Below are 576,716 nucleotides of genomic sequence, written 5' to 3' on the forward strand. Positions count from 1 at the left end.
TTCTTTTTTTATTATTAGTGAATTATTATTTAGCTTACATTTTTTTTTACAATTAGAAGTTAATAATTATTAATAAATAAATATATTTAAATTTAAAAAAAAAAGAAATGGAGATGAAGTCTGATTCGAACCGATGTGCCTTCCCTTGTAAGATCCAAACATTTCATTAATTAAAGTTTTATTTGGCTATTATTCTGAACCAATGAAAATAAGTGTCACTTATGACATATCGTTGAAAATTTCTCAGTGAGGCTTATTACTGCAGTTAAGAAAAAGTCCAAAATCCAAATCTTTTTGGATTTTGGGCTTTTTTTGGATACTTTTGGTCCATTTGACTGCAATAAAAAGGGGAGGTGCACAACTAGATGTTACAACAGTTCTAAATCTAAAATTTCAACATCCTACGGCTAATCGTTTTTGAATTAAGCGAGTTACATACGCAAATACGTACGTATTTTGACTAGTTTCGGCGAGAAACCTCAAGCCGAAACTAGTCAACTAGTCAAACTAGTCCGACTATATGAGGGTGTTTCCACCCTCATAGAGTCGTGTTTTACATTTCCCAGTCCAATTTCGAAAGGTTTTATGCACGTCCGAGATATTTACGTATGTGTAATCTTGTTCATAATTTTCCCCAAACAGTTATAAATCTTAACTTCCCAATCAATATCCACTTGTCCGTTCTTCTCTTCTCGACGAAAAATAGAATTTTTATATTTTTGATAAGTTGTGCCATAGGATGCACTAATATGTACGATGAAATTTGAAGTAAATAACATGTTATGCAATTTTTTGGATATTTTCAATACTGTTCAAAGGAAACCATTAACTGGTGAAATTTGCAAAATTGTTAGGATAGAAAAATCTGAATAGAATTTATCCGTTTATTTAGGATACCGGTGTTCTTTGGTAGTTGGGTTTCGATTAACCATACATCTCAGAAATGTTTGATCCGAGACTGTACAAGACTACACTTTCATTAATACATTTACATTCATGCATATCATCCTTATTCATCCTCTGAAGTAATACCTTAGGTTGTTCTGAAGGCTAAACAGGAAAAAGATAAAAAGGATAGAAAAATCTAGAGAAGATATTAACGGAAAAATCAAATTTAAAAATACTTTTTTTATAAAATATTTTCTTTAGATATTCTAAACGAATTTTTCCAACTCTTTTTCTCCAGTTTTGTTTTTGTGATTTTTTATATAGTTAACATTTTAGTGTAATGTTATATCGAACAAAATAAAATAATTTTTTTTTTTAAATTTTATTTGAATTAATTTTTAAATAAAAATTTGTTGGATCAACGGTTCCTTACTAGGTAATAGATGAAATCTGGTACAAGGAGGAAGGAACTCAGGCTAAATCAACTAGTAATGTAAAAAACCGGAAAAAATTACTTGCCATTTCAATTGTTTAATTCAAAGAATGTATTTTAGGTATGTTTTTTACCCTTAATACACTCACTGTATTATGTCATTTATTACAAGAAAATTAATAATCAAATATATTGTCAATTTATAATTCATTATACGATTATTTATTTTTAGGAAATTATTATTTTATTTTTGCATCTAGAATTTCCTTTGTTTATATAAGAATAATATAATTTTTCATGCATAACTGTAATAAACGAATGTATTTTCTTTTTACTGCATATTTTCTCTTAAAAATCAAAATAGTTATTACTTCTAATTTATTTAATATTAAAATGTAAGTAACAAATTTATATATTTTCTAATTTTTAAAACAATATATAAAGGGAAAGTAGTAAATAAAATTTTAGCGATTGCAATGTTTTTGGCATATCATAGACTTAGAGTTGTATTCTTTAGTAATTCAGTAATAATAACAATAATAATAACAACGCCCCAGTGAATGTAGCTGGAGGCTGGACACTACCGGTTGATTCTTCGTTCTTCCTTAGTAAATTTTCCTTGCTTCAGTGCGCGTTACATTAAAGAGAAAGTAAGATTGATGTTATGAATTTTCCTTCCGTTCTTATTAGTTTTTTTTTTTTTTTTTTTTAATTGAGGAATTCTTTAGATTTTTCACCTAAAATATTTCTGTTTTAATTAAACATCGTATTGAATATATTAATAAAAACTATCTATTAAAGTAAATAATTATGATATTAATTGCAGTTTTATCATGTTTTTATCTTTCTTTGTGGCTTAACATTTAACCTTCAGTTATTATAGTTTACTATATAAACAATTTATTGTAAATAATTATGCGCCTAGTAGGTTTATTTTCCTGGATCATATCTCTATGCTGCAAGAAGGAAAATATGGTAATCAGTTTAATAATGGGGTATGGTTTTTATTATTATTTTTTTAAATTTATAATTCTAAACGTTTCATCACCCAGGGACCCCAAAAAACAAAAAAAAGTCGGAGGTAATGTTCTTACCTACGTGTGTTAATGTGTTAGAATCTTAATAATCTTTGACTGGATAAACCAATTTTGTGTATATAGGGTAATTTGTAGGTAAAAGTTTGGGATCAATATCACCTGGAGGGGAGGGGTGGGGTATAGTTTTTTGGGGTCAATTTTCTCAAATTTTTGCAAACATAACCCCCCTCAGTACAGTGTATGCATGCTTCTTATTATTTAAAAAAATCTTTGCCCCCAAAATTTTCCTCCTTCCTAAAAAATCGAAGTTATCTTGTTTTTATTGCATATTTTTTAAGCGATTTTTTTTTTGTCTTCCTACGCATAGTATTAGTACAAGTGATCCAAAAAATACTTTGGGAGCAATATCACGTGTAGGAGAGTTGATCAAAGTTTAAAAATATCAATTTTTCGAATTTTTTAAAGCCTCTTCGTTTATTTAAACTTTAAATGTTACCAAAAGTTTAAATAATAAATTTTTAACAATAATATTACAATAAAGTTTCATCATAATTCACCCCCACCCTTAAAAAAGGAATCTTAAGTTAATTTTTAATGTATCATTATTTTTCCACTATATAAAAATAAATTACCAACGCCAGGAAAGTATTACAACTTTATAAGATTTTTTTTTTCAAATACAATTAATTTTATTTTTACTTGCTCGTTATATTAAAGGGAAGAAATGGCCTTCCAGAATATTTTTTATTTCTCGATGTATTCAGGTATGCCGAGCCAAAATACAAAAAAATCTTGTTCATGTGCGTGTGTGTGAATATATATATATATATATATATATACGTGTGTGTGTGTATATATATATATATATATGTGTGTGTGTGTGTGCGCGTGTGTGTGTACATACAGTAGGGAGTAGGTATATTACAGTAGATCTCAGTTACGTTGATAATGCTTGTAAAGAAACGTACGAGTGCTTGTTAGCTATAGGTCGAAGCAATTACTTATACTCTTAGCGCGATCATCCTAAAATAAAGGTATCCATCCTCATCAAGGTTATGAACTGACACTCGGAAATACTCATTTTAAAACATTCTTTAAACGTATATGGAATAAATTTGTATATCGCTGGAGTTATATTTCAAAATATTAAATGATTAAGTTAACATCTTATCATATTTTGACTAGAAAATGGGAATTTATTAGTAAAAAATTATTGATATAATTGCTCATATAAGTAGATATACTACGTATGCGTAGTAGAATTGAATATTGTAGTTAACAAATATAAGTAGCAAACTTGTTGCGTCTCAATTTGTGACTACTATAAAGGTTGTAACAATATAATAATGCACATCTGGATGTTATTTACAGCTAATAAGAATTTATTTGACAATCAAAATTAGATAAAGCTTTTAAAATTTAAAGGAAACAAAAATAAAATGAAGAGTAGTTATATTAGCTCATTTATATAAAACTCAGGAGAATAGAAGTAGACTAGAATGAATAAGTAGAATAGTATAGATAAAGTTTAATAGAAGATTAGAAAATGTAAATTCTGGTTCGAAATGGAACTGTTCCAGTTATTCTAATATCCGTTTCAAGATAATAATGAAAAATACAAAGTAGTAATTAAGAAAGTATCTTAATTATACTTCCATAATTCCAGGGCACAGCAACTTTCTGAACGCATCAGTTTAATTTTAAAACTGGTGGAATAACGAATTTATTAATATAGCGTTACAAATTTAATGAAAATCTTCTAAGAAACTGCTCTTCGGTTGTCTTCCAGTAGTAAATATTTTTCTTGGTACAGAAAATTAATAGTAAAGTAATTCTTTACAATAACGCACAAATTCTCGGAATAAAAACAAAATGTAATTAAAAAAGAAATAGCAACTTTAATAAATAAATTAGATGTTATTGAATAGAAAATTAATTAACTCTTACAGCGACTTGCCCCACACTTTTTTTTTTTTAACCGCGTAATCATTTTAGCAACAGCGTGCTTTATTATGTACATTGTCTACAGATTTCAGAGTTAAAGCTTTTTATCGGTTCTCCGCAAGAGCGACATTTACTCGATCATTCACCGTCCAACGGATAATATCATTCTAATTTTAATACAAGCATACTGTTACTACCGAATAAAAAAAAACATATTTTTTAAATTTATTTTAAGATGCTGTTTCTTATCTATTTCATTCATATTATTCTTATCTATGTAGTTTTAATTAGTTACTGTCCATTTAACGATTCAACTGTTGTAACAAAATTGGAATAATGTTTTCGAGTTTTTAATCTTTTTTTTATTAAATATTTAACCTAGTTAAAAATAATGTTGTTAATAAAATAAACAATAAATCAGCATTTTTTTCTCTGTTACAAATTTTGCAAGACATGGGGTTCCATTTATTGAATAAAAATTAAATTAATGATAACACTTTGTTCGAATATATATCTCTAAAAGGTTTACTGATTTTAAGTGCGCTTGTCACAGAAAATAAATCGAATGAAGCTTTTCTCGTTTTCTCATGATTATAATAAATTATAACGTAAGAAATATCTTTCTTTTAAGAAATACTACCTTTGACTAGGTAACCATAAATATACATAGTTTCTGCGTTTCCCGACAATCTATATAATGTTTGATTATTAGGTTAAAATCTTATTTACAGCTGTATTTCAATTACAGTTTTTGGTAATTTTAAATAAAACTTAGAAACTGCACAAGAATAGACATTGAAATTTTTGCCACTTACCGGTCGAGAAACTGAAATGTGATTGCCACGTATCATATGAGGGTTTGTTTGTTTCTGATTTTATCAATACACGCAATGGCGGAAAAGAAGGAGATAAAATATATCTGGTTTGAATCCAGGAAAAGCTGTCATCAGCATCTACAGCAACAGCTGTAATCTTTAAACAAATATGTCGCTTTTATATTTCGATTTTTTATGGATACTAATGAATAAATTTTATTACAGGATTACCTAGAGGGATTCCATGTTTTACGACCTTTTTCTGTTTTTGAACGTGTTAAAGAGCGAACGTGCAAGAATAATATATGAGTTTTGGAAAATTGTTTTGAAAGGAAGTCCAGGGACGAGCTGAATCATAATGACAGAATATACCAAAATTCATCTTCAGACTTGTAAATAAAGATTTTATCTATTTTTTTTTCTTTTTTCAAAATAAACGTATTTTATTTTCGATTTTGGAAGATGTCTTGACATAATTTAAAAATCTACTATATTGGGATTTTTTCTTCGCCGGTATTTAACATTCAGTTTGTTTATTATTTATTTATCTTTGTATTGACGTGAAATAATTTCCGGTTAAGGGAGGTTGGTCAGTTAGGCTGGGTTGGTCTACGTAATTTTAGATCATTATATATAATAAAATTCAGTAAGGTAGGCGTGTTAAAAGTTTTTTATAGTATAGTAAAAAATGTTATGTCATGTTTTATTAATGTATCTCTGTTAACATACTTTTTTTAATAAATTTAAAAAATTCTACAAGTTCTGTTATATTCTCTTATCTCAATTATTCATTAAATCCCTTTTGGAATATTTAATTACCTTTATTTTATTCTTACTACAGAATTTCAGTAATCCGATTCCCTTAAAACATAGACGTACTAATTCAAATATCTCACCAAAAAAAAAAATAAAAAAAAAAAATTAAAATAATGAAATAAATTGTAAAAGATAATTCAGTACAAAACCCGACTACAAAAGAACATACACAAAACGTTAGAAAATAATAATTTTTCAATCAACTTTGAAATTTTGAGGCCGGGGGTCAAATAAAAAACAATCAAAGCTGTATTAACTTAAATTCACTCTTCTTTCAAAAAGTCTAAATTTAAAATTAAAAAAAAATTTTTTTACTTCCTTGTACGAAGAAAAGGAAGTATTGTGATTACGAAAAATCTCGGTTTTCATATTTCAATGGAAATATCTATTTTGAACATCCCTGAATCCATTTTGACTAGTTTCGGCGTGACGTCTGTACCTACGTATGTATCTCGCATAACTCAAAAACGATTAGTCGTAGAATGATGAAATTTTGGATTTAGTACTGCTGTAACATCTAGTGCACCTCTCCTTTTGATTGCAATCGACTATACGACTATAAGTGTCCAAAAAAAGGCCGAAATCCAAAAATTTCGATTTTGGATTTTTTCTTAACTGTAGTAATAAGCCCTTACTGAGAGATTTTCAACAATGTATCATAAAGTGGTACTTATTTTCATTGGTTTCATAGTTATAGCCAAATAAAATTTCAATTAATGAAATATTTTGAATCTTACAAGGGAAAGGAAGACACATCGGTTCGAATCTGACTTCATATTTTTTTTTTTTTAATTTTAAATATATTGGTTTATAATAATTATTAACCTCTGATTGAAAAAAAAAAACATTTACAATAAATAATAATTCAATAATAAAAACCAAAAAAAAAAATCAAAAGTTATTAATGGAATAAAATTTTATGTACTTTTTATTAAAAAAAAAAAAGTGTATATATAATTTATATGCGTACAAGGAAGTCATGTGGTGTTCACATCAGATTTTTTATTTTTTTAAAAACACAATTATTTATTATAATATATTTTCGAAATTTTAATTATGTTTCTTTGTCAAATTTTTCTGTGGCCATCAGCATTAGCCCCCCTTTTCAAGAAAGTCGAACGTGACGGAAAAACATAAAATATTATATGTATTTTAGTATGTAAACAGGTATTACAGTACTGAACAAATTTAATTTCTTTTTAATTGAAATCTGGTTATTAGCCCTTGATCAAACGAAACAGTCACTTAATTAGCCAAAGCTAATTTTTATGAATTATTTTTGTTGTATAAAATTTTCAGTTGCTTGTGTTTATAACTTCTTGTTGATTCAAAATCTGGATCAATAAATGGTGAGCCAAGTGTTATTTTACTTATAATTGTTTAACAGCTTCAGGATCGTAGGTATTATCATTTCTCTTTATTCATCAACAATATATAACAAATCTGTACCTGAATTATAGAAAAAATAACTGTTCTTTAATTGGCATTAATAAAGTTCGAAGGTTTCAGAAAATTCGAATTTTTCAGGAAACGTTTGCATGTTTTTAGTTTACCGGTTATTATATTCTATTTCTGCTGAGAATGTAAATAAAATTTATTCATATATACAACCAAATTACAGGACTTTAATATAAATTTTTAAATTTTATATTATTTAAATAGTTTAAAGAATTAAATGTAAACATATTTTATTTAAGATAAGGTTATTAAGATAAAATTTCGTTTACGAAAAGAAAAATATATTTTGATTGTTCAATTAATTGTATGAAGTAAACATTTATATTAAGTCTAACAGAATTATATCTTCGTGTAAAATTCTCTAATTAAAGAAAAAAAAAACATTTTTCGTTAAAATGTATGGAAGGAAAATAAAATAACTTTTTATAAAATAAATTATATAATTTTTTAATCAATTAATTAGTATTGCATAATGCTTAGCAATGTACTTTTTTCATTTTACATAAGTATGTGGCTATCAGTAGGTTAAATTAAATGTTTTAATATAAATTATTATTATTTTTTTAATTAGTTTAATTTGATTAAAACGGGTAAATTTAATTACATCATTTATATAACTATTAATAAAAAAAAAGTTAAATCATATTTAAATTTTAGTTAATTTAATAATTTATATATACACCGTTTGTTTCATAATATTGTGGATATATTAAAAAAAAATGTGGACGCACATGCTACGCAAATAAAGTGGCAGCGAACTAGATGAAAAAAGTGAAATAAATATATATATTGAAAATTAATAGCCATATTAAAAGAGGGGAAGCAACTTCGCTAATCTTTCTGATGAAATTTATTGGTATGTAGTAAAAATTTAGCTATTTCTTAACAGAGTTGTTCTGTGGTAATGTAACTACAATAATCTTTTCACTAGTTAAGTATTACTGCAGCCCAATCACAATGACCAATTCATTGGGATTAGCTCAGTTCATATAAATTGGAAGAAAATTGAATTAATTAAATATATTTTTCATATGAATAATAAAATTTAAATGAAATAATTGGGGATGAAAATTAAACCTATTCCCTAAAACAGTATCCCACTTTTCCTGTCATACCATGCCATCCTACGCAAAAGTCTTTGTAACTGCTGCATCATATCTACAAGCTGCTGTTTCAACACCCTTATGGGAGAGAGCTTTCAGGTCAATTGGAACACATCCTAATAAAATGCATAGCGCATCGCCAAATTCTAAATGATAGCACACACAAACCGAAATTAAAATTACCTGGCAGATGAAGTAAATTCATAGTATAATGAGCCGAATCGTAACATTTTACGGTTATCACGTTATTTGCGATGATTTTTCACTGTTCTCGTGTTGTTTCGTCACTGTTTAAATCATCTAAAGGCATTTATTCGAGTTTTTGCGATTAAATAACGATGGCGTCACGGAACAAAGATCAAGCTTAGGTCAAAACTCTCATTTTATGCATACTGCTACGAACGAGTATTATATGGATTTATCAAGCTCGTCTAAAATATATTACAGATTTACATGAATCTCTCTTACGTGAGCTCTTAAATGCAGTGTATTTCTGAGTTTTATAAAGATACTTAAAACCTTATAAATTATTTTTAAAAAAACCATCACTAATCTCATCCTGTAAATTATAGGCATTTCCGTCATATCCTAATTGTCGACGAAGTTCTGAAACGTTTATGAAGGAAAGGGTCTATAACTACGTTTTGAGAATAAGTATTTAATCCCTTCAGAAATTGATTTCATGCTTGGAAGGTCGAGAATTTTGATTGCTAAGAGTTATTGCTTCGCGGACGATTTCAGGCTCGCTATGGAGGTATATTTTAGCAAGATGTTCGGTTCCTATCTCATTTCACTAGAAAACCGAAAGGGAATGGAGCGTAGTGGCTGGATTCCTTACATTCTTACCCCTGTAGAGGTAGGCTGAGGGGGTCTGATGCTATTATAGATGTATGGATAGAATAACAACCCGGGTGGCTAGGGGTTCATCTGGGTACTTCGCTAAGATAGGTGTGTTGGCATCGAGCCCTGGTTGGCTGAAATGATTCTTAAGTAAATCAAGAGATCTTTGAGTAAATTGAATTGTAGGAAAAAATTGTTGTTGCGATCAACACTTGTTTTCTTAGTATGATAATAGTCGTATTTTTGGTATTTAAAGACTCAATCAAGTAATGGTAAGTAATGTTAATAGTAAGGTTAAACAAAAGTGGTAATATTTAAAACAAACCTTTGCATTGTTCGGTCGATAATATTAGCCTTTATTACATTTTGATTTACATAATCGGTAAAGAGAATGAACCGACTACTATTTTATTTATTTCCAGTTTTTACTTCCTTATACAAAGTAAAGGAAGTAGTGTGATCGCGAAAAAATTTCGGTTTTCAGATTTCAACGGAAATATCCATTTTGATCATCCCTGAATTTTTTTTGACTAGTTTCGGCGTGACGTCGTACGTACGTATGTATCTCGCATAACTAAAAAACGATTAGCCGTAGAATGTTTAAATCTTGGATTTAGGACTGTTTTAACATCTAGTTGAGCACCTCCCCTTTAGATTGCAATCGACTGGACTAAAAGTGTCGAAAAAAGTCCAAAATCCAAATTGTTTGGATTTTGGACTTTTTCTTAACTGCAGTCATAAGCCCTCATTGAGAGATTTTCAATGATATATCATAAGTGGTACTTATTTTTATTGGTTCCAGAGTTATAGCCAAATGAAATTTTAATTTATGTAATATTTGGATCTTAAAAGGGGAAGGCACTCGTCGGCATCCGCGGTGCGAGCGCTAGCGTCTCGGACTTTCATCCGGTAGTCCCGGGTTGAAATTCTGGGTCAGGCATGGCATTTTCACACACTCTACAAATTATTCATCTCATCTTCTGAAGCAATACCTAACGGTGGTCCCGGAGGTTAAACAAAAGAAAAAAAAGGGAAGGCACACACGGTTCGAATCCCGGCTTTACATTTCCTTTTTTTTTAATTTAAATATATTGATTTATTAATAATTATTGACCTCCGAGTGTAAAAACATTTTTATAGTAAATAATATTTTTCAATAATAACAAAAAAAGGGAAAAAAAACAAATAATATAAGAAATATATGTAATTTAACAGCTTACAAGGAAGTCATATGGTGTTCACGTCAGTTTTTTTTATTTTTATGAATCTTCTTTGTATAAATATTATATTAAAACTTTATTTTTATAAGTAAAAGTAAATCCGTGGATTCGTAGATCGTGTATACCGGTGTTTTTTGGTGGTTGGATCTCAATTAAACATATGTCTCAGGAATGGTCGACCATGAGTTTGCTCAAGACTACATATTTACCGGTACACTTACACTGATAAGTCACTAATTTAATTGTTCATAAATAAAAAATATTTAACAGAGAAAATTAAGTTATTAAAAAAAAATATATTATAAGAAAAAAATTTATTTAGTTAAAAGATTTTAGAGATCATAAATTTGATTTTTTTTTTATTTTTAACAAAAATTATAAACATATTACATTTCGCTTTGTTTTCTTTTGTTTATTTAAATTTAACTAAATTAATATTACTTGTCAGTTAAAAGAATTGAAACGTGAAACTTATCTTTTCAGTAATATTATTTTTAGGTCACGCATATTTGAAACTTGTTTATTCATCAAAAATCTCAAGACAGAGTTTTTAAATAGTAACTTTCTCCGTGCGTACCATTATTTCTTATAAGTAACGCTGTATTAATATGTATCTTAACGAGAAGACTTCAACATTGGAAAGCAGGAACAGATGATTTTATCGAATGATTGATTATAAGTAACTCTTACTAATGTTATTTATTATTATCATTTTATTTTACAATTAGTTTTTGAACCTTAGTAAAGACAACTTAATAAATAAATCAAAATGTCGGTAAGTGTGCATTTGATTGTTATGTGTCGATGTTCGCTTAAAATTCAGGACTCGTTGGATAGACTTATATAATCCTTTCCCACTCTATTTATCACTCTGAAAATGTTTTTGGACTTAAATTTATTCACCGAACGGACTGGTGCAATGATAAACTCGTCGTCGCAAACCAATTATTTAACAGCTGATTTTCAAAGTCGAAGGTTCTCAGGTTCAAATCCTAGTAAAAGCTGGATGCATTTATACGGATTTAACAATGGATGTCGGTTTACTTTTGTGGTTGGGTTTCAACCACACTTCTCAGTAATGGTCGGCCTGAATCCGTACAAGACTACATTTCGTTTACATGTCATACTTATCCTTATCTCATTGGGTCATGGGGGACCCAATAAGGAAGAGAACTTCCTTAGGCAGAAAATGTTTTTAAATGGCAGAAATCAATGTGTTGAATTTCAATTTAAACTCAACCACGTAGTAAAGTAGTTCCGCTCCGCAGTTTCTATTAAAGGTGCTCCCTAAATCTGTGATAAGAATTTATGATATTTTTAGATATATGCTATTTTAATTTATATATTAGACATTCCAAAAACTATTAATAATAAAATATCTGCCATCTGTTGCGGGAACATTAACCGTTATGTAAAAACTCTTCCAAAATACTTGAAAAGTAACAAGCGCATTTTTATATAATAATTCCCAATTAAATGCAGATAAAACAAATTTTATTGGGTATGATTACGGATAGAAGCCAGCTGAATACAAAATAGATCTTAACTATCTTACAAACAGTCCTAAAAATATTAAACTCTTGAATATAATTAATTGGATTTATTCTTAACTTAGTCAAAGCATATTGAAAATATTTGTAAGATGTTTCGGATTTGCATTTTCCCTAAAGGGAATTATGCTTAAGTATCTTTCCGCAGATGTTCTTTTACAACTCTATGATGGTATTTTCTACCCGCATTTGTCATGTACGGTTGGGTTTTGTGTAGTAGTAACTGAAATTCATATAAAAAACATTTTTTTAACACATAGTTAGGTAAACTATATAATAAGGAATTATAAACTAAAGTTAAAAGAATTGCGGTAGCCAGTTTTTTAATTAAAATAATCCGCCGATCACTGTAGTGGAGTGGTAGGACTCGGCCTTTCATCCGTGGCCCTGGATTCGAATCCCATGGCATTTTTCATTCTCTATAAATGTTTGTTTTCATATTCCCACGTTCAAGCTTCGTTGTAGACTTCTGTGGTGAATTAATTCATAAAAGAGAGGTGACCACAGGTTGGGCAGATGCGGATCTATAGAGACGTGGAGTTCGATGACGGGTGATCAAGGGAGGCCAGCTTCTTGCGGTGTGAGGCGGGGGCTCCTTGGAGTCGTCGCTCGTCGATCGCCCCTTGGGGACGCCTTCCGGTTTTACGCTTTCGGATAGTAGAGTGCCTGGGTGATCGGGCAGGGGCTATACATACCATATGGCTTAGATCCGGCATTTGCAAGATAGGAGGGGAGGTTTTTTAGAGGGTGTGAGCGCCGCACTGCCGTCAGTGCGGGCCTAACGGCGGCTAGCAGAGCTTTTTCCTCCGTCTACGGAAAAAAATTCATAAAATTAATAAATAAATAATTATATTAAAAGTTTATTGTTTGAATTTATTTAGATTTGGGACTGTTTAAAACATACATACATGTTGTTTAGATTTTTTAAAAGTCTCTTCTCATATAAAAATTTATTATGGTAGGCCTAAATTTATTAAAAAGTTATTAATGACTAGAGTTTTAATTGATTCCTTTTTTTTTAATTTTATTAATTGTGGTAATAGTTATGCAGATAAATTTTTATGACTGAAATTTCATTATAGACTTATAATGACTTTGCGCTTTTATTGTTATTATCGTTAAATACATATTTTTTTTGGCTTCAGTCATTTGACTGGTTCGATGCAGCTCTCCAAGATTTCCTATCTAGTGCCAGTCGTTTCATTTCAGTATATCCCTTACATCCTACAACCTTAACAATTTGTTTTACATATTCCAAACGTTACCTGACTGTACAATTTTATCCTTCTACCTGTCCCTCCAATATCAACGCGACTATTCCAGGATGCCTTAGTATGTGGCGTATAAGTCTGTCTCTTTTTTAACTATATTTTTCCAAATGCGTCTTTCTTCATCGATTTACCGCAACACCTCTTCATTTGTCACTTTATCCATCCGTCGGATTTTTAACATTCTCCTGTAGCACCACGTTTCAAAAACTTCTAATCTTTTCTTATCAGGTATTCTTATCGTTCGAGTTTCACTTCCGTATAAAGCTACGCTCCAAACATATACTTTCAAAAATCTTTTCTTGACGTTTAAATCAATTTTTGATGTAAGCAAATTATATTTCTGAATGAAGGCTCGTTTTACGATAAATAAATATATACATTATTATTTATATAAAATAGTGTAAATGATACTTATGTTTTCATATTTGAAGTCACAGTGTTCTATGCTAACGTGTATAGATCATTGTTTTATGAAATAATTATTTAAGTATGAAATAATCAAATAAATAAATAAATTTTATTTATCGGATTTTCTTTCATTGGAAAAAGGTTTAGCTTTAATTTTTCAATAAAATTCTAAAATATTTCATAATTTTTACTGGCATATATATATATAATATATGTAATACATATATTATATATATATATATATATATATATATATATATAAAGTTATGTTTGTAAATTTCTGTTTATTTTCTATTATCGTATTGTCTTTGCATTTCATACAAAACTGCAACAATCTGTTAAATTTGTTGGGAATCTGGTTTCAGCGACAACAACTAATCTATTATTAAGTAACTAATATGGTAAATTTTAGAGTATTTTACGAGTTTCAAGCGGACAAGTTAAGTTGATAAATTAGTAAAAAGAAAACTTTTCTGTAGTTTTTGCTCAATTTTTTTAAAGGAAAATCAGTAATGAAATGATATTTCGTTGATTAACGAAAAAATAATCGGGAAATATAATAAGACTCATCTCTACTTATTATGAACGAGTTATTAAGTATCAAACTAATCAAAAAAGATTGGATCTAATACAAATCTCTTAACAAGAACCTGATTAAAATACTTGTTTGTATTATTTTCTTATACTTGTTTTTTCTTCTTTCATCAGATTATCATTGAGAATCCCTTCCCGTTCGATCCTGCTCCGTGAATTACAAGCGGTTGGCTGCGGCTATCTTATGAATTAAGATCAAATGGACTGTTGTATTTATTATACGTATACTGTAGCACAGATACTAGAGTGGCTAGTCGTAGTAGCGTCTATATCGGTGTAGCAATAGTAGTGGTTGTAGCTTTCTCGGTGCCCCTGGGCAGTACAGGTGCGTACTCACTACGTACCTGCTTTGTAATAGAAAGTAATACGTAGTCAGACTGTAGTTTCTAAATCGCATTCCAAACTCTACTCCACTCCATCCGAGATCAATGTGGCACCATTTCCAACAAAAATTCAATGAATTTTATTAAAGTTATGTAATAAAGTTGTATAAACATAATTAATGTAGGATCTTTCACAAGAATTGTTTAATGAACTTATACTGGATATTTTTATTCTTACCTTTATAGTATGAATGAAAAAAGTCTGTTTGTTAACCTGACTGTTATTAATATATTTAATAATTTTAATTATTAATTATTTAAAGGTCATTTAGTAATCGATTTGTAACAAAGAATTGATAATTTTAGCCCTGTTAAAAAAACATAATTTCATTTAATCTGGGATATCTTTACATAAAATGATTTTATAATAAAATATTTGTTATTGCATATGTGTAGGTTTTTATTTAGTTTTAGCAGTGGTGAATTTGCTACTGATGTATCGGTTTTATTTTAAATTAATTAAGTTTATTTCATTATAACCATTTCAATTTTATTGAAATATGAAACATTTTTTCTCTATTATTACACTGCTGATTAAATTAAGAGATTAAACAACTTAAATTAAATTGGGCGACTCGAAAACGACTTCACAAATTTAAAGGCATATACAAATTTATAGATTAGTTTGAGGTCTCATTTCATAGCAAAAAAACATCAAGTTTAGACTCAGTTAGTTCATTAGTACGGAATTAGACAGGGCTGTCACCAGTGTTATTAAAAAAGGATACATTTACTGGTACGGAACATTTTCGCTGTTTGTGTTTGTTTCACGATTTTCAGTCAGCAATTGCAGTTCAACTTAATTTTTTCGTAGAGTACTGTAAGAAGCCTCCTAGTAGGCAAACAATTTACTCTTGGCACTAAACCTTCGTTGAGAAATCCCAACCCCATAGGGAGAACACACCCATCTTGTGACGTTACCGGACGCCACACCACCCCGTCCGTTCCGAGCTCTAAGGGGCTTTACTGGAGATCATCTTTAGACCCTGTAACTGATTACATCTCACAGTCATCCGCCAGGTCTCGGTCGGGATGTCACCGATGTAAATGCCTCGGCAGACATTTGCATCTGTAAAATACAAATCAAATTTTGCCTTTACGTAGGTCTCAAACGGACATCTTTACATCCAACCTAACATGATTCCCTCAAACTAACTAACCGAAACCGCGGAAGCGCGAACCCCACGCCTAGTACAGATTTGACAACACCGTTCGTGACTGTGAATGCCTCAGAAAACGAACGAGTTTAAAGTTAAATCAGTGCTGCACTCATACCAATCAAAATTATATTTTACGCAACGTAGAAATTCAGACCTACACCCAATCCAGATCAACACCCTTCGTTGAGATTGTTTGTTCTGTTAAACATGCAAAATCACTAAGACGTCCACGAGTCTCTGAAGCTGCTGTGGGACAGAGAAAACTTTGTACGCATCAACTCGATGCGACACGTGAGACCTGCATTCCACAAACGACTGTTTGACGAATATTACGTAACAAACTAACCGTAGTTCAACACATTACAAATCACGTCAAAGTTGCTCGCGGCTGCAGTTTTGTGCGAGAATAATGGATAGAATTGCAGACAACGTTACATTTTTAGACAATGTAATTTTTAGCGATGAGTCAACATTTTACATCAGCGGCAAGGAGAACACCCATAACTACCGAATATGAGATAGCGAAAACCCTCATGAAACTTTTCAGCACATTCGTGATAGCCCTAAGGTCAATGTTTTTGTTCTCTAAGCAAACAAAGACTGTACGGTCCGTTTTTCTTCCGGGAGGCATTCGTAAATGGTATCGTTTATCTGGACGTGCTTCAAAATTTTCTGTTCCTCAGTTAGATGATGACCAAGATGGAAGCCATAACTATCAGCAAAACGAGGTACCACCTCATTACCGCCTAGAAGTCTGAGATTTTTTTAATACTCGATACCAAGGTCGGTGGATCGATCGTGAAGGACCTATCGCATGGCCACCTCGCTCCTCAGATTTGACCCCGTTAAATATTTTTCTTGTGGGGTTTCATTAAATATCGGGTTTATGTACACCTTTGCCTTTATATTTTGAAATATAACCAGTAAATTTAACTTTTATGGAAATTTTACTTTTTAAGCTTATGAAAAAATAATACCATTAAAAGAGATTGAAAAAGTAACATTTAAAATAGATTCATATGTAAACATTGAACTAGACTATTTCAATTTTTGAAGGAAACTATTTTTTATTTACGGCTGCCCAAAAAGGAATGTAATGTATTTAGGGTGTATGTTTGTTCTACTGTTACACCTAAACGGCTGAACCGATTTAGATGTATTGTATATTTTAGATTATTTATATTGTACGTATATTTTAGATGTTGGGAGATGGTCTGGAAGAACCCATGGCTCGCTGGATTTTAATCTTACTCAGCTGCTGGTGGGCCATGGGGGATTTAGGGCGTATCTCTGTAGGTTTGAGTTGGGCCACTCAGATAGCTTATAGGGTTGAAGAAAGGCCTTTTCATGTATTTTTTCGCTGTTCTAGATTTGTGGTAGAGCATGAGGAGATCGTGGATGTTATTGGCAGAGAGGCAATGTTCGAACCTGAGGACTTCCAGGAAATTATGTTAATCAGTAAGAACCACTTGGCGGCAGTTGCCCGATATGCTAAAGCAGTTATGGAGAAATTACGTTCTGCCGAAGAAAGCCGCAGGTTAAATAGAGGCCCTGGGGTCCCGGTGTAGGAGACAGGGCCGCGGGCGAGTGTCTAGAGGGCCCCCCGATTTTGAGGGGGTCGGCTGGATGCAATGAAACCGCGGTCACTCCACCGGCTGGGATCCCGGGAGCTTCTTCCACTTCCGAGCTAAAGCTAATTGAATGTAAGTATGCGTATGGTAAGTATGAGTGTTGCGAGAGTTGTTGGTGTGCGTGTCTGTGCGCGGGTGTTGTATACGTGTTGGTGTTGTTTTGTGCTGGTTTTTTTAGTTATGTGTGGATCTGTTTTTGTGTGTGTATGTGCCTTGCTGTTTGCTTTGTTGTCTAAACGTGTGTGTGAGCGCTTACCCCTCCCTTCTGAAGTAATGCTTTACCAGCTATTCTCAGGATGGGTTGGTCGCCAGGGGTAGAGGTGAAGTCGGTAGTGCGCAGGAATAAATACGCCTTTTTTAGTATCTTGCGGAACCCGTTAACGAGTCCGACACTGATTCGGCGCCCGTAAATGGGGTTCCTCCACCTCTTTAAAAAAAAAGTAAACATATACCTGTTTAACGTGATTTAAAACGATATACTTTCGTTTGGTATGTTATTACTCAAGAGATTAAATTATGTCTGGTTGAAGGTGTTAATTATTTCTGATAATAGTGATAAATAAAATTATTAATTTTTCATTCAACATTGTTACATCACACTATAATTAATGTTAATTAAGGGATGTTAATGAGGCTTTTTTCATTGCGTTAATTAATATATTATCGCATTATAATTAATATAATAAAATAAAATAATTTTATTTTATACCGAGATAACATACAGACTGCTGTCATTCTGATATTTTAAAGTATTTCAACTTCAAAAATATTTGGTCAGGCGATTTATATTAGTGTTTCTTAAATGTAAAAAATCGATTTAATAAAACAGTTTATTTCATTTGATAGTTAATATGGATATAATTGTATAACTTTGATAAAAACATTAATTAATATTCCCACATTCCAGAGTAGTCATGCTGATAGTATTCTCTCTATGTCGTATCAATGATTTTTTTCTCTTATGTTATCTAGTCGCTGGTTTAGCGTTTTGTTTTTTCATGCAAACTGCATATTTCATAGGTCTAACTTAATATTATATTAAAAAAAAGTATATATAGATTTTTTTACTGGGTCTATATATATATATATTAATAAAGCAAACGTTATTTCACAAATATTTAAACCAATTTATATAAAATGCTTTGAAAGAAAATCGAATGTGGAAACCATAAGACTTCCTTGTACGCCTATTAAATTACATATACACATTTGTTTAAAATTAAAGTACATAAAATTTTATTTCATTAATAACTTCTGATATATATATATTTTTTTTTTATTACTGAATTAATTTTTATCGTAAAACTTTTTTACAATCAGAGGTTAATAATTATTAATTAATTAATTTAGTTAAATAAGAAAAATGTAAAAAAGAAAAGGAGATGAAGCCTGATTCGAACCGATGTGCCTTCTCCTTGTAACATCCAAATATTTCATTAATTAAAATTTCATTTGGCTATAACTCTGGAACCAACGAAAATAAGTATCACTTATGATATATCGTTGAAAAGCTCTCGATGAGTGATTATTTCTGTAGTTAAGAAAAAGTCCAAAATCTAAATGTTTTGGATTTTGTGATTTTTTGGACATTTTTGATTTAGTCAATTGCAATCAAAAGGAGAGGTGCACAACTAGATGTTACGGCAGTACTAAATCCAAAATTTCAATATCCTACGGCTAACCATTTTTGAGTTATGCGACATACATACGTACAGACGTCACGCCGAAACTAGCTAAAATGGATCTAGGGATGGTCAAAATGGATATTTCCGTTGAAATCTGAAAACATAAATTTTTCGCGATTACAATACTTGTGCTTCGTACAAGGAAATAAAAAAAAATTTTTCATTTTAAATTTAGACTTTTTGAAAGAAGAGTGAAATTAAATTAGTACAGCTTTGATTGTTTTTTATTTAACCCCGGACCTCAAAAAGTCAAAGTTGATTGAAAAATTATTATTTTCTAACGTTTTGTGTATGTTCTTTTGTAGTCGGTTTTTGTACTGAATTATCTTTTACAATTTATTTCATTATTTTAATATTTTTTTTTTTTTTGGTGAGATACTTGAATTAGTACGTCAGTGTTTAGGGAATCGGATTACTGAAATTCTGTAGTATGAATAAAATAAAGGTAATTAAATATTCCAAAAGGAGTGTAATGAATAATTGAGATAAGAGAATATAACAGAACTTGTAGAATTTTTTATTTAAGTGATAAAATTACAAAGAATGAACTATGTAAAGCAGACTTAGTAAATTTCAACAAGTAAAGAAAATCTTTATTCCTAAATTAAGTGTGTTAGCATTAAACGTACTCGTAGTTCTATTAATTAAAAGTAAAAAAAATCTTAAAAATTATAGAAGTGATAGAAAAAATATAATATTTTTGATCTGCTATTTTAGGAAATGACTTTCCTAATTAAACCGATTTAAAATAGATTGATTTAAACATTTAACATTATCTCTAAATGATCCTAATTTCAAGTTATAATTAACAAAAATTACTGATGAGATCGATTAAGTAAGAAAAACATCGCAGTTAAATTATTTTTAGCTTTGTAACAATTTGCATTAATATAGTATTATTAGATTATTTTCGAGGTGTATATTGCAACATCAATTTAATTACTACATCAATATCCCTCCTCCACCTTATTAAAACAATAAGTTGTAAACATTACGATCCGTTTTATTTATTCCTATTGTATGAGGTAATTTCACTCTTCTGACTTTTGAAATTTGTATTTTTAATAATTATAACATATTTTTCAACATACTTCAATTTGAAAAAGATTAAGGTTGAGGACGTTCAGGCTTACATTTACCAAAATTTTATGTTCTTTTCATTTAAAAAAAATGTGTATATGTAATTTAGTAGGCGTACAAGGAAGTCATGTGGTGCCTAATCAGATTTTTTTAAATAATAAAAAATCTTTTTGTATGCAGATAAAATACAAAAACACATCATTTCTTATACATTGTCGCCGAATGGCTTCGACGGCACGTGACACTTACTAACCTTGTGGTGGCCCTGAAAAGAGTTGTGTTTTTCGTTAGCTGTTGGGTCCAGAAGCTGGTCTCCGGCGAAGTCGGGAAGTTGCTGCTCGTCCATTGAAGTCCGCTCGGGCTTTCCCTAAGTGGCAGTTGGGTCTCCACTACAGCGTGGCAGTGGTGGCCCCCAGAGCCCCGCAGCGTCGGTTGTCCTTCACCGGCGCGGCCGAGGCGGTTCTCTCCGAGCGATCCAACGCTGGGGCGGCTACTGCTGCCGAGTCCGCCGGCCAGGGCGATTGAAGCCCGAGGAGCTGGAGCTCGCCGGGAAGGTAGCGTCCGCGTCCAGCGACTCCCTCGGCGGGCCGGCCAGGCCTGCTGCTCCTGCGGGGATGTTGGCATCCGCCGGGAGGTCCCACGTTGAGCCGGCCAGGGAACTTCTTCTTAGCCTTTTCCAGGGGTGGTCGATGATGAATTGCATTCACTCTCGTGGTGCACGTTGTTTAATTGGAACCTGAGAGTGATGGGGCTGCAGCGCCGCTATGGTGGGAGAACTGCGCGGTAGGAGTGATGCTTGCATCAGCGCGTCCGTGTACTGTGCGCCCACTCACATCGTTGCTACCGTTATCGCCCGCCGATATTAAATTAGGCTTTGTGGTAACAACATCTTTAAATAAAAAATAAAATATATATATATATATATATATATATATATATATATATATATATATATATATAAACACAACGGTGATATCAATGGTGATAACAAACACAGTTGTGTAGAGCTTATCAAATTATGTTGAAATGAGGGAAGAATTAAAAAAAAAGCGACCTGATTCTCTGATCACTATAGTAACTACATACATTAGGCTTATATAGACGCCTGAGAAACTCAAAACATTTTAATTTAAACTGCTAAAAACTGTCATAAAAAAATCTAAATCATTGATTATTAAATAATATATTATAAAATATCTTAAATTGTAATATTTACATTTATTAAATAAATCTTGTTCTTAGAAGAATAAATTTAATAGTCGAGGGATCTTAGTAATGGGGGAAAAATAATGAACTATTAGAGTTAGACCGAAGAGTGAAACATTTAAAACAGAATATCACGTTATTGAAAAGAGAAGACGATACTATTAGATGTGACAGAAGATACATGAAATCAACTTTATTGTTAAAGATACCGTGAAGAAATGTAAAAGACTTAACATTCTTTCTGACCTTTACGGAATCAAAATCAGACAACCTCGGTAATTTCTAGCGGGCAAGATTGTTTAAAACATTTAACATACATATACTACTGAAGGAATTTATTTGGAACTAATTGAGTGGAATGGGTAGCATTTTCTTAACAAGAATTTCAAATTTCGATTCTATATTAAAGAAGCTGTGATCAAGTGATTTGAATAAATATATATTTTCTATTGAAATCAAAATGTTCGATCTAATTAGTATTAAATTAACGCAACCTTCTAATAATATAGCTTAGCTGTTGATTGTATTTATTTGTAATTTTATTTATGTTCTAAGAAATTTAATTTTATATTGAATTACATTTTGTACAAATCAATCAAATTTATGTTCATTAATCTTTTATCGTATTATATGACAAAACTGTATCTACAAGCGAAGAAAAATTTTTAAAAGACTGGAAAATTCTATTATAGTAGTACAAAAATATTATTTACTGGATGGATTACTATATAAATATTTAACTTTAAACAGCATTGTGGTTTCATAGGGCGCAAAATATTTCTAACTCTAGAAAGTATTCCCATTAGTAATATATCGATACCATTTCTGTTGCAAATAATGTTAAATATCTGGGTATTTTGTTAAATGAAGAATTATCGAGGGACGTTGAAGTTAATTTAGTTGGCAAGAAAATTAATCCATCTGTTTTGTTTTCAAGCTTCTAATAAAAGTTTTATATTTTTCATTATTATTATTTATTATTTTTTTTGAGGTTTTTAGGGGCATCGACTACTTTGGTCATTAGCCCCATCACAATTCAAAAAAAAAAAAAATAATAATAAAAAAAGGTTCAATGATCCACATTCTTATGAATAAAAAAATGTTCCAAAAATTTACGTTCTTCTAACTTCGAATCCAGAATATTACTTTCTAGGCTTTCCTTTCGGCCATCCTTTCTTGCACCGTTTCTCCATTCTTCTGACGGCCTCAACCTCTGATGACAGCGTATCTGAGGCCTCAGACATGGCATCGTCTTCCTCTCTTTCGGATGCCAGTGACGTTCTGCGGCTGACGTCAGTTGATGAAAGTTTCGTCGGTGCTGTTAGCATCTTTGCTAGGGAATCTAAACTAACAAGCGATGCACTCTCCGTGGCGGATGAGCTGGACTCTATCTCTACTGCAGTACTGGGTCCAGCTGAAATAGATGCTCTCACCGAAGCTGATCTTTGCGCTTTTGGAGGCTCTAATGATACAGGTTTTATATTCTCTACGTGGTGGTTTCTTAATAATAACTTGCACCTCCATTTCCGTAGAGTCAGATTTTCTTGTCACAATTTCTTTAAGCTTGTGACTAGACGACGGAGTGATCCGTTTCTCTTTGCTAGATAAGTCAAGATTTTTTATTCTTACTTCAGAATTACTGGCTTAGTAATCGCAGGTTTAGCTGGTGATTTAAACTGTGCTGGTGCATCTCTCATGTCAACGGCGTCAGACGGAGAGTGAGCCTTCTCATGTTTAGTTTGTTCCATCCGATGAGTCGACTCAATCTTTGAATCAATGATTCTTTCAATCATCGTCGCAAGACTTGGAGCCATCGTGTTAAGCAACTGCTCCACGTTAATTTTAGATGTGGAAGGGGCAGCCGCTGCTTCTGCATAAGAAGTCGATGGTCGTGGTGTACGCTGATTAACAATCTTCTTCGCTTCAGGATAATTGACCTTCTGAAGCGTTTTAACTTCCTGAATCGCTGTTTCTAATTTATATGTAGGGCAGTTTCTTGAACGACAATTGTGATGCCCTTTACAGTTAACGCAGGTTGGAGGGTCTTTACGTGGGTCCCCCTCATGTGTTTTCTCTCCACATATGCATATTTCCTGCGCTTCACGTCTAGCTGCTGTGTGTCCGAATCGTTGACACTTTCGGCTTTCGGAACACTTTCGGAATCGTTGACACATCGGCTGCGGAATAAATGCTCGTACATCAAGCCGATGGATGCCAGCTCGTACCTTTTCAGTAAGATTCGGCCTATTAAATGTTAAAACATGCGAGGCCGAAGGAACAACTTCACCATTTCTTCGCATGGTTAGTCTGCGACACTGAGTCACTCCCTGACTCGACATTTCTTGTACAATTTCTTCTTCTGTACAATTAAGAAGATCGCGACAAACAACAACTCCTCTGGATGAGTTCAGTGTGCTATGCGGTTGGACAGAAACCGCAAATTCACCGATCTTCTTCAACGCCTGGACTTTCTGGCTTTGCACGTCGTTGATAGTTTCGTCGTGCAATCCATTAAAAGTCTTTCGGATTTCTTTAACGGGACCACCAGCACATTTTGTAATTTCTCTTGCGATTAAGAATGGACTAACTTTTTGGAAGTTTCCATTCTCCTTTGTAATAATTAAAAATCTTGGCGTAGGTACACTATAGCCAAATAAGCTTTTACGTAAATCTTTACTGATTCTATCAGCATCTTTCTTGATTTTGTCACACTCTTTGCTCTTTTTCCTCTTCGCTTGTGGCGAATCGGAGGATTCTAAACGAGGGTGTTTACGTACACCCTCTGCCACGTTTGATTGTTCAATATTCATGAACGGTTGATCCCTTCTGTAAAAGGCTAGCCGCCGGGGTACACCCCCACTCCAGGGCTACTAACCTTGGAGGTCCGATCCGGTACTCCGGTGGAACCGGCATATGTCCCGGCAGAGAGCGGATGCGCAGTCTCTGCACTGACTCCAGGCTCCTACTCACCGAAGCTTTCAGAGCTCCCATGCACCGACATACATGGGCACCATTGCTACATGCTTGCCATCGCAGGGGGGCATGTGGACAACGGAAGGGTCTCCGTTAAACCTGCAATAACATTGACCCTGGCCGCCACATCGCCAGCTCTAAGAGTGGTATGAGTCCATTTCCAAAATCGTTTATTATTCCATTTCCTGCAGGTAGCCGAAAAATCCAGTCCGTTTAGTGACCTGAGGTTGGAAACAGGTCAAACGTAAAAAAGCATAACCGAGGAATTTATTCGGAACCCCGTTAGCCAGCTATAATGTACAAAGTACAGCTGTTGCCGCCCTGGACGTGGAACATAGATGTTGTGTTCCGGACGTGGGGATTATCTACCTCAGGGCATTATTATTATTTTTTTTTTTAACTGAATTTTTACGGGCATCGACTGCTAACGTCATTAGCCCTCGTCACATTTAAAAGTAATTTGGATCACCATCTGGATCGTCATATGTAATGGTGTAAAGGGCCCTTACATTTTATTTAAAAGCACAAACTACACAAAAACATTAGGACACAAAAGACAAATACAACACACAACACTTACGGGGTGTAAAGGGCCCCGATATTAAAATTTGAGATAAGGTTCTCAAAAGACCATGAAATTAAAAAAAAAAAAAATTATTATTATATTATATTAAAAAAAAAATAATAATAATTATTATTATTATTAAATAATAATAATATTACGCCTACATATATTCCAGCCTGAAGTATAACTTTTTAGTGCGCATTCAAAAAGTCAGAAAAAGTTTCAAAGATTTAAAAATGGGCTATCATATCAAATTTCATTTTCTGATTTGACACCCATAAATCAGAAAATGAGAATTGATATTTTTGATTGATATTTTGATATCACAAGTTAAGTTTTATATTTTACACGTTTATATTTTTACGAATGTAAATTCTTATTTATAAAAATCTGATGTGGACACCACATGACTTCCTTGCACGCCTATTAAATTACATTTACACTTTATTTTTTTTAAATGAAAATTACATAGAATTTTATTTCATTAATAACGTCTGATATTTTATAATTTTTTTTTTATTGTTATTATTGAATTATTATTTATTGTAAATTTTTTTTTACAATCAGAGGTTATAGTTGTAATTAAATCAATATATTTAAATAAAAAAAAAAAAAAGGAGCTGAAGCCTGATTCGAACCGATGTGCCTTCCCCTTATAAGATCCAAATATTTTATTAATTAAAATTTCATTTGGTTATAACTCTGGAACAAATGAAAGTAAGTTCCACTTACGATACATCGTTGAAAATCTCTCAATGAGGGCTTATTACTTCAGTTAAGAAAAAGTAAAAAATCCTAATCTTTTTGGATTTTTGGATTTTTTATACACTTTTAGTTCAGTCGATTGCAATCGAAAGGGAAGGCGCACAGCTAGATGTTACAACAGTCCTAAATTCAAAATTTCAACATCCTACGATAAATCGTTTTTACGTTATGCGAGATATATACGTACGTACAGATATCACACCGAAACTAGTCAAAGTGGATTCAGGGATGGTCAAAATGGATATTTCCGTTGAAATCTGTAAACCGAAATTTTTCCCGATCACAATACTTCTTTTACTTCGTACATGGAAGTAAAAATGCATCTGTATGTAACCAGATGGTAGAACTATTTTCGTGTAACTCAGGAAAATATTTTTGCATAAAGTATTGTGCTGCTTATTTAGCTATGATTTCATTGCTATTTTTAATCAATTATCAAGCCATTAAAGTATTTTTCCCAAATTTATTTTAAATAAAATTAAGCAGTTTTTTAACAGAAATAATATTACCTTGTTCATCAGTTTTTAAGTAATAATAATAATAATAATAATAATAATTAAAACAAGTTTATTTTTTACCACTCCAGAGTTAAAGTAAATAAATAACTTGTTTTCAATTAATTTTCAACTTATTTTTTAGTTATTTTATTTACTTAGTATATTTACATATTTAATTTAATATTATTTCATGTATTGTTATTTATTTAAATATTTATTAAATGTTAATTACAAAAAGAATATTTAACATATGCAATAATAGTTACGACTAATTACAGTATCGTATAATATAACATAAAAAAATCATAGAACAAAACTCTAATACTTTCCTAGCATTGGATTTTTAATCTTATATAGTGGAAAAATAATGATACATAAAAAAAAATTTAAATCGATATTTTTAACTTCGATCGGCTCCCCTACACTCAATGTTACCTCCAATATATATTTTTTTGGTTACTTGAACTACTACTTCGCATAGGAAGACAAAATAAAATCGGTTAAAAATATGTAATAAATAAAAAAATAGCTTTTTTCAACTTTTGGAGAAGGGAGAATTTTGGGGAAATTAAAAAAAAAAATGGTAAGATGCGCATGCGCGCATGTAAAAAATGCTGTACGGTTAAAAAATATGCAATAAATAAAAATATAGCTTTTTTTCGACTTCTGGAAAAGGAGGAATTTTGGGAAATTTTTTTTTAAATGGCAAGATAAACATTCACGCATATACTGAGTTTAATATAAAGTTGGGTTAAGTGTGAGAAAATTGACCCCAAACGTTTACCAAAAAATTGCCCCGTATCCACGAATCTCAATGAAAAATCGTTTTATCCAGTCAAAAGTTTTTCAGACACGCCAACACACGAATACGTACGAACGTTACCCCCCCTACTTGTTTTATTTTTGGGATGCCTAGGTGATGAAACGCCAAGATATGCAAAAAACATATGCCCCATTTTTTGACTGTACTTTCCTTTTTATAGCATAGCTCTAGATTATTGGTTCTCAAAATTTTTCGCCCGCTGTCTACATTTTGAATCAAAACTTTTCTAGCGCCTCCAACATTTTTAAACTTACCATCTGTTAAAAATAATAATTGCAATTGCTGTTTATAAGATGCGTTCTTAAAAACAGCAATGAAATTATTGTTTTTTAACGTGGCATATCCTATTTTTGGCATATCTGAGTTGAAATTTATATTTCAGTTTGAAATATCAGGAAAACATAATTTTTTCATTGTTTTTTAATCAGCTATCGTCTTTCTACACCTCCTGAATACCCCCAATTTTCTATAGGCCTTCTACCGCCTCCCTGAAGGCCCCCATAGCTCACAAGGGGGCGCTATCGCCCACTTTGAGAACGAATGGTCTAGAGCTATCATGCCAAGAAAGTATATTATTTTTAATTATTATTAACGTTTACTTCTTATATTTTATTTTTGTATTTTGCTTTCATCAGGTTTCACTTTTCCACCGTTTCCCTTAATTCTTATAGGAAAATACTAGATATTTCCTTCTATATCCGTAGAATAATTTACTAACACATTTTTGACATGATCTCTATAATGCATTTCCGGTAGAAAACGATTATTATAATATGGTTAAGTACTATATTATTTAAATTATAATTAAATTCAATTGTGTCGATCGAAGTGTTAAGGTGGTCACCGTGCATTTTCCAGCATTATACGCTTTATACAATAAATAAATACTAATTTATAACGAAGTATAACTTAAAATATCATAAAATTGTAGTGACATTAAAAGTAGAAAACAAAAAACAAACATAACCTAAAACTATTCTGTTATACACAAATGCACACGTTTATAAATATGCAGTGTGTAAAACGGAGAATTATAACAAAAATACTACAAAATTAAACGTTTCATTATTTTACAATGTAAATATATGCGATAAAAAAAACAAGAAAATAATTTTCCACGAACTAGCATCACCGAAAATAAAAAATAACACTATAACCAAATGTCGAACTCCACACTAATCACGACACCTGTTGCAATCTCACAGACAAGACTGAATATTAATCCAGTGCACTCTAGCGTCGAAGTATGTAAATTGTACGTAAATGTACACATTTTCAGATATGCAAAGGAACCCACCTGGTTGGTCTAGTGGTGAACGCTTCTTCCCAAATAAGCTGTTTTAAAAGCTGAGAGTTCCAGCGTTCAAGTCTGAGCGAAGTTAATTATTTTTATACGGCTCTGAATACTAGATCGTGGATACCGGTGTTCTTTGGTGGTTCGGTTTCAATTAACCACACATCTCAGGAATGGTCGAACTGAGACTGTATAAGACTACACTTCATTTACAATCATACATATCATCGTCTGAAGTATTATCTGAAAGGTAATTACCGGAAGCTAAACAGGAAAAAGAAGATATGCAAAGGAGAAACCCACCAAGCATTTTAATTCATTGTTAACAAATCTAATGAAGGAAAAGACTTCCTTTACAAATGTGCAAAGGTACGTATTTAAGAGTAAACAACGTTTTCAGAACAAGTTGGCGAGATCCATTGTAGAAGCACCTTGGTTCGCTCGGAATGAAGAAATTCACGACTATCTTGGATTGCCTTATGTTCGTGACGGATCATATGATTCGGTTTAAAAGTTACACACAGCGATTTAAGTTATAGACGGTCATGTGAACTTTCTACCAGTTAATCTCCTAGTCAAAATTAATCCTGGTATTTTAATGTTCCAGGATTAATGTTCATTTTAATGCCAGCGTTTTTAATCCAAGACGTCATTTTCACACACGTTACAAATCATTCATCTTATCTTCTGAAGCAATACGTAACGGTGGACCCGGAGGTAAGAAAAAATCTCCAAGTTAACATTGAAGCTGTTCGGTGACTGAAGTGCTAACATACGCTGGACTTGGGGTATCTGAGTGACACTAGAAGTGGTTCGATTAGTGAGAACCCTAGCGCCCTTTTATTTATTTCTATTATTTTATTACTATTGTTTGCTACTATTTTGTTTATCCCTATCTATTTTTTAATAATTTTTGATTTCTTCTTTGGTTCATTTTTTTCACTAGACTATTGTGGTCTCTTGAATCTTTACATTCCCAATTAATGAAAGCGAATTTATTTACATAGAATTTTTATGTATATGTCATTTATTTGTATATGCGTGCTTAGTGAGGGTTGATTGCTTGAAACCCCTCTTTACTTGCTTTTTGTAATGCAATTTACTTGCGGTTCCTTCATTGGAACCGATTATAAATACACGATTTGTGAAACAAAAAAAGAAAATAGACTTCAAAAGGAAGTTAATTTTGAAGACTTCAGCGCAACTAAAACAAGATTTCAATATCATTTAAAAAAAGCCAGGATGTACATAACAAGTGCATGTAGTTTTTTTGTAATAAGACTGCTTTTATTTCTATTTATGTACAAAAACATTGTGGAGGAGGTAATTCAAATTTTATTAGTTTTTTTTTTTTTAACCTCCGGATCCACCGTTAGGCATTCTTCAGAGGATGAAGATGAATGATTTGTAGCGTGTGTGAAAATACCATGCCTGACCGGGATTCGAACCCGGGACCGGATGGAAGACCGAGACGCTACCACTCGCGCCACGAAAAATATATGTATTTGAAGTCAGATTAATTTTTTATTACAGTTTGAAACATTAAACCGTCACCTCATACATAATTTTAAAAATGGTGCTTAAATTTATTGTTACGTTCGATTTTTTTCTAAAATTTAAGTATTTTAAAACTCTTTACATTTACGTTGTCCGAAATATATTGATAATAAGCAGTAAACCGGTTTATATAAATAAATTTGTAGATATTCTGGTAATTAACATTTTTACCTTGAATGTGCCGTACAAGACGAAAATATTAAAGATTCAGTACATCATCAAGGATAATTATAGGAAGAAAAATAAGATATAATTGTTAACGATTAATTTTTGATTTGCAGTTTTGATGCAAAAGGACCTTTTTTGGCTGATTGTATAACTTAACGAAATCTATAATCAGATAGTTTTTAATTTTGGAATCTAACGTTCTCAGATTCCTTTCGAGCAGTAAATTTTTAAACCTCCAACGTATCTACTTATTGTGTTATCCGAAAGGAATATGTAAAGTTACGATTCTTTCCCCGCCATTTTTACCACGGAATAATAATTTTGTTTAATTTATTCATTGTGAACTCATTTTAATCATTAATTTATAAATGCAATGAATCCAAAAAAGTATCTCACATATCTCTACGAGTTGCAGTTGAAATATTAACTCTTCGTAAAATAAATAAATAAAAAAAAACATAAAAATTGGAAAAGGATCAGGGTTATTAATTTGAGTTTAGGCAATATATTTTAAAATAGTATGTTGAATATAATGATGCTATAAATTCGATAACGAATTTTACGCGATATTATCAGAAAAAGTCATTTTGAATCGAAGCTCTAAAAAGGATCCTTTTTACAGATTACCTACTCCAACGAAGTACCTGTAAAAGCTCTAAAAATAATTAAAAAAAAGTGTAAAATATAATAGGCTATTAAAATTTGTTAATATTTATTACTTTTAATCTATAATTTTTTTTCAGCTTTTGAAAAAATAATAAAAATATAATTTTTATTTTAATTAAAATTACTTTTTTTACTTTTACTAATCTTTTATGTTCTTATTTTACTCATTTTTATTACCATATATATTTCTGTTTATTAAACTATAGTTAAGTAATAATGTGAGGTCATCAGATTCCTCGAAGAATAATAATCTTTAACATGAACAGGTGAACTTAAGAATATCATAGAAGATTAATGAAGGTTAAATACTTTTTTACTCGGTTAAATTATATTTTATGTTAAGATTACGTTAAAAAAAAAACAAAACAAATCAACTACATTTTTTATTATTTTAATATTAATAAGAATTATTCTGTAATATTACAATTTATCTTGGAATATATATTTATATGTAGATAATAGTATAAAATATTATTATCTGATATCTGTCAAGTGATTATACTAACATATAATTTGTGTTCACTCGACCGGCATAACAACTATAATAGTATTTTATACTAAATTACTTTTCAGTTACAAATCTATAGCAATTTTCTATCTAGTATGTAGATAATATTACAGTACCACAGTACGTTAACCTACGCTCGATTATATTCAATAACACGTATTACATTTTTTAATTATTTATTTTACTGATGTTAAAATAGTTAAATCCGTAAGTAATTTTCATTATGGCGAGTTTAAAAAAAAAAAAAAAAATTAAACCACCGGGTTGGTCTAGTGGAGAACGCGTCTTCCCAAATCAGCAGATTTGGATGTCGGAAGTTCCAGCGTTCAAGTCCTAGTAAAGTCAATTATTTTTACACGGATTTGAATACTAGATCGTGGAATCCGGTGTTCTTTGGTGGTTTTGTGGTTGGGTTTTCAATTAACCACACATCTTAGGTAGGAATGGTCGAACTGAGACTGTACAACTACACTTGATTTGCACTCATACATATCATCCTTATTCGTCCTCTAAAGTATTATCTATACGGTAATTACCAGAGGCTAAATAGGAAAAAGAAAAGAAAAAAGGGTTTAAAAATTAAATAAAAGCTTAAAAATGTCAACTTTCGATTGGTTATTTTTCATTGTAAAAAAATTTCAGGTAATTTCATAAGTTTTAAAGACGGTTTGACAAAATTATTTTTGTAAAAATCAAAAGTTTATGATTTAGTAACAATAGTTTATCTAAGTAACAAGTTCGCCAATAGGGAGCTTAAAATTCTATTTGAGAATATATGACTCTTTCACAATAAGACACCAAAATATTTAGGCGTGACACCTGATAGAACGCTTTAATTTAAGGAGCAACTAATGAAAACTGCAGGGAAATTGAAAACGAGAACAACATTATACATAAGCTCTATGGAACAACGTGGGGAGCATCGTGTTCCACTTTGCGCACATCGGCTCTGAACCTCGTCTTCTCGGCTGCAGAATATTGTGCGCCAGTGTGGCTTAACAGCCCTTTTGTTCATAGAATTGATGCTAAAGTTAATAACACTATGAGAATGATTGCCGGGGTTATTAAGTTTACTACTGTGGAATGGCTCCCAGTATTGAGTCACATACCACTTCCAAACCTGCGCCGTATGAACATTCTTATAAGAAAGTACAAGAAGATTATGTAGACAATCGAAACCTACCAATACATGAGGACATTGAGTATGTTAATTGTGGTCGCCTTCGATCTAGAAAGTCACCTATAAAAACGGCAATTGCTGCCAAAGAGTAAGGATTTAACCTAACTAAGATTACAGAAGTAGTGTCGTCACCTGTCTATCATACTAGCCAGAGGGGGCGCTAGCGATGCCCCTCGATACCGTAGTAGTATATCATGAAGTTGTGCATTGAACATTTGATGAAGATTGGTTGAGTCATTCTTCAGTTACGTTCAATTTAAGGTCGACAATAGGCCTCAAATTGCGTTTATATTAACTTTGTATTGGTGTATTTTTCGTATGCTTATGCAGCCAGTCACAACAGTGAGTGAGTTTAAACTCGATGCTTGTTTGTAAGGTCTACTCGTTATTTTTAATTATTTTATCAAATTACGGTTATAATAATTTTATTTTCTTATTAACAGAAAATATATTTTAATATTAAATTTAAAAAAAATTCTACCTGTTTTAGTTTTCTCATTTAATTTATGTTTTGTATATTTCTTGCGCAAATTATTATACAAAATAAAATAAAGAAAAGTCGGTCTTCTTGCGCAGAAGTGCGCAAGAATTGTTTTTGTTTCTTAAAATGCATACTCAGAGAACAGCAGTCAACTGTTGTAACTTTATTACATGAACTTTGTTAAAACAAATTATACTGTTCATATGGAAAAAAAACACAAATTCAATTAATAATTATAAAATCAATCCGTGTTGTAAATAGAATGAAAATGTCACTGGTAGATTTGAATTCAAACTGAGTTTCGATAGGCTCGGTGTACTGATATACCGTAGTATATTCGGTTTATTGAATTAAGAAAAAATAAATTGAATTAAAAAACTTTAGTGGAGCCAAAATTCTTTTGTAAATAATATGTGAAAAAATTTTCACATTATGAGCTTTCAACAATAACTTTTTATTAACCTTTTATGAATTACAAAAACAAGATGAAATTAAGTTTATTTTATCATTTATATACGAGAGTTGTTTGATTTTATGACCATAATTCTCAAAAAAAAGAAAAACAGAATTTCAATAAACAAAATTATGTTTTGCATTATAGAAAATATTTTATTCATTTAGGTAGATTAGCATTTTAAAAATATATCACAATGTTTATTTGTGTACACAAAACAGAAAAGAATAGTTTAATTTCACCTTAGAAGTACTTACAAAGACATAAAAAAAATTCATAACAACGCACATATGTACTTTATAGGTACATTTTAAGTATATCTTGGTTTGGTCCATAAAATTAATTATAGCCGGCAAAAGTGAATATACATTTTTTTTTTTAATATTTTCATTTTCGGTAGATTTCATGAGAAAGCTACCTAAAATATATATATGTAATGGATATCATGATTCGATTTGGAAAATTTCGACATATCTTCGCGTTTCACATCCCCCAGGGATGAAACAAAAACCACAGTCAGTTCAAAAGTTAATGTATATATATATATATATACAGGGTGTACCATATAAAACGCAACCCAACCTTATATTGGTAGGTATTGAAATAATAAAAAGGCATGTGTAAATGTAAATGTAATTTTTATTATTACCATCCATTACCTTACATTTAGATAAATGTTGGAAGTGGCCGCCATCTTCTTGAATACAAGCTTCAATTCTTTTTACAGCGTTTTTTGCAACTTTTTTCAAACTTTGTGGCTGGATATTTACAACTTGTTCAATATTGACTTTCAATCGTTCAAGTGTTCGTGGTTTGTTGCCGTAGGCTTTTTCTTTGAGGTAACCCCATAGAAAAAAATCCGCCGCAGTCAAATCTGAAGATCTTGGTGGCCACAAGCCTCGACCGATAACACGATTACCAAAGAATTTTTCAACGAAATCAGAACTTGAACCTGCGTAGTGCGATGTCGCACCGTCATGTTGTAGCCGGCAGTGTCTGTCTTCCTCTTCCAAGAGTGCGATGAACTGAAATAAAATATCCTGATATCGTTCTGCATTAATGGTGTACTCGAAAAAAATAGGACCGATTATTTTTTCCGCGATATCGCGCACCACACGCCCGACTTCTGCGGGTGTAATTGTTTTTCGTGTAAACGTGGGTATTTTCAGCGCTCCAAATTCTATTGTTTTGGCTGTTACGTAGCCGTCCAAATGAAACCGTGCTTCACCTGTGAAAAATAACGAATCCATAACATTAATTCCCTCACGCTGAAATCGACGGAACCGTTGACAATATTGTAGCCGTTTTTCTTTGTCGGGCTCAAGAAGTCGATGAACCGTTTGAATGCGATAAGGTCGTAATTGTAATCGTTTGGTCGCCCGATGAACAGTTGATTTAGACAAATTAATTTCAGCAGACAAACGTCTGATCGATTTATTTGGCGAGGCGAGTAATCGGTCTTTGATTTCAGTGGCTGTATCTGTATTCAACACTGACGCAGATCTTTTGTGTTTCTTGTTATTAACTTAACTAGTCTCTCTAAATTTTGCGACTAACCTTAATACTGATGTTTTGTTAGGAGCTGGTTTATCCGGGTACTTATGGCGAAACAAATCTTGCACTGCAACCACTGATTTCGTACTGAAGTACGACTCGACAATGGAAACACGTTCATCTAGCGAAAACACAATCTTGTCTTTAGCAAAACACTGAACGTTATGATTGCATTGTTGTTACTATCGGCAGTGTTCTACTGCGTCACCGCGATGTTCAGATGTTGGACGAGTCCATTTCAGTAACGAGTAGGGGAGTATGCTTGACTTTTGAAATTTCATGGATGAGTGATTGATGGGTTGCGTTTTATATAGGACACTCTGTATTTCACTTTCTTATAGACACCATAACTGCCGTAATTTTACGTCAATCACTTTCAAATTGATATATAAAATATAACGACCCAAAATCAGGGTTGAATTTGTTAACGGGCAAAATCGGACCATGGGGCTGGAAATGAAGGGGTTTTTTTCGAAAAAAACAATATATTGCTATAACCTTTTTATTAAGTAATACATCGAACTTGTTTAAAGTTCCTATTATTCTTTGTATACGGGCATAAAACTTATTTAAGTAAAGTTTTTTTATATCAGCAATCATTGGCTCAGGGAGTAGAAAAAATGGGATTTCAATGACAAAAAAATCATACCTCCCTTAATAGGCACAGTATCAAATCGGTTTAAAGTAGTCATTAATCCTCTAAACATTACCTAAAACTTTTGTCTGAAACAATTGTTGATATGACCAACCCTTACGGAAAGGGTTGACTAAAATGTTGCTGGAATTGTAAGAGGATGGGGTTTGTCGTATGCTGTATATGTGAAATTTTTTTCACATGCAAGCGTTGTCGTATTGAGTAAATTTGAAGTTTTTCTTAATTTTAAGGTGGAAATATTTTTTATCCCCTACTTAGCACCGGTGAAATCTTATCTCCGCCTTCCGGCGTGACGAAACGGATTTTACGATTACAAAGTGCCATGAAAATTTTATTAAAAACCGTTTATTATTAGAAAGGATTTGTACTCCTTGTGTAGAATTTTACTATATTTTTTCGAAATGTAATTCATAATCTTAAGAAAATTAATATTTTCTCACATCTACATCTTTCCTGAAATCAGTCTTTTATTTCATCTTGGAATTAGAATCTTTTCTATAATATATATTTTAAGTAGAGAAGGTTATATTAATTTGTTGCTTTAGACTACCTGTTCCAGTCTTTAATTATAGGTGTGATACATATTGCAGTTTTGCAGGAACGCACGGACAGGGTGGGTTAGGGAAGCCTGCATATGTAGATAGTTTGGGGTCCTCGGGTTGCTGTTGCTGATGCGTGTGGGATTCCTGAAACTGTCCTGTGTAACCCGTAGGAACACAGCATGTCCCGAGTAATGCTATCACGGCGGGTATCGGGGCATGTTGTCATAGGGGGAGATTGTTTAGCTAGTCCTCGCCTTCTGCGCGAAACCTCACACATCCAATGGTGCTGGCTGCTGGGCGTCTGTGTGCAGAACTGGGGTTCGTGTGACACTACTCGAAGTCAGAGATCCTTTATCTGAGAACACTAATGTTAATTGTAGAACCGGTCCTTGTTGTAAACAGAATGAAGATGTTACTTCTAGACTTGAGTATAACCTGGATTTCGGTGGGTTTGGCATATCGATATATCTTAGTATTTCAGCTCATTGAATTAAGCGATGAGAAACAACCTGTTTCTTCACTTTACTAATTAAGCATGACTAACGGAGCGCGTGATATTTTAGAATTATTATATCGATTTTTAGGTGTGACAAGTTTTTTGTATCGCGTGGCCTACAGTCGTTACGGTTGTGGCACCTTATATACGTATATCTTCTGTAGAATTGTACAGCGAGGAGGAAATTTCATAAAATCATGATTTACCGAAAAGCGTAACGAATCAACCGGTTAATAGCGTGCAATATTTTTGTACATGTATAAATTTGTTATGAATGAGATATTGCAAAATTATTATCTGAAAAAGGGATGGAATCCCTGGTACACAAAATTTTAATATATTATAAATATAAATCTGTTTCGTTAAGACCATTTTTTTTATTATGTAAGTGTTTACGATAAGGGCAGCATATAAAAAATTTGAAGCGTATATTATTATGGGCACATACTCTTGTTTATAATGATATGCAAGGTTTAACCTTTATTAGTACTTACTAGTACGCTAGAGGTTTTATTACAGTCAATATACAAATAAAGAATCCAGAAAAACAAAGTAAAAAATCGTGCATTATAAAATTGTTTTACTATGAGATTAAGTAAATACATTATTGATACAACGGATTTAATTTTCGTTTTTTTTAGTGATATAGTAATTGATCTGAGAAAAATAAATTCTATAACGGTTTAAGAGATTAGCGTAGACTGTTTTAGCACCCAGGTACTAAGCACATTAACCACGGCAGAAACGAAGAGCGAGATTATTGAAATTAAATAGAAAGGAAAATCACTTTAGCTTATATTTAGGTAAATAATTTTTATTTTTACTTCCTTGTATGAAGTAAAGGAAGTATTGTAATTGCGAAAAATTTCGGTTTTCAGATTTCAACGGAAATATCCATTTTGACCATCCCTGAGTCAATTTTGAATAGTTTCGGTGTGACGTCTGTACGTATGTATCTCGCATAACTCAAAAACGATTAGCCGTAGAATGTTGAAATTTTGGATTTAGAACTGTGGTAAAATTTAGTTGTGCATCTCTCTTTTTGACTTTGACCAAAAATTCCCCAAAAAGCACAAAATCCCGAAAATTTGGATTTTTCACTCACTTTTTCTTAACTGCAGTAATAAGCCCACACTGAAAGCTTTTCAACGATATATCATATGTGATACTTATTTTTATTGGTTCCAGAGTTATAGTCAAATAACATTTTAATTAATGGATCTTAGAAGGGTCGAATCAAACTTCATCTCCTTTTTTTAAATTTATTTTATTTAAATATATTGATTTATTAATAATTTTTAACCTCTGATTGTAAAACAAATTACAATAAATAATAATTCAATAATAAAAAAAAGATATGAAAAAATCAGAAGTTATTTGTGAAATAAACGTTTACGTACTTTTCATTAAAAAAAAAAAAAAAAATGTTTACATGTAATCTAATAGGCGTACAAGGAAGTCATGTGATGTCTATATCAGATTTTTTCTTATTGTTTAAGGTTTTCTGTGTAGAATATAAGGAATTATTTAAATTTTATTTTGCCTTTTAAAAATATATTTTATCATAATGTTTATTTGTGTACACAAAACAGAAAAGAATAGTTTAATTTCACTCTAGAGATATTTACAAAATCATTAAAAAAAATCATAACGTACATATGTATCTTATATACGTACATTTTAAGTATATCTTGGTTTGGATTTGTAAAATTAATTAAGCACAGACAAAAGTGAATATACATTTTCTTAAAAATATTTTCTTTTTTGTTTCATAAAGTTACCATACGGATATTTATTGTTTCATTTCGGAATCGAGCATAAATTGAAAATTTAAACAAAAATAAATAACCTGTTTATTGCTTTGCTTATCATTATGAGTGAATGTACCCACCCACTAACAAACTTATATTTCATTCTATTAGCTATAAAATGAACTGGAGAGCTAAATAATTTATGACAATTTATGCTTTATAATATTTTATCAAACATAGTTTGATAATTTTTTTTTCTGCGGAGGGAGGTGGAAATTCATTTACGCACGGAGTGTCGGGCTCCCGCTGATGGTATTACCGTATCACTATCAGCAGACTACTGACTAAAACCACCCCCCCCCCTTCTACCAGGACTCGACCTGAAACCGTTTAACACATTACTTCCGGTCGAGTCCTCCTACACTAGCCTGATTAGGTGCTACCTAATTTTCAGGACTATCCAGGTTAACCTTTTTGGCCCTAAGAATGTTTCCGACGAATCGGGCTACACTTTCCCAGCTGCTCAGGTCACGGAGCATCATCGCAACCACGTTGTGGGGGCTCAATGCTCCGAGATCAGTTTCTAGTATCCCTCAATCTGCCGCCCACCGAGAACATTTTAAAAAGGTGTGCTCAGCGTCATCCCGTACACTGGAGCAATACAGGCAGTCGGGGGACGGCTTTCCCTATGACATGGAGGTAAGCGCGTGACCCTTTAAAAATCGGGTCATGTAGTATTCTACCTCTCCATTACGTCGTTCCGTCCACGGTCTGACCAGAGGAATAAGCCTTACGGTCCATCGTCCTCTGGTCTCGTGGTCCCAGGTCTCTTGCCATGCGAGGAATGTGTGAGTGCGTTCCTCGTTGGCAATGGTCTCCCGGTCTTCGCCTGCTCGTCGCCTCCTGTAGATTACCTGCGTTTCCTTGCCGAAATAGCAATGGGTATGACGTCGGCGACCACAAGTACTGCAGGCTCGGAGACCGTCCGATACGTGGAAGCGACTCGTAAGGCTGCGGTGCATTGCACTTGCGCGAGCCGCTTCCGGTTTCTTGCATCTCTTAATGCCTGGGCCCACACTTCCGACTCGTATAACAGGATGGAATGCACCGTGGACATTAGCAATCGCCGTCTGCTGGCCTTCGGTACGCCGATATTCGCCGTGAGCCGGCTGAGAGCAGCTACGACTTTTCGCAGCTTTGTCGGCGGCTCTCCGAAGCTGCTCAGCAAAGCTGAGTTTCCGGAATAATAGTAATAATTTATTTATTTATTTTGTACAACAGAACAGCTACTTGAGCCTTTGTATATTGTACATTGAACACAAAAACTAATAAAGTACATATACGTTAACATTTACAAATCAATAGCAACTTTACATGTATATAAGTAATAATAAATGTAAGTTATGAATCTATGCATAACATAAAATAATAGAAGTAGTAAAATAGTCCAAAACATAACAAAAATAATTTTCATACTATTAAATGCGTACGACAACCAGAATTATGACGATTAATAAGTAACAATATTTTCAGATAATAATTTACAATTTTACAATTAAAAACACTTAATTCAAAATATACAAGATCTACAACACAATTTTAATAATAATACATTTAAAAAAATAATAATAGTTACGAATTAATAAAAATTAATACAACAATCAGAATTGTAATTATGAGGATTAATAAGTAACAATAATTACTAACAATTTACAATTTTGCAATTACAAACACAGAATTCAACATATTCAAAATCTAGATCATAATTTTAATAATAAATACATTTTAAAAATACTAGAAGTTACAAATTCATAAAAACGAATACAACAACCACTTATAATTATAATTAAATTATTATGTAATTATTAAGTAACAATAATTACATGGGTAACAATTTAGAATTTTACAATTCAAAAACACAATTCAAAATATACGAAATCTAGAACACAGTTTAAATAATATATATTTTAAAAATACTAATAATAACAAATTCACAGAAATGAATACAATAATAATAATAATAAAAATGATAATGATAATAATAATCACTAATCTGTTATTAGAGAAAAAACAATACTCACAGGAATACATCAGTTTAGCTAAGAAACAAAAATAAAATAAAATACAAAATAATCCATCAGCAGAGCATCTAAAACGTGTTATATACCTAGACATTAGTCGCGATTAAATATTCTAATTAAAATAGTTTTGCAGTAATTGTCATAATAAATAACTACAGTTATTTATAGGATGATCTTGACAATTCAAATAATTACAAAGTTTGTTTTCATTGAGGATACCTTTATTAAAACCTTAAAACCTGTACAAATTGCTTTGAAATGAAATACACTTCCTTTCTGCATAAGAATTCACGAAGTACATAACTGACATAGTTATGGTTTTAAGTAATTAGTATAATTAATATAAAAATATTTAATAATAATTAAGAAGTAAGCGCTTAATTCTTGGCAAAAGTTGATGTTTACATATTACTGTTATGTTTGATAAAACCTAACCTATTCGATAAACCCGTCCATTTATATCTTCTAAAACCAAAAATTGTTACAGCATAGCCAATATTAAACTGAATAATCAAAGTTTTGAAATATTTAAACAAAAACTAATACAAATATTTAATATGATTCCATACAACTAGATAATTTATAGTAATACTTCGTGTTTGATTGATTTTATTTAGTGATAATATCTTGAATAACCGAAAATGTTCCAGAGTTTTTATTTTTATTTCCTTGTTCGAAGTAAAGGAAGTATTATGATAGCGAAAAATTACGGTTTTCAGATTTCAACGGATATATTTATTTTGACCATCCCTGAACCCATTTTGACTATTTTCGGCGTGACGTCTGTACGTACGTATGTATCTCGCATACCTTAAAAACGATTAGCCGTAGGATGTTGAAATTTTGGATTTAGGACTGTTCTAACATCTAGTTGTGCACCTCTCCTACTGACTGCAATCGACTGATTGCAAAAGTGTCCAAAAAAGCCCAAACTCCAAGGAAATTTGGATTTTGACTTTTTTTAACTGTATTAAAGCCCTCATTTAGAACTTTTCAACGATATATCATAAGTGGTACTTATTTTCATTAGTTCTAGAGTTATAGCCAAATAGAATTTTAATTAATGAAATATTTGGATCTTACAAGGGGAAGAGACACATTGGTTCAGATCAGACTTATCTCCTTTTTTTTAACTTTTTTTCAATTTAAATATATTGATTTACTAATAATTATTAACCTCTGATTGTAAAAAAAATTACGTTAAATAATATTTCAATAATAACAATAAAAAAAGAAAATATGAAAAAATATCAGAAGTTATTAATGGAATAAAATTTTATGTACTTTTCATTTAAAAAAATGTGTATATGTAATTTAATAGGCATACAAGGAAGTCACGTGTTGTCCAAATCAGATTTTTTTTAGTTATGCTTTTTTTAGTTATTATCAATTTAATTGGTAAGATGCGGTTTTTAATTATTACAATTTTTTTACGTTGTATTCCTAATATACGTATAGCTTCCCTTACCTAAATGACTTGTCTATGCCCTTCTACAATCCTACTGGTTCTACCTACTTTTGTTCTAACCCTTTTGTTCCCCGAAAATAATAACTACAGTTTAGTTATTATTGTATTGTCGTTGTGTATGCATCATACATAGTTAAATAGTATAATTATTTAAAAAAATGGTAATAATAGGCCCAAAAATAATACGCATATGTATTTTGGTTTATTTGTACAAAAATTATAAGGGTTTTTTGTAAAATGTAAATATATTTCATACAACATAGTTTACAGGACAACAGCAAAGAGTAAAAAAAATATATTTTCTAAAAAAAAAATGTTACACTTTTGTGCGTGTATGTTTGTTGAATGTGTGCTAAGGAATTAGATAAAATTAAGAAAAAATCTAAATTAATGTAAAAAATTTACTTATCAAATACTCCCTAAAATTAATAAACTAAACATAATAGTCGAAAGTGACATCTAATCTAATTAATATTTGCCAAACTGTATCCACAAGTTGTTTAATTACATCTTTATTTCTTTAATTATCTTCTGCAGTAATGGAAGCGACAGAATCCTGTTCTTCAATCTTGTTCCTCAAATCAGATAGATCGGTAGATGGCGGAGGCACGTACACAAAATACTTTATAAAACCCCAAAGAAAAAACGTGGGTTGACATCGGGTGATCTTGGAGGCCGTCGCAGAGAAGGTTTGTCATCAGGTCCTTACCGACCGATCCAGCGATCGTGAAAACGTCATTATAACAGATCTCGTACAGATTTATGCGGGTGAGAGTAGGCGCATCATCTTGTTGCCAGATAAAATTCTCTGGTCTCTAGTCGAAGAAAAGGCCGTAAGCCTTTCGATTATGCTACTCCCGATACGTTTGCTTTAGCGAAGAAGAATGGCCGTAAACTTGTCGTCGGGATAGTTTACAGAAAAAAATTAATTCTGGGGATTTTTTGAGCCTCAGATATGTGTTAACTTTTTTACTAAGATGAAATGTTGATTCATTACTAAACACAGGACGATTAAGTAAGTCGTCATCTTCACGCCGCAACATTTCGATCGCAAAATCAACACACATGGTGTAGTCGGCTGGCTTCAAAGCCTGTAACAATTATAAACGTTACGGACGCATTTGTTAACTTTTCCTTAAAATATTCCACATTGTTAGTTCGTGACCGGCCTTCCTAACTGATTTTTTAGGACTACGAAGGAAAGACTCCTTCACACGTTCAAACAATTCTTCAGACATCCTCGGTCATCCCGTACTCTCTTTTTTACACAAACATCGTGTTATTTCAAACCGATTACGTCATCGACGAATGTTTTATCACTTAGAGAATCGCAGATTAAACCTTCTTCGGAACGCTCGTTGAAATGTAACTACGGATTCACATTTAGCAAACTGCAAATCACAGAAAGCTTTCTGTTTAGGGGTGGCCATCTTTTACTAGTGGCGCTCTCTAGCGGAAAGATTGGAAATTAATCTACAGTCATGTGTTCACCTAAAACTTTCCTGTTTATTCTTTTCCTGAAATCAACAATGTACACCTCATCTAAGAATAACAAATTAAAGCTTCTTAATTTAAGGTTTTATAAATCTGATGTAATGAAGATTTTATTTTTTTAACAGTATTATTACTAGGTATCCCAAAGGTAAATAGAACGCGTGGTTGAAAGTGTGTGTATTAGGGTAAGACGGTAGAATTTTCAGAAAAAGCATATATATATATATATATATATATATATATGAGAAACCATTCTGACCCTTAGATTAATTTAAAAAGGCAGATTTAAGAATGATAAAACTATTACATGACGTTTGTAGATCTTAATAAAACATTTGATAATATAGAACGGAAAAAATCTTTAACAAGAAAGAATTCGTTTTAAACGTATAGAAATAAGAAAGAAATGTTTATAATCGCTGAGGGTATGAGGAATAATTATTAAAATGAAAGATTTAAGAAGGCATGCAGTGATTTTGAGAAGAATGACACAAAGAATTAGATTGTCCATATTGTTTTTCAACTTATATATGGAAGATGCAGTACATGAATTAAAGAAACAGTTTTTTAAATTGAGAAACTATTCACTAAGAAAACTATAAATGTTAAGATTCACAAATGATATTATTCTTTTGGCAGAAATTGAAAATTATTTAGATAATATAATGAACGATATGGAATTTTCTTTAGAGTAATTCAGTTTGAACATTAAGAGTGATAGAAATGTGAAGAAAGGAGGATTATCTGAACTTAAACGTTGATGTTGAGGTTGAGAAAATCAGTAGTTGTTCCCAATTTTATTATTTAAAGAGTAAATTAGAAAGGATAAACGAAGCAAGCTAAATATTACAAGTAGACTTGCTTAGTTAAGGAGAACTTTCATACAAAAGGGAATTTGATATCGTCGAATTTAAATTTCAGAATTATAAAATAATTCTTAATTTTTTTTTGTGAATATAATGATTAAACAGAAATAAACTGTAGAGGAAAACCAAGAATGGATAATATTATGTTGTCTAAAAGGTATTAGCCTTTGGAGGTCAAAATTGCGAACTAATTAATGGTTATTGGAAAATAACATTATGAGACCACATATGGACCATTTTTTTCGATGACTTTCGACCATTTTTCCGGCAAAACCATAATCCCGTCGCTGTAGAACCTGCGTGGTTTCCGGTCAAGAAATTGCAAAATGTGGTTTTCACAGGCCTCTTTTGAAATAATCATAACACCATTCAGGGAGTTCTGTTGAGACGGAAACAAATGATAGTTTGACGGTGCCAGATCCGGACTATTCGTTGGATGCATGAAAACCTCCGGTCAAGTTCTCTCAATCTCTGAGGGTTGTTAAAGATGTATGCAGTCTGGCGCTGTCAGCGCGGTTTATGACACCTTTTCTGATAACTAGTTCAGTCGTTTCTTTAAAATTGCTACGTGCAATCTCGGTAATTGTCGACAGTATAGGTCTGAATTTATCGTTGTGCCTGACGGCAGCAGTTAGTAATGTACGATGTCCTTCCAATCACAACTTCCAGGGCGTCAGTATGGGCTTTGCCACATCCTGACTCCAAAGGGGAAGACATTCTCCGTGTGACAGTTTCGGTCGCTACGTCACTCCTTCCATACCTAGCCCTTATGGGCTTTACCGGAGGTCATCTTCAGTACCTCGACAATGACATCTTTCAGTCAAGCCTCAGCCAGGATGCCATCGGTGCGAATGCCAGAAGCGACATTCCCATCGGTGTACTACTAACATAAACTCCAAACAAAACACATCTAGCCAAGTTTCAAATAAGACTGAATGACTTTCTAAGAACGAAGGAACTGAACTCTACCTATCCGAAAGATAAAAATGAGTTCGACACACAACGAATCTTAAAACGCAACACAAAAATACTAACAAAACATAGTAGTAACAATAAATAATGTAACATTAAATCATAACCAACAAAAAACAGAATCTATAACCAAAAAGAAACAAAAATAGCAACAAAAAAACAATAAAACCAAACATAAACACAAAGAAGGAAAGTCTAAGCGAACATCACATCCCTTCATCGATTCTTTTTTTCGCCAAATATGCAATAAAACGGGCTTTGCCACAGACCGTGGAGCTTCTCCTTGCTTCTATTATAATCTTTTTCGCACACTGTTGTCGTAGGTTATCCACTTTTCATCACTCCCGATCAACCGCTTCAGAAACGGCTCGATTTCGTTACGTTTCAGTAGAGATTCGCAGAAAGAAATTCGATCGAGCAAATCTTTCTGTCAGATCATGCAGCACCCGAATGTCGAGCTTCTTTCGCATCCAGATTTCTGAAAACGGTTTAACGCTGTTGTGGCGATGGATGTTTAGGTCATTGGTAGTGTCATGACTGGTTACATGCCGGTCTTCCTCGATTTTTCCAGAATACCCAAATGCTATCTCGTGAGTAAAAGGCTCAGTACTTTTTAGACTACCTATTATAAAATAATTTAATTGAGGATATAGGAAATAATAAATTTGCTGAAGTTATAATGATTAGCTCAAAACAGAAAGGAACTGAGAATCACAATAAACGAATCAACTGACTGATGACTCCAAAATTTAAAATAAAAAACTGGATCTGGGTCAGTAAATTAAAAAAAAACAAACTATTTTTGTTCTCAAAGAGAAATCATTTCTCTACATTGATTCTTGTAAATATTTTTATATTAAAATATTAGACGTTTTTGTGATGTTGAGAATATTTTTTTCTGAGGTTATAAGTGATTTATCGTTTGAATTTCTGTAAACTTGATTAAAACGTTAGGAAAACAGATAAATTAGTAAATTGAGATCATTTCTTATATTCCATTTTGTATGAAATGTGAAAATATCATAAAAAACAAAGAATTCTGATGAACGTTGTTGTAAGATTTCCATTGTCATGAAACGGTTACTAAATTTTTGTTTCTTTTTTTATAGAAGTTTATGATGTGGTTTTTATTTCATAATGGTATTTTCCATTTTAACTTATTGGATTTGCTGTATTCCTCTTAAACCAAAAATATAACCGTTTATATTTTAACCACAAACAGTTTCGTGTTCCTAACCTAAACGTGTAACAACCTATAATGATAACCTTTGTAGACGATATCGTTTTGCAGTTGTTTTATTATTGTAATTTATGTCGTTTTCTTTTTTCTTTCTTCTTCCCATATGTTAAGAGATTTTTTTTTTATTCCACCGCTTAGTCATTCCGGAGTTGTTTTCCTGTAACTATAATGTTATATTAAGATGGTGCAATATCCGTACGGTTGAATATTATGCAGTAATGAGCCGGTGGATGGAAGCCGCAATCGGTAAAGCTATAAAAATGTAACGTATTGTATTTCCAGACGGCAGATTCCAGAGGAAATGGAATGTTTTTGACGACTGTCGAGTCGAGGGACCCGAGAAGTAACTGGCAGGCAGGGTGTACCCTTGAGAAGGAATGCAGGTGTGGGTTGTTGTGCGCATGCGTTAATACTACCTCGCCTCTCACCTGGTACAAACGGAGAGACGAGTCCTTAGGTCGGCTTACCTTGCCTTGCTAGTCGGTGAACGTACTTTCTAGTGTACGCTTACTTGCTTGTCTATCTTTAGTGTTTCTTTGCTTTTAATTCACGGTGTGTGTTGTGTTGGTTCCGTAATAGAAACAGCGGCCTGCTTCAAGGATTATTATAAGGTAAGAAAGATTTTCTCTTTTGTTTAAATACAGCGCAGTCGGCTATTTTTTAATATACCGGTATAAGAAACAGAAATGTAGGCTATATCTTATACGAATCATGATATTTAAAAAATATGCTCCGTCGTATCTAAAAATTTGTACGTATTGTTTTTACATGAGATTTTATGTACATAACTTTTCGAACAGAGTTTGGTAATAATATCAGTTTTAAAATATAAATTTAAATACGGCTATAGTTCAAATTTATACTGTTACGAAGCGATAAAATATTTTCCATATGTTATTCCGATACATTATATTTAGCTATGACTAATTTCTATCGTAACCTATCTCCGCTTAAGAAATTATTGTTACACGCTTTATGGGATACATGTGTTTCAATTACAGTTTGACTCATACTTCGTAGATCAAGGAAGGTCATTATAAATAAATTGAAGTTAGTAGGATATTATGAAGTTAGGAAATGATACGTTCCTTGAATCGATAAAAAATAAAATATCAATTTTAAATGTATTATTAAAGAAAAAATAAAACAAATAAAATTAGTAGATTAAATAAGTACACGTTAAATATGTTAATGCAGAAAATTCAATTTTATCTGTGTAGTATTATTTAAGATTATTATTTGCAATGCATTTTATAAGTTTAAAAATGTCTTAAAAAAACTACTACGTGATTTATTCTTACTGACCAACTGTAGTGAAAGATTGGCAGAAAAAATATTATCGTCTGTCCTGATCAACAAAACAGTTTATAATTAAAAAGGTAATTTAAAAAAAATATTCGTTTAAAACATGTATTTAGTTATCTGAAGATTTTTCATCTCGATTAAGTTTAATTTTTTGTCCAAGTAAACACCTTATTTATCGGTTATGATTCTTATGTCTTTGAGTGTCAGTTGAAGATACAGTGTATTATCATTGTTAAAATATAGGTTATGTGAAAAAACAAAACAATCGGTATTAGTTATGCTATGATATCTTAGTTTTCTTTTACCTATCTTTATTTCTTTGTTATCGTTAAATTAACTGTATTGTTGCATAGCTTAGACTATATATATAAGAATATTCATTGCTTTATACCGAATGGGATGTTACAAATGCAAATTGTGTGAGGTTGTAAGTGTTCATGCATTTGAGACTGAAGTATTTCTGCGTAACTGTCATTACATATGTAATACATTTTTCTGTTATGACTAGATTTAAATAAACGGGGTAGGATAATTGTATTGTTAAACAGCAGACCACACACAGTTCGTTCAACATGTGATGTGCGTGCGACCTCGGTAATGGTTGTTTTAAATTAGGGGTTTTCAGTTTTTCTCTACGTATTGGAGATGGACTAGTCAGTCCTAGATAGTTTTAACTGATGAAGACAACAGTACGTTTATTATTATTATTTTCATTCTCATTTCTTACATTACAATATACTGGAGAAAATTATAACTACCGGTCAGAAATGAAACCTCTCCCATCAAAAATATTTATATTACTCTTGAGTTTATTAAATTCTAAAATTGCAGGTAAAAAATTCTGTATGTATGCAAATATATGCATTTTTCTCCTAACTCCTTACTAATAAAATATTCTAGATAATATTTTATGCTCTTGGAATTTTTAAACGTCATCATAACAAAATAATTACGATCTTCGAAGTATATATTACTCGCCCCTTTAAAAGAAGGGTACTAGACCCGCTTAGGAGGAGTGGGTATATTAAATAGGATTTATACCCGTATTTTAGTTGCTCTGATAAGATAAAATTATTGGGAAATTATGAGCCTGAACGTCCTCAACATTAATCTTTTTCAAATTGAAGTATGTTGAAAAATATGTGTTATATAATTAATAAAAATACAACTTTCAAAAGTCGGAAGAATGAATTACCTCATTATTCTTCCTCAGAATCTGTAATGGCACTAGCGTTGTTATCAGCTGTTTTGGGCAATTCCATCATATATTCAGGAAACAGTAAAGCTGTCTACTGGCCACCTAAATAGGTAAAATATGTATATTTATCGTTAATTAGACGAAGTTAGCGAGCGAAGAGAGCGTAGTTATGTTTGACTAGGTAATATTGATATAGTGAGCGATATATTACACGGAATCAACATAATCTAATCAAACATAAGCTACGCTCGCTTCGCTCGCTAACCTCGTCTGATTAACGTTAAAAATAAAAATTATATACAGTAAGTTATACATATAGGTGATTTTATTTTTATATACACAAACAACTGGATTTCAGTAGGGGTCCCGTATAACCGATAAGTACAGATATTCTTTTTTTGTATACCCTGTAAATCCAAATTACTGTTTCAGATCTTGTAGAGTTAGCTACACCGACTATCACACACGCCAATTTACTGCCTATCACACAAAAGTATATTCTTCCCGGTACAGTAATTGTTAGCGATTGTTACATATAATTGTTTGCAACACGAGGGCTACCAACATTTAGCGATGAACCACAAATATAATTTCATGCATCCGGACACGGGAGTTCATACACAGATAATTGAACGTGCGTGGCGAGAAGTGCGTTCAAACGTTCCTCGGTAGGAAATTGTAAGCACCACTTGCACGAGCATCTCGCAGAGTTCTTTTTCAAAAGAAAATACAGGGCAGGGACTAAAAGACATCATTTATGGTCCAATCTTGCTTCAATGTCTCCTGACTATATAGTAAAGTTGATAACAACGCTACTGCCATTACATATTCTGAGGAAGAATAATGAGGTAATTTCATTCTTCAGACTTTTGAAACTTGTATTTTTATTAGTTATATAATATATTTTTCAACATACTTCAATTTGAAAAAATTAAGGTTGAGAACGTTCAGGCTTACAATTACCAAATATTGATATAAAATAATCATCGGTTAGATAATTCTAACTGAAAATGTGATTAAGGAACTTGAAATTTCTTTATTATGTAATTAAAACTTAAAAACTTTGTTTAATGAAAAACACCGTCCGAACGCTTCTACTGATTATTAGGGTTACTGTTTTTATTGTAATAATAAGTAAATAATTTTTTTAAATGTAAATTAAAAATTAATTTAATCAACTTAGATAAATTAACTATCAGTTTAATTTTCCTTCTTTCATTATTTAATAAAAATTATAATTAAAGATAACTCTCATTAACAAGTAAAATAATTAAAAATAGCACGACTCGAGCGCTTTCGACTATTCTATTATTTCTTTCGACTATTTCTATTATTCTATTATTAAGAATTTAAGATAAATAAGAATTATAAAATCACAGCAAACCTTTATCTTCGTTTTTATATAGTAATTTTAACAGTCTTTAAAAAAATTAATTGTACGCTTTTCTTTATAATGTTTTGAAATTATTTTTGTCAGATTTTATTAACACGGTTTATGATGTCATTCCAATCTCTTATCGGTTATTATTATGACTACAGGCACATTAAATGTGCAATTAAACTACAAACGAATTAACTGTTCTTTTGTGGACATATTGATCTTGTTCATATAAACATTAGTAATAAATATGAGACGTTATCACGTTGTTGATTCCGATAAGCTCTACATAATGTACCTAGAATTTTTTTTTAATCGCGATTGAACAGAAGTCAAGGGCATAAATAACGGTAATAGTAGTAGCAGTAATAATAATAGACTACCGGTATACTTATAATATATTTAACTCTTAACAGGATTAGTATAACTGATTTATGATTACCGACTACTTCTTTCAGGTAGTTTTAGATTTAGGTTTAATTCTTGATTTACCCTATATTCAATTTCTAATTATTATCAAGGATCGTATTATAAATTAGTATAAATTGATAGTTCTCAAACACAGAACTTCTATATGTATATCGGTGGGGGGGGGGGGTTCCTAATTAGGTAGGTCTCTTTTTTTACATTGAACTGGAGCAAGTTAAGGAAAACCGAATGTTACTTACTTAGGTAAGGGTTAAGCTTAGGGTTATACTTGAGTAAGAATAGAACTATGTAGTGTAGCTGACTTTTCTTTTTAAAGATTGGTAAAGATTTCGTTTTATTTGAATTTATATTAAATGCCTTGTGTAATTTAGTTTGAATTTATATTATCAAATGAACCTGACAACGATTGTGTTTTATATATATATATATATATATATATATATATATATATATATATATATATATATTAGAGTGGTCCAAATAGGGCAAAATTTTGGTCGAAAAACGTGCACCCCCTGATTTAAAAGTACTCTCAAAAACAAAATTTTTGACGCGTTGATGAACCCTTTCCGTTCGAAAAAAGTCATCCCCCACTCCACTTGAATTTTAAAGAGGATTTAACATGGGTTTTAGGTTATTTTCAAGTCGTGACGATATAGCGCTAGCATGTTTCATCACAAAACTTCAAAAATAACGTATATAAGGGTTTTTGGGGTCGGAGAACACGAATTTGAAGTCAAAACTTATTTTGACACATTGTAACTGTCAAAATCGCTGTCAATCAATTGACAACTAGCGTTCTTATGAAGGAAAATCAATGTTTGACATTACAGAAAACGTTAATAAGTGTTTTTGGTGTCCTTTTTTTTCATAAAAACATGTTTTTTTTTCATAAAAACGCTAGTTGTCAATTGATTGACAGCAATTTTGACAGTTGTGATGTGTCAAAATAAGTTTTTGACTTCAAATTCGTGTTCTCCGATACCAATATCGTATATATATATAAGTGTGTATCTATATTAATTGTGTATATGTATATGTACAAGTGCATGCCTGCATGTATTTCTAAAAATGTTTATACTAACGCTCCAGTGTCCTGCTTCAGAATGTTGGGCAAAGTTTTGAAATAAATTTTTGTTCATTGTAGGTCTTGAAGTAAACACAAAAATAAATAATAAACAATCTCCGCTAATAAAATAAAAATTAAATATATGTATTTCCAAGCAAGTAATTACATTTATCCTAGATTTAACACTAAATGAAGTTTAACAATCGCATTACTACCATAAAGAGGAATAAAATACAATGAACAAATGTATAAAGATGCTAATTGAGAGGAAATTTCATTTATAATGCTGAACAATAAATCTTGTGAACAATAAGCAAGAAAGAGTAGGTCCATAGTATATTTGTAATTTATAAATGCCACAAGATCATTAGCCCGTTTAAGTAGAGGCCATAGAGACGCACATAAAGAGATCTTTGGATAGATTGCAGGTACGGACGAACGATCTCTGATGGTTGAAAAAAGTATCTGTCATTATCTGATACACGAATAATGTAAAAATGAAGAGAGTTTTGTGTTAAGGTCACCGATCAACTAATTAAAAAAATTAGCAGTTCTTAAAAAGATAAAAAAACAAAATAGATGTCGCTATTACCTATCAATATTAAATTGTCCTTCAACCTTGCGTACACAAACACGCACGCGCTTATATATATTACGTAATAGTAATTTTTATACAGTATACGAATAGTTTTAATCGGTTAAAAACTAACCCGACATCATGTTCTGGGCTTGAGCATAAGATTCTCTCTAATTCCTGTAATAACAGCTTTACAAGGTCTTTGTATTATAATTACGATCAACTAACACGTAATAGATACTAAAGGTATTACATAATTTTTATGCGCGCTGGTAAGTGTGTTTGTGTGTTCATATATATATATATATATATAAAAAGAAAAACATACATGCAACAAAAATGATTATACAGGTGCTTTGGGAAGATCATGAAGATGTTCCTCAAGTGCTGAAACAAAGTATACTTCCAACACAATGGCGCGTCTCTTCACGTCTCTTATGCTGCTTCCATTCACTTAAATCATAATTTTCCTGAGAAATGGATCGGTTGTGGATTGGCCACATTCTTGGCCACCAAGATTGCCTGTTCTAATACCTTCAGATCTTTGCATAAAAACTATTGTGAAAAATATTGTATACAATATTTTTCACAATGGGATAAATATTGATTTCCTCATGTGAAACAATGCATTCTCGTGAGGAATTAATTGTCCGCATTATGGATACGGCTGAGCAACTTAAGGGTATCCCTGAACAACTAAAAAGAACAACAAAAGCAGTACAGAAGCAAGCCAGGAAAGGTGTTGAAAATAGTGATTGCATTTTTAGACATCTATCATAAATTGGTACGTATAATTAGTCGAGTGTACTGTTTCTAAATAAAATTCGAATTTTTCTAACTTTTCTTTTTTTAATCATCTTATCTTACACTACACTACTGAACCCTTATTTTGTTCAGAATTAAATTTTATACAAATTTTGTTTAAAAGTTTTATGTGTTTAAAACCCATTTAACAAAGTTATTGTACGTCGAACATAAAACACACGGTTTTTTACCCCAACTTATTGGTTTTCACCCAGATTTCTCAAATACTACTGCAGATAAGGTTCTGGGACCTCTTTTATTCGATTTTTCTGATCAAAAACCATAAGAAATCACTAATTCTGCCCCTTAAAACGTCCTAAAAATTTCAGTACGACCTCATTTCACCTGGGTAGCTGAAATCCGAGCGAAATCTTTCACGAGCCGTAATTCGCAAACGAAGAATTTTAGAACGTATGTTTATATGAACTTTTATTTTCGCGAGTAAAATAAGTTACGAAAGTCTAAAGAGAACTTTGTGATTCACCCCTTGTATATATTATTATTATGCATCTGTTTCTTCAATCTTTTACAAGATGTAGCCTCTTCAAGTCTAGTTTGATAGGTAGGCCTTCAACAGTTTTCGCCATGCTTGTCTGTCCTGTGCCGTCCTCTGCCAGTTGGTTCCAGCTACCCTTCTAATGTCTCTGTCCCATCGGTCTGGTGGCCTGCCTCTTGGCCTTTGTCGCTCTCTTGGACTCCAGTCAAGGACCGCCTTTTTCCACCTTCCATCACATCTTCTTGCGATGTGCCCTGCCCATTGCCATTTCAGAGGTTTCACTGTTTCCATTATGTCATGCACTCTCGTTATGGCTCTTATGTCTTCGGTAATATATATATATATATATATATATATATATATATATATATATTACCTGGTGTTACTCCGGGTAAAAGATCTACTGACCGGAAGTAAATAATCAGAATTCTTCGCACGAGAATTATTTCAAATTCTACTTATTTCAAGTGCTGTATTTCTAAAAATCTTTAAAAAAAACTCGCTTACAACGTGGACTTCCAGTAAACTATCCCCATAAAATAAGAGAAAGAATTTCTTCTTTTTATTCATTACAGGGATTAGTTTGTCTAGACCTGTTCCGGTTCCCATCATTTCCTCGATCTCCCCTTATCTCTTCTTCCCACAAGTTGATAAACTAAGGAAGCTGCTGATAAAAGAATAAAATTAAATGAAAGAATCATACAAATCGGCTGAGCGGCTTTTGATTTTTAATTGAACATTGGTACAACAAATGTACAAAAACACGAACATTCTAATACTTATATTTTATCTAACAAAATTGAGTTTTTATATTTTTTGAAAACCAAAATACAGTTTAGGATAGAGTGATATCAAATTCTTACTATACGAAAGTACTTTTCCATGCCTTAATTATATAATTATAACAATATATATATATAAAATTAAAAGACTTCCTTTTAAATTAATGAAACTTTTTCAGCCAAATCTCTTGTGAGGTAACTATCTGTTCGTTCCTCCTCAGGAGACTAGCTAGAAGCGCTTTTCTTAATGTCGGCCGTCTTAATATCCAAGAAACCTCGTAAGAAAGTAATAGAATTATATATTCTACCAATGTTACCATGTGATTTTGGTTCATAAAATCTATTTGTATAATTCGCTCGCTGTTAACATCTTTGACATATTGCTTTTATGAGGTAATTTGTGAAATTTTATCACAAATATGCGTTCAGTCTGTCTATTATAGTAATAATTAGTTCAATTTAATTTATATAAACCTGGTTTACTGTTTAAGTGTGTATTTTGTTAGTTTTATGTATGATTTTGTATTACATTATTTGTTGTTTTGAAATATTCAAAATTATATATTGATAGGCTTCCCGTTGCCTTCTTTATTGACTCAAATATACTGTTTTAAATTAGAATTACAAGTCAAATGAAACGAAGATTATATTTCTCTCTGATAGTGTCAATCATGGGTTTTGACTACGCAGTGAAAAATTTTCTTTTAGAACTTGTCATACATCAGAAACTTTTATTTACGTTACATTTTGAAGAAAATTACGGACCAATTGAATGAGACAACAAATCAATGTACTTTTTATTAAGTAACAGTGTAGGAAATACGTCGTCTTTATTCGATAGAAAAAAAATTGAAGAATATATAATAGTAATAATGAGAACTGATATTTACTTGTAATTATTTTTATAGATTGTTGAACTAATTGGCTGGCTACCGAATGTAGCAATAATAAGCAAATAAATTCAGATAAAATCAATTTATTAATAACAATATTTCAGATATAAAATTTCAATTTATAAAAAATTAAATTTTAATTTTTTTTAAAGTGTAATTTATCTCCAGATCTTATTTAGGGGGAAATTAAACGCAGAAGTGATGGAAATTCTGTAATACGGCCTTGTAAACCTGTCTGTTCAAGTTTTTTTTTATTGTATTATTCCAAGTTGTTGGGTATCAGGTAAACAACATTAGTTTTATTTATTATATACTTTTTACCTGTTACAATATATATATATATATATATATATATAAATTGTTTTACAACCTGTATTTAAAGTGAATGTCAACTAAATGAATGTCATTTGATAAAATGGATTATAGTATTTATAAATATTTTAAAATGAATAAAGGAAATATTTCTGTTAGTGCTATTATAGACAGAAATTCTATTTAATTATATTAATAATAAATGTTATTTAATATTATTAACCTAGTTATATATTAGTCTAAATTATTACCTTTAATTGAAGGGATATTAAGGTTTTATTGATTTTAATTAATTTAGTACCAATTTGCATGCAACATAATATTATTTTTATAGTTAGGAATTTTAGGCATGAAAAAAGCGAAATACACCAACTTACAAAGAAAAAATCTAATGGTAATCAATTGAAATGGATTATAAATAAAATTTTTTTCTGTTAACATTCGATAACAATATATTGTTCTTTATATAACATTTAGTTGTGATAGGACGCTGGAAGGGTAATCTGTGTGTCTGTGATTAAATTATTCTACGAAGTCGGAGATGATTTTATGACTGCACGACGTTTGTTTCGATATCTTTTCAATATCTATCACAATGATATGATGTTATTAAAATCTGGGAGTTGAGTAATGAAGAAAGTGATTATTTAACTGTGTTGAATAAAATTGCTCCGGATAAACAGCTGCTAATAATGCAGCTGAAAGGGTAGTCGCTGTAAGAGATGGAATTTTCCGAAATCCCAAACGGTCACCCCGTTGCCGTTAAGTTTAACGAAGACGTTAATATTTTCTCAAATAGTAAAGAAATCTGAAATCAATACAAACACGTGATTTCAACAGGATGGGTGACCAATTACATAGTTAGATAATGCGATTAAATGATTGCTTCAGACGTTTCAAGAAACACAATATTTATTTATTTTCAAGATCACGATATTCCTTGGTTCACAAGATCGCTTGATTTATCGGCTTTAAGTTTTTCTTGTAGGAATAATTGAAGTGTAAAAGAGGGTCTATTCAGTGATCCATCCTCATGGTTCATTGAAGAACTCAAAGAAGAAATTCCTCACGATGTTACCGTAGTTCCTGTGGATGTGTTAGTCATGTAATGGAAAAAAACGACTTGAAGAATGAATGAATCGAATTGGCGATTCATTCCATTCAGCCACCTTCAAGTTATTGTGTTCAGAACTTAGAATTTTTTAAATTTCAGTTAAATTTTATTAAATAAACTGTTAGTTTGCCATAAAAGTTATTTTTTAAATTTTGAATAAAACAATTAAATCATTTGTGTTTTTCTGGTTAATCTATTATAAAATTATTTCTGATACTTATTGTTTAAAAATTAACAATATTTTCAAAACAAACCTCAATTACGGTTTTATATAAAAGTGTAACAGTTTAAAGATAATCTTAAGTAATTAATTTCTATCTTAAACCCCATTAAAATGGTTCATAATTTCAAATAGCAATGTTTTTTTTAATCGTTACGACCGACCAATCTTCTTTTTTCCTGTTTAGCCTCCGATAATTACATTTCAGATAATTCTTCAGAGGATGATATATATGAGTGTAAATATATATGAGTGTTGTCTTGTACAGTCTCTTTTCGACCATTCCTGAGATGTGTGGTTAATTGAAACCCAACTACCAAAGAACACCGTTATCCACGATCTAGTATTCAAATCCGTGTAAAAATAACTAATTTTACTATGACTTGAACGCTGGGAACTCTCGACTTCCAAATCAGCTGATTTGGGAAGACGCGTTCACCCTTAGACCAACCCGGTGAGTCGACCGACCAACCTGGATTGACGAATAAACTTTTCTCTTTAGAAGAGAAACAATGAAAAATGACCATATATCATTTATTCAACGTTATCGTGTATGAAGATATTTTTTAATATGTATTTGAATGATCGTAAACCGAAAGCTTTTCAGAAAAACATTTTACCCATGCTCCTGCCAAATGAAAACAAAAACTTAATAAACTAATTTAATTTTTTTTAAATGTATCATATAACTCACTTGGTCTAGTGGTTAACTTGTCTTCGCAAATCAGCTGATTTCGAAGTCGAGAGTTTCAACGTTCAAATCCTAGTAAAAGGATTTGAGTTTTTTTTTATACGGATTTAAATGCTAGATCATGGATACCGGTGTCCTTTAGTAGTTGGGTTTCAATCAACCACACATCTCAGAAATGGTCGACCAGAGACTGTGCAAGACTACACTTCACTTATAATCATACATTTCATCCTCTGAAGTAATACCTGACGGTGATTCCCGGAGGCTAACAGGAAAACAAAATGTATTCGTATACTATAAATTTCTTAATAGTAAACAAACATACAAGACTACACTTCATTTACATACATACATATCATCCTCTGAAGTAATACCTTACGGTGGTTCGAAGCCTAAACAGAATAAGAAATAGAAAAAAAAAGTAGTAAACAAACAGGGTGATGTAATAAAAAGTTCGTTCTATATTTTTATTTCTTGAGTGAACGAATGAAAAACGTTTTATTATTATTAATTTGTTAACTGTGAAGTTTTTAATAAAATAGGAAGAGAATAATAAGAAAACATTTATCATCATTTTAGTGGCGCAGCCTCGCGGGCCCAATATTAAAAAAGTGTATCAATCCGCAAAAGCGGTACCCGTTTCGCCGACAAAGTTTTTATACGTTATTTTAACGTAAGGTGTGCATACAACCAGTTTAGATATTCATAATTTCAGCAGTATCACATACTTTTACTCGATAAATCTTCCAAAACAGTATCTTGAATTCTTTTTTTTAATGATTTCTGATGTTATTTCATTTGGAACCACAGAAGGCGAACCAGTGGTTCGCCTCAATGTTTTCATTTACCAAACCAAAAATAAATGATTGATTTCGTTGATTAAGCGAATCACGATACTGTTAAACCTTTCAAAATCAAATACTTAGTTACTTTAAAATCAAAATCACTGTACAATTTTTCCAGTAAAAAAAATTAATCAAAGGTTAATTTACTTCGAATGTGTGTGGAAAGTTATGGAATTTCATGGAATTTTGACAAAAATCATGTAAAATTTAGCGCTTGACATCTGAAATATCAGCTATTTGTTGCAATTCGGCTAATCATCAAACTTCCTTACACTATCTCTCTGTAGGGGGGAACAAGTATATATATATATATATATGTGTGTGTGTGTGTGTGTGTACAGTGTGATTCAGAGAAGCGAGAAATTTTGAAATTTGTGTTGGTAGCCCTGGATGAGTGACAGCACTGAAAATTAGTGCCTTTAAAATCACGTCAACTTTTAAAATGAATTAATTTTTTATTTATAAAATGTCAGCCCAGACTATCTTGGCATTCAGTTATACTGGGTATTTGGGAGCAGTGCGCTAAGTGCTTTTGTCATCAAATCTTTTTATAAAAATAATGACAGTTTGGAGGCTGCTTGCAGAAAATTGCGCCGCCAGTTTAATTTAGGATGCTATGATCGTGTACCGTCAGAACATTCAATTAATACACGGTACATAATTTTGAGGAAACAGATTTAACAATGAAAAAGAAACCTGCAGATGGTGTGCGAATCGTTCATACACTACCTTTAGACTGTATTGAGACTATTCAAGTTGTTGTCATAAGTAGTCCACACCGTTCAATTCGTCGTCATGCAGTGTCGTTACAGTCGGATAATTCAAGTGTTTGCCGGCCTCCATGGCGCGAGTGGTAGCGTCTCGGCCTTTCATCCGGAGGTCCCGGGTTCGAATCTCGGTCAGGCTTGGCATTTTCACACACGCTAAAAATCATTCATCTTCATTCTCTGAAGAATGCCGGTGGATCCGGAGGTAAAAAAAAAACAAAATTCAAGTGTTGCAGGATTTACTATACCATCCGTACAATTTTCAGAATGTCCAGGAACTGATACCAAACGATCACATATTACGTCATAAATTATATGAACGAACGGTCGTAAAGACAGACGAGGACGATAACTTTGTTAATAAACTTAAAGGATTTGTTAATAAAAAAAAATTCGTTTTTAGGTACAAGAGAATCCCACACAGTTAACACCGGTACGCGCTTCACAGCAACAAGTATACCATGCGGTGGGCTGTCATCGTGCGGCATTATAGACCCTTACTTTTTTTAATCTTGAGGATACCTCACGAATAGTAGGATTAAAACTGATACGTCACCGTGCTAAAAACTTTGTTGCGCAAAAATTACAGACATTTCCACCCTGACCCTCGAAGGGGAAGATAACTAGTGACGATTCCGGTCGCCACGCCATCCCCTCCGTTCCAAGCCCATCAGGGGCTTTACCGAGGATCGTCTGTTAGACCCTCTAAACTTGATAACACATCACTCATCAATTTGACCTCTGTCACGATGCCACCGATGCAAATGTCTCGGCAAATATTTCCATCACTGTACTTACACAACTCACTATCACTTTCGTATAACTTCCAACCACAATCACCTACCATAACTTGCAAGCCTTCCTATTACACCGAAGGTTTCACACAAAAACTCTTCTCCTATTTAACTTCAAATTACACGATGATTCACATCATTTCTTAAAATTATTGACAGTGATTGCTTTTAAGAACTGATCATCGCACACAGCATGAATATTGATGGTTGCTGTACGTCAATCATTTGGTAACCGTTCAACTTCAAGAAATCGTGAGAATTCATGGCCTCCTAGGTCTCTTGATTTGTCGGTGTGCGAGTTCTTCTGGCGGAGCCACCTTAAAAGTATGAATTATAAAAATCGATAGAACTGAAAGCCAAGATAAGATCGCTGAAATTTCCGTTGAAATGTCACGTCGAACCCTACAGAGTTTCACAACTAGACTGCACAATTTAAGTAGAGAAGGAGCAAGGTGGGATTTTCAAAAAAATAAAAATTGTGTATTTATTCATAAATTGCATGTTTTTTTTTGTTTTTTTGCTATTTCAATATAATAAATAAATTTATTTCATACTATATTTTCATAAGAATATTTAATTTTTAAAATATCCCTTTCCCTGAATTTCTCTGTATATATGTATATACGTATGATGTAAACCGGTATTTTTAAAATAATTAGATTCTTAGGATGAATTGAATTGTTTTATTTATTAGATATCAATTTATATAGATTTTATTAGATATATGTATTTATTTAAGAATGTTACACAATAATTAACCATTCTTCAAAGTCGTGTCTTATTTCAATAAAAAAAATAAATAAATAAATGGAGTAGTGGTATGATTCTGTACGTTCTCTTTGGTTTTTATTTACAATTGCATTACTGTATTAATCAGCCGAATGCAACATATCAAATTATTTTAATTTAAGATTTAAAATTGTGGTTTATTTTTTTATTTTATAGTACAATTTGTAATTACTTTTCCCTATTACCTATATTCTTTAGTATAAAGAGAATTGCTTTGTATAGAATTAGCGTTTTGAAACTTTAGTCATTGGTTTAATAAACAACAGACTAGCTCTGCCTGTACACATCGTAAAACACCTATTATATAGTAGTAATTTTATTTAAAATTCATTAATTTTCCATCGTTACATTATTGTTAATTCGTTTTAAAATTATTGTGTAAACATAAAAACTCCTTAACATAACATTTCTAATTATTAAATGTCGGTTTAGTTTAAGTTTTATTTGGATTGCAATTACTGTAACTTTCACTTAGGTTATAAATGCCTTTATTTAGTTATTTATTTGTATGTTAGAATATATTTTACGTAAAACCGTTTTTTTTAAATTCATTTACGGTTTTTAATATTACTATGTAAGTTTAGCTTATGTAAAACTGTATTTTCTATTTATAAATGATATCTCCTGAAATAAAATTTTCAATTGTAAAACGTTTGATATATTACGCGATATTACATTTATAAAGTATAATTTCAAAATACACTAATTTAATACTCGTTAAATTTAGTTGAACGCAATTGAAAAAATATGCCATTTTTTATTTTAAAATACTCTCACCAGTTATGATTACTCCAATCTGTCTACATAATTTTATGTTTTAAAACTTACATATTATAGAAAGTGACCTATTTTATATTAAAATTATACATACATTTTTTTGTGATGTTACTTGAATATTATTTTTTTCAAAATACTTCTCTTTGACAAAAAATATTAAAGTTGCTTTTATATAGCCGATGTTTTACTAATAACTTGCTTAACAATGATGCTAAAACATCGAGCATGACCTTATTTCATTCCCTAATCACTCAGCTGTTAATCTACGACATTTCATTTCATTACAAAAACTTATAATTAAAATTTAAAAAAATGGAAAAAAGTAATAGTTTCACTTCCAATAATTTTTGTTTAATCTAACTCGATTTCATACCCTTGTGAAATACGCAAAAAAAAATCTAAAAATATTCCCTTTCAACTGCTTAATAACTAATTTTTTCTTTGCTTAACTGGAAATTTTACATTGATGCTTTACCAGTTATCGAGCATTTTTTTAAAGTAATCGGTAGTTCAATAAGAAATGTTTATTTTTTAAAAATAAAAAAGGTATGCATATGTATATATATTGAATAAAAGATTATGTGTACATTTAATTAAAAGTGATTATTAAGTCGGGTATAAAATTATATTTATAAAACAAAAATGCTCTTAAAACTATTGCTGCTCGGAAGATGATGTAAAGTGATAACATACAACATGTATGAACTACATACATAAATATTTCTATAAACTTTCAGCAGTTATAAAAAAAGCACCTCGTTATGAAAAAAGCTTTATTCTAAATTAATCAAGAAAGTAAAAAAAATATATATATATAAAAGTTTATTCTCTTTTTTTCTCAAAAACAAAAAAAAAATGTTTGTTTTAGCGGACACTGATAGAAAAACATAGCAAGAATTTATTTTAAAAAGATAAATTATACGTGGAATATTTTAAAACGTTAATTTAGCAAAACACATTTCAGTCTATTTATTTTATTAAATTTCGCTATAATTAAGAACATTATAATTTTATTAATGCTCATAACCTTAATTCAGGTTTATGAATATATATATATATATATATATATATATATATATATATAGAAATTTTAATTTTTTTATATAGCTATATAAATTTAGTATAATAATTTTGAATCAGTTATTTTTAAATGAAATTTATTAATTAAATTTCGGAAGAGGATGTAAAAAGAGAATGTAGTCTGTAGTGTTGGTCTCACTCCAGTTATGATGCGTTTCGTCGTACTGCGTTTCGTTTCCTCCTGTTTTATTTTAATTTAATAAATCTTATTTCCTGAATTATTATAATTTTTTTTGTTATTATTTGAAAAGACTAAATATAAAAGGCCTAAGAATTGATTAAAATTTTAATAGATAAGTATGAATGAGATTTAAAACTATTTTTATTGTCAGTACTTAAGCGTGGACTACTTTTTATTTATTTGAACCATATGTAATGAAACAATAATTACTACTGTGTGAATTAGTGTGTATGTAGACGATGAATCCGCTTGTGTCTTGGCTTACTGTTTAGTTCAAATACACTAAGCCAAGTATGTTATTATTTATTCAATTTAATATTTCACTTTTATTTTCTTAAAAAAAAACAAAAAAAAAAACATTTATGTATAAATAATAGTAGGATATGTATAATTCCAAACACGTTTTTGAGATTTGTGGGTTTATGTTGGTAGACAACCATACGTATTTCTATGCAATCATTCTACTTCCAATTTTGACGTTGCAACTGTTGCAATCAGTGTGTAGGTTTTACTTGCCTTCACTATTTTACACATAATGTCTGTCATCTACCTTCGATATAAATAATAACAGTAGGCGTTCAAATAAAACTAGTAATAATAATTATTATTTGTATCTATTAAGAAATCTTTTTTTCCTTTTTTTTGTAACTTACATTTTTAAATTCATTACTTATTTTTTATCTTGTACCTTATGTAAATATTATGGTTTTTTAACTCCAGTAAATTTACTATTAAATTAAATCTGTTCTTTACAGAAACAGTTAGCTGAAATTTAAGTTCCTTATAAATATAAAATTTAATAAAGCAAATTCTAAATCCTTTGATATTTTTTTTTCTGTTAAGCTTTCGGGATTTACCGTTCAGGTATTACTTCAGAGGATGAATGAGGATGATATGTATGAGTGTAAATGAAGTGTAGTCTTGTACAGTCTCAGTTCGATCGTTCCTGAGATGTGTGGAAATGCTCTGATATTTAATCAGAGGAATAATCACGTTGAAGTATTTTAAGTGATCGACCTCTTTCATCTAAATCAATCGATCTATTATTGCATATATATTGATATGCAACAGTTTATTAGTATCTATAATGAAAATATTGAGAAAATACTTCATACTAAGCTTGGAATTTGTTATTCTAGAGTAAGACTGATATTTTCAAAAGGTTGACGTATATTTCTTGTACGATTGTCTATAAACATTGCAGTTATGGTACCTGACAGATTACTGAACTGCAAACGGGCGATGTTTATTATTTAATATAAAAATCTAAGTTACGGATGAAAATTTAAACATTGTGAGAAAATAAATTTTTAAAAGAAAACTCGCCCTATAAAGAAAAAAAATATTACTTACTCAATTTTTCTCTAAATTTCCATTTTTAGAAAAAGTGGAAATTTGAAAACATCTACTAAAAACTCACTAACTCCTACTTTGGATCCGTTTTAAAAAAAAGTCGAAAGAAAAATTTCAAAAATTATTATTTTTACGTTTGGATTTTTTTTGGTCGATTTTATTTTATTTATTTTTTTAGGTTTATTATTATTATTATTATTTAATAAATGAATAAGACTAAAAACCCTTTACCTATTTAAAAACTATTAGCAGTTTGCAAAAAACTTAAAGGTTAGAAACTTGAATATTGATAAAAATAAGAAAATTAATACAGAGAAACTGCGTAAAATGTTGAAATAAGTATTAGTATTTTTTTGACCTTGTTTTCTGCACTTAATATTTTTAATTTTAGAATCAAATCAGGTTCTAACAATCCAATAAATAATGGTAATAAAAAAATAAAGAAAATTTTCAAAACGTTTATGTAAACACTCTAATTTATAATTTAAATAATTTTCTATTTTATTTATCTAGAAGAACATACTTTGGAAACAAAAGAACCTTCTCTACAAAATACAAAAATTATAATCGATATTATTTAATTTTTGTAGGTTAACTCTTGAACATTAATAAAAAGATATTGGTCGAATCGAGAACCTGCTGCTTTTTGAAATCAGTTAAAAAATATAAAATATGTATTTATTGATCTATTTCAGTAAATAGTGAATATGTTTTTTTGTTTTACGGTTGTTTTGCCTAATATTTTTACTAATGATTGTCGTAAAACGTATGGAATAAATGTTGATGTTAGTACAGTCTTTTTTGCAGCCTTACGAAAACGTATTTTTTTATTATTTTTTTACAGTTTAAAGAATAAAATATAAAATAAATTTTAAGCGATGATTTAAATTAGGAAACGTTTTAAAAATAAGCAAAAATTTCAATGGGCATGTTAATACATTTAAAAATCTTAAATGACAGTATTTCAGCCTATTTGAATAAAGATTAATTAAAAAAAACCTTAAAACTTTGCTCTGCCTGTATGATAATAACATTAATGCATTATTACATTATTATGCATTAATGCATAATTAATTCAGCGTAAAATAATAAATAATTTATTGACGGTTTAACAGTCATTTATTTATTCAAATCGACTGATTTTGTGTATATAAATAATAATATTATATACCAATTCTATTTGCAGTTAAAAAAAAATCACTCTGAATTGGCTAGTTGATAATTATGTAAATTGTTGTTCTCAAACGATACCAAAATTATTTCAGTTCTTCAACCTAAACATCGAGTTACCTAATAATTATTTTGAAATGTAATAATTATAAATGAGAGTTAGGAAAAAAAGAGAGAGTTAACGCAGAAAAGAGAGAGTATTATCATAGAGAGTAAATAGTAAAAATTAATAAAAAAAGAAAAACAACAGTGGAACTCCCGAAGCTGTCTCTGTTAACAAATAAGAGACAATTACGTTAGTAGCTTGCTTTCGATTCACTTTATGAAATTTTTTTACATTTTCCTTATTAAAGCTTTATACTAGTTTACTTTTTGATCATTACTACAGATTATGTTGACTTATTTAATGTATATTACAAATATATATATTTGTATATATTTATATATATGTTCACATACATATATATATATATATATATATATATATGTTGAAGACGATTTATTTTATATTAAATGAGGAATTAAAAATAACAAAATTTGCTAATATTTTTTTTTTTTTAATTTACAAAACAATTTTTTTTAAATTTAATAGAATTAATTTACTTTTTATCTTCACAGTTTTTACTTTCTCCCTATTAAAGTGGAATGAATTATAATCGTGAAAATACTGATTGCTGTTGTTTCTAGAGGTATCGTGATTTATCGGAACTCTTTTGGCGTTCCTTATAAAATAAAAACGAGACATTAACTGCGTACTAGATTTAATTTTAATTTAAAACAGACACTAAATGGTACATGATATTTATTTTGACTAATATTCGACGACAATTCTATTAAACATCGGTCTGTGATATGAGAAGTGAGACATAAGGCACAATGAGCAGCGGTAGAGTGCTCGCGCCGTTGGCGTCGTTCACTGAGCGCGCAGTGCCAGGTTTGCGACGCTCCCGAAACAATCTCGCTCGCTCGGCACCGGACATCGGGGTACCTGTACGTGGCCCATAACCTCCCCTTTTCAACGATATGCATAATTTACATTTCCGGCTTGCTTTTGCAAGGGCTGAGACAGACATATTGAATTATTATACTTTTTTACACGTAAATATTATCCAAAATACACTTATTATTACTTAAGTCGATCTATTTCGACAAACTCTAAACACAAACACACGAATCATCGCGCTGTCACGTCTAAATTGTGAATTATACTGAATGGAAATGAGCGAGAGCGCCAGTTTTGGCCTATCTACGCTGTGTCCCCTCCCCGCCAACCCGGTCAATAGTAACGCAAACTCAATGTCGTATCGGCGAGCTGATCATGTAAGTTATAAAATGACACCTCATTTACGTCTCTGAGACTAATAATTAGGGAGTTATTGAGGCAGGACGATATAGACCTTTTCGTTACAAATTTCTGTCCTGGTACAGAAATTATGTTTCGGTGTAATTTTAAAGACGTTTCACGTGAAAAGAATTTTTAAATGCGTTTCGGATTTTTAAATGTTTAAATAGGTTCACATAATTTTTAAATGTTTTAAATTTTAAATGGGGTTTAAATGTTCAAAAATTATTTTTTCTTAGTGGAAATGTTAATTATACATTTTTGATTTAAAAATTAAATTTTTCAGGCATCACCATAAGGAAAGTATTAAATTAAATATCCCTTTAATCAATTTGATTTTTCAGATTACAAAGAAAGGGTAATAAATTTTTTACGTTGGCTGTTTATCATCTTATAAACTTAAAATTAATTTATTTGAATTTGTTCCATAACGGTGACTTTTTTTCCATATCTACGCCGATAAAATAGTGAACGATGCATACGTTTTATTTAGCACGCAGTGTAAGCCGTATAATTACAGTTTAGGGCGATGTTACTCGTATTATTATTTACAATATATAACTACAAGACGTAGCATTATAAAAAAACCATTACTCAAAAACTTACGCTTGTGCATTATATTTAATTGCGTATATTTAATTGTAGAAGTTATATTATTATTAAAGTAAAAATACACAGTTAAGATCCATTAAAAAAATTTATTTTTTGATGTCATTTCCGTGTAGCCCGAGCATTCTAACATCCAGATATGTGATGATTAGCTTCACAGCTGTAAGAATACGTAACTCGTCAGTATTCCGTTAACAATAAAAAATAAGGATTTCCTATTCTACGTTTCATAAAAATGTTGATAGTATTTAGTGCTGGAAGATAACTGTTTATTTCGTGTAGATTGTTTTTGGCAGATCGATGGCGGAGTTCAAAGATTACGTAATCCGTCCGTGTAAGTGTGTTTATTAGTGTATTCTAAAGGTATATTATGTACTTGTTCTGGGATCGAGGTTCACGCAACTTTGTGAGAAGATGCGGGACGAGAAATCAGCTTAGGATGATTATGTAATATGCATGGCAATATCCGTCATGAAACAACTACAATATGATACTAGTGGAGGTATCCTAGCGCGTACTCGAGTCCATATAAAATAAACTTTATTTTATGTCGTTATTATTACGAATTTTTATGAAAAAATTTAATGTGTTCTTAAAATATCCTTAAATATTTTACCAAGTAATTTTTTACGATTTAAGATAACATTTAAAACACGTATACTACTTCATTTCTGTTTTTATAATGAGTTTTTCTTTTCATTAATTAAAATTTTAATTGACAAAAAAAATTGACCTTGTTTTTTGTTGATGAATTTACAGTTATTTTGCAAATTAACATTAGATAGTATTTTTAATCTCTCAATTCTTCTGATATGAAACACTATCTTCAGTTACGTTTTACATTTGGGTCTCTTCCGTGTAATATAGTACTTATAATGGTTTTATTTATTTTTTTTTTTTATTTTCCTTGATTCTGAATCTTTTTGAGTAATTGCTTGACGATATTGACGAATTTATTCTCCAACATTGGAGGCGATTAATCAACTTCACAGAATTTTAAAAATATTTAATCAAATTTTCAGCATTTTATAAATTGAAAGGGCCAGTCAGGATATACAGAATATGTTAACTGCTTGGAAGAACAATAGCGATACAAAAAAAATGGTTTTCCCATTGTTAAGTTTTTTTAGTAAAAATATCTTTATTTAGTTTCCACCATCAATACATGCTGAATGCGGTGAACTTGATTAATCGCTCCAATGTTGGAAGATAACATATATAATTTGTATATTTAACGCCAATTAGACGTGGTTAGCGGAAGAAGCGAGTGTAGGTTACGTTTGGCTTAAATTTAAACTTTCTTTTTATTACGAAGGTTTCTCGTAATTTGCGAGGGATAAGTAAAGACCGCTGGAAAATTTTTCTCCTTAAGGTCGGCGGACTTTTGCCGTTCATGGCCTCGCTAATAATGTACACGCTGCATTGTTGTCTGTAAGTTGTCGAGTTGTAGTATCTCTGATTTTGTGTGAGTTAATACAGTATAAAATGAACAATAAAATCGATGTTGCCGCCGACTGAGAAGTACATGGAGTCATACGTTTTTTTAAATCATCAAAACGGTAAGCCGGCTGAAATTCATAGGCAGTCAGTTGCTGTGTACGGTGATAATGTAATGAATGAAAGAAAAGTCCGAAAATGGTGTGAAAGGTTTAGAAATAACAGAATTAATGTGCACGTTGAAGAACATTCGAGGAGGCTCTTGATAATCACCGAGGACTTGTTGAAACGCGTCGATGATGAAATCCGAAAAGATCGTCGTTCAACGATTTCCGACCTGGCCCTTCTTTTACCTGTTGCTTCTGAGCTGTTATTAGTCGCATTGTTCATGACCATTTAGGCTTCAGAAAGGTCTGTGCACGTTGGATGCCGCACGTCTTAACGGAAGTCACAAAAAAATTCAAACTGGATGTGCTCTGGAATTTTTGATGCGCTGCGAAGAAAAAAGTGATGAGTTCCTTAATTCAATTGTTACCGAAGATGGAACATGGATTTCGTATTACACGCCAGAGAGAAAACGGCAGTCAAGTAAATGGCGTCATCCTCATTTACCATCCAGACCGAAATAGTACAAGCCACAGCCATTTGGACGCAAACTGATAGACATAGTCTTTTGAGATCGGTTTGGCATACTGCTGATTGATCTCATGCCACCTGGAACGATTATAAATGCAGAAGCCTACTGCAAAACTCTACTAAGTTACGGCGCGCCATTCAAAATCGGGGTCGCGAACGGCTGACCAACGGCGTCGTCCTGTTGCACTATAATGCACGTCCTCAGGGGTCCGACATGTGATTTACTGAAAACATTTGGATGGGAAATTTACGATCACCCACCGTATAGTTCAGACTTAGCTCCTTCTGATTACCATTTGTTTGCGAAATTGAAAGAATTTCTGAATGGTAAGCAATTCGCGGTTGACGATGAACTTAAGAATGCTGTTAATCAGTGGCTAAATGGATTGGCGGCAAAAGAATAGGACGAGGGTATATTGAAGCTGGTGTATGGCTACAATAAATGTTTTAATTCATGTGGCGATTATATAGAGAAGTAGTAAGTGCTATGTAGTTTAAGAGATATAAAAAAAATATTTATATAGTTTTCAAAATAAAGTTATTTACAATGAAACGGTCTTTACTTTAGAGGTAACCTCTCATATTTACCTTAAAGATTTTATCGGGTGATTGTTTTTTAATTTCTATTTATCGTTTCGACCCCACCAGAGCTTATATGTATTTGTCGACATATACCGGCGAAGGTCCGAATGTATAATAATATAAGCAAATATTTAATTCTTTCACCCACGTATTTGGTGTGTATCGACTTAACACCAGAGAATATTGACATTCTGTAATTTCGGTCTTTCATGGTAGCATATATATATATATATTTTTTTTTTTTTTGGGGGTCTATTGTAGGCTGACCTTTCCAAACCCTCTTTAAGAAACCCTCTTAACGCTATTACCCTCCATCTTTTTTTTTTTGTTGTGGTATCAGTTTTGTAGCATTTTAAATATACCCAGCCTGTCTGGAATAAGTTCCAGATAAAAGGCAAATATGCTAGCACTTCGACATGGAGATCGGCTTAATATACCACAATTTACACTTTCTTATAATCTCCACTGTACTTTTTTTTTGTCTTTAGTCATTTGACTGGTTTGATGCAGCTCTCCAAGATAACAATTTGTTTTACATATTCCAAACGTTGCCTGCCTTCACAATTTTTTCCTTCTACCTGTCCCTCCAATATTAAAGCGACTATTCCAGGATGCTTTAATATGTGGCCTATAATCTGTCTCTTCTTTTTAACTATATTTTGTCAGATGCTTCTTTCTTCATCTATTTGCCGCAACACCTCTTCATTTGTCAGTTTATCCACCCATTTGATTTTTAACATTCTTCTATAGCACCGCATTTCAAAAGCTTCTAATCTTTTCTTCTCAGATACTCCGATCGTCCAAGTTTCACTTCCATATAAAGCGACGCTCCAAACATATTCTTTGAGAAATCTTTTCCTGACGTTTAAATTAATTTTTGATGTAAACAAATCATATTTCTGACTAAAGGCTCGTTTCGCCTGTACTATTCGGCATTTTATATCGCTCCTACTTCGTCCATCTTTAGTAATTCTACTTCCCAAATAACAAAATATTTCTACCTCCATAATCTTTTCTCCTCCTATTTTCATACTCAGTGGTCCATCTTTGTTATTTCTACTATATTTCATTACTTTCGTTTTGTTCTTGTTTATTTTCATGCGGTAGTTCTTTCGTAGGACTTCATCCGTGCCATTCATTGTTTCTTCTGAATCCTTTTTAGTCTCAGCAAGAATTACTATATCATCAGCAAATCGTAGCATCTTTATCTTTTCACCTTGTACTGTTACTCCGAATCTAAATTAATCCACTGTTCTAAAATTTTCATAAACTATTTCTTATAGCCTGTATTTAATACAAGGTTTTCCTTTTCTTTATCCTTTTGCTACCTTTAACTTTACTTATCAGTCTTTCTCTTTCTCTCAAGAATAAATTCGTGTCGATATGATAAACGCAAACATAGAATAACTTAAACATATTATTGTTGAAGACTAGTTAATTTTTTCTTCTAATTATTCTTTGTAGGAAGACCTACGTCTGATGAGTTGAACTCATAATACAAATATCTTAATACCGTTGCAAAACATATTTTTTCATTTTATTGCAATATCCCTGACTCCATTTCATACATTTTATTCCGATGTATGTAAGTAAATATTGTATACTATAGGCTACAGTAAGTTATTATTATTTTGCATGACTGAAATAAACTGTACACTGTACAGTCATAGGCTTGCAGTGGTATATCAGAGGTCAGCTATGTTATAATATTACATTTATTTTTTAATCTGCAATAATATTGTATTGTTTATTGTTACACGATACAATACACGGATAATCGAAGTCGAAAAACTTGATTTTATTTGTTTAGTAGTCGTGTATTATTGTAATTTATTAATAGTGTACTTGTAATAAGAAAATTAATTAAAATTAACTTTAGTTGTAAAAGTAAAAGACTTTTCTGAACAAATTTCTTGGTAATATTATGAGTAAAATTTATTTTATCTGAGAATCATTTTGTCGCCTTGTCAAAACGAACATAAATCTTTTAATTATTAATTGAAATACCTGTTGAAAAAAAAAGGTTGCTAAGTAGAAAACCTTTGATTTAAAAATACCCAAATTGAGGAGGGAGAATTATTTTTCATAATATTCCCTTCCTTATAAAAAATATAAAATTGTTTATCATGCAGGTTTTTTTGGGCGTTTACTTTTTTGTTAAGTGAAATTACGTTAAAAAATTTGTCTAAAAGGAATAACTTTTATTAGTTTTTCAGAAATTTATTTTTTTCTCCCGAAAACTACAGGCTTATATCTAATTACAACTACCTGATCAATTCATTTTTTTTATGATGGGAACTTAATTTAATGTACTAAAAATGATAAGAAGACAACAGTAACCGGAATTCGAATCCAGAACCTTAAGAATGAAAGGCAATGATCCTACCAATCTGCCAAAGTGAACGGCTTTTTAAGAAAAAATTTAATAATGATATCGCATCAGTTAAAAATAAAAGTGAATGGTGAATGAAATATCACAACTTTCCATTATTTTACCGTTATTTAGAAGTCTAAGTTATTAAGTCTCAAAATTATCGGCTGATTTACAGCGCTCCAAGTTTGGTTATGGTATTCATTATAACGTATTATTAACACCATATGGACATTCTATTTATTTTTTTTAATCGTTGAACTATTACTGTTTCTGATCGTATTACTGATGTATAATTTACTATTATTGTTAAATTATAATGATTCAAGGTTATCTTATCCGGGTCAATGATTAAAATACGCATACACACATAAATTAATGGTCATTGAGTCTGCTTCTCCGTCGAATATCTTAGAATCGTTTATTATTCTAAACAAATAATATCTTATTTAAACTGCAAACATAAAAGAAATTCAGGTTTGACTTAATCTACGACGGTTGTTTTTACCAACCGAGCAAATTCTATGAAAGCGATGTTAATTAAATTACCTGTCTGTCTGTCGGAATGAATGTCGGTAGATTAAAACAAAAAAAAAATAAATTGAATTCGCTAGACTTAGAACAGATTGTATTTAAGTTTAGGCAATACAGGTCCTATTCTGTAATATTATATTATTCTAGATAATAAAAGGACATATTAAAAAGTTTTTGTGTTAAAGTAACATTGAGAAATTAGTTTCGGGGCTTTAAATTTCTTTAATATTACAAAAATGTAACGTGCTATGTTTTTCTAATTATAATTCATGTATTATAAATATTTTACGAATTAATTTTTTCTGAAGTATAAGGTAACGTCTACATTCTACTATTTTTAAAATTGCCCTCTAGCGAATTCTTTATACTTTTTGAAGCTTACGTTTCACGGTTCTATTGTTCCTGAAATAACATTTCGGTTCCAGTAAAACGTAATAGTAAAATTAATTTATACATATTTTTTAATAATTTTGTTTTAATCCTTTAATTTAATAAAGAATTATTTTAATTATGCTGGCGAATTACTTATCTCATTATGAATGATGTTTTTTAAAATGCTAGTAAAGGATTACTGGTGTAATCTGATGGTTGGGTTTTGAATTAACCACACATCTCAGGAATGGTCGACCTGAGACTATACGATACTACACTTCATTTACATTCATACATATTATCCTCATTCATCCTCTGAAGTAATACCTTACGGTGGTTCCAGAAGCTAAATAGAAAGGGGAAAAAATGATTTTTTTGTTCGTTTCTAATTATACTCGTATGTAAGTTTTAACATTAAAATTATAAGAAATAACAAAATTTAATTTCCTAAGCTTTTGAACCGTTGGTATTAATACAATTTATATAAATTAAAGTTTCCACTTACCAACAATTTAAAAAATTTTTGTAAGTGGAATCTTTATACAAATATCAAGATTGGGCTGGCTGGCTTCCGTGACGCGAGTGGTAGTGTCTCGGCCTTTCATCCGGAGGTCCCAGGTTCTAATCCCGGTCAGTTATGGCATTTTCACACACGCTACAAATCATTCATCTCATCCTCTGAAGCAATATCTAACGGTGATCCCGGAGGTTAAACAAAAAAAAATATATCAAGATTGTTTGAAAAATATTTTAAATATTCGTTAGAGGATATTCGTACTGACGTAGCGTCTAATTTCTATTGTAATAATAATTATTACGTTATTTTTCTGTTATTAATGTATAAATAAACCGATCTTTATGATTTGCTACACAGATCAATATTTACAGAGAAAATGAACTCCGCCTCAATTGAGGTTCTAATCGTCTAATATATTTAGTAAAAAAGTAATAATCCCTTATCCCAGGATCCAATCACCCACTGGGTTGATCTAGTGGTCAAATCGTCTTCCCAAATCAGCTGATTTGGAAATCGAGAGTTCCAGCGTTCAGGTCCTAGTAAAGTCGGTTATTTTTATACGGATTTGAATTCTAGATCGTGGATACCGGTGTTCTTTGGTGGTTTCAATTAACCACACCTCTCTGGAATGGTCGAACTGAGACTGTACAAGACTACACTTCATTTACAATCATACATATCATCCTCTGAAATAATATCTGAATGGTAATTACCAGAGGCTAAACAGGAAAAAAATAAGAAAAAAGGATCCATCATATCGTTTATTTACATGTAACAAAAATACTACATTAAAAAAAGACCAATTAATCTTCGGTTACCTAAAAGAAATATAAAAAATCTGTTTGATCTACTAATCAAGGTTATAATTATTTGGATAATTTTGAAGTTGACTGCCTTGTATATATGCGGGTTTGCATTTTTATGGTGTTTGTTGCTTAATGTGCTATCTTATAATAATCTGAACAAAAATCTTATTAAATAATCAACAATACATAACAATATAATTTCTTAATTAAAAAATAAATTTTTTAATAATTAAAAAGATGTTGTTTTTAAATTATAATTATTTGTTTGTACGATTATAGGAAGTATTTTACCATTTTTCCAAAAGGTACTATTTTTATTTATTTACAGATTATAAGCTGCTTTTTATAGTTTTGTTTTAAATTCAGTTTTGATCAACATTGGTAATTATAATAGATTTTAGTATTTGAAGTTATTTTAAACAATAAATAAAAATTGATAACCATTTTGTTTCAATATTTTTTTTTTAATAAATTTTATTGTTCTACAAAATTTAATTTTCGTGAATTTGCTGTTAAAATAATTCTAATTCTACTTTTTTAAATCAATTTTTGTTTTAAAAATCAGATGGGAGGGTTCTGTGAGGGCGCATGGCCATTAGTTTAACATGAAACGTTACAGACACTGGATGAAGTTCCTTCGAACTACAGACCGACCAACTTATCTGTAGAGTTAAATAGGAGAGCCACCATCATATCTTTTTTGAACAAAACTCAAAGTTTCCAATGGAAAATTTTAGTTCCATCATTTGGCCAACTCCACAGATAAACTGGTCGGTCTGTATGTCAGCAAGTCACTTTTAGTGCATTGGACTGAAATAAAAACGAGACATTGACTGCGTACTAAATTTAATTTTAACATAAAACACACACTAAATGGTACACGATATTTATTTCGACTAATATTCGACAATAATTTTGTTTAACATCGGTCTGTGATATGAGAAATAAGAGACATAAGGCATAATAAGCAGCGATAGAAGGGCTCACGCCGTCGGTGTCGTTCACTGAGCGCGCCGTGCCAGGTTTACGACGCTCTCGAAACAGTTTTGCTCGCTCGGCACCGTACATCGGAGTACCTATACGTGGCCAATAATCTCCCCTTTCCAACGATATACGTAATTTATATTTCCGGCTGGCTTTTGCACGGGCTGAGACTGACACGGTGAATTTTATACATTTTTACAGGTTTACTTTAATTTTTTATACGTAAATATTGTCGAAAATATATTTATTATTACTTAAATCGATCTATCTCGAAAAACTCCAAACACAAACACACCAATCACTGCGCTTTCACGTCTTGAGCTACATTGAATGGAAGTGAGCGAGAGGGCCAGTTTTGGTCGATCTGTCCTGTGCTCCCTCCCAGACCACCCGCTCGCCAGCGACGCAAACTCACAGTCGTATCGGCGAGCTGATCACGTAAGTTATAAAATGACACCGAATTTACGTCTCTGAGACTAATAGTTAAGGAGTTATTAAGGCAGGACGATACAGACTTTTACATTACGCTACAAATTTCTGTTCTGGTACCCGTATGTTTTGGTGTGATTTCACACCAAAAAATACGAGTACCGTATAAATTTTGACGTTTCAGGTCAAAATTTAATATTAATTTTAGTTTTCGAGTTGAACGACTTGAATTATTACCGTTAAACTGTTATGTATCTTTGATTCTTTTTTATTGTGTGTCATATTTATACTTTGATATTACATTCTCAAATTATTTTAAATGTATAACTTAGAAGTCATTGCAATAGAAATTCACGTAATGTAAACACGATTTTACAACCTGGATCTACGCTGCAGTCCCGTAACCGATGAATTAAAACAGACTTTCGTCTGTTTCACGTTATCTAACTGTATGTGGTTTACGTTTCGTGAAATTAATTATAGCGTAACATGAACTGTATATTTTTTTTCCAGAAGACGTTAAATAACAATATAAACAAAATGAAATAATTGTCTATTTTTATACTTTTAAGTTAAAATTTATTTTCCTTATTAGGATAATAATTATAGTAATAAAACACTTAGTGTTAAAAATATTTAGTTGCTTTGAGATTTAATTTATAAACTTCACAAACTGATGACAATTTAGAAATGTTGAATTGCTTTTGACTAGATGTTGGTTCACACTTATTCATTTTAGTTTCGTTTTGTCTTCGTCTTATTGTCTTTTGGGAATTGTACAAAATTTTACACCTCTTTCAATTTGAATTGTTACAGGATACTAAGTCGCTCGAGATCAGTCACTTCCACACTAGATTTTATTGGTACATACCAATTTAAATTTCTTTCTGCATTGTATATAGTTTTCCCAAATTTTTATGAATCAGTAACTTACTATTACACAATCTTTGTGGGGGTTAAAAAATTAATAAAGTTAAATGACTAATTACTAATTATTGATATAAAACTGGTAGAAAATAAACACTAATAATACATATACAGTATATTATATATAAAGACGAAGGTTGGTGTGTTTATTTTCACACCACGCGAAAACTAACCGACTGATTGCTTTCAAATTTACAGGATACATATGTGTTATCCCAGGAAAGGTTTTAAGTTATAGATCGAGGAGACACTAGCAGTATTTGGGGTGAAGTTCTGAATTAAAGATATTCATTAGGGAAAAAAAAGATTAAACCTTTTAGTTAATTATTATATTTCTTTCACTATGGCAACAGAAATAAGTTATGAAGTTTACGTCGTCAAACGTATGTGTACTTTAGTTGCCGTAGTTACTAGTATTCTCTAGTGGTGAACGCATCTTTCCAAGTCAGCTGATTTGGAAGTCGAGAGTTCCAACGTTTAAATCCTAGTAAAGTCAGTTATTTTTACCCGGATTGAATACTAGATCGTGGATACCGGTGTTCTTTGGTGGTTCGGTTTCAATTAACCACATATCTTAGGAATGTTCGAACTGAGACTGTACAAGACTACATTTCATTTACACTTATACATATTATCCTCATTCATCCTCTGAAATATTATCTGAACGGTAATTCGCAGAGGTTAAACAGGAAAAAGAAAGAAAAAAAGGAAGTTACTACTATTCTGCCTTCAGTAATTCAGTTTCTTTTTCAGATTTCTAGTATAATACCTGAACTTTTTAATTGTTATCACAACTAAATTGTTATTTTTCTCACAACCTGCAATGTTCGTTACCCATGAAAGTAACGAACCGTCATACAATACATTAATTTCATTAATCAGTACAGTCCTCACTCTCTCTTTCTGTTTAGCCTCCGGAACCACCGTAAGGTATTATTTCAGAGGATGATATGTATGAATGTAAATGAAGTGTAGTCTTGTACAGTCTCAGGTCGACCATTCTTGAGATGTGTGGTTAATTGAAACCCAAGTACTAAAGAACACCTGTATCCACGATCTAGTATTCAAATCCGTGTAAAAATAACTGACTTTACTAGGACTTGAACAATGGAACTCTCGACTTCGAAATCATCTGATTTGCGAAGACGCGTTCACCACTAGATCAACCCGGTGGGTTAACCGTCCGTAGATTAAGTCAAACCTGCATTACTTTTCTGTTTGAAATTTAAATAAGATATTATTTTTTTTAGAATAATAATCGTTTTTATATAAGTATGCACAGAGGTTATGAAACTGGATATTATATATATATATATATATATATATATATATAGCGTCTGTTTTATGTTAAAATTAAATTTAGTACACAGTCAGTGTCTCGTTTTTATTTCAATGCAATACACTAAAAGTGACTCGCTGACATACAGACTGACTAATTTATTTGTAGAGTTGGCCAAATGAAGGAACTAAAATCTTTCATTGAAGACTTTCAGTTCAAAAAATACGATAGTAGCTCTACCATTTAACTTTAGATAATTAGGTCAGTCTGTAGCTTGGAGGAACTTCATCCAAGGTCTGTAACATTTTACGTTAAACCAACGGCCGTGCGCCCCAACACAGCCCCACCCGTTTTATTCTCCTACATTTTCTATAACTCTAAAATTTATCTCTCAGACCTTTCTCATGCCGCTACACAGAATCATGCCTTTTATATTATTAGACTATACTCATTACTTAATATTTTGTTGGTTTTCGATGAACTTATTTTTTTATCATTTTCCTCTTGGATTAAAATAAATTTAAAAAAATAAAATAAAACTTGGATGTATAATGACAGTACTTCCTCATCAGTTATCGGTCAGTGATGTCCGGTGTCCCTAAAAACGTTGTTTACAATATTGTAGTATAATAAAACTATTTTTGACCCTGTCGATACCTTAGACCATCGATTGTAATTAGCGATTTATTAGTACTTTACTTTGATTTTACTACATTAATTCAGTTTCATTGTAGAGCCTAGTATTTTAATTCAGTAAAAAAATTGGTGAGCCTACTCCTCGCAGAATGAATTTGTAAAGAACTTTTAATAAAAGTTCAGTTTTACTGAGGTACGAAGCACTCGAATTTTAACCTACTCTTCAAGTAGGTTTTGGTACGTACTTAAAAAATCTAGTACGTGAAATTCCAGTAGAAAACGCCCACCTTCAGAAAAGATATTCTCTCATATTTTTTGGTCTGTTTCAGCTATCCAGTGCAGGGGAATTTTTTTGTAATGGTAAATAAATTCATTAATTTACCGTAGAACCTTTTGAATTGTTTGTAAAAAAAAATGGTTTTGTAGCATATAAAAAATATCATGTCTAATCGGGGGATTCGAATCTGTTACCCCCGGATGAAAGGTCGAGACTCTACCGTTCTGCTACGGAGATCGGAGAATTCTTCTGCCACAGAGAAAAGTTTCAGAAGATAAAAAAATGCTCTTTTCCAAAACACCTGGCCAAATAATGTAATTACGAAAGATTTTTCCCAATTTAATGATATAATAAGAAACTTAACAACATTTTAGTCGGTTTTTAAGAAGTGCCTTCACAGTGTAAAATTAATTTCACATTTTCCTAGGGAATTGTTTTTGAAAAGGACCTAAAAAAGATATTTTGTTCCTCTTTTGTATAAGTAATTATTGTCAAGAAATTTATAATAATATTTACATAAATTTGTGTGTGTTCGCGCGCGCGCGCACTTGTGTGTGTTAAAAATCGAATAAATAAAATTTTATAAATTTGAACGATAACGAAAAAAAATATAAGTTATTTAAATAATTTCCTTGGGTAAGGTTCAGTGGCCTTCAAGAAAACATCCGAAAATAACGTACGCATTATACAGCAGACACACATAAAAAATAGTCACGCACAGAGGTGTATGTATTTACACTTATAAAATGGTAAGGTATGATTTGGGTTGCGACACCAATAAAACACAGCCAAATGTTTTCACTCGTTGTATTCAGTGAGAAAAAAGAGATCCGGTATAAATTAATAGTAGTAGTAATACGCAACCAACACTAAACAAAACGCTATTATTATGTCTGTTTAAAATGAAATCATACTCCTTTATCTTTCCCCTCGTACTACGCACGTAGAGAAAGGGGCAAAGAAAAAAGGAATATAAATAGAACTTACGTAAAGTTTTACGAATTGAGAATCACGTTTTTATGTAAATAAGTATGCATATAACTTATGAAATTGGACATATATATATAAAATAAATAACCTGAATTACCTGGAGTATTTTCAGGTACCAGACGTGACACATTATTTATTTGGGAAACCTCAACCAAGATTTTGAAATTTGTTCCTACGGATCTATTCTTTCAATGTACTACAATAAAGTATTTTGATAAATTATAAAAATCTGATGTGGAAACCACATGACTTCCTTGTACGCATATTAAATTACATATAAACATTTTTAAAAGTATATAAAATTTTATTTCACTAATAACTTCTGAGTTTTTATGTTTTTTTTTTATTTATTGTAATTATTGAATTATTATTTATCGTAAAACTTTTTTTACATTTAAAAGTTAATAATAATTAATAATTAAAAAAACAAAAAAAACAAATGAAGTCAAATTTGAATCGATGTGCCTTCCCCTTGTAAGATCCAGGTATTTAATTAATTAAAAGTTTATTTGGATATAACTCTGGAACCGATGAAAATAAATACCACTAATGTTATATCGATGAAACGCTCTTAATGAGATCTTATTACTGCAGTTAAGAAAAAGTCCATTTTTGGTTAAGTCGATTGCAATTAAAAGGGGAGGTGCACAACTAGATGTTGCAACAATCCTAAATTAAAAATCTCAACATCTTACGGCTAATCGTTTTTGAGTAATGCAAAATACGTACGTACACATGTCACACCGAAACTAGTCAAAATGGATTCAGGGATGGTCAAAATAGATATTTCCGTTGAAATTCGAAAACCGAAAATTTTCGCAATCACAATACTTCGTACAACGAATTAAAAATATTTATCCATAGCGTTGTTTCGAGACAAGGAGGAGATGAAAATTTTTTAAATATTAAGTTGTGGAGGAACAACTGTTAAAAATTTCAAAAAATGTATTCTAAAAAAAGATTGTTCAAATCACCTACAGTAAATATATATATATACATTGTAGTGAAATATTTATTTATACATCAAGAGGGAGTTGGATTTGTCTGAAGTTAAGACACCACTAAGACTATAATTGTGAACATCCTTAAACGGATGAAGAGAGAAATATAAATAGTAATAATGGGGCTAATTTAGTACAGTTTAGTTCGGAAAGACTCAAGGACATCATGATAAAGAATCATAATGAGCAATCAACAGACAATACTTCAATTTTTTATTTTTTTATATTTTTTTTATTTATCAGATAATAAACCGTCTATACATATTATTACTCGAGTTATCAAATGGAACATACCCGTTTTTTAATGTTTAAAAAATTATTCATGACTGATGTAGCATTTACTTGGAAAATGGCCGACAACTGGAAAATCGTTAATCCAATAACGTTCAAATTGACGGCAATAAAATAATATTAGTAACTACGTAGTAACTGGGAATATTTAAAGAACTTTATTCCCGTGTTTCAAACGATTATAAATTCAAAAAAGTTAAAAAATTGATTAAAACATATCCGTACTTTTCTAATTTCTTTTAAGACAAATTTAAGCGATGGAATTAAAACGGATAAATAGATAAAAAAGTAACTGGAGAATAACATAAATTCAAACTTGTTTTTTTATCGTTGTTATTAAGCGAATTAGTAATCTTCAAAATCATCGGCAAAGATAGATATATCGTATCTAATAAAATTAATAAAATTCTTTTTTATTTTTGACTACTTTAAAACGCATACCGAGGTTATAGCGATTACTCTGAGCTTGAATCGTTAATTTTCCAAACTTTATCCGTGGTTAAAACTTTCGATTAGCAAAGAAGCTCGCTACCGCCTTTGTTACGGAGGTGGCCAATGGTTAATGTAACTAGATTTGAAACATTACTATACACGTAAATAAGAATTAGGTAATTTCTTCTTAGTTTTACAATTAGTAAAATAGAAAAAAATAATTTTACTAATAGCCGCTTAGAGACATGACTGGATATGGTGATGATGTCAGGAGTAGGATCGCCTCAAGCATGGCGAGAAGTTCCGTCTTAATACAGCGTAGCATGTTTTGTAAATTTTAGTTTCAGTTATATTTAATTATTGGAATATAATAAGGATATTATTTATTCATATTACTATAGCGTTCAAAATTTCACCAGAAGATAATCTACACGACCTTTTTAAATTATCAAGTACGAAATATAATTTGAAACAAATTCAATCGGTGTTAATAAGCATATGAGATTGTATATTTCAGAGTTACTTGAATTTAATTCTAACTAAGACAATTTAAACTTACTCTGTGAATGAACTTCCTAAAAAAAAAAACCACCAAAAATATATTCTTAATTTTTCTGTTCATTCATTTACGGAAGATCTTTCGACACACAACTACACACAGAGTGTGTATGTAGTGAATGTGATATGTAGTAAATTTATGAGCTCTATATACGTGTATGTGTATTTTATCTATTTTTAGCTTTATTGTGTTTTAATAAACATTTTAAAATGCGTTACTTGAAGGTCTGTTAAACCTTTTAACCGTATTTCTAAGATGGCGGTCAGTAATGGAAGCGGTTTAAACTGAACGAAATTTCTGTTTTATATATATACATATATTCTTTTTTGCAAGATTTAGTTGATATTTAAATATATGTCTACTGGCATTCCTGTTGCGGTTTCGCCCGCTCAATATGGTTACTCGTGTTTTCCGTCGCGATCAATTCTTTTTTTTATTTTATGTTTTTTAGTCAAGTAATCGGAGACAGTTGCAGCTAGTCGCGTTGCACATGGTAAATCGGTTGAGCCCTGTCTCTCTTTTTCTGTTTAGCCTCCGGAAACACCGTAAGATATTACTTCTAAGGATGAGTCAGGATGATACGTATGAATGTAAATGAAGTGTAGTCTTGTACAGTCTCAGGTCGACCATTTCTAAAATGTGTGGTTAATTGAAATCCAACCACTAAAAGATAACCGGTATCTACGATCTAGTACACAAATCCGTATAAAAGTAACTGCCTTTAATAGGATTTGAACCTTAAAACTCTCGACTTCGAAATCAGCTGATTTGCGATGACGAGTTTAACCGCTAGACCAAGCCGGTGGGTAAATCGGTTGAGCTGCCGCATCATTCATCGTCGCACCCCTTAAAAAATCGTTCAAACAAATCCGAAAAAGCTTTTAATATTTATCTAAAGAGTATTTGCTAGCTCAAATCGAGTGAATGTGTCGTTTAGTATAGTTGGAAATTGGGATTCGAAATTTTTTTACTTTTCTTCACCCTTTTCAAGGTTGAATTTCAAAAATTCAAAAACTGCTTTTTAGATGTAAACATGACGATTACATACACAAAAATTCAAGTTGATATCTTCATCTGTTACCGAGAAATTAAAAAAAAATTAAATCATTAGTATTCAGTTTTAACCCTTTAAATTCAGAATTTCAAAAAATCCTTTCTTAGTATACATTTACACCGTAAGAAGAACGTGTATAAAAATTTTCATTAATTTATTCTTCAATAGTCTTTTTTGTGCGTCGTTGATTATAAGTCAGTCAGAACATCTTGTTTTATACGTACAGATAAGATATGTATATTGTACTACACAAAAAAAGAGATGTATATATAACATGTATTTTATCATATATATATGTCATAAAAATTTAATAAATGTGTATAAATAAATTAGAGATTATAAATTTTGAATACATTAGATATTTATCGGTGAAGATTGCCAGGAGACAAAGCAAAGATGCTAATTTACTTCTTTATATAAATGACTGATAAAACCGCCAATAGATTTTAAAGCAGTTACTTGTCTAATAAATTTTGGAATCATCTTTGGCCTGATTAACTAAAATGATACCGACATATTTTTTAAATTCTGCCAGCTTATGCAAAACATCAGAACCTGTCGGATTCCAAAAGGAAATGGCTAAACTAGCAAACAACGTTTTTGTATTGAGTAGTATACTGTTCACAAAAAAAAAACTTTAACAAATTTATTTTGTATATAACAATTTTTATTACTTATTTAATTACTATATAGTAATTAAAATATTTATTACAAATCAAACATACTGTATTATAACAGAATGAACTGTGCATTATACGTAAACCTAGATGTATATATATATATATACACACACACACACACATATATATATATATATATATATATATATATATATATATATATACACACAAATATATATATATATATATATAATGCAGAGTTTTCTGTTATAAATACAGTATGTTTGATTTGTAATAAATAATTTAATTACTATATAGTAATTAAATAAGTAATAAAAATTATTATATAAACTAAATAAGCTAGAAAATTATCCAAATTAATAGAAAACTTTCTAATGCAATTCATTAGGTCAACAACCAAACAAATAAAATAACAAAAACCAAAGCACAAAACTTCAACGTTTCGTCCAAGATGTAGGACTTTATCAAGACAAACCACAAAAAATCACAACCACAAAAATATGATTTTTTGTGATTTATCTTGATAAATTCCCACATCTTGGACGAAACGTTTAGGTTTCCTGCTTTTGTTTTTGTTATTTTGTATGTCTAATTGCATTAGAAAATGTTCTATTAATTTGGATAATTTTTTAACTTATTTAGTTTTTTTTATATTTGTCTAACCAAAGAATATAGTTTAGTTATTATTTTAATTTTATATATATATATATATTACAATAAACAATTAAAAAAAACTTTTGGTACAGACAACTTTCAAAATGCTACTTTATAATCTGTAAAATAAGTGGTTATTAGTAAAGATATTTAAAAAAAAAAACAAACAATCAAGTTTAGGGTTAGGACAACTAATTCACCGGGTTGGTCTAGTGGTGAATGCGTCTTCCCAAATCAAGTGGTGAATCAACTTCCCAAATGGAAGTTGAGAATTCCAGCGTTCAAACCTAGTAAAGTCCTAGTAAAGCGTGATCTAGTAAAGTCAGTGATTTGAATACTAGATCGTGGATACCGGTGTTCTTTGGCGGTTGGGGTTTCAATTAACCAGACATCTTAAGAATGGTCGAACTGAGATTGTACAAGATTTACACTTCACTTTTACACTCATACATATCATCCTTATTCATCCTCTGAAATAATATCTGAACGGTAATTCCCGGAGGGTAAACAAGAAAAGAAATGAAAAAAGTGTTAGGACAACTAGAGTCCCAAACTTATTTTGATTCTAGGGCCCTTACTGAATCCCGATTTTCTCAAGGTGCCCTATGTCAAATTCCAGTAAGCATAGTTTGCGAAATAACCAATATTTTTTTTTTCAAAAATTAGGTAATAATAAATAAAACACATTTTAAATCACAAAACATGTAATTGAATAAGTTCAACTTATGATTTAAAAAGGAAATAAAATTATGAAAATCTTATAATAGTTCACTGGGCCCCTGTGAGAAAGTCGCGGCTCCCCGGGGCGCTGAGGAGAACTACTAGATTAGGATGTAGAAATTACATAAAATATGATAATTTTCTTAAACCGTTTCAGTCATTCAATTATGCTTTATTAAAAAAAACTCGTTAAAAATCAAACTTTTTAAATTAACAGACGTAAAAAATGTATATTGTTTGTAAATAAAATTAAAACTAATATAATTTACTCTATGAATTTTTTTCTCTTTTGCAACTTATTGGTATTTATATTGATAAAATTAAATTTAAAGCTTGATACAAAAGTGTTACGCTCCACATTTTGAAAAGAAAACGTGGAATAATGTTAAACAAACATCGGATTTGTTGGTGAAAGGTAAAATGGAGAGTTGGACGTACTCGTACGTAACTCGAGCCGTGTAACAAATAAAAACAAAATTGTATTTGTTCCATTTAGAAGTTATTCATAAAATTTCCCAAATTTAACTTAAAGTCATGTTGGAAACTTATCTTTTCTGTTATTGTTTTTAATTTTTTTTCAAACTTTTTCACTTTTATTGAAACCTTACCCTTAACATTTATAAAATGTTTGGATTACCCGAATTTTCTTTCACAAAATAATAGCTGGAACCGTAAAATTCTGATAAACGGGTTCTTACAGTTTACATAACTATCCTGTGTACTTTTAATAGCTCAAACAAAAGTAAATTTCTGAACATGCGATCATCTACATAAATAGATAGATTGTATTTATCGCTTTAAAAATATTGAAGTTATATTTTCACGTATAACCACTAATCAGATCAAGCATTAAAAAATTGAATCAATAACTATCGCGTGTGTAATCTTAAATAGTAAAGAAACGATAAAGGTATGTTGTCAGTGTTTGAAACCCATTAAAAACCTTTTGTTTATCGTTTCTGATTTAATAAAGTTAACTGAGAGAAAAAGGCAACAGGCCTATCTGACAACTAAGGTGAAATGCTGGCGAATCGTAGACCTCGCACTGTTAATCATAAGCAAAAACTAGGATGTGTTGGGGTATGGGTATAACGTATAATAATGTTATTGTTTTATTACATTTAGATGACTTATTGTTTATAAGTTTATATATTTTAGCGGAAGAATTTTACATACGTAGTCTGTATGAATAAAAATAAATAATTAATAATACCGGAGTTCCAGAAGAACGCGTTCTCAGCTTCCATAACGACCGATGTAATAATGAATAACAACAATGATAGATTATTGTCGGTAGATAAGAAATATCTGTCTGCAGTATAAACTAAAAGTCTTAGTTACGTTCATTCTGTTTATTGCATAACAATTCACAACTATTTCATTAATTCTAACCATGTCGATATACAGCATGGGCTCCGCCCTTTCTTTAAAGAAAACTATAATTCAATGCCCAACCCAATGAATCATTTTTGTTTTTACCAATTTAATTGGTTTACACTTGTATCCTTTTTTCTTTATCTTACGAGTAAATAAAATTACTTAAGGTATTTTATTAATTTTTTATTTTTAATAAAATCAAATTTTTTCATTTTATTTTACTGTTATCTGTTTCTTTATAACTGATGCAATTTAAGGATACTTTTTTTATTTACCAATAAATTTGAAAGTAAGATACAGAAATAGATTTTATAGTTAGTAAATTCTTATGCGCAACGTACTACATATTTGTTTCATTGAATGTTATCTCAAACGGAATAATATTTTACAATTATGTATGTAATAGAAAGGTATTTTTTATGTTACATACGCTACGATATATTCTAATGAGGTCTCAATGAAAGATTTATAGTTTAGTTAAATGATTCCACATACCACGTACCTTGAATCTATTCTTAATAGAATTATTGTATATTCCAGGAAAAACAATTTTGGTACCATCTATTTTTAAGCTGTTTGACAGAAAATCATTTATTAGAAATATGAAGTTCCCATTTTGGGTAAATTTCCTCGATAATCGGTAGGAATAATTTGCGGGATAATGACCATTGCATGATGAAGTCTTTAAAGAACTCTTTCATCAGTTAGATTAACACGTAACTTATTATACGTGATTTTAAATAATTCAATTATTATGAACATTCCATTGAATAAACATTAATTTATTTGAGTAGGTGTGAAGGTATTTATGGAGGTATGTGTTCACCAAGTCAAAAATTTTAAGGTTGAAATCCTGGTAAAGGCAGTTACTTTATACGGATTTGAATACTAGATCGTGGATACCGGTGGCTCTTTGGTGGTTAAATTTCAATTAATCGTACATCTCAGGATCTGAAACTGTACAAGACTACACTTCATTTACATTCAAATATATCATCTTCCGAAGTAATATCTTACGGTGGTTCCGGAGGCTAAACAGAAAAAAGAGAGAGTAGGTGTAAAGGGCAACACCCTGTAAAGGGTCATCTAAATATTATGTCATCTAGTATTATGCTTAAGAGTAGATTTAATTTAAAGGTATTTTCGCTAAGATTGAAAAAATACAATCAATCTTACCTTTATACTCGATCAATTTCTCTTACATGATTTTCGATTGGGTTTAACTAGCTATATTATTGAAACCATAATAGTTACATCCTTTAGAGGATCAAAAACTCTGCATTCATTTCGGGATCCCGACGATTGCATTATAAAGCCGTACAAAGAAACCCTCTTCTAATATGTAAACACGAACTTTTATAATCTTATTTCACCTAGTGTACTCGCTTTCGTAAATATCGGTTAACCGATCTCATTTATTCGCTTTCGTTGTCAATCTTTTTATCGGTTAAGACGGAGAACTTGGTAGCTTTGTAATATTTACAATTGTTTTATACCGTTGAATTCTATTCTTCAGCAGTCTCTAAGTCATATCTTATCATATAAATTCAACATTTTCCGTAAGTTGTCTCATATATTCCATATTTGGTTATTGGCCGCAATTTTTTATTTATTTATCCTTCTATTATTATAGTAATTGTTTTTCGTAAGCCGTGGTATTCTACTTTCTATCGGATCTCAACATTCGTCATCTAATCTCTTCAGTGGATTCTTATCATTCTTTGTTAGCGTAATACCTTAAACGATTCCTCTCTGCTTTGTGGTCTCTTTTATTTATATTTTTCATCTGCAATTCGCATAATCATTTTTGTACTTTTCCTTGGATTAATTTTTTTTTTATTTGGACACTAACCACCAGATTCATCCATTTAACCACTTTTCGTTTACGTTTACCATTATTTCTTTAATTTTCTTTTCGGGCTCAATTTTACACTGCTTTTCTTGGTAAAATGAATTCACGTCCTGTGATAACATTTTTTTTTTTTACGGTATAGTTGGATCCGAAGTAACTATTTCTTTTTTTTAATTGGCATTTTCTCGCTTAGCAAAATGCTTTGAGATTTTAGTTCATTTGAAATTTTTAAAGGAATTATAAATTTGTACGATGAAACCGTTTGAGATTAACTGTGTTTTTTAAAGAAAAATATTTGAAGGAGTTTCAATGATATTTAATAAAGTCATGGATAATTATATTCTATAGCTTACTTATAATTTACTAAATAAATTACATTTTATACCTTATCATTTTAGATACTTCAGTTATTACTTGCATTCCACAGAGTATAAATTAATTTAAACGAGTAAGTATACCGAAACGATACCGTGACGATCTAGATGACCCTTTTCTAAATAACCCTAGGATGTAATTTAAAAATAATATAATTTGTATTAATTATAATAATTTGCAATTTTAATAATCACAATATTTATTAATAGTTTGTATGATTACAATAAACGTTTTTCTTCGGTGTAAAATAATGTTTTATTTGCAACCGTAACGTGAACTTTATTATGAAAAGTTTACTGTTATGTTAAAACAGTAAAACAGGTCAGTCGGGATAGTAAATATTGTAATTCGTTACATTACTTTAAAATTCTTAAATTTGGAACGGCTCTTTTACAATGTTATTTAAGATTTGAAATAAAAAGGGCACTCATTACGTTTACAGTAATAATGGTAGTTTATAATTTTACCATTTTGTTGGTGAAAGTATTCTTTTTCTTATACGGTCGTAGACAAGAACAGGACACTTCCTTATATGCGCTCTAATAAAAACTCTTTAAACATCACGCTCGCACTGTTATTATTGTTAACAAACTTAACTGGTAATTAGCCTTTATTATTACAACACGCATTTACAATTTTAATTAAATGTACAATACATCTTCCTCGCTTAAAGCGATTAAACGTAATTCTATAAGATTTATTACGTAGATTTTATTATTATTTAATGAAATCTTGTTTGCTTATAATGTTTTTATATTCTTTTTGGAACAATTTATCTCCGATTATGTTAAAAAATAATAAATAACTTTATAGATTTTTTTTCTCTTTTTATACCTGTTTTTAAGTTTAACCTTAATAACTATAGCTAACGCAAGTCTCACAAGCGATTTCACTATCACTTCTGTAAACGTCACGTCGCTTCTGTAAATTGCTTAGCAATATGATTGTAAATTACATAGCTTGCAGTATAACGATTATCTCTCACCGGGTTTAATAAAAAAAAACAAAAAAGTTTCTATTTTCCTTCAAATAAATCGAATAAATTGCAGCCCGTATCATAATGCCGTATTCACCGAAAGGAGATGATATTCAGCCCTTTTCTTTTTCCTGTTTAGCCTTCGGGAATTACCGTTCAGATATTACTTCAGAGGATGATATGTATGAGTGTAGTCTTGTACAGTCTCAGTTCGACCATTCCTGAGATGTGTGGTTAATTGAAATCTAACCACCAAAGAACACCGGTATCCACGATCTAGTATTCAAATCTGTATAAAAATAACTGGACTTGAACGCTGGAATCCTCGACTTCCAAATCAGCTGAGTTGGGAAGACGCGTTCACCACTAGACCAACCCGGTGGTTTAAATGATGCTCAACCCAAAATGTATTACTTTCACTGTTTGAAGGCTCAAATTATTTATTTTTATTATTTATATATGCATTTTTGAAAAATGTTTGAACAATATATAAACCGAAGGGAGATAGAGCAAAAGTACAACTCAAAAAAAAAAATACTTCAGTTTTAAGATAATTTTTAATTTTAAGTTTGCATTTTTTGATTAATCTAATTTTATTATTTATGTATCCATTGTAGGCAACAAATTTGCTTTAATAGTTTTCTTTAAAGTGTTTCTGAAGAAAATCGAAATTAGTTTTTCGCGGTATCCTAGTATCTCCTTAACGAATTTCGAAAATTTAATATGATCAAGTTCCATACGTAGAGCCAAATTTGAAAAAAATGGGTTGGTCAATCCTGAGATATAAGGCTAAAAGCAGTGCGACACACATACTTAGATACGTACGCACATGCATGCATATATATACTTTTTGGTCAAGATGAACTTAGCTGGACACTAAAACTTATATATTTATAAATAAACCTGATACCCCTTTTTTCACCCGATCACCATATTTTCCTCTTTAATGCCTGTTATATTTCCAGTTATATTCATCGGGAAATTAAAAATTATATCAACACAGGGATATATAGTAGTTTCTCGTCAACCATCAGTCAGTGATACCAAATTTCTGTGGAAGAATTACTTACGATTAATTCATTTAATTTATTATTCGAGCTAGGTAAAACCAACAATTCCGATTTCTGCTTCATCTTAACTTTTCTTCACTCTATTAATTCAATTTCATTGGAAATTTAATTCAGTATAAAATCAACTGAGATCTGTTCAAACAACTAATAGTGTTATTTTATTATCAATCTCTATTGTTGGTTTATGTATGTTTGGGTAAATAAATGTATTCGTAATGCATATTATATATATATATATTATTTTTCGCAGAGTATATTGCGGAAATATTTTCATTTACCACATATAAATGTAATCTAATAATTAAACTTTCTAATCTATTTGTATTCTATATTTTTTACGTAATGTTTGTATATTTCCATCGCATCTTTAAATATTCATTTCGGTAGCTTAAAATGATATAAAAATATTAATTAAATTTTGAACCTTTAGGAAATGATTTTTTTTTAAATGTGTAATTCTGTTTTTATTCAGCTTCCTTTTCAAAATTATTCAACGGACTTCCTAAGTAGTAATAATAATGTTCAAACAGTATATATCATAAAATTATTTTGTTAGAAAAAAGAAAAGAAAACAAAAATGTGTAATTTATGTTTTATTCCGTAAAAACTATATTCTTAAAAAAAAGTTTACGTTTAGTGGTACATTTTTTTTATTGTAAACATGTATAGATGAGATTAAATTTCTAGCCAGCAGGAATTTCTCTCTTTTTTTTTGTAGAACAACCAATTTACTTTCTATATTTCTAATTATTATATAGTATAATTATATATAATCATCTTACTTTTTATTTAATAACATGACCATTTATTTAAATATATTAAAACCTTTTTTATGTAAGTTTTACTAATAGACGATCAAAAATGTTTATAAAATGTTACCTTTTTATTTTGGAGTAATATAGTAGTGAAAGTTTAATTTATTTTTTACATAGTTAAATTAACCGCGAAAACATGACAACTGAATAAAATTATTTGACAAACAATAAAGAGAGGGGAAATTGTAAAGAATAGCGTAATAGTGGGGATAAGCGTAAAATCGGTCAGCTAATATATTGCAATATACTATCGATAATCCATGACATTTGCATGTTTGTACGTAAACACGCTTTAACTAATATTAACATGCAAATTATATCCTAAATTATCGACTTTTTTTGTTAGATAAAATTTGTTTAGATGTGGGGGACATATCTAAAAGTATTATCAGGAAGGAGCAATGTGATTCTTAAATTTTACGCAGTATATTACAAAGATTTTTTTACTGTATTAAAATATTTTATACAACGCTAAAATACATAGGTGAGAGGTATTTTATACGACGCTAAAACATCCGCGTCGGGCGGAAAGTTAGTGTTTTTTAAAAAAAAATAGAATATCACTTTCATTTAACTAATAAAAAAGTGAAAAAAAAGTTGTTTACTTTTCTATACTATTTTGTAAATAGTTTTGAGTATCGTAAAGAATTTTTAAAGATTTAAGGAATTTTCTTTCAATTGATTTCTATTAAATTATTTTTAAAAAAGTATATAAGAATATTTAGAAAGAAAATATAATTAATGGAGAGTATTTAGTACATAAAAAAGAATAATTAGATAATATCTGCTACTAAATTTACTGAAATCAAGTTATAAAATTAATTTTATTTTGTCAAGTTAAATTTTACCCAATTATTAACTTCTTTATAAATATGGGTATCGCTTTACCGTACACTTAAAGAGCATTCTTTTTGAAAAATATTCAGGGGAATATAATGGGAAAGCAAACGTTTCTGGACTCATTTTTATTTGATTTTTTTTTTAATTTGCGTTGTTGAATATATTCCTGAACTTTGTCGTTGTTTAATTTTGCGACACCTTAGATTTATTGAAAATCTAATTAAAAAAAAAATAATTTTTTAATGCTTTTATTTACAGTCGCATCAAAAATTGCAGTCATTAGCGACTAAAGTAACACTATCATGTAGTGTTACATAAAACAACAAAAATAAACAATAAAGAAACAGGACAATAAAGAATAAACGTAGACATCAACAATTAAAAACTAAAATACATAAATCAGTCAAAAACCACTAAATTGTAATCTTCATTCTACTTTAGGTGAGAAACCGTAACAGATGTTTTATACCTTCTTTCCGGTTTGGTAGAAATTTCATATCTGAGCCCAGGTCTAAGTTTTGTCGGATGGTTCCAAAGATTGGGCAATCAAAGAGCAGATGGTGAACGGACCATTTGACCTTGCAAGTTTCACAGATCTTCTGAGGAGAGCCAAATAGATTAATAGATGAGCCAAATAGATTAGACTGGTGTGTTCAATCCTTTGCCTAGTTAAGATGACTTAGTCTCTTCTGTTGGACGGGGCAAGAGGTTTATCGAGCACATTTTCCCGGTTGTTGTGTCATGCCAAGGGAGGGCTCAGCAGCCAGAACCTACTCCACTGAGCCCGCAATTTTACACGGACTAATCTGATGAAGTCTCTCTCACATATCGATTTTAATGGGATGCTATTTATGGCAGCCTCATCGGCCCGTTCGTTTCCGGGGATGCCAAAATGGCCGGAGACCCAAACCAGTACCTTATTTATCCTCTAAAGGATATCGTGAATAATCTGGACGATGGATTCACAACGTTTTAATTTTTACAACCAGAATGCATTAAAATTTATATAAAATATAAAATAGATACAAAATAAATTTTGTATTATGAACTGGAGGGAGGTTATCTAGTCAGAATTAAAAAACTATTATTCTAAAAAACTAAGTCCTTAAATTATAACTGTTGTTGAAAGGTACCCCTAAAAACCAAAAGAACACTTTTTAACATTATGTTTCTTACACATCTCACATTAAAAAAAAATCAGTGCTTGAATATTTGTTAATTATTACTGGAAAGGAGGCGGGCTTATAGTACGCCGCGAAAATCTGTTGGGAGGACGTTGTCTTCTTCGTTTATTCCGCGCAGAGCAGACCACGTGGTGCGCCGGGCGGCTGCGCACTGCCAATTCTCCCGCTCCCTGTGCTCTCTTTCCCTCTCAGTCCATTGCAATAATTTTTTAAATAAATAATCACTTTTTACTGCTAAATATTAACTAATAATCCTTTTCTTGGACTGAAATTTGGTGAAGTGCGTATCTTCTATGACAATATTCAGTTTTTTTTTGTTATCGGAATCAGAATGGTCCTAGTTTTTTAAAAACAAATAAATGGTCCCAATGATCGAATAATAGTTTTTTTTTTTTTTTTTTTAAGGAAGTTATTTTGCCCGAAATTTTTCAATCCCATTAAGGAATTTTATTTTTTCATTTGAATAGAATAAGTTTTTAAAAATAATCTATCAAATACTACAAATAATTGAAGTTTTCTCCTTTTATATTTTTTTTTGAAGAAGTTTATGAGATTTCATATCGTTTCCAAATCTGGTAATGGTTGACACTTGGATTAGAAACATTAGATATAAAATTCTAGTAGAGGTGTGATAAAACATTTTTTCACAAACGTTTATTATTTTTGAATGATTATAAAAAGAGACGGGCATATATGGTATGACGTAATTGCTGTTACAGTGTATGTCATTCGGGAAGAAGTTAACTTTTAAACTGTGTAGAAATTTTTCCGATTGATTTTAATAATTTATGTGATTACCCCGGACAAATAAACTCTGTCATAATATAGTAGTGAAGATGAGGAAAACTTGTTATTTTAAACAATTTCAGATGTATAATTTTTTAGTATTTCTTATATTACAAAAAAATTGTTAATCTCTTCATATATTAACAATAATTTATGTCTGATTTTTTTTTTATAGAAAATTAATTATAATTAGCTCTTAATCATGACAAAAGTAATAAAATTAATTATTTATTTATAATCATCTTGAAGTTGTAAACTATTATAAAAAAATATTTAAAAAAAGTTACTTTCTTTATGTTGTTTAATTATATTGTCGTGAAATAAATAATATGTAGTTTATTAGTTCTTTTATGATTAAATAATGACACTAAAATTTGTACACTTAATAACAACAGGTATATTAACTATAATTACTCGATAATGAAGAATAAATATATTTTTGTTACCTTTTATTACAAAAAAGAGATTAGAAAAGGGTAACTATAAATATTTTTGTCATTAATTAGGTATTATTAAATCATTAACAGTAATCGGAAAGTGGAATGTTTGGTATGACCTTTAGAAAGAAAACAAAATAAATCACATCGCATGATAGTACCAAATATTTTGATGTATTAATTACAACATCCGGGAATTCAAGTGAATGATATTTTTTTACGTATTCCCTAATCCTAATCCTGTTTGTAATACAGTAATTTTTTTTTAGATTCATTATTAACAGGCATTAAATCCTTAAAAATAAATAAAAACTGAACATAATGCACTACAATTATGTTTTTTTTTTTTAATTCGATGTTAAAAGAAGATCATAACCACAAGCATAGTGACACAAACGAGGGCAGCTCTTGCAAAAAGAAGTCTATAAAAAAGTATATAAGCATAGATCTAAGAATTGGAAAGAAATTTTTATGATATAATATTTTATAGAATTGTGTTGTTAAAGATCTTAGGAGGCCTAGTTTTATCAAATGAGCCTTCAGACTTATCATACAGGCACCTGACAGGAAAGAATCCATACAAAGGCATACCTCCACCAAATCTCACCGAAAATGAATTTTCTGTACACGTTCTGGTACCTTTAACAGTATTTGTCGGGGTTTTATAGGCGAAAATATTAAAATATTTGCATAAATTTTTGTATCAGCAGCAGAAAATTTATCTAAAATTATTTCAGTTTAAACCACTTTTTATATGGAAATATTAACATTTTTGTTTTTTTTCAAACGCATTTCTCCCATTTTACACAACCTCCATATTAACATGGCTCTTGTCAGTTACCATAGTAAAGTTGCCGGACATACAAATGTATGATTGGCTGTCATTTCTTCTTCGTTGCATAGGGCGCACTATGAAGTCTCAGCCACTCCTATTCTGTTTAGATGGTGTTGCAAATAATCGTGACCAGTGGCTAGCCTAAAACATACCTTTTATAGCCTTTACCGCTCTAGTTAAAGTCAGTAGAGGTCGTTTTTTAGGGTCGAGCATTGACGCCCAGCGTTTTTCATCATAATCTCTAAAATTTTCTGCTCTTGCTTTCTCCATGGTAACACTTCAGATCATTTGTTTCGCACTACGCAATGAAATAGGCAGAATGAGTTGTGGTTGGCATGCACCCACCCATCCCCGCGCAAGGCGATCTGCTTGTTCGTTTCCATAGATACCGCAATGGGCGGAATCAACTTGCATCACTAGCCCATCTACGGTTTTACTGAGGGTGACCTTGTATTTCCGGCACGCGAGGATACCAAGTAGACGGGGGTTGACTAGAGGCAGTTGCAAGCAGTGCTGCCTTCGAATCCGATAGCAACACTGTCTTTTTTCGGCAGCATCCGTCATTTTGTCCAAGGCCAGTGTAATAGCAGCAACCTCTCCGTCAAAATTTATGGCATTTTTCCCAACAGATGCTGAAATTTGAGAAATTTTATGGAAATATTGCTGAAATATGGAAATATTATTTAGGAAGGCTATATATGTATATAAATATTAACTTCAATGTAATTTATTGAAGTTTATTTTCCTCTTGATTGGAGAGAATTAAATATAATAAAAAGACATATTTTTTTATTTAAAAATATTACCTTTATTACTTTCTTGGGTTAACCAATCAACCAAGCAAACTTATAAATTAAATACACAATGTTAATAGCATATTTCGCACATTGTCAGAAAAGATTAAAAAATTGCTACAAAAGGATTTCGCAATAGCCCATCAAAATTAAAATTACAATAATCTGAATAGTATGATTCCTAAGTTAGAATCGCCGATAGAAAAGATCAAAAAGCCAACGTAGTATACAGCATTCCGTGTAAATATTGCCAATGCGTTGTACATTGGACAAACATCACGCAATACCTTAAAGAAAAAATAAAAGCCCATAAATATAGAAAAAAGGAAGTAACAGCGTTCACAAAACATACACTAGAACATGAACATTCGTTCGATTTCAACAGTACCAAAATATTAGACGAAAAATGAAATACATATAAAAGGACCACTCTAGAAATAATATACATCAAGAAAAATACAAACGCTGTCAAAAACAAAACGGTCATAGCCGGATTAAGCAACATATTTATTAATTTAATTTAAAAATCATGTTTATTTTGTAAATTTAGTTTTAAATAAAATAATGTTTAATGTTTGTAATTTTTGAGAAAAATATGTGCATTGTAAAGGTTTTCAATATACAGTTAAGAGCAATTAGGTTATGTAAAGAGATAATTATCTAAAGATAAGATGAGTCAGGGATAATTAGGGGGATCTATTACAACAAGGGTGGGGATAAAATATTGTTATCTAGGATGGATAGACCAGTTAATTTCTTAGTATATAAAACAATTTTGTGTGATGTGACAATTTTGATGTGTGAGACAATAATGTATATTGTCACCTGAGAAAGCTTAGAGAATTCTAAGTGAAACGTTGAGTAATTATTTTATAAATTTGTATAGTTGATTGGTTAACCCAAGAAAGTAATAAGGTAATATTTTTAAGTAAAAAATATTCTTTTTATTTTATATATATATATATGAATTAGGAAGAGAAAAGATTATGGAGGGAGAAGAATTTTGTTATTTGGGAAGTAGAATTACTAAAGATGGACGAAGAAGGAGCGATATAAAATGCCGAATAGCACAGGCGAAACGAGCCTTCAGTCAGAAATATAATTTGTTTACATAAAGAATCAATTTAAATGTCAGGAAACATTTTTTGAAAGTATATTTTTGGAGCTTAACTTTATATGGAAGTGAAACTTGGACGATCGGAGTACTTGAGAAGAAAGGATTAGAAGCTTTTGAAATGTGGTAGTATAGAAGAATTTTAAAAATTAGATTGGTGGATAAAGTGACAAATGAAGAAGTGTTGCGGCAAATTGGTGAAGAAGAAGCATTTGGAAAAGTACAGTTAAAAGAAGAGACTGACTTATAGGCCACGTATTAAGGCATCCTGGAATAGTCGCTGTAAGATTGGAGGGACAGCCGTAGAAGGAAAAAAATGTGTAGGCAGGCAACGTTTGGAATATGTCAAACAAATTGTTAGGGATGTTGAAGTATATACCGTAATGAAACGACTAGCACTAGATAGGGAATCTTGGAGAGCTCGATCAAACCAGTCAAATGACTGAAAACAAGAAGAAAAAACATATGAACTCGGCAACTATTAGCTGATGGTCGATTACATTTACCATCTTCATATATAGCCTACATATGAATATATGTTTGTTAAACATTATTTAACATCCATTACCTTGTTTTTAACTTATAAAAAAAAATATTTTTTATATATGAATCATCAAGACAGTAACATTATGATATTCATCAAATTGATTGCGCTTTCATTATTCGGCAGTATTTAGGCAAACATTTAAAAATATATTTAAAATGAATTTTAAAAATATTATTGTAAACAAATAATAATCATATTTTTATCGGTGTATTATCAAACAAGGCATATAAAATAATTAATTATATAAAGTATTTTGAGGTTGAAATTTGATAACATAAGTAAGGCTTATTTTTTAAATGGGAGTACATTAAGGTTTGCGGTTACCTAATAATATGTAGGTTAAATTCTCTTACATAATATTTTACGATATTAATGTTTTCATATACTCTTATTATATCACAGACAGTCTGATATATTTAATTTCACGGTATAATATTTTAGCTACATATGGTATAGGCTGTAGGTCTATGCGTCGCATTAGGACATACTCGGCTATCAAATCGGTGTGACTGGGTTTATTTATTATTTTTTTTGTAGTGCATTTCCCACAGTACGACACAGTTTCCATTGTTGTATACCCTATACTGATTTCAGTAATTTTCATTGTCTGTCTTATCCTTATTCCTTTTCATTTCTCTTACGAAATTCTATCTTTGTTTCCTTCTCTTTCTTTTTTTTTCTTTTAGCACCCACATTGTCTACCGTCAACTGTATAATAGTGTAAGAATAACGTAACGTATAGGTGCTGAATTGTTTTACTTTCGTTGAGTAATTTTCACACGGTCTGGCCAAAGGTCACATTTAATATCTAATTGCTTTTTTTTTTAGGATAACTGATTTTTTTTTATTTTGTTACTGACGTAGTGAAAATTATAGTTATGTGTGATACATTACACTTATTTTGTTGCATTAATTACGATTTGATAGCTCAAATTAACACTTACGGCTATTTATTACACATTTTTATTTTAAAAACTTAACGTGTTTATTTATTATTTTTTAAATGTATTTGTTTCCTTAGTTTTTTTATATTTTATTTTCATATCATTCAATTTTATGATCTAAAGAATATTCCACTCAACTCTTTACGGTACTTTTTAAACATTTTTGAGATTTTTATTAAATAATTTATAAATTATCAGAAATGTTTATCGACTGTAATAAAGGGTTTTATTGATAGTTATTAGCTTTATTTATACAAATCTGTACTTAAATTCTATTTTTCATCGGGATTACCTTTGATAAGAAAGTAATGATTTATAAGAGTACGTGATTCGATTATGCGCTAATTAACTATTACACATTGTCAAATAATTATAACCACCGAGGTACTGACTATAAGTTTCACTGTTAACACAGGTTTTTCAAATTAAAATAATGTCTTATAAATGTTAAGTGTCATAATCAAACATTTAAAGGAAATTTTCCATGATGCACCAGATTTATGTGGAGTGGAGTACTTCCAACTAGCTTCTTCATTGAGGAATATAACGTTGTAACATATCTCAAGTCCTTCTATATGCAGATGATGATTATTAGCTCTACATAATCATTTTCCTACAATCACCATATCGAGTCATTAAATAATGAAAAATACTGCTATAAAGACATCAGTTTTATTGGTTTCGGCAGAATAAATGTTTTATATTTGTTGTTTCAAAGTCGAAAGGCATTTCACTAAACGGAAACAGATTTCTTAAGAAAGAGGTGCCCGTAGAATTTTGTTTCATTTAAATGTACAAAATACCTACATGAAATTTAACAGATTACTACAAACACTTACACACACCGTTAAAGATACAATAATAATAAAATACGTATATTTCACAAAATTTGTGGTTAACCATTGAAGATATTTTCAAGTAAGTTTAAAATATATCCGACAGGCGCATCCGCATTAACCCACCGGGTTGGTCTAGTGGTTAACGCGTCTTCCCAAGTCAACTGATTTGGAAGTCGAGAGTTACAGCGTTCAAGTCCTAGTAAAGCCAGATATTTTTACATGTATTTGAATACTAGATGTGGATACCGGTGTTCTTTGGTGGTTGGGTTTCAATCAACCACATATCTCAGTAACGGTCTAACTGAGAATGTACAAGACTACACTTCATTTACACTCATACATATCATCCTCATTCATCCTCTGAAGAATTATCTAAACGGTAGTTACCGGAGGCTAAACAGGAAAAAGAAAAAGAAAAAGGCGCATCCGCATTGGCTGGGTGGCCTGCCGGGTCACTCGACGTGACTCAGATGACCTTTGTTATCAGTGTTGGGTGTGGGGGGACATAGGACCAAGTTTTGTGTTCGTCCAGACCGAAGTGGTCATTGTTTTGCCTGCGGTATGGCCAGCCACGTGAGGAGGGACTGCACACAGGAACCTCGCTGTGTGTCATGTAGATTGCACGGACATGCATCCGGAGGTCGAGGATGTAACCTCACCTGCGCCAGAACCATGAATATGTACACAACTGCACTGTGGTATCTGCAAGGGACAGCCTCATCCGGGAGGGGTGGGAGGCTTCGGCGTCTCAGCTTCGATGATCGGGTGGGGACTATTTTGCAGTGCCGTTGGGGGGAAAGTAAGATTGTAGTCCTAGCGGGGGATCCCTTTGGGTTCTTCGGTAGAGGTGAGGCGTTAATACCGGAGACCCGGTGAGGGGAACCCTTTGGGATCCCTTCATTTAAGACATGGAAAACAAGGAAGACCGAGTCCCGGCTGCCTGGGCGGGGCCTTGTGGCCTTCCGAGGTAGTTTGAGGCGATGGCACCCCTTGGACCTGAGCTTATACTTGGTCGCGAATCCGGCTCCAAGGGGCGGGGAAATCGACGGAGAAAAAAGAGTTTAAAATATAGTAAGGTGTATTTATGCGCATCTATTAAATAAAACAAAGAAGATTCAATGTATAATAAAAAATTTATTGGAATCTGTGAATACTTTAATTATTATGTACAAAATACTTATAAAATACATTTTTTAAAAATAATAAAATAGCTTACGGCTCTTCGTAAATAAAATAAAATAAAGTTTAAAAAAGATTGAAATTTTCCTAACAAAAAATAAAGGTTTATTATCTTCTTACAATTGAGTGTGTGTGGAGTGTGAAAATCCACATACATACATGGTTAAGCGCTAGCCTTCCTATTCGGGGCATTCACAGATCGAGGCTTGGAAGAACCAGTTGTATTTTAAGCTAACGGCTTCTGACACTGTTTCCAGTTATTGTTTTGTTGTTGGATTCTAATTAATATAACAACTTGGACTGAAAATATATAGATGTTTAAAAAGCTTATATGAAAATCCCTTACACGAACAAGGAACGTAGCTAGAGCTGGTTATACACCTGGAATAAAGAAAGTAAAAAGTACGTCATCTAGTACAGCTACAGTAGCGACCATGTACTCTTTAAATTCGATCGATTCATAAATTTTTATGGTTCGAACGGTTTGTTATTTATCTTGACATAATTATGTCATGTTTATGTTAAATCGACTCGCATGACAAGAGGTGACTACCCAGGAATTCATTTAGATGAAGGTTACAAACTGTAAGCTGAAAGTGTACGGTATTTAGGCATTCACCTAGATCGTCTAATATGGAAGGTTCACATTAAAGAAAAAAAGGTAACGGCTAGATATCAAATTTAAGGTGCTATAATGGTTATTAGGCAGGAAATCGCAACTATCCGTATCTAACAAGCTATTTCTCTACAAAGTAATTCTTAAACCGGTTTGGACATACGAAATCCAACTTTGGCATACGACAAATACCAGCGATATACAATTATTCAGAGTCTCCAAATTAAATTTGCAAGATTTACAAGCGCCACGGTTCGTACGGAAAAAGAAATTAAAAAGTACTTAGGGTTACCGTGTGTTCGGGAGGAAGTCGATCGATTTGCAACTATTTAGTTGCAATTGTAATTTGTATTTACAAATTAAGACTTAACGACACGTCAACTATCTAGCTGTTAACCTCTTAGACAAGGGGGAAGATGTAAGGTGATTAAAGCGGGTACATCTACTGGAATTTTTTTTATTTTTTCGGTAGGTGAAGAAAAAATCTGCAACCAGTTGCCCAGCAGCCCGCGCTACTGGGTGTGTGGGGTTCCCGCATAGTGCAGGGACCCACTAAAAACACCTCCTCCTTTTGTACAGTAGTCCGAATACCTACTTTACAGGATAACTCATGGGCTGCTGTATTGCGTGCAGTTCTTCTCGAGTTGGGTTGGAGAGTTCGGCATGTCAGCAGCTGTGGAGAGTCGGGAGCCTCCTTACCCAGACTGTCCCCTTACCATCCACACTGCTGACGATTATCCTTACTGATGTTCTTCGGCCATCTTTACTCTCAGGATGGTTTTTGCTTAGGTGGCGACTGTCCCACAAGAAGTCTCGTTGGCCACCATGGACTCTAGTAGATTGACCCACCGGGTTGGTCTAGTGGTGAACGCGTCTTCGCAAATCAGCTGAATTCGAAGTCAAGAGTTCCAACGTTTAAATCTTAGTAAAAGTAACTACTTTTATACGGATTTGAATACTAGATCGTGGATACTGGTGTTATTTGGTGGTTGGGTTTCAATTAACCACACGTCTCAGAAATGGTCGACCTGAGACTATACAAGACTACACTTCACTTACTCTCGTACATGTCATCCTCATTCATCCTTTGAAGTAATACCTTATGGTGATTCCCGGAGGATAAACAGGGAAAAACTAGTAGATTGTCTACATCCAGATGACCAACTTGCTCATAGTATCGGGGTTTCTTTTTTGCCCGCCTTCCACACTCGAAGAAGGTGTGTCCTACTGTATCCTTATACTCACAGTAGGAACACGTCGGTGTGTTTCTCTTCTTCCCGAGAAACAGATAACTGTTGAACGCACCGTTGCCCGTCAGATGTTGGGTCAACCAAACATTAGTTTCCCCATGCTCCCGACAGAGCCACCTTCTTACATCTATTGGACCTAGGAAGCTAATAGTGATACTCAGAACAAGCCTTCTTAAGTTGTGCATCACCAAAGAATTTATGTTTATATTAAGGTTATTAATTTTTCTAATATTCCTACGTTAATATTTTTTTTCTTTTTACGTTGCGGTTTCATTCGTAGTACTGGACAATATTATGATTTTTAGTTCATTACGCGCTGGAGTTTATCATAGCTTATCCAACTTTTGATTTAATGTTGATGAATGTATTTAATTAAGGTACTTCAAGGGAAACTCCTTTATAACCTGATTATTGTGATGAAATTTATCTACGGTTTCTAATCTACGAAACCAATTATAAGTATAATTTGAGATACAAAAAAAAGTGTATGTTTTAATGTTATGTGAACCTTCAGCCATAAATTGAAAAAAAAATCAAGTTAATAAGTTTAAAAAAAAATTTCAACCAAATTTATTAAAAATGTTTATAACATTTAATAAGATAAAATTATTAAAAATATAATTTAATGGAGTTTCAATAAAAAGGAATAAGCCATTCAGGAGTAATTCCCGAGCAGGTTGGGAAATTTTTATTTCATATTATAAAAAATAACAATAAAAGAAGGAAAGAAAGAGATGAGTTGTCCTAACTTTTGTAGTCTGTATTAATCGTTTTATGTTTAAATTTTTTGCATTATTTTTAATTTTATGTTCATTTGAAACTCTTGTTAAATGAACCGTTAAATAAAAGAAGGATGATAAATCTTTTTACTTTTTTGACGTCTAATTGCATTTTAGTAAGTAGAACGAAAGTTATATTACAAAACTAAGAGATAACCAATTTTATATCTACTTAATTTTTTATTTCGGTTTTACTACAATAATTACGCTGTGGTAATATTGTGGCAAAGTTTGGTGTTGTTATAACTGAATATACATGATGGTAATAATATTATTTTTTTATTGTAATTTTTTCCCTTTTTACATTTTTCTTTTGTGAACTTTGAACTTATAAAATTCTTTTATGTTTTATTGATAATTTTTATATTCTCTTCTGGGAAAAAAAATAGCTAAAACATGCTGTAATTGATTTCTTTTTAATATTTTTTAAACCAATAATAATTAATATTAAGTTTTTAAACAAATTCCTGATATATTAATTTTTTTCAATATTTGTTAATTAAAGCAATATCTCTACACCGGTCCAACTCAAAAGTGAAAAGTAAAGTACGTTCTAAAACTTTAAATCGCAACTCGGGGACTGATCCACCACGTCTCTTCCAATAAATACGTGTGTAGAGTTGGAAAATATAAAATTATATCTCAATAGCGTGAACGTACAAATTTCCTAGATATATATTTTTCTATGATATACCATAGATAGTTTTTTATCAAAATTTATTTTGAATATTTCTTATTTATGAAAAAATGAAGTATTCTTGTCGGATTATCTTAAAGGAAAGTAGGAGATATTTTCTTTTTTATTTCAATTTTGTACTATTTTTCTTGTTTTCTGTTTTTCTTTGACATCATCTTATTTTATTTAGAAGCTTATTTTTATTTGTTTGTTTTAATTCAAATAAACTTGACTAAATTTTTTTTATCTTAGGATATATTTTTGTGAAGGTTCATACTATGTATCTTTTTCGAGACATTTTTTTATCTTACGCTATCCTTTGTTAAAGAAGGTTGGAGGAGAGCTATAACTTTCAGATAAATCTTTAACAAGATTATGTTTTTTTATTGGTAGAATTTTTTTACGAGTATAATCAGTAATTTACAATTTTTTTTTTAATAATATATACACATTTACTTATCCCTTTGTATCTCCTCATAACGATTGACATGTTCTATCATAATTGTTTAATAAACGACATATGCATCCAGTTTTAGAACTTTATTTTTTGAAAACGCTGTTAAAGAGTTTGTTTGATTTTTGTGATTTTAACAAGAATAATATCTAAAAAAAATCTGATGTGGACACCACATGACTTCGTTGTTCGCCTAATTAATTACATATACACATTTTCTTAAAATGAAAAGTACATAAAATTTTATTTCATTAATAAATTTTGATAATTTTTCATATATATAATTTTATTGAATTATTATTTATTGTAATTTTTTTTTTACTATCAGGAGTTAATAATTAATTATTAATAAATCAATATATTTAAATTAAAAAAAAAGAAAAGGAGATGAAGTCGGATTTGAACCGATATGCCTTCCCCTTGTAAGATCCAACACGTTTTAATTAAAATGTTATTTGGCTTTAACTGTGCAACCAATGAAAATAAGTACACCTTATGATATATCGTTAAAAAGCTCACAATGAGGGCTTATTACTGCAGTTAAGAAAAAGTTAAAAATTCAAATATTTTGGATTTTGGGCTTTTTTGGACACTTTTAGACCAGTCGATTGCAATCAAAAGGGGAGGGCACAACTAGATATTACAACAGACCTAAAATGAAAGGTATTTTTTAAAAATGTAAAGTAAAATTTTATTTCATTAAAACTTTTGATATTTTTTCACTTTTTTTTTGTTATAGAATTATTATTCATCGTAAAAATTTTTTACAATGACAGGTTAATTATTAATAAAACAATATATTTAAATTAACAAAAAAAAAAGTTAAAAAAAGAAAAGCAGAAGAAGTCTGATTAGAACCGATGTGCATTACCCTAAGATCCAAATATTTCATTGATTAAAATTTTATTTGGCTATAACTCTGGAACCAATGAAAATAAGTACGACTTATTATATATCGTTGAAAAGCTCTCAATGAGGGCTTATTACCGCAGTTAAGAGAAAGTCAAACATCCAATTTTTTTCAATTTATTGCTTTTTTGGACACTTTTTTGATTCAGTTGATTGCAATCAAAAGGGAAGGTGCACAACTAGATGTTACATCAGTCCTTAATCCAAAATTTCAACATCCTACGTGTAATCATTTTTTAATTATGCGAGATACGTATGTTCTTACGTACGTACAGATGTCACGGTGAAACTAGTCGAAATGGATTCAGGAATGCTCAAAATGGATATTTCCGTTGATACTGAAAACCGAAATTTTTTAAGATCACTGTACTTCCTTTACTTCGTGCAAGGAAGTAATAAGCATGAAAGTTGTGATTGTTGAATTATTACACGATACAAAATAGGGACTTGGGGTATTATTTTTATTTCAATCTGTGGACAAAATGAGACTATGGTTTAAGGATTTTTGAGTAGAATAAGACTATCCTAAATTGTGTGACTGTAATGTTACAGCGTACAGTTAAATATAATTGTAAACAGTATTATCTTATACTATGTTAACATGACGCTGAGTAAAATACTGGATTAAATATTCCGAAGGTTGCATCACCATTCCAGAAAATTCTGAAAAAAATTGTATTATTTAATTCAGAAATTTTCAATTACAAATGAAAAGTACATTTAGTTATAAAACGAAAGATTGAAGTAGATTTTTGAGGAAAAAACTTGATTGTTAAAATAAAATATGAAACGACGTATTGTTAATTAAAAATAAGTTGTATTTCCTCAAAAATATTTACTGATATTCCAATCAGTAAATATTTTTACAGTATATAAATACCGGTACAAGTTAAAAACTTAAACCTGCAAATTCAGTAGGACATGGCAGTTCAGGATAAAAATAAACCTTCCATATTAACCGTACAGTTACGTTACATACACAAATGTTCTCGTAATTTAAGTAAAATTAATATAAAACTTTTAGATAGGTTTTGCTCATCTTCGAAGTTAAGGGAGCTATTAAAGAACTAATGCTTTGTTCGAAACTTCACGTAAAAGATATTTCAGAAAATTAAAATTCCTTCTAGGAATTATTTATTTATGTGTTATTCACCAATGTAAAGTGATGACTAATTTTATGATGAGGATGAGAAATGAAATTAGTAATGTTGTCCCAAAAATAATGCACAGTTCAACAGGATTCAAAAAAAATTTATTTGATTACCAAATAAAGTTTACAGCCCTTTAATTTAATCCCCCTCATGTGTAATGTACATTGGCGTTGCTCGCCAATGGTCTGAATTCCTGTCAGGAGACAATCTTTGTTGAGGTATCAAATTCCTGGGTCACGGCAACCGATAACTTATTCAAACTGCTAAAACGAATTCCTCGCAGTCGTTCTTTTACCTTCTGAAAGAAATCGAAGTCCAGCTGACTGATCAGCCGGAAATCAGTGCTATATGGTGGACGGTGAAGCGTTTCCAAACATATTTGACGAAAATATCAACGATAGAACTTGGAATATCTGGGTGCTCATTTTCATGTAAAATTGAAAGACCACTGCCAATTTTTTTTTTGGTCGTAGTATTCGAACTATTGGACCAAAATTTTCCAGTTTCTGTAGTTAGTACCAGTCGCACTAACTTCATTTGGCGCTTTGATCGTAGCGATAACACTCTATTTATCGTAAGGGAAAATCATCATTTACTTCACTTTTGAGTGCATGTTGATTATTCAAACACTGTTTCGTGATTTCATTTCAGGCTCAAAATCACGTGTCATTTCCTTGTTTCATAAATAATAATTATTCGATTCAAAAACTGCTCGCCTTCCCTTTCATAATGTGTAAGCAGTTCTTGTACAGTTTCGAGACGCATCGCTTTTTTGCTCGTTCAGTTGTTTGGTACCCATCGCGCTTAAACTTTTTTTTTGTAAAAATGTTTCCTTAAAATGCTATATACTGCGGATTTTGGTATTCCGGTTTTATTTTCGATTTCTCTCAATGTTTTCGTCGATCTTCGTCGGTAATAATAGCGATGCTTGTTTGTCTATAGCAGTAGACGACAGGCCAGAACGTGGCTCATCTGCTGTACTCCTGCTCTTAATTAAATTTCTGTCAACGTTATACGGTGCTGTGGTGTACAGTATCACCACACTCTTATCGTAACGACTGATAAATTATTGGCACAGTCTTGCCTCTTAAAATTTCGATTTTTTTTATGTACGCGTCGCTCGAATTTTGGTAGGTAACCCTTACTTCATTTTCCTTCGCCTTCGGACTGCACTGAAATCGTTATGCACTTAATAAACCCTGAACAACATATACGGTCTACTTCATAACACTTCAGGCTTCGAACTGCCGGTTACCGCAACTCGATCCGTGTCTTCGGTTTTGCCCTCATGCGCGCAGTGCATTACTTTTGGGGCAAACTTCGTATGTACGGCAGGAAGAGGGCGACTGCCTTTCCCGATTACGATGGAGGGAACGATGGTCCAATCATCGAGAGCCCGCCAAGTATGTTAGAATGTGCTTGGACCATAGGCGGTCATTCATTCGTCACGTCCAGGCGGAATGAATGTTACATTACTACCCTATCGAATGTTGGAGGGCCTCGTACGTCGAAGAGAAGGCTGTACGCGCAAGTGGCAAACTCAATTCTTCTTTATGGCGCGCCAGTGTGGAAGAGAGCCTTGGCGGTAGGGGTGCCATGGTGGTAGGGGATACAGCGCCGTATGACTCTTAAGGTGGCGTCGGCATACGCCTCTGAGACGGTGCTGGTGGTGACTGGGATGCCGCCAGTTCAGCAGCTGGTGGCTGCTCGTGCGCAAATTTATCAGGGTGTGTCTAAGAACGATGCCAACACAACCGTCTACCGGGATTGGCAAGCCAGGTGGAATGCATCCACGAAAGGGAGGTGGACGAATCATTTGATCGCGCACGTTGAGCCGAGGACCGACAGGAAGTTTGGCGAACTGGGATTCTGGCTGACACAATTCCTGACCCGTCACGGGGTCTTTCCTTCATACCTGTGTGAACGAAGAACAGCTGAAGACCCCTTCTATCCCTACTGTCGGGTGTTAGACACGCCGGAACACGTGATATTCCAGTAACCGCGGTGGGACGAGGAACGCCGCGACTGTACTCTGTCGTAACTGGGAATCTCGAGGTGGGGTCCATCGTTGGAACGATGTTACGCAGTTCGGTGGACTTCGACACTCTGACAAGGTTTATGTCGGGAATACTGCAACTGAAATATCGGGAAGCGAGGGGGTGAGGGACAGCTCCGTACGGAGCTACCGTTCACCCATGCTTGCACGGTTGTGTGGCGGTGATGAATGGAGGAGACTCTCGAGCTCTTGAGCTAAAAGGCTGAGTCCCGGCGGGACCATTCCTTCGGGAGTGTCCCCGTTAGAGGGGAATCACAAAGGACCGAGTCCCGGTTGCTGGGTGATGAAGGCCGGGAACGGCATAGCCGGGCCTGGCATTTCCCTCGTGTGGCGACTAGAGGCGAAGGCACCTCCTGGAACCGTGTTCATGCTTAATTGGGGATCTGGTTCCGGGAGGCAAGGGAAAATGAAAAAAAACTTCGTATGTAAAAAAAATCATAAATGTTTATATTATTGTAAACATTTATTATACCTATTCTACAGTATATGTATATTTTGTTTACACAAAAAGCTTTCTGTATTTTTCTCTTTTTCTTTTTTATTTCAAGAATAGGTTAATGTCCATCCTTGATCCTTGTAACTGTATTTCATATTTGTTTAAAATTTAAGACGTACCGTTATCAACCAACTAATATTGAGCAAAAACCAACTGATCAGCAGATAATAGTAATAAATTTATGGACGCTTCGATTTGATTATTGTACAGCTAGAACCTGATTAAATATTTTTTAATCTATATTACGCTAATGCATATATTATACCTATAAAGAACTAGAACATGATATCGTATATCTCGACTTAAAATTCGGGATAAACATCTGTCATGTTGTTTTAATAGCATTGTAACTTGTACTATTTTCTTATCATGTTACTTAGTCACGGTACTCCATTCTCTTCCGACATGTGAAAGATAAATTGCCGTATATCGATATAACTGTAGATATTAATGTATTACAATACATTTTGTACGCTTAGATTACGTATTATTTTTTCTATAAACACGTATATTTCCTTAACGTTTAGATAATATAACTATACAAATTATAAAGCATATATTTCGTTATCAAATTTTCTTAAGTCTTAAATCGGCATACAGTTAAAATGTAACATTATAAATACAAGTCTATCAAGTCATTTTAACAATATTTTAGCTGTCAGTTATACCTTCTAATACATGTATATAGAGTACGTGATGCCACGTAAAGGGCGTATTGTTGTATGTATTAATTTCTTATTTTTATAAAAAAAATAAATATCTTCTTCGATCCAAAACCACTGTAATACATACCGTTATGTAAAGAAACGATTTCAAGCTTTTTATTTACATAAAGTAAAATCATAGTGGAATCTTGTTACCCACGTTTTATACATTTAAAATCTTTTTAAAATATTTATTGACTTCACGAAGAATTTTTAAAATTATCATAAAAAAAAGTTAGTTGATTATGTTAATTAGATTAATATTTTTTTTTTTTTAAATTCTGTTATAACTCGTTCATTTTAAGAGTATTGACCTTCTATATTTTAATGAATAAATAAATAAAATAAAATTAAAAAGTAACTTAATTATTCTTGAATATTTATCTCTAATATTAATATCATTGATATATGAAATATAATCGAATTTAATAATAATAATCAAAGTTTATTACACCGTTATTAAATTTTTTTAAAAATATTTATTTTATTTAATAATAATAATAATAATTATTATTATTACAAAAATTATTCGCAAAATATAAAATTATTCTTACGAAAATTATTATTTGTTGATCTGGAATTTCAAGAACAGTAATATTCTGCAGTCATTAAATTTGTGATAAATAATAATTTTATTGTTCATTATCTCGTCCAGTCAAATTTAATGATTCGTATGTATTATGTGAGAATGATTTTATATTTCATAATGTAATAAACATAAAAGTATAATAAAATTATTTACTTATTTGTAATAAATGTTCATCATTATCATTACTGATTACTTTCAGACTTCCGAAAGATCTATTTTCATTACTCGGAGAGGAATATAATTCATTTAAAAAGTTCATAGAATAAAATAAGACATAAACGACAATAATTATAGATATTATTAGTTCACACAATATATACGAGAAGTTTCAGAATGCTATTATTTATGGAGTAAGATTATAACGTGTGCACAATGTACGAAAGATAGAAACAGGATGTTCCAGGGGTGGACAGTTTTCATCAGAAGGAAGTCTGATAATATCGAATGCAAAGATAGTAATTTAAGGCAGACAAATATTAATAACAGGAAAATCAGGAAGGAAAAGCTATGGAAAAGTTTTTGTAGGAAAATGTTGAAAATCAGGTTGAATAATAGAATTCCTAATGAAGTCTTAAAACGTTTCAGAGGAGATGGTTGCTAGTTATAAAACCTTTTAAAAAGTACGATTAGTCTTAAAAGATTTGTAGATTATATATCTATATATATAAAAATGTTAAGTTCGTTTGTATACGGCTTCAAAAACTCAAAATTTTGAATTTACAGAAGGCATTTACAACGAAGCATTGGTAAATATTGAAGACAAGTGCTTAGCTATTGCAAATAAAGTTCTTAGTCGATTGGGAATGCCAGCACCCACCCGAGCTGCGATTGCTTCATTTGATGTGGATTTACGCCGTGAACAGTGTTACAACATCGGTGATCTTCAGTCATATGTCCGATCAAACATTCCCAAATTAACGCGTGAACAGAAAGGCATTTATGATCGCATAATGCAAATGATAAATGACGGAGTTGGGGGACCTTCTTCTTGGATGCGCCAGGAGGAACTGGGAAAACATTCCTCATTAGATTGATTCTAGCAACGGTTCGATCAAAAAATGACAATTATCCTGTTGCGGAATATTAATCGGCCAAAACTCTGCAACGGCACGCGACTTGCAGTTAAGAAATTGATGAATAACGTAGTGGAAGCAACGTTTTTAACGGGGCCTTTCAAAGGTGAAGATGTCCTCATTCCTCGAATACCCATGATCCCGACCGATATACCATTTTAATTTAAAAGATTGCAATTCCCAATTCGATTGGTATTTGCAATCACAATCGATAAAGCTCAAGGTCAATCTTTAGAATTGTGTGGTTTAGATTTAGATGCGGATTGCTTCTCACATGGGCAACTGTATGTTGCGTGTTCCCGAGTCGGCAAACCAGATAGTCTTTATATCTACGCAGACAGTAGAAAAACAAAAAAATATTGTATATCCACAAGTATTGCCACATTAAACTTCTATGAAACGTATGCTTTTTTTTGTTTCTCATTTCTCATCCACGCAACCACAATGTGCCACAGTTAAGCGTAGTGGGTAGAGCTAGTATATATATATATATATATAGATATCCCAGATTATTTAATTAATAAAAGCGTGTGTTAAGAAGGATAATATAGACGAAAGACAAAAATAAAGGATTTATGCAAAATATTTAATATAGTAAGGTGAAAAACACTTTAAACGTTGTTAAAATCTAGTCGTATATGTAGGAAAATGCTGAATTTGATTGAAATAAGAAAAGGAACTGGCTAGGACAATGTATGATAAGAAGGTTCTTATCTGTGGATGCGATAAAAGGCTTGGTAAATGGAAGGAAAAGAAGGAAGAGATTTTAAGTGACGGATGGGATATGGAAAAGGAAAATATGCTGAAACAAAGAAGTTAGCAAAGAATATAACAAGGTGAGGAGCAGCAGCAGCCATGATAGGACGTGCTCTAATGGTAGAACACTATGCATGAATTACTTTTGAATTTGTTAATTATTTTGGGGAAAATTTTACAAGACAAAAACCTTAGTTTTTTGAAAACAGTTCAAATCTGGTAGGAGTAAATATTTTTGTTAAGTCTTACCCGAGTCGGAGTGTGGTCACCCATCTCCCTCTGCTTGTTTTTCTCTTCTTCTTTTCTTCGGGACTCCCGCTTTTGAATTTGTTAATTATTTTGGGGAAAATTTTACAAGACAAAAACCTTAGTTTTTTGAAAACAGTTCAAATCTGGTAGGAGTAAATATTTTTGTTAAGTCTTACCCGAGTCGGAGTGTGGTCACCCATCTCCCTCTGCTTGTTTTTCTCTTCTTCTTTTCTTCGGGACTCCCGATCACAAATTTCAATAACATCAATACTCCACACATAGAAGTCACTTTACTAGAAAATTTTTCCCCAGCTAATTCCGAGAAATTAGTCCAAATATAATTGCCAATACACCCGCATGAACAAAATTTACCCCGTTTATTTTTATTTTTTTTACTTTTTCGGCGAATATATTATTAAAGAGGAAAGTTCGGTGACCATGTCAAAAATGAGATATCGGGTTTTTTCAAATATTTATTTTTTAGGGTTCAACTAGTTCATTTAGAATAAGAAAAAACAACATGTATGCATATATGTGCGTACGTGTATGTACGTACATAATCCCATCTCATAAATTGAAATATATGTTTTTTGCTCTACCTCCCTTCGGTTTAAATATTTTTCAAAAATTTTTTTATAGTTTACACTTCATGTGTAGAAGTATCAAGAAATATGTATTACTTTTCTCTTTTCAATTATAGATCCCAAAATACAGAAAACATTTTTTGAAAATTCTCTTTTTCTTAGTTACTTTTCATAAGCAAATTTATTAAGCTTAACCTATATAGGAATATGTTTTTAGCTCTATTCTTTTAATTCTTATTGTTAATAAGGGGTTTTTTTCTGTTTAGCCTTCGGGAATTACCCGTTCAGGTATTATTTCAGAGAATGATATGTATAAGTGTAAATGAAGTGTAGTCTTGTACAGTCTCAGTTCGACCATTCCCTGAGATGTGTGGTTAATTGAAACCCAACCACCAAAGAACACCGGTACCCACGATCTAGTATTCAAATTCGTATAAAAATAATAACTGCCTTTACTAGGAATTAAACGCTGGAACTCTCGACTTCCAAATCAACTGATTTGGGAAGACGCGTTCACCACTAGACCAACCCGTTGGGTTTATTATTAATAACTGGAAATTTCTCGCAATACTAGACAATTTTTTTTTTTTATTTCTCGACGTTTTTGATTCCCCTTGAGTCAAAATAACCAAAAAATGGAAAGTTGATTTTTTTAGACAAGGCTTTTATATTTTCCCCTTATTGTAGAAAATGCTGTACTATAACCGCTGTGGTAGTAGAATTATAGAATTTTAATAAAAAAAATAAACTTTAGAAAGGAATCGTAAAATATAATAAATAAAAATAAAAATTATCAATCATTAGCTGTTATTTTTTTTGTCGCGAGCACACTTATTTATTTTCATACATTAATTAATATAAAAATTACACATACAGACTGCGCGCGCACGCACACACACACGAACACACACACACACATTTATTAGGTTTATTTACTTTTAACTATTGCGTATTATGCTAATATGGTTTATTATTGTAATAATACGTTTTACGTATATTTTTAACAGTGATGAAAAAATTAGTCTTATAATAAAATTGTGAGATAGTAACCTAGTTATAAGAGTAGAGAGTTTCCATAATTCCTATTGTGATTTGTGTATTTTTTTAATGTATAAATTTTTCTCATATATACACACACATATGATAATACTATTTATCATTTACTGCTAATATGGTTGATTTATGTCTGCTCCATATTACGTGTTGACTATATTTGTTTACCGTGTGAATTCAGGTCAAATTATGTAATTTTCTTATATGATTTTAATAAAAGTTTCATAGTGATATTAATTATTAAAATACATTATTATTATTTCTATCCAATAACAATATATTAAAATAAATTTAATTGTCGTAATTAATTTTCACTTGATATTTATATTTACTACATCGCTTAATTATTTTCACTTCCTAAGGAAAAAGAAGTACGGTATAGGGACAATCCCGCTTTTCCGAATTTAGCTTAATTGTAATCAGGGTTATTCGATTAATCGATCAAATATTAAAAACGTATTTACAAGAAACAACTGTTACTTTAAACAATTCGAATGATAAATTAGGTGTTGCACTTTATTTTAGTGTAGGATGCTCACTTTTAATTTATGAACAAAAAAAAAACAAATTAATTATGTTTTTACAAAAATAAAATCCATAGACGTAACAGAACGGTTAGTCAAACCGTTCGACGAATCGTAAGATTGAAAGTCTATATGATATCCTGCAAGGTCTATATGATTATAATCCTTCATTGTGGTGCGGCAAGATTCTGTTTGCCACCTATTGAGAGTCTGTATTTCAAAAAATCTTAACGGAAAATTGCAGATCTACGTTCCGCAAACATGCTGTTTAAAAAAAAAAAATAGTTAAATGAAACAGATTTTTTCATTTTCATGCATGAAATTATGCAGTTTAAAAATATATTTTTAGGCTGTTCTATTTTGAAAGTAACGGGAGGAGGGTGGTGTGGCGACCGGAACGTCACTAAGCGGGTGTCTTCCCTTACGGGGTTGGGATGTTCCATTTTGATTTAAAGGTATTACAAGGTTTTTTCACCTTTAAAATTTGCTTTATCTCTCATAGACCCAAAATAAGAGGGTTAAACTCTATGAAAGCTCTTTTTTTTTGGAGCCATCAGTGATTTGACTGGTTTTTTGCTATTCTTCATTCCTTAGTATTCTCGGGTAATCATTTAATTTCATAAAAATTACTACAAACGATGTCCTCAGCTACTTTTTTTTTTTTTTAAATATCAATCTTTGTTTTCATCTACAGCTTTTACCATCTAAACATCCTTCTACTACCAAAATAAGTTGATTTGAACGTCTTAATGCGCGAAACTCCATACAATTTGACTTTTTATAACATATTGTTGTAAATTCTCTTTTCTTTTATTCGTTTTAAGATATCTTTATTTCATATTTTTATTGAACCACCTTAATTTCCAGTATCCTGTTTTAACACCAAATTTTTAAGGTCGGTATTCCTTTCTTTTTAATTTTCCTTTTATCAGTATTTCGCCACGATACCGTCTCGCGATTCAGACTCCTTTAACGTCCCGCGAAGTTTAATTTTTAATTAACTCAAACCAGAATTGTAAATCTAAAGCTTCTCATTTTGTTCCCTATTTTATTCATTCATTCTTCATATCGACCTTTCTGTAAAATTTAATTTGTTTTGTCTAACTCACATATTTTCAAACTCAATTTTTTTGTTATAAATCGCTTTTTGAGGTCTTTTAACTCATTTTTTATGTCTGGTAAAAAGAACATTATCATCATCGGTAATCATAACGTATTTACTTTTTCTCACTGGAAAGTTACTTCTTTTTCAATTTCTGTATTGAGTGTTCTATATCGAAGCTTTGAAAAGCAATCGAAGAAGGATACATGCTTGTCTCACTTCTCTATGAATCAGAATTTGTCCTTTCCTCAACTATTTGTTAACTGATTTTTATATATATATCAATTTTCTTTGGTAAATTCAGTCTACCTTTATTAAAATTTTAAATATTTTGTCTCATTCTGCATATTAATATATATGGTATAGAATATGTATTTTCATTGTAATTGCACACATTTAAAAAAGGTTTTGTTTTGCCCATGGTACCCATTTACGGTATTCAAAATAATTAAAGCCATGCCATGTAATTTTACTTCGGAAGAGCCTGATTTTATTAAGAAAAAAAAAACACTTAGAAATTAGTGTAAAAGTTATTGCTTAAAATTCTAATCATTTGGTTTAATTTTTTATTTATATTGTTTTAAAATTATTATCGGTTTCTGTCATGTATTTCTGAGTTTACTTTTATGTTATTTAAATTTTTTCTTATTTTTGAACTTTTTTCTTAATTTTTAAAAATTTCGTAATTTTATTTATTTTTGGGCATATGATGTATTCATTTTAGTTATTATTAAGAGTGTAATTTGTGGTTGCTTCACTGGGTATCTCATTTTGTATTTATGTAGATTTGTACTTGTAACCAGTACATAAAAAAATCATTGACTTATCTGGCTCGATGTGATGACATTCGGAAAAACTTTTAATATCTTTTTCTACACAGGAAACTTGATGTTTATTGGATAACGTCGAATTTAAAAATTTATTTAATTTTTGTCTAAAACGACAGTAAACATGATTAAATGCATTTGAAAATTCAAATTTTACAACCACTTTCGAAAAAAAAACATGGAATTAGCAACACATTCAAATTAATCTAATTATAAAATTACAAGATAGGTATCAGTTTAAAGCTATTTAGACTGCATAACTTATTTTTACATATTTCAAGATGTACATTTTTTGTTTTGCAAACCTTAATAAATGTTAAAATTCATCATTTTCTACGAAAAAATGTGTCTGCAAACATTAAAAATAAAAAATATGTAAAATATTTATAATTTTGCTTTATATCAATATATAATTCAGTATTCTTATTCCATATGTTGATGCAGGATGAGCGAGAAAGGTTGTTTACTTGTTTTTCCACTTGTTACCTAAGTTATGTTTATTGACATTACTTAGGCGTGTTAAAATTGTTAACATACGAAACAATTTATAAACGTTCATATTAATAAATAAAACCGCTGAATTACAATAAGCAAATATTTTATACTTACACGTATATACGTATTTATAAATATACATATATATTTATATAAGGTGTGTGTAAAAAAGTATGTCACCTGAAAGTTGCAAAGGATGTGTGAAGGAAGACTGTAATGATGCTTTAGGCGAAGAAATCGGGAGAAAGCTTTTGGGAAGGTCTCGCCCGGGGCGTGTCTCGAGTTGTATTATACAATGCATATGTAGCGTGCGACTAGACTACTTGACGTAGTAGTAATTCCTTAACTAAAAGATATTTGTATGAAAGGTTATACTTCCTCATTTTGTAGAGTGCGGTTTAAAGTAATTAAATTACTGATATTATTTACTTGAAATATGCCATGAAATGTGAAATAATAATTCTATCTTTCTTTTTTTTTTTTGCAAATTTATCTTATTAAAATTAATAAATAGAAGCAGTTAAGCAGTTATTGAAAAAATGTATTATACTTTGAGAAAAGGAACAGTTAAAATGATTAGTAGATCGATCCAAAATTGGCTATTAAAATATCATTAGCTGATATAAGGAATTAAATAAAAATAAATATGAATACAAAGAAAGTAAAAAAATAAAATATGTGTTAGAAATAAATAAATATAATAAACAATTTAATAAAAAGACAAACACACACACACACACACACACACATATATATATATATATATATATATATGTGTATATATATATATATATATATATATATATATATATGTATATAAAATATATATACCGTACAAACAAAATAAATATTGGACTTCTTTCTTTTTGTATAAATTAAATTTCCATTTACCAACAATTTAAAAAGTGTAATTCCTAGTACTTTCGGAACTGTTACTCCATCTTAAAGAGATTTTCTAATAGATGTTAATTCAAATTCAAATCAATCATTGTCTTTAAATTAAACTGTTATTTAAACAGTAAGGTCTTGTTTGTAAGATGTTTGCGACTATTATCTTTTTATTTTTGCTTCCCAAACGTTTTCGTGTATTATTTTCCTGTTTTATTTAATTTTATATATGTATTTTTTTGTATTTATATTCATGTTTAATTAATTATATATATATACACATATACACATATACACACACATACAAAGGAATTAATTATACTGATATAATTGCCGTACTGCCTAAAACATACATTTTTTATATATATTGGTAATTTTATCAGTCGAAGCTCCTCAAGAGCCGAAATACGCACCAACATACAGATTAAAATATTTTTATACGTTTTCGAATTAGCAAAGTGTACGTTAAACTTGTGACTCCCTTGTACCTTGAGTTCTGAGTCAGGAAACTTTATTAAAAAATTTAAAAAAAAGGTAAAATGTGTAACCTTCACCTAAACTAAAAAGTCTTTCTGATTTAAAAGTTTTTCTGATTTAAACGCTGGGTAACAACTAAGGATGGTAATATCGGAAATGTAATTGGCGAACTGCATATATTTTTCATTCTCTCACACAGTGAGAACAGAAAGCACAGAGAATTTCTAGCTAGTAACGAATGTGCGTGCATGACGATTTCGCAGTATTGAGTCCGGTATGGTGTTTGTAGTTATGACTATGCTTAATGCCTATAAAAAGATTATGTTACTTTTTAGAAGAATGTAACATTCAATTCAAAAAAATCTGATATGGACACACATGACTTCCTTGTATCCTATTATATTACATATACACATTTTTAAAAGTACGTAAAATGTTATTTCACTAATAACTTCTGATTTTTTTTTCATATTTTATTATTATTATTATTATTTAGTGTAAAATTATTTTTACATCAATATATTTAAATTAACAAAAAAAGTTAAAATAAAGGAAAATCAAAAAAAGGAAGAAACTTTTGCAAACCAAAAAAAAATAAATAAATAAACTGGAAGAAAATGTTGCAAACAATAAACGAGTAACACTAATAAGAGATGATAAATATAAAGAGGAAGAAAACGTTGACCAAGGGAAGGATAAAAAGATTAAGAGAGGATGATGAATATAAAGAGAGAGAAAATTTGAAAACTAGAGAACATGCACAAAAAAATTAAGACCAAGTGATTGGCAACAAAAACAAATAAACGAAATGATGATCAACTCTGACTTAGGGAGAATATTGTCCGACAATAACAGATGAGTAATGACCTAAAGATAAGAATTTTTAATAATTTATCAAAGATCGGGCTGTATGCTTCAGTGTATGTGTTATTCTAGTGGGGGTCTATTTTCCAGTCACTCTGTGATTAACTTTAATGTAAATGAAATTAAACAGAAATTCCAGCATAATTAAATTAAATAAAACAGAAATTAAACTAGGAATTCCAAAAATAATACGATTTTAAATTATAATTTTAAATAAATATTAAATAATCAGATGTTTCATTAACGTATGTGTTACATAGATATATGTTTGATGTGTTACATATACACATATGTAATACTATTAACATATTATTATATATATGAACATAGTACATATGTACAAATGTAGTATTAAATTACTATTACACATTTTTAAAAGTACATAACATCTTACTGATAACTACTAATCACTAATAACTACTGATTTTTCTTTTTTTTGTATTGTTATTATTGAATAATTATTTATTGTAAAATTTGTTTATAATCACAGATTAATAAATCAATATATTTACTTAAAAAAAAAAGAGATGAAGTCTGATTCGAACCGATGTTTCTTCCGAAGCCTTCTTCCCTTGTAAGATCCAAATATTTCATTAATTAAAATTTTATTTGGCTATAACTCTGGAACCGATGAAAATAAGTACCATTTATAAATGCTGTTGATGTCATTGAAATGTCGTTGAAATCCCTCATGAGGGATTATTACTGCAGTCAAGAAAAGTCCAAAATCCAGGGTTTTTTTTGATTTTGGGCTTTTTTGGACACTTTTGGTCCAGTCGATTGCAATCAAATGGGGGTACAACTGAGGTTCACAACTATATGTTACAACAGTCCTAAATCCAAAATTTCAACATATACTGTTAACCGTTTTTGAGTTATGCGAGATACGTACTTACATGCATACGTAGATACGTACGTACAGACGTCACGCTGAAACTAGTCAAAATGGATTCAGGAATGGTCAGAATGGATATTTCCGTTGAAATCTGAAAACCGAAATTTTTCGCGATCACAGTATTTCTTTTACTTCGTACGAGGAAGTAAAAAAATACACAGGAAATAGTAACCGCAAGATTTGTCAGGATAAAACAAGGTCCTGATGTCGTTAGTACAGATTCTATAGACGTCTAATCAAAACCGTTGAAATATTATTACTGGAAATAAGGGAAACAAGTGAATAGAGTATTAAAGGATTTACTCACAGCGAGAACGCCAAATGAGACAACCCTGCCCAAATACGTTAAGATCCCACTTTAGCATCCATCTCGCTGGAAGTCCCTCGGAAAAACGAAATGTTTTTACACAGGATAACAGCATATTATTGACAACGATTTTGCCCTGAGATGCTAAAACGTATTTTATTATTCCTTCATTTATTAAAAAGCCTGCGAAATATTCTCAGACTTCTTTGCCAGTGCAGGTTAGCTGTGTATTAATTCAAAGCTCGGATGATGATACTTCTAAACGGTAAGATTTTTTTTTTTAATTTTCTTTAAAAAGTTAAAATTTTTTCATCGTAATTCAGTGAAGACGTTAAATATGTAATGTCAATCTTGCTGATGAAAAAATATAATTTTTCAATTAATTTAAAATTAAAACACGAGAAAATAAAATTTTAAGAGAAATCTAAATTTTTTGCAGAATTTTGCGTAATCTAAATATTTCGAAAATAATAGTAGTAATATATAAAAAAAAAATTAATATTTATATAAATTAAAAAAAAACAGTAGATTACTATTACTAAAAATTGTCAACATTTGTTAAAAAAAAGAAGTTATATTAAAGAATAACATTTCTTAGCATAATTTTGTCAATATTAAGAAAGAATTAATGTAGCTGTTCGACATAGTGCTGTATAGGATTTTGAGGGAAACCGTTTACAGAATTTTGTGGAGTTCGTATCGAACTGAATTATAAGTCATCTAGGCAGAACTCTGTTGGGGTTCAATGGTTGTTACACCTGTAAAGTGATTTCAACAATTTACATAATTTATATCTGTATGTTTGTCAGTCTCCCGGTGTTTGCTTTTATTATGAATTCATAAAACAATTCAGAAGTGACTGAACCGATTCTGATGAAACCTTTATAAGATTTTTACTTAAATTAAGTGTGTCAAGGTATTAAAAAATATTAAACGCTTTTTTTTTCGTTCGAAAGATTAACAAATTGAGATCTAGTGGTGATATAGTAAAGGTTTAATAATATAGTTTCCTCGCTTTTGTCTAAATCGTTAAGGGATGTAACAAATTTACCTGTGCGATTATAAAATTAAATTGGGTATCTCTAGACAAACAGATTTTAATAGGATTTCAATTTTTTTCAGCTGGGAATAAGCAATGAGAGAACAATATTTTCTCGGAATTCTATTTTTTTAAATCTAGCGATTTTCTTTCACATGAAATGCATTTTATTTTTAGGATAAACATAAAAATGAAAGTATACAATTGTAAAAAGATAATTTTAATTTGTTCCAAACGAATGAAATATTTATTTTTATAAAATAAATTTATGCTTTGCTTATCTTTCATTGATTTGGTCAGTAATTCCAATATCTAGTGAGAAAAAATATGTATTCTGAATAACAGTAAACTGTAGGTGAAACAGAGATCATGTTCCATGCAAACTTGAATATAAATGCTGGTTTTCCTTTACAAGCAATGCAACACATATTATAGAATGCGAACGAAAATATTGTATTGCAATTGAAAAATTCATGGACGTAAATTTATGCTTAAACACATATTTTGGGAGGTTAAGATTATAACAAAATCGGAATACTTGTTTTTGTAATACAATTTTAGATATTTCACTGCATTTATAAAGTACTTAGATAAAATTATAACTAAAATAAGTTGTTAAATTATAACAGATTATTTTATTCGATAGTATTACGTATTATGATAAGTACAACATTTGAATTTATTTCCCATGAATGTTCTTTGTCGTAATTCACAGAATATTGGTATTCCTTATAAGAGCTGGTTTCCATTTACGAAAATTCTGATTAGGTAAACTAACAAGAGAATATTATTTCCATTTAATATGGGTTATTACTACAATGGCAACAGTATTTATTTTACTACCTTTTTATTTTTACTACTAAATATTCCTTTCATAATTGTTATCGTCTGTTTTTTTTATTGGAAGAAATTATTGGCTACTTCAAACTGTATGGATTGTGTGTTTAAGCTATTAATTCATGAAACATATAATCTGATGTGGACACCACATGACTTCCTTGTACGCCTATTGAATTAAATATACACATTTTTTTTGAAATGAAAAAGTGCATAAATTTTTGTCATTAATAATTACTGTTATTTTTTCATATTTGTTTTTTTATTAATTGCTGTTATTGAATTATTATTTATTGTAAAAACCTTTTTACATTAGAGGTTAATAATTACTAATAAATCAATATATTTAAATTTAAAAAAAAGTTAAAAAAGAGATGAAATCTGATTCGAACTATGTACCTTCCTCTTGTAAGATCCAAATATTTCATTAATTAAACTTTCATTTGGCTATAACTCTGGAACCGATGGAAATAAGTACTGCTTGTGATAAATCCTTGAAAAGCTCTCAATGAGGGCTCATTACAGCAGTTACGAAAAATTCCAAAATTAAAATTTTTTTTTTGGATTTTGGGCTTTTTTGGACACTTGTGGTTCATTCGATTGCAATCAAAAGGGGGCACAACTAGATGTTACAACAGTCGTAAATCCAACATTTCAACATCCTACGGGTAATCGTTTTTGAGTTATGCGAGGTACATACGTACGTACAGACGTCACGCCGAAACAAGTCAAAATTGCTCAGGGATGGTCAAAATGGATATTTCCGTTGAAATCTGAAAACCGAAATTTGTACTTCGTACAAGGAAGTAAAATGGGAAAGTTATGCGACTTTTCTTAAAAAATAGTTTTTCTTTTAATGGAAGTATTTTTATTTATCTACTTTTTGAGTTGGCGATCATTTGACTGGTTTCTTGCTGTTCTTTTTATTTTATACTGGTCTTTTAATTACATCATATTTACTATATCCTTTACCTCCTCATGATCTGATTTATAAATTCCAATGTCTGTCTTCCTCCACAGATTTTACCTTCTACACGCCCCTTCATTATGAAATTTAATAAACTCGGGTGTTTTAATAAATGGCTCACCAACCGAGTTCATCGCTTTATAAAAACTGCCGCAAATATCCCTCATATTTATCTAAGATCTTTTTGTATTGATAATTATTCTCCTAGATAATTTTCAATTCGTCGTGTAACTCCACATTTTAAAGGTCTTTATTCTTTTTCTTTCTGTTTTCCTTATTCTCTATAAAGCGCCACACTCCAGTGAAAAATTATCAAAAATGTCTTTCTAACGTTTCATAATATCAGTCATTTTTTAGCATGAAAATTCTTCTACCTTTTACTATTCTGTTAATTATTTATACGTTATTTCTGCCAACTTTTGTAATCTAATTATCTAAATAACAAAATTTCCCTACTTCTGGCATAATTTTAATACATAATTCTCCATTATTTTCAGTACTAAATTCGCCAAAAAATCTTAAGATTATGTTTAAAATAAAATAAAAAATTCCTTATTATTCGCTGGAAATTTAAATTAACTCAATCCTTTTGTTTATAAATAAAATAATTTATTAAAAAAATGTTTATTAGTTTATAAAAAAATTACAAAAAAAAAATAATTTAAAAAGACCACCATGTTATAAAAAGACTTAAGTAGTTAATATTATTAGTTTTCATCAATAATATAGTAAAAAACTAAAGAAAATATAAAATTTTTGAGCATGAAAACAGGTGATTGTTTAAAGATTATAATTTTTTTCGTGTAGACCAGTTATTGAAATAAATTTATCAGAATGAGAACCGCGATATTAAATTATTTAATATATTGAAGTTAATAATTTGTCATTAAATTTTTAATTAATTTTTATGATAAAGATATTAACATAAAAACAAACTACTTCTGAACAGTGTATAAATAACTAATATTAGGTGTAAGCTAAGGAACAAAGCCAGAATTGACAGCCGGATAAAAATTTGTAAGGCAGTGGCTGTTTCCGTGCTTTTATATGGTTTTGAGTTTATAAGATACGTACCATTTGCAGATAACAGAGATGTTTTTCTTGCGATTGGTTAAGGGTATAACGCGTATTGAATTAGAAATGAAGTAGTTCGAAGGAATTTGAACGTAATCTCTACTCACGATAGAATTGCCCTATTTAATGAAAAACGGGTAGAATATTTGAGAAGAACGTCTGACGAAAGGATACGTAAGAATTATTATCCACCAATGGGAAGAAGAGAAAGAGGATGTCCGAGGAAGCGCTGGCGGGATGGAACAGGTCTATGACCTAAGTCGTAAAAGGAAATGGTAATTAATAGAAACAAAATTTTTTACGCTTCGTTTTTTATTTTGAGTATTCTTAGAAATAGTTTTTATTAATTTATTTGTTACATATTATTATAATTATTAAAAAGAGATTGGCTAACTCTTCTTTTGTTTATCATTAATTTTACACTATTTACTTTATGTGTTTGTATTTGCTTTATTAACACAAAACAGTAGTTGACAATATATTTGATTCGTTCAGCGTCTTAGATAACTTCCAATTCATAAAAATGACTTCAGTAACGTAAAGAAAAAATTTATTGAAAAAAAATTTTTTTATTGGAAATTATAAGTTAAAGAACTTTTTCATCAATGGAGCTAAAGTTTCTCAGAATTTAAAAAAAAATTAAATCATTGTCTTCGTTGGCACGATTAAAGTTTTTTTTTTTTTATCCTTATGACCGTACTTAATCTCTTCTTTTTTTGCAAAAAACGTAATTAAAATACTATTTTAGATTGATTTGTTAAAAGAATAAAAAATTAGATCAAAATTTAATCCTATAGTAAGATATTTTGTCTAATTAAAAATCGTGAAAGGACTTTATTTTGGGCAATTTAAACGAAAAATTACTTTAACAGAAAATTTGAAAATTTATTCTTATTATTTTTTAATTAAGGTGAAAGCTATACCCCTGAAATAAACCCTAATTTGGATAAAAGTATTGTTATGCATTTTTGTTTTCCTTACGTTTGCCAACACTCAAACTTTCAAATGTTAATTGTTTTTTTAAAAACACGTCGCTCTGATTTTGTTTCAGAAATCGCTTTATTTTTTTCACTACTATTAAGATAATCATGATTTTTATAATTCGTTACTGTGATTATTTAGTAAAAAAGTTTAGTTTTTATCCATAACACCTTTAGTTTCCATGGACACCCATTTTTGTAGAATAAGATAAAACAGCTTTACAGTAAAGTAAGTTCTCCAACATTCGTATAAGATTATTTTCTTCTATCAAAATTTCTGGCAATTTTTGTTTGTTGTTTTTTTTTTTTTAATACTTATTTTGATTTATGAATTCATTTTATAATTTTGTCGTTTTTTTTCTGTATGCTTCTTTATTTTTATTTTGGTAACATTTATCAATTTTTTTTCTCTTTTTACAAAAGACAATCTCTTTGCATCGGTTTACGTTTGTAATTTTTTTATCGCGTGTAATATTTTCTTATTTTACAATAATAATAATAATCCTTATTCCACAAAATAAACAGATTACAAATGAAAATAAAATTATTTACAGTTATAAATTGTTAATACATAAGCCTAGTAGACATACAACCAAACAAAATAAAATAATAAAAATAAACAATTATTACATAATCTAGTGGAACTAGGTACCCCCTATAATAATAACTGTATTGGAGGTTACCATCCATTACTTTTCAATGAGCAAAGTAATAAACTCACCACTTAAATATTTGGTCAAGTGTGGATTTCCAAGTGGATTTAAAAAATAATTACACGGTACAAGTCTTGCAGTATTAAAATTTCAGCTAGTGACAAGATTATAAATACATACATACAGATTAAATAAATCAGAACCATAAATACAATACAAGAATACAGTGATAAAATTGAAATATGAAATTAATCCTAGATAAAATTGAAAGAAAAATAATGATAACAACAAAAATAATAAAAATATGAAACTTTTAGTCATCGATTCCACCCAGAATCACAGGCCAATCAATTAAAAAAACTCTCTACATCTTCAATTGACAACAGAATTGATATATTCTGATACATCGAAATTTACTGTTACTTTTTTTTGGCGATATACTATTGATATATTCTGATACAAATACAACCTGAAAAGTAAAACAATTCAAAAAATATACTCTAAAAAAATTATAAGAAATATCTTATCAGTAGGCCTATTGACAGCTTAAACAGAAAAAACTTAATCCGCTGAAAATACGTTTTGCCTTCACTATAGTTATGCTTGTTTAAGAATAAGAAATACGATCACATATTTTTCTGTTACATTGTATGTTTGTTAATTATAAAAAAAAACACAAAATAGAAGGTAGTGTTTTGAAAGATAGCCAGCCACTCATGTCTCAAATGAATATATGGAGAAGGAAATACCATACCACAAGTCGTACCAGCTACTGTCTTGACTGCGTTCCACAGGTGTATACATGTAAGACCTTGAATACTGGTCAAACACTCGTAAAAAATGTTCAAGGACCTTAAATATATGATTAAAACGAAAAAATTAAATCAGTATCTCTATACAAATAAAACAAGTGTAGTGAAATAAGGTATGCGTACAGTTCTAAATTATTATATACTTTTATAGACAACTTATTAAGTTTATATCTGGTAAGCATAAAAATTTTTATTAAAGTTAATAAATACAAAACTAGAACTACTTATCTCTTCATAATTTATTTTAAAATATGGTGTGTGTATGTGTATGTATGTATATATATATATATATATATATATATATAAACGCGCACGCACAGACTGACACACGAGTCAGAAATTGAAAAGCCAAATTGATATTATCTTCAATGTTTTTAGCAATTATATCACACCCACCGTGTTGTTCTGGTGGGTGGTGAACGCGTCTTCCCTAATCAGTTGATTTAGAAGTCTAGAGTTCCAGCGTTCAAGTCCTAGTAAAGTCAGTTATTTTTATACGGATCTGAATACTAGATCGTGAATACCGGTGTTCTTTGGTGGTTGGGTTTTAATTAACCACGCATTTCAGGAATGGTCAAACTGAGACTGTACAAGACTTAACACTTCATTTACGTGCATTCATACATATCATACTCGTTCACCCTCTGAAGTAATACCTGAACGGTAATTCCCGAAGGATAAACAGGAAAAAGAAAAGGATTTAGATCACGTAAGTCGGTTTTGAGATCATCGAATCCTCATTTAATGATTCTATTTGCTTTTATAGATTTTTTTATTATAGTAATTAAAAATAACGATTTTTAATTTTTTTTTAGTATGGTAGTTGTAAAAAATTAATTTTTTGTTTTGGAAAGTTCTCCATCCTGCCTTAATTTTTATATATTATTTCTTGTTATTTTTATTAATTTGTGTTATTTAATTATTTAATTTTTTTAAACATATTTTTATAGATATAAAAAAGATATAATAATATTATGAATATTGTGTACAACAGGTAAAAATATCAGTCTTTTAATATGTTTATAGGACTGTCTTTGACGTTTATGCATCGTTCATTTATGCATCCAAATTGGGATTTATATTAAGTTTTAATTTGCAAAATCATCATTTCTGAACTCAGATTTATAATATAAAAAAACTAATAAAATTAGAATCGTAACTAAAATTGCAGCGCATAGAAATTTAAAAGTTCTAAAAATTAAACACCTAAGCACCACAAATAAAATAAAAATACAAAATCTTGAAGATCCAAAAGTTGTAATCCTCAATGATAATATGGTAACACATAGAAGACTGAAACAGTTATTACTTAAACAGTAGGACAAATTTATAATCTAAATATGTTATAAAAAAAAAAAAAACATTCATCAAGTTTATTTATTTTTCTGAAAAAACAGATTGTGGATTTATCACAGTGTTACCAAAAATAAAGAACCTAATATTATTTTATTAGCCTATATTTTATAAAATGACATGTCAGGCAGTGTTAGGTTTACTTTAGAAGTTTACATTTTTTATATCAAAAAACCTTGATTTTTTTTTTCTTTAACAGTTAAAGTCTTAACTACAATAAATATGATTTAAATATATATATATATATATAATATACATATATATAATATATATATACATATATATTATATTGAGAAAAAAAATGTAACATTCATTGAATTAATAAAGTAGAACGCACTTTTAAAACTTAATAATATAAATATAACAACATTAGGAAGTTTGACAAGAGAATTAATAAAGAAAAAAAAACTAAAAAAAACGAACGATTAATAATTTTTTTTCATTGGAGTGAACAGGTTGATCCTGATTATTATTACTCTTTTTTATTTTTTTTAATTTACTTGATGGAAACAAGTTCATTTTTAACTTGTTCTGATCTCTCCAAAATGTTGTTTCACTCAACATGGTATGGAACCGTTTAATTTTCTTTAACGGATTTATAAACTAGATTTAACGGTCCTTCATAGCTGTGAAATACTGCTCTTCCCTCTTTATCTATATAATATTTTTATCAAAGGATATAATTTAATTTTGAATAACTTCTTTTAAAAATATTAATTAATTAGTTAATTAAAATAAAAAACCCTTATTTAATTATATAGAGATATAGTTCTTTTAATTTTAGGGAATATACATGTTAAATGTTAATTTTTTATTCCGGTTTTATGTATAATAATCAATGATAGAGGGATTTCTTTTTAATTTCAACACTGTAGGTGAATAAAACGGTACGTTAAATAAGGGTTATTAGTTCAAATTTTTCTGGTTGATTTTTTAATCGATTTACCTGTATCTTAATGGTTGGAATTTCTGTCAGAATTTAACGGAACAAAATTTTCTGATTAAGAATATTATTAAATATATGCGTTTATGTGGAATATTAAATTACTGCTCTTTTTATCTTTCTTTGTGAATCTCTTACTTCCTCAATAATATAATTCCTTAGGTACGCGCATATGAATATATTAGACAAAGTGTTTGAACTATAATCGACTTTAGCGAAATTTTAATTAATGACTAAATATTTATTTATTTCGTTTTAAGTAGTTTAAAAATATATAAGTATATATATATATATATATATATATATATATATATATATATATATAAGTATATATACATATTACATAAAAATAAATATACATTTAATACGTCGTTCGTTACTTTTGTTCTATTCTCTGGAACATTTTCTGTTGGACTGTCCAGAAAGGAATATCTTCTATGATGAAATTAAACAAATTAGTCGTTGTCGATTAAAAAAAATTCACGAAAGTATAGTTTAGTTATTAAAACATATATTACTTTCCCGGGAGAATGCAGTTAGAATTGCTATATTCTATTTATAATAGCCGATCTCTGTGGCGGAATGGTAGCGTCTCGGCCTTATATCTGGAGGTCCCGGATTCAAATCCCGGTCAAGCATGGCGTTTTTCATACGCTAAAAAATTCCATTTTATATATTCCCACGCCCAAGTTTCGAGCTTATATGGTAAATTAAATCAAGAAAAATAAAAAAAAGCTATATTAAAATGGAAAGTATTGGTGATCAGATCAAAAATGGGGTATCAAGGTTTTTTGCAAATCTTTACGATTTAGGGTCGAACTAGTATTAGACCAAAAAACCTCGGGTTCAACTAGTTCAGCTAGGTCAAAAAACCATATGTATATTTATGTATACATAGCATACGTATGTGTGTCATATTGCTGTTGGGCTTATATCTCAGGACTGATCGAATCAATTTTTATCAATTTTGGCTCAAATATTTCTGTATATGGGGACTTGATCATATTATTTATTTCAAAATTAGTTATGGGATGGTGAAAATCGCGATAAAAACCAATCTCGATTTTTTCAGAGGTATTTTAGAAAAAAAGTAGATTTGTTAACTAAAATGCATATGTAAATAATAAAAATTTTTTTTCAAAAAATCAACCCCACCTCTTAAAATTAAAGAATTGTTTTTTGTACTTTGCTCTAAATATTCGTCAAAATTTTTTTGAAAGTTTATACTTCATTTATAGAGCTATCAAGAAATGTCTATAATTTTTTAAAATTTTAGACTCCGGACTAAAAATCCAGATAATATTTTAGAAAATGTTGTGTTTGTTGTATTTTAGCCTTTATTGAAGGTGGTGTTATATTTAGAGAAAACTTTAATTAAACAAATTTCTTAAGTTTTACCCATATATAAATATTTTTAGAAAAAAAGTTTTTTAATTTATTCCTTACTTAAAAAATGCATAATCTGTTTGTTGGTTTTTTTATTTCTAACTTTTAATTTTTATAATTAGTAGACGGGAAGTCATGCAATACTTTGCCAGCTTTTTTATTATTATATTATTTTAATAATCTAATCATCATCAATAGTATTTTTTATTAGCAGTTTTTTTATCCTGAATATTTGTAAGGCAAGACTGTATTTCCGTATTAAGTGAACTTATTAAATATTATCACAATGCAAGCAGTTAGGTTAAAACTTATTTTTCATAAGTAATAATTCTAACTGTTACGAAGGTCGTGTTTATTTTATTATTTCTAAAAATAAATTAGGTTAAAAAAAATTTTGTAGTTGAACTACAGTTTTAACACTAGCAAATGCTAATTTTTTAAACTTAGATATCGCTTCTTTTAAAATTTCCTTAAAGCTTATTTACTTAATTTTCCTAAATACTCATTCCTTTAGGAATAATAATTTTACCAAATTTCAGTTTTCGAGCTAGTTGAAAAATACGTGAATGATGCCTAAATCATTATAGCCTTTCCAATTTAAATAATATATAAATTTACAATTTCAGCATTATATCACTCGATATACTCGTAGATGTTATTAATTAGTTGACGAATATAAACTAAAATAAGTAAGAAACTATTTTATCTAGTTTCACCCTTTTATGGAAGATTTATTAGAGAACTTCTGTAATTTGTTTTCATATAATTTTAAAATTACTATCTGTCAAATTTTGTGTTTCTCTTCAGCATGCTAAGAATATCCATAGGAATTACCATTTTATCCCGTGAGCATCAATATTTAGAAAACGGATTTTTAGAATTGTTTTCAACCTGAATTCTATTTTTTATCATAATTGAGTTGAAAATATCCAAAAACTATGAAATTAATACTTATACCTCAAAGTGAAGGCTTTTATGCTTTCTTACTTTCTTTTCCTTTAAAGGCTGTTGTTATTAGTTTTATATTGATTTTTTAATTATATTTTAAATTAATTAACTTATTTATTTCAGCCTATTTTACATTAAATTATTTTTTATAAACATCTGGCGTTGCACATTTTAAAGAATATCATATCAATGAATCTAGGATCATGTTTTCAAGATTTTAAATACTGACAGAAAAAAAATTAAAAAATCGATATTTTCCCCCTTTTTTCTGCTCCCCCACCAATATTCCACCGAAAGTATTTTCTTAGGGCTATTTGTACTACTAATATGATTAGCAAGCAAAAAAAAATTCAGTTAAGAAATATACAATAAAAAAAGATAGCTTTTTCGAATTTTGGGGAAGTGGCAGAATTTGGAATCGATTTTTTTTAAAATAAGATAAACATGTAACTGAGCTTAATATAAAGTGGGGTTATGATTGCAAAATATTGTGAAAATTTTCCTTAAAGAAACTATATATCTCACCCCCTGGAGATATTGACCCCAGAGTTTTACCAAAAAATTGATCTATATACACGAGTATCTGTTCAAATTTCATCAAAATCGTTTATCCAGCCAAAAATTATTAAGCTTCAAACACCCAAAACACACTTACATATTTACGAATATTATTTCCCACTTTTTGTGTTTTTTGGTGTCCCTGGGTCACGAAACGTCGAAAATGCAAAAAACCCATATCCCTCATTTCCATACTTTCCTTCTTGTTGCATTGCTATAGAGATGTAATGTCAGGCAAGTAAAAATGTTAATAAGATTACTATTTTTTGACCTCCACGTCAAACCTCTTGACCACCGCATAGTTTAATCATTCATTTATCAGCAATTAATATTGTATTATTTCTTTATGTACTTAATTCACACATAATAAAAATAACTAACTATTGATTTTAAATTGAGGGGGTCTAAATTAGAGCTGGACTAAAAAAATATATTTTTTAATAACGAATTAATTATCTAAAAGTTAGTTTTCGTTTTTATTCGGATGTATCACATTCACTTTTTCAAATATATTTTTCAATTATAACCTGTAAATTGATTTCTAATCCTCTACAGGGCTTTACTGGAGAAGGGAAAGGCGTTTAAACGACGGTGAGCGGAACATCACCTTTTCAGATCATTGCTTTCCCTACAATAAATAATAAATTTTGTTACCTTCTTGCGAATTATTTTAAATTATTTGCCGAATTAAGTAATTTAATGCGATATTAATTTTGTACTTGAAATTTTTTTGCGTGGACAGCTACCGAAAAAGTTAATTCATAATAAATATATTATTAATGTATACTATATTAATAAAAAATAATAAATTTTTTTCTCATCCCCAAAAAAAGTATATGTATTAGTGATATTACTGTACTTAACCTAATTCAATTAAATTTTTTAACCAAAAATATATTCGTAACTTCAGTTCACTTTTTTTTTTTCAAATATTTAGGAGAATTTCTCTGAGTAAGATGCTATATTGAATAGAGACATCTCATTTATACATTATTTCTCGACAGGATGTTATACATTAATTTGCTGCTTTACGCTATTTGTTACAATCTTTCTTATAGCTGTGATGAATGTTTGATATCCATGATGTAAGCAGTTTTTCATTAAAACTTGATTTCTCTTCCGTACAGTCGGTTTATGTGACGAATACATTGAAGATATACTTTTAGAAATAAATGTCACTTATGTTTTAGGCTTGGCATATTGATATGTAACGTTATATTCAACTCCGTAAAACGAAGAGAAACCACTTCACTTCTAACCTTCTCTAGTAAGGTTAACGTGAATAGTTTGTTATAATAAGGTTGTAGCAACTAACATGCGTTATTACATGCGTACTGAGATTTTTAATTCTGTTACTTTTATTTTCGTGTATTTTCAAAAGAGTAGTAACTTCTGTACATTTAAGTTTGGAAATACTTATTATTAACTTAAGCCATTAACATTTTCAAGCAATGATGTTTAATATTTATGCGATTTAAAAACATTTTAATAAGAAAAGAACCATTTGTAACTTGCTGTACGAATTATTTATTTATTTATTTTTTTCAATTAGCAATATAATTAACTGTACAAATTAATGTACAATACTGTTACTAACTTCATGTAAAGCATAATTTTCAGCAGACAAATTAGCCTGCATTTAAAGATTACTTATAGTCAATAATTTTGAAATTATTAAAACTGTGAAATGTATTAGGAACGTTCCGTTACATAAATATTTCATAACGGATTCAATAATGTCGTTTCTCTTTTTAGTCTAAATAAAATGGTATCACGATATAAAGCTTTCTTATTATACTAATTGCTTCGTATTTACATTACTTGTCATTTTTTTACAATGTATTTCGGATGAAATACAAAAAAATAAAATATTCTGTTCTCATTTTGTTACGATGGATTTTTATTGAGTAACGGATTTATCCATCGATTATTTATAAACATTTGGATTCCTGAATCGTTTTAAAGCTATTTTTTTTTTTTTTTTTTAAATTTAATAAAACTTTTCAGTATTATCGTTATTATTATCTATTATTGGTTCCAATAATATCGGGACCGATATTTTGTCATTTTATTGTTAATAAAGTTTCTACCCTGTTGTTCATGGAGAACAGAAATTTTTATAATTGATATTTCATTTCCCTAAGCGTATAACGTAACGGTTCAAACCTAAATACATGACGTTAGGAGATAAAAAATATCTCGAGATTTTAGTGAATTCGACCTTTTATTTGTGTCTTTTTAAAGAAGTTGATTGGGTTGAACAGTTTAAAAATTACTGAATAAGTTAGGAGAAATAACCAATCAAACGTGAATTAATTTAGAAAAAGGATTAATTATAGCAGAAAAAAAGATTGAAAATTGCTTTTTCATTGAAAATTATTTATAATACAAGCATTTTTACAGTTTACTCAATTATTCAAATCAAAGTAAATAACTAAAAATACATAAAGGGATTCGAGACAACTTAACAGTAAAGAAACTATAATTTTCTTGGATGGAAACTCAGGCATTAATATTTAACCGAAGGAGATGAATTTTTGGAATCGATAGTAATTTGTGATGAGACCTGAATCGATCATTATGAGTTAAAATCGAATGGAAATGGAGCGGATGCATCCCAGCTATGTAGCAAAAAAAATTCAATACCATTAACGTGAACAGTATTTTAGGATTTATAATTTATAGATTTTCTGGAACTTTCCCATTAATATCCGATGTTTACCGAGAAACGTATACTTAAAACTGAACTGGAATCAATCGTATTTTGATACTGAAATAAAGAAAACGAGTGCTTCTTTAAAATAATCCTGGTTAACACAGTTAAAAAATTAAAGGAAAAATTAAGCTTGAATTTCTGTTACATCTATTCTACACGACTTAAAAACAGAAGTACAAAACTGGATACTTCTGAACAAAGAATTATTTTTTGTTGACATAAAAATAGCAGCGAATGATGAAATGAATCTGAGACTCCGTGTACAAGGAAAGAACTTCTTTAACGTAATGCTTGTTTTCACGTTACACCGACATTTAAACCTTTAAAAAACTAGGTTGCAGGTTTTGTTGCTGCTGATGTTGCTGTATTTAAGTTTTGAAATAGTAACTTTTTAAATTTATTGAATAAACCTTATTAAAACCATTCGTATATCTATTTATTTATTAATAACCCTCGAGTATATCCGTTTTCCATGTTTGTCACTATTGTTTTCACGATAAATCGACAGCTAAGGACAGTTGTCTACGATATATGTACATGTACATATATTTCAACACTTGCAGTGATAAACGTATTTATATGAGCGCGCGCGCGCACACACACACACTACAGCAGCCAACTCAATATATACAGTGCATCTATCGTGCACTTGATAATATATTACAGGCATTAGAAATTGATGTTCACGAACTAAAAACATGATGTTAAAGATATAAAGGCTGTTGAAATTTATTTAACCTTTTTTTCAATGCCATAATTATAATATTCTGTTTTGTTTTTTTTCTATTAATACCTTCCGCATAACTTCCTACTCTTCTTATATTCTCATGTGTATTCAAATTATGACACCCATTAGATAGACATCATTAATTTAATTATATATTATTTTTACGTGTTTCTATTCTTTTAAAATTTTATGTTAATTAATAAATTATTTTTATAAAATTTCGTCGGAACCTTTATGGAGATTATCGTTTGAGAGAGAGAGAGAGAGAGAGAAAGTGAGTGTATGTGTAGATACTTAAAAAAACGTTAACTGAATCTTCAAACCAGAAATATAAAATTTGATTCCGAAAAATAAATACGTGAGTTACGATATATTTTGTTTTCCAAAAAAATAGGTATCCATCCATTATGAATATTTAAAAACTGTAAGATTAAAAACTGATATTATATTATATTATTATATTAACTGATATTATTATATTTAAAAACTGTAAGATTATTTTTGACACAAGCAATACTTTCCACCAACCAATATGATCAAGAATATAATTTTATACTTTATTTTCAGTTTTTGTTATAAGGTTAAATTTTTTATATACTCGTATTCCGTACAGAATGAGTAGTGGAAACGATATTTACGATTATGAACGAATTTTGTTGTTCACAATAACAATTAGTATATTTCTGTTATAATTAGAGACCAGATTATATGCAACATAAAAAGCTTGAAATATGCATGCAAATATGCATGAAAAATGTTTAAAATATGGATGAAAAGTATCAAAATATGCAACTTTAAAGTATTAAAAAAATAGTAATTTTTAGTTTTTTTATTTCAAAATCAGCATACAATTAGTAAGTAGTTGAATAACTTATCGATAAATTCGATAATTAACAATTATTTAACATTTTGTTACTTTTGAAAACATAAACATTAGAGGTACTATTCTGCGGTTGCTAAGTGAGCTCTAAGGCCGTGCAGCTAATAGTTTTGGCCGGCTACAACTCAAGATTTCATTTATTAACAAGGTACCCTACCGAAAAATATTGTAAATATAACGAAAATATGCATCATCACTAGAATTTAAGGAAAATGTGCAATAACCGGTGAGAATGGGCTTAATATGCAGATTCGTATAATCCGGTCTCTAATTATTATAATCTATATTCAGTAAGTTTGAAAAATTTATAAAATAGTTTTAATCAAATTATTAGAATTTAATTGCCTTTGATTGCCCAATCTTTGGAATCGTCCGACAAAACTTAGACCTTTATTGTTCCTGTTTCTTTATTGTTTTTTTTTTTTCATGATAGTGTTACTTTAGTCGCTAATGACTGTAATTGTTGATGCGACTGTAAATAAAAGCATTAAAAAAAAAAAGTTAAAATGCCATCGAATTCACTTCTTATAGGGCTAATTTATACTCTAAAGGTTCTAAATATATTTCATTTTCTGGCCATAATCCTTTTAAACATACAAGGTTTCATGTTTTCTGGTGAATTAATCTTATAAAAATAGATTCTTTGACTGTAATGTAATAACGAATAGAGGAATTACGAGTATGATAATTAAAAATGTACATTAGTTAATTATAGGTGAGTATTACAGTTAGTACACATATATCTATATCGGTGTAATAATTATTTGAAGTGTAGTAGTACAACATAGTAATAATAAATTTATTAATACAACTAGGTATTACTACAACTATAGTATTACAGTAGGAGAAATTTAGTTGAACCAATTAAGTATAAGCTACATTATAATGACATTAATTAATTGTACGCAATTAGTTTTTGAAAAAAATAATTTCATTACGGCGCACTATAATTATTATTTATTTATATTTGTTTGGCAGTAAAGGTTAACAGAACAATAAAGTTTTAATAACTATATTAGACCTTATTTTAATTTATAATGTAATTTAATAATTTTGTTTTATAAATATTAGGTTGTGTGTTTGTAATATGATTTTTTTTCACTTCATTCTCGTAAGTTATTTAATTTAAAAAAATATTACTTAATGTTATTGGTATTTATGTTTTGTAATAAATTATTTTCCAAGACTTCATAAGAAATGCAGTAAAATAAATTTGTATTAAAATATTTAAAACTCGTTAATTAGGAATCGATTGGGTCGATTACAACCGATCGCTCATTTTTAACGGGCGATTTTTTGATATACATATATACATACTTATACGTAATGCCATAAACCTATTGGTTGTAAGTGACTTACATCCTTACATAAATCACGACTCCCGTCTGGAAAATACACACGTCATTTTCAAGAATTCAATAGCTATCCCGTATCAGGATAATTAGGGGAAATGAGGAGTGAAGTAGTTTGCCGTATCTTTCTCCACCGAGCTAAATTTATGATCGCATATCAGAACGCTAAGGATACCGAAGTGCAAGCGATATGAATCCTACAAACGAACCTATTGTACACTTAATTTTACTGTATTTCTTTTAGAGAAATCAACTAATTGGTGTTAATTGTACCTATGGTTCATTGCATATGTCACACTTATAAGAAAGACTGGAGTAGACACTAAAAAAACAATAAATTAATGTAGTCGTTCTTGTTACTGCGTAATAGTCTGTAGCATTTTAATCATTTTTTTCTTTATGCGAATAACTTCAAAAGTATATATAATATGTATAAACAAAAGTAAATATCCTTCTCTAACCGTTCATTCCTCAATTTTGATCGCCTCATTAGTTTAGCATCTTCTGGTTTGCCCTACCATATCTCCTTCATTCCCGAAAAAAATGTTAAACGAAGAAAAAATGTAATACTTAGTGAAATTATTAAATTATTCTTTTATGATTATGTTACTCAAAAATAATGAAGTAAGATTACCTAATTTTATTTTTATCAGTTTTTTAAATACTAACAAGTTGCTCACAACGGAAAAAATTTAAAACTTTGATACAAACTGTAACTTTTTTTGTAATGTTTTAATATTTGTAATCAAAACAGTATAAATTTTATTGACCGAGTGCGTTTGAATCCAACGTTTCAGAACTTCGTCTGTTTATTTATATATTAGTAATGCAGTTACATCCGAATGCGATTTCCGATCTTATGAAATGTTTTAGTTCTTGCTTTTATTGATTAAGAAGATTTTTTTATCTACGTTATCGAATAGAAAGACGTTCTGTAATAATTTTTCATAAAACTTTTCACTTCTAAATGGCGGCTGCTATCTTTCTTACTTAACGGATGGAGGAGCGATACGGTGAAAGCGAAATTTCTGTTGCCAAGCTACCGCTGTCGCATACTGAATTCACGGTCTTTCTACTATTCTTGATAGTCCGATTCCTGACATCATTCGCTATTTCCAATCTGACTCTCAGCGGTTACTGTTTCACATTTGACTTCATATTTAAATCTTTATCTTGCCTCCAAATTGAGAAATTAAAAAAAAAATGTAGATAGCTGTGTTTGCAGTCATCCTAGACTCAATATTTATTGATGTCGGGGTCCCTGGATATAATGCTTGTGGTATTATAATAGTAGTGAAATTATTTTTACACTGGGTAAACCTAATAGAATTTTTTATGATAGATAATTCAGTCAATTCATTTCATTAGAGACTTAATTTGTTAAGTTCAGAACAAAATGAGCTACAATTTACGAAACAGTTTTTATGTGTACTTTACTTTATAATAATAGATCGCACTATTTATTTAAAAAAAAATATTTGTAAATATGTACACTATTCTAAGTATAATTCAGCGAAATATCATTATTATGATTATCTGCTGACAATAATTTTTATCAGATGAATAATTTTTACGCCCACACGATATTCTCTTAATATATATATATGAAAACATATAAACAGCCATTTTTCAAGATTATAGTTTTGCTTTTTGTTTTCTTTTCCCCATTTTTTGGAACAGACTTTAAAATACTTATATTTTAAACGCAATGGTTTATTCTGTAATCTACAAGCAATCTTTCTTAATTAATAAAATGTAGCAAGCAGATAACAAAGTAACACGGTTAAAAATTAATTCAAATACAAAAAAAAATATAAAAATGATTTTGTAGAAAATTTTAGGTTATTATATCAGTACTTTTTTTAAATTAAAAGAGAAACGAGCTTGCCACATTGTACACGGTAACCCTATGAGGGTATTAATTTATAAAAATTAATTATTGTTGTAGTACGTAAGTTAGTCGATTTAATTATTGCAGAATAAATTATTTTGAGAAACAGAAGTACGTAACCACGTGTGCGCGTGTAACCGTAATTTTAGTACTTCTGTACTCAAAACAAATTAAAAGGTTGAGAAATGCTACGTTTAATTCGGATAGCGGGCTACTTTTTGACCGATAGAAATACTTTCCCTTTGTTATGTAGGTCTAGTATAACAAACGGGAAAGTAGAAAGATATTTAAACATTCAACATTAATCTTTTTATTTGATTGTATTCTCTCCTATATAAAACTTCTTGGAATTTTTATTTATTTATGTAAATATACTTACCGCTTTGTTTACACGATATACTACGTTGTATTTTTCTTCATAAAGAAACTTTGAAGAAGGGACGTATACATTTTTTCTTATAGTTACGTGTGACAGCTTTGTAATAAAAAAAACATCCGTAACGCAGATGCTTGAACCATCTAAGGATCTAACCTGATGCGGTTTACCTCGGCCTCAAAATAATAAATTCTTTACATATAATGAACGCTAGAATGCATAGATCTATCTTATTTGTATGCTACAAATAAAATAGAGCGGTGAACGCAGTTCTAAGTTAAAGTTTTATCTTTAATCAGATTTTATGTGTTAACTGTTTACCGATGATAATAGTAATTCAACATTCCTTCACATATATACGTGTTTTGAAATTGCAATTTCGCTACGTTAAAATATAACGGTTCCTTTTCACTATAGGTGTACATTTAAAACAACTAACTTGGGCAACAACACGGCAAAATTGTTATGTGTATTTTAATAAATATATTTAATATTGTGGAAAACAAGTAAAGTTTGAGTTAACAAATTTATTATTAGAATTATTAGTTAACAAATTATTAGAATTTATTATTTTAAACCGGATTCACAAAAGGAGGTTCTCAGTTCAACTTCATTTAATTTATTTATTTATAATTATTATATGTATTATATTCAATTCTTATGCTTCAATAAATAGATTGTTTTCAGTAATAACTTTGTTTTTAAACTGAAAAATGATTTAATAAAAGATTTGAAATTACGTTTCCATGAAAAAATATATTCATCATTGTTGTATTGGAGTATATTTTAACGATATATACATATTAATATACCGATGTCATTTAGTAATTAACAATATTTTCGCGTGAAAATTGACGAAAGCTTGCTGAAAAAATTAGTATAAAAAAATATGATTCTTGAAATTATAGGGAGCGTTAGCGTAGATTCGATAATCATTTTACTTGGTTTTACTGCATTTTTTTTCCATTTTTATCTATCGATAGGTTATTCACTTTTTACTTTCTTGTACGAAGTAAAGGAAGTATTGTGAGCCCAAAACATTTCGGTTTTCAGATTTCAACGGAAATATTTATTCTGACCATCCCTGAATCCATTTTGACTATTTTTGGCGTGACGTCTGTATCTCGCATAACTCAAAAACGATTAGTTGTTGTAATATCTAGTACGAAGACTGTTGTAATATCTAGTTGTGCATATCCCGTTTTGATTACAATTGACTGAACCAAAAGTGTCCAAAAAAGCCCGAAATCCAAACAAATTTGGATTTTGGACTTTTTCTTAACTGCAATAATAAGCCCTCATTGACAGCTTTTCAACGATATGTCATACGTAATACTTATTTTCATTGGTTCCAGAGTTAGAGCCAAACAAAATTTTAACTAATGAATTATTTGGATTTTACAAGGGGAAGGCACATCGTTTCGAATCAGACTTCATCTCCTTTTTGTTTTAACTATTTTATTTTAATTTAAATATATTGATTTATTAATAATTATTAACCTGTGATTGTAAAACAACTTCTACGATAAATAATAATTCAATAATAACAATAAAAAAAAAAAAAATTGAAAAATATCATAAGTTATTAATGGAATAAAATTTTATGAATTTTTCATTTTAAAAAAACGTGTATATGTAATTTAACAGGCGTACAAGGAAATCAAGTGGTGTCCACATCGGTTTTTTTTTTCTTTTGCAAACGACTTTTTGAAACAGGCAACTGTTTTTTTAGGGGGAGGGGGGTTTCTAATCCACCGGGTTGGTCTAGTGGTGAACGCGTCTTCCCAAATCAGTTGATTTGAAAGTCGAGAGTTCCAGCGTTCAAGTCCTAGTAAAGTCAGTTGTTTTTATATGGATTTGAATACTAGATCGTGGATACCGGTGTTCTTTGGTGGTTGGAGGTGATATCTAGAAATCTGGAACGAGAAGAAGAGGACATAGAGCGTAAATGGCAGCAGTTTAAACTACCTGAAATTTGCAAATGATGTAGTTCTCTTCTCACAAGAACAAAAAACCATAGACACGTACAGGAAATGCAGGTGGCCGTTGAACCCTACGGTCTAAGAATGAACCTTAAAAAGAGTTAGGTCTTTTCCAACAAGTTTGCCGAGAAAAGAAATATTTTTGTGTCCAAATAAGAACTCACAGATAGATCATTAGATATATCTTGACTAACGGATGTTGACTGAGGGCGATACAGTCAAAGAGTTTGAACGGATAAGATAAGGTTGGATGACATGCTTTCGGAAAACTTAACAGAGTTTACAGGAAATAACTCCCCTTTTTCCTACGAAAAAGGGTTTTGTTTAATGCATCCTGTCGGTTCTTACCTACAGGTGAAACTTGAATATTAACCCGTTCAATCATTATAGAAGCTGCGGATAGCACGAAGAAATGTAGAACCACATGCGGTTGGAGTTACCAGACGGCATAGGAAGAACTGTAAACGGGTCAGAGAACAGACGAAAGTACGTGACATCACCACGATAGTTAAAGAATTAAAATGGCGGTAGACAGATCACGTAGCAGGAAGAACGGATGGAAGATGGCCCAAATTAGCACTTGAATTTATACTGTTAGATGTTAAATGCCCACGAAAAAGACCAAAGGCTCGATGGATTGATGATATTATCATGTATATTGGACCGAACTGGCAGAAGATCGCACAAGAAAATATTATTTGGAAACATGCTGAAGACGTGCTTCATCCTACAGTGGATCGATAACGGTTGAAAATGATAATGTTTATGTAGTAGATTTTTATGTGCGTGTTTATTTTAATTTATTATTTCTAAAAGAGAATGATTTATTTAAGTGTAGTCATACACAATCACACTATTATTTTTCTTTATGATTTATAATAAACTAGCTGGTCAAAGTTCACTTCTCTCACCCTTTCCGTCTAGTCAGGAGTCTCCGTCCCCCTGGACTCCTGCTGTGTTCGTTATCCTCATAATTGTGTGTATAATACCGATTAATAAGAATTAAAGTCTGAAAATCTCTCTTTCCTCCAACGTTTTTCTCGTTCTTGACATAGAAGCTCCTGTTGTAGATGAACATATACCTTTTGATTCCCATTTCCATTATCCTAGAATACCCTATACATCGCTAAAGGGTCAAGGTAGAAAGCTGAAAATCGGATATGTTACAAAACGCTTAGTCTATTATTTTTATATCGAAAAACGAAATTAAAAACGATATTAGTTCGTCGTCCAAGACAGAAAATTCACAACTTAACCCCCAAGTGGGCAAGGAGACTCGATCTGTGGCTTAAAACCTTTCCTGGGTAACACAAATGTATCCTGAAAATTTGAAAGCAACCGGTCGGTTGATTCTCGCGCGATGTTGTTACGAACAGGCAGAACAGCCATAAACTTTCGCATTTATGTAAGTCTAACAACATATAAACACTCCCGGGACAAATAACAATAAACTGTGAAATTTTCAGCGAAATCGGTTAAATGGTTTTTACTTATTAGGACACACACAAAAATTGTCTTTTATTTAGATGATAAATATTTGTTCCATGTTGTTACGTAGTAAATTTTATACTGCGATTTGTAGGGAGAAATTAACTCCCGCCAACTTTGCATTCCATTCCATTCCAAATTTTATAAATATATAAATCACTTAAAAATATAGGTGTGTTACTTTGTAATATACACAAATTATTTTTCATAAATCAATACTATCGTTCTAAAAATATTACAAGAGGGATAAAATCATCGAGGATCAGTGAAAATTTCAACTTTTCAATCTATTCACTTATATAACCAATATTTTTGGAATGCTAAGTAAGTTGAACGATTTGCATTTTGCCTATTTATTTTTTAATAGATATCTGCATGTTTTTTTAATTTTTTATTCTTAAATCATTTTATTAACTTTCCTCAAAAAAATGTATTACGTGTACCTTTGTGTTCGTTTGAGAATTATAATTTGATTTAAAGTGATATAAGCTTGGGATTATAGAATAATTATTGTTTAAATTTAAGTTCTGATTTGATACAAAATAAAACCCATTTTTATTAAAAAATAAACCGTCCTGTCGATATCTGGAAACATTACTAAACTAAAATACAGTTATTTATTAATTAATTTATTGGTTTTACAAAATATGTAATTAATAATAATTTATCATATATATATATATATATATATATATATTATATATATATATAATATATATATATATATATATTCGGTATTGGTATATCGGTATTGATTTAGAAACATTAACATAATTATATATATATATATATATATAATATATTCGGTATTATATATATATTATTCGGTATATATATATATATTATATAATATATATATATATATATATATTCGGTATAATATATATAATATATTCGGTATAATATATATATATATTCGGTATTGGTATATCGGTATTGATTTAGAAACATTAACATAATTATATATATATATATATATATATATATATATATATATATATATATAATTTATTAACAAAACTTAAGTATATTACTTTAGAAAAACGTAACGGTAAAAAATGTAAAATAGATTTAACATTTATCGTTTCATAAAAATGCGAAAGATATTCATAGTTTTAAACTTAGATGTTTTCACATACGAGTATTAGTGGTTTTTTAATTTTAATTTTTACTTTAAATTTTTGCAGATGAAAATTATTTCGCTTTAATATATATTATTTATGGAATTCATAAAATAGCGAAAAAAATAAAGCAAAATTCTTTCCGAATTCTTCATATGGTTATATTATGCGTAACAAATTCTAGTCTAGCTGTATCATAATCTAAATTACTAGCTTCTGTTATAAAGATCTTATCTCGACACCACGAAGTGACTTGGCATTTGTTCGCCTCTAGTTTATTATTATGTTTGCGTTAATATTATTCTCGATTATTATAAAAATAATATAATACTAATAATAATAATTATTATCATTTATTATTGCTAAAAATCCTTTACATAATTCGTATGGTGCTGTTTACAGTTAAGTAGGAGTCATAATTTTGTAATTTACATGTTAACAACAAAAATATGAACTCTGATTAAATTAACAGTAAATTTAATTTAGAAAAAAATATTTTCAAAATTATAATTGAAAAATAATACTGTTTAAGTTATTTAAATTTTGGCTAAAAATTGGCTTCTAAAATTTTGGCTTCTTTACATGGAACTAGCAGTTAATGATGTTAAAGAACAATTTAGATTCGGAGTAACAGTACAAGGTGAAAAGATAAAGATGCTACGATTTGCTGATGATATAGTAATTCTAGCCGAGAGTAAAAAATATTTAAAAGAAACAATGATCGGCATAGATGAAGTCCTACGCAAGAACTATCGCATGAAAATAAACAAGAACAAAAGAAAAGTAATGAAATGTAGAAGAAATAACAAAGATGGACCACTGAATGTGAAAATAGGAGGAGAAAAGATTATGGAGGTAGAAGAATTTTGTTATTTGGGAAGTAAAATTACTAAAGATGGACGAAGCAGGAGCGATATAAAATGCCGAATAGCACAAGCTAAACGAGCCTTCAGTAAGAAATATAATTTGTTTACATCAAAAATTAATTTAAATCTCAGGAAAAGATTTTTGAAAGTGTATGTTTGGAGTGTCGCTTTATATGGAAGTGAAACTTGGACAATCGGAGTATCTGAGAAGAAAAGATTAGAAGCTTTTGAAATGTGGTGCTATAGGAGAATGTTAAAAATCAGACGGGTGGATAAAGTGACAAATGAAGAGGTATTGCGGCAAATAGATGAAGAAAGAAGCGTTTGGAAAAATATAGTTAAAAGAAGAGACAGACTTATAGGCCACATACTAAGGCATCCTGGAATAGTCGCTTTAATATTGGAAGGACAGGTAGAAGGAAAAAATTGTGTAGGCAGGCCACGTTTGGAGTATGTAAAACAAATTGTTGGGGATGTAGGATGTAGAGGGTATACTGAAATGAAACGACTAGCACCAGATAGGGAATCTTGGAGAGCTGCATCAAACCAGTCTGAACCAGACTGAAGACAAAAAAAAAAATTTGGCTAAAAAAACGATAGTAAACTGAAAACAAACTACCAATAATTTAATTACTTTTAATTTGATGTCATCTTTAAAATATCAACATTTAAAAAAAAAATTAATAACGTATTCTTATGTTGGTTTTACTGTAATTTAGATTTTTTTATTTACCAAATGGGTATCATAAAAGAAACGCCGCCTGTTTGAAAAAAAAAAAAACAATTATTCGAAAGAAACGCTAAGGCGAGAAAGCTCTAAAAATAATAAAAGGAATGCAGATAACAATTTAAAGAGACTATTTCTGAAATAACTTAAGACTATGGAACGCCGGAGCATTTGTTATTACTTTACGTTAAATTTTCCAACTATTTTTGTAGAATTTTTCTTACATAAAATATTTAGAATATTAAAATGACATCAGACTATGTATATTATTATAATATAACAATCTAACGCTAAGCAACGATTACAAAATATATCGTCATGTCATTTATACAGACACATACAATTATTTTTTTAAAAGTTTTCAATTCAAGTTATCTAGTTACTACAGGGCTACCGCAGGAACCTCCTTTAAAAAATAATAAAGAGGAATATAAATTGCTTTATTTTTGAAAAAAAACGGATGTGGACAGTACATGACTTCCTTGTACGTCTATTAAATTACATGTATTTTTTATTACATTTTTTCATGCTTTTTTTTTTGTTGTTATTGAATTATTATTCATTGTAAATTTTTTTTTTACAATCACAGGTTAATAATTATTAATAAATATCGTTAATGTTGTTATCAATAATTAATTATTAATAATATTATTAATTTATATCATTGATTTTGTTTTACAGTATATTTAAATTTAAAAAAAAGTTAAAAAAAAATGAAGTCAGATTCTCGCGTCTTCTCCTTATAAGATCCAAATATTTCATTAATTAAAATTTTATTGGGCTATAACTCTGAAACCAATGAAAATAAGTACCGCTTATGATATACGTTGAAAAGCTCTCTATGGGGGACTTATTACAACACTTAAGAAAAAGTTCAAAATTCAATTTTTTTTGGATTTTGACCTTTTTTGGATACTTTTGTTGCAGTAAATTGCAGTCAAAAGGGGAGGTGCAGAACTAGATGTTTCAACAGTCCTAAATCCAAAATTTCAATATTCTACGGCTAATTGTTTTTGAATTATGCGAGATATATACGTACGTACAGACGTTACTCTGAAACTAGTCAAAATGGATTCAGGGATGGACAAAATGGATATTTCCATTGAAATCTTAAAAAACCGAAATTTTTCGCGATAACAATACTTTCTTGTACTTCGTACAAAGGAAGTAAAAAGTAAGGTCCAAACATTAATTTAAACATTTATTACGTACAAGTCGAACCACCTCCTTTTTGTTGTCTGTTACAAAATATGTATATGTATGTTTTATATATATAACAGATGTTATGTATATAAAATATATACATATATTATGTTATATTTTAACCACCAGGATCACCGTTACAGGATGAGATGAATGACAGTTTTTTTAGTTGTGAAAATGCCATGTCTGACCGGGATTCGAATCCGTGGCCTCCGAATGAAAGGCCCAGACGCTACCACTCGTCACGGAGGTCTGCCTGTTAAAAAATATCGTTATTTCTCTTGTCATTAATATTTTCACTTACGAACGCTATCGTACTCAACTTTTTTGAGGAAGAAATTTTATGATGACTGGTTGAAGGATTTTGATTTTGTTTTATATCATTTAATTCTGATTTTCCTGTACCTTTTATCACTCTTGTTAATGACGTAAAGTATTATTTTTATTAATTTCCCATTTATGATATTTACACACATCGTTTTTTACTCATTATTCACTGATTATTCTGTTACTCAGAATATTAGAATATCAATCTCAGCTGATGATCGACCATTTTTTTATATTTTAAACTTGCAGTACCATTTATCTCTCATGTAAAAACAGCTGTATACAGGTGGATTATGTAAAATTCGACAAAATCTGCAATATTACAGTCATCCTGCACAGAAATATGGCTATTTTACAACTCTTCACTGTTGGCTTCCTTGGGCGTAATCTTGATTGACACCGTACCTGGAAACATCATATTAAAACGAGACATCTCATTTTATACTTTCGAATGAAGATTCTTTCAAATTTACTCATTACAATTCACAGATTTATCTAAAATAACAATTGTTACAATACATGTAATTTCTTAAACTCATGCAGATGTGTGGAATTAAGATTTTTGGATACGCTAAAAAATAATTTTAAATTCACACTAATTTTCCGGTGAAAATTTTACATTTGATCATCAATGCTTCATAATTTTTTTAGTAATTTCATAATTATATAGTAAAAAAACTTCCTTTAAAACATATTGATCGTAATTCCTTACGTTCATTATCCTAGTAACAGAAAATTTACTAAAAATATTAATTTCTTTGGTTTTCAGTCGCTAATAGAAAATTCGTTTACGTTATCTAGTGGCTAATAAAAAAAAAATAAATAAATTTATTTTCACAGGTAAATTGTCGAAATTTGACTAAATAAATGTTGTATGCTTATATTTTTTCACAATAAAAAATTGTTCTTCATGAGTGCTTGTAGTACTAGTTAATGCGTACGGTGGGAGATCATCTTTCGCCTTGACATTATCGCGTCGGCGTTGGATCTCCTTGTAAACTGGAGGAGCAGACCGAATGGGCAATAGTGGAGAGTTTTATAGTGTACATATTGAAGTTTTATGATTGAGTTTTAGTAATTATAATCTAATCACAGATTACCATCTATTCTAAAATTTCCTCTAATATAAGGTGTTATAAAAAATTATATACAAGATTATTCTCCAGATTATTTATTCCCAATAATCAGATATCAGACGTTAGGTAAATCCACAAAATTGTAAAAAATTGAAAGCATGAGGTACAGAAAACTTCCTCATATACAATTTTATCCATAAAACAATGATACTGAGTGTTTGACTTATTACCTTGTCATTTTATGTTTCTATTTAACCCTTTTAGCAACGTCGTCTTGTTGATGTGTTCTTTAATGCAGTTTTTGATTTAAAATAAAAATTAAAAGAAGATATTTCTTATAAAACAAATTACCGTACATATTGTACAGATTATTATAAATGGAAATTAACCTTAATGCGTCTAACTATTTTAATGTATTCATTTTTTCGTTATATAACTTATACATTTACTTAATAGTGTTTTCTTTTTTGTTATAGGTGTAGAATCAGCGTGATGTGATGCAGTTGCAGTGGTATTGGACGCTAGCCCTAGCGTTGGGTTTAGCCAATGAGGCTGTATCTCACGTCGCTCTTACTTTTCCACCAGCTAGAAAATACGATTTAGATTTCCTTGATAATAGTCGAACAAAGGGACCATGTGGCATGCCAAAAGGTAAGTTATTTTAAATTATATTTTCTACATTTTAACAAACTACCACATAATCATAAATATGATTTAAGATAATTATATGATACTATTGATTATGATAATCATAAATATGATTTATGTTATTTCAAGATATGACGTTTAAAACTTATAAAATAAAATAGTATTATAATAAATGAGTTTCGATTTATTTATTTTTTTTACATGAAATATAAAGTAAACAAATGTAACTAACATATTATGTGTAAATAAGCAAATCTTTTGGCAAGCATGAGTTGCATAATATAAATACATAAAAAACAAAATTAATACTGCGTAGAAAAATATTACTGTACAGGCACACGCCACGCGCGCGCGCGCGCGTGACCACACACACATTTATTTTTATATATATATATATACAATTACAGATTATATACAATATATAATATTATAATATATAATATTATATAATATATGTATTATATTACAATTACAATATATATATATATATATATATATATATATATATATATATATATATATATATTACAGATTTCGTTGTGGAATTACTTTAGTACAAGACGATTGTAAATTTATTACTACCAAATCATAAGTCTGATTTCATGTAAATTTTATTACATAAAAAAAAAAATAAATATATATATATATATCTAGAGATGATTCATATCAGGTTGTCTAAAACGTATTGAGCCTTTGGAAGCCAAAATTACTGTTTTTGAAACATAACATTAGAGACCACACAAGCACCAATTTTTTCAATAAACTGCCATTTTTCCGGCAACACCATAATTCCGTCTTTATAGACCTCCTGTGGTTTCCGGTCAAAAAATTTTGACACGTGTTTTTCACAGGTCTTTTTGAAATTAACTTAATTCCATTCAGGGAGTTTTGCAGATAACTGCCTTAAAGTCCTAGTAAAGGCAGTTATTTTTATGCGGATTTGAATACTAGATCGTGGATACCGGTGTTCTTTGGTGGTTGGGTTTCAATTTACCATACATCTCAGGAATGGTCGAACTGAGACTTTACAAGACTTCATTTACACTCATACATATCATCCTCATTCATCCTCTGAAGCAATTCCTGAACGGTAATTCCCGGAGGCTTAACAGGAAAAAGAAGGGAGTTTTACAGAGACCGATACAAATGATAGTCTGACGGTGCCAGGTCCAAGAAAAACGGTGGATACATTGAAACCTCCCAGTCAAGTTCTCTGAATTTCTGACGGGTCGTTAAACATGTATGCGGTCTGGCATTGTCAGCGCAATATACTACATCCTTTGACCAGTTCAGGCCGTTTCTTCTCGCACTAACTGTCGACAGAACAGGTCTCAGTCTATCGTTCTGACTGGCGGTAGTAACTCGTGACGCACGATGGCCTTCCGATCCTATCAAACCCACAGCATAATATTCTTGTGGCTTTGCCACAGACCGTGGAGCTTCTTCTCCCTTTGAACAATATTTTTTTTGGACATTGTTGTTGTAGGTTATCCTTTTTTCAACGTGGTGATCAACCGCTTTAGAAACGGCTCGATTTAGTTACGTTTCACTAGAGATTCGCAGATAACCCACCGGGTTGGTCTAGTAGTGAACGTGTCTTCCTAAATCAGCTGATTTGGAAGTAGAGAGTTCAAGCGTTCAAGTCCTAGTAAAGTTAGTTATTTTTACATGGATTTGAATACTAGACCGTAGATACCGGTGTTCTTTATTGGTTGAGTTTTAATTAACCACATACCTCAGGAATGGTCGAACTGAAACTGTACAAGACCACACTTCATTTACACTCATACATATCATCCTCATTTACCCTCTGCAATATTATCTGAACGGTAATTACAGGAGGCTAAACAGAAAAAAAAGGAAAAGAGATTCGCAGAAAAAACTTTGATCGGGTGAATTTTTCTGTGTCATATCATGCGGCACACAAACGTCGAGCTTCTTTTTGTACCCAGCTTTCTTCCAACGGTTTAATATTGTTTGGTGATGCATGTTTAGGTCATTTGCGATGTCACGATATTTACATGCCGGTCATCCTCACTTTTGTCAGTATATGATAACGATACCTCGTGCGTACAAGCTATCTCGTGCTCGATACTTATTATCTATTATAATAATACTTATATAATAATATAAGTATTATATAATAATACTTTGTTGCAATGCTTTATATTTTATTTTTTTTTAAAAATGTGATAAAAAAATCCAAGTACAAGGCTACGGCATAACAAGATAGAATGTAAAACAGCTGTTAATTAATTTCCATAGATAGTGAAAAAAACAATTTTTTTGTATGTGGTTTTTGAATAAACTGGAAGAGATAATCTTTTTAATAGAACTCCTTTTTATTTGTCTGGGTGAATTATGCGGCCTTGGCCTTCTTTTTATTAAATAAAATCCCTTTTTTACCTAATTTGCATATTAAATGTAACTTTTAGTTTTATAAATGTAAAAGAATTTTCAAGTAAATTTTATTTTCAGATGTTGTTCGAATAGGTTGTTTTTTAATTGCGAGGAATTTTTTTTGTGAACAAAATTTTATACTAGCAGAATATTTAGTATTGACTATGTCTTTTTCACGATATTATTTGATAGTTGATAGTAAAAATGTTCTTTTAGATCGTGTATTAGTAGTTTTCACTCTTCTACCGTCATTAACCTGTAAACTAAACTCTATAATGTTAATGTAATTGTTTTAAAAATTAGTTGAATTAAACGAAGTTATTCAATGTTATTAATATGTAAGTTCCTATTATTGGAATGAATATTATTTGTTATTTTAGAAGAGAAATAATATAGATCGATATTCCGAAAAAAATATTCTACTTTCTTTATTTCTTTTCCTCAGAATCTTATATTAGAATGAATTTCCAAAGTATATATAAAAAAAATTAGTTTCTTGTAAAGGGGAAAAGAAGCTTCTGTTAAAAAATTTCCCTTGGGAGTCATTGAAAACTTAATTTTTAATGTTTGCAATTTTACGGAATTTTATTTGTTTACGCAATTATATTTTGTTTTATACTGTTAGTTTTTTATTATACAGGGAGGGGCAGAAATAACTCCCGAATTTGCCACCGTCGTAGCTCAGCGCTAGTGGTAGTAGGCGGGTCCGGACTGGTTCCATAGTGTTGCTATTGGTCTGTTGTTGCAATTTTCAGTCGCTAACATGGCGTGGAGCGGTGAATATCGTCCTTTCGTCATCCAAACTTATTTTAAAAATAGTGATTCTGTAATCTGTACGCAGCGATTATTTCGTACACATTTCGGGATAAGTCGACACGGTGCAATCCCAGATAGGAAAACCATTCTAACACGGGTTAGAAATTTTAGAGTTACGAGTTCGGCTATGAAAAAACCACCGCCAGGTAGACCTCGCGGCGTTCCAACTCCACAGAACGTTCAACTACTCCAGCAAGCAGTTACACGATCTCCAAGGCGTCCAGCCCGTAGGCGCGCTGGACGCACCTATTGGGAATATCTGATCGAAAGCGAGAAGAATTTTACACCAAGACCTGCATTTCCACCCGTATAAAATAATGGTTGTGCAGGAACTTAGTAAACGTGATCGGGCCAGTCGTATTGCATCTTGTCACGCTATCCTTGAAAATGTTCCAAACAATGCAGCCGTACTCTTATCTGACGAAGCGCATTTTCATTTATCGGGTTATGTCAATAAGCAAAATTTTCGTTATCGGGAAGAAAAAATCCTAGACAACTGCACGAGCGATCTCCCTATAGGCAAGATGTTACAGTTTGGTGTGCTGTAGCAGACTTTGGAATCATAGGCCCGTATTTTTTTGAGGAGGAAAGGCGAACAGTTACAGTTACGTCTCAACGTTATATACACGTGCTAAACAACTTCCTGAAGCCGAAACCGAATGAAATTGGAAATCGTGTTGTACGGTATCAACAGGATGGTGCAACCGCTCACACAGCAAGACAATCTATGGAAGTCCTAAGACAAATGTTTCCAGGGCGTTTAATCTCACTGCGAGGTAACATGCCGTGGCCAGCTCGTTCACCCGATCTTGCTGCTTGTGACTTCTTTCTATGGGGCTACTTAATGAGTAAAGTCTACAAAAACAAACCGAAGCTGCTATCCGACACGAAATCGCGGAAATTGCACAAGAGATGACGACGAGAGTAATGCACAATTTCCGAGTGAGGCTTCAGTCGTGTATAGAGAATGACGGTCGCCATTTAAATGATATTATTTTTAAGTAACTGAAACTTTAATCATTTAGATAAATAAATGGCAATGATAATTGTTATTATGGTATAATAAAAGTTTAACTAAACTCTATTACGTATTTTATTATTAGCCCTTCAAACTGGTGAGTTATTTCTGCCGCTCTCTGTATATACATATATACTAGCAACCCTTCGTGGCTTCGCTCGCGCTATTACTTAAGTTTCCCCGTCGTGGTCAATTTTTTTTATTTTATGTTTTTTATCAAATAACCGGAAGCACGTGCAGTCAGTCGCATCGCACATACAGTAACAGTGACAGTGGCTGTGTTGATTGAGCCGCCGCGCCGTACACAGCCCCACCACTTAAAAAAAATTGAAATTCAAAACACCCGAAAATTGTTTTTAGACATTTATCTGAAGAGTATTTGCTGGATCAAATACTCTTCAGATTTTTTATTTTTTGATTGTTTTATTTGTTGATCTACTGAATATTTCTTTTATATAGTCAAAAAGGGGGAAAATTTACAATCATTTTTCGAAATTTGATTATCTCTATTTACCCCTTTCGAGGTCGAATTTCAAAAAATCTAGAAATCTTTTTTAGATATTTACATGAAGATTACACACACCAAAAATCAATTTTTTATATCTTCATTCGATACAGAGAAATTTAAAAAAAATAGTAAAACTTATTGTAAACCAATATTAACCCTTTAAACATGGAATTTCAAAAAATCAATTCTTAGTATGTTTTTAAATCATAAAAAGAACTTATGTACAAATTTTCATCAATTTTTTTTTTTTAGTAGTTTTTGCTGGATGTTAATTATGAATCACTCACGAATGTATTTTTTGTAAATGTAGATATAGTAAAATATATTTTTAATTATTTGCCGACCCTGAACGAGAACATATATGTTTATTTTATATATATATATCGTAATTAAAAAAAAAGAATAAAAACAATATTTTTTTCTTTGAGGGTGGATAAATAATTTAAGATGAAACTTCTATTAGGATAATTAAATCAGGACAACTTAATCCTGCTTGCACGTTAGGTTGAAATTAGTTAGGCTCATGACACAGACCCACCGGGTTGGTCTAGTGGTGAACGCGTCATCCCAAATCAGCTGATTTGGAAGTCGAGAGCTCCAGCGTTCAAGTCCTAGTAAAGCCAGTTATTTTTACACGGATTTGAATACTAAATCGTGGATACCGGTGTTCTTTCGTGGTTGGGTTTCAATTAACCACACACATTAGGAATGGTCGAACTGAGAATGTACAAGACTACACTTCATTTACACTCATACATATCATCCTCATTCATCCTCTGAAGTATTATCTAAACGGTAGTTACCGGAGGCTAAACAGGAAAAGAAAGGCTCATGACACAAATGTTAACAGGTCATGGGACTTTTGAGTATTATTTGCATAAATTCAGCAGACGTAGTTCCCCTTGCTGCATGTTTTGTAGTAGGGTGGATACTGCGGAACATTCAATCGTCAAGTGTGAGGAATGGCGCATTTTATGTTGGCAGGTTTGCCTGGATAGGCTCCAGCCAGAGACTTACCTTTTGTTTAATTCGTTTACACTAAAGTGCTACGCAACAAAGTCGTGGAGGGGCGCCGGCGTGGATTTCAGAGTTAGGGAAGGGCGGGTAGCCCCGGTCGTGAGAGCAGGCATGCCGAGGTGTGTTGGTTACGATGATCGACCGGGGACTCCGGGGTCCTTAGGCTGGGGTGAGGCAAAATAAAAGACCCAGACCCGGTTGCTGGGTTGAGGACCGGGGACGACTTGGTCAAGCCCGGTTCTCCCTGCTCAGTGGTTAGAGGCGTGAGGCATTAAAGAATATAGACCGAGATCCGGTCTCCGGGAAGGGACCGGTACAACTCTTCTCGGAGATTAGAGGCAGGCGATAAAAAAATATCCTCCGGGGGGCTGAACTGCCATGTCGGACGTCCTGCCGGTAGGTGGGGAGGTCCTTTTAGAGTTGAAGGATGCTCTCCCTAGATTGAACTTTACTTGATTGTATGTCCGGCCCAGGGGAATAAGGGATTTATTTTTTTTGTCTTCAGTCATTTGACTGGTTTGATGCAGCTCTCCAAGATTCCCTATCTAGTGCTAGTCGTTTCATTTCAGTATACCCTCTACATCCTACATCCCTAAAAATTTGTTTAACATACACAAACGTGGCCTGCCTACACAATTTTTCCCTTCTACCTGTCCTTCCAATATTAAAGCGACTAATCCAGGATGCCTTAGTATGTGGCCTATTAGTCTGTCTCTTTTTTTAACTATATTTTTCCAAATGCTTCTTTCTTCATCTATTTGCCGCAGTACCTCTTCATTTGTCACTTTATCCACCCATCTGATTTTTAACATTCTCCTATAGCACCACATTTCAAAAGCTTCTAATCTTATTTCAATAAGGGATAATGAAAAAAAAACACAGATATAAAAAATATAAATCTAAGTAATGGACTTCTCCCTCATTGTTTGAGAAATACAAAGATTGCCTAAAAAACAAATGCAGTCTGATTCAGAATGGCATAAAAAACTACATAACTTCAATTTGTATGTTAATAGAACTTTCTATATAAATTGTTTTTGTTGCCTTATATAAAAAAAAATAAAACAATAAAATTCCATAACGGGTAATTTTTATTAGTCATAAGCCAAAATAGAATTTAGAGGATATTCACATGTAGAGTAAGTTTTAGTCAGCGGCCCAAAATATTAATACACTAAAAATTGTGCTCTAAAAGAGTATGCCTCTGCTTACTTTATTATCGGGTTATCTAAGTTAATTTTCGGCTTTTAGAAATATTATTTAAATTTCAATAAACATAATTATATATTTTCACGTCGGGGTATGAAATTTTGGCGTACACCGGTACTAATGTACAAAGAAAAATTCTGCTTTGTTGATATACATTGATTAAAACTACTTGGCCGACCATTTAACTCATTAAAATAAAAAGAAAAGTTTCCTATAAATATCTGATAACGATTTGTTTTTCCTTTCTCTATTTTTTTCCTTTAAAACTTTATGATTTATGAATTATGAACGATCATTCTTTACGAAATTAATATTAACGAATTTAATGATTTCAACTCTGAAAATGGTAGCCATCTCAATTTATTTTATTAGAATAATTTTAATTAATTATACTTTATTAAATAAGGTAAGCTAAAGCATAAAGCATTTTACTTTTAGCAAAATTAAGCTAAATTTGTTTGAAGTATTTATCTTTATTTCTCTAATTTCTCTTCAAATTAGGATGATTATTTGAAAAAATAATAATTTTGTGCTTGTTTTTATTATTTTATACGAAATTTGGTTCGTTATTTTTCAATAAGTAATAATTTTTTAAATTATTGGCTACTTAGTTTTGAAACGTGATATACTAACACATTCTCCAGTTAATAGAAAAGCTTCTAGAATGAAAAAACATTTGATCGAAAGAATATTTAAAAGAAATTGTTTTGTTATGAACGAAATCCGATTATAATTTTTTAATGCAATTTTAGAAAGATTAGCTTTCAAGTACAATTATGTTATTTATAAACTATTTTCGTACTTTTCTTTTACGTCCAAAGAAGAATTATTCAAATCTATAATTTCATGAAATGAATGAATAATTTTTTTTTTAAATGTGCCTATTATTTAAATTATCACTGTTTTTAGAAACTTTCCAATATCAGACGCACGCAATTTTAGTTTAATAAAATGAAGAATATAAAAAAATTATTATTATTTATACTTCATAAACATTATTAATAGTATTTCTGTATTTTAATTTAAAATCCATTTAACTTATCGAGAAATTAACTTCTCATACATCTTTTAAAAATTAAAAATCAGAGATTATATAATTTTTTTACACGATTTAATGGCATATATTTATTATCTCAAATAAATTATTTTAAATCTCAAATCACCTTACCGATTTAAAAATAATATAATTTTTTTTTTCAAATTTGTTTAACGTTGGATCGATTCACTATTGGATTCAACCAATATTCAATTTATTTCTGTGTTAATTTGAACCATGTAAACCGATCAATTAATATAATGATGAAAATGCCGGGATTTACTTTCCAAAAAGATCCTGCAATTTTTTTTTTTGCCAATAATTTCATTTATCTTTTTATTTCTCTCTTTTAAATGCACGTGTAAGTGTAAACTAGACTAAAAAAAAAACTAAAGTAAAACTAGTAAACTAGTAAAACTAGACTCTAAAAATAAAAAAAATAGTATGGAAGATTTTTTCCATGTTTGCAAACTCCTTATTTCTGGCTTTTATGAAGCTTATCGTATTAATTTTTATAAAATAAATCATTTTTTAATTATTGAATCATTTGGAAGATTATTATCTATATTTAGCAGCTTTCCCTTTCCACTAATCGCTAATAGAGAAAAGTTTTTACAGTCGGTAAAATAACTTAAATAAATATATGTTCGGTAACGAATCGCTTCTCGTTACTATGTTGAAATATCTAACAGAAAGTGTTTTCTTTTGAAGTAGCAATTTCATTTAATTACCATTAGTTATTTTCTTATTGCATCTGTTACGCTTGACGTATCGTTAATACGGATTGCAGAGCACAGAATTTATCAGTAAACAAAAATATTAATTACTTAAAAAAAAAAAAATAGAATAATGATATCAATAAAGTAATGAAATATGCTTATACAAACGAGTATAAAACCCGGTTAAGTAATTTTCATGCATTATATAATGACGTACAGGTAATGAAGTTATTTAAATTATTACATATGTTATTATATTTTAAAAGTAGAACATTTTATTAAGTATTATTGATATTATAAAAGATAAAAATAATTATGTATGTACAAACAGACCTACATTTGCTTTACTAGATTTAATTACTAACATCGTATTTTATAATTCTACTGATTACTTGTTTAGTAAAAATAGACGCTGAATAAAGAAATTACTGGTCAATGGCATTTTTGACTGACATGTCCAGTTTTACTCGCTTATTAAAATTGTGGAATGTGTTTCCTAAAATATTCATCTACAGATGTTCGGATAAGAGAAACGGAGAACAAATTGAGGTTTTTTAAAATATGTTAAAAATGATTTTTTTTTACACGAAATATGCAATCATATTTTCTTTAAACCTTTAAAAGTGAGATTATATAGAATTATATTTCCATATAATCTAGTTTGTTGTTTTATTCTGTTCGTTAAAAAAAAACCCCGAGTTATGATTATTACAGTAATCTTATAATGCGTAATTATTTTTTTTGCTTGCAAGATCATCACTCTAGAACCAACCTACAAATTCCTTTCAAATTTTCAAAATACACTCGTGTTATCCCAGGCAAGGTTTTAAGTCCCAGATCGAGGTCCTAGCCCCTTTGGGCGTTAATATATTAAAAATATTCATTAAACAAAAATTAATCCTTTACTTCATTATATTTCTGTCACCATGACAAAATAAATAAACTAAAATGACTAATTCTTTTTTATTTAATGATTATCAGTAAAATACTTAATATTTCAGAACCATGAAGATATCGAGCCCTTACTGGGTAGTATTTTTATATAACCATATGAACTCACACTGGCAGTTTTGTAATTACCTAAATTACATAAGTTGAACGTAATTTTATAAAAAAATAAACAGAATCACATATTATTGTTCTTGTAATTTTTAATTTATAAACTTATAAATATTAAACATATTAACGTATATTAAAAATCTGATGTGGAAACCGCATGACGTCCTTGTACGTCTATTAAATTACATATACACATTTTTCCTGCACTTCATTTATTTCATTTGAAAGTGAGATATCCTCCAATTATCTAATAAAAGTGGATAGTTACACAACTGGTAAAATATTAGTTTTTATTAACATCAAATATTTATACAATTATTAATTCAACAATCTTACCTGAAATATTAGGTTATAGTAAAAGTCCCTTGATTACTCTTTAAATAAATTGATTTCCAAATAATCCAATAATAAAAACTGATTATTCTACAACGTAAAATCAAAATTAATATTTTTAAATAGTATATACGAGTTCACTAAACGGAATAGTTTATTATTAACTTTTACTTATACGACACACCAGAAATCTGAAATTCACACCAGAAATCTTCTGCATATTATGCACAAGTGAAAAAATGTTCAACAATTACTTTAAATTGAATACAATTTAAAAATGTATTTTATTTTTCTGTCAAATAAATAAAATTTTTATTTAACAATAAATATACAATTTTTATAAGAATTTTTTAAGGAAATCCACAAATAATACGATTCTAAATTATAATTTTCAATTAATATTAAATAATCAAATATTTCACCAAATCTATTATTTTTGTTTTATTTCACTACTAATTTTATTTAACTAATATTTTTTTTATTATTGAATTATTATTTATTGTAAAGAATTTTTTATAATCACAGTTTAATAATTATTAAATCAATATATTTAAATTAAAAAAAATAAATAAAAGAGAAAAGTTAAAAAAAAAACAAAAGGAGAAAAAGTCTGATTCGAACCGATGGGCCTTCCCTTTAAGATCCAAATATTTCATTAATTAGAATTTTAATTCTAATTTCTATTGCAATCAAAAAGGAAGGCACACAACTAGATAAAATTACAACAGTGCAACAGTGTTACAACAGTGCTAAATTCAAAATTTCAACATCTTCAGTTAATAGTTCCTTTGAGTTATACGAGGTATGTACGCACATACATACATACGAACGTACAGACGTCACGTCGAAACTAGTCAAAATGGATATTTCCGTTGAAACATGAAAAACTGAAATTTTTCACGATCACATTTCCTCTACTTCGTACAAGGAAGCAAAAAACAAAAACTAAGATTTTTTCCGTAAATAGTTATTTTTTAATTTCTTGTACGAAGTAAAGGAAGTATTGTGATTGCGAATAATTACGGTTTTATAAATTTCAATAGAAATAATAATTTTGACCATCCCTGAATCCACTTTGATTAGTTTCGGCGTGATGTCGGTACGTATGTACGTACTTATGTGCATATGTATCTCGCGTAACTCAAAAACGATTAGCCGTAGGATGTTGAAATTTTGGATTTAGAACTGTTGTAACATCTAGTTGCGCGCTTCCCCTTTTGAATTCAATCGACTGGACCAAATGTGTCAAAAAAGGCCCAAACTCCAAACAGATATGGGTTTTGGACTTTTTCTTAACTGCAGTAATAAGCCCTCATTGACAGTTTTTCAACGATTTATCATAAGTGGTACTTATTTTCATTGGTTACAGAGTTATATCCAAATAAACTTTTAATTAATGAAATATTTGGATGTTCAAAGAGTCGAATCAGACTTCTCCTTTTTCTTAAACTTTTTTCTTTTAACTTTAAATATATTAATTTATTAATAATTATTAATTCCGATTAAAAAAAAAATTACGATAAATAATAATTCAATAGTAACAATAAAAATAAGAAAAAATATCAGAAGTTATTAATAAAATAAAATTTTATGTACTTTTCAATTAAAAAAAAAAAAAACAAAATGTGTATATGTATTGAAATAGGCGTACAAGGAAATTATGTGGTCTACACATCAGATTTTTTTTGTTTAAATTTTATTATGAAATGTAAAATTAAAAACAAATCTACCTTAACTTAAATTTATTTTTTAGATTTTTTTTACTAAACGTAACGTAATCGAATTTTTCCTGAAAAAAATAATTTTATGAATTGGTTATGTTTTGCCTACAACGTTGGGCGTATTTGCTCATATCTTGTTCAATTTTTAGGATATAATAAAAAAAAAAACAAAATGAAAACTGTCAAAAATTATTTCTCTGAAAATTTTTTTCTGTAAATCCTTATTTATGAAGGCTATCGCAAAAGACTTCATTCTAGATTAAATACTATACGTAAATCTCTTTTCATGGCGGTGAGGTCGAAAGATGAAAAAAACTTAATACGAATAAAATAAAAAATTGTAGGAAATTATAATCTTTAAATAAGTATGATTATGTTTGTATTTTTTTTTTTTTAATTAATAGTATTTGATTTATTTCAAAAGCTTAATTTTATTCCCTTAACTCCTCTCCCAACGATTTGTTTACCATTCGATTTTCTGGAGTTATTCAAGAATTTAATAAGTTAACAATACAAAGAAGTGAAAGGTTCGTAATTATTTCCTTACTACATCTCGTCTTTTGTGTATTTGTATGATACTAAGGTTTAAATGTTATTTTTTAAGATCATATCTATTAATTCCAAGGCAGGTAATAAACCTGTAGCGTTAAGGTCTACGCCTCTAAAGATTAATTTCCTGTAAAAAATTATTTTCCTTTCTTTCTGAAAATAAATCTACAAAAAATTTCTTCTTAAAAAAATTATTTAAGTGATAATACTTATTTAACAAAATTTGTTTAATTACTATAATTCTCTTCCAAGCAGGATATTATCTAAAAATATTTCATATTCTCCAATGTACAAAATATCACTTAATTTAATGTTCAAATACTCCCAAAGACATAAGATTAAATTACTTGAATAAAATCTTAAAAGTAGAAAGTTTAGTTGCTAATTTTCTTTTTAGAAATTATTTAACTCCATTAAAGTGACCATCAAAATTCAATTTTTTATTCTTAATACTAAAAGAATAGAATTAGTGTTGCATCAAATAGCTGTTTAATAGACCATAGAAAGGTGATAATTTATTTTTTTTCTTTTTGAAAATAGAACCTGAAATGACAAAGAATTAAAGAAAAAGTGATTTATTGTGAACTTTTTTTCATTAACAGTAATGACTGAAAAAATAATTGCAGTATCAGATGATTATTTTCTAGAAATGCTTTGTGTTTTTTTTTCTGTGATACTTATTTTAAAGTATCACTACTTCTTTGGAAAAGTATTATGATGGACAACAATGAAAAAGATAGTTCTATTCTGTAGTATAATAAAAATTTGTTTTATAAGATATTCAATAAGTAAATTCATTTAGTTATTCAAACACGACACCGTTTGGTTTAACTATTATATATAATTTTAAAACAGCTTACAAAATTCCAATTTGATTTCCTCCAGCGCTTTCAGATAACAATTGAGAGACTATTACAATACGGACGTAGTCATTTTAGACTTAAAGATTTAACTTTTGACCAATTTAAAAAAATGAAATTGTTTTATATATATAAAATTTAATTATGTAAGATTATAGTTTTATACATGTTAGTCATAATAATATAATTCCTCTTGAAGATGGCAGAATAGCCGAAAGCGCTCGAGGAAATCAAATTGAAATTTGGTAAGCTGTTTTAAAATTATATATAATAAATAAATACATTATTAAAATTATATAATAATCGTAATTTTAGATTTCATTTATAATTTCCTGATATCTATCGTGTAAGAATAATGATGATTTTCTCTGTAATGAAGAATTATCATGGCATTCGTGTAGAAGGATTTATAAATCCCCGGAAAGCATTTCAGCAGAGATATGTCATATGACTTCATGATGGTTTTATTTATTGCGAAATCGATAATTAAAAAAATCTGATGTGGACAACAGATGATTTCTTTGTGTGTCTATTAAATTACATATACATACTTTTTTTTTAAATGAAAAATACATAACATTTTATTTATATCATTAATAATATCTGATATTTTTTCACATTTTTTAAAAAATTGTTATTGAATTATTATTTATTGTAGTTTTTTTTACGATCAGAGATTAATAAATAAATATGTTTAAATTAAAAAAAAAGTTAACAAAAAAATTTCCCTTGTAAGATCCAAATATTTCATTAATTAAAATTTGATTTGGCTATAACTCTGGAACCAATAAAAATAAGTACCATTTATGATATATCGTTGAAAAACTCTCAATGATGGCTTAGAGAAGTTAAGAAAAAGTCCAAAATCCAAAATTTCAACATCCTACGGCTAATCGTTTTTGAGTTATGCGATATACGTACAGACGTCACGCCGAAACTAGTCAAAATGGTTTCAGGGATGGTTAAAACGGATATTTCCGTTGAAATCTGAAAACCAAGATTTTTCGCAATCGCAATACTTCCTTTACTTCGTACGAGGAAGTAAAAACCTGGCAACGATGTTGATGAATTTACATAGAGGTTGAAATCAAATTCTACTTTTTAATATATATATATATATATATATATTTATTTATTTATTTATTTATTTTCAAGTAAATATTATACAAAAAATATACTTCTCTCCCGGAAACCCAAGAGGTGTATGTGACATACTTCCTTGCTTCTTCACCACTCTTTACATGTATAAATTTCTACTTAAGTGTAAAAAAAAATATAAATCCTGAATACATATTTTTTTTTTTGGAAGTTTGAGAAGGGTTTAAGGAAATTTAAAAAAAATGCACTACTACTAACAGTCATTAAAAAAAATCTCTCTGTAAATTTTCGAACAAATTTTACTTTAGTCAACAATTACTGTTGTCAGATCCCGAACTCCCCTATTTTTTATGATGTCTGAATTGCTTTTTGTTTGTTTTTGGGTGCAGGAAAATTTAAAAAAAGAATTAAGTACTGTTAAATTCATCAGAGCTTTACCGGTAACGTTTTTCAACATACAATATCCTTAATAATAATCACGGATTAACAGGGAATTACGTCACTTCGTTGTCAAATTTAACATAAATCAATACAGTACAATGCTCTAATTATTCGAGTCATTATATCAGATTTCATGATTGTAGGTTACTCGTTCCAGAAATTTTAATAAAATATTTGTCAGCACATATTACGCTATAAAAGGAAATAGTGCGTTTTGGACGACACACACACACACAACAATAAAAAAAATCGTTTTTACTCAATTAACACACTCAATAGGTCGAGAAATTAAAAAAAATCGGGTACCCAAGATTTTGATCTTTATTATAATTAATTTTGTTATAGTATAATTCAATATAATAGGCGGGGAAATAAAAAAGTAAAATTAGTTACCTTTTAAGGTGGAATACATAAATAATATGAATTATAAATGTTCGAATTATATGAAGATAATTTTTTATCCAAAAAAACTCGTTCAGTATTTTGAAGGTGCCCCAACATATGTACTTTAGATCTGAATTTAGACACCTCTTCAGTCCTTGGGAGGGAAGTATTACATTTTTTAATTTATATAAACCATTTATTTGTTTTGAAAATCATGTAATGATTTATAAATATAAAACTAAATTTTACAATTATTCTAATTTCTAGTTTAGTTTATGATTTTTGTAAATCACAATTCTTCGTTAATAAAAGAACCGCTCACTTAGGAAAAAAGAAACTAGTATTATCATAATTTAATATTAATAAAAAATAATAAATAGATGATAGAAATGAATATGAGTGATGTACCCGAGAAGACGGAGAATTTTTGATAGCACGATGGAATTAATCAGAAATTATTCCGTATTAAACTACTATAGATGCAATCATTGAATAACGTACATTTTAATGAATTAGATTTTTTTTTATATCTTGGAAATTATTATTAGATATCGTACTGCTTCCCAAAGATTCGTAACTCATTAAATTTTGGCATTTGATGTGTTTTTAAGGTTTTCCACACCCGAATTAGAATTTTAATTGAATTCTAACGGTCAGAAAAAACCATTCAAATACAATTTGAAGATTACACATTTTACCTGGATTTAAAAAAGAGTTCCTGTATCATCATAGAAACAATTATATTACAGCTATATGATGTTGGAAAAATACTAAAGCACTGATGTACAATTTTTATTATTCTCCTTCATTCCACGTCTGTTTAATCAATAAAATATGGTACATTTAGGTGTGTTCTATTATTCTTTGGGACGCTATCCGCACGCTTAAGATTCCAATCCTGAGTATGCTCTTTATCCTGCCTAAGAATGGAAATCCTTTTTGTTAGTTTTTTTTTTTTGGGTGGGGCAGCTCTGGTATGAGCTACTAAGGTCGTTAGCATCATCAATATTAATTATTTCAAGTCGCATACTTGATCCACTTCACTTCAATTAAAATCTTTACACTTTCTCCGTACGTTATTTTTTATTTTTTCTGATGAGTCTGAGGAACCCCATTTACGGTCGGAGTGTCGGATTCGTTAACAGGTTCCGCTAGATATTATTAAGAGAGCGTATGTGTGCCTGCGCCCTACCGACCAAACCTCATATCTCACCGATCCTCCCTTCCTGGGGTCGGGTTCACAATTAAGCACTGTACGTCCCCGGGAGGTACCTTTGAGCCTGAGGGATCCAGATTCTCCTTGCTTCATCACCGTCGCCCATCCACGCAAACGCGGACTAACGACGGCTCCGCAGCTGTCTTTCACCCTCCGATCCTCCGGACATGTTCTTCCGCCTCAGTCTGAGAACTTTGTATTGTGGTACTCTCTAGAAGATCCACCTGGAAGTATCCATCAATTCCTCTCTTCCCGGAATTTGGTTTGCAGGACCCTTGCCGCGAATCCTGTAACTGTTTGAAAGTGGTACTGGCTTTTCAACGTGGTATTTATTATGTCATTTACTATAATCTGCCCCGTGACTGCAAGCAGCGGCGACGTTCCTCCTCCCACTTCGAGCACTGAAAAATGACATGTTCAGGAGGGTCAAGTTTTGACAGTATGGGCGTAGAGGATCTGCCGCTCTTCTCCTTCCATGCAGATAGGAATGGAAGGCCCCGTGTCCGGTAAGGAATTGGGTGAGCCAGAAACCTAGCTCACCAAAATCCCTCCCGGCCCACGGCTCTATACTGGAATTAACGATGCATCTACCTCCCCGTAGTTGACACGTCTCATCTGGCCTGCTAGTCTTTGACGACAACCACTTTTACCTCCTCCTTAGGCTTCCCCTGATAACTCATTGTTCGAGCCTTTATTAACTGTTGCATTGGCGGCATGCCTGTAATCACCAACACCGTCTCGGTAGACACCGAGGCGTATGCTGATGTTACCCTCAGGGCATCCGACGATGTACACCCTCCTAGCGCCTTTTATTACGTTTACCAACACTGCTCTTGCCCAAACCGATGCACCATAAAGCAAAAACATTGTTCTTATTTACATTTTATTTTTGTACCTTCTCTTCTCTCTTCTTCCCGCTTCCATTTTTCTTCTTCTTTCATCTTATTACTAGTGTTCTATCTTGAGGCGTTGAGAGCTGTATTTTAGATTTCTGGTATCCTTACGTCCCCTAAGCATTTATTTATGATTTCCGCATGATCCTTTGGTACTGTTAATAATATTTCAACCACGATAAGGGATGATTTCAGATTTCATGGATATATCAATTTTCAAATCTTGATATTTCAGTCGCGTTTTTTCTGAGGTTTTCTTATCACGTTTATATTATTGGACACAGCAGGATGTATTGTTTGGATTTACCGCTACTTATGGTATCTTCATATAATGTTTTGTCTTTTAAGTTAAATTTGGGTTTTTTGTTTCTTTGTCCCGCACTGACCTTTTTTCCATTCTGGTCGGCTGCTTTTAATCCGTAGGAAAAATCAAATGTGTGGAATAGGAGAAATATTTCAAAAAATTCAAAAAAAAATTAAAATTATTAACAATTAATAAACGTATTATAATTAGGAACTAATGAAAATTTAAAATATCAGAATGAAATATTTTTCGAATCACAAAAATATTAATTTAGTATACTGCTTTTGCTAAAAAAAATTGTCGTTAAAATTTTTACAGAAATAATTTTTTTGAATAAGAACTCATTCATAATTAAATCTTTTTATAAATTAATTATTATAAGTAGCGGTAATTATTATTAGTGTAATTCATAACGATATCAATTTGTCTTTTAGTCGTGCTCAAACGCGCGCAAAGATACACATACCCACATACCCGCATACGGGCGCGCGCGGTACAATGTTATGTACATATAAGTGCAAACGCACGCAAAGTTAAATTATTATATGACTAGGTACTCGTACATAGCGGTTGCTGTGTACACCTTGATATGCACCCAAGAATTAACAACGACCGCCGGTTAGTGTAGTAGCCATCGCATCGTGTGGACCGGGAAAGGTGCATTGACCGTTAGAAAGAAATGACCACTAGACGAACGTGCCTTCCAGGCCACTGAACGCGGCGTCCGTCCACTGCATTCACGTTATAACCGTATTTTAAAAATTAAAATACAAGAACAAATATAGTATCCAATAATAATAAACCAAACAATTTTATAATAGTTCTTTCCCTGAACTAACGTTATTAAGTTCAAATTACATTTATTGTTTTTTTCTTTCCAGTATGTTTCAGTTAGCGAATTGAATAACCAGTAGTATTATATTTCTTTCTAAATTTTATAACAGAGTTTTTATATACATATATAATTTTATATAAACATAGAGCTGAGCTAAATGGTTATTGAAGTATATTGGAAAACAAGAAAACGTTCTAAAACGTTAAAAAAATTACTTTAATTTAAAACTATAAACCTTTTTGTAGATGGTTATAAACCTTATTATAAACGATCGTAAGTATATTCTGAAAGAAAAGTAAATAAATAAAAAATTAAATTAAATAACCTCCGCGGCTGAGTAGGTAGATTCTTGGCATTTCTAGCAGAGGTCCCGGGTTCGAATCCCGATCAGGCATACCATCTTTTCGTACGCTACCAATTTCCACCGGACTAATGATCATAGCTGTTGAAGCCTGCTCTTTCATAAAAAAACAATTATAAATATTACTTTACAAATAACAAATAAACATGAATTAGTATAAACGAGTAATTTTAACAGTTTTATAGGGAAAACAATTAAAAATACTTTGCTGCTGTTAAAAGCAATCCTCATCGAAAGTGTAAAGTTACCTTTAAAATATCTAAACTAGTGAAACCTTCAACTCAGATTGCCCGACTAGGATTTATTAAATCATTATTATTTTTAATTTAACTTCTTTATTATCTACTGGTGATGAATTTTTAACATGATAGCGTTTTTAATTTAAATAGGTTTTTTAACGTTTTCTTTTTTACTTCCTTGTACGAAGTATTCTGATCCCAAACAATTTCGGTTTTCAGATTTCAACAGAAATATACATTTTGGCCATCTCTGAATCCATTTTGACTAGTTTCGGTGTGACGTCTATATGTTTGTATGTACCTATTTATCTCATTTAACTCAAAAACGTTTAGCCGTAGGATGTTGAAATTTTGGATTTAGAACTGTTGTAACATCTAGTTGTGTACTTCCCCTTTTTATTGCAGTCAAATGGACCAAAATTGTCCAAAGAAGTCTAAAATCCAAAAAAATTGGATTTTGGACGTTTTCTTAACTGTAATAATAAACCCTTTTTTAGGGTTTATCAACAATACTTTATTTTGACAACAATACATCATAAGTGGTACTTTTTTTATTGGTTCTACAGTTAAATAAAATAAAAATAATGAAAAGCCAAATAAAATTTTAATTAATGAAATATTTGGATCTTATAAATGGAAGGCACATCGATTCGAATCCGACTTCATCTCCTTTTTTCAACTTTTTTTATTTAAATATATTGATTTATTAATAATTATTAACCTGTGATTATAAAAAAAAAAAAAAATGTTACAATAAATAATAATTCAATAATAACAATAAAAAAATATGAAGAAATATCAGAAGTTATTAACGAAATAAAATTTTATTTAGTTACTTTTCATTTCAAAAAATATGTAATTTAATAGATTATGAGGAAGTCATGTGTCCATATCAGATTTTTTCTAATTTATATATTATTTTTGTTTCATATGTTGCTTTTTTGTTAGTTCCGTTCGCTATATTTTGCAGAGAAATCTGCTTATTTAGAATTGATTTTATAGAGAAAATAAACCGTAGAGATTAATTTATATTTTATAAAAAATAAAGCTATGTATTTATTTAACTGGGATATTTAAGTAAAATGCTCTACTCTCCTGTTTCTACAATCTGTTGGTTGAGAATCTTTCTTTTTTTTTACAGTCACTTATAAACGGCGTTTGTTTTAAATGTTAATTATATTAAATATTATCGTCTTAATACTTTTGTGTAAAAAACAGTTTTTCTATCGTTTACTCACTTATTTTTATATTCTTTAAAAAAATTCTAATGAAACAATACAAGTATATTTTGTCTATTTTTTTATCTAATACATATTTTGAAAATTTTTAATCGGGAACCATATCTTCGTATTCCTTTTTTTAATAATTAGTGTTCTATGAAAATGTATATATGAAGTTAATTCCCATGCAATTTTCAACAATGTAAATTTTTAATTTGAAACAATCCTTTTAGAAACAATGAGTTTTCGCTTGTTGCTTGCGATTACTGGTAAAAACAGCGTTTCATAATCGACTTTTCATTTACACGTCTTTTGAATGTCATCATTATTGTAGACACATGTTTTGTTTTCGAATAAAAATTGAACTTACCACGATACTCAGCGAAGTTATATCATCTATGAAAGGATTTACACTCTTGCGAATTGGCAAGTATAACAAATATATCTTACATTGTGTTACAGTATACTTTGTGTTATATTGTTATAGTACATCGTTTTTTATTCGAACTATAATAATGAAAGCCATACAAAAAAGGGTTATAAAACATAATTATAATTTTGGTGAACGGTCTACGTTTTGACCGCATATTTCAACTTTAGTACTAGGTTTAATAAAATTATTTTTTTTTATTACGTTGATGATTACGCTGAAGCCAATTGGTAAAAGGTTTTCTTCTTAATAATACGCTAAAATTGAAAATAAAAGTTACAAAATGTAAGGCTACGATTAGATACCAATTTTATTTTATATACTCTTATATAATTTCAAGGTTATAAAGTGTGGTTTACCTCATTTTTAATAAAAAATCAATGAAATATAAAATATAAAAAAAGAAGACACTTTCCATCCTTGAAATCACTTCAATTTTTTTTTTTATTCTGTAGGATATAGAATTGCTAATATGAAAATCAGAGTCAATTAAAAGATATAGTGGGTTCTGATTTGTTGTTCGTTAACATGATATGAGAAAGCCTAGTATACTAAATAATTATAGTTTATATATATATATATATATATATATATATATATATATATACAGGGTGTCCCATATAAAACGCAACCCAAACTTATATTGGTAGGTATTGGAAATAATAAAAAGGCATGTGTAAATGTAAATGTAATTTTTATTATTACCATCAATTACCTCACATTTAGAGTAAATGTTGGAAGTGACCGCCATCTTCTTGAATACAAGCTTCAATTCTTTTTACAGCGTTTCTTTCAATTTTTTTAAAGTTTGTGGCTTGATATTTAATACATTTTGTTCAATATTGACTTTCAAGTGTTCGTGGTTTGTTGCCGTAGGCTTTTTCTTTGAGGTAACCCCATAGAAAAAAAATCCGCCGCAGTCAAATCTGAAAATCTTGGTGGCCACAAGCCTCGACCGATAACACGATTACCAAAGAATTTTTCAACGAAATCAGAAGTTGAACCTGCGTAGTGCGATGTCGCACCGTCATGTTGTAGCCGGCAGTGTCTGTCTTCCTCTTCCAAGAGTGCGATGAACTGAAATAAAATATCCTTATATCGTTCTGCATTAATGGTGTACTCGAAAAAAATAGGACCGATTATTTTTTTCCGCGATATCGCGCACCACACGCCCGACTTCTGCGGGTGTAATTGTTTTTCGTGTAAACGTGGGTATTTTCAGCGCTCCAAATTCTACTGTTTTGGCTGTTTACGTAGCCGTCCGAATAAAACCGTGCTTCATCTGTGAAAAATAACGAATCCATAACATTAATTCCCTCACGCAGAAATCGACGGAACCGTTGACAATATTGTAGCCGTTTTTCTTTGTCGGGCTCAAGAAGTCGATGAACCGTTTGAATGCGATAAGGTCGTAATTGTAATTGTTTTCTCGCCCGATGAACAGTCGATTTAGACAAATTAATTTCGGCAGACAAACGTCTGATCGATTTATTTGGCGAGGCGAGTAATCGGTCTTTGATTTCAGTGACTGTATCTGTATTCAACACCGACGCAGATCTTTTGTGTTCCTTGTTATTAACAGAACCGGTCTCTCTAAATTTTGCGACTAACCTTAATACTGATGTTTTATTAGGAGCTGGTTTATCTGGGTACTTACGGCGAAACAAATCTTGCACTGCAACCGCTGATTTCGTACTGAAGTACGACTCGACAATGAAAACACGTTCATCTAGCGAAAACACCATCTTGTCTCTAGCAATACACTGAACGTTATGATTGCATTGTTGCTACTATCGGTAGTGTTCTACTGCGTCGCCGCGATGTTCAGATGTTGGACCAGTCCATTTCAGTAACGAGTAGGGAAGTAAGCTTGACTTTTGAAATTTCATGGATGAGTGATTGATGGGTTGCGTTTTATATGGGACATCCTGTATATATATATATATATATAATTTATAGGATAGGTTTAATTAAATTATCTTCATTGTAAATTTAATATAATTTTTTATCTATTTTATTTTTAATTAATTTAAATGTAAATAAAAAAAGTATTTTTTAATAAAAATTTCATTAGATAGATTTCTGCGTTATTTTAAAACAGATGTATTTTCACGAGTTCCTTTTGTATTAAGACAAAGAATTAAATTCAAGTTAAGGTATGAACATTCGAGTAAACATACGTACCATGTCCATTATAGTCTGCTGTACGTAATAAACGCATCAACGTAATTTGTGTAATGTATGTTTGTATCGATAGATTTCTTATCATTTTACGATAAAGTAAAGTTAATTAAAAGTTAAGAAATAAGCTAAGTTATAAGTATTTACAGTGAATTTAAATTGGAAAACCACTCACTAATCAGGAAAAAAATTCAATTAAATAAATAAAAAAGTTAAATTTCATTAATCGTGGTTCATCTTAAAAAGAACAAAAAAATTGACTTAAAACTGATTATAAAACTGTTAATTTAGAATAAATCTTGTTTTTTTTACATTAGTATTTAATCCAGAAATACTAAACAAAGCAGCTATAAACATATCAGTCACAACTCAGAAAACAATTTTTCTTTCAAGAGTTACATTTTACGAACCACTTGATGGAAAGAAATTTGATTTATAGCTTATTTTCTTGTTATTTTCTACTCTATTTTACGGATTTTTAAATTATCTGTTTACGTATAAAAATATTTCGTTTAATAATGCAGTTTCAACGTTGCATGCATTCAATAAGAAACAAAATTGATTATCCGATTGTTTTTATCCGTTGTTAATTTTTTCTCGATTGAGTTTTAATATTGCTGTCATTTCTTTTATTAAAAAAGAAGAATTTCAATAAAAAATGCTGAAAATCGTAGTCTATTAGAAAGCAATAAAGTCTCATAACAGTACTACAATGCGGAACACTTGTACAACCGAGTAAAAGGGATCTGTACTGTATTATATTCTTACGAGAAGCAACCGTATTATTTTTTGATTCGTAATATATAACTCTACTTTAAGACAAATTTTAATTTTTGTCTCGTTTACTATAGTGGACAAACTAAATAGAATTAGTTAAAAATATCTTCAGTAATCTTCAGACTTTTACTATACAAAAGAGCCATCCCAATCAATTTCGTAAGTAATGGTAATTAAAAATAAGAATAAGCAAAGGAAAATCAGAAGAGGAAAGAAAAAACGCGTATAAACAAAAATAGATTTATTATATAAAATAAAAACCTGATGTGGACACCACATGACTTCCTTGTACGCCTATTAAATTACATTACACATTTTTTTATAAATTAAAAGTACATAAAATTTTATTTCATTAATAACTTTTGATATTTTTTTCTCTTTTTTGTTATTATTGAATTATTATCCATTGTAAATTTTTTTTTATAATCAGAGGTTAATAATTCTTAATAAATCAATATATTTAAATTAAAGAAAAAAGTTAAAAAAAGGAGATGTCTGATTCGAACCGATGTGCCTTCCCTTACAAGGGGAAGGCACATCGATTCGAATCGATGTGCCTTCCCCTTGTAAGATCAAAATATTTTGTTAATTAAAATTTTATTTGGCTATAACTCTAGAACCAATGAAAATAAGTATTTTCATATATCGTTGAACTAAATTTATGATATATCGTTAAAAAAAACTCTCAATGAGGGCTTATTATTGCAGTTAAGAAAAAGTACAGAATCCAGATTTTTCTTAATTTTGGGCTTTTTTGGACACTTTTGGTTCAATCGATTGCAGTCAAAAGGGGAAGTGGACAACTAGATGTTATAGTCATAAATCCAAAATTTCAATATCCTATGGCTAATCATTTTTGAACGCGAGATATGTACGTACGTATATACAGACGTCACGCCGAAAGAAGTCAAAATTGATTCAAGGATGGTCAAAATGGATATTTCCATTGAAATCTGAAAACCTATATTTTTCGCTATTACAATACTTTCTTGTCGTATAAGGAAGTAAAAATTAATTTACTACTCAGGAAAATTAATATAAATTTCAATCCAAATTTAACGTTAATTTGAATTTTTAGATGGTAGTTTAAATATTGTTTGCTTTTTTTTATATACCTATCTCTAATGCGATTACTTCGTAACTTATTCGAATGTCTTATTAAAAGATGATTACAATCCTGTACATTTGAAAGTACTGAGAATTTTTAATGACGTAAGGTTTATGTAAGATAATTGCCAGTCGTTGTGCGAGGTTAGGTTTTAAACCAAACTTGAGCGTCAATTATAAGTGTAGGACTTGAAAGGATTTTTTATTAAAAATAAACAATTAAGTATTGTAGTTTGATCGACGAAAGAAGGCACCTGAGTTTGACTGATTATAATTTTGTAACTATTGTTATACTAAAAATAATATTACAAAAAAATTAAAATTATTCTATTCAATATTGTGATCATTCCATCATCATACTGTATGACTAAGGGGTTTATAAAAGCAGTTTTCCTAATAGTTTTATCTCTAGATATTGACTGTACCTTCTGCAGGAGTAGATTACAATGCAATCGGTGATTATTTGAAAATTTAATTAATAAAATCAAATTAATTTTGTTTTTATAATTTTTTTTTAACCTCCGGGTCCACCGTTAGGCATGCTTCAGAGGATGAGATGAATGATTTTTAGCGTGTGTGAAAATGCCGTGCCTGACCGGGATTCGAACTCGGGGCCTCCGGATGAAAGGCGGAGACGCTACCACTCGCGCCACGAAGGCCGGCTTCTTTTTATTAATTAAACTCTTTTTTTCTACCACCCTTCAAGATTTATAAATATTATTTTTAAATTTTTTCAGCGTTTATTACTATTACAAAGTCGATCCTGAAATGATATAAAATCTGATAACGGTATAGGTAATTATTATTATTATTTGTTGAGGATGAAGTATTTTTATCGACTAGATACTTTACAGGAATTGTAGAACTCAAAAATTGAATTCACAAAATATTGCACAAAAATATTTAGTGCCTGATTTTTTGGATATATTTATGAAAAGTAGACGTCGCGTTGTTAATTATTTAATCGAATTGTTAATAGAATAATGTATAATAAAACTAAATTTAATATTTTATATGTATGCATATTATATATAGATACTTAATATAGATACTTAAAACTAATAACAGCTGAAATTCTTTTCGTTGGTCGCACTATAATTACAGAACTTTCTTTATTTTTTTTGGTGTGACAACCTCGCTAGCTCCATTCATGCATGACATTTGAAACGTTAGACGTGAAATTTTAAAATTATTTAATTTATATATATATATATATATATATATATATATATATATATTTTATATTAATTTTTTAATTTAAATCAATATCTTTCATGAATAGTTTTCTAACAGAACGTTAATAATTATGATAATAGATTAGTTTCGATGTTAGGAATTAAACTTATTAAAATGAAATAAAACAACATAAAACTGATTAAAAAAATAAATAAAAACGGTTTACCGGTATTTAAAATATGAAATATTATTAAATATTATTTTAAATGTTTTTACTTAAAAAAAAAAAAACAACAAATTAATAAAATAAATATACTAAATTAAATAACAAATCGTGCGCTATTTGGAAGAAATTTATTACATATAATAAAAATAGATGGAATAAAAAATTAACTATAAATAAAGGAGACAAGATTATCCGGGCGATTTCAACGACAATAAAGAAACAGTGAAGGGTTGTTGAACATCTGAAAAATTAATGGACCGTTCCAATCATGATAACTGCAGTATTATTGCGTAAACTTTTACGGATAACAATTTTTATCTTTATAGATGCGGTTGAAGCTATAAAGTAGTACTTTTATCTGCTAGAGCAATAAAAATGAAACGTATTTTGTTGTAAATTCACTTTCTACGATACCTTGTTTATTTTAATTTTATTGATTTATTTTATTATTAAAGATAAATATAGATTACTGTTATTGTTATCATCGGAATAAGATTTTATTTCACCTTAAAAACTAAACAGAATAAAAATATTATTTAATACGAAACTCAATCATATTTGTAACATTTTATATTACACTATTAAATAAGGTATTTCAAACATTCATATTTGTGAAATAGCCACTGGCAGATTTTGAATGCTAGGTATTAAAATTTAATATGTAATTTTAATAAAATTACCGTATTATTTAATAATACAGCACTTTTAATAAAATTTGAATTTTGTTTTATTCAACTTATCTTACAACATTTTAATCAGAATTATATTCTTTACAAGTTTTGTTTAAAAGTGTTATGTGTTTATTACCCATTTAACAAAGTTATTGTACTTCAAACATAAAAAAACCGGGGTTTTTTACTCTAATGTATTGGTTTTTACCCCTTTATTTCTTTTCCTGTTTAGCCTCCGATAATTACCTTTCAGATAATACTTCAGCGGATGATATGTATGAGTGTAAATGAAGTGTATTCATGTACAGTCTCAGTTTGACCATTCCTTAGATGTATGATTAATTGAAACCCAACCACCAAATAACACCGGTATCCACGATCTAGTATTCAAATCCGTGTAAAAAATAACTGACTTTACTAGGATTTGAACACTGGAACTCTCGACTTCCAAACAGCTGATTTGGGAAGACGCGTTCACCACTAGACCAAGCCGGTGGGTTTGGTTTTTACCCCAGATTTTGCAAAACCTACTGCAGATATGGTTCTGGGACCTATTTTATTCGATTTTTCAGGTCAGAGACCATAAGAATTCACTAAATTCTGCCCCATAATTAACAACCTAAAAATTCCAGTACGACCTCATTTCACCGAGGTAGCTGAAATCCGAGCGAAATATTTTACCAACTGTAATTCGTAAACGAAGCATTTTATGAAATTTATATGAACTTTTCCTATTATTTTGGCAAGTAGAATAGGTTATGAAAGTTTCGAGAAAACTTCGTTAAACATTCTATATAAAATCTGAAGTTTGTGTGTATGTTTTTTTTGCACATACCGATAGTCACATAAATGCAGGAACCGGTAGGCCGATCTAAATAATTCTTTTACTTAATAATTTCTTACTAAATAATTTCTTTTTATTGATTTTACTGAATTTTTAGATTATTATTTTTACCAGGACACAACTTCATTATTTGGTTATCAGTAAAACGTTTAAATAGAGTGAAATGAAAAAGTTTACTGATTGAATAAGTCGTGATTTAGGAACACAACTTACTTATTAAGCGTAGTTTTTTTTTACCAGTTAGTGATAATATAGTTTTATTTATATATATTTTTTTCAAAAACAAATATTTCTAAATGTGTTAGTAATTTTACATTATTATTTTTTAATCAATTCTAGCAAAAAGTAATGTTTGAATTATGTAATGATGATTTTAAGTGTTTCATAAAATTACATCAATTACTCTAGTACGAGGCAACACGTATCGAAATAATGGTGCTGGTACATCATTCCGAAGCGAATTACGTACTAGCAGCGAGTTTAACAAGTTGTACCTTAGCAACAAAATAAAACTATTCTTTTTAAAACTAATTTTCATCGCTTTTTGATTTTATTTATTGTCTTCGTTTGATACTTTTGTTGAGATTAATTTTAATTTAATCTACAATTTAAAAATTATTAATTAATATAATTATTAATTTTTCTGAATAAAAGTTGTTAGTTTTCAAAACGATACAATTATTTGTTATCACAGTTAAAATATTTATATTAGAACTATATTTATTATTTCGTTTTATTAAACTTAGTAGCCGTTTACGTTTATTTGTTGCTTTTTTATTTCTAAGCAGAATGTTAATAATTAGGTATGTAAATAATTATATAAAACGGAAAGAGAAGGGAGTAGAAAGCGATGACTGGTAATCAGAAATTAGTCGACCTACCTGACAAGTTAGTATCTAGGATCCCTGACCACTTAAGTGTTTAAGTTATCCGGCTTGATATCAGGTGTTTACTTCAACTATACCCAGGATACACGGTGGTAAATATAAAATCGGGGTTTACAGCCGATCTTAAGATTTAACCGCTGTAATTGATTGCGTATCGATTACAGGCATTTTCTCTTTTGTTAGCTATTATAATACTACTAATAAAATAATCGTATGGAATAATCTTTTGTTGTTCTATCCTTTCAATAAGGAAGTAACTAAAAGCTATGTTTTTGTATTTTTTTTTTTTTTTGTAATAAATTATTTCTGATTCGTGTATAAAAATAGCTTGCAACTTCTATCAAACTACATTAGAGCAGTTTATCAGAGTAATTTTTTCTTTATGAATAGAATATTTCCTTTATAAACTAAAATTCTATCGTTATTATAAACTACAACCAAATTGGTTTTAATTCTGTGTAAATATACAATTTATTATTTAAATTAAATTAAAAATTGAAATTACATCATATTTAATTGACTGTAACATTTTTATTTAATATGTAACAAAAAGATTGCTTATCTGTTCTCTTAAAACTATATCACGTACGAAGTAATTCTCATGGAGTTGTAGATAATGAATTTAAATTAAACATAACATTTTTTTTTTTACAATTTTTAATTATATAAATTTAGACTACAATTCGTCTTAATTCCAAAAGACAAACCAAATTTTGAAAAATGATTCCGTCAATTTCATCCGTTATAATTGTGTTCCTCTCTTTAATCTTTATGAAAAAAGTGATCCGGATTAAATTTATTACAATTTAAACAATAAAAACGTAACATATTTAGTTTTAGTTAAATTATTTCTAAATCCTATAATTATTTAATATCATCGTATATCTTGTTACCAAGTAATAACTTATAATTATACGCAAAAAAAGACTACTGAAAAATAAAAAAATTAAAAAAATTATCTATATATATATATATATATATATATAAATGAATATTTGTCTGTCTGTATGTCTCATATGCCTTCCTAAACCGTTCATCCGATAGCATGAAACTTTGGGGAATGGTTGGACGCATGCCAGGGAAGATTTCTGAATTAGTTTGGACCCGCTAGGTGGCGCTGGCGTCGAGATATTTCGAAAAATTGTAGATGTGGTCCGATTTGCCTCATATTCAATTATCTCTGTAAAAACTAAACCCGCTAGATGGCGCTGGGGTTGAAATATTTAGAAAAATTATATTTATGGACCAATTTGGTTCATATTCAGAATATGAATATTAGTTACGTGAAAAGAAATATTTTTGCAAAAACTCTATCAGCTAGGTGGGGCCGGTGTCGAGATATTTACGAAACAAACAAACAAATATACAAACAAACTTTTTTATTCTATATATATATATATATATATATACACATATATATATATATATAAGGCATGTTCGTATGTGTGTCCGCTAAAGACCAAAAAACTAATGGACTGATTTACACGCGGGGAAAAGGGGAAAAGGTGGAAAGAGAAAAGGGGAAAACGGGAAAGGGTAAAAAGTAAACTGGGAGAAGGATGAAAGGGAGAAGTTGGAAAGGGAAAAGGGGAAGGAGAATAAGTGAAAGGTAAAATTTGTGAAGTTCAGTTTTTAATTTTTTAATCAAATTTTCAATTGTGTTCATTTAACCTCTCTCTCTCTCTCTCTCTCTCTCTCTCTCTCTATATATATATATATATATATATATATATATATATATAGCGAAGCATTGCCGGGTCTGCTAGTATATTATAAAAATAAAAATTATAAATTTAAGAATAGGACGAAATATGTTGAAAAGTTTTTGCGATGACTGTACCACTGAATATATGTATGTATATTGAATATATGTGCATGCGTTATTCCCACATGGGCAATAAGAAAATCAGAAGGAAAAACAATTACTTGAAGCATGCAAGAGGAAGTTGTTGATTATTTCGTGGGCTGATAAAATTCGAAATAAATTGGTCTCTGAAGAATGAAAATGATGGACATATTTTACGATCTTACGATTATCGGGATAAAAATTGCTGGCAACCAGTGGAAAAAATAACAGGAGCGTAATTCTGTATGTATGAGTTGTTTGTGCGCGGGCGTTTGTGTGTTTGGGGTCCCATTTTTTATTTTTTCTGGAACGGAATGATGTACGACACATGATCATGAAATTTGCCACGTGTCTCGTGTACATAAAGCATTGATGCTATTAAATTCTTATAAAAGTCGGCCAGGGTTATTCATCCTTTATATTAATCCATAAATATTGTCTCTAGATAGGGTATTATGGTGACAACATCTCTATAGTCCTACGCAAGAACTATCGCATGAAAATAAACAAGAACAAAACAAAAGTAATGAAATGTACTAGAAATAAAGTAGATGGATCACTGAACGTAAAAATAGGAAGAGAAAAGATTATGGCGGTAGAAGAATTTTTTTATTTGGGAAGTAGAATTACTGAAGATGGACGAATCAGGAGCGATATAAAATGCCGAATAGCACAGTCAAAACGAGCCTTCAGCCAGAAATATAATTTGTTTACATCAAAAATTAATTTAAAAGTCAGGAAAAGATTTTTGAAAATATATGTTTGGCGCGTTGCTTTATATAGAAGTGAAAATTGGACGATAGGAGTACCTGAGAAGAAAAGATTAGAAGCTTTTGAAATGTGGTGCTACAGGAGAATGTTAAAAATCAGATGGTTGGATAAAGTGAAAAATGAAGAGGTGTTACGGCATATCGATTTGGAAAAATATAGTTAAAAGAAGAGACAGACTTATAGGCCACATATTAAGGCTTCCTGAAATAGTCGCTTTAATACTGGTGGGACGGTAGAAGAAAAAACTGTGCAGGCAGGCAACGTTTGAAATATGTAAAACAAATGTTAGGAATGTAGGATGTAGGGGATATACCGAAATGAAACGACTAGCACTAGATAGGGAATCTTGGAGAGCTGCATCAAACCAGTCAAATGAATTAAAACAAAAAAAAAACTTCTCTATTGATATTTTGTAGATTATTAGTTAACAGTATAAATATTCCCTGCTCCTATTAATATAAAAAAAATTGTCTCGAAAAACCCGGCAAAAGAATAGGATTACTCTTTTGCAACTCATCGTTACTAACTAGATCCAGATAGAATTTGGTAGACTTTACTGGAAACACTTTTAAAAAATACTAGCAGTTACATAAAGAAATGGTAATTCACCCATTCTTCTCCATCTTCAACCACCTCTCAAAATAGAAAATTAACTAAACTTTTTTTTTGTACAATTTTTTAATAATAAATTTTTCATCAAGTTTTTATTAATAAACAAGAAAAATTTTCTTCCGATTCAAGCAAAATTCTTAAATCTTACTATCAACTATTAATTAACTAAGGTGCTACATTTTCGGATCTATGAAATAGACAACATTATAACAGAAAAAATGATAGAAACAACCTTTGTAAAAACCTTGATTTGTCCGCACGAAGTTTTTACCTTCAAACTTCACCTGCATTGTCAGGAATATACGTAAACTATTTACATGTAATGATTAAGTACCAGGAGAATATAATGGAAAATTTAAAATAATACATTATTATATAAAACAAATATGAATGTGTAATTAAATAAAAAAATATATTCACAGCTATTTAATATTATAATATTTAATAAATATAACGCTTTACATTCTATTGTTGATTGAATTACGCACTCTTTATATATGCATAATTCAATTTACAGATGTTATCATAATTTTTTAGGTTACATACATAAATAATGTATTCATAATAATAACTTTTATGTAACTATTATTACGCACATAAATAAGGAATTGTTATCGCGTGATAAAATACTTAAAAGGTTTATGTTCCTTAATTATAATCGAAGAATTTTTATTAATTTTTTTTTTCATCATAACAGCTGACGTGTAACAGTGCGTGTTTTTCTTTTGGCTCTTAAAAAGTTTTCGTTTTTTGTGTGTTTTAGTTTTCGTGTTCTTTTCGTGTTTTGTTTTGTGTTCTTTTTTATTTATAATAATTTTATTTTTTTCAATAGCGCGTTGCTATCGACCAGCTACAAGCTGTTACTCATAGCAACGGCTAGTCATCGAATGTAGGCAACAATATATTACCTCATGTGAACCCTACCCTATCAAGCAATACGCGGGCTAAAATGTTCGGACAGGGACCCCTAGAAAGCCGGCGCGGCGTAAGTCGATTGGAGATGTCATTGTCGACAACATGAGTGACATATCAGGAACAGAAAGTGAAGGGGACATTACAGATTTTAGTGAGGAAAACCCTAACCCACCGGGTTGGTCTAGTGGTTAACGCGTCTTCCCAAATCAGCTGATTTGGAAGTCGAGAGTTACAGTGTTCAAGTCCTAGTTAAGCCAGTTATTTTTACACGGATTTGAATACTAGATCGTGGATACCGGTGTTCTTTGGTGGTTGGGTTTCAATTAATCGCACATCTCAGGAACGGTCGAAGTGAGAATGTACAAGACTACACTTCATTTACACTCATACATATCATCCTCATTCATCCTCCGAAGAATTATCTAAACGGTAGTTACCGGAGGTTAAACAGGAAAAAGAAAGAAAAGTGAGGAAAACCCTCCCTGCCACGCAGTACCTCGCATGCAAACCGAAATGGTCAGTTGGCAGACCGATGAAGTTCCGGTGATGAAAAAACGGCAACGAATACATTATACAGAACCTACTACTCGCGTTCAATCAGCGTCAATCTATTTTTACAGTTCCTACATCTAACAACTTGAAAGTCTTCTAGAAAACATTGTAGAAAATGAAGGTTTTCAAGCGACAATATTGAAGCCGAACGTATTTTTGTGACAGGCGTTAACTCCATAACTAAATTGAAGAGTTTCTTAGCACGTTTATTTCCTAATAATAATGTTACGAAATACACTTTGACGACAATGAGATCGGGCCACACGGTATAAATTCTACCGGTAGACATTGAAAAATATAAAATCAAGAGGGTAAAAATGTTTGAGGACAATGTCAGTCATTATATATACAAAATTAAACATGAAAGGCATATAAAGTGGTCATGCGAGGCATGCATCACTCGGAAGACAAAACGTTAATCATCGATGAATTGACTAAATTAGGCCACGAAGTTAGAAATGTTATTAACGTTCTCAATCGTCAAACGAAGGAACCGTTGCCCTTTTATTTCGTAGATTTAGAGCAGTGTAATAATAAGGAAATTTTCAACGTGAAATCTCTGAATTATACAACTGTACGCTTTAAGGCTCCTATGTCAAAAGGGAAGTGTTCCAATGCAGATGTTTCCAACCCTTTGGACTTACTAAAAATCAATGCAATCACCCACACCGTTGTGTAAAATGTGTGGCAGATCGTGCGACTATAAACTGTTTTAAGGCACCACATGCGTTAACTTCGGCGACTAACACCCAACGAGTTACAAAGGGTGTAAAATTTATCAACAATACAAGCTAAGGTGTATCCATCCATACCCACATATCTTCCAGTTATAATGGCAATAACACTAATGCTACTGTCAATAATACTCCGCTTGCTAAAGGAGATGTACGGGTAACTTGTTTGAGGGACAATGATTCTCATGTTTGTAATAGTAATAATATTAATTATAACAATAATACTGACTTTGTTAATAGGCTGGGTATTTCTACGCTGAGAAATTTACAATGTGTGGACCATCTGCTAACAATGATAAAAATAGGCTGAGTACTTCCGGTCCTACCTACGCTGAACGAGTTAAGATTAATGGTTCCTATGGTACTGAAAACCAGAATTTTCATGGGCTCATGCATATCGTAGACCATATATTTTAAAGATTTGAGCGAATGATGGGAATTACGATGGGCAGGATGTTCGGACATTTCCTAAGTCATCTTGAGAAAAAATGAACAACTCTCAGACTAGCAATCTAGTATGCTCTAACGGGTTGTCTGATGAGAAAGTAAATTTGGATCTGTTGTTTCGTTATTATGATTGTCACAAACCACTGGGTCTGTCGCTACTTAATGTTAGTTCGAGTAGATCTTATTTACTTATTGTTCAATTATCTTACTGAACAGATTGTAAAGTTGCTTTAACGTTATAAATAAATAAAATATTTCATCCTCTTAGCGCTAATAAATCCATATTCTTACTTCCATCTTATTAACAAGTAGAAACATGACTATAACTATTATATTTCAAAAACATATGATTTTTTAATGTGAATGTTATGAAAATTAAATAAAAATAACTTGAGAATTTTATTCATAGCCTAGCAAAATTATCGATTGTTTAGATGTATATACAGAAACCTAATAAATTTAATGAAAAGATCAATTTTTACCTACAAAATAAATAAATATATATATATTTATACTGGTTTTGTCAATATAAACGTGATCTACAATACAGATGATTTTTGTGTGCAAGACAAACTACTACTACTATTTCGAAAACTTTTGTTTCAAAAATTGTTGTTGACATATTCTTAAATTAACGTTTAAGTAAATAAAACCCTTTAATTACTTGAAAATTATTATTATTTTTTTAAAATTTAAATAAGCAGCCCATTTCCACTGCTAATAAAGACAATCTAATTATATGTTATCGATTTTTTTTCAACAGAAAAGTCGGATCTACTCTTCTTTTATTTATTAAAGTGAATCCCCATCTAGTACGAACTTCATAGTTTTGTTCTAGACAACACTTACACTGCCGCTGCTTCGAACTGTACGGAACCGTTTTGCGTATTTATTTGAACCCAGTAACTCTTAATGGACTGAATTAAAGACTACAGCTGTAAAATGTATATATTCCAAACAAGGCTCCCAAGAGATAAAGAAAATACGCTTGTGTGTGTGCGCGCGCGACCTAAATCTGAGGAACCCTTTGTTAATAGTTATTTCGCTCAATTTCACTCAAATTATTTGAAAAAAAAAAAAAATACTGACCTCTTTTCCAAATAAGGTTATTATATTTGTCATCAATAAACGTTTTTACAATTTCCATTCAATATATAATTAACGATTAAAACAATAAGTCTTTAGTTATTAATTTCAATATATTCGTATAGAAAAATTACATTAAACACTACGTAAATTTTCCATCAGTATAAAAGAATTAGCAATAAAAAAACAAGTATATCATTAATAAATGAAACTGGAAAAATCGGAGTGTCTGAAATGATTAACGTCTCATTATACAATAATTTCATTTTGAAAGAATCTTCAGTATTTTAGTGATATTACACAGTTGTAATATTTATACGTCATGACAAATCGGGTATAGTAACAATAAAATAATGTATTTTTCACGGAGAATCTGAACTACAGTGCGTGACATCAGTAATTACGTAATTACCAAACGACGTAAGTCGCTTAAAGATACCTAGCCTGTACCTAATTAATAAATGTTCCACCCAATCTTTCATCTGTAACTACTTGAATAAGTTATAAATTAATATCAAGGATAAAAAGAAATATATGTTCGATGATACCCGAGTTCCGGTCACGTTTACCATAAAATAATATTTAGCCTGATGAAATGATCGGTTCATAGAAAATAAATTTTTTGTTAAAAGGTTATCAGCAGATGATCGGTTTGATTCTAGGCTACATTCCTTTCTATTCTGTACTAATATTACCTTAACGTAATTACTACAGTGTACAACCTCGATTAAACGTTTTTTTTTAATTCCGATTTTTGTCACTTTATACAATTTTTATCTTTTAAATAAAACCTGAATAATAATTTATCGGGAAAGTAAAGGCTAAAATTTATATAAAAAGTTTAACTTAAAATTAATAAAAGGAGGAAATATTTAGTCACCATAGAATATATTAATTTTTATGATGTCGCTTCAGTGGAGAATTAAAAATGAGTTTTTAAACACGAGGCAGCGATAAAAGTAAATGTTTAAAAAAATAACTTCCTTCTAAATTACAAGAAATGAATGCCTTCCTTTATAACTGCAGTACCTTTAAACTAAGTTTAGGGCAGCAAAATACACATATATATTTACACATTATGAATATCGATGAATCCAGTACGCACGTGTTTCATTGATGCATACCACTTAAATGTAGTAGAACTTGAGCGCATTAACCCTTAAATAACATGAAACTTTATATTAGGAAAAATATTTTACCGATTTCATATAAATAACTAACCCGGCCGATTCTTCGACATTATTATTTATTAAAAAGTTATTAATGGTTTTAAAATATTTTAACCGATACGACATATAACATGAAAATGTAATCATTTGTTGTTCTCTGTTTTTATTTGTTCACTTACTAGTATTTTTGTTTTTAATTTTTAATTTAATTTTATTGGTCCTATTTTATTACTTTTTTAAAATAATTTTTATGAAATAAAACATTTAAAAGTAGAAGTACAGAAAAGTAATAATGTAAAAGCCCCCTACTCTGTTTCCATGGAAGGAAAGGGGTAATTTTCTTCTTTTTTCAAAAATTTTTTTTATTTAATTAGGTATTCTGCATTTGTGCAGATACTGCAATTCTTGCTGTCCACGAAAATCCGACTACTGCGTCTCGTTTTATTCAAGATTATATCACTCTCCACGAATCGTGGCTTACACGTTGGAAAATAAAAATAAACGAAACAAAATCAAAACACGTCACGTTCACTCTTCGTAAGGAACACTGTCCTCCTGTTTCTATCTTCAATGTTCCGATTCCGAGATCTCAAGACTATAAATATTTGGGTTTTCATCTTGATCGACAACTTACTTCATCGAAACATATCACTTCTAAGCGGAAACAGTCGGATCTCAAACACATATATTGGCTGGTAGGACATAGATCTCGGTTTTCAGCAGAAAGTAAATTATCGATTTACAAATCCGTTTTGTAGCCTGATTGGACTTACGGGCTTGAATTGTGGGAAACGTGCAACTCCAGTATTGACATACTTGAACACTACCAAACAAAAACACTGCGGAAAATGTTCAACATACCCTGGTACGTAAATAATAGCCTTACACGATTATACAATGACTTTAAGTTGAGAACCGTTCGGCAGGAAATCTCTCTGGTCAGCCTACGGTATCAGAATTGTTTGGATCGGCAACCGAATTATCTGGCAGTCAATTTGTTAGAAAACACGATCAGTGATTTTTCAAGATTGCTGAGGAATGATATTCTTGGTTTGCCTTATCGTTTCAATTAGGTGACTTTATGGTCTTCTATTACATTATTAAGTCACAAGCCGTTGTGTCTGTGGCAACTCAATATTAATTCAAACACATCTTATTTACTTATTGTTCTATGAACTGATTGTAAAGTCGCTGTGTCGACTTTAATAAAAAAAAAAATTAACTAGGTAATTATTCTTTTCTTTCATTGGTTAAATAAATTATCGAACAATTAAGAAAATAAATAAGATGGAAAGATTTAATAATGATTTTTTTTTTTAATTTATCACTAGTAGAAGAAATATATTTTTGTCTCTATACAAATTCCGAGAAAATTCAACAACGTTAACTGTATTTATTTTAATACAAATTAATTTTTTTTTTTTTTTGCTTGATGAATTAATTTACCACTAAAGCTTGCACACGGAAATATGAAAATGGAATTTTGTAACGCATGAAAAACGGCATGCCTGATCGGGATTCGAGCCCGGTTCTACAAATGAAAGGCCGGGGGGATATATTTTATATATATATATTTAAATAATATTTATATTATTTAAATATAATTATTAAATAGAACTAAATTAACCACGATTCAAATTTACGTAATTAAAATATTAAAAAAATATATAACATTCATTCTGTGCATGTTTTAGTATCGAGTGAATAAGTGGTATATCTCTCTATAAGCCACGTATAATATAAATCGTGGTGAATGGATCAATTTTATAATAGCCGAGCTTGAACAGATTTCTGTTACGGCGATTATTGAGGGTTCGTAGTTCAGTATAATGTGATTTGTGTTCAATAATTTGCGCTTGTTAAAGTGTTAAATGAAAAAAAAAATTAAATCAACTAAATTTTCTTCGCATTCATTTAATTTATTCTGAGATATGTGCGTACATATATTTTAGTTAAGCATTCAAAATTATTTATTATTCATTATCGATTTACCAGTATTCATTGAAGTAATTTGACGTAAGTTACACCTTTACCTATTGTAGTTATTTTGCCGACCTCCGTGGCGCGAGTGGTAGTCTCGGCCTTTCATTCGGAGGTCCCGGCTTCGAATCCCGGTCAGTCATGGCATTTTTACACACGCTACAAATCATTTATTTCATCCTCTGAAGTAATATCTAACGGTGGTCCCGGAGTTTAAACAAAAAACAAAATGTAGTTATTTTTCTTAAGTTCAATAAAAAAATACAATTACTTACTTATTTGTTACTAATTATATTTTATTATGTTCATTTCATAAATTCTTCTCCATAGATTTCCTTGCATACGTTGAAACGAACCTTTTTTGTTATGAATTATCACGATTAAAATTCTTGGAATACCATCTAATTATTTATTTTTTACGTACTATTTGTTAAAAAAAATAAAAAGTAAAAAAATTATTTACAAAGCAACATATTCAATATGTTAGTAACATCGTTGTAGTTAACAGTAGTCATTGTGTAGTTAGAGAGATTTTAATGGTTGGTAACACAGAGCTAGAAGCCTTTTTTCTTAGTTATGAAGCATTTCCGGTGAAGATTATAAACAACGGTTATGTTGATAGCACGTGCCTTCCTGTTTTTGAATAAAAAAGGTTTAGGTGTACCAACATTGAAAAGTTATTCAATCAGTGGTACCACGACTTCATATAAATCTAGTGTAAGCTTTTTTTTTTGAAATATTATATAAAATTGGATTATTTAATGAGTACTATTCAGATTAATTATATTTTGATTTACTGCATAAATATTTCCATTTTATTTATTTCAAGTCGCAGATAAATGATTTCAATAGATTTCTTCTGACTTGTAAAAACAAATATTTTTAATTTTACAATTAATTTTTATAACCGAGTAAAAGTTGAAATCATTCTACAAACTCCGTTTAGCCTTCCAAAAATGTCATTTTACTTAAATATTTTTTATTAATGTACTTTTAACATAAAAATATCAGGGGTACATACTTATGTATCTTTCTTTATGGTTACTATATGTTTCCTTTAATTATTTTTAGCCTTTACACATAGTACTGAATGTGTTTGTAATTTCAACAAAACTTTTTCTTCAAATTGTTATTTTTACGCTAATAAATATTATTTTTAACCTAAATAACTCGTGATACTTTACATTACTTAACAAAAAATTAAATCGAAGACGAATGAAATATAAATAAAAATGTATTAATTACATACATTTAATAAATTACTTAATTTTTCATTTTGTTATTGTGATCTTAGAACTTGAAAATGATTTTAGGAAATTATGCGGAATTTTTTCCAAGTGTACCCTAAAGAAAAATTACATAGTTATCGTAGCAGTTATTATTTTTACTTATAAATCCGAATATCCAAATGATCTTCGATTAAGTTTCAAGGTCGTTTATGTATGAAATTTTATTATTCGGCAAAACTTAAAGGTTTATTTTATGTAGTTATTTTTTGCGTGGGGACATTTTGAGATATTCGATTTATCAAAATAGGGGAGACTGTTTTCCAGATATCAATCTTTAATTTTACGCTTATTATCCATTATTTCAGTTTGAATTTTTTTCTATTTATACGATATTATTTTTGAAAGTCAAAACGAATCTACTTTTATATTCGATTAAAAATAACTCTTATTACTGCATAATAGTAAGCCTTATCTCACTCTTATTAGTAGTCTTACGTCATTTACCTGCTTATTTTCTTATTTTTATTTAGATGCCGGTTTTTCTTATGTTTTATAATTTCTTACGACTGGGCTGTTTTTAGGTAGATTTCATAAGAAAACTACCTATTATAATGGGCACGATTCGACTTTCGGAAAATTTCGACATATCTTCGCGTTTCACATCCCCCAACCCCAAAACCACCAAAAAGTTCAAAAATGTATAACATATACATATATATATGTGATATATATATATATATCACTTTCTTGTGGGCACAATAACTACCGTAATTTTGGCTAATCATTTTCAAATTGGTACATAAAATAAAATGACCAGAAATCTCGGTCGAGTTCGTTAATGTGCAAAATCGGACCATGGAGTTGGAAATGGGCAAGATTTTTCGACAAAACAAAAATATCGCTATAACTTTCTTATTAGATAAAATATCGAATTCGATTAAATTTCCTGCTGTTCTTTGGATAAGGGCCAAAAATCTATCTAAATAAAGCTTTTTGATATCACCAACCATTTGCCCAGAGGGTGAAAAAAATTGGGTTTCGAAGATAAAAAATTATACCCTCCTTAATAGGCACAGTATAAAGACGGTTTAAAGTGGTCCTTAGTCCTGTAATCATTACCTAAAATCTTCGTCGTAAAAATTTTTGATATGACCAACCCTTACGGCAGAGAACAAAAATATTGTTGGAATTGTAAGAAGATTGAGCTTGTTGTATGCTAAACATGTGAAACTTTTTTAACTTGCAACCATTGTTGTATTGTTTGAATTCTTACTTAAATTTAAGGTGGAAATCCTATTATCCCCTACTAAGCACAGGTGAAATCTACCTCCGCCTTCCGGCGTACCTAAAGGGATTTTTTAATACACTTTTCGTAAGCCTATTTATATTATAATTGAACATTAAAAAAATTTAAATAAAATGAATTTCAAAATATAAAAAATCAAAATGTTAAGTATTGTACTTTTTTAAGCCGATTATTATTATAAAAAGAAAAGTTATGTCTGTATATACTGTATATTAATATAAATGGATAAAGAAATTAAACTATTTTTATTTTCTAAACATAAAAATTAATTTACTTAACTATGTTTAAAATTCTGCAGTAAAATAAATATAGTAATTACATTTAAATTGAAAATAGTTAAATTCAATTTTGATTTTTTCTTTTCTCCACATGCACATATAAAAACACGCGTGCACGCACACAAACACACATATATATATAAGTTTATTTAATCCTTATTTATTTTCTGTTCTATTAAACGAGTTTTTTTTAATATTAGCTAAAAGATAATTTTTTTTTTTTTTAAATTCTATGAATATTATAACCCAACTAGAATATTACTATTAATGTTACTGGTATGTTAACTAAAAGAAAAGGAGGCGTGTTACATCACGTAAAACTATGAAAATACTTACTTTTTATTTAAAAGAGAAATCAGAATAAGCGAAAGCTTTGCTTATTAAAGACTGAATGATAAAAAAATAGAATATGGTGGAGATTGAGAAGCTGGAATGTATAGCCTGATATAGTATTAATTTATAAATTTTGTCGTATAACCGAGATTAAAAATGTTTAAATATGATAAAAAAAGAATAAAAATAATAATTACAACAAAAAAATTAATTTACAGTATATTTGTTAAATTTATAATATGTAGTACTTAATAAATTAAATGTCATTTCGTTTCTGTCATTATATTTTTGATGAGGGTTCGGGTATCATTAAAATCTAAATCCATTGATTAGCACGGAACAAAATTGAAATGAGTTATTCAAACCATTTTCAACTAGATGGATTAGTTAGATTCAGCATATATGTTGAACAGGTCCAGCAACGATTCCTAATCCAGGAAACATTTGCAGGTATCTATCATTTCAATCTATAAAATTTGAAATATAACAGGGTTTGATCTGTTGTTTCTAAAAAGTTTTCTTTTAATTGGGGTCAACGGAGCTTACAAATAATTAAATGGTGTTAAAGGAATTCGACCTTCTTGCAGCTCTTTTTCATTATACCTTGCTCCCACAATCTCGTAGCCCCAACAATCAACAAAAACTGTAATTTCTTATAACATAAATTTATTTTTTATTAAAGAAAAATCATATTTTATAATATTTAGGTCTTCTTATTTACTAGACTTCCTACAGTTATGAAAAATTAAGTAATTTTCCAATATTTGAAACGTTCTTTTTTTAAAATTGTTCCAGTTCCATGGATAAGGATAGACTCGATGGTATCTAAATGAAAGATTTTTTTGGAAATTTCAAAATAGATAATTGCACCTCTATTTGAATAAAATAGTTTTCCTTGTATTTCCATGCTACATAATAAGTTTACTTAAAACTATTCTAAAATTGTTTGGTCTTACCCTATGTACGAGTAAATATAAATTTCTTTATGAGAAGTTGGTGGTAATGCGGTAACCACCATTCGAATATAATCAGATGTAGCTGTTATTCTTTTAATGCTTAATTAACAAGCTCTTTCATGCAAAAATTAATTAATGAAATGCATTAGTTTTTTTAAATTATAATTAAACCTTTTTATATTGAAAACAATTATTTCATCGATTTAGGTAGATATCATAAGAAAGCTACCTATTGTAATGGGTACCACGATTTGTGGATGCCGTGCAGACCCTCTCCAGATGGGCTACCCTTCCCGTTCCTACCACTAATCGGGGTTCGAGTATGCCCCACCCATACCTTCCTCGATACTCGCGCGCCCGTTCCTCAAAATTCGAGGGTCCTGTATGGGTCATGAAAATGCCCTGACCCGATCATACTTGCGTGTAATCGGGCCAAGACATTCTCAGCATGAAGGCAGCCTCCCAGGCCCTACATGGTCTCGCGTTTCGACCCCCTGGCGACCTCATTTTTTTCGCCAGCTCCCTTTAACCCCTCCCCCCCCAACCACCACCACCTCGAGACGCACCAACAGAAGAATTAAAGTTTAACATAGTGATATATATTATGTTATACACGATTATTAAGTTTATACTAAAACATTTAATAGTGTTTATACTACAAACACAAAAATAATTTATACAAAGAGTAATAAAACCAATCAAAACTATTTACAGTACTGCAGCTACGTAATCTAAGGGCTGGCAAACCTTTTGATGGTCTTTTAAAGAAGTCGTTCTGCCACTATTTACCCCACATCTCCACCTCTCTACCCTTAGTCGTCAGTATTCGTGACGCCAGGGTCGCTACTTTGCCCCACGGTTTCCTACTCCTGAGTATATGTTCTACAAGATTCTCGGGTGTCAGTCTACTTAGGTTCAGTAATTGTTTGACCCCTTCCCATCTTTGACAGTAGAACACATGCTGAAGTGTATCTTCCTCACCATAGTAAATGCAGTTTGGTGTCATTCTTCTTCCAAACCTGTACAGGTAGGCCCCCGAACTCGCCATGATCCGAAAAAACTGTGTGAGGTAGGGATCTATCTCTCTAAAGCCTCTCTGCAGCCGTCGTTGTAAACCAGGGATCCCTCCCCTTCGTCAACTCCCCTTTGTTTGAAGCCTCCCATTCAATCTGCCATTCTTGTAACATTAGTCTTTTCGCTTCTGTTCTAGACGTTCCTTTGTAGATTCGTTTTAGTTCTAGAGCGCGTAGGTGAATAGGCGGTACTCTAGCTATTACTTCTGCAGCGACCCCCGATATCGTTCGGTAAGCCGATGTTATCTTCATGTTTGCACGACGTTGGAATAAAACCTAAACATTACCTAAAACCTTTGTCTGTAACAATTTTTGATATGACCAACCCTTACGGCAAGGGATGACCAAACTATTGCTGGAATTAAGAAGATGGAGCTTGTCGTATGCTAAACGTGCGAAACGTTTAGCATAAATAAGTTTCACATGCAACCGTTGTCGCATTGAGTAAATTTGACGTTTTAATTAACTTTAAGGTGGAAAGTTTTTTTATTCCCTACTTAGTACCGGTGAAATCTACCTCCGCCTTCCGACGTGCCAAAAGAGATTGTTTGTCTGAAATTAACTATTCATTAGAGGAAAAAATTATCTGTTCCCTTATATTATCAGTGATAATGCGATTTTTGCTTTTTTCTTTATCCATTTTGAATAGATTTTGTCGAGTAGTGTTGTCGACATAACCGAACATAAATTTATAATTTTAGCAAATATCAATCAGATTTATGTCTTCTCTTTTAAAAGTATTATTTACTGAAAATTTGATTTTTCCTTTGTCAAACTTTGTTATTAATAATTTTTATCTCGGCTGTACATGCTTTTTTTTTGCTGATGATTTTTTTCCCTCCTCTAACATGAGTTAAATGTTTATTGGTGTACTGTATCCATCCTTAAGAGTAATATGTATCCTACACCGAACTAACTAAGAAAAGTAAGGAGTGAAATGGTTTCTTAGCATTCTTAAAGTAAAATGTAACACCTTCTGAAATATAGCGAAAATTAAAGTGATAACCGATCATACAAGTTACATTTTCTTTTTGTTCACTTCAGGAACAGAAAACTATTAATTATAATCTAACTTCTACTTCAGCCGTAACCTATTCTATCCATCCTTAGCATATCTTGTCTACTGCCCATAAAGTTAAAATTTGTTTTTAGTTAGAACAAACATTTTTCTAGTAATGTAAAACCCACATGTTGGTTATAGGTAGGGCGCACGATTTGCAGATTCTTTATGTAGAACTACTAGTTTTTCGATGGACTTGGAAGATATCAAACTTTTTATATTTACTTTATTTTAATTTAACTTTAATTGTTAACGATTAAATATTTTCATGACGAATGTAAGAAGGTTTTAAGAATTACTGTGCAGTTGGATGGATTAATAACATAACAATTTTATTATGCTTTCAATTTTCTACGGCTTTATTTAATTTTTTCCCGTCTTTCTTATGATTGTGACATATTTAAAGCAACTGAGATAAGAAAGTTAGTATCTTTCTGTGAGAGTAATGATGTCTGCTATACGGCCACTCCTTATCGTTAAGAGAATGACGGTATAGTTCTGTGGTCTGCTTCTAAGGTCAAAGAAAACAAATAGGCGTTGCTTTCTCTAATAGTAATATTGCTTATTCTCTAAAAATTCACTATGATGAACAATTGAAGGAGTAGATTTTAGAAATAGGCTTTAATTAACGATATGAAAATTGTATTATTTTTGAATCGGTGAGGAATGCAATGGAATTCCTAGTACTCCTGGCATAGAATGCTTGTTACATTTAAAAATAGTATATATTGTCGTTACCGTGAGTAAAATTACTACTCGTATCATATTTCTTACCATTATTACAGTTAAAGGAATTTAACATATCAATGTACATTTTTGGGCAATGCAAACAAAGAAAAGGATTGCTATGAAAAAAATTGTTTTGTTTTTTCATAGAAGATAAAAAAATAAAATAATTTCTGATATATTTTTTGTGGGAGAAAGTGACTTGTTATCCGGACCACAGCTGTGGTTTCAGATTATACCTTCGTTTGTTTTGTTATTTTATAACACTAAATTTGTTTACGAAGTCACTATAATTTCGAATTGAAGTTTATTTTTTCATTATTTTCTACATAAAATATTTGAAACATTAGTGACGTTTGAAACATTTAATGCGTTTTAAGTTCAATTTTTTTTTAATTTAAGGAATAATTTATTTAAACACATTGGTTCAGTTTTTTCACTATTTTTACAGGAAATTGTGTTTGTTGAATTTTGATGTTTTTGTCCATATATTAAAAATTTATAGAAAATTTTTTTATTTACCAAAATTGCATTTTCTTTTAGCTTTTAGTTTCGTAACAACATATGAGGGCATTGTTATTACTATCATGTTATTATTATTTAATATAAAATTATTATATCACTATATATCATATTGTAGCCAAAAGGCAGCTAGATTGATGAAGCAATAAATATGACCTCGCTTCTGGTACAACTAAGACGACAGAACTATGTAATATATATATATATTTTATATAAAGCTTTACAACAACAGCTAATACGCTGTTGTTGCTTTTTATAGTTTCATCATACGACGGATGATTGACTCGCCCGGAGTTAGGCACAAAATAGGAGTAGAAGAGCTTTTATTGTAAAACATGATTGGCGTGACTCACAACAGAATGAATTACGCTCATTCTTTCTTTCGTTCCATAGCCTGGAACGTGACCCTGTCGTGGACAGTTCCCATTATACCTCCTTACTTGCCGCATAGTTTAAACCGAAGGGAGCAATTCTAATTAAATATCCAATGTATCGATACGCATACAATTTTCAATGGACTTCAAATGTTTTATAACTACTGCCTTCATGAAAAATTACAGTGTAGCTTAGCGTAGCAAAGGATATTTTCGAATTCGAATGACTTTTTATCGGATTAAGGATAAAAAGTAGAAAGCCTGTGTTATTTATCTTGTGTAAGAAAGTAATATGCGTATAAATAAATAAATAATACCTACAGGGAAGAATAATTTCCTATTTTATCGCAAGAGGAAGTTAATTTTAAGATTCGGGCAAATACCGAAAAAATTTATCGTTTTTTTTAAGGCTGACATTATTTGGTTGATTTACCAAAATATCTTTTTCTTTGTTCTTCATTATAATACCTTTGAGCAAGCATTTATAAATAAATAATATTTATGCGTGGAATATAAAAGGATAAATAAAAAGAAGACAAAATGTATGGTGTTATGTGGAAAAGAGATCAGGATTGAGACTAAGAAAGGAAATTAATTAAGATAAGGAAAAGGCAAAATATCCGGAAACAAAGAGGTTTGCAAAGGATAGAACAAGGTGGAGAATAGCAGCCGTGACAGGACCTGTTCTAATAGCAGGACACTATGAATGAATACATGGAATGGTATTTTATTACTGGAAGATTTTAAAAGAATGCCAAACAAACAATTTGTGTTTTCTCACAAATGTTTTAATGACATTTTTTAAAAACTTTTCACGATTTTTTCTACATGAACCTTTTGGAATAGTTCTTTTCCAAAACAGGAAATATACCCATATTTTTTGTTGTTATATAAACATGTAAGTATCCTCCCAGTAATTTCGAAAATGTTCAATGTATTGTACTGGCCGATGTTTTAAATAAAAATCATAAAAGATAGATGTCACCCTATGCAGAAATCACGCCATAATTTTTTTAAAAATAATACTGTTAATCTGTAACACTCCACTGTTCGATACTTCGGATTTCAACTAGAATAACTTACCTTTCTTTCTTTTTCCTGTTTAGCCTCTGGTAATTACCTTTCAGGTAATACTTTAGAGAATAAATGAGGATGATATGTATGAGTGTATTCTTATACAGTCTCAGTTCGACCATTTCTGAGATTAATTAAAACCCAACCACCAAAGAACACCGGTATCTATGATCTAGTATTAAAATCGGTGTAAAAATAGCTGGCTTTACTTGAACGCTGGAACTCTCGACTTCCAAATCAGCTGATTTGGGAAGACGCGTTCATCACTACACCAACCGGGTGGATTAGATCAACTTACCTGAAAACACCTTATAAAATATAACATCGTATCTTGAACACATGAACCAGTCGACTTTATAGGTTTAGATAAAACAACAGTTAATATATTAACCTCTTCTTAAATCAATGTGGATTAATAGCATTAAAGTTTTTTACGCGCTAAAAATAATTTTAAAATCCTCCAGTCAAAATTTCTCAAGTTAATAAATAAATCTTTCATGCTGATCGGTATTTAATAGTATGCTATTTAATAGTATATTATATAGATCGGTATTTAATAGTATACTATTTAATAGTATATTTTATTGATGAAGTCAGTAACGGAATGTTACTTCATGTATAATTAAAGGAACTGCTCAGAATTTGCCTGGGTGAATTCATAGAAGATTCTAAAAAAATATTATACTAAAATGTTTAAGTTTAAAAAGACGTACTGGATATCGGTAATGAATCTCAACTTTCTTTATCCAACAAGATTCTACGTTAAGAGGCTTTCTTGAAGCCTGTATGGATTTACGGAACTGAACTCGGGAGCATAACAGGTAACAGCAATGTGGAGATCATTCAACGGTTCCAGAATAAAATACTATGGAACATAACGCAAGCGCTATGGTTCACGAGGAATAGTGAGATCCACGATATTCCATACGTTTGAGAGAAGTTGAACGCCTAGTTTCTAGATATGTGTTCAGGTTCGAGAAGAATGTTAATCATCTAGCTTTGAATTTACTTGATAACAGTGAGGACGTTAGGAGGCTGAACAGACTCCATTTCCTTTATTTGGTTGATGGACGGTTATAATGATCCGGTTTGTTGGAAATAACAGTTATAATTTTCTGTTTAATTTCGGTTATTAAAACTTATGAATGCTTACGTTTATTATTTATGTATGATTATGTTAAAGTTAATGTTTCATTTATTTTGTTTTATTTATTTACCCGATTTGATTAGTTGTGTGAAGATAATTAACTATATTCAGACACTATCAAATATTATTTCATAGTTACCAATGTTTATTCCAAGTAATTATTCCTATTAATTGCTTTTTTTTGTACTCGTTGAGAATTATCATCGGATGATCCAATTTCAAGTGGTAGTCAGTCATACGACTTATAGCTTCACTATAGAAGCCGATTGTATATAAAGGAATTCCGCAAAAAAAATAAATCATATTCACAAGAATCAAATGGCCACAAATACAGAAAATTCACTAAATTTTATTAGAACTTTAGAAAGAAGATGGAATATGGATCTTGTTCATTAATAAATTAAAAATCTTACAATTTTTAAATGTTCTTCCATTATAATAATCTTTTTTAATATAATGTTATTATTTTTTTTTTTAATTTTATTCTTAAATCAATATTAATAAAAGTTTGTGTTATTTTGTGCCCTTTAGTTTAATGTGTATGTGCTTTTAATGTAAATAAAGGTAAAAAGTAAACATAGGCTACCTTTCAAGACATAGATGGTAATTTCTCTGCCTTTAATTTACTGGATGAATTGAATGATAAAAGTAAAATCATCTTATTACGAATTTTATCCGAAATCATTTAATATCTTATAATATATAAGAACAATTCTTGAACATATTCAGTGAAAATGACATTATTGTTATCATTAAACATTAGCTAAGCCTTTCTACCGGGTGAAAGCTTTATTTAGAATTACTTAAAATTAATCTTGGGTGATTTTCCACAGAGTAATTTTTTTTAAGTGCAGCTGAAACCGTCCTCGTTTCAAAGTAAAATCGTTTTATGACTTAGTTTTAACATCTTTGTTTGATGTAATAGCTTTTTCTGTTACATGATCGTTTTTCATATAACACAGTGATCTTCGTTTATTTCTATTTCCTTCTTGTTTTTTTCCTTGCTTATATACAGCTTAGTGAAGACCATTATTCATCTTAAAATACGTTCCCACAGTTTGTTGTCTTGTTTAGAAAAATAACACTATGATCAAATACCGTTTGATTGTTGTATATAACAACCATAAATCCATATCTACGAATTGTAATATTTAATACTGTATCTTATATTTTACGTAATATCTATCTATTCAAGATATATAAATAAATATGTTTATATCTATGAATGGTAGTACACCGAAGTTTCTTTACTAAATAAACTATTGATAAGTTTTTTTTTTAACTTTACAATACAGTTAAAAACAGGGAAATTAGCCTTTATCTCTCCTTACTTTTTTATTACTGAATCAATAATACAAATTTAGATAAAATCAATAAATTTTTCCCATAAAAAAAGGATGGTGCATGGATTTGTTTTTTTTATGATTGTTTCTTTGTTTGATGGATGTGTTCGTATTTTTATATTAGCTGCTATTGGCGCAGAGTGACCACGTGTTGTGCCGGGTAACTGGGCTGCTGCGCGCAACACACAAACTATTTATACTTCTTTTTACGAACGATTTATCTAAAATTATATTTGTGTTTTGGGGATAAAAAAGAAAAACATTGAGGTTAGAGCTATGTTAAAAAATTACAACTCAAGAAACAGCTAAAAATGTTCACAACTTTGAAGCTTTTCGTTGTAAAAATTTTTGTTGTTTTTAGTACGCTAAATTCATGAACGTTATTTATTTGCAACTGGCAAATACATTTAAAAAAATTATATGTAATGAAACATAAATCATAACATTTTCGCGGCGGACCATTTTTTTTTTGTCTTCAGTCATTTGACTGGTTTGATGCAGCTCTCCAAGATTCCCTATCCAGTGCTAGTCGTTTCATTTCAGCATACCCTCTACATCCTACATCCCTAACAATTTGTTTTACATATTCCAAACGTGGCCTGCCTACACAATTTTTTCCTTCTACCTGTCCTTCCAATATTAAAGTGACTATTCCAGGATGCCTTAGTATGTGGCCCATAAGTCTGTCTCTTCTTTTAACTATATTTTTCCAAATGCTTCTTTCTTCATCTATTTGCCGCAATACCTCTTCAGTTGTCACTTTATCCACCCATCTGATTTTTAACATTCTCCTATAGCACCACATTTAAAAAGCTTCTAGTCATTTCTTCTCAGATACTCCGATTGTCCAAGTTTCACTTCCATATAAAGTGACACTCCAAACATACACCCTCAAAAATCTTTTCCTGACATTTAAATTAATTTTTGATGTAAACAAATTATATTTCTTACTGAAGGCTCGTTTCGCTTGTGCTATTCGGCATTTTATATTGCTCCTGCTTCGTCCATCTTTAGTAATTCTACTTCCCAAATAACAAAATTCTTCTACCTCCATAATCTTTTCTCCTCCTATTTTCACATTCAGCGGTCCATCTTTGTTATTTCTGCTACATTTCATTACTTTTGTTTTGTTCTTGTTTATTTTCATGCGATAGTTCTTGCGTAGGACTTCATCTATGCCGTTCATTGTTTCTTCTAAATCCTTTTTACTCTTGGCTAGAATTACTATATCATCAGCGAATCGTAGCATCTTTTACCTTTTCACCTTGTACTGTTACTCCGAATCTAAATTGTTCTTTAACATCATTAACTGCTAGTTCCATGTAAAGATTAAAAAGTAACGGAGATAGGGAACATCCTTGTCGGCCTCCCTTTCTTATTACGGCTTCTTTCTTATGTTCTTCAATTATTACTGTTGCTGTTTGGTTCCTGTACATGTTAGCAATTGTTCTTCTATCTCTGTATTTGAACCCTAATTTTTTTTAAATGCTGAACATTTTATTCCAGTCTACGTTATCGAATGCCTTTTCTAGGTCTATAAACTCCAAGTATGTCGGTTTGTTTTTCTTTAATCTTCCTGCTACTATTAATCTGAGGCCTAAAATTGCTTCCCTTGTCCCTATACTTTTCCTGAAACCAAATTGGTCTTCTCCTAACACTTCTTCCACTCCTCTCAATTCTTCTATATAGAATTCTAGTTAAGATTTTTGATGCGTGACTAGTTAAACTAATTGTTCTGTATTCTTCACATTTGTCTGCCCCTGCTTTCTTTGGTATCATGACTATAACACTTTTTTTGAAGTCTGACGGAAATTCCCCTTTTTCATAAATATTACACACCAGTTTGTATAATCTATCAATCGCTTCCTCACCTGCACTGCGCAGTAATTCTACAGGTATTCCGTCTATTCCAGGAGCCTTTCTGCCATTTAAATCTTTTAATGCTCTCTTAAATTCAGATCTCAGTATTGTTTCTCCCATTTCATCCTCCTCGGCGGACCATAGGCCCTCCTTTTTTCTAGTAAATGATAATAACAAAACCGCCGGTGTGCTATTTCTGTTTATGCAAGTTTTGACGATTCAAAAATTGTAACATTTCTGTCACTTTTTCAGTTCGAAAAGAATCTAACTGATGCTATACTTTAACGATTTAATATAACAATATATTAATGATATAAATTACTAGGTAAGGTTGTATTTGAGGATTATAAAATCAGCATTAAAATTGTAACTGAAAATAGTAATAAATTAATTTAAACAACCTCTTATTGCAATAAAATACGATTTTCTCACTAATTAAGTTTAATTCACTTACGAGTAAGTATGAATTTTAAAAAAATTAAATATTTTACAAATAAAAATTTAGACACGAAATTCATGTGGGTGTTTAATAGGCTTATAGATAAACTTTACAACTGAGGAAGAGAGATTCTGTTTTTTCTCCGCCTTCAACATTTCTTCTATTTATAAGTTTGTGATTCAGTTACAACAAAATTCGCTTCCAATGAATTTTATTGTCTTGCAACAAGGTTATTAGCTGTTATCCGGCATCACGTATGCTATGATTTTTCATTTCAAAACGGCGGCTAGTAGACTTTTGGGAAAGGACTTAATGTAAGAATTCACCTATCGAGTCACCATCATTACTGAGTCATCAACTGGTAGATCGTGATTTAGTGGTATTTTTACTTGGTTTTTTTTTTTCATTAACTCAGTTTTTCCATGTTTGTTCTCAATTCTTACATCCTTAATTTAATATACTTCCTGACATTGCCGAATGATGAAATTTTTCACATTTACTACGGTCGAGTGACAATACAATATTACACCATTATTTTTGCAGACATCCCCCCCCCCCCCGTACATTAAGGTAAATTAAGGGTGCGGGTGTAAAAAAACGCAAAATCTGCAAAACGGCTATACGCGGTTTTTGGGGTCGCAGATGACAAATCCTATAAACGTTTGACATAAAATCTTGGTACGGGAGTTTTGCAGTTTCGAATTAGCCAACATTTCATCACTCATATATATATATATATACGAGGTGTGAGAAAAGTAATGAGATTGGTAACACTGCAAGCTGCGAGCGATCTGGCAACGCTGTATCTACCGGTCTGTGCTAGACCGGTTTGTTCATCCCTTCCACATGCTCAGTACGAGTTTCAACTCCATTCAGCCAACACATTATTTTTGACAGCGCCATCAGTAAAGTTGTGTTTTTGTTATGTGTTACGAAAATGGAGCATCGGAATTTAGAGCGAAGTTGTGCGATCAAGTTTTGTGTTAAACTCGGGGAATCCGCGAGTGTGACCTTTGAAAAGTTGAAACAGGCCTATGCGGAACACTGCTTATCAAGAACACAAGTTTTCACCTGGCACAAATCATTTTTGGAAGGCCGAGAACACGTTGAAGATCAACCTCGCTGAGGGAGACCTTCAACTTCAAAATCTAACGAAAACGTTGAACGTGTGAGGGTTGTTGTGAGATCAGACCGTCATTTAACAATAAGGATGATGAGTGAACAGTTAAATTTAAATGTTTTCACCGTACATCAAATTTTGACAGATTTAGAGATGCGAAATTGGTGCCGAAAAACCTCACAACGGAACAGAAGGACGATCGAAGAAACGTGTGCGTTGATCTTCTTGAGAGGATTGACAATGATCAAGAATTCTTCAATCGTGTGATCATAGATGATGAATCCTGGATATTTGATTACGATCCTGAAACAAAGCGGCAAAGCGAAGAGTGGCACACTCCGTAATCTCCTCGACCGAAAAAATGTCGAATGAGCAAATCTAAGATAAAAACCGTGCTGATTTGCTTTTTTGACAGTAGAGGTATCGCGCATAAAGAATTTGTTCTTCCAGGACAAACTGTCAACCAAATATTTTAAAAAGATGTCCTTGAAAGGTTCAAGAAAAGAGTAATTCGCCTGAGACCAGTCGTTGCAGACAAGTGGATGCTTCAACATGACAATGCTCCGTGTCACACGGCCATTTCCGTCAGGAAATTTTTGACCTCAAAACGCATTTCTACAGTTCCTCAACCCCCCTGTTCACCTGATTTGAGTCCTTGTGACTTTTTTCCGAAATTGAGACATGTCTTAAAAGGACGTCATTTTAAAAGGACGATTGAAGGAGTTCAAAGGAACTCTGGTGAACATTTAAAAGACTGTGACCGACCAGTAAAAAGCCCTACTAGTTGAAGTCTTCCAGCGCTGCTAGCAAGAGTGAGAACAACTACTCCGCCGTTGTATAACTGCCCAAGAGAACTACTTTGAAGGAGATAATATTGTTGTTTGAAAAAAATAAAAACTTTGGTAAGTAAAAAAATCGGTCTCATTATTTTTCTCATACACCTCGTATATATATATGTAAGATGATTTTTGGTAGACAGTATGTTGAGATACAGCTCATTAATTATATAAACGAAATAAAAACTTCACTATGCATAAACTTCACTATTTCTTTACTTTGTATAGTAAATGTTTGATTGAAAATTTGTTTGGTATTTTATAAATATATTAGAAATTTCAATATAAGATGTTTTCTTTTGAAATCCAAATTGACCTACTAATTAAACTCATGCAATGTATGATAATAATTTGATTAAAGACTAAAAAGTATAAAGCAAGTTTTTAAAAATGTTGAAAAAGTTTGTAATATTATTAGAAATATGGATAATATAAATTATTATTTGGCTGGTATTTACTGATATAATCACGCAATATTTTAAATATGATTTGAAAAAGTAGGGGTAATTTTGTTCGCAATAAAATGTTTAAAATTTTGGTTTAAACAATAACTTACTAACATTTGTAGTTAATGAGCTACCAGGGAATGAAAAATTAAAATGGCTACCATTTTCAAACTTACGAAATAATATTCCAGTATTTATCGCCTACTATATTTAAAATCTATATTTTAAGTTTTTTTACTCCAACTAATAAATTTCAAACAATTTTACATTTGATTTTAGAAAAAATTGCGTCAATCATTCATTCTGTTCTTATTTTTAATCCTCATATACCCTTATTAGATAAAACAAAATCATTTGCACGACTAAGAAAAATCATTTAATACGTATTTCATGAAAATCAGTGAAATCGGTCTGAAGTTATAGGGATCACCTGGCACAACATAATATCTTATACAAGTTTCGCTAAGTTTGAAACTAATTCATAATGATGATAATAGCCTAATGGACGTAATAATTCGTTGTAATATATATATAAAAATTCCTAATAACTGAGAGTTGTTTTGTTCACTTATCTGTCCATTTTCTTATTCAGCTTATAAAAAAAAAAAGAAGCTATTAATTCACCTCAGAAACCTACAGAAAAGCTTGTACTGGTTGTTTTTAAATTACTTTGAAAATAGCCGATAACTTAATAATGGCCTTGTTTTAGAAAAAATCACAATATAGCGATGATAATGGAAAATTATTAGTTGTTAGTTAGTTAACAAGACATATTTTTAGAATTTTTTATCGAGTTTACTACGGGTAAAAATTACAGTAAGATTAAAAAGCGAAAGGATTTTTAAAGAGAAAGAATACTTTCTTTCAGTTTTATGAATAGAGATTTTTTAAAAATGAAATACTTTTTAGTGAAATGAAATTACATTGATTAACTGAAAAGTAATCAGTAATAGAAAAACTAAACAATCGACTTATAAAAATTTCTCTAAAGATGTTCTTTAAAATTCAATTTAATGTTTTTATGTGATCGCCAAATTAAGGATAAATAAGTTGTTTTTTTATTTAATACTACTAAAATGATGTAATTTAAAAATTGATATGTATTTTTTTACTTTTTTTTAGAGAATTTAAAAAAATTGTTTTATTTTTTTTTAAGTTTACTCTATTATCTGCCAGTAATTTTATAAATAATTTTTATTTAATGTCGTATGAAAAAATAAAATATTGAAATTAAAATGACAAAATCCAGGATTATCATAAAAGAATGGTGCGGTTTCAGTAATTCATAGGAAGATTATAGGGAAATTTCTAGATGTTATATTGGTATCCCTGAAAGCCTCCAACCCAAAAGTTTGTTTATTTGATTAAAATCCGTAATTTTAGTTCAACGTGCGTTTCGACGTGAATTCGGAAGAGATCAGCCCGCACAAAAATAACATAACATGTTGGTTCAAACGATTCGAAGAAACCGGATCGGTTAAGAAACAGAAATCAACTGGTAGACCAAGTGTACCAGACGAAACGGTTGAACTAATTAGACGATCGGCAATTAGAAGTCCTGGGAAGTCCATCCTACATCAAAGCGTCGAATTAGGTATTACAAAATCAACAGTTCACAAAGTTTTACGTAAAAAACTGAAATTACACGCTTATAAAATCCAGATACTGCAGGAATTGAAACCCGATGATGGTGTAAAACGATACAATTTCGCTGTTGAAATGTCGGACAGAATAAGTGAAAACGAACCATTTTTAGACGATATAATTTTTACAGACGAAGCTACATTCCACGTGAATGGATGCGTTAACAGACACAATTCACGAATATGGGGCTCTGAAAACCCACACGCAATTAATGAGAAACAACGCGATTCGCCTAAAGTTAATGTTTGGTGTGGTGTGATGAAAAATCGTGTAATAGGGCCTTACTTCTTTGCTGAAAAAACAATTAACGGAGTTGTGTATCTTGGCATGTTAACCGATTATTGCATTCCTCAGCCGGATGAACTCGAAAACATTCATCAACTTCATTTCCAACAAGATGGTGCTCCCCCGCACTTCAATGCATCGGTCACAACGCTTTGAACGAAAAATTTGGAGATCGATGGATAGGCCGGCAAGGACCCGTACTTTGGCCTCCAAGGAGTCCAGACCTGACACCTTGCGATTTTATCTTGTGGAGTTACATCAAAATCGTTGTTTATACACAAACAATTTGCGACCTAAACCACTTAAAAAACAGGATTAATGAAGCAATGACAACCGTTAACGAAGAAATGTTAACTAATTTTTGGAGAGAAGTTGAGTATCGTTTGGACATTTGTCGAGCGACTAAGGGCGCACATATTGAAATTTATTAATTATATTAATTAAATGTTTGACGACAAATTTGAAAAATAAAAAACATAAACTCTGAGTAATTCTGTTTTAATTTAAACCACGTTCAAAACCGCACCATTCTTTTATGATAACTCTGTATATGTTCAAATTGTCTTTGTAGAATATTTATTTTTCGATAAAAAGATCATTGCACCTCTATTTAAATAAAACAGTTTTCCTTGTATTTTCATTCTACATAATAAGTTTACTTAAAACTATTCTAAAATTGTTTGGTCTTACCCTATATACGAGTAAATATAAATTTCTTTATGAGAAGGTGGTGGTAATACGGCAACCACCATTGGAATATAATAGGATGTAGCTGTTATTCTTTTAATGCTTAATTAACAACCTCTCTCATGCAAAAATTAATTAATGTAACGCATTAGTTTTTTAATTATAATTAAACATTTTTATACTGAAAACAATTATTTCAGCGTTTTAGGTAGATTATATAAGAAAGCTACCTATTGTAATGGGTGCCATGATTCGACTTCCGGAAACTTTCAACATATCTTCGCGTTTCACATTTCCCAAACCCCAAAATCACTGTCAGCTCAAACGTTTATATATGCATTTCACTTTTTTGTGGAAACGATTACTGCCGTAATTTTACGCTAATCACTTTCCAAATTGATGCATAAAATATAATGACCCAAAATTTCGGTTGAGTTTGTTAATGGGCAAAATCGGACCATGAGAGTGGAAATGGGGGGTCTTTTACGAAAAAAACAAAATATCGCTATAACTTTCTTATTAGATAAAATATCTAACAAAAAATAATCTTATAAATATCTAATAAAAATATCTTCTACTTATATAAGAAAAAAAACGTCTGTACAAAATAAAAATAAAAATCTCAAAAAACGGTAGATTTTTTTTTCTGTTTAACCTCCGAGTCCACAGTTAAGCATTACTTCAGAGGATGAGATGAATAATTTGTAGCGTGTGTGAAAATGCCATGCCTGACCGGGATTCGAACCCGGGACCTCTGGGTGAAGGGCCGAGACGCTACCACTTCAAAAAACGGTAGATTAGTGAAAAGTAAGCTTACATAAAAAAAAAAAAAATACTTAAGGATCGATTTTGAATTTCCTCTTTTCAAGAGTACCCTTATTTTTTTCACGTTATTATGAAGCAAGTTATTAAGATTCAATCTCAACGGCAAAGGTATGTCATGATTAATAAGCATTCATTTTTCTTTTTATTCAATACCGCGTAATAAAATAATCTTTACATATTCTAAAGAATACCTTCCAAATCAAGGTACGGTATTTAGAAATCACTCATTTGTGTGGGGGTTAATAAGTTCTACATACCCATTATAAAATCTGTTTTAATAAAATTCATCTTCCAAACAGACGTAGTTTCTCTCGGCTTAGTAATCTTTTAGCAAAAAATTTCTTGGATTTTTTAAATAAAGTCGTTCTTCAAATTTTATTTTATCTTTTTTCGAAACATATTTAATTTATGTACAATAAAACAAAAAAATCGTACTGAAGTGGGAGTAATCTCTTAGCAAAGAAATAAGGGAAGGTAAAAAAGAAGGCTTGTGAACCGTGTAGTGCTTTAGATAAGTGTAAAAGATTGTAGAGAAAGAAATTGTAACAAATTTTATAAAATGAAAAAGGAAAGAAGTTAATAATGAGTTATGCCATAAATAAATAGGATTAACTTTAAGGATCTTTTTATAAAAATAATCTACCTTAATCGTATTATGAACGGTGAATGATAGTATTACGAATAAAAGAAAAAAGACGTAACCAGCATTTAAAAATTGTCTTTTATTCTTATATATAAAATAATAATGGATAAAAGGATTGAAAATTAAGAAAAAAAATTTTAATTCCTGTTCATAAGTTAAATGTTTAAAATGTTAATATTTAAGCCTAGATTTATGAAAAATATTTTATATAATTTCAGTTGTAAACCAATAATTGATAACTTCTAAATACTAAAGTTAATGTGAATGATTTTACTCGTAGGAAGACAAGCCTAACCAATTAATTTAAGTCAATAATTAAGTTAAGTTAACGAAATAATTCGTTAAAAAAAGAATGAAGTTCTCTTTCTTCTTTAGTGTGAATGTATTTAAGTTAAAAACATGTAAAGCTACTAATTTGTTGCAATACATTCACTGATCAGTTATCGCATAACAGTATTCAATTCCTTATATTTATGCTAAATCTTAATACGGGCCTACTTAGCATGATATTTAAAAACAGCTAACATTTAATTTAAATCATTCATTAATTCTCTCTTGTCTTACTTCTCACATATATGATTATAGCTTTATTGCAGTACCTCAATACAACAAGTTATGTTATTTTATTTATTTATTATTGACTTATAATCGTGCAGAATAATAATGCATTCATTCATTTAATTATTTGTTCCCGCGACTTTGTTCGTGTGAATGTCATTTGAAAGACTTTTTCGAATATAGTGGATATTTCATTTCTTCACTCTAATAAAATAATCTCTATATAAATATAAAACTACTTTTTTAAAAAATCTACTAAACAGTAATTTTTTTCAGGTTTTCTTTAAATTGTGACTTTTGAAATCGGTGCCAAATTAAAAAAATACAATTTAAAACACGTAATTTTAGCTAAGAGTTAAAAAAAAAGAATCGAAATTTAAAGATGAACTGATAAAATATTATTTCTTAATTTTTAGAATTTTTTGAAATTATTAATAATTTTTTAAGTTCATTATATTAAAAACTTTACTTTAAATTTGAACAGGCTTAAAAAACGGTCGATAAGAAAAACTCCTTCCACGAGAAACACGCATATTGATAAAAAATAAATTAAAAAAGAAAAATTGCAGAGAAGCGATGTCAATTAACTACGGCTGAGGATAAGTTAAGGTAATGGAATGAGAAATTATGTTAATATTTTCTACATTTACGCATGCGCGGGCGCGCGCACACACACAATTCTTAAAAAAGATTTAGTTCGAAATTAATTTAAAAAAAATTTGTTTCTTTTTTTTCACAAACATAACCATTTTAAAAATTAATGAAGGTGTATTATTATTATTATAATGTACATATAAATTCAAAATACGGAAGTCATATACAAAATGAAAAATAACCATTTTGCTAGGGGGATTTATATGGAAAATAATCAAAAGTTTTTGTTTAACGTAAGCTTACGTAATGACAGACCAGTTAACAATGACCCACCGGGTTGGTCTAGTGGTTAAAGCGTCTTCCCAAATCAACTGATTTGGAAAGTCGAGAGTTACAGCGTTCAAGTCCTAGTAAAGCCAGTTATTTTTACACGGATTTGAATACTAGATCGTGGATACCGGTGTTCTTTGGTGGTTGGGTTTCAATTAACTACACATCTCAGGAATGGTCGAATTGAGAATGTACAAGACTACACTTCATTTACACTCATACATATCATCCTCATTCATCCTCTGAAGAATTATCTAAACGGTAGTTACCGGAGGCTAAACAGGAAAAGAAAGAAAGACCAGTTAACAATGTCTGAAACAGGCTCACATTAAATTCTAGTCATTCAAATTCCTTTTGAAATAAATTAGTAAAGTCTTTGGATAATACTTATTTTTAATAGTTAGTGAACCATCTTCATTTTGTCTTTCAAATCAGTCCCAAAATGTTATGACATTATGATCTGATCTCCCGATCACTTCTGTATTTAGTGATCCGACTGGAATCAAGTATTGATGTATGTTATCAGAAGAATAGTACAGATTAAAATAAATCGAGATAATTTTTTAATTCTATTACTTTTGTAAGAAACGAAAATAGAAATAAAACAATAATAACAATAATGAAAATAAAGTATTCAAATCAACAGCTTACTGATTTAATTTCTTATTTTTAACCAGTTATGAAAATACTCAATGAGCCAAATAAAACCGGATACTGGAAATATAAATTTAAAAGTGAAAAACAAAAAGTAATATTAAATTAATCAGGCAAATAAAAAGATTACATTTATTGATTATCGATTACAGTGCTTTTGAAAAAAAATCTGACGTGAACACTACATGACCTCTTTGTACCTCTGTTAAATTACATATACACATTTTGTTACAATCAGAGGTTAATAATTATTAATAAACCAATATATTTAAAGTTTAAAGTTAAAAAATAGCTAAAAAAAGTTAAATAATTTGTTTACAATCAGAGGAATTATTAATAAATGAATATTTTTAAATTAAAAAAAAAAAAGTTAAAAAAAGGAACGAAGTCAGATTCGAACGATGTGCCTTCCCCTGTAAGATCCAAATATTTCATTAATTAAAATATTTTGCTATAACTCTGGAACCAATGAAAATAAGTACCACTAATGTATACCGTTGAAAAGCTCTCGATGAAGGCTTATTACTGCAGTTACGAAATAGTCCAAAATCCAATTTTTTGGACTTTTTTGGTTCAGTGGTTTTGTTTTTCGTCATTTTTGGTTGCAATCACAAGGAGAGCTGCACAACTAGATGTTTTAACAGTCCTAAATCCAAAATTTCAACTTCAACAAAATCGTTTTTGAGTTATGCGAGATACGTATATACGTACGTACAGACGTCACGCCGAAACTAGTCAAAATAGATTCAGAGATGGTCAAAATCGATATTTTCGTTGAAATCTGAAAACCAAAATTTTTCGTGATCACAAAACTTCCTTTGCTTCGTATAAGGAAGTAAAAAACCTTTAAAATGTTGTAATGTAATTTTAAAGTGTCTGTTTAAATTGCTCACTACCAGCCGCTATACAAAGTTCAGCGGAACATATCATGTTCAGAAATATTTTCTGCAATTCTCCAACTAGAATTCTGGCAATCTCTTGTCGTATATTGTATTTAAATTCTTCCAATGTCCGTTGATTTATTCTTGTAGACTACCTCTTTTAAGTAAAAATCCAGAAGTGAGAAAACGACCAGAAGTGTGGCCAATCGCTCCGTCTTGTTGGAAATATCCATATAAAGTTCTTCTGTCCTCAATTTATGCGTAAATTCTTCTAGACGTCGGTATTAACAGTTTCCTCAAAGAATATTGGTCCTATGATCCGATTTCCAGAAATTGTACGCTAATTTTTAAATTATAGATTGGTTTCTGATTGGTTTCATTAGGGTTTTGTGTAGCCCAGTGCTGCGTATTTTGGAAATTATTGTCGCTTGATTAATAGAACCGCGCTTCATCTGTTGAAATGAAAAGAAAAGGGATCAAGGAATCCTTTACTATTAAAATCTGTAAGAGCAGTAATTTAATCATTTATCCTTATCAAGTTGTTTTAAATCATGCACTCACACTAGGCTTTCATTTGTGACTTATATGCTGACACGATGTTTGAAAAATTGTTGTTTGTTGGAATAATCGTCATGTTGACTTGTGACGACTCCTTCCTATATAATTCGCTATATCAGCGACAACTTTCGAGCAGTTAGTGGTTTCATTCTTTTCGTATTTGCAACAGAACCGGTGGTTGTTCGCCACTTTTTCACTAAATTTTGAATTGTTGATTTTGTAGGAACATTATTTCTAGGATACGTCCTTTGAAACCTTTCACGAACCAAATTTATTGAAGTTGTACGAACATATTCCTCTACAATGAAAACACGCTTCTCAATTGAATTCATTATGACGCACAAACAAATACTACAGACTCACTGAAACGAAGGGGAAGGCTGAAGGCTTACAAGTGAGTCTTCCCCTTCAACCAACACGCATGCGCGAAAACATACGTATACTTTGTCGTAAGATATTGGTCAGACGTCTGAGTCCGGTTTTATTCATAGACAATAAACATTATTCGTAAATTAAACAGATGATTTACGAAACAAAATTGACATACTAAAAGAAGCAAACTCCAAATTTACAATTAAAAAAACAACAACGGGGGTTTGTTCAGAAAAACTCAAAAAAGCAAGATCTGACAGAATGATGAGGTATTGGGAAGAAATAAAGAAGAAAAATAAAAAGAAAAGACGATCCAGAGTTGACTAAAATGGTCCACTAATGGCCTCAAAATCCTCAACAAAAAAAAAAGAGCTAAAAATTGCTTGACGTTTGCCTATTTTTTGTTTAGTTGGTCGTTTTTGAGACCGTTTAGCATGTGCCACTTGAAATTTTTTAAAAATAAAAATTCCCTTCGTAAGAAATATTATCTTTTTTAATAATAACAATAATAATAATAATAATAATGTTTTACCCCTTGTTTACGAGAGTCAGGAGTTAACAACAGTTAAAAAAAAAAAATTATTTCCAATACCAAGATTTACAGAAATATTTAAAACGCTGACCTCTTTATTCCCCTTAAAAAAAGAAGAATAACTGTTAAACCACCTGAAGAATTTTCTGTAATTGAGTAAAATAAAAATAAATGTGCGTTGGTTGAGGAATTAAGCATTTTACTTTCATTCATGGAAATTTACATTCATGCACAATAAATTACAAACTCATTAGAGAAATTCCTCGATTTAATGATTTGCGACTAGATGTGTCATTTTTAATAAATTTTAATTCATAGCAAATCATGAGTATTAGAGTTTTAAATTCGTTTGTCATATGTATTTTAAATAATTTGGTAAACATGTATTTATGAAGTTGAAAAACGTATTTTAAAAGTAATTTACTGTCAAGTTAAATTAGCACGCTCCCGCGCGTGTATATATATATATATATATAAAATTAAAATAATGTAAGTAAAATTATACATATAAATAATAAAAAAATTTGAAAATATGTGCAAAAAACAAAACGATTTTGAAATCGTGTTCAATTTATTAATAGTTTCCTTAGGATTCGTTTCACTTCGGCGCCACTGATTAAATGGAATAGTAATAATTTTTTTACCCGTAATGTTTTATCTTTGTTCATATAGTTGGTACGTGAGTAGCTCTCCGGTGATTAAGTTAAAAAAAAAAAATTATTTAAATTTTTTTTCTTTTATTAGAAATTTTTCAGTTTATATGAAATGAAGAAGACTGCTGTGATTGAAAGGTTTGTCATCGTCTTAGATGAGAATATTATTGTTCATTGAACTATTAAGTTATTACACTTCGTAATCCTGTTATATCATCTGGGTTTCTTTGGAAATGTAAGAATTGATGTAATACAATTAAAAAATGTTACAATTGACTTAAATAAGAATTTGATTGATTTAATGATCGATTAATATCATCGTGGATAACTACTTATAGTATTACAGTTATCTGGTTTAACTCCAGAAGTAAATATTTTTAATTGAAATATTAAATTTTAGTTAAAAATCAGGGTCTCGTAGATTATGCGTCCACCACTATAAATATCCAATAAATATCAGTCCATGCTCGGTTATGAGATAACCAAATAAATAAATATATATATATATATATATATATATATATATATATATATAAATTAATATAATAAATAAATAAATATAAGATTATAAATATAATCTAAGCAAACTTAAACTACGCCTGCTTCGCTCGCTAGTCAAGATTAGCGAGCGAAGCGAGCGTGAGTTAATTTTAGTGGGTCTTATAATAAATAAATATATATATATATATTTCTTTATCTCATAACCAAACATAGACAAATATTTATTGGATATTTATAGTGATGAGACTCAAAAATCATTCCTTTATCTTGATCGTTGGAATTAAGTATAAGTACGTATCTCTGGAATGATCACCTAATGAGAAAGGTTGTTAAAACAGTCCGTTATGATAAGTAGTTATCGAAATTCAAAAGATGTGGAACCACATGACTTCCTTGTACGCCTATTTTTTTTTTTTTTGAATTTTTACGGGCATCGACTACTAAGGTCATTAGCCCTCGTCACGTTCTTATAAAGAAGTTAGTATCACCATCAGGATCGTCATATGTAAGGGTGTAAAGGACCCTTACATTTTATTTAAAAGCACAAAACTTCACAAAAACATTAAGACACAAACAACAAAGACAAACACAACACTTACGGGGTGTAAAGGGCCCCGATATTAAAATTTGGGATAGGGTTCTCAAAAGACCATGAAATTAAAAATACAACTTATCAATACCATTTCTTTCTACCTGTCTCGTTTATAGTTTGCTTAAGCACCCTCGGGGCGACCAGAACCGTCGTTGAGGAGTATATCAGTCGCGTCAGGGCGCCGTGGCAGTTGACTCCTCCTTATAAATAGGCTACAGGCATGCACCACGCCCACCCATAGCCTCGCGCCCTCAGTTTACCCTTGAGGGTCCTCCATGCCATCATTGGACACACCCCGACTCACTGCTCTTGAATGTAGACGAACCAAGAGGGCTACCTCCCGTCACTACACGTGCCACGCTTCGAGACTCCCATATGCATAATGAATTCCAAGTGTAAGTAAGTGTTTTATTACAAACACCGCACATTGGCCTGTCTTCGCCGGTTAACAAATATGAATTTGTCAGTCGCGTGTGACCGATTCTAAGTCTGGTCACAGCTACTTGTTCACGGCGAGTCAACTTAAAGTCGCTTTTCCATTTATATGGAGAAGTTTTCACTGAGTTTAATTTTGTGTTTAAACTCCTCCAATCAGTATTCCATTTGTTTCTTACTATGTTCGTTAGACAGTTTTTAACATCTGCCGCTCTTACAGGAAATGCATCCAAATCATCGCAGACTGTTGCCTTTCTGGCAGCTTCGTCTGCGCTTTCATTACCTGTAATACCAGCATGCCCTGGAGTCTATACAAATACGCATCGCTGTCCTCGTTGGTTTAGAACATACAAAATGGACAGGATGTTTGCAATTAGGACATCCTTAATGTTCTTGTTCCGAATTGCAACAAGTGCACTTAGAGAATCGGAACATATTAGCACTCACTCTCTCTTCGCAATAATGTTCTATGTAGCGAAGAGTTTGCTGAATGGCAGTAAGTTCTGCCGTGTAGACACTGGCCATATCTGGCAGTTTCCAACAATGAGCTTCTCCATTTATATATACGGAGCATCCAACACCATGTTCGGTTTTAGAACCGTCAGTATATAAATTCTAATATGTTCTTCGTAACTACTGACGGCTGCCAAAAATTCCTGTTGGATGATAACTGCTGGCTTCTTTTTTATTTCTCCCTGAGAGAGATCCAACCTTGTATTTACCACTGGCAAAAGCCATGGCGGTATTTCTCTAGTAGAAATTGCTAGTGTATCTGGAATAGCAATTTCGTATTTCCTTCTTAATTCGTGGTACCTAATTCCGGCTGGTCTGGAATAGGTAGCACGACGTTCGTATAATGCAGTCATAGGATGTTTGTTGAAAATTTTGTTATTTATATGGGCAGGAAAAGCCCATATATTTGCTGCGTATCTTAGCAAAAGGATCTCTCTTCTATAATGTAGTGGCAGTATTCCGGCTTCAGACATTAGATTAGTCGCTGGACTTGTGCGGAAAGCACCTGTCGCATATCTTATTCCGCTATTGTGAATAACGTCTAACTTTCTAAAATGCGACTTCCTAGCGGATGAATATACAATACATCCGTAGTCTAGTTTTGATTGAACCAATGCCATATACAATCTCAATAATATCTCTCTATCTGAGCCCCAATTAATGTTCGATAAACATTTAATAATGTTTAGGGCTTTTTTCATCTAACACTCAAGTCCTGTATGTGTAGTCCCCATGTAACGGATTTATCTAATACTAGTCCTAAAAATCTCACGTTGTCTTTATATTGTATTGGATCATTGCCAATTTTCAACGTAGGACTTTAATGAGGAATTCTCTTCCTAAGAAGAAATTTTTCGCGATCACAATACTTCCTTTACTTCATACAAGGAAGTAAATATTATTAAAATTTACATATTTTGATTACTATTCCAATTTTTAAATGAAAATAATATGTTGGTGATCTTGAACTGCTTAATTTACGAAGAACTTACAGGAATGTTGCTGAAATTTCTGTCATTTGCGTTGAGATTATTATTTAATTAACGCTTCCTACTGGTAAAGTTTAAATTTGTGTTTAACTTTATGATCATCTTTATTTATTATATTATCTAATGGAAAATAATTTTAAAAAAAAATGTAATACCCCATTTTTAATTTTATTTTATCATTTGATAGCAAGTTTTAAAGGATAAATGTTTCATTCTCAGTTGGATTCGATTTTGTTAATTTACAGATTAAAAAATGAAAGATGTAAAATTAAATCTTCAAAACTCGAACAAATATAAATTAATTTGAATTTTTCTTAATATTGATAAAGGATTCACTCAACACTTCTGGAATGCGTGAAATATTTGATTATGTAATAAGCCTAATGATATTCAGGTATTAATAATATTCGGGACCTGTTTACGGCACAACCGTTCCGTTACGGTAGATGGCTATTTTCCACAAGTCCACGACAGAGGTTTACACTAGAACGACTCCGCTCGTTACTGCAACGTGGTTTAATAGGGTGTCTTGTTTAGGTCCACTACACTGGGTCTCCGTCACGCTTCTTTCTCGTTCTTTGCTAAATAAATTCAATATGACGTCACGTTTGTACTACTGAGGATTGAAAAGATTAAAATTATTTTTTAATAAGAATTTTGTTGGGTTTTTATAAACTGCAAGAATAGAAAAGCGTTACAAAAAAAAAAAAGTAGAACAGATTAACTGAACGTACCTCATGCATTTTTAACTGTATTTCTTCTCTCTCTCTCTTTGATTTGTCAGTTCAGTGAAATATTACAGACACGAAACAACAGGTGAGAAACTGTGTTGTCAATGAAACATCTAACTATCTCTTTTGTTCAAAGATAAAAACTAGTGTGTGGTTTCCGCCTGGCTTAAGACAAAAAATAACAATTTTCATTCGGCTCCAAGTTATATAAATCGTACATAAGCATATTTTATTTATTATTACAGAATCTAAAAATAATTTTGCTGTATAGTTCAGAAAAAAAATTATCATATTCATTCATAAATAAAATGTTATCCTTTTCTCTTCTATTGTTCAATTTATCTCCGACAACGTTACGTAATTAAGTATTTACATATTTAATTACATTATTTACTTAACAAGAAATATCTTATTTAGGAAATAAAATTAAAGAATTGTATATAGAGAAAGAAATAGGAAACAGCCTATTTGTAAAGGTAATAATTATAGAATTATTATTACTATTTTTTGTCTCGGAGATTCACATCCGGAATTTCAGTATGAGGGGCCATTGGGGCATACCTCATTCAATGTTGTGGTGCATTTAACACAGTACGTACAATCCTGCACGTATCCAGAATTAACGATTTTTGGGCTTTTGAAATTATGACTTTAGGATCCAGGCCAACCTTTTCTATGTACTTCTTTAATTTTTTTACTTCTTTAACTTCTTTTGAGTTCAGTCTGTAAATCTCTTCGTATTGCCAGAGGGTTATATTTGATTATTTTACCTGTTTCAGCCTTATTAATATTGTGATCTGATGGGTGAGTGACATCAATTAGAAGAGCAGTTTTTTAAAAGCTTTTATTTAACTCGCTTTAGGAATAATCAAATCTTGCAACTGCTATATATTTTGATCTATCGTATGAAAATCAATAAAATTTAGTACACTTATGTAACTTCGATGACAATACAGCACTACGGTGTCGGAATTTGATATGACCCATCCCTACGCCCCCACGTGCTACCCCTACGCTAAATTCATGCATTTAGTTGAAAATTTTCATTTCTCATGAACTATCGTATAAAAATGATTGAAATTTGGTACACGTATCTAACTTCGATGTGTAAAAATAAATATTTTTACTTTTTTTTTAGTCTTAAAAAAAATACAAAAAAATTAAAAAAATATATTTGATTACATATAAAAAATTATTTTTTAAAGAAGTTTTTATTTAACTAAAAAGCTTTTATTTATTAGTTATTTATTAGATATTTATATAATTCATTTTTTACTTTTCAGTGCATTTTTATATTTGTTAATATATTATATTTTTTTGTTTAAAATTCTCAATTAGATTTAATTCTTATTTTTTATTTTTTAGAGGGTTTTTCTAATTTGTTTCCTTTTTTTATTAATGTTAATATTAGTATTAGTTAAATAAAAGTATTAGTATTAGTCAAATATATTTTTGTAAATTTTTGTTTTTCTCTAATGTTATGTAGAACAATTGTCTGGCCTATTTGCAGCAACAGATTTTATACTGCTCATTTTCCAATGTAGCTTTGGCCTTATATTCGTAATAAGAACAATATTCCCTGTCATCCACAACTCCTAATTTTAATGCCAATGCCTGATGAATAATGTTTACTATAGGATTGCGGCGATGCAGATATTCCGTGTCAGCCAAGTTGGAGCATGCAGTCATCAAATGATCAATTTTTTCTGATGATTGATGACATACTCTGCACTCATCACTGATGTCCTGATTTTCTATGAACTTTTTGTAACTGTATGTCGCAATGGCGCAGTCCTGGATGGCATGGATAAACCCTTAAGTTTCTCCAAATAGACACCACCCATCCTTTAGCCAACGCGTAGATGCGTCCTTATCGGTATTTTCGAGAGAATGGGGAAATCTATCGTGGAGTGCCTTAGATTTCCATGTTATTATTATTAAATTAATACAGAATGGTGATATACACTTAAAAACAAATGAAACAAAAAACTTATATAGCGGGAAACTGAAGATAACTTTTTATTCCGATAAAAACATCGTATTATAATTTAGTAAATTATTTTTTCAGGAAAATATTTTTTTTTAAATTTCTCCCAAAATAATTTAAATTCTAAAGTAATCGTAACAATTTTCTTAAGAAATAATAGATAAAAAAGAATGAGGCGTAATAAAAATTGTTTTACCTAAAAAAATTATCTTTTAAATTGATTATATCTGGGATTTCAAAATTTGCAAAAATTTTAATAAATATTTGAAATATTTTTTACTAAAAGGAAAAATCTCATTTTTATCTTAAGTACAAAAATTTCTTGTCTTCTGTTTTACAACATGAACATATTACCTAGGATTGTAAAGAATATTCGGAATTTCATTTTAGAATCTATTTTCACATAGTTTTCTTTTTTTAATTTTTTAAATTTAGTTAGTATAAATATCTTGACGATAAATATAAATATCGTGAAATATAAATTGCATATATAAATACAACAAACGCAAATATTCAATATTGTAGTTGATATAATTGAAAATATATATATATAAATATCTTGACGTATCATATATATCTCAACAAACGCAAATATTCAATATTGTAGTTGATATAATTGAAAATATATATATATAAATATCTTGACGTATAAATATTTTGAACAAATATACTTGTTTTTGCTTGTATGATTTTTTTGTTAAAATAAAATTTCTTCGTGCTATAATTTATATATACATCAATTACGAAAAAAATTCGTGTAAAAATGAGTCCGAAAACGGTTTTTTTTTTTTTGAGTTACAGACACTTAAAAATATTCCTTTAATTTTTGCGATTTCAAACGTAAAATAACTGGTTCTGCACTTACACTATCGTAATTTAAGGGTTTAAATTTATTATGTTAAGAGTAATTTTATATAAAGAATTTTTTTTTTAGTTTTCCAAAATCATCATCATTCACTAAAGGTTAATGAATGATGATAAATTGACAAGGCCTTGTCAATTCTCGTCACTCTCATTTCTGCTTCTCTCTTCCAGTCATTATATGAACCAAGGCCCATCTCCTTTAATATTATTGATGGTAGTTGCTCTCAATTTACCTCTAGGGTTTTTACCCAAAATCTTGTCCTCAAATATATTCGTCAAGAATTGGTCATGTTGTACTACATGTCCTATCAATTTCGCTCTTCTTTTTCATATAACATTTAGCAAGGACCTCCTCTCCCTCACTTCTGCTAACACTTGATCATTTATTTTCCTATCCACCCAGCTTGTTCTTGTTATTCTCCTCCAAAATCACATTTCCGTTGCTTCTAATCTTTTTCTTTCTGCTTCCCCAACCGTCCATGTTTCACACCCGTAAGTTAGAACACTCCAGACATGTTTTAGTGAACTGTTTCCTTATTTGCATACTCATATGATTATCAGTCAGTATATTCTTTTTATCTTGGAAAGCTCGTTTTGCTAGCGCTATTCTTCTTTGTACTTCTGTGCCACATTTATTATCTGTAGTGACGGTGCTTTCCAAATAACAAAAATTGTCAACCTTCTCTACAACAGTACCATTTAATTTAATATCAACCTTTGTACCTTCCTTTGTTTTTCCAACAGTCATAATCTTTGTCTTTTCCTTATTAATTTTTTCAATTTACATTTTGTTAGTAATTTAGATAGTGTTTCTAACATAATTTCCATTCCTCTTATGATTCCGCCAGTAACACATACTACAAATACTGGCAGTACTGCATACTGCAGTAAGACATATCTGCAAAGCAGATACATTGTATGGATTTTCCATTAATTCTCATTCCTTTTGTTTTTTCTTTCATTTCTATGATAGCTTTTTCCATAAAAAAATTAAACAGAAATGGTGACAATGGGCAACCTTGCCTGACTCCACATCTTATTTTGGCCTCTTTCTTTAAGACGTTGATTTCAATCTCTCTTTACTGCATTTTATACAGATTCAGAATTCTTCTATCCCTCCAGTCAAGCTTTATTTCCCTCTTTGTTTAAAATAGCAATTCCCAAAACATGTTGTCAAAGGCTTTTTCTAAGTCTACAAAATGAATATTGAGTAATGTACATTCATAATTCATATATTGAGTAATTTTTTAATAAATGCTTGTGGAATGTAGTAAAATAATAAAATTTTTTTTTCAAATTTGTTATTAAAAAAATTACAAAAATGAAAAAAAAACTTTTTCCACGATTTTCTAATTGTTTAATTCTGAACAAGTTCATGTAAAAAAGCTCAACTGTAATTAACCTGTATTTTCAAGTTGAGTTGATAAAAATGATTAACGAGTAGATCCTGCATACAAGCATCAAGTTTCAACTCATTCAACACTATAACTCACTGTGTAGTAGTGTAATTTTTCACACAGTGAAAAATTATACTACTACACAATCAACCTAACCTAAAATTGAGATTTAAAACTCAACCAATCTTGATCAAATTTTCATATGCATAACTTCAGATTCACTGCTACAGTATATCTAAATTTTAATGAAAAAGATCTAGTAGTTTTGAAGATTTTTGAGGCACAAAAATTTTTACATAGGCCTATATATATATGTATATATGAGACTACATTTAAGTGAGTGGTATTTTTGTATTCCTCTACCTCAAAATGTAAAGAAATATCATGAATTTTCACTCACCATGTGACTGAAAGTAATATCGTACCTTTCTTCGAATAGTCTGTAAAAAAAAGATATTGCAACAAAGTACTGTTGAAAAATGTCAGAAGCATTATTAAAATGTAAAGTGTGCATTTTAATAATATATTATAATGGGGGAAAAAGAAAAAATTAAAGCTTTAAATTGCTTGCTTGCTTGCTTTAAATTAAAATTAATTTAAAGCAAGTTTTTGTGGGACAATTTTTTAAATGTTGATCTGCATTTAGACATGCTCATTGGAAAAACTGACTTTTATGGTTTAAATGCTGAGAATGCATTTTAAAGAAACATTTTCAGATATATTGATAATTGAAGCAAACAGAGAATATGGCGTATGTTTATATGTCCAGTAATCTATCTATCAGTCTGTGTCTGCCTGTTGGAACATATTCTCTTATATGAAAAGATATTAGATTTTTACAAAACTTGCTGAAAAGGTTTAACTTGATCTCAGATTACACTTCAGATAAGTTTCATTCAAAAGATTTGATAAAAAGACACCCCCTTTTCTAGAAATTTTGATGAAACCGGGTAAACAGTATTATATGATTGTTATATGTTTTTGTATTTATCCATTTATTTTTTAAATATTCAATTAAAAAAAAGGATTATAAAAATAAATTAATGAAAAATAAAGTATTTTTATAATACAGGTTGTAAAAGATAGGAGCATTTTATAATTAATGGGCTATCTGTTAAATAATTTTTTTTTTATTCTTGAAAATTAAATTCTTCATTTTATGTTTTATCACTTTGTTTTAGGAAATGATCTTGCTTTGTCTGTAAAAGGAATAAAATCTACTTTTTTTTTTAATTTGTAAGAATAAATTAATTATTTTTAATCGAATACATATAAAGATATACAGAATAATTTAAACATCAAAATAAAATTTATCTTCCGGAAACATTACATCAAGTACATTTGTTTTTTTACATCATAATGCCCTTGCTAATGGAGTTTATTTTAACTAACATTGTTGGCAATAGTACAACACCGTTTGTCTTTATAAATTTACAACTATTTGCCTCGGTAAACGTTCATTTAGATATATTTAAATGGTGGTGAAGATTTTATGATAATAAATAACGATGAAAGAATCTTCCATTAAACCATTTGATGTTTGAAGGCCATCTTGCTAGCCTTGTTTATTTTTAGTTACTCATTTATATATTTTCTGTGACTGGTGGTAAATTACTAAATAAAAGGACAAATGGCAGATTTCAATTTTTGTCAGATTATTTTACACTTTTTGCTTGTGATTATTATTTTGTAGCTGTAATTCCTCGCAGTGAAATCCGTTAATGATTATTACTTGCTTAGTGAAAAGGAGACTACTGTGATGTTATAACCTTCTGTTTATTTACATTATATAAAACACCACAATAACTAGTAAGAGCTTCTGCTAGATTTGCGGTAACCTGTATAATAGAGTTCTTTATATTGTCATTAAATCTAGATGGTATCAGATTTAGATTAAAATGTTAAATTATTTTCATTTCATAAAGTAATTTAATTTAATAGTAATTATTTAGACATTAAGTTTCGATTATTTGTTTATTTTGCATTAACATCACAGGTATAAATTTGTCCTGTGCAAAATGGTAAATAACTAAAAAAAAAGAAATAAAAAAAGAAAATTACAAATGAAATATTTTATTTTTATGATTATGAATTACATTTTCTACTCTTCCCCTTCTGGATTAAACTAGTAAACTTCATCTTTGTTAATTTTTATGTTTTATTTACAGGTTTTCTTTTAAAATTACATCACAGATTTTTTTTAACCATTTTTTGAAGTTTTGTTTATCTGCTTTTAATTTTATAACAATCTTACTTGTACTTTACAGAATCATTTATCTTGCTTGATTATAAAATTCAATGATGAGGCAGACAAGTATTGATGATGTATAAGTGGATGCAATAGTGCCTGTATGAGAATAGTAAAGTGTATGTAGAGCTTGAAAGAAAAAGTTGAAGAGTCGAGGTTCAAAGAGGAGTAAAATAAGGATATCTGCTTTCCTCAACTATTTTTAAATGTTATTTACACAGTATTTTTCATAAACTGAAATGGGAAAAATAAAGAACTAAGAGTTAATGGTTATCAGTTAGGAAATGTAGGTTTTGCCAATAATGTGATTGTTATTGCGAAAAATTTGGGAAAGTGGTAGGGGATGTTAAAAAAATTGGTAAAGATTACTTAGTATATAGATTTTATATTAAATCTAGACAAAACTAAAGAGTTGATTGACTCCTTAAAAGCTTCTTTTACAATTAGGAGTGGTAACTTCAATTTTGGGTCAGATTTTGTAAAAGATTTAACAAAAAAGGAAAGAAGTTGTAGAATTAATTCCAAATGGATTAAATATTGGATACTGCAGATTTTTGAATAGAATTACTGGTATGAATTGAAGGCTAGAATGTTATCAATATACATTATTCTACAATTTTGTACGAATCTCAGTTGTGATCACTGACAATTAATCTGAAGCGAGATTGGAATTTGAGTGAGCTAAAATGAAGGAATGTGTAAAGTGAGGTCAGAATATTAGCAACAGAGACATTTGAAGGAGATTAAAGTAAAATATTTCCAAAAGAGAGTTCACTGATAAAGTGGGCCCATTTTCACTTTGCTATGTGAGTCTTATCGCAAGGATGGTAACGGATTGATGGGCAAGAATATGTACTGAATGAACGCCAAAGTATGGTACTAGAAGAAGTCAACCAATGATTAGATGGAGGGACAAAATGAGAGAAAGAGTGGGAGGTGCACAGTGTACAGCATCAGAGATAAGAAATGGCGGAAACATATTCTGGAAAAGTTGTAAATTTACGATATAAAGACTGGGCTTTTTTCTTCATATGACTAATATTGATTTATTTAACTGATTGATTGTTTTGTTTTATCTTGGATTCTGTTTATTTATTGTATTAGCTAGCAACTAAATTACCTACAAGGGAGGTAGGTAATTTAGGAATGGTAAAACTTTTGTCAAATATTTAACAAAAAAGGAAAGGGACCTTTTTTGTCCTGGAACAAGGACAAATTTGATAATTTACAGGTGAAGAAGGTCTAATCTGTTGTGCTATCATTTTAAAAGAATGTCATTTTTAATAGCTATTATTATTAATATTCAATTATGGAAAGCTTGATATCCTTAGCATTCAGATGCTTATAGGTTAACTACATGCATATCTCATATCAAAAACTTAAAAGAAATAACATTAAAGACTACTTAATTCGAAACAAATTTGTCTAAAATATTTTTTTTAAATATCAGACCCCAGATCCGTAACTTCTCTTATATTGACAAATAATTTTCTGTCACTTGTTTTCATTTTATTGAAAATTTCATATTCATAAACTAATATGCATATATTTCCAAACACCTTTTATCTACTTTTTTATAATACTGATCACGGGTAATAACATTCTTTTCGAGAAAATTCCTGACATTTCTTTACTTACATTTCACGTAATTGATGATATATTGAATAGATCAGTTATTGTGCAGTTTTTAACAATGTAATATTTATTGTTGTTTATAAAAAGTAATTTTAAATGCTGAAATTTTTGGACTTTGTGATCATAATAGTTGGATGTTAGGGTTAATATTTCTCATTACACGTTTTTAATTGTGCATCATGTTTTTTCCTTCAATGTGTTATACTTATTTTTTTGAGTAAAGATAATTAAGCTTCGTTATATTAAAAAAGGATCTTTTTTTAAACGATATAAATCTGTACAAGTTGCTAAAGGTAGTCTTAACATTATCCTATTATCTAAGGTTCTTCTTTGTAATATTAAATCCAGATTGATTTTAGCAATAAATAAAACTAATTTATGTGTGGTGAGGAGTTAATAATGCAGGCTGATTGGTAATCAGTAATTTTCAATAACTTTTTAATAAGTTAAATGTTTCATTGTCATTTTACAATAATATTTTAATGAAAACAATAACTATTTCTTCTCTTATACTAAATTAAAAATATTACTGATAAATCTCACAGAACATTTCACAATAAAATTTAATAATAATGATAATATTAATTTTGTAAGGATGAACAAATTACTTGTAATGTTGAAATTTTTTATTACAATCCAATGAAATAAATAATTGTGATTTTGTTGTATTCATTTTCATTTCAATGAATATTTTGTGGGCAGAGTCTCAGTAAAAATTAAGAAAAGAAGGTGGGGTAAAATTAGTAATTGTTAAACTAATAGATGAGAAATCATACTGGGCTATACTAAATTCATGACTGGAACAAGGACAAATTTTATAATTTATGGATGAAGAAGGTCTAATGATGTCACTATTCAAGTTAAGATGACTTCATTGTATAATTTTAATAATAATTACTGAATGTAGTTTTACTATTGTGTTTTTTCCTGATTATTAGCTGTACTTTTGTTAATGATGTTTATTTTTGTGAGATAAAGTATTATATAAACATAAGAAATAATCCAGTATATATTTTTAATTTTATTCTTATTAAAATTAAGTATAGTTTATTTGTCATTTTCTTTAAAGTTTCTTTTATTCTGAAAAGGACTTCTTATGTTAATTTTTATTTCCTTAATATTCATACTAGTGTATAAGTTATAATGGAAATATGTGTGGGTTTTTTTCTAAAATAGTCTTTTCTGCAATTTTAATTAAATACAAGCAGTTTCGTAAAATAAAATAATAATAATAAACTTTTTTTTTCTTTTTTTTGCTGATGTTGAGCAAAGTGCAGACAAGGAGTGCCCATTCCTCTTCCTGGTATTGGAGCTAGGTTGAGGAGGGGCTGATGTGAGCAAGATAACATGAGCAAGGGATGCAAGGCGAAGAAAATTGAAACTTTGGACATGAGGTTATACCACACGGTACACTAAATTCCTCAAAGTGTGTGGTTGTGTGCAGGAACTTACTATAATGCACCGAAGTTGAAATCATTGAAGAGCTACATGTACAAGAAGTTGTTGCATGTCGACAATGTGCATGACAAAAGAGAGAGGTTGTATCCTCCACATCGCATATACCTTCAATAAATAAAATTATATGTTGTTCGTATGCCCGTACCCTTGTAATATCTGCATGTGTCTGAAATTGATCCGATAGTTAGCTGCATTAGATATTTTTCATTTCCTCTATTCTCCTAATTCTGATTACTAATCTAAAATTTTGGGTTCTAAACTGAAATGACTTTAAATATTTAAAGAAATATATTTCCTCAAACTCAAGTTTGCTGACTTTTGTTATACATATTTCATGTATTGCTTAGTTAATTATTCGTACTCTGTATAATTAATATTAAAAGTGTACACAAAAATTATGTTTTTTTTTTTAATTTTATACACTTTTTTATAGTTATCAGTTATCTTAGAAAGGTCTGAATTGATTTCAACAAAATCTCATAGAATGATTCTCCCTTCCTAAAATATATCAAAATAATAGCGTCATATGCAAATAATTGTACGTACATTATGGTAGGAGGATAGACAATGTATGTTATAACATTTTTGTTGTTATTTCTATAGTTAATTAAATACAGAAATTATTCACACTTATTAAGCTTGCATTTAATTAATTCTTAATTATGTTTGACTTCGTATTATACAAGGATTATGTATGACGGATAACGATGGACAGTGAAGCGAAGATATGTCAGTTGGACAACAAAAGTATGAGGGGCCCAAAAAGATTAAAAAGAAATTCTTTAAGTTATTTTGAACAACTCTTAGGTTTTTTAAATAACCTTTTACTAATTTATTTACTATTTTTTCTGGGCTCTTTGCTTCTCTTTTGATCAATATTTCTTTTTAATTCTCTTTTGGAATTCAAACAAAATTTGTTAAGATAAAAAGGAAAGATATAATGTTTCCAATTATTTAAGTTAAAATTATTTGAATATATTTTCAACAATACAGGTGTAAATTTTATGGAATTTTATTTTTGTAATATCTGCTTAGTATGAACCTGATATTTCAAATAATTACTTAATTATAGTACTGTTTTGAGAAGTAATAGTAATTTAGTAATATACAAACAAGAATATTTTAATAGTTTGTAATAACAAAAATTAATTTAATATTTTAACAAACTTCACAAAAAAGGAGATTTTCAATTCGACTTGTATATTTTTTATGTATGCTTAAATCATTTTCTTCATATGGATCAATTTTGATGATTTTTTTTACCGACTCTTTGAAGAAAAGTACGGTATTCCTTTCAGTCGCATGGTGGGAGTGAGTGGGTGGTAGAAATGAATTTTCTTTACATTTTGAGGTATGAGAAGTATGAAAACACCATTTACTTAGAATCGGAAATTTTCTTACATATATATATATTTATTTATTTACTGGCCTGCGTATAAAATTTTGTGGCTTGAAAATTTCAGTAGTTTTTTTATAAATGTATTTTATTATAAATGTGGAGATATGAATATATAATTGTTTGCAATATATTATAATAAAATACATTTATAATAAACTATGAATTGTGATGTAGAAGCTGTTTGATCAATAAATTTACTGTATTTTGTGGCTTTATATAAAATTATTTTAGTCTCGCAGCAAATCTGAAGGAATATATACAATGAGAGAATGATTAACTTGAAAAATTATGTTTGCATCACGTTTTTTCTGAAAGTAATGATGACCGATTGCTGTAGAATATCATAATAGTTTTTCTTAAATTTACAAGATGAAGGAGTACATTTATTGAAAAATTCATAGTGAAAAGTGGGTTTGAGGTATGCGAATTTCGCTCACGCTAGTATCTCGAGAACGGTGGCCGCTAGACGCATGGGACTAGGACTTATCGTTTCGGATGATCGCAAACCTTCCAAGTAAGCCTTTCCAAATCGCGTTAAAATGGCCTAGGATGCACCGTTTTCGAGATAAGCCTCTTTTTTTATTTAATGAAAGTTATGTCTGAGAAATCCCGTTTCTTAAGTAAAATATAAATAAAATAACACCAGCTGTCAATAATTAGCTATCACAACTATAAAAAATTAAAAATCCACAACATCCGCTTTCGTTGAAAGTAATGATGACTGATTGTAATGATGCAAAACATTATTATAAATTTACAGCGTTAACTTAGTAGCTGTTAGATTACAAAAACCAACAATGATTTTGAAGTTTGAACCGTAAATAATGATCATTGTATACATTAAATAATGATCAATGATATAACATACATATCACAAAAATTAACGGTGACCTACATCAACATAAATGTAAAATTCTGTTTGGAGTTAAAACATATGTTTTACTATGAATTTTTCACTACATCAACTATTTCAACAATTAAATTTAACGTGAACATACATTCATCATTGAAAGTACCCGTTCTTTAATGTATTCGAATAAACCCGTGAAAAGAGACGTTTACATTCAATAGTCATATTGATTGTTGGTTCTTTGTTGTAATTTTGGAGGTATCTGAAACCCGTTTTTTACTATGTATTTTATAGTAAATCCACTCTTTAACGGTGTAAATTTAACTGGAAACACATGTTCATCCTAGAAAACATGACCACACAAACAAGCGTCAAACTGTTGTTAGGGGTCTAAGGTCAACATGACTATTGAATGTAACATTCCATACTACTAATCTTCAAAATCATTTGATCAATTTCATTGAAATTTGGATAGCCAGTAGTATTTTATCTGAAGTTGTGCATGTGAAAATTTGATTAAGATTAGTGTAGTCGTTCTTAAGTTACGCTCAGTTTAACGTGGAAAAAGATTTGAGATTATGTTCGCTGTGTAGTGGTCTATTTTTCATACGCGTTTACTGAGTCGCAGTGGAGAGCGAGTTGAAACTTGTTTTTTTTTATTATTATCTTTTTTTAATTGTATACCTTTTTTACCTACTTTTTATGGATGAATTTTTTTTTTTTTGTGAAATTTTAGATTAGAATGAGTTGATTCTTTTTCAAAAGGAACAAAATAAAATAACGAAAATTCGACCTCAGAACTTCGCAAGAGTTTTTAAAATTTTTTCCAGGACATTTTTCTAATGGCTCCGTCGTAACTATTTTCATTATACATATCTTGGAAATTTTTTAAACGAAAAAAATTTTCTGCTGATAAAATTCGAAGAACTTTTTTTGTCGATATCATTACATATTACTGGAATATACATATGCCTGATGGCATTCTAATATTCAAAGCATTTTCACTCGAAAATTTAAAAAGCTTAGGTAGAAAATTTAGGATAAAATAATGATAAAAATAGTTTTATTATTACCATATTAACTAGAGCTTTAGCTCACACTAGATAGTAGTATCTAGATCGTTTCTCTGCATTCGTTATCTTATTTTAATCAAGCGAGAAGTTTCTTACCCTTACATTTGTTGTGAATAGTTTGTTTTTTGTAAAGGTTTTATAAACGATTAACTTCGAAATTAAAAATTTAAAAAACGTATAGGTTGCTTTAGCAATACTTTAAATTTCAATGTGCTGAAGTCAGTGCCAAATTAAGAACTATAAGTCGTCGGTAACTAATTTTAATTTGGTGCCTGCTTCTGAAAGTTTAAATTTAAAAAAGAATACTTTTTAAATCGGTTTTATCGATTTTTTTCAAGCTGATTTTATTATGATAATTTCTAATACTCCATTTAATAATTTCCATCAAATTTCTATGATTTGCGTGAGAAAGTTTTTTTAGTCGTGTTATTTAAATTTGTATACTAACACGAGTTAACTCTTTGATAACTGATTCGCTTGATTTCTTTCTCAGGATGTTAAAGATTATGTTATTATGGTTTTTTCCTCGAAATACGCAAATTATTTAACCTTTCCACTATATTATTTCGTTTATTACCATAAGTAAAAATCACGATCCTTCAATTTACGAATAATTTTAAAAGTATTTGCGGTTTAAAGATTTTAATTTTTAAAAATGTCCTTTTATTATATAAATAATTTAAAAATTTAAACAGTTTCTTAAGTTTTTTTTTAGTTATTAACCTTCACTCAATCTTAACTGACAACATTTGTGGCATTTTTTTCAGTTTGTATGGTATTTATTTTATATAATCACAATAATTACAGCAACTAAACAATTTACTGATAACAACAGTTTTCATGTTTACAGTTTTGTCGTAATGCTAACGCAGCTAATTAATATTTATTTATTTTCTGCAGAAATTGCATCCTGCCACTCAATTAAAGCCTTTCTTAATTATAATAAAAAATTTTGTAGCGTTTAAAAACGCCGAACAATTTGGATTAGAACCAAGAACATTTCGGATAAAAATCTGAGACGCTACTTTTTACTATGGAGTCTTTTTTTTATTTATTTTTTTTTATTGTTTAACTACTTCAGAACAACCGGTAACCGCCTAGAAGACGTTACTTCGGTCCCAGGTTACGTGGCTGAAGTCTATTCCTCCCGTAGTGCAGCTTGAAGCTGATCTCCCGACGGGGTTCCTCTTGGATCATTGAGACATCACGACATCCCTCCCGGTTGCCATGGTGACTCTCCTCAAGAGGGCTACCCTTCCCTTCCCTATCACCTAGCCTGGGTCCGGGTATGCACCCCACGCATACCCCCCTGAATCGCACGCCCACCTCACAAACCTCGAGGGTCCTCAATGCGTCATCAGAACGTCCTGATCCAGCCGTTTGCTGGACTCGAACGCCCTCAGCAAAGAGGCTGCCTCCCTGGTCCTGCACGTGTCCACGATTCGATTCCCTGGCGACAGAATCTTTTTCCCCAGTTCCTCCCGAAATTTCACATTAGTGGAATTTGACATCCAGAGTATAGTTTTATTAGCTCCAGTCAGTATAGAAAATTATAAAATACACATGGACGAAGTCAGTATTTACATGTTAATTTACATATTTACAAATTTCCTTCTCCCAGTACCTGGCAGACTTGATGGTTGTCTTGCAGTCAGATTTTCTACCTCCTCCCCATAGTTCTGCTTCTCTCGCTTTCTTAGTCAAGATGCGAGAGGCCAGTGATACAACCTCTGCCCATTGCCGTCTTCCCCGGAGCATGTAATTTACAGGAGTAATCCATGATAGACCCAAGAGCCTCCTGACTCCTTCCCATCGTCTGCAGTAAAAAATTACGTGTTCCGAGGTAACCTCCTCTTCACAGTAGATACATGTAGGTGTGGCTCGTCTTCTGAAGCGGACCAGATAGGAACCAAATTCCCCGTGCCCCGAGAGGAGTTGGGTGATGAAGTAATTCACTTCCCCGAACCTCCTCCCGAGCCACGGCTCTAGATATGGGATTAGCCTTCTCGTTCAGGATTCCTTTTCCGTTCCCATCCATTCTGCCTGTCACTCATCTGTAGCTTTATACGGAAGTGAAATTTGGACGATCGGAGTACCTGAGAAGAAAAGATTAGAAGCTTTTGAAATGCGGTGCTATAGAAGAATGTTAAAAATCAGATGGGTGGATAAAGTGACAAATGAAGAGGTGTTGCGGCAAATTGATGAAGAAAGAAGCAGTTAAAAAAATATAGTTTAAAGAAGAGACAGGCTTATAGGCCACATATTGCGGTATCCTGGAATAGTCGCTTTATTATTGGAGGGACAGGTAGAAGGGAAAAATTGTTCAGGCAGGCAACGTTTGGAATACGTAAAACAAATTTTTAGGGATTTAGGATGTAGGATGTAGGGTGTATACAGAAATGAAACGACTGGAACTAGGGAATCTTGGAGAGCTGCATCAAACCAATCAAATGACTGAAGACAAAAAAAAATAATTTTTAATATATAAAATTTAAAAAAAATCTATTCCATAGTTTTTTTTTGTAATGGAAATTCCTTTTTATGAACAGTATTAAATAATAAAATTATTACAAACTTTTTTTTTATATTTCATGTTCATTGTGTATTAGCTTTATTCCATAAAGATTAAAATAAAATAACGCTTATAGAAAAATAATTTAATGATATTTTTAAATTACCGATTACCTAGCAGTTTTATAAATAAATACATAATATGGCTATAATTATTACAAGTAATTTAAACAGTAAATCGTGGACTAAATACGGAAATCTGAAGGCAACTAAATGCTACTGCATATATAAAACATGTTTTTAAAAAAGTATAACATTACAAATGTATATATTTACTATTGCGCTATAAAAATCCTATTCATAAGAAAGTAATTTTAATGTATTTTTATCATGTATAATATGTTTACTTTCACATGACACGTACATGTAATACGTACGAGCGCACATGTACATCGACACTGATACTATGATGTTTAGGATTTGAAAGTTGTAAAAATTTTTTTACATTTACGTAACTCATTCAATCTAGTAAAAATATTACGTTACTTTACTTTTTATTTTGCTTTGTTTGTATTTTTAACGTTGTTGCAAAAGAATAATTTTAAAAGAATCTTGTTTTATACGTTATAATTTTTAGAAATTACATACTACTTCGTTTTACTTAATTATTCTAAAATATAACTTTTTAATTTTAATACAAGTTGTGAATTCTAACGTCTGTGTCGCTATAAAAAAAAAACTTTAATTAGTCTGGTGTAACAATCTTACAACATAAAAAGGAATAACCTAATCGAATTTCAATTATTTATCAGGATTAGATTATGACATTTATTTTGAAATATATATGTTATATTCATATTTTGGCAGTGAGCTTTATTGTTAACTTTTATCGTAGTATAAAAATATTAGTACTATAATTACTAAGACGAATTGCGAAATTTACTACGTTTTTTTAATATCCTATAACTTGAAAAATATTGAACCAAAAAAGCTGAAATTTTACATATTTATATAAAACAACACGTAAAAATGGAAAATGACATTTTAAAAAATTATAAAAGTGACGTTATGTTTGTTAATTATTATTCAAGGGATATAAATACAAAACGATTCTGGAGAAAAGGGAAATAATTTAGGAACTGATTCTAGAGCTTGGAATAGGGGAAAAAAATTCACGCAAACATATGTACGAAAACGCTTTGTTATCAAGTTACGACTAGCGAAAAGTTTCGCCCAGATTTCATTTCCCCTGGTGAAATGAGGTCATACTGAAATTTTTAGGGCATTATATAAACGGACGGAACGCAAGAATGGCGGGAGTTTCATTATTTCTCCCTAGAGATCGCAGAGCCTGGACAATGTTCCTTGCTGCTGTATCTTTCTATTATCGGGCGTGTTTCATGGGTTATTTAATGGCGGTTACAAAATTTTTAAGTTTTATTTATGGACGGATTTGGTGATTTGCGTTTAGACCAGCGAGAAAACGATTTACTGGGTCTGACCGTGGGAAACAAAACTTTTGAGCCTGTTACTCCCGGCGTGATTCCCCATCAGTCCGTCCGCTGAAGTCCTTTCGGCAGTAGCACCTTAAGGACAAGCAGGAGTACACCTACCTGAGCCCTAGTTATTGGAGGGAGCAATACGCCCCTTCTCCAGAGGGAGTCGCATGTGTTGACTGAAGTAAATTGTAAGTTTTGAGGATGATGGGTAAGAGGACTGTAGATCTTCATCTTCTTTTGTGGCTGCCCTTCGTGCTGTTTCTCTGCTGGGCTCTTCTACCGGACTCAAGTTCGTGACGGTGAGTCGCGTTGTGGATCTTCTTTCTTCTTTTGTTGACTTCTTCTTTTTCTATGGCCTGCACTTTACGTGAGTTGGCAGTAATCGAATTACACACCACTAACCTTAGGAAGTCCCGTGGCCCGGAAGGGCGGAACGGGGGAAAGTGCAGGTTTCTTTTTTCTTCGGTCTACGGCTGGTGGCTGCTTGGCTCGTTCCCTTTGCTCGTTTTTCTTTATTTAAAGGTAAAAGGAAGTAAGGAACTTATAACAATGGGGTTTAATTTCGCGGTCTCGATTTGGGAGCGGCGATTGCCTTGGTTTTTGAAGTAGTAAGAAATGGCATTCTTACTTAAATGTAATTAATAAATCATCAGACACATGTGTGTCCGGGAAGTGGTTGGGGGGACCGCGTGGCCACCGTCAATTTCCTATGTTGTGTTGGCTGCGGAATCTGAAACATAAGAAACAGAAATACAAAAAAAAGCGTTTTAATACGCCAAAAACAGCGTTCGCTTGCTATTTGAGTCACTTTGTGGCCAGTGTATAATCGCGGATATTTACTTACCTTTGTCCCATTTCTGGGCCAGATTTGAGACGGGGTTCCTTCTTCAGTTTTGAGTTGGTTAAGTCCTAGGATCCCCAGCTTGAGTCTGAGAAAAAAAAAATATATATATATACATACCGTTGTAGTCTCTTCGTGGCGCGGTGGGCGGTGTTGTATAGGTTTTTATAGTTTTGACAAAATTTTAATTGTGAAAACGGTCAATTTCGCGGCCGGAATTTTCGCGCGGTGTCCGTTTATAGGTTACCCGATATAGAGGCTCCTAAGCCTGGTTTGTCATTTTTCGACCCCCGTACCGCGTCTTCACGGTGGTTCGTCTAATACGGCATGAGGCCGTTTTCTTACACTCTGTAGAGTAGAGTCCTCTCGGCAGATGTCCCGAAAATGGCCGCTTTCCCGAACAGTCTGCACGCCTGCACCACTCCCACTTCGGATACGGTTTGTTGTCCCGTATCGTGGCGTAGAGTGACTAAAAAATGATTTGTTCTAAAATGGTGTTATAACATCCAAAAAAAATGTCTTAAAGAGAGGAAAATTCAAATTGTTGCTTATAATCAGGAATGCACTTCAAAAAATAACTAAATGACTTAGCCCTAATTTGTATTAACGTTTTTACTTCCTCGTACAAAGTAAAAGAAGTATTGTAAACGCGAAAAATTTCGATTTTCAGATTTCAACGGAAATATCCATCTTGTTCATCCCTGAATCCATTCTGACTATTTTCGGCGTGACGACTGTACGTACGTACGCATGTATCTCGCATAACTCAGAAATGATTAGCCGTAAAATATTGAAATTTTGGATTTAGGACTATCGTAACATCTTTTAGTACTTTCCCTTTTGATTGCAATCGACTTGACCATATCTAAAAAAAAACCAAAATCCAAAAAATTGGATTTTTGACTTTTTTAAACTGCAAAAGTAAGCCCTTATTGAGAGCTATTCAAGGATATATCATAAGTGGTTCTTATTTTTTGGTTCCAGAGTTATAGCCAAATAAAATTTTAATTAATGAAATATTTATATCTTACAAGGGAAAGGCACATAGGTTGGAATCCAACTTAATTTTTATTTACTTTTTTTTTTAATTTAAATATATTGATTTATTAAGCAAATAGATGAAGAAAGAAGCATTTGGAAAAATATAGTTAAAAGAAGAGACAGACTTATAGGCCACATACTAAGGCATCCTGGAATAGTCGCTTTAATATTGAAAGGACAGGTATTGTGTAGGGAATACAAATTTTTAGGGATGTAGGATGTAGAGGGTATACTGAAATGAAACGACTAGCGCTAGATAGGGAATCTTGGAGAGCTGCATCAAACCAGTCAAATGACTGAAGACAAAAAAAAGAAGATTTATTAATAATTATTAACCTCTGATGCTAAACATAGTTTTATAATAATTCAGTAATAAAAAAATATGAAAAATACCATAAGTTATTAGTGAAATAAAATTTTATGTACTTTTAAAAATGTATATATCTAATTTAATAGGCGTACAAGGAAGTCATGTGGTGTCCACATCAATTTTTTTTGTTTTTTGTTACGTCGGCGTAACAGCGGAGTACTTTGAAAGCCCAGCTTTTTGCTAATTACTATTACTGTTATTAAATAATTGAATTATTTTTGTATCTACGTAGCTGTCAACTCCAAAGCAGATTTATTCTCTTTATTATTATTATTGGAGGGGTTATTTAAAGACTAGGCAGTATTGAAGCTGTATATTAGACAACAGGTTAACCTAATTATTTAACCTTTTCAATAAGTTTGACTTATTGAAATAACTTTTTTAATGTTATATCTACTTCAATTAATATAATTTGTTAATTTCTTTTTAGATAAGTTTTTTTACAATTGTTATAAATTACTATCGTCATCGGCGATATGACGTGAAATACACCTCTTTCTAAAAACAGTATAACTATACTCAACAACAAGCATTCAGTGTCAGACATGTTAGCTAAACTAGACGTGAATTGGTCTCCCGTTACTTTATTTGAAAAATTAATTTATTCATCAATAAACGCTTTTCGATTAAACTTCATAACTCTTAGAGAAATCAACTCAAACCTATCCCATTTATAATTCATGTGCTTTAAATTAATTACCGTTTTTTTCCTAACCTAATCGTATATAAAAACTTTTATTGTCAAGGCTAGCCTTACAAGTTACACAGTTTTACATCGCTACAATGTTTTCAACTTAATTCTTTAATATTAATCAAATCATTATAAACCTATAATTATGTTATTTGTGTTATTGTCTTTGTATATTTAAACTTTTAAATTATTACATATATATATATACATATATATAATTTTAGACAAAACTTCTTTATCATTTACAATAATTGATACATATATCAATTTATAATTAATTCATTTTTAAGAGGTTTATAATTTTAAATTTTAAAAACTGATTTAATCAATCGGCGCTTTTTAACTAATATAATTGCAGGAAAAATATTATTGTTTATAGATTATTCAATTATATAACAAAAAATATTTTATTATGAAATTATTGGTGCCAATAATAGTAATTATTAATGTCAACCAAGGTCGAACAATTTTAAAACTAGTTTAATTAAAGACGAAGTTAATTGTTATGTTGTAAATATGTGTTGTAATTTTAATTTATTTTATAAACAACATTTAATTAACTATTGGTTGAATTAACTTCTTTTTTTTTTTTGTAAAAATAATCCTGTTTCAAGGATACTGTATTACCTTCTTTCATTAATTAAATTTTATTTCTTCAATTGTAACATTTTTAAGGTCTCTTTTATCTAGAGAAGTGTTGTGAAAAAGAAAATAAATAATTAAGACTTCATTCAGATGGAACAAAATTATGAAATAAATACCAGCTTATAACATCAGGAATAGAGGGTGTGCTACTTCATTGAAAAATGAACTTCTCCTTTATATTTGGCTGGAAGGATAAAAAAAATGATGAGAGCAGCATTATAAAATATAAAATTAATGAATAAAAAAAATTTCTGATAATTCATGATAATACGCAAGAAAATAATAACAATGATGCAACTATATAAACGTAATAGGTAAATAAAATTAGAATAAATAAAGTAAAACAACGATTTTGAATAAATTAATTAATAATAAATATTTCATTGCGTAATTTAGCACACTTAAAATGAGTATGCAAAAATTCAGGTTTAATTAATTAGCATTATTTAAAAGTTATCAACTGAGCGGTATTGTTTCTGAAAAAGGAAATGTTACCGTTTATTAAAATTAAAAAAAAGAAAAATTAATATTTATAAGTGTTTTATTATAATTATAAATTAAATCAAAAATATTCTGTTACGTCCATTCTTTTTCAAAAGTTATGAGAAATATAGAGATTCTGTGGGCAGCAACTTCCCGTATCAGTTTAGTTCCTGTTAAATTTGTATTATATATATATATATATATATATATATATATATATATATATATACATCCTTGGATCGCCAGATGAGAATGTTTTTTACTTCCTTGTACGAAGTAAAGGAAGTTTTGTGATCGCGAAAGATTTCGGTCTTCAGATTTCATTTCCTTTTTTTAACTTTTTTTTTACTCCCTTGTACGAAGTAAAGGAAAAAAACGTTTCGATTTTAATATTTCAACGGAAATATCTATTTTGACCACCTCTGAATCCATTTTTACTAGTTTCAGCGTGACGTCTGGTACATACGTATATATGTGTTTCGCATAACTCAAAAACGAGTAGCCGTAGGATGTGGATATTTTGGATTTAGCACTGTTGTAACATCTAGTTGTGCACCTCCTTTTTTGATTGCGATCGAAATTAGAATTAAAATTTTAATTAATGAAATATTTGGATCTTAAAGGAAGGCAAATTGGTTCGAATCAGACTACATCTCTTGTTTTATTTTTTTACTTTTTTTATTTATTTTTTTTAACTATTCTTTTTTTAATTTAAATATATTGATTTAATAATTATTAACCAGTTACTGTAAAAACATCTTTACAGTAATAAAAAAAGAAAAAAAAATTATTAGTGAAGTAAAATTAGAAGTAAAATAAAATAAAAATAATAGATTTGGTGAACCATCTGATTATTTAATATTAATTGAAAATTATAATTTAGAATCGTATTATTTGTGGATTTCTTTAGCAAATTCTTATAAAAAATGTATATTTATTTTTAAATAAAAATTTTATTTATTTGACAGAAAAATAATTGTTTTAAATTGTGAAAAATAATTTGACATTTTTAAATTGTATTCAGTTTAAAGTGATTGTTGAACATTTTTTTTCACTTGTGCGTAATATGCACAAGATTTCTGGTGTGTATTTCACATTTCTGGTGTCTTATAAATAAAAGTTAATAATAATTAAACTATTCCGTTTACTGAATTCATATATACTGTTTAAAAATATTACTTTTGACCTTACGTTGTAGAATAATCAGTTTTTATTATTGGATTATTTGGTAAACAATTTATTTAAAGAGTAATTAAGGGACTTTTAGTCAAACCTAATTTTTCTGGTAAGATTGTTGAATTAATAATAAATATTTGATGTTAATAAAAACTAATATTTAAAAAATGTATCTGTCCATTTTTATTAAAGAATTGGAGGATCGTATCTCACTTTCAAATTAAATAAGTTTAAATGAAGTGCAGCAAAAATGTGTATATGTTATTTAATAGACGTATAAGGAAGTCATTTGGTGTCCATATCAGATTTTTTTTCCGCGGGAGGAGGAAAAATCTATGTCAGACGCCCAGCAGCTCTACTACTGATTTTATTAATTAGAACCTAACAACTTTTAGGTTACTGAGAAATTGTATCCAGGAATCGATTGCATTTAACTATTAAAACTATTCTGACTTGATCTCGAACTGATGACCTTCTGCAAGGAAAAGTAACCAACTCTCTGCACCATCACAACACTATTTAAGCGGTGTGGATTCTTAAAATTTATATTAACTAAATCAGGTTTTAATGTCGCTTCAAAACATCAGCCTGATAGGAGAAATCTTCCATTCGTAAATAAGTATAAATCCATTTTGTCAACGCCCAAAAACAAAAAGAATTAATCAATGTCATTCTTATAAAATTTACTTCTTAATTTAAAGTTTTATGTTATTAATTTTGAATATATTAATTTATGAATATACAACATTAATAAATTTATCAGATGTAGAAAGTAGATTTTAGGCGAAAAATATATGGTCTGTTTATACTTCAAGGTTCACTTGAAAGTATTTTGTTTATAAGAAATAAATTTTGACAACCAACAAAGAATGGTTGTTACAAGTGACTGAATCTGATTTGTATTACAAACAACCTTGCAGGGATAAAACAACTTCTATTTCAATTCTTCTGGAGTATACGATTATTTTAGCGATCGTTGTTAATGTTTTATTTTTAAAAAACCCGTTGTTTCTTAACAATCTATTTCTTTAATTTTATTTAAAAAATAAATAAAAGCTCGAACAGTTTTGAATCAAATAAAAGTTATGTAGAATATACAAAGTACAGCTTTACATAACTAACAAGTATTTTTTCTTAATTTCATTTTTTTAATTATCTAAAAAGTAAAAAATATTAAGGGTAATAATCTTTAATCATTATTAAAGATTCTGTCTTTAATAATTCATATCATATGATTTTCTTAAGACATTCAATTTAAGTAGAAGCAGTTTTCTTATAGTGCAAATAAACTTTTGTTTACTGCTTTAATTCCAGTTTACACTCTTTACTTACTTACTTACCTTCGCTCTTTGTTAAATAAAAATTAATATTTTAATTCAATGTACAAATTAAAAGAATCGCCTTCACTCAGTATTTTACACTAAATGCATATTTTGTTAAAATATGTATATTGGTGTAAGATGGGTAAAATAATGTGGAATATGTTGGTACGATTGGAACTGGAGTGGGGTGTTTATTGCCTGCGCATTTGAGTATCTCCAATCTGTGAGTTTGAACAAGGTTGCGTAGTGTGTTGTTTTTTAAAATGCGGTTACCTACTTAAGAACGTGTATTCGTGGTAGAAACTTATTTAGAGACGACATCTCATGTTGAGTGTCGGAAAAAGTTCAGGCAGAGATTTGAAAAGGAAGCACCAGTGAAACGTGTTGTTCAGAAGTTACTAGAGGTTACCTCTAAAGACCGTTTCATTGTAAAAAAATTATTTTAGAAACTATAAATATTTTTTATTTCACTTAAACTACATAGCATATACTACTTTTTTATATAATCGCCACATGAATTAAGACATTTATAGTAACGATACACCAGCTTTAATATACCCTCGTCGTATTCTTCTGACGCCAGTCCATTTAGCCACTGATTAACAGCATTTTTAAGTTCATCGTCACCCGCAAATTGCTTACCACACAAATACTTTCAATTTTCCAAACAAGTGGTAATCAGAAGGAGCTAAATCCGGACTTTATAGTGGATGATCGTAAATTTCCCATCCAAATGTACTCAGTAAATCACGAGTCGGACCCGCAACATGTAGACGTGTATTATCGTGCAACAGGACGACGCCGTCGGTCAGCCGCCTACGTCGCCTATTTTTAATGGCGCGCCGTAACTTACGTAGAGTTTTGCAGTAGGCTTCTCTATTTATAGTCGTTCCACGTGGCACGAAATTCATCAGCAGCATGCCAAATTGATCTCAAAAGACTATGGCATCAGTTTGCGTCCAAATGGCTGTGGCTTGATCTTTATCGGTCTGGTTGGTGATTGAGGATTTCACTTGACGCCATTCACTTGACTGCCGTTTTCTCTCTGGCGTGTAATACGAAATTCATGTTTCATCGCCGGTAACAATTGAATTAAGGAACTCATCACCCGTTTCTGTGTAGCGTATCAAAAATTCCAAAGCAGATCCCATTCGAAATGTTTGTGACATTCCGTTAAGACGTGCGGCACCCGACGTTCACAAACCTTTCTGAAGCCTAAATGGTTATGAACAATGCGACCGATAAAAGCTTCTGAAACACCAGGAAAAAGAAGGGCCAGGTCGGAAATCGTTCAGCGACGATGTTTTCTGATTTCATCATCGACGCGTTTCAACAAGTTCTCGATGATTATCGAGGGCCTCCCCGAACTTTCTTCATCGTGCACATTAATTATGTTATTCTAAACCTTTCACACCATTTTCGGACGTTTCTTTCATTCATTACATTACCTCACCGTACACAGCAACCAACTGCCTATGAAATTCATCCGGCTTAACGTTTTGATGGTTTAAAAAACTTATGATCACGTTTTCACAGTCGGCGGCAACATCGATTTTACTATTTATTTTATAACGTAATATCTCTCGCGTAATCAAAGATACTACAACGCGACAACTTATAGACAATGCAGTGTGTACTTTACTAGCCAACCTTAAGGAGAGAAATTTCCTAGCGGTCTTTACTTTAAAGATATCTCTTGAAGATTTTTGTTGATTTTTTAGACCAGAAACGTGCCTGACGCTGGTCAGTTTTAACGACGCAAGACATACAGAACATAAAAACGGCAGTTACATCTCATAATTTTTTGCTGAGTCTAAGTTGAGAAAAGAACATTTCACTAGATTCAGCCCAGACTGCAGAGAAGAGAATGTTGAAATGTTATCTTTATCGAATGCAGTGATCCATGAGCTAATGCCAGTTTTGCTAAAAGGGTTCACTGCTGGTAATGTTTCAAGAATTTCATTAGTGGCAACCTTGGCATTTTAGATTTTTTTTCAGAGATGAAACATGGTTGTTTTCAGTTTGGTGGTTATGTTAATAGTCAGAACCCAACCGAAAACCCGTACATTCTCTTGAATCTCTCCTACACCCACAAAAAAAATAGGCATATGGTGTGCGGTTTGAAGGCGACGAATAATATGATCCTTGTATTTTGAAAAAAAAACTGTGGATAATGCCGTCTACCAAGAAATTATCCAAACAGTTCGTAGCCTAACTACAAGAGGATGTTGCAACAGGACACCACTTTGACACCACTACCACTTTGCATCCACCGGGTTGGTCTAGTGGTGAACGCGTCTTCCCATATCAGCTTCTTTTATGTTGAACACCCTGTGTAAGAAAATAACACTGATTTTTATCATCGTCTGATATCATTTACAAAAAGATTATCTAATTAAAAATGTTTATATCACAATTATCTTGTCAAATAAATCATTCCATATATCATAAAATGTTGAAATTTGACAGACACATTTTTATATTTTATTATACTAGTATAAAAGAGTTAAAAAAAAGAAAAATTTCCTGGTTTTTAACGTAAATTAAAAATGAAACTTCCCACAATTCTAACTATTTAAAATTCACCTTACTTAGTTTTTAATACGATTCAAGTTATATTTAAAAATTCAATTTTACCTTCTAAATTCAAATATGTAGCCAAATCCGTTCAAACATAACTGAGAATAGTTTGAAATTAAAAAAAAAATGACTATAATTATAGTAGTATAATTTCCTTTCGTTACGGAAGGAAATTATAATACTAACTACATTCAAGAAGTCCCACGAAGAAACTTTCAGGACATGATCTACTGGTGGAACTAATGAAAAAAAATCGTATAAACAAATGTCAGGAAACGCTTCATTTTCGAGTTACGGCTAGCGAAATATTTCGCGTATTTTAGTTCTTAAAATAAAAAGAAACCCTACTGAAATTTTTTGGCACAAATTACGAAGTAAAGTTTTTTATGTAATTTGAAAAACTCCAAAACTATAACTCCAGTATGGTATTTGACGTAAAACACAAAATTCGGTGTCGAAAACAAGTATTATTTTACGATTTTTTGTTCAATAGCTTTGTTAAAAAGAAAATAAAAAAATTAATTTAATTTTTTTTAAATCTGCTTGTTTTAAGATTTTCGTGGTGTTTTATTTGATTGTAACAGCACGATCTGAGGAAAGCTTCACGATCTTTTATAAAGAGTAGTTATTCATTTCTGAAATCACTATTTTTTTTTAGTCCTCATGTTACTTAATTGAATCTCTCCTATCGGCCGAACGGTTTAATAAAATATTATTTACGTCATAGTCGGCTCTTATGAATAATTTGTTCGTAGATGTTAGCGCAAAACTGTTCACAAGCCGGATTGTTTATCATAATTGTTTTGGTCCTCAAGCTGCTTTCTATATATTTTAAGTTTTTTTTAATCGATTAATGAAATAGCTTATTTAATTTAACCTCTAATAAAGAGTAAATTTGTCTCTCTCGAAAAAAAATACAATTTATTTATGTGAAATATGATGTATTTCATTTCTAATATCATCTGTATTCTTATCATCATGTTATATCATCGGTAAAAGAGACAAGTAATTATTTTTTGGAGTAAATATTGTCGATCTTTCGAGCATGTTTAATAAGATTCTGCTGATTTTCAAACGATATATATCCAATAAATAAGTTTCTTATAAAGATGAGATTAAATCTTTTACCATTGCATAAGCATAAAAACGTATTAGAATAAAAGATTTTACTATATGATGATTCAGTGTATGTTAGTACTAGTAATTTATTACTTAAATAGATTATGAAATGAAATGTAGTTAACAGTTATTTAACGAAGGTCGTTGAAGATTTAAGTTAACTAAACAAGGGAGCAATCAAGCAGGTGTATAGAAATAGATTTTACGAGGTTAAATAAATTTGGTATGGGAATGACCTTTCAGTTTATAATTTTACTTATGCGTGTGCCATTTATAAGTACACTCCTTTTCATAGTGTTATGTAAACTTATATCGATTGAAAATTAGTACTATATAATAAAGTTTTTAACTATGAAACAATAGTATTCAACAGCATTCATTCTATTTTTTTCCGGTCTATTAACGCCAAAACGTGTTTCTATAAGAAATAAATGTGAGTTTCTGACCTACGTATTAAATAATTATTTTAGTAAATAATATTAATATTGGCTTTAACGGAAATTAAAAAAGGAGGACTTCAATTCAATCGTTTTTTATATATAATTTTTTTTTCTTTTTTTTTAATTTTTATAAAATTGACTGCCAAATAAATATTTTCCCCGTTTGATTTGAAGCATACGATGTTTATTTTTTATTTTTTAGTAGACGATTTCAAAATATTTTTTCTTTTTTTGGTTGTCATCATTGCTTAATATTGAATTTTAATGATACATAGTATAATGCCACAACCACTACATGGTATATTGTACACAACATTAGACTGATTTTGCTTCTTTGTTGGCGTCTTTAATTTTGAAAAAATGTTTCCAATCGTATTGTACTTACTTTGAGCCACTATCAATCTATTTTTAAAAAACTTTTTGAATATTCTCAGACAAATCAGGAACATATGGAAGCGCCAAATATTCTTTTTCATATTCTCTGTTTTTATAAGAAGAGGTATTGTAAGGTCTATGAATTCTAGACGTCACAATTTTATCGATAAAACTTTTGGGATAGTTATTTTCCAAAAATAACTCTATAACCTTTTCAATTATTATCGAACTTTCTTTAGGATCCGTACAACACAAAGTTCTATCTATCAAACCAACCACTACAGTCTTTTTTAAGTGTTTCCTGGTGTTGTTTTTTGTCATTTGTCGTTTGTCTTGATAAAGTTCTACATCTTGGACGAAACGTCGAGGATTTCTGCTTTTGTTTTTCTTATTTTATTTGTTTTGTTGTTGACCTAATCAATTGGATTAGACAATTTTCTATTAATTTGGATAATTTTCTAACTTATTTAGTTTATATATATATATATATATATATATTGTTCCGTTCCATGTTGAGCCGGCTACTAGTGCTAGCCGGCGAATTAATGTAATATGACCATTCTACGTAAGAATCCAGCACAGTGCGGTCGTGTTTTCATTTCAGTATAAGGGGACTCATCGTTTCTTGATAATGTTCAAGTTCAATTATGACTAAAGTGTTATACATTCGTAAGTTTAATGTAACTATTGTAATTCAATCAAATTGTCAAGGGTGACAAGAAATTAAATATGACGATTCAAGAAGAACATAGTGTTGCTTCATTTCATCATCTACCATCTCATCAAAACTAGCACTAAATTCTACCATATATATATATATGAGGTATTTCACCTGTTAATACAAAATAATTGCATTACATGTGTTTGTTTTTGTCTGTAAAAGATATATATGTCAAGTTTTATAAACCTTTTCAGTTGTAGGTGACATTAAATGACGCTTGTCAACTTCGAAATTGATACAATTATTCTTATGACATAAGTAGCCTGGCTTTTAACAGGGCTAATAAGAAAACAGAGGTTTAGAATTGGCTTTAATGTTAAGCAGAATATACTGCTACAAATCATTATTCAAGCCACTGAAATGTAGACGATATCACCTATACAAGTATCAGATAATTTTGACATCGCAGGGACTTGTAAATGAAATCTTAAATAAAGCAAGCGATAACTCTTCTATCTCTGATGCCTTACATACGTTGTAGACATAAAAAAAGATATATATATATATATATATATATATATATATATATATATATATATATATATAAATGTTAAGTTCGTTTGTGTACGCTTCAAGAACTTAAAATGTTCTGCACCGATGGAGCTCAAATTTTAGCACGATATATAACCAGCATCAAAGATTGTTTTCATCTATTTTTAATAAATCTATCTATCTATTTTTAATTTGGAAATGTAAACAAAGGAAAACCAATCAGATCAATGCAAGATGGCCGCTGTCAAATACAACGACCAAATTTCTTTGAATTATATTTAATAGCTAAAACATCTGTATTTTATTAAAAAAAAAAAAAAACCAAAACAAAAATAAAAGCCACCAGGAAGGATGACTTACAGTAAATAAATTAAAACACCCAACTTTCTTATAGCCCAGATAAACTTACGACTATGCAAACAAAAAAAGTTGAAATAACCAAATACACAGAAAATAATAATATGATTTATTAGCCTCTTATTTATTAAAAAACTGTACAAATTAAAAATAGATAGATAGATTTATTAAAAATAGATGAAAACAATCTTTGATGCGGGTTATACATCGTGCTAAAATTTGAGCTCAATCGGTGCAGAACATCTTGAGTTTTTGAAGCGTACACAAACGAACTTAACATTTTTATATATATAATTTCTTTGGATTGCTTTATTAGTTATGAAATTAAGTATTAGCTACGGAGCTTCTGTTATTAGTTTAAGAATTTTGATAATTTTGGAAATAATTGATAAAGATTCCAATATTACTTAAAGAATTTTCTATTTATTATAGAAGAGGTAGGTGTTTGGTGAAAAACAATTAAAATAACATAAATATATTTTATTATATTTTTCTTTTTTTTATATAAAATAAATCTATTACTATTATCTAGTACTTATTTATCTATATATTTAAAATGTTTCAATGTGTGTGTGTATATATATATATTTTAACGATATAATTTTTTTTATTTTCAAATATAATATATTACATAACGATTATTAAGTTCTTGAACTAATATTTACTATATACGTATAATTTTAACTACCAACGCGTAATTAAATACACACCTTAACGTTTTTCACCTTTCTCAATTGTTATATTTGCAACAGCAGTATTATTTTGTTCATTATTTAATTCTTGATTTGTATTTACTCTTGTATTCTGTTCATTTTCATTTATTATATCGTTTTTATTATTTTGAACATTATGTGATGTAAAACTTGGATTTATAATATCATATGATTGAGATGGCATTATTCTATGAAATAAATTTTGTGGAATATTGTTATTAATCTCTACATTTCCTGGATAGGAATTAGGATTCGTATTAATGACTGGAAAGCTATCTTCTTCGTATCTATTTATGTAATTAATAAATTCCACCGGTATCTTGTAGTCATAACCCTTTGGTTTGGGAGGAGGTAATACTTTAGGTGATTTGTAAGCGGGTGGGTATTGTTGTACGTTATTGTGATATTGATTCTGGTTTTGATAATTTATTATATCGATATCTGTTTTATCATTCTTATCTTGATCGTATTTATGATCGTCTTTTTTAGGATATGTTGGAAAATGTGATGAAAAATCATTACTTGGATCTGGATATAACAAGGGGGTTGATGGAATTTGTGATTGGATTGTTGGAATTTGTGACTGGATTATTGGAATTTGTGTATGAACTGTTGATATGTGATGCGGGTTTTCATGTACATTAACCGGGGGTTTTTTTATGTTGTTGGTACCACCCTTTTTATGGTGATCGTCTTCTTTTATCGGATGAGTCCACGGTTTGTGATCTTTGTCATGCTGATATATCCCGTGCGGAAACGGCATTATACAAGGGCATATTTGTTCATTTATGGTGATTACTTCTTCGTATCTTCTCTTACACCAAGGACGTTGATGCGGAAATGGACAATACTTTCTAAAATCCGGATAATAATCCACAGGCCAGTCGGGCGGAGAGTAAATTGGATTTGACCCTTTCTCCCAGTCCAAAGAATTACACCATACTGTCGACGAATAAACCTGAAACATATAAGTTAATGTATAGAATACTATTTTTTTTAAATATAAGAGGGTTTATTTTATGCAAAATTGTAAAAGAAAGCTCGATTCGTATTCGCTGAACGCTCAGATACTCTTCAAAATGCATACAAAACAGCTTAAAATTTCGATCGTAACAAATTATATTCGAGTACCTTAATCGTTGAGTACATCTAATATTTCGATTGTCAAATTTAAATAATAAATCAAAACATCCCTAATCATTTTACGAGGTGTGTAAGAAAAGTAATGAGACTGACTTTTTACTTACCAAAGTTTATATTTTTTTCAAACAACAATATTATTCCCTTCAAAGTAGTTCCTTTGGGCAGCTACACACCGGTGTAGTCGTTTTTTCCACTCCTGGTAGCAACTCTGGAAGGCTTCAACTGGTAGGGCTTTTAACCGGTCGGTCACAATCTTTTGAATGTTCTCCAGAGTTACAAAATGACGTCCTTTTAAGACATGCTTCAATTTCGGGAAAAGGAAAACGTCACAAGGACTCAAATCAGGTGAATAAGGGGGTTGAGGAACCGTAGGAATTTTGAGGTCAGAAATTCCCTGATGGAAATGGCCGTGTGACACGAGTCATTGTCATGATGAAGCATCCACTTGTCTGCAATGTCTGGTCTCATGCGAATCACTCTTTTCCTGAGCCTTTCAAGGACACCTTTGTAAAACACTTGGTTGACAGTTTGTCTTGGATGAACAAATTCTTTACGCACGGTACCCTTACTGTCAAAAAAGCAAATCGGCACGGTTTTGATCTTTGATGTGCTCATTCGACATTTTTTCGGTTGAGGAGATGACGGAGTATGCCACTGTTCGCTTTGCCGCTTTGTTTCAGGATCGTACTCAAATATCCAGGATTCATCACTATGATCACACGATTGAAGAATTCTTGGTCATTGTCAATCCTCTCAAGAAGATCAACGCACACGTTTCTTCGATTGTCCTTCTGTTCCGTTGTGAGGTTTTTCGGCACCAATTTCGCATCTCTAAATCGTCTGTCAAAATTTGATGTACGGTGAAAACATTTAAATTTAACTGTTCACTCATCATCCTTATTGTTAAACGACAATCTGATCTCACAAAAACTCTCACACGCTCAACATTTTCGTCAGATTTTGAAGTTGAATGTCTCCCTGAGCGAGGTTGATCTTCAACGTGTTCTCGGCCTTCCAAAAATGATTTGGGCCAGCGGAAAACTTGTGCTCTTGATAAGCAATGTTCCCCATAGGCCTGTTTCAACTTTTCCAAGGGTACACTCGCGTTCCCCCGAGTTTAACTCAAAACTTGATTGCACAACTTCGCTCTAAATTCAAATGTTCCATTTTCGTAACACACAAAAAAAACACAACTTCACTGATGGCACTGTGAAAAATAACGTGTTGGCAGAACGGTGTTGAAATTCGTACTGTGCATGTGGAAGGAATGAACAAACCGTTCTAGCACAGACCGGTAGATAGAGCGTTGCCAGATCGCTCGCAGTGTTACCAATCTCATTACTTTTCTTACACACCTCGTATTTCCCAATTCTCAAAATAATTTTTCCTACTCTAATTCCCACTAATAACTTGGAAACTATTGTACGCCACCAGGCATCATCGAACGAGCCAAAGATCGTTCAGAAAAATATCCAAAATATATGATTGCCAGCTTTTCTAATTTCTGAGTACATTACTGTTGTCTTGTTCTGTTCCAGACCTAAAAATTAATTTCCTGTTATGTAACGTTTTATTGATTTTATTTATGATATTTTTATGCAACACACTTTAAAATAATATACAGACTACGCACAGTTGCATCAACGGTAACGATGTTAAAATTGGTAGAATACTGGGGGAAAAAATATCTTGGAGTTAAACGTTTTAAAATCTTAATTTCAGTTTTAAATTATTGCGATAAATATGTGCTACTCTAGTGCTTAAAGACTGAGAATAAATTTTAAGAATATCTAATCGCATAATAAAGAAGTAATTAGTTTTTGAAAGTTGAATTTTTAAATTACTAGAACATTGTAAGATTGTTTATTTAAAATTTTTTTGTCGTTAATTTTTAAGTTTTTTCCTATTTAAATTAATTTCATCTTTCCTGAGAAAATTAACATTTTTTATAGGAATTTTTAATTGTTGAATTTTTTTTAATATTCTAGATTGTATTTTTTTTCATCTGAGCAGGCTATAGCACAGGGTATTATGATCATTAGCCAATTATAATTAGTAGTAGAATCCAGTGAAACATCGATGATCTAATGACAAGCGGTTTGTTAAATGTTGTAAGTAATTCTAATTTAAATTAATTTTGTACACCAGTTAAATAGCACTGGGAGACTATCTAGTACAATATAATCACGATTTGAGCTAAATAAGGGAAATCTGTATGTTACATTTAAATTAAAAGAGAAGAGTAGAAAATAATAATGAAACTTTAAACGATAATTTATAGTCAAGTTATTCTCTATTACTACTGTGTAATTTATCACATAATTGTAATTAATTACGTCACAAATTGAAAAATTATTGCTTGACTGACTTGAAGTGTATTTCTTTTCATGCATCGTTTATTAGCGATTTTTTAATGTTCTACGTATCCGTTATTTAATAAAAACTATACCGTTTATAATCACTAATGGAATTTTTCCGTAAATTTGCGTGAATTTTTTAAATGAAAAGAACCAGAATCAATTTAATTTTAGAATGAGTATTTGTGGATTACATTACGGTAAAATAATTCAAATGCGATATCTGTTACATTGTCAAATGAAATAAATAGAGATTGAATCGATAAAACTTGTCTCAAAAAAGATAAAAGATATCATGAACCTTAAACCAATCAAATTCCAACCCATGAACAAACTTAAGCCAATAAAAACTATAAAATATAAAGTGTAACACTAAAGACTGAAAAATATTATATATAGTATACACAAGCTACCCATAAAATATATATACAACTGAAAAATTGTCTTTCATTTTTAAAATTCAATTAATTTATTTAGAAAATTAATATTATTTCAAAAATGCAAAGCTAAATAGTAATATTTATTCGGAAAAGTGCATTTTCCTGTTTTTTTAATGGAATTAATTTAACCGATTTCAGGAAGTCGTTCGTTAAAGGGATTAGAATCATAAAATTCCATGTACCTTACTAGTTTTAATTTATATTTAAAAATCATTTATTTATTTATACTCAATAATACGTTATTAGCAAGAAACAGAGCTTGAAATTTTGTTTTAATACCAAATTTGCCATACCATTCAAAGGAGTATCGCAAATTATTTCCTTTAAAAATTAAATAAATTTGATTTAATTGAAAAAAAAATTGACAAGGGGATTTAGTTTCTTTATTGTAAAATTTTCCGTGACTCTCTCATGAATTTCATTTTTCTCTTCATTTCATTTACAGAGATTACTTATATAAATAATGTCTGGAGTGATTTATTAAAATAATGATATTATAATCTACTTTTACTGATTTTATTTTCAGTTTTACACGTTTGCAATAAACAACAAAGATTTTGTAAGATATTTTTTTAAGAAAACGCATAAAAAATCTGTAATCACTCACATACCAATAATAAAAGTAGAAGATGAAAAAATATCTCATTCAGATAGTGATCTCTCTAATGTTTTACGACTTTTTAGGGCCGTTCGTTTATATTCAAATATTTAAATTACTGTAATGTGTTTCAGCTATTCATGCCATTTGCCGTAAAGGAGATTGTAATTTTATTATTTTAATTGAGATATATAATGTGATATATCTTTGTCTTTATATTTCGGTTTAGCATGCGTTTCAGGATTTTCACTTTGAAGATGTGTTTTTACATTGCTGGGTTTTTAGTTTTTAATTAATTTTTAACTGTCCGTTTCTAATTTTTTTTTACAACAAATATATCGTGTCCGGGTGTTGATAACACGAAAGAGTTTTTTGCCCCCCCCAAACAAAAAAAATAAATTGTTACTATTTTCATTTGGATAATCTGAATAAAATGTGTCGAATAGTTGAAAGTAATTATTTACTAACGGAACGAAATTATATTATTTAAATTATTTTTTTAAAATTACAGCATCAACTGCTGCAGAAAGGAATGTACAGTAAAAAACATGTTATAAATTATCCTTAATAATTACTGGTTACCGTGTCCAGCACGTAATAGACAGCGCCAGCTAATAATTTTCTTACGAAAGTTTGTTTACGAAAGAAATTATACATCGCAAGCATTTGCGTTAAATATTAAAGCAGTTTTTTATTTAAAATTATTAAAACGAACATATTTTTTTACGATTTAAAAAAAAATAAACATTCCTGATTGAATTACTTGGAAAATAAAAGATTTTTAAAATTCATGGTTCACATATATTCCATTTAGCGAGAATTATAAGAAAAGAATAAGTTATTAGATCACGAATACAGCAAATTTTATGAATTTTTTTTTAGGATTTCTAGACGGGCCTAAAATTGAGTTGGATAAAAAATAGTCAAACAAGGATAATTTTCTTTATCATTTTTAAAATATTTGAAGAAAAGTTTAATTAATTAAATGAAATTTTTGTAGGTTAACAAAGAAGCGATTAAAAAGAATAATCCAAGAAGACTATCGATTTTTTTTAGCATTAGAAATTTGATCTAGAAATTACATGTCATTGTTGTTCTCCTACTAAATTACGGGGAACGGAACGGAACGCAAGAATAGCGGGAGTTTCATTATTTCTCCTTACAGATCGCAGAGCCTGGACAATGTCCCTTGCTGCTGTATCTTTTTATTATTGGGCGGTTTCATGGGTTATTTAATGGCGGTTATAAATTTTTAAGTTTTATTTATGGACGGATTTGGTAATTTGCGTTTCTATCCGTATGGACCAGCGTGAAAATTATTTACTGGGTCTGACCGTGGGAGACTAAGCTTTTGAGCCTCGTACTCCCGGCGTTATTCCCCTTCATTCCTTTCAGTACTAGCACCTTATGAGCTAGCAGGGATACGCCTATTGAGGCCCTAGTTATTTGGAGGAAGCAATGCGTCCCCTTCTCCGGAGGGAGTCGCATGTGCTGACTGAAGTAAATTGTAAGTTTTTAGGATGGTGGGTAAGAGGAAGATCTTTATCTTCTATTGTGGCTGCTCTTCGTGCTGTTTCTCTGCTGGGCTCTTCTACTAAATTACATACATTTTTATATATTTATATTTTTTATTACATTTCTTTTTTTAATATTGAATTATTATTTATTGTAAAACGTTTTTTTACAATAGGTAATAATCATGAGGTTAATAATTATTAATAAATCAATATATTAAAATTTAAAAAAGAAAAGGAATGAAGTCGGATTGGACCGATGTGCCTTCCCCTTGTAACATCCAAATATTTCATTAATTAAAATGTTATTGGGCTATAACACTGGAACCAATGAAAATTATGACCACAAATGATATATTCTTGAAAAGCTCTTAATGAGGGCTTATTACTGCAGTTAAACAAAAAAATTCAAAAATCCATTTTTTTTTTTGGATTTTGAGCTTTTTGAACACTTTTGGTCCAGTCGATTGCAATCAAAAGGGGAGATGCACAACTAGATATTACAACAGTCCTAAATCCAAAATTTCAACATCCTATGGCTAATCGTTTTTGAGTTATGCGAGATACATACACACATAAGTACGTACAGACCTCATGCCGAAACTAGTCAAAATGTATTCAGGGATGGCCAAAATGGATATTTTTTTTGAAATCTGAAAACCGAAATTTTTCTCAATCGCAATGCTTTCTTTAATTTGTTACAAGAAAGTAAAAATTTAATTAATTAAATGAAATTTGTTAAGTTAACAAAGAAGCGATTAAAAAAAATAATGCAAGACTACTATCAATAATTATTTTAGCTCATTACAGAAGATGTAATGTGACAAACTAATCAATTCTGTTGCACCTCAATTAAAATCAATTGTGATAGATTTACGTGACAAGTTTTAGATGTGATGTTTTAGTATTTCTTATGATTCATACACTCTGAACTCAGGTCAAAATATCATTCAAAGTTGTTTTAATTTCATTTTTTCGAATCGTAGGCTTTCTATTTTTGAATTGATAAGGACGTTTTAAGGAATCAATTAATTTAAACAGTTTTTATATATCTTTCTGTTTCCTGTAATAGAGATCTATTAAATTACTTATCCTGATTTAATGATAATAGACTTTCTTAGATCCTACAATAATTTTTTACTAAGTTTTGAAACCCAAGTAATACTATTTTGTATATTCTATTTATTTATTGGTAAAGTATAATTTAATTTAACTGGAAAATTATTAAATTTAATTTTTACTACATAACTATCAGACCTTTTTCTGAATATTCATCTGTGTTTCTAAGTTATACAAAGACAAGGGTTGTTTTTTAAGTATGATGTACAAGCGTCACGTTTAACTGGGAAGTCAGACGTTTTATTACTTTTTAATGCTGTTGTACTACTTAAAATAATATCTTTTTAACTACCGTACGGCCTTTTGTTTTGTCACTTACTTCTTCTCTATTTATTTATATTATGATTTTTATTTACTTAATATTTACTACGAACTAACTTTCGCTAATAATATTTAATTTTGGTGAAACCTTGTGAAATTTTTATAATTTGTCGTTAGGATCGTCTCGTTAACTATACTGTTCAATGATTAGCATCGCTTTTGTACTGGAAAGTTAGCGAAAGCCTAATGTTTGTATTTCTTATTTATCTATCGCTACGTGTGAGTCTAATAGTTTTTAGTTAATTTGTTTATTTTTTTATTTGGTTATTATTATCAGTCGATTCATTGCATATTTAAAGATGGTTTGATTAAATATTATTTTTGAATACATATTTATAAAAATAACGGTTTAAAAATATATAACGGTATTTATATACTTCTTTTTTTGGTAATTTATAATTAACTACTAGAAAGTAGTCAACTAATATTTACAGTACATTTAAGTAATGAGCCTACTTCTTGTGTCCTTAATCTCTCTCTCTCTAGTTATTTTCTTTTTCTTTTAAGAAACCAAATGTTTATCTATTTAGACGAAATCGTATCATCTCACATCCTATTAATATGTTCAAAAAATTTTCTGTTTTAATATTTCTGAAGTTAACCGATTATTTTCTTACATTTTTTCAAACGTTTGTAAAGTATTTAATATTTCAAATAGGAAAACTAATCCGAGTTAATTCTTAACTGAACCTGACTGAAAGGTATACAGATCAGTTGGATAATGTCGCCTTTCATGAGATTCCGATCTACCGTAAGTTCGTTTTTTTTTTGGATAGATTAGTAATTCTTTAGTTTTTGAAAGAAAAATATTATTGGAACATCTATAAATAGACCAACGCAAAATCATTGATCAGTAATTTTTAGCTTTAAAATTACTTGATTTTCTAAAGGCTATACCGATGATGGGCGCCGTTTAATAGGGGATGATCTTAAATTACTTCCAAGCTGTTCGAGTAGGGTTGTTTTACCCTGTGATTTAACTGTAGGTAGATTAACCGTTCTTACCACTTACTCTTTTTTCTTTCGCTTTATCCTTTCTTCACCGTTTTGGATACTATAAATCGGATTGGGCTAGTGATGAACGCGTCTTCCCAAATCAGCTGATTTGGAAGTCAAGAGTTCCAGCGTTCATGTACTAGTAAAGCCAGTTATTTTTACACGGATTTGAATACTAGATCGTGGATACTGGTGTTCTTTGGTGGTTGAGTTTTACTTCATTTACACTTATACATATCATACTCATTCATCTTCTGAAGTATTATCTAAAAGGTAATTACCAGAGGCTAAACAGAAAAAAGAAAAAGGCTTTCTATTAGTCTTGTACTGAAAATACGAGGACATTTTCAATAAGTCACGTTTTTAATGTAATCGGGTGGAAAGCGACCTTGCTTTCGACTTGTTTTGGTAATTTGTTTCTTTTCCGTGTCTGTTAAATAAGAAACGCTAAGGCTGAGAATTTACCGGATTAAGTGAGGCCTCGCAGTCTAATACAAAATACAATACAAGTACATGCGATGTAATATTATATAATACTTGAAATTGATTTTGGCTTACTCTTTTAAGATAATCTTAATAAATATGTCTAACTTTAATCGTAGAAAAGCATTTCCCAGATGATATACTTTGTATCATTTTTGAATTGTGCCAACAAATTCGTGGTTCAAATGTAGAAAATTTTGAAAAAGTTTACACACCCACCTACAATTTTTTTTAATTTTTATTACAATTGAACAATTATCAATAAAAAAAATTATCCCTTGGTAATGTATAATTTATTTTTTTAAGCGATTAAACTGTTCATAATTTTAAATAAATCTCTTTTAATATATTTATGAGCAATGAATTTATTATAAACTCACAATCTGGAAAATTGTAAGGCCTTTTGTACTCGTATTTTCATAGCTTTTAAATTTGATTAAACAGTTAATTACTGAATAGGTTATACAACAAATTTTATACTTTTAAGAATTTATTTATAACATTACTTGGCTAAATCAGAGCTACAATATCTTTAAATTTTATTTTTACGTATCAGAGAAACTATTAGATGAAATGACATCAGTAAAATAGTAATCTTCTATTTACAAATAGACCTTAAATATTTTTTTTTTTTTTTTACATTTATGATGTTCTTAAATATGCGAGTACATTTACTACTTTTTAATTTAATTATTTTTTTTGCAATATTTATTATTTTTAATTTCAAAAACTCAGGATAATAATATTACAAAATATAAATCTTATTTTAAAAATATTCTAATACTCTTTATTTGAACTGTTATTAACTATTATTAATAAATTGTTATTAACTGCTAATAACGGTTTTTTTTAATGTTTCATTCATAAATAGATTTATTTGTATAAATCTTAATTCATCTAAAAAATATATATTTATATACATTATAAATATATTTTACATGAAAAATAAAATATCTTATTTACTGCAGTAACTTTAGAAGTCTATATTGTGTAATATTGATAAATATCTAACTTAATTGTACGTATGCAGTAAAGGCGACTGTATTATCATTCTTTACCATTCATTCAGTACCATTCTTTATATGATTATCAATTAAAAATATCATAAAAAGAACTAATAGTGTTGTGTCGTATGAATAAACGGTAGGCTTTGTCGGATAATAACTTACGTTTTAATTAAATTTAATATTATTATAGATGAAACTTATAAATAAATGAAAAATCTTGACTTTTGTAATGTATTGTATAAAATCGAAACGTTTAACAAAATGGAGAGATAGCTAAAGTTTAAAATAATTACGATAGAAATAATAAAAATACTTTTTATATAATTTGCATTCTATAGTATCTACATTTTTTTACTTTAATTATTCTATTTATAGTCGCATCAAAAATTAAAGTCATTAGCGACTTATCAGTATAATGTAATTGAACAAAGTTAGACCGACCAGTCCTGAGACGTGTGATTAATTAAAATTCAACCACCAAAGAACACCGGTATGTACGATCTAATATTCAAATCCGAAGTAAAGCAACTGCCTTTATTAGAATTTGAATCTGATAACTTCGACTTAAATAAGTTGATTTACAACGATGAGTTTATCGCTAGACCAACCCGGTGGGTTATACTACTACTACTACTACTACTATTATTATTATTTTTAACTAATTAATAATATAGTACATAGTATGATAAAAACAATGGACTAAAATAAACTGTCACCAATTATTGTATTTATATATATAAATTATTGTATTTCTGGGCACCTTATGTTAAGTTCCATGAAAACTTATCAGGACCCTAAACTGAATGAAAAAAAAAATAATAATTTCAATTTTAATTATTATTATTATTTTTGTTTTCCCAGTCTGATATAAATTTAAATAATTAAAAAAGATTACAAATACTACTTACCATAATTATGATTAAGTCTAAAAATATCGATCTCATTTTAAAAACAATGTTTTAGTGTTATAACTTTAAACTCATTTAACTAAATATAACTGATGTGTTTTGTCAAATTTTTTGTCTTTAATATACTGTTTGTGATAAATGTGACATTGAATTTAATAGTTATGTATTTCATTACACTGTCCGAATTGAATTAGACCATGATTTTTAATGTAAATAGTGGGATTTAGTTACATTAAACATGTGTTTGTTTCCGTAGAATTTCATACTTTCTTATTACGATATATATTATGTTTCTTTTATTTAGGATTGGTTTACCTTCATATGAATACAAAATGAAAAGCGATCAGTTAATTCCTAAATTGATTAAATATTATTTGTTTAATTTTAATGAAATTTATTAACCTTTTTATGTATGTATACATTAATTATTTATATTTTTTTTATTACGTATTATATCATTATTTTACTTCTTTTCGGTAAGTAATTTTTTTTATTTCCTGTATTGAAATTAACGGTTTTAAATTATACTGTTATACTATTATTAATGTATGTATAATCAATTTTTATTCGTATAATGGACAAATAGGAATATCATTTGCATTTACATTAGATTCCAAGGTTATTCGAAAAATTTTTTTTTTCCATATCAAAGACCGGTGACAACAGTGATTTTTTCTTCTGTAAGTACGAACTTCAATAACTACTAATTTTTTTCTATTTATTATTACATTGATAAATATAAAAAGAAACAAAAAAAAATATTATTAAAATCGACCTATTAAAATTTGAAAAATATATTATTAAAATTTGCCTTTTAAAATTCGACGCTACATTAAAAACAAGTATCATCAACAAAATAATAAATCTTAATTTTGCGTCTATTTTTAAAGGCAAAATTTACTGAAGAATTAAAAAATGATTAATTTTTATTTTTTATATTGGTTTTATTTATAAATTTTCTGACTATAATTTATTTGCATTTTTTAGATTTTTTTTTAAATGCGGATAAGCCTAATTATCAAATCAAGCCCATTATTATTAAACAGAAATTTTTTTAATTTATTTAATATTATTTTATTTAACGTAAATTTAATTATATTATCTTTGTAGTATTATTCATTCGATTGATTCGAATCATTCTGTTCAAACCCAGCTCACACAGGAGGTTCATAGTTCATTAATTTAATTTATTAAAGTTTGTGGTTCAACCGACAAATTTAAAGTACAGTAAGTACTTTGAGTACTTACTGTACTTTAAATTGATTTAAATTGATAAGTACTTTGAGTACTTACTGTACTTTAAATTGATTTAAATTGATAAGTACTTTGAGTACTTACTGTACTTTAAATTTGTACTTACTTTAAGTACTTACTGTACAGAAAGTACAGTAAGTAGGCTATATATATATAGCCTATGACACTCCCGGTAACGTAAGGATTCTAACGCGGGATCATACATCTAAATCGGTCCAGCCGTTGAGCTAATACGGTGACACAAACACACATGCATACATCGTAAATATATTACGCTCCTTTTTGGGCAGTCGTGTAAAAAGACTTTTATCGAGCGTGAACAAAGATTCTCCAACGAAATGGATGTATTTGTATAACTGTTTCACTCTAAATTTTCCTGAAGTTTTGTCAGATTTTGGCGCGATAATACTTTAATGTTAGAATTATGTCTCCTGTTTTCTTTTTACTTTTATTTATTTTTTTTTTTTTAACCTCGAGGACCACCGTTAGGTATTGCTTCAGAGGATGAGATGAATGATTTGTAGGGTGTATGAAAATCCCTTGCCTGACCGGGATTCGAACCCGGGACTTCCGGATGAAAGGCCGAGACGCTACCATTCGCACCACGGAGGCCGGCATATGTCCATTATCCTACGATAATCTATTACATTAGATTAGGACTGATAAAGAAAAACAAAAACGTTTATTCAGATAATATAATTGATTCATTTGGAAAGATTTCCACATAAATTATCGGGAATAAACCTTCAGTGAAACCACCTTAGGAACCTTTTCTATAAAATTAAAATAAGAATTATTGATAGAGGTTCGTTTGGTAAAAGTAAGCCTTGAACACATAAAAATAAATAAATGATTGAATTGAGAGAACTTTCTTCTTTTAATGAAATGTCTTCGTAACCTTATGTGATGTCGATATTTAGAAAAATATTACGGTACACAGTTTAACAAAGATGGCGTAATTTTTAAGTTTACATAAGATAAAAATTGAAATTAAGATGAAATCGTCAACGACGGTTTTGAAAATGATTTTTGCAATTTCTAACCTACTCTACATTTCTAATACGGTAATTCATTTGCGGTTATAATTAGAAGCAGGCTGTGATCTGGAGAAATATTGTTTAACTAGAACATTTTAACGAAAAACCTTTTTTCATATAATAATTTTTAAAGATAAACGCAATTCATTCAAGAAAAGCTAAATATTTACAAATACATTTTTAATATATAATAGAGTATTACACCCATTTATAATTACATCATTAAATAATGTATCATTTTATCTATCGTTTAGAGTGAATAATTTATTAATTTATTCATTCATAAGTATGAAATCATTTCTTTCCCAAAACACAACGTATAATAGTTCTATAAATTTACGCAAAATTTAAATACACGAAATAAAATTCAAATCCCGACAATTTCGTGTTAAGTGTTCTTTACTGTGGTTATATTAACCGTTTTAATAACTTAATTTTAAGAAATACATTATAAAATCTTTATTTGAATTTTTTTATTAAATTTCACTTTTGTTTATTAGAATATTTTCGAAATGAAAGTACAGTAATTTTTGCGTGAAAACTGTTGGCTACGTGTTCACTTGATAATAAATATAATTTTATACGCATTTTCGATAATAAAATATAGAGAAGTAGTTATTAGTATTTTATTGGTTATTTGTACCTAGATTACTTAATTTTAACAAAAACACAGAATGTGAAAAATCAAACAACAAAATATTTTTTTTTTATCTCATATTGAGTAAGAATAATTTTACGTTAAATTATTCTCAGCAACATATCATTTAATATAGAAATTTATCTAAGTGCTTTAAGAAATAAAAAGTGTAGTTTCGATTTCGAAATTTTAAATAATTGATTATTTTTACTTTCCATTACAATTGTATTACGATATTTACAAATTATCGCACAGTCACGATGTATAAATGAATGCATTTTCCATTGTAATAATTATATAGATTTAATAATGAACTTACAGAACCTATGAAGTAAAGATTAATTTCTGAATCATTTTTTAAAATAAAAACCATGTTTTTCACCGCTAATCTTTTATAGATATGACACGTATTTTGTGGCTATTGTCCTGAAATCATCTAGTTGGTTCAGATTGATGACAACAATGAACCCTATCTTTTTATTATAATCCTTACTAAAAAAAAACTAAGTTAATTTAAAATAATTTTTTTTAACAAAAAAACAATCAATTTTTAAAACAGTATAGTCTGTTATTTAAAAAAAAAAGTATTTATTATTTATTTTCAATTAAAAAATGCATTATTTAAGAAAAGCATTTAGATTTTTTTTTAAATCTATAAACCATAAAAATTATGTTTTTTATAAGAAAAATGTCAACAGTTTTTATTTTTAGACTATTCCGCTAAATAATGTTTATTATTTTTTTAATGAAACACCTGTATTAGAATCGTTAGTTTTTAAAAAAGCTTTTTATAATAATGATTATATATTTAAATACTGTTAGAAATATGCGTTTCTATTTAAGCATCATTATACTTAAAAATCAGTGGAATTTTAAAACAATCTGGTAACTTCTTACTTCCATCTTTCCAATAAAAAATTATGATGCATGGGTTTGTTTGTTTGTTCGTTGTATTTGCTCGCATTTTATTTTAGCTGCTATTGACGCACCGCATGAACGATTTATACTTCTTGATACGAACGATTTATCTAAATTTATATTTGTGTTTTAGCGATAAAACGGGAAAACATTGGGGTTAGAGGTGTGCTAATTACAATTCAAGAAACAGCTACAAATATTCAAGACTTTGAAGATTTTCATTGTAAAAGTTTTTTTTTTATTGTTAGTACGCTAAATTCATGAACGTTATTTAGTTACAGTTGGAAAAATCATTTATAATGAAACATAAATCATGTAACATTTTTTTCGGCGGACCGTAGGCCTGCTTTTTTTCAGTGTCAATAAATAAAATGATTAAAAATTTTTTAATATTTGAAAATCAGTTTTTACAGTGATTCCTGATTATTCAATTTTATATATGCATAAATTTATATAGTTGAATTTTTAATTGATGATATTTATTAATGTAACAGATTTTTCTCAACTATTCATTAATTTCCCTATTAATTATCTGTCACGAGTTTTTAATTCTGTGTTTTGTACTCATTTTGTAAGCTATAAAAGCTAAAAATTTAATTAATTTTTTTTTCAACATTTGCAATGAGCCGAAATTTTTTTAACTAAAATTAAATGTTTTCCGACATAAATAAAACAAATTCCTTTCGGCACGCTGGAAGGCGGAGGTAAATTTAACCGGTGCTAAGTAGGAAATAAAAAAGATTTCCACGTTAAAATTCAGAAAAACTTTAAATATACTCAATACGGACAATGGTTACAGTGAAAAAATTGTCAAATGTTTAGCATACGGCAAGCCCCAAATTCTCATAATTCCAACAAAATTTAGTCATCCCTTGTCGTAAGGGTTCATCGTGTAAAATATTGTTTCAGACAAAAGTTTTAGGTAATGTTTAGAGGACTAACGACTACTTTAAACCGATTCTATACTGTGCCTATTACGGGAGGTATGATTTCGTTTGTCTTCGAAACCATATTTTTTCCACGCCTGGACCAGTGGTTGGTGATATCAAAAAACTTTACTTAAATAAGTTTTAGACCCTTATCCAAAGAATAGTAGGAACTTTAAACTAATTCGCTATTTTACTTAATAAGAAATTTATAGCGATATTTTGTTTTTTTTCCGAAAAAGCACCCTTCATGGTCCGATTTTGTCCGTTAACGAACTCGACCGAGATTTTGGGTCGTTATTTTATGTATCAATTTCGAAATGACTGGCGCAAAATTACGGCAGTTATCGTATCCACAAGAAAGTGAAATTATACATAAACTTTTGAACGGACAGTGGTTTTGGGATCTGGGGATATGAAACGCAAAAATATGTCGAAATTTTCCCCAGAATCAAATCATGGTACCTACTACAATCGGTAGCTTTTTTATGAAATCTACCTAATAGCAAACGTAACATTTTATGTTGTTAATTGTTAAGTTATTATTTGGATTGTACTGTTTTTCAAGGGTGTATTAATTGTAAATTTAACATTATCTTCCCATTCCCAATTTCTTTAAATTATAATAATTTTGGATAAATTTTTATCGTTGAAATTAAATTAGGTCTATTTTGTTTTTTTTCTCTAATTTTTATATTTTTATTTTTTTTATACGTTGTATTTCTTTTGTATACAAACAACCATTTAATGCAGTATTTTATATAAATATAAGTAAAATCGTTAAATTCTGGGAAGAGAACCTTGACCCGAAATGTAAGAAAGAAGTTCGTGGAAAACCGTAACTGCCATTCGTGAATAAAAATATTAACATAGATTTACATTTTTTTTTTTTAATTTAATTTTCATTTATTTATTTCCTTTAATCTATATTATTACAATCTGCTCAAATTGTAACTGAACAATAAGTAATTTGATAAACAATAAAAATAAACTATTAAAAGTTACATATCCAACAGTGATTATTAACTTACCGACTGATTCGGTTAGATTACAAACTGAACAAAAGAAATACTTGTACGGTTATATTGTAAGTTCGTAAAACCCTCACTCACTCACTCAAAAGAGAAATTTAAATATAATAAGAACTACATACTACATAAAATCATGAAATCTGTACGTCAAATCAAGAACACCGTTACAATTTATTATGTTAAATATATTTCTTGCATTAAAAAAATAATAATTTAGATACGGCCTGTGTCGAAATCTCTCACTGAATCTTGATCTTTATTGTTTTATTTGCGGAATATACATATTTAATTTATACATATTTTTTACCGACGCTATAGGATTTTTGAAGATGTTTCCAGTGACCTTGGATTAGGAAAGTTCAAGGATTTCGATGCAAGAATCACTAGATGTCCTCAGAGTCGCATACCGTAACAATAAATCGGTCTTAATATACATTAAGAACATTAAGCAGCCATCTGTAAAGCAATGAATAAGTAGTATTTGCGCCTAATCAAACAATATATCTAACTTCAGCACTTAAATTGCACTTAGATTGCACTTAAATATAATTTTATTTATGTAAGCCAGCGATCTAGATGCTGCCTAGTATGACTAAATTTTGCGTGCAATATTAATATTGAAAAGTAGTATTTTAATATCAAGACGTTAGGAAAGGAGAGAAATTTGTGGCAAAATTTCGTAAGAGTCGAAGTAGATTGGCGCGCAAAATATTAGAACATCCAGTTAATGAAGGGTTGGTATGTGGTAGGTAAAATCTATAAATGAAAACAAAGCTTAAAATTACGTAATAATGAAAGTTAAAAGATTTAGAATGTAGAATTATGTTGAGGTTTAGGGATTAACAGAACAGATCGGTATGGAAAAAACATCTAAACAGTGAACTTATTTATTAAAATACGTCTTCGTAATTTTTTTTCTGCTGTGACAAGTGGTGTTTTCCCCAGTGGTTTTTTTATCCCTATAGAGATACATCGAAAAATTAGTTATGCTTTTATTAGCAAATCTAACTATTTCTCAGTTGATCTATGTAATAATTGAATCATTTATTCATATTTTGAAGAAATTCTTTAATTTAAATGATTTAACATTCAGATAATAAACAGACAACCTGATTTTAAAATAAAATACATTTCCCATAAATGTAGTTAAGTAATTTATGAATCAGTTTTAACTTTTTGCTTGTATTCATTTTAATTCGGAACGTGGTGAAAATCGTTAATTATAAAAGAAAAATTTACCTTCATTATATAGTTCATATAATGTGGGATTCTTCGCAAATGATTTTCATATATTACTTTTTTTTCATCCGAATTTTTATCATTAAATTTTATTAATTATATTATCTTACAGTAATAGTACATGTTTGAAACTTATTATCTTTTACAGATTTTTTATTTATTAAAATAATGTAATTTTTGTTCTAGGTTCATTGAAGACTTCATTTCTGTCAGGATCTTCATTCAATATCACGTGGCATCTAGCATATCCTCACAGAGTGAGTACAGTAATAAAAATTTATGTTTTTTTTAAAAGTTCATTAACGTTAAACTATAAATTAATTTTAATATTAGGGTTTCTTTTTGTTTTCAGTTTATAGTAATAACAATTTATTTTTACACAGACAAAACATAATATGCTCGTATTTATTAAATATTCATTATGTACCAGTACACATACATTTCTGTCTGGAAATATACGTTGAGGCTTCATAAAAAAAGTCAAAACTAGTTTTCAAGTCATAAATATGGGCTGTTAAATTATATTTTTTGAACCCATTAACCTAAAACATTAAACATTACATAACATCCGGGAGAATTTACTCGAGAAACCCCTTTTCCCGAGCAACTGAACCAAGTCATCTCAAATCGGCTAAGGATTGGACACACCAGGTTTACCCACGCTCATCTATTTGGCTCTCCTCAAAAGGTCTGTGAGACTTGCAAGTTCAAATGGTCCGTGTACCATTTGATTGATTTCCCAATCTTTGGAACCGTCCGATAAAACTTAGACCTAGGTTAGGATATGAAATTTTTATTAAATCAGAAAGAAGGTATAAAACGTCTATTGCGGTTCCTCTCGTACAGTGGAATGAAGAATACAATTTATTGGTTTTTGTTTGATTTATGTATTTTAGTTTGTATTTGTTGTTCGCTTGTCGAAGTTTATTCTTTATTGTCCTCTTTCTTTATTGTTTTATGTAACACTACATGATAGTGTTACTTTAGTCGCTAATGACTGTAATTGTTGATGCGACTGTAAAAAAAAAAAATTAAACCGATAAAAATAAATAATATAATAAATTTAAAATTTTAACTTCTACATATGTAAAATTACGAATAAATAATATCTCCTAAAAAGATTTATTTTTTGTTAATATAAATATATAAATATAAATATTTATATTTATATAATATAAATATATAAAACTTTAGTAAACCATATATGACATACACAACAATATTTTTAAATTACATATATACTTTGGAAAACAAGAAAGTTTTATTACGCTTCTGTTATTATTATTATTTCATTTTTTTTTAATTGTAACCCGTTTAAATGATCTTTCTTCCAGAAAATAAAATTTTTATATTTGGTAACTTGGATCAAGTTATTTATCACAGATTATCCGTCTAACCAAATAAAGCAGCAGTTCCTGTTTTAATAATGTTGGAGCGCTTCAACTTATCTTTGATATGATGTGTATTTAGCGCTAAAATTTATTTCCTTGTCCTTATACTTTTCCGAAAACCAAATTGGTCTTCTCCTAACACTTCTTCCACTCTTCTCTCAATTCTTTACAAAAGAATAAAATTACACATTCTATAGAAAATGTGTAATTTTATCAGAAAAATTGTAATCGTTTAATTACATATCAGAAATATCCGCATGAACAACGATTCACCAACGTGTGGATTAAAATTACTGGTCTACGGTACTCGAAATGAAGTATAATTTATGGTGTTTGGTGTGCCACAGACACGGCTGGTTAACAATCGGACAATTACAAATAATTTTCATAATATTTTAAACATTTTATAACGAAAAACACTGGTTTCTATTTATTACTTACTAATATTTTATTTTTTCTATTTCTCATACATAAATACAGAACCTTAGGTGTTGCTCAATCAGTTCCACGTAAAAAAATAAATTTTTGATGAAAATAATAATCTCGTATACAGATATATTCCGTGTAAAACACTATAATTTTTTAGCTTTCACAAATATTCTTACAATGTTAGTTACAACAATTTATATGAATTCTCTATTACGCAACAGTTAATTTTACTTGAAAATTTAAAAAAAAAAAATAATAATGACACGTTTTGGTTTTTTTTTTTAATGTAACCAATCATAAACACTCGCGTAGCTCTTTAAAAAATTAAATTTATTCGTATGTAAACGAATTTTCTTGTATTATTTTTACTTTCGAATTTAAAATTATATATTTAAAATAATTACAGGAAAACAACTAAGGGAAAATATTGTTGTCAATTAAAAGATGATTCCTCCTCTCTTCGAATTTTGCATTTCTTAATGATTTAACTTCACACTAACAGAAACACATGAAGAAATAACAAAAATATGTATGTATGAATACGTACATAGCTTATTTACGTAGGTTCGTGTTTATTCATTCGGCTTTATATCTCAGAAGTGGTTTAACTTGCAGTCATGAAATATCTTCATAATATTGGAGAGGGGGTTTATCTATGTATTTTTTTAAATCGGATAATTCTAAATTTAAATACTTCTAACGTAATTTTTTATTATGATTATTATAACGACACACCAAATTTACAATCTGTTCAGCAAAATTGAACAAGATAAGATGTATTTGAACTAACATTGTTACCACAGACGTAGCGGGTTGTGACTTAATAATGAAATAGAAGAGCACTCCGTACGGCCAGATCATAAAGTCACCTAATTGAAACGATAAGGCAAACTAAAAATATTGTTCTTTAGCAATCTTAAAAAATCACTGAACGTGTTATCTAATAAATTGATCACCAAATAATTCGGGTGCCGATCCAAACGATTTTGATACCGTAAACCGACCAGAGAGATTTCTGCCGAACGGTTCACAACTTTAGATAATTATATATAAGGCTATTATGTACCAGAGTATGTTGAGCATTTTTCGCAGTGTTTTCGTTTGGTAGCGTTCAAGTATGTCAATACTGGAGTTGCACGCTGTACCCCACAATTCAAGCCCGTAAGTCCAAACAACCGGCCTCCGTGGCGCGAGTGGTAGTGTTTCGGCCTTTCATCCGGAGGTTCGAGTCCCGGTTAGGCATGGCATTTTCACACACGCTAAAAAATCATTCATCTCATCCTCTAAAGCAATGCCTTACGGTGGCCCCGGAGGTTAAACAAAACAAAAAAATCCAACTAGTCTTCAAAACGGATTTATAAATCAATAATTTACTTTCTGCTGAAAGCAGAGATTTATGGCCTATCTAAAATAAATAAATAACAACTAAAAATACTGTATATAATAATTAAAATATATAATAAATATATGTTTAGATTAAAATATATAATAATAAATACAATAATTAATTTAAATATATAATAACTCTAATTTATTCATAATTTAAAAACAGTGTATTTTGAATTACATTTAATTTATATTTTTTATTTAGAATTTATTGTACGTTAAAATAAGTTTGCAAATGTTGCCTACAGCTTTAAGTAGTCTACAGTACGATTTTTTTCACTCATTCTTCTACAAGTTGACTAAAATATTTTTTAAAACTATTTTACTTTTAAAACTAAAATAGTGTAGTGTGAGGATTTACCTTAGTAGTTTTTCTATTCGATTTTAACATTCATCTTGTTCAATTGTAATAAGATCAAATATTTTCATTTCCTGTTTTCTCAGTTTAGAAGAAATTTTGATAAAAATTTCAAAAGGTTCAATTTAAATATTAAATTACATCATCATGTTTTACTTCAGATTTATTAAATTATGTTCGGATTTAAGTTTGTGTTTTTAATATTATTATTTTTTATTTCATAGATTTAATTATTTATTCTATTTAGCGTGAATAATATTTTAAAGAAATATAAATATATTTTTTAAATTCCTTTTTTAAGTCTATAAGTTAACACTCTTCTACATGAATTTTAAATTATTTTGATTTTATTGTGTAGAAAATGGTTGAAAAACTGGCCTTAAAATAAAATAGAAATGGTCAATGAAAAGGACTTAATTGAAGTACGTTTAGAAAATGTTTAAGCTTGTAAAATCATATATATAATTGCAACACCTTTGGTATACCATTCAAATTTTTTTAGAAAATGATGCTACATAACTTCAACTTATATAATTTGAATTTATGCTACATAACTTGAATTTTTATAAATTGAACTTTTATAAAATGTTCATTATAAAATTAGAACATTATAAAATGTTCTAACTTTTCGTTGGTTTAACCTATCGATTTGAAACATTTTTCTTACTCGTCCTTAGTGTGATTAGAATAGAAACGGTTTTACACTTTTATCACAGGTAAGTATAGTAGGACTGCCGTGAAAAATTAACTTTTTTTTTTTTGAGAATTTTGAGGTCACATTGGATCACTTTAGTCAACTCTGGTTTGTCTTTTCTTATTATTATTTTTTTCTTGATTGCTTCCCATTACTTCTTCATTCTGTCAGAACTTGCTTTTTTGAGTTCTGAACAATCTCTTGTTGTTTTCTTTTCTTTAATTTTAAATCTGGAGTTTGCTTTTTTAGTATTTTTCTATTATCAGTTTTGTTTCGTATATTTTCTATTATGATTTCTAGTTCTTGCATATCTTGTTTAATTTTGGTTATCCAGGTCGGTGTTTGGACGTTTTCCAGTATTCTCGACCAGTTTCCTGACGAGCCTGTTCGGTTCTGTTCTTATTATGTATCCATCTTTTCTTTCTAAAGCAGTCTAGAGCCGGTTCTACGTTTTTATGTACCTCTTGGTTTGGTATGAGTCTTCATTCTCCCCCATCAGTAAGTCGTCTTTTATTTATTCTTGTTCTTAGAATTCTTCTTTCTATTCTTTGCATCTCTGCTGAGTAGGAAATGTTGGAGTTTAGTTTGAAGAGTGTTTCGCTTCCATATGATATTATAGGTCTGATTACAGTTTTGTAACGTCTGAGTTTGGTATCTATTGAGATGCATCTTTTGTTATATATTGTTTTGGAGGTATTTAGTGCATAATTGAGCTTTTGTGTTCTTTCTTTCCAGTTTATTTTTTCTTTGAGGTCATGTGTGATATTTTATCTTAAATATTTAAACCGTTCAACTAGCTCGACTTTATATCCGTTTATGATTACGTGGTTCAATACCAGGGGATTTATTCTAGTCTTTTCATATGATATTCTTAGGCATATTTTTCCAGCTAGTTCTTCCAATGAAGTTGCTTGGATACTAGCTTCTACGATGTTATCGGCTAGAAACGCTAGGTCATCAGCAAATCTTAGACAGTTTACTTTGATACGGTTTACATGTTTTCTTGCTTCAGTTGTTACGTGTGGTGGGTCTTTTTTGTACCACTTTCTCATTATATATTCTAGGGCGCAGTTGAAGAGCAGCGGGGATAGTCCATCTCCTTGTCTTAAACCTGTTTTCATTAGGAATGGTTTTGATATTTCTCCTCTGAATTTTATTTTGGAGTATGTTGACACATACATTGAACTAACGTTAACTGACGTTAACGTTAGTTCAACCATTTTTACTAGTTTCGGGTGTAATCCTAGGTTTCTTAGCATTATCACCATTGGCGGTCTATGAATACTGTCGTAGGCTTTTTGGAAATCTATGAATTATACTACTGGTTGCCTTCGTTTCATTTTGTGTACATCCATTATTAATTTGAGAGTGATTATTTGCTCAGGACAGCTCTTCACGGTCTAAATTCCCCCTGATATTCTCCCAGTTCATTTTCAACTGATTTTTTATTTTATTCAGTATTATTCTTGGGAGTATTTTATATATGTCATCTAATATTGAAATTCCTCTGTAGTTTTCGGGTTGGTTTTGCCCGCTTTCTTGTGTAGTGGATGAATGAGTGCAGTAGTCCAGTGTTTAGGTAATTTTTCTTCTTTCCAGATTTTTTTTGGAGATTTTCAAGAAGTAACTGTTTAGTCATCTTGAAGGAGTATTTCCAAAGTTTTACTCCTTTATTATAGATATAGATGATATATATGTCCCACGGTTAAAAACAGAAGTTATATAAACATGTTCGTTTTCAATATTCGTTTTCATCAACAAGGTACAATCTGTTTTATTTTAGTAAATAAATCTTTTGAATGCTTAATTAATGTCATTTTCAAGAATGAATTAAGACAGTTATACAATGCCAGTTATGGCATATTACATGAAAGTAATATACCGATGTAATTTTTATTTTTTTTATTTTTGAAACGAGGAATTATGTAAGAGAAAATACTTTTCAACCTTTATTATAGGTTAGTTAATTTTTAATTAAAAAAGTTTTTTCTAATAGCGCAAAATATTATTCAGATATTTTTACTACATTTTATTATGTACCTTACGGATTCCGTTGAAATACAAAGTTAATAACAATTTAATCCAAAACCTTTTTTATAATTTCTAGTTAATTAAAATATATAATTAAATTAATGTGACAAAAACAATTTTCAACTTTATTCTCGGAAGAGGGTTTAGATAAGATCCGTATGTATTAGCAACTATCATGATATTGACAGATTTTCTTTTTTATTTAGAAAAGTAAAAAGTCTATAAAAGGAATAGAAATTTGAAAAAATTCTCACGATGTTATAATTATGTTCTTGATTCCTTAGTTATGTAATCATACCGTTAATAAAAGGACAAGTTAAATAACACGACAGGTTAGAGTTCTCAGAAAATAAAAACAAGGAACGGAGTAAAATTATAAATAATAAATTTTAATAAAAGAATTTTTTTTTATTAATGTAGAGGTGTCATTTAAATCTAACCGAGTTAGAGAGAAATAATAATAATTTTCAAATAATTCAAGTAATAAGTAAATTAATTTTATTGTCACGGAAATACCTACCGCAATAAAACTGCTTCTTGTTTTTCATTGTAATGTACTTATAAACGGCTTAAATGTTGCAATAAAGTTGATATTATACTAGAACTTGTTTTTTCATTAATTTATTTTTAATTGACTTGAAAAAGTTGCCTATCGCGTTTACATTTACTTTCTTTTCGTTTATAATATAAAAATACGTTAGAGAATTTAAAAGTTATTATCTTTAAAATATGTTTTTAATAATAATAATAAAAAGTGAAGTTACACAAGTATATACGCAAATCGGTTTCTCTGTTTTGTATTCGGTTCGAATAAAACTTTCTTATATGTCCCAATAAATGTAGCAGATTTTTCATTAATACAGAAATTAGAAAAAAATCTGAAATTTCTATAAACGACTCGATACAAAAAAAAGGTTCAACAACGATACGATATGATATTTTTTATAGGTTATCACAGGAGCTTTTAAGTTCATGGAATGACACTTCTTTTTTCCTGTTTAGCCTCCGGTAATTACCATTTAGATAATTCTTCAGAGGATGATATGCATGAGTGTAAGTAAATGAAGTGTAGTCTTGTACATTCTCAGTTCGACCATTCCTGAGATGTGTGGTTAATTGAAACCCAACCACCAAAGAACACCGGTATCCACAATCTAGTATTCAAATCCGTGTAAAAATAACTGGCTTTACTAGAACTTGAACGCTGGAACTCTCGACTTCCAAATCAGCTGATTTGGGAAGACGCGTTCACCACTAGACCAACCCGGTGGGTAAGTTCATAGAACTTATCCGAAATCGTGTAAATTGTGTAACAGTAGTTATATTATGACAAGGGTAATTAGCCAACTGTGCGATGTAAAATAAATTACCGTGGTATTTAAATTTATTTACGAGTGCACATCCTTCAACTAGAAAAATTTAGAATAAGTTATTAGCAAATAACTTATTCTAAATTTATTGTAAGAAACTAGAAATATTTTTTTAATGCAGCCCAAGCTGCATAAAAAAACTGTCTTAATTCGCCAGTGTTGCAAAATGCGTTGTCCATCAATTACCATCAATCTGAAAACATTTGTCTGAACGAAACAAAATTCTATTTAACAGAAATTTTGGCACTTCGTCGGTTTGTTTACTGACGAAGACAAATGTCTCTTACAAATAACCTCTCCCCCTTTTCCAAAAGCATTTTTCAATTTTAAAGAGATTTTTTGGTAACGTACCTTGCTATTATACGGAAAATCGTTACATATACGGGGTGATACCCCGTATATATAACGATTTTCCGTAAAATGTTTCCTCTCCAAAACAACGGCTTTTCGTAGACAAGGTTATTGTGGAGGTATGGTTTCCATGTTTGAGCTACCACTATATGGTCTCATCTCCACTCCAGACGTTATCCACCATTTAAAGTTTACTTTTCTTTCAAAGGCTACGCAAAAGATACTTCACTTTTTTAACCTTTACTCCACCTTTGTTTCGGATCATTCTACTGCAGTACATCATGTCTTCCTGTATTTCTTAATCTTATGTTAGTTTTCCAAAAAAACGTATTTTTTTATCGTTTTTCAATTGCGAGACCTTATTTATAAAATAATTGAATAATGAAAAAAAATTAGACGTATCTTCTCGACAGTCATCGATTAGTGATGTCCGGTTTTCCAGGATATAATGACTACAATATAACTATTTTTATAAGATTATTTTCGTCATTGACTATACCTTGCACAATTACTTTCGACTGGCAATTACGTTTTGTACGTTATTTTAGTTTTCTTTTTAATTATTTTAGTTTCCTTGTTTGTTAAATTCAATACGAAAATAAAGAAGTTTACTATTCAACGACTGGTTTATTTTAATAATATGTCTGCTATTTCAACTTGTACGATTGATTAAATATTTGTTTTTAACGTTAAACATTTTTGTTCTGCTAATTAAAATTGAATTTTTTTTTTACTTTTTATTGTTAAAGAAGAACTTCGAGTACATAAATTTAACGGGAAAATTTTGTGGATATTTGTAAAATTAGTAATTTAAGTAATTATTTTTTTTTAAATATGTGTAAATCATTCTTAATTTTAAAATTTTAACAAACAATGTTGTCCTTAATATAAACCGATTGAATAAGCAACTGTAATTGTATAATAAAAAGAAATTTCGCTATTGGAAAATAGGAAAAATTTATAGATAGACTTTTAATATTTTTCAATTATAAAAAACTGATTTTCCTTCAGATCAAGTATAACTATTTTATATTATCGCTTTTATTTTAGATTATTGTATTGTTTATAATATATTATTTTCAAATTAACAAATTATATTAAAAATAATCCTAGACAATAGAAATCGATGTCGTATGTGAAATTTGAATCGTATAATACAGAATAATGTTTTACTAAAATTACATAATATGTAATTCATTGACCTTGGTATATGAATAATTTTTTTTTTTTATATTGCGATATAATAATTCTATGATCTGCTATCATATTATACTATTTGATATCAATATTTTAAAAGCGCATTTTATTTAATATCACGTAATTTTTATACGTTTATTAAAATATTAAAACAATCATATATGTCTGTTACTGTCCTTCAGTTCATTTCTTATAACTTTAAGGCAATATAATTTTATTACTGTTATTTTATTTTATTTTTTACTACTTTTATTTTCTTTAACACATAAAATAGTAATAGTATTTTTTTCTTTCAAATTATATAGATATTATTAATTTTATTACTTTGTATAAAATTAAGGTTAACATAAAATCAGAAGCAAAGTAATAGTAAAGATAACAATTTGTTTGTAATAAGACTTTAAAAAAATAGTTTTGATTGATTAAACTAGTTTAATTTAATGTAAATAACCTATAATAATAAATAGTATTACTTACCGAATTTAAACTATGTAGTTTCTTTATGTCTTTGCCAATGATTTTTAAGCTTAATCATTTGTTTCATAATAATGTTAAAAATCATAGATAACTTTATTTCTCGTCCTCCCTTTTTTTTTGTTGCTTTATCTAATTTCCCATTTCATTGACTTTACGAGAAAAATCTTTTTAAAAGGTTATCTATTCTTATCATCGTAACCAGTTTTGGACGTTTTCGACAAATGATTTTTGATTCTACTGGCAATTTTTCAAGTAACTATCTCAATCAGAAATAATTGTTTTTTTTTTAAATTGAGAAACCTAATTCTGTATATTCGTTTAGATAAGAAAGTGTATGTAGTAATTAATTAAATGCTGCTACAGTAATCACATTAACTGTTAGTAACAAGAAACTGTAGAAAGAAAAAAATAATATAACCAGTGCCTAATAACATTCATCACAAGTTGTTACAATAGAATGTTGCTCGTAATATAATGCACCGGCAAACAAGCATTTTTTAAGTTTCTATGCATCACCTACACTGGCACAAAATATTTAATCGTATTTTTTTGCAGAAATCAATTGATTTGTCATATAAGAAAGTACTTTATTTCTTTTTTCATTAATATATTAATGAAAAAAGAAATATTATATGTAAATAAAATAAAAAAATAAATATATTAATATATTTCCATTAATACATTAATATACACGTATTTATTTCTTTTTTCATTAATACATATTAATGGGATTGAGATATATATATGCATGTTCATGTTTCTAAAATGCTGGGCAGGCTATACTTTTTTGGATTATACTTGTAAAACTAAAAAAGAAATATCCCTAGGAAAAATGGCAATTTCTCCTTTGTTTTCCCCCTATCCGCTAGTTTGTTATTTTTATATAAAAATTTTTATCTCAAGTTCGGATAGACGAATCATATTAATATTTGGTAAGCGTCTTGATAACAAAGTTTTAAAATTAGCAAAAAATCAGGACTTAAATACTTTTGCAATTACAAAATTGCGGTCATGTTTATTTTTGCTATTTTTTAAAATATTAAGCCTTTTATTTTGAACAAAATGACGTTTTATTTTTCAAAATCGGTTAACAAATTAGTCGAGTTATGGGAGAAAATTGATGTTTTAATTGTGTCATAATTATTAGGTCTATTATTGTGAGAAAATTATTACTAATTTACAATAATAGAATTAACAATGAATAAAAATAATTAATATTTAATCGAATTGAACGTAAAGTGGAGGACATAAAAACAGACACAAACGTTTTTTACAAACTTTTAGAAAAGTTTCGGTAATGATTTTTTTTTAATTATAGGTTAACAAAAAGGTAAAATAAATTGTCCGAAAAGTTTCCATACATAGAAAGAATAAATATTTTATGATGAAAACCGTTTTTAATTATTTTTGTGTTTATTATTATTTATTTATTTTTATTTATTACTAGCAGACCCGACAATGCTTCGCTATTGCTATATATATAGCAATAGCTATATATATTTAGTATATATATATTATTATATTTTATATAGTATGTATATATATATATATATATATATATATATAGAGAGAGAGAGAGAGAGTGAGCGAGAAAGACAGAGAGAGAGTTTAAATGAACACAATTGAAAATTTGATTAAAAAATTAAAAACTGAACTTCACAAATTTTATCTTTCACTTATTCTCCTTCCCCTTTTCCCTTTCCAACTTCCCCTTTCACCCTTCTCCCTTACCACACTCCCAGTTTCCTTTTTACCCTTTCCCGTTTTACACTTTTCTCTTTCCACCTTTTCCCCGTTTTCCACCTTTCCCCGTTTTCCACCTTTTCCCCTTTTTCCCTTTTGCCTGCGCGTAAATCGGTCCATTAGTTTTTTGGTCTTTAGCGGACACACATACGAACATGCCTTTTATAAATATATATATATATATATATAATAAAAAAGTCGTTGGTATATTTGTTTGTTTGTTTCGTAAATATCTCGACATCAGCCCCACCTAGCTGGTATAGTTTTTGCAAAAATATTTCTTTTCACGTAACTAATATTCATATTCTGAATATGAACCAAATCGGTCCATAAATATAATTTTTCTAAATATCTCAACCCCCAGCGCCATCTAGCGGGTTCATTTTTTGCAGAGATAATTCTTTCCGTGTAAGTAACATGTTTTTTGAATATGAGGCAAATCGGACCATAAATACATTTTTTTCGAAATATCTCGACGCCAGCGCCACCTAGCGGGTCCAAACTAATTCAGAAACCTTCCCTGGCATGCGTCAAACCATTCCCCAAAGTTTCATCGCTATCGGATGAACGGTTTAGGAAGGCATAAGAGACATACGAACAGACAAACATTCATTTATATATATATATATATATATATATATGTATGGAAACTTATGGGACAGTCTGTAGAATATAAGGCAGCCGCGATTCTTTCACCTTCATATGAATCAAGTTAATCGGCTTCAGAATCATCGAACAAAATAAATGAAAATGTCTGCTACTGGCAAAAATTCATAACAAACATACATTGGTCAACAATCATGAAAAACTGCCAAAACTTTAAGAAAAAAAAGTTTTTGTGTCGCTTTAAAAACAACAAAGTACATTACATCATACAATAAACACAGAAATCCACCCATATGTTAATTAATGTCCAACAAACATTCTGAATATTGATTGCACTGGATCGACTAGACGCACATTATTTTATAGCTATAAGGAATATACGGAGCCACCAAACAAAATCGATTCAACTTTTTCAAAACTACATCATAGAATACGCATACAAAGAAATTAACAACATGAAAATTTTACACAGATCACTCGAAGTGGAAAATCTCTACTTATAAATAATAAGAAATTTACAAGCACATTCAACTTAAAGTAAATAACAATAACCGAACAAACAAAACATAAATTAAGGGTATTTTTCCATACATATACTCAAAGGGCGTTCTAATATTTTTAATATGAACTCAACGTCAATGCAACGGGATTTACCGCTAAGGAAAATGTCGCTAATTAGCTTCTAAAATAATTAGGAAAAACAATTTCCATCAATTTTAAAGCGAGCCGTTTACAGCTTTTAACGACTGATATAGTTATCATGTTTGGTCATTAACAAAAAAAATATAAAATATTTAGTATTAAATAGTGTTAAATTATAAACTAAATCAGCTTTCTACCATGGTTAAGTGACAGTGTTTCTATCATTTGTCCAGTAGGTTTTGGGCTCGATTCTTGTTACCCAGGATGATTTCCATCCACTAAAAAATTACTTTTTTTTATCATTAATCGTAACGATAATTGGAGTTATAATAACTTGAATAAATTTCCAATTTTTAACAATAGCAATTCATTTTTAATGACAAACATTTTCTTACTTTTTTCCAATAAATTCTACAAATACGTCATGTTGAATTTTACATTATTACAAGTCTTCTTCTTCTTCCATCACGGTATAAGAGGTTCACCTGTTCCGGTTTCAAAAGGTTACCAGCGTTTTCTTGGCCGTTCCACACTTCTTTTGCCTTTCGATCGATAGTGTATTTATTTCCTTGGGGAACTTCCGTCTACCATCCTATTAACAAGGTCCTTCCACCTCTCCCTTTTTTTTAACCCTACCTCCCCGGGCCGGATTTACAGCTAAGTAGAACTCAGCCCGAGAGAGTGTTCTTATACTCTAAGGGGGCCTCTCCACTCACCGGCAGTATGTCCGGAACAGCAGGTCTGTGCCTGCCTCAAAAATCCCCAATGGACGGCAACCGGACCCCACTATGTCGTTCCCGGGCCGCCTGCCGGAGACCGGGAATCGGTCGTAGACATTGCCAGCCTCAAACCGCAAAAAGTAGAGACCAGGTCCGGCTATACTGTTCCCAGCCCCACCTGCTGCCGGGACTCGGTCTTAAACTATTCCCATCCTTTAAGCCCATGGAGTCCCCACCCGATCACTGGAAGCCACACACCTAGGCGTGCGACCCCTCAGGTGTAGGGCTGTCCACCCTTCCTTACGCTAATGTCCCCGTCGTCACCCCTCAGCCTCCTTGGCAGTCGGACGTCAACCGCGAAGACCTCGGACTTACGGTAAATTAGTCCCGGAAGCCAGAATAAAGGTGAGGAAACCCTCCGGCCTAAACCGGTGAATACCCGCTCTGGCCCGCTGATTCGCTGTATGCAAAGATGGTATGTTCAGCGTCGTCTAGTCCGTCGCAGAACATGCATCGGAGGGTTACGCGTCTATGAAACCTGTGCAAATAGCCGTCGAAAGAACCGTGAACAGTTAGACACTAACTCTGTTCTTCAGTGTGATATAATAACTCTCCCTGTTCTCTACTATTATGTCGCACAAGGGTAGAACATTTAACTCTTTTCTGATATACTCGTTCCTAAAACGATCTTGTCTAGTGCACCCCAGATGTTAATTAATCCGTAAACGACTGACACAGTTTATTGCTATGTACGATGCAGTTTTGTAGTTTATAGCTTTTCATTATTACATATTAGTTGTAGAAATAAAAAAATAAATAACTTAATTTTATTTGCGTTGTCAACGGCAGCAATATAACGTTGCTAGATATTGTCATTATATTTTTATAGAAAGCTCCTTATTTCGTTCAAAAGTGACTGTATTGCTTATCTATAGATCATTTAGTACATAAATAATTATTTTAAATAGAGATACTTTGAAAAAAACATTTTTATATTATATATATATAGGTTTGTAAAACGTATGTGTATGTTGTACTTACTCGTATAAATTTTACTTCATTGTTAAAGATTTTCCTGAATAGAAAAAACTGTTCCTTTTTTACTTTGAATTATTATAATAATAGTTTAATAATGCATGAAAACCATTGAATATGATATATTATATTACATTATAGTGAAAGTGTGTATTTTATACTTATCAGATCGTATAACAACTCATCGTATTATAATGCAGCATATTAGTAACCCTTTTCTTGAGTAACATTAACAATAATGATAAATGAATGTCATACAAATTATATTCGTAAAAAAAATAATATTAACGTTTTCATAAAATAGCCGCGATATATTTATTTATATACAAATTATATCTTGATATTAAATTATACTAAGCAATGCGTCAAGAAAGAAAAAGCTTGTCTCAGGAAACGTGGCTGTCTATTAGAAAAAAGTGCAGTTCCTTCACGTAACTATACATTACATATCTTTAAATGTATAAAAAACTGTTTCGTTGTTTAAAACAGTGAAGATATTAAATACGTATCCAGATGATGGAGGAGATACCCACCAGCTTTAATTGGAAATTCTTCTTACCTTCTCAATTCTTTACCTATTTCGTTGCTAATTGAAATTGTATATTATTAGAACAGTAGCTCAATTTAAAAAAAAAAAATTCCTTTGATATTAAACATAGACATTTAACAGTTTTTTTCTTCCTTGTACTTATTAAAGGAAGTATTGAGATCGTGAAAAATTTCGGTTTTCAGATTTCAACGGAAATATCCACTTTAACCATCCTTGAATCAATTTTGACTAGTTTCGGCGTGACGTCTTTACGTACTTATGTTTAGCTCAAAAGCGATTAGTCATAGAATGTTGAAATTTTGGATTTAGGACTGTTGTAACATATACCTCCCATTTTTATTGCAATTGACTGAACCAAAAGTGTCCAAAAAAAGCACAAAATCCAAAACATTTGGATTTTTGACTTTATCTTAACTGCAGTAATAAGCCCTCATTGAGAGATTTTCAATGGTACATCACAACTGGTACTTATTTTCATTGGTTCCAGATTTATAGCCAAATAAAAGTTTAATTAATGAAATATTTGGATCTTACAAGGGGGGGGGGGCACATCGGTTCAAATCAGACTTCATTTCCTTTTTTTTTTTTTATTTTTTAAATTTAAATATATTTTTTAATAAGATCTATTAATAATTATTAACTTCCGATTCTAAAAACAAATTTACGATAAATAATAATTCAATAATAACAGTAAAAAAAAATATCAGAAGTTATTAATGAAATAAAATTTTATGTACTTTACATTAAAAAAAAATATGTATATGTAACTTAATATGCGTACAAAGAAGTCATGTGATGTCTAGATCAAGTATTGTTTTTAAATAAACATTTTTTTTTTTGCTTAATTTCTCAATAACGTTAAGGAAGATTGAAATTACACTACCGGGAAAATATGCGATAAAGGAGGCACTTTTATAAACTGATTTATCTCTTACAGTTTTCTTTAATAAATTGAAACTCTATTAAGAAGATAGTTATTAGTTTTAATATGGTAGTAAACTCAGTTATTAGTAACCATATGTTCTTAGATTGTTGATATCTCCTTTAGTTTTCGTGTTATTGTTATTTGAGTGCGTGTTTAAGTGTCAGTAGCGATTTTTATAACGAGCGATTTTTTGATGATTGAACTTTTGTCTCAATGTCGTAGCTGTAAACCCAGCTTTCATCTCCTGTTACGATCCTTTGCATGAATTTGTCATCGTCATCGGCTTGTTTAAGGAGTTGCCGGCAATTGTTCACTCGATGTTCTTTCTGCTATTCGGTCATCAAACAAGGAACAAACAGGAACAACCTTTGCAGAAACTTGATGGATGTTCAATTTTTTAGTCTAAATGTCATGGCACGATCCAATCCAGATGCTAACTCTTTCTGCAAGTTCTCTGACAGTCAATCGGCGATTTGCACGCACTAGATCGTTAACTTTCAGAACTTGTGTTTCATCAGTTGAAGTCGAAGGCCTTTTTGGTCGAGGATCATCGTCAACTGACTGACGATCACTTTTAAATCGTGAAAACCATTCGCAGCATTGAGTACGACCCAGAGCTTGAAAAAACTTGAGACCAGAGCTTGTACAAACTTGAAAAGTTTCTGTGAAAATTTTCTCCAGTTTCACGCAAAATTGTACGTTATATCGTTGTTCCCGAAAAACGCACATTACAAAAATCGCTACTAACACTTAAACACGCACTCAAATAACAATAACACGAAAACTAAGGGAGATATCAACAATCCAAGAACATGTGGTTACAGAGAAGGTATGTGGAACACAATACTGCCAACTGCATGTCACTAAATATCTCTGTTGGCGCGTAATTAAAAAAGTTCGGTTATTTTTTGAACAGATCTCGTATTTGTCTTGACAGCTCTTTGCAATTAATAGCAGAAGGAAAATAAATTTTTCGTATTAAAAAACTTAATCCCAGGATTTATTTTTTTTACTTTTCGACGTTTTCAGGTTAATTAAGTTCAAAGTACTAAAACCTTAGTTAAAAAGTTCATTACGTAAGAATGTATGTAAGTTGACATCTGTTTGAATTTATATTTCATCAACGGTTTGGTAAAAACTAATGAAGTATTAAGACAATAATTAATTTCTTATAGGTATAATAAAGTTACCCACCGGGTTGGTCTAGTGGTGAACGCGTCTTCAGCGTCAAATCAGCTAATTTAGAAGTCGAGAGTTCCAGCGTTCAGGTCCTAATAAAGGCAGTTACTTTTATACAGATTTGAACACTAGATCGTGGATACGGGTGTTCTTTGATGGTTGGGTTTCAATTAACCACACACTCAAAAATGGTCAACCTGAGATGTACAAGACTATACTTCACTTACACTTATACACATATCCTCTAAAGTAATATCTGACGGTAATTCCCGGAGACTAAACAGGAAAAAGATATAATAAACTTAGCTTGGCTAGAGATTTTTTCAGTTTATAAATAAGTTCCTACTCCTCATAAGATTGCTTATTTAAAAAAACAAACAAAAAAACAATCAGATTAGCCTAACATGTTTTAAAGAATAAAACATCCTGATTAGCGGTTATATCGATCGGGTTTTTAAATTGATTTACATGGCATTTCTCCCGCCAACACCCCATTCGGTCGCTCTAAAGCATAAGACCGGATGTCTGTGCCACAAACGGCTACTGAGCCCCGAATCAGTTTAGCGACCAGTGTCCTAACAAGCTCCTAGAGCTAATTTAAAAGCGTGAGTGGAATAAGCGTGGTACCATACACCACTCGCTTGCGTGTCTCACGGCCCACTTGTCATATATTCTAGAATGGGTAGGCGCACCCCGTCAACCACTAAAATATATATGATATCGGATCGGGTTCGCAGATATTAAGCGATTTGATTACTGAATTAGTAACATAGTAAAAACTATAAAACTAAGTAAATCTAAGAACAATAATTTTAAAAAAGCGTTTAATATTTGTGTAACAGAGTTCGCGAAAATAAAATGGGAATCGTGCTTCTTGAAGAGAATATTCATTTAGAACATGCTAATTAAGGACGAAAACAAACTAAGTCTTCTTAGCGTCACTAATAATAAACGGCGTAATGGAACTAAAATATGTAAAATATCCCGAAACGAAGTTCTGAAGTGTTCAGCAGTCGCAAAATAACCGTTATGCCTGTGAATCTTTTTATAACGATCCAATTTTTGTTTATTGGGGTTATGTCATTTACACGGTAAAAACGCAAAGCAAAAAAATGAAATTAGTTGGAAATTTCCCTTTAACTTTCAGGATTTACTTATTTTACTGTGGATTGGAATAAAATTATTATTAAAAATAAAAATAATTCGCAATAAGAAATCAAAGTTACAAATTTCAAATTTTTGATTTGGTTTAATTATAATAAAAATGTTTAATCGTGAGAAGGTTTTCTGAACTATAACATTTATTTCAAATAATATATTTAAATTGTTGATGTTAAGAGAATCTGAATAAAACAGTAAATAAAATAAAATATAAATAAATAATAAATAAATATAAACATGGGCCAGGAACGTGAGGCGTTTGGTTATGCAACAACGTAGGCTAAATAAACGTATCATCGCAGGGTATCATACGATCAGCGCCGAGGTGGCATCGGTTATAGCTGGATTACTGCCCAAAGACTTACAAGCGCAAATGAGAGCTTCAATTGTGGCTGGACGGGACAGAAAGGAAGCAATTGACGGTCTCTACATGGCTTGGGGTGACCGATGGCGAGATTCGGACAAAGGAAGGTGGACCTATGAGCTTATAAGCGACGTCAGGAACTGGATGGAGCGAAAGCATGGTAACACAGGCTACGGATTTACCAGTTCCTGTCTGGACATGGATGTTTTCGGGACTATCTGTACTGGATGGGCAGATGCCATACAAGTCGCAATCACGATTGCGGCGGATTGGATACAGCAGAGCTGTGGTGGTTTTTTGCCTTAGATGGTGCAACTTAAAAGTAGTGCTAGAGTATCATGGTGTGGAGGGGGTCAACAATATAATCGAGGTGATGCTCAGTCATAGCAACAAATGGGATGTATTTTGACTACGATCACATCAAATGATAGGAGGGAAGGCCGATGAAGAGAGGCGACGACAGGCTGAGCAGATGCCCATCTATACAGACGTGGAGTTCGATAACGGGTGATCAAAGAGGGCTTCTGGGGGAGGGCGACGGGGACTCCTCGGAGTCGTCGCTCGTCGATCGCCCCCTGGGGACGCCTTCCGGTCATACGGATTCGGATAATAGAGTGCCTGGGTGATCATGCAGAGGCCCCTACATGATCCGGCCCCTGCATGATAGGAGGAGAGGTTTTTTTAGCGGGTGAGAGCCCCGCACTGCCGTCAGTGCGGGCGTGACGGCGGCTGGCAGAGCTTTTTCGTACGTCTACGGAAAAAAATAAAATAATTAATATGAATAAAAAAATATATAAATATAAATAAAATAAAATTTATTTATTCACCTCAGATTTAAAAAAAAAAATGATTTAATTAAAATAAATTTTAAATTGGTGATGGTAGTTTTAAGATTAAATCGATAAAATCTGTTGACTTCTGATTCCTTCTATCTGTAAAGTTAAATTGATTTTTCTTCTTCATTTTTAAATCTGATATTTGGGCGAAATCAGTTTTGATTCCTCAAAAATAAAACAGGAACAAATTCTACAAACAATTTTTTGAATTTTTTATTGTTTCAACCCTTAGACTTGAAATTTTTTATTATATTTTTCTAAATGATGTCTTAGTAAGGTGGTTCTTAATATTCATCATATTGAAGAGGCGTAACTTTTAAGGTTTTTTAAAAAGTAATTTTTGTCAAATATTAATAAAAATCGAGGCAACCTGTTAGTAACAAAATTTAAAAAACCGAATTCTTTCGGCTTTCACGCCATTATCACAATAGTCAAAATTATTACAAAAATCTTTAATTAAAGAGTAATGATTTGTATTAAGTATTTTGGTTTAGACAGAGATAAACATTTACTATGATGCCATAAAATTGGTTATTACGAGTATGTTCTTCTTGGCGTAAAAACTGAAACCCCTCTAATTGATTTTTAAAATTTGTTAGTAATAAGTTAACTTTATTTTTACAAATAATGTTTAATTAATTCTATCAACCGATTATGATTGTGTTTGATAAATAAATTTTTCGTTGAAATGGAACAAAAGTTGATGGCTTTTTTAATTACTAAAACTCATCGGAATTCAATAATCCATATAGCGTTGAATTTCCAAGGGATTTTTATACTTTTTATTAGTATAATAGATTGGACAAGAATATTAATTGCCATGTAAAATTGTCCCCAAGGTAATAAACGTTTAAAATTTGTTACCTTAAATAAGTTAAAAACAGTTTTTTCCTTTCTTAAAGAAGCTTACTTATTTTTTTCACTCGGATGGGGAGTGTGCACGTTTTGCTCAATATCCTATTCACTAAAACACGAAAGTTATACATAAGTTGTTTCGTTTAGTAACTACGAACCTTGCTGAAAAATTTTATAAAAATTTAAAGATAAGTTCGATTGTAACTGTGTCACAAACAGACGAAACTCCAAAGCGTCGAGTTAATACGCTTCTCTCGATTAATAGATAAATAATTGAGAGGTGTACGCCGATGTCCTTGGTTGACACAGATTATATTATAAATGCATCCTAAAAGAAAATTATGTGATTATTCGTCATGTATTTTTTTTCTAGGTTAATCCAGTTTATTCTTTTATATACAGATTTTTATGATTAAAGAATTTAGATTAATAGATCCGTAACCGTTATAGCTATTCGTACTGGCTAGCAGAAGTATGACAAGGATGACTGCTTCACTTCTGCTCGTATGTCTTCGTGAGGAAGTTAAGATTGCGTACCCACCAGTGTTCTTGTATTTCTATTTATTATTATTGTCCCTTTTATTTAATTGCGTAACTTTTTCTATTGCTTCAGTTCTGTCAGTCGTGAAATAACTCTTTTCTATATTTTATTTTTATTGCTTCTTCTCTGTGACTTTTTCTGTAATGTAAAAGTATAAAAATATATATGTCCTTCTTTATTTCCAATTTACTTTTGTTGTTTTTTTTTCCAGCGGTCACATATTAATTCAAGTTATGTGGAATTTTAAAACTGTGATGTATTATTATTTTTACGTTATAAATTTGTTTGACCACTTATTATATATATATAATCTATTTATTTTACGCTGTATGGAAATAATTATAAAATAAATAAATATGAAAACTGAACTACTACGCATTTTTTACATTTTCTGAAAAACCTGGGAAAATAGCTAAGCTATTTTAAACTTCAACAAAACAAATTTGTAAAATATATAACTTTTGAAACTTTTACCTTTCTCTTCTTCAAATTTTAGATAATTCTGTTTAAGAATTTTACGAGTATCATAGAAGAAGAATATTTTCGTATATATAATATCATTAAAAGAATCTTATCATAATAAGAACATTATATATATATATATGATAGTAGATTTTTGAAAAAAGATAACTCCATCTGCATAAATCTTATAGGTATGATTTTTTTTTAATATCTGATTGGGAATCCTAATATTACCGAAATGATTACTGAAATATTTTTAAATTTGACGAAGAAATAGAAATCCATACGCCGATATCCGTGCGTCACGCCTTTTATCCGGAGGTCCTGAGTTCGAATCCCGCTCAATCATGTCATTTTTTATACGCTAAAAAATTCTATTTAGGGTTGATGACCGTAGCAGTCGATGTCCGTCATCTCAAAAAAAGGAAAAAGAACTCTTGTACAGTTCAGAACAAGACCTACTTTTTGTTTCAAACTCCCTACTTTTTTGCAGTCAGAAACGCACTGATTTTCAGATTGCAACGCACTACATACGTTCGATTAACGAGTACACCTTACACATAAGTATCAACTTTCAACTCGCTCACCACTGTGACTCGCTGCATAAGCGCGTATGAAAGATACACCATTACACAGTCAACATAACCTCAAATTTTTTCGACCTTTAATTGAGCATAACTGAATAACGACTCAATCAATCTTCTCATTGGATATGAACATGCACAACTTCAGATACACTACTACATCATATCTAAATTTCAATGAAATTGATCCAGTCGTTTTGGATATTTTCGAGCCACAAACTTTTATACATACGCTTATATATATATCTAAATAATTAGAAAATTCCTATTTTGAGTGAACAATATTCTCATAGTCCTTATACCTCAAAACATAAAGAAAATTCATTTTCATCCCCACTCTCACTATGCGACCCAAAGTAATACCGTACTTTTCTTCGAAAATTTGGTAAAAAAAAATCCGTATTTTGACTATATATGTTAAAAGACCGTTTTACGAAGTTAAGGAGCTAAGAATTGCTTTAAAAACTTTTAAGAATATTGTTTATCCGAAATTTTTCAAAATATAAAATGATAGTTTCATGGAGAAAATTTAAATAACGGAAGAAAAGAATTGTTTTTTTCATAATTTACATGAATAAGTATTTATATAATAATTATCTACATAAGTATTTATTTTTATTTAAATACTATAATTTGATTAAAACATCAAATTAATGTATTTAATTTGACGAAGTATATAATCATATAATAAATAACATTATATTTTTATATAATTGTTATAAACATGCAATGGCTCATAAAATCTTTTAATTTTTTGCTCATTTCTCTGTTTGTCTGTCTGTCTCAAAATACCCACTCCACGTAACAATTGAATTAAGGAAACGTGTAAACCATATCAAAGCACACTATCTAGGATTTGCAGATGACCTAGCGTTTCTAGCCAATAACATCGCAGAAGCTAGAATCTAAGTAATTTCATTGGAAGAATTAGCAGGAAAAATAGGATTAAGAATACCATATGAAAAGACTAGAATAATAGCCGTAAATCCCCTGGTATTGAACCACGTAATCATAAACAGACATTAAGTCGAGCTAGTTGAACGGTTTAAATATTTTGGAGAAAATATCACACATGACCTCAAAGAAGAAATAAGCTGGAAAGAAAGAGCGCAAAAGCTCAGTTATGCGCAAAACAACATATAATAAAAGATGCCTCTCAATAAATGCCAAACTAAGTCATTACAAAACTGTAATCAGATCTATAATATCATATGGAATCGAAACACTCTTCAAACTAAAATCCAACATTTCCTACTCAGCAGAGATGCAAAGAATAGAAGGAAGAAATTTAGAATTCTTCTTTCTATTTCTTCTTTCCAGTTTTCTTCTTCCTATAATTTTTTTTTTGTTCTTCTTAGGAACATGGATACATAAAAGACGACTTACTGATGGGGGAGAATGAAGACTCATACCAAACCAAGAGGTACATAAAGATGTAGAACCGGCTCTAGACTGCTTTAGAAAGAAAAGAATCTCCTTCTTTGGATACATAATAACAGAACCGAACAGGCTCGTCAGAAAACTGGTCGAGAAATACTGGAAAATGTTAAAAACACGAAAGATAACCGAAATTAAATAAGATATGCAAGAACTAGAAATCACAGTAAAAAATTTACTAAACAAAACTGACAATATAAAAATACTAAAAGAAGCAAACTCCAGTTTTAAAATTAAAGTAAAGAAAACAACAAGTGGGTTTGTTCAGAAGAACTCAAAAAAGCAAGATATGACAGAATGAAGAAGTATTGGGAAGCAATCAAGAAAAAAAAGAAAAAGAAAAAACGAACAAGAATTGACTAAAGTCAACTCTGTGACCTCAAAATTCTAAAAAAAATGAAAACTTCACCACTACTAGTTCACAAATAAGTAATAAAAAAGTAACCTTCAGGCGCGATGTAACAATACTGACATGCCAACTGACGCTAAGAAATATACCAATCCTTTATCACTTCATCGTACGATGAATTACTATGCTATTCAACTATCATTATTTTTAACTTAAATTTCTATAAAAGCCAATTATTAATGAATCAAAATTATAAAAGCGCTATTTCTCTATATAAAAGCCTTGTTAAACCATTAATTTTTAAACAAATAATTATTTTTCTAAAAGGAATTTAGTTTGATTCCCATGTTTGTTGCTTATTCCATTTTGAAATCGATTCATATTTCTTGTTAAGTAAAATAAAATTATAGAAAGTTTTAAAAACTTAATTTTTCCCCATTCAGTTAGCAAACCTAATATTTTAATAAGGAATGAACGAATAACATGCAAAATGTGGATTCATTTGAACGGGGAACGTAATGTTCCTTTGCATAAATTTCTATGTAATAAAAATTTTAAAATATATATATATATATATATCATTTTTTTCTCTTATGACATAAAGTAAATAAATTTTTACTAAGCTGACAGTTAAAAAACAAAATAATTATAGTAAAAATAAAAATAAATTATTCCATGTATATTTATTATTTTTATTACGATGATAAGTATATGTTATATGGAAGACAGGTGCAGTAACATTAAGGTTAATAACCGTACGCTGAACTTATTCTTTACACTTCAAATACAAATCAGAATCTTCGTACCAAACATTAGTATGTACAAAGATTGCTCAACAATACTTTATATGACAGTGCTATAACTTGTGATCGTCGTTGCCAAAGTTCATCTAATCTTTTATTCGCTTTCGTAGTATCTGTTTCTACTCCCTGATTACACTGATAAACATAATTTTTGTTTCCTAACATGCGATACAAGATTTTAATCTGTTTTTTGATGCTCAAAACGAATATGAACTCAATACGAATATCAACCATCCTTTTTTGAAAAACTTTTAATATTTAATTAAAGGATTTTTTCCATTTTTCAACGTATACTTACCATTTTAAGCTCCTATACTCTATTTTGTTAGCTCATTTTTTATCATTTAACTTTGTTAACATAATTTGTAAGATATAAATAAAAAATACTAGAAAAAGAATTAAATCATAATATAGTCGCATATTATGACATCATATCTAATACTGAAGAGTGAGCCTTCATGGAAAAGATTAATCATATCTGTGCAGGTCAAAATATGTAGCTGAAAACACACCTGTGGTGTTTATATTTATTCACTATATTTATGAATGAATTAATTTTGTTCAGTCTTATTGCTGTCTTAAGTTTGTTAACAGTGCATTGTCATAATGCCTCGAAATTGTATAAATGATGTGGATGCCTTTTGCTATGAATTAGTTGAGTTTACCGTAAAATCAAATAGAAAACATTACACCTTTAATTAAAAAAGCATATCGTTTGAACTTTCAGTGTAAAATTGGTGATCATGATAAGACGCGGGCTCCTCATATAGAATGCCTAATTGTTGTGTATATTTAAGAGGGTGGCTGAAAGGTACACGGAAGGCTTTGCCAAGTGCTGTACCTATGGTTTGGCGTAAACCTAAGGATCATGTAACGGATTGTTAATTTTAACAAATGTGTCTAGAATTTCTAAAAAATACTGTAAAATATGCTTCATTTCAATCTGTAATCAGGCCTGTACCTCACGGTGAAATTATTCCAGTTCCTGAGCCACCTGTGAATGTATGTTTAGAAAGCAGCGATGAAAAATCAGGCAGTACTGAAAAAGACAACAATGATTTTGAATTATCTTCCAATAAGCCACATCCTATATCACAAGGTGAATTAAATGACTTGGTTAAGGATTTTAATATATCAAAAAAATCAAGCTTAACTGTTAGAATCAAGTCTGCAAGGTTGGAATTTACTTCAAAAGAATTTAAACACTTCGAACTTTCGAAGCTGACAAAAAGAACTTTAAATAAATTAACTATTGAACTTGTCCTAATTTCAACAAGAGCTTATCAATATTTGTGCAATAATCCAAATTATTTTCATCATTAAAGTACTGGGAAAGTTCTTTTTAATTTCTCAAACTTGGTACCGCTGGTATGTTAAATAAATAAATTAACAATTAATATAATCCACCTTACCAGCATGTTGATAGGTTCTCGAGATCTTTCGGCTTATTTGGAAGCCATCATCAGGAGTTAAAATTAATGCATTAAAGTCAAAGTTTAAAAATCATAGTTAAAATTTAAAAAAGTTAAAATTCAAAAACATTAGTCTATACTAGTAGGACCGCGAGTCATGACTTTTTAAATTTTAACTATGATTTTTAAACTGTGACTTTAATGCATTAATTTTAACTCCTGATGATGGCTTCCAAGTAAGTCGAAAGATCTCGAGAACGTATGAACATGCTGGTAAGGTGGATTATATTAATTGTTAATTTATTTATTTAACATACCAGCGGTTTGAGAAATTAAAAAGAACTTTCCCAGTACTTTAATGATGAAAATAATTTGGATTATTGCACAAATATTGATAAGCTCTTGTTGAAATTAGGACAAGTTCATAAACCTGAGGACTGGCTCTTTTTCATAGGTTTGTCCAAGTATAATTTAGAAGTAGTTCTACTACACAACGGTAACAAATATCTTTCGATACCAATCGCTTACGGTATTAATTTCAAAGAGACATACGATGTGATGAAAGACGTTCTTGAAAAACTAAATTATAAAAAACAAAGCTGGAACATATGTGATGATTTGAAAGTTATAGCTATTTTGTTAGGCTATGCTAAGTAGATGTGGTGTCTTCTTTGCGAATGGGACAGCCGAGCTAGGGATAAACATTATGTTACCAAAGACTGGAAGAAACGAGACAACTTAACTCTAAATGGGAAAAATATTATTCACGAGCCCTTAGTTGAACTCAAAGAAATATATTTACCCCCTCTCCATATCAAACTAGGACTAATGAAAAGTTTTGTAAAAGCAATGAAAAAGGATATTCCAGGATTTTTGTACATCAGGCAGAAATTTCCGAATGTAAGTCAAGGAAACATTAAATAAGGAATATATGTTGGTCCTCAAATAAGAGAGTTGGTCAAAGTGATGTGTTTAACTCGATGTTAAATAATGTATAAAGTGCAGCTTGGGCTTCATTTAAAGACGTTTGCTAAACATTTTCTTGGCAAACAAAAATCCGACAATTATCACGAAATTGTTAATTAACTTCTGACTCATGCAGAACTATGGGATTTAATATGTCTTTGAAAATATATTTCCTATATTCACATCTGGATTTTTTCCCGGACAACCTCAAAGACGTAAGTGATGAACACGGTGAACGTTTCCTCCAAGACATACGTACGGTAATGGAAAGCCGCTGTAAAGGGAAATGGATTACTATCGTGCTAGCCGATTACTGTTGGACATTAATTCGGGATGTGCCTGAGGCTATTTATAAAAGAAAAGCGTCAGCGAAATCATTCGCTCAACACAGGTATGGCCAAGCAAAATTATAAATTTTACAGATTTTAAATATATTTTCCCTTAATTTTTTTTTTTTTTTTTGAAGCGTAATTTATTTAAAATTAAGGATGATAGAAAAATTCAATAATCTGTAATATACGAAAAAAAAATTTTTAAGAAACGTTATCACACTTAGAGAAACATTAATTTTTTTTTCTGTCTATCAGTGTTACCTTTGTAGCTCGGACGGTAAAGTACTGTACCATATTTACCAAGCATGACGCCTTCTGCCGCCGGTTAAGAAATGAGCGTGTACGTATACGCTGGTAAGACGAGCAACCAAGATTAAAATCTATAACTAATAAACAATTCCTTCCATGTCATTCATTATACTCACGCACGCGTAATTGAACACTACGAAATCTGGTAACATTGTTATCTATTAGACTAATGTTTTTTTCTAAGCTCTGCGAGCACTGTAGTGACATATAATAAAGAATTAATTATATTAGATATACTTTTTTTTCATACAGATTACAATAATAAAGACAATTAAAATAAATAGAAAAACGAATTACATTATCGGCAATAAAAATACTAAATAACTAAACATTTTTAATAGTATTGCCTTGACGTTCTCTGTATAAGTAAATTATTACTTAATAAAATTCAAATAAAATATTTTTAAATAGATTAATAAATGAGATAAGGAAGATATTTATTTGTAAATACTAAACAAAATGTTTAAAATATCAATATTTATTTTATTTATTAAATATTAAAAGATAAAATTTTATTTGAACGTATGAATTTGAAACGGAAATTCCTCTTTCCTAATCTATTATTATAAAATCTTCAATAGTGCAATTTTGTTGCGTAATTTTTTTTTAATTAGCTAGAATCTTGGGCTAGATAGTTGATCTATCAAAATCAAGAGCTTTATTCGCGGTAAACGTTAGTCCAAATTTAACAAAGTCTTCGAACACTTGCATTAAAGTAGTGAAAGCAAGTGAAAAGGTCTTTGATACACTATTACAGGCATTAACACAAGTAGCCGAATCTTGAATGATGTTCTATCATCAGTAGAGTCGTTTTTCTTTTGAAATGCTATTAACAATTGTAACCTTAATTATTAAATGTATAATAGAATACAAAATTTTAAAATACGCTTCTGGTGGTCTTCTCCCTGTCAGCTACAAACCTTTAATTACAGTTTCTCGATTATTTTATCATTATGTTAAGAACTTTAAAGTTCAAAAAAATTAACAGAGATAAGAAAATTTAAAACAGCTTTTTTTTTATCTATTTATTTTTGTGTTATGTAAAATGCTTTTTACTTCCTTATACGAAGTAAAGGAAGTACTGTAATCACGAAAAATTTTGGTTTTCATATTTCAACAGAAATATCCATGTAGACCATCCCTTAATCCATTTTGACTAGCTTCGGCGTGACGTCTGTACGTACGTACGTATGTCCGTATGTATCTAACTCAAAAACTATTAGCCGCAGAATGTTGAAATTTTGGATTTAGATGGACTGTTGTAACATCTAAATGTTACAACAGTCCTAAATCATAAGGGGAGATGCACAACTAGTTGTGCATCTTCCTTGATTACAAACGACTTGACCAAAAAAGTTCAAAATTCAAAATGATTTGGATTTTGGACTTTTTTTAACTGCGGTAATAGTTCTCATTAAGAGCTTTTTAACGATATATCATAAGTGGTAATTATTTTTATTGGTTAGAATCCGACTTCATTCTTTTTTTAACTTTTATTTTTAATTTAAATATATTGATTTATTAATAATTATTAACCTCTGATGGTAAAACAAATTTATAACAAATAATTCAATAATAACAATAATTTTTTTTTTAAATATGAAAAAAAAATCGAAAATATTAATAAAATAAAGTTTTATGTACTTTTAAAAACGTGTATATGTAATTTAATAGGCGTACAAGGAAGTGATGTGGTGTCCTCATCAGATTTTTTTATAGAAGTTGAGTAAAAAAAAATAATTGAGTATTTTAAAAAGACATATAAAAATAATAAGTCGCAGTTACATCTAATTTAAATATGAAATTATTTTTATGTTAATAAAATTAAACTTTATTTTGAATTTAATTCAGGTTTATTTTAAATATTTCAATAATAACATATAATTTTTCTGAAAGCCGGAAATAAAATGACTTAGTTTTAAATATTGCATCTATTAATATGATTTGAATTTGTTCCATTTTATATATAAAACATGAAATTTACGGTAAAGAGATAAAATATGATTTTACAGTTCAGCTCTGCCAACATATTTTTTTTTTTTGTGCAATACAGGAAATAGTTGTAATATAAATAGTAGTGTAATCTAATTTAACTAATTAATTACCGGATAAATACAGGATGTTTATTTGGTACTGTATATAATTCTGTAAACTTTGCTGAATATAATTTTACTGGTTCTTTAGTAGAGCACTTTTTACTTATTTTTAATATAAATTTAGTATTATATTATTTTTAGAAGATTAAAAGTATATATTAATGGACTAGGTTTGTGATGCACCTAACAAAAGGTTTAATTTTATTAAAAAATCTGATGTGGACACCACATGACTTCTTTGTACGCCTATTAAATTACATACACATTTTGAGAAGTACATAAAATTTTATTTCATTAATAACTTCTGATATTTTTTCTTTTTTTTTCTAATATTGAATAATTATTCATCGTAAATTTTTTTTTACAATCAGATGTTAATAATTATTAATAAATCAATATATTTAAATTTAAAAAAAAAAAAGGAGACAATGTCTGATTCGAACCGATATGCCTTATAAGATCCAAATATTTCATTAATTAAAATTTTATTTGGCTATAACTCTGAAACCAATGAAAATAAGTTACCACTTAGGATATATCGTTGAAAAGCACTGATTGAGGGCTTATTACTGCAGTTAAGAAAAAGTCCTAAATCCAAAGTTTTTGGATTTTGGGCTTTTTTGACACTTTTGGTTCAGTTGAATGCAAATCAAAAGGGGAGATGAACAACTAGATGTTACAACAGTCATAAATCCAAAATTTCAACATCTTACGCTAATCGTTTTTGAGTTATGCGACATACATACGTACGTATAGACCTCACGCCGAAACTAATCAAAATGGATTCAGGAATGATCAAATGGATATTTCTGTTGAAATCTAAAAACTGAAATTTTTCTCTATTACAATATTTCCTTTACTTCGTACAAGGAACTAAAACTGTATTTTTTTTTGTTTTTTTTTTTTTTTTGTCTTCAGTCATTTGACTGGTTTGATGCAGCTCTCCAATATTCCCTATCTAGTGCTAGTCGTTTCATTTCAGTATACCCTCTACATCCTACATCCCCAACAATTTGTTTTACATACTCCAAACGTGGCCTGCCTACACAATTTTTCCCTTCTACCTGTCCTTCCAATATTAAAGCGACTATTCCAGGATGCCTTAGTATGTGGCCTATAAGTCTGTCTCTTCTTTTAACTATATTTTTCCAAATGCTTCTTTCTTCATCTATTTGCCGCAATACCTCTTCATTTGTCACTTTATCCACCCATCTGATTTTTAACATTCTCCTATAGCACCGCATTTCAAAAGCTTCTAATCTTTTCTTCTCAGATACTCCGATCGTCCAAGTTTCACTTCCATATAAAGCGACACTCCAAACATACACTTTCAAAAATCTTTTCCTGACATTTAAATTCATTTTTGATGTAAACAAATTATATTTCTTACTGAAGGCTCGTTTAGCTTGTGCTATTCGGCATTTTATAAACTGTATGGGAAATGTAAAAAAGTTAGATTTTTTTATTTTTATTATAATGGGGTTATTAATTTTCTCACTCATCGGCATAAATCTAACGTGATTTTTTGTTTATTTCTATACCGAATGTGTACAATCTGTTCAGCATATGATTAATATGCATCTTAATGGCCTAATGAGATGAAGATGATATAACATGCAAATGAGGTTTAGTCTTGTACAGACTCAGCTCGACCGTTCCCAAGGTATGTAGTTAATTGAATCCAGACTTCCAAAGTATACAGACTGTCTAGTATTCAAATCCGTATAAAAGTAATTTATTTTTTCTAAGATTTGAACCTGAGAACCTTTGAATATTCGAAAATCATCTTTGACCGAACGGTCAAATGTTCGTCACTATAGTACGAGTATAAAAACTTTTGTTTGTAATATTTCTTTTTCATCTTAAACTTTTTAATGTTTATTTCTATTTCTGACTATGTACAGATAAGTTAATCTGATAAGAGATCTCATTATATTATAATGATTCGTATTATAATGATTTTTTAAATAAATATCGTGTGACTGAAAGCACTTTATTTTAAACAGATTCTGGTTATTGAAATGCTAGTAAATCGACGACGTAACTGTTTCGTATTTACAAAGAACGTGTTGAAAATATTTAATTAATAGAAACGTAATGTGCTGTTATTGGTATGCTGAATTCTTGTTTACTACTTTACATAAAAATGTAATATAACTCAAAATTCTAATGAAATATGTATAATTTTACCTGGAAATATATCTGCATTTTTTCAATGTTTATGATTTTATCAATATTTTTTTTTTTAATGTATTTATTTAACTTGTAAATAATTTTATTAAAAAAATCACGAACTATAACTAATGAATTATTCCATATTCGATACTTAGCAGTCTTCCTTGTACGTGTATATTATAGTTTTATTTATGTTATTTAATACAATTATTTTTCGTTTCTTGGTATTAAGTGTTAAAACATTTTTTGTCGTTCACATTTATTGTAAATTATTATAAAAATTAACGAGGCTATTTATTCTTGTTCGATCCTGCTTTGGTAACAAAGTTAAAAGAAGAAAATTATGTACTGTTGACAAAAAAATAAAAAGGTAATGTGACAAATATGTTTTAAAGAATTTTATAAATTATTTCATTCAGATTGCAAAACCATGATTAATAACAATCCTTGGAAATAATAAATTTATTCAAACATATTCATTGTTTTGAATGAATTAACAATATTTTATGTAAATTATTTTGCATAATAGTTGAGTGCATAATTAATCTGTAATAATTTAAAATTGTATTTATCAGTTATTGTGAATTGTACTGAAGAAAGACAAGGTATTCAAGTTTATGAAAAACTTAATTACATACTTTTGTGATGAATATAATAATAAAAACTGTTCGTGTTATAACCAAATAGTTGGGAGTTAAATAAACTATAAATTATAAAATTAAGAATTATCATTGGTCTTTCAGAAAAAATATTGCCACCTGTACGCAACGTACGTTTACACATAAGCACATCTTTCTTTATCCTGTTTAGCCTCCGGGAATTACCGTTCAGGTACTGCTTCAGAGAATGAATGATGATGATATGTATGAGTCTAAATGAAGTGTAGTCTTGTACAAGTCCGACCATTCCTGAGATGTGGGGGTTAATTGAAACCCAACCACTAAAGAACACCGGTATCCACAATCTAGTATTCAAATCCGTATAAAAATAACTGACTTTACTAGGACTAGAACACTGGAACTCTCGACTTCCAAATCTGATGATTTGGGAAGACGCGTTCACCAATAGACCAACCGGATAGGTTACACATACGCATATCTAAGCTGGAAGAGATCTACATACCTGGCATTTCTCCCGCCACCGCCCCATTCGGTCTCCCTAAAGCATAAGACCAAATGTCCGTGCCACAAACGGCTACTGAGCCTCGAAACAGTTTAGCGACCAGTATTCTAAAGTGCTTACCTAACAGCGTGAGCGGACTAAGCGCGGTGCCATACACCACCGGCTTATGTGTCCCAACCGCTCACTTGTCATATATTTACTAAAATGGGTAGGCGCACCCCGTCAACTACTAAAAATATATATGACTTTCATAAATTAAAATTTACTTCGTCTAGAAAGCAATTCGCTGCCACGCCTAGGTCGCTGAATGCTAGCAAGTACCTGTCCACCATATTAAAGAGCTTGGAGCCTTAATTGGCTGGTGGTCAGCCATATATATCTTTAGATTAGCTTCATACATCAGTGCGGTAAGAATCTTTTCCCTTAGGTAAAATACTGTAGTCGGTTGAACATAGCGACCGCATCAAGGAACTCCCGAACGGTCCGACAGTGTGGCTCTCGCCACATTGACTCGCCGTTACTAAGTGGTCAATTTTCTCCTTGACCTCTAAATTCCAGGGTAGCCCGGTTTCTGCCTCCCCCCCCCCCCAGAACAGGATAGTCAAACATCAGTTGTTCATTTGACTGGACCTCCCCGCAGACGCACAGCTCATCAGCTGCCGGGCAGAAGCGAAACAAATATTGGTTTAAATTAGCATGATTGGTGAGCACCCGGGCACCCGTTGCCCTTAAAATTGAGCTCAAGTCAAAATGAGCTCGTTGCCCATCCCCCCAGATCCTGTATAAACTTATACAAGGATCTTCCCTTAGTCGTGGTGTCCCATTCCAGCTGACATGCTTTCATCGCGAGGCTCTACAGCCTCTTCCGCAGGCGGGAGACGGGCAACTGAACGAAATTTAGATCCGGTGCATTGTACTGACCTTTCCTCTCCGATACTTAATATTTTATTGAGCTCTATATACAGGTAAAATTTATTTTCTAGTTATGTAATTTCAGTATTGTTTTTATTCCTGCATTAGTATGCCCAACGACAACAGCCGATTTATTTCGCAAATATGAAATAAATTACTTCTTTACTCTCGGATCGCTATAGTAATCAGGGAAAAGAAAGAGACAATGTGTGAGTGATAAAGGATCCAACAAGGCTATAAGATGCATCATTCGTATAACGCAGTGCTTCTCATTAACCTTTGCATACAGAGTGTTTCTACTTTTTCTGATTCTACTTGTAAAACTAAACAAAAAATATCCATAGGAAAAATGGAAATTTCTCCTTCGTTTTCCCTGTGTCGGCTATTTTGTTATTTTTATGTAAAAATTTATATCTCAAGTTCGAATAGACGAATCAAATTAATATTGTATTAATAATAAAGTATTAATATTGGTAAAAAATCAGGACTTAAATACTTTCGCAATTACAAAATTGCGGGCATGTTTATTTTTCAATCCGTTATATCTCCTTAAATATTCGTTTTATCAAAATTTATGTTACTTGCTAAAATATTAAGTCTTTTATTTTGAACAACACGACATTTTATTTTTTTAAGTCGGTTAACAAATAGTCGAGTTATGGGAGAAAATTAATGTAATTTTGTATCATAATTATTAGGTCTATTATTGTGAGAATATTATTACTTAATTTGATACTAATTTACGGTACTAGAATAAGTAATAAGTAAAAACAATTAATATTTTATTGAACTGAACGTAAAGTGAAGGACAATGAAACAGTTACATAATTACATCAATTTTCTCCCACAACTCGGCTATTTGTTAACCGATTTTCAAAAATGAATTGTCATTTTGTTCAAAATAAAAGGCTTAATATTTTAATAAATAACATAAATTTTGATAAAACTAATATTTATGAAGATATAACGGATTGAAAAATAAACATGGCCGCCATTTTGTAATTTGCGAAGGTTTGCCTCATACTTTGCTTATTTTAAAACTTTATTACCAAGACGCTTAAATGTGATTCGTCAATCCAAACTTGGATATAAATTTTTATATAAAAAAAAAACAAAATAGCGGTGAGGGGGAAAACGAAGGAGAAATTGCCATTTTTCCTAAGAAATTTTTTGTTTAGTTTTACAAGCGAAATCCGAAAAAGTATAGCCAGCCCACCATTTTAGAAATTACTCTGTATATTATAGGTTTTTTGTTTTTTTTTTAACATAAAAGTATGTTTATTTAAACAAATAAATAATCTGCATATTTTATTTAAAAACTAGCCGATATATTCGTTTTTTACACGGGGAAATAATGACCAATTTAGCTTAGGAATTCCCTAAGAATTATATTCCTTAAGAATTAGACTCGTAAAAGGAAAATATCCCGGGATGTACTTTCATAGAATGTTGTGGTTATCATCTGTGCTGAATTTCTGTAATTTATCCCAACAAGTACAGTTTGTGTACGAAAGAAGGTTTTATTCTTGTTAATCTTTCTTAGATATTGTTTATGTATCTTTTTAGTATCTATAGCGGAGCCTTTTTAGCAAGGCACTTTCTTATCTACTTACAGCCGTAGATGTACTCCCCTCCACAAACGCCTTATTATAACTGGTCGTCTATATATATGTATCTTTCTAATTTCAGTGTAGCATTTCAGTGTAACATAAATGTACTGAGGTACAATGGTTCTGCAAAAATAAGTTTTTTTCTTATTTCACCCTCTTAGATGTATAAGAGATCTTTCTTAGCTACACTGGTTCTCATACCATGTTTCACGTATTCGGTCCTTGCGGCCTTGGTAGGATTTTCAACTTATATTTACATAAGTTGAAAATTCCTTATATAAGTTATTAATTCCTTAGGAGGTTGTTCAAAATAATCTTTGTTTGCTTTTCCTAAAGATTTTCTTGGGAATTGCCGAAGTCAGTTTTCTAGCTATCTATGTAATGAATTAAGCCGTATCATGTATTATTAGTAGTGCGTGTGTATGTTTTCTGTATGTGTGTGTATGTGTATGTATATATATATATATATATATATACACACACACACACACAATTTATTTAAAAACTAGCCCAATATAGAAATATGAAGTATATAAGAAATTTTTATATTACGAGGTACAAATTAAAAATGAATAAATATCCGACGAAAAAATAGTGCTAATAATGTATTTTATGTTACTTTATTTTTTTTATGTTTATTTAAATTTAATTTTGTATTTTATAAGAATTTAACTTTTCTTTTCACCCTTACATATTTCCCTTTTGTATTACATTATTCTACTTGTCTCAATATGTCGAGATGCTTTATACTTTAACATATTTTGTAATATTCATGTCTGTGATAACTTTATTTGTGGTTGTTCTTTACTATATAAAGACTATAGACTATATGTATACAATGAAATTTTAACAAATAAAAATCTTTGTATGTATCTTTGATTATAAAATCTTGTAACTGTTCAAATTCGACATATTTCAATGTTTTTCGTTTATTGAATCGTCTGACTATAGATTAATAGCAGCTGTTGTCTTTTTGACGTGTTCTGTTAAGTGTCTTATCATCATTTGCAGCATTTTAAATTAGATTTTATTTTTACGATTTAAAATCCTGAATGGTTTTTAGTTGTTTAAATTGTGTATCTTCTTTAAATTTAATAATTTTTTTACGAATGTGTGTGAGCGAGCGAATTTGTGCTGTCGCGCATAAGTTCAAGTGTATTTCGTGAATTTAAATAAGGAACGGAATGAAACGGTTGATTCAACACAAATATAATATCTACTGGCCTTAGCAAACGAGGATCCCTTTATTCCTCACTCAAAAAAAAAAAAAAAAAATGAATTACGTAGTAATTTAAAATAAGTCGCCTGATTGTTATCTAAATACTACTGGATAGACAATAATTTTATTACAGTGTATAACGTACTATGCTTGTGATTGCTTAGTTTCTTTTTTACCCAATATTTCAAGGTCAGCTAGGCTGATTGAACTAATTAATTAGAAGTATTGAATTTAATCTCTCTGCAAATGTCAGGAAATTTTTGCGTTTTTTGCCAAAGATTTTATTATTTAAGTATCATTTAAGAGTTTCAATCTAATTTTTTATAAAATACATTCATTTCTATAATTATGTAAATAACTTTAATTAATTTTTAATAATTTTTTTATTAATAAATTATTAATTAGTAAAACAGGTTTAATTGTATTCTGATCTCTTTTTCCTGTTCTTTTACATGCATAATATTCACTGTAAGAAAAGATTCCGGTTGTGAAAATGGAACACGTTAACCCAAGCAAATACACGCCACCTCCCACACCCACACCTACAACCACTAAACCCTCCCCCCCACACACACATATATATATTTATATATTCATTTACTCTTACACACACACACACACACACACACACACACACACACACACACACACACACACACACACACACACACACACACACACACACACACACACACACACACACACACACACACACACACACATTAACATTTAAATATAAGTGTGTGTGTGTGTGGGCGCGCGTGCGCGCATGTATTTAAGTAAAATTTATTATTCCAGTTATGGAATTTTTTTCTACTTAAATATTAATTAAGATATAGAAAAAAATAATGATAATGTAATATGTAACAAACCAGAAATGAAATTTAAGTTTTATCCTTACAAGTAAAACTCGTACTTGAACAAATCGATTTTATTTTAGATAGGGGTTTCGCGCTTGGAAGCATCTTAATCAATCGCTAAACTTGGTAGTATTATTAAATATTCGAATAGACCCGTTTAAAAAATGTTATATTTTGGAGTCACTTGAAAAATAATCAGGTAAAGTTTCCAAGATACAAAAATGGACAATCAGATCGTAGTTTGGTGCCTGTAAATATATAAGTATAATATAGTATGCATTAGTTGACCGGTTTTTAGTAAATCAAGAACTTTAAAATTTTTATATTTACAAATTTGAATTTGCTAGAAAAATATTTGCAAATTCCTAAAATATAAGTAACATTATTCACTTTTATCAACCCAAACAACACTACTATTTTTATATTTCACAGCATTACTTCAGCCTACGAGAAAGGAACGTATTGTATTTCGGTTTCTGTTTTTAATAAATTACGTAGCAGTCAAAAATATCTTCTAATTAATTTATTTAAAATTAAATTCAAAGGTTTCTGTTTATAAAAACAATATTATTCTGTTAATGAGATTTTTAATAATAAAATAAACTACTAATTAAATAAAACTGAATATTTGGAATATTTCGTTTAACGTGTACTAAATTTGTACTCAAATATTTAAAAGTTGTAGTCTAAAATTGGTTTTTTACTGTGTACCGGTTAAATTTTAGGTAAATCTATAAGAAAGTTACCTATTGTAATTGGTACCATTATTGGTTCCGGATAATTTCGACATATTCGCGTTTCACATCTCCCAGACCCCCAAAACCACCATCAGCTCAAAAGTCATATATATATACTGGTATTTCACTTTCTTGTGGACACGATAACTGTCGTAATTTTGTGCCATTCACTTTCAAATTGATATACAAAATATAACGACCCAAAATCTCGGTTAAGTTCGTTAATGGGAAAAATCGGACCATGGTGGTGGAAAACGGGGGGGGGGGGGGCTTTTTCTAAAAAAAAATATCGCTATAACCTTTTTGTTTAGTAAAACATGGATGGAATTCGTTTAAAGTTCCTACTATTCTTTGGATAAGGGCTTAAAACTTATCTAAGATAAAGTTTTTTTGATATCGCCAACCATTTTGGCTCTCGGAGTGTAAAAAATGGGGTTTCGAAGACAAAAACAATCATACCACCCTTAACAGGTACAGTATTGAATCGATTTAAAGTAAACGTTAGTTCTCTAAACATTACGTAAAACGTTTGTCTGAAACATGTTTTGATATGACCAACCCTTACGGCAAAGAATGACCAAAATTTTGCTGGAATTGTAAAAAGATGGGGATTGTCGTATGCTAAACACGTGAAACTTTTTTTCACATGCAACCATTGTCGTATTGAGTAAATTAGAAGTTTTCTTTATTTTAAGGTGGAAATCTTTTTTATCCCCTACTTAGCACCGGTAAAATCTATCCTCGCCTCCCGGCGTGCCGAAAGGGATCTTTTTATTTAATTTTTCGCACATCCTGACCCCGTAAGGGAAGACACCTTCCACCACCCCCTCCGTTTAGAGCCCTTATGGGCTTTGCCGAAGGTCATCTTCGAAACCTCGGCTTTTGACATATTCCAGTCCGCCTCGGCCAGGATGTCACTCGTGACATTCGCATCGGTGTACTACTATTTAACAAAGTCAAAACAAAACACATCTCATCGAGCCTTAAGCAAGACTGAAAGGAACTAACTAAACAAAGGAATTGAACTACCTACCCGTAGAAGGTAAAGGCGGGTTCAACACACAACACGAAACATAAAAATATTACATGGAACAATAACACGTAACATTGAAACAAAAAAAAAACAAGAGCAACAAAAACATAATTTATAAAACAAAAAATATAATAAAAGAGAAATCCAAGCAGAGCTCTAGATCCCCTCAGCAATCCTTTTCTTTGCTAAGTACACTATAAAACTCTCCACTATTACCCATTCGGCCTTTTCTTTTTCCTGTTTAGTCTCCGGTAACTACCGTTTAGATAATACTTCAGAGGATGAATGAGGATGATATGTATGAGTGTAAATGAAGTGTAGTCTTGTACATTCTCAGTTCGACCATACCTGAGATGTGTGGTTAATTGAAACCCAACCACCAAAGAACACCGGTATCCACGATCTAGTATTCAAGTCCGTGTAAAAATAGCTGGCTTTACTAGGACTTGAACGCTGGAACTCTCTACTTCCAAATCAGCTGATTTGGAAGTCGCGTTCACCACTAGACCAACCCGGTGGGTTGCCCATTCGGCCTGGCTCCTCCAATTCATACGGGGATCCAACGCCGACCCCATAAGATCAAGCTGACTGATGGTCTCCGTACGCATTAACTCGTACTTCGAGCCCTCATAAAGAACATGGTAGGTGTCGTCCAATTGTCCACACTGAGGATACATCCCAGAATCTACCAGGCCGAATTTCTGCATTTTGTCCCTAAAAGTACATTCGGGAAAAATTCCTTTATTTTTACCGTAGAATAACTCGTCAACCATTCCTGATATGATCTATATTATAATACAGAATAAAAATCTGATGTGGAAACCACATGACTTCCTTGTACACCTATTAAATTACATACACAAATTCTTTTTCTTTTTTTTTTAATGTAACGAACATAAAATTTTATTTCATTAATAACTTCTCATATTTTTTCATATTTCTTTTATTGTTATTATTGAATATATTTTTTACCGTAAAAATTTGTTTACAATCAGAGGTTAATAATTAATAAATCAATATATTTAAATTAAAAAAACAAAGTTAAAAAAAAGGAGATGAAATCTGATTCGAATTGATGTGCCTTCCCCTTCTAAGTTCCAAACATTTCATTAATTTAAATTTCATTTGGCTATAACTCTGGAACCATAAAAAATAAGTACCACTTATCATGTATCGTTGAAAAGCTCTCAATGAGGGCTTATTACTGCAGTTAAAAGTCCGTTTCTGGACATTTTTGGTCAAGTTGATTGCAATAAAAAGGGGAGGTTACAACAATCCTACATCCAACATTTCAACTTCATACGGCTAATCTTTTTTGAGTTATTCGAGATAAATATGTACGTACAGACGTCACGCCAAAATGTATTCAAGGATGGTCAATATCGATATTTCCGTTCAAATCTGGAAACCGAAATTTTTCGCGATCATCATACTTCCTTTACTTCGTACAAGGAAGCAAAAAAATAACACTAATAATAATATGATCTCAGTAATGTATTTTTCTATTTTTCTTAATTTTTTTTAAAAATTGTAGTATATACGTTTAAATTTTTAATTATGTTCGTGAATAAATTTTACTTTCTTGGCTTCATAGCTCTATAGATATGCAGTAAGAAGGATACTATGGCAATTAATCAAAAAATGGTGTATGAGTTTTTTGCATTTATCAACTTTTGATCGAAGAACGTCAAAAAATTAAAAAAAAGTTAGGGTGTAGTGTTCGGCTGTGGATGTAATGGGTGTGAGTGTAATTTTTGGTTTATGCTTGCATGTACGTGTGCAGGCGTGTTTGAAGCTTAATAGCTTTTGACTGGATAAACCGATTTTGATGAAATTTGACTCAGAGAATCGTGCATTCGGTGAAATTTGTTTGTTGATAACATTTTGGTGTCAATATCTCCAAGAATGGGTAAATAGTTTTTTGGGATGAATTTTCTCAAAACTTTGCAAATTGCAAACCCACTTTATGTTAATCTAAGCACATACGTGGATGCTTATTTATTAATTTCTTGGTCGATGAAATTACACAGAAGCTTTGAAGCTTGTAAAGAATATGGAAATGGAATTTTGTAGCGTATGAAAAAGGCATTGCGTGACTGGGATTCAAACCCGGGGACCTCCGAATGCAAAGGCGAGACGCTACCACTTCGTCACGGGGATCAGCGGAGTGGCGATTACTATTATCTTATCATTTTTTTTTCAAAAAATTACCCCGAAATTTCCCTTTCCCAAAAATCTGATATGAAGCTATCTTTTTATTTAATACGTATTTTTAACCGAATTTTTTTACGTCTTCCTAGGTATAGTAGTAGTAGTACAAAAAATACATTGGATGCAATGGTGGCGGTGGACGAGCCGATCGAAGATTAAAAATATCGATTTTTACTTCCTTTTACAAACTAAAGGAAGAATTGTAGTCGCGAAAAATTTCAGATTTCAACGGAAATATCCATTTTGACCATCCCTGAATCCATTTAGATTATTTTCGGGGTGACGTCTGTATGTATGTATGTATGTTGCATAACTCAAAAACGATTAGCCGTAGGATGTTGAAATTTTGGATTTAGAACTGTTGTAACATCTAGTTATGCACCTCCCCTTTTGATTGCAATCGACTTGCCCAAAAATGTCTAAAAAAGGACTTTTTCTTAACTGCAGTAATAAGCCCTCGTTGAGATATTTTCAACGATATATCATAAGTGGTACTTATTTTCATTGGTTTCAGAGTTATAGCTGAATCAAATTTTAATTAATGAAATACTTGGTTCTTACAAGAGGAAAGCACATTGGTTCGAATCCAACTTCATTTCCTTTTTTTTAAATTTAAATATATTGATTTATAAGTAATTATTAACCTTCGTAAAAAAATGTACAATAAATAATAAATTCAATAACAATAAAAAAAATATATAAGAAAAAAATCAGAAGTTGTTAGTGATATAAAATTTTATGTACTTTTCGTTTAAAAAAAAATGTGTATATTTAATTTAATAGGCGTACAAGAAAGTTATGTGGTGTCCACATCAGATTTTTTTAATTCCTTAAAACATGTTTTGGTTTATTTACACTTTTTTAACTTTTTTCACGTATCATTATGTTTCCACTATATAAGAATAAATAACCAGTGCCAGGAAAGTATTACAATTTTGTTGTCAGCTTTTTTATAAAGAATCATAGGAATTTATAAAGAATCATCATCTAGTTGACGAACACATATTTTTTTTTTAATACAATATTACGAATGTTTTAAAAATTTGGCCGTATCTGAAAGATAATTTGGCTTTATTTGCAAGTCGTAAATCCATATGTGGGTAAGAAAAAAAAATTAATATATGGTCCATTTCAATAGAAAAAATACTATAAAATTTAAATCAATCTAACCTCTTTTAAGAGAAAAATCAAATAAATAAATTCTCAGTAGTCATTCAGAATTATCATCTAAAAGAGAAAAATTATGTAAACCATTTAACAGCATTTTAACATTAACATTTTAGAAATAATTGTTAACGTGACCTCAGTACATCCGTTTTCAGCTGTTTCCTTTTTTTTAGTTACACTAGTACTCTTGTACAAATAAATAAAACTAAATTGTTCAGAATATTTCCATAAACAAACGGTACCGAAAATATAAATATAAATATTACATCAAAGAGTAACAAGACCGAATACTAGGTTTTCCTGGGATAATGAAAAATTAATTAATTGCTTATTGCTTTCTTTATTGGTTGTCTAAGCGGTAGGTTTTTTTGGTTTTTTTTAACCCTGCCTCCCGGAACCAGATCCCTAATTAAGCATGAACATGATTCCGGCAGGTGCCTTTGCCTCTAGCGGCCAGATGAGGGAAACGCCAGGCCCGGCTATGCCGTTCCCGGCCTCCATCACCCAGCAACCGGACTCGGTCCTTTGTGATTCGCCTCTAACGAGAACAACCCCGAAGGGACGGCCCCGCCGGGATTGAGTCTTTTAGCTCGGGGGCTCAAGAGTTCCCTCACTTCATCACCGCCGTACAACCGTGCAAGCACGGCGAACGGCAGCTCCTTACGGAGCTGTCCCTCACTCCCTCGCTTCCCGATATTTCATTTGCAGTATTCCCGACACAAACCCCGTCACAGTGTCGAAGTCCACCAAAATGCGTAATATCGTTCCAACGATGGTCCCTACCTCGAGATACCCAGTTAAGGCAGTACAGTAGCGGCGTTTTTCGTCCCACCGCGGACACTGGAATATCACGTGTTCCGGCGTATCTAATTCCCGACAGTAAGGGCAGAAGGGGTCTTCAGCTCACAGTCCACACAGGTATGAACGAAAGACACCGTAGCCGGTCAGGAATTGTGTCAGCTAGACTCCCTGTTTGCCATACTTCCTTCCAGCCCACGGTTCAATATACGCGATCAAACGATGCATCCACCTCCCTTTCGTGGACGCATCCCACCTGGCTTGCTAATCCCTGTAGACAGCTGCGTTGGCATCGTCCTTAGACACGTAAGCGGTAAGTTATACACCGCTAAACCAACCCAACAAAATGGAGGCTATATTCAAGCCTTATATTCAATATATCAAAGCTTTTGTTCCAACTTCTTATTTAAATAGTATCTACATTCATATATTATTAAAGTTTTTCTTTTCTAATGTAAAAATTCGTTTAATTATTGTCTTTTATCCTCAATACTTATGTTAACCTAACGTTCATTCTCTTACTATTGTCGATCATAATGTCGAAAAATTTGGAAATCATTTGTTAATTATCCTATTCTTTAGTTCCTTAGAAAAAAAAAACAAATAATCTGCCAACTTTATACACTTTATCTTTCTTCCTGTTGGTCTCTTTTTTTTTCTTCTGGAACATGTACATAGTACCACATTTTGAATGCAAACTATGTATTACATAAGAACAGCGATATCAACAACATCTTACCTTAAAACTCTTCGTAATTTTAACCGCTTACATTTTGTATCTTTTATTTTCATAGTTCTGATTTTGATACAGGTACAATTCTGTAATTAATCTTCTATCTTTCTGATCCATTTTATGGCTTTTAAATAATATTTCCATTAGTTTATCCCGTTTGTCTTAGTCGAATTCTTTTTCCTACCTATAAAACATACAGTTTAATTTTTCTATATCGCTTTCTATATTTAATTTTGGTAATGACGATTTAAAAAATGATTTGAGTATTTCTTTTTTTGTCTTCAATCATTTAACTAGTTGATGCAGCTCTCCAAGATTCTCTATCCAGTGCCAGTCGTTTCATTTCGGTATAACCCCTACATCCTACATCCCTAACAATTTGTTTTACATATTCCAAACGTTGCCTACCTGCACAATTTTTCACATATACCTGTCCCTCCAATATCAAAGCGACTATTCCAGGATGCCTTAAGATATGGCCTATAAGTTTGTCTCTTTTTTTAACTATATTTTTCAAAATGTTTTTTCTTCATCGATTTGCCGCAACCCCTCTTCATTTGTCACTTTATTGACCCATCTGATTTTTAACATTCTCCTTTAGCACCGCATTTCAAAAGCTTCTCGGGTACTCCGATCGACCAAGTTTCATTTCTACATAAAGCTACACTCCAAACATATACTTTTAAAAGTGTTTAATTGATGTTTAAATTTATTTTTGATGTAAGCAAATTAAATGTCTGACTGAAGCTCGTTTCGCCTGTGCTATTCGGAATTTTATATCGCTCGTGCTTCTTCCATCCTTAGTAATTCTACTTGCTAAATAATAAAATTCTTCTACCTCCATAGTCTTTTGTCGTCCTATTTTTATTTCCTTGTAAGAAGTAAAGAAATTATTGTGATCGCGAAAAATTTCAGTTTTCAGATTGCAACGGAAATATACATTTTGACCATCCCTGAATCCATTTTGACTAGTTTCGGTGTAATGTCTGTACGTATTATGTATGTACGTATGTATCTCGCATAACTCAAAAACTATTAGCTGTAGGATGTTGAAATTTTGGATTAAGGACTGATGTAACATCTAGTTGTGCACCTTCCCTTTTGATTGCAATCAACTGAATCAAAAAAGTGTCCAAAAAAGCCCAAAATTGAAAAAAATTGGATGTTTGACTTTCTCTTGACTGCGGTAATAAGCCCTCATTGAGAGCTTTTCAACGATATATAATAAGTCGTACTTATTTTCATTGGTTCCAGAGTTATAGCCAAATAAAATTTTAATCAATGAAATATTTGGATCTTAGGGTAACGCACATCGGTTCTAATCAGACTTCTTCTGCTTTTCTTTTTTTAACTTTTTTTTGTTAATTTAAATATATTGTTTTATTAATAATTAACCTGTCATTGTAAAAAATTTTTACGATGAATAATAATTCTATAACAAAAAAAAGTGAAAAAATATCAAAAGTTTTAATGAAATAAAATTTTACTTTACATTTTTAAAAAATGTGTAAATGTAATTTAATAGGCGTACAAGGAAGTCATGTGTTTTCCACATTAGATTTTTATATCGAGTGATACATCTACTTTATTTCAGCTACATTTCATTACTTTCTTCTAGTTCTTGTTAATTTTCATTTTTTTAGTATATTTTATCGTACGAATATTTTTTTGTTTTTTCATTTCCATATTTTTTTTCTGGTTATGAATCAAATCAATTTTTAATTTGTAACTAACTCAAAGACTTTTAATAACGTTGATTGATATGTAGTTTTTTTTTTTTTTAATTTTAAGTTTATTTGTATTTTAATTTTTTTGATGTAAAGAGAGAGATCCTTGAATCTAATTTAGAGTTGAATGTACTCAGGTTATTTTTATTAGTAGACTGAGTGAGACTGAATTTTTATTGTTTTAAATTACAATTTTATAATAACTGCTGCTACGTAATAAATTAATATAATAATTTTCAACAACAAGTGTTGTTTTCTACTCTAATTTAAAACTACTGAAATACGATTAAAAATAAAAAAGAAGAAGAAATTTAACAGTAAATCACATACCGAACGATAATTAATTAATTATAAGAAGTGAAAGTTTGTGTACAATCTATACATACATACATAGTGCACAACAATGGGTAGACTATCAGATATAAAATAACTTTCAAATGTTGTATTAATTATTGGTCTTTTGATTGTTTTAATCTTATCGTTGATAATGACGATCGGTTTAGAAAAAAGAAAGTGATAAAAGTTATTGCTTATTATGCAATTTTTTCTTTTTTTAATAATGAGATAAAAGTAATAATAATAATAAAGAAAATAAACGAGAAAGAAGAGATGTGAAAGGTGTTTATTGAATGAATAATCCTTGAAATGAAATATTGTACTATCAGAACGAAACAAAAACTCTTGCTGTTTATGAATTGAATACTGAATTGAAGACTGTCTGGACACAATATTACGCAGATTTAAATATGATAATATTCCATTGTAAAGAGTATAAAAGAATAAGATTTCACCAACCTTATTACAATTAATTATAATTTTTTCTTCTTTTGAAATCATTATGTTGTTCGATTGTTTTTCTTAACTTTTTGTTACGTTTGTAATTGTAATTAGAATTCACTTTAACCTATGTTAAAAAAAATAATGAATAAATAAATTAAAATTATTAAATAAATAAAACTATGTAATATAAATAAAATTACATAGTAAACTAAAATAATTTTTATCAATAATTTAATCACCACAAAAATAAATAATAAATAAAAAAGAAGAAAGCTTTGTGTTTATAAAAAGAAATAAAATTGATTATTTGAAATTTAACTTTTTTTTTAATTATACGAGACTATTCTAGAAGAAAAAGAATGAATTTGAGTGGTATATTTGTTTGTCTCCCAGTAAATAAAACTATCAACACTGATTATCAGGTAACCGGTTGCTTATGAAATGGTACGCAAATATACGATTTAATAGAAAACAAAATGGCTGACGTTAGAAGAAATTTTATATAAGAAGAAAATAAAAGTTATGTGAATTTATGAAATTGGGTATCAAATAAAACTATTTGAAAAGCGGCTCTCAAAAAAAAAAGAAGAATATATATATATATATATATATATATACATACATATGAGAGAGAGAGAGAGAGAGAGAGAGAGAGAGAGAGAGCTATTCATGTCCATGATGACATATAGGCCTACTTAATTTTTTTTCTTTTTAAATTTATTTTCATGTTATGTAAATCTTAAAGCCGGTAATTTTTTTTTTTCAGGAATAATATTTATTTGCGAAAAAATTAAATTAAAGCTATTTTTACTTCCTTGTTAGGAAGTATTGTAATCGCGAAAACTTTCGGTTTTCAGATTTCAACGGAAATATCCATTTTGACCATCCCTGAAACCATTTTGACTAGTTTCGGCGTGACGTCTGTACGTACGTACGTACGTATGTATTTCGCATAACTCAAAAACGATTAGCCGTATAATGTTGAAATTTTGGATTTAGGACTTTTGAAACATTTAAGTTGTGCACCTCCCCTTTTGATTGCAATCGACTGGACTAAAAGTCTCCAAAAAAAACCCAAAATCCAATAAATTTGGATTTTTTCTTAACTGCAGTAATAATACCTTATTGAGAGTTTTTAAACGATATATCACAAGTGATACTTATTTTCATTGGTTCCAGAGTTATAACCCAATAAAATTTTAATTAATGAAATATTTGGATCTTATAATGGGAAGACACATCGGCGAGAATCCGACTTCATTCCTTTTTTTAACTTTTTTTTTAAATTTAAATATATTGATTTATTAATAATTATAAACCTGTGATAGTTAAAAATTTTTACAATAAATAATAATTCAATAATAAAAAAATAAAATAATTTTTTTTTTTAAATGTAATAAAAAGTATATGTAATTTAATAGGCGTACAAGGAAGTCATGTGGTGTCCACATCACATTTTTTATTTATTGAACGGTTACTGGCGTGAGCACTTTAAGCTACCTCATTTCATAATCAACGGTACATAAGAATGTTACGCAGTTTACGCTGTACTACATCATTTTTACTTCCCGATTAGTTCATTGATATCGAGTCTGTTTATTCCACGATTCTTTTTAAAATTATTATTCCATGATATTATTGTTTTATAATAATGGAATATATAACTAAATTAAAATGAACTGAATTCCTTAACTCTGATATATCTTACCATTTCCTGAACATTATCATTTATTGGGAGTTGAAAAAGGGTTAAAGATTTTAAAATGCTATTAGATCTCTTGTACAGTGATATTTTTATTCGAGATCTTTGCATCGGTAGATTTTCTGGTGGTATCAATTCTATACGTGATCCTGTATAAAGCTGTATTTATGTATTTGAAGTATTCAAAAGATAATGAAAATTTATCATCATTATAATTTTATTAAGCTACATAATTTAAATTTACTTCAAAAGATTCCTTTATAAATAGGGGCCAATTAATTACAAAACTTGAAGGCAGCGTAAAAGATATTTTCCAGCGTAGAAATGGAAATCTATTTAAGAGATCTATCGTAAATCAGACAATGTTCTGTTCAATTTATTGTAATGCTAAGTTTATTTTATCAAATTAAAATAATGTATCTGATATCTAGTGTTTATAGTTGTAAAAACCGTATAATTATATTATATTTTGTATGTTATTAAGTTTTTTCATGCTTCTTTGAAGACCTAAAATTTTCCATACACAAAAAAAAAAAATGAAAATCATGATCATTTTTAACGTATGTGTGAAAGACAAAATGGTGATGCAATTGACCGCAAGAAAGTTATAAAATGCTCTCTATGCTTGAAGGCTTGGATAGATGTAACGGCATGTCGCAAATTTTAATTAAGGCTATTTTTAATAGTTTTTATTTTTCAGAAATTGTAGTATAATCTTTCAATTAAGCATCCTCCTTTTCTAAGAAGTAGAATTTTTGAATTTTTTATTAATTAATCATTAATAACCGGCAAATCTCAATACTAAATAATGGTTAATCTGTATTAAATCAACTCTATAGAAATGTCCAGGAAAGATCAGTAACGAGCTTGCCTACCGTCTTGTTATAATTACATAATGGCTTGAATATATTTAATAAAGATTCATGTTTTTACCATATTTTGTTTCTTGTCGACCTTTAATAAGGCTTTTGGGGTACTTCACGAATTTTTTACAACTATGAAATTACAAGGCTGAAATCTAGTTGTGGGAACTTCAATTGTTATTCATCTTATAGTTCGTTAATATTAACTAGAAACAATCCGGTCTGTTACTAGTAACAACTCTATTAATGACCATCGATGATTTTAAAACGTGACGGGAAGTACAGCTGTAATTACATTATCCTGTATTTCTCACATTTTCTCTTCCGCATGCTTGCAAACGGAGCAGACAAATCGATACAAAAATTTGTTAATAATAATATGTATAGCCAGTATAATTATTTTATTATTATTAAAAAAGAAAACTAAAAACAAAAAATGAAATTTTTAAGTATGTATTTTTTCAATGAATAAATGATTATAATTTCTATTATTAACCTTTTTTTTATATATATTTTTTAACAAACAAAAAATCTACACTGTTATAGTTAACAGTGGCGAGAATGAGGTTTTTTAGCGTATAAAAAAAATCGAAGGTTGATTAGGAATCGAACCCCGTTCTTTTTAACGGAAAACCGAGACGCTACCACTACGCCACAGAAGTACGCATGGTAATTCTCTTAGAATAATAATAATAATAATAATAATAACAACTACAACAATAATAATCGCCTTGTTGTTTATAACAAAATGTTATTTTCAATTAATATAAATTTATGTAAACAAAATAAAATAATTTTTATGTAGAAATGCGAATAATTTTAACAGTAGCTAAAAATAATTTACATTAAATCTACACAAAATTAAAAAATAATGTAAGTCGCTGAAGTTTTTTATTTCATGATAATTATAAAAGTTACATTAACGTTATTTCTACAATAAAAGTTCCCATGTACAGTAATAATAAACAATTTTACACTAATGTTATTAACTGATCGTTTCTTAATTTCTTTGAAAAATTTGGGTGTTATTGGATCGATATCTTTCTAGATATCGACGACTTATTTTCAAAAATAGGTATGTTGGAAAAAAAATCGTCAACTATGTAAATCAGTAATAGTTGTTTAATTTTTTTTTTTTTTAATTAAGAGTATTAAATTAATAAATATTTAAATAATAGTATAAATAAATAAATTAAATTATTTTTTTTTAATAATTCTCAATTGTATTTACTAGCTCGCTTAAGAATTCAGGCTTTATAGAAACCTGAAAAAGAAACTAAATTACAAAAGACAGAATAGTTAATAACTGTGCTAACTAAAGTACGACTAAAAATGCATAACTTATTTCTGTTACCATGGTAACAGAAATATTATAATGAAGTAAAAAGATTAATCTTTTTTTTCTTTAATTCATAATATCGTCCCTATAGCGGCCATCTAGGCCATACTGTCTTGGATCTATGACTTAAAATCTTCCCTGGGATAACACGAATGTCTTCTGCAAATTTTAAACCAATCGGTCAGTTAGTTCTCGCGTGATGTGATAACAAACAGACAAATCTTCGGCTTTATGTAAATGATATTAATATCTCTTAATTGAATAATGATGATCGCTTTTAATTAGTATTAATATTTTCTTACTCGGCTCATCAAAACGAGCATACTAGTTTTTTAAGATATTCATTTTTGATCCTAATAGCTATTCCTTGAAAAATGAAGAATAACTGGAAACCTGTTGGTAAAATCATTTTGAGTGGAATAATTGAGGAGACATTAGTTATTTACCAATTAATACTCCATATTTATATAATTTTTTTTTATTTATTTCGCACGGAATAAAATTGAATAGAATTAAAACTATCAAACAACGGAACTTTTCTTTAGTACTTTTGAAGAGAAAAGTAAGCAGTAAAATGAAATTGAACAGGTTAATAGAAAAACTATAATAAAATAAAATGAGAACGCTCAATTTTTTACAATTATTATGGAGATTTAAGCGTCAAACTTATTGGCAAAGATATAGGGAAGATATTGGCGAAGATATATAGGGAATATATTAACAGTAAATGTTTTTTTTTTTTATTATTACTCTTACTTTGGCCTTGAATTTAACCTGCTTAAATACAGTTTAAAGGTTTTTATTTGTTCTTTTCATCGTAAAAGAAGAACGAAAAGGTCTGTCTCATCATTAACATCAGCACTATCGTCAACTTTAATAATTTTTATTTGTTTTTTTTTCAGTTAAGCTTTGAACATGTAAATAAATTATTAAAAAACTTGTCTCGTGTGCTTCTTGTCATCTTCATTGGCTATTATAGTCCTTCTATATCAGACGTTCCTATTTTTTATACCAACCGGAACGTTTCCGTACCAATCATTGAGTATATTGAAATAAATTGACACTGAAGTACAATAAATCTGTCATTAGTTATTCTTGTAATTCTTGTCCTCTTTATATTATATTTTTAAAAAAGGAAATATTCTAATGATACCTTTAAATTTATTCTTCGGTACATATATTCATTTTTCGTTCTAAATTCAATTTAAAAGAACTGCAAAGAAGGTTTAAATTAAATTACGACTCAGTATCGCATTCCTTTCAATTATAAAAGAACTGTAGTTTAATTAGCATACATCTAAATTTAAACGATTTATTAGCTTAAAATATAAATGTAATTAATTACTCGATAATTAATTTTTTTTAATTTTTTTTTAATTTAAATTAGCTCAATACTGTACATAAGGACCACGAATAAGCAAAAGAAATGTAACATAAGCAAAATCTACATAAGCAAAAGAAAGAAACGACTGTCGTTTAATGGATTTATTCAATAAATTTTTAAACATAATCAACAAATAAAATTATAAATTTTAGAAACAAACTCTGATTAGAGCTATTTATATCTCATGTACATTAAATGTGTTACAGTTATAACAAAGACAGATATTGTAAAGCGACAAATTAGTGTACCACTTTTCAAGAGAAACAGTGCATTATACATTATCTCCACTCAGTAGGGAATAAGAAAGCGACATCAAAAACATTTTAAAATTTATCTTCTAAACCTGAACCCAGGTAGAAAAATATTTCCACCTGGGTAAAGGATCTAATAAAAAAAACCTGTTAGGTTAAAATAGAAAATATTGTATAAGTACTGTTAGAGAGGAAGTGTAAATATTTCCAATTCTGATGATATCTTGTTAGGAAAAAGTACAAACTATTTAAAGTACAGAAGTCGATACGTTGAAACCACGTAAAGTTAAAAAATTTAAGAAAGTGACAGTTTTAATGGTTGAAAAGTAATCACAAATTTTTTATTAATGTGTTATTTTTTCCAACCAAATTATTTTATGATTATCTAAAATACTTAAACAAGTAAGATTTTCATTAAGCCAATAAAACTGTGGTGTAATATCTCATTAATATCTTCTTCATAACCAATTTTTTTTCAAAACTGTACAAAAATTAAGTATCCTTTTACACAGCTTATCATACAAAATTTCATATCGTAATCTATTCCTGAGATTAAGCTCGCTTAGTAAAAGAAGAAATAATGTAGTAGCTAACTACGATACAGTGTTTCCCGCAGAAAAGTTGTACATCGATTTATTATTTCAGATTATCTATCCCGCTCTTTATTACGTTTGTGACAGATATTAAGCATCTGAGGTACAAGTGACATTAGTGACTAATGCACTGTGACAGTGCCTTTGTCTGAGACAAATGTTGTTTATTACTCGGTTGGTCACCGCTGTAAACAGAATAAAGTTGTTGTAACTTGCAAAGTTGAATATAAAATGAATTTTGATGAACTTGGAACACTGATATGGAATAGTGCATTTGAACCAATAGAGAATGGAAAACTACTTCTCAATTCAAGAAAGATCCTTTGCATCGTTTACTTCATTTTTTCTGAAAAAAATCTTTCCCAAAAGTCTTTTTTTTTTTCATTTCTGGAAACAGAAAAAAGTCAAACGGCGCTAAATCTGAAGAATTTGGTGAATGCAGAAGCAAAATTCATCGGGTGTTTTATGTAATTTTTATTCTGCCCTTCAATAGCCACAAAAATGATCATTATCACGATAAAGAACTTTTTTCTTTGCTAAATATTATTGTTTTTTTCGTCTTATAATTATAATAGTCTTATAATAGTAACAAATATTACAGCAATAAACTCCCGAAAATGAAACAGCTTGTTAAAATGGAATAAACAATTAGTTAATGAATTTATAAAAGTGGATTCGTACATCTTCTAAACAACACTGATATTTTTTTTTTTTTTTTTGTTAATACATGTACAACATTAGCAAAGTACGAGGTTTGTGCGAAACGTAATGAGACTGGTAACACTGCGAGCGATCTGGTAACGCAGTGTCTACCGGACTGTGCTAGACCGGTTTGTTCATCCCTTCCATATGCTCAGTACGAGTTTCAAGTCCGTTCAACCAACACATTATTTTTGACAGCGCCATCACTGAAGTTGTGTGCTACGAAAATGAAGCATCGGAATTTAGAGCGACATTGTGCGATCAAGTTTCGTGTTAAACTCGGGGAATCCGCTAGTGTGACCTTTGAAAGGTTGAAACAGGCCTGTGGGGAAAATTGCTTATCAAGAGCACAAGTTTTCCGCTAGCACAAATAATTTTTGGAAGGCCGAGAAGAAGATCAACCTCGCTCAGGGAGACCTTCAACTCCAAAATCTGACGAAAACGTTGAGCGTGTGAGGGTTCTTGTGAGATCAGCCGGTCGTTTAACAATAACGATGTTGAGTGAACTGAACAGTTAAATTTAAACGCTTTTACCGTACATCAAATTTTGACAGAAGATTTGGACATGCGAAAAGTTTGTGCGAAATTGGGTGCCGAAAAACCTCACAACGGAACAGAAGGACAATCGAAGAAACGTGTGCGTTGATCTTCTTGAGAGGATTCACATTAACCAAGAATTCTTCAATCGTGTGATCACAGGTGAGAATCCTGGATATTTGAGTACGATCCTGAAACAAAGCGGCAAAGCAAAGAGTGGTACACTCCGTCATCTCCTCGACCGAAAAAATGTCGAATGAGCAAATTAAAGATCAAAACCGTGCCGATTTGCTATTTTGACAGTAGGGGTATCGTGCATAAAGAATTTGTTCCTCCAGGACAAACTGTCAACCAAGTGTTTTACAAAGGTGTCCTTGAAAGGCTCAGGAAAAGAGTGATTCGCGAGAGCCAGACATTGCAGACAAGTGGAAGCTTCATTATGACAATGCCCCGTGTCACACGGTCACTTCCATCAGGGAAGTTTTGACCTAAAAACGCATTTCTACGGTTCCTCAACTATTCACCTGATTTGAGTTCTTGTGACTTTTCCTTTTTCCAAAATTGAAACACGTCTTAAAAAAACGTCATTTTTTAACTCTGGAGAACATTCAAAAGACTGTGACCGACCAGTTAAAAGCCCTACCAGTTGAAGCCTTCCAGACTGCTATCAGGAGTGGGAACAACGACTCCGCCGGTGTATAGCTGTATAGCTGCCCAAGGGAACTACTTTGAAGGGAATAATATTGTTGTATGAAAAAAATTAAAACTTTGGTAAGTAAAACGTCAGTCTCATTACTTTTCTCACACACCTCGTACAACTGTGAAATCAGACGCGTTTGTTTAGTCTTCTTGCGAGAATATCTGGATTAACTAATATTTATTCAAATAAATGCATTAAGGATAAAAATTTTTTTGTAAATAATATTTTACGAATGATATTCGGAACTTGACTTAAATTCATTGGGTATCTCAACAGTAGTGGCGACTCCTAGGGAGCCTTGGCTACTTCCTCGACCAGGCTGTCTCATCCTCAACCCAGTAGCAATAATCGTTGGTTAATCAGCCATTTTCGCCACTTTTGCCATTTTTTTTTGCTTGAAGAATTGTCCGCTTTTGGTAGAAATCGCCTTCCAAAAGATTTCAGTCGAGCGGTTTGCGGAGGTTTGCGGTTCCAGCCTTCCAGTGGTTTCAATGCATTGTAATCTTCCTTCGACCCATCTGGAGCACCCGAAGAAGGTGTAACTAACTGCGTCCTTTTCATTGCAATTGCGAATAATTATCAATCTCTCCTTTGTAAGTGGTATAAAATAAAATAAACGCATTAAAACAACTTTTAAGTGTAATTTTGGACTTAACGATTTTAAAAGAAATTGCTAAATTGTCTAAAAACTTGAGAATCAAAATTGCTCCTTTTTAGCGTACTCTGTACGCTTCCTTAAAATCCGGGAAGTTAAAAGTAAAAATAAATAAATGTAAATAAATTTTCATTCTTCTAGTTTTGAATTACTTTTTGTTATATTTCATTAGAAGATAAATCCTAAAGTTACAAAATCTTCACAAGTCTTTTTATAACTCCACGCCTCTTCCTTATTTACTAGCTTGCCTGCTTACTAAATTTAAATTAAAATAAATCTTTTCAATTTCATTTTTTCATACTTTTTCTAACTGACCTCTGAATTAACTTCTTTTTAGTCTCTTCGTTTTGTAGATAATAACTTCTGCCACTAACCACAGAGAGTTTAGCGATTATTAAACTAAAAGTTGAGACCGACAATAATCGTATATTCTTTTATATCGATACCTATTCTTTTAGTTTCGAAAGATTTAAGCTGGAGGGGTCGTAAGGCCAACGTTCTACTTCTCTTTGTCCTGAGTTATGGAGTGGCTCCATCTTTAGGCTATAGTCAATAAAAAACTTCGTTGCGAGCGTTCTTACATACCTAAGCGTTGTAAGCAATACATTAGATTTATTTTTTTTAAATTCATTCTGAAAACCTTGTTAACTTCCATTTAATAGATTATTTTTTTACGTGACTTCATGAAAATAATCAAGTGGTATATAAAAATTATTATGTATAGGAACGTTTTAAAATTAAAATAAACAGTGATTATCTCATCATATAATAATTGTAATAATCACAAAAAATATAAAATTTAATAAATATTATATAATTTCAGTAAAATTTAACGGTTGAGGAATCAAAATAAAACTAAAATTTTTAAAATGTTTCACTTTCCTTGATTCAACTAAATTTTTGGAATTGCATTCCTTATTATTAAAAAAACCATACTCCCCTTTTCAAAATCTGAACAATATGAAAAAAAAAGTTTTACTTCTGTATTTTTTAAATTCCTGCTTACCGTGGTTCAATTCTTTACTTTTTCGACTACTGCAAAATCTAAAAGTGAAACTATCTATATCGTTAAAAGATTATTCCCTCCCAGACTTTACATTTTTTTATTACAAATTTGCGTATGTATTAAACCTTTGAGTCTAATCGTATCACATAACAGAATCCGGAATTTTACCAAAAAATCAAAGAAAATAACTAAAACGTTTACGGCAAATTCATACTGAATTTAATAATACGTCAATTAAAATAATATTAAATAATTTTATACTAATAATTAAATAAGCAGTGGAGAAGCAAATTCATGTACCTGAAAAGCAAATTGTCCTGACTGACTGATTATCAACGCCCAGCAAAATCTACTGAAGATAAATTGATGAAAATTAGTATATGTTCTTCTTGGGCGTAAATACACACTAAGAAAGGTTTTTTTTTTAAATTCCGAGTTTAAAGGGTTAAAATGGAGTAAAAATGAAATTTACTATTTTTTCTTAATTTCTCAGTAAAAAATTAAAGTAGCAACTTGATTTTTAGTGTGTATAATTCTCATATGAATATCTAAAAACCAATTTCTAGATTTTTCAAAATTCGACCCTGAAAGAGATGAAAAAAGGTAAGAAAATTTGAAATTGCAAATTTTCCTCATTTCCGACTATATTCATTAGACTAGGGCTTACAAATATTCTTCAGATAAACATCAAAAAAACATTTTCGGGTAAAATTAATTAAAAAAAATAAAAAACAGAAACGAAAAACGGTCACCACCTAGTGGTGTTTGGTGTTTGTCGGGTAACGCTAAGAACGGGTAAAAATACAGTTTCACCCGTACTTCGTACGGGTAACCAGTTATAACTAATATTTTTAAGAAGGAAGCCGACTGGTTTGGAACCCGCATTCTTATATAACTCAAAGTTTATGATCCTGTACTGACCAAACTGTTACTCTGAAGAAATTACATTACACTTATAATATAATTTATTATTCTCACAAGCATGATTTAATGAACACAGCGGGGTCCAAGGCAAGAGCCCTATGGAGACTCAGGAAGGGAGCCATGACCGACTAAATATTCCCTGACCGCGACGGGAAACGCAAGTAACCATATAGCGCAATAAAGCCACTTAAATGGTACATACCTTAAATTTGAATTCCTTGAACAAATTAAAAAAAGGTATTTATATTTATGGTGTAAATGTCGTATAAAAAATAATAAAGTAAATGAAAATACAAGGAAAAAGAGTTTTAAATTTTTATAAAAGAATTCGAAGAAATAACAATAATTATTTAATATGTAAAAAAAAAATCAGCTAACTTTAAAACTACGTAAAAAAAGATTACTTAAATTTATTCCCGTTATGTCAATTTCCCGTCAATTGTTTTAATTAATTTCGTGTCTCAACGTAACGTTAAAACAACCTTTTATCATCAAATTTTTAATATTATGCAGTTTTACCTCCAAAAATAATATTTACTTCATACATCTGTTTACCGTATATTTATTATTTTTTTTTTTTTAATTAATGAAAGCTCTGGTTACGGTAATTGCCTTGTTTTTTGTTTTGTTTTTTTTTTACAAGCTACATTAACCTGTACGCCCAGTAAAAGAAATAATATACTATAAATGGACCACCGGGCTTGATCATTTAGTTTAAAGATTACGAATTTTTTTTTAGGAAATTTATAAAAGATATGTAAAAATAATAATACATGATATTAATGCACACAAACAAACGTTTAATTGAAAAAACGCAAAAAAATATGTTGCCATGGTGATGTTCTCTGGGTGATAATAGTTAGTGCAAAACGGGACATTTCGTTACAAAAATTCGGCTAATTAAAAAAAGAAAAAGTAATTAATTGAATACGAACGACTAAAATTAAACTATTTTTTAGAGTACATCATTGTTCTATCCCCCGGAGCTGAATCCGAAATTAAGCATTTACTCAGCTCCAGGGGGATGTCATCGCCTCAAACTACCTCGTCGAGAACTAAAGTTCCCAGGTAGTCGGGACCCGATCTTTTAATTATACGCCATGCATCTAATAAGGGGACTCCAAGGGATCCCCCTACCGGGACTCCAGTCTTGACGCCACGCCTCAAATCAGGAAACCCGAAAGGAATCCCCCCACCGCGACTAGGATCTTACTTTATCCCCTCATATTGAAGACACAAGGAGTCCCCGTCCAATCAACGAGAGTTGGACACCTAACTGGTCCACCCCCCCCTGTACTGGGCTGTCCCAACCTTAGGCCCTCCAGAACTTCCTCGTTCCTCGACGGTGGGACCGCCACCGTCGCCACATTAGTTTCCCCATCCGGTGGCCTCAGGGAGAGTGCATCAATAGTGACCGAATCCCCAGCTGTCTTCTTTATGTCACGTAACAATTCCCGGCTACACGGTATCCCTCACTATCCCAAGAAGATCCACGTACGACCGTCCCACCGTCTTCACCACGTCTGTCGCGGTTGTGGACCTCACCGGGACCCGATTTCCCGTAACAGCCAATTAAGTCAAGTCTACGTGTACCCGGAGCGTATTAGAATTTCCCGAGCCATACACTCGACCACCTTATGAAGGTGGAGTCCCACCCTCCCTTGAGGGCCACAAAAACAAACGTTGGGGTTCTCGGCCATACAGGTTACTGACCGTTCCTCGTCCTCAGAGCATCCACAGTCACCACGAAGTACGTTCCAGCTACGTTCACCGCCCCGCCGGCGAAGTCCATGGTACAGGTGCCGCCGCCACCACTTGGTTCACCCGCAGTGAGCCCGACCGAAACATAGGCCCCGCCCAGGGCATCTCCTCCAATAACCTCGAGTTAGTCCAACAATCTGCACCCCGTGCAAGATCGACCACCCGTGCCGATCCGTCAATTCCACTGACGCTCTCAAGGATTTCGGTGGACGTAAACACCTCCTTAGGCCACCGTTAGATGACCAGACGGGTCAATTAAATTAAACTATTAAAAAATAATAAATTCTTCCAACATGTTGATGTCTCTTTTGCTACGTAAATTATATAGTTTAACATATTGTGCAGTGCGTACAATGGAAATAAAAGTTTGATTACACGAGGCAGACAGTCGCTATCCAGGGCGTTCCTATTACTCTTTTCTCGTAACATTAGGCACATTCAGAAACTTAGCATTCTGTAATGCAGTGTGTTTAACTATTTTCATAAATAACAAAAATTCTAACGATTAAAATTTATTATAATTTTGTTGAATTTCAGGCAATAATTTCTTTATAAATATTTAGCGTACTTATTAATCTGTTATTGTAAACAGTAAAAAAAAAACCCCTGTAGTTTATACTTATATTTTAGATTATTATTAGGCTTCACTAACTGGTTTTAAACGTTCAAGTGAGCCATTTTCACACAGTTTTTCTTCATACTTTTTATATATACGGTACTTAACTAAAACAGATCGGTGTAAACGTTTTCAAGTTCGATAGTAATACAGTCTCGATCTTCTTCAACACACGATTTTATTTTCATTGTACGCACTGTACATATATATACAGTGCGGACGAAAAGTCCCTTTACGTGTTAATAGCATAGAACAGTTATATGCAGACAAGCATTGTTATGAATGCAAAAACATATATTTCAACATTTATGTCTGGTTAACATTAACATTAATTGTGAATAATATTGTTGCAAAGGTCAAAGTTCATTTATTGGTTTGAAAACTGTTCATTTAGCCGTGTGCGGATAGTCATCAATAGTGGCATCAATAGATGTCACTATTGATGACACATTTGATGTGATATTAATGCACATGATATTAATGATATCATGTGCATTAATATCGGAATCCCCCACCAAAATGTGGTGGAGCGCCGTCTTTTTGACGTTTAAGAATGTCAGTAATTCCTCTTGCCGTTAATATTGGAAGCAACCACGTGTTAATCATGTGAAGATAGCTGTGCCGGTTCACGAAACCATCAAAGAAATATGGTCTAAGCAAATGGTCTCTGCCCAAATCATAACATGCGACGAATTGCACTCGATTTCCTCATAAAAGTGAGGATTGTCTTTTGCCCAAAAAAAGACGTTATGATTTCATGAGCTACGATAAATCGCAGACTCGTCAGAAAACGTAACGTTTTTTTTTATCATTTGCTTGAGGGAAGCGTTCAAGCAACATTTCACATGCGTGTATGGTTGCCAAGTCACAATCACTCAGCTCATTCATTGAACATGGCCAAACACATGAAACAATCAAGTCATTCCGCATGTGGTCTCGCATAGTCGATCGTAGGATTCCTAATTCTGCAAATCGCTTACGGGTTGAATTCATCGGCGATCGTTCAATTGATTCCGCCACAACAACGCAAGTTTTGGTACGAGTCGTAGGCCTTCCGCCATGTGGTGCGTCGAGAACACTTCTCGAATAACGTTAGTCGTGATGGCGGCGGTTTTCCAAGCCGCATAGCGAAGTTCCTCGAAATGTCTCTCGTTGTCTTCTTTGTGTTTTGACATTCGTGAACCCACACAGAAGCTACCAAACCCTCCTTAACAGTAAAAGCACTTGTATCCGCCATTATTTAACTCGAAACTGTCGCGTCCTTTCCACACGAACCGAGTTGACATACGCAGGACTCAGCTTATGGCGGGAAATAATAATAAAGAGTCAATCTGCTCAATAATAGAAAAAAATATACCGTTTTTTGTATTCACAACAATGATCTACAGATCCAACTGTACTATGTAACAGCAGCAGTAGCAGTTATCCAATTGCTATTAACATGTAAAGGGACTTTTCGCCCACTCTGTATATATATATATTTATATGTTACGTTAAATTTGATTAATCCGGTGATTACGCATACTCACCGGTTAATATGTATAAACGCCTCGAATGATGAAAAATTAAATAAATATATAACAATAAACATGTATAATTTGCTTATTAAACGTTAATTAGACGAGGTCAGCGAGCGAAGCGGTTATGTTAGATTATGTTGATATTACCCACGGTTGGTCTAATGGTGAACACATCTTCCCAGATCAGCTGATTTGGAAATCGAGAGTTCCAGTATTCAAACCGTAGTAAAGACAGTTACTTTTATACGGATTTGAATACTAGATCGTGGATACCAGTTTTCTTTGGCGGTTGGGTTTCTATCAACCACACATCTCAGGAATGGTCGACCTAAGACTGTTCAAAATTACACTTCATTTACTCTCATACATATCATCCTCATTCATCCTCTTAAGTAATACCTGAACGGTAATTCCCGGAGCATTAACAGAAAAAACCGTTATGTTGATACAACCCACCGGGTTGGTCTAGTGGTAAACTTGTCACCGCAAATCAGCTGATTTCGAAGGCGAGAATTTTAAGATTCAAATCCTAGTTAAGGCAGTTACCTCAGTAAAATCCTAATTAAAGACTACACCTCATTTACTTTCATACATATCATCCTCTTTTTTCCTCTGTAGTACAGTAATAGCTTACGGTGGTTCCGGAGGCTAAACAGAAAAAGAGAGAAATTGAGGTTATGTTGGTATACGTACGATTCCTCAGTACACAGAATCAACATAATCTAACAAAAAATAACCTCCGCTCGCTAACCTAGAATAATTAACAGTAATGTTTTGATTATTAAAATAATAAATTCAGTAATTACTACTTTAATCGAGTTATTATTTTAATATTGGTTTGTTTGGCATTTGTACTGCCACCATCCCATTCGGTTGCCCTAAAGCATAAGACCGAATGTCTGTGCCACAAACGGCTACTGAGCCTCGAAACAGTTTAGCGACCAGTGTCCTAAATAGCTCCTAGAGCTTACCTAATAGCATGAGCGGACTAAGCGCGGTGCCATACGCCACCAGCTTATGTGTCCCAACGGCTCACTTGTCATATATTTACTAAAATGGGTAGGCGCACCCCGTCAACTACTAAAAATATATATGACATTCATAAATTATAATTTACTTCGTCTGGACAGCAATTCGCTGTCACGCCTAGGTCGCTGAATGCCAGCAAGTACCTGTCCACCATATTAAAGCGCTTGGAGCCTTAATTGGCTGGTGGTGGTCAGCCATTAATCTCTAGGTTAGCTTCCGATAGCATTGCAGTAGGAGTCTTTCCTTTAAGTAAACTACTGATGTTGGTTGAACATAGCAACCGCATCAAGACACTCCCACACGGTCCGACAATGCGGCTCTCGCCACACTGGCTCACCGCTTTTGAGAGGTCAATTTTCCCCTTGACCACTAAGTTCCAGGGTGGCCCGGTCTCTGCTCCCCCCCCCTCCACAAAGCAGGGCAGTTAAACATCAAGTGTTCATTTGACTGGACCTCCCCACAGACGCACAGCTCATCAGCTGCTAGGCGGAACCGAAACAGATATTGGTTCAAATTAACATGGTTGGTGAGCACCTGGGCACCCGTTGCCGTTAAAAACGAACTCGAGGCGTACCGTCCCCCCCAGATACCGTATAAACTTGTACAGGGATCTTCCCGTAGTCGTGGCGTCCCATTCCAGCTGCCATTCTTCCATCGCGAGGCTCTGCAGCCTCTTCCGCAGGCGGGAGATGGGCAACGAAACGAAATTAAGATCCGGTGCTTTGTGATCACCGTTCCGTTCCAGTACTGGCCCGGCCCAAAACCTCATTCCAAATACCTCGGCCTGCCGGCCTCTTTGCAATATCCACATGGCTGCCCGAACTTTCACCACTAAATCGCATGGGAAAGCCTTTCCCAATACGATGGTAGCCTCGTAGGAGGTTGTTTTAAAACACCAGTGCATATAACTAAGGCTCTGCGCTGGGCACTCCTTAAATTTTGAACACGTGCTTTATTCATATCCAAGCCTATGCACCCAAACGGACGCATAAGGGGACCCAAAAGGGGGACATGCTTTCAAAGACACCTCGGTACACCATATACATTTGACGGCCAGACAACCCAAAGTCCACCTAAGTTTGTACATCACTGAGACGGCATTCGCCGCAACTTGCCTAATGTTGTTGGTAAACAGCAACTTCCCATCAAACAAAACACTTAGGTACTTATGAACTCTCACTCTGCTGATTACACAGCCTTTATAATTAATGTGGGGGTTTCGACTGTACGATAATTTGTCTGCACCCTTGAGAAGCATAAACTTCGTCTTGGGTACAGAAATCTTTAAATTTTGAATGTCCATCCAGCCCTCCTTGGCTGACAAGGCCGCTTGCGCTCGATCTTCCAGCTGCGGTCGTGAATTACCACAAACTAATAGGAGACAGTCATCAGCGAAAGCCTGGGCTGTGACCCCTTCTTAGAATGTCAATCTCAGAAACCCATCGAATACCAGGTTCCACAGCAGGGGACCGAGAACGAAACCCTTCTGGCTTCCCCTGGTAACGGAATTTTCCACAACTAGGTGCACATACTTAAACAGAGCCGTTCGGTTAGACAAATAGTCACGCACCACGGCCTGCAGGGCTACGGGAATATTGCTGCGTTCCAACTCACACAGGACAGAACTCCCAACACAAGGAAGGAAATGCTGCTTCTATGTCTATAAAAATTGCCAAAACACATTTACAATCGGCGCTTTCCACCTCGGCAAGAGCATTTAAGATGCAATCCTCGGTGCCCCCTTCCGTGAAGCCATACTGGCCTCGATTTACAAAACAGTTCACCTCAATGCTTTCAATGTTATTTTAATATATAAAATAAATTGCTATATATTTATTAAGTTCAAAATTGGAGGCGATTATACAGATTAACCGGTGATTATGCATAATAACCAGATTAAACAAATTGTAACATACATAAACATGACCGGGTGTCGTAGCAATTTCCAATTTTTTTTGGAAATCCGCTAAAAAAAGGAACATTCTTATGAAAGGATTTAAAAATATGCCTTTAAATTTTGTTCAAACAGTGTTTTGATTGAGAAAAATATATTACCAGAACGTGCAAAAAAAAATTGCAAAGAATTATTTTTGATACGTTATAATTTTAAGCAAATTTTGAATAGCCATATGATCTTTTTGATAATGAAACTTTCAGGCAGTTAATGTTTCATTTAAAAAAACAATTTTTGACTTTTAAGTTATTGAACATCAGATGTAGAAAATTCTAAATTAAATACTCCAATCATTTCTTAGAGACAATGTTTTAAAGTTTCCAAGTACAAACAAATCACGTATTAATTTTGTTAATACAGATTTTATACAAGGATCGTAAATACGTGTGATAGTATCACACTTAAATGGCTTTCATACATCTTTAACATCATTATGTAATTCTTTAGTTTAGGTAATGTACTACAATGCATTCCAACATACGTAAGTGTGCGCGCACACTCACATACACCTGTTTTTTCGCCTTACAATATTATGAACAGGTTATAATTTTATTATTATTATTTTTAAGTGAAGCAGTTTATTTATATGACAGGATATCAGGGTCGGTATTAAGCAATTCTTCTTTGAATAGGTCCTGTGAGCTGTGAACTAGATTACTGTGTGTATATATATATATATATATATATATATATATATATATATATATATATATATAATAGCGTACTGTACATTATTGTAATGTGCCGGTGATTGCAACATTCGCGCATTTTATATTATTTCCACGCCATGTTACGCAAAACTGATTCGACCAAGAAACCTGACTTAACCAAACACGCCTCGCCTCACCTTCCTTTGTACCTTCATAACATAAATTTGACTGTTAAGAATTTAAATACTTTATTGATGCATTTGGTAATATTTATTAGTTTATATATAAATTATTAACCTTATTGAGTAAATCAACATTTTTATATAAGTTTAAGCTAATGTTATCTGAAACAAAATTATAATATTAAAAAAAATTCTTAAATTAAATATACGCTGTTAAAAAAAAAAAAACAAAAAAAAAACAAATTTTTCCATCTTTTAATTATGCCATTCGCTTCGAATATAATAAATTGAACGTTTATATAAATATTAATCGATTATGAAGTTTCGATCTCGTTTGTGTAAGGTATTTAGGATTTACAGTGGTTGATTTATTTTTAATCGTTATTACCGTTTAAAACCACTGAACCAAAGTTTGAATGCTGTCATCTTATAATAGCAGGGGATAAAATAACACTCTTCTTCAGCTCATACGATTTTTTCTTTAAGAAATTTAATAAAATCAATACTCGCGAACATGCAAGCCGTTACACCAAATTTCATGATTGTACATTGCGTACAGTGAAAATAAAAGCATGTATTGAAGAAGGTCGAGACTACTAATAAATTTTTCTTATAACTAATCCTGATTGAAATACGCGGTCAATAACTGGAAACCGTTGGTCCAAAAATACTGTTGGTTGCTCAAATATGTCTGAAATAAGGAGAAAATACTAAATTTTAACTACTTAATAGGCTACTTTTGGAATTTTTGGTACTTACGTATTAACGCCACCGCAGCTACAGCTTTATTTAAAAGCAAAGTAGTCAATCGGATTTCGGTGGAAAATGAACAGTCTCTTTATTAATTTTAATAAATGGTTATTTATATTTATTTATTTTATAAATATAATTTAACCAAACTTAACCTACGCTCGCTTCGCTCGCTAACCTTGACTAATTAGCAGGAGTGTTTTGATTATTTAAATAATAAATAATTGTAATTACTGAATTTATTAAATAAATACTCAAAAAATTACGGTGTTAATTAGTTAAGGTTAGCGAGCGTAGGTTAAGTATGGTTAAATTATATTTATAAAATAAATAAATATAAATAACCATTTATTAAAATTAATAAAGAGACTGTTCATTTTCCACCGAAATCCGATTGACTACTTTGCTTTTAAATAAAGCTGTAGCTGCGGTGTCGTTAATACGTAAGTACCGAATTTTTTATCATTTACCATACAGGCGGAGTTAAGTTTTTAGAAATAGTCAAAAACGTTAGTTGTTTTATAATTTGTCTTCATATTTTTTTTAAAATAAATTTTAGTAATAAAATAAAATTTCATGAAGTAATCTACAGAAAAACGTAAAATCATCTGCAATATTTTGGCGTAATATTATTAAAAGGTTTTTAATCTTAAAACTTGACATAAAACGTGAGTAGAATAATTTTTAATGAGACTCCTTTTTTTAGCTGTTCATTAATTATGAATTTATTCAAATCTTTAAAAAATTAATCGTGTTTAACGCAAAGAATGAATGGATCTTGAAAGAATCAAAAGTTAAATATCTTATTCAGAAGTTTTTATAAACATAATGAAAATTTAAATTCTTAATTATTAAGTAATTATTTATAGGTTAATTAATGTCTTTACGTTTAAATCGCCACATAAATTTAAATATTTTACCGGAGAATGTTATGTGCATTATTTGTAGCTTACGAAAATTATCAACTCTGTTCTGGATTCGAACTTCAAACCTTCCATTTAAAAGAAGACGCTTAACTGAATTCTGTAACTAATTGCCAAATCACTTTCATACATAACTGCTAGGTCGGAGCTGATATCGAGTTAGCGTACTAACTCCTCATCGATAGATTCTAGGTTCGATTGCGATGTTCAATTTTGGTTATCTGTTACTACTTTATTTCACTGTCATTCCTCACGAACTAGAAACGTCTTATTTACGCGTAAAAAATTTTAATTAAAATATTAAACATATAATGTGAACTTCCGTGTGTGTAGTTTTATTGGTATTTTAAAGACTGTAAGTGAGGTAATACACGTTTTATTTATTAAGAAAAAAGTTAAGTTTTATTATTTATATCACTGGTTTTGATTTCACAGCCATGACAAAAAATAAATAAGTTTGTAATAACTCTTGGCTAGTACAGATGTGTATGTTATTACCGGAAATTACCATTTATAAGAAAGTGAGGTACTTATAAAGTAATACCATTGTTATTAGACAATTAAAACTCAAGTTGCATGCTTATTTATTATACATAAATGGTTTACTGCAAAATCGTGCTATGCTTTATCAAACTTTGTTGATTATTAAAGCGTTACTGTACATATAAGCTACTGTTTGACTCATTTTACACTCTTTGACAAAAAACAGTTTCAAAAAATAAATCTTTCATGTTGCATTGACATTTTTTTACAGTTTTAAAAGTTTTTTATTACAAACTTAAAAAGTAAATTTTCCTAAACTTTAACTGGAGTTCCCTATGGGTTTTAATCCATCTTTTGGGTTTATTTCTTTCTAAAGTTAGTACACCACATTTCAACACAATGCATGACTATTTTATTTTACATGATGTGGAACAAAATTATTTTATCAATAAGTGATTTCATCACAATACTTTTTGAAAAAAATAAAAAAGTACTGTTGTTATTTTTTTTGCATCAATCGTTTTGTTATTGCTTATAAAAAATACATTCATTTCTACAAGTGGTAAAAAGTCATAGCTACGTATATCATAAATTATCAGTATGATGACTTGATTGTAGGAATCTAAATTAAAAATTTGAACAAAATTGAAACTCATACTTTTTCAATAATACCGTTCATCTATTAGTTTTTGAAAAAAGAGTAGGACCCTTTATCATAATTTTGGAAAAAATAAATTTGAGTTCAAATTTCAAAAATAAATTGAAATATTCCGAAGAAGACAAAAATTGCTGCATCAGCTGCAAAGATTATAACAACTGTTCTTTTAGCATTAACAAGACATAAAATTAATTTATTATCTTGGAAAGGTGAAATTTACATTGCTATATTATTCAAAAATACTGGATCAAGTGCATGATTAAATCAAGAAAAACCAACCACATTTGACAAGGAAAAAATTATTTTTCATCATGAAAATTCACCAGGCTACATAACAATGATTACTCAAACAAACCTACATGAATTTTGCTGTGGATTTTATTCAATACACCACATTCTTCAGATTAAGCAGTATTTTTTTTTGTCTTCAGTCATTTTACTGGTTTGATGCAGCTCTCCAAGATTCCCTATCTAGTGCTAGTCATTTCATTTCAGTGTACTCCCTACATCCTACATCCCTAACAATTTTTTTACGTATTCCAAACATTGCCAGCCTGCACAATTTTTTCCTTCTACCGTCTCTCCAATGTTGGAGGCCAATGTTGACTGAAGGCTCGTTTCACGTGTGCTATTCAGCATTTTATATCGCTCCTGCTTCGTCCATCTTTAGTAATCCTACTTCCAAATAACAAAATTCTTCTACCTCCATAATCTTTTCTCTTCCTGTTTTTACATTCAGTGGTCCATCTTCGTTATTTCTATTACATTTCATTACTTTTGTTCTTGTTTATTTTCGTGTGGTAGTTCTTGCGTAGGACTTCATCCATGCCGCTCAGTGTTCCTTGTAAATCTTTTTTATTATCAGCTAGAATTACTATATCATCAGCAAACCGTAGCAACTTTATCGTTTCACCTTCCGCTGTCAGTCCAGATCTAAATTGTTCTTTAATATCATTAACTGCTAGTTCTATGTAAAGATTAAAAAGTAATGGGGATAGGGAACATCCTTGTCAGACTCGTTTTTTTATTACGGCTTCTTATGTTCTTCGATTATTACTGTTGCAGTTTAGTTCCTGTAAATGTTAGCAATTGTTCTTCAATCTCTATACTTGAACCCTAAATTTTTTTAAATGCTGAACATTTTATTCAAGTTTATGTTATCATATGCGTTTTCTAGGTCTATAAATGCCAAGTACATTGGTTTTTTTTCTTTAATCTTCCTTCTACTATTAATCTGAGCGCTAAAATTTCTTCCCTTGTCCCTATACTTTTTCTGAAAATTGGTCTTCTCCTAACACTTCTTCCACTCTCAATTCTGTACAGAATTCTAGTTAAGTTTTTTGATGCATGTTAGTTAAGCTAATTGTTCTGTATTCTTCACATTTATCTGCTCCTGCTTTCTTTGGTATCATGACTATAAGACTCTTTTTGAAGATTGACGGAACTTCTCCTTTTTTGTAAATATCACACACAGTCTGTATCATCTATCAATCGTTTCCTCACCTGCACTGCAAAGTAATTCTTCAGGTATTCCATCTATTCCAGAAGCCTTTCTGCCATTCAAATCTTTTAATATACCCTTAAATTCAGATCTCAGTATTGTTTCTCCCCTTTCATCCTCTTCGACTTCCTCTATAAGCAGTATACGACATTTTTTGCAAACAGAAAGAAAAGACTTGCTGGAAAGAAATTTCCACCGAACTAAGAGTGAAGAAACCAATGAAACATATTCATATTTTGAGGCACTAACAAATCATATTTTTCTGGTTGTATTAAACAGTATAAGAATCAAAATTATAAAGGGATAGAATTTCTCTATTGCTAATTTAAATGTGCTTTTATTCTTACAGTGATTTTCTAAATAACAAAAGGTAATATTATAAAAACTAATGAAGTATTATGGTTTTTAATTTATTGTTTGCATTTTATGTAGTATGTCATGGAAATATCTAAATGCATTGTAAATTTCATTTGTGAAATAAATAAAATTACTATTCATTGAATAGTAATTTAGCCATAAAAACTATTGAGTTTTTATGGCACATTCAGTTCAGAAAATTTAATTACCCTTCTGATTATCAAGTATGTTATAGATGAACATAAAATTTTATAATGAACTTACTAAAGCAATGTCAACGTTAACACTGGTGTGAGTGAATTGTTAGAGTGATAAGATTCACTTTTTCACTCAATAATTTAGCTATTCACATTCGGGTTTTTTTGTACTACTACCAGTACTCTTATTGCCACTGAAGCTGGAGATGATTTGAGTAATTAAATCACATACATCCGCTTACATCATTAACTTATTTGATCGATCTCTTAGTCACTCTTTCTATTTTGACTGATGTTTATTTCTTTCTAAAGTTAGTACACCACATTTCAACACAATGCATGACTATTTTATTTTACATGATGTGGAACAAAATTATTTTATCAATAAGTGATTTCATCACAATACTTTTTGAAAAAAATAAAAAAGTACTGTTGTGTTATTTTTTTTGCATCAATCGTTTTGTTACTGCTTACAAAAAATACATTCATTTCTACAAGTGGTAAAAAGTCATAGCTACGTATATCATAAATTATCAGTATGATGACTTGATTGTAGGAATGAGGAGGTCCAGCTTTACTTGATAAATACCAGAGTCAATTAGGTTTATGTATAGCTAGAGAACAGAAGACTGTAGTCCTTGAATGTGTCCATAAACAGTTTATTCATGTTATATGCCAGCAGCATGTTAAAAGCCAACAGGATCTACAGTGAAAAGAAAGAGACAAAAGTTAGGATGAAGTGGTTCAAAAATACGGGAAAAGAGGATCAAAATGGGAAAAACAGTTTACCAAAAGAAGGAATCGTTGCACGAGTTCCATCTAACAGTTAGCTTCAAAGCTGCCTTCAGGCAATGGGTGACTATCCTATTCACAGTATATATGAGTATTTTGTAATTTTAACCAGGGATGAGAGTAACATATTGTTCAATGATTTTAATCTGATAGACTTAAACAGCTCCATAATTTTTGTTCTCCTCTATAAGCTGAAGAGGTAGTTAAGTTTCTGTGATTAGTCAGGAATACGAGTGTTTTTATCATCATATAACTTTTCCTTATTCTTGATCCATTCCATGCTATTTTTTGTCTTATTCTTTTCATCATAGATTCTGTTAAACACTGCTGGTATTTACATAACATGAGTAGACTGTTTATGGACCCATCCGAGAACTACTGTTTTATGTTCATTAGCTATACATAAACCTAATTGGTTTCTTGTAGTTAAGAGGTATTGGTTTGTTATTAATCCTTTCAGCCATCCAGGAAATACTGTAGTGTATGAAATATCTATCTGAATTAAAAACTGTTTATCAAAACTCCACTGGAGGTTATTTGTTCTTAAATAAATAACTCAAGTTTTGTATAATAAAAATTTTGATTTAGACATTTCTACCATAATGAGAAAACAGGCTAATACAATATAGATTAAAGTCTCATACATTTTTAATAATCTCTTTTTACATTCATCTTTTAATTTTATATAATTTAAATACGACTGTACAGTAATATTTGTTTCATAAAACAAAATTTGTTAAATTTATTTTAAATAGATTGGTAGGAAGATATTTTAAATGATTTGAAAATTTATTAAAAATATTGACAAGCATAATAAGACCCTTTCTCTTTCAGTTAGTATTGTGCTATGTTATACAAAACCTGCTGTTTTATCCAATACAGATATATATATACATATAAATATGTAAGTTACCAAAACGATAATGGTTAAAAATTATAACCTGACATTAAAAAAAAACATTCTCAGAAATAACAAGTCTCCATGTCATGTTTACTAGGAAAGTTAGAACTGACATGGTTTTTCACAGCTTTCCTCAATGAGTCACTACCACTAAACCTTCCTCTAGTGTGTATGTAATACATTATTTCCTGAAAAGGAAGCTTTCTTTTTGAGAAATTAATGTTGTTCATTATACTGGCAGTCCCTGTGGTAAACAAAATGTATACTTCACCCGTAGAACTGAAAACATTTTTCCATTCCGATTGACTTGGTAGTGTGCAACATTGTGTTTACCTCGGTAAAGAAGGAAATGGAAAACCAATCTGCTACTCATTTTCCTTAGTAAGCCTTTTTATTTTGTTAATGCTTATTATCCTGGAAATGGCAATACCTATTTTAGGAGTGATACGTCAGGTTATCAACAGCCTTTTTTGTTGTGATACCTAATATCATGAATACGAATCATCTGAAATACTAGTTATATTGAGTCCCACACCATGGGAGAAACCTTTATTCGTTTACTTCACATACTGGCTATATGGTAAACATGATTACTCTCAGAAAAAATAATTGATTAATTTTCCTTTTACTTCAGTGCTTTATATACATCAAAGCTACAATAATATGCTACTTGCTTGGGTGTGCAAAATTGGAACCTACAAACAATTTCAGACAGAAATATAGCCATACATGAATATAATAAATATTTAATAATGATAACCGTAAAATTCTATTATGATTCGAAGCAAAACAGTATAATTTGATTTTGTTGCAAATAAATCAATTTAATTGTCTCATAACAGTTTAACATATAACTAAACATTAAGAAATTTCACAATAAAGGCAATAGAAATATATTCATCAATAACTGGAATTCTATTCATATCTACAACCTGTTGCTTCCACAACAGGTTTAATGGCATTCTGATATCGTATTGGAAATTGAAGAGTGTTGAGTAAGGTAAAGTGCTAAAATAGTAACCAACTTTGCTGAACACTTTTTATAGTTTCCTTAAGTTAAACAATACTGGATGCAGATTCAGTACATGACATTTATTAGTGATTAATTTATTATAACAATCAATGCCCCTTAAATAATAAAATAAAAGTAAAAACTATCCATACAGTTAGTGATATTATGACTTCCTGAAAAGTACAGCACAACAGTTTTATCCACATTTAAAATTAATTAGTTATAATCTGTCCATTGAATATTCTTTTAACTACTAATTAAATTTTTGTTAACTCTTTTAAATAATTATATTCAGATATGGATAAAATGATGTCATAGATTACGCAAGTTGCATGCTAAAGAACAAATCAAAGTTATATAAAAGAATATACCAAAGGAATATTAATTTCATAATTTTTTTTACGTATGTAACTAATACCTCATCATATATTATAGTTGTCAACCTTACATTATATGAGTTCAGCTTCAATGAGTCTTCAACATCATAGTAGACTTTTATATAACTCATTATCTAACTGTAAAGAAGATTCTATACAGTTCAGTATTCTTTTTTAAAAGAGATTGAAGTATTGGGTGTCACGTCACTTGTTTTTTTTTTTTTTTAATGTTTTTATTCAGCTAAGAATGCAATTTAGTTCTTCTGCTTGTTATAAGGGGTTGGTGACCTAGCTCAGCTGGCTATTCATCCATGAGAATCATCCGTTATTTATAATGGATGACCTTTATGTCTTTTATAACTTTTGATCATAACTAGATAAATGTAATTTTTAATATCATAATTACTGTCTGTCATTTTTTTTTATTCATCAAACTTAATTACGTTCATAATATCTTGTACATGTATAATAAACTCATTTAAAAAAAAATGAAGCACTTGGTGAAGGGAAATTAAGATTGTGATCTAAAATTTTACAAAGGAATAACACAGTTCCTGTTCCATTAGAAATTTAAATACCGTTCTTATTTTAATAATAATGGACTTAAGAAAAAATACAAATTAAAATACAGTTACCACATTTTTTTAATTTGTTGTGCATATACTGATCTACACATTTGTATATTGATCAATTGTAGTTGGTCAACATTAATGGTAATTATAAATTACTATCTGATTACAGTCAGATAATATCAAACAGATGAAATATTACTAAAATTGAAGAAGGACTGTTAAAGTAATTAAGAATTTAGGGAGAAAAGATAATTTTATGAACATTTCAAGGGAACCATACAAGTATTCTGTAAGCACATATTTAGTGATTTTTAGCCACTACCCTGTAGAAGAAAGTAACTTATAAGGAAACAATTTATAATATTATATCCTTTCGCTTACAAAATACTTTGATATTTATTTATTATTCTTATTTCACTATTCATTAAAATTTACTGATTAATTTGGTGCTATACATTTAATATTCTTTAGGTTTATGGATCTATCATTGAAAAATACAGATACTTTGGTATACGTTTACAAAATTTAAAACAATTCATTATTAGTTTTTTTATGTAATTTTTTTTTAATGAGATGCTGATAAATGAATTAAACAACAGTACTTATTATTATAAAGACGTTATTAATTGCAATATATAAAAATTTAGGTACAGTTTAATTAAACTAATTGACAAATTTATTTAGATCATCAAAATAAGTGTATGAACACCTATTTTATTCTTGAACATTTCTAAAATTGTCCTAGAACATTACAACAATCAAATGTATATGAAACATCTAGAATGTTTTAGACATAAGGAAACAATTTATACTATTAGGGTATTAATTAAACATTTATAGACAATACACTTTTATCACTTTTACTTTCTTTGTTTTATCTTGCATCAAAATTTGAGTTCCTTTCCTGACCCTTGTCAGAAAAGTAAGTAAATTGCAAACTCTCCTCTCCCTAAAATAATTATATATAATATTTGAACAGCCTCACAACTCTAAAATTCATAAAATTAAAAACAGTAATAAAATTTGATTTATAAATTCAGTTCATTACAGAGGGATCAAATTGTACAATAACATGCCATCAAATCTAAATATTTGAATTTTAAAAAGATGAAATACTATCTAATAGACTTACAACTAATAAAACCTTTTATAGTATTGAATTTTTTTAACAGTAATCTAATTAATTTAGGTACTAATAAAGAACAATAGATTTCAAAACCTGAATTACCTTGACTTGAAAATTTTATAAAAACTTTTGTTGATGAAATGGATATGTTAAAATTTTATCTGCAAAAGATGAAATTTTGATTAAGTGATTTATATTCACATACACGTATGTAGGTGATGTATATTTTTTATATTGAAAATTAATATAACTTACAATGCTTTATGATTATATATGTGTTACTATTAATATAATAATATTAAGTAATATATTAATTAATCTTAAAATATCTAATGTTAATTAAGTTTTCAGTTGTTAAAATGTACAGGGAACATTTATAATACAACATTATATACAGTAATATACTATATCACATTATATTATTTTACAACTTTATTTTATTAATGTGTATGAATTTGAAAGTAATAAATATCAAATTAATAAATTATGAAAATTTAAGTCATTAAATTAAAAATTTAATTTATGATGAGCAAAATGTGATTGACAAAATGTGATTGAAATATGAGTGACAAAATGTGATTTTTATTAATTAAAATACAGAATATTAATAATAAAATTCTTTCTAGACATAAATTATTTTTTGTATTTTATAATACTAAGTAACTTTAAAATTTTACAAGCAGTAAGATAGACTTGATTTGAGTTTCATTTTTAAAAATAAATTTAAACTTCATACCTGGTATTTTTATATTTATATATTTGTTTCTTTTTTTTGTTTTTTTACAGGGAGGTTTCAAACTGCAAGTATTAGATGAATTGTTAAGACCAGTACTTGACCTCACACCAGTTACAGCTGATTCTGAATTTGTACATAATGATGTCACGTAAGTATAATTTTTACTCTAAAAAAGAATTAACTATATTTCTAAGAATTACTTTTCCCCATCTGAGTTTTTAAGTACATTATTAATTCATTTAAAGTAAACCTTATTAACTATTCTTTAGTAATATACCTAGATGTATTCATTGTACTGTATCTTTTTTTTTTGATCCTTTTGTAAACACAACAAGGGGCGATCGGTAACCACCTGGAAGAGATAACTTCGGTCGCACCTGCGTGTCGTGATGTAGAAACACCCCGCTGTCTTTGGACTCATTTTTATGTCCACCCATCAGGGTCCCCCTTGGATCATTGAGGCAAACCGACAGTCCCTTCTGGAATGCCAGAAAGCTCCTCACCAAAGAGCCTACCCAACCCATTCCTATCATACTCAGGGTTCGAGTATGCACCCCATGCATACCCCCCCCCCCATCCAGCGTGCCCTCCCCTCACACCTTCAGGGTCCTAAATGCTTCATCGGAGCGCCCCAACCCAATCACTCTTGTTTGTGACTGGGCCCGGATGACCCCTGCAAAAAGGCTGTCTCCCATTGTACTGTATCTAAATGCATTGTATTATACTTACAGGTCTCTTTATATTTTACTAGACCAATCTTATGTTGTTAGTGACCTCATGTCAAATTTTACAAAATTTAAAAAGAAACTAGATTAAAACAAATAACTGTGAAGTTTTTTTGGTGAAGGATACAATTTAATATCGATTTAAAAGTTTGAGTCATGAAATGTATACCCGTTAATTGTATGTTTTTACTTTATCAGTTCTATAATTGATTTATTGCAAAATATTTTGTTTATTTCAAAATTACTTCTTTCTTATACTTTTTACAAATTGTATATTTTTAAATGATTTTCATAATTTCTATGTTTGTCGCAATACATTTAACAATATCTTTACAAATTTGCCTGGTAAACTTGAAATGTTTCAATCAAAGTTGTATTACAACACATCTTTGATGAAAAATTTATCAGTTAATTTCTTTAAAATCTTACAATGAACAATAAAAGATTGGGCAATAAAGTTTACAACCTTGCTACAATAAAACAGCTACATATTTCACTATTGAATAAAATTGTAACGGATTTTCAAATATCCAGTTACTGGAAAACTACTTCAGAAAAAATCTCAAATACTTTTCCTAACAAATGCATAAAGTATAACTTTAAACCATGTGGAAGTATCTAGCTGAATCATAAACTGTTCAGTTAGAAATCACAGGAGGCAATCTATTTAGTACATATATTTTAGTTGTAAATCATGTTTATAACACTATCCATACTTTTGGATTTACCTAGAAAAAATAAAACAAGACCATAGTAACAACAAAAATTGTTAATAAATATTAACAACAAACTTGTTGATAATACTGTATCTTGCCAAGATCAGTGTTTAAAATTTACTTTGACAACTATTCAGCTTGATGCAATAATATCTGTTTGATAAATGTAATTGAAACTGAGCCAAAACATGCTATTTGATATTGTATCCAGATTCTGCAGTTTTTTCACTGAAGTTCCAACCTACATTGGACAACTAAAGAAAACTTAAGACTAAAACTTTTGTATCTTATGTATACTTTCTCAAGTAGTTTGTGTGATGTGTTTTTAATGCAGTTTATCTGGTGTTATCTTAACTAAGCATTATATGTATTTAAGAATTGTCAAGAAGTGAAAAAAAATGTTTTTGAGGGTTGTTAGTACTAGTACTATGTTCTTGTTTCTTCTTAATTCCTGGCACAAGGGTGATTGTAATATACTCATACAAAACCAGTGTAAATCTTGCAATATGAAATAATATTATAGTATATATATTTAACATTTTTAAAATTGTAACATGTAAAACTTTCATAATATTGTAACATAATTTTTTGTTATTTTTTTATTTTAGAGCTCAGTCATATCCTGTTCAATTACCACCTGATTTTGAATGTAAAAATTGCACTATTAGATTATTACGTGAAGCTAAAGAGTGGTCGAATAGCTATAGGTTTTGGTCATGTGCTGATGTTGACATAAAAAGTAGTAAGTATTTTTTAATATATAAAATTAAATTTAAGTTTTCTATTATCATTAATAATAGAATTTTATTGAAAAATTTAGGTTTATGATTACATCAGAAATAGATTAAATTTTCAAGATTCTACTACTCATAACAAATAATTTCAGTTACACTTCAGTAATTAGTACTGAATGATTATATGTAAGCCAACTATTCCTGAGTTAGTGCTATTAATTGAATACATTAAAAACTAGTATTAATAAATGATTGAATCCCATTTATACATTAGGGTTAAAATTTGAATTGTATTGATAATTGGATAGTGTGTAATCATGTAACTGTCATGCCTTGATGAAAACCTTAATAATAATTGTTAAACTTGTAAACAGCATTCACAGTAGTACTCCCTGTTGACAAGTTGATTATGTTGTTACAAAAATTATCGGATATGACACCATAACAGTAATTAATATTTGAAAGAGATTACTAAACTGATATTTTTCTTTTAGATTATAGATATTTTCTATAATTATTTATCAGGCACTAAAATTAAATTGATGTGCTATTAAAATATTTATCAACTGACTTTCTCTAAGTGAATCGAAACAGTTTATACAATATGTTGTTTCGCATAGTGGTTTTTAATGATATTTTGGAATTTAACTACAGTTATGTAATATTGTTCTTCATTTAGGTACATTTGGCAGCTGCATCCTTTCTTCATGTTGTCAAGTGTATCTATAGCTTGTTAAGTTTCATTTACCGAGCGGTAAATGAAACTAAATGAAAGGCGAGTGGTAGCGTCTAGGCCTTTCATCCGGAGGTCCCGGTCAGGCATGGCATTTTCACACACGCTAAAAATCATTCATCTCATCCTCTGAAGAATGCCTAACGGTGCACCCAGAGGTTAAACAAAAAAAAAGTTTCATTTACCGGGTCTGGGCGTATTATTAATTATAACCCAACAATAGAATGGAGGTCATAGACAGTATCAAGGAGATGTGTAGTAAAATATTATTGGTTCAGTCAGGCCACAAAATATTAACCTCCTGGAACTACGTACTGCAGGAAGGCTAGCACTTAACAACAACACTACTATGACACACTCTTGTTTTCTACAGAAAGGGGTTCAATCATTTTTAGTTTTGGAATATCTGACGTATTCTTTCCTCCACGGTTGTAACCTTACGGTTGTAATTTGTAAAGTATCTGAGATTGGACTGGTGTTAGTCAAAGGTTTCTTTCCTTCTTTCTTTGAGGATAATGAATTTCATTATACAGCCATTCCCTGATTGTATAGATAATATTCACCCCATCCCTGAATAATACCTACGTTTGATAACCAACACATGTTGATATGCAACAATATACTTGACTTGAAGAAAATTTAATAAGAAGTCTTCTTTTTCTTTTCCTTAGTATCTCTAGGAAACTTTTTTCCTGAGTATAACTCTAACATTTTACAGGATTATTGGTGTTTCATATCAGGTATAACCATTACAGTTACATCTAATATATGTAACATACTAAGAGATATGATGCTTGACAACATAGTTTCTATCTCATTACAAGTGTCAATACCATTCAATTTAAGTACATACAACTTTCAACTTGTTGATTACAACAGCTAATAAACAATTGATTACAACTAGTTACTCGCAACCATCACTAGATTGAAAGATTATCATACAGATCACCCAAATGATGTTTGAAAATTATTTACTGCTCACACAGCCATCAATTATGGGACTAGTTTATTTTAAATAGATTAAATTAGTTTTCTGAGTTTCATATTAGTTTTACGGTTTGTTTTAGTTAATGATAATATCTTAAGAAATTATTTTCAGTTAGATTCACAGAATATTTGAAAATGGCTAGATCATTGTAACCCCTTCCTTCACAGATTTAGTGACAGTACTGGAAGTATTAATCTCCAGTTTCATTCACCTAAGATAAACATTCATAATGTTAATTTCCATTAAATTCTCTTTGTGTTTATGACAATGATGCATGACACAAAATTGCTATTACCTAGGTAAAAGTTGTAACAACTGTGAAATAATATAAGATAAAAATAACTCACAAATTAAAATAAGATGATGAGGTATGGTATACCTTGTATATTTTTCTTAATCTTACCCTAAATGTCTTTATTTATAATTACTTAATTATTTTTCTCTGTTCTCACATTTTGTTCAGCCTTTTATTCTTCTCTCTTCATTTATCCACTTATCCTTCCCATATTTCTCCATATTTTCACCAAGATGTTCATACATCAGTATTTGTTTTCATATTAAAAACCTGCTTTGACATTATTATTTTTGATTTGTTTTTCTTGCTTCAGTTTACTGTATAGCTAATTGAAATAATTCACTTGCTTCTTATTTGTGTTTTTGTATTTTCATTTCCTAAGAACATTATTTTACTTTTTTTTACATTTACTCTTTTTATTGTAATCGCATCTCTAGTCTAAGTCCTCTTACATTCCGTTCACTTTTCACACTAGACAGTAATTTCACATCATCGGTAAATGGATATATTCAATTGTTCTCATCCAACAGACACTCCTCTTTTTCCATCCAACTATAAAACACAAGTTTAAAAATATAGGATATATTTTTTTATTGTTAAGATTTAATTTCTTTTCTCTTTATTGTTTTAGAAAAATCATACAGAGAAGATTGCAGTGGTCATGGAAGGTATTTGTTATCAAAATGTCGTTGTGATAGGTTATATTATGGCCCTCGATGTCAATATCGTGATGAATGTCTTGATAATTCAGACTGTGGTGACAGAGGGCGATGTGTTGATGTACAAGCTACTACTGCTCCAAGAAGACAATGTTACTGTGAATTAGGATGGTTTGGACCAGCATGTACAAAACGTAAGTAGTATTATACTATAATTTTAATGCTACATTAATGAAAAATCATTTCATTTTCAGAAAGAAAAAATAAAAATACAAGCAAACACCTAATATCTGTTTTAGCTTTTCTTATTTAATAATTTCTCCACATGTAGTACCCTTCAGCATTTAATTCTCTAAAGTAGTTTTACTAAATTTTATATTTAACTGACTGCTATTTATGACAGACTTTAAATTTTAATTCTTAACCAGAATAGTAATATCCATTAAATATTTATCTTTGGTGAAATTAAATCTGGGACAGATTGAGGACATTCACAAGCAAGATACAGGAGCAGGTTAGAGGAATCTGGTCTTCACTCCACCATAAAATTGCTGGAGTTCCGAAAGAAAGAATGCAAACCAAACTCCTCCAGTTTTTTCTTTCCCTTTTGGATAAGAATTCTTGAAATATTCTTTATTATGTAATTTATAACTCTTAAAAACTCAGTATTTTACAATTATTTTTTAAAAGTTCACAATGATATAGTAGTTATTATAATCTAAAATGATAACCACAAATCTGTCGTGGTTCTCCAGGCAAAATACAGTAACAAAATTTTCCAATCTCATACTGATAAAGTTAGTTCTTGCCATAAAAATACAAATTAACTGCATTATTGGTTTAACATACTTAATTTGTAATTGAAAACTCAATTTTTTAACTAAGTTTTTATCTTTTTACATTGAGTGATGGTGGTGGCCTAATCAAGGGCTGAGGGGTTTTATATTTTCTTCTCATAAAATTAATAGTTTTAAGTAATTCTTGATAATAAGATATGAATCTTTTACATAGTTATAAGAAACTACTGTTTTTTCTGAGAAGTTTACTTGATCTTTTATTAAAAAAAAACAAAAACAAAAAATAAACACTTATTAAATTATTCTCACAAATATTTTTTGTTATTATAATTATTTATTTTATTGCATACTATACTTGTGCAGGCACTCGCTCAATGTGTTTAATAGTGCATTTTTTCACAAGAGAAAAGTGTACATTCATCTTTTGTTGTATATTATTTGTTCCAATCTGTATTATGTCTGATATCCATATAAAGCCTGAAATATAAAATGCACCATTCACTGTTGCTTTCTGTAACAGTAATGATATTCATTACACAGCCAGTCCCTATGGTAAACAGAGTAAAGGTATCACTTAAAGGGCTGAATATCATCTGCATTTCAGTAGGCTTGATATACTCATATGCAACAACATATTTGGCTCAATGAAGAAGACATAGATAACAACATCATTCATCACTTCCTTTAGTAAACCATGTATGGGATGCTCGTTTTATTTTTAAGAGGTTGGGGAACCCTATATACAGGCACCTAGGCAGTGTTGGACTCACCAACAGGTTCTGCAAGATGGTGTTAAGTGCATATGTGTGCCTGCAAACTACCAATTAAACCTCCACCCCCTCCTGGAAACCGCTGATGTGGCATTACTTCGGAGGGGGGTATTTTTCACAAAGGATATCGCCACCGCCTCTGTCTTCTCTGGGATCAGGGTAAGCCCACTCCAGCTGTCCAGTCTTTAATCACTTGGTAGGAGTCTCATATCTTTTCAATGGCTTCCCATCTAGTGACCACCTGCATCACTAAAGCAATATCATCAGCATAGTCTATCAACATAACATTTGGCAAGAGAGTAACCCCCCCCTCGAAAGACCTCATTGTACGCCCAATTCCAAAGTATCAGTCCAAGGACCGACCCTTGTGGCACTCCTCTATGTTAACTTTTCTCGACTTGTCCATTTTGCAGTTGGCATCCTGCATCTCATTAGATACATTTGTTCCATCTTGCATAGATACAAAAATACCTGATGCTCTTCTAGAGACCTCATTATGGTGACGTGAGAAACACAATTGAGTGCGTTCCTCACGTCTTAGGTAACGAGGATACACATTCCCCACCGTTTATGCCTTGTGACCCTTCTCGCTGCATCACAAACAGCAGCTACAGTGTCCAGGGCAGACCTCCCATTCGGAAGCCATAGTGACTTGGAGAGAGCCCACCTGCCTCTAACACAGCCTTGGTTATCCTGTGCTGGAGCATATACTCTAGCACCTTGGTAAGCGCATCTATTATAGCCAGCGGCCAGTATGAGGACAGAAGCGTCAGATCTCTCCCCAGTTTAAGTGCAAGTAACAGCTTCTGGCATCTCCAACTCTTGGGCAAGACCCCCTCCATAAGACAAGTATTGTTGACATCAAGAAAGATCTCTGGCTCCGCCTTGACCGCCATCTTTATCACCATATTCGGCAACAGGTCTGGGCCTGCCACCTTTTTGGAGGCATGCGCATTGCTGCATCCATTAAATCAGCTTGTGTGAAGGGGGCGGAGGCTCATCATCAGCCCTTTCATCTGCGGCTAAACCTTGTCTGCAAGGGAAGAGTCCATCTGTTATATCCCGGACTTCCCAGGCGTTCTGTGTAACGGGGCTCTGGGTCTCAGTATTCTTCTTACCAGGACACTACATGGCCTTCTCCATGGATTTCAACTTATGTAATTAGCTTCTTCCAAGCAGTTCTCTTTGCCTCTCGAATGTATTTGATTTTCTTTTGGCTTCCTTATATTGGGCCACACATATCTCTCTCAGGGGAGGGAGGTGAGCTCTCATCATCTGCCGTCTGCCTTCCATAATATTCTCTTCTCTTTTGTGCCACCCCAGTTGTCCACCAATATGTGGGAGGTTGCCCCTTTCTAGTTTATCTCTGAGGGAGACTTCCACACACCACCACAAGAGAACTCACCAGGCAGTGCTCTGTATCCTCTGCAGTAATAACTTTGCAGACTCCACTTAAATCCAATTCTGCTGCAAATGCACCAGGGTCGAGGTCCATGGTGCAACCCATAAATGTAGATGGTCCTTTGCTGCTATATTCTTCCTCTATTAGTGTAGTGATAACCGGCTTATGGTCTTAATAAAACTGATGCACTTAATGTATATATAAATAAAATATACATAGTATGTAACAAATGCTTATGTTAATGAATTGTTTTTAAATGATTCATCATTTTAATCATACATTTTGTGTTATTGATTTTAAACATTAATTTTTAATTATTTTATGCTATTGTTTTTTTGTAGGATCTTCTGTAAGGAACACAGAAATAGATTTAAATGCGTATAACCATAAGGAATTGAGTTCTGGGTTCCAGTTATATTGGAGGGTAATGCCAGAAGAAGGAGAAATAGAAGTTGTGTTGATCGCTAATAGTACAAGTTATATAGGTTTAGGTTGGAGACCGAGGTCTCTTAAATCATCTTGTAAAAATTTTCCAGTCTTAGAAGATCCCCCAGGTACTCCTGCTTCAGTTGCTGGCTATCACCCAAAATCAGAACCAGAACCAAAAACTGAACCTGAACCAAAAAGTGAACCTGAACCAAGCAGTGAACCAGAACCTAAAGGGGAACCTGAACCAAAAAGTGAACCTGAACCGAAAAGTGAGCCAGAACCTAAAAGTGAACCTGAACCCAAAAGTGAACCTGAACCAAAATCAGAGCCAGAACCTAAAAGTGAGCCTTCGACTACTCAATCTCACTTTATCAGACGGCCAGGCAAGACTGTAGCATCCAGAGCTACAAAATCTCATGAAGCACCTAATAGTAATGATCATCCTGAAGTTGCTGTTCAAACTAGTGTTTCATACAGAGTCAGCACCAAACAGGGTTAGTAATAAAAGTATAATTTTTTGTGTGCTTATGTTTTATTTATATGAATTGATCATGATTTCACGACTATGAAATTAGTTTTATTTACTTACTGTAGTATTTAATATTGTATGTATTGCATAGTATTTAGGGCATTTAGTATTTTAATAATAGGTCCAACCCTAATTTTTATTGTCTGTTAACAGATACTTTTAGCTTTCCCTATCAAAAGTGATTAAACAATACCATTTGTGGATATTGTAATTAGATACATGCATTCTAGTTGTATTACAAATGCACTGGAGATAGTCTTATAAATAAGTAACAGATAATTGATTTTTAATATATAAGTAGATAAATAATCTAGACAGGTTAGGGAAATGTGACAGATTAGTTAATAGGTTGTTGGTAGGCGGTAAAGAGTTTTAATTTTATAGCTTTTATCAGTTAGCTCATATTATATTCATGAATGTAAGACATAATAAAATAGATAGTCTTTTTTTCTTCTTTTTGGGAGATTTGTTTTATTAAAAATTCCTCTTTCACTTTATTAACCACAGATGTATTTACTGTTGGAGATAAGCGTTCAGTTTCATTGTCTAATACTTTATTTTTGTATATTTAATAAAATTTCCTGGAAATCATAAAGTTAAATTTCATATTTTCATGGAGACCTTAGCATAAGGCTATCATTTTACAACTCCCTTATTTTACTTACGATAAAATAAATTATAACACCTCATTTTTTCTCAGTATCTAATTACCTACAATAGTATTTTTGTACTTCAATCACCTTTTTTTTTATTTTATTTTTTTTTGTACAAATAAATGTTATCTAGAAGTAGATCCTTTTTACTTTTACCTAAAGACTGAGTAATCTTAAATGTGGCTGCACTACATATACTCAAATTTGGCCTAAAAGTTAAACAGAATGCTTTGCAAGATACATTTTATAAATATTGAATCTCACCTATCAAAAGTAATGAATTAAGAAAATCCAACAGCAAGCATTAAGACTAATAGGGTTAAAAAAACTCCAGTAGCAGTTATGTGTACTTTCACTGATAAAAACCCACTTCTTTGCGCCATACAAGGAATGGCCTTTACACAATATGAGATGTTAGGCATTGTGAATTAGTTATTAGAAGTTGTCCACAGCATATTTCATAAAATAAACACCTGAAGAGGAAAATAATGAAAACAAAAGTACATAATCAAAAAGTACAGCTTCCTTTAGATCTGCCATATAAAAAGTAATTACTATAAAACCAGATCCTCTTGAATCTTCCATTATTTGTAAGTCTGATATTTATAAGCATAACTTGATATTTATCAAGTTATAGGCAAGAAAATAAACTATAGTTAAGAAATCCTGAAATCTCTTACTTACCAAACATTTAACAGATAATTTTATAAAAACAGCTTGTAACACATATTTGTTCTTTTATAACTTTGGAATGTACTAGAGCTACAGGCAAATCCAATCTTTTCTTGTTCTGCTGTTACATCAGAAATAATACAAAAGATTTTTATGAAGGGATATTCGCAATTGAAAGCTGTCCTTTGTAACTCAAAGATGCAATATAATTAATCTTAAAAAAGTAAATATGCATCAAGAGAATGCAAGAATACAAACATAGATTTTCCCCCTTCTTCATTAAGGAAATATTTTGCTGTGGATTCCTTCTCAGTGCAGGGTAGAAGGTAGAAAATTCACCAATTTCCTTGATAAGAAATGTGCAGTTATTCTCCTTTGAGGCGATGCTCATGTGTATTATTTTCATCAATCAGTATTAGTCAGTGCTAAGATAAGAGTTATTAATGGTAGAGATTAAGAGAATCTCAAATAATAAAAAATTAAAATATCTGTTACAACATACTGAAAGTACTCCAAGTCTTCCTTGGTAAAGTTGTGTTTAGATTAGTCACCAAAATATGTTTCACTAAACTTCTCGGTTCAAAATTCTTCAGTAACCCAATTGCTTTTTTTTTCTGTGATGGAGGTGTGAAAATGGATGGACATGCCTACAGTATGAAGTAGACAATGTGCAAATATCATAAGGTTAATTTGCTTTGGCCTAAAATCAAATACATCTTATTACATACAGAACAACATATTATTCAACTACCTACTCTAACTAGTAGCTCTGTGAACAGTAGATCTTGCTCACTTTATATTGAATAAAATCATTTATCTGTATAACAAAATGAATTGCATGGAAATTAAAATAGTAACTGTTCCCAAAATAATGTCATTATGAAGCAATATTTTAAGCACTGTTCTTAGGTACACTGGAAATTAAACTGATGAGTGTTGAGGAGATACTTCACTATTTTCTTTTTATATTTTTCATATTTTTTTTTTATATTAAGGTGTTTGAGGAAAATACAATAAATAAGTTTATTGAAAGCCAAACTAAGATCAGGTATTATAGTGCAATAAGCATGACAATGCTGTAAATAGTAGGAGAACATTCTCAGAGACAAATTTTAGTTTTAAAAATGAGAATAAAAATGTGGAAGAATAAGGTATCTAAGTTATAAACTACTAACCCACCGGGTTGGTCTAATGGTGAACGCATCTTTCCAAAATCAGCTGATTTGGAACTCAAGAGTTCCAGCGTTCAAGTCCTAGTAAAGTCAATTATTTTTACACGTCTTTGAATACTAGATTGTGGATACTTGTGTTCTTTGGTGGTGGGTTTCAATTAACCACCCATCTCAGGAATGGTTGAACTGAGACTGTACAAGACTACACTTCATTTACAATCGTACATATCATCCTCATTCATCCTCTGAAATATTATCTGAAAGGTAATTACTGGAGGCTAAACAGAAAAAAGAAAGTTATAGACTACTGAGAGAAAATACTGAGAGGTATTTAGCATCAGGTCACAATAAATCATATCAGGTTTGAAGGAGGGACCATATCTTGGCAGCTTAGTGATTCACTTCTCCTCAATTCCTGTCTAAGAAAGGTTCTAACCATTATTTTTGAAACTTTTTTTTTAATGTTTTACACATTGTAATTTTACCGAATAGAAAAGAATTTTAGTGCAAAATTTCATAAAAATTGCTAGATATATTTGCTTGTAACTATGTCACAAACAGACAAGTGACCAGAAAGTACAGTTAAAAACAGGACTTCACTTCAGTTGGTCAATAATTCAGCCATATATGCCAACAAAACTAAAGTAAAATCTTATTTAGAAAAGTTAAAATAAAATGTTCTATAAGAAATTAGTCAGATATTCTTTTAAAATTTATTAAGAATGGTCTATTTAAAATTAGATATTAATTATTAGAAAATAATATTTTTTCCAAAAGAAATAAGTATACTTTCTGCAAATGCCTAAACATTTCATTCCCCTTCAGAAATTACCTCATTAAACATAATCATACCATAATATCAGTTAGCGCCAGTCTTATTATAGTTTGATAAATTAACATAAAAAAAATACTAAGTTAAATTATAAAGAGTACAGAGAAGTAATGTTAATTATTTTCATTGAACACTTCAACATGGCCTTGATTTTGTAAGTATAAACTGTTTTAAAAAAGTATTTTGACAAAATAATAATAATAAACATAATGTACTGTAAAAGGTATTCTGGACAGCACTCAACATTTGCAGTAAATTAGTATGAAATAAAGTTAGCTTGTGATTCATTTTGAAAGAATTTGTTTTTACTGCTGTTTGTATAAACAGAAGCTATAATTACTAATAAATTACCTTTTTTTTTGTACTTTATAACCTAAGTTATAAACAACATATTTACATGTATAACATGATTGTAATAGATTAAAGTGATAGGTACAATCTAATCAGTGTGCCAGAACTTGGTTATGCATTATACCAATTTAGATGAAATAACCCGTCTGCATATGTTATGCATTTATTTGGGCAATATTGTAGAACAAAATAATTAAAATTTTTATTATTCAATAAAATTTTCTATACATGGTAATTGATAATTTTTTTTTTTAATTTCAGGAAATAAAGCCAGAAGTAGAAGAGACGTTACTACTCCAGGTATATTTTGTAAAAATAAATAATTTGATTTTCATATTAAATAAATTCATTCATTGCTTTTGGCAGACTTAATAATTTAGAGCAAACAAAAACATGAAATAATATTTAAGCATATCATGTCTTTTTTCAGTATAATTTCACTTTTTCATGATTTTTAATCATATGGTTATGCAGATTTTAAAAGTAATGCTTAATTAACAAAAATTATCAGTATCATATTTTAAAATATTATTTCATTTTTTTATTTTATTTTGAATATTTTCATGAAATTTACCAATTCTAGAGATATAAATTATTATTAAAGCTCTTGCTATAACAAAATTTTAATTACAGGTCACTTTATTTAAAATTTGGCTGTATTTTATTGTTCCATAAGAGTTAAATTAACTAAATTATAAAATAAGCATATTATTTCAAGTTTACTTTTGACACTTTTATTGGAAAAGGCCATGTTAAAAAAGTACTTACTATAGTATCTATCAGCACATATGTAGTAGTTCCTTGACTTATGAGTGGTTTTATTTTATATAAAAATAAAAAAAACAGCATAAATTAACACACTTGCACAAACTTGTGAACATAAAATCACATATACGAACAGCCAAAACTTGAGATATTTGACATATTTGAACAATTGTTATTTTTAAAGGATCACTTTAGTCAGTCCATTATCCAAGTCTTGTCTTGTGATCCTCCCAGTACAGTTTCATATGTTCTGATCTTTGTGCCCTTTCTGTGTTGAAAATGTTCATGTTGTGAGTTTTTTCGGGTGAGTGTGAAGCGACTGTTTTTGTTCTTGATTTCCTAGTTTAATTTTATTTTATCTGTAGTTTCTCCTGGTAAAAGGCTCATTTCCTTTAGATCCTCTCTTATTTCTCTGACCCATCAGCATTCTGTCTTGGTGTTTTCGTCAATTTTTTACTGCACTAGCTGCTTCAGAAGTCTTCGATCTTGCATCTTCATGATATGTCCAAAGAATCCTAGTCTCCTCTTACAAATGGTATCAGTGATGGGTTCTGACTCTTTGAACATGACTTCGTTGAGTGCAATCCACCACTGCCCACTTTTTTTTGCAGGTTCTTCCAATTTTTCTTTTGATTTTCTGGAGTCTGTCTGTCTTTGATTGTTCATTCAGGTGAAAGAGTGTTTCTGCTGCAAAAGTGGATTCTGGTTTTTATAACTGCGTTACAGCGTCCTATTTTTGCATTTATTGATAGGCGTTTTTTATTATAAGTGCACCAGGTTAATTTTTTAGCTTCAGCTAGTTTGTTTCTTCTTATTTGGATCAAGGGTTTTTCATTTAGGTTATTTGTTATTATTTCTCCGAGGTATTTAAATTGGGTTATTATTTTGATTTTATTACCGATTATGTTTACTTGTTTTAATTGTGTTGGTTTTTGGGCCATAAGTTTTGTCTTTTTAAATGATATTTTGAGGCCAATTTTATTTGCAATGTTTTGAAGTTTTAATATCTGTGATTTAGTTTTGTCAATGTCACTTGCTAGCAGTGTCAAGTCACTAGCAAAGCCAAGACAGTTGTTTTGGTTTTTCATCCTGTTTTTACTTTTTGGAGGCATTTTTTGAGCCATTCTCTCATTACTGTTTCTAGAGCACAGCTGAATAATAGTGGTGAGAGCCCATCGCCTTGGCATAGTCCTGTTTTGATCTCAAATGGTTCCAAGAGCTTGCCTCTGAATTTTACTTTCAACTTGGTGTTTATTTTTAACAGTATAATATACAAACACAATTTAAATCACACGCTCTTAAAAACTGTCAAAAATAGCAAAGATCTTTCAAAATTTGGTCCAAATGCCAATACCATCACAATCCTCAACCCTCCAGCAAAAATCTTTGGACATAATATAAAATGAAAACCATCTCTAACTTGGGTAAATTTTTGTACAACTTTTGTCTTTAGTAGAGAAATATTCATTTGACATGGCAGTGTTAACAAAACAGAGACAGACCTTGCTGCATCAATTCTAGCAGGATGGAGAACTTATCTGGTTTTAACACAATGATGAATATTGTATTCTACAATTGTATTATTTAAATTTCAGATGACTTGATAAACATTCTAAATACAGCTGTAATTTAAGTTTGTTAATAATTTAAAATTGCAAAAGGAATGATTCCATGTAAGTCTTCATTAATTTACCCGTGATTTATAGAATCTGGTTCTCTATAATAAATATAGTAATATATCTATAATAGCATTAGTGATAAGACATCTATTCCTGTTGTAGGAAAACTTTTCATACATCTTTTAGATATTCACATTATTAACAATTCCAAGATTTGATGAATTATATATATATATATATATATATAAGGTTAATTTTTCCAAATTACAAAACTGTATATAAGTGAAACCACGTATAAGAATACTGACATATCAAGGAACTACTGTAATTAAAATGTGCGTAGATGAATTTGAAATATCTTTATGAAGATAAAGATAATGTTGCTAGCAAAGAAAGGAACTCATTAAATTTAATATCACTGATCTAGTGTAAATAAGAGTCCAAAAGTAAAAGTAAATTTTTTATGTAGCAAAGATTTATATATATATTTTTTTTAATTTTCCTAAAACAAAATTATAAATTCCACAAGTTTGTTAAACTGATAAGAGATTCTGCTTGCATGTATTTATTTAACAATTGTTATTATTAAAATACAAGCAAAGCAAACATAAAAAGAAACTGATTATGAAATTTCATATAAATGTGAGAAAGCACAAATGGTTTATATATTCTTCAGGTCTACGACTATAGATTTCTAATTTACATAAAAAGAGTGCACCTCTTTTCATACTGTTTTTATTCTCACCACTTATATTTATTGTAAAAGTATTCCACCTGCTTTTTACTTTTTGCACTTATATTAATATAAATATTCTATTTCTTTTTGAAGTAAAGTTATTTTTTTTTAAAGTAATTTTTTTGAAAATTAAAAAAAAAAAATTTAACCATTAAAAATAGTTCATTAAACACTATTAAACTATTAATATTATATTATTAACTTAATAATGTATAATATTCTTTTTTTAATATTTTAATTACCTTTATGTTTTTTATTTCCACCATTTTGCAAATTTTTATTATTCCAATTGAGATAAACTTTTGCTAATTTTGAAAGTAAATTATAAACAAAAAGCATGTTTTAGTTTGTGATGTAAATTTTTAATTTGGGACAGATTTTTAGAAAATAAATGTTTTGAAATGTTAAAAGTTATGATTCTTTCAAAAAATATTTTAGGTAAGCATTTCTACTGTATGTAGTTGCTATCCAGAGTTTTAAATAATACCTAGAAGTATAATTAATAATGAATTTATATAAAATTTGTTTTTTATTCCATTGAATTATTATTCTAAAAGTGCTATAATTTAATTTTAACGTTGTTCTTAAAATGTTGTTTTGTAATTTTTTATGCTAAGAATTTTTAGTTAATTCAACTAAAATATTCAGCTTTTTAAAATCAGTTAAGCTTTTTATTTAATTCCATTTTTTACTATTTTGAAATGTTCTTGATCAATGTATCAAAAATTGAAATGTTTGCGTTTGGATCAAAACTAATTTCATTAATAACTAAATTCAGAAATAGTTATTACAATTAAAATAATCTGATTTTGCATCTTGATTTTAAATTATTGTAATGAGTAGTTAATATGATAATAAAAATGTTTGTACTCTGAAATCTAAATATATATATATATATATATTTATATATATTTGACCCGACATTATAATCATAATTTACCATCAATAGTATTATTTTCTATTAAGATCTTTTTAATGAAGAATGGTGATATAGGGTGTAGAGAAACTTTATCTTTCAACTTTATAAAATTTATTTATGACTGGGAATATTTTGTGCTATTTGCAGAAGTTCATTATTAATCTTAACAAAAAAAATTTCTTTCATCTCCATTTCTTATTGTTTATCTTTTTATTAGTGTGTAGATCAATATAAAATAATATTGATTAATCAGTAGATTAATATTGTTTTTATTGTTGTGTATATTTTAATTCTGCCGATAAAAAAAATATTTTATATTTGAGAAGACACTAATGATGTATCACTTTTTAACAGTAAGGTATTTTCTGAAGAATAACATTATTGGATGTATTAAATCTACTACTACCTACATATAATTTTTGCTACCACTGAGCTAATACTACATATTTAGTAAAGAGCTGAAGTTATTGCCATAAATATATATATATATATAATTTTACTAATATAAACCACCTAGTAATAAACCATGTACATTATTTTTATTTTTAATATGCAATTTAATTAAGTATTTCAATCATGATTGAGAATGTGGGATTGGCAAAAGTATTTTTATATAAAATTAAAGTAAGATATGTCTTATCTCAATATTCAATACTAAGTTTGTATTAATAGAATTTAAAATATGTTCAAAAGAAACATGAATCTTAAAAAGATAATTACGGTAAAATAAAATAATATATATACGTATATAAATATATGTGTATATATATAAATAGAAAAATCAATTCTTTTTTTTGTTATTTCATTTGTCCATATTCCTCTCTGTACTAAATATGTCAAAGATAAAAGTACAAAAAGTTTACCACAAAGAGTACAGAATTCAATAATGCTTCTTACCTTATGCTTGTTGTTATATAAAAGCACTTTCGAGGATTTCCCTCATCATCAGTTAATAAAACATATTCTTTTTTAAAAATCACATTAAAAATTTAAAACTTAAAATTGTAAACATAAAAATGTGTAAGTTAAAAAGATTAAAAAGAATTTTATGTGGCTAACCAAACACACAAAACATTTACACATTACAGAACTGGTTTGCAGAACATTTTAGATCTTATAAAAACAAGTTAGGTTTCTCCAATCTTGCAGACTATTTAATAATCAATAAACATTCAATCACCGATTCAGACACAAATTTAAATATAATAGAAATTGTAAAAGGATGTGAAAAAATAAATATTTTAGAAAAATATTATAATTACAAGTATAGGCAAAAGTTTAATTTGATTAATGTATAGACAGAATTTGATAATGACTTTTTTATCAAAACCGCCTTTGATAACAGCACATTTATATAATTTAAATAAAAATTCAATTCAAAGAATTTTATTACAGTACTGTATGTATGGCTAGCCACATATAAAAATATGTTTAATCTTTTTAACTTTTATGACTTTAACTTTATAACTTTAATGACCAGGACCACTGTTAGGTATTGCTTAAGAGGATAAGATAAATGATTTATAGCGTGTGAAAATGCCATGCCTGACCGGGATTCAAACCCAGGACCTCTGGATGAAAGGCCGAGATGCTACCACTCGCATCACGGAAGCCAGCTAACTTTTATGACCACATATTTTTATATGTTTGCAATTTTAAGTTTTAAATTTTTAATGTGTGATTTTTAAAAAAGAATATGTTTTATTAACTGATGAGGGAAACCCTCGAAAACGCTTTTATATAATAACAAGCATATGGCATTATTGAATTCCGTACTCTTGGAGTTGAACTTTTTATTCTTTTGTCTTTGATGTGTATATATATATACACAGAATATAATATTCTATTATCATAGAATATATATATATATTCTTTTTTTTATACTTTTGTCATTGATGTGTGTGTATATATATATATAATAAAAAGATATATTTTACTTAAAAATATTACCTTTATTAATATCCTGGGTTAACCAATCAACTATACAAACTTAAAAATTAAATACACAATATTTCACTTACAATTCTGTAAACTTGCTTAGGTGACAATTCACATTCATACAAAATATCATATATATATATATATATATATATATATATATATATCATTCAAAATTCTCTTATATAGTTAATTTCTTAGTATGTAAGAAAATGTTGTATGATGTGTGTATGAATGTGTATTGTCACCCGAGGAAGCTTAGAGAATTCTAAGTGAAATTAATTTGTAAGTTTGTTATATATATATATAGAAATAATCTTTTTAAGATTCATATTATTCCTTTGTACTGTTAAATTATATTTTTAATTCTGTTAACTTAAACTTCCTAGTATTATAATATAACAAACATTACACTATGTGCATGATTTACTTTAATGATTTTAATTTTTAATATGAAATTTAACTAAATGGATTCAATCATTCAGAGGATGCAGGATCCCATGAAAGCACTTTCATGATAAAATCAAGGTACGATATTTCTTATTTCAATATTCTGACTAGGTGGTTTGTGTTAATAGAATTTAATATATATGTGTAGTAAAAACCTATCACATTTATGCTTAAAACCTGTCTTCAACCAAGACCAAATATCAAATGAGATCTTTTCTTTTGTATTGTTTACACCCTCTACACATATTGCAATACTACATAGATTATCTTTTGAATATTGATTTATGGTTTATTATCTTGTTTTTCTGATTAAGAAATAGGTTAAATTTTTTTATCATTACTGTTTGTTTTCATGTTTTTTCTCTGCTCAAGTTACAATAATTATTGTTTGGCTACATTGCTTGACCATTGGTATCGTAGTTAGCATTCTGGCTTCTAGGTCAACTGGTGTTGGTTCCGTTCCTGATAAGGATTTGTTTCAGTAATATTTCATCTATCACATCTACTTTGAGACTAAGCTTGTAACAACAAAATTAAATTAAATGTAGTTCTCAAAGAATATATATATATATATATATATATATATATGTTTTTTTTTTTAATTATCAGTTTTATATCCTTTATCCAATGGTAGTCAACACATTTTATTTTTTATATGTCACAATAAATGGTTTTTTTTCTCTTTTTGTTTTAAGTACTGTGAATTATTGTAAGGTACTTTCCTCATCAGATTTTCGTGGGACTTATTATTGGTGCTTTTCATAAAAACATTAGGAACTGCTTAAGTATGTAATTGAACAACATTCTACAGTGTAAAGAATTTATACTTAATATAAAATCAAGATCTCAAGATAGATGAACAATGTGAAATTACAAAAATACTAAATTTGACAAAAAAGTTCTAAATTAACAAACATGACATACATTGAGCATATTATTTGATTATTTAAAGAATTTTCATAACCTTTTTAAGAAGAGCACTGTTAGCAGCAGTATTATTAGAAACTCCTAAAAGAGTCTTGATAATTAGCTTTAAAAGGCCTCTGGAAGAATAATTTATGAGCTAGTCATTCACAATTTTTAATCATTCTATTTTTACCTTGTTATTTGTTTTAATTTTTCTTCTTCTATTTATGTGTTAAGTAATCACTCTCTAATTGCAGGGCATACATCCCAACTGATAGTTTGATTCATATGTTATTCCAAAAATCTATCACAGCTTTCTTGATATAAGGAATGTAGGCAGCTATATTTCTTATTTGTGTTTTAAGCCAGTAATTTGGTTACCTGTAGCTAATCAATCGCTAGGTCAGGAGGATATATTATAAATTACAACCCAGCAAAAGAATGGTGACCATAGACAGTGTCAAGAATCCATTAGTATTATAATATAATCAATTCAGGTAGATCTCCATCTGAGAAGGTTAGTGCTAAAACATCTCTGACTATCCAACATACCATAATAAATTGCAAGATTATGATAATTTAATTACAATTATATTAAAATAATTTAATCCAAAATTGACCATAAAGCAACTTTCACTATTATGGAAGAAGTGGGAAAGTGTTCCTTAACAATAAAAAAACTAGTAAGTTTCAATTTGAAAATAAAGAAACATAATTCTCTTTAATGGATTGTTTTTATTTATACTTATTTCCTGATGTATCCACAAAAAACATAATTCTAATAATAGTCATGAAATATCTTGTAATTGTCTTGTTTACACCCACTGTTACACATGTCCATCTTTTTACAAAAAAATTTGTTCAACTGTTGCAGTAAATAACTAACAATTTTTTTTTTTTAATTTTCACTTATGAGAAACTATTATTAGTGTCATAACATATCAATATTAAATATAAAACTCACATTTACTTTTGCTGTCACTGATATATAAAAAAATATTTAGGACTACATTGAACAAGTAAAAGGATAGTAAAAAATGTTGTTAATTTAGTAATCCAATCAAGACTGCTTTCCATTGTTTGGGAAAAATGGTAATTTTGCAAATTTCTACTTTCTTAGCATTACTTGAACACTTCTTTACATAGGGTTATTACTATTTCAAGCTCTAATTGAAATTCCTCTAATTGTTCATATTTTGAATTTTGTATTTCTAATTTTTCTAAATTTTTTTATATCAACTCTTTACTTAGGCATTTTATAGGCTTTGTAATATAAAATTATATGATATCAATAAATTAATCATTAGAAATCAAATAAGCGAGATTAATAATATTATAGCCATTAATTGTTATTTGTAATTATTCAGAATAAAAAAAATAGAAATGTAAACATGATTCCAATTTTTATTTTTATTTTATTTTGTTTAAGACTTGGTAAGTAATTATCAAAACTGCACCCATAGTAAAGCTGTGAATAACAAGAAATAATGGAAATTATTTTCATGTTTTATTTTATTTTTATTACCTTTATATACTTGTTAATTATATGTGTAACATATATTATACTTGTATGATTGTAGAAGTACTTGTATAACATGGTAGAATCTTTATAAATTATTGTATTTTTTGATCTGTATCTACTTTAATGGCCCTTATTCTTCTTTATTTCATTATCTTACTATATTTTGTATAACAGCTACTTTACTTTAAACAAACTGTTATGGTATAACAAGATTGCCATCAGTCTCTGATATAATAAGCCTGTTATCTTTGATATTATTGGTGTTCTGTCACTCAGACAAAGATTCACGTTATGATTTTGTAATGTAGCCAGACATATGATTAATTTACAAAACTAAAAAATGTACAAACAAACAAAAACATACATATATTTTTATTTTGGAAAGAATTGTTTTTATTGTTTTTTCTGGTTCGTCCTTTTTAATTAAATTAATTATTAATTCATTATTTAATTTTTATTCATTATATATGAAAAGGAGTACAAACTTTTTATTATCTTTGGTTTTTCTTGCACTGTAGATTCAAAATCACTTATGGAATGAATGATCATTAGCATTTTCATATTTCTCATACAATTGTGTATCATGATTTTTTTTAAATCTGATATTTTTTTAAAATTAAATAAATTTAAAAATCTCATTGTAGTTAAGATTGCATTTTTTTTATATCACCTCTGTAGTAGTTTTTAGTAGATACTTGAAAATAAGGTGGTGGTTAGTTTTCTTTTGGCTTGGCAACTATTTTCTGTTTTTCATAGGCAAGAACGAGCCTCATCATCATCATCATCATCAATCAGCACAAGGTCCTAAGTCTGAACCTGAGCCCAAATCTGAACCTGAACCAAAATCAGATCCTGAGCCTAAATCAGAACCTGAACCAAAATCTGAGCCAGAACCAAAATCTGAACCTGAGCCAAAGTCTGAACCCGAACCAAAATCTGAGCCAGAACCTAAATCAGAACCTGAACCAAAGTCTGAACCAGAACCTAAATCAGAACATGAACCTAAATCTGAGCCTGAACCTAAATCTGAGCCTGAACCTAAATCTGAACCAGAACCTAAATCTGAGCCTGAACCTAAATCTGAACCAGAACCTAAATCTGAGCCTGAACCTAAATCTGAACCAGAACCTAAATCTGAGCCTGAACCTAAATCTGAACCAGAACCCAAATCTGAGCCCGAACCCAAATCTGAGCCTGAACCTAAATCTGAACCCGAACCCAATTCTAATGATCATTCAGTCTCAGATCAGAAGAAAGGAGATCAACCACAAGGAAGTAACAAAGGTAATTCAATTTATATTTGGTATGGGATTATCTTTAAGAAATTTAAAAAACAAAATTAATGTCAATTTCATGTCATGGTGGATGTGATAAAAAGCATGCCTTTCATTTAAGCATGGGAGGTGGCATAGGAGAACAGTGATTTATTTAAACACTTTATTAGAGCACACATTTGCATTTTGTAGTTTATATTAAAGCTGCATTGCATTTACTCTTCATCTTATCGGCTAGTATTACTAAATATGATTTATAACATTACCATTAAAATAGTATGTTGTTAAATGAAATTATGAGGTAATTAATATGCTATTATTTATTTTTTAATTTAATTATACCAGTTTAATTAAAGTAAAAATTAATGTAAATATTACAAACTTCATTGTACAATAGAATTATGTCAATTACGTATCCCTGAATCAAAAGCTTTACTCCATGAAGTGGTATACTGGTGAGGCTACTTCATTCCAAAACTTCTGATACTCAAGGGTTGATATAACATATGATACACCCAGCTTTCCCTTTCAATGAAGGTGGGAAAAGTCATGAAAGGGATGACATCTGGATTGGCTGGAGAATTATATATGAGGTTAAAATACTCCAAGAGATTGAAATCAGCACACGTTTGAGTACGAAAACAACTGAGTAATTCTGGTCCCCTTCTATCATGTATCTTTTATCTACAAATAGAAAATTATTAGATTAATTTTTTTTTTATTTAAATTTATAATCAAAGAAATTTACAAAGTAGTCTATTTTTTCATTTGCAGAATAATTATATTAATTGTATATTTATTCATTGTTATTCTATATTGTTCTATCAATAAGTAATCAAAAAATAAAAAAAAAAGTTTTTATTTTTTTAAGTAAACTTTTGGAAATTATAATCGTAAATATATCCAGAACTACACATATTTTAAATATTATAGAGCATTCTTAATCCTCTGCTTATAAACTTGTAATAATAAATTAAATTAACAACTAAAAAAAAAAAATAAATAAATAATATATATATAACCTACTTACCTAATAAATAAATGAATACTGCAAATCTTAATCTTCTAAAAGAAATTCCAGAATATTATAAAAGCAAAAATCATATATAATATAAATAAAATTATAACTGAGGATTATCTTGATGACATTAAAATTTGAAAAGCTGTGTAGTCATAATCACTTATAATTAGACAACTAATCAAATAACAGTGCATATGTTTTGTTATGAATCATACATTGCTGTCAACCTATCTATTACCAGTCTAAATAGTTGATCATTTTTGAAAACTATCTGGTTATTAATTAGATTAAATTAATGTTATGATATTTCTCCAGTTGTGATCTAATTTTAGATTATTATAGCAGATCATCAAAATTTGCACATTATTATCATATTTATTGAAGTTAAATTTATTTTTTAGTAGCTGATAAGCCACATGAGGACGTTTAAATTTTTTCATAAGAACTTAAGGTTATGAAAATCACTTTTTGCACGTAGTACTTTTTTTATCAGTATAAAAGTAAAATCACAATTATTACATTTATTTTATAAATTCCACATTATCAAGTTATTAAAATTAAAATACAAACTTTAATTTCAGACATGAATCAGAAAATAATGGGAAAGTTAAGTTTCTAAATATAGTTATTGAAATTTTTAGTACCCAAATTAAAAATTTGGTTCACAGTAACAAATTAAGTGCAATAGTAAAAAATGTGACTGATATTAACTGTTTCTCAAATTTCATTCATAGCAACAAAAATAAGCATTCTACAACTTAATAAAAATAAAATTCATATATATACACATAATAAAATAAAAAATTATACACATAATAAGTAAAATTAAAAAGTGAAATAGAACTAAATTACAAGCTGTAACAAATATAATTAAGAAATATTTGTTAAAGTAATTAAAAAATATGGAATACAATAAAAAAGTATATCAATTTTAAAAAAAATCAACAATAATAGTTTAAACAAAAAATTTATCATTCTAAAATACAAGGATACTGAAAAGTTTTTCCATGTATTTCACATTTCAAGATTTCTATAGCACATAAAACCATTAAAAAATTCTCTAAATATTTATCTAATAAAACTTATCATATTACAAACATGATAGACATGGGATTTACAATAAAATGTAACAAATTTTGATTTCAACTTCATTTAAAAAATTAATTATTCGTTCAAAAAATTATTCTGAGAACGTTTGTTAGTATTATTAAAAAAAGACTCTTTTCTTTTCTGTTTAGCCTCTGGAACCACCGTAAGGTATTACTTCAGAGGATGAATGAGGATGATATGTATGAATATAAATGAAGTATAGTCTTGTACAATCTCAGGTTGACTATTCCTGAGATGTCTGGTTAATAGAAACCCAACCACCAAAGAACACTGGTATCCACGATCTAGTATGCAAATCCACATAAAAAATTCATGTTAAAAATTAAATTAAAATTCATATTAAAAAAAGACTATAAAGTCTCATGTGATTGATTACTCGTTAAAAAATAAAAATAATATTGATAAACATCAAAAATGAAAATTAAAATTATTGCAATTTTAAAGAAATGCCATAACTTTCAGATATAACAACTGGAAGAATATTATAAATATTCACTTAATCAAATTAATCACCAGTTAATTTTGGAAATTGATCAACTATTTAGTTTGACAGTACTTAATCAATATAATAATTGATATTATTCAGTTATTTGATCAATTAAGTGTTACAACTACATTACTTTTAAAATTAAAGTTCTATTAATGTAGTCCCTGACTACAGTTTTATTTATTTATAATGCATGATTTTTGTTTTTACAATGTTCTAAAAATATATTGATGAGAAAAAAGTTTCTTCAGTACTAATTATTTAGTGGTTTGCATATTTTTTCCTTTTAATTTGTCTGCATGTATATACGCATATGTAATATTTTTCTGTTTTGTCTGAATTTATGTATACTGAATGATAAAAAGAATGGGAACATTTAATAACATTATACTGTCAAACAGAGAAAAATGAAATTTAGCAGATGTTCCTACCTTGAAATGATCTGTTATTTTGGTATGATACAACCTGACAACCAGAGGCTTCCATGAAGGGGAGGGAACTCCATGAAGGTTGTAGGTAACATGATGTGAAATACAAGTCATTCTTAAAAAATGCATACACTCATTCTCAAGAATAACCTGCATACTACGGCAGGCTTACTAATGATATGGTTTACTATCATCTTCTTCACTGAGCTAAATATAATTTACACATCAGCCTGTCAAGTCTAACAAGCTAACATTCAACTTTACGAATGACTCATTCACTCTGTTTACCGCAGGGATTGGCCATATAGTGTACATTGTTTAGTACTCTTGTTTTTTTAACAATTGTAATTCTTGCCTCTTGTATTACACCATAAGAAGGTTGGCAGATAGTATAGACTAATAAATTAATCTACCCCTTTGTTTACATTGCCTCTGCTAAGTAATGCAGATAAATTGAATCAATTAAATTGTTTCCAGATTAGATGGGGATAGAAGTGAAAATTCAAAAAACAGTTTTACATATTGGTAATTTACCAGTATTATTATACTGAACAAATAATGTTTCTTTTTTATTTTAAGTTGATTCCTATAAGTTGTTCCTTATAATATGTTTATGACAATTTCAAATACTTTGCTCATATAAATTAGAAAAGTAACGTTTAGTAAATCCATTAAAAAAAATTTGTTAATTCAAATTTCCTGTTAATAATATAATAAAAATATTTCGTTAATCCACCAGTAATGTATTTTTAATTATTTTTGTTTTTTAAATAATAATCTTGAGGAGCCTTTTTACTATCTACAATATATCCTTTTGACCAACAGTAATGCTTGAGGATTTTTGAGTTTCATCTTATTTAGTAGCATCTTCTGATTGTTGATGTATTTTAATGGAATGTTTACTGTATTCACTTAGTTTTCCAAGATTTTTGGGAAAAAATCCTGAATGTGAATCCAAAAAATGTATATTTTAAGATATATTGTAATGCAATATTCTACTGTGTTCAACCAAGTTCATTAATAACTTTTCCTAATTCTCTACCTTCCTATTTCCCAAAACATTTATTGGAACTATTAAAATACAACTTCCTCATTCAGATTTTCAAAATTTAGACCACTTATGAACTTTTTACTTGAGATCCATATCCCCTCACTGGTTTTTTAATCACTGATCCCTGAAAACTTATTCTTAAAAAGGTGTTAAATCTTGGCCACTACAATCATTAAGCTGATTCTGTCCCTTGACATAATTCTTCATTAATCCAAGTTTGATGTGTAATAATGGAGAGTACACATTCTTGGGATTTAAAAGAAGCTGAAATCAATATTCTTTCCAAGAATTAGATCTCTCATTGGTTATTGATTATTCATAAGATGGTTCTTCTTCCAATCCTTAGATAAAATCTCACTACATAAAGTATCAGAACTTTGATCATCTGTGCTGAAGTCTAGTGCATGAACTATCATTTTTTAAATTTCTGTAAGTGCACCAACAATACTTCTTATACTCTCATTGTCAGTAGAAATTTACTTTATATCATACTATGCTAGTTTCATAACTATATAACATAATATAACCATGAATTCACAAGTATCAGTTTCTTCTACTTAAGTTAGAGTAACTTGTTATGTTTGCCAAATAAATTTTTTTTAAATCAAAATTTGGTATTTATATTACTAATATACAAATAAGTATTAAGAAAAATTGTTATAAGTCAAAACATGACATGATCAGAAAGTTATTTCCTGTCTCTAATCATAACTAGAGATGAAAAATGCAAAACTAATATCCATTAATCAAACTTAGTTTCTTTAAATTGCATGATAGTAAGGTATTAGTATATCTGAATGTGGGAAGTTTTTGCTGGAAATGGGAATACATGTTGTGAACAGACAGAATGCAATTTCTGCTTTTGTGATTTAATAATATGAAAATTTGTATCTTTATGAGAGTTAGGGAATTTTTCTTTAAGCTTGTTTATAATAATTGCTACAAAAAAAATTAATTGCACTGGAGTCCACAGACTGGTTCCCCATTAACAACACATAATTCAGTACAGTGGAGAAATTGAAGTATCAACACATTATAACCACAATTTCTACATTAGAAGATTTTACATTAAAGATTTATTTTACTGTAATAATTTTTATAACAGTGTTTTATCAAAAATAAACGTAACTGATTAGTAATTTAAGGTAATATAAGTTATGAGAAATGACTGATCTAATTTCAATGGTTATTCTATTATTTTAAAAGTTATGGTACAAGATGGGAAAAATAATAAAATTTTCAAAATTTAATTTTGGTACAATTTTTGAGAATCCATGTTCCTCTGTATTGCCTTTGTAGTACCTGAATACAAATTTCAGTAAATTAACAATATAACAGCTCTATCTAAGCTACTGTATTTATTTTTATACAAGACCCCGAAATTTTCACATGAAAAAGTAGAGGGTTCTAATACATAAACATTTTTACCAAAGAGCCAGGAATATATCTAAATTTGCTATTTACCACATTTAGTTTTAAAAAATGTTTTGGTAAAATAATATTTACAAAAAAACTTTTCATTGTAAATTTATTTTCATCTTAAAATAATCTTTTCATTGTAAAATTATGAGAAAATTATTATTTTTACTCTACGAAGATTTTTTTTATATTTGACATTGTAAATCTAAAAAAAAACAAAAAAAAAAACAATTTTTATAGATTTAGATGTATTTTAGATCTATGTTATAAATAAAATCATGTTATAAAAGTAAGTTGGTACACACTAACTGGTAGAATTTACTGCACAGCACTAGTAGAAATGATTATGAAATATGGAAAGTCATATGAATTTCCATCAGTGAAATATTTTAAAGAAGTAAACTATTTTGTATGAATTAGTTTAGAAAATTGAACAAAAAACTGCGTACCTTAATAATTCAACTTATTTTGGGATAGTATTTTCATCTTGCTGTCACTTCCATTAGCCTCTATGGAGCTAAGCTGTCATTCTCAACTTCACTATCTTTTGATATCGCATCTTTCGATCAATTCAGTCCTTTTTTTATTAACCTTTTTTGATATACCTTTTTTACTAACGTTTTACACAAATTTTGTGATAAAATATCTTCCAGTTACTCTGATAAAGAATCATTGAATTTTTATTTTTTGTTTTTGTAAAAGAAGTAGTTTTTACATCACCATCCATTCTAGAAAAATTTCATAAATGGTTTTTAAAGGATTTGTTTTTCAAAGCATCCAATGCTGAAGAATTGATCAAAGTCCTTTTTGAGTAATTGCTAGGTAACTTTTTATTTCTTTCACCTCTTTCCCATCATCAACAAGGAGAGATTTTATAAATTAGAAAACTTAATAAGAATTCTATATTAGAACTTAATATTAAATTTTTATAAGAAATCTATATTTAATGACCTTCTAGATTTCAATACCTTACCATTTCTAGTTAGTATTCCATCAAATCTCTTATGATTTACGTTTTTTCTTAAACTTCAAGAAGGACATTTTTGATAAAATTGATAATTTTTGATAAAATGTTTTACTTGAATATGCAGCTAGGTTGTAATTTAAATTACAATCAGGCGTGACAGATAACATTACTGTACAGAATATTTTTCAGCACTTGTTTTTGCACTAATGCACTTAAAGCACTTTTTTCATTAAGATTTGTGTTTCTTGACATGTCAAAATGGATGATATTTGATCAGTATTATCAACCTCTCAGTGAAAATCTGTACTCCTTATGAAATCTGTACGCCTAATAATGAAATCTTGAAATTTAAGAACTTTATCTGTGTAGTTTGTTGGAGACAGTTGTACAGAAAGAATTCTTTTTCTAAAATTTAACCCAAATTTCTTCTTTAACCCAAAACTCTTCTTTGTTTATTCCTTCTTTATGTAGGATTTTTAAGCAGTAATGAATCATGAATAACACAATATTATCCATTTTATCCATAATACTGTCCATCATTTCTCATTTCTTTCACCTGGTTGAATAATTCTTTGTTGATGTGAATATTTCCTGGACTAGTCCAAAAAAAAGATTTTTTTCTTTCAAGTTACTTCAGAAGTGAATCATATTTGATCATACAGAAAATTTACAACCAATACACTGAATACTACTTTTTTACATAAACATGAGAACATTTAATTTACAAGAGATGGTAAGATATAGATCTTACCATAGCTTACTAATTATACAATTTTTAATATATAAATGTTTAGTTTAATGTATAAATAAAAAACCACATCTGTTGAAGGGAGTCACAAGTAAGTATTTTTTTTCACATTCCATTTCATAAAATGTGATCAACACAAACTTATAAGTAATAGAAAGATTATTTTTTCTTATATAATATTTTCATGTTTTGGCGTGAAAGAATTTATGTAATTTTCTATTCTAGTAGAGCTTCTTATATATTTATCTGCTGATTTACAGATATCTATATTAGTCAGTTGTTGAAATAATCTTTGTTTAGATTGTTATGTGTTACTAATTTTAAGTTTCCTATAAATTCATTTTTTCACATTGTAAAATTTTTTATTATTTTTTAATAATAAAAAATTCTGTAATTGTTTCAAATAAAACTTCCATTGAATATATTTTGGTTCAGTTTAAATTCAGTTATTCTTGTATCATTTTCATATTTTGGATTTTTGTTTTTGGTAAGGATATGCAGCAGTATTTTGTGAATTGCAGTATACCAATTTAAATATAGCAATAATTCATTCATTCATTTTATAAAACCACCAACCATAACTTTTATTTTTTATTTTTTGTAGAAGAAATCTTATCACCGTACACTCCTCGACATGACTTCAATCCTATGGACTGTACAGATATGGTGATTGGTATGGCAAGAGGAACATCATTTAGGATATGGGACTACTATACACGAGACAGGTAAGATTATGATTTATCAAATAACTTTACAACATTCTCATTGCTGATTAATAATAATAAATCAGTATATCATTGAAGTATGTGGTATCATGTACATTTTTGTTGCAGGCACGTAAATTATTATTAAGCAAAGTAAACTCATGACAAAAGAAGGAAAAGGAACTGTTCACTACCTGTATCTAAATACCGCACCATTTGATCTTTATTATTATTAATTATCTACCAATCTGAATAAAAATATGTATTTATCCAGTTAATAAACTTTATTGGTATTACCTAGATTTTGTGTAATAAATCACAGTTTGATAAGGTAATCAATGCATTAGGCTAAAAAATTATGCATATCCACAATTTTAAAAAAATAATATTTTTTAGATATTTTTATTTCTCTATGTCATAATCTTGGGACTCTTTTATTCTGAGATTTTACAATTTATGGAAATTGAGTTAATCAGAATTCAATAATTTACCATGTTTTATAATAAAATTCATCACCTCAAAGATTACATTACATAAAATTTTGTTGAGACATCAGCAAAAAAAGGTATCCTGATTGAGGAATGTATGGACCTTGAAATTTTGTGATACATATTTTTGTGGGGTACATGATGAAACAGGTTAGGCACATATTAGGAATTTACCCCACTTAGCACACTACAACTTTTCATATATAAATAGGTTTTAATATTTCTAAAGTAAAGAGGGAAGAAGTATATTGTTATACTGGTAAGTTGGAAAAAATATTCTAACAGCAGAAAAACTTCAACATTAATAACGTCAAGTAATAAAGTTTCAAATGATATGATGGAAATGATAGATGTAATATTTAATTCTTTATATGTGAGTGTATTTTTTATTTAGCGTATGGCACCAAAACACCATACCAATTACAGTCAAAAATTATAAACAAAGATTTAACAAATTAATATACGCTACTGATTCTGGAGTCGCCATCAGGAAATCTTCAGGATTCCCTTCATAAGCTGTCCTAGGGTAAACTTCTGTGATATGTTTAACAGTTTGATTTTCACCATACTCACAAAGGGGCGTCGTTGTTTTACCCCATTTATACAGGAAATAGGCGCATCTACCATGCTGAGTTCATATTTTGTTTAGCGTTGTCCATGTCTTACGTGTCAAGTCAAAACCCGGCGGCCTTTGTGAGTGTAAATTTATAGTTAAAAAAAAAGTGCCAAAATATTTTAAGAACTAATAAACAAGATGTATGAATTTGTCTGGAAGATAATGATAGTAATGGTGAAATTTCTATTGTAGAAGTGCTTTGTGTTAAATACGTACATAGTGTAATGAATAGCAATCTTAGTAGAATATAAAAAAACTACTGCTATGAAATAGTCCATAGTGTACCATGAAGGTATAAAATATCAGCAGAAAATTAAAGATTAGTTTAGAAATATAGCCTACACAATAACACTCTCCACCTGACTGATCACGTCACCCTATTAAGTTGAATACCCTTTTACTATAGTAATACTGTTTTGAAGTAAAGTTGTTTTGAATAACTTTCTGTCAACTATTTTCTCCATCCTATCAATAATTTCTCTATTAAAACCACTGAGCATGTCTGTATCTCTGATGAACTCTATTTCGCTACAATACTCCACCCTCAGTGGCATTCAATTTGTTTTGAAAATCTGTACCCAAAGCTTGTTATGTTATTTTGGTCAGAATAACTTATGATCATAAATCTATCTCGGTGAATACTTTTTCTCTAAATATTAAAACCAATTTTATTTTTATAAATTAACTTAAATTCAAAAACATCTGATTATCCTCACTCTCAAATGTAAATTTTTTTTTTGTTAATTTTATTTGTTTTTTAACAATATTTCAATATCATGGAGGCTGTCAAAGATAACATACACGTCATTTCTAACAAAAAAAAATTCATGGAATACTTAAACTCACTTTCCATTTTTATTTTTGTGTTACCTTCAAATAAATTAGAAATGAGTCTAGAAAGGGATTTTATCTATTTATAAAACTCATTATCTAACTGGAAAGAAATTTGTTTAGTATACAAATCTTTTAAACTTTCATATTCATCTCCTTAACATGAATAAGTAGACTATGTTATCAACCAGTCACAGAAAATGTAAAAATTTAAACTGGATATATATAATTATTTATTTCATGTGTTTAAAAATCAATAGGAATTACAAAAGAAGTAGTAATATATATATAAAATAACAGCACGGCAATTAAAAAAAACACAGTAAAGAAAACAAAATTATTTTGCATTAATTTACAAAATAAAATCATAAAACTGAAAAACTAATATAATCGACTCTGTGAGCAATAATTTAGTCAAATTAATCCTTATGACATAAACAATTTTCACAAAAAATAGTGCTCAAAGTTTTATAAATTCTTTGTTACTGACATTATTTGTCAGTAACAAATTTGTTAATTTTGTTATTTAAATTTCTTATGTATATTTTTGTTTATCTTAATTTTCTTTTAAAGTAATTTTTTAAGATAAAATTAATGAAATTTTCTATCATGTTTCTATATGAGAAACCTTCAGTAATAAAAATTCAGTTCAATTCATTATTCAACAGTGCAGATTATTTGTGAGATCCACTATACACCCACCATCCACCAGTAAAACGGTTTCTGTTTACTGTTATCCTGTTACATATTATATACTTTTCAGTTACAGTATATGTTAGCATAAAGAAAGGAATGTAATAAATTTATTCACATTTAATTTACTTTTTTAGATCTACCCCAAGACTGGATACATTCTGGGGAGGCAAGAATGACTTAACTGCTGCAATGGGTTTTGAAAAAGATGGTGTGACAACAATTTTATTCAGAAAGAAGTTGAAATGTAAGCCTTTAATTTAAATATTTTAATATATAATATCATTTTTAATACCGTATATATTTAAAAATTATTGTTATATTATATCATTTTTAATATATCATCCTCACTCATCCTCTGAAGTAATACCTTATGGTGGTTCCGGAGGCTAAACAGAAAAAGAGAGAGATTAAATCTTGTAAAACGTTAGCTCAAAGCTTGGTAATCATAAATGATAAGAAAAATATATCGTGGGTTAATAATCTCTCAAGTTCAGTATTTGATATTGTTTTGGGGATCATCGATTAAACAAAATTTAGAAAATATTTTTAGACTATAGAAGAAAGCTGTTACATATTGATAAAAGCAAGAAAATATGAAAACTGTTAACAGTCTTTCAAAGATATTCAAAATTGTTTCTTCATTATTTATTTATAAATCAAAAATCACTTGTATGCAGAACAATTTTAAAGGGTATTTAGATATCATAATTATGTTACAAACAATGGAGAAAGTAGATTTCCAAAAATCCATTGTTAATGGAATGCGACCCACGTTTTTGTTGACCTTGCATCTCAAGAAAGTCTACTTCTTGATATTTTAATATCTAGGGAAAGTTCATAGAGAGATTATAATATAATCATTGAAATTAATATAACATAATCATTTTTATAAGTACTTCTGATCAGTACTGTAGTGCTATCATTTTTATCAAGAATAAAGCATTTTTTAATCCAAATATTGTTTTTATTTCTCAGAAAATTTCTTTCCCTCCCAATACCAAGTAGTTTAAGTAGTTGTAGGTTTAGTTTTAGATTCTACCTCTACTTCTGATTCATTCATTAATCAGCACTTAGAGGCAACAGAGAACAATATATAATATATTAATTCATATAAAATGTTTATTCAATTATTAATGCATTCATTTATTTTTATTTACTTAAATGAGTATGAATAGATTAAATAATATAATTCACTATAATCAGTAATATTTGTCAGACATAAATAAATCTGTCAGCAGATACCTCAACAATATCAACATGATGAAAAGTTTGATAACCTTTTTGAAGCATTTAAATCTACTCACTTTAAAAATTATACGGAATTATACTTCAAGATTATTTTTTACAGCTTCTTCATCAGTGGAGTTACTGTTGGCATTATTGTTAACTGTGTCAATTTTGAAGTGGTTAAGAAATACAAATACATACCTAAGTAATATATTTTATCTGTGTTATGTTAGTTCAGCCAATATTTATTTCATTCTTGTAGCTGCAGGTTTAATATAGTGTTTTTGTTACCATTAGTGAGTTTAAAACTTCGTATTAAATGTGTTGATATGGTAATTTTATTTGCTTTAGGTAAAATTAGCTCATGATTTTAATATATTTCTATATAGCATATGATTCAATGATATTTATATTATACATTAAAAAAAGTTTGTTACTTAATGAAATTTATTAATTGAATTTTTCTCTTATAGCTTCTGAACCAACAGATCACAGCATTGAAAATGAGTTAATGCATGTAATTTGGGCCAGAGGACAAGAAAGTGGTAAATATAATCATTTTCCAAAATCAGGTCTTGAAAAAGAGAATGCTAATGTACCTGATTTCTATAAACCAGATGAATTGAAATATCATGGACATGGTGATCAAAGAGGGGTCACAGTAATTAACTTTTTCGGTAAGAACATTAGTGATCTGTCAGTTTTCATATTATAGAAATTATCATTATTAAATTACTAGTTTTAAATATTTTATATAATTTTCTAACTATACAATTCTGATTTGTAACCGGACTCAAATTCTGGTCAGATTTTGCATTTTTGTGCAGTGCAGCTCGTAGCTAAAATTAATGGGGGTGCTGCTCCAGAAAATTTTTTTCTGGGCCTTTTCATGGCCATGGTTAAAGTTTTCTGTAAAATAAAAGAACTGAAAAAAGGATGAGTCAAACAGAATAGCCGGAAGCAGGATAATAATCTAATTCTACACTTTATCACATTCAAGAAGTACATGGTTTTTAAACGCATTGTACTTAAAACCGTATTTGGTTTAACCGAATAAATAATAAAATGTCAATACAGATAATATTTTTTAGTATTATTAGATAATAATTGATAAAATGTTCGCTTAAAAACACTAAAGTCCAATGCTACTTAATTTAAATTTCTTTGTACACAGAAACAAATACATAATTAGTTTTTATTAATTACCTTCATCCTTCCAGCATGTTTTTGGACAAATTTGGCAATCAAAGAAAGAGCCCTTGCTTTCCACAATCTTCTGATCACTACTGAAAAACCAACTAAACCACTTTCATATTCCTTCCACCGACTAAACTAGAAAAGGGAACGAACAAGAAACGTTACATACATATGTGTTGTAAAAAAAAACTACCTTCCACCAGCACACCAGGGTTGGAACTGCGGCAGCAACAGTTCTCTCTCCCTATCTCCCCCCCTTGCAGCCTTGCATGCAGCTTCCTATCTGTGCATGTGCATAACAGCCAAACACCATGCCGCTGGAACTGTAAAGCACACAGTTCCATACAAAGATTTTTGTATCTTTTTCATAAACTGGGGGTGGCTACATACATTAAGCTTAGGATTATATATTGTACAAGTATAAAGAAAGAATTAAAGAAAAAAGGACTCATATTAAATGTTGTCGATAATATCAAGTAGAAATAAGGAGTGCTGCAATTTCACAGGGCGTATATGCAAGCCGTCACTGTTTTTGTGTTACAAAATTCATCTACATAAACTGGTTATAATTGGGTATAAGATTTTTTGCTTGCACAATTCTACAAAATATTAAAAAGAATTATAATAATTTTTTTTAATTCAAATGTTGACATTTCATTCATTCACTAAACACATCAGTGTTACAAAATGCTATCGCTTTTAACAGGTTCTTCATGATTTAACAGGTTTAATCAGTAATTTCTTTTTGTTGTTTTATTATTTTTTTCATTTTGGAGTTTTAAATTAAAGTGGGTTATATCTTTTTTATTAGTACAATACATAAGAAACCTTTTTATTTGCCATAAACATGTACAAAAACTCTGTAAGCAATGTAAATTTGAGATTTTTATCACCAGCCCCATCAGAAAAAAAAAATTCAAATTAAAAAATTTTTTTTTTAAATTCAAATTTTTAATTTAAAAAAAAAAATTAGTTTTCAAAAATTCATAAACATTTAGGGGTAAGTATATCACCATTAATATTATTTATGGTAAAACTACTAACATATACCTACATATAAAAAATAATTCAAACTGTGTATGTCATCCCTGCTTCTTGAAAAATTACCAAAAGTGAAATTTCACAGTTTTTCATGTTCAATTTTATTGGTAATTTTCTCATAGAAAGAAGAGATGTAGGTAAATAAACCACTGGACCAATCTTTTACCTTGATAGAATATGGATAAATTGCTTTTTGTTTCATTCTTCCAGGACCAATTGTTATTTAGTTATGATTTTTTTGTAAACCCTTACAATCACAAAAATAGGTGTGCACACCATAACAAAAATGCAGGAAAACTGCTTAAATAAAAATTTAAAAAAAATAGTTTTAAGGTCCTGAAACATGTAGGAAACAAGTGGGTAAGTTTCAATTTTTTTTGAATTGGTCAAACAACCAGCTTATGTTTTTTTGGGACACTTCAAATGGATTGACCCCATTATCATATAAAGCAAATAAAAACACATTTTTTCCATCAATACTATGTTAACATAAATAATGCACATGTTTACAGTGCACAGTGTTTAATTAGAGTAAAAACATGAAAACATTTCTTGCTTTTTCATTATTCATTTGTAGTGTCATATTTGTGTTCAAACATTACTAGTTTTTATACTATGAGAGACACTAGCTGAATTTTTTAGCCTTTTTACATACACTACACCCAAGATTCAAAATTCTATTATAATACCTTTAAGTGATCCCTTAGGTTTTGAATTAGTAAGGTTTCAATGTAGTTAGTATCACAAAGCATAAAAAAGTTTCAGAAAGCAAAATAAAAATATTATGTGTTTTCAGAAACACCAAATGAAGATAGCAATGTTGTTACTGGAGAGGATGGCCAAACTGTTGAAGGAACAGGTGAAAAAGCTACTCCAGCACCAAGTAAAATTACTCCATGCCGAGGTGAATGGAGCTCCCCTAAGAACTGCATACTTTCTGAGAGACAGTGTGAATACCATGCGAAATGGGAATATTTCCCTCGTTCAGATGATATTAAATTTACTATTACTACAACAAATACGAACACATGGACTGGCATTGGATTTTCAGATGATCATAAAATGGTAAATATACATACTCGTTTAAATAATAACAAGTATTGCATAAATATTTGTTTTGTTGCTTTTAATTCAGAAATGACACTTAAACCTTTAATTAATCTAGTTAATTAAGGGTTAAACTCAACCTGGTTATTAAAAAAAAATCCAATTAGTATCTTTACTCATTAATCACTGATTCCTCATCAATGATTTACATTGGCTATCATGTATATAATATATATACTTTAACAAACTACCTTATTTCTCAATGCTAAAGTCACCTGAGAAAAAGTTCACATTTCTTGAAGAAACTCTGGCCCATCTTATCTCCAGAATTGTATGGCATGTACTTGTATCAAGTTAAAATACAAACATTCACCCAAACCCCACAGAAGGGTTCATTTTTTATTAATTAGGTAATATTACAAGTCTAGCTACCTTAACAATTTAATGTCCTTGCATACCAATTCAAATTCATGTTAGCACTTCCTTAGAGAAATGATCACCAGGAATACTTTTTGAAAAGATAATATAAATGTTATATTCTATATAAGGCTGTGCAAAGCCGGAGGCTAAGAAAACTTTTCTTTGGTAGAGCTCTTTCTTTTATTAATTTTAAAAATATCCAAATTGGACTGAAAATGTCCATGAAAAAATAAAAAGGGAAAACTTTTAACCAATTTCAGATAACAATAACTGGTAAGTGTCTAAGGAAAATCAATTTTGTATGGAACAGAGGTAAGAATAACCACCAAAATTATACCTGATTTCAATAACATTTTGAGGGCACACATAGTTACAATCCTGAAATTAAGCTTCATATTATTGATTATAAATTTACATGTATAACAAATATGACTTAAGTAAAACAGATGTAAAACATAACTAAACAAAATTATTATTTTTTTGCTGTTTTATAATTATTATTTTTACAAAAGAATAATAGGAGCAATTAGATTTATTTTTATTTTTTATGAGCATTTTTATTTTCTTTGATTTTGTAAACAGTTGATGAAAACAAGCAATAAGCTAAATAACTATTTCTTATTAAAGTAATCAATTACGCTTATATTATACACTGTTCAGTGCAATTTTATTTATTCCTGAGGGTTGTTACATGCAATTTAATACCAAGATTCTGAAAATCAGAAATTCAGACATTAGGAAGTCTGTGTGACTGACTTGATGACAGAGTTTGAAGACCGAGTTTGAGAACCATTATTGATGTAAGTTATAGGCTTTCAGAAACAATATGAAATAAACATGAACTACTTCAACATATTTTTATTTACTTTTTTCTTTTAGAATAACCCATTTAGAAGGTATGAAAAATTATCTTTGATTACATTTCCTTGTCTACAGTTTTCATTGTGCTGCACTTTATTCATCCTTGACAGAGTTGTTTCTTCTCTTCCTACCCACTTTCTTCCAATGATTGCTTTTTTTTTCTAAAAACCTGCTTTTTGAGTTGCTTCTTTAAAAAGTGTTCTGTTCTACAGTGCATCTGTGATGACTCCAGCATCTTTCATATCTTATTCTATTTGCTAGAACCAGATGGGTTTAGATTTGTAACTGCTTATCAAAATAACATCCAGAAGGTGACAGAGAGAGCAGAACAAGTTCTGCTCTCATGCCAATCTGCTGCCATGACTATGGAGCGATTGAGGTAATGCTTTAAGGCTGTACCAGTCGCTCTGGAAGTGACCAAGAAAAAAATAAAGGTCTGCCTGAATACTCTGTTATCCTTTCTGTGTATGTATCCAAAGATTCATAGACTTCTTTTCTCATTACATATATTAGTTTTTCAACTTTCAAATATAGTTCTACAGTTCTCTGTTAGATCTTTATTCTGAATTATTGTTACTTTTAGATACTAGTATTTTTTCTCAAAATTCTCATGTGATCTTTTCTGATTTTTCAAGATCTCCAGTTCCAGTTAGTTAAAGTGTTTCTGCTGCATAAAGTATTTTGATTCTGACCTTTGTTTGATAGTGATGTAGTTTTGTCAGTAGAAAGATTTTTAAAGATTTTTTTCTTGTTATTTGAAATGCTCTTTCCATTTTCAGGACTACAGATTCCATCACTTAAAAAATCTAAAAATCTTAAAATCATAGAAAAAATCTTTTATGTTATTTATTTTAAGATTCTTAGGCATTACTAAAGTTTGTAATGAATTTCACAGAATTTTTGTAATGCTTATATAACTGCTTGTTTTTTAATGCTTTGATTTCTTCTTGTGCTAATTTTTATCTTGTCTATATATAGAGTGTTTCTAAAATGGTGGGCTGGCTATACTTTTTCAGATTCTACTTGTAAAACTAAACAAAAAATATCCTTATGAAAAATGGCAATTTCTCCTTCATTCTCCCCCTGTCCATCATTTTGTTACTTTATGTAAAAATTATATCTCAATTTCAGATAGAGGATCATATTAATATTTGGTAAGCATCATGGTAATAAAGTTTTAAAATTAGCAAAAAATCAGGACTTAAATATCTTCGCAAATTACAAAATGGCGGCCTAGTTTATTTTTTAATCTGTTATATCGCCATAAATATTGGTTTTATCAAAATTTATGTTACTTACTAAAATATTAAGCTTTTTATTTTGAATAAAATGACTTTATTTTTTGAAAATTAGTTAACAAATAGCCGAGTTATGGCAGAAAATTGATGTAATTATGTGTCTGTTTTCATGTCCTCCACTTTACGTTCAGTTCGATGAAATATTATATTGTTTTTATTTATTGTTAATTCTAGTACTGTAAAATAGTATCAAATTAAGTAATAATTTTCTCACAATAATAGACCTTATAATTATGACAAATACATAGGTGAGTACATAATACATTACTTGCATTTTATACTCACCTAAAATCTATTTCTTTTGGATGTTCTGCTGTAATTTGGTGTAGGTAGATCCCTCTTTAGATTCCAACAGTAATCAGCTAACATTTTTGGGTTCCATTTTCCCTGGTATTGTGTTTCCATTGTAGATATCTCCTGGTGAAAGTGTTCTCCATGTTCATCACTGATAGCACCGAAATTGTTAGGGAAACAATCCAAATGTGAATGTAAGAAATGGATTTTCAGTGACATGTTACAGCCAAGTTCTTTGTAGTTTTGAAGAAGTTCACTCACAAGTTCTCTGAAGTTACAGGCCTTATGGTTTCCAAGGAAGTTGTTTACCAATTTTGAAATTCCATGCAACAACCTCTAAGTCATTCAAACATTCTTCAAACACTGGATCACTCATTACTTTTCTTATTTGTGGTCTAAAAAATAAACCTTCCTTTATTTTAGCATCATTTATATTAGGGAATTTGTTTTTTAGAAACTGAAACCCTACACCTTTACAATCCATTGCCTTAACAAATTTTTTTAATAAACCTAGCTTAATGTGTAGTGGTAGAAGATAAACAACATTCTTCTCTCCTGTAGTAAGTACCTCTCTCTTTGGCCACTGCTCTTTTATGTAATGATTTTTCTTATCCCTTAGCTGTATCCAAGTTGCAGTCCTAGTAAAAGCACTATTACTTTAAGATCTCTACATATATATTGTAAATATTTCCCACACTATATCCTGCTCAATACAAGTTTCATATTTTCATAAGACTCCTTCATGTGAACAGCTTATGCTAATGATATTGATGGGTATTTATTTCCAATGTGAAGTAGACCATCTTTTAAACTAAGCTTTGACGAGTCAATAAAAAGTCGCCATTTGTCAGGATGGTGCATATGTTCCAAAGCTTCCAGTAAAGAGTCCACATCATTATAGTATACTAAGTTTTCATACCGAGAGAAGAAATGTTCAAATCTGACTGTTTGTCACAGAAAGCACTTATTTGAGTGTTTGGTTGTAAAAAATGTCATTTTTTCTGTCTTGATACCAGAATTTCTGCTTGATTCTTTGATAAATTTAGATCACGAAACAGGAAGTTTAATTCTGACTGGTTAATTAAATGGGGTTCAGTATATTTATTTTCTAAAAATTTTGAATCTCTTTCTTTGTCGCGTGATATGTCAGCACAAGATTTGACATTTTCTTCATTTAAGTTCCATGGAATTGGGAGTTCTTGGCTATGTGGCACTGGCTGCATGGCAGAGGGAATATTTGTGAATGTATTTACAGTCACAAAATGCTATGCTTATGGAGTTCCTCCATGATAAAAACTGTGTTTACTTTACACATTTATATAATTGTGTATTTATTTTTATTTTAAAAAACAAAAGTTATGAATAGTTTTAATTTTCTAGAAATTAAGATATGTATTTTTTTCTACTTTAAGGCTCAAACAGATGCAATCCTTGGTTGGGTTGATAACTCAGGACGTCCATTTGTAATGGATACGTGGATAGCTGGTTACACAGCTCCATTATTAGATAAAAATCAACCAAATGAAAAAAATGTCACTGGAAGGATTAATGAAGGTGTCACTACTTTGACTTTTGTACGAAAACGATCAACAGCTGATCCAAGAGTGAGTATTATTTGTTTTTTTTTTTTTACATTGTATGATTACACTGTAACTATAAATACATTGTAAATGGTTAGAAATCCAGAGGAAATCTTTATCTAGAATTTACTGGTTATGGGAGCTGGTTAATTAGTTATTAACTTCTTTCTTCGTAGTAGATGTCATTTTCATAAAAATATAACATACATTAAAAATAAATTAATTATTAATAATACATTATATTATTTATTAATTAATAATACAATAGATTTTCTGAATATTTACATAAAGAAATATATATGCTAAAATTGAAAATTAATAGAAAACCTACATTAATAATAACTATAAATCTACAATAAGTAAAGTAATCTCTACTCACATTTACAACAAAAAAAATGCGACTTACAGTAATGTAATAATAAAGTTTTAAAATATTAAAATAAACAGATAATATCAAACCAAATAGGAATTTAAATCAGTAAAATATACTTAATACATAAAAGGTTGTGAAAAAGATTATGACAAATATTACGTAAGACTAACCTGTAGAAGTTTTAAAAATGTATACATGGAGATATATAAACAAAATTAATAAAAATCATATTAAAAATAACAAACATTTTCAAATATGGAAGACATCAATGCTAAAAAAAAATGATCAATAATAAAAAATGTAGAACACAAATGCTTGCAAAATTATGTATAACAAATAATATTAATCATAATATGATAAATGAAAAATGAAAAAAATGATTAAATAAAAAATAGATATAAATTAGAATTAATAGATTACACAGTTCCCAATTCCACCAGATTGTGTTAATAATACCAGTGATTTTGAAGATGTAATCATTTCAATGTAATTATGTAGTAAGAAAAAATATATTTGGTGTTTTATTGATTGATAATTTGATGAATATATTATATGTAATGCATATAAATTAGAGCTATTATGTGTTGAACATTTACTTCAAGTAAAATGTTAAATTATTATTATTATTATTATTATTATTATAATTATCAATCCACTTATGTTCTGGAAAACTTAAGTTAGTGCAATTTTAAGAGAAAATTAAACTATTATTTGGCTACATCATTTAGCAGTCTCAGTCTTCAGTTTATAAAATTTTCATTTCATTATGTCCAAAGAGAACAGTTGTTAGCAATATTTTAAGAAAATATTCATACTACATTAATAGTATATGTAAGTAGTTATTAAAAATCAAGATATCTAAATTAAATATCAACAATATATATATTAATCCAATTACCCTAAGTACAGAATAATAAAATAAAATACCTACCTACCTTATTCTGTAATTCAACCAAGAGCGCTTTTGCCAAGTCCCTTGCATCATTAGTTGCTCTATATTTTTTCAAATCATTCATACTAAATTACACATTAAAATTGAAATTAAAAAACCTGTACTATACATAATATTTAAAATTTTTAAAACATCCTTTACCAAATTAAAATTAAAACTAAAAATTTTTAAATTCAAAACTTTTTAAAATTTAAATTAAAATTATAAACTGCATATTTATGAAAAAAATATGAAGTCATTTTATAAAATTAAATTAAGTCAAAATTAAAATTAATAATAAAAACAAAAAAGAAATCCATGTAGACTATCTAGCCAAAGTTATGTGACTATACAGAGTTGAAGTAATATGAATGTATTATTCATAATACTTCAACAGAGTTGAAAATAATAAATTGATAACAATACTTCAACAGATTTGAAGTATTATCAATGTTTAAAGACATTGATGCTGTAGATAGCAGCACTTCTTTAGACATTGATAATTCATAATATTTCAACTCTCTACAGTCACATAAATTTGGCTAGCTAGACTACATGGATTTCTATTTTGTTTTTGTTATTGATTTTAATTTTGATGTTTTAATTTTATTAAATAATTTTATATTTTTTTATATATATGCAATTTTTAATTTTAATTAAAATTTTTTTTAAATTTTGAATTTAAAAATTTTTAGTTTTAATTCCTGTTTTGATTTTAATTTGGTAAAGGATCATTTAACAATTTTAAATCTTATGTATAGTATAGGATTTTTAATTTCAATTTTAATGAATAATTTAGTACAAATGATTTGAAGAGTTATATAGGGCAACTGATGATGCGAAGGACTCGCAAAACCTCTCTTGCTTGAATTACAGAAAAAGGTAGGTGTTCATCCTATTTTAGGTTGATGCAGAGGAATATGATTCTCGAATAATATATATATATATATATATATATAAAATTGATCCTTAAGTTATAATAAATGTATAATTATTCTTTTACAGGATTTGTCATTTGGTGATGATAAATGTTTATATATGGTGTTCCCTGTGAAAGGTGGTCAGTTCAATCCTGTTAATAAAAAGATAAGAAGACATGAACTGGTTCCTATTGTTTCTGCTCAACGTATCTGTATTAGAGCTTGTGAAGGTAAGAGAATCTTTTTTTAATATTAACTTATAATCTATACAATTGTGTTGTTTCTAAAAAAGACATTATTTTTTAATGTACGTATCAATATTTTTTTAGTTAATCGTGTAATATAGTATTTTACAGCCACTCCACAAAGTACAGAATTAAAGAACATTTTTACATTGATTTTTTTTTTCTCAATGTAGTGCTTTCAGACATAAGCCCATCTACAGCAATGTTTCTTTAAATTTTTTCTTCTTTCGTTACATTTACACATTAAAATCTATAGAACAAATTCTTGTTTAGTCAATATTTTTTTTTTTTAATTTTAATGTTAATATTTAAATTTTTTCTTATAACATACTATCTGTATGTTAATACAGTAATGTACTCATATTTATTCTTATCAATGTATTACCAACTTAAATAATATTTATAAGAATGTCCCCATCAGTTCTGTCTCCAGATTCATGAGACTGAATTTATGTTTATATTTATATATATAACATATTTCTGAAATTTCTAGTTTTTTATTATTATTTATGTGTTCAATATTTACTTTTTCAATTATTTCTAAATTATTTTCCAAACTAATTATATTGTGGTTGTTAATAAATACTCTGAGACATTTTAGAAACCTATTTTTTTATTTTTAAATAACCTGAAATGTTCATTAAATCTATCTCTAAAGGACCTATTTGTTTTTCAAATATATTTTTTTTTTCTCAGTTATTGCGTTTTATTTTATAAATACCAGAAGAATCTTATTTATTTTTTACTATTTTATTATTATATTTTAAATGTTTTATTATATGGTTATAAGCAGATTTATATTTATTATCATTATATGCATTTTTTGTCTTCGGTCATTTGACTGGTTCGATACAGCTCTCCAAGATTCCCCCCTACCTGGTGCTAGTCGTTTCATTTCAATATACCCCCTACATCCTACAACCCTAACAAAATGTTTTACATATTCCAAACGTTGCCAGCCTGCACAATTTTTTCCTTCTATCTGCTCTTCCAATATTAAAGTGACTATTCCAGGATACTGTAATATGTGGACTATAAGTCTTCTTTTAACTATATTTTTCCAAATGCTTCTTTCTTCATCAGTTTGCCACATCACCTCTTCATTTATTACTTTATCCACACATCTGATTGTTAACATTCTCCTTTAGAACCACATTTCAAAAGCTTCTAATCTTTTCTTCTCAGGTACTCTGATGATCAAAGGTTCACTTCCATACTAAGCTACCCTGCAAACATATACTTTCAAAAATCTTTTCCTGATGTTTAAATTAATTTTTGATATAAGCAAATTATATTTCTGACTGAAGGCTCGTTTCACCTGTGCTATTCAGCATTTTATATCGCTCCTGCTTTGTCCATCTTTAATAATTCTATTTCCCAAATAACAAAATTCTTCTACCTCCATAATCTTTTCTCTTCCTATTTTTACATTCAGTAGTCCATCTTTGTTATTTCTACTACATTTCATTACTTTCATTTTGTTCTTGTTTATTTTCTTGTGGTAGTTCTTGTGTAGGACTTCATCCATGCCGTTTATTGTTTCTTCTAAATCTTTTTTACTCTCAGCTAGAATTACTACATCATCAGCAAATCGTAGCATCTTTATCTTTTCACCTTATACTGTTACTCTGAATCTAAATTGTTCTTTAACATCTGTTAAACATATTTAACATCATGGTTCTATGTTGAAAAGTAACAGGGATAGGGAACATCCTTGTTGGACTACCTTTTTTATTATGGCTTCTTTCTTATGTTTTTCATTATTACTGTTGCTGTTTAGTTCCTGTAAATGTTAGCAACTGTTCTTGTATCTCTGTTTTTGAACTGTAATTTTTTTTAAATGTTGAACATTTATTCCAGTCTACATTTTCAACAGTCTACGTTACATTTTATTCCAGCCTACATTTTTCTTTAATCTTCCTTCTAGTATTAATCTGAGTGATAAAATTTCATCCCTTGTCCCTATACTTTTCCTGAAACCAAATTGGTCTTCTTCTAACACTTTTTCCACTCTCCTCTCCAGTCTTCTGCCAGAATTCTAGTTAAGCTAATTGTTCTGTATTCTTCACATTTATCTGCTCCTGCTTTCTTTGGTATCATGACTATAACAGTATTTTTGAAGCTGATGGAACTTCCCCTTTTTCGTAAATATTACACACCAGTTTGTATAATCTGTCTATCACTTCCTCACCTGCATTGCGCAGTAATTCTGCAGGTATTCCGTCTATTCCAGGAGCCTTTCTGCCATTCATATCTTTTAATGCTCTCTTAAATTTAGATCTCAGTATTGTTTCTCCCCTTTCATCCTCTTCGATTTCCTCTTCTTCCTCTATAACACTATTTTCTAATTTATTTCCTCCATATAACTCTTCAATATATTCCATCCTCCTATAAACGTTTCCTTCCGAACTATAAATCGGTATACCATCTTTGTTTAACACATTAAACAATTATTTTACAATATCAAACCCTCAATATTTTACACTCTATTAAATACCTTTAACAAATCCTCAAAAGCTAAATGAGTTTCCAATTGATATTCTCATCTTTTTTCTGTCAGCTGCTGCATAGTAAAAACATTATATGCTCATGACTACCCTTTCTGAAATCCACACTGTTTTTCAACTACAATGGCTTCATTATGGTCTCTACAACTACCTTGAAATAATCTTAAAATATATCTTAAATTTGAATTTAATAGACTAACACTTCTGAAATTCAATTATGAATCCAATCACTTGCATTCAAAGCTGGCTTCCTAAATATTCTAACTGTTCCTTCAACCGTTTAAGATCACTAGCAAGAACTCTATATTCTGACCTACTTATTCTAGTAATTTGACATTGAAGCTTTACTTAAAAAGCTTCAGAGTCCTCTTTCCTTAACTCTTCTGGAAGAAAAACTCCAACAAGAGTTAGATATCCTCTTGACACCTAAATCTAAGAATGATCATGCATTCATCAATAAATCTATAGCTATAATTTCTATTATCTCTCAACGATTTAGAAACTATTATATTTCCGTTCTTGTTTTTTCTAGTTGTATTATTCTAAAAGGTGGAAGAGAAGTATTCTTAATGTTGGATGAGCATGGGGGAGAAAACCCTGAAAGAAAGTAATGCAAACTCAGAAACTAAGTTTCACCTTTGAGCTAGCCTGTACTGTGTTTATAACTCAAACAGGTTCCCTAATTACTGAAAAACCTTTGAATATTCTCAGACTGAACAGGAATAACGGAATATTAACATCCATTTAGCATCCGAATACTCTTAATTTTTATAAAAATTTAATGTGTATTACCAATTTTTATAAAAGTTAGTTATCTTTATAATAATTGGTATTTATTTCAGGAGAAGATGAAGAAGTCACAACTCCTGCTCCACCAAGGGTTGGTTATACTGTTGAAGTTAAACTGACCAACTTAGGAGAAAATTTCCATGCTCCACAACCTGGTTCTGGTGATTTTGATATTTTAGCTAACACTGTCAGCACTGGATTTGAAAGAACTTTAAATAAATTACCAGGTTTTCGCAAAATGGATGTAACCAATTTTAAACAGTAAGTAAATATTTTTAATTTATATGTTTTTTGTGCACATTTATGGGGCTCTTAGGTATCTCACAAATTAAAAATAAGATGATTCAAACGCCAAAGTATCTTTTGTATCAGTTGTCAATAAATAATTGTCTATGATTAAGTTAATTTTTCACATATAAAACATTTTTTTTTTTTTTGGCAAGTGTGATTTTTAGCATTTTCTCTCACTCAGTTTTAGGAAGTAAGGTTGCACTTCGTCATAGTACCCATGCAGCCACCGAGATTATCAGTAACTTCTCACAGGTCTGAAAATTAATTATTAATCCAACATAAGATCAAATCAAATTTTTAATAAGCATTGATATCTACAGCTATCTAAAATTAAATGTTAAAGTAATTAAATACACAGTGAAAGAGCTCTTTAAAAGTGAGTCGTTTGATGTTTATTTGAAGTGTTATCATCTTTTAACATGCTGTTCAATGAAGTGGTCATAAACAATCATTGTTATAATTGTTGTGCATCTTAGGTGCCATAAAAAACTAAACTTAAGTTTCCTCTTGCCTTCTTCACGGAGTCAAATAATAGTTGCGTATCAACATTCCAAACCTTCTGAAATAAAAATAATATTCAGCCCTACAAGTAACACCTTCACTCTACTCAAAACAGGGACTGGTTATATAATAAACATTATTAAACTCTGAAAAACCAACATTTATTAGTGCCACTTTGACTTTAGAAGATTTACATGAATCACAATCATAAAAAAGACTGTGAGAGGTGGTGTTAAACACAAATTAATGTGTCTTTCTCTGTAGGAAATAATTCATTATTACTATGAAAATCAGTATACTTCTTTAATCATTCATTCTACTGATACCATTTATTCTTTCAACTGATACCATAGGAATTGTGTTGGCCTCTAACCTGGTACTATCTATGACACCATGCTATCACCTTCTGACCAGCAATGGCTTTTCCAATGCCAAGCAATAAACAATTAGCATGAATTTTTTTTTTTGTCTTCAGTCATTTGACTGGTTTGATGCAGCTCTCCAAGATTCCCTATCTAGTGCTAGTCGTTTCATTTCAGTATACCCTCTACATCCCACATCCCCAACAATTTGTTTTACATACTCCAAACGTGGCCTGCCTACACAATTTTTCCCTTCTACCTGTCCTTCCAATATTAAAGCGACTATTCCAGGATGCCTTAGTATGTGGCCTATAAGTCTGTTTCTTCTTTTAACTATATTTTTCCAAATGCTACTTTCTTCATCTATTTGCCGCAATACCTCTTCATTTGTCACTTTATCCACCCATCTGATTTTTAACATTCTCCTATAGCACCACATTTCAAAAGCTTCTAATCTTTTCTTCTCAGATACTCCGATTGTCCAAGTTTCACTTCCATATAAAGCGACACTCCAAACATACACTTTCAAAAATCTTTTCCTGACATTTAAATTCATTTTTGATGTAAACAAATTATATTTCTTACTGAAGGCTCGTTTAGCTTGTGCTATTTGGCATTTTATATCGCTCCTGCTTCGTCCATCTTTAGTAATTCTACTTCCCAAATAACAAAATTCTTCTACCTCCATAATCTTTTCTCCTCCTATTTTCACATTCAGTGGTCCATCTTTGTTATTTCTACTACATTTCATTACTTTTGTTTTGTTCTTGTTTATTTTCATGCGATAGTTTTTGCGTAGGACTTCATCTATGCCGTTCATTGTTTCTTCTAAATCCTTTTTACTCTCGGCTAGAATTACTATATCATCAGCAAATCGTAGCATCTTTATCTTTTCACCTTGTACTGTTACTCCGAATCTAAATTGTTCTTTAACATCATTAACTGCTAGTTCCATGTAAAGATTAAAAAGTAACGGCGATAGGGAACATCCTTGTCGGACTCCCTTTCTTATTAGGGCTTCTTTCTTATGTTCTTCAATTGTTATTGTTGCATGAATTATAAATTAAAATATTTTTTCCTATCCAGAGATCATATAAAAAAGCAAAGTTGGAGTTAAGATGCTAATTACATAATGATAGGCCACATCACACAACTAAATTCTAAACTTATCTCTAGATAAAGTTATCCTGCAAGTTTTATAATTATATAAACCAGTTTTTAGAATATCCAGGATAATTTCACCAAAGTTTTAAAATTATTGAAATCACATCTTACAAAAACAAATGTAATCATTATTTTTTTGTATTAGAATAGTTAACATTGGTTCAAAAAATGTTAATGAGTTCTGATGAAATCGTTAAAATGATATTAACAACAGATTAACATTTCTTCTCAAATTGTATTCCATGTGGATTACAATAAGCATTGATATCTACAGCTATCTAAAATTAAATGTTAAAGTCATCACTGTAAATGATATGTGGTGAAGTGAAACAAATATTTCTACATAAAAAGCAAAATTGATTTCTTTGATAACCTGTTGAGTTGTATCATTTATTTCCTCCAACGTTGTTGGTTTCATAGTGTATTATTTATTTTTTTCGATATTCTAGAAGAAAAAGCACGTATGCCAAAGATCTGGTGATCGATGTGATCATTCTACGAAATATAAAAGGATTTCTCAGTACTGTCAATAGTGTAATATGTTGAATCACCATCTCGGTGGAATTTTCTGAATTTACTTTTTGTCATAGGATATCATAAATTGCTAATTTCTCCAGGCTCTTCTCCCATACTTTTCAAAATCTTGGTTCCAACATTTTTTAGCAGGATACTTCACATTGTATTATCACACAGATTGATTTAGCTGAGTTTCATGTTTCTTTAATATCAATAAGTAAAACCTTGCCTCTTTATTAGGCCAGATAATTTAAAAGTTTGATTCATGACCTATTGTTCATCCAAACAAATACAAAAATAGGTTAAAAAAACCTTGTTTTTTGTAACCTAAAAGCATTGTTTTTTTGTACCCTTGCTTTTTTTTTAAATAGGTCTCCTTGTTTTACTTTTAAAACCATTTACAAACAAAAAACTGAATTATATAGTCAGTAATATCTTTTATAGGACCAAATATTATCAGATCTGCAAATTTTTATTAATAAAAAATTTGTAAACTTACTTGTTCTGAAAAGTTACAGAAAAGTTCAGAAGTTACTTGTTCAGAAAAAACCCTTCTTGTTAATCAACTGCCTGTAAAGCAGTGACGTTTACTTTCAAGATAACTTCATAATAGAACTATATATTGAAGATTATTGTATTTTATATCATACATATGAGTTGTGGCTGTTAAATAATGAGACTAATGCTGCTACAGAAGAACTGCACAGGCACCAAATTCCTATGACCAACAGCTATCTTGCATGAAGCCTTCTCTTTTAATTGTTGCACTCATTTTCTGTAGACATATTAGACTGGCTTTCGTTTGGATAACATCTGCTTCTTTGTTTTGCTGAAAAAATAACAAGTGTTTTATTAGAGCAAAGAATTGTGGTGAAATTTCATATAAAACTTGGAAAAACAGCTACTGAAACTTATTTTTTATTTAAAAAAAAAGTATATGGCAGTAAATGTTTATTACATGCGCGGTTTTTGAGTGGTTTAAGCATTTCCAAGGTGGCCCAAAAGACGTTGAAGATGATGTTCGTTCAGGTCGCCCTTCCACATCAAAAATGGATAAAAATATTGAAAAAATTGGTAATCTGATCCAATCTGTTCATCAGTTAACTGTTCTTGTCTTTATTCAAGGTCCTTGCTCAACTCTATAAAAACATAAGAAAAAACAACCTGAATTGTAAAAGAACAAGTCATGGGTTCTTCACCAGGACAAAGCACCGACTCACTGCATTGTTTGTCAAGTTTCTAACCAAGTATGACATCGTAGTGTTAGACCATCCTCCTTATTCGCCTGACCTGGCACCATGTGATTTTTATGTAGTCCCCAAAGGCAAATCTGCATTAAAAGAACAAGATTTCAAACTGTTGAAGCTGTGAAAGAAACAGCAGCAGGCGTCATGAAAGAGCTCACAGAAGAAGACTTCGAGCACTGTTTCAAACAATGGAAAATTTGCATGGAGCATTATCGTTTTTAATAGCCACACCTTGTATATTTACATATTTTTATTTTCAGGGAAGCAGATAATGTAATAGTAAAAATGGAACTGGAGTTGGACAAAGGCCAGTTTGAAAAAGGTCGTTCTTTAGAAGCATCAGGTTCTTCATTAGAAAGACTACTACAAGATACTGTATCCACTGGACGTGTTGGTGCTCTTACATTAGATCCTGGTTATCTGATATTTGAACCTCATCAAGGTATTTATTCATTCATGAAGTATTATTTATTATTGTTATTATTTTTTATAAATAACTACAGTCCTGTTTCAACAGATCTCATTACCATTTTACAGCAGAGATAAAGTAAGTTACTGTTTTATGTTTGTACAAGTTTGTTAAAAATTACATGACTAGAATATTTTTGTGAAAAATATTTGGGTTTGAATATAAGTCAGCATGACATAATTATAGATCCTGTTGTTCTATATGATTTCTCATAGCCAATGAATCAGCTCACAAACACATATGCCTATCGCATTTTTACTTTATGTGCAATGACAAAACACACTGAATAATGCTATTGTAAATTTTGGGAAAAGCTTAATTTCTGAAGTGAAACTATTCTAAAACTCAGCAAGCATTCAGCAGTGACATGTTGGAAGTTACACAAACTAAACAATTTTATAACTGCTTTAAAAATGGCCAAACTTTAGTTGATGGTGACCAGCATAGTAGGCTGTCAACAAGCTAAAATCCACTTATCATTAACATAGTTAATAAAAGTTTAAACATATAAGATCATTGAAAATGTTAACAAACAGAATTTTTAAAAGGGTGTTTAGAAAAGTGTTACATTTACAAAGGAAACCTGACAATTACAAAAATTATTTGTGTGATATGGTTGACTATTAAAATGTAATATTCTGAAAAGTACATTTTAATTAGGCAAAATCATGCTTGATTGTGAATGTGTTTGTGTTTATTTAGTTGAATCAATATAGAATTAGTCACAATTTGATCGAAGAACATTAGTTAACTTTCATGTCTGAGGGAAAGTAGCTGTAAAGGTAAAGATGTATATCTATGTATATTCTCATTATTATAAATTAAATTTCTATCATGATTTTACAAAAATATTTTCTGAATTTTTTTTACAAATTTTTACTTTACAGTAACTTCAAACATTATTCCGGATGAAGTTCGTGAAAACAATAGTATATTCTTATCAGAGACAAAATTATGGATTGTAATTGGATCAATAATTGCTCTAGTAGTTGTTGCTATAATACAAGCTGGTTGTACTATATATCGTACAATGAGGCATCCTTCACCGCATCATAAGGTAAATATGTTTACTTTATTTATTTTATTTACTTTTTTAACTGTTATCATATTAAGAAATACAATGCATTTAAAAAGTCCTTATATACTAAATTAATACTAACATTTACGGAAAGATTGTGTGTTACTTTTTTTTATTAATATTATTTAAATTTTTCAGGAATATTTACATAGAAAACACTATTTAAATGAAATTTACCACTACATTAAGCAATAAAACTGTTTCCCTCTGTACAAGGTGTAATTTAACTCCTCTGGATTTTGTATTAAACACATCTTGTAAAATCTTCTGAGTAATGGAAATGGTATAAACGGAGATAGGTGTTTTCTATTATTTGATGGTCTTTGATCCTTTTGTTGCCAGTAGAAGACATTAGCAGGTGTTAGGTCCAACAATCTTACGGGCCAAAGTCCTATTGAAATTATGTTACTGCTGAAAACATCTTATTGAAAATAGTAATTAAATATTTTACTAGTTCTAAGTTTTCTGATGACCAGATACAGAATTTCTATGGAACAATGTTGTGTACTTATTGTTAGGCTTATCATATTTTTTTGGGTCCAATCCAGGATATATTTTTGAAATTTTTTAAAAGTCTTAACAGTTTACTGAGACATTAAAGTTTATTTATTCAGCTGTATTTTTCACTTGACATGACTTTTTCAAAAATGGTTTGTTTATTTTAATTACATCATAAAATTCACAACAAGAAAGTTCTGAATTAATTTTAACATTTAGCAGATGTTTAACAGTAGATACTGAAACTCTGTCCTTTCTGCAGACCAAATATTCCCCGTAATTGAGAAAAACTCTCAACTGAAGCAGATGCCCCAGGCAAAGACACTGCAAACGCAACCGTTTTAGAAATTTTACAACATGAAATATCAGTCTTTTGAAACACTGTAAAAATTGCTTTCCTCTTCTCTTCAATAGAATCTAGTGTTTTTATAATTTTTACTTTTATAATTTTATTTACAACTTGTGCTCTCTCTTCTAAATCAGACCAAGCAATTTCAGTTCGTAAATTTATCCACGGAAACTTACTAACTTTATAAAAACTGGTTCTCCACAACTCTAATTATTGGATACTAGAATTATAAAAATTGTCTGTGCTTGAGAAGAATTTTTGTTTCTGAACATCATTATTTTCTTTTAGAGTGTATAACAATTCTTTGTCAGAAGATGGTATAAGTTTGGGGTTTTTCTTTCCTGAAGTTGACAAATTAATTCAGAATATGTCTGAAATGCTTCTGTTGCTGAGATATAATTAGTTTCCAATTTCGGAACTACATTATTAAATAACTATAGAGTAGTATATAAAAATTTCAAAAACAGTTCACTTTCTACATTTTCAAAAAAATCAAATAATAATTTTGGGCATTTGTCACAAGATAAGTATGATTTTAGGCCATCAAAAACGGAGAGAATTCTTTCTATTGCGGGTAACAAACTAAGGAACCTTGTGCTGCTGTGAGAAATACTTTTTTCTAATCTGTTTCCACAAATTCACAGAACTCTTTGTTTTGTTACTATGTGAAAATATTTATAAATTTTTATAACAATAACTTCTATGTCCAGGGGTAAAGAATCATATGCTGTTTGTACTTAAATGTGTACAGTGTGGACTGAACAACCAATTCCTAAAATAGGTCTATTTAAATCACTTTGAACATTCTGAACATATTTTCTTTTCCCTTTTTCTTCACACCACCAAAATTACTTTAGTGTTAGCAGCAGTATAACAAACCAACTTTTCTTCAAATCTGTATTTTTTCAAACACTGCAAAAGATACTGAGTTAAAATTTGAGCATTTTCATCTGATACTTCATCGAAATTTAAAAGTTTAACTTGAATTCCCTCCTCCAGACTTAAATATCTTACAACAATCAAAGCAAGTTTTACTTCTCTTCTGTTTGTGCTATCCATCATTACTGTTACATAATTAATGTTTTCCAAAGAACACAACAGATTATCAAATATAAATGGCGAAATCACATTAACAATAATTGCCTTGGTTTTGGTTTAGCAGATGAAGATTTTGGATCATATAACTTTTTAACCAATTTAGATGTGCAGTCTGATGTTTTGAAAACTCATGTCTAGCAGTGTGGTATGAAAATGTAGCTTCTTTAGCAGTACACTCAGATCACTGTTATTGTTATTCCCATCTTTGGCTTTAAAAAAATTTCTTATGTTTGCTGAAGTAGTAGCATTAATAGCACTCCTATGTTTAGCTGTTTTCACGTGGTCTTCAATATCACCCTTTCCTTTATGTGCCACAGAAAATTCTCCAGTACTTAATGTGCAATAAGCACATTCATTGTTACTTGCCTGCCCTTACAGCGGGCAGACATCTAATCCTTAATAGAGGTATATCGCGCCCAGAATAGTAAATCGTAAACCATACTTCTACTGACTGAGATAGCTCTGAGGCACAACGCCCCAGAGCAATCCATCCAACCACATTTCCTTAATTCAAACCAAGTTAAATTGAATTGAATTAACTAAATAATTAAGTGTAGTTCCAAAAATCGCCTCCGACGTCCTTTCCTTATGAGAGGACGCCCCCTTAAATGAAGGATTTCAGCCAATCCTTGGCTGAAATGGAGCGCGTCATGGAAGATAAGCTTATTAGCAAATCGTTCCGTCGGGCCCCTACCGACAAACCCTCCATTGGATCGGAACGCAATCCAAACTTCACAAAATTAATAAACGTCAGCTACTATTAATAACCATCAGTAAATTAGAATCACCCAGCAGCAAAGGACGGAAGTCCGTATACTGCAGAAAGTAGGAGGGTATTGCACCCTCCGACATCCTTGCGTTCCGTTTCATTGTTACTGTCATTACACAATTTCAAAATTTTTTAATACATTTCTGACCTCCACACTAAAGTGAGGTGATTCTCCATCCTGTTGACACACAACTTGAATACTTTTTATCAACCTCTATATCTAGATAATGAGTAACCATAAAAATTTTTTTCTGCTAAGAAAAACAACCAATAAAATATTTGTGACTGAGTCTACACCAAACTTGCAGTTTGTGAAAATCATGGACAAATTTAACCATCTCATTTGGTTACTCTGACTACTCTCTCAAAATTCTGCAGTTATGCCAATTCATGAAACCATTCACATACAAAACTGCTTCTTGTTTTATAATAATACATTTTTTTAAATCTTCATCATTGTCTATCTTACCTAGCATGACATTTGAAAACTTGATAGATTTGGGATAATCATTTAGTTTGCTTTCATGTCATAGTTAAAATCTGTACATATATAACTGTAATTGTGTACAATGGTATTCCTTGCCCAACTTCATATACTGAATTAAAAACTAAGGTTTATACTAAGTTAAAGCTATGCCATCATTAACAATAGAATTAAATTATGTAAACCACAAGACATACCACTTGCTCAGATGTTAATTACCACAAAACTAGTAAAATGCTAGCTGAAATGCTATTTGGATAATATTCAGTGTTATCAACATAAAAATGATAATTTCCCTTCTCTGTAAATAAAGGACTTATTTCTAGGTCATTGAATGGAAACTAATCATTGATGAATGTTGTCTCCTTTTTTTTAGGAACCCAGTAATTCATAAAATAATCATGTGTATTGAAAGAAACTTACAAATAATACTGGTGCAATATATAAATTCTTAACATGTGTTTATAAACTCAGTATGTAAAAAAAAGTATAACAGTACTAATTTAATAGCAAGAGAGAAATACAAAAATTAAGAAACGAAACAACTTACATAAAAAAACAAAAGTTAACAGAATTAATGTTATTCCAAACACAAAACAAATCAGTATGATACAAAATATTATGAATGAAAGCTCACATTGAAAAATGTAGGAAAACAGCATGACCAATCTAAAAATGTTTTTCTATACTCAAAGTAGATGTACTTTACATTTAGAGCTACTACAGAAAACAATTTTTGTGGCAGGTGAATTTTTGTACCAGTGAATGAAACTGTTGTATATTATGAATTTTGAGTTTACTATATACATTATACATATATTATTATTATCAGTAGTAGTAAAGAACATATGTTCTACATATTATTATACACACTTATTATTTGTAAGTACTAACATATATAGGCACTGAGTAGCAAACTTGCAAATTTTATTCACTGTCCTGCCCCTGACTTTCTTGTCTATTGTGGATCTTATAGTCACGGTAATAATATTTTGTTCTAGCAGATCAATAGCATGAATTATGACTAGATAATTGAACATTAAAAAAAAATTGTGAACATCTTCTAAAATATATTTCTGGCAATTAGGGTTAGATCTATTTGTTTGTTGTCAAAAAAAAAATCAAATAATATGGAAGTTCATGTAATTAAGCAGTCATTTACAGTTTTTTAAATATTTTCCTTAATTTTTTAAATGTAACTCCATAACTGGTAATCATTTAGCATGTGATCTGTGCAAGATTTTGTATTTATCATGCAATATTCTTTCTCTGGTTATTTATCATTAAATGGTATGAATGCATGACAATTTTTACAAATAATGATTTTATATTACATGGTTTTTGTTTATCTGTTTAACCTTGAAAATTGGGTTTTAAACACACAATATGCCATATAATCCATTCTAAAATGCAATAGGTTACTTTTTTTGTATCAGTAAGAAATTAAGTGGTTCTAAACTTTCAAAACTATTAAATCAAGTAAAATAATTGTCCTTAGTGTTTTTTAATGCACAAGCTGAAAAACTACTTTTTTTAAAATAAAAATCTGTCTTCTCTACTTCCAGTATTTTTCTTCCTTATTAAACTTTTAAATGTAAATAAATAATTTTTATAGATATTGCCAGTGCTTTCATAAATTTATTCACTTTAGTTTTCATTAAATTTTCCAGCATTTTCAATTATTCATTTACTTATAACTACCATCAGCATACTCATTTTGTTGGAGAAATGAAAATAAACACATGGAGTCTGCCAGCAGAGCAACAATATTATTAAATGTTCAAGTAATACTGGGATCAGTCACATGGCATCTAAAACGTCAAACAATTATTCTATAAAAACCGGTAGTGAATAACATTCTTGCAATAAAACTGTACATGTTCTTAATTTTGTCATGATATTAACTTAAAATTGAAACTTTTGCAAATACTAACCAAACCAAATTGTATAATAAAACTTTTTTTTAACTGACTAAACACATTTTCAGTTATCTTTGAGCATCTTGGTGTGATTAGGTGATGAATAAGTTCAAAACTATAAAATACTTAGCACACACAAACGGATATACCAGTACACTGATTGACACGCTTCTACCCAAATACATAGAAAAAAACAAAGATAAACAAAACAAAAAACACATTAATATTATAAAATTAAATAAAAATTAAGAATGAAGGTAGATAGATGAAAGAGACTATCAACCCACAGAGAGATTGCCTTCTACCTAATTACACTATAAAAGTAGTTGGCAGTTTTATCCAGGAACATAATGCCCATAGACCAACATTGTAGCAACAAACTAATTATACTTTCTGTCTTCCATTACCTTAGTAAACAGTAATTATACAATTTCACTAAAAATTGTCCAGGAAATTTCATTTACTACGGTATTAATGAAAATAAATTTTGTACTCAACTCAGATACAAAAATACCCTTTTTCTAAATAAATTTAACAATAAATTCAGGCATAAAATATAAAATAAGCAAAACAAGTAGATTAAGTTTTGGGAATATAATAACATATTTTTAAAAAATGTTTAGTATAATATTTTTACAGTTGCTAAAATATTTATTTACATTTGAGATAAAAATAAAAAGTTTATCAAAATAATGTTTTATTATTATTATTATTTTGAGAAGGATGTTTATGAAATAGTTACTTATAATTTTTGTATTATGTTTTTGTGTGTTGAATATTTTTGTCATTTTATTTTAATTCATACTGAAATAATAAAAGAAGAATGGTTAATTTTTTTTATTTTATCCAGTGTTTTGTTTTAATACAAACATTGACTTCATGTAAATTAAGATAAATTTTTATTTTTACATAAATATCCCTGAATTTAATAGTAAGGGTATCTTTGGGAAGGGAGCTTGACTAATAGTGGGTGGGGGTTGCAGCACGTGTATGCGATACCGCTTGGGGCACACTATCTTCCTACTGATGGCCCAACACCTGCTCACCATCACTGGACCCTCTCAGATCATCCGAACAGACGCAACTGGTAGTACATGTATTCGTAGGTGCATTAATCAAATGTCTGGTGAGTCATGGACTCCTGTCTTCATTTAACTGTCTCCACTTCAGTGCACTACACCTATTGTTAATAATTTATCTTACACAGAGCTATCTCAATACAGTACAAACTTGCTTTACTTTCGGATATGGTTCAATCTGTGTTATTAATTTCTTATTATTTCTTATCAATTAGAATTTAATTAATGCATGGTAATTAACATGAAAAATCACCTCTTCTCTCATTCTTGTTCATTTTTGGTTTAGATTGTAGTTATTGATTCAGTAAATAATAGCATGTTATTAATTCATTTAATGTATTTTGACTCATGGTATAAACTTTCCTAATACGTTTACTCACAGTCCAGTAAATTTAGCATCAATTTAATGAAGGGAAAAAGCAGTGGGATAATGAAAATTGTGTTAAATGTTAATTTTTTATTTACTCTTTCAGAAGAGTAAATAAAAAATGACCGTGACGTAATTGTCCATGCCACAATTACGACAACGGTCATTTTACATTGTGTAGAATGAAGATAATTGGTTTTTGACAAACTCTGTGATTTTGTCAAAAAATGTCAAATTTTGTAAGGCTTGTAAATTTCTTCTAAAATTTAGTTTTGTATTTGGATTATGTATAAAAAATTGGCTGAAGTTTAAGTTTTGAACCACCATCTCTTTTGTCATGTTTTGAAAGACCTGACTTAAATTTATCACTGATGGCATTTTTCTCTAAAATCTTTATGAAAATTTTGAAAAAAGACTAAATTTCAATTATGCCCCTATCTACTGTCAGTGAGTAATTAAACTAATGAAATTTATTCCATCAGTAGTTATCTCATTGTAATTTACACTATTAATAATTTTTGTTATATTTTCATATAATTATTTCATAGTTTAATATTGCTTATTTATGGGAAATTTCAGTACCTTCACACAGCCAATTAAGGTATTTCATTCATGAAAAAAAGGAACATTAGAAAAAAATTTATTAGGTATCAAAATACCACATCAATTTTAGTTATTTTATTCATTTAAACTGAGTTATTTTTAATTGAGTAAAAAACTGAATTTTTGATAAAAAAAGTGGTTTTATTTTACAAAGATGCAATTAATAAATAATTTTAGATAAATAATAAATAATAATTTTAGATTGATTGCGGTTCATGAAAATATAAAGGATCATAGTAATTATTTTTTTGTATTCATTTGAAAGAATCTATTTTAAAAAATTATTTTTTATATTAATGTAGGATTTTATAAAATTTTTGCCAATAATTTGGCTCATTTATTTTTCTGTGCAATCAGAGATAAGAATTAAATTATAACTCTCAAAAGAAATCAATTTTTTTATAATATGTTAAGCAGAAGATTGTTTAGAAGTGAATCAGAAATAAGTAAATCAAATCAGGTATTTTTAAAAAGAGTTAAAAAGGTTGATTACTGAAAAATCTAACTGTGCCCGTTATTTTTTATTGTACATCAAACAAACAAAAACAAAATAACAGCAATTTTATAAGTTTTAAAATTGCATTTTTTATTCTTTTATATTCAAAGATATTTCCAAGTACCAATTTTTGCCCTCTACTTCCTTCCCTAAAACAACCGTTTACTCAGTTGTGTTGTAGACTCATGTATTCCTAAAAGAGTTAGTAAAAATGAGCATGTAAATCAATTTTCACCACTTCACTGTTTTTTCACTTTTCTTTTCAGTTATTCAGTTTTTTCTATTTTTCCTGGACTATCACTTTTCAGTTCTTCATTATTATTGTTCACAAAAGTTTATTTACATTTTAATTTTATTAAAAACTTACTGGATATTGTTCCTGTCCAGTAATAATGAAAATTAATAATTTAATTATTGTGTTGAAAACACTATATTTCATCACACTGTTCTGCATTTTCTACCTTAGAAAAAAAATACATAAAATTGTTTATAGCAGTGATTGTAGCATCTGCAACTATATTCATTAAAGTATACATCTACTTATCAAATATGCCAGCAATGTATACTTACCAACCCAAAATAAAACTACACTCACCAACCCAAAATAAAACTACACTCACCATTAGTTATCTCTGGCAATCTTTAGGAATTAAATTGTCGAGTGTAACTTTGAGGATCTAATTTTCCCCTTAAATTCACATTCTTTGTACTTTCTAGTATGTTACTTCCTAAAATATTGCAGTACTCTAGAACCATCCTTACTAGCAGATGGTTTCACAAATACCTAGAATGCCTACTCTGCCAGAGTCCTAAAAATAAAATAATGTTGAGTAAGTAAATCAAATGGCCAAAGCCACAATCAAAATAGCGGTTCCAGTAGATTACTATTAAACTGATAACTTCATATTCTGGCTTGTGACCACACCAATTAATACCATTTAAAATTTTTATGACATACTATTTTCTGTTTAGCCTCTGGAACTACCATAAGGTATTACTTCAGAGGATGATATGTATGAATGTAAATGAAGTCTATGACATGCTATTAGCCCTTGTGAACATTTATATTTTTATTGTTAAAATTTATATCCATGAAGGATTATTGGCAGTTGTTTATTTTTCTTCTGCATTTCCTGATAAATACCAGTTCATACATAAAGAGTTTTTCATAAAATAATTTATTTGATGAAGTTGTAAAGATTCAAAATTACTTTTTAATCCAAATGTAAATAATACAGGCAATTTTAATAACAAACTTCATTTTATTACAATTAGAATTATTTCTACTATGAAGTACAACATAATTAAAGTAAAAAAATAAATAAAATAATAATTGATTTTTATGAAATAAATATTGAATTCATATATGTCTATATTCATTTTATTTTATATATTAAATTTTAATAACAAAATATTTTTAAAACACACAGTTTTCTTATGAATTTAAAGGAACAAAAAGTAGTTTTAAATTACCCAAAACCTTGATGGGGTATTCTTTACTGAATCAATGGATTACATGAATTTGAATATGTAGCAACCCTTTTAGATCAGTTACATTTTACATTATATTTTTTTTGCAGATTTTACTAAAAATATAACATTGAATTTTTATGAAATATCTTTGATAAAAATTTCTAAAGTGGCAGCCATTAATTTTATGCACAAAAAATATGATTTTCTGGAATAATTATATGAATCTGCAGTTGTTAAAAATATGTGTGCAGAACTTGCATTCCAACACAACAAAAAAGATACTAAAATTTAATCAGAATTGAATGAATCATTTTTGAGAATTTCAATTTCAAAATTTAAAATTCTAAACAATATTTTTAAACAGTATGAAGAAATAATTATTTTCCAGTAGTTTAGTAAAAATTATTTGCAACCTGTACATACATACATACATTATCCAGTCTACTGAGATTCTCTGCTCCAGGTTACTGAGAGAAGTTGATCAATTCTTGTTATTTCCTCTTATCAATCCAGCTTTCAACATCAATCCTATAAAACACGTCTTCTCTTCACATCTTCCTTAATGTAGTCTCTCCATTTCATATATGGTCTCTCTCTCTCTTGATATCTTACTTCCATTTACATCTCATCCATTTTCTATCTAAAAATGGAGTAAAAAAGATTAAAATTAAAGATCTTACATCTTCAATCCTTCTCACATAATCAAACCAGTTTTAAATTTTAATCAAATTTTTTAATTTGATTACATTTTCTTATACTATTTATTCAATGCTTACCTATTGTCACAGTTCCTCATCCTACTCCTTTCGTCTCCTGAAAGGAGATTTTTCCACCTTCTTCAAAACAGTACCCTCCAAATTTACACTATTTAATGCACCCTTTTCTTTATCACCACTTCACTTTATTTCTTTCCTTAATCATTTTCAAACAGTACATTTTATCTGCTCCTATTTATCTTGCCTGTTTTTGGTATTCTTATCCAAGGTCATTAACTAGATCAGCAAAAATTACTGAATTTATTTCCACTTAACATTTGTTTTTTTTTATTTTGTGTTATAATTTCTAGTTCTGCATAAAATAAAATAAGGTACAAATCAATAATAAGTGTAATAATCTAACATAAATACAAAAATATTTGCATAAAAAAATTTTTCTGCGTAAAAATAAATGTATTAAAATTTTAATACATCAAAATCATATCGTCAAAATCATATGAAACTTTTTGAGAAATTTTGCAAAGTAGTGATTATACTAGTATCTGTCATATAAAACATTTTGCATACAACTTTGACAGGATTTTCTTCAATTTTTAGCACTCCACTTCACTTCCTTTCACTTTATCACTTCATTGCATTAATTACATTATAAATCATCTAATATTTTTAATCATAATATTTATTAAATCTTCAACAATAAACTTTTTAACGCTTTCTGAGAAATATTTTCTTTTTTTTTGTTATTATTATTATTCTTTCACTAATTTTTGTTGTATTAATCTATTATTTGGTGTGTATGTGTTAGTTTGATGTCTTCACTCAGCAACTACCTCAGTCCCAAGTAGCATTTTATTACACCTATCAAACTAAAAACAGAACTCCTAAACATATAAATCAAATCTAAACACATGAATAACAAGGATACTTTATTCTTGAAGGCTCCCACATGCTTAAAATGGATTAGACATGTATCAATTAAAACTCACAGAATCTCAGAAAAAAGAGGCAGAGAATAAGGAGAAAAGATTTAATAGTGAGAAGGATAATCTAACCATATAGGAACCCAACCTATAATCTAACCATATAATAGTTCAACAGCCCTACCCTAAAACGAGTACTTTAAGGGAGGACCTTAAAGCAATAGGTATCTATCCTACACACAATTTTTCATAACATCAGAATTTCTTACTCTAGTATGAGACCACCAGTATATTGATAAATGATTTTGCATTGACAATATCAAATATAGTCTGTAAAAATTATCAGTTACACCTTAGAATACAAGGACATAAAAGACCTAAAGAAGATCTTCATCCATTCCCAGAACTGTAAGATCAATGGAAAAATACCTACTTGATCTATAAAACTGCTAACAGAAATAAGATATTTAGTACTCAGTACAAAAAAAAAATGAATTAATTTTTTCTCTTTTTTATCGTGCAAGTTTAGTATACTCATTGCTTTTCTATTTAATTAAAAATCTACTTTAGCAGAAAGTAGTAGATTATTTTTGTATATAAAATTGACATTGAAAATAATAAGTTATTAGAAGGTTCTTACATTTTCAGCACATCATTTCTGAATCAGAAATATATGTATTATAATCCATAGAAATATATATATATTTGTAACATATATTTATTATTTTTTTTTTTTTTTTTTGTTTCTGCTATTTAACATTATCTACTGGTTTTGTCGATGATGTTAAGTGATGAAAATCATTTATAATAATAAACTTTTTAAAAAGTTAATAGTATTCAACTTTCCAACATTTTTAATTATTCAGGATAACTTAAATTGTATTATTATATTTGGTTCAGCTAGTGATTAAAAACATTTATATAATATAATATATAATATTATATAATATAATATTATAATTATTATTATATTATAATAATATTATATTATTATTATTATATATTATATAATTGTATTTTATATAATATTATCTTATTAACAAATTTGTAATATCCACTGTTTTTATTATTAAATTAACATAAAATCAATTAACACAAAAAAATGAGAGAGTAGATTATACTTGTTTTTTTTATGCTCATCTATCCTATTATTTTCATTTGAAATGTGGTAATTTTGGATGTCAAATTGATTAACTCACATTTCATCTTTCAAATCTGTTACTTAAATTCTATGGGACAAAATATTATTTCTAACAGAGATTATATTTAACTAGGGAAAATCTAGTTTATATTTATTATTTTATTGTCATTTATTCATAATTTAGATAAGTAAATTTTCGTAAAAATTAATTTTTTTAATTAGCGTGTTTGTACATATTATGAAAAGCTTTTTTAGTAATTAATGGTAAATTTCTTAATCCTTTATGAATGAACTATGTTTTTATTTTCTTATACCTGGTGGACTATTTGCTTTTTTATGGGTATATATAATTTATTTTACAAAAATAAAAATGAAGTGGGGGTTAGGATCTTGTTAACATAAATAAGTATTCTTTCACTCATTAATAATGGTGACCTTTTTACAACCATAAAATATGTTATTTTAATGATTTATGAAGTAAATAGATGTTAAAATGTTTATTATAATATCATTCATTTAAATAATTTTTCAGAATAACTTAATTCCAAATTCTGCATGGAAAGATTATTCTGCAGCTAATACTAATTATGCATTTGAAGCATTTGAATCAGAAGAAAAACAACCGAGTTCAATGTCTCACACTAACGGATCATCCCGCTCAACTATACCATTAACAAGCAGTAAACCAATGCCAACACATCATCAGCCATCTGGATATCAAGGAAATGGTAGCCATTACGCCGATACAAGGTCACTACAAAGACCAAGAGGTGGTTATGGTCCTCCAGAAGGAGGAAGAGACCGAAGCACTTACTCTTTACCACGTCAACCTCAACCACCTCCACAACATCATAACGGTTATTACACGCATAGACCTCCACGTCCACACAATGATCAGTTACAACCAGATTTTTACTTCATGCCTTCGCAGCGTAAATACTCTGGTGAAGTTGTTCGTGTTTATGTCGATTACAATAGCCCAAGGAAATGAAACTGATTTTAAAAGAGAAAAGAAAAATACAGTGTATTTATGGAATAAATATTAATCATAAACATATTTATTGCCATGATGTGTATATTTCCTTTACAATGGATAACAACAATTATGTGTATGTGAATCTAGTCTTTCTAGGATGTGACATTGTTGAATGAAGATAAAAAGTTTTTTTAAGTTTAAACATTCATTCAACTACCTGGAGAGTTTTAACTGTTGTCCATTACTTGAATGAATATATATATATATATATATATATATATATATATATATATATATATATGCATATGGATGTGAGTGTATAAGTGGTGACTGCATATTAATCAACTCTTATGAATTGCATGTTAAATTTTATTCATAGAAAAACTGGTAGAAAATATTTACTGATATCTAAAAAAAATTTACTAATACTATCAAGATTCTGTTTACGGGTAGAAGTTGTATAGTTGGAATTTTTTTTTTTTTTTAAATAAATGTTAAATACTTGTTTTTTAATAATTTACAGTTAATAGTTAATATCTTTGCTTTTACTTTGCTGTAATACTGTTGTGTAATTTAACACCATCACAAAAAAACAGATGTTCAGTAGTTAAATAAGTAATAGAAAATAGCATATTATCTTCTAAGATAAGATGATATATGGTCATCATTTTTGACTATGTTAGATAAGGTAAAAATACCAGTATTTTTTCTTCATCCATATTTTTTCTTCATCTCCTTTTGAAATAAACTATTTTTATATATCTATTTTATATTTCCCTTAACTTTTCATCTCTTACAGTAGCTGTTCTTGTTATTCATTAAAAAAATTGTTCTGTCTTTTTTAAGATCTAGTAAAACAATTTCCAGTTTTCAATCATTTATATTTATTTATTTTGTGTAATTGAGAAAAATCTACATATGATGTTTTTTGAATACATTTTAGTAAATATGAGAATGTACTAAAATAGCATGGAACCATAAATTACAAACAAAATTTCAGTTTTAGAAATTTCTTTTTCTTTCTTTCTTTCTTCTCATTACAGGAGATTCTATCAAATTTTATAATCCCCTTCCCATTCTAGAACTTAACATAACATTTAGTTTTAAAGAAAAATCAAAATATAAGGAGCAAAAAAATGCAAATTATGTTAAGATTCCTACTTATAATGTCTTCAATATTTTTGTCTATGATGGTTGTCAAAAAATTATATAAAATTTTAATCTTTTTAAGTGACAAATGCTTAATGATAAACCAAACCAAATGATTCACTTTATAATTTAAACATTTCTTCAAACAAAATATAGTTAGTGTGAAGTATTTTTAACTGCTGTAAAGGGAAATCCCTAAAAAGTAAACTTTTTTTTAATGAAAACATATTTAGCTTTGTTTTAATATAAAAATTCAAATGTAGAAAATTTGTTTTTTACCTTTTCACTACTGCACTGGTTTAGAAATCTATTAGATTTTTCTTTTTTGTAAAAAACAAATCATAGAAAACACATTTATAATTACATTGATATGTTAGCTACATTACACCATTTTTTTAAGATTAAAAATGTTGTTTAAAATTATCATTTTATTTTTGTATTTGATTTTTACCAGCAAAAGGTGAAAATTGTACAAATTTCTATCAAGAATCTCTTGTAAAAATATTTTAGATCTTTTTCCTTCATGAAAAAAAAAATTGTGTTTAATTTTTTTCCCCCTTCATATGTACTTAATAATACTTCCTCATCTTAAGTGCTCATTTAAAAAATTGTTAAATTTAAATATTAGAAAATATTTGTTTATAAACTGCAAAATCTCTTTGAACCTATACTTCAGAAATTAAACAATTTAAGATTATGATGTGTGACCATAGTGTTCATAGGCTTCTTAACTTTTAGCATTTTTGAAATTGTTTACTATTTATTAGCTTACTATACCACAAACTTTAATTACCAAATGTTATATGAATTTCTTTAACTGTTTTAATCTTACAACAGTACATTTTTTAAAAATATTTCAGTTTGTTTATCCATTTACTAGGAGTTGATTTACTTGCATAAAAGATATTGTCTGACACATCACATTTATGTTTATTTAGACAAAATTTACATTCTTGGGTGTAACTTTTAAAAGTTATTCCTGTTTGTGAAAAATAATTGTTTTTGTTGTTGTTATTATTATTATTATAAACATAGAATAATTCTTATTTATATGCCAAACCAAATTTGTACAGCCAGTAGAGTCTTATGTGTAATTAATTATAGCATTTAAATTATTACCAACAGTGTAGTTTAGGATTCCTTTAATATCATTCTGTAATAATCATTATTTTACCTCTCTTTTTATTGTAATGTACAATATAGTCATAAAATACAGTGGTGCATATTGATTGTTTCGTCTTATTATCAGTTTCATGATTTTACTATCTACTAATAAATGTTTTCTTGATAAAATATTCATTCAGTTAATTATAATAATTTTATTTTTTGTTCATATTACGTTGTAGTCTTAAATCTGATTATAAATTTATTCGTGATTTATCAGTATTATTTTTTAAAAAACTATTTTTTTCAAATTCATTCTATTATCATTCATGTACATAAACATATGTTTTATTTTGTTAAACTATAGAAAAACAGGAAAAAATCCATTACAATAATAACATTGTAAAAAAAAAAAACAGTAGTTATTTTTCATGTAAATAGCATAAAAAAGTATTTGAATAGAAATTATTTGTATATTCACATAACAGTCTTTAGTTTAAGCATGTTGTGTGTCTGTATATGTGTGTGTGTGTGTGTGTGTGTATGTGTGTGTTTTGTCAAATTGATTTAAGCATCTAAGTATTGTGCTCTTATTCATTTTGATGTAAAATTTCAAAGAAGGTAACAAAATTTTAAAATAGTTGTAATGTTCTTACAAGTTTTATAAAAACTTATTTATAATGAAATTTAAATACAAAAATCAAGGTGACATATTTGCCTCCATTTTGTAATCATTGCATGATATAAAATATGTAATATTTTTGTTAAAAAATACATTAATTTTTTTAATTAACTGTTTAAAGCATACAAATTTTACTCTGTTTTTAGGTTTTGACTGGAAAAATACAAATAACTAAAAATAAAAATTAATTTGATAAGCATTTTATGTTAGTTTTTATATAAGTTTTATGTCAATATTTCAATTGTTTTCAGTTTCTCTCTAAAGTATTGTTAAAAATGAAATAAACTGATATACTGTAAACTGAACAATATGAGAGCACTTTCAGTTCTTACACAGGATGCACTGACTATACCACTAGATAACCAATTATAGTGGTATTCTAAAATGATTTACATCTATTCTCTTTCATGAGTTGGGTAAACAGAAAATTGTAGTGGCAACACTAATTTTGGATTTTTACTAAAGGAAGTTTCCTGAGTGCATCCACTAAAGGCATTGTCTTATATCATTGGGATGATATTACCTTAGTAATTTATCATTACAATAATTCATTTTTTGTTCATTTCTGTAATAATGTTTATTTTTGTAATAAATATTTAAACTAAATTAACAAATTTCCAGTGATTGTCTTTTTTTATTGCCAACTACTTTACCAGATCTATGAACTTTTCCATTCCTTTCTATTCTCCTTTAATCTTTTTAATTACAACTCAGTATTTGTTACAAATATAAAGCAAATAATAATTAAAGAAGAAGGGTATACATTTTAACACTATTTTCCCACCTCTATAACTGCAACAAAAGTTGGGTCAAACCATAACCCAAATGGTAATGCCCATGACTCAACTTTGATGCAGAAGGAGGAAAGAGATTATAGAATGAGGATATAATACAGATGCTACTTAGGTCAATGATATTTCAATCTCAGATAAAATTTTTGAAACTGAAGCTTCCAAAATACAATTTTTAGAAGTATTTCCAGACTTTTTTTGCTATTTGTTAGCCTTCATGTAATTAGTGGGCAGTTAGATGGCTGGAATTACCCTATATGAGTTCTGCCAGCAAAGTCTCCTGGATGCTTTACACAGGCCAGAGATAAGCAGAACAAAGAGATTCTACTATCCCTATCTTAAATTATGCTACCCACCTTGGCCCAAAGTAGCTGGCTTGTCAAAAAGCAATCCAGATCTTCCAAATCAATAGAGAATTTAGCATTCCCAGGCAGACTTCCCACAAGTAAGAAATTTTAAAATAAAATGAAACAAAAAAGAGAAAAAAACTGATAACCCACATACTAAAAGAGTAGTGCAAAATAGAAAATAAAAAATAAAGATAAGACAGAAAAGAAGCCTGCCAGTCAATCAACCTAATCAGCACTGTAATGAAAGTATTATTGTAACCAGGAAGTCTTGAATATTGATCCGCATGAAAAATCCAAAGAACAGAAAATAGAGAATTCTCTAAATGTAGAGAGCCCTGATTACACTGATAAGACAAAAAAAAATTTTTTAATGTTTTTCCAAGTGTGATACCATTTGTTGAATTGCTTTTTTGCATACATTACAGATCTTTAAAACAATTTTTCTATCGCCCTTAGGTTTAAATAAATTATGCTTCAAAAAAAATCAAGGGAAAATATAGTTAAAATTTGTAAGATTTATAAGTTTGCATGGCCATACCTGTGTTAGAATGATTTCACTGATGCTTTTCTTTTATAAATAGCCTCAAGTACATCCAAATTAATGTCCAACAGTAATCGGCTAGCATGTAAGTATTCCGTTCTTATAGCAGCTTTCCATCACTGCAATGTCTTGGTGGAAACGTTCACCGTGTTCATCACTTACATCTCTGAGGTTGTCCGGGAAAAAATCCAAATATGAGCAAAGGAAATGTATTTTCAAAGATATATTAAATCCCGTAGCTCTGTATGAAGTAAGAATTTGATTAACAATATTCTGGCATTGTCGGATTTTTGTCTGCCAAGAAAAATTTAGCAAAGATCTTTAAACAAAGCCCAGGCTGCACTTTCTACATTATTTAACATCGAGATAAATATATCATCTTTGATCAACTCTCTTATTTGAGGACTAACAAATATTTCTTCTTTAATTTTTCTTTCACTTACATTCAAAAATTTCTGCCTGATGTATAAAAATCCAGGGCTATCCTTCTTCATTGCTTTTACAAAATTTTTCATTAGTCCTAGCCTGATATGGAGAGGGGGTAAAAATATTTTTTTGGGTTCAACTAAGGGCTCATGAATAATAAATATTTTTACCATTTGGAGTTTAGTTGTCTTGTTTCTTCCACTCTTTGGTAACATAATGTTTATCCCTAGCTCGGCTGTCCCATTCACAAAGAAAATCATGTACTAGTATAGCCTAGCTGCATACCTAACAAAATACTATAACTTTCAATCACCATATTATTCCAGCTATGTTTTTAATAATTTATTTTGTTATTGAATTATTATTTATTGTAGTTTTTTTGCGATCAGAGATTAATAATTATTAATAAATAAATATGTTTAAATTAAAAAAAAAGTTAAAATCAAAAAAAGGAGATGAAGTCGGATTCGAACCGATGTGCCTTCCCCTTGTAAGACCAAATATTTCATTAATTAAAATTTTATTTGGCTATAATTCTGGAACCGATGAAAATAAGTACTATTTATGATATATCGTTGAAAATCTTTCAATGAAGACTTATAATTGCAGTTAAGAAAAAGTCCAAAATCCAAATCTTTTGGATTTTGTGGAAAGTTTTGGTTCAGTCAATTGCAATCAAAAGGGGAGGTACGCAACTAGATGTTACAACAGTCCTAAATCCAAAATTTCAACATTCTACTGCTAATCGTTCAAGTTACGAGAGATACGTACGTACAGACGCCCCGCCGAAATCAGTCAAAATGGATATTTCTGTACTTCGTACAAGGAAGTAAAAAAATAAAATGTAGCAAATAAAATATGTTGTTTAAAAATTGAATTTTGAAAAACATGTATAAATTGTGTTATTATGTGCCATTAAGGCACAATAAAAGTAACAGATACGATGCCGTACAGACCACTCGAGTACTATATTTTTCTTTATATTCTAGTGCCTGCCGGCAACGCGGCAATCCAACCTCACCCTACTAATTAACTGAGCTTTCAAAATTTTGTTGCGTAAAAAAAATGTGGGATGTTAAGAGATTACCCCCATAACAGGAAAGAATGATGATTTTCCTTATAGCAAAGGTTAGGCAGTAGTGGAGTCCTAGTTGTAGAGTCTGTAATAGACACGTTTTTTGTACAAATATGGAGTAATGTTAGCATTGGACAGTTGGTTACAGTCGCGTTTACATGTTGCTTGTGTAGTGGGTGACATTTTGGATTCTGTTTGGTAGTTCGTACTGTATGTTCTACACAGGTGTATGTGTTTTGACGTTTACTCGTAAAAAAATGAGCGAAATTGAACGAGTTGCTGTGGTAAGAGCGTATTTTTATGTAAACTACTTTGATTTGGTTATTTCATTTTCAAGTAAATGTTTGTATTTTAGATGATATTTTATGATATGTTCTGTCACTTAGAATACGGCGGTATTTATTTATTTTTTATTAATGTTATGATCACAAACGTATTTATTTATACAATCTTGGAAAGGAAGAAAGGTTTTTTAATTACTGGCATCAGGCTGTACTTCAACGGAATTTATTCACTTTTTCTTATTGTTATTTTGTTTCTTAAATGAAATCATACTGTGCTGTGGATCTAGTGATTATCTCAAGTTGTTGCTACCAATTTAGTCGGCGTTTTAAACTTGTGATGAATAAATAATAAAAGATGGAATAAATTTTGGTATTTATCCCATCGTTTCATTGCTAATAGTGCATAATGATGATATTTTTGGTAATTATAAGTGAATTCTCATTTATTGACTTCGGATCACAGCAAATATTTTTATTTTGTTGGAAACTAACGTTAAAAATAAGTACAATTCTGATAAGTAGTTTGTTCAGTTTAAAATTGTAAAGCTAATTGTATATAAGTTTAAATGTTATTACTCATCCTGTTATTTATTGCCCAAGGAGTTATTCTATTATTGAAATCCATACATTTTATTTATTACATCAGTAATACTACTTAACATAATAAAAAGGAACTGCCGAATCATCACCATGAAGGATTAAAGGAACTTTGATCAGAGTTGTTCCAATAGAATTATTTTGTGTTTCAATTCTTAGGCATATGAGAAAGTATTTATGTTTATATTTAATAAATTGCCTAATGATCTCTTTACCAAATTATTTAAAATTAAACGAAAAATTCTTTTTAGAAACTATTTTTTCAGTTGATGAATTTTTAAGTAATAGAAATTAGAAAACCAAATTCCTTCATTCTCCTTTAACATGTACTGTTGTTTTGTTTATTTATTAACTGGACACAGTCCTTCATAGTAATTACAATTATTATTAAATGTATGATCAAGGTTTTCCCTTGATCCTTCCAGAAAATTACTGGTGCAGTTTTTTATCATTTTTTGTTTTAAAAGTGGTTTTTAGAGTTTTTGTTGATTATTTTCTACCCACAGTTTCAGTAGAGATTAGTCATGTATCCCAGTATCAGGTGATTTAAAAACAGTTAAGATATCTTAAATCTAACAACAAATTATCCACTCACATGATTCCCCAGCACAGAATTTAAAACTCCAGTTAAAGAAAATATAGTATTGTATATACTTATTAAATGAATTGAATTATCGTAAAAAATATTTTAACATGGTAGAAACTCAGTATATGAGTGTAATAGATTTTAGAGCTGTTAAAGGAAAGTTATGAGTTTACAGGTAGATTTAATACATTGAATTTTATTCTTAATGGTAAAAAATTATAATGATAAAGAAAACAGTACTCATGAAATTAGTATTCATCAGGGTTTTAAGTCTCTTCATATTAGCAATAATATTTGATTAGTAATAAAAGCCGTACCGATATTAAAGAATATAGTTCAGAGGATTTTATTGTGCTGAAACTGTTGATAATGATTTCCATGAGTAATTTAATCTTTATAGGCATTTTTTCATTATTGTATGACTGGATGCACTTAGAATCATTGTTTAGCTGAGGTCTGTGCTATACCATTGTAACTTACCGAAAAAATAGTGCTAATCAAGGAAATACAAATGCGTTATTCTTAAAAGAATCTAGTCTAGTCCAATTAGACTTCCATAAAGTTGATTAAGCTATACACTTGTTTAAAAAAGTATCCTACATAATAAATGGTGACAATGTCTCCATATGAATACATAGGATAAAAATATTATGTAATAAGATCGGGTCTCATGGGTTATATGACCACCACTATAAATATCTGTCCATGTTCGGTTATGAGAAAACCAAATAAATAAATATATATAATAATTAAATCTAAGAGTATAAATACAATCTAACCAAACTTAACCTACGCTTGCTAGTCAAGGTTAGCAAGCGTAGGTTGGTCTTATAATAAATATAAAAGCAAATTTATTTGGTTATCTCATAACCGAGCATGGACAGATAGATATTTATTGGTTATTTATAGTGGTGGTCCTATATAGCCCATGAGATTCATAAGATCTTTTACATTTTTCAAGATTTGATGCTATCTCTGATTATTAGAGGGGTTGGCATCAATTCAGAAGGTGGTTTATTTACTGCACATTTCATATTGTTCTAACTTTGGTGTTGTGGTGAGGGTAGTAAGAATGATTACATTTCTAATTTTTTGTTAATGAGCTGTAAGTTGATCTAAAAAATAAAAATAAATTTAGCTCGAATATGATTGTCAATTATGAAACATGAGGTGAATATCTCTGAAAACATAAACCACATTGTAAGCTTTTAATCAAGTTTGCAGAATAGTGAAATTCATTAATTGACTATGTTAACTGAAATGATAAAATTGTTTTTAATATATAGCAGTGTCAATTATGTTTCTTAATTCTCTTGTCATTGATTAAGGTTTGGGTTGTCAATGAGACTGTTAAGATTTTACGTACTAATGTTCAATTTTTTCCTTACAAAATAAGTTAATAATTTTAGTGAACTCAACTGGGAAAACCGCATGTTGTGGGAATATCCTTCAAAATGTTTCTATCACTGCTATGCTTATGGTATAACAACACCATATGGTGAGATTCATCTTTCATGGTGTTAAGTTCATTTTCTTTTGTTGGTATATTAGGCAGCAGCAGTTTAATTAGTGGGTAGAAAGCAGTCCTCAGCAGCTTTGTGAACCACCTTTACACAGCCAGTGTGGCACTGTTTGTTTTGCTATTGGAGATTTTGGTACTTGTCTGTATTTTAAGATGCTATAGAACCTTTTGTAATTGAAATTCAATTACTGTGAATGAAGGGCAATTCTCACTCGTTCAGAAGTTCAGTGAAAGTTTTGAGAAGATGTTTCCACAGCATTTGAAGTCATTTTGAGGTAATATGATTCTTTTTTCTCTGGAGTTGTCTGAAAGCTGTGGTCTATAAATATCACCTAAGATCTATTGAAAAAGATTAGGCTGCTATACACTAAGAAATTCAATTTCTGGATATACCACTATTACCTACTGGGTAATTCAAAAACTTTGCAAATAAATATGAAATTGCAAATGCAAAAGAAAGGCGTACGTATTTTGAATAGCATTTACTTCTAACATTAAAATTCAAGGGGGTTTTTAGAAAATGAGACCAATAAATCATCAACAATGCCGATTAATGAAGATAATTGCTGGAACATTCTTCTCACTTCGTCCACTATGCATTTGTACATGGTCAGCATGTTCAAAAATCCTTTAAATATTTGTTTATAGAAATTTGAACATGTTTAACGCCAATGTTATAAAATATACATACATACTAGGATCATTGGTCTCTGTTTTTTTTTTTTTATAGTATTGTACAGTTTCATGTCTTTTTTTAGGTAACTGGCAGTAACAAAGGAATTGGTTATGAGATTGTGAAAGGACTATGTAAACAATTCAAAGGTAAAGTGTACCTTACATCCCGAAGCATTGAAAGAGGAATGAATGCTGTAAAAGAAATTAATAAAGTAAGAATAATTATTTGGGTTAGCTCATTAAAAATATATTGATTACATTGGAGTAAAATTAATTTTGCAATTGTCATGACTGTTTAAATATTCAGAATTTGATATAAAACTTATTATTACACATACATAAATATTAGATTTTCTTTCATGTGCTGATTTTGTTAATCCTTTTATATTTTCTACATATTGCATTGCATATTTAGAATTTAATTAAAGAAAGCATTAGCAGATGAATAATTTTCTGAATCGTCCGTCAATCATTAGATTAGTTTGATGCTATTCTTCACTTTTTACTTCCTTGCATGAAGTAAAGGAAGTATTGTGATCGCGAAAAATGTTGGTTTTCAGATTTCAATGGAAATATCCGTTTTGACCATCTCTGAATCAATTTTGATTGGTTTCGACATGATGTCTGTACGTTTGTACATACATATGTATCTTGCATAGCTCAAAATCAATTAGCCATAGGATGTTGAAATTTTGATTTAGGACTGTTGTAACATCTAGTTGTGCACCTCCCCTTTTGATTGCAATAGACTGGACCAAAAGTGTCTAAAAAGCCCAAAATCCAAAAAGTTTGGATTTTTTCTTTTTCTTAACTGCAGTAATAAGCCCTCATTGAGAGCTTTTCAACGATGTATCATAAGTGGTAATTATTTTCATTGGTTCCAGAGTTATAGCCAAATAAAATTTTAATTAATGAAATATTTGGATCTTAGAAGGAGAAGACACATCGGTTCAAATCTGACTTCATCTCCTTTTTTTTAACTTTTTTTAAATTTAAATATACTGATTTATTAATAATTATTAACCCCTGATTGTAAAAAAAATTTACAATAAATAATAGAAAAAGAAGTTATTAATGAAATAAAATTTTGTGTACTTTTTTATTTTTTTAAAAAATGTGTATATTTATTTTATAGGCGTTCAAGGAAGTCCAAGGTGTCCACATCATTTTTTTTCATTCTGTGATAATATTTTAACTTAAACTTAGTTAATCCAACTTACAAACTAGGTTATCTGTTTAAAAAATTCCAATCTCTTTCTTCTTTTACAATTTGCTCCTTCTACACATCCTTCTGTTACTAAATTAAACAAGAATATCTTAAAATATGATGCACCAACCTATTTTGCCTTTTCCTTCTCTACTATTCATCAAAGACCTATTTATTTTGAACTATTAACCCAACTAATTTTCAACATCCTTCTATAATACAATTCAAAGCTTTTCTTTTCCTTTTAATTTTTTTGTTATGCATGTTTTACTACCATATTGAGTTTTACACTCTATAAATATTTTTAAGATTGCTTAAAAATGTATAAAAAATTATAATTTTGCTTAAAATATATATGATAGCTATATCATATATATCTCTATATGATTTCTTTTATACATCAAACGCCGTCTTGACAAATGTGGTTTTGATGAGAATCATATTTTGTTCATCCTTTGCAATTCTACAAAGAATGCTGAATTCATTACATTTTGTATTTTTATCTAACACTTTCTCACTACCATTTTTGTCATATTTCATTATTTTTGTTTACTCTTATTTTGAAGTTAAATTTTTTTTAAATCAATTTTATGAAATATTTCGTAGAATTAATTTTTTTGGCATGTGCCAATAAACTAGCTAGCTCTTCAGAAAATTTCATTAAAAATTATCCCACATTTTCTTGGTTGGTAATCTTTTCCTTGTATTCTATTCTTAAATTTGTTATTAATCTCCTATTAATTATTGCTTCAAGTCTGTTCAATCATCTGTTATTGCTTCATGTCTGTTTAATGTCTGTATTGCGTCATGTCTGTTCAGTTTGAAATGTAATGACGCACAGACTAACCTTTCCCTCACTCCTTTTGGAATCAGAGCTTGCCCATTTTCATCTGTTCATATCGCTGATTTTTTTACAGATTGTAAATCATTTTTCTTTCCTTTAATTTATCCCTGATTTTCCTTAATATTAGTACATTTTATAATATTCTGCATTTCCAAATGCAGAATGTACATAGCTTTATTTCTAAGCCTGCACTGCAATCTGAATAGTGTGAAGACCAGAGTGATGTTCTTTGTAAAGAAGCTCTGTTTCAGTGACGTACATATTCATTTTCAGCCAGCTGCAACGCTTAGTTTTTGTTTGGCGAGCAAAAAAAAAGACTTACTTTACTGTGTTTAGCACTCTTTTGTGTGGTGAAATGTTAGATCAAAGAATTTGTCAAAAATTTTGTGTTAAAAACAGAATTTTTTTTAAACTTAAATTTTCAACAAAAAATTCTACAACATGGAGGTGAAGGCTAAATCATACTAATAGAAGTTTTCTGAGGGGCCAAAACCAAAATGACATTGTTGTGTTGCAACTACCCTATTCTCCAGACTTCCCTCCCTATGATTTATTTATTTCCCAAACTTAAAAGGACACTTGCAGGACAATGTAATTTCAACAATAGATGAGATAAAGCCGAGATTACAAGCTAAGCTCAAGGTGATATGTAAAGAGGTGTTTCACCAGTGTTTTTCAAACTTGAAGCTACATTGGCATAAGTGTGTAATATCACAGGGGGACAATGAAAACATTGAAGATTGAATAATTTTGAAGAAAGTTAAAGATTCTCATTATTTTTTTTATCAAACCTCGTATTTAAGTAATTTGTTATTTAAAAATATTTTATAAACACTTATAAGTAAAAGTTAAAAGTATAAATGTAGATTCAGTTGAAAACATATTTAATTATAAAAATGGGAATAATTAAAGCAGCAGAGCAGACATGATAGAAAGGTAACAGAAAATCATCTATAACTAGTAATATGTTAGAATAATTTATAAAAACTGAATAATTGCACAAAAAAAAAAATGTAAAAATTTATAAACGAAGAAAACTACACAAACACTTCACAAGCAAAATTAATAAAAAATAGCATACAAAAAACTGACTGAAGGAGAGACATACTAAGGCAGAGAAAAGTATAATTTGAAGTTGATGAAATGTATGAAAAATGATGAAAAAATTAAGATGAACTGTGTTGGTATTACAGGTACATTTGGAAACCCAATAGGGATAGAAGAAAAAGTTAACAGGTGGTTGTAAATACAGAGAAAAATTGATGATATCAGATTATTTTTTTAAAAAAAGGCAAGAGAAAAGCTGGTATATTATAATTATTGTCTTGTTTAAAGGCTGAATAACACCTTTTAGAATACTGTTAGATAAAATGAGAATAAAAAAGCACCATTATTATTATTAAAGCACAATATTATTTATTTGTATCATAGTTAATTACGACTGTAATGAATAGGGAACAATTAATTAGACAGAAAGGATCAATTAAATCCTTTACAACAGGAATCTATACTTCTATAGAAAAATATAAATGTTTTTCAACTTTATATTGATATTCATCTTTTACGAATTAAATTAAAAAACCTTCAAGAGTTGCAAGGCAAATATGGTGCCATTCAAACACAACTGAAATGGAAGATGATATTTGTGGAGATTGTGTACAGGTTGAAGATTATTTATAAAGTTTTGAATATAAATTACAATGCTTAATAGATAATATTAAGCAAATGACCATTGATCAAGAAATTGATGTAGTTACAGCAACTAAGCAAACAACTACAACCAATTAATTTACAATTTTTCAGATAATACTCTTGACTGGCAACATTATTATGGTTTATTTAGTGATTTAGTACATAATAGAAATGATTTAAGTAATTTACAAAAAATGTATTATTTGTTAGACAGTTTAGTCAGAGTTGTAGAATTACAAACAGCTAATGGGTTACTAAAGAGACCTGTACATAAATTGTTTTTTTTACAAACTTTTAAGGATTAACAAACATTTTATTATGTAAATAAATAATTATTAGGTAATTTAAATGATATGTCAAAATATTCTTTGATTAAATAAATTATGAATTCATGTTATAATTTGTAATCTCCTATTATGATTAATCTGTTACAAGCTCGATACTTATCAGTGTGTAACTATTGCATTACGTTCATATTGCTCTTTACTTTATACAATTTACAGACAGCTATTAAGTACAAACATTAACAAACACTTATTACAGTCACAGAAACATACATAAATAAACATACTTGTACATTTAGCAGGTTATCCAATGTGCATTACCTGGTGTACATTTTAGCTGGTTAGATACACTAACCATGGTGTACATTGAGCAGGTATAGATTCATTAGCAGGTTACCAGATTTTCTAGAAAACAATATTAAAATATTGCATACACTTATTTGTTATAAAGTAATTATTACAGATAGGCAATTTATTGTATCTAAACCCTACAATTGTTATTCATTAGTTTATAATGTATTAGTATAACAGATGTGATCATAATTTAAAATTATTAATTCACTAATGTAACTGTAAATGATATGTATAATAATTTTTTTTTCTTTCGCTGATGATATTTTATGAAGAATCATTATTTCATGTTATCTTATAATCATAACATTATTATACAGCGTCTTAAATCATCTTAAGACACTTTTATAATCCCAAAATTATTATAATTATGTTATTTAAATTTATAGAGGAAAAATCCTCTGGATTTTGAAGGGCATTTATTTTTACTCTGATGTTATCATAAACAAATTATATAACATCTTTTTTCTTACTTATGTAAGATATATGTATTAATCTAGTTCTACAGCTGTTTACAATAAAAAGAATAGCTATTATATATCTATTGTAAAAATATACATAGTTTTATGTAATTGTTAAAGCTTTTTTAATCTAATACAAAAAAATGTTCTTAAGATGTGAAACTAAGTTTTTAAATATATTAAAATAATTCACTTCTTGTAAATGTATATTAAAAGGACTTCAGTCATATTATAAAATCTAATGATATGAAATTTATTAATATTACAAAATATGAAATAAGTAGAATGTATCTAATTCTACTACAATAAAAATATAATCACAGTAAAGGGTATATGATTAATCACAGTAATCATATTAACAATGTCATTTTGGTCTTGGCTCCTCAAAAAACTTCCAATAGGATGATTGAGCCTTTGCCTCTGTTGTTTCAAAACAAAATTTCAGACAAATTCTCTGATCTAACTTTTCGCCACACAAAAGATTGCTAAACACGGTAACGTATGTCTTGCTTTTTTGCTTGTGAAACACAAACTAAGCTTTTCAGCTGGCTGAAAATTAACACTTGGCACTGACAATAATATCAATGTACAGAAAAAATATCAACTCAGTTGACAAGATACATTGTGTGCAATTAAGATTCTTGTTACTTTTTGATTAAAAATTAATGTAAAATAAAAAAATTGTGAGATGGGAAACTATGGGGTTGGTGAAGACTGCAAAAAATAATATATCTATAATATTTTGCAGAGTAAACGAAAATAGCATAACATTATGAGAGTCAGGAAATTTTTACTAAATTAGTCAGGAAAAACAAATCTTAAAATTCAGTGGGAACCCTGTTTGATCGTTCAAACGTAATAAACTCATTGTTTACCACCTTCTACACTTTTCAATTAGTTCTTTTTTAGAAAGGATTCCTTCTAGATTTTTTTTATTTTCTCTTTTTCTGGAAGCTTCTTTACTTGTTACAATATATTCCAGGGGACTGTATTTATTTGATTGTGTATTTTGATGACTGCTGTTCTGAAGGCTGTATTGTAAAATTTGTGAGCTAAAATTTAAGTACATATTTTATAATAATGAATTTTTTATCATTGTTTTTGTTTATCTTTGTTTCTTGTAAATAAAAATCACAAATGTACAAATATTGACTACTATAACCTTTGTATTTTAAACGTCACATCTTGATACACTTGAACATTATGAAAAATACAGATTGTAAAAACACAACAGTGTATGTACTTAAATACCATCCTAATCACACCCAATTTTTTACCACAATTTTTTTATCAAAAATCAGCAAAAATGTAATAATTTGATGCCAATGAGAACACAAGCTAGAGATTTGCTGAAGGTGGTCTCAAAGACAGTTGAAGATGTTAAGAAGTACTTGAAAAAACATTTTATTGTAAAGTTTCATTCAGTCTGTTATTACAAAAACATAATTCTTATTCTCATTGATGACTGCCAAGGACAAGACTGCAAAAATATTTTATTTCATTTGTTCTTCTCAGTGTGTTTTCTGTTAATTAAAATTTGCTTATCCAGTCATGTTGTTATCCTTAAACTGCTGATTATCTTTTCCTTAATTTGTATTAATCTATTGTTAGTGGTACCTACAATTGTTTGTCCTTTTTAATTGTTTTTGTACATTTTTCAGCAAAAATATCTTATTGATTTTTTATTTTTATCTGTTGATGTAGTCATTACCTGCTAAAATATGAATAATAAAATGTGTAAAGCCATTTTTCTATTATTATTAATTCACAATTATTATGTATTCTGCTTAAATCTTATTGATTGTCAATAGAGCTACTTAGACAATGCATTTGGATGATTCATTCAGAATTTCCAAGACTCATCATCTAACAAAAAACTTAATTGAAGTATTTCACGCATAACATTACATTTAAAATTATACAGTGAAATCTTATGATTAACATAAATTATAAAAAATGTTTTGTTTTAATTTTTATATTCATAATTTTTAACCACGTATGCTAGTATAAAACCAAATTAAATGTGTATTTACATCTGTATCGGTCATTATAAATAAATATATATACATATTTAAAAAAATCGTATCTCAGAAACTACTATAGATAAACAAGTATTTTTTTTAAATTTACCAGCTAAAAAATTGTTTTAAACACCTTAGATTGTTTCAATATGAGCTCTGTTGGTCGCTTTGCAAACATCTGCTTCTATTGAAACAAGTATGCCAGTTTAAATAGTCCATTTATATTTTGGTAAATGATTAAGTTTTATATTTCTAATGCTTCTAGTGCTTGCTTATTATGCAATTATAATACTTTTAATTATATTTTTATTGTACATGTATCTGGGATGAAGAAAGAGATGATCAGCAACATTTCAAAGATTCTTTATTTTATTTTATTTTTGTTGACTGATTGTGAATCTGTCGATGTGAAAAGTGTATTATAAATGATATTAAGCCTGCTATTTTGGTGTATACACAGATGGTATTTAGTAATAATAAAAACACACATAATGTACTAGAAGTGCTAGACAATGTGATGCATAGCATACTTCACAAAAAAAAGAAAATTGTGTATAAATATGATGTATGTCTTATTAAATCTGTAGGGTATATTTCAGGTTACATAAAATTTAAGTTAATTAACTTACATTTTGTAAATAACCAACACTACAGATATAATTAAAATTTAAGATCTTTACAAAAATTTGTCTGATTTTTTTCATAGTTTATTTGTGTAGAATTGTAACAAATATCTAAGTAATGTAACATTTATTTTACAAACTTTGTACTTAATCTATAAGTTCATTAAATAATAATAAAATTAAGTTCTATTTTATAGGAAAATCTTTATCCAGAGTTTCATCAATTAGATATTACAAAAAAAGAAGAACGGGATAATTTTGCTAAGTATTTGAAGGAAAAATATGGAGGAATCGATGTCCTTGTGAATAATGCTGCTATTGCGTATAAGGTAACTAGCATATAAAATTAATACATGGATGTAACAAAAAGTTGATTGCATTTTCCCAGACTTTTTTTTTTTATAAAAAAATAATTTTGATTAAGTTGTGTTGGCAATGGTTATACTTAATTTTCTCAGTTGTAATAACACTTTGCACATGTTAGAAATAGTTAGTCCACTACTAGGTATAATTATATTAGTTACAAGTAGCATCCAAATTATAAATAAATTCATACAGTAACTCATTTTCTGTGCTCAAGGAAATGTAACTGTTTCTGAAATTCATTGCCATTTTAGTGAAATATTTCGTAACAGCATTTTCACACAAGTAATCACAAGGCCAAATCATTTTTGGCATTTTCAATTGTCATTTTTTGATCGAACCGTTGCTAGAATCAATCTAATGAGGAATGTTTTCCCAGTTTCTCCTGGCGCATCCAAGAAGAAAGTCCTCCCAACTTCGTCATTTATCATTTGCATTATGCGATCATAAATTCCTTTCTGTTCACGCGTTAATTTGGGAATGTTTGATTGGACATATGACTGAAGATCACCAATGTTGTAACTCTGTTCACGGCGTAAATCCACATCAAATGAAGCAATCTCAGCTCGGGTGGGTGCTGGCATTCCCAATTGACTAAGAACTTTATTTGCAGTAGCTAAGCACTTTCTTCAATATTTATCAATCCTTCGTTGCAAATGCCTTCTGTAAATTCCATGATCATATTGGTATTTTCTAGGTGTACTCTATGCAAAATAGCCTCAGCCATATGCGATCGATATCTTTCCCATAACTCTGTGAGAGATGAAGGGGAAGCAAGCGGTCAATATAATTGCGAATTTGGTTTGGATGTGCAGTGTTGCACGCGTCATTAATACATATATCCCATTGTTGGTCGTTTTCTAATAAATTCAGAGCTTGGTGAAAGGCGCAGCTCAATCACGACACGATCACACAAAAGTACCTCGATTAAAGTGAATATTTAATTCAGATTGTATAATAATCTGAATCAGATGCAAGTAGATAAGTTTTTTTTTTTTGTTAATAAATAATGTAATTGGGAACAGGTATTATTTCACATGTGACTGTGGTTGTCGTTAGCTAGTATGGCGAGTGTTCCCCTCTCTTCCGGCAGATGGCGCGGTCACTGGTACACAACTGACTGTTAAAAAAACTGTTTTCTCATGGTCGCGGGTATGTGACTGATGCGAAAAATAGATAAAAACAATCTTTGATGCGGGTTATATATCGTGCTAAAATTTGATTCAATCGGTGCAGAACATTTTGAGTTTTTGAAGCGTACACAAACGAACTTAACATTTTTATATTTAAAGATTTGTGAGCTGCGAAAAAAAGCCCTTAAGTCGTGTGAAAAAACACATCATTTTAAATGCTTACAAAAGCAGAGTAATTCTTACAAATTACAGAATAATCAAACGGCGTTGATTTCAGATGTTAATAAACTGCTAACGTAAGCAGAAGTTGTGCTGCTTCAGTGTATAACGTGATTCTCGAATATGAATCTACTAATGAATTACGGTCTCCAAAGAAAACAAAACCCCGCAGGTCAATTGAGAAAAAGGTGAGATTTTGATAAAAACGCGATTCGTAAAAAAATTACACGAATTTGAATTATTTAGAAATAGTTTAGCGGTGTATTATGTCCTTAGGAAGAGAATTCGGTTATTGTCTTCGACAACGCTTATCATTAAACGAAAAGAATTCCAGCCGTGTTATAGAAAAACAATGATATCAAAATGTGGCTTAGTTCAAAAGGAATAATTTTTGAAGAGGTTTAAGTTAATGTTCAATAATTGCAAAGGGTTTCGCGTATTAAAAGTAATTATAGTCCGTTAAAATTGGTTTGACACACAACACCATATATTGGTAAGTCGTGTTTTTATTCGGCTCCTAACGAATATGTTTGCCAGGCTCTGTGGCACGAGTGGTAACATCTCGGACTTCAATCCGGTGGTTCATAGTTGGAATCCCGGTCAGGCATGGCATTTTCATACGCTATAAATCATTCATATCATCTGAAGCAATGCATAATGGTGGTTTCGGAGGTTAGAAAAAACAAAAAAAACAACGAATACTTAGTTGTGTGGTTTCAGTGTTACTATTTGAATTTTGTTCTTTGCTTTTACATAGCAAAGAACCCTAAATGACCAAAAAACGATTGTTTGGTCATATATATGTAAAAAAAATAACCTAACAAAGGATTTTTTGGTCATTATGTAGGGATATTATTTTCTGTATATTTGGTTATTTCGACTTTTTTTGTTTGCATAGTCTTTAGTCTATCTGGGCTATAAGAAAGTTGGGTGCTTTAATTTATTTACTGTAAGTCATCCTTCTTGGTGGCTTTTCTTTTTGTTTTGGTGTTTTTTTTTTTTAATAAAATACAGATGTTTTAGCTGTTGTGATTTTGTTTACATTGGCAACGGCCATATGGGCTCTTTGTGATTGGTCGTTGTGTTTGACAGCGGCCATCTTGCATTGATTTGATTGGTTTTCCTTTGTTTACATTTCCAACTGATTTATTAGCTTCTTATTTATTAAAAAACAGTACAAATTAAAAATAGATAGATAGATTTATTAAAAACAGTCTTTGATGCGGGTTATATATCGTGCTAAAGTTTTTTTATAGTTTTTTTTTTTTTTTAATAAAATACAGATGTTTTAGCTGTTAAATCAAAGAAATATGGTCGTTGTGTTTGACAGCGGCCATCTTGCATTGATCTGATTGGTTTTCCTTTGTTTACATTTCCAAATTAAAAATAGATAGATAGATTTATTAAAAATAGATGAAAACAATCTTTGATGCGGGTTATATATCAGCTCAATCGGTGCAGAACATTTTGAGTTTTTGAAGCCGTACACAAACGAACTCAACATTTTTATATATATATATATATATATATATATTTACTAGCATCCTCGTCACGGCTTCGCTCGCTAAATATGTTAGCTTGCCTTTCCCGTCGCAGTCAATTGTTTTTTATTTTATGTTTTTTAGTTAAGTAACCCAGAGTTAGGTGCAGCCAGTTGTGTCACATATACAGTAATAATGGCAGGTGCTCTGTTTGTAGAGTCATTGTCGCACTTGTTAAAAAATAAAAACCCAGTAAAACCCGAACACGGTTTTTAGATATTTTGTTGCAGACGTTCATCACGCTGTTCTCGAGATTCTTGTATAGAAATTTCTGCTGTTCTGATTCGTTGAGCTGCGTTTCTTGCCGTAATTTTTTCTTCCGATTCATGAGCTCTCTTAACACGCATGCGTCGTGCATCTTTGCTACACGCATTGTTAAGGTTAGATTTTTTTCACTGCATTATACTGAAATTAAAAAAAAAATTGATAATATTTATTATTTAAATAAATAAATTAGATCATAATTAATGAATGAATGAATTAACAATTAACAGATTAAAAAATCAAAATAAAATAAAATAAAAAGCAAGCAAGAAATACTAACATATTTTTGAGGTGGTATGAAGATTAATAGACAAAAAAGTTATCTATAAAGTTTTATGTTATTATTATTTTTCTGTTAAAAATTATAATATTATCCTAACGATTCACTGCACAATTATAGCGCAATACACAGAATAATTATAAAAATCATTCACGAAAAATTAAAATAGTATGGTTGTCGTGAACATAAACAAATATGACGTGGAATTGTTTCGATTTCTAGATAATACATTCAACGCCATCTACCGGATGTCTATGCAACCTAGATGTCAAATGATGAGAGAGTTGTATCGATGAATTAACTTACACCATCATCTCTTAGGAATTCATAGAACTAACCAATAAATCACACTATTGTATAATAAACATTTAATTTGCAATAACTAATATTGAGGTCAATAATTGAGATAAAAAATTATCCTATCTTTTAAGTTGGACCAAATTACATATAGTTACAAAATTTGATCAAAATCTGTTCACTAGTTTCGGAGTTTGATACTATCCTATCTTTTGGTATCCTATCTCGTTGTTGGTATCAATATTTCTTAACCTTACATCCAGAAACGTCTGGGTTCAAATCCTGGTCAGGCATGAAATTTTCACACCCTACAAAAATTGACATTCTTCTCGTGAATGAAAAAAAAATGCAGGAATATTGGAATTTTTCAACTTTATTTAATTTAAGGGATCATGAGGATCGAAGTACCTGTAAACTGCAAAGAGCCCATAGAGTCTTATAAAAGACCCCACAACCAAAGAACTTTTTTTTAAAATAACTTTGTTATTTTAAATAACAGTGTTTGTTATTTAACACTTAAGTGTTAACTTTTTGTTAACAGAAACTGAATATTTTTGACACCATCAAACATTTTTTTAGTTGTCTGTGTCTCTGAAAGAATACATTCTGTAAAGAATTCAGCATCTTTTAATTTTTCCACATGTTAAAAAGGGTGGGTCCAGGAGCTTGTTTAAAGGAGTTTGTACTTTACAAAATATGAATGTGTTAACTGTCTTCACACAGTAACGATATCTTTTATTTAAGATTTCGTTATATCTTTATGGCACCCTGCCATAAGGATTATCTTGAAGGTTCAAGGTTATAATTTTAATTTTTTTTCTCAGTTTAAATTTTCATGGATGGAGCAAAGTTTGAACAATGATACTAAATTTTCAGACCACCAATACTAGTAGAATTTGGGCACTATTTGTCTATCTTTTTATGTACAAAAAAGTTTGATAATTCTATTTTTACATTCAGGTACTTCAAAATTTTGAAATCTTCTTTTGAATAAAACTTCAAAACTTGAAACTTCAAACTTCTTTTGAACAAAACTTCTTTTGAATGTTCTTTTTCTACTGTAAATTTTTTTTGTAATCCTTTTAAAAAATTTGTAGGTACCCATTTTTATCGGGTAATGTTTTCTCCACAGATTAAAAAAAATTCTGCCAATTATTGTTTCGATTGAAAACTTTGGCTTTAACCCAGATCTTCTGTATTTTATCAGATAGGGCTACAGACACTTCTTGTGTTGCAGCAGATGTTTTAAACAATGACTCAATTTTGTAATTAAGAACTAATGGCAAATGTGAGGTAAATTACATCTGACAATACTCAAAGTTAAGAGACAATTCATAAATGTTCAATGTGATGGCCCCTTTTGGCTGCACAGCACACATCTAAATGGTTGCTGAAAAATAGTGTCTTTTGAATCAGAAAAACTCCTTGTTGAAGGAAAACTCAGTTTTCCAACATGTCCTAGTATGTTATTCCAGTAACTATGTTCTGCAAAAAAGAATAGCCCATAAACCTTTGTTTGCCATAGGGTCAAAACACATTAACTTTGGGAAAATCTCTTTTGTGTAGTGTGTCTGGGGATTTTGTAGATCTAGTATGTGAACATTGTGTTTGTTCATTTATCCACTAAGATGGAACATTGCTCCATCGCTAAAAAACATAAAAGATCCACACTTTTAGTTTGTAACTTCTGTGAAGAGCCTGTATAGTTGCATGTGGTATGGCTTGAAAAGTAAAAAATGCCTCAAAACACACCAGACGATTGGTTGAGGAGGTATTCATGGTCTTTGCTTGCTCTATGGGTTCACTTTTTGGGCTTCATATAAGACTTTCTTCAATTCATCTCATGTTTTCCTCTGCCACACAGTCAACCTGTGCTCTTTCCTTTACGGACACCCTGTTTGTTCAAACTAAAAACTAACAAGGTATGCTCTTCCTTGTTAGATGGTCAATATTAAATCTAGAGACAAAATGCTCGTTGCAATTACAGTTGTCTATTAAGTAGATAAGTTGGATAGAATGTATAGTTCAGGAAATACAGGGCCCTGTATTTTTCCCTGCTGTTTTTAATTGTGAAGTCTATTTTCAACTAAATTTAATTATTAAATTAAAAAGAAAAAGATTTATGGCAGATGAATTCCCCACACGTAAAAGTTTATACATTTTGAAAGATAAGTTTTTATTCTTATTCGTAGATGAAAGAAATATCTGTTTTCAGTCTCACCTCTTCAGTTACATCTGATTACAGTGGCCAAGTAATTTAAACAAAAAATATCTATTTTATTATTAGATATGCTAATGTGTGTGAAAATATGTATAAGACCAATAATTACTTTTAATATAGGTCAGTTCAAGTGAACCATTTCTTAAACAAGCTGTGGATACATTGGATGTTAACTACTTCAGCACTTTGAAATTGTGTGCTGTCCTGTTTCCTTTATTAAGACCGCATGCCAGAGTTGTTAATCTGTCTAGTTCTTGTGGTCACCTAACTTTAATACCATCACCCGTGCTTAGAAAGATGTTTTCATCTGATAATTTAACATCTGACTCTCTTACTGAATTGGTTAAGCAGTTTATTACGTAAGTAAATTCTTGCGTTATTGTTTTTTTAAGTTTGTTTACATTGTCATATTTTATTTTATTTCGTTTTATATGGAATTTGAATCATATTATTGATAATTATTCCATTCACTCTTAAATCCAAAACTAAAATTTTGATTGCAAGATAACATATATACACTTAAATTTTTTAAAGTGAAAAGAAACTTTAAACTTCTTTTGAATGTTCTTTTTCTACTGTAAATTTTTTTTGTAATCCTTTTATAAAATTTGTAGTTACCCATTTTTATCGGGTAATGTTTTCTCCACAGATTGAAAAAAATTCTGCCAGTTATTGTTTCGATTGAAAACTTTGGCTTTAACCCAGATCTTCTGTATTTTATCAGATATGGCTAGAGACACTTCTTGTGTTGCAGCAGATGTTTTAAACAAGTTACTTTAAAGAAATTTTTAAAGACTTTACTTTAGAAATTTTAAGAAATTTTTAAATATCAAATATTTGGGCCATTTAGACCTTTGAAAAAGGTCTAAAACTGTTATGAAAAAGCAAAGAATACATACTGATTTATATAAATCTGAAACTATACAAGATGTACAAATAAAGTAATGAGACTAGTTTTTTTGGCAGCCAAAGTGGCAATGTGTAAAATTTACTAGTAATATATGATTATATGAACAACTGATTTATATTAGGTATTAATATTTTTAGTTTACTGTTGCCATGTGAGATGTAAACTATTCATGAAACAAGTTTTTGTTGTGCATTACAAAAATTAGTGATACTAATGATGAGCAACATTGTGCAATCAAGTTTTGTGTTAAACTCTGTGAGAACGCTACTGAAACTTTTTCAAACTTAAAAAGGCTGTATGGAGATGACACTCTGTTGCAAGCCCAAGATTTTAGATGGTTTAAAGCATTTTCAGTTGGCTGGGAATCAGTTGCGTTTGATTCACGCTCTGGAAGACTGTTAACGTCAAAAAGTGATGACAATGTTGAGCGAATCAGAGACTTGATACGGTCTAACCGAGTAACTGTCAGAATGATTGTAGAACAAGAATTTGAACTATACAACAGTCCATCAAATTTTGACAAACGAATTGGACATGAAAAACATTTGTGCAAAATTGGTCCCAAAAAACCTCAGTGTAGAAGAGAAAACCAACAGGATGGAAGTGTGCCACGATCTTCTAGGGCAAATTGAAACTGATTCTGATTTTCTAAAAAATGTTGCTGGTGATGAATCTTGAATATTTGAGTATGACCGAGAAATAAAACACCAGAGCAAGGAGTGGCACACTTCACCACCACATCCCAAAAAAGCAAAAATGAGCAAATTAAAAATCAAAACCGTGCTAATTTGTTTCTATGATAGTAATGGCATTGTCCATAACGAGGTTTTGCCTGCAGGACAGACTGTGAATCAATATGTTTATGGAGAGATTCTTGAAAGACTGCGGAAAAGAGTTGCCTGTGTGTGATCAGCCATCAGACAACTGGATGCTGCATCATGACAGTGCATCTTGTCACACTGCACTCTCAAATAATGAGTTGTTGGCAAAGAAAAACATTTTTGTAGTTCCTCAATGACCTTATTCACCTGACTTGAGTCAATGCGGCCTTTTCCTTTTCCTGACTATTAAACACCTCAAAGGACATCATTTTGGATCAGTAGAAAACATTAAAAAAAAAATGTAACCAACCATCTGTAGGATATTCCGTTTTCTGAATTGCAACACTGCTATGAAGAGAGAGAAAACCGTGTTATGTGGCTTCCCAGGGGAACTGTTTTGAAGGTGAAATAGACCATGTACAATTGGATTGTAAATAAGTTTTTCTGAACCAGTCTCATTACTTTATTTACAGACCTCATAACATTTGCATTTGTTTTAGTGATGTATTAAAGAATAATTTTATCCAGCAGTCAGAATTTATTTTTAACAATATAAAGTAATCCACTTAACTTATCTTTTGAAGTATGTGACTTAAAATTATAAGATATGAAGCAGTTTTTTCATAAAATATTAATGGTTGAAGTTAAAAATCATTCATTATATATATGGAGCAACCAAACTTTTGCAGCATAAAGAATAAAACAAGAAACCTTAATTCAGAGCTATTTACAATTAACACTAAATTATTTGAGGGAAATAACTGGGATTGGCAGTGAGATGAAGAAAAGGTAGAACCTTCAATTGCTAATTGATTTCAAAAGGAATGTTACTTATTAGTAATACAAGTTACAATTTATTAGTAGAACAGCACATGGCATATAGAGACAACAGATAATTCGCAATGTTGAACGTGATAGAAGCTAGCATACAAGATGTCCAGTTGACAAGTAAGACAAGTTATCCATCAGTGTTTAATTTTTATGTTGTAAGCCGTTTTATTTATTTAGCTATGTTAATGGATTTTATAGACTATTTTAATACACACAGTATTAATGCAACTGCATATATTCATAGGCTTACTTTTTTTTTAGGGCTATTTTTTATTTAATTTTATTAATCCTGTTTAACTGTTTTTATTAGTGTCACATTCTATCCAAAAGATACTAAGCTTGAAGAGAAAAGATTATCCTTATCCGTACATGTGACAGAACCTTTAAGATCTTAATTTGCATAATAATTTACTGATAATATTCATGTGAACTTCATAATTTTAATCTGATGATACCCTTGGTAGTGTTATTTTACCTAAGTAGGTTTTACATTTTAGAACGATTTTTTTTTAATATAGGCTCTTGTGAAATTTTTCAGCTTTTTTAAATACACTTAATTATTTTTTGTTCATTCAAAGAAACCTAAAATTTTTAATAGATTGTATTATTTACTCCAATTTGCTGTCAGAATTAAATTCTCTGTAAATTTTTTTTAGTTATTTATTTTATTACCAATTTAACAGAGTTGATTTATGGACACAATTAAAGTTTTTTTTTATTGCGGTTGTTGAGTTTTGCAACAATTTTCTCAAAAAATACTAAAGTTACAATTTTGGGGCCCATTTTATTCAATTTTATAACAAAAAAAATTTTAACCCATCATATTTTCCCCATAAATAAGGTTCCAAGAATTTCAATATTTTTTCTTTTTATATCTGGAGTTGAAATAAGGTTAGAAACATTTTGGAAGTATTTATACAAACATTTTTTTTTATATTCTTAATCAGTTCCCAAAGTTGTAGCATGTGATTCTGAATCACCTATGTAATAAATACAGTTACTTTTCAAAAATAGCATTGCTGAGCCAGATGCTCCTGATGACTCCTGTGCCAGATGCAGTGCAGATGTAGAATGACTGGGATAGGTAGTGCAGCAAACTAATGTACTCCTTTTTATGTGAGACAGTGTACAGAGACTTCATTAATTATTATTTAATTAAATACAGACTTCATTCAGTAGAGAAAATAATTTTAATTTTTTTTTTTTTTTTTTTTTTTTTTTTTTTAGTATTGTAATAGGTAATAATTTCTCTTGAAAATATTTTTTCAGAGACATTAAAAATGGTGAACATACAAAGTTGGGTTGGCCAAATACAGCATATGGTGTGTCTAAAGTTGCTATTTCAGCATTAACATTCTGTCAGCAGAGGGAATTTGACAATGATGAAAGAGAAGACATTGTTGTTAATTGTGTACATCCCGGTTATTGTGATACTGATATGAGTAGTCACAAAGGGCCAATGCCACCAGATGAAGGTAAAAACAACCTCTTTAATCTTTTCTAATTATAATTATTAAATTCAACTGCATTTTTATTTTGCCTTAAACATGGAAACTTAGATTTGTGTTCTTAACAGCTATTAATTTTCATATTTCTTGGACTTCATATCTGTCCAAACACAAGAAATTTTTTTCTACATTGCTTTTCCACACTGCACTCAGCAGCGTGATTATTTATTGTCTTTGTACTTAACTGTGGTTGTCAGAGTAATGAGAAGTTATATTCTTTATCTAGTTACTGGTTTTTATTAGTGAGATTTATTCAATATTACAAAATCACTTTTTTTTTGTTAGAGCATGAAAAATAACAAAATTCTAAGAAATATTTCAGAATTGCACTATAAAAAAAAACAAATCAACGCATGCAAAGTTGTCTGGAAAAATTGTAAATTTTTCAAATTGAAATTGTCTGAAAATTGTATGTTTTTTGGATATTAGAAAATATCCAAAAATATTCCAGAAAAAAAAATATTTGTAAAAATAAATAGAAAAATATTCAGTATTCAGTGGCTGATAGTTTATATTTTAAAGAAGTATTAAATGTTACTGGCCACAAATCTGTTACGAATAGAAAAAGTTTTACAGTTGTTTTACATATATTTTCATAAAATATATGAAATATAATTTGCCTTGAAATTATATGATACTCCTGCCCCTAATTGCAATTAGAATGATAGTAAGTGATTGACCTTTTTAATTATGATGGAAAAATTTTGGCAGAAGTAATTAAACTAAAGCATTAAAGGAAAATTTTCTTTTCTAAAAATTTTATCTGTGAATGTGCATTTGCCAACTTTATCTGTAACTCCTAATGATTCAAAACCTTATAGATAACAGGTCAGTGACAAAGGTCGAGAGGGCTTTTTGGTTATTAGAATAAATTTATACTTATTCATACAAGAAGAAAGGGAAGATTTTATTAATATTTTTTTTTTTTTATCTTATTCATAATTTCCTTTGCTTCCAAAGCAATGCGCAGGCAAATTTCAAAGTAAATTTCAGGAAATTAGTTTTTTTACACTGTTCTCTCTAAAATCTACAATGTGGGAATTTTTAGGTACTTAAGAATTGCTCTTTTTGAATTGAGAACTAATTCACTTTTTAATATGAAGGATGATACAATAGGAGCCTTTTTCAAGGTCTTGACTGTATAGGGATGATTTAAAAAAGGTTCCCACTATAATATTTGCATTTTTAAACTAGTGAATAAGGCCAAATATTTTTCTCTGCTCCCTTAATATTAAATATCTGTAAATTCCCTTGGTTTTAATACACGCTGTACTAGAAGTTTTCATCTTAATATAATCCATATAAAGATTAAAAACCCTAAAATTAGGTTTTCATAATCTTAGGGTTTGTAATATGGAAAGTTAGTTCAGTTACAGTACTTGGTTTAGGGTTGTTTAGTACATAAAAAATCTGTCGTCTCTACAACATTTACCTTCTGGACATCCTCTATCAGAAAATTTAAGCAGTAATTACTTTTTTACTTTAAGCAGTAATTTTTTAAATGCGAGGAATTCACCATATTATTAACAAAATTTGATCAAAATCTGTTCACTAGTTTCGGAGTTTGATACTATCCTATCTTTTGGTATCCTATCTCGTTGTTGGTATCAATATTTGTTAACCTTACATCCAGAAACGTCTGGGTTCAAATCCTGACCAGGCTTGGCATTTTTTCACACACTACAAAAATGCAACATTATTCTACAGCAGCTAAAGGCATAAAGCCCATTGTAAAAAAAATAACATTATAATAAGTTTTAATAATTGTCATTTAGTGTAAATTCCCCACCTCATTAATTAATATATTACAATTTTGTTTTTAACAGGTGCAAAAGCTGCAGTAAAACTAGCATTGTTGCCACATTATCCAGATATAAAGGGAAAGTATGTGTGGCATGATATGACTGTTGTTGATTGGATTAATGGACCTATGCCAAGGAATTGAATGAATGACTATTATTTATGGATTGAATGAACGATAGTTATTCTTTTAATTATTATTTATTAACTTGATTAAGCATTACAAATAGGAATAACATTTCTATTAATAATTGTGTTATGGCATTTCAGTGTTAATTAAAATGTTTAAGTCTGTTATTTTATAACAAAACATATAGTAAAATTAAATATTTTGTAAAATATTTGAGTTTTGTTTTAAAACATTATTAATATAAGAATAAGACTCCCCGATGCAGAAGAGTCTAATTCTTTAAGACTTTGGGGGTTGGTGTCCCCAAAGTCTTAAAGAGGGCCTAGCCTCTGCAGCTTTTCTTCCCACTACACACTGAACTGCAGAATACTTTACACTATACACATATACTGTACCAAGAACACTACACAAATTACAACATATAGATTTACTCAACTACACAACATCCAACACAATTTTCTCTTACATTTACACCACTCTGTGCAACCATAACCCAAGGTGGGAACAACCGTGTCGATGGGTGAATGGCTCTACGTAGTGAGTCTTGAACGATGTCCTCTGGGCACCAGGGCAAACCCAGTTGTATTTAGCTCTAGCTCCAGTACACTCTGCTGGAGTGGTCTGTTATATTGCCGGTACTCGTGGGACCAAAATTTCAGTTTCTTCAGTAAATTCTATTCCTTCTAAACAAATTCACCAATTTTTTCAGTGAAAAGGCCTCGGTCAGCTTCGTCTGACGAAGATAATCTTGCTACAGCAACCGAAGGTAATGTCAGGTGTAAGAATGTTTCCTTTGCTGTTCTTCAAAGTAATCAGGAAGGTGGCTTCCTTCAAAAGGTCTCACCTTTCCTGATTAACAAATGTGTCACCAGTTGTATTGGTTCTCCGAAGAACATTAGGAAATTACGTGATGAAACAATTCTGGTGGAAACATCTAATGATGAGCAGAGTCGCTCCCTGTTACGTCTCACCAATATGGACGGCATAAACATAAGTATGACATGCCACAAGACCCTAAATACCAGCCTTCTAGAAATGGATTTAAGTGAAATTGCTGATGAACTTCGTGCTCAAGTTATTATAGAAGTGAAACATATAATGAGACGGCAGAACGGAACAGAAGAACCGACACCATCTCTTATACTGACGTTCAGCCTTCCTGTTCCACCAGAGAAGATTAAAGTGGGTTCAGGTACGACCATTCATACCCAACCCACGGCGATGATTCAGATGCCAAGGGTATGGTCACACTACAACATCTTGCTCGAGAATGGAGATCTGTGCTCGATGTGCAACGAAGGACACAATAACACTAACTGCGAGGAAAGTGAAAAATGTGCAAACTGCAGTGGTTCACATACAGCCCGCTCCTGAGATTTCCCACCCTTTAAAGAAGAAAAGGCAATTCTCAAAATCTGTACTGAGCAGAAACTATCTTTCCCGGCTGCACGCAGGGAATATAGAAAGATAATTAACTCACAGAACCTGGTTAAGCCAGATGTATCTTTCGCCACCACTATGTCAAAACAAACTCCTACAAATGTTAATAATCAGCAGTGCAGATCCTGCAACGAACTTAAACTCATTCAGATGCTTTCTGATCAAGTTGCTTCACTTACAGCCACTATTTCAGAGCTGGCAAAGATAAATAAAAAGTCTTACGTCGCAGTTAATGAATCCAACAGTGTAGTCCATATGAAAGTTCCTGTTCCCAAAGTCCTACCGGACTATCACAGATGGCAGTAAGCCAACTAATAAGCTCCCCGTAAAGGGAACCCACATAACCACTCCCTCTGGGATGTCAATAGCAGCTTCCCATTCTAATAATTCTCCTCCACCATCACCCCATATACTGGAGGATATGGTTGAAGAACCTCTTGATGCAAGGGCGCCAGAGTTATCTAAAATAAAGAATACGAAAAAGAAAGCCCAGATCACATACAACTAAATTTTATACGGTTTCCTAAGTATATTTATTTTATTATTTGTTTATATTTTTTTACCCTTATGAAAATTATTCAGTGGAATGTTAGAGGTCTTTGGTCCTATATTGAATATATTGGAGTACTGGCACACTTACCCGATCCAATAATTATATGTTTCCAGGAAACTCATTTTCTACAACTGCTTTATCTTTATTGGTGTTGCAGTAAAGATCTCTATCCCCTTCAAGTTGCATATCTGCAATCTGTATCTCTCTCCGAACACTGAGTTCAGTGCTCACTGAATTTACTCCCTCATCTTGATTGGTCTGTTTGTGAAGACTTTCACGGCAGTGATCACAAACCACTTATTATTGGTTTCGGTGTGGACCACGGGGTTAAGAGAAGGCCACTGAGATGGATTGTTGAAAGGGGGAGGGGTTGTTATTGGATACAATAAAGCCTTCCAATCTCAGTATGACGATGATGCGAACATCCTTGAGCAATTTTCCTCTTTTACGTCCATGATATTTGAGACTGCCAGAAGATATATCCCACAAACATAAACAGTATTACCAATTGTGTACAGGCTCCTGTCTCATGTTCCCTATTTGTTGCTGAATTTATTATTTACATTGCAAGCCTCTCAACACCCACAACAGAGCAACTACTACAGAGCACTATATTTAACCTTGAGGCTTGGTCCAGGAATACTGGTTTCACATTTCCATCCAACAAAACGAATTGTGTACGTCTTTTCTTGGCTATGAAACCTTTCTATTCTGTAAGTTTTTCTGAACAGAGAGCTTATTTCTATATCTCCTTACGTCAAATGCCTAGGTTTGATTTTTGCACTCCCTATCGGAATTAGTTAAATTTTATGTAGTTTCCTTTTTATATTATTCTAACTTTTATATTTTAAAGACTCCGTCTGTGATATTAGTTTTGAGTTTTATTTCACTTTTTTAACTTTTGTTTTAACTTAGTTTTACATTTTATATTATTTAATTTATATTAGTTTAAACCTTATTTAGTTTTATTATTTTAGTGTTATTTTACCTTTTTATTATAAAGAAAAATTCCGGGCAATAACACACAGGTGTTTTTCACCACAAAAAAAAAAATTTAGCCATTTTTTAAGTAGAGGATTCTTTACTTGATATATCTATTTTTTTGATATACATGTTTCTGTGCAACATTTTCAAAAAGTATTTAGAATTTATATAATTTGTAAAATTATTGATCTGATACAAATGTAGGTATGCTTATTTATAATTAAGCATTTGGCAGATATCTTATTTAATCTTCAAAGCATTTTCTTTTCATTCACATTTTTACTTATTTCAAGACTTGCTGGATAAACTTTCAGCTGTGAATTTGGTTCCTAGGAAACTATCTTTGATAAAAACTCAGGAAAATTATTTGTTATTTTTTTAGCAATTAACTGTTCTCACTGTGGTAAATGCAGTTAAAAAATTAAAAATTTAGTCTCGCATTCATTGATTTTTTTTTTAAATTCCTTTCCCTGGTTACTGCACTGAAATCAGATTAAGTTGAACTTAGATTTGATCCTAAACCTAGAACAACCTAAAGTACTAAAAAAAAATAAAATTATTTTTGAGAAGCAAAAAAGTATTAATGATAATTAGTATTGTATTATATAATAATTACTAATAAAATCATGGCTATTAATCATTATTTCCCGTTTTGTGGGTAAAAGGTGACTGTTAGGGATAGTGAATATTTAGCTCTTGCCAATCCATCAAATTTTTAATAATCCTAACAGATTCTCTTCACTACAGTATTTGAATATATAATGAACATTATTACCCTTGGAGAAAGTAGCTTTGACTATTGCTGGTTGTATCGTAGATGCCTTACATTCGTCATAGCCATAATAAAGTCCAGAGTAACTAACTCATAGCAAATTGTAGAGCTACTACATAACAGTTTGATAAATCAGAATTGTATGTCACATTTTGTTCAACACTTATCTGGATTTACATTGCGTAATAAGTAAGAACAATCTAAATATTACTAATATTAATAGTAAGTTATTAATATTCTAATTATTCTAAATTGATTAAATATAAAGTACTTATCATTTCTCCATGGAATTCTTTTTTTTTCTGCTTACCTCCAGAACCACTATAAGATATTACTTAAGCGGATGAATGAGAATGATACGTATATGAATGTAAATGAAGTGTAGTCTTGTACAATCTCAGGTCGATCATTCCTGAAATGTGTGGTTAATTGAAATCCAACCACCAAAGAACACTGGTATGCATGAGCGTATTGAGTGCATGAGTGTTCAATTCTTTATATGAGCATGATTAATGATAGAAATATAATCAGTTTTTTTGCAACATGTTTTATCACTCAAAAAGTGATTGATTTTATATTTTTTTTAAATCATATAAAATAAAATTACAATTTTCATATAGAAAAAGTACATAAATTATTTTTCTCATTATTTTAAAAGTCATATTGTTATTTAACTGGCTTTAGTATAGAAAACAATAACAAAAAGTAGAAATTTTGATTACTTTGCTTTTTTGTTCCTCAGTTTTTTTTTAGATCCAAATGATATTGCAGTGATATTTATGAATGTGTATGTACAATAGTATCAAATAATAATATATATTAGGAAACTTTTAAATTTCCTGAAGTATATATTAGTCTATAATTTCCTAATATGTATTAGGAAATTTTAAGTGAATGCTATTTTTGTACTCGTACTTCAAAATGTAAAGAAATTTCATTTTCACCCCGTACTCAAAATGATAATTTTATACATAAGCATTTATATATATATTTTTTTTCATTTAAATTTAGATATGCTGTAGCATCTTATCTGAGGTTGTGCATGTGAAAATTTGATAAAGATTAGTTGAGTTATTCTATTTAAGGTTGAAAAAAAATTGAGGTTATGTTGACTGTAGTGGTATATTTTTCTTGTGTGTTTATTACTGTGTAATGGTGTATTTTTCTTACGCGCTTATGCATTAAGTTACAGTTTTAAATAAGTTGAAACTTGATGCTTATGTGTGGAGTCTACTAGTTAATTGAATGTACGAGTATGTAGTGCATTTTACTCTGAAAATCTATCCATTTTTTACTGCAAACTAGTGAGGGCCCAAGAGTTCTTTTTGTTTTAAAGTAAATTAAGTCTAATAATTCAAACTATTTAGGGTTTTGTCACTTATCCCTTTTTTATCATAAAAATGTAATCAGTGGATCTCATGGTAATATACATTAAAGTAAATACACATTATGTCAAATAATAATATATATTAGGAAACTTTTAAATTTCCTGAAGTATATATTAGTCTATAATTTCCTAATATGTATTAGGAAATTTTAAGTGAATGCTATTTTTGTACTCGTACTTCAAAATGTAAAGAAATTTCATTTTCACCCCGTACTCAAAATGATAATTTTATACATAAGCATTTATATATATATTTTTTTTCATTTAAATTTAGATATGCTGTAGCATCTTATCTGAGGTTGTGCATGTGAAAATTTGATAAAGATTAGTTGAGTTATTCTATTTAAGGTTGAAAAAAAATTGAGGTTATGTTGACTGTAGTGGTATATTTTTCTTGTGTGTTTATTACTGTGTAATGGTGTATTTTTCTTACGCGCTTATGCATTAAGTTACAGTTTTAAATAAGTTGAAACTTGATGCTTATGTGTGGAGTCTACTAGTTAATTGAATGTACGAGTATGTAGTGCATTTTACTCTGAAAATCTATCCATTTTTTACTGCAAACTAGTGAGGGCCCAAGAGTTCTTTTTGTTTTAAAGTAAATTAAGTCTAATAATTCAAACTATTTAGGGTTTTGTCACTTATCCCTTTTTTATCATAAAAATGTAATCAGTGGATCTCATGGTAATATACATTAAAGTAAATACACATTATGTTGTGAAGGGGGGAAATAGCTAGTAGCCATTCCAATAATAATTCTTCTGTATTGCCATTGTACTACTCTACAATGAGTCATGGACAAGTTTCTGATACAATGTTTCTTTGCACAAGTCGTGACGTTGCTGTGTTATACAGTATGATGCACTCACTGCTGACTAAGTTGCAAATGTAGCCGCATTTCTTAAAATTCTTTAAAAAAAGATACTTAATTTATACTATTTGGTCATGATTTGTTGTGTTGTGTATTATCTATAATTTAACAAATACATAACATTTTTTTTAATTTTACAGTTTTAATTGCAACCATAGAATTAAATGAAAAATGTTAAAGAAAAAGTGCTTTCAACACCTGTCAAGAAAGAAAAATTGATGAGGGTCAAAAATTCCAAGATAAATGAGAGCCAAACTATTTTTGTATGAAAGTGAACAGTAAAATTACATGCTTAATTTATTAAGAAACTATTAGTATTGTTAAAGAATATAAAATTAAGATGCATAACATCAATCACAGGTTTAAAACATTAATTAAGGTTTCAAAGGAAAAATAAGAGAAGAAGAATTAAAAACAATGAGGATTGAATTAACGAATCAGAAGCAAGAGCAAATTATGAAATAAGCTGTTTGTTAGCAGAATGTTCAAATTGATCACAGTTGGTTTGTTAATCAAACAATGTATGATAAAAGCAGAAAAAGTGTAATGATTTCATGATATTTCATTATCAAGTGGTGGAGAGAATTAAATGCCAGATAACAGTTCACAACAGGATATTTCTACAGAAATTCTGTTCTTTCACAGATGTTCAAACTGTTGCTCAAATTGCTGTATTTTCTGGTGGTTACAATAATAAGACCACCAAAGAAATTGTTGAACTTTATTACTCTTCTTTGAACTACAACTGATGAAGATATTTTTCGTATTGTGTTGAGCATTTTAGAAAAGTGGAATCTTAAATTTAACAGACTTGCATTTGTAACAACTGACGATACTATATAAATGACAGCATGGAAATCTAGAATTTGTGTCAAAATTAATTAGAAATTACAAGATGAGTACCTGGATAAAAAACAAAAACCATGGTTTTCCACTGGCTTATTCATCAACAAGTATAGTGTTTAAATTTTTTTTAAATGGATGATGTATTGAAAACCATAACAAAAACGATGAACTTTGTTTGAATGAGAGCACTCAACCACCATGAAATTTAATTTTAAAAATTTACTCTAGATTGAAACTGACGTATAAATATCTTTTCAATATCAATGATATTGATAAACTAATGGGGGATAATTCAGGCATGGTTTCTGAAAAACAATGAATAGATATGAAGAATGTCTATAACACTGACTTGAATAGAAAGCCCAACAACAATTTAGCTCCACATCCATTTTTTGGCTGGCATCCTTTTCAACTAGTGTAGGAAAAAATATCATTCCTGATTGGGACTTGAGTCCCGAACCTCCAGATGAAAGGCAGAGATGCGACCACTCTGCCATTAAATTCGACTAATTCAAAGTAAACTGAAATTTCTTAATATCTTATTTTTTTATTTATATTTTATTTTACCTATTTTTGGTTTTTGTTTTGTATTTAATTTTCTTTTGTGAAATGTATTCAGAATTCTTTTATGCCTTCAAATTAAAACTGTTAGTACAAAAATACAGCTTACAAGACTTAAAAGCGAGAAACTGCGTTATGATAAAATAAGAAAAGATGTAGCGAGATCATTACTGCACTAGGCTAAGGCATCTCTAGGAATATATTATAATCCAATATTGAGCAATGATAATAAATAATGACAAAATATCTTCAAATTTTTTGTTATGATAAACACAATCTTTCATTTAAAAATCTTCCACTTAAGTGAAAGTAATTGTTATGTAACCATACCACTTAAGTGTAACCTGTACTTCAAAATTAATAAAAAATTTCGTAAAAATCGTAACATTCTGGTTGTTGTAAACTTCCTCTTTTTTATGATTTGGTAAAACATACAGTTTTTAAATTTAACACATTTTTACTTCCTTGAACAAAATAAAGGAGTATTGTGATCGCAAAAAATTTCGGTTTTCAGATTTCAATTGAAATATTCATTTTGACCATCCCTGAATCCTTTTTGACTATGGTGTGAGGTATATACGTACATATATATATATATATTTTTTTTTTGCATAACTCAAACGATTAACTGTAGAATGTTGAAATTTTGGATTTAGGACTGTTGTAACATGTAGTTATGTACCCCTCCCCTTTTGATTGCAATTGATTGGACCAAAAGTGTCCAAAAGCATTTTCTTAACTACAGTAATCAGCCCTTATTGAGAGCTTTTCAAAATATATCATATGTGGTACTTATTTTCATTGGTTCCAGAGTTATAGTAAAAAAAAATTTTAATTAAATATTTGGATCGTAGAGGAAGACACATCGATGTGAATCCAACTTCATTTCCTTCTTTTTTTTAATTTAAATAAACTGATTTATTAATAATTATTAACCTGTGATTGTAAAAAAATTTGAATATGTAATTTAACAGGTGTACAAGGAACTCGTGTGGGTTTACATCAGATTCTTTGTTTAGTGATTTTGAAAAGAGATGGATGTCTCAATTTGTGTTATTTTATTTCAAACCTTACTTTTACTAAGTGCTTTCATTTCGTGCTTCATTTCATTTCATAATATGTTTCTTCTTCAAGGTAACTTAACCGGAAGATCTTCAGAAACAAGATTTTAAAATTGTCTTCTTAAAGGATTTGAAGAGATCTTTTTTCTCTGAACATATTTAACTAGTACTGAATTAATACACATAATTATACATATTCTGACAAGTAATTTTCCACAAAATTAAGGAAAATTTACTTTAAAATTTAAGGCATGATAAAAACTTGCATCTTGGAGAGCTTACAATTGATAATTCCTTTATGAAGTTATTTTGTACCTCTTTTCTTATTTTTGTCTAGAATTTTTCTTCTTTTTTTGCAAAACTCCTTTTGTCAACCGTGAGTGTTATTTTTTTAGGCCTAACTATATTTTAAATAAAAACTAAAAAGTTTTAAATTAAATTTTTTGACAGTCCTTTAAATTTCCCCTTCTCAAATCTTCACCAAATTAAGTATTAGTAAGTTGTTTAAAATTAGAATAATTTTAAAGTAGGTTTTGTTTTGTTTCTGGTTTTTCTTAACATTGTGTTCTGGGTAAAAGCATAACAGTTATAACTTTTTGAAAGGAATTTGATCTGAATAAAAAACTGCATTTATTTATAGTTAATAAAATTACAGCAAAAAGGAACAATGGATAGGACTTTTCCAGGCCTATTGAAATACCAGCAAATGCTTTCCCAAATCTAACTACAATGGTTTATCATTACAATTCTTCCCCTCACATCTATAACCTCTGACTTTCTCCTGCCATCCATTCCAACTAATCTCATTCTGCTGTAATCTATTACAAGTAAGTGAAAGACAGGATATCTAGATGAGCACATGATTTTCCTGATGACAGGAGGTAGGAGAAGTCAAGAGCTCAGACAGGCGGGATTGCTAGGTCCTTGAAGTAGATTTTTCCTCCGCTGGGAATATAGAGAAGTATCTACCTGCTACTTTATTCTTTTATTTTGAATTCGCAAAATTGTTCTGTATTCTAATTTGAGTAAATAATTTAAATAATAAGCTGCATCTAAATCCAGACTGTTAGTTTATTTCTAAAATTTGTAATACTTTTCTCTTTTACACACAGAGTTAAGGAGATTGGAACTAAAAACAAAACTTATACAAACTAGAACTAATATAACAACTGTTACTGATTAATTTAAAATTATAAAATTAAAATTAAATTCCCCCTTCATCTCAAATATACATATTTAAAATAAGTGAAATATTTATATTTTTAGAAAAAAATATATACTTGAAAGACATTAACAAAAACTATCAAAAACGTTTTTAAATGGGTTATGTGATTATATATAAATTTGTATTACAAATCATATCCAAAGAGGGCGGACCTGTTATAAGGTTACACCTTGTGTTTTTTTTTTAACAAAATGCTAATCATCAGACGGCTATGCTTATGTCATGTATCAAATTCTGATAACAATAGTTTATAATAAATATTGTGACACTAATTTCGTGTAATACTCATTATTTTATTTGTTGGTAGTAGATTTCAGATTTTAAAATATATTTATATTAAAAAAATAAAACATCAGTTAATAAAAACAGCCGATATTTATTTGGAAAACACTTTAATAATTTTTATACAACATGACAAATTAACATAATTGTTAATTTTATTCTACTGCTTATTGCTTCATTTTCCTGTAATAAAAATTAAGTTTATGTTATTTACATATAGTGGTAAAGTAAGTCAAATAACTAAAAATACAGTGAAAACAATGTATTTTATAAATCTGGAATGGAATGCAAAGTTGACGGGAGTTTATTTCTCCCTACTTATCGCAGAACCTGGACAGAGTCCCTTGCTGCTGGATCATTCTAATCGGGCTTGTTTTTTTAAAAGGATTATTTTATATCTCGGGTCTAATTTTTCAAGTTTTGTTTATTATTATTTAGTTAATTTAAGACGGATTTAGTTGCATTCCAATCCGTTGTTGAACCAGCGTTATCGAACCCATATAAATCTGATGATTAGCCAAGTACATGAAATTTGATTCTTTCATCAAATTATTTACTTTGATAAAAGATCTTTTTTGTGTTTAATTATAATTAAACAAACCTTGCCCATTTGTAAAAAAAAAAAAAAACTAATACACTTTTTAGTCTTAACTTCCTTCAATTAAGCCAGTAAATTAATTTGATAAAATTTCTTGTTTATGGCAAGAAATTTATTTCAGTTTATGGCACTACACAAACTGATACTTATCTACAATGGTAGCAGATAGCCAGCCAGAAGTAAAGAGTTAAGATATTTTAAAAACTTAAAATTCAAGGAAACATCATTGAAGTAAACTAAGAAAACATTTATGCTTGATTTTTTATAGCCTTATTGTTGTAATATTTAACTTATAAGGTACTTGTAAATTATTTTAAATTATACTATTCTCGTTTCTCCTATTGATAACCTATTGTAAATGTGAATTACTACATAGCTCATTTCTCCTATTGATAACCTATTTTAAATGTGAACTACTACATAGAATAGTTATTTTTCTTCACAGTTATGATTTATTTGGTAAAATGCTGAAAATATATTTATCATCCAGTGATATTCAACTGTGATATTCAATATGTTTGGATATTAAGAGATAAGAAAACTGGCAGTCTTTTTAGTAATTCTAATTCATTCTTATTTCACTTTGATAATCATGACAGTAATAAATAATCAATAAATCAATAATAATAATCAATAAATCATGACAGTAGATAGATTTGATTATCTTCTATTTTTTCAAAAGAAGTTATCTGTAACATGAATATATAAAAGGCTTAAAAAAGCTCTTGAGAATCCTAAGATATATTTTCAATTGCCTACATACTACTTAGGCAGATACTACTGCCATAGTAACCTACTTACCCAGTTTTAGTCTTCACTCTGAGAGACAAAATTTTTATTTTACAGAGACAATAGTCTCTGTAAAATATTACATATGAAAATAAATATATTGAGAATATGTTTAAGTGTTTAATAATAATATTACTGATGTTGATGATTATTCCTATGAGTTGCATGATCAAAATGAGATATTTGTATAATTAGGATTTATATCTGGGAACTGACAGTAGGCTAGGCATCCTGTGACATAATTTAAAATAACGAGATTCAAAGCTCTTTCTGTATACAGAAGTTATATAACACATTCCTTTATTTCTCTAGTATGTACACAAACATGAATGAAAAAATGTAACAATAGCATATTTTTAGTGCACTAAACTAAACGCTCACTACTTACACCAATAATGAGGTAATTGTACGTAAAAAAATGCAAGAAAATCTTAATTTGTTTTTTGGGATCCCACTCAAATTTGATGCAACTGAAGATATCCCCACATAGTGGGAATAGAAGACAGTTTCCTCTCATCATGGTAATGAAGACACTGCAAACCTCTTTGCATGGAGAATTAAGACATTGTTGTAACAAAGGCAGTCTGCAGTCATCTCTGGACTCCGAAATAAGTTTGGGTCATCCAAGTACTTAAAATAGTACAGTATAAGCCAAGAAAAACTGGAGCTGTAAAAAAACATAACAAAAGTAACTGAACATTTAAGCACGAAATTAAAAATCTGATGTAGACAACACATGACTTCCTTGTACGCATATTAAATAACATTTACACATTATTTTTTTTTTTTAAATGAAAATTATATAAATTTTATTTCATTAAAATAAAAATCATAATTTTTCATCGTAAAAATTTTTTTACAATGAGAGATTAATAAATGAATATATTTAAATTAAAAAAAAAAAGTAGGTGAAGTCTGATTCGAACCAATGTGCATTACCATAAGATTCAAATATTTGTTTAATTAAAATGTTTTTTGCTATAACTCTGGACCCAATGAAAATTAGTCCCACGTATGATATATTGTAGAAAATCTCTCAATGAGGACTTATTACTGCAATTAAGAAAAAGTCCAAAATTCAAATTTTTACCGGAGGTCGTCTATTCCTCTGACTGATTACATCTCAGTCATCAGCCAGGCCTTGATCGGGATGCCACCAATGTAAATGCCTAGGCAAAAATTTTCACCAGTAAATTACATATCTTCATATCCAACCTAATATGATTCCCTCAAACTAACTGACCAGAAGCGCGAATCCCATGCCTAGTCCAGATTTGACAACACCGTTCGTGACTGTGAATGCCTCAAAAAACGAACAAGTTTAAAGTTCCACCCAGTCCCATCATGGAGTCTCGCGCGGCATTCCCAAGTTACAACCAGGACCACCACTGGTGGAACGAAGCCACGCCCCCCCCCCCTCCGTTTGGGCTACCATACCCCAGCAGCGCGGGGAGAGTTTAATCTCTATTAAACTCCCTCTGCAGACCTACTGCGGGGCACCACTGTCACAGCGTGGCAGTGTCGAGTCTGCGTTGGTCGTCTTTCACCGTCGTGGCCATGGTGGTTCTCCCCGAGCGATCCCACACTGGGCCGGCTCCTGCTGCTGAGTCCCGCCGGCCAAGGCGAGCTGGAGCGGGAAGGTAGCATCCGGGTCCAGCGGCATCACTCTTGCCGTAATTACTTTTATTAATGCTTGAAACAGATCTCAAAAAATATTATAAATAAAAAAATAACATATTAAAGGAAATACAATTCATAGATAAAAAAAATTAAACCATTAACTGAATACTGACAAAAAAAAATTGCTATACATATATCAAGCAAATTAATTAAACTGTTTCCCTTTTTTTTCTTCTTTTTTTATTATGTTCAGATCATCTATCACACTTGCATAATTTTTTTTTTCTTTTCCCAAAATATTCTCATTCTGATTTTTTGTTATTCTTTACTTTCTTCCATCTTTTCTTTACTGTTTTACATTTTTCTACATTTTCATAAATTTCCATAGTTCTTCTATGTCATTGTTGATCTTCTGTAACCATTGTGGACTGTATATTTTCCTTAAGAGTTTCTTTTCTAATCTAAATATTTCTTTACTAGCGAAGATTTGATTTGTAAACATTCAGATCTATATGTGACTTGGTGCAGAATTACTGTTTTATGTCTGATTTTTTTTTTTGTAATTTTTGGATAAAAACTTTTTGTTATAAATATTAGAGATCTTGAAAAGGGCTTCTTCCATTTTTTTCTGCTTATATTTATTTGTTTCTTTATTTGTTCCATTTGGAGTTAGGATTTCTCTTAAATACTTAAATGTATTGATTCTTTTAAGAACTTTTTATTCTAAAATTTTTAAAATAAACTAGGGGATATTACATATTCTTGCCTGACATCTTGATTTCAAAGGGCTCAGATAATATTCACATATATTTAATTTTACAATCCTTTACGATATTTATGCTGTCTTTGCCAGATTTATTGTTTTTAAGTCTCTTTAAGTAGTTTGGAATTTGAAATATGTCTGTGTCCTCAAAATTAAAAGTTTCGTTGGGTTTAGGATAATTTAATAGATTTTCAAAGTGCTTTGCTAAGGCTTTCAAGTTATCTTAAGAGTTCATCATTATTTATCCTTTTTCATTTGATAGCTTTGATTTTGTACCTAAGAGCTTGATTACAAAAATTATTTTCCATTCTTTCTATACTTTGTTTTTTGAATTTTCATTTTACCAGTATTTTGGACATTTCTTACATTTGGACCGTTATGTTTCATCCTCTTTTCAGAATTATTGATGGAATTATGTAAGTCAAAATTTATGTTTTAATTCTAAAGCTGCTTTGCATTTTTTGTTCCACCATTTTTTCTTTTTATTCTTAAAGGGAGGAAAACTATATTCTGCGCTTTTAATCGTTTCTTGTTTTAAGTTGTTCCAACTGTTATCTTTAACTGAATTCCTTTTTCAAATTATTCTCACATTAATGATTTTATTTGGAATTTTTTATGTTAGATTTATTCTTTTTAATTTGAACTTTAATTTGGTTTAAATGGTAATTCGAATGAAAATTATTCTTATTTTTAGTATTTAGAACTTTTTATATTTTTGCTGGAGATTGCAACATGATCATTTGAAATTCTTCTGGAATGTGATTTGAGAACTTCCAGGTTGTACATCTTTTAGGTTTTTTACTAATTTCATCAATTTCAAGTTAAGGTTTTTAACTTTTTTTCAATTTATATTTGTTTTCATGTAAGCTGAATATTTTCCTGTAATTTCTAAATGCTCTTTTTTTACCAGTTTGAGCATTAAAATCACTCATAATCACTTTTATAAATTTCAGATTAATTTATTTAATTTTCAAATGATTGCCAAAAGGTTTTGATTTTACTTTTGTTAGCATCTTGATTAATCAGGTCCAGATAGTTGATTAGATCATAATTTTTACATTTGATTGTTGGAATAGATAACCTATTACTTGAAGATTTAAATTCAACCCATTTTTTATCAAAACAGTATTAGCAATGGAGGTCGTTTAAGTTTTTCAAAATTGTCTCTAAATGCTAAGCATCCTATTAAGTCCTCATAGTCATCTAACTCGATTGATTATTTCTCATGAGCATTTAAGATTATCCCATGGAGGATTACAATTAATTCATTCTTCAGACAAAAATATTGGATCGTCAGTTCCAAAATCATAATTCGTTCAGTCAGTTTTGTTTTCCATCTTGTTTTCGCTTTAGAGCTCAACCTCAGAATCAGTTACTTGGTCAACTGCCAAAAGAAAGAGTCACCATATCCAGACCATTCCAGTCAATTGATGTTGATTATGCTGGCCCAGTACTTATCAGTCATGGTTGGAGGCGTACTTGATCTACCAATCCTTCGACTATTAAGGCATACATCGCATTGTTCGTATGTCTCAGCACAAAGGCAGTACACCTTGAACTCATGACTGATTTATCAACAGAAAGCTTTATCGCTGCCCTACAAAGATTTGTAGAACGATTGCCCTCTCACATTTTTTCTGACAATGGAAAAAACTTTTGCGATTCAAATCGCTATCTTCAAGAAATGGATGATGTTCTTAAAACCAAAACCACAAATTTCAAAATTAAATCTTTCTGCACCTCTAACAACATAAAATGGTCCTTCATTCCTTCATACTAGAAGAGTATGAAGGAATGAAGGACCATTTTATGAAGTACCAAGCCGCTGTGAAGAGCATGAAGTTTCACCTGCGAAGAGTCATGGGAAATTCTGTTCTCAACTACAAAGAATTATCTACCCTGTTAATCTAAATAGAGGCATGTTTAATTTCAAACCATTATATTTCCCTTCATCTGACACCTCTGATCCCGCTCCACTCACTCCTGGACATTTTTTAATTTTTGCTCCTTTAACTTCCTTACATGACCCTGATTTCTCAGGCATTAATGTAAATAAACTCACTAGGTGGCAGCTTACACAAAATTACTTAGAGATTTTGGGAAGGCATGGTCTAATGACTACTTACATTCTCTACAACAGAGAAGTAAGTGCAAGGTTTCGAATACCAACATTTACATCGGTAATCTCATTATAATTAAGGAAAATAACCTTCCTCCACTCATGTGGAGATTAGGAGTAATAGTTCAAGTGCATCCAGGCAAGGATGGACTCACTAGATTAATAGACGTAAAAACAAATAACACCACAATAAAAAGAGTTATTAATAAACTGATTATTAATCCAAATTTAGATGATTGGGATGATATGAATCATTCTAAATTCAATCAATGATTTTTTTTTCTTCTAACATCATTTCATTGTAATTGTTATAAAAATTATAATTATAATTTGGTGGGCGGTGTGTTACGTTTTCACCCCCTCTTGCCGTAGAGTACTGAAACCTAGTGGTGGCTAGGGTGCCCACAACAAACTATGGGCGCCAGACCATCATGCTACTCTATGTCACAAGCTGCTCCCTCAAGCACTGTACGTGTTCTACGTCTTCTAACCAGTCTGCACTCATACCTGACCCAAGGCAGTTGCGTTCAAATGGACTCTCAATTCTTGTTCGGATGAACATTACTTTAAGTTTTATTTAGTTTATGTTTGCTATCTTTAATATCAAGTTATAAGTTACAAGTGTTATGTTACAAAATTATTTTAAACCGCCAAGACGGCGTGCAATTAAACAATCCTTCTATAATCAACAAGGTGTTGTCTTCATTCGTCACCTAATTCAGAACCTTAAATTCACTTCTTTAATTTTCTCTTCTGTTCTTGCTATTTTTATTAAAATATTCCTTTCTTGATTGTCCTTAGTTTAAATTGTATTATAGACCTACCATTACAATGCACATAGTGATATAAAACTGACATTATATATACCTAAAATTTATTTAAGTAAAGTTTTTTGATATCACCAACCATTGACCCAGGGGGAGGAAGAAATGGAGTTCGAAGACAAAAAAATAATTCCTTCTGTAATAGGCACAGTATTGAATCTGTTTAAAGTGGTCATTAGTTCTCTAAACATTATGTAAAAGGTTTTGATATGACCAACCCTTACGACAAGGGATGACCAAAATATTGCTGGAATTTTAAGATGGGGCTTGTTGTATGCTAAACATGCAACCATTGTCGTATTGAGTAAATTTGAAGTTTTTCTTAACTTTAAGGTAGAAATCTTTTTTTTATCCCCTACTTAGTACCGGTGAAATCTACTTCGTGATGTGGGTCTATGTATTTCCCGCTTATCTTACCGGAATATACCGATTCCTTAGTACATGTCTCGTGGTGGTCAGGTATATATACTTGTTTTATATATATATATATAAATTGAAATTTTGGGAAAATTTTCTTTGTTATTTTGAATATCACACACACACACACACACACACAAGCGCGTGCGCAATGTATATATATAAAATCATTTAAATAAATTCTATTATACGATAAAAGATTAAAGTAAGTTAACAATAATTTGAATTGATATTTTTCTTAATGTTTGTAAGGTGTATTTTTCAGATGAAGATAATACTGAGAATATTTATTTTCAATTGATTTTAAAAATTATTGATGGTAGAAACTTGTATAAAATAAACTTTTAAAAATGTAAAAATTAACTTAAATTTAATAGAAAAATATTATGGTATTTTTTTCATATGCTACCAAATCTCACCGGGCTAATGACAATCTATGGTCATTAACAGCGGGCATCAACACCTATGTTGATGCCCATTCTTTCATTAAAAATTAAACTATTACAATTAAATAAGTTTAAATAATTAACACGAATATTTTAACTGTTTATGTTTTATATAACAATTAAATACTATATTGTATTATTTCTTTTACGTATCCAGAGGAGGTTCATATATAATAAATTAATAATTACCTAAATGAATTTCTCTTGACTTTTGTAAAATCATAAATAAATGTTATACATTTGAAAGTTAAAATACCATCGAAACTTAAATACAACATTACTTTTTTATGTTTGTTCAGTAAACTAAATATTATTTTCTAATCGAATTTAAATGCGATCTAACAAATAATTTTCTTAAGCCTATTTCTTTAGCTATAAATTTATATGATGATAATGAATACGATATAAAAGTAATTTTTCACAGCCGATGTGAATTTATATTTACACATATAATAGATAAGTTCATTACGATGCCTAAAATAGAAACAAATAAGACGGAATTAGTAAAATGTTGAGAAATGATAATATAGTGGTTAACGTTTAACTTTTCATTTAAATTAGATTTAAAGGATAGTCCTTGTGTAACATTTTCATGAAATTTAGTATCATTAATTTTTCCAAAATCACTTGTTTTTAGTTTTTAGGTACTAATGACACTCTAAATGTGAGATGATTTGATTTTAAATTTATTTTAAAGTAAATATTATTTAATATACAGATACGTCTTAGCTTAAACAAATCATAAATACTTTTTTTATTTATTTTTTTTCAAAATAACTTCTGACCATTCATTACTGATGATTGTTATTCTACATTCCACATAATGCAACATTCCACAACCAGGGATCAGTGGAGTGATAGTAGTTCTTAAAGGTTGAGTTCAGTGCAGTGTGCGATAAAAGCAATGTCAGTAAACGTTTGGTAACGAGTGAAGAGTGCGTCAGAAGTATTCAGTTTTGGTCGAAAACAAGAAGCTGTCCAATGAATTATTTGTTTGCTGGAGTTAATAACAATATTCTATTCATGCACAAAATGTAGGATAGGGTTTTTGTAAACAGTAAAGGTAAAAATAACTATCTGAACCTAAATTTATATGAACTTTCTTCTTTATTTTCACCAGTAAAACATGCTTTGAAAGTTTATTGCATTTTTCATGAATCGCTCCCATAATGTAGTTAAATTCTTCCGGTATCAGATACAGAGCTTAAAATTTAACATGATTAAATTAACATTGTTTTCAACCCTACTTACTTTTTATTAAATGAGAAATAATGAAATATTTAAAAAAATAATAAAAAATATAAAACAATTTTTAAGGATTAGAAAGTAATCTAATCCCTCAAATACTCATACCTAACGTAGAAATAAGTACCTACCATAAAAAGAAAAAAAGTAGCTTTTTCAAAAGTTCATTGTAAACATTATAAAATCTCAATTTTTTTCTTAAAACCTTTCCTCTCAAATTTTTGAAAATTTCCTATCGGTTAAGTAGTTTCTTAATTTCTCCAATTCTAAACCCATGTTTTCAAAATTTAATCAGCAAAAATATTTCAAAACGTATATATTAACAGCTTGTAACATGTACATTAACAGCTCTTGAAGTAAAATAAAAGCCAATACAAATTTATAGAAATTGAATTACCTAAACCTTTAATTTTAAAATATTAGGATACATGGAAATTAGAAACAGATTTCATTTGTTTAATAAATCAGAATATGTTTTCAGGGAGTTTAATTTAAGAAGCATGGATAATCTAAAACCAAAAAATAAGAGTTAATCTTTACAAGCCTGATCTAATATAATGATAAAACTGTTTAACTGCGTGTTTTAACAAATAACATTGCACAATTCTGAACCGGGTTATCAGTTGATTGAACTTTCTCCTATACCCAGCAATTAATGAACTAATTTTGGTAAATCATGTTACCCATTCTCCTATCAGGTCTAAATTCCTATAAATTTTTTCTTTGTTTGATATTGATCTTTAAAGAGATCTTCCGGAAAAATCCATCTCTATTAGCCATACTTTTTCTTGTTCCTTCCTATCCGTTGTTCCCTGTCAGCTCCTATCATTTAACAGGTAGAAGTATTATTTAATACAGATATTTCAACATTATTAAAACTAAGTTACCCATTTCGAATACTTTTCAGATGCTGATTATATATATATATATATATATATTGGACGTATCACCAAGGGATGATGCATAAAATAAAATAGATGTATTGACCTAGATAGCAAAAACTTTCTTCTTTTTTTATATATATAAATCCTAATCATTTCAGATTATTGGAAAGGTATCCCACGCTTTTAAAAGTTAATCAGTAATAGTTCTAAATTGAGGATTCCAATTTCACTCATCTTTTTGAAAGACTTAATTATCAGCAAATAGATGTAATGTAAAAAAATTACCTCTTAATTTTTTGCCAGTTCTCTACAACAAATCGTCCAGTTCCGAATGGAGATCTCAAGATTTTCATAAAACTATGTGGCACCTAGTACTCTTTAGAAGTTCCAAATCATTTTGGCAACGATAATCTTAAATCTTAAGTTAAGAAATTATAAATTAATTGAAAACAAATATCATTTAAAAAAGCATGTTTTAATTCTATTTCAATCTTCTGCAATCTTATTGTTCTGTTTTTACTTTTATAGTTTTTTCATAATTAAATTCTGTACAAATTTTGTTGAAAGATTTTTATTTGCTTATTGGCATTTTAAAAAGTTATTCTACATAAAGTAGATTTTATGACACCAATTTTTGTATTTTAGAATAGCTTTCTCAAAAATTGCTATTTTTCTGGAATTTGTTTTATCCAATTTTTGAGGTAAAAAAGCCATTTAAAATCATAAAATTTATCTCATAGTTTAAAAACCAAAAACATCAGTACGGCTTCATTTTACCCTTAGAAAAGAAATCAGGACAAAATTTTTTGCAAGCTATTACTTGAAAGTAAAGCTTTCCAGACCCATGTTTATGGGTCTGTAGGATTTTTTAGAATATGAATTTATTTCATATCCTAAAAATTCACTTCTTTTCACCACAAGACACGCAGATATGTAATTTATTTTCCTAATGTGTATGTTGCAATTTGTTCCAACTAGTAAACAATAAGCAACCCCCCCTCACCTCGCCATAATGACCCAATGTTATGTGGATGACATGTACAATGTAAAACGTGGTGCAGTCTTGTCACACTCAGGTCAACCATTCTTGTGACAGTAGTTAATTGAACCCCAACCACCAAAGTACACTGGTATCCACTGTCTAGTATTCAAATCCATATAAAAGCAAATAACTTTTACTGGTATTTGATCCTTAGAATCTTCAACTTCGAAAATCAGCTGTTAAACATTTTTTTTTTCAGCTGTTAAAAAAGAAAATTTTTTAATTGTATTTTGAATAAATTGGTGGGAAGATTTTTCAAATGGTTCATCAATGTATTAAACATGAAGAATAATAAAACCTTTTCTCCTAAGCTGAGCTATTGTGGTGAGTATACGAAAACACTTTTGTTGTCTGGTTGTTTTTTTTAAAAATAAGTGACCATTCTTTTTAGCAAAGTTTGCATATTCATAAACATAAATACAAGGATAAGTATTTACTACAAGGAATTTAATTTAATAAATAAAATGATTCATACTTTGGGTGCCATATAAAGATTTAATGGGCCATTTGTGTCTTAAAAACTAGTTCTGATTTTTTAAGAGACTCCAAAGAGTTGACATTATACTAGAATATATGTAGGCAAAATAAATATTTAATAATGATGACAAGCTTAGCTTATAATTACTATATTTAATAATGATGAAAACAGTATGGCTTGATTTTGTTACCATTGAAATCAATTTGGAAATAAGTGATATCATTAATGGTAATTCCATCCACGCAATCAGCAATTTTACATGTACCTAAAAAAACAATGCATCAGTTTTATCAATATTTAAACGTAGATAGTTACAGTCCACCCAGTGAATAATGTTTTCAACTGCTGTAGTATAATTCTCAATTCCTTTTAAATAATTATCTTCAGACATAGATACAGGTTTTTGTCTATGAAAAGGATTACAATGAATGGCCTTTGAAGTAAAACTCATAAAGATTTTGAAGTAGGGCATTAATAAACAATAAAAAATCAGGAACACCTCTGAGGCACTCTTCTCTGTCTTGAAGTGAGGATTTACATTTTACATGTGTATACTTATTAATTTCATCTACTTGCTTATGATTGGTAAGGTATGACTAACTAATTATAAGCAATTCCTGTGATACCATAGCTATTAAGTTTTTTATCAGTAAAAGATGTGGAATTGAATCTAATTCTTTACTGACATTGCAAAAAATTGAAAACTAAATCTTTTTTTATCTATTGAATATAAAATATTTTCAAAAAACTGGGAAATGGCTAAGTCAATAGACCAGTGTTTATCAAGCAGTGGAGTGTGATAACACTAAGTGGGGGGCGCAAGCATATCAAAAAGAAAATATTACTAAAAAATTTATTAATTTACTGAAAGGAAAACAAAACAAATTACATTCTGACATAATAAATAATAAAACACACATTTACACTGAATACCAGCGCCCGCTCTAGCGGTTACATCACCCCAGACAAAAAGAGTAGTTGTAACACCTTATGCTGACTAACCTCCCTATCAGTCTGAGTGGCACAACCCACCTGCTAGAATTCAAAATATAAGTGAGACAAAGAAGAAGCTAGTTGTTGTTACACACAACAAAAGACAATTACAGTTATTTCTGACTCCCTCAAGGTCAGTAAAACCGACATGAAAGTCACCCCTAAAAGGAAGAGGTATCCTAAGGTGTATGATATTGATTGACATCTATCTGAGGAGGAGTTAATGACTGTCATACAGGAGCAGAATACTCAGATGGCTGAGGCAGCCTTCAAGGCTGATTGTCGACTGTTATTCAAAACGGGTAGGCACAAGGCAGAATGTTACCATAGTATCTTCAAGGTGAATCCTGAATTATTTAAAGGCTTCATATCTGAGGGCAGGTTGTTTAATGACTTTTCTTCATGTAAGGTCAAAGAATATGTAGATGTTCGATATTGTTTCAAATGCTGCCAGTTTGAACACACAGCTAAACTGTGTAAACATCTGGTCACTACTACCAGTGCTTCCACTGTGGGGATGAGAGACACAAACGAGAGGAGTATCCTAAGAAGTCAGAGGGCCCAATTTGTATAAACTGCAGACGTCTTCGAAAGGACCATAAGCACTATGTGAATAGTAAGGACTGTGCTTGTTATCAGAGGGCTTCATAATGTATTACAATTCAATGTCATTAGATAGTTAAAATTGGGCAATTAAATGCACAGGGCTTACATTGTATGGATTGAACTTGGTGAGATCGCCATACATAGGGGGTTGGATGTTGTCTTGTTGCAGAATCCATGTTGTACCTGGTGAACTACCAGGTTTTTCTCATTGGAAAAGATTTTATTTTGGTTCTGATAGCATGTCTGCTGTACTGTGCAGAAGGGAACTTGACTGTGTCTTCATACAACAGCTCTATCCGTGTGGATGTTCAGAACTTGCATCTGTATGTTGCAAGTTCGTATTTTCAGTATAAAGATCCTGCTGATCATCATCTTGAGGTCTGGAATAAAATCCTACGATTCTCTGGTAACAGTCTAATCCTTACTGGTGCGGATGTGAACGCTAAGTCACTTTTGTGACATAGCGGCTTCACCGATGATGGCGGTGAATTAATTGAGAGCTTTTTAGCCCTGCATGGTCTGCAGGTATATAATGTACCTGGTGAGTTGCCCACCTATGCAGGTAATGTAGATGGACGTGGGCTCTTTAGTGAAATGAATATCGACATTACCGTTGGTAAGTTTATTCCTGCTAATTTTTGTAACTGGGAGGTGGTTGACAATAGCTCGAGCGATCATTGATTGATTGTGCATGGGATTGCTGTTGGATTGAGTGAGATGCGCTAGAGATGCAACGTTCCGGTTCAGCAGGATCGTTTCCTACACAGGCATGCAGACTGGAAAAAATTGTTTGATTTTCTTTCGGCCAGACTTCGTATTTTTGATACGAGTTTGGATGTTCTGGACTTGGAAAACCTGACAGAAGGTTTGTTGGTGGCTTTCATTGACGCTACCGACTGTTCAGTTCCGGTCGAGAGAGGGTGTCGTTCCATGGTGGAGGAGAGAATTGACTGTTATGAAACAGGCTGTCTGTCGTTCGCGGAGACCATCTCAGCGTGAGAGTGATCCGTAATGGTTGGCGAATATCGAGATCTTAGATCTTGATATTTTCACAAAGATTGCATAGCAAAGAAGGATTCCTGGCGTTCATTTGTTCATGAACAGGGGAACAAGGATCCCTGAGGTGTTGTATAGGGTGTTAGGATACAAACGACGGAAGGACGTTCTTCTGTCCGCTCTCTCAACCCAGCTCGGTGTAATTTTAGACATGTCTGAAATTTTGCACAGACTACTTGACAGTTTACTGCCTGATGATACTGAAGTATGTGAAACAGCATATCATCAACTGGTACATCTTAAGCTATATCACCGATTCGATGGGCAACAGTATCATTTGATAGAGGTATAGACTGCAATTGTTTGGCAAAATTATTTCTAAACATAGTTCTACAATCTCAATTGCAGCTGGCAAAATAAGCTCTTCACCAGTGGTGTGAGGCTTTTTATGTTTGACTATTTTAAATGAAACTTTGTAAGAGGAAAGTAAAGCTTTTTAATTTACAGACTTTTTTAAAAAATGATGTTCGCTTTTCATATGATTTTAATTTTAATTCGAAGAATTCTGTGGTTGTTAACGTAATTACTATGAAGCATTTCCAAATGTCGTTTAAGTTTATTAAGTCTCGTTGTCTGCTGCGAAAAGTTTTTAGTAAATGACACGCAGGGTCCTTTATTTTTCATTTTCTTTAGTATTGCTAAACGCAAAATTTATATTCTTTCGAATATTTTCTTGATTTTATTTTCCGAACCACGCTCGACTGGGCACTTGTTGATATTTCAATATTATCTAATGCTCATTTAAAAATTGAACCATGATTCTGTATAAATCTACTGAGGTGAATATATAATACCGTGAATTGCAAATTTCAACATACACGTTTACGATAGATCAATACCGATAGAAGGATCGAGTTGACTGTGACAGGCTGGACTTAAACGAGGTGCAGCATTTATATACGTTGCGCAGACGTTCCAGAATGTTCGAGACAAATCGGAACTCTCGCGAGCCGCGAGGATGCCCGATATGAGAAAATAAATAAATTCCTCTGTTACCTGATTTGGGGATGAGGTAACAAAAGTCGAGTCCCTTTGTTAAATTATCAAAATATAATTTTTTAGCAGTACACATAACTTTAGCGTAAATTTGTTTGTAACTTTTCAAATAATTCTGGAAGTTATACAAATTATATTTAGGCATTTAACGGAGATTTCTTAGCGTAGAGCTAGAATTCACAGTTCCTTTAGTTATCCATCACTTTTTCTTTTTACGTTTAAATTGTTTCTTTTTAACTAAAGGGCAGCCTAAAAAGTAGCCTTTGGAAACTCATTAAGAAAACTGTTAAATTTTTCATCGAAGTAAATTTTGTTTTTACTTGATCAATTTATTTCTGACTGCAAGGTTGTCAAGTTTCTAACTGAATCACCTTTATTGATTAATCACCCCCTTGAAAAAATAAAAATAATCATTTCCTTGTTGCACGTTTTCATTAATAAATGATGCTATTGCAATTTTACAATCATGATCTGAAAGACCGTAAAATGCACAGAAGGATCGAAAATTATCTTTTGGTAAATGAGTTAAGATTTACATGAGATAGGTTAAAATATTAGCGCTTAACAGGAATTATTGTATTATAGTTTTATCGAGGGAAAAACCTGCGGCAGAGTGATAGTCATAATTATTCTCCTCGCGATTGCGCAGTTTTGCACTGTGTAAAACGGCCGGTAACTTTTGGTTACCGTAGCAGTGTTGCTTCGTCTCGCTGCAGGAATTGATATTTCGTACTGCGTTTCTTGACAAGTGTGTGCTATTAAATCGAAGTACCGGTGTTCATAAGTACTTCTGTATTTTAAAATGAGCGAAATGGAACGAATTGCTGTGGTAAGATATTTTATGTGAACTACATAAAGTTACTCTTATTTTGAGGTTAATTGTTAACGTTGTTTATAATTTAGTTAAGAGTTCCCTGATTCTATTTATTTTTATTGTATTACTTGAACGTGCTTATATATGTGTTTTGACAAGATGAGTGTGATCAGGAAAAAATCCTGTGAAGTGTTGAAATAAATATAAATAGTGTAACCGTTTTTATATAAAAGCCTGAAAGACAGAAAACCTATTAATTACGAAACCGGGATTTATTCAGTTTTATTTTATTATTATTTTTTAATAGAATTTCACAATGTTGTATAACTGAAGATTTTGATAAAGATGCCTTATCGTAGTGAACAACTTTATTATGAAATGTTTTAGACTTGCGAATAAAAAGATTATGTTTAACCATAAATTGTTTTCTTTTATAAAAGTGTTTTTCACTAATAATACTTCATCATGGTATTTGTGATGTTTAATCCCCGATTACTTTTTGCTTTATTGGTTTGTTGTGGTGGTAAATTGGGATCTACATTACTGTTTAAAATGTTTAATAAAAATTAGCTTGTTATTGTATGATTGCATTGATTTTAAGGTGTAAAGATTAAATTCTCGTGATATTGAGCTTTAATTGTGAACATACATAGTCATAAGTTTACCAGTTTTAAATTATATAACTTAAGTAATTGCCTCTGGATACACTCAATTTATTTAATGTTGTTTGAGGTGCTTGAAATCCAAGTAGGTGAGGTAAAAGTAAGATATTAAGAGTTTTGTAAACCTAAGTGTGGTTATTTTAAACTTTAAGGAATTAAATTTGTCAAAACGCAATTTCTTACATGCTGTCAAAATATAAATACATATTTTAATTGATCATTTAAATTAAATTTTAACATCGATCACAGCAATGCAAACTTTATTGTAAATGCAATGTTGTAATATGTAAAACTATATTAGCAAGTATGGGTTGTGTATAAAGATTCTCTGGTAAAAACTGAAGAGAAAGATTAATGTTAAAATATATAAAACATAATCAGGATTTTTGATATAGTAAATATGAGATTAACGTTTAAAAAAGAACAAAAAGATGTACTCTATAGAATCTAACCAGTCAAATAACCCTAACTGATAAATGGGGAAAAAATATTAAATACTAATCATAAAAAAAGATAAGAATTCCACTTTAATTACAGTTTGTAATTAAAGTGGAATTATCAGTTGGAGCAAGGTCACCAGTTAAGTGTGTAATTTATTTTACTGGATTAAAATGAAACCTATTTTATTGTCATAAATTGTGTAAAAGACAACAAGTTGCCTACTTGCCTAATTGTGTTGGATAATAGTTGCCTACACTTTTTGGTGATAATTGTTTGTTAATGATAAAGTGTTACACTGATAATCAAATTAGTTTAAAAAATTAAACCATTTTTGTTCTTACTGTTTTACTTTGAATTTCATTATTAAATTATATATTTATTTTATATCTTGTGGACTGTATTTCCTGAGTCTGCTTTTGATCTCTTTCTATATTTCTCACTTATGCTTATATTTATTGACTTATAATTTAATTCAACATAGATTAAAATAAAACATAAAAACTGATTGTTAAATAAATAATTTAAATTAGTTAGTTACTTCAGGTCAGGTTCCTTTTAGTTCTTTTAGACTTGTTCGTCTGGAAAGTAGGTTAAAGGTAATTTTAAAAGGAAATTCCAAAGACCAATGATACAATTTTAAGAAGAGAAATATTAAAATTCCTACACTTGATAAAAAAATTAGGAATAAAAAATATGTTTCCTGTTATTTTACATCATCTATTGAGATTTTCTCTCCACAGTTTCACTTGAGATACCCATTTTACTGATGAACAGGAGTCAAGATTTGCCGTTTACTCCTTGATCTAATGCTTTAAAAGGAGTTTTTAATTTTGATATTGCAGAGAAGATATTCACCATTACGTATTTTAAAAATAACAATATGCTATGATTATTCACGGGATTTAAAATCCCAGTTAGAAATATCTAATTTTAATCATAATTCCTTATTGCATGATGTGATTAATTATAGAGAAAGATTTTAAGGTGGTAAACCTAAATAGATGAGTGTAATAAACAAATCTTGGAACTGGTAAAGGAACATTTTTAGATATGAACCAATTTATTTAGTGAATTTAGTTGCCAATGAGAATTTTATAAATTTAGTGATTATTATTTTTATATTAGAGCATAAAATTCCCAAAATTCTTTAAAATAATACTAGGTGTAGCAACAAAAATGTCAAGATTTCATTCAGTTATTGGTCCTATGCTAGTGAAGTGGGATGTATTAGTCATGCCTTCAGTAGTGTCCATGGTGTTTTAATTGTCATTATGGCTTGGACATAATGAGTTTTAAGTATCAAAAGAAAAATAAAACATTTTTAATTGTGACATAAACAGCTTTTCATATACATTTGAAGCTCAGTTGAAACCACTCTTCTGAAGGGATTGAAATTTTTGAAGGTCAGAGGTTCAGTGTTGAAAAATACCATTAAACCTCCCCTTGGAAGACCTTGGTGTGAATTGGGCAACAAATCCATCTCGCATTCTTTTTAGACATTTGTCCATAATCACGCTTTTACTTTGAGGTTGCTAATGAAATTATTAGCAGAATTTTCATATTGATACTTAATTTCTTCCATACAAAATTATAATTCTTTAGAAATTTTAGATGAAGACAACTGGAAAAACTGCATGGTATGTTGTGAAATATATTTTTAAATGTTTCTACACGTGTTGCTATATTGTGAGTGACAAGGTTCATTTCTATTTATGTGGTATTTTAAACAACAGCATTTTAATTACTGTGTGAAAAGTACTCAATAGTTTTATGAAATACCTTTATGTACCCAGTGTGGCACTATTCGGTATGCTGTTGGAGATTTTATCATTTATTTTGTTTTTTAAGAGGGAGGCTAATAGCTATATAGTAGTAAATTCTGGTCAGTATTTTAGATTCTACGGAATTTTTTTAAAACTGGAAGACAACATCCCTTTTACAGTCAAAAGTTCAATGAAAGTTTTGAGAAAATGTTTCCACAGCATTTGATCTTATTATGAGGTTATGTTTGATGGGCAACCCTATTGCCTAATCTTGCTCCTTCTGATTTTTTTTCTTTAGTTGTGATCTGAAAATATCAGCTGAGCCCTGTTGAAAAAGTAAAGCTATAAGAAACTTCTAAAAACTAAGCTAAAGTAAACTAAGAAATTTCAGTTATTCAGTATTCCACTGGATAATGCTAAACTTCATAAATAACAATTATGAATTGCAAATAAAAGCCATTATCTCCCTCATTTAAGAATTGAATGAACAAAAAGTGTATTTCATGCACTTAAGATTACACAATCAAATTTTGAATTTATTTACTTTTTTCTGAACATTAAAATTCAGGAGGATTTTAACAGACTAAGACTAATGAATCATAATCAATGTTAATAATGCAAATTTATCAGCAAATTATATCAGAAATTATCAAATAATCAATAATTATATTAATTGAGAAATTATCTTCACCTTGCCTACCATGTACACAACGTTTGTGAAGACTTAAACATGTTTGTTCTCCTAATGCTAATCTTAATGAAATATATTTTACATTTTGTAGCAGGTTCATTGACTCTGTAATTTAATGTGAATAACATGTACAATTTTTTCAGGTAACTGGTGGTAACAAAGGAATTGGTTATGAGATTGTGAAAGGACTTTGTAAACAATTCAAAGGTAAAGTGTACCTTACAGCCCGAAGCATTGAAAGAGGAATGAATGCTGTGAAAGAATTAAATAAAGTAAGGATAGTTGTTTGGTTTACTTAACTCTTTAAAATGATATTGATTACATTAGATTAAAATTTATTTTTGTTTGTCATAGTTGTTTAAATATCCAGATTTTGTATAAAACTGTTATTTTAACGTGCACACGCACACACTTTCTAAAAGCACTTTAAACATTATAAAATATATTCAGAACTTATCAAAAGTTGTCCATTATTTTGGTAGTGTATTCCTTAATAAGAACAAAAAATGGTTTGTACAAACATAGGTCCAGAAATGTTTTTTTTAGCTGTCTGTCTGTGATTTTAAATAAAAGTTTATATATCTAGAATGGATTAAGGCATTTTAGCAAAATTTAGCATATTTTTTAAAGTAATATTCTTTATAAAATAAATAAATGAGGAAATTTTATGTTCATAAATTTCATTATGATGAACATTATAATTTTTCACTTTACAATAGCTCAAAACCACTAGTGGTAGGAGGTAATTCTTTATTACCTAAAATTTCAATCATTTATTTTTAACAAAATTATAGCTTCTTTTTCAAATATTACATGAAACAGATGAATTATAATGTAGAATGTTAGTGAGAATCTATTCTTAAAATTACAAAATAATAATTTGCCAGTTTTTATTTCCTCCATTGTATGATAATAATAGTCAATATTACTCAGTTTATATTACTTTTAAAGATATAAATTTATATTTAAAAAAAAAAGTTAGACATGGATAAAAAGAACTTTATGGACCTGTTATATGTTTATGGGAACCTTTTTCTTTTATACAGATGTCAGAACAACATTACCAAAATAGTGACATCATTTTTATACATATTGTGTACACACACAACTATAATGTATATATGTAATGAACAGTCACAATTTGAATCAACACACTTTTTAATCATATTCTAAATACATGTTAAAACCAGTATTATATCAACAGAGATCAGGGCAAAAATAGTACCTCCAGTACCAGAATATGATTGCAAAAATGATGGAAAATACTTAGAAATAATAAAAGGTTATCATAAAAGAATGGTGCTGTTTTAACATTGTTTAAATTAAAACAGAATTACTTACAGTTTGTTTTTTATTTTTCAAATTTGTCGTCTCACATTTTTTTACATAATTAATAAATTTCAATATGTGCGCCCTTAGTCGCTCGACAAATGTCCAAACGATACTCAACTTCTCTACAAACATTAGTTAACATTTCTTCATTAATGGTTGTAATTGCGTCATTAATCCTGTTTTTTAAGTGGTTTAGGTCGTGAATTTTTTGTGTATAAACAACGCTTTTGATGTACCCCCACAAGAAAAAATCGCAAGGTGTCTGGTCTGGACTCCTTGGAGGCGAAAGTATGGGTCCTTGCCGGCCTATCCATCGATCTCCAAATTTTTCGTTCAAAGCGGCCGTGACCAATGCATTGAAGTGCGGGGGGCACCATCTTTTAGAAATGAAGTTGATGAATGAGTTCATCCGGCTGAGGAAAGCAATAATCGGTTAACATGTCAAGATACACAACTCCATTAATTGTTTTTTCAGCAAAGAAAGGCCCTATTACACAATTTTTCATCACACCACACCAAACATTAACTTTAGGCAAATCGCGTTGTTTCTCAATAATTGCGTGTGGGTTTTCAGAGCCCCATATTCGTGAATTGTGTCTGTTAACACATCCATTCGCATGGAATGTAGCTTCGTCTGTAAAAATTATATCGTCTAAAAATGATTCGTTTTCACTTATTCTGTCCAACATTTCAACAGCGAAATTGTAATGTTTTACACCATCATTGGGTTTCAATTCCTGCAGTATCTGGATTTTATAAGCGTGTAATTTCAGTTTTTTATGTAAAACTGTGTGAACTGTTGATTTTGAAATACCTGATTCAACGCATCAACGGGGGATGGACTTCCCAGGACTTCTAATTGCCGATTGTCTAATTAGTTCAACCGTTTCGTCTGGTACACTTGGTCTGCCGGTTGATTTCTGTTTCTTAACCGATCCGGTTTCTTCGAATTGTTTGAACCAACGTGTTATGTTATTTTTGTGTGGTGGATCTCTTCCAAATTCACATCGAAACACATGTTGCACTAAAATGACGGATTTTATTTCAGCCATCAATAAAACACACTTTGCTTTGTCTTTATCCGAGAACATAGTAACTCACTAAATTCACCTCAACAACAATACAAGAACTGATGTGGTTACAACTGCTGATAAACAAACTTTTGGGTTGGAGGCTTTCAGGGATACCAATATAACATCTAGAAATTTCCCTACAATCTTCCTATGAATTACTGAAACTGCACCATTCTTTTATGATAACCCTGTATATTAAGTATATTTTATTACAAAATTTTATTTGATTTGTGATTAAAAAATTTATATTTTAACTCTTATTGCTAACTGTCACAGACAGATCATAGCATAAACAATTTATTACCCATCTTGTCTTGTGTTCTTGCTTGTAGGTGCAATTTATCTACTCAGTCATTTTTGTCATAACACTACTGGTATCAGATTCCTTTATTTCTGTCAGTGATCACATCACAAGCATCAGCTAAGAATAAAATTTTATTCTGAGAACTGAAATGTTTTTGTGTTTTGTACTCAATCTAAACTTATATAGTAAAAACTTACTATTAAATTCAATAGATAAAAATGTATTTCTCTTTTGAAAATCTGCATATTCACAGAAGAGATATCTGATTTCTGTATCAAATATCTCTTAGAAAATTAAAAATATGTGTATACTTTGAAATATTGCTAGAGCATCAAAAAGGGACCAACAGTTTACTCTGCTGTTACATGTCTTTAAACATAAATATATTTTCTACCTATTTACTACATTAGAACAACCAATAATAAGTTTAGACTAAGTAAGTAAGTAAGTAAGTAAGTATTTAGACTAATAAGTTTAGACCAATAATAAGTTTAGAATTTAAAAATTTCAAAGAATTTTAAAAATAAAATATTTATACAACGTGCACATATATTATCTATCTTAGTATGCAATCAAATTAAACAGTCATGTTATTTTTGACAGTCACAGAAATACTTTTTGTGTCTGAAATTTTTTGTGAAACTTTTGTGTTAGATATTTTTAACTGTTTGCTGTTTGATTTGATCTACAATTTTATCAGTATTTACTAGAATATTTATTATATATTTAATAATATTTATTTAATATTCAATGTTTATTCTTTTGTTGCCATTGTAAATTTTTATTTATGTTGTGGCATAGAAGTATGTGGAAATTAGCTGAATAGCAACTAATGCATGTTTATTTAATTTGATAATACCTCTTGTTCAATTTCATGATCTTTTTCACTTCCTTCTTCTTCTTCATTTTGCAAAAATGAATTCTTTTGATAACATCATTGGCAAAATATACAGAATATTGAAAGATCCATTCATTTAATGGAAGGTTGTATTCTTCATCATAAGTATTATTCATTTTTGAATTTAGGAGAAGGTCACTTTGTCAAAATGATTTTTTTATTGTTATACTGTCCCATACTTTTTGCACTGGGCACACTACATCGCACAATTTTTTTTTTTTTGAGTTGAGTCTTTAGTAAATCTTTACATTTCCTTTTGAAATTTTATGACATTCTAGTCCATAAAATAATCTAGAATACTTACAATATTGGTAAAGACAAAAATTATTTTAATTTTTTTTTTAATCTAGTGATTTCAAAGTGTATACCACCCAGTTATCTATCAGTATTGAAATTTTCTAATCAACCTTTCTTAATTCATCATCCTTTGAACAGATTTCTTCTCAAAATTTATTAAGTTACATCCATACTGATTTTGTTACTTTAATACTTTGCTGTTAGATTTTTAATGTGTTTGAAAGCTCTCAGGTTCTTTTTTTTACTTACCAGTTACTAATAACAGAAATTTTTCCACAGTCGTATGATGGTGACTTTTTCCATTAATTTTTTTTTTATCTTAAATTTAAAAATTTTATTTGGATGCAATTTACAAAAAATTCCAGATTGGTATTGAATGTGTCTGTATTTCTTAAAAGTATCTCTTGCACAAGCCCAAGTAGTTTTTAACTAGGCATTTGTAGAATTTAAATCGAAATCCTTAGCTTCACTTGTTTTACCAAATAAATATTGCAACATTGCTTGAATTTGTCCAACCTACTTTTAAAATTTAAAAACCCTTTTTTTCTGAAGAATTCAATTATTATTATTACTGGGCTATTAGATTGTTTGAACTTGTCATTTGTTGAAACCACTAAACAACTGCTTGATCAATTAATTGTTCACTTGATCTCCTTGTTTGAAATCTAATAATCAATAACTCATTTTAAAGTTACTCACTCCCTTTGTTAAAAGCTATAATTGTTTTTTCATAGTTTTTCACATCATGCCTATAGATGAACTTAATAAATTTGATTTTTTTCCGACTTCCAACTTGTTGTTTAACACTCTTTTCTAAATTTGTGAATTACATTAAATTTTTCTTTCATTTGTAAAAAAAAATGTTGCTTTAATAACTAATGAAATGGTAGGAACAAACAACTATGAGATCTTTCAAAATGCGCAAGAATGATGAACAAACGTAAAGAGAGACTTCAGTAGAATGCTAATTAAATATAAATAACTCGTGAGTTGCAAATTATTGATTGCAGAATACCACATTTCCTTCTGACAATATAAATAGGCCTACCTATGTAAAAGAATAAACTAAAAGCTTATTTTGTAATACTGAACTATAATTTCTAAATATAGTAGTATTGAAATATAATACAATTCCGTACTTAAAATAACCTATATATTATTTAAAATGTTAAAATTATATTGAAGATATAGTATCATATCAGGATAGTAACCTTTTCAGATCTATGGATTCATCATAGACTACAAAATACTAATCAGGTAATAACATTACTATCATTTTAGATCAAATGTGATAGTTGTCATGGGCAACTGAATTGAATAATGGTTAAAGAATTTTAAAAAAGCTATAAAAACTGTAACATTAAGTTCTATTTTATAGGATGGTCTTAATCCAGAGTTTCATCAGTTAGATATAACAAATAAAGAAGAACGGGATAATTTTGCTCAGTATTTGAAGGAAAAATATGGTGGAATCGATATCCTTGTGAATAATGCTGCTATTGCATTTAAGGTAATTAGTGTGCAATGTTTGTGTGTTGTTAATATTTTTTAATTTTAATTGTTGATAGGTATTTATAAATTAGTTATACAATAGTAAAATACTTAGTGAATTTTTTAGTGCTACATATTTTCAAGTTTAATGTTTTATCAAAGTAGTCGTTGTTATTAAGAAAAAGGTAATCTTACAATTGAAGCAAATGATGTGTCACCTCACAGAAAAATAAATTCTCTGATTCTGTCTTCCTACAATAGTCACATTAGATATTGTTGAAGCACATCCTTGAAAAAATACCAATCATAGTAAACTCATTGGAAAAGAAAGGACCATTGATTTTTAAAAACTTTAAACCGCAAAAACACATATGTCGGCAAGTCCTGTATTATTTCTTTATCTTTGTTTGGATTGATCTTTCCTAAAGGTATATTATTATTTTAATGACCTTGGCACTCAGATGGAATGTAACTGTCCTCATCTTTTAAATGCAATTTTATAAAGGAAATTTTCATTACCCTGAATTTTCAGTTATGTATTCACCCACCTCCAATACAGAGTACATTGTGAATTAACTCGTAATGCAGCATTTAAACTCAAAAAGATTACACCATAAGTTCTGTTTTTGCAGAATTCATTTTTTGTTGTATTTGCATAATTAAATATTACTTCTTTGTAATTAATTTGGCAAGTCCTGTATTATTTCTTTATCTTTGTTTGGATTGATCTTTCCTAAAGGTATATTATTATTTTAATGACCTTGGCACTCAGATGGAATGTAACTGTCCTCATCTTTTAAATGCAATTTTATAAAGGAAATTTTCATTACCCTGAATTTTCAGTTATGTATTCACCCACCTCCAATACAGAGTACATTGTGAATTAACTCGTAATGCAGCATTTAAACTCAAAAAGATTACACCATAAGTTCTGTTTTTGCAGAATTCATTTTTTGTTGTATTTGCATAATTAAATATTACTTCTTTGTAATTAATTTATAAATGACCTAAAGATGTGTATGCAAAAATTTATCCACAGATGTCACTAACAATATTTTACCTTGTGATTGAGTTAGGACTTTATCTCAACTCACCGGGTTGGTCTAGTGGTGAACACGTCTTCCCAATTCAGCTGATTTGGAAGTCAAGAGTTCCAGCGTTCAAGTCCTAGTGAAGTCAGTTATTTTTATACGGATTTGAATACTAGATCATGGATATCGGTGTTCTTTGGTGGTTGGGTTTCAATTAACCACACATCTCAGGAATGGTCGAACTGAGACTGTACAAGACTACACTTCATTTACATTCCTACATATCATCATCCTCATTCATCTTCTGAAGTATGATCTGAATGGTAATTACCGGAGGCTAAACAGGAAAAAGAAAGGACTGTATCTCAGAGCTTGCTGATATAGGGCTGGACATTAGTGATTGCCAGATTACAGTTAGCTACAGAGTCTGTTGTGAAGTCATATAATTTCAAATAAACCTAAAGATTATTCTGCTTTGAAGTCCTTTTTTGCATTAGATTTTTGTTTTACGTAGTTGTCCACTTTGGCAGAACTCGCAGAACTTGCCTTTGTTAACTTCATTTAGTGAAATGGTAATCTAGAATTTTTTAAGTTATTTCATGTGTTTAATAAATCATTTGGTTTGAAATTGTAACCCTTGAGGAAAGCTGTGTGAACCCTTATGATTGAGTTTTACTAACAGATCCGTTGTAATATACCACTTCATATCAGAATACACCCGCAGAGTTTTTGTATTTAGTGTTATTCAGAAAACTATTCTAGAATTTTTTTCTCTTCTTACTTTCAGATTATTGTATTATATTACATTAAGTTTCACCTATTTTGATTATATTATGATTTGCAAATAAATTAATTGTGAATTTGTGATAACAGTATTTAGTCATTTATTCTACTATGCAATAGTATTTCATGTAAATAGTACTATTATATACTAAAAAATATACACTATTATACAATTATACATTATTATACAATTATTATTTACTTCATGTAAACAATAGTATAATAATTTTCAGTAGTATTGCATGTGTTGTACTTAAGGTTTCGAAGCCTGGCTCCACCAAAAAGTACCTATAGAGCAAATTAGCTTTTTATAAGCCACTACAAGGCATACATAACTAATCTGAAGTTCCTTTCATCTAAAGCAAGTGTTGAATGAATGAGCATTTATGGTGGGGAAAGGATCACATTAGTGATAAAAAATCACTGCTTTCACACCCCATCAGTCTATTTCTGATCAGTAATTTTGTATTAACCACCTGTTTGCTCTTACTTCCAGAGAACTCCAAGAGTGTCAACTATATTTGTCCTTAAGTTTAAAGAATCATTGTAAAGTATTTTTTTTTTTTTTTTCTCCAAATATACTAGTTGTAAAAGTTTGTATCATTCCTACTAAAACAAGCTTCATCTATGTTTAGATTGTCGGCAGAAAAGAAGGGTTCTTCAATAATCTTTTTTTGAAACTAGTTACAGACTGATAAAGGAGGAGATGAATCTGGTTGAAAATTATGTCAGATTTTCTATCCTAAGTTGGTTATTTGATTTTCAAAACTAAGGTGTCATTTTGTTTATAATAAAATGCTTAACTTTTTTGCAAAAACGTAATAATAAAACTAAGGGTTACTAAGATATAAAATATTGAAAAATTGACGTGGCCACCATTTTGAAATTTGTGAACCTGATTACACTATAACTTTTTATTTATTAGTTAACGTTGGTATAAACTTTTGTACTAAATATTATTTTGATTATCAGTCCAGTCTTGATATATACATTTTTCATTAATAAATAATAAATGGCAGACAAGGAAAATGTAGGGGGGAAATTATTTATTATTATTTTGACATGTAAAATCCAGAAATGCATAGCATCCCACCATTTTTGGTTGACTCTTTATATAAGCAGCATGCTGTAGCTGCCTTCTGGTGGTTACTCATTGAATTTTCAGTATATTCTGAAAATTGGTGTGGTTCATATAAACACACCTCAATAGATTTTGTGTGTTTGTATGTGAGTGAATTAAATACAAAACCTCAGTGTTTAAAAACTATTAAACTTCTGTGTTTAGTTTCAAGACATGAAAATAATTGTTTTATAAGTATAACAGATATATGCAACTATATACTATTTTATTAAAAATTTTCCTTCTCCTTTAAATGCTAAGTCCTTTTCCCGCCATTCCATAGTTGAACTTTGAAAGTATTTTTTTAAGAAATGATTTTTCAATAATAAACCTTCCTCCCCCAAGTTTACACATTATAAAACTTAAATATTTTTATCATTTATTCCTTGGTGGAAAAACAGTAGTCAAGTTGTTTAATAATAGATTATTAATTATTGAAAAAAAAAAATTGTGGTGTTATATAATAAACATTTATTGTATGAATGTGTGGAGGAAGATATTTCTGTATAGTATTTACAAATTTTTCAATTATTTTTGATAGGTCAATTCAACTGAACCATTTCTTAAACAAGCTGAGGACACATTTGATGTTAACTACTTCAGCACTTTAAAATTGTGTGATGTTCTGTTTCCTTTATTGAGACCTCATGCCAGAGTTGTTAATCTGTCTAGTTCTGCTGGTCATCTAACAATAATACCATCACCTGAACTTAGGAAGAAATTTTCATCTGATAATTTAACATCTGACTCTCTTTCAGAATTGGTTAAACAGTTTATTACGTAAGTAATCTCTTGAATGACTGTTTTTGTATTAATATTTTTGGTTATTTACAGTATTGTTTTTTATTAAACGGTATAGAAATGAATCTAAATCTAAAATCAGTAATAATTAATTATTGCATTAACAGTATATCACAACTGACTATTCAGCTAAAATTTTGATTGTAGAACATCAGTGTTAAAATTGAATATATGATTCATTTTTTTTTTGAAGTGAGAATCTTAATAATCAAGAGGTACCCTGTAAAAAAGAGATTTATTTATTTTAATTTTTTTACCTCAGATAACATCTTAAAACACCAATTCCCTTCAAAATACTTTCCATTAGATGATAAGCACTTGTCCCAATGGTTTTTTCACTGTTCAAAAGATTTTTCTTATTCTTCTAAACTAATGCTGTTTTTCTTAACCTCTTCTATGTCCTGAAAATGCTTTCGCTTTAGATTTTCTTCATTCTTGGGAATAAGGAGAAATCACAGCAGGCTTGGTCAGGCAAATACGGGGGGGGGGGGGAGAAATTATTGTCATGCTGTTTTTGTCAAAAACTGGTTGATTTTAAATGCTGTGCAAGTCATGATGAATCAACCAGTAACTCAATCACCTTGCTTCAGGTAATTTTTTTCTCACTGCTCACACAATTGCTTTAGTACTTAGAGATAATAATATTGGTTCATTTTGATGTCCAATATCAACGACTCCTTTGATATTGAAAAAACAAACCATCAAGGAGTTCACATTTGATTTCACTTGCCATCCTTTTTATGGTCTGGGTGATGAAGTTGTTATCCACCAACTGGACTGATTTTTGTTTCAGGGTCATAGCTGTTACACCAAGATTAATTACCAGTTACGACTTTTGAGGAAAAATCCAGGTCAGTTTGTGCCTGTTATTTCAGTTTCTGGCACATCAGATGGTTCTCCCTCTAGTCATCAGAAAGCAATCATAGAACAAGCTTTGCCGCGATGCATCTCATGTTCTTCAAATTTTCAGTTAGGATCCTTCAGCATGAACTCTAGGAAATTCCAGTTATTGCTACCAATTTGTCAAATGTTCTCAGTGATCAAACATTAGGGCATCGCACACTTTTTGAACGTTTTCTTTTGTTCTGGAAGTTGAGGGGCAACCCAAACAGGGTTCATCTTAAAGTGACATTTGGCCACTTCTGAACCAGGCAAACCACTCGTACATTCTTGCCTGGGCTTAGAGATTCCTTCCCGTAAGCTTCTCGAAGTATTAAAACTGTTTCTGTTGCAGTTTTCTTTAACAGGAAAGAGAGAATTCAATGTTGTTGTATTGCTCCTTAAAGTTGGCCATTGCAAAATCACAGAGAACATTGGAAGGGACTTAAGAAAACAATCACTCTAACTGCTGTGATTGTTTCTCATGAGCGTTACCTGGCCAACTGAGCAGGGAGAGTTTCTAGTAAATGTAGTAGCAGGAGAGGGTAACACTGCCACCCTGTTTCCCAACAGAAAATAATTCTCTTCTTTTTTTTTTAGAACCCCCCTGAAGTAGATTTGGTTTTCCTTTTTTAATTCCAGCTTAAGGTTAGGATATGTTTGTCATTATAGAAGTGTATGTTAGATTGGTCAGTATTAATTATGAATGCTTAAAAGAAGTCTATTGAAACTAGAAATAAATTAAGAATAATAAATGCCTTCAAATATATTTATATTGTTATTAATTTTTTTTACATTATTTCTTTTCAAGTGTTTCACAGTGTTTTTGTTGCAGAATGGGAATTTAACATATTAGGCTGGAATGTATGTACTACACTGCAGAACAGTGTAGTACATCTAAAAACTCCAAATTCAATTCAGCATTAACATAAGGTTAAATGAAATCACAACTAATAAATGATCAGTTATCCTAAGATGCAAAATCTCTGTAAAAAAATTACATTTCAGAATGTGTTTTTTAAAGTTAAAGAAGAAATATATGATCAATTAATGCTCTAATTTGTGATTTTGTAAGATTGTTAACTAGTGACTCCATATTACACGACTCTTAACAAAATTATATTTCAACAGATCATTATCATCAAACAAATTAGTATTTAAATTTCTTCTTAAAATATAATTGGAACATTAACTTAAACTTCAAATAAATTTATTTAATCATTTAAAAATACTTCACATAAACTTCCCTGATTTCTGTACAAAGCAAAAATATTACATGAGTAATTTCCTGTTGTAGATCAGGAAACCTTAAAGGAACTTGATGATAAGAATTTATATATCAAAAAAATATTACATGAGTAATTTCCTGCTGTAGATCAGGAAACCTTAAAGGAACTTGATGATAAGAATTTATTTATCAACACTGCAAGAATCTTTGAAATAGATAACTACTGCTGTAATATAACATACATGTATGTATGTTGTGTAGGTATACCTTTTATTACCTTCAATTTTATAACTACTTAATTCAGTTTCATTTATCAGATAAAACAGTAACAATGGAAAATAAATTTAAATAAATAATTTCATTAATAAACAAATCCAAATTTTTCTGAGGCCTCTTATATATTGACGAATTGAGTGTAATGACTTTTTTGTCATAAAAAATTAATATTAATAAAATGATAAAATCGGCCTGTTTTCTAAAATTACATTATAATCATGAATATCTTCCATACTTTAAATCACAGTAAGAGGGGTGTTCCACTTAATGTAGAAAATCCTTTCTATCTCACTCATACATATGTTTTTGCTTCTCAAGCAGTTAAAAAAGTTTCTTCCATATAGCAATCATCGTTTCTGTATACTGGAATTTCAATTTGATAGGCAAGGTCATGAGTAGTAAAAGTAGATGTTATTTATTTTCAATTTAGAATGCCCTCCTTAACTGTCTTCTTATAAATTGAATGCATTATTCCCTGGTCCATGTTTAGCCCTGTAACAGAATCTATGCAACTTTCTACTATCAAGAACTCCACTGCTTTAATAAAGTTCTTGATAACCTGTCCCAGATTTTCTGTTCAAATATGCAAAATTATTTTTTCTAAAATATTGTTCCAATTTATTCATTTTACATTATAAATCTAAATTCTTTGTTTTCAATGTAATTGATTCTGACTGCTTGATCTTTCCTACCTTCCATAATTTTCTCTATCGGTTTGCACATTAATTCTTTTGTGTACTCTTATAGATTAGTTTATATGAACACTTCTACAAAAATAAACTCCATTATTGTTCATTACTAATCTGCCAGTAATTTTCCAATCATTAGAAAAAATTATCTACTCTACACATTTTACTATTTTTTTTAGATTAATTCCTAAAAACTTTCTTCCTTTTTTTTTATTTCTTGAATAATATGTATAGCATTATGACTATTAACATTACCTCTCCCGCCCCATCTACTTTTCTTAAACTAATTAAGTCTATTCTGTTCATTTACATCTCTCTTTTTAAATTTTCCAACTTAGGTTCTTGAAAAAGATCCCTTACATACTAAGAATCTGGTTAATATTTGTTCCATATTTGATGATTCCATACTAGTAGCTGATTTTAGAGTTCTTAGTCAGAACATTCAAGAACTACAGTGGCTAAAGCTCTGTACATTTTACACTTTACTAGAAAAATTTATGTGTGTCTTCACCAGTATCTGTTGCAGTGTATCACTCCATTGGATCTTAAATGTGGTTACACCAGCATATTTTCCATTACTTTCTCTTGGAGTTGTTGGGAGTCATATGATGCAACATGCTTCACATATTTATGCACGAACCCGTAACATTACTGCTTTGTAGGACATAATACTTTTTATTAAATTATCTCTCATTCCCAACTTTTGTACTGTCTTATTGTTGTTGTTGACCTTTAGTATCACTGATCCATATAAAGAATTTAAAAAAATAATTTATTTGTAACTTTTTGATAGCTTCTGTATTAGTCACATAAATTCTTAAGAAAAAAAACCATTAATCTTTTCTGTACTTTGTTTGCTATGCCATGGGTGATACATTTGAATCCAAATAAATAATTTAATTATTGCAGTATAATATATAGACTGGTCTTAATTTGTTACGTTTCTATTTATTTTTCATTTCATTTTATTACTGAAAATTTTCTTTAAAAAACTACAAAAAAAGTTCTTTTTTTGAGTACTTTTTAACCTAACTAGATTTAACAATCATATAAAACACACAAAATATGTCTTATGAAATGCCTGATAATTAATCTTTTATTATTCTCCTTATTCAATTTGGACATTTTTGAACTAACAGTTTTCCAATCAGCAGCCACTTAGAAGAATTAGCTGTTTTAGTTAGAAATGGATCATTCTGATAAGCTGAGTAGGAAAATATGTAGAGTAATAAACAAGATAGAAGATGTTTAAAATGGTGCTTGTAAAAAAATATTTAAAATTACTATTACATTAAATAAATCAAGTGATGTACACTAACTTTTAAGAAAGGTATTAACCAGTTACTTGTGTGTTACATACATTTACGTGGTTAACGATATTTACTTTTCTGTAACAGTTATCCTACTTTTATTTAAAAATATTACTTCTTTCAGGTAATAAAGATAAATTCTTAATAACCATTTATTAATAATTACTTTTAATAACATACCTTTTGTGGGGAGAAAAATACATTATACATATAGTCATAGTTTAATATAGTAATAGTTTAAACATGTAACTAAATAATAGTAATGTATTTCTTGAAAATATTTGTTTAGAGATGTTAAAAATGATCAGCATATAAATCTGGGTTGGCCAAATTATGCATATGGTTTGTCTAAAGTTGCTATTTCTGCCTTAACATTCTGTCAGCAGAGGGAATTTAACAATGATGAAAGAGAAGACATTGTTGTTAATTGTGTGCATCCTGGTTATTGTGATACTGATATGACTAGTCACAAAGGGCCAATGCCACCAGAGGAAGGTAAAAACAACCTCTTTACTTATAATCTTTTCTAATTATAATTATTAAATTCACCTGCATTTTTTAATTTGTCTTAAACATGGAAATGTAGATTTGTTTTCTTTTTTAATCCCTAAAATTCCCAACAGCTACCTATTTCCATATTTCTTGGACATCAAATTTCTGATTACTTTAGTAACGTATATCTATCCGAACCCAAGAAATTTTTTTCTACCTTGCTTTTCCATACTGTCCTCAGTAGCATGATTATTTATTGTCTGTATATTACTGTGGTTGTCAGAATAATGAGAGGTTATATTCTTTCTTTATCTAGTTACTGGTTTTTATTAGTGTTCTGTGGAGATTTATTCAGTATTTACAAAGTCATACTATCATTTTTTTTTCTTTGTTAGCACATGAAAATTAACAAATGTTTATTCTAATAAAATATTTCAGAATTTTACCATAAAAAAAGCAGGCAAATTTCAAGAAACTAGTTTTTTTACACTGTGCTCTTTAAAATCTGTAATGTAGGATTTTAGGTACTTGAGTATTGCTGTTTTCAATTCATCGCTCTCTTTGAATTATTGAGAACTAATTCACTTTTTAAGATGAAGGATGATACAATAAAAGCCTTTTATTTTCAAGGTCTTGACTGTAAAGGGATGATTTGAAAATGATTCCTACTATAATCTTTGAATTTTTAAAAAAGTGAATTAGGCCAAATAAACTTGTATTTTTCTCTGTTGTGTGAGTCATGAACTTGTGAATTCTCTTGGTTGTATAACACTCTGTACTAGAAGCTTTCATCTTAATATAATCCATATAAAGATTAAAACCCCTTATATTACATTTTCATAATCTTAGAGTTTATAATATACAGAGTGGGCAGGCATTAACTCCCTACTAAAAATTGTTTAAGACTTTTTTAATACTTAACTAATTTCCATGAAGTTGATATGTGTTGCTAAAATTCCACATAAGCACCACCATTATCCACCAGTTTCTGTAAATGTATGGCGATGCTTGTGACAGACTTCTGCTGATTTTCCGGGGGTACATTTCCAAGAACTTGGTGAATTCACTCTTCTAATTCATCAAGAGTTTTTGGTTTTGTGCGATAAACGTCCTCTTTCACCTACCCCCAGTGGAAGAAGTCGCAGGGCGTTACGTCAGGACTCCTTGCTGGCCATTCAAGGAGGTCACGACGTCCCAGCCAGCATCCTGGAAAATGGGTGTCGAGCCACACATGGAGAGGATTTGTAAAGTAAAGCAGGGAGATTAGAGATGTTAAAAACGATCAGCATATAAATCTGGGTTGGCCAAATTATGCATATGGTTTGTCTAAAGTTGCTATTTCTGCCTTAACATTCTGTCAGCAGAGGGAATTTAACAATGATGAAAGAGAAGACATTGTTGTTAATTGTGTGCATCCTGGTTATTCTGATACTGATATGACTAGTCACAAAGGGCCAATGCCACCAGAGGAAGGTAAAAACAACCTCTTTACTTATGTAAGATGGAGATTTTGCATAAAGATTAGGTCATTGTAATTGTCCCATGTGAGTACAATATCATAAACGTAATCTTCAAGCATATCAAGGTACCGTTCTGCATTCATTCTGTCCCAAATGAGATTTGGACCCAAAACTTCCATGGATATCATGATGCACCACACTGTAAACCTTTGGGAGATGTTAGCTTTTTTTGACAATCGCCCTCGGATCCTCTTTTGCCCAATAATAATAATGTGCTAGTTAACAAACCCCCCAACGTGAAACATGGCTTCATCTGACCACACGATATTATCAAAAATATTGGACCAGTTTTCATACCAAGTATCATCTCCTCTTATTTCAACTGATGATGACAGTCTTCCAGCGATAATTCCTGGCAATAATGTGGTTTCCATGAGCGAAAATTCAACTCTTTCTTCAGAACAGTTCGGTTTGTGTGTCGGATTAATCTACTTTCATGAAATGCCTGCCTTTGTGATTTCTGAGAACTTCCAGTGAACATTTCCTGAACCACTTACACATTTTCCTCTAGCCTAGATGTTGAGGGGCGACTGTGTCTTCTGTGTCCATTAGTTTCTAGTGGCAATTCCTTATTTTCTTTGCATCCACCAAGGTATGAGGTCCTTTCACACTTCGCCACCATGTCTGTACTTGTACCACGGACCACCATACTTCGTACTGGGATGCCAGTTGAGCCCACTCGCACAAGGTTAGACATTGCGCCATGGTCCGCCATTGATACCTGCAATGACATAAATGAGATACTATATAATAAATTCTATCGTTGTAAGGAACAAAATGCTTTTTGTTTCATGAAAATTTTTTAAGTATTAAAAAAGTTATAAACAATTTTCAGTAGGGAGTAATTTCCACCTATCCGGTAGATATAAGTTAGTTCAATTACAGAGTCAGTATAGGGTTGTTTTTTTACATCAAAAATTTCAATTGTTATCTACAGCTTTTACCTTCTGGACATCCTTTATCAGAAAATTAACAAAATTTAACAAAACCTGGATATCTTAATACATATGACCCACCAATGTAGTTTTAATCTGCAATTTTCTGCCACAAACCTCTCTTGTATTCTCTTCATTTCTTCTTTTATCATCCCACCTGCTTTTTCACATTTTCTCAACATCATGAGATATATTATGCAAGAATATGAAGAACTACACTGAATGACAAGTTTAACAACTGGCTTTTGAGTGATTTTAAACCCTTTTTTTTAATAAAAATTGAAGAACCAGAGATATCTGCAAAAGAGTACTTAATAATGCTAATGAAAGACCAGTAAGTGAAATAATTAATATCTGCTGCTAGGATGCAATTTTCTAAACTATTGCTAATAATATTTATAAATAGTTTTTCAATGTTATTATTTATTATTTTGTAATTCTTCTTTGTCTTATTATTTAATAGACTACATATAATTTTTTTCAGAAAAATATTATTTGAAAATAGATTAATTTGTGAATTTTATGTAATTTTTGGTTCTTCATGAAAATGTTTTTAGAAAAAATTATTTTTATTGTATAAATTTAAGGCATATTTAATTTATTTTTAATTAAATAATATTGTATAAATAGTAATATTCCACAATTTAAAATTTATTAATCTTACCTAAAATGAAATATATTTGATAATGCTGAAATATTTCTGAATCTAGGTGCAATTTGGGATCAAGGTCATGTTAGTAATGAGAAGGTTGAAAGGTTCAGGATGCAGGAACCTTATATGATAACAAAATTATTTGAAGTCTTGTTTGTGTGGTTTTTGTTATAGATTGCCTCAAGTTTCATAATACTTGGTGTCAACATACTCCAAAAATTTATTTTACCTGAAACATTAAAGGAATTGCAGTGTATCTTAAGAGCTTTCTTTTAAATATTTTCTAGACAGTTGCTTAATACTGTAATTGTAAAATTTAAAACTCCAGAAATTAGCTAACTTATTTAATCCTTCCAATCTATTATAATTGTTACACTAAATATTACTCAGTTTGTATGAATAGATCACTTTATTAATGTTACATAATACATGTATTACCATGTATTAATTCATGTTACTGTAATCATAACACACTTTTATAAACAAGTATTGTGAGTGTTATTAATTTGATAAGCTTATACATTATCTCATTTTAATCTGGATGTCAAAATAGCTATTAGCTTTCCTTTATTTTTAAAACACATTATTGAGAAACATGTCCTTACAAGAGAATGATATGTTCATTTAGGACACTATCTACCTAGCTAATTTTTTTTAATAAATCTAGTTGTATCAGAAAATCAGTATTTTCTTACATAAAAATTTATGATTTCTGTTTTTACATTATGTAAAGAAACAGTTAAATATCCAATTATCGAGTAAAAAAGTTTTAAATGAATAATTTGAAGTTTATTAGAAACAAACAAGTAATTGGGTTTTTTTTTAAATCGAGGAATTATATGAAGTCAGATCATTGTGAAGATTAGATGTGGCTAAGGGGAATTCTTAAGTTTCTCTAGTCTGTGAGTCCAAGAAGTGACCCATTTTCCTTTTTTATTTGTTGCTTTATACCTGGAATTTTTATTTTTAATATTAACCGTATGATAATCCATATACAGATAAATATACCCTCTTTTGTTATCAGTTATTTTACTGGGTTGATGCTATTCTCCTTTCCTTTCTATTATGTGCTAATCTCTTAACTTCAGCTCTTCATTATTTATTTTAGTTATATTTTATATAATTATTATTTTATTTTATATTTTATCCTTAGCTATCTACAAAGACAGTTGGAAAAGTAACCTTCATTTGGCTGTAAATAAAAAACCTGCATATATAAAAATATTTTATTATATACAACTTAAAATTACACCTTTTAATTATTTTACAACATAGTCACCATTTAAATTCAATGGTAGTGCTGTGACACAAGCAGCTACTTTAGAAGTCTGCTGTAAAACTTTGAAGAAACGTAGGTAAGCCTTTCAGAACAAACATCGCAGTATGCTGTCATCCAGTGTTGTTTTTTTTGCGTAACAATGCTCATCCTCACAGTGCTCAAAGTAATCATAAACTTCTGAATCAATTTCAATGGGACCTTTTTTATTGTTCCCCTTACAGCCTGGACTTGGCACTGAGTAATTTTCATCTCTTCACTCACATGAAGAAATGGCTTGCGTTATAGCACTTTGATGATGATGATGATGACGAACTTCAAAATGCTGTGAAAATTTGGGTAAGTACCCAGGCGGCTGAATTTTATGAAGGCGGTATAAACTAGTGTAAAGCTATGACAAATGCTTGAATTTAAATGGTAACTATGTTTAAAAATAATTAAAAGCTCTATTTTAAGTTGTATATAATAAAATATTCTTATGTATGCAGGTTTTTATGTACACCCAAAAGGAGGTTACTTTCCAACCACCTTCATATTTTAAAAATTTCATTGTCTTTCTGGATGTCTTCATAAATGATCCATCAACCTAAGTTCGTCTCTGCATGATTTACCACAAACCTCTTTCCTACCCTGGCCATTTAAAGACTTCCTCACTTCATATTTTTTCAAACCATCCAATTTTCAACGTACTTCAGTAAAACACATTGCACATTTCAAACCCTTTATTTTTTTCTTTTTTGGTTTTCATATTGTCCATGTTTCGCTATCACATGAATAGTGTTTTACTCCGCGTAAGTATTTTAAAGAAAATCCATATAATTCTTATATCAACATTAGATACTAGCAGATTTATTTTCTGCATAAAAGTTTTCTATGCTTTTACCAGTTAAGATATATCAAGGTAAGATAAGGTAAGCATTTTGAACTGCAAATCTCGCAGAGTGGTAGCATCTCAAGTTTTCCATCCTGAAGCTTCCAGATTCAAAATCAGGATTGACATTTTTAATTATGCTGCAAAAATTTCATTCCACATTGCCAATCGCAAGCTATAATTATTAATTTTAAAGATGGGTACAATTCACTATCGACTGATATGTTGGAAAGTATTTATATTATTTGGTACTAGAAGTTATTTATTATCTATGTTCAATCAATTTTTTTTTTCTAGTTAATCATTAAATATATCATAATTTATGTTTTAACAGGTGCAAAAGCTGCAGTAAAGTTAGCATTGTTGCCACATTATCCGGATATAAAGGGACAGTATGTGTGGCATGATATGACAGTTGTTGATTGGATAAATGGACCAAAACCAAGCAACTGAATTAATGTGTATACTGTTCATATCAGTTGTTAATTTCATCATATAGTGCTTTTCAAATGAAAGTTACATAACTATTAATAACTGTGGTATTTTAATATTTAAATGTAAGTTTGTTATATTTTTGTAATACTTATTAAAAATAAACATTTTTGTTAAGTGTATGATGATTAATTTTTAAAACATCATATAACATTTACCATTCAGAAAGAATTCTTTGCTTTCCACAATCATTTTTAATAATCATTGTTTTTCTGGCAATAGACTAAAGAAGTATTTAAAGTTCATATATTTCTTAAAATTGTAGATTTTACGGAAGTATAGTATGAAAAGTTCAGTAGTATATCACAGTTCAGGAGTTTGACAGATTATCTAGACATCGATTATTAAAGTATTTTCTTTTCATAACGTTTTTTCATCTCTTAGAACATAGCAAATGAAATTTTGTTTCATCTTTGAGTTTTGTTTCAAGAAAAATAATTCCAAAGAATTTTAGAAAAGTTTTTTTTTAAATATTACATATTGTGAAATTGCCTGTCTATTGCCAGTGCAAGAATATCACGTACAACAGTTCAATACTTAACAATATAAAAAGGGCATTAAAATACACATATTATTTAACAAATTATGCAATGCTAAAGCAGAAATAATATCCTGTTTAAGAATTTCAGTAAAGCTGTACATATTTAAAAATGGATGGTACAAGACTGTTGACATATACTTGAGTTACATAAATTTCTTTAAATAAAGGCTGTTTTTTTTTAGGAATAAGGTAATAAGTAAATTTTGAAGTAATAAATATAAATGAAAAGGAATAATAAAGAGACTAACTTAGTGATGTAAAGCTGAGTTGAAGTTGTATTTGAGATTTTTTTAATTTACTATAATTTAAGTATCGAGTAGAAATATGAAAAACACAAATTTTTCAAAGTGATTGTTTTCTTTAACATATGATGCTTTTATTTATTAATTTTCTGACATATTTCACAGAAAAGGTTGGAGGCAATTGTGAAATTAATTTTTTTTTAATCATTAATCATTATTATGTAATGATGTAATTATTAATCACTTTTTTTATATACATATGTAGTTCCCCTCCACCCCATAGCCAGACACACAAGCATAAACTCAGCCCAGAGGGGGGGGGGGGGATGCCTTCACAAACTGATAAAATAATTAATAAATCAGATTGAGGAAGAAGGAAGCATATCAGAAAAAAAAACCATAAAGGAAGGTGATTCTAACATTCCCACCAATGCATTTTTTTTTTAAAACTACTACTTTGGATGTATTAAACAACAGCTATAATGGTGGTAATCTTAAATGACTTAGAATTATTCTATTTCCATTGTGGAGTAGATAGGAAACATCGGTAAGGGATGTTATTTGCTGCATAATTTAAAATAAAAAATAATTGATTTAGAGGAAAACTTATTTGCCTATTAGCTAACAGTTATTTATAAAATTGTAATTTGTTTGTACTTGTAATATATATCTGTAAATATTGTTAATATTTTAAGCAGTGCCTCTTACAGCATCATTTAACTAAACAAGTCCTCACTCAAGTATGGTAAGTAACTAACTGATGTGATCCCATACCTAAAATAATAAAATGTAGCATATCAGGCATGAGAAATCATTAAGTCAGTTAAGCGTGCTGAATCATAAAAAATTCCAGAGAAAATGTTTGAATTGAAAAAATTTTATAAGCATTCATTTGTCATGTTCACCGTGTTATAGTATTGGCTAGCTGAATTAAGAAGTGACATTGATAAAAGTAAAAAACTAAATAATGTATTAAAACAGTAACCAGCATACATCCTGTCATTTAATCTGCAAACTGATTGATTCAACAGCCAGTATTCCTTGGAAGACTAGTAAAACTGATGTCCCTTAGGAACAGCAACTTCCAGTTTTTTAAAATATTTAAAACCTGGAAGAAGAATACCAGCGAAAAGTGTTTTTTAAAACATGGTAGTTTAGCAATACAAGATGATACTAATGAAAATGGTAGTCTGTTGCAAAATTATCATTCAGCAAATTGAAAGAAGAATTAGATCTTGCTAATCCTAGACTGAAATAAAATTAATTTAACAAAAATAAAAATAACTAACAAAAATTTATTATTTATAAATAAGAGCTATTTTTTATTTTACCTTAATAAACTACCTCATTAAATGATGTCCTTGACTATTTTGCGTATTATTTAATAATTATAAAATTCAAATAGTACATTTCTAATAAAAATAATATTAGATTTTTTTTGCATGTAGACTATGATGTCACTACTTTATTTTTTTTTAAATGTTTTTTAAAATTATCTTTTAAAATAATAATTTAAATAATTTTATTAAATGTTAGTATATGATAGCTATAATTACATTATTTACATATTTTTATCATAACAGATTAAGTCGTTAAAATTAATAACTTTCTAAGAATTGCATTAGAGAGGATAGGGAGATGTTTTTATAAAAGTTAATATTCTACATTAATCAATTAAAAGCCTACTCTTTTCAACCACTGATCAGTCAGAAGCAAGTACAGTATTGTTTAATATATCAGTTGATTTTTGTGTTTTGTTTTTAATCTCTTTTGGAATTAGTAAGCAGAGGTTAATTTGAAAATACACCAATACATTACTAAGTTTCTATATTAAATTATTTATCCTTTTGTTAATTTTGTTGAATTCTGTGGAACAAATGTCTTGTAATACTGATTGATATTAAAGAAAGGCAGAACTTATGATTAATAACTTATTGCCCCAGAAATGTATTATTTAATGTATTTTTTGAAAAATCTTTAAAAAACATTCTGTAAATAATATATTCTAGCATTGATTTAAATCAATAATCTGAATATTTTCTCAGCCTTAGAAAAAATATGGTATGCTACTCTCTATAATGGCCATTAATGTCCTCTTGCGAAGTTAACTTACTTCACTCTTTTGCATTAATGGCTACCATTATAGGCTGTTGCATAATGTATTATAATTATACTTGCAATAAATATCTCAACTCAACTATTCACAGTAATTCCCTTTTTTTTATCAGACTCGATTGATGCACTTTTCTCCTCCTTTTCTATTCTTCGCTAATTTTTTAATTCAAACACAATATTTGTTACACCCTGCTTCCTTTCACTCCTCAAAAAATCATTTCTTCCTTAACCGGATGAACTCTGGAGCTTCTACAGAAAAAAAAATGAGAAACAAGTATTGAGTATTACTAAATGATGCTACAATCTGAGGTAAAGTATTTATTTCATACCTAGAAACTTTCACAACCTAATAATTGTGAGAAAGTATATTGAGACCTTAAAAATTTCATCAAGGTCAGAAATACTGATTGTAAGGGAGCTTATCTGTAACAGTCCTGGCTTCAATGATATACCGCATAGTACCCACCATGCCGCAGAGTTAGTCAGGTTTATTGAGGGCTTGGCAGTGCAAGACCAGCCTTAATAAACCAAGTTCATACAATCCTCATCATTCAAACTATCTTATTTCTTACAAACGATAAAAAGAGTTGGATATCAGTTGACCCAAATACTAAAATAGTATTATGAAATTTAAGTACGACAGAAAAGAATCTTGGCTTGAGTTTTAGCTCACTTGGTTACCAGAACTGGTAACAATAGGAAGATTTTGACCAGAGAGTTCTGTATGTTAACATTCATGAAAAAAGTAAAGAAAATAAAATAAGTAACCTCTAATACATGAAAGCCTTGTTAAAATATGTTAAAATTATATTCTGACATTTTTTCCTAAACAAATATAATATAGTTCTTTGAAAAATTTACATCATGATTTTTTATTTCTGCAACTATTTTTTAGTTTAGTTTGTGGGTTTAATACAGGCATTTAATTTTCAACTTTGAAATTCCTCTTCCCACTAAACCTCACTAACTCCTACTGCATCTATATTTAACCTACCCATTTCGCTCTTTAAATTTTCTAACCTACCAACCTCTTTTAGACGTCAAACATTCCACACTCCAACTCTTAGAATGTTATTTTTTTAATTTTCTGGTGAACGTTTCTGTAGCAGTTCCCACCCTGAGATCTGAACAGGGGACTATTTTACCAAGGAAGATGCCTCCATCTTTGTTACATGAAAATGCAGAGTTACATTTTTTTGGAAAAAAAACAGCTGTAGTTTTCTATTGCTTTCAGCTGCACAGTACTCAGAAGATAGTGTTGTTGATATGGCCGTTTAAGTCTTCCTGACCTACGCCCTTAACAGCTGCTGCCCTCTTTCAGCAGTTATTCCTTAGTCTGCCTCTCAACAGATACCATTGATATGGTTGCACCTTTGGTCCAGCTATTGTGTATCACTGAGCACTTGTCCCCTCACCATCAGCAAGGTCTCATGATTCATAGAGTTGGTATTTATATATATAATGGTATTTTATATTCATTTTACATGAATATAAAATACCATTACAACAAAAGTTAAATTTAAAGGTGTGCAGGTAATACCAAACCAATACAGAGTGAGCATGCTATTTTCAAACATTGTCACGCACAACATACATCCCTTCACCACCCTGTTCATCTGCGTACTATGTTAATTAATTTTAGTTTCAGAGTAAATTTTGAGAGAACACTTTTAAATTATTGGAAATCCCTTTATGATTTTACTGTATATTTTTTATTATTTAAAAATTTAGCAAAATGAATTACAGGCATGTAAAATAAATGACAATATTTCTTTACTTTAACTGAAAAGAACATGGCCATTGTATACAGGTATGCAAATATAATACCCATAAATGAATTTGGGGTCTCATTTACATCTCTCATCTTGCATTCTTAATAGAAATATATCTAAAGGAAATGCAATTTATAAAAATAAGACATTCATGTATTATAGATTGCCATTTTAAACAATAAAATAAAACATATAGGAACTTTCTCAGTGAAAAGTTTTTAAAAATACAACTTATACATGTAAGTCAAATTAAAAATGATAAGCTTTCTTAAAATGTATAATACACATACTTTCATCTTAACATTTCAAAAATGAAAAAAGTAATTAGTTTATGTTGGCAGTAAATTAATTACTATTGAAACAACACAATTTTGGCACACATGTTCAACATTTGGCATACAAATTGACTTGTTACATACAGCTGTGTTTTCTCTTTCTATCTTTAGTGTAAGGACGGTCTTTGTTTCCTATATACTCTGGAAATTTCGCAGGTGGATAGGTTATGGTTTCTCCCATTTGCTTGTGAATACACTTAGACAAGTTATCCTTGTTTTTTTGATACTGAAGTACATATATATATATAAAATAATACATATATATACTGTATTTTACGCATTTTTTAAATGCATAAAATACAGTCTGGCCAGTATTTAGTTTTACGTGAAACATTATATCCAACCACATGTATTACAGCTTTTATAGAATTGTAAAAAGTTACAATCTGGTTTTAGCTTATCACCCTTTGTTTGGTCAATACTTTGATCCTGATGAAGTGAAGATGGTTTTTTGGACATATAGGAAATGAGTATCATATCTTTTTGGATAGCAAATTGTGGTCTATGTACACTTTTCCTGAAGTCATTATAACTGCGGTGGAATCTCTTTTTTTTTATTTTTCCATAGTGTACCATAGAAGTTAGTTTGTGGTTATTTACCAAATGTGTAACAAAGAAATCATTGTGAACCAGTTATCAAAAGTAATGTTTCTATTTTTTTTAAAAATATTTTCTATTTATCGGTTGTACTTTTCTGTCGCCTTGATCAAAAACTTTGTTTCTCTATAAAAATGGTTTATTAGGTTGTTTACCTGCATAGATTTCAAGGTTGAAAGTGCAGAAAATGTTAGTATCCATCAGAGCATATATTTTGATGCCAAAACTTGGCAGGTTTATATAGATTACTGATGAAAAAACATTTGCCGTGAAATGAATTCATAAAAAATTGGAACTTACAGAAGCAAGGTATAAGTTCTTTTTTCTTTCTTCACTTATCAATGCATCATTGTAAACAACTTGTAAAAAATAAAACCATTGCAAAGACATAATCATTTTCAAAATTTCCACACCAGTTCATTGGTTTGCCATAAGTCAATCAAATTTTAGCAATTGAAATGTTTTAATCCAGCTATGTACATCAAGCAAACAAAACCAATAATTTCTCCATGGTAGTTTCCTTCAGTAAGTAATCTTGTGAAGGATAGTTGTTTGCTACTTGTTTTGATTTTATTTTAGCATAAGCATGGCAAAATACGTACTACGTCATGTCATTGCTAATAAAATGTTTCCAATATTCTATTTCTGTGTTACCATTACAGAGTAACCAGGTTTGTCAGTTATTGTTTTCTGACCTTGTTCGAATGTTGGTTTGACAAGAGTTTGAACATCATTTAATTACTCGATATTTCCTGAATAAAAAGATCGGCTACTGGTTACTATTTAACTGTTCAAATAGTAACTATCTCTTCTGGATTATCTGTTACACTTCTTGTTCTGTATCAATATTGGCATTCCACTCTGAAATTGGTCAACTTCTTCATCAGAACTCCACTTGAAGCTTCAGCAAATAAGGATAAAGTCTTCTCTGCTCATTTTTTGTTAGACTTCATGATGTTAGTATGTTAAAAAATATAAAAAATGTAACAAAACAAAAACTACACTACATGAAGATAATGTGGTCAGGGTAACACCCATATGCACTTTATACACACCCTGCTCCTACCACATGCACCACGACACTGATGTGAAAGACTAATGTGGCAGTAGAGATCACTAACTCCAGGTACTGGGATCGCAAAGTGCCTGGCTCTTTTCAGAACCACTCTATTAAAGTGGATGCTTGCCTTCCTCAGCAACCAGGATTTAAATATTTACTGGTCAACATAAGATTTGGAAGTGAAAAGGGAGTAGGTGTTTTATATAGTATTTTATATGCTGAATCTGAATATGTATTCCAAAACAAGCCGTCACTTAATGTTCTTAAGTTACAACCTCTTAAATTTATTTGTTGGAACAAACAATACAAATAAGTTAATACATCTGTATGTTTGCTTATTCACATTGTGACCTATTGTAGACCTATTTTTGATACATAACAGTCAAATGATGTCAAACCAGACATGTCAGTCAAGTAATGAGTAGTTCAACGTGACAACATTTTCTTCAGTACGAGTTCAGCTTTTGGTATTTTTTGCTGTGTTATTTAGTTGTAGTGGTTTTATCATTCACATATTATAACGAATATTTCATAAGTGACGCCATAAATTTAATGAATGATTTTTATGACAGAACAGCTTTTGGTATTATTTTATTGAACATCAAGATTTGTTAAGTTGTCTGTGTGTTTCGCACTGTCTTTTGTTAAACTCCATGGTAAAACAGTTTTATGAAGTATTTTAAGTAATTAAGTATTTATAAATTAATTATTTATATAATTAAGTAAGCATTTCTGTACTATTTCAGTTTACTTTCATTCATTAAAACATTTTGAATTTTAAATGAATAAAAATCAGGCTTGTAAAAATTCTCTAAATATTTTTTGTTATGTTTACACAGTATTTACCATGAAAAGTCAACAAAAACCAGCATTGATTGCTGAAAACTGCTTACAAACATTATTTTGACTGTCCCTTGGGAGACCAAGATAAATCCTGGGCTCCAGATGTACCATGCATCAAGTACTACATTAAACTAACCCAGTAGGTCAAAGGAAAACAGAGCACTTGCCTTTTGACGTACCTATGATTTGGCGAGAGCCTATTAACCATTATGATGACTGCTATTTTTGTTTAACAAATGTTAGTGGTTTCAATTCAAAAAATAAAAGCAGAATCACATACCCAAATGTCCATTCAGCTATGACACCAGTACTTCATGGTATTGATTAACTGATTCAGATTGCTCCAACTTTTTCGAAAGAAATTTCTGATTCCCCAGAAGGGTCAACCGATGAATCGTCAACTTCAATAAATATTAATTACCTACAGCTCCAAAGAATCACATTCCTGAAGAATCAAATACTGAACCTCACCTCATCATACAAGAAGAACTGAGCGACCTAATTCACGACTTGTATTTGTCACGTTGAAAACAACATGCAGAACTCCAAGTTTCACATCTTAAAAATGGACTTTGTTAAACAAGAATACTAAAATTTTAGTATATAGAAATCAAAATGAAGATTTAGTCAAACACTTAGCTTAAAGGCAGTGTTGTTGCATAACTCAAATAAGTTTTCTTCTATACCAGTAGTACATAATGTAAGAATAAAAGAAACATATAAAAGTATGCCAAAGATTTTAAAGCTACTAAGTATGATGAACACTCATGGTGAATCATCACTGACCTGAAAGCGATAGGGCTTCTTCTTGGTTTCCGGAGTGGCTTTATGTGTTTGCAGGATAGCCGGGCTACATATAAACACTATGCAGTTAAAGTCTGGCCAAAAAGAAATCAGTTTACCCCAGGAAAGGAAAATATCAATATTCCCCTTGTTGACGCAGATCGTATTATTTTACCACCCCTACACATAAAACTAGGCCTGATGAAGAATTTTGTAAAAGGATTAGGTAAAGATGAAAATGGCTTTAAATATTTAGCTGAGGTTTTTCCACAATTAAGTGAAGCCAAATTAAAAGAGTGAATATTCATTCACTGGGCCACAAAAAAGAAAATTAATTTGTGAATATATATTTTACAACAAACTGAATCCTAAAGAACTAGCAGTATGGCATTCAATGATGTTGTTACTGGTTTCTTGGAAAGTTAAAAAAAGCTGAAAACGATGATCAGCTTATAAATTAACTCTTACTGAAGTAGAAAAATTTAGGTTGCAGAATGTTGGTGAAAAGTCATTTTTTACATTGTTATTTGGACTTTTCTCTTTAAACTTGTGTGATAGCGACAAACTAAGAAAAAGGTTCCACCAAGGTATATTGCAGATGGAATGAATCTATGATGAGCGTCTACTGCTGGATGATAAAAAGAGAAAACTTCACTGAACACAAAAGGAAAATAAAAAAAATAAATTAATATAAACAAACATAAATGTCTGCAAAATAAAGGTAGGAATTTTAATTGTAATTATTATTTTTGTTTTCTATTTGAAAACAAAAATAATAATGAAAAAATTATTTATGAAGTTTCTCAATATTTGAAAGGGTCATAACTAAAACTCTGAGGGTGATGAGGAAAAACTAACGTCATTTTAAGATTCAGCATAAAAAATACATTATAATTCACTTACTTTTATCTCGGTTCCAAATTATTATTATTTTTGTTGGCTTGTGTGATTAAATGAGCTACTTTAAGTTGCACAATATTCAAGCTACTTCTTGTCGCTGGCCATTATAGCGCGAATTATTAATAATTAAATGGTTGTGTTATGATCAAACTATAACATAACGAAATTGTATTCTTAGTCAATTTTTTTTATGTTAAGAAGGTCCATATTTTTATCTAATTTTAATGTCATTAACTTATTTGGAGGAAACAATATTTTCTGCACATTTATCTGAACGTATCAAGGAGTACAGGTGAATACGTTATTGTACCCACAATATATTTACTGCTTACTTTATTCATACTCGTATTATTTTTATTATTCAAGTACTTCTTTTTTATTCGTGTTATTATGTATTATAATTTAGTGATCCAGTAATAACAGAACTTGTACTCGGTCAGTTTATAACGGACCTACTGAGCTATTTTCCTCAATTAAACAGATTCAGCTCCACATTCCTTTTAAAGAACCGGATCCAAATCTTGATTCGCTTCGGAGCTACTATATCACTATCAGTTAAATACGTTGGACGAACGCCTGTAGAAACATTCTAAGTAGTTTCGTACTGAGGACAGTTAGTTCGTGCTGCAAGTTGTGATTAAAGTAATAACCAAGTGGTTTTTATTAATAATATATTTAAAAATGACCAAAGCTGAACGAGTTGCTGTGGTAAGAAAATATTACTATATAAAGTTATGTCGCATGATTATTCGTATTTTTATTGTTTGTTTTTTTTTTAGGTGGTATTTTGTATTCAGTTATTAAACGAATATTTTGTTTAATAATTGCAAACGAATTTATTGTTATCTTATTATTATGATCTCGAGCAAGTTTAAACATTTATTTTAATCAGCATAATTAGATTGTAAAATTATGTAAAATCGGTTAGGTAAAAAAAAAAAAAAAACAGTTAATTACACAATTTTTAAATAAAAATAAATAAATAATGATTTCTTAAATAATACTTTTTTATTAATGACAGAAATACTAGAATAAATTATCTGAAAAATAATTATTTCGAAGTTGGGGTACTTACGTATTAACGCCACCGCAGTTACAGCTTTATTTAAAAATAAAATAATCAGGATTTCGGTGGAAAATGGGCCGAAACTCCTGTATCAGGATCAATAAAATTGTATTTATGATTAACTTTAGCATGTAGGAATCCTTCTATTTCTATTCTATTTGTTTGGTAACCTTTCCAACTGTCAGAATAAATTGTGCTACCACCTGCATGTTTTTAATTTATGGGTAATATTTAAAACATCTAACATTTAAAACTACTAAAAACATCACTAAACAACTAAAAACGAAAAAGAAACAGAACTATTAACGAAACTGCAATAATAACCACGAATACTTCGAACAAGAAAAACACAACCGCAATCATCAAGAGCTGAACCTAACCTAATTAATTATTTATTACTTAAATAATCAAAACATTACTCCTGATTAGTCAATGTTAGCGGGCGTAGGTTAAGTTTGGTTAGATTATATTTTCATGTTTATATCTTTAAATATTAGCGCAACTTATGCTGCGGTTGCGTTAATACGCAAGTACCGAAGTTGGCAATAAAATAACAATGGCTAGTCAGCAATGTGCAATACTGTATTAGCGTTTAAATCATTCTGTAGGTACAGTAAGCATACCGGGTATTGTGAACTGCGCTGATGTTAGCGAAGTTTACTGTGTTTTTTTTAGTTTGAACGTGATCAATTTGCCGTTGAAGTAATGCCGTACTTATTTACAACAGAGAAATAAGCTGATTGTATTTATTTTGGGTATATGTAATCCTAAAATGTTGAATAATTGCCGCCTTAGTTTAGTACCTTGGTTAGGTTTAATTTTTCTAAATTCTTTGTTTACTGGTTCAACAGTCTTTATTATTTTCTATTGTAGATTAATTTTATTATAATATTTAAACTTGTGATAAAATTATATATATATATATGTATCAATATTGTATTAACACATATTGAGTCATTGACGGCTGACAGAAGATTGACTGACTGTTTTAGTAGGAGACAGCGTAAAGTAAATCTTTGCTTTTAGCGTGAAGGGAGCCGAATGCAGCCGTCCGGAGCTGTCCGAAAGAAGGAATTTAAAATTTAAAAGTCCTTCTTTAAATAAATTTGAAGTTCTTCATTAATAATAAAATTTAAAGAGCATGAAATAAAATCTGAGTCTTAACAGCTACAGCTACAATATGAAATACGTTTTCTGAATCGCAGGATACCAGATTCCAAAACAATTAGCGCGACTTTTCGTAATCTTCGGTAAATCGGTTTATTACCTACTATTCGTACCAGCTACGATATGTTTAACACGATGCTGTTATTTATGAAATTATTGCCGATGCAGTTCAGCGTAATCCAGACGTCAGTACACGATGTCTTTCTAGCGGATCGGAATTTCGGATTCGATTTTTTGGGGGACAATTAAACAAAACAAGTTTTATCTTTATAATGAACAGATAGTTCAACATCTACAACCAGAAGACGGTCCGTTTGGCTTGGAGTTCTGCAACTGGTGGAATACAAATCCACAACTCTACAAGTATGTTTTGTTTACCGACGAGTCAAATTTCACTCGAGATGGCGTCAACAACTTACGCAATGGGCAGAAGTAAATCCTCATGAAACGGTGGAAGGCAGTTTTCAACACCGATTTACTATCAATGTATGGCGAGGCCTTCTTCACTATCAGCTGTTTGGACCATTCATATTGCCTTGCCGCTTAAATACTGAGGTCTACTTGCACTTTCTTTCCAAGAATAACTGCCGCAGCTGCTTGAAGATATTCTTCTAGCGCTGAAACGTATACTTCCAGCACGATGGCGCGCCTTCCCATTTCTCTTATGCCATCTCTACAAACTTAAATCATCATTTCTCTGAGAGATGGATCGGTCGTGAAAGTCCTGTTCACCAAGATCGTTTGATCTAACACCTTTAGATTTTTGCGTCTGGGGATGAATGAAAAAATATTGTATACAAAACAAAAATATATTCTCGTGAGAAATTAATTGTTCGCATTATGGATGCGGCTGAACAAGTTAAGGACAGCTCTGAAAAACTAAAAAGAGCCAAGCAAATTAGTTCAGAAGCGTTCCAAGAAATGCGTTGATAATGGCGGGAACATTTTCAACATTTATTATAAATAAGCGTGTAATGTATTATGTCAAACATTAAAAAAAACAGGGTTTTTTATTCCAGTTTATTGGTTTTCAACCTAGATTTCTCAAAAAATACTGCAGATACGGTTCTGACATCTATTTTATTTGATTCTTCTGGTCAAAAACCAAATGAAATCACTAATTCTGTCTCTTACTTAAACTCCTAAACATTTCAGTATGACCTCATTTCTCCGGAGTAGCTGAAATCCAAGCAAAATCTTTCACTAGCTGTAACTCGCAAATGAAGAATTTTAGGATATATGTTTATATGAACTTTTTCCATTATTTTTAGAGCTGGTTATGAAAGTTCCAGGAGAACTTTGAGATACATTCTCAAAGCTCTATGTATCTTTAAGCATCAATTGTTTTCTTTGCTGATTGTGCATGATGTTTCTGGTGATTTAAATCTAATTCTTTTATATGTACGATTTATAGTGAAGATGGAAATTTTTTTTTTGTACACAATTAGAAATTTTACAGATATTTTTATAAATAAATACTTTATTTAGATAAACACTTAATTATACGTCAAGGAAATAACTGGTATTTTTTTTCTTCTGTTTAGTCATCGGGAATTATCATCCAGGTGTTACTTAAGAGGATGAGTGAGGATGATATGTATGAGTGTGAATGAAGTGTAGTCTTGTACAGTCTCAGTTCAACCATTCCTGAGATGTGGTTAATTGAAACCCAACCACCAAAGAACACCGGTATCCACGATCTATTATTCAAATCTGTATAAAATTAATTGCCTTTACTAGGAATTCAACGCTAGAACTCTCGACTTCCAAATCAGTTGATTTGGAAAGACACATTCACCACTATTTCAACCTGGCGGGCTAGATAACATGGTACTAATTCAATTATAACAAAAAGGAACTGCTGCCACATCAAAAACACAAATATGATAAAAGAAAATTAGAAGCTTATAAAAGAGATTATAGTTTATATTGATTTATAAAAAACTAACAATGAAGTCCGTTATAAAAAAATATAATGGTCCTTGAAAACTGTTTGTAAAAATTCGTTCATCCTAGTACAAAATCAGGAAGCGTTTGAAGGAATAAATTTACTAAACATCAGGCATTGCTATTACTATTTCCTTAACAATGATTTTAAGCTTTTAAAGTAATTCCAAGATGTAATATTATATTTCAGACTGGAGTATATATTGGCATAATAAGTATTTAATTGTGATAACAAGGTTGACAATTGATTACATAACTAGTATTGATTACAAGACTAATTGTGCAAATTAAATTAATCTGATTATCTCATGAGAATCTATTTTTTACAAGTGTACTTAATGGGTTACTAATCTTGGCACTACAGTCTCTCATGGACCTTGGCCTCTTGCACAATTAGCTTCCTTACCATGGTTCATTGTTTGTTTCAATATTTTTTTTATTTCCCTTTCTTGCAGCATAGCTCCATGCTGCAAGAAAGAATAAAGTATGGTAATCAGTCAAAAAATTGGGTGCGGGTTTTTCTCAACATCTCATGACCCAGGACCTCAAAACCAAAAAGAATGGTGGAGTAATATTCGTACATATGTCCATTGGCGTGTTTGAAGCTTAATAACTTTTATCTGGATAAACTGATTTTGATGAAATTTTGTACAGAAACTCACAAATGAGGCAATTTGTGGTTGAAATTTTGGGGTCAATATCTCCAGAAGATGGGACATTTTTTGGGGGTTCCCACAAAATTTTATAAACATAATCCCACTTTACATTAAACTCAGTATATGCATGCATCCTCATCTTAACATTTTTTTAAAAATTTCCCTCAAAATTTCTCTTTCCCAAAAATCAAAAAGCTATCTTTTTGTTTATTGTAGATTTTTTAACTGATTTTTTGAAAAAGAAATACTTTGGGGCCAATACTGGAGATGAGAGAGTTGATCAAAGTTTAAAAATATTCATTTTTTTAATTTTCCAAAACATTTTTGACTTTATTTAAATTTTTAAACTTTTAGTAATAAAATTTCATCATAATTCCCCCCCCCCCCCCCCCTACCAACAATAAAAAAAACTTAGGTAACTTTTTGATGCTCTGGCGGGTTTATCTTGGTATGACTACGACCCCTCGGTCTTAGTCATACCAAGATAACCTTAGTCATACCTCGGTCTTAGTCATACTAAGGACTTACTTCTGGCCGAGTGGCAGGAGGCCTGGAACACCTCACCTACTGGTGGTGTATGGACGCGTAAATTAATTCCGAGAATAGATGTATGTGTGCAGAGAGGACTGGGTGAGGTAGGTTTCTATATAACGCAGCTCCTTTTTGGACATGGTGAGTTTGAAGCCTACCTGCATCGATTTGGCTGGAGAGCGTCTCCTCTATGCAGGTACTGCGATCTTGAAGATACCGTTGAGCACACCACCAATGCCAGTGGTGGGATATGGTCAGAAAAGATGTCAAGTTAAGCTGGCTTTCTCCAGAAGAAACAGTTTCATACATGTTGATAGGAAGAACAGAATGGGACAAGGTAGTACGCCTAGCAACAAGTATCCTGAAAACTAAAGCGAGAGAAGCTAGAGAATGGGATAGAACCTGATTTAGGACCTAGATCAGTAAGAGGACTGAAGATCACCCAGCAGGAATCAAACTCTGATTCCTCAGTTAAAACTGAGAGTTGAATTGAAAACTCAACAAGTTAAAACTTGAGATGTTTTATTAATGTTAAAACAAGATGTTTTATTAAATTAATTTTTAAAGTCAAATATTGATTTTGACAAAAATTACACTATGTTTCTCATTTACTAGCCTCTTGCAACCTTGATCAATCAATTTAAATATGTTGTTTCATCTCATAGCATTTGCTATGTTTAACAATTAGTTTAAAATAATAATAGGGGGTAATTTGACATTTATTACTTTTATTTTACACATTCATTAACTTCACTTAAGGTTTTTAATTTAAAAAAATGGTGTCTCGTCGCAAAATCAGCTGATTTTCAAGGTTGAGTCCTTGTAAAGGCAGTTGCTTTTATATGGATTTGAATACTAGACTGGGGATACCAGTGTTCTTTGGTGGTTGGGTTTCAATTAACCATATTCGGCAGGCAATGACAAACCACCCATACAACCTGCCAGGAAAATTCCAAGGAATTGGAATTGCCAAGGGCGAATACGACTATGGCTATTTTTTTTTTTTTTTTTTTTTTTTTTTTTTTTAATAGTTTGGTTAATGAAAAAGGATCTGAACTTCAGTTGGAAATTTGTAAACAACTGTTAGAGAAAAAATGTGATATAAATCAAATTAAAAAGACTGTTCTGTTTTACATTATTTTATTAACAATTCGTTTAAACTGCAAACACTACATCATTTACATTTGCTTAAAACACGATTTTTCGCTCCTTTATATGCAATTTACGAGTTCTAATACTATCAAAACCAATTGTAAAATGCATATTAAAAAGTTAGAATATGAATATTTATTTTTATCCTCAGTAGATTTCAGGTAATTCGGTTATTTCATTTATGTTTTCAAGAAACAGAAATGTCCTTTCACCTTCGTTTAATATCAGTAAATATATGCAGATACTTAAATAAATAAATTTAAAAAATATATATCTCCATGTGTATTAAGTTCGCTTAAGTAATGCTTAAAAAAAAGTTATTTCAGTCGAACATTTGTATTGAATATTAACGTTACATCCGCGTTGTCTTACCCAGTTTTATTCTTCGACCTGCTCGAAGAATTTATATTGAAGTTTACCGCTTCACTTATAGTATTATTTTACATATTTTTTTTCTTTTTCCTGAAATGAATGTAAAAGATTGTTTGTACATCAGGTAAAACTTTCATTAAGTGTGAATGAATTTTAATAACGGGTGACACGGAATTTCTTACGAGAAATCGGCAATGCCCTGATTGCATTTTGAAAAAGCGTTTAGCGAGTGACTTGTCGTTCTCATCTCCGATTAAAAGTTCATCTTTCGATGAGAATTGTTTCGTATCTAATAATTTATTCAAGGACGTAATTAAAAAAATATATACAGACGGTAGCAAAAAAGATATGTTGTAAAGTTTGTGTAATGAAAATTATAAAACTCAGAAATATATTATTAAAAAACAATTAAGCGCATTTAATGAATTGAAAACAAAGAATATGCGAAAGATCAAATACTAAGCCAAAATTACGTAAATAATATTTTGTAACGATCGAATAAACAAAATTCTGGTGCAGAAAAAGGATACAATTATTTTAAATATCGGAAATGAGCAGCTTTTATTCTAGATTAAATTTATGTATCTGTGTCATAAAGAAAAAATATTGATAACATAGCTCCAACAGTCTCTGTGATCTTGAATCTCGGTCATGTTTTCGAGAAGGATAAAAGTTGAAAAATTAATTGACATGAAGCTGCGAAAAGGAGTTCTGCTAAATTACATGGATGTCCTTGAATATCGTCGACCGGTTAACATCAACAGAAACACAATTATAGACTCCTTTACAGGTGGGCACGACTAATGAAGAACAACATACATAAAGACGTCTGAATCGTTGGGGCCGGTAGGGTGAAGTTAGCCAATCTCTTGGATAGTGACGTAAACTGTGAAAATAACTTTAATAATATCAAAAATTAGGTAAGGTTTTTTTTTATTGAGTTAATAATTCTTATTTTTCCTGTTCTGTTGATTTTATAATTATTATTCATTTTCGGTTGTACGATTTGAATTTGCCTGTTTACCTGTTATTGATTCTGAAAATTATATTTAATTTGATAATTATCTTATTTGCAAACGTATAGAATTATTATAAGATTGCTTATAATAATCAAGGCTTATAATTTTTTTTATTTCTATTTATTTTTTACTATTATTTTTATTACAATTATTTTTTTTTTATTATTTGCTTGTACGAAGTAAAGTATTGTGATCGCGAATAAATTCGGTCTTCAGATTTTATCTCCTTTTTTTCTTTTTTTTAACTTGTTTTACTTCCTTTTACGAATTAAGGTAGTATTGTGATAGCTAAACATTTCGGTTTTCATATTTCAACAGAAATATCCATTTTGACCATCCTGAATCCATTTTAACTAGTTTCGGCGTGACGTGCGTATGTATCTCGCATAACTCAAAAACGATTAGCCGTAGGATGTTGAAATTTTGGATTTAACATTGTTGTAACATCTAGTTGTGTACCTCCATTTTTGATTGCAATTGAAATGAAAATTTTTAATTAATGAAATATTTAGATCTTAAAGGGAAGGTACATCGGTTCGAATCAGACTTAATCTCCTTTTCTATTTTTTAAACTTTTCTTTTTTTTAAATATATTGACTTAACAATCATTAACCTGTGATTGTAAAAATTTTTTACATTAACTAATAATTCAATGATAAAAAAAATGAAAAAAATTATTAGTTAAATAAAATTTTATTTACTTTTAAAAATGTGTAATGTAATTTAATAGGAATTATATATGTGTATACGTAATTAATTTGGTGAAACCTTTAATTATTTAATAATAATTGAAAATTATAATTTAGAATTGTATTATTTTTGGATATTTGTAGCAAATTCTTATAAAAATTGTATATTTATTTTAAAAGAAGCATTTTATTTAATTATTTGACAGAAAAATAAAATACATCTTATAATTGTAATACAATTCAAAGATGAAAGATGAAGTGATTGTTGAAATTTGTTTCACTTCTGCGTAATATGCGCAAGATTTCTGGTGAGTCGTATAAATAAAAGTCAATAATAATTAAACTATTCCATTTAGTGAACTCTTGTATACTGGTTACAAATACTAATTTTGACCTTACGGTGTAGAATAATCAGTTTTTATTATTGGATTATTTGGTAAATAATTTATTTAAAGAGTAATCAAGGAACTTTTACTCTAACCTAATATTTGAGGAAAGATTGTTGAATTAATAATTGTGTAAATTTTTTATGTTAATAAAAAGTAATATTTTAGCAGTTTTGAACTTTCCATTTTTATTAAAGAATTGCAGGATCGTATCTCACTTTCAAATGAATTAAGTTTAAATGAAGTGCAGCAAAAATTTGTATATGTAATTTAATAGACGTACAAGGAAGTAATATAGTGTCCACATCAGATTTTTTTTTAAATTTATTTTATTTGGGTTATTTATAAGATGCACAACTAATTTGGGTTAAAATTTTCAAAAAATTACTTAATTACTTAAATTTCATAATTATTATATAATAAAAAACAGACTAAAAGTAGTGACATTTATATTCATTGATCTTTTGTTATAAAATATGAAATAATTGCATATTCAGTAATTGCAAGAATTTCACAGTTCTGATTAGAAGACGGTGTCACTTAAATAACTTTTGAGTAATAAAGCGTCTTCTATCCATCTAATGATATTTTAAAACCATGACTTATTTTTAACAAATGTTTAATAATTTTGGTGGCTACAGTAAATTAGTAGCTAACTAATATTAATAATAACTAATAATAAAAACTATGATATTAATTTTCACTTTGGCCTCCAGAACCACCGTAAGGTATAACTTCAGAGGTAGATATGTATGAATGTAAATGAAGTGTAATCTTGTACAGTCTCAGTTTGACCATTCCTGAGATGTATGTTTAATTGAGACCCAACCACCAAAGAGCACTAGTATCCAGATCTAGTAATCAAATCCGTATAAAAGTAACTGCCTTTACTAAGATTTGAACCTTAGAACTCTCAGATTTTGAAATTAGCTGATTTGCGATGACGAGTTAACCACTAGATCAGCCCGGTGGGCTATATTATTTTACCGACTTACATAATTATACATAATATATTTCCTTTTTTTTTAGTTCTCTGATGAATGAGAACTAAAACTTCAAAATGAGATCATATAACTGTTAGAAGAGCTGATAATGTAGTTACATACTGGGAAATTCTGTTTTAGTGTTGTGGAAAATATTTTTAATTCTATAGCAGAAGCGGTAGTCTTGTACTTTAGTAGGAATAATATTGTGTATTTATTAATAATAGTTACTTGTCTTTCTTTTGCCTCAGGTTACTGGTGCCAACAAAGGAATTGGGTATGCGATTGTGAAAGGACTTTGTAAAAAGTTTAAAGGTAAAGTGTACCTTACTTCCCGAAATGCTGAAAAAGGAAAGAAAGCTGTAAAAGAATTAAATAAAGTAAGGAAATACTAGAGTTTATTTACTTTAAAACTGGATTTTTTTTTACAGTAGATTTAGTAGTAAAAGTCGTGGCATTTCTGGGAAAGTTTCCTATTAGATCAAAAATTATTTTAGGAAATAAGATTTTTGAACAGGTGTCTCATTTTAATTACCTTGGTTGTGATATTACTTATGAGAACGATAGAGATTGCGATAAGAAGATCTCTAGATTTCAAGCAATTTGTGGAACAGTTGGGAGAACACTGCGCAGGAATGTGTTGAATGAGACTCAAATGAAGTTTCACAAAGTGATGGCTGTTCCTACTCTGTTGTATGGCTCTGAGAGTTTATCAAAGAGACAGCTCAGTAAAATTTAGGCAGCGGAAATGAGATTAGTTGAATTACCAGTAATTGACTATTATTGAAATTCGTGTCATGTATTACTGATTTTGTATCGTGTTTATTTAAGATATTTTCTTTAAATTTGAACTTTAGAATTTGTGAACATACATCATACACGATTAGAAAATTTCCATTGTTTGTACAGAGTGTTTGGAAAGTTGCTGTGGACTGCAATTATGGAAGTGCAATGATGAAAATTTGTTAATTATTACTTTGTATTTTTTATTTAATCGGATATTACAATAACTGGAATAGTTTTATAAAAGGTGTTGAAAATGACCTCCTCCAACATCAGTAGAACACTGCACAGTTTCAACTTGTTTTCAAACACTTTAACCAGATGATGTACTGGAATTTCTGGTACGTATGCGGTTACTTAGGTTTTTAGTTCGTCAATTGTGCGTGATCTGTTGTGATACACTGCTTGTTTCACTTTACCCCACAGAAAGTAATCTGGGAATTCAGATCGGGCGATGGTGCAGGCCAGAAAACCCTCGAAACGACTCGTTCACCTAAGATATTTTGTAAAAAAGCCATTTACCTGTTAGCTGTACGCACTGTGGTGCCATCTTGTTGGAATGCACTTCTGTTTACTGACTAATTAAGTTTGTTAAAACAGCACAATAACGGTCGCTATTTACTGTATTTTCAAAAAAAGATTGGACCCTCAAAGCATGTTCTACTCACACCAAGCCAGATTCCAATTTTCACTTCGTGGGGATTAATTTTCGACCAAGCTTGTGTATTTTGTGAATTAATATACCCTCCGATTACAGTATTTGTAAAAAAAAAACATAATGTAAATAAATAAAATAAATAATCTTTTATTGCCTAAAAAACAATACCTAATTGCATCACATCGATCCTCAACAATCAATAACTAGTAAAATGTGATTAAAATTGTACAGAAAGGATTGAAATTTTAAAGTCCTTTCTATCCATTCCGTCACTCCATTCAAACATACAAAACGTATCATTCATGCACAGTTCACATCTTTATGACATCAGGCTCATAAAATTTTGATTAATTATCCTGACGGCCATCCTTGAACTCGTCAACAGAGTAGAACATCTTAGACACTAAAAGGCGTCTTAATCGAGATTTAAACCCACTCAGAGTAGGAATTTGTTTGAAATCCTCTGGGCGTCTATTAATTAATCTGACACCAACTTGCTACGGCAAATGTTCGAAAGCCAGTGTTCTGTGCTGTTGGGAACGCAAGTTGTCCCTTCCTCTGGTATCGTAAAGACGTACATCTCCGATCTACACTAAATTGCATTTTGACAGGTAATACACCACAACATCCATGACATAAAAACAGGGCAAAGTCAGAAATCTCAGCTCCGAGAAGGCATCCTTACCTCTCTGAATTTTATTTCATGATCACTCTAACAGGTTTCTTTTGCAGCCGAAACACCCTACTCAGCAAGCTTCAACCACAGTATCCTCAAATTCGAATCCCGTAGGACAAAGGACAAGTGTGAACATATTAGACCATAGTAGGCAATTTTCAACAGATCTAAGAGCAACCACTTGCAAGTTTACGCAGGGCAAAGATGCCCGATGAAACCTTAGCGCAAACATGATCTGTGTGTTTATCCCAGGTCAGCCCTCGATCCAGTTGCATACCCAGGAATCTGGCAGTTTCAGATTCCTCCAAGAGTTCATTATCAACCATCACGGAAGATTTCATGTCATGCTCATGCTCTTGTAGACAAAATTTAATAACGTTCAACTTCAAAACCATCTGGTTTTGAAGTCTAACTGGTGCAGGATTGTCTTATGATGCACACAGTCAAACGCCTTGGAAAGGTCAAGGAATATGCCGAGCACATGTTCCTGCCCATCCAACACCCTGACAACGCAATCAATAAAATTATTACAGCATCAATTGTGTTTTTATTTTTCCTAAAACGAAATTGCTCTGAAGCAAGAATATTACATCTTTCCAGAAAGCTGAGAAGTTTCTCTAAGAAGAGACTTTCATAAATCTTACTCGGAAGTGGAATAATGGAAATAGGGCGGGGTATTTATTGATGTTGTTCATCTTTTTTGAATATTGGAACTGCTGTAGCTGTTTTTAAGGAGTCAGGAAAAAATCTTATAACAAAGAAAGAATTCATCATCTCCGTAACTGGTTTTATGATGTGCCCACAGCACGGCTTTAGCAACCACACAGACATGCTATCAATGACAGATATCTTTTTCGGAATCAGTTTTTGTATGAAACGTGCCACTTCCGCCTCGTCAACAGGTATAAGAGCCATGGAAGCAATTGGTTGTATAACAATAGCTAAATTGTGGCGAGGCCACTGAATCAAATCACCTGAAGCGACCGAGGTAAAATAATTTTTAAACTCATTTGTAACTTCCTATAGGTCTGCAATCGTTTTATCTTTTCCTTTAATGGAAATTGATTTCTGCCTTTTTGATTGGTTTTTCCCTTTGTGTTATGATGAATAATTTGCCATGCAGTTTTTGACAAATTTTTTGCTCTCGTTAGTAATTTATAAATATCATAGGATTTAGCCGTGTGAATAATTTTTTTGAAGACTTTCTGTAATTTCTGAACAAAGTTTGAATCTGTCATTTTGGGTTTTTTTATAAATAGAATAATAAAATTTAAGCTCTTCTCTAAACACAAGAATACCTGGAGTCATACAGGAATTCTGCTGTACTTTAAATTTATACCTTTATAAAAGTGAGAGAATTATCTTACTTGTGCTGTAAAATTATCACATTTTAATATTATGTGTGTGATATATTTTTTTGTGGTTAATTTATTATATAAGCATGGGGTTAAGTGATATATAAAATATAGTTTTATAGTTAATTGATTATATTGAACATGAGTGATATAATGTTGCTCTATCGTACATCTTTTTAAATTGGATGGTACATTGGAATTGGATGGCACTGCAGCTTGCTAAAAGAAAACCTAAAAATAAGGCTGAGTTACAACTTCAAATCGCAAGTCTGTGGCAACAGGTGATGAAAGAAAAATGTTTGGAATTGATTGGATCAGTTCCTGATAGAGTAGCAGCATGCCTAAAATCGAATGGAGGTCATACAAAATACTAAACATTTAAAAAATGATGTAGCATTATCTCTGATATTTTTATTTTTAATTTTTACTTGTCTAAAATAAAGATTTTGTCATGAAATACTGATTTTTCAGTTATTTTTAACTTGTCCTTAAACTTATGAAAGATACTGTGTGTATATATATATATATATATATATATATATATATATATACAGTACACACACACACACACACATATATATATATATATATATATATTCACAAATATTTATGTGTGATTAAGGCAAATTCAAATTATTCATCATTTATTATATTAAACAGTTATGTTAATAGTAAAATTAGTGAAATACACAACTAATTGTACATTATGAATTTGATTTTCAAGATTTCTTATAAAACCATTTTTTCATTCAAGTGTAGTCACAAAAGGTGGCTTAGATGATGGTTGTGTTATTATTTTTCATGTGTAACATATTTTATGTGCTATTAATGCCAACTATTGTTATTATAAAATCGACTTGTAATTAAATAGTACCTCAGAATTATAAAAAAATATGTATCACAGAAACATTAATGAACATGAATGTGTTGGTTGATAACATTTTATATACATTTTAGCAACTTCCAGGAATGTTTTCTATTCTACTTCATTGACTCTTGTAAGTGCACAACCTTTTGATTTCATTTGGAAAATAACAATTTTAAGGAGACAGTTATAGTCATTTGACAATAATTATTTATAATTTTGTTTCTTTGTTTTATTTAAGTACTAAAACTTGTTATTTGAGCTTCTATTTTACATAATTTTTAATGCGTTAGATTATTGCTGTAGTTAATATTCGTAATCAGTGTTAAATATTGTTTTGCTCTATCAAGTATTATATTATTTTTACAAATTAGAAAAAAGAAGTCATTAACATGAGAATGGCTAAGAAACTTAAATATTTTCAAGAAAGCTTGCTTACTAACTGAACTCTATTGATTACTTATTACAATTTGTTTATATTGTAATTAACTCTATCATTTAATTTAATGTAATTTGTAAAGCGCAGAGATTAATTCTTATTTATTCATGAACTGAATTCATATTACTTTTCTTAAATTAATCTAATGAAAATAACTCCTGAAGTGAAGTTATGATGTTGGACTTCTTTGTAATTAATATTGTGATTTGTTCTAATAATATTTATTGCTTTTGTATTCCATCTTGTAGTTTGAATAATAATGTATTTAGTTATTTACATTGTTTTTAGACTCGTATTTAATGCAAAAGATTTTCAAAATGATTATTTGAAAAATGTATATTTATGTATTTGTCATTTATTATTATAATTGATATGTTGATTCAGCTGATATTCCTTGCATAAATTCTGTATAGACTAAGTTAAGTTTATTTCGTAATTTAATTTAATTTTTTAAGTTTATGATTGCAAAAAAGAGGTGTTTTAAGTTCTTTTGTTTTCAGGCTTTGTTTAATTGTAGATTTTCATATTAGCCTATATGCAGTTTATTTGTGTGATAATTAAAGTCCAATTTCTTTTGGCAAAAACCAGCTATCTCATTTTATTATTTTGTTAATTTTACCTAACAGTCAGAACATTCAGCAAATGAACCCTACACATTTTCTTTGAATACCATAGCAAAATTGTTGTTTTATCATAAGAAAAAATTGTGGCATTGATTTCAGTCGGAAGCATTATTGATTATAAACTAATCATGAGAATCGTTTAATAAAGATACACGAGTATTAATATGCAAAATAAATTACCATAGTGTAGAAAAATATGCTGTAACATACATTATATTTATACCAAGAGTAAATTGGCAAAAAATTCTAAATGGATCTTGCTTTAAATTTTTTTAAGTTTGACTATAGCAGTCAAACTGTCACATTAATTCTAGATTCACTGGGGTATTCTCCAAGTTGAAATAGAATTTAACTCAATACCTGATTTTTAGATTAAATGTGTCAACTTTTATGGAGCAAATTATTTAAAAGTACAGAATTATTTTGAATGTGTAAGTAGTGAAATTAATGTAAAAACCTTGTAGTTAGATATTAAAAGTTCAAAAAAATAAATGAAGTTTGGATATATGACTTATAAAAATTATAATCTTGATAACTTAAATAAAATTTTACTAACTTTGAACAACTACTATGTTAAGTTTTATGTTACAGGAGGGTCTTTATCCAGAGTACCATAAATTAGATATAACACATGCAGAAGAACGTGAAAATTTTTCCAAATATTTGCAGGAAAAGTATGGAGGAATTGATGTCCTTGTGAATAATGCTGCTATTGGTTATGAGGTAATTGCTAAAGATAATTGTTATGTATCTAATTTTTTATGTATTCCTTAATTATAATACAGGATATATTTATATAAAAGTAAAATTTATTAATTTTTTTTTTTACACACATTGAATGCAATTTTAAAGTTCAATGCAAAGGTATTTACCTTTGCATTGCCTTTGCTCACCTTAAATGTGAGTCCTTGAATATCGCCTCAGATGTACCACTTATAAACAATTTTTTATCAAATCCTATAATCGTAGCCTGTGCCTACGATTATATTTATTTTCATTAACCAAACTTGCAGCTTATCTTGACTTGCAGAAAGATGGAACAAAAATTTTGTTTTAAATTTAATCACACACAAAGAAGTCTGTAGCTGTTAAATACTAGTAAAATTACTTATAGATACTTTAGATTAATAAAAAGAAGTGATAATTCTATAAATTTTATATTTTTATTTATTTATATTATATATTATAGTATATATCTTATTATTTTAACTGAATTTACTGCTGAAAGATATTGCAGCTTGCAGTGTAACGAGTAAAATTTTTGAAAAATAAGAATTAATAAAAATCTTTATGAACTTTACTGTAGAGTAATGTGTGCTCATTAAATCAGGTAATAGAAATATTACCACAGGAGAGACATACCATAGTAAAAGATAAAAAATAGAGAACCAAGGGAACCACCTATTTCAGTTAGCTGACTGCATCATTAAACTGTTATAGCGAATGGCATATAGCTGTGCACATTGCATGCGAGAGAGATAGAATGATAGGACAGGTGGAACAGTTTTTTCCTGAATCACCATCAGCTATTACTTCAGCGGATGAATGAGGATGATATGTATGAGTGTAAGTGAAGTGTAGTCTCAGGTGCACCGTTTCTGAGACGTGTGGTTAATTGAAACCCAACCACCAAAGAACATTGGTGTCTGTGATCTAGTATTCAAATCCATATAAAAGTAACTGCCTTACTAGGGGGAACAGTCACATAGACATTTCTTTACGAAAACATCTCCTATAGCTTCGTATGTTTAATTGGATAGTATGCAGTACAGTGTCAGAGTTATTACAACTTATATCTTTTATTTATTTAAAGATACTAATTATAAATACTAGTAATACTTTAGTTTTACGAACAATTACTGTTCGTAATAAACATATCCTAATTACTTTATACATTTCAAGATAATAAAATAAGATCATATTACGAATGACAAATTTTACATATTATTTGATAACCGTATGAATCAGTTAATTTTATTTATAGGGCTATTGTCATGATAAATTTTATATGCGAATTGCTGAATATTCATGGCATGATGACGTCATGAATTTGAAGTGTAATAGCGTTACACTTTATACAGTCAGTCTTGAGAGAGTGACCCACCGAGTTGGTGTAGTGGTGAACGCGTCTTCCCAAACCAGCTGATTTGGAAGTCAAGAGTTCCAGCGTTCAAGTACTAGTAGTCAGTTATTTATACACGGATTTGAATACTACATCGTGGATATCGGTGTTCTTTGGTGGTTGGGTTTCAATTAACCACACATCTCAGCAATGGTCGAACTGAGACTGTACGAGACTACACTTCATTTACAATTATACATATCATCCTCATTCATCCTCCGAAGTATTATCTGAATGGTAATTACTAGAGGCTAAACAGGAAAAGAAAGCCTTGAGAGAGTATTCAGCACACTTGCACATTAATTTCATGTTCCTGTTTTGTTTAAAGGTAAGACCGCACTAAGCGGAACTGCACTGCAGCGACGCGTCGTGACACGACGCGACCAAATATTATTTATATGAAATTGCATGAGATAGAACGCACTACGCGGCAGCGAAACTGCACGGCGCAGCACTGCGATGCAAAGTTGACACTCTGAGCAAATATGACGCCGTGCTGCGTCGGGTAGTTCCGTTGCCTTTAGTGCGATATAGCGTCGCTGCACTTCATGTGAGGTATACTAAATAAAGCCGCGTCGTGCCACGCCACGCCGCTGCAGTGCGGTTTTATCTTAGATCATATAGTGAATGTATAGGCTTAGTGAATTTGTTAAATTTGGTGTCTGTCGCGAGTGTTTACTTTAAACCTGTATGTGCTTTAAAATTAAATTACAGTATTTGTTATCAACCAGAAATCATGGAGGACGTTCATTTTGTATCAAAACTTGGAGGTAAAGTGTTTCATAGTCAGAGTAGAGAAATCGTTTGGAGAGTATATAACTTTATGAAAAAATAAACGTGAACAAACGCCCCAATGATTCCACTAACAAGAGCTCGAAATCGGGCTGCTGAAGCAACTGGCGTTTCGACCCGGCTGATTACGAAAATTAAAAAATGACTGTTTCCAATTCCGCTTCTACGAGTTCGGACAACCAATGTTTCGTAATACTTTTTCTCAGTCGTTCGTAACCTCTAAGAAGCGCCTGGAAAAATCAAGGCTAATAACTGGACTGAACGATTTTGATAAATGTGCTGTTCGGAGATCGGTGTATAACTTTCACATAACAGAAAATCGTCTTCCGACAGCCGAGTTATTGCGCACAGCACTGAAAGACAGGATTAACTTTAAGGTAGTTAAAAGGGTATTCGAATTATATTAAAAGATCTAGGTTTTAAGTGGCGAAAGACCCAAGGTAATGGTTTTTGTATTGGTGGGAAAGACAAAAGGATAAAATATTTGCAAGCCATAAAATACTACAGAGAATCCGGCCGTATCATTGTTTATACGGACAAAACTGACGTCCTTAATAATGATACTTCTGACAAGTCCTGGGGAGGCTGCTCAGGAAAAGTCCTTCGACAACCGAACTATAAGGTAGAGCGTTGGATCATTATCCATGCTGGAGGAGAAAGAGGATTTGTTCCTAATGTTCTCACTATGTGGCAGGCTAGTCACACTTCAGGAGATTACTACAATCAAATGAACATTAGTAATTATATGAAATGGATCAGTGAAAAATTATTAGCTAACCTTCCTAAAGAATCAAAAAATGTTGTCGTAACTGATGATGCTTCTTACCGCAACGTTTTAACTGAAAAGGCACCGACATCTAACAGCACCAAAAATGAAATGAATCTTGGCTTAAACAAAAAGGAAGAGGATTTTATGAGAGCTTCCTTAAACCCCAATTATATGAAATATTAAAGTCAAATAAAAAGAGATTCACACACTACCTTTTGGATGACATGTTAGAAAAAAAGGCCATAATGTATTACGTCTGCCTACATATCATCCAGATTTAAACCCAATAGAAATGAAACGGGCAGAAGTAAAACAATACATTCGCAATCGAAATCAAAATACGGAATTTAATATTGAAAGAGTGAAAAGTTTGTTTAATGGGACCAGAAGACTGGTTACTGAAATATGATCACGTGATAGACATCGAAAATAAATATCGATCGCGAGAGCCTTTAATAGACAATGCTTTAGAATTCTTTATAATTAGAGTAAGTGATAGTGACACTTATACATCTAGTAGTGACGAATCATTAAGTGGTTTTGAAGAAATCTGACGGATATCTCATATATGCAAGGTAATGAGATTAAAGTAATGATAATAAGCTATTTATGTTAGCAGTTATAATTAGTAATACTAATTACATTAATAAATTGTAAAAACAGTAGTTGTGTTATTATTTAAATTAAAAACCAGCAAATGTCGTTTAAAAAACAGCAATTATATTAGTATAAGATATTTTCAGGATAGTTAATAGCATGGTAAGCCAGCCGTCAGCCTATGTGCACAGCAATATGTCGCCCGCTATACTACTTTTTGTCTGAAAGTCGTGCTCTTTACATGTTAGATGAAAACTAAAAAAAAAACAATAATCAGTAATATTCAATAGTCAGTTAATATTATAAACTTCTGACATAAATGTGTACAAAAAATATTAATGTATTGTAATATAAATATATTGTTAATTACTTTTAATATAGGAGAATGTAACTGATCCATCATTTCCTCAACAAGCTGAGTCTACATTGAATGTTAACTTCTTTGGCACACTGCAACTCTGTGCTCTTCTATTTCCTTTATTAAGACCCCATGGAAGAGTTGTTAATCTTTCTAGTGCTCTTGGTCATCTGACTTCAGTACAATCACCAGTGCTCAGAAACAAGTTTTCATCTGATAATTTAACAATTGATGCTCTCGAAGAACTGGTTAACCAGTTCATTACGTAAGTAGATTTTTAAATTAGTTTTTTTGTTATTGTTTTCAATTACTGTTTCTGGTTGCTTATTCATCGGTATTTTGTGTAATTGAATTTTTACTGAATATAAATATGAGAAAACGAAAATTAAATGCAATCCGATCGGCGTTACAGTTTAATTACATATTTTTCATACAAAACGTGTATGTGTTGTGTACAATCAGAATAGCGTTAAATTTAAAATACATATCGAAAACGAAAGAAAAAAGAAATGTTTAATCTTGACTCCAGTCTTCGCTGTCTTCGAGAAACGGTGGCTGTTTCTCAATTTCAGGATACCGACCGAGACTGACTAGGAAACGTTTCTGACCGTACTTGTTAAAAGCGTGTACTGCATGACGCAATCGCTTATCATCAAACAGCATGCGATCGTATTGGTGATCTGGATCCCGATTTTTCTACGGACTGTGTCGGTTTTCAATGTATCGCTAGGTTTCGAAGTCTATAAAAATCAACAGCATACAAGAATAACTCTTCGAAATGATGATGGACCATAGAGCCTCCTGTTGTAGGATGATCGATAGAAACTTTAAAACATCTGATACAACACAAGTTAATCTTTTTGGACGTTTTCATACGGATAGTACATCGAATTCAGAAACAAGCGGATGCTGTAGAAAATCTTTCGGTGTCTTGGCCGCTATATCCCCTTCCGATCGTCTACATCCGTTGTTGTCCAACCTTCGAATAGATTTCGTTTTTTCCGAAACCATGAGTGTGGCCGCAGTTTTCATCGTAGAAATCACGCCCGAATGTCTCCACCCTATCGACTTCCTGAGCTTTTATCTCGAATTGAATTTCATAAAAAAAAGCGCCGAAGCTGTTGCACAGCTTTAAATTCGTATCGGCTTTACTGTTGCCGTAATCGAATATACCGCGGACGTAAAGTTAACTATCGCACGCCAGCGTGTGCATTATTGTTGAATTGGGATTCTTATCTCATCGCTGTTGTTAAAAGTCGAATAATATCACAGATCTCCCATCTGTTCAAACAAAAAACAAAAAAATGGTAATCACAAATGATGGTCTGGCTGAATACGAACGTGCTAAGGAATGTGAATTGTACAAAATAAGACTCATCTTTGATCGAAGAAATAGAAAGATTAGGGATCATTAAAACCAAAAATTAAAAAGAAACTAAAACATTCAAACGGAAATAAAAACAACACAAATTAAATTCTTACACAACAAAAAATAATCTGAACTTGCCTATCATAAAAAAATAAAAACAATACTTACCTATAATAAAACATTTAAAAAAAACCAAATCAAATATAATAAAAACATTGGTAAACAAAAAAGTAATAAACAAAATATTTTCAAACACAAGAACCTATTAAAATTAAATTACAGTATTGTCGGAATGTATTTCATATTTTTTATTGATTTCATCTTTACTTGCTCGGTGTCTTAATGCATTTTTTATGAATAAATTATTTTATTTCACTTTATATTTTTACCAAAAAATAAAGTGAAGTGTTTTTTGCCCTTTTTATTTAAACTTTAGCAAAATAAATTGAAATTATTGTCATTTCACCGGTAGATTCAAGGCAGCACTTTAAACAGTCATAACTTGAGGAGAACCACACAGAATTGCTCCCTGTATTCATTCACAACTTAACCGGTCATGACGCACACTTCATCGCCAGTGAAGTGGGCTGTGATAACAGTTAGATTGATGCGATTCCAAAAACTACGGAAAAGTACATAACATTCAGTAAAGCCGTTTGCAACAACCTGTCGATAAAGTTCGTATACGCTTTCCAGTTCATGGCATCTAGTCTGCAAAACTGCCTAGAACTTGTCGAAAGACGCGTTTATCCATATAGGACAGATCTTCGTTGACATAGATATTCCGTTGATAACGAGAAAAGGAATACATCCATACGAATAAACTGACTCATGGTATAAACTGGATGAAATAGCATTGCCATTGAAACAGACTCTCTTACCTATTCACACGTATCCGATGAAGAATTACTCTCACGCAACTAGAGTGTGGAATCACTTCATCTGTCGTACATTAGGTGAGCACAGCGACTTGTATCTGATATGTGACGTCCTATTACTGGCTGACGTCTTCGAAAACTTCCGTTCGTTATGCTTAAGAATGTATAACTTGGACGCGGAACATTACGTATCAGCCCACAGATTGGCGTTTGACGCTATGCTGTACAAAGCAAAAGTCCAGTTAGAGCTGTTTACTGAAGCTGTTAGAGCTGTTTACATATCCATCGAGCCAGGTATGAGAGGTGGTATATCAAGCTGTGTTAAGAAACAGGTTACCCGAAAACAAGTACCACAAAAACAGCTGAGATCCGAGCTAACCGCATAAATTCTTTTTTCTAGGCGATTTTTTACAAATATAAAGGCCGCCTCTGACATCCCAACCGTCAACAACCTCTACGGTGGGAGTATGAGTCGATATCTTCCTCGTTCAGGTTTCAATTGGGTCGAAGATAATATCGATAAACGAAATACAGTGGACTGGCTAATTTCATATTCTGATGAGGATACGATAGGTTACATCTTCCAAGTCAACACACATAACATCTGCGTACCGTACACAAGTTACCATTCCTTCCAGTAAACGAAAAACCAAACGGTTCCGACTACAGTAAGTTGCTGATTACATTGAAAACACCAGACACGATACCTCGTGTGCTAACACCAAAATCAGGTGACTTCCCTTATATCTTCTCGTCTATCCAGGTTCAGTCCCTAACACAGATCACACCCAACAAAATCGGTGCGGGTAAAATCTGTGCTTGAACCGGCCATCTGTATTTATTGTTATAAGATCGTCTTCGACGTCAGAATCGACGTTTATAGCACGAGCACCTTTGAAATCGAACTCTTAAAATTTACTCCGCCCTTCGCATACTACAAAACGCCATGCTCTTCGGCATACTGTTCAATGAAGTACATGCAATCGTCTATGTTGACCGCATCATCGTATTTTCCGCATACGCGAGATTGCAGATTTGTTTTTCCGAACGTCCATATCGTCTTCCTCAGCGATACTGAACGGGATCCACGGACTGAATTCGGAATCTGTTGATCGGCTTCGTTTTGAATGAAGAACCTACAATGCACTTCTGCTTCTATCAGAAACAGAAGCCTTCAACTCTTCAATTATCGAAACTATCTCGTTATTGTGAGCCTTATTACTCGGTTTCTTCGACGTGATCAACAGTGTTAACCTCTTAAAAATTTCGTTGGGTCAATAAAAACGTATTCGATTATGGTTGCGTTAAGCGGTCGTGTCTGATCACGTGTGAAAACGTCATCGATCTATTGATCACCACGTGGGGTACGAAGTTTAAGTTTTTCAAGAAAAGACATCTTTATACTACTCGTTTATACATTACAGTGCTCTTAACTCTACTTTTGTAATTATTTTTTCAGTTGAACTGTTATAATAATTTCTACTACCGTAGTTATAAAATTATATTAAATTCATTTATGTTTTTGTGAATAGAATCCTTAAACAGTTAATGACAGGATAATAAACACTATTTTAAAGGAGGTTAAACAGTTATATTTTCTCCTATTGAAGTTTTTGTAACCAATTATTTTTTTAATTACTCCCTCTAATTGAATGAAAACTTCTGATAATGTTTAAATTACAACTTATCATCGATCATAAATCTCCTTGCTCAAGTAAAAAATGCTTTCTTGTGTAGTGACTTTTGTCGCATTTTCAGCAAAAAAAAAATTGATAAATAAAAAACTCCACATAGCATTATAATTAATTACTTATATAGACTGATTTTTTTGTCGTTACCCAATTTTAAATGTAATTTAAGAAAGGGAAATTTAGTTGGAATAAAAAAATGTATTTGTTACTTACAAAAGAGATTTCATAAAAAACTATTACTTACAAAATTGTTAAAGAATATGCTCAAAATGCCCACCCCTTGCCGTTATACACGCACGGACTCTTTTCAGCATATTAGCAGAAACCTTTTTAAGAGTTGCATTGGAAATATTCGTGATTAAGTCTGTAATATTGACTTTAAGTTCATCAATAGTGTGAGGATTGTTTTTGAAGGCCTCGGACTTAATATAGCCCCACAAAAAGTAGTCAGGAGATGTGAGGTCTGGGGACCTTGGAGGCCATAAGCCAGCCCTTGCTTATTATTCGATCATCAAAGAACTCTTGCAAAAAGTCCACGGTTTCTCGAGACGTGTGGGATGTAACGCTGTCTTGCTGAAACCAGCAAAACCGTTCTTGAGATTCCAGGAGGGATACAAATTGGCACACAATATTCCTGTATACTTCAATATTTACTGTCTGTTCGAAGAATATGGGTGCGACTATACAATGGCGAGATATCGCACACCACACACCAATTATTTCAGGATGCAAAGATTTGTCTTGTAAAGCATTAGGATTTTCAACCGCCCAAATTCGACAGTTTTGACTATTCACATAACCACTGAGATGGATCCAAGCTTCATCACTAAAAAATTCGATTTGGTTATCGTTTACGATAGACCTAAACCAACGGCAATATTGCAATCTCTTGTTTAAATCTGGAGGCTGAAGCTCTTGGACTAATCGTACGCGATACGGACACAATTTCAATTTTTTAGCAGCTTTCTGAACACTCGAATATGACAGACCGACTTGCGTGGAAAGTTTTCGTAAACTTTTCCGTGGAGAATTGAGCAATCTTGTTTTCACATTTTCTAAAACGTCATCTGTCAAGCGAGTTGGTCGACCACTACGTTTTCTGTCGCAAACACTACCTGTCACTCGAAATCGGTTTGCTAGCCTAGAAATTGACATTTTTTTCTGGCGGAGCAACAAATTTAATTTGAAATGATTCTTTTACACTTGCGTACGATTTCATAGCAAAATAATGTTCAAGAATGAAAACTCGTTCTATGGTAAAAGACATTCTGTTCGTAACACGACCGGAAACGGCACAAAAGTTTACACAGCTCAAGGAGAATCAACTCACATTGCCGTATCTATACCGGTTGAGTAGTGCTACCAACTTCGTGTCACAAAACAAAATTTCCCTTTCTTAGAAAAAAATTACCAGACATTAACAATTGGGTAACAGGACTAAAAAAAATCACCCTGTACTTTCCATTCAGTCTATGTTTTAATACTTGTAAAAAATATGTAAGCTTTCTAGTTCCAGTAGTTCTTAGAAAATTGGGTAAAATTTCCCAAAAACAACGACTTTAAATATAGTAAAGTCCCAGTAATAATAACTGTTTTCTTATTTACCTTTGGTAAGAATTGTTCTTTTGTAAGGATCATTTTGTTACAATCTCATCTTTCATAAAACATTCCACCACAATCTTTTCTGAACTTCTATATGTTTGAACTAAAAAATTAGTATCTGGCTCATTTATGTATATACATATATGAAACATAGTAACATAACATAATAATAAAACATAATATATATATGTAGTAGTATAAATTATTATATTAACAAAAAACCTTAATCTTAATCTCAATTTTTTATCTCTTAATATCAATCATTAATCTTAATTGAAACAACAGGTAATACTGTACCAATACTTCTATTCAAAGTATTTTCATCTTAACTTCAAAAAAATTGGTGGTAAAATTTTTCACTACCATGTCTTAAATTTAAAAAGTAGATTTTTAAGTTATTAAAAAACTTCACATCTAATATAGATGTACATGTTTAAACTGGGGACAAAATGAATGCATAATTTTCCATGTAAAACAATGCATTACATACATTGTATTCTCTAAGTAGAGGAAATAGATTTAATAGATAAAACATTAAGTAATTCTACAGTTACTCTTGAAAATATTTTTCAGTGACGTTAAAAATGGTGATCATATAAAGCAGGGTTGGCCGCAAACAGCATATAGTTTTTCTAAGGTGGCTGTTTCTGCATTAACATTCATACAACAGAGGGAATTTAACAATGATAAAAGAGAAGATCTTGTCGTCAACTGCGTACATCCTGGTGTTGTTGATACGGATATGACTGATCACAAAGGACCAATGTCACCTGAGCAAGGTACAAATAATGTGTTTATCATTTCTTTTAATTATAATATTTTCAGTTTTTACACATTTGGTTCTTATGATTTATGTATGAAAACATAATTTATTTTGACTCAAAGCATTGCTTAAAATTTCCAGAATAGTGCTGATTTTTATGGTTTTTTGGCATGACTTCTTTAATTACTATAACATGCAAGTTAATATACACTACAAATTTTCTTTTTCTTTTTGTGTACTGCTTCGTAATATGACAAACATGATTGTTAGCTGTGTTCTCAGGATTATGTGAGATTATTTTCCTTGAACGAAAATGAAGACTTACTTCATGGTGTTTCCTAATTATAACAGTATTCCAGAACTGTCTTGAACTGCATAACTACTATGGATAAAAACTAAAACCTTCTGAGTTAAGTTGATGGTTGGAAATGCTCCAGGACATAACATCACAGATCAACAAACTGAAAATTGTTATTGTGTTCCTAGTCATCAAGGTGACAAACCTCTGGTAATACTGATAAAATTCACAACAAGAAGAAGAAGAAATTAAGAGGATCTACTGCAAAGAACAAGAATTAAACAACACTTTTTGACACATCACTTAAATCTTCCATCTGATATTCCTCTATATCTAAATGAAAGCTTGTCTCTGGAAAGAAGGAAATTGCTAACTTTGGCGTGAACAATAAAAAAGCATCAAAGGTTTTAAATATTAATAATCCAAAATAACAAAATCATGATGAGGAAAGCAGAAAGTCAGCCATTTAATGAATGACAATTTTCCGGATGAAAGGCCGAGATGCTACCACTTGCACTACGGAAGCCGGTCATCTATTGTACTAGAAACAGTTAAAGATTTGAATAAGTAAAACAAGTTTCAATATATAACATTCTAACAAAAATATAACATAAGTAAATTAATTCTTGCTTTCTTTATTGCTATACCACTAAACTATGAATAATGATGATCAGCTACTTTGGTTCAGTTCATAGATTTATTTTTGCTTAAAATAAGTAAATTTAACGATAAATCTGTATATTGTGTTATACAGATTAATAGTGACTTGGATTAATAGTGACAAAATGTAACTTTACTCTATTGAGAATTATAACTACTTATTCTAATTGTAATGATGATTGTAGATCTGGTGAAATTGCAGTTTATATAAAAGAAGTTCAGTCTGAAAAATACTGCTTCCTACTGCAGATTGTATAAAAGTAAATATTTTGATAAGTGGAACTAAAAGTTGTATTACCACTATGTATAAATTTCATAACAGCCAGTAGATAAATTCCTAGGAGAAATTAATGACTTCCTATTATTTATAAACGAAGATAACATTATCGTTACAGGCAAAACGATAATATTATTTTTGACCATTTGGTTTTGATTCCCTTGTTAATGAACAAACCTGAAAGTATGTGTTAACTACTGCATGCCTAGATCAAGTTTATGCTCACTCCATAAATAATATAAACATTATTTTTAAAGTTTATGTAATAAATCTCAATATCACAGACCACTCTACAATTAATCTACATACAAACCAAATAAATAAATTTTCTCTGTATACCACACCAGACAAAATAAAAAGAATAAATATTAACATCCTTAAAAATCACCTAATTAATACGTACTGGTCAAATGTCTATGCATGCAACAATGTAGATTTAACTTTTTGTGATTTTCTGCATAAATTTAAAACCTGTATTGAACTACGAGTATTTACAAGCAAGAAGGTGTTAAAACAAGACATCTTTCACCAAACCATGGAAAACAAATTATACAAGACATCAACCCTACAACAAAAAGCTAATTTAAAAAAGAAACTCCAGAGTTTCAGGAAATTTTTGCTAATCTAGGCGGAAACATTAAAAATAAATTGGTAAGAAATCAATAAATAAACTATTAGGGGAAAATAAACCAAAAACAAAATAAGTCTTCTGAAAACAGATTGCCAGAGAGCTATAACCAATAAAGCACTAATTGCAAGAATGGAATGATCATTTTAACAAATATTTAACTTGTCTCAACCTAACATGAATAAATGAGACTTGGATAGCATATCTTGTTACAACATCTTGTTCCCTCAAGCAAATTCTAATTCCTCGCCGGTGTTCACCCAACAAAAAATTGAAACACTGAACTTAATTATATCCTTAAAACATAGGAAAGCACTTTGTATTGATGGTATTAAGGTTGACACCATCAAGGTGTAATCAATCGATGCTATCAAGTATTTTAGCATTTCTTTACAATCTCAGTAAGGCAAAAGCAAATACATTGAAGCCTTAAAAAAAGGCTGTTCACTCATTCCAGTTCACAAAGGAGGTGACAAAGACAATGCAAATAAAAATATAATAGACCTATCATCTCCCTGTTATCTGTATTTCCAAATATCATGAAAAAGCTATTTAGAAATAGCTGGCTAAAATTTAGGCTGGCTAAATTTTTAATCAAAAATAAGTTTAAAACCAGTTTGGTTTTAGAAAATTCACACAAAATGGGTGATTATTTTGTTCAAGTTACATTAACAGTTCTTTTTTGTTTGAAACTAATCTTGTGTACGTGCATGCACATGCATGTGTGAAGTCCTAATGCATACATCTTTAACAAGACATAGGCAAAAGAGTTTTATTTTTGTTTTTATTTTTGAAAGTATGACCTGTAAAGGATTTAAGACAGAAGCTTACAATGCACTCATAAATTAATATTTTTTGTGAGGCAATTCACCACTCTATCAGTAGTTACTTGAGAAATTGTCTGTTATTTGATTTTTTTATTTATTGCTGTGCTTTCAACTTAAGTGATTTTTTTTCTGTTAGTGATTAAATAAATTATGATTGTTTTTTACCAGGTGCAGACGCTCCAATAAAGCTAGCATTATTGCCACATTATACAGATATAAAAGGAAAGTTTGTATGGTTTGATATGAGACTTGTTGATTGGGTAAATGGACCGAAGCCAAACGTATACCTATAAAGGAATGAGAATAAAATATTATTCATGTGAATATTATTTTTTAATTTGATTAAGTGGCACTTTACAAATTATTAATATTCTTATTTGCAATTGAGCTTTTGTATTTTAACATTACTTAAAATTTGGAATTTGTATGCTTTTATAATAAAAATAAATACTTTTTTGATATGCTGATGATGTGTAATAATCTTTTTCCAAGCAAAAGGGATTCTTGGAGTTTTAATCTAAAGTACACAGTAGGTTATCTACCCATTAGTGTTAAAAAGTGCTCTCAAAGATTTACTTCACCAATAAAACTAGATTAAACTGTGAATTTTGTTCTATGACAAACAACATCAAAATATTTTAGACAAAAATTTGGCCAAATTATTTGGATTACGAACCATACATTTTTATTGAAAATTATTGTTTGCACTCACTGTCAAATTAATGATGTTAATCTTTAAAATTAGTACATTTCTATCAGTAATTAGTGATTTTACTATTATCTGTGATCTTACTATTACAACACATTTATCTGGTAACTCAAAATTGAGAATAGGTTGATTTAAGAGTTTAATTCAATTCACTCCAAAAATACTAACACTTGTTCCAAAAATATATTACTGAATTGAATGTTTTTAGTCATTTTCTTAACCTACCCAATACTTGAGTACATGTGAGGAGCTTGCTTTCAAAAGTGAGCATATGCACTTAAGATAATTTTACAGGAAATGCAAAAAACTTGCACCTCAGAGCGGTTTGGGTATTTTTAATTTATATTTATCTTAAGACATAAGTTTTTGGCAACTATTTTAGACCCTGATTTCATTTTAAAAAGTATTAATTAGTTTCAAATATTTCTATAAAAAACATATGGAGTTGTTCAGCTTTGATGAAAAAAGTTGGATATGTTCCCTTTTCAAAACAAAAGAAAAAACAAACAAAAGAGTATTAATTTTGTATATGCTATTTATTTTATTAGTTAAAAGAATAAAGAATTAGCATAACTTCATAATATTCTTGTATAATAAAATCAACACTGACAGTCTTTGTGGATACCATTAAATTATTAAAGATTGTAAGATTGTCACACATTTTTTCATAAAAATTTTCTTCAAAGTATTAAGATTGATAATCATGTTATATAGTTCAGAACAATAAAAAATCCGCTAATTAAATACAAGCACACTCTTCCACAAGACAATTGCAGTTTCATTTCACTGTTTTCTTCAATGATAATGAATGTATGCTCTTGATATTATATAATGAGTAGCTAATTGATAATGATAATGAGTAGCTGCTCTTTTAATAATACAAAACCTTCTGTTTTGTATTTTTTTTTATACTCCTGGCATTTGCTAATTCAACTGACAAAGAAAATTTTTTGTTGGTGAAGTATTGTACTTTGGTGAAAATATCGCAATTTATTGATTAATGTTTCGTTACAAGACCTTTGACATTACAAATACTTTTAATTTTTGTGATAACAGTTTCCAGTGTTTTTATATTGTGCACAACCCAGTCTTCGCCTCTTTTACTGTCCCTACTTCTCTGTAATATGTTGTATACTCTTCTTGTGTTAATTTGAAGATTAATTTCTTAACAAGAAGATTAATTTGAATGTGTTTTTTTAGAATTTTTTCTGTCCTACCAAATGTTCAATCTGCCAGAAGAAAACTGTGGCCGCAAACAGGAAAGGTCAACTGAATAGAAGTGATGTTTGAAGATTCTATCTTAAGCCAGTGGCATTATATATGGACAATATAAAAATTTTTATTCTGTTCTGCACATCTGTCGCAGAACAAAATGGTTTTACTGATATTTTTCTTTATATTCAAAGAACGTAGATGATGAATTAAAGCTGACCCAAGGTAAAGAGAACTTCTTCTAGCCTGATCTGATCACATATAAAAAAATTGGATTTTTTGAGTCAAGAGAAATACAACAGAAACAATAAAATCCAATCTACCAATTATTAAAGGCCTCTTGAATTGGCATTTTAGGAAGAGGATGGACCTGAAGATCCACCATTATTCTGAAAATCAAGAATCATATTTCAAGCTTACAGGAAAGCGGGAAGTCAAGTGAATTACACCTTGTTTCTTCACCAACCTGTTTATACTGCAGCTTATCAACATCAAAATGCAGGGATATCAACCCTATTCTTATCATGCTCTTTCTGTTCACTTCAGAGTATAATATTTATAATATCTCTGTTCACTTCGGCTGTATAATAAACATTGTTACTCTCAGAGAAAATAACCCTGACTAATGCTGCTTATACCTCAAATGCTATTTGTACATCACAGTCATAATAAAAACTCTCTCTTTTTCTGTTTAGCCTCTACAACCACCAGGTATTACTTAACAGGATGAATGAAGATAATATGTATGAATGTAAATGAATCTGACCAGCTTTTACAGCTTCAGGTCGACCATTCCTGAGATGTGTGGTTAATTGAAACCCAACCATCAAAGAACACCAGTATCCACAATCTAGTATTTAAATCCACATAAAAGTAATTAATTGCCTTTACTAGGATTTCAACCGCAAAACCTTAGAATTTGAAACAATCATAACAATGACTGGAATCAGTGTAGCTTATCATAAATAATTTGATAACATGGCAAATTGTTTTCAACACTTAACCTGTCTAGAAATCCAAACTGAATTTCATATAATGTTTTAGTGGTAAAAAGTGTCTTTTAATTTATTCACAAGAGAGAGGTTAATGATTGTAAAAGAAATATGGTTGGCCTTTTTTGTTTAACTTGTTATTATAATTCAAACAAAGAAAAAAAGGATTTGTTTTACTTAAAAAAATATTTTAAAAAAAAAGGTTAACAGGTTTGCTGAAACAATAATTTTTATAAAAATAATTTTAACTGCAACCATTGAAATAATCTTTGGTTTATATTACGTACTTTTTTTTATGTGCTATTAGATATTCTAAAACACAAGCTAGTAAACATGTATGGTTCCCGAGTGCATCTTTAATAACTTTTTTAAAAAAATCATTATAATTATGCTATCATAAATATGGTGAAATGTACTGTTTTATATGTAAATATAAGAAATATGAAAATGGAATGGTTGTCAATGATTGCCAACCATTCCATGGATGTTTCCCTTTGATAGTATGTTATTGTTATGAAGGGATTTCATTTTTTCACTTACTCCTAAACCACTTTTGAAAAACATATATTTTGCTGTTTCCTGTACTGATATTTTTCAGGATATTTATTTCAATAACAATTCAGATTAATGTTTACTCTGCATTAAAGAATTTCCCTTAAAACCAGTTCTAATAGAGTTAAACAGAAGAAAAACAGTAACACAGCAGGAATAAAACAGGAGTTAAACAAGAGCTTGTTATTTAATTCCAAATCTTCTATGCTGTTGTTATAGAAGCTTGAAACAAAGAACATATGATAACTTCATCATTCCATAATATCTATTACATTTAAGATTTCCTCATTAAACCACTCCTAATACATAAAACTGTAATAAGAATCGATTTCATAGTTTTTGTACATTTTGTGATCAACTAATAATGAAAGTTAAAATTCATTTTTGAAATTAATAATAATATCTGAAAATTTGTGGCTTCTCTTATTACCTCTCTTAAAAGGGTATTTGTTGACAAAACATGGGTTTATCCCAAACAGTTACAAATGCTTTTATGAGGGTAAAAAATGATCTGCAACTAGTTGAATTTTGAGTTATGTGCCAGTAGGAATTGTGTTCACACATCACTAAGCAAGAATCTTATGACAACTCCTATGAAGAACAGACATATTATTAATTAGTTGGATTATGGCTGATACAGTGTTAACTAATTTTTAAACTAAGCTTTTTAAGTTCTATAACCACAATTATTAAATTACTTTACATCAATATCCATAACTAGAGCAATGAGGTTCAGCATACAGATATAACAAAATAAATTCTGTTCATTAGGTTCTGTAGTTAAAAAATGACAAAACAGATATCATTTAAATTCATTTTTCCAACAAAGGGCAGAGTTTGATAAAAGTAAATATCACTACACTTAACAATTTAAAAGAAGATTTAGAAGATTGTTTTTTCTTCCAAGAATCTTTGATGCAGATAATTTTATTTTTAAATAACATAAATGCTATCAGTAACAGAAAATTCTACTACCTCAAACCCAAACCTAGGAATTCCACTTATGATAAGGCAAATTCAAGTCACTGAATAAATCACTGACTTCTGTATTTTTGATGAGGGTGGTTAAGTATTTGATTCTTCTGACATGAAGGTTTTATTCCTCGAAGTTGATACTTTTGCATTGAAGGTCAGGAGAACCTTCATCCGAGTCAGAAACTTCTTGCCAAGAAGCTATTGGAATGTTGAAATTGGTCTTTACCATAAAATATTGATCTCATAGCCGATGGAACATTGGCACACAATATTGCTTTTATTTTTTTAAATAAAGCAGTGATATTTGTTAATCAAAAGCAGCATTTGTCTTAAATAGGCTAAATCACTGGTACTCCAAAGGGCAGATTCTCATTTTTCTTTGTAACTGGGTTAGTTTAATTAATGCATGCTATATCTCAGCCCAGGGGCTATATCTTGGTCTCCCAAACAACAATCAAAATAAAGTTTATAAGCAATCTGCAACAGGCTGAAATCTATTTGCCTTGACCTTTATAATAAATTATCGAAAACATAAAAAAATATTTGGAGAATTTTTACAAGCGTGTAAATACTCATATTATAATTCCCAAAATAAATTTTTAATGAACAAAAATAAACTCATTCGTAGTAAGTCACCTGTGAATAGTTGATAAAATATCAATGTACAATCCCAAAAATATTTTCAGTATGAAAAAGTTTCGGTTCACTAAAATTTATTAAGTCAATTACAAACATTTATAATTCTTTGACTAAAGTGTTCAGTAAAAAACCTACCACAAAAAAACTTTTACAAGTTATGCAGTTAAAAGCTGAAGTAGCAATGAAGAAGATTTCATAAAGTGAAATGACACATTGTTTTGTCTATGGCATTGCAATTATATTTTTACGGCATGTAATATAAGATTAAATTATTACATTTTATATAGTTAGGTCTACAACATTAGTCATGTAGGAATAAAAAATAAATAAATATACGAGGTGATCGGAAAGTTTTAAGACCGGACTTGCAATTCCAGAACGGCATTACTTACAGGCTATTATGATGAATCTCTTTCAAAGTAGTTCCTTTCATTGGGGTTAGAGAGTATAACCTCAATGAAGTTTCGACTTTTGGAAGCATTCCTGAAATTTTCTTTCTTAAAGGTGTCAAGAACTCTCTCCGTATTTTTCCTGGATGTCTTCAAATGAGTCAAATTGGTTTCTTTTCAATTTAGTCAACAGGTAAAAATTGGCAGGGGCTAAATCAGGGGAATAGGGTAGTTGCAAAATCACAGGAATTTGGAATTTGGCCAAAAATGGCCGACTTGGACTCTTCCACTGTGATGATTGTACCTTTGTTTCTGGGTCATACCAATAAACGCATGGTTCGTCACTTGTAAATTTGGGTCAGTTTCAGCCCAATTAATCAGTTTTGGGGACACTTCAAGTCCGTTTTGTTTTTGCTGGTCTAACAAAAATTTCAAAATTAATTACTGAACACTTGACACATGTTCAGATCTTCAGTTAAAATTGTCTGAACCGCGTTAAACTTAAATTCATTTAATTAGCCATCTCCCTAATTGTAAGTCTACAGTCATCAGATTACTTACACTAAATCACATCAAAATGTTTTTGTTGGTTTTTAAGTGGAAGGCCAGCTGGACCAGGGTCATCTTCAACTGATTCACAACCATCTTTGAATGTTCTGAACCAGAAAAAAACATTTGATCGGCTGACATTTATCCATGAAAACTGTTTTTAAGAGTTCATAAGTCTCTGAAGCTGATTGCAGTTTCAAACAAAATTTGACACAAACTCTTTATCCATTTTGTTAAATCAATAATTCACTGAGAATCGAAAACACATCTTCACTAATCAGGATGCCACTCTCTACTGAACAAAAATATTGCTGTGATATTTTTATGCGATTTCAAGCACAAAACAAGTTTCCACTTCCACAGCCAGGGTAAACAAACCTAGCCCCTCGAACTGAGCAGTGGGAGCACTTGTTTTAAAACTTTCCAATCATAGCATGTATTTACTAATACAATACTAACAAATTTGTATATAAAGAATATAATAATACATATAAAACACATAACTTTAGGCAGTGAAAACTTGAAAATATGACATGGGAATTGTATTTTGGAATACATATTCTAATCTAGCATGAAAAATATTGCATAACACAGTCACTTCTTTTGTAATCTCAAAAACTGGCCATTATATTTACTGTAATCATCTGCGGTAACCCTTTTTTTATAAAACAGATTCACAATACTACATCTTAATAAACCCAGAAGAATCCCCATATAAAAAAAAACATTTATAAGGAAAGTAATTATTCAGAAATCAATTCAGCAAATCCTTTAATTAAGTAAGGAGATATAACTGAAAACTGAACACTCTAGAACAGCTTAATCTTTTCAATATCATAGCATCTACTGCTATTGTATGGCTAAAATTGGTAGATGTTTGCTTAGGATTTTCTCAATTGAAGACAAACTACACAGTCACAGGTCAGAAGTAACAAACAGTATAAACTATAACCAAACAATCTGGATAACACCAACGATGAACTACATTTAGGGTTGTAAAACGGAGTTTAATTTTTTTTTTGTATTTTCTGGGCAAATATTATCATCGCCCAAACACGATATATGTGTTTTAAAAAAACTAAATGTTAAAAATTCACAATAAAAACAAATACATGTTTAAAAAGAATTAAAATACTTCTTAAAATAAAAAAACCTGTAGCGTATGCTAAGATCAAAATAAAAAACACAATTTATCACGCTATATATCAGACTAGGATAATAAAATTACCATCTGCTTTACAGCAAAGGACATAAATAGCTGAAACACAGTAATTCAAATATTTGAATATAAACATACGGCCCTAAGGAATCATAAACCAAAACATAACTTCGTTTCATTATCCCTAAAGAGTTCACATTTTAGCCCCTAGTTTAAATCTGATGCAATGCCTCATAACAGACACAATTCACAAGGATGTGGTGCACTGTTAGGGTGCAGTCACAGCGAGCACAAACTGGTGCATCTGTTTGTGTCATCAGATATCCATGGGTGAGCCTAGTGTACCTCATTCGCAAACGGCAGATAATAACCTCCTCCCAACAGTTATTTCTGCATGAGAAGCTCCACGATGAAACACTGTTCTTAAGTGGCGAAGTTTATTGTTCATGGTAGCATCCCACTCACTTTACCACTCCTCATGAACTACCCTTATCAGGAAACAGCTAAGATCATTTGAAGCAAGCAACTGGTAAAAGGAGGCTGAAAACATGACTCTTTGGCTCTCATTGCCTGAAATTCCTGTGTGGTAGGGAATCAGAAGCTCACTGTTGAATTGCATGTAGTCATTTACAAAATGACACACTGAATCTCGCAAACAGGGTGTCTGGAGTATACATACTCATGGAATCTGAACAAACAAGAACATGTCAAAATTTTGAGTTAACCAAATGGAAGGCCTTATAATGGCATGCAGTTCTGCAGTGAAAATACTGATGATGCTGGGAAGGCCAAACATGTAAATTCTCAAAAACCACAACCAACAGAATTAATGTTTCTAGAACTGTCCGTTCAAACTGTAATATCAGGTTTCATGCTATTTATAATACCATAAAATTCATTTTCCAAGAAAACCTGATTTGTGTTCTTTTTATTATACTGACAAAGATCAAAACAGTAATTAAAAAGAGAAGGCTGCCAAGGAGGGTAATAACACGGAACAGCAATAAGGACTGGAGATAATTGTATATTTAGAGCTGAGAAAAGGCATTGAGCTCTGGTGCCTAGCAAAGCAGTAAATCTCAGCTGTTCCTGGTATCAATAGGATATGATTAAAAAATACCACATCAAAGGTTGGATGAGTTAGTTGTGCTTTAATGCGAGCCATGTACGAGCATATCATTTACTTCCATCTGTTACAAAGAGATGGCTCACCACTGTCCAGTAGCAGACTTACCATAAGGCTTGAGCAAAAAGTACCTGTAGCAAGATGGATGAATGAATGATGGACTGTATCAAGCATTTTTAGTGCGGTAGCTTGTCAACTTAATGAACTGTTTGATATAATTGGTTACATGTTGTTCTGGTAGTAAATAAAGGTAAAACTTTATCATTTAAATCTATTTCTGGCAGACTAAGTTTAGACCATACATTACATTAATAAGTATGGCAGCAGTAAGTTATAACATGTCTTATAACAATAAATTTAGAGGGAATGGTTATTTTTTTGATTTTCATTACTATGAATGTTTCACTACCAAGCACACTTAATTTCGCTATCATATTCTTCTCAAATTTGTAACAAATTCTTCAATAATTTTTTTTTTCACCATAGTTGTCTTCCATACAGTACATATGACTTATTTTATTACTGCTTCTTGGATAATTTCAGCACTATTCAGAATTCTCCTAAACAAAAATGTTCTATTTACCCTTTAACATCAAATTCATTACATTTAAAAATTAGGCATATGTTACAATTCTATCATCTCAATTTATTAAATTTTAGTATTTACAGATGATTCAGTTTTTAGTTTTGCTACAAAATTCCTTTAGCAGCTAAAGAACTTTAGCTAACTAAAGAACTATACTGTGAATCCCAAGATCACACATCCTTCACTTGTTTTTTTTTTTTTAAATAACATCAAATAGCTATTTGAGGGAGAGATCTTCGTCAAATCTGTATCACTTCGTTGATATGTGATATACATTACATAAGAATATTGCTAAAAGGTATATAAATTTAAAAAAAAGGAAATACACCATTTAATTATAATCACTATTATTATTTTTTTAATTTTATATTTTTATACACAAGATAATAAGACTATAATCTCATCATTATACTTCATCGTATCTCACCTTAATTATTAAATAAATCATTCATTCACACATAACAACATCATTGTCTCATATTTAAAATAATTCATTATAATATTTATTATACACACTGTACAAAATAAACAATAAAAAATTTAATTATAATATATTTATATATATAATATATAAAGATAACCTCTTTTTTTATTAATTCATAATTAATTACAGTAGGTAACCTGATAATCATATTGTCTGCAAACTATAATAAGCTGCTTAAGTAATTCATCATCTTTCATTTGTATACAGTTCATAAGGATTACAACCTCTAATTTATTATAACATATAAAATATAGATAAATAAATAAAAACAGAATTATTGCAAATATAAAAAATATCACTTATGGTGGTAGACCTTTATTTTGTTGTTTATAGTTAATTGAAAACAAATTTAATTTTAAAAGATGCACATGATCACAATTTGATTTTAATTTTTCAAGGATTTTTCTTTGGATAAGATATGATTTTTATTTATACTACGAACAACAAATTTACACCAATGAAACTGTAAAGAAAAACCTATATAGAGTAAATAATAAAAATTACTATATAATGTACTAAACTAATAGTACTTATTGTACGGTACAGTTTAGATCTGCAATACTTAAAATAAAAATTACATATAAATTGGTTTGCCAATGCTGACAAATGCTGTTGAAGTTTCATAGATATTGTGTAGCATTTTTATGTATCTTTGGTCTATTCCTATAGTTTAATTACAGCTTCCATGACTGCAAGATGACTCACAGAATCGAATGGCTTTTCAAAATCAATAAAGGCTTTTTGTTATTAGTTTCTTATTTATTGTAACACTAATTATTATGTATAATATTATATGTAGGTTTACAGATACTCATTTTAAATGTGCTATCGTTGCGATATCAAACTTATGTGTTGTATTTGAAATTGTTACTGAAATTGAAAATTTCCATTTAATAACAAAATTAAGTTAGCTGCTGTAATAGTAGAAAAACAGTAAACTTTTCAAACATGCCATTAAGATATTTGATTGTACTCAAAAGTTGAGGAAAGGTTCTTCTTTCTTCTAACCTTGTCTTGTGTACGAGATCCCAGTGAGACACATTTAAAAGTCAACATCCTGTTTATATGTACAACGGGTGTCTCAATAATAACCGGTATTTTAATTTAAAAAAACTTAATTTTTGTCGACAATATTTAATACTTTTGTTTTTGTAATGTAAAGTACAATGTAGGAGGTTAAATATGGAATAATATGTCAGCCAAGTGCTCCATAGGTCTTTTTTTTTCCCTACTTCCCCGGGCCGGGTATCCATTCAAGTATGCGCAGCCCGGGAAAGTGTCCTTTAAACTCAAAGGAGGCCTCCCCACCCGCCGGCTGTACGTCCGGCACAGCAGGTCAGCCCCCCCCGGTTGGATCTTTTGTTTTAATGTGCCTACCTCTAGCCCTCCCCCGACAGAGAACCAGGCTCGACAAAGCCGTCCCTAGCCCCCGCCGAGGAAACCGGGTCTCGGTCTTTTCATTACCCAGTTGTTATGATCACCAAACGAAGGAATGATCTTCTCCTCATAGCTGCTTGCCTTAACGAAAATATTAAACTGCTAAGTTACCACGGGGCCTCAATGGCCTCTTAAAAGGGCTACATCATCTTTAGCCTTTAGCACTATCTTGGCAAACTCCTCCATTTTGTTCCAATTGTCAGTGGATCGTAGGAGAAAAAGAAGCAGATTCTCCGGATTTAATTCTTGCAGCCCTGCACGTCGTCTATGTATAGTCCATCTATTACAGTGGAACAGAGTATGTTTGGAAGTATCCGAATCCTGGCAGAACATGCAAATAGGTGCTGGTCTTCTACCGAATCGATGTAAATAATATTCGAAGCTACCATGCCCAGAAAGTATTTGAGTAAGATAATAACCAACCTCCCCATGTCCTCTATCAAGCCACATGCCCAAGTTGGGTATCAGTCTCCTGGTCCTGGTAGCTTTAGTGGAAAGATTCCATCTGTCCTGCCATATGCGCCTGATGTTAGCTTGGACTTCTTGTTTTGGCATGCCACGATACCTAAGTGATCGCTCCTTAACTAAGAGGTCGATAGGGGGAACCGATGATAAAACACAAGCCGCATCGTAAGAGATGGTGCGGTATGCAGAAGTGATGTTTATAAGAGCTTGCCTATGCAGAGTTCTAAGTCTTACGACATTTCTTGCAACACAAAGTGCTTTTTCCCATATAGGTGCAGCAATAATACAGAGGTTAAAGTTGAGGCAATGACCCGCCGCCTAGATGCACGTGGTGTCCAGCCAACAATCTTGTTAAAGCCTTTGCGGTATTCTCGACCTCTTTACATTTCTGTGCGAGATGAGGACTAAACTTTAGAGCTGGGTCTATAATGACACCAAGATATTTTGTTACTGCCACACGGTCTAGTCTGCGATCTCCCACGCGGAGATTTAGGTTTCTAAGTCGCCTTCTTCCAGCCAGAAAAATATAGTGACATTTATCTAAAGACAAAGATAGTTCTCGGTCCAAGAGCCAGTTATTAACCAATGTTAGCACTTCATTACCGGTAACTTCAAGGTCACGTTCAGTTTTGGCTTCAATTATTATAGCCAAATCATCGGCATAAGCAACTATTCCGAGCCTGCAGGTAATCTCAGTCTGAGTATTCCATCAATTACTATTAGCCAAAGCAAGGGGCCTAACACAGACCCCTGCGGCACTCCTCCATGAAGCTGATATCTAAATTTACCTTCGAGCGCCTCGACCAAAGTCCACCTATCAGTCAGATATTCTCGTACTTGTCTTTTGATATAGGAACTAATCTGTTTGTCCGTGAGAGCTCCTATAATCGTATCCCACCGGACCGATCCAAAGGCATTTTTGATATCTAACAGAATAAGCAACGGGATTCTTCTGGTACGCCACGTACAAGATCTGACAGACAATACCCAGTTGGTAATTTTTTCCAGAGCTTGCAGCGTGGATCTATGTTTCCTGAACCCAATTGGTTATCATGAAGCCCGTCTTTGGACTCTAATTCTTGGATAAGTCTGTTCGCTACCAAGCGCTCGGCAACCTTTCCCATATTATTGACGAGACTCAACGGCCGATAGCTAATGATTTCTTGATTGCCGGACTTCTTAGGCAGGAAAACAGTCCGTGACTCCTTCCAGCTTGCGGGGAAAGTCTTGTTTTGTACGCCATAATTGGCCACGTCAGTGATTTCCCAGGGGATTATCTTCATTAATCCTTAGATGAGAGCAGCCGGGATTCCATCCGGACCCGGACGTTTTTTATCCTTCAGACCTGAAACGGCAATAGCGACCTCGTTTTGTGTAAAGCGTTTAGCTTCACAGTCTATTATGTCCGTATGTCCCTCGTCTTGAACAGGGAAGAGGCTATGAAGATGCAGTCTGGCCGTTTCTGTAACTAGGACAGGCAAGCGGCGTCCTAGTCTCTTCATTACTATTTTGTATGCCCGTCCCCACGGGTCTGAATCAAGTCAGCACACAGCTGTTTCCAACAGTTTCTTTTACTAGTCTTTATTAGATGATTCAAAGTACGCCTAGCTTGGACAAATCTTTCCTTCGCCTGTTCATATGGCGCACCGCAGCCTTTGCTTTTTCCTACGCCAAAATTGTAACACTCCGCTGATCTGCAATTTCAGACGTCCACCAGTATACTGGGTGACGACCCCCTCCAAACTGCGGGACTCTAGACAGTTCTGTAATAATTGATTCTTGAAGGACTTGCGGCATTACTATTCTTCCATCAGATAGGGTCCTGGTAATCTTGTTAACCACCACCTCAACTTGTCTTGGACTAAATCTAAATCGTGCAGTGGCTGATGTTGAAGGTCTTGCGCCTTCCATAACAAGCAAAGTTGCTAGGTGATAGCTTCCGGTTTCAGATTCAAGAACGCTCCAACTAAAGACGGAAGGATTCCATCTGCCGTCCACCAGCGTAAGATCCAGCACTGATCTATGGCCTCTTGCCTCGTAGGTGTAAGTGCAGTCATTCAGGCAGATCAGCCCTGTGCTCATCATCATGTCAATGAAGATTTGTCCCCTTGCATTGGTATAAGAGCTGCCAGTTAAAATGGACTTACAATTAAAGTCGCCTAAGAGTATAGGTCTACTAGTTGCCCGCTGTATGACTCTCTGCAAATCGTTGATGTACTGCACAAAGTCCCCGATATTAATGTTTGGACTTACATAACCGGCTATAAGGACAAAGTCCGGAAGTGCTACTGCCAGAATTCCCTCACCTCTATGAAGTAGGTGCCAGCCAAGACGGCCGGAGACATTACTGATAGCAACATCCCCAACCGCATCAACCCACCAATCACCTCTGGCCGCCGTTCTCAGGTTGGGCTCTGTGGTGACTATAAAGTCAACCTCAAGATCGTTCGCAGTCTCCCCCACCAGATCGTGGGAAAGAATGCTCCTGTTGGCGTTAGATAGTATTATTTTAGCTATTATTTAGGTAGTCCACACTGCACTCCTCCCGTGCGATGGTCTGTGCCGTTGCAGTCAAGGCATTTAGTAGCCTCCTTGCAGTCTCTTATCACATGGCCTTTCTGACCGCAGTTGTAACAAAGGGTTGACCTATCCAGGCCTTTACATACCGTACTCGTGTGATCAGCGGCCAGCATCTTTTGACACCTCATATTATCAGTCCTGATATAAGCCCGGCAGTGAACCCAGCCGACCTTAATTCTAGGAAATTAACTTAGTTGCAGCCCTCTGATTGGTTATTACTGTCGCATTTCGAGTATTTCCATAAGCCTGCCGTAATGAGGTAATTCTGAAAGACTCAGTGTCTCCAATAACAGCCGTAATAGCCTCGCTTAATTCTTGCGCTGTGATACTCTCTTCCATGTCTTTAACGTGTACCACTGCGCGTCGGTCGCCCTTAGTACGAAAATCCACTTGAAGGTCAGAAGCCCTGTCTCTCAATGTTGCGGTAAACTGAGCCGCATCTTTAATTTTGACTTCCAAGTCTTCATTTCTACTCTTGCGAAGGGACAGGATTTCCCCTGCCTCGTCTTTAAAGATCTTATCCTTTACAGTCCCGAGTAGATCAGCATACGACTTGCCCTGTGACCGGACAACCACCACTTTGCTGCCCTCCACAAGAGGTGTTGATCGCCGAGCAGAAGCGGATCTAGAACGCATCCTACTCTCTTCAGTCTTTTTCTGCTCTACCATCAATCCAGGTGTCTCACTAGTCCTGAACAGATAGATAACCATCTTCTTAATCATGACACCAATAGGACCACTTGGCAGAACGAACGCCGCATTAGGGGCCCTTAGTAAGATCTTCTTGACCGCGCCTAGTATACACCCAGCAGCAGCCCTGTCGCTCTCTGTCGAGTCATAGAAAACAGTATACTTATTGGTCTGAGTATCGTATTCGTCATCCATAATGACAGAAGTGTCTACAGCTATCATTCCAGGCTTCTTGCCCTCTGCCATTGCCCTTTTGGACTTGATGATATCAATAAATTGACAGGTATCTGTAACGCCCTCTGCAGGCAAGGTAATTAGTTTGGCTTTAGACATTGTCCAGGCAGACCATCTCTTAGCGGTCATATCCAGAAGTTCCTCATCAGTTAATTCAAGACTTAATATGTCTTCCTGATCTGCACCAGGGGGCATATCAGTCTGTGTATATTGCGAACTGGTCTCTGGAGTAGTCGTAGTCTCCTGCAGATGTTTTAAAGCGGTGTATATTTCTCTTAATTCTTTACTATGGTCATACATATAATTTAACATGTTTTTTCCCAGATGTTGTTTGTAACGCATCATCGCTTGTCCTAGTCGAAGAGTAACCTCCTTTAAGCCACCAGTATAGATCTCTTCTTCAGAGGAGGATTGTCTGATTCGTTTTTTGCCCTTGGGATCAGTCGGTTTCAGCGGCGGAAGGGCTGAGGATCCCTGTCCACTAGCATAACTTTGTTCTGCTTTATCCGCCATGGATGATAAATAACAACTATGTAGCAATTGTGTTCTCCAAGTAATTCCCTTTAATTTGAAAATAAGGGGGGTCAATGGTCCCCCAAAATCGAAAAAAATTAGGGGGGTCAATCAATCGGGAATGACCCAATTCGTATAGATCCTGAACGGTTTTGATCCAGGACCAACGGGGCAGTCAAAAAAAAGGGGGGTCAAAACGGTCCCCCAAAATAAAAAAAATAAGGGAGGTCAATCGATAGGAAATGACCCAATTCGTATTGATCCTGATCAGTTTTGGTCTACGACCAACGGATAACAAGATATGAACGTTTAAAGTTACCCTTATAAAAGTCTGTAAACACTTAGAAAAAATTTAGTATACCTACTGTTATTAGTGAAAATTTTCTAAGTCCTTATTTACGTTAAATACAGTGACGTCACTCTCCTGTATTAACTTGTACGAAATGTCCACTATAAAAAACAGAAATAACTCAGTTGTCCGTTGTCTAATTTTCACAAAATTTTAAACACTTATTTGTATATCCATCCTCGATGTGAATCCAAAATTTCCGTTTAAAAAAAAACAAAAAAGTTTTTTAAAAAATTTTTAAAATTTAGTAATCCATTAACCAAAAATTCTATTTTTTCTTTAGACTTGTCCAGTAGTCCAATCACAATGTTAAACAGCACTTTCCTGATAGATAAAGCCGAAAAAACCCGATCAAAAAGCAAAAAACAGCGGAGCGAAAATAGCACGTCTTAACAGTCCGAGTTCTCCCACTTAACTGCTCAATAGGTCTGTTGGCAGTGTCCATTCTTTTTAAAAATTTTTCAACCACATATTCACATGTCTGTCACAAGGTGTTAGATCACATGATCTTGCCGGCCAGTTCTAATATCCAAAACAAAAAATTACACGATTTGGGAATTTGGTCTGCTGCAATTGGATGGTTTCATATATTTTGTGCATAGTCTTGTTGGAATCATCCAAGTCTGACAAAAAATTCACAAGCATTGCGCAATAACGAACAGCATTAACCATAACAGTAACACTAGTGTTGTTCTCAACTGTTCAACTTGAACTGTGAACTGTTGAAGTTGAAGTTCAAGAAAAGAGCCCGATCACTACACCAACCCAAATTTGCTTACCATATCATCATTTTGTGAATACATGAACACATTTGAACTGCTTTTGGCTTTTCACTTGCCCAAATTCGACAATTTTGTTTATTCATGATATCAACAAGGTGGAAATGAGCCTCATAACTAAAAACTTTTTCGCTGAAATTTTTAATTCACTTGGATGATGTATAATTCGTTTTTATTTCAGCAAAAGTCTCTCTCTCATAATATTTATAAAAAGAAATATACAGGAGTAGTACACACTAATATATTTGGTTGATATTTACTTTATTTTTAATATACTCATAATATGATGCATTCCGTTAGATGAAAATTGGATTTTCTTCAGCAATTAATAAAATATTAAAGATATGTTAATATTCTTATAATCAATAAATCTAATAAAAATGGTGGGGGTTTATGTTTTTTTACTTTCTCACAAAAATGGATGATGTATAATATTTTTTTTTTTTTAAATGAATATCATCATGTTATGTAAACAAATAAATAGACAGTTATATATTCAGATGCTATTTACTCATTTTTCATTAGAATAATGATGGATAAAAAGTTTGCTGGAAGATTAATTATCTCCAATAATACCACCAGTTTTATTCTATCAATGATATATTAGTATTTCATAATCTGTACAATCTAATACATCAAAATAATAAAAAAAAAGGGGTGATAGATTTTTTTTATACTATTTTGCGAAAGTGGGTGATGTACACTGTGTATAATTCATTGTGGTAATTATTTAGAAAGATATGCACATTCAAGTCATTAATTTTTATATAGGTTGTTTTCTCAATGCTGATTTTAATTCTACAAAAAAATCACTTTATTGTAGTTTTTGACTTTGAAGTTTTAAAATGAAAAATCAAAAAATTACTAATTCCCATAGCAGCTGAGAATAGTCATTTGAATTTGTTTGAATACTTTTTTGTGTTTATATTTTTTTCCTTTTCGAGGTCATTTCCATTAAATTTTTTTTTGTCTTCAGTCATTTGATGGAGCTCTCCAAGATTTCCTATCCATCGTTTAATTTTGGTATACCCCCCTAAATCCTACATCCCTAACAATTTGTTTTACTCCCCCTGGACGGAGAGTCTTATTCTTTAAGACTTTGGGGGTTGGCGTCCCCATGGGCCTAGCCTCTGCAGCTTTTCTTACCACTATACAGTGAGCTGCAGAACACTTTACACTATACACATATACTACACCAGGAACACTACATAAATTACAACATACACACTTACACAATTACTCAACAACATCCTACACTGATATTTCTTACATTTACACTCGGTGGTGTTGTGACATCTTACGAAACGCAACCGTAACCCAAGGTGGGAACAAATTGTGCCGATGGGTGAATGGCTCTACGTAGTAAGTCTTGAACGATGTCCTCTGGGCACCAGGGCGAACCCAGTTGTATTTAGCTCTAGCTCCAGTACGCGTGCGCTCTGCTGGAGTGGTCTATTTTTCGCCGGTACTCGTGGGATCAAAATTTCAGTTCCAATAATAAATACAATGATGGTTGGTGGTCCATCTGACCAGTAATTTTTTGTAGAGACCTTTTAGATGTAGATATCACTGAAATAATTGATGAGCTTCGCCCCCAAGATGTTGTTGAAGTTAAGCGTATAATGAAACGGCAGAGCGGAACAGAAGAACCGATACCGTCTCTTATACTGACATTCAATCTCCCTGTTCTACCAGAGAAGATTAAAGTGGGTTACCTCTCGGTTCGGGTACGACCATTCATACCCGACCCACGGCGATGTTTCAGATGCCAAGGATATGGTCACACTACAGCATCTTGCTCGAAAATGGAGATCTGTGCTCGATCTGTTAAAGAAGGACACAATGACACTAACTGCGAAGAAGGTGAAAAATGTGCGACTGCAGTGGTTTACACATACAGCCCGCTCCTGAGAGTGCCCAACCTTTAAAGAAGAAAAGGCAATTCTCAAAATCTGTACTGAGCAGAAGCTATCTTTCCCGGCTGCACGCAGAGAATATAAAAAGATAAAGAATTCACGGAACCTGGTTGAACCAAATGTATCTTTTGCCACCGCTACACCGAAACAAACTGCTACAAATGTTAGTAATCAGCAGTGCGGATCCTACAATGGACTTAAAAAACTTGTTCAGATGCTTTCTGATCAAGTAGCTTCACTTACAGCCACTATCTCAGAGCTGACAGAGATGAATAAAAAGTCTTTCGTCCCAGTTAGTGAATCCAACAGTGTGATTCATATGAAAGTCCCTGTTCCCAAAGTCTTACCGGTACGGGCAGGGACTATCATAGCTGGCAGTAAGCCACCTAATAAGCTCCCCGTAAAGGGAACCCACATAATCACCCCCTCTGGGATGTCTACTGCGGCATCCCATTCAAATAAATCTCCTCCACCATCATCTCATATACTGGAGGATATGGTTGAAGAACTACCCGACCCCAGGACATTGGAGTTCTTTAAAATAAAAAATAAAAACCGAATCACGTACAACTAATTTTTATATAGTTTCCCAATTTTTTTTTTTTTTTACCTTTATGAACATTATTCAGTGGAATGTTAGAGGTCTTCGGTCCCGCATTGAAGATATTAGAGTACTGGCACACGCACTTGATCCACTAATCATATGTTTCCAGGAAACTCATCTCTACAACATGACCCAATAACACTCAGAGGATACTTCTGTGAGAGATACGACTGTCTAGTAGATAGTAGAGAAAGTGGTGGAGTGGTTATTTCATGGATCAGGAAGGTGGTGGAGGATTCCTCGTCACCGAGTTTTGTTTTACCTGACGGAAAAATCTGTATGGCAATAAAATGCATGTTAATATATACGCTGAGAGGGAGAATTGGTAAAATAAAAATGGTGTTGTTACAGACAACCGCAAAAGCTCAAAGTGGAACTGTTCAGAGCATCAGGTTGACGATGCCAGCAGTTTCTGGCAGTAGCACGCTAATAGTAAGATCCGCGGGAAGATCATGTGCTGACCTTCTTCGCACTGTAAAACAATCTGTTACAAGAGAAGAGTGTGGAGATGCCCTGGCATTACGTATGGGTGCTGATGAGCGATTATGCATTCGGGTCAAGGGTCATACAAATGCAGAGGGTTTAAAAAACGTACTCAGAGACAGAGCCGCAGACCTACAGATTGATTTAAAACAAGAGGCAGTCGCAGGACTGTGGTCCAGCTCAGAGACTTGGACTGCGACACAACTGAAAATGAAATAAGAAATGTGGTGGCTCAAGTCATCAGTGATAAGGATGAATTTAAAATACCGATAAGACGGTAGTATGCAAAATGCATCACTTATCACAACACACAGAGCGGTAATGAAATTTATACAGGCGAGAATTTGTATACGATGGGTACTTTATAGAGTTCAGATAAGAATCCGATACTTACTGCTTTAGGTGCTGGGAGATGGGTCACTCCTCCTCTCAATGTTACAGGCCTGAACGCACTGGTCGTTGTTATAACTGCAGCAGACAAGGCCATAAGAAAAGAGACTGTACGGAGTCTTCAAGGTGCCTGAAATGTAATAAGGCTGGCATCAGACTGACAGCGGGGCCTGCAAGAAGACGGACTGATGAAACTGATGTAAGTCAATGCAAACCATAGTGCCTTTGGACTGTGCTCACGACGTGATTTGGAGAATGGCCATTGAGGAAAACATTGACTTTCTAGCAGTTTCAGAACCTAATATGAGGAGGGTGACTGCCTACACTTCGGAGGCTGATGCAGCTATTCTGAACGTATCAAGTTGGTATGCACAGATAGGTGTCTCTAGACATAATGGATTTGTTGCTGTGGAGTTGACTGAACATATACTAATATCTGCATATATCTCCCCCAACTCGGGGATGGCAATGTTTTCTGAATTTACAGAAGAACTTGAAGAATTTATAAGAGGACATCGCAAACCCATTGTATTAATGGGCAATCTGAATTCTGAATGTCGTGAGCCGGACGATAGGATCTCGACAAGACGCGGATATGTCATGCCCAGCATGTTTGCAGCAATAGGGCTTGTGGCATGTAACATGGATTGTGTCCCCCACATACATTGGACGTGGTCATGGCTCGATCGTAGACATAATGATGACAACAGAAAGCATAATTCCAACTGACTGGCGTGTGTGACAGGAGGAACTTGCTACTGATCACAACACCCGGGTTGCACACAGCCCGGATATACAAGAACCCCATGCTGGAAGCCAATGGATTACGAAGCCAGAAAAGTGGCAGATGAGGTCTTGCAAATGTTCGACGGAAATAAACAAATAACCACAGTACGTCTTTCTGAATACTTGCAAAACGCCTGCAGACATGCAGGACAGCAGGATGGACCACGTAGATACTGGTGGTCCCCAGCAATTGCAGAAATAAGAGCATCAGTACTCGTATTGAGGAGAAAAATGCAGCGGGACACGCGTAGAACTGGTCGAATGAATGAGGGAAAGAGAAAAGAATACAGTCGAGCAAGAAAGCCATTAACTGATGCTGAGAATGACCAGATGACCAGATCTTAGCTTCTCTGATGATCAGAGAAGCTAAGATAAATGCAAGGAAGACGTTCATTGCTGATCTTGATGCTGACTCTTGGGGGGGAGCCTACAAGGCTGTGATGGACTGATTTGGTAGACATGTCCCCCCTCCTCTTCCTGGTGAAATGGCGATTGAGAAGATGAAACGATTATTTCCAGTTGTAGAGACCGAATGGAGGGAGATAGTAGTAGTGCTTGATGAGCTTAAATCTACGGTAACCACCTTATATCCCAACAAGTGTCCGGGGCCTGACTCGGTTCCAAGCAGCAATTTTCAAAGGCACCCCATTACTGCCTTTGAAAATTTGCCACCATAGGCTACAGCCTAGCTAGCATATTTAGAAACCCACCACTGCTCAAACCTCCATGGTTGGAACAATAAAATTTTAAATAGAAAGAGTAAGGTTGCACATCATATTTAAATGATGTCGATATAAAAAATTTCAAAATATTAAACAGACAGGTTGACAAATATTTGCAGGCACTTATAAATAAAAAATTCAAAACCAACCTCAGATTCAAACCCCCAAACCTGTAGACACACATTAGTACCACTTTCAGTATGCAGGTTGGGAAGATTTGATCTAGTGTTTATCATCATAAATATTACAAGATAAATAATAAACTTGCATCCAGTCCGCACAATAATACAATTGATTTGCTTTTATGGAATGAAATGGTATACGATTAAAATAAAGAAACAACCTGTTTTCTGTGTAACTTTGTTTATTAGATTAAAAAATAAATAATTTGTAATGTACATTTGGAAATTAATCAACAATCAATCTGCTTAAATATTTAAGTGGATTTTATAGTACATAATTCTGAAATTGTTTACATTAAGAACAAAATGTTATTTATTTATACCACATAAAAATCACAATTTATGTATTATAAACATATTTCACAAAGAATACTTAAAAACACAATTGAAAAAGTGAAAAACACAATTATCTATTTCCTACAACTATTCGATTATCTATTTCCTATCAATTCGTCAGTCAAATCAAAAAAAAAAAAGAATAATAAAATCATATATACAAATCTATTAAAATATATTGAATATATCAGAATATACCAGTGGCAACAAGTATTTTTTTTATTTTAAAGATTCTTAATTTTTTTAGGGAGGTTTTACCTTGGGCAAAAAAAAGACAAGCAAGCAGTAACCAACTGACAGGAATTTCTATCAACCATCAGTAGTTACAAATAATGTATAATAATTTAAACTGTCTGTTCTAAAACCAAACATGGTGTTGGATGCCCCATATATGTAAATGGAAAAGTCCATTAATGGAAACTGCCAAACATGGTTAGTGTTTAAACGGCAGAAGTTATTGCCATACAGCAATCTGTTCACTACTCTGAACATTTCTGCAAAGAGATAGTGCTTATATGTTCCGTTTTGTTAAGTGCACTTACTGCAATTCGGAACAGGAACATTAACCCACCTGAGTTGGTCTAGTGGTGAACACATCTTCCTATGTCAGCTGGTTTGGTAGTAGAGGATTCCAGCGTTCAAGACCTAGTAAAGTCGTTATTTTTACACGGACTTGTATATTAGACCAGCGTTCTTTGGTGGTTGGATTTCAATTAACCACACACCTCAGGAAAGGTCGAATTGAGACTGTACAAGACTACTCTTCATTTACACTCGTACATATCATCCTCATTCATCCTCTGAAGTATATCTGAATGGTAATTACTGGAGGCTAAACAAGGACAAGAACATTAAGGATGTCCTTATTGCAAACATCCTGTCCATTTTATACATTTTAAATCGATGAGGACAGCGATGTGTATTTGTATGAACTTCAGGAAATGTTGGCATTGCAAGAAATGAAAGCGCAGATGAAGCTGTCAGTACAGCAATAGTCTGTGATAACTTGGATATATTTCCTGTACGAGTGGCCGATGTTAAAAATTGTCTAATACTATAAGAAACAGGTAGAGTAATAAATGGAGAAGATTAAATACAAAACTAAATTCAGTTAAAACTTTTTCATGTAAATGGAAGAGTGACGTGAAATAAAACTCGCCGAGAACAAGAGGTGGTGACCAGACTTACAATTGGTTAAACACGAATAAGAAATTTATATTTGTTAACCGGCGAAGAAAGACCAATGTGCAGTGTTTGTAATAAAGCACTTATAGTCAAGCATCTAATGGAAGAGCATACCATATATGAGAACCTCAGTAAAGGGTTCGGTTTCATTAGTAATTTTGCTGCTGATTTGGAAGATGGAAATGAAGAAAAAATAGTTGCGTATCTGCATGCCAGTGGACTATTAACAAGTCAATAAGCAGATTTAAGCCGTGTTAAGGAATCTCTAAGTGAAGTAGTTTAATTCTATAGATAAAAAAGGGTGTCTTGAAGCATGGCATGTATAGGGTCGGGAGGTAGCCCTCTTGCCTAGGACACTCAGGCTCGCCTGCATGCACGAATGGAGGAGTGTGGACATATCCAAAGATGACATGGGAGACCCTCGAGGGTGGACAGAGAGTACAGGGCAAAAGGTATGCCTACAGCCAGGTAGGTCAGGACCGGAAAGGGCAGCCTCCCCACCAAGGGGTTCTTTGGCCATCCTGAACAGGTGGTAAAATTGCTCCTATGATGCAGGGGAACTCTGATGGATGTTTTACAAGACATTTTATAGGGGGACAATCAACCACCACTGGGCAGTTCCAGTTAGCCCAGGAGTGCTTATAAAGAAAAAGGAAAAAAATTCTATAGATTGGTATGGTGAAGACATACTTTTTTCATTTTTATTTTGTGTTTTATTTATTTTTGCATTTTAATATAGGGGCCATTTACACCCTGTAAGTGTTCTTAGTGTCTTTAATATATGTGAGTGCCTAAATGTTTTGTGTTGTTTTTACTTAAAATGTAAGGGCCCTTTAGACCCTTACATATGATGACCCTGATGGTGATTTAAACCTTATTTTAAAGAGTGTGATAAGAGCTAATGACTGTTGAAGTCGATGCCCATATAACAAAAAAAGTTGATGAAAATAATAATAATAATAATAATGAAAATTTGTACCCTAGTATCCCTATAGATCAAACTATATGTATAATAAGAAATAAAACATGTACCCTAGTATCCCTATAGATCAAACTATATGTATAATAAGAAATAAACAGAAAATTAATAAAGACCTGAAATGTATAGATATTATTATAAACATCATTAGAAATATATGTAAACAAAATTATTTTGAGTTTAACAACAAATCTTTAGACGCCAGATAATACTTTAACCATGGGATTTCCATCATTGGCCGTTATGGCCAAAATTTATTTACAGGAATTTGAGAGTAGAATAGTATATGGTATTACCCACATTTATAAAATTATAAATAACCTATTATAAATAATGAACAGTTAATAATTTTAAAAAACTTAATTCTTATAATAATTTAAAATTTACATTCGAAACTGACAAATACAGAAAAATATTTTTTTTAGATCTTGACAGAAATTAGTAAAAGTAATAAAATTATAACACATGTATATAAGAAACCAACAACTAATAAAATAACTATTAACAAAAATTCAAATCATGCTTGGGCGCATAAAATTAATAATAAAGTTACAAACATGTTAAATAGAGCATACATTACACACATAATAATAAAAAAAAACTAGATTAAAAGTTATTACAATAAAAAAAAGATATAACATGTCATTAATTGATAATAGTTATAAAAAGAAAAATTTTAAATCTAATATTAAAACCATGTTGATACCTATAAATAATAAAAGTGTTGATGAAAATATTTATAAAAAATATTGCTACACTAACAACAATATTGAAAATTTGGTTAATATCTAAAATGATAAAAAAAATAAAATAGCTTATAGACCGTACAATCGCATAATAAATGATTTAAAAATCCATAATAATGATAATGATCTCAATAGCTTGTGTGGTATCTATAAATTAACATGCAATGATTGTAACAAAATTTATATTGAAAAACTAGTAGATCCTTTAGGGAAAGGTTTGCAGAACATTTTAGTAAAAAAACAAGTTAGGTTTCTCCAATCTTGCTAATCAATATTAATCTTAATTAATAAGTGATTTGATTAATGTACAGACAGAATATCAAAACCGCCTTAGATAACCGCACATTTATATAATTTAAATAAAGATTTAACATATTTTAGTACAGAATTGTATGTGTGACTAGTCACATATAATAACAATTTTTAATTTTTTGAACTATTATGACTACATGTTTTTATATATTTACAATTATAAGTTTTAAATTTTAATGTATGATTTTTAAAAAGAATATATTTTATTAACTGATGATGAGGGAAACCCTCGAAAGCGCTTTTATATAATAACGACATGCTTAAGGTGAGGCATTATTGAATTCTGTACTTTTGGTGGTAAACTTTTTATACTTTTAGGCTTTGATATTATCAGCACACAGGGGATATACAAACAAATACAATAACAAAAAAAACTGATTTTTCTAAGTTTATACATATATATATATATTGTTTGTCTGTTGTTAATGCATCATGCGAGAATCAACTGACCAATTACTTTCAAATTTGCAGGATACATTCATGTTATCCCAGAGAAGCATTTAAGCCATCACCCGAGGCCCTAACTCCCTTGTAAGTTAAGATATAACTTAACTTCGCCCCCAAGGTGGATGAAGTTATCAATTAAAGATACTCATTAAGGAAAAAATAAACTAATCCTTTTACTTCATTATTATATTTCTGCCCTTGCAAAGAAATAAGTTAAGAATTTTTCATCGTCAAAGGTGTGTGTACTTTAGTTACTATAGTTCCCTTATTCTACCTATTGTAACTTAGTTCCTTTTTCAGATTTCTGTAAAGCCTGAATACTGTAACTATTATTTATCAGTATTATTCTCATAACCATGAGAATAACATACAGTGCGGGAGTCCAGGATATGGAGTCATCTGGGTAGATGGAAATGGGAACCGAAGCAAAATCTGCAGATGTCCAGGACACCAGTCCCCCTGGAAAATTGGGAATGGCAATTGAAGCGATGTCTGCAGCCATGAGGTAGATCTTGAGGTGCCCCCGAGTTTGCTCTGGGATTCACATGGGCTGACCTGAGCCTCGAATGGTCCAGGTTCTGGTTAGACAGCTAGTCTCTTATAAGAGACCTAACATGTGTTTAATCCCTTTGGGCAACCAAGTTACAGGGTTACAAAAATTAGAAAAAGTTTTAAATGATTATTTTTAAATATACACTTTTAATAACATTATAATACTGTACAAATATAAAACCCTCTGCGCTACTATCATATTTTTGAAATTGCACAATCAATAACTGAAGGCAAATGTTCACAACAAAAAACTGAAATTATTGACAACATTTTGCATCAGGTGACTAGTATGATTTCTTTAGCATTGCTGCATCAGCTCCACAGAGCAGCTTATAACTTATATCATTATTCATAACTTATAATAAGTTAGCTCATAACTTAAAATATCATTTGTAATAATATGGTAAATATGTTAACTTTTCCTAATGTAAATACAGAATTAAATTTAATTTTATTTTCATTTCAATAATAAAATTATATGTCACAACTCTGTTGAATCTGCATCGGGTTAGGTTTTTATTACTAACTTGATAAATATTCAAATATGGCAAGCGATTACAAATAACAACCGTTTACCCAGAGCTTATTAAAATGAGGACTCTATCAAAACATTAAAATACACGCATTTCAGATATCACTGAAGTTTAAAAACAACACTTTTGCCCTCAAACGTTAACCGTTTATCATTCACACACAACTTATTAAGTCGATATTAATTAAATAGAAAGAGAATTAAAAACAATTTTTTTTATAACAGAACACACGCGTGCATGCATACACACACAGAAATGAAATTAACAAGAGATTAACCCATGTTTGTTATAATATCCAATAATTATAAATACTAACAAGACCCCAATAAAATTCCATCTCTTCTTCTGTCTTCACAGTGTGTAAATCATTTATTTCAAGTTCAATGATTTTCATGTTAAGATTAATCTGCGGTGAAAATTCATCATTTAATGAGATCTCAGACTCCTTTAAAAAAATATAAAAGAAAAAACCTTATAAAAATTTGACAAATAGTCTTTTTTTATTCTGAATGTAACTTAATAATACCATTATATAATTATATTATGTCATCATAAAATAAATTGGTAATAATAAAACAGATTATACGATAAAAAAAAGATGTGTTTAAAGTATATACAAATTGTTTATAAAAACACATGAAATAATGTTAAGGTAAATATTTAAAAATAAAGTCACAAAATGATAATTCACAATTTAGAGGGCACTATTGAAAATTAAATACATGTTGATCGGAATCCAGCTAAATTGAGATTTTTTTTTTAATTAGTATTATTTAAAAATTCATCAACAACAGGAAGTTGTTTCCATAAAAAAAAATGTTTAATTGTATTTTAAATAAATTGCTGGAAGATTTTTCAAATGATTCAGGAATTCAGAAGCACACAAAGGCCCCTTTCTTGTAATCTGAAGTACCATGTCAAGTTACGCGAAAACAGTACTGTTGTATGGTTCAGTTTAGGTGGATATTGTTATTTTTTTAAAAATAGGTGACAATTGTTTTTAGTAAAGATTGCACATCCATAAATAGAAACACAAGAATATTTAATTTCACTTATAAACACCAGTTAATAATCAGACAGCCCAATTTTCTATCTTAAAAGCTCAATCTGACTTTGAGGGAGAGCCAAGATTTGATATTAAACTTTATACAGGAAATATGTAGATATAATAAACATTTCCCACAAATTTCATACTTCCTTTTGACTGCAGAAACAAATCAATCTCTACCAGTAGGTATACAGATCAAGAATAAATGACTGATTAAAAACGACGGTAATTGTTTTATTGTCAAACAAAAAACAAAAAATTGATCATTATTACAAAAAAAAAAAAAAAGATTGTAACATTTAAAAACTACTGTAGAGTGACCCATTTTTCTTCTTTATTGATAATAATCATGATGACTATAGCAACACATGCCAACTCTATTGACTTTTGAATGCGCATCATCCTTCTAAATAATTGTTATGTTTTCTCTTCAACAAAAGTTGTCGTCATTCATCTGTGTCGTATTACATATACAGATACACATGAGAACTATTGTAGTATAAATATAAGCATGTTTTACACCAAATTAATGTTCGATTTCAGCAGTATGATAGTATAGAGGGTTTTAAATTTGTACGGTATAATAACATTATACAAAATGTATATTCAAAAAATTGTCATTTAAATGTTTTTTAAAAATTTCTGTACAAAAATCCCATGACCTTGTAACTTGGTTGCCTAAAGGAATTAAGCACGGATTAGGTCTCTAAAAAGAGATAGTAAGTGTCAACAAGTATTGCTTTGTCGAAGTGAAGGTTAATTCCAAGAATATGTATTAAATTTATCCCAATACCATCCAAAAGGATTTTTAATTTGAAAGTTGTTTAAAAAAACTTCCAGATTGTTGGCATGCAGATATAAGAAATATGACGAGGGAAAAATCACATATACAATCAGACAGCATAAAATTATTTTATTCTGTCTTTTAAAAGAGTAGAATTTTTGCTTGTGCATAACTAAATGCTAATTCTCTTATAACTTCATATCAGTAGATTAGATTGCTAACTGTACTTTAAAAGGTTTTCAAAGGAATTTGTACAAAAGATTGAAACCTTTTTACGACAAAACATTTGCCTACCGGTTTGGCTTTCAAACAGATCATAGTACCGTCCAACAGATTCATCAAATTTTCCCTAATATTCAGACAGCTTCAGACAAAAAGTCTGCTCTGCTTGTTCTTCTTAATATTTGCCAAGTCTTAAGAAGTGTAACATGCTGGCCTTTATAAAATTAATCGACATCTACATTATCAGTTTTTTAACATTTTCAGTTCTTTTTTAAGTAATAGATATTTCAAGATTACATTCGAGACTGAATTATCTCTAATATTTTCCGTAACTGTAGGCACTGCTCAAGGAAGTGTATTCCGAATGCACTTCCAATCTGCTTGTTCTCACAACACTACAATAGCATATTTTAAGCGATTTGCTTGTAGTGTGTAAAAGTAATTCACAAGTTCACAGCACCTTCAAGAAGAGTTAAACAACATTGAAGCGTGGCAGAAGTTGTGACAAATAAAGTCTAATGAAAATTAAAAGTACATATTTTAGTTATGCATTTTCAAAGCAGCAACTCAAGTGTTCACCAAAGGATTTTAGTGAATACCAAAATGCTTTGGTATTTACCTTGACAAAAGGCTCACATTTGGAAAAAAAGGAACAACTGAATACTACTAAATATTGTCAAATGTACTGGATTCTAAATTGAAACTCAAAATTATCTCTGAACAAGATTATTATTTACAAAGCCATCGAAAATTTTATCTGGGCTTAAGGCAGAAATATTAACAGATTCTAATATAATTATATTATGTATACAATATAAAGTTTTACCTCCTCTATGAATCATGAGACCTTGCTGTTGGTGAGGAAGCTTGAGTGCTCAGGGATACAGAGTAGCTGGACCGAAGGTGCAACCATATCGGAGAGGTATCTGTTGAGAGCCAGACTAAGGAATGATTCCTGAAAGAGGGCAGCAGCTCTTTCAGTAGTTGTTAGGGGCGAGAGTCACAATGACTTAAACGGTCGTATCAACATCACTCAGTCCTCTGAGTACTGCGCAGCTGAAAGCAATGGAAAACTACAGCTGTTAAGACAAAATAAAAAAAAAATCATCCTCAAATAACCAAAACATAAAAGAACCAACAAATAAACAAGAAAAATATAAAAAAAGAAAAGAAATATTTATAAAAAAACTGTAACAAAAATTAATGTAAGGAAAAAAAAAGAATTGGAAGAAAATAAATAATAAATTAAACGTAAACTGTAAATAAAAGTAACAACAAAAAAAAAAAAAGATTCTATAGTCAAATAAAAAAAAAACTAAAATAAAATCCTTCGAATAAAATCCAGAAAAAAAGGGAAATCCACATAAACAAATTAAAGAAACAAAAAATGCTGAACTCACATAAGGACATTGCTTTACCAACCCACCTATAAATCGAATATCTTGACTACCTAAAAAACAATGAATAAAAATTCCAGAACACAAAAAGAGTAATGACTTAAATAAGGCATGAATCAACAAATGAATAAAACAAAGAGTTAAAGAACCTAAAGAAAGAGTAAAAAACATAAATCCTAATTGTCTAATTGTAGAAAAGGCAATAATCTTTTTCTAAACAAGCAGCAAACCCAGATAAAACTATTGTAACCAAAGAAATAATTATTAAAAAATAAGTATCACAAAATAAAATAAAATAATTAAAACGAATAATTAAATAAACACCTGAAGTTACTAAAGTAGAAGAATGAACTAAAGAAGAAACAGGAGTAGAAGCTGCTATAGCTGAAGGTAACCAAACATAAAAGGGAAACTGAGCGCTTTTAGTAAAAGAAGCAAATAAAACTAAATAAACCAAAATAATAAAATCATTATTAAAAAAATCAATATAAAAAATATAATGGAAAGAACCAAAATTAATAAAAATAAACCTAAACACAAAATTAAAAATACATCACCAACACGATTCATTAATAAAGTAATAAGACCAGAATACAAAGAAACTCTATTTTGATAATAAATAACTAAACAATAAGACACCAATCCTAAACCATCTCAACCCAACAATAAACAAAATCAGGTATTAAAATAAAAAAAACCATACTTAAAATAAATAAAAAAACCAAATAATAAAACCGAACTAAATTTAAATCACCCCTTATATAACAGAGACTATAGAATAAAACACAACCTCTAATTAAAAATACAAAAGACATAAAAAAACAAGAAATTCAATAAAAAAAAAAAACAAGATCATACTCAAACAAATAAATACAAAAAAAGATTGTAGCAGAAAAACAAAGATCTCAAAAAGATCTTTGACATCACAAATCAAAATTTTAAATTAAAATAAATAAGCAAAATAAAAAGAAAAAAATAAGTCAAACATTATATAAAAAATAGGAAAACAATGAAGAAGAAGAATATAAAATTCACGAACACAACAAGAATTAAGAAAAGAAACAGAAAGACCCAGAACAGGTACAAAAAAATAAATTAAATAATTTCCAAAAACAAGAAAATAAAATTCCCTTCTAAATAACTTTAAAGCATCTCTAAAAGGCTGTAACAAACCAAATAAACCAACCTTATTACGACCCTTGTAACCTAAAATCCTACGTTCAAACAAAGTAAAAAAAGCAACACCCAAAAGAATAAAAAAAAATAAAAAAAAAGAACTAAGAATAAACATTTACTAACTGTAAAAATACATTATTAAATTCTAAATTTAAAGCACTTAAATCTGCCAAATTAGTAAATAAATTATTATATTACCAAAAATCCTTTCGTACCAATTAGAATAAATTTAAAGAAGATAGAAACCAACCTGGCTCACGCCGGCTTGAACTCAGATCATGTAAAATTTTAAAGGTCGAACAGACCTAAAACTGTAAAATCTACCCCACAGAAATTTTTAATCCAACATCGAGGTCGCAAACAAATCTATCAATAAGAACTCTCCAGATTTATAACGCTGTTATCCCTAAGGTATCTCAATCTTTTAATCAAAATAAAGGATCAAATATACATAAAAAAAATGTAAAAAAAAATAAAGATAAAAATTTTATTTGTCACCCCAACAAAATTTAATTAATAAAAATTCAAAAAATAAACTAAAAAAAAAAATTTAAAAACAAAATAAAGATCTATAGGGTCTTATCGTCTCTCTCCTAAATTTAAGCTTTTTTACTTAAAAATAAAATTCAAATTAAATCTTAAAAATGAAGTATAATTTTCGTCAAACCCTTCATTCCAGACCTCAATTAAAAGACTAATTATTATGCTACCTTAGCACAGTCAAAATACTGCGGCTATTTAAACCATTGAGCAGGCCAAACCTTAAATAAATTACAAAAGGACATGTTTTTGATAAACAGGCGAAATTATTTTTTGCCTAATTCATAAATAAAATTTTTAAATCTACTAATTTAATCATAATTAAAAATAAAAAAATTAATTAAAATCCAGTAAAAAAATAAATATAAAAAAAAACCTAATTTAATCTACAACGAACTTTAAATGATGAAAGATTCTAATCCAACAAGAAAAAGAAAAAAATAAATTATATAAAAAAAAAGAGCTTATCCACCTTAATATAAAATTTCAAAATGAAAAAAATAAATAAAATTAACAAAAAGAAATTCTCGATTAAATCAATTTACCAGATAACCAGATATAAAAAGAAATGAATTTCATATCGAAACAATCCCAAACTTATAAATAATTATTCCACAATAAAATAGAGATTAAGATAGATCTTCACTATTCGGGAAAAAAAAAATAAATTTAAAAAATTAATTAACCCTGATACAAAAGGTACTAAAAAAAATTATTATTCTAAAATAAAATTTACTTATCCAACACTGTACAATTAACTAAATTAAAAAAAAATCAAATAAAAAAAAAGAAAGACACAAAAAAAATTTAAAAAAAAAAAAACCTATCGGACTCAACTGAATTGAACAGTAAAAAATCTTATTGTAAATAAGAATAAACCGAAGTCCGATTCTAGATACACTTTCCAGTACATCTACTTTGTTACGACTTATCTCAATTTATGAGAGTGACGGGCGATATGTACATAATTAAGAGCAAAATTCAAAAAATTTATTAAAAAGAATTACTATTAAATCCAAATTCAGATTTAATCAAATTAAAAAATCAAAAAACAAAAATCAATGTAACCCATAATAACCTTCTTATAACTGCATCTTGACCTAACATAAATCTTTAAAAAGTAAAGAAAATAAATTTTCATTACACTCAACGACAGAGATATACAAGAAAAAAAGGTACAAAAAATCGTGGAATATCATTTAAATTACAGGTTCCTCTAAAAAGATTTAAAAACCGCCAGATCTATTAAATTTCAATTATAAAAAATATACTACCTTAGAAAAAAAATTACTAATTAAGAATAACAGGGTATCTAATCCTGGTTTAAATTCAAATTTACATAGAAAAAAAAAATTTATTATATAAATTTCACCTAAATACAAAATATTAAAACCAAATAAGACTAAATTCTAAAAAAATTAACTTGAACCTGAGGAATAACCGCAAATGCTGGCACATCATTTTTTGGTTCTAAAAAATATAACTTAAATTAAAAAATTAAATTAAAAAACCTTAACACTGAAAATAAAGATTAACCATTAAGGATATTTAACCTAACAAAAATTTACTGCGTTATAAATTTAAAGCCAAATTTTAAAACAAAAATCAAATTTTTTTTAAAACCATGTTTAAAGGGTACCTTAAATCCAAATCTTTAAACAACAAATAAAACAAATTACATTCAAAAAAGGATCTTCTCCCTTAAGCAAACGTAACTCTAACTGAAGTTAAATAAAATTATAGCCTAAACCAGTCAATAAAATCTAAAGCTAATAATTTAAGTTAAAGAAATATTAAATAAAGCTACCCCTAACATTATCTAATTTAAATAAAAAACAGTAGTTAAAATAAATAAAAGTAAACTTAAAAGTTGATAACTAAAAGCCACACAAATAAAAGATAAAGCTACCCCTAACATTATCTAATTTAAATAAAAAACAGTAGTTAAAATAAATAAAAGTAAACTTAAAAGTTAATGACTAAAAAACCAAGCAAATATAAGACAAAGCTACCCCTAACATTATCATAATATTACATAAAAAAAAAACAATGGTTCAAAATATATAAAAATAAACTTAAACAATAAATAATCTTAATATTGAAAATAACAATACTATAATAATAAATTTGTTTTTAAGGAACCAAATAAAATAATTAAATAAAACATATGTAACTATTTTATTAAACTAAACCTTAAGATAAAAATTAAACCATGAGGTTTTTTTTTTTTTTTTTAATAATTATATATTTTTAAATACACTTATTATAATATAATTATATTCCTTAGGTTTTTTAAACTTTAAAATTTATTTACATGAATAAAATTATTTTTAATAAAATCCTATTTAATTTAATTAAAATAATTGATGCATTTAATTAAATAATTTATTTTAGATGATTATCTTTACAAAAACTATTTTACATTAAATTACAATCAATATTATATTAAAATCTTTATTTAAATATAAGAGGTTATCTATTATATAATAAATTTTTTAATTTATATAACACTTATGAATTAAAATATTATATTTAATAAGATTAAATATTAAAGGGAGAAATAGCTATATTTAAATAAATATATTACTATATATAATATATATATTATAATATAACTATCTTTTTTCTTTTTTGTAACATAATAATTAATCAATTGAATGATATTATATAAATATCTTATTATAACGAAAAAATGTTTGTTGAAAAATTAAACTCAAAAATTAAAATTTGCAAAAAATTGCAAAAAAATAGCAAAAAATTAAAAAAAAACAAATAATCAAATAATGTACCGTATAAAAAAATGATATATAAAAAAAAAGGAAAAAAACAATGGATTTTTATACTCAAGCAAGATGCCTGATTAAAGGATTACTTTGATGAAGTAAATTAAGTGAAACCTCACTCATGCTAAATTGTAAAATCCAGAATTAAACTGAAACTAAAGAAATCAAAATTCTTAATGCATCACACATCCTTTTACAAAAAGATAAGCTAAATTAAGCTTATGGGTTCATACCCCATCGATGAATAAATTCTCTTTTTAATTAAAATAAATTTATCAAAAATAATATTTATCACAACAATAACCTTAAGAATTATTATAACAATATCCTCCACAGAATAATATTCTCATGAATATCTATAGAAATCAATTTAATTTCTTTTCTACCCCTTTTAAAAAAAAGAAATAAAATAAATGAACAATCTATAAAATATTTAATTATTCAAAGAATATCATCATCAATTATAATAACCTCAATAATTATTAATGCTATCATTAACTGCCCCATTAATGAAAGAATTTTAATAATAATGAGAATTTTGATAAAAATAGGTATAATCCCATTCCACCTATGAGTACCAAGAATCATACAAATAATAAGATGAGAAATATGTATAATAATGATAACTATACAAAAAATCATTCCTACAATTATTGCAACCCAAATAACCAGAATTAAACTAATAATAACATCAATAATTATATCGATAATCATAGCACCAATCTCAGGAATAAAACAAACATCACTAAAAAAATTAATAGCATATTCATCAATTTCAAATTCACCAGTAATAATCTTTTCATTAATAATTTCAAAACAACAATTCACTCTTCTATTAATTATGTATACCATAATCAACTTAACCATGATAAACACATTCAAGAAAAATAACATCAATTTTCTAAACCAAATTAATACTCAAACAAATTTAACAAAAACATCCCTAATAATTTCATCATTATCAATAAGAGGTATACCTCCAACTACAGGATTTTTAATAAAATGAATAATTATAAAATCAACAATTTGTATAGCACCAATAATTCCATTAATTATACTAATTTCATCAATTATGTCAACATACATATACTTAAACATAATAATCCCTACAATAACCAAATCAAATAAATAAAAAATAATAAAAAAATAATCAATTATCCCAATTATCTTAAATTTAATAGGAATTCCAATAATAATAATTTTTAAATTAAACTAAAAAGAAGGATTTAAGTTAAAAAAACTATTAACCTTCAAAGTTAAAATTATTATTATAAATAAGCCTTAGCAAGTAACGCACCTCTATATTTGCAATATAGAATCATAATTGAATACAAGACAAATAATGAGAGGTTTAAAACCTTAAATAAATTTACAATCTATCACCTAAATCAGCCATCCCATTCTCAATGAATAAATGAATATTTTCAACAAATCACAAAGATATCGGAACTCTCTATTTTATTTTTGGGCTCTGAGCTAGATTACTGGGAACAATAAGAAGAATAATTATTCGATTAGAATTAATACAACCAGGATCAATAATAAAAAATGACCAAATTTATAACACCATCGTAAGATCACACGCATTCATTATAATTTTCTTTATGGTAATACCAATTATAATTGGGGGATTTGGAAACTGACTAGTCCCTATAATAATTGGTCCACCAGACATGGCATTTCCACGAATAAATAACATAAGATTTTGATTATTACCACCATCAATTACACTTTTAATTGCAAGATCAATTGTGGGCTCAGGATCAGGAACAGGATAAACTGTTTACCCCCCTCTCTCAGCCCAAATTGCACATTCAGGACCTTCAGTAGACTTAACTATTTTTTCTCTTCACATTGCAGGATTAAGATCAATTATAGGAGCAATTAATTTTATTTCAACAACAATAAATATATAACCAAAAGGAATAACTATAGAAAAAATACCCCTTTTCTGTTGATCAGTCCTAATTACAGCAGTTCTACTACTAGTATCATTACCAGTACTAGCTGGAGCAATCACAATACTATTAACAGACCGAAACTTTAATACCTCATTTTTCGACCCCACAGGAGGTGGAGACCCAATCCTATATCAACACTTATTCTGATTCTTTGGACATCCAGAAGTATATATTTTAATCCTTCCAGGATTCAGATTAATCTCCTACATTATTACTAACTAAAGAGGAAAAATAATAACATTCGGTCATATAGGAATAATTTATGCAATGCTAGCAATTGGTATTTTAGGATTTATTGTATGAGCACACTATTTACTGTAGGTATAGATATTAACACAGGAGCATACTTCACCTCCGCAACCATAATTATTGCAGTACCAACAGGAATTAAAATCTTCAGATGAATGGCCACAATACAAGGAATAACAAAAAAAAAATCACCCCAAATGATTTGATCTATAGGATTTGTATTTCTATTCACTATTGGAGGATTAACAGGAGTAATTCTAGCTAACTCTTCAATTGACGTAATTTTACACGATACATACTATGTTGTAGCCCACTTTCATTACGTACTATCAATAGGAGCAGTATTCGCCATTATAGCAAGAATCATTCACTGATTTCCACTAATAACAGGTATAAGAATAAATAAAAAATGATTAAAAATTCAATTTTCAACTATATTTTTTAGGAGTAAACATAACATTCTTCCCACAACACTTTTTAGGTCTAGCAGGAATACCACGACGATATTCAGATTATCCAGATAACTACATGACATGAAACATAATTTCATCCATAGGATCATTAATTTCAATAATCAGAATTATAATATTCATATTTATTATATGAGAAGCTATAGCATTTAAACGAATTACAATTTTTAAAAACAATAAATCATCCTCAATTGAATGATTTTCAATTACACCAACCCCCGAACACTCATTTAATGAATTACCACTAGTATCTAAGCCATTCTAAGAGTGGCAGAAAATTGCCATGAACTTAAAATTCATTAATAAATTAAAAAGTAATTTCCTTAGAAATATCATCATGAATAAAATTTAACATAATAAATGGAGCCAGACCAATTATAGAACAACTATTAAATTTCCATGATCACACCATAATAATTCTATTATCAATTACAGTAATAGTAGCAATTATAATAGCAACAATAACAAAAAATAAATCATCAAATAACATATTAACAGAAAATCAAATAATAGAAACAATCTGAACAACAATGCCAGCAATCATTTTAATTTTTATCGCTATCCCATCAATTAAAACCTTATATCTAATAGAAGAAGTAATTAAACCATCAATTACTATTAAAACAATTGGACATCAATGATACTGATCTTATGAATACTCAGACTCCAAGAAAATAGAATTTGAATCATATATAAAACCACAAAATGACTTATCATCATTTCGACTAATTGAAGTAGATAACCGAATAATTATCCCATTCTCAACACAAATCCGAATAATCGTATCATCATCTGACGTAATCCACTCTTGAACAATTCCATCAATAGGAGTAAAAATAGACGCAATCCCAGGACGGCTTAATCCAATTAGCCTAATAACCAAAAACCCAGGAGTATTTTTCGGACAATGTTCAGAAATCTGCGGAATAAACCACAGATTCATACCAATCACTATAGAAAGAATTAATATAAAATCATTCATTAAATGAATAAAAACATAAAACTAATAAACATTAAGTGACTGAAAGAAAGTAATGGTCTCTTAAACCAAAATATAGTAAACATCGAATACTCTTAATGAAAGAAGCTAGTTTAAAAAAAACATTTAACTGTCAAATAAAAAATACATTTTATGTGCATCTTGATTCCACAAATATCTCCTATTTTATGAAACATAATATTAATAATAACAACAGCTACAATCATAATAAACATAACAAAATTATTCTTTATAACTAATCTAAAACCAAATAAAAAAAAGAAAAATATAAAAAAAAGAAAAATACATATCAACTGAAAATGATAACTAGATTATTCTCAACATTTGTACAAAGAAACTGAGTAATTATAATAAATAATAACAACAATAATTTTACCAAAATGATACTGAACCAAAAAATCTCGAATAAACATAATAAAAATAATAGAAAAAAAACTAATAAATGAATTTAAATTAATAACCCACCAAAAAGAAATTCTAATCATAGTAATATCAATCTTTACATTTATCATAATCAGAAATATAATAGGATTAATTCCTTATGTATTCACATCTACAAGCCATTTAGTAGTATCAATATCAATTGCACTACCAAGCTGAATCATAATTACAACATATAGATGAAAAAACTTTACTAATGAAATATTCAAACATATACTACCAAAAGGAACACCTTCAGCAATTTCACCAATAATAATCCTAATCGAAACCACAGGAAACCTCATTCGACCAATCTCTTTAGCAGTTCGATTAACAGCAAATATAATTGCAGGTCACCTACTAATAACCCTATTAGGGAACACATCATCTATTAAAATCTTAATATTCATTATACCAATTCAAATAACCTTAACAGCATTCGAAACAGCAATTTCAATAAATCAAGCATACGTATTTGCCACACTTGTAACTCTTTATTCTAGAGAAGTACCTTATGAAAAAAAATCATCCATTTCACATAGTAACAAAAAGACCGTGACCAATTATGCTATCAATAAATGTAATAACAATATTAACAGGAACTGTAAAATGAAGCCAAACAAAAGAATTTAACTTAATAATATTAGGATTAACCTTATCAACAATATCAATAATATTATGATGACGAGACGTGAATCACATCGTGAATCACACGAGAAGCAACATTTCAAGGAAATCATACAAATAAAGTAAAATCACTAATAAAAATAGGAATAATTATATTCATTATCTCAGAAATAATATTCTTTGTATCATTATTCTGAATATTCTTTCACTCAAGACTAGCACCATCAATTGAAATTGGAATAAACTGACCACCAAAATCCATTAAACCATTTAATCCATTAGAAGTTCCACTACTAAATACAATTATCTTAATCTCATCAGGAATTACAGTAACATGAGCACATCATAGAATCTTGCTAAATAAACTATCAATATCAAATAAATCATTAATATTAACCATTCTTCTAGGATTATACTTTACATTTCTACAAAAATGAGAATATCAACAATCAACCTTCACGATAGCAGACTCAATTTATGGATCATCATTCTTTCTAACTACAGGATTTCACGGTATTCATGTAATTGTAGGAACGACATTCATTTTAATCTCAATGGTACGATGCATAAAAATACATTTTTCAGCTAGACATCATTTAGGTTTAGAAGCAGCAATCTGATACTGACATTTTGTAGACGTAATCTGATTATTCCTATATCTTTCAATTTACTGATGAGGAAAATAATAATAATCTTTTTAGTACAAAAAGTATAATTAGCCTCCAACTAATAGATTAAAAAAATTAAAAAGATAATCAAAATTACAATAACAATAATTTCACTAAGATCAATCATTATTATAATAATAATATTCACAATATTAATCTCCAAAAAAAATAAAATAAGACGAGAAAAAAACTCACCATTCGAATGCGGATTTTCAAAAATATCATCAACACGAAAATCATTTTCTACTCACTTCTTTTTAATTGCAACAATCTTCTTAATCTTCGATATCGAAATCTCAATAATCATACCAATATTTTCAACAAAAATAATAATTGTAGAAGAATGACTGATTTCATCAACAATTACAATCTTGATCTTAATTATAGGACTAATACATGAATGAAAGATATTATTGTGATATTATGATATGATATTATTATTATGATATTATGATATGATATTATTATTATATTATGATAGTATACTAATACTAGAATGAAGAAATTAAGAAGAATAGTTAAATATAACATTTACTTTGCAAATAAAAATTATTGAATAATCAATTTCTCTTAGAGTAAAGAAGTAAAATTACAATTAATTTCGACTTAATTTTAAGGATAATCCTCATACTCAATTTAACTGAAGCTAAAAAGAAGCTATTCACTGTTAATGAAAAAATTGATTATATCCAGTTAAAAGAATAAAAAGTTAAGGAGCCGCTAACTACCTTTCAAGTGAAATCACTTTATTCTTATTTATATAGTTTAAAAAAACAATACACTTTCAATGTATAAATAAATAAATTTTATAAATGTCCAGAGAAAAATTTCATAATAACAATTTCAATGTTAGGCTTTTAGTTAAGCTATCCGAACAAAAAAAAAATAAATAAAAAAAAAAATAAAATAAAACTTAAGAATATTTAAAGTAAACCTATCAAAAAAAAAACTAACCATCACAAAAATCCAATTAAACAACCTGAAACAAAATATTCTAATCAACCCACATCAACTAATCTATAACTAAAATAACAAAAATTAAAAAACCGATTTAAAAAAAACCTGAAGAATAAAATCTTAAAAACCATATAGAACTAAAAAAATAAAAATAAATTAAACCAAAATAAAAGTATAAAAAACTTAAAACATCAAAAAACAAAAAAACAAATAAAGATAAAGGAATCAACTAAAAAAAAAGGAATCAACTAAAAAAAATAAAAAGACATACAATAATGGAGGCGCCTTAATTGGTAAAATATTCCGGAGGTAAAATAGTCCCCCGTTCGGATCTCCGGGTGGGGACTACTAAGGAAGGGGTCACCAGAAAACTAAAAAATAACATTCTACGAGTCGGAGCGTGGAATGTTAGAAGCCTAAATAAGGTTGGTAGGCTAGAAAATTTAAAAAGGGAAATGGATAGGGTGAATGTGGATATAGTAGGAATTAGTGAGGTTCGGTGGGAAGAGGAAGGCGACTTTTGGTCAGGTGACTTTAGAGTAATTAATTCAGCGTCAAATAATGGGCAGGCAGGAGTAGGTTTCGTGATGAACAAGAAGATAGGTAGGAGAATGGAGTATTTCAAGACGCATAGCGATAGAATCATTGTAATAAGGATAAAATCAAAAGATAAACCAACAATGATTGTTAACGTCTATATGCCTACAAGCGCCCATGATGATGATGAGGTAGAGTGTGTATACGAAGAGATTGATGAAGCAATTAAACACGTAAAAGGAGATGAAAATTTAATAATAGTTGGGGATTGGAATGCAAGCATTGGCAAAAGGCAAGGAAGGAAATATAGTGGGTGAATATGGGCTGGGCAAAAGGAATGAAAGAGGGGACCGACTTATAGAGTTTTGCATGAAGTATAATTTAGTAATTGCCAACAACCAATTTAAAAATCATGATAGAAGAATATACACTTGGAAAAAGCCAGGTGATACTGCAAGGTATCAGATAGATTATATCATGGTTAAGCAAAGATTTAGAAATCAACTCGTTGACTGCAAAACTTACCCTGGAGCAGACATTGATAGCGACCATAATTTGGTGATAATGAAATGTAGATTGGGGTTTAAAAACCTGAAGAAAAGATGTCAGATGAATCGGTGGAATTTAGAGAAGCTTGAGGAAGAGGAGGTAAAGAAGATTTTTGAGGAGGATATCGCAAGAGGTATGAGTAAAAAAGATAAGGTAGAAAATGTAGAAGAAGAATGGGAGAATATTAAAAAGAAAATTCTTATATCAGCAGAAGCAAACTTAGGCGGAATAAACAGAACTGGTAGAAAACCTTGGGTTTCAGAAAAATTAATTTAAATGTCAGGAAAAGATTTTTGAAAGTGTATGTTTGGAGTGTCGCTCTATATGGAAGTGAAACTTGGACAATCGGAGTATCTGAGAAGAAAATATTAGATTCTTTTGAAATGTGGTGCTATAGGAGAATGTTAAAAATCAGATGGGTGGATAAAGTGACAAATGAAGAGGTATTGCGGCAAATAGAGGAAGAAAGAAGCATTTGGAAAAATATAGTTAAAAGAAGAGACAGACTTATATTATAGGCCACATACTAAGGCATCCTGGAATACTAGCTTTAATATTGGAAGGACAGGTAGAAGGGAAAAATTGTGTAGGCAGGCCACGTTTGGAATATGTAAAACAAATTGTTAGGGATGTAGGATGTAGAAGGTATACTGAAATGAAACGACTAGCACTAGATAGGGAATCTTGGAGAGCTGCATCAAACCAGTCAAATGACTGAAGACAAAAAAAAAAATAAAGTTTTACACATCATCAAATTACAATAAACCACCAAATATGTCATTGGCACCTATGAGAAACAGCTGTGAGGTAGACTTTATTTCCTTACAACTTTGTACAATACGAATAACAATGTACAAGATTCAAGATACCTATAGTTACAGAAGAAATCTCAATTTGTTAACCCAAACTCAACAGTCATCCAAATGTTCTGACAGTTAATCTTTGACATTTATATCCAATTGACCTTTTTTTTAAATTCAAGATCTTTAAGAAGTAAATCCTTTTATGAGAAGTATGATGTAAATAAGAGTTAACTTTTGCGTTGAGGTTTCTCCTTCAAGACAGTTGTAAACATTTACATTGCTGCTCGATCTGTTAAAGAAGGTCACAATGACACTAACTGCGAAGAAGGTGAAAAATGTGCGACTGCAGTGGTTCACATATACAGCCCGCTCCTGAAATTGCCCAACCTTTAAAGAAGAAAAGGCAATTCTCAAAATCTGTACTGAGCAGAAGTTATCTTTCCCGGCTGCACGCAGAGAATATAAAAAGATAAAGAATTCACGGAAACTGGTTAAACCAAATGTATCTTTTGCCACCGCTACATCGAAACAAACTCCTACAAATGTTAGTAATCAGCAGTGCGGATCCTACAATGAACTTAAAAAACTTGTTCAGATGCTTTCTGATCAAGTAGCTTCACTTACAGCCACTATCTCAGAGCTGACAGAGATGAATAAAAAGTCTTTCGTCCCAGTTAGTGAATCCAACAGTGTGATTCATACGAAAGTCCCTGTTCCCAAAGTCTTACCGGTACGGGCAGGGACTATCATAGCTGGCAGTAAGCCACCTAATAAGCTCCCCGTAAAGGGAACCCACATAATCACCCCCTCTGGGATGTCTACTGCGGCATCCCATTCAAATAAATCTCCTCCACCATCATCTCATATACTGGAGGATATGGTTGAAGAACTACCCGACCCCAGGACATCGGAGTTCTTTAAAATAAAAAATACAAAAAATAAAAACCGAATCACGTACAACTAATTTTTATATAGTTTCCCAATTTTTTTTTTTTTTTACCTTTATGAACATTATTCAGTGGAATGTTAGAGGTCTTCGGTCCCGCATTGAAGAGTACTGGCGCACGCACTTGATCCACTAATCATATGTTTCCAGGAAACTCATCTCTACAACATGACCCAATAACACTCAGAGGATACTTCTGTGAGAGATACGACTGTCTAGTAGACAGTAGAGAAAGTGGTGGAGTGGCTATTTTCATGGATCAGGAAGGTGGTGAAAGTGGCAATGAAATTTATACAGGCGAGAATTTGAATACAATGGGTACTTATAGAGTTCAGATAAGAATCCGATACTCACTACTTTAGGTGCTGGGAGATGGGTCACTCCTCCTCTCAATGTTACAGACCTGATCGCACTGGTCGTTGTTATAACTGCAGCGGACAAGGCCGTAAGAAAAGATACTGTACGGAGTCTTCAAGGTGCCTGAAATGTAATAAGGCTGACATCAGACTGACAGCGGGGCCTGCAAGAAGACCGACTGATGTAAGTCAATGCAAACCATAGCGCCTTTGGACCGTGCTCACGACGTGATTTGGAGAATGGCCATTGAGGAAAACATTGACTTTCTAGCAGTTTCAGAACCTAATATGAGGAGGGTGACTGCCTACACTTGGGAGGCTGATGCAGCTATTCTGAACGTATCAGGTTGGTATGCACATATGTTGGTTGGTATCATATGTGTATTGGTATATGTTTGTTGGTTGTTGGTTGGTATCAGGTTGGTGTCTCTAGACATAATGGATTTGTTGCTGTGGAGCTGACTGAACATATACTAATATCTGCATATATCTCCCCCAACTCGGGGATGGCAATGTTTTCTGAATTTATAGAAGAACTCGAAGAATTTATAAGAGGACATCACAAACCCATTGTATTAATGGGCAATCTGAATTCTGAATGTCGTGGTTACTGGTTATGATGAAATTTTTTATCATAATAAACATCATTTACCTTAGAGAAAACGTTACCTACAATTTTTAATTCTAATCTTATAAATATAAATATAAGATTTACATAAATTCTTACCAGATATAAAAATATAAATTTTGTAACATTCAACATTTACTAAATGAGAGTTTGATAGTAAATAATATTTATTTATTTTTTGTACTGCGACGTAATATTTAAGTTTGTGCATGGAACATGGAAGCTGAATTTTGCAGCATATCAAAAATGCCATGCCTGACTGGGATTTGATATTAATCACCGATACAGAAATTTTTTTCCATGTACCAAATATACTTATACAAAAATGTAATTATCAAAGCGGTTCTATAGTGAACTTATTATCACAGTTATTAATAAGAAAAATTTTAATAAGCTTAAAAAATAATATAGATCTACTTATTATTAAGACTATTTAACAACAATGTATATGTAAAATTCTTAGTCACAAAGATTTAATTTTTAATTATACTGTTAAAGTTGAGGAATCTTTATCTAATGATTCCAAATATTTCTTTTAAATCTACTAACAAAAATGATGACAGATCTTCTATTTTATGTACTTATGATTTTCTATTCACGGGTTTCATGCCCATTTATCTTAAATAAATAAATAAATAAAGTTAAACATTTACCACACTTACAGAAATTAAAAAAAAATCAAATACCAATTAATTACTCAGCCTTTGCTTGATGATAAAAATGGAAAATTAGCTCTTAACAACAAAGAAAATTGCAAAATTATAGAAAGTACTTCAAAAAATTATTATGTTGTTTGAGTCTAGCAGGTCCATTACTGCCACACACCTCGCAAGCTTATCAGTCGATACGATGTTATATCATTAGATGGTTTACCTAGTTTGATTGGTTTCAGCTATTTTCCATAGATCCAGAAAATATTTATTTTTGAGAACGGATGTAAAGCAATAATAATTAAAACTAGCTAAACAAGAACGTTATGACAATCAAAGTTCACATTGTAGGTAATTTATGAATTAGATGGTATATGAACAATCTCAAAAAAAATATATGCGTATGTGTATGTAGTAGTGGAGATTTATGGGTTGAAGCACAAACTTTATTGAATTGAATTAATGAACTGAGAGTCTCTGTCACTGTGTGACCTGGGTTTGAAATGAATGATTCATATAACAAAATTTCTGTTTAGCCATGGGACTTCCAGCGGGGACTGCATGTGAGGCTAGAGTGATGAGATATATGAGCACCTCATGGGAGGCTAGACCAATCATTACCATCACTGGTAACAAACAGGACGCCCCTAGGGCGCTGTTTTAGGAGATGCAATGTGGTGCTGTTATAATATCTTTGCACACAATCATCCGATTTTCAAAATTCAAATTGAGAATATATATCTTACAAATTATAAACTTATAAAGGTACATATTATACAAAGCTGCAGTAGATGGCAGCACTTTTTCAAATAATGATAATGAATAAATAATTCAAATCCACATAGTACTGTAACACTGACTGGCCAAGTTACATGTATTTAATCTGGTTATATATTTTACTTAATTTTTACTAAATTTGGCATCATATTTTATACATGTAATTTTTAATTTCTATAATTTATATTTTAATTTTTTAAATAACAAATTGTTATATTTTCTTGATAAAACAGTTAAAATAAAAAAATTACAACTGAAGATGTGGGTTTCCACAAAACGTTTTTGTAAAAATATAAAATAAGGTATGTATGTACTTGGATGGATCAATTTGGTTTATAATAATTTGTATATTAGTACAGAGGAATATGGATCTTCAAAAAATTGACTTTAAAAAGATTATATGTATATATATATATATATATATATATATATAAGAAATGTAAAGAATATACACTTCACGAAATGTATGCAGATAACCCAATGCGTTCATTAATTAATTTCACTCCGTGTTATTTTATTACCAAAATAATAAATGAAATACTTAAGATGAAAATTCAATTTACTTAATAAGTATATTATAAAAATGGGTACAACTTACTTAACAAATTAAATAGTTTAATAGTAAATAAAAGTACTAGAATGATAAGTTATGTCATAAATAACATGTACCCTAGTATCCCTATAGATCAAACTATATGAATAATAAGAAATAAACAGAAAATTAATAAAGACCTGAAATGTATAGATATCATTATAAACATCATTAGAAATATATGTAAACAAAACTATTTTGAGTTTAACAACAAATTTTTACACGCCAGATAATACTTTACCAATGGAATTTCCATCATTAGCCGTTATGGCCAAAATTTATTTACAGGAATTTGAAAGTAGAATAGTATATGGTATTACCCACATTTATAAAATTATAAATAACCTATTATGAACCTATTATAAATAATGAACAGTTAATAATTTTAAAAAACTTAATTCTTATAATAATTTAAAATTTACATTCGAAACTGACAAATACAGAAAAATATTTTTTTTAGAAGTTGACAGAAATTCGTAAAAGTAATAAAATTATAACACATGTATATAGGAAACCAACAACTAATAAAATAACTATTAACAAAAATTCAAATCATGCTTGGGCGCATAAAATTAATAATAAATTTACAAACATGTTAAATAGAGCATACATTACACACATAATAATAAAAAAAAACTAGATTAAAGTTATTACAATAAAAAATGGATATAACATGTCATTAATTGATAATAGTTATAAAAAGCAAAATTTAAAATCTAATAATAAAACCATGTTGATACCTATAAATAATAAAAGTGTTGATGAAAATATTTATATAAAATATTGCTACACTAACAACAATATTGAAAATTTGGTTAATGTCTAAAATGATAAAAAAAATAAAATAGCTTATAGACCGTACAATCGCATAATAAATGATTTAAAAATCCATAATAATGATAATGATCTCAATAGCTTGTGTGGTATCTACAAAATAACATGCAACGATTGCAACAAAATTTATATTGAAAAACTAGTAGATCCTTTAGGGAAAGGTTTGCAGAACATTTTAGTAAAAAAACAAATTAGGTTTCTCCAATCTTGCTAATCAATATTAATCTTAATTAATAAATGATTTGATTAATGTACAGACAGAATATCAAAACCGCCTTAGATAACCACACATTTATATAATTTAAATAAAAATTCAACATATTTTAGTACAGAATTGTATGTGTGACTACTCACATATAATAAACATTTTTAATCTTTTTAACTATTATGACTACATGTTTTATTAACTGATGAGGGAAACCCTCAAAAGCGTTTTTATATAATAACAACATGCTTAAGGTGAGGCATTATTGAATTCTGTACTCTTGGTGGTAAACTTTTTATACTTTTGTCTTTGACATAATCAGTACAGAGGGGAAATACGGACAAATACAATAACAAAAAAAACTGATTTTTCTAAGTTTATATATATATATATATATTGTTTGTGTGTTGTTAATGCATCATGCGAGAACCAACTGAACAATTACTTTCAAATTTGCAGGACACATTCATGTTATCCCAAAGAAGCTTTTAAACTATCACCCGAGGCCCTAACTCCCTTGTAAGAACTTAACTTCGCTTCCAAGATGGGTGAAGTTATGAATTAAAGATATTCATTAAGGAAAAAATAAACTAATCCTTTTACTTCATTATTATATTTCTGCCCTTGCAAAGAAATAAGTTAAGAATTTTTAATCGTCAAAGGTGTGTGTACTTTAGTTACTACAGTTCCCATTATTCTAACTATTGTAATTTAGTTCCTTTTTCTGATTTCTGTAAAGCCTGAATACTGTAACTATTATTTATCAGTATTATTCTCATTACCATGAGAATAACATACAGTGCGGGAGTCTAGGATATGGAGTCATCTGGGTAGATGAAAATGGCAACCGAAGCAAAATCTGCAGATGTCCAGGACACCAGTCCCCCTGAAAAATTGGGAATGGCAATTGAAGCGATGTCTGCAGCCATGAGGTACCTTGAGGTGCCCCCGAGTTTGCTCTGGGATTCGCATGGGCTGACCTGAGCCTCGAATGGTCCAGGTTCTGGTTAGACAGCTAGTCTCTTATAAGAGACCTAACATGTGTTTAATCCCTTTAGGCAACCAAGTTACAGGGTTACAAAAATTAGAAAAAGTTTTAAATGATTATTTTTAAATATAAACTTTTAATAACATTATAATACTGTACAAATACAAAACCCTTAACTTTTCCTAATGTAAATACAGAATTAAATTTTTTATTTTCATTTCAATAATAAAATTATATGTCACAACTCTGTTGAATCTGCATCGGGTTAGGTTTTTATTACTGACTTGATAAATATTCAAATATGACAAGCGATTACAAATAACAACCGTTTACCCAGAGCTTATTAAAATGAGGACTCTATCAAAACTTTAAAATACACGCATTTCAGATATCACTTAAGTTTAAAAACAACACTTTTGCCCTCAAACGTTAACCGTTTATCTTTCACACACAACTTATTAAGTCGATATTAATTAAATAGAAAGAGAATTAAAAACAATTTTTTTTATAACAGAACACACACGTGCATGCATACACACACAGAAATGAAATTAACAAGAGATTAACCCATGTTTGTTATAATATCCAATAATTACAAATACTTACATGACCGGGATAAAATTCCATCTCTTCTTCTGTCTTCACAGTGTGTAAATCATTTATTTCAAGTTCAATGATTTTCATGTTAAGATTAATCTGCGATGAAAATTCATCATTTAATGAGTCTTTTTTTATTCTGAATGTAACTTAATAATACCATTATATAATTATATTATGTCATCATAAAATAAATTGGTAATAATAAAACAGATTATACGATAAAAAAAGATGTGTTTAAAGTATATACAAATTTTGTATAAAAACACATGAAATAATGTTAAGGTAAATATTTAAAAATAAAAATCACAAAATGATAATTCTAAATTTAGAGGGCACTATTGAAAATTAATACATGTTGATCGGAATCCAGCTAAATTGAGATTTTTTTTTAATTAGTATTATTTAAAAATTCATCAACAACAGAAAGTTGTTTCCATAAAAAAAAAAGTTTAATTGTATTTTAAATTAATTGCTGGAAGATTTTTCAAATGATTCAGGAATTCAGAAGCACACAAAGGCCCCTTTCTTGTAATCTGAAGTACCATGTCAAGTTATGCGAAAACAGTACTGTTGTATGGTTCAGTTTAGGTGGATATTGCTATTTTTTTAAAAATAGGTGACATTTGTTTTTAGTAAAGATTGCACATCCATAAATATAAACACAAGAATATTTAATTTCACTTATAAACACCAGTTAATAATCAGACAGCCCAATTTTCTATCTTAAAAGCTCAATCTGACTTTGAGGGGGTGCCAAGATTTGATATTAAACTTTATAGAGGAAATATGTAGACATAATAAACATTTCCTACAAACTTCATACTTCCCATTGACTGCAAAAACAAATTAATCTCTACCAGTTGGTATATAGATCAAGAATAAAGGATTGAACGAAAACGACGGCAATTGTTTTATTTTGTCATAAACATAAAATTGATCATTATTACAAAAAAAAAAAAAAAAAGATTGTTAACATTTAAAAACTACCCAGAGTAGAGTGACCCATTTTTCTTCTTTATTGATAATAACCATGATGACTATAACAACACATGCCAAGTCTATTGACTTTTGAATGCGCATCATCCTTCTAAATAATTGTTATGATTTTTCTCTTCAACAAAAATTGTTGTCATTGATCTGTGTCGTATTACATATACATGTTTTACACCAAATTAATGTTCGATTTCAACAGTATGATAGTACAGAGGACTTTAAATTTGGACGGTATAATAACATTATACAAAATGTATATTCAAAAAATTGTCATTTAAATGTTCTTTTTTTTTAAATTTCTGTATAAAATTCCCATGACCTGGTAACTTGGTTGCCCAAAGGAATTAAGCACGGATTAGGTCTCTTAAAAGAGATAGTAAGTGTCAACAAGTATTGCTTTGTCGAAGTGAAGGTTAATTCCAAGAATATGTATTAAATTTATCCCAATACCATCCAAAAGGATTTTTAATTTGAAAGTTGTTTAAAAAAAACTTCCAGATTGTTGGCATGCAGATATAAGAAATATGACGAGTGAAAAATCACATATACAATCAGACAGCATAAAATTATTTTATTCTGTCTTTAATAAATGAGTAGAATTTTTACTTTTGCATAACTAAATGCTAATTCTCTTATAACATCATATCAGTAGATTAGCTTGCTACCTGTACTTTAAAAGGTTTTCAAAGAAATTTGTACAAAAGATTGAAACCTTTTTACGACAAAACATTTGCCTACCGGTTCGGCTTTCAAACAGATCATAGTACCGTCCAACAGATTCATCAAATTTTCCCTAATATTCAGACAGCTTCAGACAAAAAGTCTGCTCTGCTTGTTCTTCTTGATATTTGCCAAGTCTTAACAAGTGTAACATGCTGGCCTTTATAAAATTAATCGACATCTACATTATCAGTTCCTTTTTAAGTAATAGATATTTTGAGATTACATTCGAGACTGAATTATCTCTAATATTTTCCCTAACTGTAGGCACTGCTCAAGGAAGTGTATTCTACATGCACTTCCAATATGCTTGTTCTCACAACACTACAATAGCATATTTTAAGCGATTTGCTTTGTAGTGTGTAAAAGTAATTCACAAGTTCACAGCACCTTCAAACAGAGTTAAACAACATTGAAGCGTGGCAGAAGTTGTGACAAATAAAGTCTAATGAAAATTAAAAGTACACATTAAGTTATGCATTTTCAAAGCAGCAACTTAAGTGTTCACCAAAGCATTTTAGTGAATACCAAAATGCTTTGGTATTTACCTCGTCAAAAGGCTCACATTTGGAAAAAAAGGAACAACTGAATACTACTAAATTTTGTCAAATGTACTGGATTCTAAATTGAAACTCAAAATTATCTCTGAACAAGATTATTATTTACAAAGCCATCGAAAATTTGATCTGGACTTACTGCAGAAATATTAACAGGATCTAATATAATTATGTTATGTATACAATACAAAGTTTTACACATCATCACA

At 30.2% G+C, this 576,716-nt stretch overlaps 5 protein-coding genes and 1 pseudogene across 7 annotated transcripts; all 6 read left to right on the top strand.

Moving 5' to 3' along the window:
* The first annotated feature begins 47,006 nt into the window (after positions 1-47,006).
* nahoda (DOMON-like domain-containing protein nahoda) lies at positions 47,007-411,679 on the top strand. 3 transcript variants are annotated; one of them, XM_075361475.1, is made up of 20 exons: positions 47,007-47,183; positions 150,173-150,347; positions 266,492-266,562; positions 341,783-341,880; positions 343,782-343,915; positions 346,555-346,776; positions 349,893-350,474; positions 354,451-354,489; positions 363,801-364,328; positions 372,154-372,274; positions 375,019-375,128; positions 376,585-376,788; positions 379,146-379,414; positions 383,682-383,873; positions 386,159-386,303; positions 389,668-389,875; positions 393,956-394,137; positions 395,052-395,221; positions 401,343-401,485; positions 407,687-407,821. In XM_075361475.1, the coding sequence occupies exons 2-19, from the start codon at positions 150,194-150,196 to the stop codon at positions 401,448-401,450; spliced, it is 3,537 nt and encodes a 1,178-aa protein (XP_075217590.1). In that variant the 5' UTR covers positions 47,007-47,183; positions 150,173-150,193; the 3' UTR covers positions 401,451-401,485; positions 407,687-407,821. The 3 variants fall into 3 exon arrangements, with proteins under 3 accessions (XP_075217590.1, XP_075217591.1, XP_075217589.1); XM_075361474.1 differs by lacking the exon at positions 401,343-401,485 and having other exon boundaries at positions 47,012-47,183; positions 407,687-411,679; XM_075361476.1 differs by lacking the exons at positions 363,801-364,328; positions 401,343-401,485 and having other exon boundaries at positions 47,009-47,183; positions 407,687-411,679.
* Positions 411,680-414,216: 2,537 nt separating this feature from the next.
* On the top strand, positions 414,217-437,924 carry LOC142322415 (carbonyl reductase [NADPH] 1-like). Its single transcript, XM_075361477.1, has 6 exons — positions 414,217-414,532; positions 417,996-418,124; positions 425,593-425,724; positions 431,834-432,072; positions 435,545-435,750; positions 437,610-437,924. Exons 1-6 carry the CDS (start codon positions 414,461-414,463, stop codon positions 437,726-437,728), a joined length of 897 nt encoding a protein of 298 aa, XP_075217592.1. The 5' UTR covers positions 414,217-414,460; the 3' UTR covers positions 437,729-437,924.
* Positions 437,925-463,038: 25,114 nt separating this feature from the next.
* LOC142322417 (carbonyl reductase [NADPH] 1-like) lies at positions 463,039-486,814 on the top strand. The gene is made up of 6 exons (XM_075361478.1): positions 463,039-463,400; positions 467,086-467,214; positions 472,225-472,356; positions 475,813-476,051; positions 480,744-480,949; positions 486,535-486,814. Exons 1-6 carry the CDS (start codon positions 463,374-463,376, stop codon positions 486,651-486,653), a joined length of 852 nt encoding a protein of 283 aa, XP_075217593.1. The 5' UTR covers positions 463,039-463,373; the 3' UTR covers positions 486,654-486,814.
* A 9,614-nt stretch (positions 486,815-496,428) lies between these two features.
* Positions 496,429-525,345, top strand: LOC142322418 (carbonyl reductase [NADPH] 1-like). Its single transcript, XM_075361479.1, has 6 exons — positions 496,429-496,588; positions 506,100-506,228; positions 511,839-511,970; positions 515,909-516,150; positions 521,999-522,204; positions 525,047-525,345. Exons 1-6 carry the CDS (start codon positions 496,562-496,564, stop codon positions 525,169-525,171), a joined length of 861 nt encoding a protein of 286 aa, XP_075217594.1. The 5' UTR covers positions 496,429-496,561; the 3' UTR covers positions 525,172-525,345.
* Positions 525,346-560,968: 35,623 nt separating this feature from the next.
* LOC142320777 (cytochrome c oxidase subunit 2-like) lies at positions 560,969-563,089 on the top strand (annotated as a pseudogene).
* Positions 563,090-564,227: 1,138 nt separating this feature from the next.
* Positions 564,228-564,821, top strand: LOC142320778 (cytochrome c oxidase subunit 3-like; the record flags this gene model as incomplete). The annotated part of the gene is given in 1 exon segment (XM_075358764.1): positions 564,228-564,821. A coding segment is annotated over 1 exon segment (594 nt), but the record flags the coding sequence as incomplete, so codon positions are not given.
* Positions 564,822-576,716: the final 11,895 nt, after the last annotated feature.

This window comes from Lycorma delicatula, chromosome 3 (assembly GCF_047948215.1).
Source record: "Lycorma delicatula isolate Av1 chromosome 3, ASM4794821v1, whole genome shotgun sequence".
Lineage (NCBI taxonomy): Eukaryota > Metazoa > Arthropoda > Insecta > Hemiptera > Fulgoridae > Lycorma > Lycorma delicatula.

Coding starts and splice junctions, on each gene's coding strand:
- nahoda (XM_075361474.1), top strand. CDS start 150,194: ATGCAGTTGCAGTGGTATTGGACGCTAGCCCTAGCGTTGGGTTTAGCC. Junction 150,348..266,491: donor ACCATGTGGCATGCCAAAAG/GTAAGTTATTTT, acceptor TTTTTGTTCTAG/GTTCATTGAAGACTTCATTT. Junction 376,789..379,145: donor CACAGTAATTAACTTTTTCG/GTAAGAACATTA, acceptor ATGTGTTTTCAG/AAACACCAAATGAAGATAGC.
- LOC142322415 (XM_075361477.1), top strand. CDS start 414,461: ATGTTCTACACAGGTGTATGTGTTTTGACGTTTACTCGTAAAAAAATG. Junction 414,533..417,995: donor AAATTGAACGAGTTGCTGTG/GTAAGAGCGTAT, acceptor GTCTTTTTTTAG/GTAACTGGCAGTAACAAAGG. Junction 432,073..435,544: donor TTGGTTAAGCAGTTTATTAC/GTAAGTAAATTC, acceptor ATATTTTTTCAG/AGACATTAAAAATGGTGAAC.
- LOC142322417 (XM_075361478.1), top strand. CDS start 463,374: ATGAGCGAAATGGAACGAATTGCTGTG. Junction 467,215..472,224: donor CTGTGAAAGAATTAAATAAA/GTAAGGATAGTT, acceptor TCTATTTTATAG/GATGGTCTTAATCCAGAGTT. Junction 472,357..475,812: donor ATGCTGCTATTGCATTTAAG/GTAATTAGTGTG, acceptor TATTTTTGATAG/GTCAATTCAACTGAACCATT.
- LOC142322418 (XM_075361479.1), top strand. CDS start 496,562: ATGACCAAAGCTGAACGAGTTGCTGTG. Junction 496,589..506,099: donor AAGCTGAACGAGTTGCTGTG/GTAAGAAAATAT, acceptor CTTTTGCCTCAG/GTTACTGGTGCCAACAAAGG. Junction 511,971..515,908: donor ATGCTGCTATTGGTTATGAG/GTAATTGCTAAA, acceptor CTTTTAATATAG/GAGAATGTAACTGATCCATC.